General features: G+C 45.6%; 4 protein-coding genes across 8 annotated transcripts; 2 read left to right on the top strand and 2 right to left on the bottom strand.

Annotated features, from left to right (window-relative positions):
• The first annotated feature begins 40145 nt into the window (after positions 1-40145).
• LOC135057252 (piezo-type mechanosensitive ion channel component 2-like) lies at positions 40146-256264 on the top strand. The gene is given in 54 exon segments (XM_063963144.1): positions 40146-40209; positions 40617-40712; positions 47117-47218; positions 48011-48053; positions 51992-52154; positions 93317-93524; positions 109518-109731; positions 110340-110522; positions 110620-110686; positions 110855-110981; positions 113936-114048; positions 114246-114509; positions 114599-114704; positions 119417-119598; positions 121239-121387; positions 122436-122609; positions 122736-122777; positions 127709-127755; positions 128790-128879; positions 130772-130932; positions 131078-131254; positions 132123-132266; positions 134359-134559; positions 136245-136449; positions 136649-136750; positions 137724-137889; positions 138686-138929; positions 139193-139289; positions 139377-139539; positions 143111-143200; positions 146335-146444; positions 147998-148066; positions 149496-149608; positions 152225-152339; positions 155684-155752; positions 155833-155999; positions 157480-157673; positions 157881-158006; positions 162868-163107; positions 169253-169511; positions 170061-170249; positions 170474-170675; positions 175076-175205; positions 175546-175693; positions 175822-176036; positions 186948-187106; positions 191200-191347; positions 210844-211032; positions 217101-217193; positions 217322-217491; positions 221106-221222; positions 223313-223392; positions 254467-254695; positions 255436-256264. Coding segments are annotated over 54 exon segments (7980 nt in total). The 3' UTR covers positions 255701-256264.
• An 89-nt stretch (positions 256265-256353) lies between these two features.
• NPEPL1 (aminopeptidase like 1) lies at positions 256354-287781 on the bottom strand. 2 transcript variants are annotated; one of them, XM_063959391.1, is made up of 12 exons: positions 287632-287781; positions 282352-282537; positions 281018-281185; positions 280566-280655; positions 280214-280292; positions 264863-265005; positions 264226-264303; positions 260844-260944; positions 258473-258596; positions 258138-258314; positions 257603-257713; positions 256354-256838 (listed from the first exon to the last, which is right to left on the bottom strand). In XM_063959391.1, the coding sequence occupies exons 1-12, from the start codon at positions 287779-287781 to the stop codon at positions 256686-256688; spliced, it is 1560 nt and encodes a 519-aa protein (XP_063815461.1). In that variant the 3' UTR covers positions 256354-256685. The 2 variants fall into 2 exon arrangements, with proteins under 2 accessions (XP_063815461.1, XP_063815462.1); XM_063959392.1 differs by lacking the exon at positions 287632-287781 and adding an exon at positions 283815-283931.
• Positions 287782-287787: 6 nt separating this feature from the next.
• On the top strand, positions 287788-334258 carry DHX34 (DExH-box helicase 34). 3 transcript variants are annotated; one of them, XM_063959388.1, is made up of 17 exons: positions 287788-287992; positions 288188-288894; positions 289001-289312; positions 289391-289645; positions 290936-291038; positions 292449-292666; positions 292755-292929; positions 293018-293211; positions 293749-293850; positions 293996-294226; positions 294407-294580; positions 309205-309316; positions 315106-315215; positions 321484-321756; positions 331084-331260; positions 332620-332752; positions 333719-334258. In XM_063959388.1, the coding sequence occupies exons 2-17, from the start codon at positions 288211-288213 to the stop codon at positions 333856-333858; spliced, it is 3393 nt and encodes a 1130-aa protein (XP_063815458.1). In that variant the 5' UTR covers positions 287788-287992; positions 288188-288210; the 3' UTR covers positions 333859-334258. The 3 variants fall into 3 exon arrangements, with proteins under 3 accessions (XP_063815458.1, XP_063815457.1, XP_063815459.1); XM_063959387.1 differs by having other exon boundaries at positions 287788-287985; XM_063959389.1 differs by having other exon boundaries at positions 287788-287985; positions 288192-288894.
• A 100837-nt stretch (positions 334259-435095) lies between these two features.
• On the bottom strand, positions 435096-456672 carry STX16 (syntaxin 16). 2 transcript variants are annotated; one of them, XM_063959394.1, is made up of 8 exons: positions 456349-456672; positions 448999-449106; positions 447636-447776; positions 447400-447562; positions 446830-446921; positions 445669-445812; positions 445059-445139; positions 435096-437419 (listed from the first exon to the last, which is right to left on the bottom strand). In XM_063959394.1, the coding sequence occupies exons 1-8, from the start codon at positions 456427-456429 to the stop codon at positions 437318-437320; spliced, it is 912 nt and encodes a 303-aa protein (XP_063815464.1). In that variant the 5' UTR covers positions 456430-456672; the 3' UTR covers positions 435096-437317. The 2 variants fall into 2 exon arrangements, with proteins under 2 accessions (XP_063815464.1, XP_063815463.1); XM_063959393.1 differs by having other exon boundaries at positions 456304-456672.
• Positions 456673-576716: the final 120044 nt, after the last annotated feature.

Raw genomic sequence — 576716 nt, forward strand, 5'->3', positions numbered from 1 at the left:
CACTTACAGGTTTATTGACAGGTGACCTACTATGTTGGACTTTGGCTGAGCTGCCACATCATATAGATTGTTTTCTTGCATCTCATACATCAATGTTAATATTGATTACTATTATATTACCTTTGAAAAACACAAAATCATGAACAATTTGTGGCTAATGTATACTTGATTTCTTGCTTGTGTCATTTTTTTTAAAGTTTTACGTGTTATTTACTATCCGCTGTATAATGAGAAAAAATAATATATTTACTTTGCAGCCAAGAATAAAGTGATACTGAAATATTTATCTTTAAATTGTCTTCTAGATATAAGATTCCCATTTACTCAACTTCTTTGAGCAGTTTAGGATGTGTTTGGCGGATTTGGCCACAAAACGTTATTTAACATATGTGGACACTAAACAGAAATTCCATGTGAATGGTGCCTTGGTTTGGTATTAGGCACTAAGCCAAGCATTTGTAAAATGGACCATTCTGTATCTCACTGTAAGGAACTGTAGTGCTATTCGTGTGAGACCCATAGAGCCGACGAGAGTGTATTCTGCAAATACCAGCATCCCGATGTTCCCTTAGTACACAACACATACACCGGTACTTAGGTTGCCGCCTGGACATAAACCTCTAGCAGTAGGGGCTTACACTATAGACTAGAGATCATGAGACACAACCCTGGGTACACACAGGAGGAGCACAGAGGGTGAGGTCAGAGTTGGATCAGGGTCTCAGCCAGGGCGGATGAGGCACTGTGAGGTAGAACTGCAGGCACAGAGAAGATGGCTAGCAGGCACTGTGAATATGGAAAGCAGGCACTGAGTAGATGGTATGCAGACACTGAGTAGGTGGTATGCAAGCACTGAGTAGGTGGAATACAGGCACTGAGCAGATGGTACATCTTGCAGGCTGAGTACAGGAACACTGGGATGGCAGATGAAGGGTTAACACACTAGGCTGCAGGAGGGTACAGACAGTGCAGGAACCAGAAAATAAATGAGCAAGAAATCCAGCAGAGTTCCCACAGAACCAGCAAGATTTGCTGACAATGACCAGCAGCTTATATACATGGCACAAGCTATAACTGGCACTGGGAGTTGGGCTGAGTGCCTTATAACAGGTTGCTAAACCAATGAGGAGTCAGTCTAGAAATGTTAGTTTAATTACATAACTTCGTGCAGCTGCAGCGCTGCACGTACTACTGCAACATTTCCTATAGTCAGGAGACAGCTGCCCGGCGTCTCAGTTGCTAAGCACCCGGCGGGTATCGCCAGGCGGAAGTACTGTGACATCCCAGTCGCCTAGCATCGACCGAGACTCGTTGGAAGGACAAGCCGTGGCATCCGCTCGCAACACACACAGAGCAGATGTGGTGCAGAAAATCTTATAGTCAGCGTTGCAAGTGGGCGGGTACGGCGTACCCTTAAGAATTTAGCCATGGGTACGCCATACCCACCGCTGCCAGGCTGCCACTCCCTTCCTCTGCTGCTGCTGCTCACTGCGTCGCTGCTGCTTGAGGGGAGGAGAGGGCAGCGTGCGCCTCTCCTGCCCCTCAGTGTCTATCTTCAATTTGGCGCCAGCCCGTGAGCCAATCAGAGCTCGCGGACTGGCAGCAAAGGCTCCTGATTGGCTGCCGGACCACGAGCTTTGATTGGCTCACAGATCTGCACCTAATTGAAGGTAGACATCCGCACTGCCACCGGAAACTGAGGGTCAGGAGAGACGCACGCTGCGCTCTCCTACCCTAACACACAGGACAGCAGCAGCGCGGTAAGCAGCAGGGGAAGGGGGAAGGGGCACTGTGAGGACATGTATACCTGGCACTGGGGGAATATCTGGCACTGCGAGGCATCGCTGTGTCTGGTACTGGGGGCATTTCTGTATTTGGCACTGTGGATATATCTGGCACTGGGGGCATCTCTGTATCTGGCACTGTGACATATCTGGCACTGTGGGGGCATTTCTTTATCTGGCACTGGGGGGGGCATGTGTATCTGGCACTGGGGACATTTCTGTATCTGGCACTGGAGGCATATCTGGCACTGGGGAGATATGTGTATCTGGCACTGGGGGCATTTCTATATCTGGCACTGGGTGCATATCTGGCACTGGGGGCATCTCTGTATCTGGCACTGGTGGCATATCTGGCACTGTGGGGGCATTTCTGTATCTGGCACTTGGGGGGCATGTGTATCTGGCACTGGGGACATTTCTGTATCTGGCACTGGGGGCATTTCTGGCACTGTGGGGCATTTCTGTATCTGTCACTGGGGGGACATGTGTATCTGGCACTGGGGGCATTTCTGTATCTGGCACTGGGGGCATTTCTGTGTCTGGCACTGGGGGCATATCTGACACTGGGGGCATCTCTGTATCTGGCACTGGGGGCATATCTGGCACTGTGGGGGCATTTTTGTATCTGGAACTGGGGGGACATGTGTATCTGGCACTGGGGGAACATGTGTATCTGGCACTGGGGGCATTTCTGTATCTGGAACTGGGGGCATATCTGGCACTGGGGGGGACATGTGTATCTGGTACTGGGGGCATATCTGTATCTGGCACTGGGGGCATATCTGGCACTGTGGGGACATGTGTATCTGGCACAGGGGGCATTTCTGTATCTGGCACTGGGGGCATATATGTATCTGGCACTGGGGGCATATCTGGCACTGGCACTGGGGGGGCAATGTATATCTGGCACAGTGGGGGCATTTGTGTATCTGGCACTGTTAGGCAAAGTATATCTGGCACTCTGGGGGCATTTGTGCATCTGGCACTGTGGGGCAATGTGTATCTGGCACTGTGAGGCAATGTAAATCTGGTACTCTGGGGACATTTGTGTATCTGGCACGGTGGAGCAATGTATATCTGGCACTGTGGGGCAATGTATAGCTGGAACTGTGGGGCAACGTGTATTTGGCACCATTGGGGTCATATGTGTATCTGCCCTCCATATGTGGATCATGCCCCCATTTTCATTGGCCACGCCCCATGTGGCATTTGTCCACACCCGTTTTTTGGGGCGCACGCGCCGTAGGCGCGCGCACACAGTACCTGTAAGATATTTTTTTCTACTTGCACCACTGCTTATAGTTTAGATGACTACTTTTTTTTTAAACAATATACGGGTTGGCCATAATTAAACTTCCTCTATTCAGAGTCATCTGCAGCTTGATGTAACAACCAGGATGTCACCTCATTTGGAGGGAAGACTAATCAGAACATAAATGGAGGATTCTGTGAAAAAACATTTAGTGGCAGTTTTAATGAGTGATATTAATTTGTTTAAAAAATAACTGGAGGTGATTGGCTGGAGCAACATTTATCATTCCTAATGAGTGATAACAATATTATCACTTGTTGTTAAATATGCCACTTAGTGCGAAAAGTCACCAATAGGGGAATAGGCCACTGTTTTTGCAGAAATTCTCCTACCCCTATCCCAATTAATCTCCCTACCCTATTGCGTGACATTCTGACGTTAGATCAAGCTACAGACGCAGTGTTCTCCCTATGCTTTATTTTTCGGGCAAGCCGTCTGGAAAAATGCCCTGTTGCCTGGTAAAATGTCCTGTTACCCTGCACTTTGACGCAGCCATAAGTGATTTGGCTGCTGCTAACTTTGACCCTGGACTGTGGGAAGCAGTGACAGTCTAAATTTAGCGTTGTTTGTGAGCCCATCACAGCTCATGAACAGGCAGCCAATCAAAAGCATCCATGCCAAACCAATCACAGCTCGCTGCATCATAGCTCTGCCCACTCGCGGCTTATGTTGGAGCCTTCAGTTCATTGGCAGCTGGAATCTGTAGTAGATGTCTCTTGAGCTCCGGCTGCCGCTGAAGAGGCAAGAAGACGTTGCTACTGGCCAGGGTGGACCAGTGGCAGAAGAAAGAAGATGAGGACTGGAGAGTGCTACAGCTGGTGGGAAGCAAAAATCTGGATGAATCTTCCCACTGCAGCCTCTCCCAATATACCTGTAGGCGGCCTTGGCCATCGGTAACATAACACCCCCTCCCTAGACCACTAGGTGTCAGGCATTAGGCCGTGGGTGCAATCAGGGCTCTGGGACATGTTAGGTGGCAAAGGGCCCATGCCATAAATAAGTGACTCTAGGCATTAGACCTAGGTCGCTGTATGTGCCCTAAGGTAGGTAGGCACATTAGGAGGGCCCCTACTGTGTGGACATAATGTGCAGCAAGGGGCCTTATTGTGTGAGTGTAATGTGCAATAAGGGCCATACTGTGGGCATGATGTACAATAAGGGGCACTACTGTGTGGGCGTAATATGCAACAAGGGGTTATACTGTGTGGGCGTAATGTTCAATAAGGGGCTATATTGTATGGGTGTAATGTGTAATAAGGGGCTATACAGTGTGGGTGTAATGTGCAATAAGGCGCCATACTGTCAGAGCATAATGTACAATAGGTGGCCATACAGTGTGGCTTAATGTGCAATAAGGAGCCATACTGTATGGGTATAATATGTAAGAAGGTGCCATACTGTGTGGGCCACACTCTTTTTTTGCAAGAAGGGCCGCACCTGGCTACTTCTTGATGCCACTCTGCTGGCAAAATTTTCCGGGGAGAACACTGAGTCTGTTCTGATTAGTTTAATTATGGCCACCCTGTACAGCTTTTAGATGTTCAATTAAGTAAGTACTGGTGTAGCTTTCTATTGCTAAATAAGCCTGTTATCACAGTGTTTTTATAGATGACATAGCGAGTTTTCTAGTGTCCTTAACATAAACCGCCAAATTTTAGGAAAATTCTCAGTTTCAGAGAATTGTCTCATCTACGATCCCTTACATTTTGTAAGGTTCTATAAGCAGCATGTAAATAGTTAACTTGGTCCTTGATTCACTTGTTAAGTGACTGTGCTTTGAAATGGAATAATCAGTAATATGACATTTCAATTATTTACAGTAAGCCAGATTTTCCCATAATGTGTGGTGGACAGTAAATCTGAAATGTAAAATATACAGTAATTGTGACTGGAAATTATCTCTCACTTATTGCCCTTTCTAAAGAGGTAGTCAACCTGTCGTTATTTGCTCTTTTGTAACCACAAGTCCCAGAATGCTCTATAAGCCTTTAGTTGTCAACGCATATTCGGACTTTTAGTTCTACTAGTAGAGAAAAATCACAGGTTGTCAAAGCCTGCTCTGACTATGAAAATGATAATTCTGACATAAACAATGTTTATATATATATATATACACATACATGAAGGATATTCGGCACTCAGTGCAGCATAGGGTACAGCGGGCCGGGTGCCATCCACAGCGTGCAGATGCAATATATACAGACAGGTAGGCGGCACTCAAAGCCAAAGACAAGACCAAACTCTGCCCTTAGCGCTTAACGTTTCGGTTTATTTCAACCGTCATCAGAAGCAACAATAGAGTAATAGAAAAACATACCTTTATACAAGAAAATTTCACCACACGTGCAGCGTCCTCGGAGCCCCGGGGACGAACTTCCGGTCACGTCATCACACACTGACAAGCCTGTCCAGCAGATGACGAATCCCGGTCCCAATGTTTACCATCACCATAGTAACATCAAGTGCATATAATGAGGAATAAGTTGAGCTGTTTGAAACATATAGCAATCATTTATTAGAGCATGTACTCATATACAACATACATATAATCTGTATCAAAAAACCACACTAACTACGAAGATCTTACACATAACAAACAATTGTAAAAGCAACCACGAAACCTCAAGAAGCTAAAAAAAAAACGTCGCTAAATACTACGTAAAACATGCAAGGGAAAGGGTTTCATTGAGGCCATCCGGGGTCACCGTGTTAAGATGGTGTATCCACCAGGCCTCTGTCTGCAACAGTATCTTGCCCCTATCTCCCCCTCGTTTGGAAAAAGGGACATGAACAAGCATTTTATATCGCAATGAAGATGAATTATGTTTAAATTCTATATATATATTAGTTCAGTTCAGTTTTGTTGTAATATAATAATTATCTGCATTGCTAATGTGACTGTGTGTGCCTGTATCTGCTGTGAGGTTTCACTTTCAGTGTTTCCCAGAGATCTATCACTATATTCTGTACCCTAGGGGACTAGGTGCGTCAGGGTAATTTATATATTGCGTCACAGTATTTACCTATTACGTGTATTCTACTATGTACTCAGTCCCATAATACTGGATTTATTAGCAGGTGTTGTGTACTGGGGACTCAGTCACATACTATCGGATTTATTCGCAGGTATTATACTCTGGCTTCATCGAACTAAACTGCTCTGTGTTGCATTTGTGTACATTGTCTAACAGAAAGGGCAGTAAGTCTGTGGATGCTCCTGCATCATGCAGAGCTTGCGCCAAGGATTTACCAGAGGGGGGAAGCTGTGTATGATGGTCTGTGTACTATGTGAAATACACCCCTTAGTCAGTCCGTGGCTCCTGTAACCAATCAAGAGCCACCCTAGGCTGCGTTCTCAAACCTACTGGGTACTCTAGTGGAATGCGTAACTCCCCCTATGGGACCACCTGTACCATTACAGCTTCAAATAGTCCCTATGGTCAATCCGCATTGGGTGGACAACCTATCTAACCAGTTGCAGCAGTTGAACCTTTTCCTTGGTCAAAAATCTACCCCAGGTCAATCCCTTGTCTCTGGGTCATCTAAGCGGGCTGCTTCCTCCTCACAATCCACAAATCTCTCAGATGTTTCATCTGAAGAGGAGGGGGAACATACTGTCCTGACAGACACTGAATCAGGCGTTTCTGATGAGGATTGTACATTGCAAGTTGACGTCCCTGCTCCAGTGGTTGTTATTAAGCAAATCCTACAAATAACTGATGATGAGGATTCCACTACTGTCACCAAGAAAACGAACATTTTAAATGGCAGAAGGTGGCTAAAAATCTATTACCCCATTCTGACCATTTGGTAGACATCAGGCAGGAACCCTGGTCTAATCCAGGGAAGAAATTCCCTCTCTCCAATCGGGCCTTAGCTTGCTATCCTCTCCCAGCAGAGTTATGTAACAAGTGGAAAAATTCACCCGTCTACTGGTGTCATCCACTCTGCCTGTCACCATTGTCACTTCACTGAAAGAACCGACAGATAGGTGTGTAGAGGGATGCCTGAAATCTATTTACTACTCGACAGGTGCTGTACATAGATCCACTATTGCTGCCTCCTGGGCTGTTAAAGATATTGAAGCATGGGTTCAGGCATTAGAGAAAGAGCTGCCTAAGGATATATCTGACAATGCCAGACAATACCTGTCTCACATCAACACCGCCTCTTATTATATTCAAGAGGTGCCCTCTGAGGCGGGTGTGTTGGCGGTCAAGGCATCGACTACGTCTGTCCTGGCTCGCTGCATTCTGTGGTTGAGGTCATGGAAGGTGGACCTGGACTCCAAAAAGACCTTGGAGGTATTCCCTTTTAAGGGAAACATCTTGTTTGGGCAAGACCTAAATAAAATCTTGTCTGAACTGGCGACTGCTAAGACTGCCTTTCTCCCAAATATTAATCCTTCTGCACAGGAGGCAAAAGGTACCACTTTTCGTTCCTTTCGACTTCACGGGAAAGCAAAAGGTCAGGCATGCCAGAGACAATATCGTGCTTCCAAAACCACTAAGCCCAAGGCAAAAGAGTCCTGGGTGGCCCATCAGCCTGCTTCTAAACAAGACAAGCCTGACGGGGCGGGACTCCCACGGGGGAACCCCAGGGTGGGAGGCCAACTTCAGCAGTTCACCGAAGTCTGGTTAAAGACCACTTAAGATGCATGGGTGCGAGAAGTTGTCTCTCACGGGTACGCAGTACCACGGTCATCCATTTGTATCCACTAAAGGCGCAAACTCTGCAGCAGGTTGTGAGTTCCCTCCTGGATACAGGAGTGGTAGTGCCAGTGCCTTTGTTCCAAAGTCACTACTCAACCCTGTTTCTAGTCCCAAAACCCAATGGGTCATTGCAGCCTATACTCAACCTCAAATCACTAAACAAGTTTGTGAGAGTGTCCAAGTTCCGTATGATGACGCTGCGCTCAATTGTGCTGGTGATGGAACCCGGAGACTATATGGTATCCCTGGATATTCAGGATGCGTACCTGTATATACCTATTGCCAAGTCACATCAGCAGTATCTGCAGTTTGCTATTGGCAACCTACAATATTAGTTCCAGGCTCTGCCATTTGGACTGGCTACGGCTCCTCAGATCTTCACCAAGGTCATGGCCATAATGATGGCACATCTCCGTCTCCAGGGAGTCAGGATCCTGCCGTATCTGGATGACTTGCTGATACTGGCAAACTCCTACGATGACGGTAAGCTTCCTACAAGCCCACGGGTGGCTCATCTATTGGAACAAATCCTCGCTGGTCCCAGCTCAGAGCATGGTGCACTTGGAAGCACTCCTTGACACGCACAGTCAACGTCTGTTCCTGTCTCCAGAGAAAGTCCTGAAGTTTCAGGACAGGATAAGATGCTTCCTCTGTCACCCCAGAGTGTCGATACACTCGGCGATGCAAGTACTTGGCCTGATGGTATCGGAATTCTACATGGTAGAGTACACTCAATTTCATTCCCGCCCTCTGCAGAGGTTAATCCTTTCCAAGTGGTATGGCCTACCTCATCGGATCAGATCTCACATGATTACCTTGACTCCGGAGGTTCGTCATTTGCTGACCTGGTGGCTCCAGGACCAGCAATTGAGCAGGGGCCGTCTCTTCTGGATACCCGACTGGGTCCTGCTGACTACGGATGCCAGTCTGTAGAGATGGGGTGTGGTGTTGGAGCAACACTCTTTCCAGGGTCGTTGGACCAAGGAGGAGTCGCTCCTCCCGATAAACATTCTGGAACTGCGGGCGGTGTTCAATGCGTTAACTCTCACCCTGCCTCTGGTACAGAGCAGGCCTGTTCCAGTACGGTCAGACAATGCCACCATGGTGGCATACATCAACCATCAAGGCAGCACTCGAAGCCGCATGGCAATGTTGGAAGTGTCAAAAATCTTTCAATGGGCAGAACGCCATCTGCCAGCAATATCGGCAGTGTTCATTCTGGGGGTTCTAAACTGGGAAGCGGACTTCCTTATTCACCAGGCCGTACACGCCGGAGAGTGGAGTCTACATCCGGAAGTCTTTCAACTCCTAGTGGACACGTGGGGCCTACCAGATGTAGACCTGACGGCGTCTCGACATAATCACAAAGTTCTGGTCTTTGGATCAAGGACCAGGGATCCTCAAGCAGCGTTCGTGGATGCACTAGCCACTCCATGGAACTTCCGGCTGCCTTATGTGTTCCCTCCAGTGTCACTCCTGCCCAGGGTTCTGTGGAAGTTAAAGCAAGAAGGAGGGATACTACTTCTAGTCGCTCCAGGCGACATTGGTTCTCAGACCTGCAGGGTCTATCAACAAAGCTTCCTCTTCTACTTCCTCAATGACCAGACCTCCTCATACAGTGCCCTTGTCTCTATCCAGACTTGGCCAGACTGGCATTGACGGTGTGGCTCTTGAAGCATCACTACTGAGAGCCAAAGGATTCTCTGAGGCGGTCATTCAAACTATGTTGCAAGCCCGTAAGCCGACGTCTGCTCGGATCTATTATAGGGTCGGGAATTCTTACTTCACCTGGTGTGCTGATAAGAACTATGATGTGTACAGATTCAAAACATCCAGAATCCTGGCTTTCCTGCAACAATGCCTGGATTTAGGCCTTCATCTCGCCTCCCTCAAGGTTCACATATCTGCCTTGTAGGTGTGATTTCAGAGAAAAATTGCGTCTATACCTGAAGTTCATACATTCACTCAGGGTGTGTTACAGATTCAGCCTCCCTATGTCCCTCCTGTGGCACCATGGGATCTGTCTGTTGTCCTGAATGCCCTGCAAGTGTCTCCATTTGAATCTCTTGAGGCAGTGGACCTTAAATGGCTCACAGCCAAGGTCCTGTTTTTGCTGGCTATTACCTCTGCTAGAAGGGTGTTGGACTTAGGCGCTTTGTCATGTCGTCCACCCTTTATAATATTCCATTGTGACCAGGCAGTTATGAGAACTTGCCCAGGTTACTTACCTAAAGTGGTGTCATCTTTTCACCTTAACTAAGAGCTTGTGGTTCTGGACTTTATCTCTTCTAACTAGTCCCCCAAGAATAGTCTTTGGATGTGGTAAGGGCTAGCCATATATTTGTGGAGAGGACTGCCTCTATCAGGAGGTTAGATTCCCTTTTTGTACTGTTTGGTTTCCACAAACATGACTGGCCTGTGAATAAGCAAATCTTGGCCAGATGGATTAGAATGGTGATTGCACAAGCTTATGCACAGGCTGGACTCCCTGCTGCTATTAAAGTCCATTCTACTTGGTCTGTTGGACCTTCTTGGGCGGCGGGCCATGAAGCGTCCGCAGAACAATTGTGCAAGGCGACTACGTGGTCCTCAGTGAACACGTTCATTAGGTTCTATGCCTTTGATACTTACGCCTCCCAGGATGCTTCCTTTGAACGCTGGGATCTCATACCCACTAAGGCGAATCTCCTCCCTAAAGGAACTGCTTTAGGACATCACCCGATGTTTTCCCTGTGGAACACAGTTTACCCTGGTACAGATAAGGAGAGTTATGGTAGTCTTACCATGTTTAACTCTCTTTCTGCGAGGTACACTGGGTTCCATAGGGTGCCCACCCTGACATACCTAGCTTCTATGGGTTTGTATGGCATTAGCCCTGGTCCCTTCTCCTGTTGTGAAAATGTGGTTCTATGTGACTAACATCTGCTTTATCTCTTACCTGCTCCTACATTGGAATGGTTAACAAAACTGAGCTCACAGTGTCTGGAGGCGGGGTTACAAAGGAGGCCCCAAAGCATCCTGGGACAGCCTAAAGCTTTAGCCTGTTGGTGCCTCTGGATCAAGATCCGCTCTACAAGCTGCGTTTTCCCTGTGGAACCCAGTGTACCTCGCAGAAAGAGAGTTAACCATGGTAGGTCTACCATAACTCTCCTTTTCCACATTGTCATTATAGGGTATTGGGGGTAATTCAGAGTTGATCGCAGCAGCAAATTTGTTAGCAGTTGGGCAAAACCATGTGCACTGCAGGGGAGGCAGATATAACATGTGCAGAGAGAGATAGATTTGGGTGTGGTGAGTTCAATCTGCAATCTAAATTGCAGTGTAAAAATAAAGCAGCCACTATTTACCCTGCACAGAAGCAAAATAACCCACCCAAATCTAACTCTCTCTGCACGTGTTATATCTGCCCCCCCTGCAGTGCACATGGTTTTGCCCAACTGCTAAAAAATATCCTGCTGCGATCAACTTGGAATTACCCCCACTGTGCACTGCAGGTGGGGCAGATATAACATGTGCAGAGAGAGTTAGATTTGGGTGGGTTATTTTGTTTCTGTGCAGGGTAGATACTGGCTGCTTTATTTTTACACTGCAATTTAGATTTCAGTTTGAACACACCCCACCCAAATCTAACTCTCACTGCACATGTTCTGCCCCTCCTGCAGTGCACATGGTTTTGGCCAACAGCTAACAAATTTGCTGCTGCGATCAACTCTGAATTAGGCCCATTGTGTGTACAATTTTGAGGGAAAAAATTTATTTATTCCATTTTGGAATAAGGCTGTAACATAACGAAAAAGTGAAGCGCTGTGAATACTTTACGGATGCACTGTGTGTGTGTGTATGTATGTGTGTATATATATATATATATATATATATACACACACACACTTTTGTGCTGCTCCACACATTAATACAATGCAGTGTCATCACATCGAGCCTCCTGTTAGCTTACAATAAACATTACACTTCCATATTGTGCAATAAAATGCTCTCATTACTCTACCTGTCATCTCCGATGATGAGAAAGTCTTGAGTTTCCTTTCCATTTTAAAATCTGCTGTATCTGTTATCTTGTCAATTATATCTAGACATCCCAATGCTGATCACCGGCAGTTTCGATTCTGCTGATTTACAGATCTGTTATTACAGCGATCAGACATCTGGAGCCAGAGACGAAATGTTCAGTTAAAGCATTTTCCAATACAGTATATGAAAATATTAAATATTATACTTCGAAGCATGTCCCGTGCAATACCTAATACTGAGTAGACCTCATAATGCAAAAGACTGGGGATTAACAGTAAATGTAAAATGTTCTACCACTCAGTTTAATCAGAAAATATAAGTTTCTTGCGTTACAGCATTTTAGTTACTATTGCTCTGTGCATACAATTATCTGAGTGTCCTGCAGGCACAAGTAGTGAAAAATATTCCAACAATTAAATGTAAACTATAGGTGGGTCATAAAGACTGGGACAAGGGACAGATGCCTTTACTGACATCACAATGGGATAGAGTTCGCTCTATGTAATGTTAATGCACAGATGTATTATATAATGGTATGTACACACTGGGCGATATATTGGCGCATTGTGCTGTGTGTACGGATGGTCAGAAGACCGCCCGTACACTTGCTGCACATGCCAGCAGTGATTGACAGCTGAACTGAGCGGGCGCATGTAAATGCCCGCCCAGTTCTTGACGTCAGTCCCGACGGATTGGACAATGTGTATACACAACACATTGCCTGGTCCGTCCATAGATGTCCATAGATATATCTGCAGATCAGTTGATCTGCAGATATATCTAGTAGTGTGTACCCAGCATTACTCATATGTTCCAATTGGATATTTATTTTTATTTTTTTGAATTATGCAGCAAAAGTGATTGCATACTTTTAATAACCTTTTGCACTTTTATTCCTAGCTAAACACACAGACTAACAAGCTAGTGATGGTAAGACACAGGTGTGTAGCCAGAACTTTGTGGGTCCCATAGTAACATTTTGAAGGGGCCCTGTCCCCCAGTTCACGCTATGACATACAGTGCCCCCAGTTCATATTATGTCACACTATAGTGACTTCACTTGATAATGTGCAACATTACAGTGCCTCAGTTCATATTATATAACATTATAATGCACTCTAGTTAATTTTATACCACATTACAATGATCATGACCATGGGCATAAGTAGATATTTTGTAGGCCCCAAGGCAAAAGTTTGTAAGGGCCCTTATGTATCTACTAATGGTGAAAAATGTATATAACACCTGTAACTTTCACAGGGTAGGTGGGACCCTCTCAGCTCTGAGGCCCCATAGCCAGGCCCGACGACAGGGGGGTCAAAGGGGACACCCATAACGGGCCCTGAGCATCAGAGGGGCCCCGAGGATCAGGCAGAAAAAAAGTATCCAGAGAGTATATTAACTATTTTGATTCTATCCTCTCAGCTGGCTGGGTCGGAGCGGACAATCAGCATGTCCCAAATTCATCCTCCCCTTCCTCACCCACAGTTACCCGTCACTTGGTGTGGTCCTGGCCGGTGAACGTCATGACATAGTAACGCATGACACTGCATGTTCTGGCTCTTCCCTGCCGTTCGCCGATGCCACCGCCGAGGAGCTCCAAGCAATCTCCCTGAGCCCAGCAGGCAGCTTCAAAAGCTGCCTTTAATCGAGCACATCACTGTGACAGACAGCAGCAGTCCCATCGCAGCCCCACCACTGTCCCTACACACAGAGTTACCCTGGCTGTGATAAGTCACCCCAGGGTCCTGTAGCAGCCTCACCACACACTAAATTTATATATATATATATATATATATATACAGTGGCGTAACTACTGCCCCCGCAGCCCTCTCGCGGTGGCTTACGGGCGAGGGGCTGTGGGGGCACCACTGATTTAGCGCAGATTGACATGCGGACGAGCAGTGCTTTTAGTTCAGTTGTGTTTTTATTGTTGTCCCATTTTTTTATATGTTTATTTTATGTATAACTGTACTTTAATAAATACTTTTCAATATAATTGGCAATTTTATACTTGTCATTTTGACACCGTGGTTGCTATACATCCCTCATCCCCCCTTTTTCCTACATTCTTTTCAGGGAATCACCATCCCTGTATATTTTTAGGGATTCAGCTGACGCCCCATTAGCAGCATAGGGGAGTGTCACATAAGCTTGCTTTTTTACCTTTCACACAACATATCTGTTTCTTATCACAAGTGGCGCAGTATTAATCTTTGTTTTGTAAATAAATATATATATATATATATATATATATATGGTACTGTTTAATACCGTGCACTTCTCTGCTTGTAATAATAGGATTTTAATACCTACCGGTAAATCCTTTTCTCTTAGTCCGTAGAGCAGAGGTTCCCAAACTGTGTGCCGTGGTTCCCTGGGGTGCCTCGGGACACTTGCAGGGGTGCCCTGGTGCCCTGGGTTGGTGGTCCAGGACCAATTCAAATTATTCATGGTCAATATAATAGGCAAAACCAGTGCTGGTGGCTGCCAGTCATAAAATATGTGGCCAAACAGAAGCAAATCTTGTCCCTCACCACACAACTGACCCTAAGGATGACATATAAACGCAATCTACTTAATGTAATATTTCTTTCTTAATTTCTCATTAAGAAATTTTTGCCCTAGGTGTGCCGTGAAAAAAATTCTGATATTCTAGGGCGCCGTGATTCAAAAAAGTTTGGAAACCACTGCCGTAGAGGATACTGGGGACACCATTAGAACCATGGGGTATAGACGGGATCCGCAGGAGACATGAGCACTTTAAGACTTTGAAAGGGATGTGAACTGGCTCCTCCCTTTATGCCCCTCCTCCAGACTGCAGTTATAGGAACTGTGCCCAGGGAGACGGACATTTCGAGGAAAGGATTTATTGTTAAACTAAGGTGAGATTCATACCAGCTCACACCTCAACCATGACGCAGTACATGGCATTCAACAGAACACAGGCCGACGGCATGAACAATTGCAGCAACAGGCTGACCATAAACGTAACACAACATATGTGTAACCATAACTATTAACTGCAGATACAGTACGCACCGGGACGGGCGCCCAGCATCCTCTACGGACTAAGAGAAAAGGATTTACCGTTAGGTATTAAAATTCTATTTTCTCATACATCCTAGAGGATGCTGGGGACACCATTAGAACCATGGGGTTATACCAAAGCTCTAGAACGGGCGGAAGAGTGCAGACTCTGCAGCACCGATTGACCGAACTTAAGGTCTTCATCGGCCAAGGTGTCAAACTTGTAAAACTTTGCAAAAGTGTTTGACCCGGACCAAGTAGCTGCTCGGCAAAGTTACAATGCCGAGACCCCCCAGGCAGCCGCCCAGGATGAGCCCACCTTCCTAGTGGAATGGGGCCTTCACTGATTCCGGTAATGGCAATCCAGCCGTGGAATGGGCCTGCTGAATCGTGTTACAGATCCAGCAAGCAATGATCTACTTAGAAGCAGGACACCCAACCTTGTTGGGAGCATACAGGACAAACAGAGCCTCTGTTTTCCTAATCTGAGCCGTTCTGGCGACATAAATCTTCAAAGCTCTGACCACATCCAGAGATTTTGACTCAACGAAGGCGTCAGTAGCCACAGGTACCACTATAGGTTGGTTTATGTGGAAAGAGGAAACCACCTTCGGTAAAAATTGCTGACGTGTCCTCAATTCAGCTCTATCTTCATGGAAGATCAAATAAGGGCTCTTGTGAGACAAGGCCGCCAACTCAGACACCCACCTTGCAAATGCCAAGGCCAACAGGATGACCACTTTCCAAGTGAGGAATCTCAATTCCACCTTCCGTAAAGGTTCAAACCAATGTGATTGAAGGAACTGCAAAACCACGTTAAGATCCCATGGTGCCACTGGAGGCACAAATGAAGGTTGGATGTGCAATACGCCCTTCACGAAAGTCTGAACTTCTGGAAGGGAGGCTAATTGTTTCTGAAAGAAAATCGATAAGGCTGAAATCTGAACCTTGACTGAGCCCAATTTTAGGCCCGCATCCACACCTGCTTGTAAAAAATGGAGAAGCCGTCCTAGGTGAAACTCTTCCGTAGGAGCCTTCTTGGATTCACACCAAGACACATATTTTCTCCAAATACGGTGGTAATGTATAGACGTTACCTCTTTTCTAGCCTGAATAAGTGTGGGAATGACTTCACTGGGAATACCATTATGGGCTACGATTTTGCGTTCAACTGCCACGCCGTCAAACGTAGCCGCGGTAAGTCCTGATACACGCACGGCCCGTGTTGTAACAGTTCCTCGCACAGAGGAAGAGGCCAGGGATCTCCTATGAGTAATTCCTGAAGATCTGGATACCAAGCCATCCTTGGCCAGTCTGGAACAATGACGATCGCTCGGATCTTTGTTCTTCTTATGATCTTTAGAACTTTTGGAATGAGAGGAAGTGGAGGGAATACATACACCGACTGAAACACTCAAGGTGTCATGAGAGCATCTACTGCAATCGCTTGAGGGTCCCTTGACCTGGAACAATATCTCTGAAGCTTCGTGTTGAGACGAGAAGCCATCATGTCTACTTGAGGAATTCCCCAACGACCTGTCACCTCTGCGAAAACTTCTTGGTGGAGGCCCCACTCTCCTGGATGGAGATCGTGTCTGCTGAGGAAGTCTGCTTCCCAGTTGTCCACTCCCGGAATGAAGACTGCTGACAGAGCGCTTGTATACTTTTCCGCCCAGTGGAAAATCATTGTGGCTCCTGCCATCGCCGCTCTGCTTTTCGTTCCGCCCTGACGGCTTATGTATGCTACCGCTGTTACATTGTCCGACTGGATCAGTATAGGCAGATCTCGAAGAAGATGTCCCTCTTGTAGTAAGCCATTGTAAATGGCCCTTAGCTCCAGAACATTTATGTGGAGACAAGTTTCCTGACTTGACCATCTTCCTTGGAAGTTTTCTCCCATTGTGACTGCCCCCCAGCCTCGGAGGCTTGCATCCGTGGTCACTAGGATCCAGTCCTGTATCCCGAACCTGCGCCCCTCTAGGAGGTGAGAGCTGTGCAGCCACCATAGGAGTGATACCCCGGTCTTGGAAGACAGGATTATCCTCTGGTGCATGTGTAGATGGGACCCGGACCACTTGTCCAACAGGTCCCACTGGAACACACTGGCATGGAACCTGCCAAACTGAATGGCCTCATAGGCCGCAACAATCTTTCCCAGCAACCGAATGCATTGATGGATTGACACTCTTGCTGGTTTCAGAATTTGTTTGACCAGACTCTGCAGTTCCAGAGCTTTTTCCACAGGAAGAAAGACTCTCTGTAGTTCTGTGTCCAATATCATTCCCAAAAATGACAACCGCGTCGTCGGAATCAACTGTGATTTTGGCAAGTTTAGGAGCCAGCCATGTTGTTGAAGAACTGTCATGGAGAGTGCAACGTTTTGGACCAACTGGTCTCTGTATCTCGCCTTTATCAGGAGATCGTCCAAGTAAGAGATAATTGTGACTCCTTGCTTGCGAAGGAGAACCATCATGTCCGCCATTACTTTGGTGAAAATCCTCGGAGCCGTGGATAAACCAAACGGCAACGTTTGAAATTGGTAATGACAATCCTGAATCACAAATCTCAGGTAAGCCTGATGCGGAGGATAAATGGGAACATGTAAGTAGGCATCTTTTATGTCCACCGACACCATAAAATCTCCCTCCTCCAGACTGGAGATCACTGCTCGAAGAGACTCCATCTTGAATTTGAATCTCTTTAGGTAGAAATTCAGGGATTTCAGGTTTAGGATTGGTCTGACTGAGCCGTCCGACTTCGGGACCACAAACAGGCTCGAATAAAAACCTTCTCCCTGTTGTGACTGGGGAACCTTGACGATAACTTGATTTTGACACAATTTTCGTATTCAAACTACCACCCTGTTGGGAAGAGAAGCTGGTAAGGCCGATTTGAAAAAACGACGAGGGGGGACGTCTTGAAACTCCAACTTGTACCCTTGGGATACTATTTGTAAAATCCAAGGGTCTAGGTTCGAATTAACCCAAAACTGACTGAAAAGTTTTAGACGGGCCCCCACCGGTGCGGACTCCCGCATAGGAGCTCCAACGTCATGCGGTGGAATTGGCAGAAGCCTGGGAGGATTCTGCTCCTGGGAGCCTGACAAGGCTGGAGATCGTCTACCTCTTCCCCTTCCTCTAGTAACAAGGAAGGAAGAACCCCGGCCCTTTCTGAATTTATTGGACCTAAAGGACTGCATCTGATAATGGTGCGTTTTCTTTTGTTGTGGAGGAACATAAGGTAAAAAGGATGACTTACCCGCTGTTGCTGTAGACACCAAATCATCAAGGCCGTCTCCAAATAAGGCCTTACCTTTATATGGTAGAGATTCCATACTATTCTTGGAGTCAGCATCAGCATTCCATTGGTGAATCAACAACGCACGCCTAGCTGAGACAGCCATGGCATTGGCCTTTGATCCCAAAAGACCAATATCTCTCGCAGCTTCCTTAAGGTATGCTGCAGCGTCCTTGATATAACCCAGCGTCAAGAGGATGCTATCCCTATCTAGGGTTTCTATATCAGATGACAAGTTATCTGCCCACTTTTCGATAGCACTACTTACCCACGCAGACGCAATGACAGGTCGGAGTAGTGTACCCGTGGTCACATAAATGGACTTCAACGTAGTTTCTTGTTTACGATCCGCAGGATCCGTAAGGGCCGCCATGTCAGGTGACGGGAGAGCCACCTTTTTAGACAAACGTGACAGGGCCTTGTCCATGGTGGGGGGTGACTCCCACTTTTCCCTATCCACGAGGGAAACGGATAAGCTGCCATAATTCTTTTGGGAATCTGCAACTTTCTGTCAGGACCTACCCAAACTTTTTCAAATAGCGTCTTTAGTTCATGAGAGGGAGGAAACGTTATCTCAGGTTTCCTTTCTTTATACATACAGACCCTTTTATCAGGGATAGCTGGATCCTCAGAGATATTTAACACATCTTTAACCGCCACAATCATGTACTGAATGCTCTTTGCCAATTTTGGGTCTAACCTGGAATCGCTATAGTCGACACTGGAATCAGTGTCCGTGTCGGTATAAGTGTCTGCCAATTGGGCCAACGTACGTTTTTGTGACCCTGATGGGACCTAACTTTGGAATAACATATCTTCCACAGATTTCTTCCATGCCTGGGTCTGCGACTCAGACTTGTCTAACCTCTTACTAATAAGGGCCACATTAGCATTCAAGGCGTTCAACACATTTACCCAATCAGGTGTCGCCCCCGCAGCCGTCTGCGTCCCTAATACAGCCTCCTCCTGGGAAGAGCCTTCAGCCTCAGACATGTCAACACTTGTGCACCAAACACCCACAGACACACTGGGCATATAGGGGACAGACCCACAGTAAAGTCTTTCAGAGAGACACAGAGGGGATTTGCCAGCCCACAACCCTGCGCTGAAAAAAAAGGGGTCCAAAATTGCCAAGACAATGCCTCAGACCTATAGCGCTTTTATCACATATATGTATATTTATATATTGCACCAATTATATGCCTCCCCCCTGTACTTGTCAGTGTGTGTGGAGGACCAGCGTCTCTGCAGCTTGTGGAGAGGAAATGGCGCCGTGAGCTGTGAGGAAGAAGCTCTGCCCCCATAATGGCGCGCTTCTGTCCCGCTTTTTTCAATATTTATACTGGCGGGGGCTGGGACAGTGCCGCGGCACTAATGTCCCCTCTTGCCAGTGTGCTTATGAGGATTGTTTTCAGCTGGCCAGGGCGCCCCCCCCCCCCTGCGCCCTGCACCCTGCAGTGCTGCGTGAGTGGGAGCTTGGCGCGCAGCGTCTGCCCGCCGCGCGGTACCTCTGCAAATGCCGTCACTGAAGAGAAGTCTTCCTTTCTTCGGTTACTCACCTATCTTCTGACTTCTGGCTCTGAAAGGGGGTAACGGCAGGCTGTGGGAGCGAGCATCTGAGCGTACCCAGCGATCAAACCCTCAGGAGCTAATGGTGTCCTGTAGCCAGAAGCAGAGCCCTTGAACTCACTGGAAATGGGTCATACTTCTCTCCCCTATGTCCCACGAAGCAGGGAGACTGTTGCCAGCAGCCTCCCTGAAAATAAAAAAACCTAACAAAAAGTCTTTACAGAGAAACTCAGTAGAGCTCCCCTTAGTGCGTCCAGTCTCACTGGGCACAATTCTAAAACTGGAGTCTGGAGGAGGGGCATAAAGGGAGGAGCCAGTTCACACCCCTTTCAAAGTCTTAAAGTGCCCATGTCTCCTGCGGATCCCGTCTATACCCCATGGTTCTAATGGTATCCCCAGCATCCTCTAGGACGTATGAGAAAAATAGTTTGCTGGGTGCCCTCCATCAAAGATCATACAATTCAAAGGGTATATTGGTTCTCCCAAGAATCACAAGTGGACTCTACAAATTATGTTTCTCTTTATTCAATCATCATCAGGTACCTGACTACGTGTTGAATAAACCGAAAAGTTGTAATTTGGAGAGTCCGCTTGTGATTCTTGGGAGAACCAAATGTGTGAGTGCCGCCAAAATACCCTTTGAATTATATGTGTGTGTATGTATGTATGTATGTATATATATATATATATATATGTGTGTGTATTTGGTGATCCATGTATTGGCACAGGGAGGGATGTTTGGTGGAGGGGTCAAGGGAGTTTAAGGGGGGGGGGGGGCAGAGATATCCATGTACCGGGCCCCAAAATTTCTGTTGCCCGCCCTGCCCATAGCAGCTGCACTTCCTGCACCTATGGTAGCTACGCCCTTGGCAAGACGTTAATACTAAAGTCAGTCACATTCTGGTTAGGTCATGAAGCTGTTTTCTATACCGACTTTTTCAATCCATTGCTTGTCAAGGTTGCCGGCAATAAATTATACAGCATAAATTGAATAATTTACGTTTCACCAGGCCCTTGGGATTGTTTTACACTTTGTACTGGATTACACTTAGCACCTGTATTTTTACTTCTTGCTAGCTGGGTTCAGTTTACAAACCTCCCAACATGACCCTCTCCAGTAGGGACAGAATGCTCTGCTCCTGGATTTCCCTCTTAGTGTATGATTGCCGGCACCTCTTGTGAAACACCTTTCTTATCCATTAACCTGTTCAACACAGGTGCCGGCAATCATTCATTAAGAGAGGAGTCCAGAAGCAGAGTATTGTGTCCCTCCTGGAGAGGGTCGTGTTGGGAGGTATGTGTTTATACTCTTATTAGATGCTAATAGTTATTTAATCATGTTCCCTATAGAGCAGGCATTCCCAACCACGGTCCTCGAGGCACACTAACAGTCCAGGTTTTAGTGATATCCAGGCTTCAGCACAGATGACTTAATTAGTAGCTCAGTTATTTTGATTTAACCATCTGTGCTGCAGCCTGGATATCACCAAAACCTTCACTGTTATAGGCCCTACACACTGGCCGATATTCCTCAAAGATATGAACGATCTCATTCATTATTGAACGAGATACCGTTCATATCTTTGAGTGTGGAGTCTCCAGCGATGAACGATGCGCGGTCCCGCGCTCGTTCATCGCTGGTGCCCCGTTGGCTGTACATGCAGGCCATTATGGACGATCTCGTCCATATTTGCCTGCACTTCAATGGAGCTGGGTGATTGGGGGAGTGAAGAAACTTCACTCCCCCCGTCACTGCCCCCTCCCCCCTGCCGCTGGGTCGCCCTTCGGCCGTATCCGCCGTCGGGCAGCTCGGCGGCGGATCTTTATATGTGTAGGGCCCATTAGTGTGCCTTGAGGACCGAGGTTGTTAATTCCTGCTATGGTGCCTAACTCAGAGCTGATTGCTAGGGTGCGTTTTTTGCATCCCTGCGATCAGGTAGTCGCCGCCTACAGGGGGAGGGGGAAATCGCTGTGCAGGGGTGCGATCGCATTTGGAGGAGAGCTGCACAAACAGAAGTTTGTGCTGTCTCTGCATAGCCCAGGACTTAAGGGCACCGTACACTAGAACGATAATGCCCGATTTCGTCCGATATCGACCTTTCGGGTCGATAAATCGGATGGAAAGTGGCAAATCGGATGTGTTTTACATCCGATCCAATGTGCAGTCCCGTGAGCATCGGATCGGAGCCCCTAGGTCATTAGTGCTGCACTCGTGATATGTCGGTTCCCGCAGGCATGGCTGGGATCGCATAAGATACATCGTATGCAAAAGGACCGCATATGATGTATTCTATGCGATCCTGCCGCCCGGGAGGCTGCCGGGTGGTTCAAGGGAAATCATATGCGACGAGGGCCCTACATGTTGCTGTAGTGTATGGGGCCCTTTACGCTTTCAGTGTGATGATCGGGGCCGGAGCTGACATCAGAAACGCCTGGTCCCTCCTGCGTTTCTCTGGACACTCCTTAAAAACGGTCAGTTGCCATCCACAAATGCTCTCTTCCTGTCAATCACCTTGCGATCGCCTTGGCGATTGCTTTTCTCGCACCATCCCGTCGCTGCCCATCGATCGCTGTCTCTGTGGACCGATGCTCCTGCGCATTGCGGTGCATATGCATGCGCAGTTCAGACCTGATCGCAGGCTATCTGAAAATGCAACCTAGCAATCAGGTCTGAATTAGGCCCATAGAGTGTAAGCCTGTGAGCAGGGCCTTCCTACCTCTATGTCTGTCTGTTATTACCCAGTTCTGTTCTATTACTGTTGTTTCAATTGAAAAGCGCAGTGGAAAATGCTGCACTATATAAGAAACTATTAATAAATAAATGTAGCCTTAATCTCTCTTTACTGGTAAAGTGTACGCTATATATAAAGGGTATGTACTGTGTATTACCAATTTTTCAAATTCAAGCACCAGTTAAGAAATATGCATTGTATCAAAGTGTTTCAGCTGCTGTGTTGCATCTGATTTTTATTGTATTCATTATTGCTATCATTTATGTAGCACTATCATACGCTGCAGAACCTTAATATATGGAACAAACAAAGTAATAAAACAACACTGGGTATTAGCAAACAGACACAAGTCTTTGTAAATTTACTTTCCTAATGTTGATTCCTTCATAGACTTTGTCTAGTTAAGGTCACATAACCAGTTGTATTTTAATTATGTGTTTTACATGTTGCTTAAACAAGGGAGATGAGCAAACATGGCCTTATTCTGAATAGCACACAGCTCCATATGCAGCTGTATTTAGCAAATGTTAACAAGCTAAGCACGTGCACAGGGAAAATGCGCATCTATACATATAATTTAGTAATTCTAAGCCAGATGGAACCCAGCCGTTTCTCTCCATGCATGAAATGGGTGTTTTTGGGTGCAAATCTGGGCAGGGTGCAGGCGCACCAAAGATAACCATCTGGTGACAGTGCCAGGGGAGCTTTATGTGTATGTCGAGGGGGAAGCTTTTACAGGGGAGGGGGGGTAGGTCGAAGTGACAATACTAATGATGATGACTGCACTTGGAGCAGCACGATGTGTACGCATTTATTATACCCTGTTGAAATTACTCACTCATTCGAGTGCATTGCTGCCCGGAGTTCGACAGGATTAGTTTTCAGAGTACTTCTCATTTGCTGGCCCCCTGGAGATGGAAAGATATTTCTACAAGAAATTGCAGACACTGTTGCTGGCCTGGTTCTGGAACATCCTCTGGAATTTCAATGCATAAGCGGATGATGAGCTCTCACACCTTGGCCAAGAACTCCTGTGCACAATGAACGGTCTGGGCTTCACACAGGTCATTCCTTCTGCCACACATAAAAGTGGTCACACTCTTGATCTTGTCTTTCAGATTGAATTAGAAGTCACTGACCTAAAAATAAACCCAGTCATCTGGTCAGACCACCAATCCCTTTGGTTCTCAGTTGCAACCCCTCAAATAAGATCCCTGCCCCATGGAGTTGACCAGATATCGTCCAAGGAGGGGTATGACTCCCCAGGCTCTGGCAGCAAATCTGGATCTCTCTGCTATACTGGGTGCCTGTGAAGATCCCTGTTCCCTGGTCCGTCATTATAATAGGGATGTTATGGCTGCAATTGATATTATTGTCCCTGTGCGTATAAGACCTCGTAAACCACAACGTCGAGCTCCCTGCTTTGACAACAGTGTTATTGAGCTCAAGAAAAGGGGGGGCGTAAATTGGAAAGAAGATGGAGGAAGACTAACCTAGTGGATGACAAAATAAAACTAATAAAGCATAACGAAGAATATCAATCGACAGTCACTCGCAAGAAATCACAGTTCCTGTCAAATGAGATCATGGCAGCAAACAATATGCCAGCTCAACTGTTCCGCACAGTGGAGATGCTTTGCAAGCCAGCATGCCTGCAGACTGATGACACCATCTCCCAGGCAAGATGCAATGAGTTTGCAAACTTCTTTGCATATAAAATATCTATCATCCGGGCTGGAATCTCCATAGTGCCATCAAAGGAGTGCCAAACTACAAAGCCTGCCAATATAAGCCACCTGCCTTCATGGACCAGGTTTGACTCAGTGGATGTAAAGGACACTGCTGAAATTGCTCGGATTTTGCGTCCCACCACCTGTGATCTGGACCCGGCCTCAACCAAGCTTGTAATAGGTTGTATGGATTTAATTGGTCCTGTCTTTGCAAAAATTGTTTAATGCTCTTTGCAGACAGGCATTTTTCCGGAACCCATAAAAGGAAGCAATTGTTAGACCTCTCCTTAAAAAAACCTAATTTAGATCCCGACTGCATGACCAACTACAGACCGGTATCAAACCTTCCTTTCCTGGGAAAGGTTATTGAGAAAGTGGTTGCAAATCAACTTGAAACCCGACTGACAACCCATGATATCTATGATCCATTCCAATCAGGATTCAGGAGAAGACATAGCACTGAAACAGCCCTGGTGTGTGTGTTAAATGATCTTCTGATGGCAAGAGACAGAGGTGACTGTTCAATATTAATCCTTCTGGATCTCTCTGCAGCATTTGATACCGTGGACCATGGGCTTCTGATTGAGCGACTGATACATTTTTGTGGACTGGATAGCATAGTCCTAAGCTGGTTCAAATCATTTCTCACAGGCAGGTCACAGAGAGTATCATCTGGAGTATACTCATTACCATAAGTGCCATTGCCATGTGGTGTCCCACAAGGTTCCATACAATCCCCCATGCTTTTTACAGTATACATGCTCCCACTGGGTGAAATAATCAGGCGCCATGACCTGGTCTACCACTGCTATGCAGATGATACACAACTGTACTTTTCCTTTGCGCCGGGCACTGATAACCCAATAGCAACCCTAAATGGCTGTCTAGCTGAGCTCCAGGAGTGGATGAGCGCCAGTTGGCTGTGACTGAACCCAGATAAAACAGAGGTCTTTATGGTAGGACCGCAACATCAAAGGACAAGACTGCAGCATAGCCAACCAACTGGACTTACACTCGGGGATTCAGAATTACAAACCACTGATCATGTGTGGAATCTTGACATTGTCCTGGATTGTGGCTTGACACTTAAACATCAGATATCAGCCACAATCAAATTCTCTTTCTTTCACCTGAGAAACATAGCCAGAATCAAGCACTTAATTCCCTCAGATCTGCTAAAAGTCATACTTGCATTTGTATCATCTCGATTAGACTACTGTAATGCCCTCTACCTTGGTCTCCCAGCAAAAGAATTGCACCGCTTACAGCTGGTGCAAAACACAGCTGCCAGACTGTTAACCAACCAGCCCATTCTAGCCACATAACACCCATCCTCTACTCCCTTCACTGGTTACCTGTAAGATGGTGAATCAACTTCAAGATTGGTTTACTGAGTTTCAAATCACTACATGACCAGGACCCAAGGTACCTGAAGCAGCTTCTGATCCCATACTGCCGCACTCGATTACTGCGATCTGTAGATGAAGGACTTTTAGCAGTACCTAGAATCTCCCGTAATTCATCTGGGGGTCGAGCTTTTAGTCATGCGGCTCCGACTTTATGGAACTCACTTCCCTGCACAGTGTGAGAGGCCCCAACTATAGAATCCTTCAAAAGTAGACTCAAGACTTTCCTGTATACTCACGCGTTTCCATAATGTCCCTTTAGTATCTTCATGCTTCTGTATTTTATGTAAAGTTGTTCTGTACTTCATTATTTTCTGTACTATATTATGCTATTTATCTGTTAAGTGCCCTGAGTCCTATTGGAGAAAGAGCACTATATAAATAAAATTATTATTATTATTATTATTATTACTATTATCATTATTATACGTATGCAATAAGACACACCTATAGATGCATTAGAATTCCGTTAGCAAAATATCCGCATTCCAAATCTGTCTGTATATGGAGTTGCATGTGTCTGAGATTCAGGCCCTTGGTCATTTCTCTTAGCGGAAAACTGACTATTGGCGTTGTTAGAGCAATCAAATCCCTTTAACTCTGTCATGTTGCAGAAGTAAGACAGAATATACAGGGCTTCTGCCATTAATACACATGATAGTATGTTAATTCAGCAAGTTCTTTGATTGCTAATATTGCAGAAGCAAGGACTTTTCCCCTCTTAGTACAAATTAATATAGTTGTATACAAGAGTATTAGTGGGCTTTTGGTTCCCTCTGAATCAATTGTTTTGTTTTTGTTTTTTGCTTTGTTTTGTTATCTGAGGATCAAGGTTTGACGTAATAGACATACAACATAATCTTTCAACCTTAGGAATAATGCAACTGAAATAATACTGTATAATGTAAAGTAGAATTTTATGGATATAACCTTTTTAAAAATTCCATTCTAATTCATATTCATAGTAAATTGTGGGCAATTCCACCGGTAACAGATTTACCTTTTTTACTGTGCTAATCTCTATTCATTATACAGCTGCCACAAAACATAACCAAACAGCCCACCATAAACCCCTTAGAAAATACTATCAAAATAGCTTAAGTTCTTGATAAATCAGCCTAGTTGGTAACGGAATCACCATTCATAAGATTAGATATGTACTACTGTATGTGTGTGTACCCAAAATTGTTAAATTCATCTTTCAGAATTAAGCAATTGGGTATATTCAACTGGTGTCGAATTATGGCATGGATTCGTCAGTTTTTTTATTCGACACTATTCGACAGCCGAAACCGTCCACCCGGGACCCTGAATTCGACATATTCAATTAAAACCGGATTCAACACGCCCTCGGTCGAAAAAACGGACCAATTGTCGAATAGGGGGCGGCCTGGATTCGACTTCCCGCCGTTTGGAATCATATATAGGATATAAAAAAAATAGTATATATATGTTGGAAAACGCAGGGATTGTCCTAAAAAACCCATTCCACAAGAGAGCGGACTGTAATGGGTGCTCGTCTCCCTGAAGTCTCAAAAACGGGAGTGAGGAGAGAGGAGAGAGGAGTGGCTTTGGAGAAGTGTATCCTGGGTAAACTGTGGAATCATGTGTACATTTTTCTCAGCCGAGTACAGGAAAAAATATTCTTTTAAAAAATCGATTATATAATACTGTGGGTCATAAATAGAAAACCAAGTAGATAATCACTTCAAATATAAATATATATGCTATTAGAAATCAAAAAAGCACCAAAAAATAAAAGTATTTAAGATTTCTTATCAGCTCACGCCAGAAAAAGTAGGCGCAATGAAATTGATGAAATGAATGACGAAAAGCACTGATGTCGAATCGACATTCTTCAATTGAATATACTTTTGTCGAAATGCCGCATTTTTAACATTAAAGACATGAAATTGTCGAATAGTCAAAAGTCGAAACTGAAAGAACAGTTTTTTTGTCGATAAGTGCCGTATTGAATTGTCGAATCCGATTCGACATGGTTTTTTGGTCGAAAAAGCCTCGTTTTTCAACAAATTAAGTAATTCAACATCAATTGAATATACCCCTAGATATTCACAATTTCAAGATCCTGGAAGTACATCTACATACATTTTGGTGAAAGCATGACAACTTGTGTAACTTGGGCACATTTTATAATAAAGTAATGGAATCACTATGCTGTGGTAACAGAATTACCAAGTGGGTAATGAGCATGGTAAACTTTAATATACAACTGAAGTTTGTGGTAATATCTCAAAATCGAAATTTTTACCTTTTTCGGTAACCGAATTATTTTACTGTTGCATGTTTTCATTTAAACAAATCAAAGAGAGATAATTATTTATGGTTGTTAAATTGCCTTGTTTCCTTTATATTAACTCTGATATTGAGATATTGAGTGTGTGCTGTTTACTTCTAACAAAACTATTAAGAGTCTCACAAACGTTTCTATAGTACAACATATGGAGTATTCGAGCTGTGTCGAGGATAGAGTTGTTTTGTCATTAGACGCTGAGAAGGCTTTTGACCTTATTACTTGGAACCACCTATTTGAAGCATTATGTAGATTTAGAGCCAAAAATATAGAGGCGTGGCTTCATGGGGATGGGACATTGGCCACAATACAATACACCACCAGCAGTTACGTCAATTTGTTAGTTCTTTCTTGTTTTACCTATATGTATAAAACTTTTGGTAATCAACAGTTTGTCATTTTGGAATGTTTACATTTCTGTCTGCATTTTCCCTTATAGGGGGGTACTCACGGAGCAATCGCTGCTTAAAATCTAAGCAATCTGACTAGATTGCTTAGAATTTAAGCATGATCTGTCCGTGTGTACCCCCCACAGCGATAGCGATGCGCATCGTTATCGCTGGTGCTAGATTGGCCTGCATGCAGGCTCAATCTAGCACATCGCTCATTTCATCCGCTGGGTGAAATGAGCGCCCCCCATTCCCCACCCCCACCCCCCACCCCGTCTCCCCCCGCAAGCTCAGCACACATCGCGCTGTGCTGAGCAGGGGGAGAGATGTGTGCTGAGCAGTTCGCTCAGTACACATCTCTCCCCAAATCGGGTTACTGATTACAATAATCGGGAATATCACCATCATTGATGTGTGCTTTCTATCTAGTCCCCAAAATGAAAAACAGTCAGATATCATTAAAAAAAACTTACTTAGTTCCAATGATTGTGGTACCTCAAGGTTCACTTTAACCTATACAACCAAAGTAATACTTAAAATGCAAAGTTGCTTAAATATTGTAATGTTGTACTTTGGGTACATTAGTGACAGAATGGAATCATTCTAAACATATTCTGTTTTTGCATTATGTGTAATAATGTCCAATTTGCTTTAGAAAGGTCACATATTAGTCCCTTACTGTATGTCTTGAAAAAGAAGCCTATAGAAATCAACTTAGATAAGGAAGTATTAAACTAGACAGCCAAACTGGTCACATGTGTACAATATTATTTTTCCTATTTGAAAATTAATTTCCATAATTTTTTATTTACATTTGGCAATGTTTTTCAATAAGTGGATATTGTAGAGTCGAAGCTCTCATAGCTTCAGGTGATACTGTGTGTGCATCATACAGTCAAATTAGTCCTACTGTACTTCTCATATTCAATGAATGTTTTATTATTTAAAGGTTATTTAAAAGCATTTTGAGGTCAGAGCAAGCACTGGTGGATTTCAGAGTCCCTTCTCTCCCTCTCCTGTGAGTAAAGGCTGCAGTTAAGCAGAACCTTCCATCTTCTTTGCAGCACAGCCCACGGCATGCCCACCGTCCTCACCCTTTTTTTGCTCATATAAATGCAGATCGTAAACCAGGTAAAGGCAAATTTTTCCATTGTTGGGTTATGCATTGTTAGTAGCACCTAAGAGTAGTACAAATTTGATAGGGCTGTTCATGCCTCCAATGTACAGGAACACTGACAAAGACTAATACAGTATGTACATACAAAGGTATTTCTTAATCTAAAGAGAAACTATGCTATCTGACATTCATTCCTATTGTATTGCAGAGCTAAATCATATACCTGAAATAACCTTGCACCTAACTTGCATAGCTACATCTGTCCAGCTTGCTGCCCATGTCAGCGTACATTTAATGATGAGCATGGGGGTTTTCCCTCTATCATCCATCATTCTGGAATGGGGAAGTGAGGGATGATAGGTATACAACAGGAACTTGAATAATGGCAGGTCACAGTGCTTTATACATGTTAGTTGCCATAATTTGTAAGAGGTTTTCTGAACATATCAAATTGTCTTTTGTGTGATATTGCCATGGCAGTATCTCTAGGAGTCTATTAATTCAGCTAAATATTGCTGTTAATCCACATAAGATTGCTATTTTCAGAAGAATTATGTATTTTTTTCGTTTATGACTATTTAACAAAAAAACTCTATTCTCTCTCTATATATTCTCAAAAGCGGCCCCCATAGCTTTCTGTGAGGGCTGTGGAAATGCCTCACTTACCAAGCTCCAAACACCTTAACTTTGCAGAGCTTGGCTCCGTTAGCAAACAAAGATAGCGCTAGGCATTGTAACCAGTAGGGTGGATACATATTTGCCTATACATCTCATGTGCGGCTGAATGGTTGTTCATGGCATACACATATTGCTGGAACTCCTCACAGGCAGCAGTAGGCCACTGATGAGGCTCAGGAAACCTATGCTTATGAACGTGGTGTTCCACGGGGCTCCAGGATAAGTAGGGAGCAAATTATAGCCCAGATATATCAAGCCTTGGAGAGCGATAAATTGCACTGTGATAAAGTACCAAACAATCAGCTCCTAACTGTCATTTTTCAAACACAGCCTGTGACATGGCAGTTAGGAGCTGGTTGGTTGGTACTTTATCACTATGCAATTTATCACTCTCCAAGGCTTGATAAATCTGGGCCAAAGCCACAGCCACATTCAAGTACTGTATTTTAAGCTCATCATATAAGCTTTCAGTGGTTAATGTGGTTGATACTGTAGATTGTCATAGTAGAACTGACTAATTGTTGGGTAATTCTGGATAGGGAATGCTTGTTTGATATAGACAACGCATACGTTTTTCTTCCCCTCAATACAGCGATGGACTGGGGCTTAAAAATGGGCCGGCATTTGTGAGCGCGTGCGCCCGGCACGGGGGCACGCCGCCACGATGTATGGGGGCGTGCCATGAGTCATGGGGGCGTGAACTCGTGGCACCCCCCCATTACCATGGCGACGCTTGCTGGAGGCGCACCGCGAGTCCGGGGGCGTGGACTTCCATAGAGACCAGTGGGGGCGGCTGAACCAGAGAGCCAGAGGCTTCGCTGCACGTGGCCTTCCCGGCTCTCTGAGGGACCGGATTGGCCCACCTGCCCATCGGCCCTTCTGGCATGTGCCAGAAGTGGCAGATGGCCAGTCCGGCCCTGCCTCAAAAGCTACATCAGAGTTTCTCAAACTCCACCATTACAGTCCAGGCTTTAATTTCCGTCTGGAAAAACCTAATATAAGGAGCATGTCCAGAAAAGAGATCCACCAAGTACTGTCCTCTTTGTGCACGCATGTAATGATACAATTGTTTTGGGGAACAAGATGATCATACTTGGGCCATCAAATTTATGAACAACCTTTTTGAGTAAGAATGTTCAGCAAAGATTGTCTGTATGCTACATGTGCATATGGCTGTAAGACCTTGCAGAATTTTATTGCATTGGTGGGAATTCGGTTCCCCGACATCAGCGGGATGTGCCGTTCTAGAACAGCACATTGAGCCTACCCCCCGTTTCCCCTGCATCCCATAAAGGTTTGTGTGAAAACTTGTGATGTTGGCACTACTGTAAGTGCCCAACATGTGTGCAGCCAAGGCACTTACTGCTGAATAGTAATCCCCCACTGTGGGAGAATATGTTGGAGGGTGGGTACATTTATAAACTAAAAACTGTTCCCCTTGTTCTTGGCACATACTGTACATAATCTAAATCCCACTTTTAAGAAAATAAGATATTAGACTTAATACTTACAAATGGAGATAGAATATCTGATGTAAAAGTTGGAGAAAACCTGGGATCCAGTGATCATCAAGCAGTATGGTTCAACATAAAGGCAGAGACTGACTCATCCCAACAAAAACAAAGGTGTTAGATTTTAGGAAGGCTGATTATGCAAGTAATGGGAAAATGTGTACGCGATTCTTTGGCAGAGTGGAGGAACTTGGAAGAAGTTTATATTTTAAAAAGTGTAATATTAGTGCTAAAAACACATGTTAAAGGAAGCCCGTGTGGTTTGCGAAAGAAGTAGCAAATATTGTGAAAGCAAAAAAAGATGGCTTTTAGGAAATATAAGCACACACAAAATATTGAAGACAAAGAGATATATCTTACAAGGAGTAGGTAATCATGTGTACAAAGGCAAAAGCTGAGGAGAATATGGCCCAGCCAGTGGGTAAAGGAAGCAAAACTTTTTTCAGGTAAATGAGCGAAAGGAGAAAAAGAAAAGGTGGAATAATAAGACTAAAGACATAGGGCTAGATGCATCATCGCTTGGAGAGTGATAATTTGAAGAGAGAAAAAGCACCAGCCAATCAGCTTCCTAACTGCCATGTCACAGGCCCCATTTGAAAAATATCAGTTAGGAGCTGGTTGGCTGGTAGTTTATCACTTTCCATTTTATCACTCTCCAAGTGATTATGCATCTATCCCATAGACTGGGAGTCTTTTTGAGGGAGACACTGTAATACCCTCATGTGCATACCCTTTTCTTACTTTAATAATCTTCAGCTGCACCAAATCCAGCAGTCTTCTGCCACCTGATACTTATTCCAGTGTCATCTGCTGATGTAGCTATGTTTATTTACCCTGTACTTGTCCTATATTGTCGTCAACTGTAAGTTGCTGTTTTCCTGTTTGATTATTTGTTTATGTACTCTGTAATTGGGCGCTGCGGAACCCTTGTGGCGCCATATAAATAAAGGATGATAATAATAATAATAATAATAATAATAGCAGATCATCTTAATAATTATTTTTGCTCAGTATTCACTATGAAAAGAGAGGGGAAGGGGCCACATTTAAGTTGCAGGAAAGTTCAGAAAAAATAAACAAGTACATTTACAGAGGAGAAGGTCCTAACAGGACTCTCAAAGCTGAAAGTAGATAAATCAATGGGGCCAGATGGGATACATCCAAGGATACTAAAAGAGCTTAAAGGGGTGCCGGTAGCACCATTAACAGAATTATTCAACCAGTCACTAGCTAGACGAGTAATTCCAGAGGACTAGAAAAGAGTGAACATAGTCCCACTGCACAAAAGTGTAAGCAAGGAAGAGGCAAGCAATTATTGATCAGTGAGCCTTACATCAATAGTAAGGAAATGGATGGAAACACTCTTAAAAGAAAGAGTTGTGGATTATCTCAAATCCAGCAATTTACAGGACCCCAAACAGAATGGATTCACTAGGGGGAGATCATATCAAACAAACATTATTTACTTTTTTGACCGTGTGACTTAAGTAATAGATAAAGGTTGGGTTGTACATATAGCTTATCTAGACTTTAGTAAGGCTTTTAACACTGTCCTACATCGTCAGACTGCTAAATAAACTTGAACGCATGGGACTGGACACTAAGATGGTTGAATGGTTAATATCTTTGTTGCAGGATAGAAAACAGAGCATTGTAGTAAAAGGAGTGCATTCACTGGGGGGAAATGTTACCAGTTGAGTACACCAGGGATCTGTACTTGAAACAGTGCTTTTTAATATCTTTATTGGTGACATTGCAAATGGCATTAAAGGGAAAGTATGTTTTTTTGCAGATGACACAAAGGTATGCAACAGGGTAGACACACCAGGAGGGGCAAAACAAATGATTGATGATCTAGGTAGACTAGAGGAATGGTCAAGAGTGTGGCAATTACAGTTTAATGCCCAAAAAATGCAAAATCATTCACTTGGGTCTAAAAAATCCAAAGGCTAAATATAGTAATAATGGTACTATACTGGAAATTACTGAAAAGGAAAGGGATCTAGGAGTCACTATTTCAGGTGACTTAAAGGCAGGTAAGCAATGTAACAAAGCAATGAGGAAGGCTAGTCAGATGCTTGGCTGCATTGGGAAAGAAATCAGCAGCAGAAAGAAAGACGTAATAATGCCACTATATAGGTCATTGGTACGGCCTCATTTACAATACTGTGTTTAATTCTGGAGGCCATATCTTCAGAAGGATAGTAATACATTATAGACTGTACAACGAAGGGCAACTAAAATGGTGCATGATCTATATCACAAAACATAGCAAGAAAGACTAAAAAATCTCAATATGTATAGTTTGGAGCAGAAAAGGGAAAGGTGGAACATTATAGAAACTTTCAAATGTATCAAGGGTTTTAACAAAGTCCAGGAGGGAAACATTCTTCAAATGAAGAGAAGTATTAGAACATGAGGACATGCATTGAAACGTAAGGGAGGTACAGTAGGTATCTTCATGGAGAATTTGAGGAAAAATTACTTTACAGAAAGGGTTGTGGACAAGTGGAATAGCCTCCTATCAGAGGTGGTAGAGGCTAAGACAGTAGAGCAATTTAAACACGCATGGGATAGACATAATGATATCCTTACAAAGAAATAAGGATCATATAAGGTTTGCAGTCAAAATATGGTAAAAAAGGGGCAGACTAGATGGGTCAAGTGGTTCTTATCTGCTGTCAAATTCTACGTATGCAAGTAACCATTAACTTGGTGTATACTTATGTGATCTCAAGGTAATACAAAGATTTGCAACATTTGTTGAAGGTTGGTTTGCTGCAAGTCAGTTAGTTCAGCTGAAGTTGAGTCATTCGCATATAACATATTAATTAAATTTCTATGTTTTTAATTATTACACAAGTCTTGGGTTTTGGGTTTGGATCTGTATCTCCTTTGTGTGCTTGAACTGTATTTGGTTTTGCCAAAACTGCCCTTGCAATTTTTGTTTTTAGATCTGTATTTTTTACAAAAATCTTATAAACAGCTAAAATCACATAATTTTGGCATTTTTTTTATTCCTACAGTATTATTAACCTCAATAACATTAATTTCTAATCATTTAAAGTCACTTTTGACCACCTCACCACTCACAATATTGTTTTCATCCTATTTAAGCCAAAACGATGCACCGAGGTAGCTGGATGACTAAGCTAAATGACAGCAGTGGGCTGCACAAACATGTGGCACTTAAACTTCCAACATGGCACATCTAGGAAACAGAATGGTACTGCAGTGGCAGACAGGGTGGCAGTTTAAAAAACTATGAAAATATTTGTCGTCTACATAAGAAGACAGTCAGCAATGTATGTGTATGAATATTTCACTGTGGTACCGCCTTCAGTGTCACAATACTTGGATGAAATTGGGGTACCACCTATAGTGTCACAATAAGTGAATGAATATTACACTGTGGTACCACCTACAATGTCACAATACTTGGGTAAAATTGGGGTACCACCTACAATGACACAATAAGTGAATGAATATTACACTGCGCTACCACCTACAATGTCACAATACTTGGATGAAATTGGGGTACTACCTACAGTGTCACAATTAGTGAATAAATATTACACTGCGGTACCACCTACAGTGTCACAATAGGGTATGAATATTACACTGTGATGCCACCTACAGTGTCACAATATGTGTATGGATATTACACTGTGGCAACACTCACAGTGTCACAATACTTGGATGAAATTGGGTTACCACCTACAGTGTCTCAATATGTGTATGAATATTACACTGTGGTACCATCTACACTGTCACAATATGTGTATGAATATTACACTTTGGCACAACCTACAGTGTCACAATAGGTGTAGGAATATTATACTGTGGTAACGACAGTGTCCCAATATGTGTATGAATATTACACTGTAGTACCACCTACAGTGTCACATTATATGTGTATGAATATCACACTGCAGTACCACATACAGTGTCACAATATGTGTAGGAATATTACACTGTAGTACCACCTACAGTGTCACAATACTTGGATAAAATGGGGATATTATCTACAATGTTATGATACGTGTATGAATATCACACTGTGGTATCACCTACAGTGTCACAATACTTAGATGACATTGGGGTACTGCCTACAGTGTCACAATACATGTATGAATATTACACTGCAGAACCACCTGCAGTGTCCCAATATGTGTATGAATATTACACTGTGGTACCACCTACAGTGCCACAATACATGCATGAAGATTACACTGTGGTACCTTCTGCACTGTCACAATACGTGTCTGAATATTACTCTGTTGCACCACCTACAGTGTCACAATAGGTGTAGGAATATTACACTGTGGTAATGACAGTGTCCTAATATGTGTATGAATATTACACTGCGGTACCACGTACAGTGTCACAATACGTGTATGAATATTACACTGTGGTACCACCTACAGTGTCACAATATGTGTAGGAATATTACACTGTGGTACCACCTACAGTGTCACAATATGTGCATGAATATTACACTGCGGCACAGTTTTACAATACTTTGATGAAATTGGGGTACCACCTACAGTGTCGTGATAAGTGCATGAATATTACACTGTGGTACCACCTACAGTGTCACAATACTTGAATGTAATTGGGTTACCACCTAAAGTGTCACAATACATGTATGAATTTTACTCTGCGGAAACACCTACAGTATCACAATATGTGTGTGAATAGTACACTGCGGTACCACCTAAAGTGTCACAATATGTGTATGAATATTACAGTGTGGTACCACCTACAGTGTCACAATACATGTATGAATATTACACTGTGGTACCACCTACAGTGTCACAATACTTGGATGACATTGGGGTACCACCTACAGTGTCACAATACATGTATGACTATTACACTGCGGAACCACCTACAGTGTCACAATACATGTATGAATATTAAACTGCAGTACCACCTAAAGTGTCACAATACTTGGATGAAATTGGGGTACGATCTACAGCGTCACAATACTTGTATAAATACATTACACTGCAGTCTGACCTGCAGCGTCACAATATTTGTATGAATATTACACTGCGGTCTGACCAGCACTACTTCTATATGAAAAAGAATATTATAGTATACTGGGGAACAACAAAAAAAGGCAATTATATTATTAGCTTTTATTTATTTACTCTGGGGCAGAGCCCCTGAATTAATGGACAGAGCACCCTTGGACAGACAGAGCACCCCTGGAGGACACAGCAGCCACTGGATGGACGGAGAGAGCATACTTGGATGACAGAGCACCCCTGGAGGACACAGCAGCCCCTTGATGGATGGACAGAGCACCCCTGGAGGACACAGCAGTCCCTTGATGGACAACACAGCACTCCTGCATGCAGAGCCGGCCCTAACCAATATGATGCCCTAGGCAAGATTTTGGCTGGTGCCCCCTAGCACCACCGCTAGTTCCGCCTCTGACCCTGCTGCACCCCTTTCCCAGCACCATCACACACACCCCCTTCCCACTCCGAACCGATAGCAGTAATTTTTTTTTTTTCCTACTCCATGTAATTTAAATAAGAACAGTGTCCACATTCGGCGCACAGCCCAGAAAGGTATGTGTTTTTTTCTGGCAAGGGGCATGGCCACACAAAGGTACCCCCAATTCAACTTATGCCTCACAGTAGTGCAACTTTATTCACAAGTTATCATACAATAGTGTCCCTAATTCACATTACATCACACAGTAGTACCAATTTACCTTATATACGTTACTTCTCACAGTAGTGCCCCTCATTCACATAACATCATACTGAATTGCTCCTTAATCACATTAAACACCATATTGCTCTTGATTCTCATTACATCACACCATATTGCTCCTTATTCACATTACACCACACCATATTGCTCTTTATTCACAGTAGTGCCCTATCTATACGTTACGCCACATAGTATAGCACCTTATACACACAATGTCACACACTGGTAATGCATTTATACACATAATACCACACAGTAATGCCCCTTACACATACTGTATGCCATACATTGTTAATGCCCTTATATACATAATGACACACATAATGTCCCTTACACATATGCCGCACATTATTAGTGCCCTTATACACATAATGACACTTATAGTGCCCCTTACACATATGTTACACATTATTAATGCCCTTATACAAATAATGACACATATAGTTCCTGGCATGAGTCTACTGGCAGCTCTGCTAACGTTGGGTGCCTATTTTTTTATGAAAATGCATCTTATTTGCATTGCTATGTGGCTAGGATGCACAAGCAGCTTCTGCTGATTAAAATGATATGCAGCATGCCTATATATTATGTGCGACTGTGGCTGTATCTGCATACGAAATGCTGCACACAGAATATAGGCATGCCGCATATCATTTTAATCAGCAGAAGCTGTTTGTGCCCCTAGACATACCAGATGCCCTAGGCAATTGCCTAGTTTGCCTATGCCTAAGGCCGGCTCTGCCTGCATGGACACAGCACCCTGGATGGACACAGCACATCTGCAGTATACAAGCTCCATAACCAGAGTGAAAATGGCGCGATCACCGGGGACCTTTATAAAAGTCAAAACCATGAGAATACAACAGTGGGAGGATGACGTTTTGCCTCATTTTAGGGTCCAAGTCAGGCGGGAAAACCTTGAGCCAGACTAGGATCCTGGCTTGGATCTTGAGGTTCAGGTGAGTCCGGTTCTCTGAGAACCTGAACCGCTCATCTCTAGTAAAGGCAGTGGAAGCTATTCTTCAACTTCTACTCCTACCTCTCATGTGTTGTTGTTGTTGTTGTTGTTATTTTTATATATATATATACAAAGTTTTGTAGTGTCTCTAATACTACTGCTAAGCACAGATAAGGACAGCACACAGAATTTAAAAGATTAATATAATTATTATTGTGTTACAATTTTTTCCACTAATGGATAATGTGCAGAGTTTAATACTGACAGCATTAGAAAGGCTTAGGTCTGTTTCCAGTGTTCTGCCAAGATTATTAAAGTTTAATAAGAAAATGCCAATTTAAATGTTCCTCACTAGCACTTGTGCAGTTTCATACTCTTCATGTTAGTAGTGGACAACTGGCTACTTGGCGACTGCCTGTGTTCCTTAAAGGGGTTTCATGATGCAGTCCTAGCAATAATCATTTCCTCTCTTTGGGGCTGATGAGGAATTGGGTATAAGCGCATTCTTCGGTACAAATTGTGCTTTTTCTTGTATTATACTTGCACACAAAAAATTACAAGTGTATCTTTTGACTGTGTGCTTATGCCTAGAGGTGGAACAGAGGAAGTAGGAGCTGTGCAAGCATTGGCAAAGTATATCTAGGAAGGATTCATGCAAATACATCCCATGCAGACAACAAGAAAGGCACGTACTGCATGCTTGGCCATTTTTTGGATAGCTGTGTGCATCTTGAACCCTGACACTGATACTATAATACCCCTTTCACACCGCACAAATAACCCAGTATCGACTTGGTATATTGCTGGGTCCATGCGGGTCACTGTGTGGAATGAAAGGGTCAGACCCCGAATTCCTGAGTCGCCTGACCCGGTAATTCAACCCGGGAATAAAGCTGGGTTATTCCCGGGCTATTACCGGGTCAGGTGCAGTGTGAACGGGTTTCCCGGGTCGATGCAATCCGGTACCCGTTCACAGCGTAGGGAGAGGCGGCGCAGAGTTGATCTCATCTCCTAGCACCACCTCCGCCCCCACCCCTGATGACACCGCCATCATACCGGGTCGGGAAGTCAGTTCTCAGGGTCCAATGAACGATCTCACCTGGGAAGGACCCGTTTCTAATTCCCGGGTGCGATCTGAAAGCGGTATTAGTGTGGCTACAGCAACCATTCACATTATTTATATGATATCTGCAAATGGTCGTGGCACGGAAGCAAATTCCCATTTGATTTTTTTCCCCTTAGAACCACCTAGAAAGTTTTTTTTAATGTATTTTTAAACATGCATTTAAAGATTTCATTAGAAGAAAAAATTATTCCCGGTGGTGTCTCGCACCCCCTCCCATGTAAAATGCTTATTATTTCACCAATAGCGACATAAATAAAAAAAATTAAAAAAAGATATTCAGGAGAGTTATGTTTAAAACAGCAAAGCATTGTGTTGATCTGATTGTGGGGTTGTGTTTGCCTGACATAAGCTTTATGCGTTATTTCACTGAGCAGCTTGTTGTTTGTGTATAACAAAGATGGTAAAAGGTGAGTGATGTTTATTGGCAGTGTGAATTGTCCAGAGAGCAGTGGGATATGAGGGCATATAGATCAATATATTTCTTCCCTCTGCTCACAGGCACCTCCCCACACCACTCTGAGGTCCGCTCATTTCCAGCTATCCACTGACCAGTGTGTACAGTCAGGTGAGTCTCTTCTGATCTTTATCCTTTGTAAATCCCTGAAGCAACCAGACAATCTTGTACTAACTGCAAATAACATTGTACCATTTCCCCAAGTGACCAAGATGTCTATACCATTGTGACCTGACTGGAGGGTCCTTCTTGACCCGATTGTGTTAAAGAATGGCAAATGAACTATTGTGCGGGCTTGTTTTCCGTTTCCTACTCCCAGTCTGCTTACTGGCAGGTATGTAAAAAAATACCAATTACACAACTATAGTCTCACAACATATACTGTATAAAATACATGACAGTTTAAACTTTCCCATTGCATATATGTATATAATTTGTTACATGCAATATAATCAAAAACATTCTGGCAAAATAATTTACACATGCTTAAAAAAAATATGATTGCATAAGTTTTTAGTAATTGACACAAAATGTCATGGCTTTTTCTTGTTAAATGTTCATGTACAGTATGTAATTGATTTCTCCAAACAACAACAACAACATAAAAGGTTTGCGTTGTATACCTATAGTGCTTAACAGGGCATGCAGTGTCATTAATGTATCATTTGCAGCCAAAACCCCCCAAACAATAAAAAATATTTGTTATACTTGTCTGATTGTGTTCCCTTATTTGTCTTGCAGCTATATGTATCCGTTTCAATGGATTCTCGGTCATCTATTTTGTTTTCCTGATGCTCATTCCTCTGTTATCAAAACCTACTTACGCCACAATAAAAGGTAGGTTTCTGTGTCCACTGAATACAAAGGATTGCAGCATAGGTGACTGTTTATACTGTAACATGAGTATTATGCTTTAAGTTTTAAATTACAAGTATATATATGACCAGTCACAATGTGACAAGCCACCAGGCGCTGGCCGCTAATTATTAAGAGACACCGTAATAGCCTAAATCTCACCCTGTAACAGCTGCTGCCATATAATGGGGACCACTTAATCACCCACTACTGTGGTAAAAAGACACACAAACAAAAATATATAGCGCTGCTGTGCCAAGGTGAGTATAGTAACAACACAGTTTAAAAATTATTTTTAAAAATGTATTATACAATCAAAATACACTCGGCCGGTGCTTAAAATCAATATGGTTTTACAATCATCATAAATACTCCTAAGCAGCTGGACTCCTTAACACAATAAAGAAGCTATTGCACATTAATAAATAGCAACATAAGCTTCAGAAATCAACAGTTAATTGAAACAGTTTCCACCGGTTTACTACAAGCGGTCACAATACAATGTTTCAAAGTTCCATTTTGAGTTGGTTTAGTATGCTAAAATAGTGCTCCAGAATGATAGGTTTCCGACTGTTTGGTTAGCAAGCTCTCAGGTTTATTGGATTGAAATACCTGACCTCGCTGCTGTCTGATATAAACAGTGTCCATCAATCAGCATAAACTTGGAGTATTATAATATTTAAAAGGTGCATGAAAAGGTTCCAAACAAGTGCTCCAATTAACATGGATATTTCATGGATCGGAGTGGGCAGACTCCGATTACTCTCTCACGTAATCAAGATAAGCACGGTGACGGGTCTCCTCACTCCACTAGTAGCCACTCGTTACTCGGGATCAAATTATTTGCTGTATACACCAAGCCTCAGAAAGTCCCTCTTAACCCGTTTCTCCGCTTAGTACATGCTCAGCGGCTTCATCAGAAGAATAAACAAGTGTTAATTGGAGCACTTGTTTGGGACCTTTTCATGCACCTTTTAAATATTATAATACTCCAAGTTTATGCTGATTGATAGACACTGATAGACAGCAGCGAGGTCAAGTATTTCAATCCAGTACACCTAAGAGCTTTCTAACCAAACAGTCAGAAACCTATCATTCTGGAGCACTATTTTAGCATACTAAACCAACTCAAAACGGAACTTTGAAGCAGTGTATTGTGACCTCTTGTAGTAAACAGGTGGAAACTGTTTCAATTAACTGTTGATTTCTGAAGCTTATGTTGCTATTTATTAATGCGCAATAGCTTCTTTATTGTGTTAAGGAGTCCAGCTGCTTATGAGTAATTATGATGATTGTAAAACCATATTGCTTTTAAACACCGGCCGAGTGTATTTTGATTGTATAATACATTTTAAAAAAATCATTTTTAAACTGTGTTGTTACTATACTCACCTTGGCACAGCAGCGCTATATATTTTTGTTTGTAAGTTTTAAATTAGCATTGTATTTTTTTAAGTTTCTGTTACTTGCAAGTTAAATATATTTATGTTTAAGACTGGAGTATTGGTATATTGTATCAGTAAAGTGTTTTAAGTATAATTACTGCTTAGTTTACCAACTGAAAGTTTGTGCAAAAGTTAAAGTAGGGCCACTTTTTAGGGTTGTGATTCAGATTAAGCATCCCTGATTTTATTGATTATTGTCAGCAACTAATTATATTGCTGCATTTTATACTATAGAGTACATCCATCTGGGTTCTATGACAGCTGTTTGTACATGGGTACTTGCATGAACAAAAATGATTTGTTACTGATTTACTGGATTAGCATACAGCATAACATACTATAGTCAAGATTATTTGAGAAGATTGCATCCTGATTATGAGGAATCCATATGTTATACCGGCAGACACCAGCTGTTGGGATTCCAACATCTGTCTCCTGAGTAATGGGATCCTGACAGCCGATATTTTAACTGCATCCCGATTGAACACATTTTAAAACATACAGTTATATGTGTCATGCAGTCATTCTGATATTGGTTCTCTGATCTCTCTTATTACTATTAGATAATTGTGTCCGAGATGATGTGTTGATTTGTTGTTTTGATTGTTCTTTATACTATATGAATAGTTATGTCATCTTTCGTGTCATTATTCCTACAACATCACTTTGGGGTGGATATTGCACTTTTTTTGTTAGGATTGTTTTGTATGATGAATGGCTGTTTTCTTTCTACCAGAAAAGTAATACAAATCTGATTAAAATTATACCCCAAACAATATCATACAGTTTATATCAATGATTCCAAACCAGTGTGTCAGAACACATTATTACTAACAATACCAAGTTAGCTGTGTCACAAGGCATACGTCTTACGGTTAAACAAAAAGTTTTAGCTGTGGTTTACGTTGATTTTTGACATTATATTCGCGAAAAATTGTGAGGTATTTGTGATGATGGCTGTGTCACAATGCACTTTTTATGCTTTCTTTAAAATTGTGGAAATGTCTTGTCGGAGTTTTGGTAACATTGCAAATGTGAAAAGCTGCTAAAAAGGATCTACGCAAACACTGTAGTATTTTTTTTCTATAGGTGAGGTCTTTACCATGGTAGGGTATTACTGGGTGATACTGGTAATCTAGGTGAGCTATAGCAGGACTTCTGCAGACAAGTCTGTGGAATTTTAATCTGAACGTTATAGGAAGCCAGTGAAGCAGAAGAGGGAGTTTGGGGAGAGTTCAGGAGTCTTAACATTTGTGATTGATTGTAGAGTAAATTGTCATGTCATTGGCAAGACAGACAGAAAGAGATTGCAATAGTCCAGGTGAGAAATTATGAGGGAGTGGATATTGAAGCCCAATTGTGTTTTGGGGCGAGGTTGACACTGAAATGCCACATTTATTGATAGGTACTGTAGAATGATGGTGTAATTTACTATAAAGAGATATCAGGCAAAGGTTTTGAATGTGAATTGAATTTTTCCTATGACAAACTTAAAACGCCTTTCAAACCTCCATGAGCAGATGGCTAAAAAGACAGTTTAAGAAGTAGCCTAATACATAATTAGAGAGTGACTGTTGATTTATGACAGTATTTACAGTAAGTAGCATACCATATACTCATCATTTAAAAAGGACTGTTACAATTAGGTATAAACATATTTTCAATAAGCCACTGAACTAATCATTTCCATCTAATGTATCAGAATACATTATTGTTCTACAATTACATGTTAACTGTGGCATAAGAAATTAAGCTGGCAACGGACTGCATGAAAATGCAACTGACTAGCCAACTAACATGGAGGAGACAGGGAGATAATCAAAATAATTGAACAGGTTTGATAACCAACAGACGATACCAGAAGAAAATAATACTTTTTGAGGGGTGTAGTACGTATGCCGGCGCTCGGGCTCCCGGAGACCAGCATATCGGCGCCGGGAGCCCGACCGCCGGCATACCGACAGCGTGGCGAGCGCAAAGGAGCCCCTTGCGGGCTCGGTGGCGCACCACGCGCGCCACACTATTTTATTCTCCCTCCAGGGGGGTCGTGGACCCCCACGAGGGAGAATAGCTGTCGGTATGCCGGGTGTCGGGATTCTGGCGCCGGTATACTGTGCGCCGGGATCCCGACATTCGGCATACTGAAGACCACCCTTTTTGAGGGCACACTTTGTACAATATGTATAGAAAATGTTAAAATATAACTTTTATTCAAACGTAGGTCAAATATATAAGACTTTACTCACAATACAACAACAAAGAGAAATATTTTTAGGATTTTTTTTTTTGCTGGGGGGTATATAATAAACCTCCTCTTTGAAAAGAAAAATAGTAAACGGTAAGGGTGATTCACCTTACTACAAGTGGAAGTTGTGAATATTTTTACTCCTAATATTAGTCAACCGTTAAATGTATAACAGTATTGTGTCAATCATGTGTGGCTGACATACACAGATACCAAAATCTTGTCTCCTCATAAATTGTGGACGAGAAATAACAATTTATTATGGAGTCTGTATAAACCACTAATGTCTAGTGGTACTTTTTAAAGAAGTTGAAAAGCAGTTTCCAGTTCTCACAAATGATGCATTTTATAATATATACACCTTACTGATACATTTAGTATTAATGTTCAGAGAGAAAAAGCTGTATTAATATATCAGCATACTGTATTCATAACATGGATCAGAACAGCATATATATCTGTATCATCACATTTGTCCTCTTGCTGTCAAAGACCTCTTCTCGACACATTTCACTCGCAGCTCTCAGCGACCATCTTTACCCGCTTTTTCTCCTGCTGGTAAAGGTCCACTTTGAATGTCTTTAGATCCCCCCTCTTCTCCCCGTGGGGATGTCTCTCTCTGCTGCAGTTGCTGACAGTTGAGTGACCATGCCGGGCATTGCTTAAGTCTCTTCACCGGTGTGGCGGAGGATTCAGCAATGTTGGGGGCCCAGAGCACCACTCCTGTCAGGAGGAGCCCATTCTCTATTGGTTGGATATAGTTAACAGAGAACTTGCACATCCTTCTTTAATAACCAAATCTCGTACCTCCTCCCGGATGTGTCCAGTTTAAATGCGATGCTAGCCAATGCAGCATACAGGGCTTTGAGACCTCTGTGAAAATGCGTGATACTGAGAGATGTGGCCAAATCTAGGAGGTGTGGTCACACCCCTTCCAGAAAGAAATGTAAACTACCATGCATGACCGTGCAAAGTGGCCCTGTGCTGCAAAGGGGGGCATTTGTTTCTCTCAGCAGATGGCCAGGACACTTGATGGATCTCTCCAACAGACACAGGCCCTATTAATTAGTACCCACTCCCCTCTTTCCTCATTGACTGCAAGTCTCCCAAAATTGCAGTCTCCCAAAATTCAAGAAACCCCCCTCCCCCAACAAAAACCCTTGGATCTGCTGCCCACAGGTGAGACTGTTGATAGGAATAGCTATCCAGGCCCCCACCCAACACTGCAGATTTTTCATTGTTACTGTGAAATTAAAGCCAGAATGTCTGATGTTTTGTAAAAGTTTCTGATTCGGTAATTGATAAAACTGTTTTATGCAATTTGAAATATTACTTCTGCTTAGAGCTGTATTAACACCTCAAGGGGCTCGAGGCAAGATACCGGTCTGTTGTTTTTCTAGCACATCCCACAGGTGCTTGATCTGTTTGAGGTCTGGGGAATTTGGAGGTCAAATCAACACTTTAAACTCTTCGTCATGTTCCTCAAATCATTATTAAACATTTTTAAACGTGGCATGGCATATTTTCATGCTGGAAGAGGACACTGCCATCAGGGAACGCTGTTGCCATGAGTGTGTGCACTTGGTATGCAACAATGTTTAGCTAGGTGGTACATGTCAACAGTGTCGGACTGGGGCATGGAGGGCCCACTGAGGGGATGCAGTGGTAGAGGCCCATGCTTAGGGGTGTGGGCAGCTGCCGCAGAGGCTTGGCCAACCATGGTATTGGCCCCATGATAAATATATATAGTAAATATTTCTAATTCATGCATGATAATGTACCAGATTAATAACTGCAATGCACTGTAGATAATATGTATAATTTACAATTAAAGTGCACAGTCTGGAACCTGATCCCTAGAGGAGGAGGTGGGCCTCCTGTACCCCTGTGGGCCAGTCCAACCCTCCATGGCAAAGTAACATCCACATGAAAGCCAGGACCCAAGGTTTCCCAACAGATCATTGGGGGTAATTCCAAGTTGATCGCAGCAGGATTCTTGTTAGCAATTGGGCAGAACCATGTGCAGTGCAGGGGGAGGCAGATATAACATGTGCAGAGAGTGTTAGATTTGGATGGGGTGTGTTCAATCTGCAATCTAAATTGCAGTGTAATAATAAAGCAGCCAGTATTTACCCTGCACAGAAATAAAATAACCCACCCAAATCTAACTCTCTCTGCAAATGTTATATCTGCCCCCCCTGCAGTGCACATGGTTTTGCCCAATTGCTATCAAAAATCCTGCTGCGATCAACTTGTAATTACCCCCCCCCCCCCCCCCTGCCCAGAATATTACGCTGCCTCTGCCAGCTTGCCTTCTTCTTAGTGCATCCTGGTGCCATCTCTTTACAGGACACCAGTGGTTATATATAATGAATGTGTTTGGATTATATCATGTAATTGCCCAGTGATGGTAAATCCTGCATTCTTAACAGATGTTAATAAATGTTTGTAGAGGGACCAGCAGGAGAAGTGATCAATAATTTAATTGCACTAATCAAGGTGGGAAGTGGTTTTTGTTTTTCTTCATTTTTATTTTTTTTGATTGGGGAGAAGGGGCTGGGGTAGGGCGAGGTCTGAGATCTTGGAATTTACTTAAGTAGATACATAGTATTGTATATAATTTGTTGGAACACAGTTATGAGTACATAATGAAAAGTAGGTTTCTAAGTAATGCTTACTATGTGTTTGATCTCTAGGACACACTGGAAGATTCTTAAAGGCTATATACTCTACTGGATTGTTTTTAATCTTAGTACAGTCATCCTTTCAGATTGCTTTCATCTACGTACCGCCTGAAGGTAAAACATCTGTGTGCTAAGGGGAACTGGGGATACTTTATATTATTGATATACTGTAGGACGGACAGAAAGTAATAGCATCATATTAAGGATGTCTGCTGAATGCTTACAGTAAGAGAGAGATATATTACTGCCTGTGAGGTGAGAATGGAGCTGTTGGAAATTTAGGGGTAAATGTAATAGAGTGTGAGAATCAGAAAGTGAGAGATTTTGGGAGATTTCTTTAAAAGTGCCAATCATTTACATGGCTAAATTAACCTGGTTTTGGCATGTAAATGAATGCCACTTAAAAAAAAACCCTAACACCCTCCCCCTTCCCTTCCCACTGCAGCCTAACCCTATCCTCCCCTCCCACAGCCTAATCCTAATCCCTCCCCCCCCCATACTTACATTGGGGATGTTGGCTGTTGGTATTCTGTCCACTGGCATCCTGAACATCGGGATGGTAACTACATCCCATTTAGGATGAGTGGCAGAGACCTTTTGCTTACTGTTTGTGATGTACATTGCTCTATGTACAGAAGAGAGGCCGTATACAACGTGGGTGGAAGCTTGTTACTGTTAGTGAGGCTGTCTGCTTGCGGAGTACTAATGGGAGGCGGATTTCCTTCTGGCAAACCACGTGTGAAGCAAGTCTGAAAGTGTTTTGCATTTATGACTAGACAATGAGGTTTATTATGGTAGAAATGTGTGTGGACAATGAAAACTAATCACATTACTAGATACTGTGTGGTCAGTGAGCTCTCCACAAGCTCGTCATAATGATCCAGTCTTTTATTGCTGTTTTTTTAGACTATTTGTGGGAAGAGATCCTGAAACACTTTGGAATTGTAAGGTGAGAAAGATTGTTTTCAAGCATTATGACAGGAATAGGACAATATTTTTTTTTCATTTTCTCAACATTTATATCTCACTTTGTGGCAGACCAGAGAGAAGATACGCATGCATGACATTAAGGTGCATTTTGTGGGATATTTCCCAATTCCAATGTACTTCAATTAGAAACCGCACTGTGCCAATGTCACACGTTAACTGTGTGCAGTCTGCAACCTATGTGAAGTACTGTACGTGAAGAGTGAGAAAATCACCCCGAACCACAAACAAGTGGCAAATAAGATAGCAGGACTTGTTAGTGGCTGTAAGCAAAGTTATGGATGCAATTAAATAATATGGTGGTATGATTTTTGCAACTTTAATAAATGAGGGAAAAATTCCAGCCAGCAAGTGTATTTCAGCAAATGAAAGTGTCTTCAGTATTTTGGGCTACATGAAAATGTCTCTATAGTGTTTTTCTCTATCGTCCTAGTGGATGCTGGGGTTCCTGAAAGGACCATGGGGAATAGCGGCTCCGCAGGAGACAGGGCACAAAAAGTAAAGCTTTAGAATCAGGTGGTGTGCACTGGCTCCTCCCCCTATGACCCTCCTCCAAGCCTCAGTTAGATTTTTGTGCCCGGCCGAGAAGGGTGCAATCTAGGTGGCTCTCCTGAGCTGCTTAGAATAAAAGTTTAGTTAGGTTTTTTTATTTTCAGTGAGTCCTGCTGGCAACAGGCTCACTGCATCGTGGGACTAAGGGGAGAAGAAACGGACTCACCTGAGTGCAGAGTGGATCGGGTTTCTTAGGCTACTGGACACTAGCTCCAGAGGGACGATCACAGGTTCAGCCTGGATGGGTCACCGGAGCCGCGCCGCCGTCCCCCTTACAGAGCCAGAGTAGCACTATCTCAGGTAGTGTTACGTCAGCACGGGTGGATTCTAAATATTCCAAAATCGCAGCTGATTCCAACGACACGTCTACTGTTCCTAGGAATGATTCTGGACACAGTCCAGAAGAAGGTGTTTCTCCCGGAGGAGAAGGCCAGGGAGTTATCCGAGCTAGTCAGGAACCTCCTAAAACCAGGACAGGTCTCAGTGCATCAGTGCACGAGGGTCCTGGGGAAAATGGTGGCTTCTTACGAAGCGATTCCATTCGGAAGATTCCATGCAAGAACATTTCAGTGGGATCTACTGGACAAATGGTCCGGATCGCATCTGCAGATGCATCAGCGGATAACCCTGTCGCCAAGGACAAGGGTGTCTCTCCTGTGGTGGCTGCAGAGTGCTCATCTACTAGAGGGCCGCAGATTTGGCATTCAGGATTGGATCCTGGTAACCACGGATGCCAGCCTGAGAGGCTGGGGAGCAGTCACACAGGGAAGGAATTTCCAGGGCCTGTGGTCAAGCCTGGAAACGTCTCTTCATATAAACATTCTGGAACTAAGGGCCATTTACAATGCCCTAAGTCAAGCAAAACCTCTGCTTCAGGGTCAGGCGGTGTTGATCCAATCGGACAACATCACGTCAGTCGCCCACGTAAACAGACAGGGCGGCACGAGAAGCAGGAGGGCAATGGCAGAAGCTGCAAGGATTCTTCGCTGGGCGGAAAATCATGTGATAGCACTGTCAGCAGTATTCATTCCGGGAGTGGACAACTGGGAAGCAGACTTCCTCAGCAGACACGACCTTCACCCGGGAGAGTGGGGACTTCACCCAGAAGTCTTCCACCTGATTGTAAACCGTTGGGAAAAACCAAAGGTGGACATGATGGCGTCCCGCCTCAACAAAAAACTGGACAGATATTGCGCCAGGTCAAGGGACCCTCAGGCAATAGCAGTGGACGCTCTGGTAACGCCGTGGGTGTACCAGTCAGTGTATGTGTTCCCTCCTCTGCCTCTCATACCAAAAGTACTGAGAATCATAAGAAGGAGAGGAGTAAGAACTATACTCGTGGTTCCGGATTGGCCAAGACGGACTTGGTACCCGGAACTTCAAGAGATGCTCACGGACGAACCGTGGCCTCTACCTCTAAGAAAGGACCTGCTACTGCAGGAGCCTTGTCTGTTCCAAGACTTACCGCGGCTGCGTTTGACGGCATGGCGGTTGAACGCCGGATCCTGAGGGAAAAAGGCATTCCAGAAGAAGTCATCCCTACTCTGGTCAAAGCCAGGAAGGACGTAACCGCAAAACATTATCACCGCATTTGGCGTAAATATGTTGCGTGGTGTGAGGCCAAGAAGGCCCCTACAGAGGAATTTCAACTGGGTCGTTTCCTTCATTTCCTGCAAACAGGACTGTCTATGGGCCTAAAATTAGGGTCCATTAAGGTTCAAATTTCGGCCCGGTCGATTTTCTTCCAGAAAGAACTGGCTTCAGTACCTGAAGTTCAGACATTTGTAAAAGGGGTCCTGCACATACAGCCTCCTTTTGTGCCTCCAGTGGCACCTTGGGATCTCAATGTGGTGTTGAGTTTCTAAAGTCACATTGGTTTGAACCACTTTCCACTGTGGACTTAAAATATCTCACATGGAAGGTGTCGATGCTGTTAGCCTTGGCTTCAGCCAGGCGTGTGTCAGAATTGGCGGCTTTATCATATAAAAGCCCTTACTTAATTTTTCATTCTGACAGGGCGGAATTGAGGACTCGTCCTCAATTTCTACCTAAGGTGGTTTCTGCATTTCACATGAACCAACCTATTGTGGTACCTGCGGCTACCAGGGACTTAGAGGACTCTAAGTTGCTTGACGTTGTCAGGGCCTTGAAAATATATGTTTCCAGGACGGCTGGAGTCAGAAAATCTGACTCGCTGTTTATCCTGTATGCACCCAACAAGCTGGGTGCTCCTGCTTCTAAGCAGACGATTGCTCGTTGGATTTGTAGTACAATTCAGCTTGCACATTCTGTGGCAGGATTGCCACAGCCAAAATCAGTAACAGCCCATTCCACAAGGAAAGTGGGCTCATCTTGGGCGGCTGCCCGAGGGGTCTCGGCTTTACAACTTTGCCGAGCAGCTACTTGGTCAGGGGCAAACACGTTTGCTAAATTCTACAAATTTGATACCCTGGCTGAGGAGGACCTGGAGTTCTCTCATTCGGTGCTGCAGAGTCATCCGCACTCTCCCGCCCGTTTGGGAGCTTTGGTATAATCCCCATGGTCCTTTCAGGAACCCCAGCATCCACTAGGACGATAGAGAAAATAAGAATTTACTTACCGATAATTCTATTTCTCGGAGTCCGTAGTGGATGCTGGGCGCCCATCCCAAGTGCGGATTATCTGCAATACTTGTACATAGTTACAAAAATCGGGTTATTATTGTTGTGAGCCATCTTTTCAGAGGCTCCGCTGTTATCATACTGTTAACTGGGTTCAGATCACAGGTTGTACAGTGTGATTGGTGTGGCTGGTATGAGTCTTACCCGGGATTCAAAATCCTTCCTTATTGTGTACGCTCGTCCGGGCACAGTATCCTAACTGAGGCTTGGAGGAGGGTCATAGGGGGAGGAGCCAGTGCACACCACCTGATCCTAAAGCTTTACTTTTTGTGCCCTGTCTCCTGCGGAGCCGCTATTCCCCATGGTCCTTTCAGGAACCCCAGCATCCACTACGGACTCCGAGAAATAGAATTATCGGTAAGTAAATTCTTATTTTTTTAAGTATGTACAGTATATACAAGCTTGCAAAAAAGTATGAAAACCTATGCATAACTCCCACCTGCAGGTTCAAAAACCCCATTACCATCAGTACAACAACATAAACTACATTATAAAACCATCATTAAACCCATTTTTTTTGCTTTTTAGAGAAAATAGTATGAGACACAGCATGTTTTATTGGCCATATTTGAAAACCTGTAAATACATTATTATTCAGAGGAGGATACAGCATGGAGGAAAATTATCTGTGTATTTAATGGGTTGCCCTTTTCTTTCCTCTCCTTTTTTATTTTTTTCACAATGCCAGATTCAGCGATGTAGATGCCTGGAACATTGTCCGGCTGCTGAGCTCCGACATTGGAATGTTTATCACTGGGCTTTTCATTCGAAGAACCTGTAAGAAGTTAGTAAGATCAGGAGGCCCCAAAATAAATGTTCGTGTAAGCAGTGAGGAGGAAGAGGAGGATGAGGTAAGCCTGCAACGTCCCTCCTACAAACCGGTTTTCACCCAATATCTACTAGCTACTCCAAAACTAAATATTGGGCATTTTAGAAAATGTGATTGAACAATGATCGCTGTCAACCTTTGTGTGCAGTCATCTTCTAACAGGGGGCTAGCTGCATCATCGCTTAGAGAGTGATAAAATGGAGAAAGAAAAAGTGCCAGCCAATCAGCTCCTAACTGCCATGTCACAGGCTGTGTTTGAAAAATGTCAGCTGATTGGCTGGTACTTTTTCACTCTCCATTTTATCACTTTCCAAGCAATGATGCATCTGGCTCATGTATAGTAATGCAGATGTGATTCAGTCACTTAGCCGAAGTGATGAACATGTGTCTTTCATCCCTTTTGTCCATATACATGTGTGGTCAAATAAGTTGGCTCTTTCACTTTCACCAAGCAGCAGGACAGACCTTTTGAATGGAACCTTTATTATTACACACACTGAAGAGGTTTTAAAATCAGTCCGTATGATTAATTGTGGCTCTATAGGGCACTTACAGTAGTCCAGACTTGCTGATTTTTGTTCGGGGGTACATAGGGCTGCTTATAAGAATCTGTGCATCTGGAGTGAGATAGAGCCTCATTATAGAACAAATGGAGGTGACATTGTCTGTGTTTCTTTTAAAACAAAAGTGGAGGGGGGTGGGGGGGTGGCACGACTCAGTGTCCCCTGTCTCCACCATCCTAGTACACAGAGCAATGTCCCATCCGACTCTTTCAAACTAGCTGCCCCATAAAAGCTAATGATCATCAGACAATAACTTTCTACACTGCAGAACAGTAATAGAGTCCATGGAAGTGAGAAGAGCTCCCCCGACCTGGCCTCCAATACTGCTTATTTAAGAACAGTAATTTACAGTATAATCTATAGTAGTAATCTTGTACTGAGTCCATATATCTTGTACTGAGTCCATATATTCTGTCACTAAGGTGGAAATCAGGGTAATTTCTATTGTATGCTTTCTTTATGTTTTAGTTCAAACACATTCTTTACATCTTATGTTTACATTTACACTGAAATGCTTGTGCTTCATTGTAATTATTCTCTGTAATGACGCTTAGTAGTGGCCTTTAAATAAAAATAATTACAATTTTGCCATTAATACTTACACCTCTCCACAAGATGGCAGCACTACAACTAATGTTATATACAGCTGTGAAACTGTGTTGCAAATTAGTAGTAGCTGAAATATAGGGGGTCATTCCGAGTTGATCGCTCGCTAGCTAGTTTTAGCAGCCGTGCAAACGCAATGCCGTCGCCCACTGAGGAGTGTATTTTAGCTTAGCAGAAGTGCGAACGCATGTGCAGCCGAGCTCTGCAAAAACAGTTTGTGCAGTTTATGAGCAGCTCTGAACCTGCTCAGCGCTTGCGATCACTTCAGCCTATTCGTGTCCGGATTTGACATCATACACTTGCCCAGCGAACGCCAGCCACGCCTGCGTTTTTTCGGACACGCCTGCGTTTTTGCAAACACTCCCTGAAAACGGTCAGTTTACATCCAGTAACGCCCCTTCCTGTCAATCTTCTAGCGTCCGCCAGTGCGAAGAAAATCTTCGCTAGAACCTGAGCACAACCACGTACGCATGCACAGAAATGCCGTTTTTCACCTGATCGCTGCGCTGCGATCAACTCTGAATGACCTCGATAGGGCCTAATTCAGAGCTGATTGTAGATGTGCTAAATTTAGCACATCTACGATCAGTTTCACAGACATGCGGAGGGACACCCAGCACAGGGCTAGTCCGTCCCACATGTCTGGCTCATGCCCTCTACGCCACCCGCCACCCCCCACCCCCCGCACAGGTACAAAAGCATTGCACGGTGGCAATGATTTTGTACCTGGCGAGTAGCTCCCTGCCAGCGGGCTGCACGCTGGCAGGTCGCTACTTGCTGCATCCTGGGTTGCAGCGGCTGCGCTGCAACCCAGGATGCAGCGAGTAGCGACCTGCCAGCGTGCAGCCCGCTGGCAGGGAGCTACTCGCCAGGTACAAAATCATGTGCCGTCACGCAGCCGCCGCAGCCCCCCCCCAACGGTCTGGACACACAACCGTTGTCCAGACCGTGCCCCGCCAACCGTGCTCTAACACCATTGACACGCTCCCTCCCGCCCCACAAACGCTTCTGCCTGTCAATCAGGCAGAGGCGACTGCACCAGTGAGATGCTGTTATCATCTCACTGGGCTACTGGGGTGCGCACTCCACAAGGTAATTCAGACTGTGATCGAGTGATGCAGTCTGAATTACCCCCATAGTTTCAAAAATGTTGGAGCAATATTTACAGTTGCTTAAGAATTTATAATATGTATTTTGAGTTACACAAAATAAAATATTAATATGTGAGTCATGTTTCTTCAAACGGATGTGTTATAGTAAATTGACATACGGAGTGCCGACATGTCCAGAATTTTGACATGTGAAATGTCGATATATTTATAATGTTGATATTGCCAGAATCTCAACTTTGTCAATGTCACATTCACTTGGAATGTAACCCTAACTGCAGCCAAACACTAATCCTAATCTAAGCAAAACTCTCATAAAAGTTTAGATGATACGATGCAAATGTATGGACCAGTGGTTCTCAATCTCAAACTTTAGGACCCTGAACAGTTTATGTTTTCCAGACCACTAGCAGGGGCACAGTTACCGCCTGTCACATTTCAACCACTTAACTGGCAAAACATTTTTTCTAAAAAAAATTGCTCAGAAATGTAATTTTTTTTTGTAATGAGTGAATTAGGTGAAGAACATGTATTTAAACTTATCACAAACAATTTTATAATATATATATATATATATATATATATATATATATATATATAGAGAGAGAGAGAGAGAGAGAGAGAAAGAAAGAAGAAAATATATTTTTATTAACATATTTTTTGTCTGCAACCCCTGGGTGGAGGTCCTGCCTTGCTGAACTATCAGCAGTGATTGGCAGCATGGCAGACACTGGGGGAGGGTGCAGGGAAGCAGTGGGGTCGGAAGGTCCCACTGAGAGTGGCAGCTTGCAGCCTCCCACACTGTATATCTGACTGGTCGCATCGTTTGTGGCCAGATCAGATAATGCACTTTCTAGTGTGGTCAAAAATGATCCGACCATTCCAGTCAAGTGGTTAAAAATCCACAGTTGACTTTGAAAACATGAAGTGTTTGGCCCCCTCCTCTTGGACAGCAGCTCCGATTATGACAACAATAGCAATAGTATATACAGGACCAGTGCTAGGGTGTTCGGCACCCCCCTGCAAACTATAAATTTGCGCCCATACTTTACAAAGGGACAGCGCACGTCGAAAAAGGGATGTGGTCTCACAAGGAAGGGGCATGGCAATACAATTGTACCCCCATTTAAAATGCCCCCAGTAGTAGCGCCGCTTACACATAACGCCACAGTAGTCGCGCCACTTACACATAATGACCCCAGTGGTAGCACTGCTTACACATAATGATGCCAGTAGTAGCGCTGCTTAACGACCCCAGTAGTAGCGCCACTTACACATAATGACCCCAGTAGTAGCACTGCTTACACATAATGATGCCAGTAGTAGCGCTGCTTACACATAACGACCCCATTAGTAGCGCCGCTTAAACATAACGACCCCAGTAGTAGCACTGCTTACCCATAATGACCCCAGAAGTAGCGCCACTCACACATAACAACCCCAGTAGTAGCACTGCTTAAACATAACAACCCCAGTAGTAGCACCGCTTAAACATAACGACCCCAGTAGTAGCACCGCTTACACATAATGACCCCAGTAGTAGCGCTGCTTACACATAATAAACCCAGTAGTAGCGCAGCTTGCACGTAACGCCCCAGTAGTAATGCAGCTTACATGTAATGCCCCAGTAGTAACACCCCAGTAGTAGCGCAGCTTGCACGTAACGCCTCAGTAGTAACACCCCAGTAGTAGCGCAGCTTACATGTAATGCCCCAGTAGTAACGCCACAGTAGTAGCACAGCTTACATGTAACACCCCAGTAGTAGCGCAGCTTACATGTAATGCCCCAGTAGTAACGCCACAGTAGTAGCACAGCTTACATGTAACACCCCAGTAGTAGTGCAGCGTACATGTAACGCCCACAGAAGTGCAGTTTATTCACACACCCACTCCCCCGCACACATACACATACATAAATACACATACATACATATACACACACACACACACACACACACACACACACACACACACACACACACACACACACACACACTTTCTCACTTACTCTCCCTGGCTGGCAGGATCTGGAGCATCATGTCCTCCTCTGTGGCACTGCAGTCTGATGGTACCGTGTAGCCCTGCCCCTCCACCAGTTTAGCCCCGCCCATCCACCCGTGTAACTCCACCCCCTCAATCCAATCTGTCACAGGAGGGGAGGGGGAGAGGAGGCTTTCAGCTGCTGGCGCCGCTGCCTGTCATACAGCACAGCGGCCGGCAGCAGGGGGCCCAGGCGCAGCAGCGGGGATGCAGAGCAGGTACAGCGCCTCTCCTGCCTGTCGCCTACCTGCTCTGCATCCCTTTGCTGAGCGGGTAGCGCCGGGTCTGAGTATATAATATGATTACTAGAGTTACAGCCACAACATGCAGTTTAAGGAATAGAGCAGAGCTGCTGCACATGCTCAATGGTAGCAGCTTCCTCTACCATGTTTGCAGTGTGTGGATCTGAACCCTTAATCAGTGCACTGGACCAGGGACGTGCAGTCAGGGGAGGCAGTGCCTATCCTGTCATTAATGATTGAAATAATACAAAGAAGATACTTATGACACAGATTTTGTGTCAGGAGTAACCTCTTCATATTATTCGAATAATTTAATACATTAAAATAAGTTTGGGAGGCACTGATAGCAGTGCCTCCCGTTGACAGTGGTAACAGGGATAAATTGGGGGGGCGGGGCGGGGCTAAGCTTTGGTAAGTAAAAGCCCATTAAATAAACTGGAAAAGCGGCACTAGTGTGAGTGTCTTGTTGACAGGGGAGGTGCTTTCAGCACACATCAAAGCACTTCCCCTGTCAGCGAGGCTGATGTGATTGGACAACAGATCCAGTGCTGGATCCGCTGTCCAATCACACATACGGCGGGGCGAAGCTGCGGCGGAGTCCGGACAGCATGACTCGCCTGGTGGTGAGGTGGTTGTGGGAGCCTGACAGCAGCAGCGGTGTCCCCAGAGGCGGCAGTAAGACTAGGTCCTGGAGTGCGTGCGGTGGCCGGCCCTCTTCCTTCTCTTCCACCCTCCCAGCCAGCGGCAGAATTACCGGCGCCTGCACTCTCCCGGATTGGGGGTCCTGCACAGGGGACGTGACACCTCTGCCCAGACCATCCAGGTGAGTAAGGGGAGCAGCTGGGCTGCCTTGGAAAAAGCTATAGAGGGCAGGGCGCACAATATGTTTTTCTGCACAAGCAGCTGCTTATGGAAATGGGAATAGTCATCCAGTACTGTAAACTATTATCAGAAATCTAACTGCATATAACAATAGATAGCAAAATAATTAGCAGCGCTTACACTAGTATATTTTACCGTTATTCAGTGATTGGATTGACTATGCCTACATATAAAAGGATTATGACTATTACATATATAAAAGCATTCACAACATGTGCCAAATCTAAAAACATAGGCCCTCATTCCGAGTTGATCGCACGTAGCAACTTTTTGCTGCTCGTGCGATCTTCTTGACGCCGCCTATTGGGGAGTGTATTTTAGCATAGCAGGTCTGCGATCGCTTGTGCAGCCCTGCTATGCTAAAAAAGTTTCCTGCAAAACAAGACCAGGGTAAGAGTCACTTACCCTGTGCAACGGATCCAGCGATGCAGGTCTCGGAATTGATGTCAGACATCTGCCCTCCAAACACCTGGATCCGCCTGCGTTCGCCTCACCACGCCTTGAAAACGGTCAGTTGCCACCACGGAACGCCTCCCACCTGTCAGTCTTCATGCGATTGCCGCTGCGATCACTTTATGCGCTGGCGTCATCGCTGCCTGGCGACAACCGTCATCGGGCAATGGCGCACGTGTGCATTGTGGGCGCCACCACAGTCCCAACCTGTTTGCACCACAGCGAAGAACCGCTGCGTGCGAACGGTCGGAATGACCCCCATTGTAACCAAATTTGCTTCAAGAAATGGCTTATTTAGGACAATTAGGTGGTGTCCATTCCTTTGTATACACCTATAGCTTTAAGTCCAAACTCCTATGGTATTATTCCTCAGATATTGTATCTGATCCAACAAAGTGGCGTATTTAACAATCACTGCTAGAGAATAGATTTTCCAAGGAGTAATGGGCCCTACAGACTGGCCGCCGAGTTGCCCGACGGCCGATACGGCCGTCGGACGACCCGGCGGTGCGTGTGGGGAAGGGGGGGGGGGGGGGCAGTGGGAGTGAAGTTTCTTCACTCTCCCTGTCATCCAGCCCCATAGCCCTGCATGCTAATATGGACAATATTGTCCATATTGGCTTGCAGGTACGAACGAGCCAGCACCAATGATAAATGAGTGTGGGGCCGCACATTATTCATCGTTTCGTTGGTGCCTACACACTGAAAGATATGAACGAGTTCTCATTAATGAACGAGATCGTTCATATCTTTCAGTGTAATCTTTCAGTGTGTAGGGCCCTTAAGTCTTGTATTCAGGTATGGGTCCTCAGAGAATGTGGCTGGATATTCAGGTAAGAATTCCGCTTTGACAAAGCTGCATTTAGGACATAATGAAATGCGTCAGGACTCCATATCGGCTCACCCATCAGGCTAAGAGGACATCACATACAAGTGTGTAACTCTGAACCGACTCCGGAATCTCCATATCTCTTTGGTTTACCTTATGTTCCTAAAGCAGGGCCGAAACTAGGATTTTTGTCACCCGGGGCAAGGTAGTCATTTGACACCCCCCCCCCCCGGCAAAAAAAAAAAAAAATTATTTTACAATAAATAAATAAAAATAATAATAATAGAAATTAAAATAAATAAATACATGAATAAAAATATTATATATATATATATATATATATCTCTTTCAGAACTTTTTTACCTGAAAAATTGCCTTTTCTAACATGAATTTCATATCCAGGAAAAAGTGTCCCCATTTTACACAGTACGACAGGCAAGTGTCCCCATTCCCCATTTTACACATTGCGGCAGACAGGTGACCCCATTTTACACATTGCGGCAGACAGGTGTCCCCATTTTACACATTGCGGCAGGAAAAAGTGTCCCCATTTTACACATTGCGGCAGACAGGTGACCCCATTTTACACATTGCGGCAGACAGGTGTCCCCATTTTACACATTGCGGCAGGAAAAAGTGTCCCCATTTTACACATTGCGGCAGGCACGTGTCCCCATTTTACACAGTACGCTGGCAAGTGTCCCCATTTTACACATTGCGGCAGGAAAAAGTGTCCCCATTTGACACATTGCGGCAGGCACGTGTCCCCATTTTACACAGTACGCTGGCAAGTGTCCCCATTTTACACATTGCGGCAGGAAAAAGTGTCCCCATTTGACACATTGCGGCAGGCACGTGTCCCCATTTTACACATTGCGGCAGGAAAGTGTCCCCATTTTACACATTGCGGCAGGAAAGTGTCCCCATTTTACACATTGCGGCAGGAAAAAGTGTCACCATTTTACACATTGCGGCAGGAAAAAGTGTCCCCATTTTACACATTGCGGCAGGCACAGGTCCCCATTTTACACATTGCGGCAGGAAAAAGTGTCCCCATTTTACACATTGCGGCAGGCACAGGTCCCCATTTTACACAGTACGCTGGCAAGTGTCCCCATTTTACACATTGCGGCAGGCACAGGTCCCCATTTTACACAGTACGCTGGCAAGTGTCCCCATTCTACACATTGCGGCAGGCACAGGTCCCCAATTCACACAGTACGCTGGCAAGTGTCCCCATTTTACACATTGCGGCAGGCACAGGTCCCCATTTTACACAGTACGCTGGCAAGTGTCCCCATTTTACACATTGTGGCAGGAAAAAGTGTCCCCATTTTACACATTGAGGCAGGCACAGGTCCCCATTTTACACAGTACGCTGGCAAGTGTCCCCATTTTACACATTGTGGCAGGAAAAAGTGTCCCCATTTTACACATTGAGGCAGGCACAGGTCCCCATTTTACACATTGCGGCAGGCACAGGTCCCCATTTTACACATTGCGGCAGGACGGTGGTGGAGGGAGAGAGAGAGAGAGGAAGGGAGAGGGGCTGACTTACATTTGAAGCGGTTCTCGCCGCTCTTCAGCCGCCTCTCCCTCCTCGTCCGGTCTGCGCGGCTCCCCCTTCTCCCTCCTCCGGCGGGGTTTCGTGGAATGACGCGTTTGCGCCGTGACGTCACGACGCAATCGCGTCATTCCGCGAAACCCCGCCCCCCGAGCTGGGCACTCGGGAGAAGGGGGTTTCAACGTTATAAAAGTGCCGCGGCGGGTGTTAGGGGGTCTCGGCGCCCCCTCCAATCCGGCGCCCAGGTCGCCTGCCCCCCTAGCCCCCCCCTAGTTTCGGCCCTGCCTAAAGCAACAAACGTAACTTTTACCCGAATATCCACGACGCATTCTCTGAGGACCCAGACCTGAATACAGGACTTACTTTTAGGAAAATGTACCCTCTAGCGGCGATAATACCATAGGAGTTTGGTCTTAATGCTATAGGGGTATACATAGGAACGGACACCACCTAACTGACTAATTGTCCTAAATAAGCAATTTCTTGAAGCAAATTTGAAAATGTTTTTATATATGTAATAAATTGTTATAATCCTTTTATATGTACGCATAGTCAAACCAATCACTGAATCAAGGTACATATATTAGTATAAGCGCTGCTAAGTCTTTTGCTGGGTAGGCAGTGAAAGGGTATATATAAAGAAAGCCAGTGCCTCCCCAGCCAATGACCTCACCACGGGGGAGATGTACTAAGCCTGAAAAGTGATCAATTTCACAGTGATAAACTGCCAGCCAATCAGCTCCTAACTACCATGTCACTGGCTGTGTTTGAAAAATGACAGTTGGGAGCCGATTGGCTGGTACTTTACCACCGTGATATTTATCACTTTTGAAGGCTTAGTACATCTCGCCCCACATATCACTGCACTGGACCAGACAGTTGCTGCTGGGAAGTAGAGTCAGGAGCCATGAGATACAGTATGAAGGTATGAAGAATGTGTGTTTAGAAAGTACAGTTCTGTCTCCTACTGGTTCTGTTATGTTTGTGTATTTATTCATTATGTTTAACCTTTTCCTGACCACTTATATTATTTATATTAGTTAATTATGTTTGATACACCTTATAATATAGACCATCTATAGCATACCTCCCAACTGTCCCTATTTCAGCGAGACAGTCCCGCTAATTGGACAATGTCCCGCTGTCCCTCCCGCAGGTAGTAGTGTCCCGCGGGCGGGGAGGCAGTTGGGAGAGGTAGTGATCACTGCTGCTCTGCTTTGCAAAGCAGCCGGTGATCACACTGAATAGATGCCATGCGCATGCGCACGGCATCTATCAGCACAAGGAGGGGAGCCGGGGTCTGTCCAGCAGCCAAAATGATGAAAACGTGGGTCGCGGTAATAGGCCATGCCCCTTACCACGAGACTCTGCCCATCGGCCCGAAGCTCCGCCCCCTTTTCGCCCGCGTCTCAGGTGCGGCATGTCCCGATTCACAAAGGTATGCTATAGTGTTAAATAGTGATGAGCGGGTTCGGTTCCTCGGGATCCGAACCCCCCCGAACTTCTCCCATTTTTGCACGGTTCCGAGCAGACTCGGATCCTCCTGCCTTGCTCGGTTAACCCGAGCGCGCCCGAACGTCATCATCCCGCTGTCGGATTCTCGCGAGATTCGTATTCTATATAAGGAGCCGCGCGTCGCTGCCATTTTTCACTCGTGCATTGGAGATGATAGTGAGAGGACGTGGCTGGCGTTCTCTCAGTTTCTGTGTTCAGTGTGCTGCAAATATCTGTGCTCAGTGTGCTGCAAATATCTACGTTCTCTACCTGAAAAATGCTCCATATCTGTGCTCAGTGTGCTGCAAATATCTCCATATCTGTGCTGCATTGTAGTATATAGTAGGAGGACAGTGCAGAATTTTGCTGACCAGTGACCACCAGAATTATATCAGTACGGTACAGTAGTCCACTGCTCTGCCTACCTCTGTGTCGTCAAGTATACTATCCATCCATACCTGCGGTGCATTTTAGTTGTGCGCAGTATATATATAGTAGTAGGACAGTGCATAATTTTGCTGACCACCAGTATATAATATATAGCAGTACGTTACAGTAGGCCACTACTCTACCTAGCTCTGTGTCGTCAAGTATACTATCCATCCATACCTGTGGTGCATTTAAGTTTTTGTGCGCAGTATATATATAGTAGTAGGACAGTGCATAATTTTGCTGACCACCAGTATATAATATATAGCAGTACGGTACAGTAGGCCACTGCTCTACCTACCTCTGTGTCGTCAAGTATACTATCCATCCATACCTGTGGTGCATTTAAGTTTTTGTGCGCAGTATATATAGTAGTAGGCCATTGCTTTTGATATATTACTGACATATAATTCCACACATTAAAAAATGGAGAACAAAAATGTGGAGGGTAAAATATGGAAAGATCAAGATCCACTTCCACCTCGTGCTGAAGCTGCTGCCACTAGTCATGGCCGAGACGATGAAATGCCATCAACGTCGTCTGCCAAGGCCGATGCCCAATGTCATAGTAGAGAGCATGTAAAATCCAAAAATCAAAAGTTCAGTAAAATTACCCAAATATCAAAATTAAAAGCGTCTGAGGAGAAGCGTAAACTTGCCAATATGCCATTTACGACACGGAGTGCAAGGAACGGCTGAGGTCCTGGCCTATGTTCATGGCTAGTGGTTCAGCTTCACATGAGGATGGAAGCACTCATCCTCCTGCTAGAAAACTTAAAATAGTTAAGATGGCAAAAGCACAGCAAAGAACTGTGCATTCTTCTAAATCACAAATCCCCAAGGAGAGTCCAATTGTGTCGGTTGCGATGCCTGACCTTTCCAACACTGGACGGGAAGAGGTGGCGCCTTCCACCATTTGCACGCCCCCTGCAAATGCTGGAAGGAGCACCCGCAGTCCAGTTCCTGATAGTCAAATTGAAGATGTCACTGTTGAAGTACACCAGGATGAGGATATGGGTGTTGCTGGCGCTGAGGAGGAAATTGACAAGGAGGATTCTGATGGTGAGGTGGTTTGTTTAAGTCAGGCACCCGGGGAGACACCTATTGTCCGTGGGACGAATATGGCAATTGACATGCCTGGTCAAATTACAAAAAAAATCACCTCTTCGGTGTGGAATTATTTCAACAGAAATGCGGACAACTGGTGTCAAGCCGTGTGTTGCCTTTGTCAAGCTGTAATAAGTAGGGGTAAGGACGTTAACCACCTAGGAACATCCTCCCTTATACGTCACCTGGAGCGCATTCATCAGAAGTCATTGACAAGTTCAAAAACTTTGGGTGACAGCGGAAGCAGTCCACTGCCAACTAAATCCCTTCCTCTTGTAACTAAGCTTCTGCAAAACACACCACCAACTCCCTCAGTGTCAATTTCCTTCTTAGACAGGAAAGCCAATAGTCCTGCAGGCCATGTCACTGGCAAGTCTGACGAGTCCTCTCCTGCCTGGGATTCCTCCGATGCATCCTTGAGTGTAACGCCTACTGCTGCTGGCGCTGCTGCTGTTGCTGCTGGGAGTCGATCGTCATCCCAGAGGGGAAGTCGGAAGACCACTTGTACTACTTCCAGTAAGCAATTGACTGTCCAACAGTCCTTTGCGAGGAAGATGAAATATCACAGCAGTCATCCTGCTGCAAAGCGGATAACTCAGGCCTTGGCAGCCTGGGTGGTGAAAAACGTGTTTCCGGTATCCACTGTTAATTCACAGAGAACTAGAGAATTGATTGAGGTACTGTGTCCCCGGTACCAAATACCATCTAGGTTCCATTTCTCTTGGCAGGCGATACCGAAAATGTACACAGACGTCAGAAAAAGAGTCACCAGTGATAAAGCTGATTGTATACCTTAGAACACAAGCTATTTACTAATATCGTGAAGCCGTAATGGCCGCTGTCCCTCGTGCACGTGCTACGCACTTCGTACGCTATTTGCGTACAAAGACCTCGCACGTGGTACGCAAGTTACGTACACACGCTGCGCTGTGAGTATGGAATACACACAGCGAGCGTACACACAGATAATAACCTTTTAAACCTTACACAGAGTATGCTTATACTGTAAATCTTAGTGTTGAGATACTGCAATGATATAACACTGTTTAACCTTGGTCTGTAAGCTAGCTGTTTGAGTGATTGAGATGCTCAGCAACCCTTAATAACAAATGGTGAGACACACTTCTTGCTAAGGTTCCAACACCTTTACTAACAATATTTAGCTAAGTAAAAGGGGAAAAAAACAGTTAACAGTTCATACACTACAGGCTAACATTAAAATCTAACAGAATAACTAAACAGAAATATACACAATAGCGAACGATCGCAAACACAAATACATCGACTAATAATGAATGGCTAACATTAAAACGGGTAACAAAGTGGCCACAGAGAAACATACCATACGGGGAACACTCGCTAGCGCAACCGGATCCAGTCCTCCAATTATCAGAGATAAATGTTGAAGAGAGAGAGTACTGGCCGGTCTGGGGACAGTGACCCTTATATACACAACATACAGTGTACTACAAAGGGCCCTACAATCTTATTGTTCATTGGACACAGGAATGTCCCTCCGCATCATAACAAAAGGTCATAGGTTAGTTTGAACAGGTGGGCTGTGACTATATCAAACTGCTCAGGTGGGAGGGAATCTCAGAATTCCCGCCGCATGGATAATGAACCACAAATATAGTAAATGTCCAGAAACTACTAATAGACATAACTATACGCAGGAGCGATTAATCTTTACCTAACCAGCACCGGATTGTTCCTAATAAAATGTTCTTTAGTTAGGTACCAAACACCACTGCTCAAACCCTGTCTGACCCTTCGTATCATGCAAAGAGGAATTCCTCTGTCCAGCAACCAGTTACATTAAACAAACTTACAGTCATTATTAAGGGGAACATTATCTATAAAGCATACTATTTGGTTTTATTATTTAACGATTGAGTCGCCCGCTAGACGCACACAAACTCTACCGTAAATGCACATACCACGCGCTCGAGCGCATGGCCGAGGAGGCGCCATCACGCAGCTGCGAGTATCCGCACGCACGGGAGAGAATGTGCACGTGCAGCGGGCAAGCGCATGAGGTGAATATATGGCAACGTGTAGCATGATATTTTTCCGACTTTGACAGTCCACCCTTTGGCAGTCATCAATAACTGCCACTTCCTAAAACAGTTCAAAAAAGAAAAATATATGTCATAATGTAAATACCATTTTATGATTGGGTAAAGGGAGGAGAGGAGCAGGTGGGAAAAAAGTATGACCTAGTGAGATAGTAGAAGCATGTGTGTATGAATCCATGTTTGAGGAGTCATGTATCATCGTGCCGTACGTGTTTTAAATCAAGCTTCGAGGTATTGCGAAGTATACATTTGAATCCTTCTTATCCCGTATTACGGGTCTGTGGATCGGCTGTCAAACTTTACTGAGCTCTTTTCAGCTTTTGGTTGCAACAAATGGGGGAGCACATTTAGTTGATGATACATGAATGGGGGGATATGTGAGTGCTGATATCTGTATCTATATTCCCTATCGACTATGTGTGTCATTACCTTAAGGTTGTAGAGGTGAAGATAAGAAGCAATTATTATAAATGCAGTCGTAAACTATGTGAGTTTAATATGCATTCGCTGATTGAGGTCTTGTCTGAAGTCTTGTCTTGATGTACATGTTGTCTGATGTCTCTCGGTGCTTTTGCTATAAATAACGAGCAAAAGTTGTTCCATTGTCCATAGAGTTACAGTCTCTAAAGTATTGGGCTATCGTAAAAGTTAGAGTCACTAGGGAAATTGGGGCTTGTAGCATAGTTCATCAATGGTCTGTATAAAAGAGGTTGTCAAATTCTTCTTCCAAGCGGATGTCTTTGTACCTTGGAGGAAAACAAAGAAGAAACGGGTGAAAGAAACGGACCGTGGAATCACATTTTCATCACAACCTTGTCTCTATCGTTGGGTCATAAATCAAATTAGTTGTTGTTATTACAGTGTCCTTGCTCCTTAAACTCATCACCCTGGTGTTGCTTTTACTCTTCGTTAAAACTCGAACGCATCTAAATATCAGGCCAACCAATATGACGACTCCCAGAATACACAAAAGAAATTTCCCTACATCCATAATAATACCTTGGGCCCATTCTCCTAAGCCCGAGAACCAATTTCGTGGGTTCAACCATGACACCCAACTGGTCAGCTCATTACCCACAGCAGCGAGTGTGAGATTGTGTTTCCTTCGAAACTCCCACTTTAATTGTAGAATGTCATCCATCTTTTGGTCTATGACCTCGGCTGGGTCCTCCGTGCTGTTTGTAATGTACGTGCAGCACTTTATTCCATATTGAGTTGCTAGGGTAACACAATACCCGCCTGTCACAGCTGTGAGGTAATTAAGAATCATCCTATGCTGAACCAGTTCTGTTTTGTAGGCTTGTAACTCTTTCCCAGTATACCTGAATGTGTCGTCATACATTTCGGTGATATTGTCTAATAAATTTGCAAGCGCAGATATATATTTATAATTTATCACTCCTCTGGCGGTACGAGTGATATCTAACGCGAGTAGGAATTGAATCCCGGTGGATTCATGGATCAGATCAGAGGCTGAATGCTCTGTCCTCTCTATCAGGTGCCTTTTAACGATGTGCTCGTAATGAGTGTGAGTATAAGGAGCTTGGGCACTGCGGTGAATATTTTTCATTTTGTTATGGGTTACAGTCATTACTTCAGGCAGTACTTTTCCAATATAGCACAATCCCTCTGAGTTTGGGGCAAGCCACTTATACGCCTTCCTCCCGCATATGAAATATGCATCATCGGGGAGAACATATGGGACGGAGTATGACATTACCATGTTACAAATTTTCCATGTGAAATCTCCTAACCCTAATTCTCCCATCTGTTTAGTACACGTATCAGGTTGTATGATATGTGCACAGTATCCTGGTGATACTTCTCCAACTCGCATAGTCCTACTTCCTAGAGTGTACCTATACCGGAAAAATCTTCCATGGTCAGCTATCTGGCGTATAAGTTCTGTGTCTATGGGCATTCTGTCGGCTCTGTATGAAAAGGTCATGGTTTGACACTTCCCAATTTCCCGGCTTTCGGGGATTGGAAATGTTAAAGCATACTAAGGACCTATCCACATGATATTGGTGGAGCTTCAAACTAGGAGGACTAGAGATATTAAACCTCTTGTCCACCGGCCTCCCACCACTTAGCTCAAGTACCTCTCCTACAGTTAAAGGGAATGGTACTAGCCCTGATTTGCTATGACCTTGAGGTACTTGAGAGCATACCCAACAGTCTGTCTGGTTTAACACTTTACCCACTAAGGAGTGATAGTCACTCAATGGATGCCGGTCCATGTGGACATTAAAACTGGACTGACATTTCTTGATGCACCCATCCTCAACTATATTGTCACAATGCCTACAAATGCAGTTCTCTTCAGCTAACAATCCTTCACAATTTCTTCTATTGTCAATGCTACCAGATCGTTTTCTGATACTCGCCTTTGCTCGGAGATTATGTTGCTCTTGGAAATTTATGCCTGCATCCTGGTCATCAGAACCCATTCCAGATCCTTTCTCGACCTCCATGGTACTCTCACCGAAACAGACTGCTCTGGTCAACATCATGGTCAACAGGAAAATCCGGATCACAGTCTCTTGGGGCAAGTCCATCTTAGAGGAGTAAAAGGAGAAAAATAAGAAGGGGGAAAGGAAATAGGAGGGAGTTTGGAACTGGAGAAAATAACAAATGGGAAAAAAGAAATCTGGCTCGACAAGCTTCTGGTCTTATTATTCTCGGCGCTCAAGTGTCGTCTCAATCCTCCCTGAACAGACACTCTAGTGATACAACCTCTACCGTCTGTTCTTTATCACGGGACCTCTCTGGGTCAGTGACCTTTTTACAATGAGACGAATGGACCCAAGTCTCTCGGCAACCTTCAATGCTGTTGTGCTGGTCAATAAGACTTGATATGGTCCTTCCCATCTGTCAATAAGGCAACCTGAGCGTAGAAAATTCCGTATCATTACCTTATCCCCAGGTTCAATGTCATGACAATTACTGTCTGGCAGATCAGGAATCACCAACTTTAGATTATCATTCTGATTCCTCAATTGCTTACTCATCTTAACCAAATACTTTACGGTTACTTCATTGTTACATTTCAAATCATCCTGGGGGTTAATCATAACATGGGGTTGTCGACCAAACAGAATTTCAAAAGGAGACAGATTAAGAGGGGACCTGGGAGTGGTTCTGATGCTGTATAATACAATTGGCAAAGCTTCGGGCCATAACAGTCCTGTTTCAGTCATTACCTTGCTCAATTTATTTTTAATAGTGCTGTTTACTCTTTGCACCTTCGCACTCACTTGGGGGCGGTACGGAGTGTGCAGCTTACTATTAATTCCCATCAACTTACACATTGTTTGAAAGACTTCACCTGTAAAATGGGTACCCCTATCACTTTCAATGATTCTAGGGCTACCATACCTACACACAAATTCCTGCACAATTTTCTTTGCAGTAAATACAGCGGTATTTGTGGCCGCGGGAAATGCTTCAACCCAATATGAGAACACATCAATACAGACCAATACATATTTAAAATTTCTACAAGGTGGCAATTGTATGAAATCAATTTGTATTACCTGAAAAGGGCCATCTGTCGGAGGGATATGGGATGGCTCTGTCGGTATTGCCTTTCCGATATTCTTCCTCAAGCAGGTGAGACATGTCATCGCTCTTTTACCCGCATGGGAAGAAAATCCTGGGGCGCACCAATAAGCTCTTACCAACTTACACATTCCTTCTTTGCCTAGATGAGTCAGCCCATGTGCCGCTTCCGCTAGACTTGGAAGGTATGATCTGGGTGCCACTGGCTTACCCTGTCCATCTGTCCAGAGTCCTGAGGACTCCTGGCCATATCCCTTTGACCTCCAAACTGCCTTTTCCTGTGGGGAACACAAATTTTGCATTTCACACAATTTCTGTGTGTTTACAGTATTAAATACCATCAGTTGTGTACTGTCTGTTCATATGGGGTTACTAGCTGCTGATTTAGCAGCTTCGTCTGCTCGGCTGTTACCAAGTGATACCGGGTCTTGGCTATATGTGTGAGCTTTACACTTGATAACAGCCACTCTGTCAGGTTCCTGTATCGCTGTTAGAAGTCTTTTGATGTGGGCTGCATGCGCTACGGGTGTGCCAGCTGCCGTCATGAAATTTCTGAGGCGCCATAGGGCCCCAAAATCATGGACTACTCCAAAGGCGTACCTAGAATCTGTGTAAATATTGGCTGATTTGCCCTTAGCCAATTCACATGCTCTGGTTAGGGCAACCAGTTCAGCAACTTGTGCTGAGTGTGGTGGGCCTAGCGGTTCCGCTTCTATGGTACCTTGGTCATCTACGACTGCGTATCCAGTACACAAGTCTCCCGAGTCCGTCTGTCTGTGACAACTACCGTCAGTGTAGAAAGTAAAATCTACATCTTCCAGTGGGTTGTCACTGATGTCAGGCCTTGCCATGAAATTTTGGGTCAAATATTCCATACAATCATGCGTGTCATCCCCTGTATTAAATCCTCCTTCACCGTCACTCTCATCCTCCACCCTTTGTGCCTGTCCAGGCACACCTGGGAGATACGTTGCAGGATTTAATGCGCTGCATATCCTTATGGTGATGTTTACGGGGGCCATCAATGCCAATTCCCATCTTGTAAACCGCGCTGATGAGACGTGTCTGGTTTGGGCCGAATTCAGTAAGGCTGACACTGCATGTGGTGTATGAATTGTGAGGTTGTGTCCTAGCACTACATCTTCGCTCTTTGTGACTAGCAATGCTATTGCTGCAACACTTCGCAAGCATGTGGGGAGGGATCGCGCTACCGTGTCTAGCTGAGCGCTATAGTAGGCTACCGGCCTGCTGGCATCACCATGCTTCTGGGTTAAGACACCTGCTGCGCACCCAGCACTCTCTGTTCCGTACAGCTCAAAGGGTTTCCCATAGTCTGGCATACCTAATGCCGGTGCCTGAGTTAGGCACTGTTTGAGTCTCTCAAATGCCATCTCGGATTCGTCTGTGTGCGAAATCCGATCAGGTTTGCTTGATGAGACCATCTCCTGCAAAGGTAGGGCCTGTATGGAAAAACCTGGGATCCAGTTACGGCAATACCCACACATTCCTAAAAATGTTCTAATCTGTTGCTGGGTTTGTGGCAGGGTCATGTCACGAATTGCTTGAATTCTATCAGCGGTAAGGTGTCTCAGTCCTTGTGTTAAACAGTGTCCCAAATACTTCACACGGGTCTGGCATAATTGTAACTTGTCCTTGGAAACCTTGTGTCCTGTGTCTGAAAGATGAAACAGGAGTTGTTTCGTATCTCTCAGGGACGCTTCCAGTGAATCTGAACACAGCAGTAAATCATCCACGTACTGTATCAATATTGATCCACTCTCTGGTTGGAAAGACTGTAAACAATCATGCAGGGCCTGTGAGAAAATACTTGGACTGTCTATGAAACCTTGTGGTAATCGAGTCCAAGTGTACTGAGCTCCTCTGTATGTGAATGCGAATAAGTATTGACTGTCAGGGTGCAGAGGTACCGAGAAGAAGGCGGAGCAGAGGTCAATCACAGTGAAAAATTTGGCAGTGGGAGGGATTTGCATAAAGATGACAGCTGGATTTGGCACTACGGGGAATTGACTCTCAACTATTTTGTTGATCCCTCTTAGATCCTGCACTAATCTGTAACCCCTCCCCCCACTCTTTTTAACAGGGAAGATGGGACTATTGGCAGTGCTGGATGTTCTTACCAGAATGCCCTGTTGTAGCAAGCGCTCTATTACAGGGTAAACTCCTAACTCCATCTCTGGCTTCAGAGGGTATTGTGGGATTTTTGGAGCTATCCTACCATCTTTTACTTGCACAACTACTGGGGCTATGTTTGCCATCAATCCAGTGTCTTGTCCATCCTTGGTCCAAAGTGATTCCGGTATCTGGGAAATCATTTCCTCTACCTTGGACGGACACCTATTTACAACAACAGTGTGTGACATTAATCTTGTTGGGGAGTCTAGCATATCCTGCGCTTCCTGAGCGTGGTTTTCGGGTATGTCCAAGAACACACCTTCAGGAGTACAGTATATGACGCATCCCATTTTGCACAGTAAATCTCTCCCTAGGAGATTAGTCAGAGCCGAAGCAGCCAGCAGAAAAGAATGCTTGGTATGCAAAGGCCCTATCGTAATCTCTGCTGGTTTGCTTAAAGGGTATTGTCGCACTACTCCTGTTACTCCCATGGCTGGAATTGTTTTACCAGTGGTTCTCATGCCCATGGTCGAATTTATCACTGACTTGGCCGCCCCCGTATCTACAAGGAAATTTAGAGATTTACCAGCTACATCAATTGTGACCTCAGGTTCATTTCCAAGGCTCGCAATTAATTTCACTGGCTGCAGACTACAGGTGTGGCCCCACCCCTATGGTGCGTGGTGAACTCCCTGCATTGCGCTGGCAGCTATTACCTGTGAAGGAGGTAAATGGGAATTATCAGAGACTTGCCAGTCTCTTCTTGGGGGATACCTTCTTGTTTCCCCTGCGTGTGGCTCATAATTCCGTCTCTGCGGTCCTTGATCCCAATCTCGTATGTCATGTCGTTGTCTAGGGTTTTTATATGCATTGTGTGGATTACTGGTGCAGTTACGTGCAAAATGACCTTCCCTATTACAATTGTAACATTTTACCATATGCGGCTTACCACCAGGGGTCTGAGATTTAGACTGAGGCGGCCTTGTTGTAAGGGCTTGGATACTTATAGCCATCAGTTTATCACTCTGTGACTCCCTGCGTCTTGTGATGTTCCTGTCGTGCCCAACAGCAGTCTCTCTTAAGGCGGCCACCGACATACCTCTCCAGTTAGGTTGAGTGGTTTGTACCCTATTCCTTAATACCTCCTTTAAACCGTCCATCAAGACGGACACCGCTACCTCTCTATGGTGTACATTTGCCTCAATTTCCACGATCCCAGTGTATTTAGCCATTTCCTCCAGTGCCCGGTGGAAATAGTCAGCGGCAGTTTCTCCTTCCATTTGTTTGATGGAGAAGATTTTGTTCCATTTTACCACAGCTGGGAAGTATACTCCCAGCTGCAGATTGATCCTGGTTACATTATCTTGATTATACTCATCTGTAAGGGGTACTTCTTCATCTAATTTACAGTCAGCTATAAATTTCACAGTGTCAATACTAGAGGGCAGGCATGCCCTCAGTAGTGTCCGCCAATCTTTGTTATTTGGTTCAGTGGAGTTACCCAGGTCCTTAATGAACCTCTGACATGCGGCTAAATCTTTTCTGGGATCAGGAAATTCAGACAAAATTGTTCTTAATTCTGCTCGGGACCAGGGACAGTGCATTGCAATATTCCTGATGGGTGTGACCCCATTTGTGTCGGTCTTCCCATTGGGGACCGCTATCACTCTAACAGGATTAATATTAATTACTTCACTCTGGGTTGATTCTACAGTGGGTGGTGCAACAGTTTCAGCATATTGTACAGTGCCGTACTTACCTTTAGATACAACCTCACCTGTCCCTGAACTATGTGCCTTTGATACCAATCTTACTGGTTGGGTGATGCCCACTGAAGTATCGTTTATGGTGGCTGCTAGAGAGAGAGCTGAAATCGTAGTGGGCTCATCTTCCTGGTCGTATTCCTGGGGGAAGTTTAAAATGGGATACAACTTGCATGGGTTAGCGTTAGTCTCAACATTTGCATTAACTTTCATTTTATTCTTATCATTACTACATTGGTTACGTGCACCCTTATCGTACACCCGCATGTCATTCTCTGCAGCCACTTTGTCCCCTACTATATACGGTGGTGGTGCCGTTGCTATCAGACTCCTACCAGGATTTGAATTTGCTTTCTGAGCTAATTCCTGTTGTATTTCACTTTCCTGTTGCCATACCTGTAAACAATCATAATGTCTAATCCTCTGCTTTGCAGATTTTATTAGACCTATCCTTTTTCTTAGATTCTGCAATACCTCAAGGTTCAAACTGCCTACCCGGGGAAACTGCTCCCCATCATCCTCTGTCATTCGTTCCCATTCTTTGCAAAATACCTGTGTGTGTGATCCGTATTTTTCACACATTATATACCGTGTTGACCCTTTGGGCCAACAACTACCAACGTGAACCCTTGTTGGACGTCCCTTCTTTGAACAACTGGCCCCCATTGTTTGCAGATATTGCTGTCTCAGCGAATTCTTACAAAACAAACCAAGTTGCCCGCGGTAAGGCGACAGTGAAAGTTCAACTAGTGCCTTCACTCACTTTACGCCCCAATTGGCCAGTACGAGTTCCAGCAATGTGCCCACCACTGGACGTACCCAATCCACGGGATCTTTTTGTAACCTCTATTTACTGGGGCGTGTGGGAGTATGCTACCCTCCCCAGTAAGTATTGGTTGTTGGAGATTTCCTGAGTGAACAGCGAAACTCCCTTAAAATAACAAAAACCTACACAAATCACGTTAGAATCTACAAATAGCGTTTATGATCCCACAGTAAATTTTAATGGGTATCAAGGTAACAAACTAATGCACACAATTACGTGCGGTCCAGTCGCACTGCGCATAAGTAACTTAATATTTATACGCTGTACGACCAACGGAATCAGTTGTTTAGGCTGCGAAACCTTCAGCCGGAGCTCAATCTATATGGGTAATATGCAAAAAACCCCGGGCTGCGCTTAAACCTTCGCAGTCCTTTTGTCTGCGTATACTACTTGCTCCTTTTACCTTGTATAATGTTAACGCGGGCAAGCCAGTCCCACGCCACCAAGTGTCCCCTCACCTGATGTGGTCTCCGACGGGATCCCGATTTCTGGGTTCACAAAATAATACCTTTATTTCCACACTCACTCCTACTCACTCATATACACACTGATCTTTCTGTACAGAAATTCCTTTCATACAGGCAGTAGTTCAATCCCTGGGTTTTGCAGTAGAAGAAGGTTCTCTTTTAACTAAGCTTTTTGGAAACTGAACAAACCTGTGCTATTATCAGGTGGCTATACTATACTGCCCCCACTAAAACAATGTTATCGTGTGATTTGAGTTTCGGTGGGCGTATCCGTACGCTCCGTTGCGTAAATACGCCACGTGCGTATGCCTTTGTGTTGCGTACGTAATCTCGCACATTGCCCGAGACACGTATGCACAAAGTCCAGATATGCCCACAGCAACGCAACTAACACGCTTCTATAAATGTAAACGATGTTCAACTGTAATCGCTTACCGTACACCACACAGTATTTGCTATGCTGTGTGCGTGTCCTTTACAATTATTCCCTTAAAAATTATCCTTTATAATCTCAACTAAATAGCACCAGATTTCCTCAGCACGTGTCTAATAATCGATTCTAATGGCAACAAGAGAGTGAGTCGCAACAATGTAGGTGTGTGCGTGCGTGCGTGTGTGCGTACGCAAAACAGAAATAAACAGTTTTAAAGAGAATAGCGTTTTGTTCTTACCTTCCTACCTTCCGGTTTCGGATTCCACCCCAGCACTCCTACAGCGTAGCGTAACAGACGCTTATCTAGTAAGCACCACTGTATCCCTCACCACCAATACGGATACGAAGGGATACTGCGTTCCCGCCCTTTGCTGACAGATAAAGTCTGTGTTCGCTAGTGCGGATATGTGGAGGACGGACGAGGCCCCAATTGATAAAGCTGATTGTATACCTTAGAACACAAGCTATTTACTAATATCGTGAAGCCGTAATGGCCGCTGTCCCTCGCGCACGTGCTACGCACTTCGTACGCTATTTGCGTACAAAGGCCTCGCACGTGGTACGCAAGTTACGTACACACGCTGCGCTGTGAGTATGGAATACACACAGCGAGCGTACACACAGATAATAACCTTTTAAACCTTACACAGAGTATGCTTATACTGTAAATCTTAGTGTTGAGATACTGCAATGATATAACACTGTTTAACCTTGGTCTGTAAGCTAGCTGTTTGAGCGATTGAGATGCTCAGCAACCCTTAATAACAAATGGTGAGACACACTTCTTGCTAAGGTTCCAACACCTTTACTAACAATATTTAGCTAAGTAAAAGGGGAAAAAAACAGTTAACAGTTCATACACTACAGGCTAACATTAAAATCTAACAGAATAACTAAACAGAAATATACACAATAGCGAACGATCGCAAACACAAATACATCGACTAATAATGAATGGCTAACATTAAAACGGGTAACAAAGTGGCCACAGAGAAACATACCATACGGGGAACACTCGCTAGCGCAACCGGATCCAGTCCTCCAATTATCAGAGATAAATGTTGAAGAGAGAGAGTACTGGCCGGTCTGGGGACAGTGACCCTTATATACACAACATACAGTGTACTACAAAGGGCCCTACAATCTTATTGTTCATTGGACACAGGAATGTCCCTCCGCATCATAACAAAAGGTCAAATTTAGTTTGAACAGGTGGGCTGTGACTATATCAAACTGCTCAGGTGGGAGGGAATCTCAGAATTCCCGCCGCATGGATAATGAACCGCAAATATAGTAAATGTCCAGAAACTACTAATAGACATAACTATACGCAGGAGCGATTAATCTTTACCTAACCAGCACCGGATTGTTCCTAATAAAATGTTCTTTAGTTAGGTACCAAACACCACTGCTCAAACCCTGTCTGACCCTTCGTATCATGCAAAGAGGAATTCCTCTGTCCAGCGACCAGTTACATTAAACAAACTTACAGTCATTATTAAGGGGAACATTATCTATAAAACATACTATTTGGTTTTATTATTTAACGATTGAGTCGCCCGCTAGACGCACACAAACTCTACCGTAAATGCACATACCACGCGCTCGAGCGCATGGCCGAGGAGGCGCCATCACGCAGCTGCGAGTATCAGCACGCACGGGAGAGAATGTGCACGTGCAGCGGGCAAGCGCATGAGGTGAATATATGGCAACGTGTAGCATGATATTTTTCCGACTTTGACACCAGTCCTAAAAAATGCAGTTGTACCCAATGTCCACTTAACCACGGACATGTGGACAAGTGGAGCAGGGCAGACTCAGGACTATATGACTGTGACAGCCCACTGGGTAGATGTATTGCCTCCCGCAACAAGAACAGCAGCGGCGGCACCAGTAGCAGCATCTCGCAAACGTCAACTCGTTCCTAGGAAGGCTATGCTTTGTATCACCGCTTTCCATAAGAGGCACACAGCTGACAACCTCTTACGGAAACTGAGGAACATCATCGCAAAATGGCTTACACCAATGACTCTCCTGGGGATTTGTGACATCGGACAACACAACCAATATTGTGCGTGCATTACATGTGGGCAAATTCCAGCACGTCCCATGTTTTGCACATACATTGAATTTGGTGGTGCAGAATTATTTAAAAAACAACAGGGGCGTGCAAGAGATCCTGTCGGTGGCCTGAAGAATTGCGGGCCACTTTCGGCATTCAGCCACCGCGTGCCGATGACTGGAGCACCAGCAAACACTCCTGAACCTGCCCTGCCATCATCTGAAGCAAGAGGTGGTAACGAGGTGGAATTCAACCCTCTATATGCTTCAGAGGATGGAGGAGCAGCAAAAGGCCATTGAAGCCTATACAGTTACCTACGATATAGGCAAAGGAGGGGGAATGCACCTGACTCAAGCGCAGTGGAGAATGATTTCAACGTTGTGCAAGGTTCTGCAACCCTTTGAACTTGCCACACGTGAAGTCAGTTCAGACACTGCCAGCCTGAGTCAGGTCATTTCCCTCATCAGGCTTTTGCAGAAGAAGCTGGAGAGATTGAAGGAGGAGCTAAAACAGAGCGATTCCGCTAGGCATGTGGGACTTGTGGATGGAGCCCTTAATTCGCTTAACCAGGATTTACGGGTGGTCAATCTGTTGAAATCAGAGCACTACATTTTGGTGCTCGATCCTAGATTTAAAACCTACGTTGTATCTCTTTCCGGCAGACACAAGTCTGCAGAGGTTCAAAGACCTGCTGGTGAGAAAATTGTCAAGTCAAGCGGAACGTGACCCGTCAACAGCTCCTCCTTCACATTCTCCCGCAACTGGGGCTGCGAGGAAAAGGCTAAGAATTCTGAGCCCACCCGCTGGCGGTGATGCAGGGCAGTCTGGAGCGAGTGCTGACATCTGGTCCGGACTGAAGGACCTGCCAACGATTACTGACATGTCGTCTACTGTCACTGCATATGATTCTGTCACCATTGAAAGAATGGTGGAGGATTATATGAGTGACCGCATCCAAGTAGGCACGTCAGACAGTCCGTACGTATACTGGCAGGAAAAAGAGGCAATATGGAGGCCCTTGCAGAAACTGGCTTTATTTTACCTAAGTTGCCCCCCCTCCAGTGTGTACTCCGAAAGAGTGTTTAGTGCAGCCGCTCACCTTGTCAGCAATCGGCGTACTAGGTTACTTCCAGAAAATGTGGAGAAGATGATGTTCATCAAAATGAATTATAATCAATTCCTCCGTGGAGACATTCACCAGCAATTGCCTCCAGAAAGTACACAGGGAAATGAGATGGTGGATTCCAGTGGGGACGAATTAATAATCTGTGAGGAGGGGGATGTACACAGTGAAAGGGGTGAGGAATCGGACGATGAGGAGGAGGTGGACATCTTGCCTCTGTAGAGCCAGTTTGTGCAAGGAGAGATTGATTGCTTCTTTTTTGGTGGGGGCCCAAACCAACCAGTCATTTCCGTCACAGTCGTGTGGCAGACCCTGTCGTTGAAATGATGGGTTTGTAAAAGTGTGCATGTCCTGTTTATACAACATAAGGGTGGGTGGGAGGGACCAAGGACAATTCCATCTTGCACCTCTTTTTTCTTTCATTTTGCTTTGCATCATGTGCTGTTTGGGGACTATTTTTTGAAGTGCCATCCTACCTGACACTGCAGTGCCACTCCTAGATGGGCCAGGTGTTTGTGTCGGCCACTTGGGTCACTTAGCTTAGTCACACAGCTACCTCATTGCGCCTCTTTTTTTCTTTGCATCATGTGCTGTTTGGGGACAATTTTTTTAATCTGCCATCCTGTCTGACACTGCAGTGACACTCCTATATGGGCCAGGTGTTTGTGTCGGCCACTTGGGTCGCTTAGCTTAGTCACACAGCTACCTCATTGTGCCTCTTTTTTTCTTTGCATTATGTGCTGTTTGGGGACAATTTTTTTAATCTACCAACCTGTCTGACACTGCAGTGCCACTCCTAGATGGGGCAGGTGTTTGTGTCGGCCACTTGGGTCGCTTAACTTAGTCACACAGCTACCTCATTGCGCCTCTTTTTTTCTTTGAATCATGTGTTGTTTGGGGACAATTTTTTTAATCTGCCATCCTGTCTGACACTGCAGTGACACTCCTATATGGGCCAGGTGTTTGTGTCGGCCACTTGGGTCGCTTAGCTTAGTCACACAGCTACCTCATTGTGCCTCTTTTTTTCTTTGCATTATGTGCTGTTTGGGGACAATTTTTTTAATCTACCAACCTGTCTGACACTGCAGTGCCACTCCTAGATGGGGCAGGTGTTTGTGTCGGCCACTTGGGTCGCTTAACTTAGTCACACAGCTACCTCATTGCGCCTCTTTTTTTCTTTGAATCATGTGTTGTTTGGGGACAATTTTTTTAATCTGCCATCCTGTCTGACACTGCAGTGCCACTCCTATATGGGCCAGGTGTTTGTGTCGGCCACTTGGGTTGCTTAGCTTAGTCACACAGCTACCTCATTGTGCCTCTTTTTTTCTTTGCATCATGTGCTGTTTGGGGACAATTTTTTTAATCTGCCATCCTGTCTGACACTGCAGTGACACTCCTATATGGGCCAGGTCTTTGTGTCGGCCACTTGGGTCGCTTAGCTTAGTCACACAGCTACCTCAGTGTGCCTCTTTTTTTCTTTGCATCATGTGCTGTTTGGGGACAATTTTTTTAATCTGCCATCCTGTCTGACACTGCAGTACCACTCCTAGATGGGCCAGGTGTTTGTGTCGGCCACTTGGGTCGCTTAGCTTAGTCACACAGCTACCTCATTGCGCCTCTTTTTTTCTTTGCATCATGTGCTGTTTGGGGACTATTTTTTGAAGTGCCATCCTACCTGACACTGCAGTGCCACTCCTAGATGGGCCAGGTGTTTGTGTCGGCCAATTGGGTCGCTGAGCTTAGTCACACAGCTACCTCATTGCGCCTCTTTTTTTCTTTGCATCATGTGCTGTTTGGGGACTATTTTTTGAAGTGCCATCCTACCTGACACTGCAGTGCCACTCCTAGATGGGCCAGGTGTTTGTGTCAGCCACTAGGGTCGCTTAGCTTAGTCATCCAGCGACCTTGGTGCAAATTTTAGGACTAAAAATAATATTGTGAGGTGCGAGGTGTTCAGAATAGACTGGAAATGAGTGGAAATTATGGTTATTGAGGTTAATAATACTATGGGATCAAAATGACCCCCAAATTCTATGATTTAAGCTGTTTTTGAGGGTTTTTTGTAAAAACACACCCGAATCCAAAACACACCCGAATCCCCCATCCCCCCCCCCCCCCCCCTCTAGTTATCTCCTGCGTTTGCCCCGGAAATCCATGGAAAAAAGTTCAAATCATATGAGCACTATGTATTTGTCTGATAACCACGTGTATATCAGTGACGTGAGGTGAGGCAGGTGAGGTAGAGCCTTTCCTGTAATACCTGTAATACTAACGTTTGTGTTAGAGTTTTGACTGTATAAAGTATATGAAAAATACAAAGAATTTGTTTGAAATATCTTCTTTGTATTATTCTAATAATTTTAATAGCTAAAACTCTGAAGTAAAAAGTCTATGGCAGGTGAGGCAGTGCATCTCTGATCAAAACTCACCAAATTTTCAGGAGTTTATACTGCTGCACCTGTGTATAATGCTCACATGCTCCCTTCGGCTCATATATTGCGTGGAAATCTGGCTCTGATGCTTGCCAGTGCCTCCTGAGCCATTTACCTCACCGCACATCCCTGCTTTATATGTAGGTTAATATACATTTGATATGTTCATATGTTTGTGAATGTGTGGGCAAAGCAAGCGGCACAGCGGTTCCCGTGCCACAGACACTATTACATGTGCCAGGAAAATCAGTGCTGGGCTGATCTGTACCCGGTAGCAAATAAATAACGAGTGCAGGGTGGGTGAAGAGGAGGGAGGGGGGGAGGGGGGGGGTTGGGAGGTAGGCACACACCACACACCACACACCCTGCACCCATTCACTAAACTTTCCTGCTGCAGCGGCTGCATCTGCACGGTGTGGCAGGTTACCCAGCCCTGTCCACAGTAATAGCTATATGCAGGGGTGGGTTTCGGGGTGAGTGCGCCAGTGACGGCTACCAACCTGCCTGCCTAATTTTATTATTTTTATTGATCGGTTATAAGCCCTCATTTGGTGATAGCCAGTTTAATAGAATCATAAAAATAGCAACCATGACATTTTTTTTATTTGAAAATTATGTATACATACAGTATTTACTAAGTGGGGCAGTTTACAGGAGCAGTATGTGCATGTCTTACCCATTTACATGACATTCAAGATGGCATATGGTACAGTACAGTGGAAATATTTTGCAGTTACTGGTACTTTTTGGGCTGATGTTACCAACACAAGCATCCAAGTACCGCCCCCAAACTGGTGCTGCCCCTAGGCACGTGCCTCACATGCATGTGCGATGCTTAGTACATCCCGCCCATAGTGAGAGAATCACAGACAATCATCATTTATAAATAATAGGAGCAGTGACTGTATACAATAGAGAACTATAGTCCAATAGAGCAGTGTAAATGCTGACAGTATACAATGAGCTGAATTATACTATAAGCACAGTATATCACTTCTATGGATCCATTCCAATAGGCACAATACCTGGCCAGTGTAGACAGGGCCGCCTTAACAGCAGTGTCGGCCCCTGGACAAATCAATGCACTGGGGCCCCTACCCATCCTCCAGCGTTCTGGATGGGGGTTTTATCGGTGGCAGCTGTGATGTCCCGCAGGCAGTAAGCGGTGTTCTATCTTCCCCTCAGAATGTAGGACATAGAACAATAATTTTCGCTAATTACTCCTTTACGGCACAGATGGGGGGAGGGGGTTTAGAGAGATGGTGCTGGAGAACACTAAGCTGTAGAAAGGGGGCATTGGGCTCATTGAAGGGGCCCTGTTACATGACTTCCAGAGAGGTAGGGGGTGTTTAACATGTGGGGGAGGGGTGGATAGTGGAGTGGGCTTATTATTAATCATTTTCCCGTGGGAGGGCTGCTTGCTTGACCGTGGATATATCCAGTTCCTGGGGCTGGATTAGTAAGCTTTCAGTGGGATACAAAACTAGTCACATCTTTAAGGGGTACTGGGGTTTTGGTGTTTGGGGTTAAGAAGCTGGAGAAATCCATCAACAAAAATATAAAACTGCATCCCAGGTATGTAGAGCTGGAGCAGGGACCAGCTGCTGGAGGGTTAATATCACCTGTTCTGGGCATGATAGAGACAAGCTGCAAGTGTCCTTCAAAAGGGAAGATTCACACATTATGGAAGATATCCTCAGAAACATTCTAAGGAAGACAAAACCGAAGATAGTGTATTAGGCCTGGAATAGAAGTTAACAGGGTCGGACAGGGATTGTTGCTTTGAAGTCAGATATCTCTGGTTCCCCAGGGCTGAGTTTCAGGAATCTGGTATCCTTGGAAAGAAGGGAACCTCAGCTATCAGCCTAGGGCCCTCCTTAGAATCCTGGGGCCCTTGGGCAGCTGCCCATTAATTAAGCCTAATAGAAAAGACAGCCCTGAGTGTAGGACAATAGCAGGAGGCAGTGTCAGTGTACAGTAGTTAGCTGCTCACCGGCGGCGCAATAGAACTCCCTTGTCATCACATCCTCTGTAGAGTTGCAACAATATATCAAGTCGATTATTTAAATAATAATAGTAATAATAATAATAATAATAATAATAATAAAATAATCATTTTATTTACATAGGGGGTAATTCCAAGTTGATCGCAGCAGGAATTTTTTTAGCAGTTGGGCAAAACCATGTGCACAGCAGGGGGAGGCAGATATAACATTTGCAGAGAGAGTTAGATTTGGGTGGGTTATTTTGTTTCTGTGCAGGGTAAACACTGGCTGCTTTATTTTTACACTGCAAATTAGATTGCAGATTGAACTCACCACACCCAAATCTAACTCTCTCTGCACATGTTATATCTGCTCCCCTGCAGTGCACATGGTTTTGCCCAATTGCTAACAGAATTCCTGCTGCGATCAACTTGGAATTACCCCCATAGTGCTATTTCTCCAATAGGACTTAAGGTGCTTTTGACTTACATATTTACTAATCTCACAAGGGGGGGGGAGAATACTAGATACTGGAATTTCCTAAGCAGTTATAGTAGCAAGTCTAATTTACAGTATGTGTGGTTAATAGGCCATGTTTAATATACTGAACAGCAATTTATGATCATTTATTGTATCTGGTAATAGGACAATTTTAAAGTCAATGTCCATCAATAAGGGAAAGATTATTGAAAAAATACAGATACAAATATTATCTTCATTATTAGGCTTGCCATCACTATGACAATATGACATCTACTAATTTGCTATTCATGAATTAAACCAATCTCTTGCGAGTGCCCAGTTAAACAAACAAAAATCACAGATGTAGAAATCCATCCACGCACGGAGCCTCCACCCATGAGCATATGACGTGTGATGCGATGCATGCACAACCTGCAAATACAGTATCAGCACGATGCAGATGATTTTGGACTGACATGCGCCTCAGGCCCATTGAGTGTAAATTCACTGAATTAGTCAACATGCAGACAAAAGGCCTGATTCAGATTCGTATACAAACTAAACAAAAAAAATGCACCCCCCAAATTTTGGGCAGAGTTGGTCACATTCGCAAGTTGTCGCTGTTGTACTCTCCTCTACACGCACCTGGGTCAGAAGTGGCTGTAATATGACTGGAGCATACTGTACTTGCCTACTCTCCCGGCACGGGTGGGATGCTCCGGAAAATTGTGTGGTGCTTCCGGCCACCCAGAAAAGTGGGCAAATCTCTGGATGGGCACTGTTTTTGTGTATGTATGTATTTGTAGGTATGTATGTATGTATGTATGTATGTATGATTGTGTATGTATGTGTGTTTGTGTATGTGTGTTTTTGTGTATGTATGTATGTATGTATGTATGTATGAATGTGTGTGCTATGTATATATGTATATACAGTGCTTAAAGTGGTCCTAGAGAGGTGGTGGAACTCACCCCCCACCACCCATGCTTGTGAAATAAAGGGATTGTGCACGCCGCAAAAGGATGTGTGGCCTCAAATAGGGGCGTGGTCACCCAATACTATCCCCAATTAAAATGACGCAGCACAGTAGCACAATCTTTTTCACGTTACACCACATAGTAGAGTCCCTTATTCGTGTTATGATACACATTAGTGCCCCTTATACACAAAGCCCACAGCAGTAGCACCCCTAATACACATAATGCCCACAGCAGTAGTGCCCCTTATGCAATGCCCACTGTAGTGGTAGTGCCCACAGTAGTAGTGCCCCTTATGTAGAGCCCATAGTATTGGTGCTCCTTATTCAGTTCCCCCAGTATTAGTGCCCCTTATGTCCCCAGGAGTGATGCCCCTTATTAAGTTCCCCCTATGCAATATTCTCATTAGCATTGCATCCAGTAGTAATGCCCCCTGTAGTTATGTCCCCTGTAGATATGCCCCCAGTTGGTGTGCCCCCGATAGTTATTCCACCAGTTGGTGTGCCTCCAGTAGTAATGCCCCCGTAGTTACGTCCCCAGTAGCTGTGCCCCCTGTAGTTATGCCCGCTGTAAATACGCCCCCAGTATTTTTGTCCCTAGTAGTTATGCCCCCAGTTGGTGTGCCCCCAGTAGTAATGCCCCCATAGCTATGTCCCCAGTAGATGTGACCCCTGTAGTTATGCCCCCAGTAGGTTTGTACCCAGTAGTTATGCCACCAGTTGGTGTGCCCCCGTAGTTATGCCCCTGTAGATGTGCCCCCTGTAGTTATGCCCGCTGTAGATATGCCCCCAGTAGTTATGCCCCCCGTTGGTGTGCCCCCAGTAGTAATGCCCCCGTAGTTATGTATCCAGTAGATGTGCCCCCTGTAGTTATGCCTGCCGTAAATATGCCCCCAGTAGGTTTGACCCCAGTAGTTATGCCCCCAGTTGGTGGGCCCCCAGTAGTTATGCCGCCTGCTGGTGTGCCTCCAGTAGTTATTCCCCCAGTTGGTGTGCTCCCAAGAGTAATGCCCCATAGTTATGTCCACAGTAGATGTGTCCGCTGTAGTTATGCCCGGTGTAGATATGCCCCCAGTAAGTTTGCCCCCCAGTAGTTATGCCCCCAGCTGGTGTGCCTCCAGTAGTTATGCCTCCAGTTTGTTTGCCACCCAGTAGTTATGACTCCAGTCCCCCCCTCTAGTAGCGCTGCTAACACACACAATAGGTAAAAAAAACCAAAAAACCCCACAATACTCACCTGCCCCGCTCCTGCTTCCGGACCGCTGCCTCCGTCCGGCCGCCCGCTCCTCACAGCTATGGGAGAGACGTCATGACGTTTCTCCCATAACGCATAGCCGCACACACTGCCTGTGCCGGAGTTTTGACTGTATAAAGTATATGAAAAATACAAAGAATTTGTTTGAAATATCTTCTTTGTATTATTCTAATAATTTTAATAGCTAAAACTCTGATGTAAAAAGTCTATGGCAGGTGAGGCAGTGCATCTCTGATCAAAACTCACCAAATTTTCAGGAGTTTATACTGCTGCACCTGTGTATAATGCTCACATGCTCCCTTCGGCTCATATATTGCGTGGAAATCTGGCTCTGATGCTTGCCAGTGCCTCCTGAGCCATTTACCTCACCGCACATCCCTGCTTTATATGTAGGTTAATATACATTTGATATGTTCATATGTTTGTGAATGTGTGGGCAAAGCAAGCGGCACAGCGGTTCCCGTGCCACAGACACTATTACATGTGCCAGGAAAATCAGTGCTGGGCTGATCTGTACCCGGTAGCAAATAAATAACGAGTGCAGGGTGGGTGAAGAGGAGGGAGGGGGGGAGGGGGGGGGGGGTTGGGAGGTAGGCACACACCACACACCACACACCCTGCACCCATTCACTAAACTTTCCTGCTGCAGCGGCTGCATCTGCACGGTGTGGCAGGTTACCCAGCCCTGTCCACAGTAATAGCTATATGCAGGGGTGGGTTTCGGGGTGAGTGCGCCAGTGACGGCTACCAACCTGCCTGCCTAATTTTATTATTTTTATTGATCGGTTATAAGCCCTCATTTGGTGATAGCCAGTTTAATAGAATCATAAAAATAGCAACCATGACATTTTTTTTATTTGAAAATTATGTATACATACAGTATTTACTAAGTGGGGCAGTTTACAGGAGCAGTATGTGCATGTCTTACCCATTTACATGACATTCAAGATGGCATATGGTACAGTACAGTGGAAATATTTTGCAGTTACTGGTACTTTTTGGGCTGATGTTACCAACACAAGCATCCAAGTACCGCCCCCAAACTGGTGCTGCCCCTAGGCACGTGCCTCACATGCATGTGCGATGCTTAGTACATCCCGCCCATAGTGAGAGAATCACAGACAATCATCATTTATAAATAATAGGAGCAGTGACTGTATACAATAGAGAACTATAGTCCAATAGAGCAGTGTAAATGCTGACAGTATACAATGAGCTGAATTATACTATAAGCACAGTATATCACTTCTATGGATCCATTCCAATAGGCACAATACCTGGCCAGTGTAGACAGGGCCGCCTTAACAGCAGTGTCGGCCCCTGGACAAATCAATGCACTGGGGCCCCTACCCATCCTCCAGCGTTCTGGATGGGGGTTTTATCGGTGGCAGCTGTGATGTCCCGCAGGCAGTAAGCGGTGTTCTATCTTCCCCTCAGAATGTAGGACATAGAACAATAATTTCCGCTAATTACTCCTTTACGGCACAGATGGGGGGAGGGGGTTTAGAGAGATGGTGCTGGAGAACACTAAGCTGTAGAAAGGGGGCATTGGGCTCATTGAAGGGGCCCTGTTACATGACTTCCAGAGAGGTAGGGGGTGTTTAACATGTGGGGGAGGGGTGGATAGTGGAGTGGGCTTATTATTAATCATTTTCCCGTGGGAGGGCTGCTTGCTTGACCGTGGATATATCCAGTTCCTGGGGCTGGATTAGTAAGCTTTCAGTGGGATACAAAACTAGTCACATCTTTAAGGGGTACTGGGGTTTTGGTGTTTGGGGTTAAGAAGCTGGAGAAATCCATCAACAAAAATATAAAACTGCATCCCAGGTATGTAGAGCTGGAGCAGGGACCAGCTGCTGGAGGGTTAATATCACCTGTTCTGGGCATGATAGAGACAAGCTGCAAGTGTCCTTCAAAAGGGAAGATTCACACATTATGGAAGATATCCACAGAAACATTCTAAGGAAGACAAAACCGAAGATAGTGTATTAGGCCTGGAATAGAAGTTAACAGGGTCGGACAGGGATTGTTGCTTTGAAGTCAGATATCTCTGGTTCCCCAGGGCTGAGTTTCAGGAATCTGGTATCCTTGGAAAGAAGGGAACCTCAGCTATCAGCCTAGGGCCCTCCTTAGAATCCTGGGGCCCTTGGGCAGCTGCCCATTAATTAAGCCTAATAGAAAAGACAGCCCTGAGTGTAGGACAATAGCAGGAGGCAGTGTCAGTGTACAGTAGTTAGCTGCTCACCGGCGGCGCAATAGAACTCCCTTGTCATCACATCCTCTGTAGAGTTGCAACAATATATCAAGTCGATTATTTAAATAATAATAGTAATAATAATAATAATAAAATAATCATTTTATTTACATAGGGGGTAATTCCAAGTTGATCGCAGCAGGAATTTTTTTAGCAGTTGGGCAAAACCATGTGCACAGCAGGGGGAGGCAGATATAACATTTGCAGAGAGAGTTAGATTTGGGTGGGTTATTTTGTTTCTGTGCAGGGTAAACACTGGCTGCTTTATTTTTACACTGCAAATTAGATTGCAGATTGAACTCACCACACCCAAATCTAACTCTCTCTGCACATGTTATATCTGCTCCCCTGCAGTGCACATGGTTTTGCCCAATTGCTAACAGAATTCCTGCTGCGATCAACTTGGAATTACCCCCATAGTGCTATTTCTCCAATAGGACTTAAGGTGCTTTTGACTTACATATTTACTAATCTCACAAGGGGGGGGGGAGAATACTAGATACTGGAATTTCCTAAGCAGTTATAGTAGCAAGTCTAATTTACAGTATGTGTGGTTAATAGGCCATGTTTAATATACTGAACAGCAATTTATGATCATTTATTGTATCTGGTAATAGGACAATTTTAAAGTCAATGTCCATCAATAAGGGAAAGATTATTGAAAAAATACAGATACAAATATTATCTTCATTATTAGGCTTGCCATCACTATGACAATATGACATCTACTAATTTGCTATTCATGAATTAAACCAATCTCTTGCGAGTGCCCAGTTAAACAAACAAAAATCACAGATGTAGAAATCCATCCACGCACGGAGCCTCCACCCATGAGCATATGACGTGTGATGCGATGCATGCACAACCTGCAAATACAGTATCAGCACGATGCAGATGATTTTGGACTGACATGTGCCTCAGGCCCATTGAGTGTAAATTCACTGAATTAGTCAACATGCAGACAAAAGGCCTGATTCAGATTCGTATACAAACTAAACAAAAAAAATGCACCCCCCAAATTTTGGGCAGAGTTGGTCACATTCGCAAGTTGTCGCTGTTGTACTCTCCTCTACACGCACCTGGGTCAGAAGTGGCTGTAATATGACTGGAGCATACTGTACTTGCCTACTCTCCCGGCACGGGTGGGATGCTCCGGAAAATTGTGTGGTGCTTCCGGCCACCCAGAAAAGTGGGCAAATCTCTGGATGGGCACTGTTTTTGTGTATGTATGTATTTGTAGGTATGTATGTATGTATGTATGCATGATTGTGTATGTATGTGTGTTTGTGTATGTGTGTTTTTGTGTATGTATGTATGTATGTATGTATGTATGTATGAATGTGTGTGCTATGTATATATGTATATACAGTGCTTAAAGTGGTCCTAGAGAGGTGGTGGAACTCACCCCCCACCACCCATGCTTGTGAAATAAAGGGATTGTGCACGCCGCAAAAGGATGTGTGGCCTCAAATAGGGGCGTGGTCACCCAATACTATCCCCAATTAAAATGACGCAGCACAGTAGCACAATCTTTTTCACGTTACACCACATAGTAGAGTCCCTTATTCGTGTTATGATACACATTAGTGCCCCTTATACACAAAGCCCACAGCAGTAGCACCCCTAATACACATAATGCCCACAGCAGTAGTGCCCCTTATGCAATGCCCACTGTAGTGGTAGTGCCCACAGTAGTAGTGCCCCTTATGTAGAGCCCATAGTATTGGTGCTCCTTATTCAGTTCCCCCAGTATTAGTGCCCCTTATGTCCCCAGGAGTGATGCCCCTTATTAAGTTCCCCCTATGCAATATTCTCATTAGCATTGCATCCAGTAGTAATGCCCCCTGTAGTTATGTCCCCTGTAGATATGCCCCCAGTTGGTGTGCCCCCGATAGTTATTCCACCAGTTGGTGTGCCTCCAGTAGTAATGCCCCCGTAGTTACGTCCCCAGTAGCTGTGCCCCCTGTAGTTATGCCCGCTGTAAATACGCCCCCAGTATTTTTGTCCCTAGTAGTTATGCCCCCAGTTGGTGTGCCCCCAGTAGTAATGCCCCCATAGCTATGTCCCCAGTAGATGTGACCCCTGTAGTTATGCCCCCAGTAGGTTTGTACCCAGTAGTTATGCCACCAGTTGGTGTGCCCCCGTAGTTATGCCCCTGTAGATGTGCCCCCTGTAGTTATGCCCGCTGTAGATATGCCCCCAGTAGTTATGCCCCCCGTTGGTGTGCCCCCAGTAGTAATGCCCCCGTAGTTATGTATCCAGTAGATGTGCCCCCTGTAGTTATGCCTGCCGTAAATATGCCCCCAGTAGGTTTGACCCCAGTAGTTATGCCCCCAGTTGGTGGGCCCCCAGTAGTTATGCCGCCTGCTGGTGTGCCTCCAGTAGTTATTCCCCCAGTTGGTGTGCTCCCAAGAGTAATGCCCCATAGTTATGTCCACAGTAGATGTGTCCGCTGTAGTTATGCCCGGTGTAGATATGCCCCCAGTAAGTTTGCCCCCCAGTAGTTATGCCCCCAGCTGGTGTGCCTCCAGTAGTTATGCCTCCAGTTTGTTTGCCACCCAGTAGTTATGACTCCAGTCCCCCCCTCTAGTAGCGCTGCTAACACACACAATAGGTAAAAAAAACCAAAAAACCCCACAATACTCACCTGCCCCGCTCCTGCTTCCGGACCGCTGCCTCCGTCCGGCCGCCCGCTCCTCACAGCTATGGGAGAGACGTCATGACGTTTCTCCCATAACGCATAGCCGCACACACTGCCTGTGCCGGAGCTCAGAAGTGAGCTCTGGCTTCCGGCTGCGCTTAGAGGGAAAGAGCCGGCGCCCACTGTTAACACAGTCTCAGCGGGCGCCCGGCATTTCCCTAGGTTAGATGAGCCAAAGGAGGCGGAACTGCGTTCCGTCTCCAAATGGTACTGGCGGAACACAGTTCTGCCCCGTTCCGGCTCACTTTAAGCTCTGTGTATATATATTTCCAGTCAATTTTGACCAACTCACAGTTTACGATCTTGTTTTCACCATTATTGGGCAAAGGTTGCATCGAGCTGGTTGGTTACTAAGCGACAGAGCAGCTGCACAAATATACAGCAGCAAATCTATGAAACATTGCCACACAGCAGTGGCATAAATGAAAATTGGTGCAATATGGAATTGTCCTTGGGCCCTCTCCTCCACCCTTATATTGGATATTAAAAAGGACAAGCACAGTTTAGGAAACCAAGCACTTTAGCAACAGGGAATTACACTTTTGTAACTAAAGTGCTTGATTTGTTTGGGAACTAACAAATATTTTTTTTGTAAGGACTACCTCCGATCACTAATGAGGAGGTTGATGATGAGAGTGTTAATTACATTATAATCTTGTACAATAAATTTTATGAACTCACTGTAAATGACATACCATGGAGGAGTTGCCTAGATGGCTAACGTCCCTACTTCTACTTACTTAGGGGGTCATTCAGACCTGGTCGCATACAGTCTAATTTTTGCACTGCTGCAACCAGGTAATCACCGCCCACAGGGGAGGGGGGATTTGCTGTGCAGGTCTGCAAATGCTTGTGCCAGCCAGCGACGCACCTGTGCATTGCGGCCCGCACGCATGCGCAGTTCAGACACGATTGCACAACTGCAAAACACTGTAGTGCGCGATCGGGTTTGAATGACCCCCTTAGGCCTCACAAATGGAGCAGATGCCTTCACAAATATTGTCAGGATTTGGGTAAAAATAATCCCACACCCAAGAGGTGGCTATATTGGTCTTATGCCCAGGCATCACAATGACTTTCTTTTTATCAAGGGCAAGAACTGCAGCCAATGGTGCCTGACTTACACAAACAACATCTTCATCCTCAGTGTCGGATAGTAGAACACACATATCCCCCTCATCCTGTTGCACTTCCACGCATGAATCCTCAATTTCTGTTATGCCCTCATTATCCCCGTCTGTTCCCCACATGTGCAGATGGTGCAGAAATGGTGGAAGGAGGTGAAAGAGGCTTCTCTATGAGGACAGTGTGAGAAATTTCAGACTCACACATAGCTAATGTGGACCCCTAAATGTTCCTTAGGATGTTTGATGGTTCTGAACGCACAGTTTGTTCTACTGCCTTAGTGGTTTTCATTTTTTTGACACCTCTTCTAGACTCTGAGTGAAAGGTTCTTGCATCATCATGAGAGGCAGAAGAAGCAGCCTTACTGACAGTTGCAGATCCAGCACTCAGAAATAAAGGCCAAGGCCTGAGATTTTCCTTGCCACTACGTGTGGTAAATGGCATGTTGGCAATTTTATGTTTTCCTACATCAAACCTATCCTTTATAAGAGGTGTCTTTTTTAACACTGTATATTGTTTTTTTGATTTTGGATGCCCTGACTTCGACCCGCTATGCCCTTGAGCATCAGCTTCTGTAGATGACATTGCTGGACTAGCATTCTTATCATGACTGGTTGCAGCAGCTGCTGCACTAGTATCTGGTTGCTCTTTTCTAAACTGATAGTTGTCCATTTGTTAAGTCACAGATCACTGCGTGGATCACAGGGCTTATAGATGCACGTGAACAAAATGCACTTGAGTGAAGTGCACCAACCAACCAGTACAAAAACAATAGACATAGCAATAGATATATATATTTAGTTTTTCATTTTTAAACCTGCTGCTCTGTTCCAACTGTGTGGATCACAGGGCTTATAATCGCACCAACCAACGATTAAAAAAACAATAGATATATTAGATATATTTTCTTTCTGCAGCTCGGTTCCAACTGTGTGGATCACAGGGCTTATGATCGCACTGTTGAAGTCAAAAATGTTACATAGAGAGAACATACAGACTCCACACATTATGAGTCGCTAAGCTTGCAAATACGCGCAGCGCGCACCGCAATATATGGTCACATACGCATTTACACAGACATGCCACAAAGATATATTCAACACATATTTCATACAGCACATAAATTGAACATATCGAGCGCCAGACATCATAACTTTTTAAATTATATAATGGAGTAACATCATGTATGTGTATTATTGGAGCGGAGCAAGATGGACATGTCGTGCTTGGTGTCAAAGTAACCAGATTAATGTGTGTATCAATTTGATGCCTGTTATTAAGTTGTAGCACATTGCCATAAGTAGATATGATTGAATGTATGAATATAAAGCCACAATTCTGAAGAGAACAAAAGGATTCCATTTAAAGCATGTGATAGACAGGAAACTTAGGCCAGCCCTTTTGATGTTTTCAAGGCTTGCATATGAACTGACCAATGACTCATCCTGAATGAGAAAGTTCCCTCCCCTAGACTAATAACAAGAGACCTGTGCACGCCCCCAGCTCTCAGTGTATTGCTGAACACACACACACACACACACACACACACACACACACAGATGGCCCTTTTTGTCCCAGAGCATGGTGGAGATGCGGTCTGTCCAGTGGCTGCATGATTTTACTGAGAAAGAGAGAGAGAGAGTGATATGGAGTGGAGAGTGAGCATTTGAGAAAAATATGATGATGTATTGCTGGCCATGTCTGTAATGAATTAGTTTGTAATAACTGCTTTCTGTGTAAATTGTAACCATGTAACTATATATATATATATATATATATATATAGTGTACATTGCGATATATTGAATACATATCCTTTTAATAACAAATATATACATCAATTTGCTTTGGAACTTAGATAATGTGTGGGTGTATTGTTTTCTCTTATGGGATGTAGTGTTTTTGCGATGTATAGCGCACATTCATAACACATGGTAATAAGATGCGCAGGCATCCACAGTATATAATAGAGCTGGCATTTTAAATATTTGTTAGAAAATAATTTGACTTGCATAGCACCAACCAACCAGTACAAAAACTATTGATATAACTATAGATATATTATATATATATATTTTATTTTTCTGCAGCTCTGTTTCAACTGCGTGGATCACAGGGCTTATAATCGCACCAACCAACCAGTACAAAAGCTATTGATATAACTATAGATATATATATTTTATTTTTCTATTTTAATACCTGAAATTCTACATTTGCATTATCTCCCACAGGAATCAGTGACAGAAAGTGAGACGGAGGAAAGTGAGGATGAGACAGACTTTTCTATAGATGAGGATACCCTAGATAAGGATGTCAATGACACTAGAGCAAAACTCATTGCAAAGCTTACTACGTTCATTTCTGGAATAAAGCTCTTGTTTGAGGCTCTCTTTACTACGGCTGGAAAGGTGGTAGCCACTCTTCTTCTGGGCTTGTCAGGTACCTATTTCATGTATGACATATGAACTTCTTCCCCATATTCTGCATATGTACAATAAGGGTTTCATGTAGAGTTGTTGGCAAAAAAAAAAAAAAGTAAAGCACATGGAAAAATATTGTATTTCAGCACACATGTAGAGTCTACTTGAGATGCGACTGTGTCCACCTGGCTTACAATAAATCATCATCATTAACAGCATGCCTTGGGGGGACATTCCGAGTTGTTCGCTCGTTGCCGATTTTCACAACGGAGTGATTAAGGCGCAAATGCGCATGCGCATGGTACGCAGTGCGCATGCGCTCAGTATTTTAGCACAATACTTAGTAGATTAACTCACGTCCGAACGAAAAATTTCCATCGTTGAAGTGATCGGAGTGTGATTGATAGGAAGTGGGTATTTCTGGGCAGAAACTGACCGTTTTCTGGGAGTGTACGGAAAAACGCAGGCGTGCCAGGATAAACGCGGGAGTGTCTGGAGAAACGGGGGAGTGGCTGGCCGAACGCAGGGCGTGTTTGTGACGTCATGCCAGGAACGAAACGGGCTGAGTTGATCACAGTGTAGGAGTAAGTCTCGAGCTACTCAGAAACTGCTAAGAATTTTCTATGCGCAATTCTGCTAATCTTTCGTTCGCAATTCTGCTAAGCTAAGATACACTCCCAGAGGGCGGCGGCCTAGCATGTGCAATGCTGCTAAAATCTGCTAGCGAGCGAACAACTCGGAATGACCCCCTTGGTCTCTCCATTTCCGACAGCAGAAGCAATCCCCATAGGTTTCAGTACACACATGCTACATACAGTGTCTCTCATTGTGTGTATCAACCATGCCACACCATGACTCATTATATGTATCATCCATGCTACAACATCTCATCATATGTATCATCCATGTACATACAGTGCCTCCTTACATACATCACCTCTAGTTGTTACTACTTCTGCACAAGACACCTGCACAGCGGAGGGTGGATGTGTGAGCACAGGTTATGTATGATAAGGGCTGAGGGTCATTCTTTGTCTGCCCATAAACCACCTCCATCCTGCCTGACTCTCATAGATTACATCAGTGCAGATGGTAGTATAGCTCTGCTAGAGACAGTGGCAGTGTATGTGAGACTGTGTATGGGCAGCTGGCACTGACTATAACTCTGTTTGTTGAGCATCAGTAGGCAATTTGTGATGTATTAGGAATGCACTAAGTAATAGGCTCAATCAGAACCTGCCCTAGGCATAGGCAAACTAGGCAACTGCCTAGGGCATTTGGCATGCCTAGGGGCACAAGCAGCTTATGCTGAGTAAAATAATATGTGGCATGCCTATATTCTGTGTGTAGCATTTCGTATGCAGATACAGCCACAGTCACACACAGTATATAGGCATGCAGCATATAATTTTAATCAGCAGAAGCTGCTTGTGCATCCTAGCCACATAGTAATGCAAATAAGATGCATTTTCATCAAAAATAGGCACCTGCCATTAGCAGAGTTGCCAGCTGACTCACGCCAGGCATCTCCTGCTGCATGGCGCACTGAGGCAAGATTTATGAGGACACATCTGTATCCAAGCAGAGGCAGAGGTCACAGTGTTAGTGGCCATGTGAGTGCTGTGTTTGTGTGAGTGGGTTGGTTGTGTAATAGTGTTCGGCATATGTGTAAGGAGCAATAAGTGTATCATGTGTATAAATACATTAATAATGTGCGGCAAATGTGTAAGTGGCACTATGTGTGTCTTTATGTGTATAAGGGCATTAATAATGTTAGGCATATGTGTAAGGGACATTATGTGTATAACGGCATTAATAAAGGTTGGCATAATGTGTAAGGTGCATTATGTTTATAAGGACATTAATAATGTGTGTCATATATGTAAGGGGCATTTCTGTGTGGTATGTGTATAAATGCATTACTAATGTGTGGCATTATGTGTATACGGTGCTCTACTGTGTGGCATAACATATAGAAATGGCACTACTGTGTGGTCTAATGTGAATAAAGAGCAACATGGTGTGGTGTAATGTGCATAAGGAGCAATCCAGTGTGATGTTATGTAAATAAGGGACACTACTGTGAAGAGAAACGTTTCTAAGGTAAAGTGGTACTTCTGTGTGATGTAACATGAATTAGGGACACTATCACATGATAAGTTGTGAATAAAGTTGCACTACTGTGTGGCATAATTTGAATTGGGGGCACTATTGTGTGGCCATGCCTCTTGCTAGCAAAAACACACACCTTTTTGGGCTGTGTGCCAAATGTGCGCACTGTTCCTGTTTAAAATATAGGGGGTGGGAACACCAAAATAAGGACTGCTATGTGTGAGGGGTGATGGTGCTGGGAAAGGGGTGAAGGGTCAGAGGTGGAACTAGCGGTGGTGCTAGGGGGCACCAGCCAAAATCTTGCCTAGGGCATCATATTGGTTAAGGCCGGCTCTGGGCTCAATGAATATAACACAAGGTATACGGATGTTGGCTCAGAGGCGCTTGATTATAGATGATACTATGTTGCTAGCTGCAGTCCATAGTGAATGCAATGTTGCCATCAATTGACAAGGTTTGTGTATACACACATCAAGAAATATGACTAGCTGCTGATGAAGTGCTATATTGCAGGGTAACAGACAAAGATAACTTGGAAACAGTGTAAACGATGGGGGGTGGGAATAGGGGCGAGAGCTGGGGTAAGTTCCTGATTGGTGGCAAAAATGCTCTCTTTATGTATACGTTCATGGTGTTATACATCCAGGTACAAACCATGTGAAGTGGCTTCTCTCTGGAGGATGGGGAAACTTGATTGCAAAATGACAGTCACCCTAAAGGCTCTGCAGTAGCCCAGGAGACCCTCCTGCATGTGCAGCGTTCTAAATCGGTCTACAGGGACTGGAGCTCGCTGTGTACTAGCAAAGCGCCATCTACGCTGCAGCAGCAGAAGCAGGTGCACTGCCATTTGCTGCGTTGCAGAATCAGTGGTCACTCCCAGGTGCCATTTGTGCTCTCTGTACCAGTGAGGCAGGGACGTGCAGTCAGAGTAGGCAGGGTAGGCAGTGCCTCCCCTGTCATAATGATTAAAATAATGCAAAGAAGATATTTATAACACAGATTCTGTGATAAATATCTTTTATCATTTCAATCATCCCCCCAGCAAATCCCTGCATATTGGGGTGGGAGGCAGCGGGAGAGGTGTCTCCCGCTGCTAACACTAAAGTTTGGGTAGCAGGGGGCGGGCAGGGGGCAGGGCAAAGCCATGGACTGTGAAAGCACATTGAAAAAGTACGGGGATGCGGCACATATACTTGTGCCTCAATGACAGGGGCGTACATTCAGCCCACTTTAATGCACGCCTCTGTCAGTCCCGCAGATGTGACTGGACCAGCGGATCCACTGGCCAGCAGGCACATGCAACGGCGCAACGTGGTGGGCATTCATGGAGGCGGGACCCAGCGGAGAAAGGGTAACTTGTGGCAGACCTGGATCCGAGTGGATCCAGTCCCTGCCAGCCATTCTGCAGAGTTTGGCAGCAGAGAGCCGGCTTCCCATTTCAAAAATGGCGCCTCAGCATCATTTTCGAAATTCAAGATGGCCACCGCAAGCCAATCTCAGCTCGCCGTGTCATCGCTCCGCCCCTTCAACTGTCTTATATAAGCCAGCGGCAAGGCAGTGGCGGTCAGTCCGGCGGCGGGGAGGGAGCAGGCAAGAGCTCCTGTAAATACAAGACTCCAGAAGCCCTGGGGTGGCGGCGGCCATGAATAAGAGCTTAAAGGCTGCTGCCCCCAGGTAAAGGTGCAGCTTAATAAACAATTTAAACATTAGGTGGTGTGTTTTTATTTTAATATTTTCTTTATAGGCGGACTATGGGTGCCAGCGTGCCCTTAATGTCCGGCATGCTGGCACCTGTGGTTCTCCAAGTACCGGCATGCTGGGACCTGTAGGCCGACTGTAAAGAACAATATTAGTATGTCATGAACCCCGCACCCACCGCCAACAGGGGTGCGGGGCATAGCACTGGGCTTTCAGCCCAGTGCTGGTTGTTGCTCAGGGGGAACCCCATTTAAATGTTTGGGGTCCCCACTTTCTGAGGAATGGGCTGACTTGTTTGGGGGGTGTTTAATGCTATGGTAGGGGGACCCCACACTGATTGTCTCCCTTGCTATGGCATTATTCCCCCCTGGCTGGTTCAGCCTAGTGCTGGTTTTGATTACATAGGGGGAACCCTATGCTTTTTTTTTTCTGTGGAAGGAGGGGGGGGGGGGGCATACCGCAATCAGCCAGTGCCTCCCCAATCACTGGTCTCACCTCACGTCACTGGTCCTCGGTATATAGGTTCAGACAGGTGTATTGAGTCCCAGCTCAGCTCACAGTCCAGCAGCAGCAGCAGGTGAACCATAACTTGCTGCAGTGCTGTTGAGAGGTACTAGGTGCAAGCTGTCCTGTCCCCTATTGAAGGTGTTAGCAGAGCTTTTGGGTGAGCCGCTGCAGTGTAAGAACGTCAGTCACACAGGAATCCCTAGGACTTGGCACCCAGAAGGCAAGCGCTTCCATTGTCTTTGGGAGGTTCACCTCTGGCCAGCATATTTGTTGCACTGTACAATTGGGAACACCACAGACAGACATAGGGGTATATTCAATTAGCAGTGACAACGAACTTTTCACGTGAAAAGTCTGGTTTTCGGGTGAAAAAACTGACTTTTCATGTGATACGCAATTACAGCCTATTCAATTTTCCGTGAAAACTTATCGGTGATCATTTTTTCACTAATTCACTTCACCTACTCTGAAGCAGGTGAAAAGTTGGGAAAAGTCACTAATTTAAGGTAAAAATGTTTGGATATGGGCCCTCATTCCAAGTCGTTCGCTCTGTAAATTTCTTCGCATCGCAGTGATTTTCCGCTTAGTGCGCATGCGCAATATCCGCACTGCGACTGCGCCAAGTAATTTTGCTATGAAGATAGTATTTTTACTCATGGCTTTTTCTTCGCTCCGGCGATCGTAGTGTGATTGACAGGAAATGGGTGTTACTGGGCGGAAACAGGCCGTTTTAAGGGCGTGTGGGAAAAAACGCTACCGTTTCCGGAAAAAACGCGGGAGTGGCAGGAGAAACGGGGGAGTGTCTGGGCGAACGCTGGGTGTGTTTGTGACGTCAAACCAGGAACGACAAGCACTGAACTGATCGCAGATGCCGAGTAAGTCAGAAGCTACTCTGAAACTGCTAAGAAGTTTGTAATCGCAATATTGCGAATACATCGTTCGCAATTTTAAGAAGCTAAGATTCACTCCCAGTAGGCGGCGGCTTAGCGTGTGCAATACTGCTAAAATCGCCTTGCGAGCGAACAACTCGGAATGACCTCCATGGTACAGAACTCCTGGGACACCCCCCTTAATGACTAAATAGGCACGTTGAGGTTTTTAATTATTTTTAATTGGCCAATAATGACATGTCATTTTTGGGGTGAAAAAGTACAAAGTGATGGAAATTGGGGTTCAAGGTATGGTACAGGTATATTGGGGTGCTTTATGAGTGGGACAGGTGTTTTTTAGGCTTGCAGATGGGAGTAATCGGTCTGTTTCCACTTTATTTTTAAAGTACCCTAAAATGACCCAAATATATACTTATACCCATTTTCATGTACCCCAAATTTAATGAGAGCATTTATTTTGCTAAAAAAAACTTGCTTTCTATCTTTTTTTTGCATTTTTAAAAAAAAATGCATATAACAGCCATTTCACACAATTTAAGTCCCCAAAAACTCTCTAATGTGATCTCTAACACACTTCTCTTATGTTTTCCTATGTTAGTTTAGCATTTTTTGGGGTACAGGCTGATTTCCCCATTTTCACCTGCACTTTTCACTGCAAGAATTTTCACGTGAAACCCGTTTGGAATCGAATAGGTCGAAAAACGGAGCGTTTTCGCGGCAATTTTCGACCGATTGCCGCGAAAAATTTGCGGGCGAAAAATTGCCGCGAATTTGCGGATAATTGAATACCCCACATAGAGTGAAGTGGGCCCTGCTTGCAAGCTTACAATTTATAGGGAAGAAGAAGTTTGACGCATGTGGCGGGATGTAATGGGGTGCGAGTTTTTCGTGCCGGACAAACCCGCATTAGAAGGTGCGAGTTTGTAGCAAAACTCGTCCAATGTAATATCCTGTGAGTTTTTAAGTTTGAAGCTATCACATTATGCAAGTGTGTACGAGTTTTCTCGTATGAAAATTTGCACATTGGGGGTCATTCCGACCCATTCACACGTAGCAGTATGTGGCTGCGGTGCGAACGGGTCTGGAATGTGCATGCGCGGCGGCCGCACTGCGCACGCGCAACGTTTCCAGGCAACAGGGGTCGCCGGGATATGTTGTGGACAGTGAAGAAAGCGGTCGCAGAGGCGACCGTAAGAAGATTGACAGAAAGAAGGCATTCCTGGTTATCACCAGACCGTTGCCTGCCGTTTTCGAGGAGTGGTGAAGAAAACGCAAGAGAATGGAGGGCAGATGTCTGACGTCAAAGCCGGCCCCAGCATCGCTGAGATCGGCGCACAGGGTAAGTATGTCCAGGGCTAGTCTTATTATGCATGAACATTTTTTAGCTTAGCAGGGCTGCACAAGCGATCGCAGCCCTGCAAAGCTAAAATACACTCCCCCATTGGCGTAGACTAGTTGATCGCAGCAGCAGCAAAATGTTGCTGGCTGCGATCAACTCGGAATGACCCCCATTGTAATGTGAGTTTCATTACATTGTGCAAGTTTGACAGCAGCATGCACAGATCACTGAGATCCATGCATGACTCTGGCAGAAAAGTTGAAAAATGAATGCTATGTGAGCCGGACCGGGTTGTTAAAATACAGGGGGGAAAATTCCAGCCACCAGTATGCCGGCAGTGGGGCGAGCACAAAGAGTCCCCATGGGGCTCTTTACGCTCGCCACGATGCGAGCTTGGTTGCTCGCTGTGCTTGCCACAGGATCTATTCCCATTCTATGTGTGTTGTGGACACCTATGAGTGCCAATAGTCCTGTAGCACAGGTATTCTGGCTGGTGGCATTACTGGCTGTTGGGATTCTGGTGTCGGTATCCTGACTGCCGGGATCCCGACAGACGGCAAATTAAACATATACCCAGGAAACATGCGAGTTTGCATGTTCCTGCACCCTATTGGTTGAGTTTGCAAAATGTGGGAGTTTAGTGCTAAACACGCACATTTGTACAAACTCGCACCCCATTACATCCCACCGATGAGGTTAAGTGCTTCTTCTTGCATATTGGTTCAGTCAGATTGCTAGTGTAATAAGTGCTTAGTGCATTATATGCCACACAGCAATGTTAGCCTGGGGTCAGAGGTAGGTGAGCCAATACCGGTATTTAGACTTAAAAAGTCCTGTTTTTTAATCCTAGGACTAGAGGCAACAATCCTGGATTTTTGAATCAGTTAAATAAAAATGTGTCTGACCAAAGCCGTGGCAGACGCCTGCCTCTCACCACCATGGCTTCTACCTAACAGAGTGGCTGTATTTGCAGCACTGTGACAGCACCAATGGAGAAAGCCAGATTAAGGGGATCCCAGGGGACAAGTGGGAAGGATTACTGAGCAGGATGCCACAAGCAGTGTAAGGGTGGGTATACGATTGGCTGTACATACAACGCGATACCTCATGCCATCCTTAATTACACTGCACAGCCCACATACGATATCACGACCAGAAGATGTTGCATGCAACCCATGGGAGAACGCAATTGTGCGTATAATCTAGACGATGTAGACGATTTGTTGTTTCAATGCAGCTAATCTTCCCGATATCACTCTAGTATGTGCCCACCCTAAGAGAGAGGCACAGTAGGAAAGAGCATAGGCGTGCGCAGGGGGGGTGCCTGGGGCGCACAGGCACCCCCTAATGTCTGGCACCCCGATCTCACATACCTGATGCAACGATCGCCGAGCAGGCTGATTACTGTCCCCTCTGCGCTGCACCCTCTCTGGACTGCATTACTGACTGGACACCTGGGTTAATCAAGGGTGCCACTGCCACCGGCTTTCAAACTCCCAGCTACACCTCCATGTACAAAAACAGCGTGATGTGACGTGATCACGTCATACTGCTCACACGCCCACCCGTCGCACGCCCACCTCTCTCCTTCTATTCTATGCCAACGCTAGCCACTGACGAGGAGCAGCATGCAGCCAGCATTCAGTACTGGCAGGCGGTCGACAGCAGCATTGACACGTCACTTGTTTTTTCAGCAGCAGCAGTACTAGTCTGTGACTGTCAGTGTCAGTGAGTTACTGCAGCTTGCAGGGGAAAGAGAGGAGGAATCAGACCAGGCTGAGGAGGAGCACTGTAATTGCAGTGAGTGCCATCAGGGTTGTTTGTTTGGTGCACACCCACTGGCGTATCTATAATGGGTGCAGTGTGTGTGGTGCACACGGGCCCCTGGGTCCAGGGGGGCCCACACCGCACACACTGCACCCATTTCTTCTATACTTACCTTACCGGCATCCATAGGCGACTGTGTGTGGGCCCCCTCCTCTCCCGTAGCAGTCACCGCCGCTGCTAGCGTACTGAGCGCTAGAGACTCTGGCACAGCGCTAGCAGCGGCGGTGACGGCTACAGCAGAGGAGGGGGCTCACACATGGAGTCTGCACATGGGTCCCCTCCTCTCTAGAAACGCTGCTGTACACACCACAACATCTGACAATACATCTGCATTATTAGGATTGGTACAAGGGTGAATATTTTATATATTGTGTTGACCGTCAATAGATGGTGCTAGACACGCCCAAAAGGAGGTGCTAGACACACCCCTCCAACAGTGCACCCCCTAATAAAATGTGCTGCGCACGCCTATGGGAAAGAGTTGCATGGGGGGGGGCATGTGTGATGGAGAGAGCTATGTGAGGGATAGTGTCAGCGATAAGCTATGTCAGGAGGGAGAGCTGTTTGAGAAAAGAGCTGTGTCAGGGATAAGGTGTGTCAGGGGGAGAGCTGTGTCAGGGATAAGGTGTGTCAGGGGCGAGCGCTGTGTCAGGGGGGGAGAGCTATGTGAGCATAGAGCTGTGTCTAGGCTAAGGTGTGTCAGGGTGGAGAGCTGTGTCAGGGATGAGAGCTATATGAGGGAAGAGCTGTGTCGGAGATAAGGCGTGTCATGGGGGAGAGCTATGTCAGGGATGAAAGCTTTGTGAGGGAAGAGCTGTGTCAGGTATAATGTGTGTCGGGGGGAGCTGTGTCAGTGGTGAGAGCTATGTGAGGGAAGAGGTGTATCAGGGATAAGGTGAGTTGGGGAGGGGGGGAGCTGTGTCAGGGATGAGAGCTATATGAGGGAAGAGCTGTGTCGGAGATAAGGCGTGTCATGGGGGAGAGCTATATCAGGGATGAGAGCTTTGTGAGGGAAAAGCAGTGTCAGGTATAATGTGTGTCGGGGGGAGCTGTGTCAGTGGTGAGAGCTATGTGAGGGAAGAGCTGTATCAGGGATAAGGTGAGTTGGGGAGGGGGGGAGCTATGTCAGGGATGAGAGCTATGTGAGTGAAGAGCTGTGTCAGGGATAAGGTATGTCAGCGGGGAGAGCTGTGTCAGGGATGAGAGATGTGTGAGGGAAGAGCTGTGTCAGGTATAATGTGTGTCAGGGGTGCTGTGTGTCAGGGATGAGAGCTATGTGAGGGAAGAGCTGTGTCAGGTATAATGTGTGTCAGGGGAGCTGTGTCAGGGGTGAGAGCTATGTGAGGGAAGATCTGTGTCAGGGATAAGGTGAGTTGGTGGGGGAGCTGTGTCAGGGTTGAGAGCTATGTGAGGGAAGATCTGTGTCAGGGATAAGGTGAGTTGCTGGAGGAGCTGTGTCAGGGTTGAGAGCTTTGTGAGGGAAGATCTGTGTCAGGGATAAGGTGAGTTGGTGGGGGAGCTGTGTCAGGGTTGAGAGCTTTGTGAGGGAAGAACTGTGTCAGGGATAAAATGTGTCCGGGGGAGGGGGAGCTGTGTCAGGGGTGAGAGCTATGTGAGGGAAGAGCTGTGTCCGGAATAAGCTGTGTCAGGGGGGAGAGCTGTGTCAGGGGTGAGAGCTTTGTGAGGGAAGATCTGTGTCAGGGATAAGGTGAGTTGGTGGGGGAGCTGTGTCAGGGTTGAGAGCTTTGGGAGGGAAGAGCTGTGTCAGGGATAAAATGTGTCCGGGGGAGGGGGAGCTGTGTCAGGGGTGAAAGCTATGTGAGGGAAGAGCTGTGTCCGGAATAAGCTGTGTCAGGGGGGAGAGCTGTGTCAGGGGTGAGAGCTATGTGAGGGAAGAGCTGTGTCAGGGTAAGGTGAGTTGGGGAGGTGGGGGGGGGAGCTATGTCAGGGATGAGAGCTATGTGAGGGAAGACCTGTGTCAGGGTAAGGTGAGTTGGGGAGGTGGGGGGGAGCTGTGTCAGGGATGAGAGCTATGTGAGGGAAGATCTGTATCAGGGATAAGGTGAGTTGGGGAGGGGGGGAGCTGTGTCAGGGATGAGAGCTATGTGAGTGAAGAGCTGTGTCAGGGATAAGGTGTGTCAGCGGGGAGAGCTGTGTCAGGGATGAGAGATGTGTGAGGGAAGAGCTGTGTCAGGTATAATGTGTGTCAGGGGTGCTGTGTGTCAGGGATGAGAGCTATGTGAGGGAAGAGCTGTGTCAGGTATAATGTGTGTCAGGGGAGCTGTGTCAGGGGTGAGAGCTATGTGAGGGAAGATCTGTGTCAGGGATAAGGTGAGTTGGTGGGGGAGCTGTGTCAGGGTTGAGAGCTTTGTGAGGGAAGAGCTGTGTCAGGGATAAAATGTGTCCGGGGGAGGGGGAGCTGTGTCAGGGGTGAAAGCTATGTGAGGGAAGAGCTGTGTCCGGAATAAGCTGTGTCAGGGGGGAGAGCTGTGTCAGGGGTGAGAGCTATGTGAGGGAAGAGCTGTGTCAGGGTAAGGTGAGGTGGTGGGGGGGGGGGAGCTATGTCAGGGATGAGAGCTATGTGAGGGAAGACCTGTGTCAGGGTAAGGTGAGTTGGGGAGGTGGGGGGGGGAGCTGTGTCAGGGATGAGAGCTATGTGAGGGAAGATCTGTGTCAGGGATAAGGTGAGTTGGTGGGGGAGCTGTGTCAGGGTTGAGAGCTTTGTGAGGGAAGAGCTGTGTCAGGGATAAAATGTGTCGGGGGCAGGGGGAGCTGTGTCAGGGGTGAGAGCTATGTGAGGGAAGAGCTTTGTCAGGAATAAGCTGTGTCAGGGGGGAGAGCGGTGTCAGGTGTGAGGGAGGAGCTGTATCAGGAATAAGCTGTGTCAGGAGGGAGAGCTGCATGAGGTATATACTGACAAATCTGGCGGCCAGCCTCTTTTTTTTTTTTTTTTTTAGAGCATGCACTTCAATTTTAGGAATCCTGGGATTGAGATTTTCTCAATCCTGAATCCCAGGATTACAAAAATAAAGCGAGATTAGTCAGAAGGTTGTTTTAGTATGAACAACACATTGGACAGTAAATTTTCTGTGGTAATTACATGTTCATTGGTACACACACTGTACTCCAGAGCTGAGAAGTTAATTATGTGGTCAAATAAATCATCCTTCACCATGATTACCACAAAAGGGAAAATGCACATGTGGCACCATCCTAAAAACTCTGCAGCCCTAAGTGCTTGTTTCCAATAGTAAAGGTTCTGGAATGTTGTGAGGTGATTTTTCCTTTCTATAGTTTGATGCAGTTATTCTCTTTAGAAAGCAATATCAATCTCATTGGCTAGTCATTGGAACTGATAATGTTACTGCTATGTCATTCCTTTGACGATGGGAGGGGTGCGGGTGCTCTCCAGCATGAGAATGTCCCCAGCCACAGAGCGCATGTGGTTGGTTGCCCAAAGGTGTGATGATTATACCACTGATTTTTTATCAATATGTCATGCCCATCAATCAGGTCTCTGTTGTGTGCTAAGGGGGCATGTGCCCCGGGTGCAGAATCTGAGGGGGCGCAGAGATGGGTACTCTGCCTCCCCTCCTTCCTCTCAGCCCTAAGGGGCTACCTTCTGCCAGGTCCAAGGACCCTAACTGCAGGCAACACCAATGAAACTCCCCCCTCCCTGGCCTCCAAACTTCTTGAGCATATTGTCAATAATCGCCTCACTGCCTTTCTTTCCTCTCACTCACTGCTTGACCCATTCCAGTCTGGGTTCCGTTCTCTCCACTCCATGGAAACTGCCCTCACAAAAGTCTGTAATGATCTCCATGCAGCCAAATCTAAGGGCCACTACTCTCTCCTTATTCTTCTTGACCTCTCTGCTGCTTTTGACACTGTGGACCATCCTCTCCTTCTGAAAATCCTTCACTCTCCTAGTCTGCATGATACTGCCCTCTCCTGGCTGTCCTCCTACCTCTCTGATTGTTCCTTCTCTGTCTCCTCTCATGACGCTACCTCCCCCCCACTGCCAGTAACTGTTGGTGTTCCCCAAGGCTCTGTTCTTGGTCCTCTCCTTTTCTCTCTCTATACGTCCTCTTTAGGTGAACTCATTAGTTCTTTTAACTTCCAATATTACCTCTATGCTGATGACACTCAAATCTATCTTTCCTCCCCTGATCTCTCCACAGCTCTCCTCACTTGTACCTACAACTGTCTTTCAGCTATCTCTTCCTGGATGTCCCAGCGCTTTCTTAAACTCAACATGTCTAAGACTGAGCTGATCATCTTCCCACCCTCCCGCACAACCTCACCTCCCACAATCTCATTATCCATTGATGGCACAACTATCTCCTCTAGCCCCCAAGTACGCTGTCTTGGCATAATCCTTGACTCCTCCCTCTCCTTCAAACCACACATTCAGCACCTCTCACAAACCTGTCATTTTCATCTCAAAAACATTTCCAGGATCAGACCTTTTCTCACCCAGGATGCCACTAAGACTATTATTCACTCACTGATTATTTCCAAATTGGATTACAGTAATCTCCTCCTAACTGGCCTCCCTGACAATTACCTCTCTCTACTCCAATCTGTCCTCAATGCTGCAGCCTGGCTCATCTTCCTCACCAAACACACTACATCCACCTCCCCTCTCCTACAAGCCCTTCACTGGCTTCCCTTCCCTTTCAGAATCCAATTCAAACTTCTCACACTCACAACGCACTCACCCACTCCTCTCCCATTTACACCTCTGACCTTATCTCCCTTTACACTCCCACCCATCCTCTTCGCTCTGCTAATACACGCCAACTCTCCTGTCTTCTGATTACTTCCTCCCACTCCTATCTCCAAGATTTTTCACGTGCTGCCCCCTTTCTCTGGAATTCTTTACCTCTCCCCCTCAGACTCTCCACCTCTCTACAGAACTTCAAACGGGCTTTTAAGACCCACTTCTTTACCAAATCCAGCCAAATCTCATCCTAACCCTCTGTCCCATGCTCGGTCTACCCCATCTGTGTCACCCATGTCTGTCTGCCCCTCCCCTTTAGAATGTTAGCTCTCACGAGTAGGGCCCTCTTCCCTCATGTGCTTATCCCTTTCTTACTTTAATAATCCTCAACTGCCCAATTCCTGCAGTTTTTTGGCCACCTTGTTCCCTTGTAAAGCCAAATAAATAAAGGATAATAATAATAATAATAATAATAATAATAGAATGCTAATGAATGGGGCAGAGGCGGTGACCAAAGACTTTTCAGCTGCCCCCTTTTATTTGCTAAGCGCTGGTCCATGGTCGCTCACACACTCCTGTGCCTGTGTAAGCAATGTCTGCCCTCAGGTCTGTTCCCCAGCGCCTCCCCCTTCACACACGCAGCTCCACCAGAGGAGGACAGGTCCCTAAGCGGCTACCTACTGCCGGGTCCAAGAACCCTCGCTGCAGGTCCCCGCTCCCCAGTACCACCAATGTGGAGTCCTGGGAAACCAACCATCCTGGCAACTAGAACACTTATGAATGGGGCGGGGGTGGGCGTTCACACTCCTGTGCCTGTGTAAATTATGTCTGCCCCCGGCCTGTTCCTCAGGGCATTCCCTTTCCTGCATGGCAGCTCCACCAGAGGAGGACAGGGCGAGAGGAAGCAGCAGCAGCCGATAATTAGTCTGGGCACTGGGATGAGGTCTCTATACGCCAGCTGCTGCCTCCCAAAGCGTGGTCCTAGGTCCCAACTTGTAGTCCTACAGCAGTTGGCTAGTTGGAGTCCTACCCCCAGTGTGTGTGATACAGTTATTGCATGGCTTATATCAGGTATATAATACCAGCCAGTCCTAGGGACACTTCTCTGCAGCCAGGATAACCCACATTGTGTGTCCCCCTCCCGAGAAAGTTGGTACTCCTCCTCTTTAATTGATCTTAGGTCCTGACTGGCATACTGGGCTTTGTAGTCCTACAGCAGTTGGACAGTCAGAGTCCCCCACAATACTGTATCTGAGGTGCATGTTAGTTTTCTTGTGTTCCTATACATTTTCCTAGGGAATGTGTGCTGGATGCACCCTGACGGTGCTGGTTCTCACTTTGCCAACTGTTTATTACTGTGTTTTTGACATGGTTCCAAAGTGTGTGTGCATATGGGGGGGGGGGGGGCGCACCAAATTACTGCCTTGCCCCGGGTGCCAAAAATCCTAGTTTCGGCCCTGCCTTGAGTGTGCCGGACTGATAGAGAGTCCTGCTACCTATCATCGCTGATGATCACAGACACTTACTGCCTCTAACTGACAGCTGTACGTTATTTCTAGTTCACTGCTGTCTGTAAATTAAAGGCAGCTCACAATCGTTGTAGCTGGCAGTGTCAGAGTCTGCATGACCGAATACCAAACTGAGGAAAGCACAAGGGGCGGGGGCCTCCACCAGAGGACATGCCTCCTGCTCTCTGCACCACACAGGACATTGTGCTTGTACCCCTGCCAACCACTTCCTCTCCCTGTCACCCTCTACCTCTCCCTGCCTTCCACTGTCACTCTCTGCATCAACCTCTGCCTCCCCCTGCCGTACGTTGTCTCCCTCTAATTCTCACAGTCACCCAATGCTGTGTGGTACAGTATATTGTGAACTGGGGTTGGGGCAAAGGAGGAGGGCCAAAATTTAATTTTCGCACCTGGGTCCACCACTCCCAATTTCTGCCACTAGCCAGTGCCACTCCAGCCATTAACCTCACTGCACTTCACTTCTGCGCACCCATTCCAGCCCGGTCCCGGACACCCAGTAATACAAAGTCAGTTGTATGTCTGAAAAAATATACACATTGCTAAAAGACACACTAATGAAAAATGGGACTTGTGGTAAAAAAAACAACTGTTGTGTTTACATCTCACTCTGAACAAGGCCCTCTTTGTGAATAAACAAGAAACCATTGTTACAAAATGCATAATTGGTTTTAGTAAATTCACTGATTACACTGTCATATATTTTATTTTAGTCTGTAGGGCTAATAATATACCCAATATTGGCCCTCATTCCGAGTTGTTCGCTCGCTAGCTACTTTTAGCAGAAATGCAAACACAAAGCCGCCGCCCTCTGGGAGTGTATTTTAGCATAGCAGAATTGCTAACGAAAGATTACCAATTCTGCTAATATTAGCAGAATTGCGAACGAAAGCAATTTCCTTGCAGTTTCTGAGTAGCTCCAGACCTACTCCTAGATTGCGATCACCTCAGTCCATTTAGTTCCTGGTTTGACGTCACACACACGCCCAGCGTCCTACCAGCCACTCCTCCGTTTCTCCAGCCACTCCTGCGTTCTTACCTGGCACGCCTGCGTTTTTTAGCACACTCCCTGAAAACGGCCAGTTTCCGCCCAGAAACACCCACTTCCTGTCAATCAGCAGAGCGATTGAAAATCTTTGTTCGCCTGTGAGTAAAATAGCATAGTTTTGTGTAAATTTGCTTAGCGCGTGCGCCCTGCTGTGCATACGCATGCGCAGAACTGCCAGATTTTAGCCTATTAGCAATTCTGCTAAAATTAGCAGCGAGCGAACAACTCGGAATGAGGGCCATTGAGTGTTGAATGTAAACTATAAATATATTATGATAAAGCAGGTATACAGTTTGAATCCTTTATCCCAGTGTGCGAGTCACTGCTGTGTTCTTCTTGCAGGTATAATTTTACCATCTGTGACGTCTGCCCTTTACTTTTCCATCTTCATGTTTTTATGTTCCTGGTGGGCATGTAACCGCAGTGTGAGCCTAGTGGTTTTCAGCAGTCTCTGCGTCATGGCTGCCATCTTTAGTGCGGGTCACTTAACCGCTGTTTACCTGTATCAACTCCCTTATTTTCAAGAAATCATCCCACCTCAAGATTTGTATGCTAGGTAAGTCACAATAGTTTACCCTTACATAATTTTGTTTTAGATATGTTCAGCAAAGGTCAGGGCACTATTCCATTCGTTGTTCAAAACTAGTTACACATAGATTCAGGAAATAAGGTGGGAGGGGCCAGAACAACCTGTAGCCAATCACAATGTTCAAATTTAATAGGAGTAGAGATTATTTAATCTTGGCTAAAGTCAGCATGTTCATACAGTACGTAGGCTAGTGTGAAGTGAAATGGGATAGGTGAACGTGTAGCCAATTGAATAATCTAAGGGGTCAATCCAATTATTCGCAAAGTCTTTACGGGTGCAAGTAAGTGCCATGGGCCTGTGAGCAAAAATATTTGAATTTGGCATAAGAAGGGGCCGCGAGGGATGCGAGTGTGGGTGCCATTACTGGCATTAACATGCCGCTGCAACAGCTACCCGCACCCTTCACCGGTAATTGGATTGATCCCTAAATGTTAACCCCAGCTCAGTAATGATTTGAGGTTCATATGTTTCTCATGCAGGTAGATTATAATAAACCAGTGTTTATACATTTAACTTTATTGTGTTTATGATTGATAGTCAGCAAAATTGCATTTGTTGTCTATTCTGCTTACTAGGCTTTTTGGGATGACAGCAATTATAAGGACCAATCAGACAGAATCATGGATTATCGATCTTCACCAGGATCTGCACTGGCCAGTCTTTGTGAACCCATTTATGCTGCTAATTCTGTACTATACATTGGTCATGCTGCTGCAGCAATGGGCCCAACATCCAATGGTATGTCCTCAGATGTCCATGTTGTTTTAATGTTTTTTTGTTTTTTTTATTGGTATCTTGTACATTTTACATACACTTTCATTGTGTGTTTAAGGAGGAACCTGGAAATGAGGACAGAAACTGCCCCAAGGATGATCACCATTTGGATGGAGTACTGTGGGCTTCAAATCCTGATCTAGAACAAGTTAGTGTTCCCATTGTATTCACTCATAATTTAAGAGATTAATAGATAATAATTGTAACATTTATGGATATAGTTTGACAAAAGGGATGATATATTAAGAGCAGGTTTATGTGTAAGTTACCAACACCACTATATGGCATTCTGCTTGTCTGTTTCTGCTAACTGTAGCCTGAATACCTCATGCACAATGGGTGGCAAGAACTGCCCCTACTGAAATGTGAAGTACAGCAGGCACACACCGACTTCTCAGTGCCCATATATACTGTGGAGGAGGAGAAGGTCCCGGAGGAATCAGGTGAGTACGATATTATAAACTTTACCTCTGATTCATGACTGTGCTTATTACCTTTAATCCTTGTGAATTAATTTATGGGCCCTACACACTGGGCAATAATACTGAAGTATATAAACGATCTCGTTCATCGCTAGTGCCCCGTCGCTTGTGCATGCAAGCCAATATGGGCGATCTCGTCCATATTTGCCTGCACTGCTATGGAGCCGGGTGACGGGGGGGAGTGAAGAAACTTCACTCCCCCCGTCACTGCTCCCCCGCCGCCGGGTCGCCCGTCGGCCGTATACGCCGTCGGGCAGCTCGGCGACGGATCGCGCAGTGTGTAGGGCCCATTAGTGTTGGTGATGTTCTAGACAGAGTGAATAAAGCCTAAGCGTCCAAAGTATTGGCCGCCCACCGGGGCTATTCAATGGTTGACCCCTGTTGGGTGCGCATGCCCCGTATGCGCGCCCATAAGTACTGGGTTTAGCCATGCAAATGCTGATACAATAACAAAATTCACCATTACCAAAGCTTTACAAAGGAGTACATCTAGAAAATGCATAATTGTATTTCGAAGTATTAGTATCACTAATAATTTCCATTTACAAATTGTAAGTATTTGATGATTTAAAAAAAATAAAAGCACAATAATACAAGTAGTTCAAGGGGCATGATGTTAGTTCAAACTGAATATTTGTTATAATGTTGATAGAGTCAATATTTATTGCAAGGATTTGTCCTAATTGACATAAGCATTTAGGATTATAAATGGAGTTATTTCATAGTGAACATTTTTTTTTTAAATCTTTAATTTAGTACTACATGGAAAGATATTAATTATGTTGTTTCAATATTGGTATAACTGTCATTTCTAACAGTTTTCAATGGAAAATATTAATGAAATTGCAGGAAATACAATTATTTTTGTAATATATATTTACTATATATATAACTTTGTGAAGCTTTTGTTTTGGTATGACTTATTCTGTGATGTCAATATTGGATCATTTGCACCAATTGTTAATACCTGTAGTAAGAGCATAAACCCCAACACTTTCTGTTCTATTTTGTGCTTGCAGCCATACATACAGGCGGTTATTCAGGGTTGTTAGCAAACCAAAAAAAGGACACTAATGGGCAAAACCATGTTGCACTGCAGGTGGGGCAGATGTCGTATGTGCAGAAAGAGTTAGATTTGGGTGGCGGTGTTCAACTGAAATCTAAATTGCAGTGTAAAAATTAAGCAGCCAATATTTACCCTGCACAGAAACAATATAACCCATCCAATTTAACTCACTCTGTACATGTTCCATGTGCCTAACCTGCAGTGCAACATGGTTTTGCGCAGTTGCTAACTTTTTTTGATTTGCTTACAACTCTGAATAACCTCCACAACCATCACCGAAATTAATTACTAACTGACTAACTGACACAAGTGCTGTCTTTCAGAGTTTTTTCACTAATGTAGTGCTTCCCAAACTTTGCTCTCAAGGCACTGTAAGAGTCCATGTTTAAAGGTTATTCATACTTAAGCATAGGTGGCTTAATTAATATCTCAAATAGATTAATCACCTGTACTTGAATATGATTATCCCTGAAACCTGGACTGTTGGGGTGTCTTGAGGACCAAGGTTGGGAACCACTGCACTAATGGATGTAGCCTACAGGGGCCAGTAGAGTGTTCTTTACTTTTTAGTTACTTAACTAAGGTCCTGATTAAGACAGGATGTGGTATAATAGATCTACAATGTCTAGGTAGACCGGTAATAGGTCGACAGCATACAAAAGGTCGACAGGTACAAAGATCACAGATGAAAGATCAATGTTGGTAATGGCTAAGATTGACAGGTACAAAATATCGACAGGGTGAAAAGATTGACATGATAATGGTCAACATAAAAATGGTCGACACGAGTTTTTTGGTATTTTAGGCCAAATCTTGTATATTCCATGTTATGTGATCACCTTCAGTATAAATGTGTACCCTTGTGGGCTCGCTTCACTCACTGTCACCACCCTGGCTCATCACAGGTTACTATTCCCAATAGATGTCCATGTGGATAATAAATCAAGCAACTGTTGGGAAGTCATGTGAAAAACACCAAAAACGTGTCGTCCTTACGTGTGTTGACCATTGTCAAAGTCAAGCTTTCATCTATCGACCTTTTGCACCTGTCGACCTAATACATGACCATATGATATTGACCTATTGACTGTCTACCTAGATATTGTAGATCTGTCATCTGGATGCTATTCAGAGGTGGGAGCTAATTACTATGCGTCTGCTTCTCTGTAAGCAGTGGATCTGAGAAGATATACTAATGCTTCAGCCGCTATCTTGTGTAGAGACGCCCACCACCGGCATTTCAGATCCACTGCTTGCATACAATGACGCAGCATCACATGTATATTGGTCCCACCATTGGAACTTTGAGCAACCATAAGGTTGTTCGTCACAACTAAGCCCCCGGGCCAGAGAAATGCATACAAGGACGTAGTTTCTAGCGGTAACACACCCACAAAACAGTTGTGACATGCCTGCATTTCTGTAGCTAGTCCGTTACCTCCCAGAAATGCTGCCTATCTGTAAATTACACCGCGTTTAAATCCACATTGCAACCGTTGTCTCTAAGGCTTCGTGGCACATACGCAGTGCGACTCAGACGGGCGACAATGAAAATGCCAGCGTTTCGTCCACCTCTGAATCAGGCCCTTAATTACCATTTTGGTTTACCTGTGACAAATTATCTGGGAGCAAATCTATTAACAGCAATTGTCAAGTAGTGCCGGCGTTAGGGTGCCCTAATAAGCAGTAATGTGTGCAGCTGCACATCGCAGCTAATGGAATTGCCCTATTTAAATCAAGAAGTTGGCCATTTAACATTTATTCTAGTGATTATTGTTCACAGATCTATACATTGTTTAGACTTTCTGAGGTGCCTTATGAGTTCCTTATTTTGTATTTGTGTACTCAGAGAAAGAGACACCAGAGGAGATTGTAGCAGAGGAGACGAAGCCCGGTGGGATGGCTGTACTTGGGCAGTTTATCATGAGGCAGAGTTATGTCAGCGCATTAATCGTCATGATGGTAAGATGGGAGTGGTACGTATGGAATGGTCTAGAATTAAGTAACAGATTTATAAGGTATGGGTGTGGGTATGAAGTATCAGAACTGCTTACCTCAATGTGAGGTTCTCTGCCTGACATCAATGCATTATTTATCATGAGCTCTTAGATGTTTACTGTTCATTTATGTTGTATTGCTTTATTCCTATTTTTTTCAAGGTTTGGAGCATCACTCATAACAGCTGGCTGACATTTGTCCTATTAATATGGTCATGCGTAATTTGGATGATTCGGGATCGCCGACGCTATGCCATGCTAAGTGCCCCATTTTTGGCTTGTTACGCTAACATATTAGTCATCCAGAACTTTTTTGTGGGACTCAACATCTCCCAGGAAGAGCTGTTCCCTGGAGTCCCCACTAATGTTCTCATTGACTTTGATTTGAAGCCATACACAATGCCGTGTGTGCATCTTGGACTGAAGGTGAGGCAAGCAAAGTACAGTAGCACCCTTCTTGGTACCTCTCTGGAGATTTAATAATGGTTTACTAGCAGTAGATTATTTTGTCCCAGATCTTCTATGCCCTCATATTCTGGATATTGCTACGGCAGAATCTGAAGGAACGGCAACAGGAAAGTGATCAGGAATTCTTGAAAGAAGTTCTGGTAGAGGAGAGTGGTAAGTAGACAACATACTGTCTAATTGGAGGGAAAATGCAATATAAATTGTTTGCATACATTGTTAATAAACTTCAGAATATTGGTGGTCATTCCGAGTTGTTCGCTCACTAGTTGCTTTTAGCAGCATTGCAAACGCTAGGCCGCCGCCCTCTGGGAGTGTATCTTAGCATAGCAGAATAGCGAACGAAAGAGTAGCAGAACTGCTACTAAATATTTTCTTGTAGTTTCTAAGTAGCTCTAGACCTACTCCTAGATTGCGATCAGCTTGGTCCGTTTAGTTCCTGGTTTGACGTCAAAAACACGCCCTGCATTCGGCCAGCCACTCCCCCGTTTCTCCAGACACACCCGCGTTTTTCCCTGACACGCCTGCATTTTTTAGCACACTCCCGGAAAACGCTCAGTTACCACCCAGAAACACCCCTTTCCTGTCAATCTTTCACCGATCAGCAGTGCGACTGAAAAGCGCCGTACGAATACCAGAAAATCTACTAAGTTTTGTGTAAAATAACTTAGCGCATGCGCTCTGCGTACCATGCGCATGCGCATTTAGCAACAAATCGCAGCATAGCGAAAATCGGCAACGAGCGAACAACTCGGAATGACCACCTTTGTTGGTACTTCAAGAGAACTTTAGAGTTTCAAAAGAGCAGCTTTGTAAAAGTAGCATCCATTATCTGTTCTTCACTTATTCAGCTTGTAACAGTGCTGGTGTAGCACTATCATTTATATTGTTATTGTATTTATATTCTTCTAAGGGCTAAAATGTCACTGATTGTATATCAAAATTTGCCACATTTATTGATCTTGCCAGTGTCATGACGAAGATTAGACTCTGTTAGAAGTTAATATATTCAATATCACATTGCATTATGTGCTTCTAAAAGCTCAGCAATTAATCTTGTCTTTCTGATAACATTTGGGAAGAATACTGAATCATTTATTCAAATCAGGAAATTATAAAAATGTATCCACATGTTTATTCCAAGGAAGCAATAACTACACACAAAACATGGATTTGTTTTTTTTAATTTTATTCCAAAGTAAATAAATACCTAAAGATTCTGTAATAGGGTCATATATTCAGTGCATTCCTGGGTAAGTGCAGAAGTCTAGAGTATTGCACATGGGAAATACAACTTGAATTGTAGACACCTAAAAGTGCCTGATTCAGAGGTGGATGCAGTTGGGAGATAGCACGTTAGCATCAATAATTGGCTCATACCAGTCCTGATGAAATCCTTAAGGTGCATACGATCCGGCTGATATCGCCGATTTGTTGTGATATTGTATAGTGTGTATGGACGATACTGGATACGATGCCCCCTCCCGCGGCTCGTGTCCAGCATCGCACGTCGGACCTGCATGCAGGTCCAACGTGCGATATTGCTTACGAGAACCATGCAGCATGGCCCTGCTCCACCCCCCATTGCAGCCGACATCGGCAAGTGTGTATGCACGGATCCCATTGCGGATGACATTGCATAGTTTGTGATGTCGTTCTAAAGTGTACATAGCCTTACTGCACACACACAAAAAAATTTGCAACATTTAGCTATTAGGTTTAACTGTATTTCCTAAATGTAAATAGCTTAATGGTCCACGCAGCTGAAAAAACTAATTTGAGCAGCTGACTGAAATGAACAGTCAAATTAGGAACATATTTGCATAATTGAAAGTTAAACCTACAATATGCGGTAAGGAAGCACATATATCCATTTTGCTGATACTTTGCCAGGCACATTTTTTTTGCACTTTTCATCAGCAAATACACTAATGTATTCATATTTTACATGTTCTTCATGAATATAGTTTCTAACTAAAGCATAAACTTTGTTGCAAAATTCTGGTATATGTGGTTTATTTGCTATATGACAGGACCTTAGAAGTATTGAGTACCCATATATTTGCTGTAAACACCAAATTGTTTTAAAATTTGTTATATGTTAATATTTATTACGTTGAGGTAAAATGTGTTGTATGAAAATTTATTCAGCCATTAACATCCCAGGCCAGGGTTACGGGATCTGGTCAAGATAACATCTGTTGGGATCCCGGGAGCCGGAATCCTGAAAACGTCAGGACACCGACTCTGGAATCCCAACAGCCGGCATCCTGACCATGAGTATAGCGGTAGGCTTCGGTTTAGGGCTGGTGGTGGTGGAGTTAGGTTTAAGCGCCACCCCAAGAGGATTGGGTTAGGCTGAGGGAGGGGAGAGGTAAGGGTTAAGATGCGGGATGTGGGGGGGGTTAGGGTTAGGCACCACCGGTGGGAGAATAGATTTAGGCACTAAGGGAGAAGGGTTCGGTTTAGACTGCGAGAAACGGGAGTGTTAGGTTTAGGCAACAATGAGGGAGGCTAGGGTTAGGCACCAAAGGTGGAGGTTAGGATTAGGCTGCAGGCCTAGGATTAGGTGATAGGGGAGAGGGGAGAGCATAGGTAGCTCATGCCTGTCGGGATTTCAATTGTCCGGATGCCGGCGTCGGTATACTATACCGCCGGTAACTCATACCCAACCCAGGGAATTATAACAAACTGCAAGCAGAACGATACTCAGACATAAAACATCACAATAAATAAAAATATATTAGGCAAGACTGTGAGTATATATATATATATATATATATATATATATATTTCTAGGTAATGTACTTGTGGGGCATCTGCATTGTGCACGGCACAATAACAAAACAGTGTTTAAATGAGTTACATCTGCTTATATATACACGGTTGAGTTACATTATTATGACCACCTCCTACATTTGACGTCGGCAGTGTGTAGCCCATGAAGTACACCACGTGCTGTGCGCTGGCTTGGTGAGTATATAAGGTGTGCGATAGGCCATCTGCACACATATCACTCATTGCTGTCATGGGTAAAAAGGGATGATTATCGGCTTTCGGGCCAAGGGTGGCAGTATTTCTGAAACAGCGCAGTTTGTGAACTCTGTTTGTGCTGCTGTGGTGAAGGTGTATCATAACGTACCTGAAAGTGCAGAGCACCATCAGCTATTGAAGTGAGAGGTGAACGCTGGCTACGAAGGTGCATGAGGTTCGAAACCGACATGCTACAGTGGAGCAGCTCACCATCAAAATGAACCTGCGGGCATTAAATAAGTGTGCGCCCCCCCAGACAGTTGACAGTTGAGTAGCTGTCCGCTCGCAAGTGTGTGCTCCTCTGAGTCAGGCCCTTTGTCTGTTATTCCTTCTTTCTTCTCTCTATGCTTGTACCACAAAATTAAGTCAATGGGGGAGATTCAAATGTTTGAAAAGTCAGTTGGGAGTTTGTGTTTTCCTATCTAATAGACAGGAAAACACAGACACCCAACCGACTTTTCAAACATTTGAATCTCCCCCAATGTACGTAGCCTTCTCTGCAAGCAAGTAAAGCACAGACTCATACAGTGTGACTAGTACAATGTTTACAGGGATGACTAACAGAAATCAGTAACAAGACAGTGATGAAGGGACCTGTAGTTACTAGATTATAATTTTAATATATTATTATAGATAGATTATATAGATCGCACCATCAATTTGGTCTAATGAAATACCTAGCAAAAGTTTTTACAGTGATGGCAAACTAACTTTATTGGATTGTAATTTTTGTGTGTGATGAAATCTACTGGAGCTTTACTTCAAATATTGGGGGTCATTCCAAGTTGATCGCTAGCTGCATTTGTTCGCAGCGCAGCGATCAGGCTAAAAAATGCCAGTTCTGCGCATGCGTATGCGTCGCAATGCGCACGCGCGACGTACGGGCACAACGACCAATGCAGTTTTGCACAGGGTCTAGCGGTGCATTTCAGTCACACTGGTTGCCGCAGAGTGATTGACATAAAGTGGGCGTTTCTGGGTGGCAACTGACCGTTTTCAGGAAGTGTTAGGAAAAACGCAGGCGTGCCAGGTGAAAACGCAGGCATGGCTGGCGAACGCTGGGCGGGTGTGTGACATCAAATCCGAAACTGAGTAGTCTGAAGTGATCGCAAGCGCTGAGTAGGTTTTGACCTACTCTGAAACTACACAAAACTTTTGCAGGCGCTATGCGATACAACCATTGGCACTTCTGCTAAGCTAAAATACACTCCCAGTGGGCAGCGGCATAGTGTTTGCACGGCTGCTAAAAACTGCTAGCGAGCAATCAACTCAGAATTACCCCCATTATTTCAATAAAATGGCAGGGCCCTCCTACCGCTTTCCCTGTCTTTTATTATCCATTCTTGTTTTATTACTGTTTTGTTCCCAATTGTGAAGCGCAATGGAATATGCTTGCGCTATATAACTTAATAAACAGTGGCGTCACTAGTGTTGGTTATACCCAGTGCACCAATTAGTTACCACCCACACGCCAAAGGCATGTACAGCCAAAAAGGGAGTGTGATCTCATAAGGGAGGGATGTGACCTCACAATGAATGGGCCTGGCCTTGTAGTGCGTCCCATTTTCATGACCTGGGGCGTGGCCTGCACTCCTCAGTGGCAGGAGCTGGGGGCTGCACAATAATGTCACAGAGCAGCATTCGGGTCCCAGTCACTGAGGAGGAGCTGGCTTTTGGTGTCAACCCCTCGGAGGGTGACACCCGGGTACAGTTCCCACACCCCTAATGATGCCACTGTTAATAAATAAAATAATACATTTTGCAAATATGCATGTCTAATACCTCTCTTCTGTTTTTCGCTAACATTACAGGTGTCATACTTTTGTTTCCTACAGAAACAGAAGAACCCCCAAATGCCTTCATGGAAATGGTGGGCTCCTTGGTGCGAGGTACACTGGTGAAGTACTGGATCTACTTCTGTGGGGCTATGTTTTTTGTCATCAGCTTCAGCGGCAAAGTTGTGGTGTACAAGATCCTCTACATTGTGCTTTTCCTATTCTGTGTGTCTTTGTACAAGGTGAGCCAGGTACAGCACGTAGGATGGGCTTCAGACGGGATTGCAGCATACAAAGCTGTAACACAAAAAAAGACACAAATTGTAAAGCTGAGCATTCCATTTTCATATACATATGCAAATATTCATTGATTCATTCCATAGAAAGCTCGGCAGCATATGCAATAGATGGGATCAGTATGTAAAACTGGTGGGCGGGATCCCGGGCAACAGTATACCGACAGCGGGATCCCAGCCACCGGTATGCCGGCAGTGGGGCAAGTGCTAGAAAGCCCCTTGCAGGCTCACTGCGCTCGCCACTCTGCGGGCATGGAGGCTCGCTGTGCTCACCACAGGATTTATTCTCCCTCTATGGGTGTCGTGGACACCCATAGAGTGAGAAAAGGCTGTTGCGGCGGGATTCCGGTATTGGCTCTGTCTGATTGAGTCGGAGTCGGATCCCGACTAGCGGTATGGTATACTTGAACTATAACAGACACTGCATTTTAACATTCACACACATAATCCTGGACAAACGGGCACATTAATTCGACAGACCGGTGAAAGTGAATGTCCCAGCACTAAAGTGCTAATGTTCAGTCTGCTGCAATAGCATGCCGCCACAATCTGCTATGCTACTGTGGCACAGCTAATAACATAAGTCCCTACCAGTGTCTCTGGTACACTTCAAGTGGCTTTTCGCTGCATCTGCAAAGCGACTAAGATGCACAGTATATGTGTTTGGTCACAAAACAAAAGAACTTTAAGGGGTTAACAAACAGGTATCCAGTGGCTTATCTATAATGGGTGCAGTGTGGGGGACCCACACCGCACACCCTGTGCCCATTTTTTACCCTGCAGAAGAGCAGTTTAATCAGGTCTGCAGTCCACTGGGAAAATTCCTTCCCCTTCCCTGGCTTCAACAGGTTCCACCTTTGCTACCAGTTGCATAACCCAAGGACGCCTCAGCTGTGAGCCATATTACCAAGTCATAATATTACTAAGCAGTCCGACTGTGGTTGGGTTATAAATTGGTAAACAATCAATAGTTCTAATTCTTCTAGTTTTCCTTCTCCCTAAATAGTGCTCTTGCTCACCCATTTACTGCAGCAACTCATGCTCACGGTGCTACCAGGTCAGCCTGGCCCTCCCCTTTATCCTGTTCCCTATATTGGACCACCTTATCTATACAACACACTACATTGCAGAGCAGATACACTGATTAAATGTATCATTCTTGCAACCTTATAATGTATAGACTGTAAGCTTGCGAGCGGGGCCATTTGTTTATTACCCAGTTTTGTTTTATCATTGTGTCCAATTGTAAAGCGCAACAGAATTTGCTGCGCTAGAAAAGAAACTGTTAATAAATAAATAAATAAATAAATAAATAATTAGTATAAATCACCTCATGGCGGCTTCACCATAGTACTAGTGATAGCCTTTCTCAGCTTTTCAGTGTAACAGTCTGGAATTTACATCTAGTGGTGGTCTCTCAGATAATGAAGGTTCTAGTGCTGCATAAATATTTGCTAAGATTGTAAGATGTATTTTCATATTGAGTGTACAGTTTTCAATTTATTGACCCATGTAAGATTTTGGTCTATGCAGTGACGCCATAAATATTTTTATATATCTGCAATACTTGCTGGATTTATTTTCAGATTCATTACGAGTGGTGGAGAAAAATACTGAAGTATTTCTGGATCACTGTGGTTTCCTACTCAATGGTGGTTCTAATTGCCATCTATGTCTATCAGTTCAAGACCATCTCCGGCTTTTTCCTTCAGATTCTGGGCATGTCGGAGGAAGGGTAAGACCTATTCTGGCTGCGTTATCGGAATAGTACTGTTAGATATAAATATTTTGAGCAGAAATTTAAATGATTAGAGATACCACTATAAGGCTTTTTGCATGTCCAGAATATAGGGCCTGATGCAGGGTGAATTGCAAATTCTGCTAAGTAGCAGAATTTGAAATCCATGTGAACGCATGCTGGGGGCCGCCCATCGCAGGGCAAAGCCGGCCAGCATGCTGACCACCTCTCCACCCCCACCTTGATCAAGCAGAAATTGCGTTTGCATCGCAATTTTTGCTTGATCGTAGAAATTAGGGATGGCTCTTGGCTGCGCCGCAGGAGGCCCACCGCCATCTTTCTGATTGTGGCGGCTGCATGTGATATCACGCATCTGCCTCGATCACGCCCCCACCATGCTCCCGATCGTGCCGCCATGCCTCAATTTTGTTGCCACGCCCCTGCAATGCTCCATCTCCACCTTGGATTAGCGATTAGCAATCCAACCTGAATCGGGCCCATAATTCACAATATGACGACTCTGTGAAGTAAGAGCCATGCTTCTAGATATACAGATGTGTCCTTTCTTATTGATGCTTCAGTCACGCCAAATAGCATCTCAGGTCCCGTGCGACTTGGCTGAGCTGAGCATCCTATTTGCTCCAAATGTACATCTTATAATTAAAACAGTAGTAGCAACAAAATTACATAGCTAGCACACACTGGTCCATTTGGTGTGCGACATTTGTACACCTGTGTGCGACCGAGTCTGAATCTGGCTAAAAAAACCTCCAATATGAGCAGACACTGCTTTTTCCCATGCCAGGTTCCACTGTCCTTCATTTGCGACTTTGTATATATGCATACCTAGTGGAGGCATACATTTTGTCAGACTTACCAATATTAATGCCGACGGGATGCGTTTCATGCCTTATTTGTTATTTGTATTACACAAAATGGCTGGCTCAATTTTTTAAAGAAACCTGGGTGAGACTATAGCATTTCACTTATTATAGTAGTGAGTACACAGTGACCTTTTTTTCTCTTTCTTAATATATACGGTCAGCTTGAGAGACCTGGGCTTGCAGCAGTACAGCACTGTGGAGCTGTTTGCTGGTATACTGCTCCCTTCTTCCTTCCTCCTGGCCTGTATCCTACAGCTATACTACTTCAATGAAGACTTCTTGAAGCTGACTGATCTCAACAATATCATCATTAATGAAGGAGGCGTTGATGACAGGTCTGTATGACGAAGGCGTAGATTTAAGTCATGCTGCTTAGTGGTGACTGCTACTTACTGTAAATGATTTTAAATGTATGCATTTCCAGATTATACATATCTGTATATGTTTCTTTTTCTAAACAGTAAGAAAAAAATGGAGAACCGTATCCAAATTCTGGCCGACATGTGAGTAAAAACTTACAAGATGCATATTTGTGTATCACAAGGAATAACTTTTCTTTAGTGTAGATAATAAGGATATTAGAGCTCACTTCAGAGTTTGTTTCACTGTTTAAAAACACCCTAGTGTCTGGCCTTTATAATATGCCAGTAGCTACTGGTCCATCTGAGCAGACACTAATATGTGTAGTAAGAATTAAACAAGAAAATGTAAATAATAATGAAACAAGTGATATTGATGACTTTTTATTCAAAAGGAGTGTAGTTACTGGGTTGGGTTCGGGATCCCGGCGGTTGGGATACCGGCTGTCAAAATACTGACAGCGGCATCATCTGTGTTTAAAATACCGACATAGACTAATTAACAAAGGTAACCCTGATCCCAAACCCTAACCCACCTTACCTGCAGCCTAAACCTAACCCTTCACCCCCCACAGCCTAGCCCTAACCCTCCCAGGTGGTGCCTACCCCTAACCTTTCCTCCCCACAGCCTAAACTTTTATCCTCCCTCCCCCGCAGCCTAACCCTAATCCTCCGCAGGGGTGCCTACCTCTACCCCCCCCCCACACACACACTTCTCGCAGCCTAGCCCCAACCCTCCCCTAGCAGCTTAACCCTACCCCTCCCCTCCGCAGCCTAAATCTAACCAAGACCACACCACCCCCCCGAGGCTGACCTATCTGTTGGCCTGGGAAATCATTATTCGGTGTCCCGACCGTCGGGATCCCAGCACTGGGATAGTGATAAATGTCAGCATGCTGGCACTGGCATTCTTAGTAGTGTTGGTATTCCGGTGTTGGTATTTTGGCTTCCAGGATCCCGACCGCTGGAATCCTGACTGGTTCCCTTCAATATCATGGATAAAGAATACTAAAGAACATGTTACGGTGCATCTGGAAAGTATTCAGCGTTTTTGAGATTTTTGCAAATTTATTAAAAATAAAAAGCGAAGAAATCACATGTACATAAGTATTCACAGCCTTTGCTCAATACTTTGTTGATTCACCTTTGGCAGCAATTACAGCCTCAAGTCTTTTTGAATATGATGCCACAAGCTTGGAACACCTATCTTTGGGCAGTTTCGCCCATTCCTCTTTGCAGCACCTCTCAAGCTCCATCAGGTTGGATGGGAGGCATCGGTGCACAGCCATTTTCAGATCTCTCCAGAGATGTTCAATCGGATTCAAGTTTGGGCTCTGGCTGGGCCATTCAAGGACATTCAAAGAGTTGTCCTGTAGCCACTCCTTTGATATCTTGGCTGTGTGCTGAGGGTCATTGTCCTGCTCAACGTCTGAGGTCAAGAGCACTCTGGAGCAGGTTTTCATCCAGGATGTTTCTGTACATTGCTGCATTCATCTTTCCCTCTATCCTGACTAGTCTCCCAGTTCCTGCCACTGAAAAACATCCCCACAGCATGATGCTGCCACCACTATGCATCAATGTAGGGATGGTATTGGCCTGGTGATGTGCGGTGTCTGGTTTCCCCCAATCATGATGCCTGGCATTCACGCCAAAGAGTTCAATCTTTGTCTCATCAGACCATAGAATTTTGTTTCTCATGGTCTGAGAGGCCTTCAGGTGCATTTTGGCAAACAGAAAGAGTCTGTAATGTTGACGCACTAACTAGAAATACAGTTTTTTAAAAGATAACCTTTATTAGATATTCATTAAAAATAAAAGTAATTATGATTGATCCAGACTGCAGTGAAACGTAGAGGTTAAAATCGACAAAGACTAACATATATGTGAAGTTAAGAAAATGAACAAATGTGAATAAAGATTTAAAAAGCGTGCCCACGTGTCCCCCCCCCCCCCCCCCCCCCGTTTTTTGTGTGGAATCTCCTTAAGATTGATATATAAGCCTAAATATTGCCAGTAGTCAATACTTAATTTATAATGTTTCCAATAGCTCAATCTTATATCTCACTGAATCTTATATATACCTTTACTCTCAATGATAATTACCTCGTGGGAATGATCACATATACAGAGGTTGAGAGTTTAGGTAACTATAGGGCTATTGATTAAATACTAGATTTTCCTCTTGATCACTCCATAATCCCTATATTAACATTCATGAATCATACCCTACCACCACATAAATCTCTATATATCAGGAATATTTCAGAGTTATTACCCTAAAAATAACTCTGAAATATTTTTAGGGTAATAACTCTGAAATATTCCTGATATATAGAGATTTATGTGGTGGTAGGGTATGATTCATGAATGTTAATATAGGGATTATGGAGTGATCAAGAGGAAAATCTAGTATTTAATCAATAGCCCTATAGTTACCTAAACTCTCAACCTCTGTATATGTGATCATTCCCACGAGGTAATTATCATTGAGAGTAAAGGTATATATAAGATTCAGTGAGATATAAGATTGAGCTATTGGAAACATTATAAATTAAGTATTGATTACTGGCAATATTTAGGCTTATATATCAATCTTGAGGAGATTGCACACAAAAAACGGGGGGGGGGGGGAGGGGGACACACATGTGGGCACGCATTTTAAATCTTTATTCACATTTGTTCATTTTCTTCACCTCACATATATGTTAGTCTTTGTCGATTTTTAACCTCTACGTTTCACTGCAGTCTGGATCAATCATAATTACTTTTATTTTTAATGAATATCTAATAAAGGTTATCTTTAAAAAAAATGTATTTCTAGTTAGTGCGTCAACATTACAGACTCTTTCAGTTTCTTCTTTCCTCCAAATTTGAATTTATGTATACTGTAGTTGACAGCACCCCCTGAATGTACCGAATATTATGCATTATATGAAAATAGGCGCCTTCTATTAGTGTATGTGTGGTGACGAACCTCACACAACCACGATATCTCTATATCGTTGAGTGTGCAGATACCAAGTTCTTGCATTTTGGCAAACTCCAGACGGGCTGCCATGTGCTTTTTACTAAGGAGTGGCTACCGTCTGGCCACTCTACCATACAGGCCTGATTGGTGGATTGCTGCAGAAATGGTTGTTCTTCTGGAAGGTTCTCCTCTCTCCACAAAGGAATTCTGTAGCTCTGACAGAGTGACCATCGGGTTCTTGGTCAACTCCCTGACTAGAGCCCTTCTCCCCTGATTGCTCAGTTTAGACCAGTGGTAGCCAACCCTGGTCCTCGAGAGCTACCAACAGTTCAAGTTTTCCAGCTCACCTGGCAGGTGCACATGTGCAGTTATTACTAACGGTCACATTTTAAAAGATCCACAGGTGGACTCTGTGAGGAGACTTGGAAAACGTGCACTGTTGGTAGCTCTCGAGGACCAGGGTTGGCTACCCCTGGTTTAGTCGGACGGCCAACTCTAGGAAGAGTCCTGGTGGTTCCGAACTTCTTTCATTACGGATGATGGAAGCCACTGTGCTCATTGGGACCTTCAAAGCAGCAGATATTTTTCTGTACCCTTCCCCAGATTTGTGCCTCTAGACAATCCTGTCTTGGAGGTCTACAGAAAATTCCTTTGACTTCATGCTTGGTTTGTGTTCAGACATGCACTGTTAAGTGTGGGAACTTATATAGCTAGGTGTGTGCCTTTACAAATCAAGTCCAATCAACTGAGTTTACCACAGGTAGACTCAAATTAAGCTGTAGGAACATCTCAAGGATGATCAGTGGAAACAGGATGCACCTGAGCTCAATTTTGAGCTTCATGGCAAAGGCTGTGAATACTTATGTACATGTGATTTCTTAGTTTTTATTTTTAATAAATTGTAAAAATCTCAAAAACACTTTTTTCACGTTGTCATTATGGGGTATAGGGGGTAATTGTGAGTTGATCGCAGCATCAAATTTGTTAGCGGTTGGGCAAAACCATGTGCACTGCAGGGGGGGCAGATATAACATTTGCAGAGAGAGTTAGATTTGGGTGGGTTATTTTGTTTCTGTGCAGGGTAAATACTGGCTGCTTTATTTTTACACAGCAATTTAGAGTTCAGTTTGAACACACCCCACCCAAATCTAACTCTCTCTGCAAATGTTATATCTGCCCCACCTGCAGTGCAAATGGTTTTGCCCAACTGCTAACAAATTTGATGCTGCGATCAACTCCGAATTACCCCCATTGTTTGTAGAATTTTGAGGGGGAAAATAAATTTATTCCAGTTTGGAATAAGGCTGTAACATAACAAAATGTGGAAAAAGTGAAGCACTGTGAATACTTTCCAGATGCACTGTATATATAAGTGGAGCAAATAAATACATCGGTGGGCAGATGTACTAAATTTTAGAGAGTTATAAAGTGGAGAGAGTTATAGTATCAACCTGTCGTTTTTCAAACACAACCTTTAACATGGCAGACAGGAGCTGTTTGGCTGGTACTTTATCTCTCTCCATTTTATCATTCTCTCTAAGGCTTAGTACATCTGCCCCTCTGTCTATATAGGCACAGGTCAAGTAAGCCCAATTATATATACAACTTTAGTTTAAGGTTAAAGTTACTCATAGAGGGCCTGATTTTGAGTAGCATGTAGTGTGGTGGTAATTCCAATTGGAAGTTCTATCCGAATATCCACCCGTATACTGAGTCATACTTATCAATGCAATTGCACCGCCTACTGCCCTATGACCTGTAGAGCAGCCGCCATCTGTAGTAAGGCACTTACATCTACCCCCTGCTTAGTGCAGCAGATGCAACTGAGAAAGGCATGCAAAATCATTATGCACAAGTCAGATTAGGTTACAACTCTTACGGGATCAGTAACGCCTATTCTGCGATCAGCGAGAAGAGACTTGGATGCATGTTACTCAGAATCGCTCGTATGTGCTTTAAGTTGCATATGTTGAATGCAGCATATACACAGTTAACTAAACAATTGTGAGATGCAGCAAAATACAGACTTTTCTTTATTTAAACATTTACATCTTCTTATTGTGGATAAAGTGCATGGTAGAAATCACAGATTATTTTCCCTTTGCAGGATAAAAGACAACCTTGGCAACCTGCACAAGACGTAAGGAACAGCCTGTTTCTCATCTATTGAAACTCAACACGTGAACAAAGTGCTTATATTTCATGGCTCACAGTAGTGCTATGCTAGTGCTACACAAGTGTTTTATAGAGATGCGGTCAAGATCCCGCCGGACGGGATCCCGGCGGTCGGAATCCCGACACCGGGATCCCGACTGGCACAATCCCAACATATTCTCCCTCTGTGGATGTCCACGACACCCATAGAGGGAGAATAAATTAGTGTGCAGCGTGGCGAGCGCAGCGAGCCCGCAAAGGGCTGTGTTGCGCTTGCCCCCCTGTCGGGATTGTGCCGGTCAGGATCCTGGTGTCGGTATTCCGACCGCCGGGATCTCGTCCGGCGGGATCTAGTACTGATCCCGTTTTATGGGGTAGGCAGTATATACACTTCAGATACCTGTCTGCGGGATAGATCCTACTTGTATTCTTTCTACCATATTTAAATAATTGTCTACCAACATTTCTATAAGTTTTAAAATGATTGATCCAGGGCAAGGAAAAGAACAACCATATAATCATCTGCCAATGTAAACTAACAGGGGAAAATACAATTCTTCCTGACTCAATACATCACACTCAAATTAATTACTGGATTAGTCTTTTCAGTGTATTAATATGTTCCTAATACAAATGATACTATTAAAATAACTAATCTCACAGTTATATCTGTAGTGGTAATGTTCTACAGTTATCTGTAGTGATATTGTTCCTCCGGGTGCAGTGGATGACCACTTGTCACAGGTACAATCCAAAGAGGTTGTCAGACAAATTTTCATATAGCCCAAGAATATATTTGTACACATTAGGTCTAAATCACATTTTCCACTCCAATTTGTTAAGAGTATATTATGTCTTTTTAAATAATACGTTACCTCAAAGTACCACAAAAGGCAGGGAGTGGGAATATCCACAGCTATCTTCTCTCTTGAGCAGAAAAATAACTTACTGTGATAAGTGATAAAGATATTAGAAATCAGTATTTCATACCTCGCATAAAATATGATCTGTGCATGTGTTGTGCAGGCTGGAAGCTGAGAAAAGGAACAGTTCAAGTACATTGGAAAGAATTGATAACATTGCTGCTGATGGAGATATGATACAGGACAGTAATCCATCTGATGGTAAAACACAAAAACCTCCTGGACAGTATATATATATTTATTTTCTGACATTATGAAAATGGATTCATAAAAAAGTGGTGATGCCTATAGCAATTATTTTTTATGCTGGCTAAGGGCAACAAATCCTTGTTTCTTAAGCATTGATTGGGGGACAATGGAACCATGGGATAAAGAGGTGCACTTCTCTTTATTGTGTTAAAGTAATATTTTATTGTCATTTATTTATTTATTTCACTTGGTTAAGTGTCACCTGCCATTGCTGTTTCAACAACTGACATGAGGGCATGATAAGACGGAGATACTGCACCTGCCATAGAGTTGGTGCAAGTGCCGATGTTGATGGTGCACCAATGATGCACTGTCTAGAACCACCGGAGGTTCTACAAGGACCAGGTGCTAAAAACGAGCGTCTCAGGGCTTGCACATTCCGGTGCATGTTGGTACACAAGGGAAATGCTGAAGCTAGCCTTTGCATATTATCACAGATGCGAATCTGGCACCAGGTACTAGAGCGGACAGAGCAGCATCCATTTCTGAGTCAGGCCCACTGTTTGCTATGAAAGGGGACAACGAGGTGTTGGAAAGCAACTCCTACTGTCACCTCCCATTCTTTCTGGTATCAGACATGCATAGTGTACAATTAGCATAATTTCTCATTTATTTAATTGGAGTTTGGTCTCTGATGTAGCTCACTTTCCTCCTAGCATTTGTATTCTACGCCTATGCACTTTAATTTCACTATTTCTGTAATGTCAGCAAAAAAGTCAGCAGAGCCTCTTCTGCTGGGGAGACTTCAGTGACATGTTCAAGCTCTGATATCAAATTACCTAGTGGACGGTTGGGTAAGACACTCTATGTGTTACGTGAAGCTGAGGCCTGACTGCTATGTTTGCCTGCAGGTGAAATACTTTGGACTAAATAAGTGGTTCTCAAACTGTGTGCCGTGGCTCCCTGGGGTGCATCAGGACACTTGCAGGGGTGCCTTGGACAGGTGGTCCAGGACCACTTCAAATTATTTATGGTCAATGTAATAAGCAAAACTAGTGCTGGTGGCTGCCAGTCATAACATATGTGAACAAACAGAAGAAAATCTTGTCCCTCACCACACAACTGACCCTAAGGATCAGGTATCTGCAAGCCACCAGCCACCAAACCTTAAGAGAAACAATCTGCCATCTGGGATTTCTCTGCACAAGAGAGATTTGGCTGTGACCAACCTGAATGATCGCTAGATGGATTACCTATTCGGTGCATATATATATATATATATATATATATATATATATATATATATATACAAGTATCCAAAGTAAGCAGAACAAGTCTGTCTACAAAAACGGCACTCCAGGTATTTTTGCAAAAGAATATATTTTCAACAGGAGGTAATGCGAGAACATGTATTGAATACATACAATGCAGCTCATGAAACTTGGTATTTCTCTAACAGTCAACATTTCTGGGTTATGCATATGCTTAGCTGTTCTTTCATTTGAGGTTGCTATGCTAAGCTTTTTACTTGCTCTAACTCCTTTGTACTGATGACGGGGTCCAGCATGACCCAGAAACGTTGACTGTTAGAGGAACAGACTGGGGAGCAATGGCCTATGACCACATTGCTTAAATAATATTACACCGAGAGCCCAGCACTCACCTTAATAAGTTCATTCACCTCAATACATCAGAACAGAAATAAATGATGTATTCTATAGCTGCACTATATACCCTGGTGAGTGGTCTATATGCTGCAGATGAGTTGTTGTCCCATGGAAAGCATATATGTGCCTTATGAGAAACTTATGAGAAAGCAGCCTAAATGGAACTGAACCCCTTGGATTTCATACTGTAGGCAAATCAGTAATATTTGGAGAATAACAAATCTCAACCTTTTCCAGATAGCACCAACCCATGGCTTCTTGTGATTGACAAGTTAATGTCTCTGCTGCTGATTCTGCTGCATTTTATCCATGATGTCCAAGTACTGCTGTGGAGGCTACTGGAACTGCACATCAACAAGATTGTGTCCACTATGGTCATTTATATCGCAGTTAGAGAGGTATTAAGCATTATCTTATAAAAAATATCAACAGCTACACCACCAGTGGTATTATAAGATAACAACAAATGTCATATCTGGTGCATTGTGTCTTCCCACGGTTTTATTAGTCTGACTTTTCTCAGACTGCCTTTTGTGTCCACAGGTCTCCCTTATGAACTGCCTCTTCTTCATGCCCTGGGTGTTTGCTTTGCCGTACTCAAACATCCGTCCCTATGCTTCAAATATTTCTACCGTGTGGTCCTGTGTTATGGTCATTTGCAAAATGATGTATCAGCTGAAGTTTGTGAAACCGCTGGAGTTTTCATCCAACTGCACTGAAGTGAGTGTTTCTCTGTCATCTTTTCATATAGAATAGTAGAATTTTTTTTTTTTTTTTAATTCAGTTTGGTTGAACTAGGGGATATAAAGGAGGTGGGCCAGGGTAGGAAATAAAATGGATTCTCGAGGTATGTTATGTGCATACATTATGTTGTATAAGATGCTATTTAAACTTTAAACCCTGTCATTTGTAGGACTTAAAATCTAATTTTTTTCAAACACAGTTGTAAAAATATTGAAATAAACATTGGTAGTATGATTTGTCTGTAATGTGGTAGAATGAAGCTAGGTGGCAGTGATGAGCCACTGAATCTGTGCAGTTACGGTGAGATCTGCCCAAAACAGGTTTAAGAAGGGGTGTGACCACACTAATCTGCTGTCCAGAGGATACAGCCCAGGTGGGGCTGCACAGCCAAGTCAAGCCAGTAGAGGCCAAGGGGCCTGTGGCCACACCTACAAGAATCAGGCAGGACTGAGACTTTGGAGTCTATGTATTAAGCCTTGGAGAGAGATAAAGTGGATGGAGATAAAGTACCAGCAAACCAGCTCCTAACAGTCATGTTTCATGGACCCCTGTGTGTGTAGTTGTGCACAGACTAGCTGCCTTGGCAGAGAGGGCTGAGGAATTGAGGTAGTGTCCTGATTGGGGGATAGGATGTTTCTGATTTTCTGTTCTTTATGCTAGTAACATTAAAGCATTGTTTATTTCTGAAAATCCAGAGAAGCAGTATGGTAATGGAGACCCTTATTTGAGCACCACTGAACATTTCAGAAAACGTATAAAGTCCCACTTTTCATATGTTACCTGACCAAAGTTATCATTCCGTGTCATTACACTCATCACTTTTGTCTTTTGCTCTATCACCCAGGGCTTATATCGCAATGGAAGTCTCTACAGTCCAATTGCAGATGAGTTGCTACAGAAATCTGTGCTATATGTTGCTCCTGTGGACCCTGCTTTTTGGTTTGGGGGTCTGCAAAAATGTGCAGATAGTGTTTTACCCTGCCTCCAGGTACACATAGCTCTTTATGTATGCGTGTGTATAGTATTCCATTCCTTTTATGCACTTTGCTACCTCTGTGTGTAATTAGAATTAGTATGTACCTGTCACCTGTTGAGGAATCTTATATAGTATTATATTTTTATATTAATGTCTGGGGTGCCAATTATTGAAAAGTGGACTCTTCAATAATAATATATGTATATTTTATAATATACATTTATCATATATATCTGCAAATATGTAAGTCTTACAAACTAGGTAGCTGATGCATATATGCAGTTCTCATACATATGAATTATGAAATTCTGATTCCAAAGTGAGTTTAAACATGGAATTCACAGCTCTTATCATCTGAGTCTTTATTTGCAGGCAAAATCAAATCATACAGAATGCGATATACACAGTAGTGATATATATACTAGTAATAGTTATGCTTCCTTAATTATAGAACAAACATAACACAGTTTCACAAACTTAGACAATTACTAACATAAAGTGTATACTTGCAAGTTACCATCCTAAAGATCCTTTCCTTTCTCTCCTGCACCAAGCTTCCGTCTGCATCTTCTACTTCATTTCCTGCTCTCCTTCCTCCTCCATCTCCTCCTGACTGACCTACCTACCATTGACTGAGCTCATGTATATATATACCTATAAATTAACATTTAGCTGGTATAATCTCAATGTTTTCAATGTAATAGCTTATTATAGGTTTTCCATTTACATTGCAAGGTGTCATAAAACAAACAGTGAACTGAGCTGGCTTGTCCTGCTCAAGAAGGCATGGTGTCATAAAATGTGTGGTGCCCACCCTGCCTCAAGCATTAAGAGTATTGTAAAATTCAGAATGTCTTTCATCCAAAGTTCTGTTGTATTGACAAGTTTTGCCTGAAGTGGTTTAGACCATGTTTTATCAATGGATGTGATCTCTTTTCGTAGTAGCTAATGTAATCTACTGTTTTATGACCCATGATCTGACCTATAACTGGACCATTGACCAGCTAGTTTTATAATTGCCAAAGGTATTGAAAATCTTGATTCTGATCTAAATATACACCTGTGGATTCCAGTGTCCATCTCATTATAAATGCATTCTTTGTTATACTGTGACCTCTCTAGCCTCATTTATGGCTAGAACAGTATAAACCTGTTCCCTACACAATGTCTTACACAAATACACATCTATATAAACACATATATAAACATTATTTCTTAAATCATCTAAACATTTCCTCATATGTTCAAACCTATTTCATATCTATTCCTTACTATATATAGACCTATACCATTCACTATGGTTACATCACCTATTTATAATGAATTATATTTTAATTCAGACAGTATCCATTACCCTAATATTATATTAAGTGCGAACAATTACCTATATGGCAACACACCTCCATACACTGGAGCGGTCTATACACCTAAATGACAATTGACCATTTGCTCCAAAATGACGGAACACTAACAAAAATGGTCGTTCAGACAAATTAGTTAAATCAAATGGAATTAGCCAATTTGTCTGATTGACCATTTTTGTCTGTTTTTCAGTGTTTGGAGGCAAATGGTCAATTATCATTTGCTCTTATCTATTACTAAATTTTCGTTTTAACCAGCCTGATCAGACAATAAATCTTTAGGTGTGTGGCCCTCTTAATTTATGAATCCCAATTAATTTGTGTTGGAAAACACCTGGGTGTTGTAAGAGAGCACTTCATCAGATTTAGGACCAAACTTTAAGTTTCCACCCCTTTCTCTCATTTCTATAATCTCATTTGTCTCTCTGGTTCATCTACTCCCTACTTTGCTAGAGCTGCCTTTACTCTGCCTAAGTCCTTCTCTCTGTCTGCACTCCATAAAGGTGGCTATGGTGGATTCAAACATTTGTTTCCATTGCAGAGGGGCTGTTTGGCTCTTCGTATCTGTGGTAGCCACTTTTTTGAGGTTACACCATTGTTTAGCCTATTAAGTAATCATGTACAAATGATATGACTGAGGCAACAGACATGGATACAGAGGTGACAAGTATACGTTAATACATTTTACTGTAATACTATGCTAAGTGATAAGTACATTGAGGTCTGTCTGTCCCTAACTGCAGAACCATCTGACTGTTCTGGCACTGATGGCTATTCAGGTAACAGTGTATCGGCACCAAGTCTATTACCGGGTTCACAACAAGCTCACCACCCCCATCACTGGGAGCATCTTTGACAACATCACCCGGAAAGATCTTGATGACGGACTTGTCAGCTGCTTCAAATATTTTGTCAATTATTCTTTCTACAAGTTTGGGCTGGAGGTGAGTTATTGGGTCAGAATAATTTTATACTTTTTATGATTCTCAATTTGTTTTCCCTTTGATATGCATGAGATAGATTGTTAAACATATCATACCACATGTCAACATATGCGGCGCCGTGCAGTGTAATGCAGGACAGAACGAGAGATCATTCTGTCCTTCATTACATCATTTTGATGTGTACCGCGGATACGATATGTCAGACTATTGGCCCCCATATCATCCAGGTATTCATCTCTACAGTGTGTACCCAGCTTTACAGTCCTCCATTGGCTCCGCCTCCGTTGGATCTAAATACTGTTTTGTCGGGTTTAAAGCTTTCACCATTTGAGCCCTTACTGTCTGACTTAGACTTCTTTATTGGGAAAAAATCCTTTCTTTGAGCAATGTCCTTTGCAGGTTTTCTGAACTGGGAGATATTTCTTGCAAACCCCTGTATTGTTTTTCATGGCAGACCAGTTCTGCATACAAGCCTTCTTTCCAACCAAAGGTTGTACAGTAGCTACTGTACATTCTAATTAAACCAGAACATTGAAGTTACAAAATTATCTCCAAAAGGGTCTCCTAAACAGGAGTCTGTTCTTCTGGATGTGGTCAGTGCTAAAGATTTATTTATCTAGAATTGCTGACATCCATAAGACAGATAAAACTGTTTTTCTATATGAGGGGTTGGCTAGCAACCCAACAGACTATAGCCATATGGACTATTTTGGTAATTCATTGATCTTATATCAGTGCAGTCATTGCTGTTCCAGATAATAGGAAAGCAAACCCCAGCAAATTAGTGAGTGCTTCCTGGACGGTGCAGCCTAGGGTTTCTGTGGAACAGCTGTTTTCTGGCCATTAGTCCACACTTTCACAAAGTCATATGAGTTATATCATTTTGCACCAAGGATGCCTCTTTTAGAGCTAATATTTAACAGTCTGTTATTTCAGAATGCTTCCACCCATAGTGCTGTGGCTTCCACCCATTATACCAGTGTTCCCCAGTGAATGTCAGAGAAATCTGCCTTTTTATACCTATGTTAAATCCTATTTTCGTTGTCCACTGGACACCCACTATTACACTCTGGTGGTATTCTCGTTGACATGTTTTTTTTAATTAAGAATTTTACATATCACAATTTTTATGTTCCTTCTATGGTTTCTCTCTCCTTGGACTCTGTTATTCTATTAATTGATGGAGGTCTCTGGCTAGATGATATAGATCTACAGTAAAAAGATAGACCGTTAATAGGTCGACCCCAAATGGTCTAAATGCAAAAGGTTGACAGATAAAAGGTAGACAGTGCTAAAGGTTGACATGACAATGGTCGACACACATATGGTTGACACAAGTTTTTTTCCCATTTTTTTTTTACTTTTTCCTAATTTATCATCCATGTGGACTACGACTGGGAACAGTAACCTGCCCGAAGTGTGGTGAGTGAAGTGAGCCCGCAAGGGTGCACATTTCCACTAATTTGGCTCAGACATGGTGAAACATACAAAATGACCAAACCCACCCACCCAAAAAAAAAACTTGTGTCACCCATTTTCACATAGACCTTTTGACCCTGTCGACCTTTTGTACCTGTTACAAAATTTAAAAATGTACTATTCAAATTACTTTTTTAATCTCCTATAAACATTGATAGGATGTAGATGCATAGACAAAGTTGTGAAATAAACTCTCCTTCTTTCAGATTTGTTATGTCATCGCAGTAAATGTTATTGGGCAGCGGATGGATTTTTATGCAGCGCTGCATGCTGGATGGTTGCTTTACTTACTATATTTACGTCGCAGAAAAACCATTGCTGAGGTCTGGCCTATCTATTGCTGCTTTACAGCCAGTATTATGACTTTCCAGTACCTACTCTGTATTGGCATTCCTCCAGCATTCTGCACAGGTAAATACTACAGTACAGCTTGCTCTCTGTGTAATCAAACACTGCAATGCAGCTGATGCACGGTATAAATATTCACTACAATGCAGCTGCAACTCTGTGTAATAATGATTCACTACAACACTGCTGACACACATTTACACATGTGACCACCCTAACACAGTACGTTCCAGTAATGATATATAACACTTTTCTGGTACAGATTATCCATGGAGAACATTGCAACTGAAACCCAATTCCAACCTTATCAAGTGGCTCTATCTTCCAGACTTTGCCAAAAGCCCTGATCCAGGATTTCTGCTGTGTATGTAAATTAATAGAGTACAGCAAAGGATCTCTCTCTCTCTCTCTCTCTCTCTCTCAATCTCTTTCTCTCTCTTTATAACAGATATTTTCCCTTATTGGAATACGTGCAAAAGAGATAAGGGCCGTATTCACGGCCTGATTTGGGGAGAGATGTGTGCTGAGCGAACCTGTGCTAAGCGTGCGGGATGGACGGATGGATGGACGGGGGGGAGGTTGAGTGCTCATTTCATCCAGCGGGGCCAATTTCACCGACTAGGCCAATCAAGCACCAGCGATAGCGATGCACAGTGCCGCGCATCGCTGTCGCTGTGGGGGAACACACGGAGAGATCACTGCTTAAAATCTAAGCAATCTAGTCAGATTGCTTAGATTTTAAGCAGCGATCGCTCCGTGAGTACCCCCCTTTAAGGCCAGTACTGACGGGAGAGATGTGTGCGGAGCGATCTTAACACAGACCGCTCAGCACACATCTCTCCCCCCGATCAGCACAGCTGTGCTGAGCAAGGTGGGGTGATGATGGGGGGCCGCTCACTTCACACAGCGCTGAAGTGAGCGACCCGCTAGATTGAGCCTGCATGCAGACTCAATCTAGCACTGGCGATAGCGATGCGCGGGGCCGCGCATCACTATCGCTGGGGGGCATACACACAAAGGATCCGTGCTTAAAATCTAAGCATCTAGTCAGATTGCTTAGATTTTAAACACGGATCTCTCTGCGTGTACCCCCCTTTATACAGTGTTGTCTAGTCTTCATTATGTGCCCAGTATAGTTTCTCCCTCAGTTACCTTAATGGTGTTTTATTACAGATTTTTCATGTTTCTTCTTGATAGTAATGGTACTCGTTATTCCTAGTTCCCCTGTAGTGATGCTGTTGATCTAAACACACTGGCAGATTATCCATGTGTCATTAATGTTAAGCATGCTACTTTGGTAGAATATTACAGTCACATCCTTTCCAATTTGTGTACAGACGACACGCTGCTGCTGCTCTCTGCGTCTCTGCAGTGGCAGGTGTTTGAGGATGAGAACTTGGCTTGTGTCCGTTTGTTGGCTGGTGATAACATTGAGATAAGCAAAGACTTGGATCCAGGAGACTTGAGCCAGTATAGTCCTGTACCCAACTTTATCCACTGCAAGTGAGTACTACTACTGACCAGCATAATATAGAAGTTAAATCAGTGGTTTCCCAAACACGGTCCTCAAAGCACCCCAATAGTCCAGGTTTTGAGGATATCCCTGCTTGTGCACAGATGGTGTCATCAAACTGACTGAGGTACTAATTAAGTCACCTGTGCCTAAGCATGAATATCCTTAACCTGAACTGTTGGGGTGCCTTGAGGACCGCATTTGGGAACCACTGTGTTAAATGATGACCCTACACTTAGTGTAGCCTTTGTTGATAAAGTGTGTTCCCAGCTACCCAATGCCATATCATAAAACTGACTTTCAATGATGCTATCTGTATCTGCACTGGAAGACAAACATGATTCATAATGTGCCAGCTCTCTGCTTCAGTTAAATGAAGTTCCTGACACATGATTAATGATGACTCTACTAACGGTGGTTGGCGCTGTCTTTCAAATACCTTATGGTAAGGGGCCATTGCTCCAACTTTCTATGTACAGAAAACATGTGCTTTGTGTGCAGTCCCTATGCCAATGTGTTGGACATGTCAGAACGTGGACATAGGTTGTGCAGATAACCTTCTTATTGTAGGTGTTTTTGTATACTGGATAACACATTTTTCTAGTATTGTAGTTATTTTGTCAATATCCAATGCTGAGAATTTGAGTATTTCGAAATACGGTTTTTATTTTCAGTTTATTTTATAGTCCGTAAAACATGGCCCTGCATTTATGTTATGTTCATTCATTTTGCAAAGACTGAAAGATTGCTAACCTTAGTCACATATTGTTGCTCCACTTCATGCAGGTCCTACCTGGACATGGTTAAAGTGGTGATTTTCAGCTTCCATTTCTGGTTTGTGTTGTGTTTGATCTTCATCACTGGAACGACCCGCATAAACATACTGTGTATGGGATACCTGATGGCCTGTTTCCATTTCATGCTGTTCGGAGGCAGTCTGATTTTGAAGCCAGTCCGCCATATTCTAAAGCTCTGGGACTATCTCATAACCTATACAGCCTTTGTCATCACCATGAAAAACCTTCTCTCGGTATGTGTGGTTAATCGTCTTTCTTGGGTTTTTCTACAGCTAGGTAACATAACAATTAAAAAAAAACAATGTTGATGATCCTTTTTTTATCTACTGTAGATCAGTTTTCCTGAACATTTATGTGTTCTTCTAAATATGTTGGCTGTGCCCAGACTTTTTTTTTTGGTTGTACTGTAGAGGGCAACATAGAAAAAAAATGCTAAGCTTCAATTCAGTTAATAACAGCAAAAATATTATCCATATTTTTTTTTTTATTCAATCAGATCGGGGCATGTGCCTACCTTGATAAGCTGATGAAGAATAACTGCTGGCTCATCCAGACATTTAGCATGTATTGTACAATCAAGGGATATGACCTATGTAAGTATCTCCTGGTTGTCTAAAAATGCTGACTGTTTTTATTGTGTGTGCATGACTTCAAGGTCTGATTTTGCCATCTCTCTGCAGCTGTCCTTTCTGATGATACATGCGAGCTGCCTGAAAATGAAGCAGGGATTGTATGGGATGCAATCTGCTTTACTTTCCTTTTGATCCAGCGTCGTGTATTCTCCAGCTATTACTTTCTTTACGTTGTGGCAGACTTGAAAGCCTCTAAACTCTTGGCTTCAAGGTATCTTATTTTTTACTTATAGCATTTATTGATATAGATATTGTGTACTTTACTTTCACATGGCATTTATAGATATAGAAATTGTGCACACCACTTTTGTAGACATCAACTGTCCAGCCATGTGATTTTTCTTCAAATTTCCACCCATTTTCACAAGTGCCATTTTTACTAAAAAGCTTACGTTGACTTAGAGATATTTTCAAGAGACACAGATGATGCATGATGACTGTTTCATTGGTCAGTCTGAAAGACCAGTACTGCAAAATTAACTACTCTGGGGTAAACGCAGGTTTCCATATGTTTCATTTTAGTAGGGCCAGCCCACCTGGGGTGCATATTCTTTTTTTCCAGATGTGGGCAGCATTCCACAATCCAAGTTACCAACCTTGCGGAGCATGGGGCAAATCAGAGAGTCTGTGGGCAGAAGAACCTATCATTGGCCCTGGACATGCGCTCGCCACAGGTTCTATTCCCACTATATGGGTGTCGTGGACACTCACGAGTGGGACTAGTCCTCGGCCCCCTGCCGGCATTCTGGTGGCCGGTATCCCGGTGTTGGCATACTGACCGCCAAGATCCCGATCGCCGGGATGGTGACTACATCCCCTGGACCTATATTTAAACATTGGATAGGATGTGTAACATAGTATTAATAATGAATACTACAGATAGACTATAGCAGTGATTCTCAGATCTCAGGTAACCAAAACATTCAAATATGCGCCTCCCCCCTAGATTATGCGCCCCCCCCCCCCACACAAATTTACACGTGGCAAGGTCGAGCGTGCTTCTGGTGAGGGGACGTGGCCTCGCTAAAATGGACTTGGTCTAGCTAAAATGGGTGTGGCCTCACAGGAAAAGACTAACTTACACCCCAGTTTTTGACTCACCAACAGACCTCGGTTTTTGGCTGCACCAACAGACCTTGGCCACTGCAGGGAATAAAAAAATTCCACCATATAAAGCCCAACACAGTAATGCTTTTTGCACCATATTATACCCCCTGCACCATATTATGTCACATACCACAATTCCATGATACAGTATGCCTTACAGTAAAGCTTTTAATCAGTTTTAAATTTCCTGCTCGTTTCCAAGGGTTTCACGTGCTGTGTGTCATGTTCATTGACAGGGGTTTCATGCTCTGAGATCCATGCTCGTTGCCAGGGGTTTCATGCTCTGGGATCCATGCTTGTTGCCAGGGGTTTCATGCTCTGGGATCCATGCTCGTTGCCAGGGGTTTCATGCTCTGGGATGGGTGTCATGCTTGTTGCCAGGGGTGTGTAATGCTAGTTGCCAGGGGTGTGTAATGCTAGTTGCCAGGGGTGTGTAATGCTCATTGCCAGGGGTAATGCTCGTTGCCGGGGGTGTTTAATGCTCGTTGCCAGTAGTAATGCTTATTGTCAGGGCTCAGAGGTGTGTAATGCTAGTTGCCAGGGGTGTGTAGTGCTCGGTGCCAGGGGTAATGCTCATTCTCAGGGCTCAGGGGTGTGTAATGCTAGTTGCCAGGGGTGTGTATTAATACCAGGGGCGTGTAATGCCAGGGGTGTGTAATGCTAGTTGCCAGGGGTGTATAATAATGCCAGGGGTGTGTAATGACAGTTGCCAGGTGTGTGTAATAATGCCAGGGGTGTGTAGTGCTAGTTGCCAGGGGTCAGTGATGTGTACAGGGGTACAGGCTTACAGCCCACCAGCTCGCCTGTTGATCCCCTGACGCCCTGTCATAGGTTTCCGCTCGGCGGGCGGAGTATTGAGAAACGACGCGTTGCGTCGTGACGTCATTTTGCGAAACTCCCCCCCCCTTCCCCCCGAGCGGAGTACTATGACGGGGAGGAGAGGGAGCAGTCAGGGACATTGAAAAGTTCTGTGGCGGGCAGGTTGTGTCAGAATTAAAGGTATCCCAATTCTTTTTGGAATTCCTACCGCGCATGCTCCGAAAATGGGAGCACACAAGTATAAGATATGGAACAGGTTGTAATGAGGCATACTCATGTAGGCAAAGTTCAATGTGGGTTGTCTACGCAACTACGAGTTATGCAGGCCTGGATGTATGCATAATAGGAGCCGTATCTTTGCTACATAGTACATACCTAGTATAGGTCGGGTGCAAGTGCGCACTATTAATCATAACTAGTAGCAAACCAAATACACAAGTAGAAGTTGTCGCATCTCGAGATAGGTACAGATGAATATACCTGTATGTAAATATATATATACATATGTGTGTATATATATATATATATATTTTTTTCTGTGTACACATCTTTTGAGCAAAATACGCCCAATTTACTTCCAAGCCTGCATTAACCCTAATGTGCACAAAACACATACACAATTAGATAGGTATGTCACCTCTATTGCACACTGCATTCTTCACTCTATTTGAATTTTTGTGTTCGGCATACATGGGCCATTGCATGCATAGAGTAGTTGAATGCAAACTGTAACTGCTACCCGTATGTACTAACTAAATATGTATATATTTGCCTGTATGCTGAGGTGTACACATCTACAGTATGCAGCCGAATGGCCCCATCCATTCCACTGGTTTCATAGCTGCCATCTTTATTAGTGCACACTTGCACCAGCATGTCCTTTGTGGAGAAGATCTGTTTGAAAACAGGTGTAATTACACACAACTGTACATACTCCACAATGCCATTGATACATCCTACTAACTTTAGCCTCCATGCGCTTCATTTACACCCAGCTAGTCTCCTTAAGCTAAAATTGGACACGTGTCAGAGATCTAGACAACTCCGCTACACCTATAGATGAGAACGCTGGGTACCAGAGCATGCAAAGTGTATGATGGGGTTATAAAACTCTGCAATCTGGTCAGGATATTGAATATGCTTTTACTGGCATGAGTTTGACCTTCTAAACAAACATAGAAATTATGATGACAATGTTTTTTTCTCCTAAGAAAACTATAAGGGTTAATACAAAATGTCTTCAAAGCTGATGGTCAGTCCCAAATTTTACAATGTATGTGCCACAAGGTTAGTCGAGAAATTTTAAGCACTTCTTTGCATGTTGGAGTTAAACACTAATGGTGCCCATACACTTGTGAGATAATCGGTGCTATCCTTCAAATTCGACCGCATCTGTGAAAGAAATCGAAGGATTGTATGCACATTTTAGGTACCTTTTCGCCGGTCAAATCTCACGTCTCAAGATAGTATGTGCTGCACTTAATATTTATTGAATCACAGTGCGATCGCATGTGTTTTTAAAAACACATGCTATATATCGCATTGCGATGTGCGATGGGCACCCGCCGGGAGTGTCCAGAGGCCGATTCCACTCAGCGGTGACGTGCCCATCACGTGATTACCATGCGATCTACCATACTACTGCCCTTTTCATCGCGCCTGAACTGCCGGTGCGATGCCCCGCGATGTCGCGTCGCGGGGCATTGCACAAGTGTATGGGCCCCATTAATATTATCAGTGTTAAAGATTAAATGGGTAACTGTTTACTAAAGTGGGTACAATTTACTTTTATTACGATGTAGCTACTAATAAAGATATTTCTTACTTTTTGTTCTCTTCTTTGTAAAAACACTTAGAGGAGCGGAACTGTTTGAAGAGAAAATTAAGAAAGTGGTTGCTGTCCGTCTAGAAGAAGAGAAAAAATGTGCTCAGGCGATGAAGAAACAGTAAGTGGGTCTGACTTCTCTGTTCATATGTCTGTATCTACAGTGTACAATCTAAGTCTGGACTTACCACTAGTGGTAGATTCCATAATACATATATTATATTAGTCTAGATCAGTGCTGTCCATCTGGTGACTAGTGGTGGTTTTAATGTGGCTTCCATGTCTTTTGATTACCATAATTTAATTAACTATAATGTTACAGTATCTGTGTTTATGTGGCAATGTTCTTGCCATATATATAGTTTTCTTTTATCCTATGGTAGACAATGGACCATGGTTATATAGGGCCTCCAATAGTAATGTGGCATTTTAAATCAATATAAAGTTGTCTGTACTCGTCCCTTTACTATTTCCCCACCCTGCAATGAACTGAGGTTTTTTTTATACCACCCACAAACTCCAAGTACTTTTCTTTAAAGACTTCCTAATTTGTTAGGTACAGTAGTTTCATAAATTTTTTTTTACTCATTACTACGGAGGCTATTATTGCAGTATGACACCTTAAACGGGCTTAGGGTACACTGTATCTTGTAAACTCCACCTGCCGTCTTCAGCTGTCAATGTGAGACTTCCTTTGTGGAGGACACCTTAACTATTGGTGCAAGTAATGACCTGCTCAGTCCCAAACCAACATGCAGATACAGCATCGCTGTACCCTGATCAGTGGAATGAATTTCCTCATTACCGGGAAAGAAGAGGATTTCAATCGGTTAGACTCTGTAGCTGTGAGCTGTGATCTGCACAGCAGGATGAGTTAGGTGCAGTCTGCCTATACTAGAAAACGTACAAGCAGGGGGCCACAGCAGTAGTTGTGTGCTGGGCACTTGGGAGGGGGGAGTTCAGACCATAGGCAGAGTTGCACCTTCTCCTTGGCAGGCATTGGTTCACTAGCTAAAGAGTGCCTAAAGCAGAGATTCTTTACTAGAGTTTCCAGCTGAAGGGAAGTACCAAAACTGTGGGCATTTTCAGGGGACACTTTCTCTGCTTTACCTACTGAGTGTTCTTATCTATAATGAGTAAAAAGGAAGCAAGAGGTGGTTCTCATGTAACTTTTTTTGCAGGTTTAAATTACCTAGTGGACGGTCAGGCAGGAACACCTTAGGTTGATGGCAAATGTCTGATCAGGCTGTGCTATATCCCTGGCTGACTATTTCTGTGTTCAAACAGCTGAAACTTAAGCGATTGCTTCCAGTGTCGGACTGGGGCATGAAGGGCCCACCGGGGAAATGCCATTGTGGGGCCCATGTTTAGAGTCATGGCAAACCATTAGTGTATGGTCTAGGCCCCTTGATACATATTTATAGTAAATACTGCTAGTGAATACATGATAATGTACCAGATTAATAACAGCAATGTACTGTAGTGAATACACCATAGACCTGTGCAATATAAGGTAACCTATGTATAGCGTATAGCTCAAGTGCTCAGTCTGGAACCTGATCCCTAGAGGAGGGGGTGGGCTCCCAGGCAGTGGGGCCCACCGGTGGTTTCCCCTGTACCCCTGTGTGCCAGTCCGACCCTGATTGCTTCTATGCAGCTGAATACTTTATGGCAGGGTTGATTTTGTCCCTTAGTGGCACCCTTAATTGAGCCAGTTTGGGCACAGTACTGCATAATAAGCTATTTAACATTCATTTCCACAATTGGATGATTTACATTGTGAGGCATGGACAGAACCCAAACCCTTTCAGGTTACACACAAAGTGGGATACAGAAATACAGGAATATGCACCTAGAATGCATATACAGTATATAGTATAATTGTTTAAGGCCATCACTATTCCGGTCCTTTATGTTGCAGTTCTTAAGGATACAAAAGATAGGTAAGTAGAGACCATCCTTAAGTCTGTTTACCTAGAACCTTGGACTCCCCATGGGTGCATTTCATCTTTGGTTGCTTTGGTTGGAACAACTCTTGGGGGTATATTAACTAAAATTCGATTTTTGTTGATGTTGATTGATTTTTGGTCGATGGTGGGTTGATTTTTGATCGATTTTGTGTTTCAGGGTCTAAGACCGGGATGTACCAAAGGGAAAATGCGGTAAAACTCCGGTTTTCTGGGTTTTTACTAACCACCGGCCGCAGGGTTTTCGCCACCGAGGTTATCCAATAGAATCCTATGGGCTTCTTACCGCCACATCCCGCCGCCCCGCACCACTCACGATGACCTCCCCCCAGCATACCTGTGTGCAGTAAGCTGCTGAGGCCCTTCTCCCCCGCAGCACAGCCATTTGTCCTTCCGGCTGCAGGGGGGAAGAGGAGGAGCCCGGGGACTCCCTGTACTTGTCACCTCCCAGGTCTGACAGAGACCCCCACCGAACCCTGCAGACCTCACCGCCAACATTGCGGGGGGCATCGTATACCGCATTGCGATGTTAATCGCATATGTTAGTACATATGCGATTAGCATCGCCGCTGTGGGCGGTTAGAGTGGCGATGTATTTTAATACATCCCTCCCTAAATCACACATTTACGAACATGATTTTTGACATAATTTAAAAAAAAAAAAAAGTAAAAAAATCATAGTAAATGTGCTACATTCTCCGAGCAGCTGTATCAGTTGAGTAAACTGTCTTTTTGCATCCAGTACCTTTACTAACTTTACGGCTTCAATGTTTTTGCACCCATGGGCACCAATTTTGGTTAGAAAGTGCTGAGTATCGCAAATTTAGGACCATGTTTCAGATGTCCCCATTATCCATTATCCCCATGATTCTATAGGGTACCTCTGAGCTCCCACATTTTTACACTCTAGTTCTCCTGTGAACAGTTTACATAGGTTTTAAGTTAAGTTTTTCTCTTTGGTGATGTGTATTATCTTTCTCCCTCAATTTCATTTTTTCTTTGTTTGGTTAGATAGATAATGGAGCATCCCGCAGGATGGGGATATAGTAGGATGAGGAGCACAGCTGTCAGAGAAAGGGATTTAATGGAAGTATAGAAATACCATTATTATTTCCTAATGCTTCATCTTAACCTTCATTTGTGTGTTTTGTGCATTATTAAACTTATTTCAGTCAAACATTCTACTGCTCTATAGAATAAATAATGCTTCAGTTTTACGGTGGTGAGTGAAAGTAAACTGCTGCCTTTTACTTACAAACATATTTATCTGTCTGATTTAATCTGATAGGATGGAGCAAATTAAATCTAAACAGAAAGCATCAAATGAAGAGCAAGCAAGGAAAGACAGTGTAAGCTGTGCGGGTGAGGACACCTCTGAGCCATCACCGAAGGACAAAGGTGAAACACAAGACTTAAGACATAGTGCACCAGCAATAAAAATATACAGAAACATATCTAAATAATTTGAATTATTTAATTAGCACAGAAATTGTTTTAATTTATATATGTAAATACACTCTTACTAGTTGGAGTCTTGACTCATTTAACCCCATCAGTTTCTCCTCCTCTATAGATTCCCATCTCTCCCCATCACTACATCCATCTGTCTTGAAGATGCTATCTCCCTTTATGAAATGCCCATACTACTGCCCTTGACTCTTTTGCCCCAACTGTTACCATTCATTTACAGTGATCCCCTCCCCAACCCTGCCACACTATGTTATCAAAAAGTGCTCTTGCTCTGGTGATCACATCTGGATAAAATTATCTTCTCTTCTCCACTTCAAGATCGTTCTCTCATCCTATAGCTCCGCTCTCACACTTGCTAAACAGCTCTATTTGAAAGCCCTCATCTCTTCCCAAGTCCTCTAACCCTGCCTTCTCTTCGCTTTCCTCAACTCACTCCACCCTTAGTACACTTGGCTTCCACTTTATTTTTCAAATTGTCTATGTGTCATGAGATCTGCGTTCACGTTATCCCAGTACTCAACATTTCTATCAGCAGCCTCTGTTCACCACTCACATACCTTCTAGTGCTCAGCAACTCCAGTGTGTCTCTTACCACTTCTAGTTTTGTCATCTAATCTGCTCATTGCCTCACTATCTGTGCTACCAGTACTCCACTTCTGCTCTACCTCTCAGCAAATATACATCGAAACCAATACCAGCTTCTGAGATAGACTCTAACCATCAGACCATCGGTGACTCCATCAATGGTGGTGAATTGTACTTTTGGTTTCATTGATTGTTTGATGAGGCTTGTGCTGAGTTTGTGGTGGTTGAGCCAGTCCTGGATGCTGAGGTGCAGGTCATGGGTTGTGTTCCTATATTAGGATACACATCCCAGCTGCCCAGCCTGAGCTCCTGGGAAGTGCACAATTTACCAGATACTAGTCTGGCTACAATCCTACCAGTCCAGTTCTCTGAGTTCCTAGGTGAGAGTTCCAGCTTCACAGTTCTGTGGCAGGCCTACCGCTCTTTTCAGTATCATATATCACCTATTAGAAAATCAAGGTACATTTTTAGAGCCATGACAATGTCTAAAAGAAGGAAAAATCATCCACACCAGAATATTGTTCTTTACATAATATAGGTATGACTATCTCTAGAGTTAGGAAAAGTTGTGATACAACTTATGTATGAAAGGAGAGCCTAGATCATACACAGCATTATCTAAATAAAAATAAATCTACATGGAGCTCTCCTGTCTCTGTTTCGATATGTAGAAATCAAACTGAAACGTCCAGTACATTAATATGGTCTATTTAATTAAGGGATTTTCAGTGTACTTAAAGGGTACAGATGTCAGTATGCAAAGCAAAAATGTTTACGACTATTTTATTCTACTGTAGTTTCAAAAATATGAAATTGGATTTCTGTTCTTTTTGCTCCGTCAATCCACATAGTTGAATGGATAGCCTTTTACTAATATCTGTATTGTTGTCATACAGACGAAAGTGAAAAAAAGGAAAAAGATGGAAAAAAGAAATGGTGGCAGCCTTGGGTTACCCATACAACAAGTAAGACGCATGGATAGTAGATATGTAAAATAGTAGCAGCGGAGAAATGTTTTAGCACAGTTCTCCTACACTGACTTTTACTTGTTATTAGCGCCCATTTTTTCAGGTCCTTCTCTCACCGTTACCTCATTCCTGTGGTTAGAAAGAGGACGTTAGTTACCAACCAATCATGCCAAACTTACATTGCCACACTTACCACACCTTCCTCTTACTAATAACCCATAAGTGAAACTACTTAGCCTTCCCCATAAATAAATTATAAACTGGGTTCCATACGTAGTTCATTCTTGACTTTCATAAAAGATGAAATTTCTAGGGGGTTTTTTTTTTTTTTTTTTACTTTTATTATTTTTAAAAGGTAAATCCCTTTCCAGAACAAGTTGGCAAGAGTTGTCGGCTTTGTCTCCAATTCCATCCCTGAGAGCACAAAGACAGTGGTCTAAGGATAACAGTGTTTATTTCACTGGTAGTCTTGCATGAAGAGGTCATCTCTATTTAATCAATGGGTTTCATCAAGTCATAGAAATACAGAAGCTCCAGTGATGATGAATCTGCAGAATCTATGAATATTCAGATATTTTTACAATTTAATTGTCCTAGTTCTTCAGTCAGGTCAGATGGTCAGATGAATAAACATCTGCATTTGGGTAGATTGATACTTGAGGCTATTCAGACACATTGGTTCCTGATCTTGATCTGGTTGCTATATACTAGTGTAAAGGGATTCCTGATGAACCATCTGATCTGCGATAATGAAGAAAAAAAATCCTTTTGTTCAGAATGATGGTCCATTTAAGCATTGTTTATTTTTATATAAATGTTTAGTAGAACCAATGTTAGAAAGTTATTCTGTACAAAAGACCTTATCTTTCTTCAAATTTGCATCTAAAGTATTATGATTGAATGAGTCTGCTGCGTCAGTAGAGGGAACATTTAAGATCAGCAATATACTCCAGTACAGTGTTCCCAGTGGTCAAATTTACAACCCCCCTCTCTTTTTTTTGGCCTTTACTTCCCATTCCTTCTATTATGTTGGCTGTAAGATTGGTGAAAGTGGAAATTAAAACATAAGAAGAACAACACTAGCAGAAGCTAATGTGTCAAATCAGTTTGTAATAGTATAAAATCTCATCTTATCTCTCAAGTATAGGTGTGCCCTTAATCATCAAAATTAGATGCATTTTGAAAGCTATTCCACAGATAACTGTGACGAAAGAGTGGTGCAGCCCATAATAACCAATCACACTGTACATTTGCTTTCATTTTCCAAACTCTGCTAGAAAAATGAGTCTGGTTGCTGTGGTCAATATACTATGTCATCTGCAATGCAGTCACTGCACAATCACATGTGGGACAATTTAATATTTAAATTTGATTGTCACTTTCAAATTCACTAGTTAAACTATGTACTTTAATCTGTGTTTTTCAGTGGTCCGTAGTGGGACCTATAGCCTGTTTGATACAGATAGTGAGGATGAAGAGGAAGAGACACGTGAAGAGAAGAGAGAAGAGGAGCCTCTTAAAAAGAAAACAGCATTTCAGGTAAATAACGCATGCAGTAATAGTTCATACTGAAGCTGCTAGATTCCTTAACAATATACAATAAACTTATCTATGAATACAAAACACACAACATCCATTTTCTGCAAATTGGGTAATAAAAAAATGCTGATATTGTCTTAAGCCCAGTACACACTAAATGAGTCCTCGCCGATGCCGATATTGACGGCAGCGGGGACCTGACGGGGTGCCGGTATCGGCAAGTGCATACACACTTGCCGTTGCCAGCGGGGAAGGGAGCGACGACAGTGGGGGGGAAGCGGCGGGGGCAACGACACCCATGCTGCATCTGCAGCATGGCTGTTGTTAACGAGGACATCCCTCATCTGTACATGTTCAGACGAGGGAAGGGGTCGTTAATGATGCGCAGGAGGAGGACTTTGAGTGTACACACAGGACGAGATTGTAAAAGATCTCGCTCAGATTGGCCCTTCTGAGCGAGATCTTTTACTTTCTCATCTAGTGTGTATGGGGCTTTAATTAATTAATTAATTAATCTTTATATTGCTTAAAGTTACTTTTGTTACCGTCACCACAACAACATAAACAACAACAATATTGGAAGTAAGGGTTTCCAAGCAGCAAAGAGAAAGTAACACTAATAACCGCACTCCAATTTGTGATAGGCTGCTGCTGCCTGTACCTACAGTAACCTCATTACACATATCAACATGTATAAGGGAAACAGCATCTTAAGGAAGCACTGTACTAATAACCTGCTTCTTGTTCTGGTTTATTCATCCCAATGCATCAATTCTTCTGAGACTGATAACAGAAATGTTTGTAATTCATTTACAAAACCCTGGAGGGCTGAACTGTCTGGGGGCCAACTTCTCCTCTTGTGATAAGGTTCCAGATTGTGCACTTGAATTATAAATTATATACATATGTTACCTTATACTTCACTGTACTATGGTGTATTTTCTACAGTGCATTTCTGTTATTAATCTGGTACATTATCATGCATTCACTAACAGTATTTACTGTATACATTTATCAAGAGGCCCAGACTATGCACTCTCTAATGGTTAGCCAAACACCCCCTCTGGAGACTGGCCATACCCCTAAACCTGGGTCCCTACCACTGCCTTCCTCCAGTGAGTCCTTCATGCTACAGTCCATTACTGTGTGGGACCATAGAGTATAAAGAGCAGTCAAGTAGCTTGTCGCTTAGGCCTGATTCTGAGTGCAGTGTCCGTGTGTGCGTCTTTGTGATGCTTCTTTGGCATTATGCAAATCTACACTCCCTTCCCTGGTGTACATCTGTGCGTCTGCATGTGCAAGGACTGAGACGCCCACTTTGAGCTTTTTTAAATGTTCAGTTACAGCTTGGTGCAGATTGTCCATCAGAGTATGGCCTCCAATGTGCGCCCATATAGCCACCTGACAGTCACCGTCCAGGAACGGGCAACACACTTTCAAGACATTTCTTAGACTGCGTGTCTCAATCGCAGATGTGACTCCGTGAGCGCAGACTCTGGGCACACGGGCAGCAGGAAAGACTTGTGCAACTGCATCCGACATCAACATTGCATGTAACTCAGAATCAGGACCTTAATTCCAGTGGTGCCTAGTTAATAATTTTCTCCCCATCTATATCCCTTTACCTCCCCAATTTTAATTATGTGTCCTAGGAGAAAGAACGGTTCTGTACAAGTTGCCTAAGGCAACTCCATGAGAACATGTAAAACCCCAGATCCATTATAGCTTCCTTTTTACTTATATAGGCTTTGGTAGTAACTTAGAACTCAAATAAGGCATTAAGAGGCTTAGGATTGCTTTCTTTATTATACAGTGACATTGGGGCTGATTCAGACCTGATCGGTGCTGTGTGTTTTCGCACAGCAGCGATCAGATCTGAACTGCACATGCGCCACTGCCGCAGTGCGCCGGTGCATGCCAGACAGCTGACGGCTGTCGTAGCCCTGTGATCACCTCTGCCTGATTGACAGGCAGAGGCGGTCGCTGGGCGGGAGGGGGCGGGCCGGCGGTGTTTGGCCGCCGTTTAGCTGGCGTGCCCAACTGCTGGGGGGTGGCGGCTGCGTGACGTCACACGCAGCCGCTGCGACCCGGGCAGAGATGAGTAGCTCCCTGCCAGCGCGCAGGAGCTGCGCTGGCTGGGAGCTACTCCTGAAGTCCAAAAGCATTGCTGCTGTGCGATGCTTTTGTACCTGTGCGACGGGGCAGGGACTGACATGCGAGGCGGAATAGCCCTGTGCTGGGCGTCCCCCCGCATGTCAGTGTGACTGATCGTAGTGTGACGATCAGGTCTGAATTAGCCCCATAGTAAGCGGTATTCTAGAAGCAAGATAATAATGCCAAGAAGCCTGGTTCTTGAGATCTTTTTCCATCATAACTAGCGTAAAATCTGAAATTAACAAAAGAGAGGATCATTATATTGCGTTGATATTTGATATTGCCTCCAGCTAGCTTACGAGGCATGGACTAATTCTAGATATTCTATGGTATTCTAGAAGCAAGATAATAATGCCAAGAAGCCTGGTTCTTGAGATCTTTTTCCATCATAACTAGCGTAAAATCTGAAATTAACAAAAGAGAGGATCATTATATTGCGTTGATATTTGATATTGCCTCCAGCTAGCTTACGAGGCATGGACTACAAGTTCTAAATCTGCATTGAACCTACGGAAGAACGATGAAATTACCATCCGAGAACAGATTCGCAAAGAGATGGAGAAGCAACAGCCAGAAGGTACATTGTAGTCTAGTGATTAGGGAATTCCCCACACAAAGGTGTGTACACACATGGCCACTTTATAAAGTCAGATGTAAGTTTATTTGCCTGAGGACAAATGTGTTTGCCACAATGGCGATATGGCAAATCTTGTGTTTGGATTTTATAGTTTAATACATCTTGCAGTTTTTGCCTCTGTGGATCAGTGGTAATCACATCCAAGTACGGCACAGTGCTTAAAGATGCATCTCATTTAGAGTTAAATGTATTTTCGTTACTTGGTAGGTGCAAAATTCACATTTGTAGGAAAACACAAATTTGCAGTTTAATGATGCCTGCAGTAATTCATTGTTTAACTAAATAAGAAATATATTATATAGATAACATTTTCTTTTAATTATTTATGCATGACCCATCTTGCCCCCCTAAAACCCTTAACCAGCACTACACAATCTGCACTAATTTAGACTAAAACATGAGGGTGAGGAGTCCCCCAGTTGTTGTAAGAATCAAACCTAGCTGGTGAATTGGGGTTTTAAATTCTACAGTAGGTTGGGGAGACAACAAAAAAACAATTCCAATTTCAATTGCTAGGACTCTTCCTGGCATTCCTGGGCTGTGGGTACCAGGGTAATGAAAAATAATTTAGACCCCTGGATTGGCAAGTGTGCCACCACAGTGGTCCCAGTATAATGGCAAATACTCCTTAACACTACTTCCGTTGACAAATATGGTATAAATAAGTTTATTAACATTACATTATATTAAACAATAAGCTTGAATTCTACTGTATGAGCTACTTATTAAAATTTTAGCAAAAAGACATTTTTTTCACTCTTAGTGTTCATGGACAGCAGGTAGTCCTGCCCTTGATGAATTGTTATAGGCACATTGTCACTATCACATTTCCTATCCAATGCTCTTCCTTGGTGGGCTTCCTACACTGGCAAAGGCAAGCCGACTATGTGTAGCTTGACTATGTGGGGCCCTCTGAAATGGCAAATCCAAACTAGGTAACATCTTTGACCAATGCATTTGTTGAACTCTCGCAATTTGATGCATGTTCTAGGGAGCCATGCAGGGACCATAACTCATCTGCCAATCCCACTGTAGTCACAGGGAGCAACTTTTTATCTTTGGGTCCATCAACTACAATACCTGACAAGTCTGCTTGGGCTGCAAGCCTGGCAAGGTTAGTGCAGGGTTTGGGAAGGTTTCCCCCTTCTTGGAAAGGAAAAGATACGTGGAATCCTCCACCATGTCTATACCACAGAATCATTACTTCTGGCTCGTCTTCATTGTTGGGAAAGATTACATTTGAGATTTCTGACCAGGAGGATAATAAGGTGGCTGTTGTCTCTGACCCTGAGATTTCTTGTACCCTGATGTGGATTCCATTTGAAATCAGGAAGCAGAAGATTTATCATGAGCTGTCCAGCCAACACTGAAAGGATTTTGAATTGGGAGCAAAGCAAGAAAGCAGGAGTAACTTTGTATCTAGGCAAATTGTAATTCTCTTTTTGGGCAATCTGCTGAACAAGGCATTCTCCCTGTCCTCACTGCAAGCTTATGTTTTGGAAATTACCCATACTTTAGAAACTCTTGGATAGGTTATCAGCTATGACAAATCAAGCATCACTCCTTCTCAGCAGATGTCCATCCTAGGGCTGCTGTTCGACATCCAGCAGTAATCAGCAGCTTGCTACAGGAAAAAGTTATGTACTTTAAGTTGACCCTGATAACTTGCATTTTGTTGTCCGTTCGTGTTTCCTAGGCAAGATGTTCTCCACCTGTGAGCAATACAATTTACATGATTCCACTCAAGGGAGTTTCAGGAATAAAATTCAGAGGGAGATTCCATGCTGTAGTCAGAGCATGCCTTTCTTGCAAATAAGGACCAGAAAGATCCAGTCAGGCAATATTATGGCAGTGGCAAACTTCCACCATCAGGGCGATACCAAGACTGCCCTGGCCATGCGGAAAACTAGCAGAATCATGCAATGGATAGAGCAAAATGTTCTAACCACCGCAGTGATGTGCATCCATAAAGGGAAGAATATGAGGGAGGACCTTGGTCCCTTCACCCAGAAGTCTTCAACAAGATAGTGGACAGATGTTGAAATTATAGCATCTCCGCTGAACCACAAGTTGTATTGCCTTTGCTCCAGGACAAGGGACATTCCATCTCTGAACTTTGGAACATCTGCTTTACCTCCTCTGTCTGGTAGAAATGCTTTCACTTATGCTGAAGCTAAAAAGAGTTTATGTTTAGGCTACTTTGGTGGCACCAGTTCTGATCGATAGGGTCATGCTACAGTACATGGACATTTTTTGCATAGCAGACGGTCCATCTTGATGTTTCCCCTGTAAGACCAGACTTATTAAATCAAATGCCATTTCTTCATCATATATTTCATCTGCTAGCTTTAACTGCATGGATGTTGGAGATGTAATTCTTAAATGGCTTCACTGACAGTTTCAACTTTTTAATTTCCAAACATTTTTTACATCGCAGCTTCTTATGTGTCCTCCATAAGGACAGATTTGGGACTTCCTCTGTGCTGCAGTGTCTTGTATTGAGACTTTTACATTTATGTTGCATTCTGCGTAAGCTGTGCAGCTGCTGGGAAAAACACTGACTAAAATATTGACTGTGGTGGTGACTGTGTTATGGAGGAGAAAAAGGGACAGGAAGATGGAGGGACAGAGAGAGTGTACTAACCATATATGTCAGGCAGCTCTGAAGACAGAAAGCTCTACATCTGCATTGGCCAATGGGAAGAGCTGAAGCCAGAGACCAGCTGAAAAATTCACTACAGTCAATTCCTTCCAGGGTTCTTCCTAGGCAGGATGTAGTTAGCATCCCGATGCTCAGGATGTCAGTGGACAGAAGCACGCCCCTCTGACAGGTCAACAGTACCTGACTCCTACAGCTCAGCATCCTCCCACATTTCATTAGTAATCACACCCACATATTACAGGGCCTCATAAGAGAGCTGAAATCACCTATAGCGTTCCATTTTGCGACCTCTCATCCCTAGCATATAACAATAATTTTGAGTCCAAAGTGAATGAGGGATACTGTAGCTTCCTACATATTTTCCTGTTGTACGAACGTGCACTGAATTAGTTGTTGCTTTAAAACACCTTTTACATCTGTTAATTAATGAAGCCTGGGTAACTAAAATAGTAATGTATGTGAACACATTTTATTGGTTGGAAGGGAGCCTTTGTTATGATCTGGAACCAGAATCTCATATGATACTAAATATGGAGTTTTCACAATTTTAAGCTCTGTTTTGCATTATATTTGCACATATTCATGCTTATTTCAAGCATTTGTTTTTTATTGTTAACTGAAGGGATGTCCGAGGAAACACCACAAGATAAAACAGAGACAGAAAGTCAGGAGGAACATGCAGAAGGGCCAGGTAAGTTATATTGCTGAACAGCATACATTATTGTTACACAACAATCACCAGCTGACACTTCTTGTGTACCTATGTGACAGAGAATATTATTCAGAGGATCATCAACATCGTCAAGTTCTCCTGGGTCTTCAGCCAAGCTCTCGCAGACGACATCATCGAAACCCTCAACTCTTTCTGCAAAAACAGTGTGGATATTGGCACTGTTCTTAGGATGGAGCGCTGCATGTTGCAGAGGAACATGGACAAGGTGCATTTTAAGGAGTTTTTTTTTAGATATTTGGAGTATGTTGAAGGACACTGTAATAAAGTTGCACTAAGTAACATGTAGGCTGATACTAGCATACTGCACTCGAAACTCAGATTGCTCTACCCCCCACTTACTGCAGCACTCCAAACTCAGTCTGCTCTTCTCCATCCCCTACAGGGCCCTAAACTCAACTTTGAATTCCTCCTACTGAACCGCTCAGTTTGGCACATCCAAACTGAACATGCTCTACCCACTTCCTATAGCATCTCCAAACAAAGCCTTCTTCCCCCCATTCTACAGAGCCTATAAACTCAACCTGTTCTACCCCCACCTACTACAGCACCACCAAACTCAGCCTGTTCTGCCCACACATCCTAAACAACTCAGTCGAAGCAGCTGCCCATATTAGAATAGAGAAGACAAGAGATGCCCACTGGAGCCATAGGAAGGTCCTCGTACACGTAAGCAGCATCGACACAGAAATTCAGTACATGGTCACGCAGACTGTCCGCAGGAGCATCGACACTGACGCCGTGTTTTCTGTGTGTGTGATCGCAACTGAAGGCAGAAACATGCCCTGAAAATGGCTGTGACACACCTGCGTTTTTGCAGTCACTCCCTGTTACCTCCCCCAAATGGTTCCTTCCTGTCTACCACTTTACACTTAAGCTCTCACTAACTTGGCGCATGTGCCGTGTGATCGCTGTGCAGTTGTGTGAACATCAGCATTGCGTACAAATCGGAATCAGACCCTTAATACATGGTTGATGCAACTATTTTGCATCATAAATTCCATTTATTCTACCCATGAAGGTACTAGGCAAGACAGCTGTCATGGGTGCACTACATGGGTTACACTGGGTGGAATAGGAAATGCCTGGAAAAGATGACTTAAAATGGGGAAGTTACAGAATGCTAATATGAGATGCACGAGAGTACCAGTTGAGGCAGCCACCTTTGATGCACTAAGTAGGTTACAATGTGTGAGATAAGCAATACATGAAAGTACGTGTGTATGGATATGTATGTATATATAGATAGATAGATATACATATATACTTCATCCTGCTTATGAAAGTACCAACAGAAGCAGCCATCTGGGACACCTACAATAGGGTACAGTTGGCACGATGAGCCATTTACCCCCTGGTGGGCCATGCTTACCTCACAGGATACGCTTCTGTAAACCTCCTCCCCTTCTCATGGCTTGGTGACTTGGTGACAGACCTACAGTACATGACACCGGGCTGGGGGCTAACTCCATCCTGTCACCACAGAGCTGCATGTCCCGGCCCCTTCCTACCACCTATGCCTCTTTAGACCACGTGTCTCTCTCCTCACTGATGTGGCACTAACTGGGATCAATTTGTTAATCTAGCTATGAATGTGTGGAGGGATCATGCACCATGATTTTTTTTTTATCCATTTCTGAAAATATAAGATAATCAACTTTAATTAAAAAAAAATTAAAAAATTTCAGGGTAAAGAAGCCTCCCAAGAAAGCATAGCAGAGTATTACAAGGCCAAACAGCTGTCGCGAACTCAGACTTTATCCAGTGAGGAAAATGAGGACCACAGTGGGTATATAGAAGAGACAATTCAGTCGAAGAGGCTGGAAATCTGTAAGATGCTCAGTGTGGAATCACAGCAGTCTCAGGACAGCTTTATCTCCAGGTAAAAGCTGGAGACCTCTGGATGGTTATGTTATAAAGCTAAGACATTTGGTCTAGACATACAAATTGGCTTCTGACATATAGTATATACAGTATAATAACTTGATCTGTGTCCATGGGGATAGATATTTTTTTGCTGAAAGGGTAAGTGCATTATGGGTTTCAGTTTCTATAGCATGCCATGATTTCATCATTTTTGTACTGACAGCTGTGCCACAGAGGATTTGGTTTTGTCCTATGAAGAAATTCTTGACCCTGTTGAGACCCCGAAAAGACAACTACCCAGACGCATGCTGGCTTTTGATTCAACGTCTTTTGACAGTTTAGATTCAAGGTAAATGTCAAGAAAACCTGCACTTATGAAGGTGCTGAACCCTGGAAACCCCCAAATAACTGACACACTAGTAACAAAATAGACCACACTACTGTCACATAGTAATAAGAGACCATAGCATTGCTAAATATAACCACACATGGAGACCATTGTACTTATGAAGCTGCTAACACCATAGTCTGTTTAAGTTGACTGTCCCACTCTTTCTTTCGCCAAATTGGAGCTAGTGAACAGGTATCTGCTGTATTCTGTAGCCTATTTGGTTACCTTACTGATATCACACCAGTGCTTTCAATTCACAGGCTATTACATTTGGTATATACAGTGTAGTTCGCTGTTATGTCTAATTTATTTTCTGCAGTGTTTTGTCTGTCTTGTAGTTCTCAATCTTCCTAGTGATTGTTTTCTACATCTGTCAACTTTTGCACTCATTTTTTCTGTCATGTCCTACAAAAGGTATAGTGCTAGTGCCTCTTCTAATGGGACATTTCTTTGATAGTTTTTAAATGTTACAACAAATTATCTAATGGACTGACTGGAGTGGACGCCATGTCAGACTGAGGTTTGTCCGTAGGGGTATTGTAAACTGAGAGAACCTACTGGGCAAAATTAACAGTCAAATCCATTGCAGAGTTCGCACAGCATGTAAAAATGTACTCCTTAAAATTTCTGCTACAAAACCCTGCCTGTATGGACCGTTAGTTAGGCTTCCCACCGTCTACCAACATAACAGCTGCTTTGCGTAACAAAGGTTTCCTTTTCTTTGGAGAGAATTTTAGAATCCTCCTTTTCAGCAAGACCACGCAGCTGTACTCTCAGGAGGTAGACAGAGAGGAGGAACCTTCATAATGCTGATATTCTTCTAATAAACAACGGATAGATGACTTAGTCATGGTTGGATGCCATACTTGGCGAAGAATAAGTCAAACCTGCTAAAAAGTTTGAAGTTTAATCAAATTACGGTCATTCTATCCCTCTGCAGGAAGTTAAAGGGTGTAATGACATGCGACTTTAGCACGGTTGTCTAACACTACTACAGTTCTTATCTTAAAACTGCTATGGAAAACAATGGCTCAGATAGAAAATGCGAAGACATTTTACTGTAAATTTTTGTGTCTGCGTTGGTCTTCCTTAGACCCATTCGGGTTTTGGTCTGGGTTAAGTTGGTAACTTGTCATAAAATCTGAAGGCCTACACTCCAGCAAACCATATTTGAGAGTCATCCAGGTCGAGGCCTTATTTCAGACATCAGTGCGGTTTCATTTTTTTAAGTACGGCAGATATTCTGGCATGCTATAATGCATCTGAGGCTGTCCTATAATCCAAAAGAACTCTGGAGTCCCTTTGTTTGTAGATTATGTGCTCAGGAGGAAGGAGCATATTTTTCCCTGTTGAGATTCCAAAATCAAAAGGTACTAGGTTTCAATCTTCTTGATCTTTGCGAAACACTGACAAGAGCTTATTCTGCACCTGGTGTGGGACAGCAAAAGAGATGAGACGCTTGGTCAGCTAAGAGACCAGCCACCACAATCGATATGATGTGGTCACTGTTGATCCAGGATCTCAATAAGTGACAGCATCTTTTCTCCAGGGATCAATGTGGTTTTTTTACCCACTTCAAATACTTAGGTGAGAGAAATCATAGACCTGGGCTACATCTCAGATCTGTGAAGATCCCTTCCAGAGGATATTCGCAGAGATAAGACTAAAAACTGGCCATTCAGTTTTTAATCTCCATTCCAGTTTGAGTGTTACGATTGAAGAATCTTCTTTCCGAAAGGGTCCATGGCATCCGAAGATCTTCCGGGCAGTGACTCTTGTACACCCTGGGTTAAGACCCACAGAACTCACCAGCAGGTCTTCGTGTCTATAATAGCCGCTTTTCCCATAAGGCATGATGTGCCTACCGGTACTGGGATGCCACCAGGCCACTGGTGGTAGCGCGAGCTTAACCTCGGAATGACCCAAGTCAGTGCTTGTAGAGTGAAGACCCCAAGAAGATAGGTACTACTTAAAGACCAAATGACAACAGAAGAAGGGTTGTACTATTATGCCATGGAAAAAGTGGGGGAATCCAAAGAAGTGAGATTAGAGTATGAGGTTGAGGACAAGACTTGGGTAACACGATCTAGAATGCAGAGGGAATATGAGAGTGCATGACAGCGAGAGCTTAGAACCAGCAGATGGAATACTGGAAGTGGTAGAACAAGAGAAGAACACAAGGGAAACACAGAACACGACTATATATTGACGAAGAATAGAATCAGCAGGGACAGCAAACTATCAGATGTGACAGATAGTAGGGCTGGACACAGGAACTCCGCAGGAGATGTTAGCAAGGTAACCATGCAGAGGAAGCCACAATTTAGTACAAGAACCATACTTTTAACAAATACTTTTACTTACATACAAGGCTATTAACCACACTGCACCATCATACATCTCCTCACTCATCTCAAAATATCTCCCTACCAGACCTCTCCGCTCTGCACAAGATCTGCGTCTCTCATCCACACGTATTACTTGATCCCACTCAAAATTACAGGACTTTATCCGTGCTTCACCCACTCTGTGGAATACCCTCCCATACACTATAAGATTCTCCTCTAGTCTCCAAACCTTCAAACGTTCCATGAAAACTCATCTCTTCAGACAAGCCTACCAAATTCCAGACCCACCCACATAACCTTCAATGCTTCCCTATCCAATTACATCCTCTCTGTATAGTCCACATAACCTCAAATATTTTGTCTTCCAATATTGCTTGGTGATCATATCATACAACCCATTATCCTAGCAATCTGGTGGACCATTATGCAATAGGTAGCATCTATCCTTGTGTATCAATGCCTATTTCCCTATAGATTGTAAGCTTGTGAGCAGGGCCTTCCTACCTCTATGTCTGTCTGTCTTTGCCCAGTTTTGTTCTATAACGGTTTGTTCTAATTGTAAAGCACAACGGAATATGCTGCGCTATATAAGAAACTGCTAATAAATAAATAAATAATAAATAAATAAATAAATAAATAAGAACCAACTGACAAAGGCTCCTACTGCAGCCAGAAACTATGACCAGCAAGGCATGAAAGTCAGAACCAGGATATAAAGGGAGCATGAGCCAATCACACACTGAACACAGCCCAGCCTCCCATAATTGAAAACTCAGTGCAGCTTCCCTGCTACGTGTTGCCAAGTCTCCCTGTCTCCCTAACAATCCCAGCCGCCTAACTAGCTAGCTTCCTAGGTTGCCTAGGAGCCGGCAGCCGGGGAGCGGAAGTTTGCCAGCGTCCGGTCCCTTATCAACGACCTGACGCATTGGAAGTCAAGGGCCGTGATGGCTCGTGACATTGAAGCCACGTATTCTTGAACCTTCATTCTCGTCCCAGAATAGCGTAAAAGGTTGTAATTACATTAGAATCTTTAGTTAGTCCAGAAACCAGGTGGAACTTTTCATCCTAGTTTGAACCTGAAAGACCCATTTTCGCCTGAACAAATCCAAGATGGAGTCCCTAAGATTGATAATATATTGTAGAGACCAATTCACTGATGTCCAAGGATATCAGGACTACATACTTACATGTTGAAATTTGGGAGGGTCTCCAGTGCATATTCAGACTTGCTGTTCAGTCTCAATATTTTTGGGCTCTTCCTTTCAACCTAACAACAACATTGAGGTTTTTACCATACTCATGGCAACAAAAGGGTCTCTTTTGAGAGACTGTGTTTTGGAAGTCAATTATTACTTGTACGACCTGTTAATGTATGCAGTATCTTCACAAGTTAGGTATCCTCCCATGCCTTAGAGTCTCTGATACCAAAAATTCAGTTTAATTAATGCTCAACAAATTATTTTTTTTAAACTGCTAGTCAACACCATACAGCAGAAATATTCTCGCCAAGATTTTCTAATTTCAGAGACTAATGTCAGTTCGCTTTTGGCATATGAGTCCTAGGGAAACTGATCTCAACTATTGAGTCAATTAACTTTCCAGGTGGAACTTTTTTATATATTTACTATTTTATGTTATTTTCTCTAGGATGTACAAAGGAGAGGTAGACCTGCAACAAACTAGTCAATTGCTAGATGGATTATCTCTGTAATTTGGTTGGCATATATTTGAGCAGGTAAATTTGTTCCTGCAAAGATAAGTCCACCAGACCTGGCAGTACCTCTTAGGCTGTGATGCATGGGGCCAGGTGATCCCCTGTTCTACTGTCCAAGTTTGATTTTCTGCATCCAAAGATACTTGTTTGGACATAAGGAGGTGTGCAAAGCAATTTAAGAGGTTTTTAATCCATAAAACACAATTTGTGGAACTCCCCATGGTTCCATTTTGACCCCAGTGAATGCAAGAGAAAAAGCAACTGTAATTTTTTGATAAATCATTTTCTTAGAGTGCATTGGGGGACATTTTATGCCTGGTTAATCCTTTGTTTGTATAAAGTCTTCTGTTATTACAGGACAGTAACCTTTTGTATCTCTATCTTTCTCTCTCTCTCTCTCTCTCTCTCTCTCTCTTTCTTCCTCTTTATCTCTCTCTGGCTGCCCTAATTTTTATTTACCTCTTTTTCTCCTGTACTGTTGCTAAGTTAGAAAAAGATTTAACAAAATAGTGAATAAAGGATATATAGGTGAAGAAGCCAAAACTTCAGTGATAATTTTGAATGTTCCCAAGAGCCTACAATCACCTCTACACCCCAATTTATCCCCATGGGCAATGTTTTGCCTTGCCTGCATACAATTAAGGAATTAAGTTGTAAAAGTTTGTATATTTCCCCATTAACTTAGTAAATAAAGAGCAATATCATATGTTCTAGATTTTCGATGCATATCTTTTCATGTAAACTTGACCTTCTGTAGTCATGGCCAGCATGAAGACGATAGACTGCCACTGGGTCAGAAAGATGGCGACTATGATGGGGATGAAGAAATGACAGAACAAACAAGAACAGACATCCCACCTTCCTATAGCACAGTTATTCTTAAAGGAGAACTGCAGACATCTGAAGCTGAGGAATCATCACATGGGGCAGATGAAAGCAGCAGGCCACTGGCTGATGTTCCACAGTTGTTGACCGCTAGTGAACTTTTACTCAACAAGTGAGACTCTTTCTGCATAAGTTTTTTAAATTATGATGAAATGTGATTTATTCTCAGATAGCATGATTTCTAATCTTAGTTTTGTTTTAGAATTTCCTGTGTAGCTTTTTTTTTTTTTTTATAAATAAATCTTCAGTGAAAGAATAGTCATTATTGTTATATACAGTAAGCATTCCAGATTCTATTTAACTGTAATTGAGACAATTAGTAATACAATTACTAATAGAATGAGGCAGTTTTAGAAAACAAATATTTAACAGTTGAATACATATTGGTCCAGATTTATCAAGCCTTGGAGAGTGATAAATTGCACAGTGATAAAGAACCAGCCATTCAGCTCCTAACTGTAATTTTTCAAACACAGCCTGTAACATGGCAGTTAGGAGCTTGTTGGTTGATACTTTATCACTATGCTATTTATCACTCTCCAAGGCTTGATAAATCTGGGCCATAGATGGATGACAAATACATGGCTCTCTATTTGAATGCCGGTACCTAATATCTCATTTCTTGGCCAGCTGAACCCTGAGTTCTTTTACATTTTGTTGTTGGAGATTGAGATGTAAAAAACTTACATTTGATATGATATTGGGGAGTTTACAGTATATAAATTTTATATAGGGCTATTTACTAAGCCTTGGACGGAGATAAAGTGAATGGAGATAAAGTACCAGTCAATCAGCTCCTAACTGTCATTTTTCGAACCCAGCCTGTAACATGGCAATTAGGAGCTGATTGGCTGGTACTTTATCTCCGGCGACTTTATCTCCATCCAAGGCTTAGTAAATAAACCCCATTGTTTACATATTAATAGCCTGATATAGATCAGTATGCTTTCATGAAGCATGGGAAATAGCAAATGCTTAATATAAGAATGTCATTAAAATGTGCAGCTAAAATAAGAAAATCCTTGTATACCCTACAACACTTGCAGTATTAAAAACAATAGGTTAATGCAAAGGCGCTGTATGAGAGGAGGGGGCCTGTACTCCGATCGGGCCCCCTCTCCTCCGGCAGTGCAGTAGACTCTGGCATTTATGTATACGCAGGCCTCCGGGGACAGTCACCTGCTCCGCATTCTTAGGGACATCTCTATTGAGCATGCGCAAATCACCGGAAAATGGCAGCAGCACTTTACCAGTGATTTTGGCAGCTCTGCAGCCAGCTCTGGCCAACAGAGTGGTAAGTATAATTAAATGGGTGCAGTGTGTGCGGTTACTGTGCAGCGCACACCTTGTACCCATTTTAGATATGGCAGTGGGTTAATGGTTCTTGAGTTCACCATTAAATATCCAATATCATCCAATGATGAAATAAAAATAAATTCATACCATATAAAAGAAACATTATTAATCCCTAGAGCAGAGACATATTTGCATGCACGTGTTAATGTATCCATAACACAGGCAGTGCTTTTCCTAATTATTTCAATATCCTTTTTATATCAGTTTGGTCTTCTGCGTGTTCATTACAAAACATTTTGTTTTGCTACCTTAGTGGCCCCAATATAATGGTAAGCATTCCATAAGACACTTTTCATCACACTAAAATAGTAATAAAAATGAAAACAAAACATACACAATTGTTAAAATATTAAATAAAAAGTCTACTAAAATGCGGCAGGATGTACAGTAATGGTGTCCGAGATCACCAGTTGTGCAGGTTACCGGACGTTATTGGACGTTTTTATAAAGGGGCAATCACTTGTTAGTGATTGCCCCTTTAAAAAAAGGGGCAATCACAATCTTCTTGTAATACACAGGAAAATCATTATATTGTAAGACACAGGAAATAAAAATAAAACAACATACAAGATTACGTTCTCTGTCCAGAGCCACACCGCAGAATGGCAACAAGTTCAATTGACCAGAACTCCTCACTCAGCAAATCACAATATTTGGTAGTAAGGGGATCCTGGAGACTGCGCGCTTTATCAAAATTATGGGAGAGTCAAAGTATATAGTTAATTACTCACTGACCTCCCTTTCTCTTCTCCAAATCCTGCCTTAATTTCAGCACCTATCCCTATTTTCTGGCATTTAACCCTATTATTGGCACTCCAAACTCTTAGACCATTTTCTTTAACCTGCTCACCTTCTTCCAATCTTCATCTAGTGAAACATAGAAACATAGAGTTTGACGGCAGACAAGAGCCACTTGGCCCATCTAGTCTGTCCCTTTTTTTACCATATTTTTACCTCAAACCTTTTTTGATCCTTATTTCTTTGTAAGGATATCCTTATGTCTATCCCATGCATGTATAAATTGCTCTGCTGTCTTAGCCTCTACCACCTCTGATGGGAGGCTATTCCACTTGTCCACTACCCTTTCTGTGAAGTAATTTTTCCTCAAATTTCCCCTAAACCTACCTGCCTCCAGTCTCAGTGCATGTTCTCGTGTCCTATTACTTCTCTTCATTTGAAGAATGTTCCCCTCCTGGACTTTGTTGTAACCCTTGATATATTTGAAAGTTTCTATTATGTCCCCCCTTTCCCTTATCTGCTCCAAACTATACATATTGAGATATTTTAGTATTTCTGGGTATGTTTTGTGATGTAGGCCATGCACAATTTTAGTTGCCCTCCTTTGTACAGTCTCTAATATATTAATATCCTTTTGAAGATATGGCCTCCAGAATTGAACACAGTATTCTACATAAGGCCGTACCAATGACCTATACAGTGGCATTATTACGTCTTCCTGCTGCTGATTCCTGTCCCTATGCAACCAAGCATCTGACTAGCCTTCCTCATTGCTTTGTTACATTGCTTACCTGCCTTTAAGTCACCTGAAATAGTGACTCCTAGATCCCTTTCACCCTCAGTAGTTTTCAGTATAGTGTCATTAATACTATATTTAGCCTTTGGATTTTTGAGACCATAGTGCATGATTTTGCATTTTTTGGCATTAAATTGGAATTGCCACACTCCTGATCATTCCTCTAGTCTACCTAGATCCTCAATCATTTGTTTAACCCCTCCTGGTGTGTCTACGCTGTTGCATACCTTTGAGTCATCTGCAAAAAGGCATACTTTCCCTTTAATGTAATTTGCAATGTAACCAATAAAGATATTAAAAAGCACTGGTCCAAGTACAGAACCCTGGGGTAATCTACTGGTAACATTTCCCTCCTGGGAATGCACTCCTTTTATTACAACCACTCTGTTTTCTATCCTGCAACCAAGATCTTATCCATTCAACCATCTTAGTATCCAATCCCAAGCTTTCAAGTTTATTTAGCAGTCTGCGATGTGGGACAGTGTCAAAGCCTTACTAAAGTCTAGATATCCTATATCCATGGCTCTACCTTTATCCATCACTTTAGTCACACGGTCAAAAAAGTCAATAAGATTTGTTTGACATGATCTCCCCCTAGTGAATCCATGCTATTTGGGATCCTGTAAATTGCTGGATTTGAGATAATCTACAACTCTTTCTTTTAAGAGTGTTTCCACCAATTTCCCTACTGCTGATGTAAGACCCACTGGTCTGTAGGTGTTTGCCTCTTCCTTGCTTTCACTTTTGTGCAGTGGGACTACATTTTCTCTTTTCCAGTCCTCTGGAATTACTCCTGTAGCTAATGACTGGTTGAATAATTCTGTCAATGGTGCTATCAGCACCTCTTTAAGCTCTTTTAGTATCCTTGGATGTATCCCATCTGTACCCATAGATTTATCCACTTTCAGCTTTGAGAGTTCTGTTAGGACCTTCTCATCTGTAAATGTACTTGTTTCACTTTCCTGAATATCCCTTCAACTTAACTGTGGCCCCTTTCCCTCTCTTTCAGTAGTGAATACTGAGCAAAAATAATTATTAAGATGATCTGCTATTACAGACTTCTGATTACTAATGCATACCTTCCAACATGACCCCTCCCACCTCCTCCGCTACCTCTCTACTTCTGCCTGTTCCCATCTTGCCCACCTTCTCAATCTCTCCCTCTCATCAGGCACTGTCCCCTCTGCCTTCAAGCATGCTCTTGTCTCCCCTATTCTTAAAAAAACCTACCCTTGATCCAAACGCTCTCTCCAACTATCGACCCATCTCTCTCCTCCCTTTTGCCTCCAAACTTCTTGAGCGTATTGTTTATAATCGCCTCACTGCCTTTCTTTCCTCTCACTCACTGCTTGACCCATTCCAGTCTGTTTTCCGTTCTCTCCACTCCACTGAAACTGCCCTCACAAAAGTCTGCAATGACCTCCATGCAGCCAAATCTAAGGGCCACTACTCTCTGCTTATTCTTCTTGACCTCTCTGCTGCTTTTGACACTGTGGACCACCCTCTGCTTCTGAAAATCCTTCACTCTCTTGGTCTGCTTGATACTGCCCTCTCCTGGCTGTCCTCCTACCTCCCTGATTGTTCCTTCTCTGTCTCCTCTCATGATGCTACATCCCCCCCACTTCCACTAACTGTTGGTGTCCCCCAAGGCTCTGTTCTTGGTCCTCTCCTTTTCTCTCTCTATACGTCCTCTTTAGGTGTACTCATTAGTTCTTTTAACTTCCAATACCACCTCTATGCTGATGACACTCAAATCTACCTTTCCTCCCCTGATCTCTCCACGGCTCTCCTCACTCGTACCTCCAACTGTCTTTCTGCTATCTCTTCCTGGAGGTCCCAGTGCTTTCTTAAACTCAACATGTCTAAGACTGAGCTGATCATCTTCCCACCCTCCCGCACAACCTCACCTTCCACAATCTCATTATCCATTGATGGCACGACTATCTCCTCTAGCCCCCAAGTACGCTGTCTTGGCGTAATCCTTGACTCCACCCTCTCCTTCAAACCACACATTCAGCACCTCTCAAAAACCTGTCATTTTCATCTCAAAAACATTTCCAGGATCAGACCTTTTCTCACCCAGGATGCCACTAAGATCATTATTCACTCGCTGATTATTTCCAGACTGGACTACTGTAATCTCCTCCTAACTGGCCTCCCTGACATTTACCTCTCTCCACTCCAATCTATCCTCAATGCTGCAGCTCGGCTCATCTTCCTCACCAAACGCACTACATCCACCTCCCCTCTCCTACAAGCCCTTCCCTTCCCTTTCAGAATCCAATTCAAACTTCTCACACTCACTTACAAAGCACTCACCCACTCCTCTCCCATTTACATCTCTGACCTTATCTCCCTTTACTCTTCCACCCGTCCTCTTCGCTCTGCTAATGCATGTTGACTCTCCTGACTTCTGATTACTTCCTCCCACTCCTATCTCCAAGATTTTTCATGATCTGCTCCCTTTCTCTGGAATTCCCTACATCTCCCCCTCAGACTCTCCACTTCTCTACAAAACTTCAAACGGGCTCTTAAGACCCTCTTCTTTACCAAACCCAGCCAAATCTCATCCAGACCCTCTGTTCCACGCTCTCTATGTACCCTGTCTGTGTCACCCCTGTCTGTCTACCCCTTCCCTTTAGAATGTAAGCTCTCACGAGTAGGGTCCTCTTCCTTCATGTGCTTATCCTTTTCTTACTTTTGTGCTTATCCTTTTCTTACTTTAATAATCCTCAACTGTCCAAATCCTGCAGTTTTTTGGCCACCTTGAAACTTATCTCTCTGTCGTTTACTGGTGTAGTTATGCTTAGTTACCCTGTACTTGTCCTATATTGTCTTCAACTGTAAGTCACTGTTTTCCTGTTTTGATTATGTGTAATTGGGCGCTGCGGTACCCTTGTGGCTCCATATAAATAAAGGATAATAATAATAATAATAATAATAATAATAGTAATAATGTCAAAATGCTCTGCTCCTGGACTTCCCTCCTAAGTTGTGATTGCTGTCACCTGTGTTGAACTACAGTAGTTAATTGATAAGAAAGGTGTTTCACCACAGGTGAAGGTAATCATAGAGTAAGAGAAAACCAGGAACAAAGCATTCTGTCCCTTCTGGAAAGGGTAGCTAAAGCAACAGTACCTGGTGAATTACATTTGTGCTGCTCAGTGTGCATCTGCTTTGCTGTGTTGTATTAACATGTTTAGTGTTTTTAGGTACATAAATGTGTGTGGTATATGAACGTGTGTTTCACTCAGTGCCTCTGTGAAGAAAGAAAACTTCAATTAGAAAAGTGTTCTTGTACCTATAACTAAAATTGCATAGTGTTTGTAATCAAATGAAGACTGTTCTGTTCTCCTTTGATCTTCAGGATGTACTATAATGAGGAGCTGGATAAATCAGACAAGTTCTATCAGAGCCTCCCACGTCCTCTGCGTCTTGGTTTCGCCCTCTACAACACCATTGTGTCAAAGTCTGAAATGCTTTGTTACTTTGTCATTATTCTCAATCAAATGGTGTCTGCATCCATACTCTCCTTGATTCTACCAATCCTCATCTTTCTCTGGGCCATGCTATCTGTACCTAGGCCTACCAAACGCTTCTGGATGACCGCCATAATCTACACTGAGGTATGTGCCGGGCAAATCAGTCACAGAACTAGCCATATACTGTAACTACATACAAAATGTGATTTTTATTGAATGAATGAGATTAGAATGTGACATATAATCCATTCTTTGTATACAGGTAAGCTGGTTAAAGTCCATGTAGTCCTCACTGGCATCTTTGCTATGTCCAGCCACAAAATATAGTCAGTGATGATCCAAGGCAATACCATGGCACAGCAGATAGCCACGCCACCTATAAAAGTACTCAGGCATTTCAACCAATTTGTAACATTTAGAAAAAGTAAGCGGGGATGACCAGGTGGCTTTTTTATATATATATATATATATATATATATATATATATATATATTTTTTTTTTTATATATATATCTATATATCTATATATATATTATAGAAATGTATAATGCATCCATTTTGCTTGAGCAAATGTGCCTGCGTAATTACGTTTTGTGTTGTTACTTATCTATACCACTTCATTCCTCCTTTTTACTGTAAGTTTGCCTGCTATTGGCTTTATTTAGTTTCCTCTATTATATTTCAAATATCTAGATTACCGTGGTCATCAAGTATTCTTTCCAGTTTGGTTTCTTCCCATGGACATCCACAGTATATCGGAGTATGAATGCAGATAAACCATTTCGGCTCCCTAACATAATTGGCATCGAAAAGAAAGATGGCTATGTACACTTTGACCTAATCCAGCTTCTTGCTCTGTTTTTACACAGGTCTATCCTAAAAGTAAGTTTTGCACATTTAAGGCAAACCTGAAAAAGAGGCACAAAAAAGCATTGCATGATATAAATCAAGCTTGGGTAACCAGTGCCAGTGGCTTCACTTGCCCTGCCTACCTTAAGCTGACCTGGAATGCCGAGTTTTGTGAGGCCGCTACATTTGGAGAGAAGTATGGTTGCATAATTTTGTGGTCAGCTGTTGCAAATAGTAATAATACATCTCCTGTGTAGTGTCATGGGCTGTGGGATAACAAGGAAGTCTGTCTACCAGAGTCCAAAAAGAAAAAGAAGACTAGGCGTCAGAAAAAACGAGGGAGTAAGGGAGAAGATGACACAGACTCCAGGCTCGGACCATGGAATCTATTTAAAAATCAGAACCCTTCGAAGAATGTATTTAGAAAAAGGAGAACTTCACAAAAACCAGTGATTGAAGGTACTACAATACATATTAAACTAATACATTATGTGTCAACCCCCATTAGGGCTTCAAGTAAGTGGATATATTATTAACAGATATTAAAAAAGAATACTTACTCTACAAAAAACAAATTTACTCCTGTGTCAGAGAACATAGTTTTTCAAAAAACATTCTACGTATTCCTGCTGTTCTAGAGGAATCCGGTGACCATTATAATTTTACGTTGGTAGAGAAAGCAGTAAGAAAAATAATCAGATTAATAAAAATAAATAAGGAATGAAAAAAATTTTTTTTTCATTTATTAAATCACTAACCAAGTAAAAAAATATATTATAGATGATATATTTATAGTCTAAAATGTGTCCAATATATATATTTTTAAATGCTACAAACATCATACCTGTGCTGTCTAGCAGGATGTAGGGAATATAAAGTTGAAAACCCTTTTAGTTGCTTTTTACTTAATAAACTGAATATTTGAAATGTTAGACATATTGGTTTTCTTGTGCATTTTTTACACATACAGTATACAGTGTTTCTGGCTGAGACGTGAAAGGACCCCCTTCCAAATTCCTGTATTACTTCTTTGCATAAGTCGCTTTGTCTCACTGTGTCCCCATCACTAAAACTAGGTTGTAAGCTTGACTAAGCATGGAAGCTGTCTGAGAACTGTGCATATGTACATTATGTATAAATAGCAATATATTGTAGCAATATAAATAACAAGCATTGGCAGTGCTGTGCGATATGGTTCACTCAGCATATGGATGAGTTTAGGTGCATTGGGGCAGATGTATGAAGCATGGAGTAGTGATAAAGCAGTGATAAGTACAAGGCGATAACACACCAGCCAATCAGCTCCAATATGTCAATTTACATAGCACTGCTTTATCACTTCTCAAGGCTTAATACATCTGCCCCATTGATCCTTACAGTCATCTCTCCATTCTGTTCAGGGCCATCTTAACATACGGGCTCACCTGGCAGCTGTCCAGGCACCTATGATTCTAGGTGCCTTCGTGCAGGTCAGGTTGGGCCAGGGGCATTTGCCCCCCAGGCTGGTGCCTATGGAGCTTCGTGGGAGGCATATATAGAATGCTGCCTGGCCACTCTGATTGTGAATTACATACAATCAGAGTGGCTAGGCAGCATTCTCTACTTGCCTCCCAGCCTGCAGCCAGACAGTAAATGGCTGTCAGCATGCTGATTGGTGAATGGCTGAAGCAATCCACTAATAAGTGTGCTGACATCCATTCACTGTATTGAAGTGTGTAGAGAGATGGAGCGGGACTGCAGCAGGGCTAATGGCATTATTCAGGTTTGTAAGCAAACCAAAAAAGCACACATCTTGAAAAAAACATGTTGCATTGCAGGTGGGGCAGATATATCATGTGCAGAGAGATTTAGGTTTGGGTGGGGTGTGGTCAAACTGAAATACAACTTGCGGTATAAAAATTAAGCAGCCAGTATTTACCATGCACAGAAACAATATAACCCACCCAAATCTAAATCTCTTTGCAAATGTTACATCTGACCCACCTGCAGTGCAACATGGTTTTGCCCAGTTGCTTGCTTTTTTTGGTTTGCTTACAAACCTGAATAATGCCCTTAGCCCTGCTGCAGGATAGAACTTGTAAAATGAAATATGAAGAGGTCTTTTAGATATTTAATAAATAAATAAATAAATAAATAAATAGATATTTACTGTAACTGTAAATCCCAAAATGTCACTAAAAACCATTGGAAAAAAAAAATGACACGCCTGTATTGGTATTATTTTTTTTCATCCAATTCTGGTACACTGTGGCAAGGGTTGTAAGGGGAGGTCCAGCAATAGGCACATAATTTGAATTCTGCAAAAATTCAAAAAGCTCCTCCTCTTCTATATCCCTCTCCATCAGCTGCCCTTTTTAGTAAGGACACTTCTGCTCAATCTGCCTAGGGCAGCTTCCTTCATTTTTTATAATAGTGGAAGTTCGGTCACTCCAATCTGGTGCACAGCATCTATTCACCACTGTCCTGAAGCACAGCAGCACGTGTGAGGGCGGCCTCCCAATCCCCCAAAGGCCTGAAGGTGGGACAGCAGGACAGTGTCAAAAACGGAGATCTTTCCAAAACCGAGACAGTTGGGAGGTATGCTTATTTCAGTGTTGAGGTTCCAATTGTGCTCAACAGTCCATAGGTTCCAGTCACTACCTATCTGCCTGAGGAGTTCAAGATGACTGCTGCCTGACTGTTGCCCAATCCGGACTTCCTTCTGAGTGTGTCCTGCCGAGGCCATCTAAGACTCCTGCCCAGAGCCGGCCGTAACCAATATGATGCTCTAGACAAGATTTTGGCAGGTGCTCCCTAACACCGCCACTAGTTCCGCCTCTGACCCTGCACCCCTTTCTCATCACCATCACCCCTCACCCATAGCAGTCCTTATTATGGTGTTTCTACCCCCTACATTTAAAATAGGAACAGTGCACATATTCAGCGCACAGTCCAAAAAGGGGAGAGTTTTTGCTGGCAAGGGGCATGGCCACACAATAGTACCTCCAATTCAAATGATGCCACACAGTAGTGCAACTTTATTTACATTTTATCATGTGATAGTGTCCCTAAGTCATGTTACATCACAGAGTAGTACTACTATAAATTATATACATTACTCCTCACATTACATCACACTGAATTGCTCCTTATTCAACTTACACCACACCATATTGCTCTTTATTCACATTAGACCATACAGTAGTGCCTTTTCTATACATTATGCCACACAGTAGAGCACCTTATACACATAATGCCACACATTAGTAATGCATTTATACACATAATACCACACAGTAATGCCCCTTACACATATGACACACATTATTAATGCACCTTACACATTATGCCAACCTTTATAATGCCCTTATACACATAATGTCCCTTACACATATGGCCCACATTATTAATGCCCTTATACACATAATGACACACATAGTGCCCCTTACACATTTGCTACACATTATTAATGCATTTATATATGACACGCATAATGCCTCTTATGCCAAACACTATTGCACAATTAACCCACTCACACACAGCACTCACACGGCCGCTAACACTGTGACCTCTGCCTCTGCTTGGAAAAAGATGTGTCCTCATAAATCTTAATAAACCTCAATGCGCCATGCAGCAGGAGATGGCTGGTGTAAATCAGCTGGCAGCTCTGCTAACGTCGGGCACCATTTTTTTAAATGAAAATGTGTCATATTTGAATTGCTATGTGACTAGGATGCACAAGCAGCTTCTGCTGAATAAAATGATATGTGGCATGCCTATATACTGTGTGCGACTGTGGCTGTATATGCATACGAAATGCTACACACAGAAAATAGGCATGCCGCATATCATTTTAATCAGCAGAAGCATTGGCATGAGGACCCACACCCCCACCCCTCAAAAAATTTAGGTAGAATGCAACTCTGGCTACCTTATGGGAGGTTGACAGAGAATCCAAAAGAACATTGCATTCCCATTTGTTTGAAAGTTATGCCCTCTCTGAGCTATGTAAACCACTGTGAAGCCCCTTCCCAGAAGGTCTTCCTGAAAACAAGATGAAAAATCTAGCACTGTTAGAGACCATTCATTCTTTAGTCCTATTGTGGGTGTTCCTTTCAGTCCCATAGTAGCAGAAAAGGTTGGGATTCTATTCAGATTTATTGTCCAGAAAGCAGACAAACCGCTGTTTGAATCTATTTGAATCTGAACACCCATATTTGTCTGGACAGGTTCAAGATGAAATTCCTGAAACTGGTGATAGCATTCCCGGCCTCCACATATACCTTCTGCTGCTGTCTTGACCAAGTATTGCATTTTTGGATTCTGTAGAAATGACGTTTCTAAGCTGGAAGACTGCTTTTCTGTTGCCAATTTATAGGACATGAATAGTCTGAGCTAGGGACTCTCTCTTGCAGATAAGATTCCCTTTCAATCAGAAGTTGTATCAAAACCCATCCTGCCTCTTCCCTTATGTACTGGTGCTCAGGTAGAAGACTAGGGGGTATAGAGGGGGAGTATCCAGGATTTATAGCTGGGCCGATTTTAAGAAATTATTAGCTTATAGTCACCATTATACCCATGATTCCAGTATTGAGAAACAAATTTAAAGTAAGTACAAAAATGCCTTTATTTCCATTTTTAGATTTTTTTTTAATTTGTTTTGTGTGTTATTGTCTCTTCTCTTAAGCTTAGTTAATTAATAACTGAGTTTTCATGATATAAGAGCTATATGAAGGGGAGGATCTTTATAATTGTGCAGAATTCAAAGTAAGCACCTCACTCCTGCACCACCCTCTAAACCCCATGGTCACAGTGTCCCTCGGTGGACTCTGTGCAATCGATTTAATGTACAGTATGTCCTGTCTTTGTTTGTCTGTTAGGTACCCCACAAAAGAAAGACACGAAGAGGAGGTGGAATTGTTTCAAACATAATCCCAAAAAGAAACGCCAGTCAATGAAGGAGAGACTAAAGCAGCAGTGGATCAAACTGAAGAAACTGGTGGTGAAAATGTAACATTACATAATTGTGTATATAGGGACAACCCAGCCATGTAACCAGGGGGTCTATTCGTGAAGCAGTGAAAAGAGTGGAGAAGTTAGCCAGTGGAAAAGTTGCCCATGGCAACAAATCAGTGTTGAGGTGACATTTATAAAGTTAATTCTATAAAATTATACAGAGCAGCTGATTGGTTGCCATGGGCAACTTCTCCACTGGCTCACTTCTCCGTACTTTTCACAGCTTCATAAATATAGCCCCAGATCTCTTTGCTGTTCTTAGTTTCTCAAAAACGTTTGCTCAATTTTCTTGGCTTGTAAACAAATTGTACTGTATCTTCCTTTTATTTTCCAGTGCTCTTCAGATCTACCTGCCAATTAGGCAGTTCTTCTATGATATCATACACCCTGAGTACAGTCCTGTCTGTGATGTCTATGCCCTTATGTTTCTGGTCGATGTTATCAATTTTATTATTGTCATCTTTGGATATTGGGCATTTGGGGTAAGGATTTACTGTCCAAGGTTAGAAGATCCTTCTAAATGCTTCTGATCAAATGTTTATATATAATAAATTGTTAAAGATTCTGTCCATGAGTCTAGACCTTGAATATCAGCAATTGTTGCCCACAGAAACATTCTGCTGCTGCAGATATCACTGAGTCGCTGTCTGAGGACCAGGTACCTGAGGCCTTTCTAGTTATGCTTCTCCTGCAGTTTGGCACCATGATTGTTGACAGAGCCATCTATTTGCGAAAGACAATGTTCGGAAAGTGTGTTTTCCAGGTCGTTCTTGTGTTTGGAATTCATTTTTGGATGTTTTTTATCTTACCCGGAGTTACTGAAAGGTACAGTACCCAGCATTTCAATATGAGGCACAAAACCTCCGTGTTCATTTAAAAAGATGATGTTCTTTTTCTCTAACGTCCTAAGTGGATGCTGGGGACTCCGTAAGGACCATGGGGAATAGCGGCTCCGCAGGAGACTGGGCACATCTAAAGAAAGCTTTAGGACTATCTGGTGTGCACTGGCTCCTCCCCCTATGACCCTCCTCCAAGCCTCAGTTAGATCTCTGTGCCCGAACGAGAAGGGTGCACACTAGGGGCTCTCCTGAGCTTCTTAGTGAAAGTTTTAGTTTAGGTTTTTTATTTTCAGTGAGACCTGCTGGCAACAGGCTCACTGCATCGAGGGACTAAGGGGAGAAGAAGCGAACTCACCTGCGTGCAGAGTGGATTGGGCTTCTTAGGCTACTGGACATTAGCTCCAGAGGGACGATCACAGGCCCAGCTTGGATGGGTCCCAGAGCCGCGCCGCCGGCCCCCTTACAGAGCCAGAAGGCAGAAGAGGTCCGGAAAATCGGCGGCAGAAGACGTCCTGTCTTCAACAAGGTAGCGCACAGCACTGCAGCTGTGCGCCATTGCTCTCAGCACACTTCACACTCCGGTCACTGAGGGTGCAAGGCGCTGGGGGGGGGGGCGCCCTGAGACGCAATAAAAACACCTTGGATGGCAAAAAATGCATCACATATAGCTCCTGGGCTATATGGATGAATTTAACCCCTGCCAGAATACATAGAAAAACGGGAGATAAGGCCGCCGATAAGGGGGCGGAGCCTATCTCCTCAGCACACTGGCGCCATTTTCCCTCACAGCTCCGTTGGAGGGAAGCTCCCTGGCTCTCCCCTGCAGTCACTACACTACAGAAAGGGTTAAAAAAGAGAGGGGGGCACAAATTAGGCGCAGTATTAACTATACAGCAGCTATAAGGGGAAAAACACTTATATAAGGTTATCCCTGTATATATATAGCGCTCTGGTGTGTGCTGGCAAACTCTCCCTCTGCCTCCCCAAAGGGCTAGTGGGGTCCTGTCCTCTATCAGAGCATTCCCTGTGTGTGTGCTGTATGTCGGTACTTTTGTGTCGACATGTATAAGGAGAAAAATGATGTGGAGACGGAGCAGATTGCCTGTAATAGTGATGTCACCCCCTAGGGGGTCGACACCTGAGTGGATGAACTGTTGGAAGGAATTACGTGACAGTGTCAGCTCTGTATAAAAGACAGTGGTTGACATGAGACAGCCGGCTACTCAGCTTGTGCCTGTCCAGACGTCTCATAGGCCGTCAGGGGCTCTAAAGCGCCCGTTACCTCAGATGGCAGATATAGACGCCGACACGGATACTGACTCCAGTGTCGACGGTGAAGAGACGAATGTGACTTCCAGTAGGGCCACACGTTACATGATTGAGGCAATGAAAAATGTTTTACACATTTCTGATAATACGAGTACCACCAAAAAGGGGTATTATGTTCGGTGAGGAAAAACTACCTGTAGTTTTCCTGAATCTGAGAAATTAAATGAGGTGTGTGATGATGCGTGGTTTTCCCCCGATAACAACTGATAATTTCTAAAATGTTATTGGCATTATATCCTTTCCCGCCAGAGGTTAGGGTGCGTTGGGAAACACCCCCTAGGGTGGATAAAGCGCTCACACGCTTGTAAGGGCTCTACCTTCGCCTGAGATGGCCGCCCTTAAGGATCCTGCTGATAGAAAGCAGGAGGGTATCCTAAAAGGTATTTACACACATACTGGTGTTATACTGCGACCAGCAATCGCCTCAGCCTGGATGTGCAGTGCTGGGTTGGCGTGGTCGGATTCCCTGACTGAAAATATTGATACCCTAGATAGGGACAGTATATTTTTGCCTATAGAGCATTTAAAAGATGCATTTCTATATATGCGTGATGCACAGCGGAATATTTGCCGACTGGCATCAAGTCTAAGCGCGTTGTACATTTCTACCAGTAGAGGGTTATGGACACGTCAGTGGTCAGGTGATGCGTATTCCAAACGGCATTTGGAAGTATTGCTTTATTAAGGGGAGGAGTTATTTGGGGTCGGTCTTTCAGACCTGGTGGCCACGGCAACAGCTGGGAATTCCACGTTTGTACCCCAGGTCGCCTCTCAACATGAGAAGACGCCGTATTATCAGGCGCAGTCTTTTCGTGGACAAGCGGGCAAATGGTTCCTCATTTCTGCCCCGTGACAGAGGGAGAGGAAAAAGGCTGCAGAAATCAGCCAGTTCCCAGGAACAGAAACCCTCTCCCGCCTCTGCCAAGCCCTCAGTATACGCTGGGGCTTTACAAGCAGAATCAGGCACGGTGGGGGGCCCGTCTCAATGAATTTCAGCGCGTAGTGGGCTCACTCGCAAGTAGACCCCTGGATCCTTCAGGTGATATCTCAGGGGTACAAATTAGAATTCGAGACGTCTCCCCCTCGCCGTTTCCTAAAGTCGGCTTTACCGATGTCTCCTTCTGAAAGGGAGACAGTTTTGGAAGCCATTCACAAGCTGTATTCCCAGCAGGTGATAATCAAGATACCCCTCCTGCAACAGGGAACGGGGTATTATGCCACACTGTTGTGGTACCGAAGCCGGACGGCTCGGTGAGACCGATTCTAAATCTAAAATCTTTGAACACTTACATACAGAGGTTCAAATTCAAGATTGAGTCACTCAGAGCAGTGATTGTGAACCTGGAAGAAGGGGACTACATGATGTCTCGGGACATCAAGGATGCTTACCTTCATGTCAAAATTTACCCTTCTCACCAAGGGTACCTCAGGTTTATGGTACATAACTGTCACTATCAGTTCAGACGCTGCCGTATGGATGGTCCACGGCACCCCGGGTCTTTACCAAGGTAATGGCCGAAATGATGATATTCCTTCGAAGGAAGTGAATTTTAGTTATCCCTTACTTGGACAATTCCCTGATAAGGGTAAGATCCAGGGAACAGTTGGAGGTCGGTGTAGCACTATCTCAGGTAGTGTTGCGGCAGCACGATTGGATTCTCAATATTCCAAAATCGCACCTGGTTCCGACGACGTGTCTTCTGTTCCTAGGGATGATCCTGGACACAGTCCAGAAAAAGGTGTTTCTCCCGGAGGAGAAAGCCAGGGAGTTATCCGAGCTAGTCAGGAACCTCCTAAAACCGAGCCAAATCTCAGTGCATCAATGCACAAGGGTTCTGGGTAAAATGGTGGCTTCCTACGAAGCAATCCCATTCGGCAGATTCCACGCAAGAACTTTCCAGTGGGACCTGCTGGACAAATGGTCCGGGTCGCATCTTCAGATGCATCAGCGGATAACCCTGTCACCAAGGACAAGGGTGTCCCTCCTGTGGTGGTTGCAGAGTGCTCATCTTCTAGAGGGCCGCAGATTAGGCATTCAGGACTGGGTCCTGGTGACCACGGATGCCAGCCTGCGAGGCTGGGGAGCAGTCACTCAGGGAAGGAATATCCAGGGCTTATGGTCAAGCCTGGAGACATCACTTCACATAAATATCCTGAAGCTAAGGGACATTTACAATGCTCTAAGCTTAGCAAGACCTCTTCTTCAAGGTCAGCCGGTGTTGATCCAGTCGGACAACATCACGGCAGTCACCCACGTAAACAGACAGGGTGGCACAAGAAGCAGGAGGGCAATGGCAGAAGCTGCAAGGATTCTTCGCTGGGCGGAAAATCATGTGATAGCACTGTCAGCAGTATTCATTCCGGGAGTGGACAACTGGGAAGCAGACTTCCTCAGCACGACCTCCACCCGGGAGAGTGGGGACTTCACCCAGAAGTCTTCCGCATGATTAAAAACTCGACAGGTATTGCGCCAGGTCCAGGGACCCTCAGGCAATAAGCTGTAGACGCTCTGGTAACACCGTGGGTGTACCAGTCAGGGTATGTGTTCCCTCCTCTGCCTCTCATACCCAAGGTACTGAGATTGATAAGATGGAGAGGAGTAAGCACTATATTCGTGGTTCCGGATTGGCCAAGAAGGACTTGGTAACCGGAACTTCAAGAGATGCTCACGGAGGATCCGTGGCCTCTACCTCTAAGAAGGGACCTGCTCCAGCAAGGACCCTGTCTGTTCCAAGACTTACCGCGGCTGCGTTTGACGGCATGGCGGTTGAACGCCGGATCCTGAAGGAAAAAAGGCATTCCGGATGAAGTCATCCCTATCCTGATCAAAGCCAGGAAGGATGTAACCGCAAAAACATTATCACCGCAATTGGCGAAAATATGTTGCGTGGTGCGAGGCCAGTAAGGCCCGACGGAGGAAATTCAACTGGGTCGATTCCTACATTTCCTGCAAACAGGAGTGTCTATGGGCCTGAAATTGGGGTCCATTAAGGTTCAAATTTCGGCCATGTCAATTTTCTTCCAAAAAGAACTAGCTTCAGTCCCTGAAGTTCAGACGTTTGTAAAAGGGGTACTGCATATACAGCCTCCTTTTGTGCCTCCAGTGGCACTTTGGGATCTCAATGTAGTTTTGGGTTCCAAAAGTCACATTGGTTTGAACCACTTAAATCTGTGGAGTTAAAATATCTCACATGAAAAGTGGTCATGCTGTTGGCCCTGGCCTGGGCCAGGCGCGTGTCAGAATTGGCGGCTTTATCCTGAAAAAGCCCTTATCTGATTTTCCATTCGGACAGGGTGGAATTGAGGACTCGTCCTCAGTTTCTCCCCAAGGTGGTTTCAGCGTTTCACCTGAACCAACCTATTGGTGGTGCCTGCGGCTACTAGGGACTTGGAGGCCTCCAAGTTGCTAGACGTTGTCAGTGCCCTGAAAATATATGTTTCCAGGACGGCTGGAGTCAGGAAATCTGACTCGCTGTTTATCCTGTATGCACCCAACAAGCTGGGTGCTCCTGCTTCTAAGCAGACTATTGCTCGTTGGATTTGTAGTACAATTCAGCTTGCACATTCTGTGGCAGGCCTGCCACAGCCAAAAATCTGTAAATGCCCACTCCACAAGGAAGGTGGGCTCATCTTGGGCGGCTGCCCGAGGGGTCTCGGCTTTACAACTTTGCCGAGCAGCTACTTGGTCAGGAGCAAATACGTTTGTAAAATTCTACAAAATTGATATCCTGGCTGAGGAGGACCTGGAGTTCTCTCATTTGGTGCTGCAGAGTCATCCGCACTCTCCCGCCCGTTTGGGAGCTTTGGTATAATCCCCATGGTCCTTACAAAGTCCCCAGCATCCACTTAGGACGTTAGAGAAAATAAGAATTTACTTACCGATAATTCTATTTCTCATAGTCCGTAGTGGATGCTGGGCGCCCATCCCAAGTGCGGATTGTCTGCAATACTTGTACATAGTTATTGTTACAAAAATCGGGTTATTATTGTTGTGAGCCATCTTTCAGAGGCTCCTCTGTTATCATGCTGTTAACTGGGTTCAGATCACAGGTTATACGGTGTGATTGGTGTGGCTGGTATGAGTCTTACCCGGGATTCAAAATCCTTCCTTATTGTGTACGCTCGTCCGGGCACAGTATCCTAACTGAGGCTTGGAGGAGGGTCATAGGGGGAGGAGCCAGTGCACACCAGATAGTCCTAAAGCTTTCTTTAGATGTGCCCAGTCTCCTGCGGAGCCGCTATTCCCCATGGTCCTTACGGAGTCCCCAGCATCCACTACGGACTATGAAAAATAGAATTATCGGTAAGTAAATTCTTATTTTAAAATGATAGGAAAATATCAGCTTGATCATATTTTGTAAATTCTGTTTACTTATTGGTCAACAGACGGCTACCTGGACACATGTGGAAAGTTAGATTGTAGCTACAATATCGCAATGCTTTTGCATCATGGACGGCTTCCATGTAATGACCCCCATACATCAGCGGCTGTCATTCCTGATTCCCTGATCAGACTGTACCGCTGACCAGATCCACCGATTATTGGAGATCTCTCAGGGAATCGGGGGAAATGAAAAATGTTAACAAATGCCCTATCCCCCAATCCCGACTGAAAACTATCAGGATCAGGGAATCAGGATATTTAAAAATGTTTAATATTCCCAATTTCCCGACCTGGCCATCCTTGGAGCAGAACATTGAAGCAATTTTTTTCTGTTGCATGGAGGCCATAAGGCAGGAAATTCTTGTGACATCATCAGTGGGTTTCCTGTATGAGAGAGGAGATCTTTCCTTTGTGTTCTGGTATAGGTTTGGTTGTTTAGGACATCCTAACCTATATATTTGCACACTGCCACATTCCCTCCAAAAGTACTTGTTACATTTTTTTTATTATAATAATAATAATAATAATAATAATTATTATTATTATTATTATTATTATTACTACTACCACAGTCAAAACACAGATGAAACCTAAAAAACAAAACATATATCTGGTAAACATTAGAAGTTGCAGAATATGTAAGTTATGTATTGTCCATAGTTGTCACTAATGGGAAAATAATAATAATAATAATAATAATAATAATAATAATTGTGTTTATATAGTACTTTTCTCCAATGGGAAGGCATTTCCCATTTGCAGAGAATACTAATGCCATGGACCGTAATGGAATGCCCAGTAGTATGAACAGCATGAAATAGTGCCCAGTAATGCAGAGCAGTAATAATGCTTAGTATTATGCCTGGTAAATTGCACGGCATTATCAATATACAGCATGAGCATTACTATGTACAATGGAAATAACATTATGGCCAGAATTAGCCTTAAGGTGCATACACACTGTGCAATATTTTAGTCAATATCCCTCATTTTCCTCCTTCTGAGCGATATTGAATAAAATATTGCACAGTGTGTATGCTGCAAACGATGGCCGATGCATTCACGACCCCATCTGTTGCCTGTGCATGCAGCTCAATTTTGGCTGTTTCAGCCAAAACGGCATGGTAGGGCCGGCGGCAGGGTGACGTCACTGAGCCATATCGTGTAGCGTATCGTATAGGGTGTACCCACTTTTACTCCTAAGAGTACTCTAGTGGTTTATTCCTACTATGGGTGGCCATTTGAAAGCTGGCACCATGCCCTTACATCACATAGGTGGTAATATAAAGGTAACATGGTATCTGGCAGATATAGACTAATATTGCAAAGAAAACTGTAATATGATGAAGAATTGTAGACAACCTTCAACATATTACAGTAAGGCTGTATTAGAGAAGCTGCAGCAAAATGTTCATTATGACTAATTAACCTAATCATTCCAAGAAATTTCATGTTTGTGCTTAGAGGTAATGTGTGAATTAATGGTAGCTATTAGACTGTGGACAACTGGTTTGTAAAAGCAATATATGGTATCTAGGCTTCCTCAAGGCCATCTCTTTTCTAGTTATTAGGGGGGCTTGATATGTCTCCTGAACAGACTGGAGGGACAAGCAGAGATGGAGAGCATAGAAGACTAGCAAACACCCATGTGAGAGAAGTAGCACATCTTGAACACTACAGGGGCTAAATGTAATAGCCTGTGAGCTGCCATAGGGCGAAACTTTGTGCAAGTCTACCAGTATTATTAAAGTGTTAATCATTTACAAGGCAAAACTAAACTGGTTTTGCACTGTAAATGATTGCCGCTTTAAAAAATAAGGGCAGACTCCCACAAAGTCTTGCACCTCTGGCAGCTTGCAGGCTATTACATTTGGCCCCAGGTATTGGCTGAGAGTGAAAGAGACCTTTACTAAAAGGTAGCGTGTACTATATTCCTGAGTTGAAACTGAGTGACTAATCAGAAAAATCAGAAGCTCTATCTGCAGCAGACAGCAGTAATTTTTGAGGATAAGGCTTCCAATCTTCCCTGAAGGGCATATGAGCCTCAGGCAATAGTGAGCCCAAATAATTAGGAAATGTTTGTGGACACTTTGGGGGTCATTCCGAGTTGATCGCTAGCTGCCGTTGTTCGCAGTGCAGTGATCAGACTAAAAATCGGCATTTCAGCGCATGCGTACGGGCCGTAGTGCGCACGCGCGACGTACTTTCACAGAAAACTATGCAGTTTCACACAAGGTCGAGCGACTCTTTTCCGTCGCTCTGTTGATCGGTGAGTAATTGACAGGAATGGGGCGTTTCTGGGAGGTAACTGACAGTTTTCCGGGAGTGTGCTAAAAAACGCAGGCGTGTCAGGTAAAAACGCGGGAGTGTCTGGGGAAACGGAGGAGTGGCTGGCCGAACGCAGGGCGTGTTTGTGACATCAAAGCAGGAACTAAACAGACTGAAGTGATCGCAAGGTAGGAGTAGGTCTGCAGCTACTCTGAAACTGCAGGAAAAAATGTCTGCACTGTTCTGCTAACCTTTCGGTCGCACTTCTGCTAAGCTTAGATACACTCCCAGAGGGCGGAGGCTTAGCGTTTGCACTGCTGCTAAAAGCAGCTAGCGAGCGATCAACTCGGAATGAGGGCCTTTATCAACTTCTCAGTTGCTAGCATGAGTTGTATTAGTGGAGCTGGTATAGAATATTGCTGAATTAGAGTCTTGATTAACCAATTCAGAGATCTGGTTAATTATAGACTAAGAAGGGGGGCTTTCTTTAGACGGCTCCATGACTCTGTGGTGGCAGTACTAGATTTTAGATTTACCCCGGCGGATTTCTGGGGAGAAGGGAGACAGTTTAGCAGCAGATTCTCAGGTTTCTGTACTTTGTAAGACTGACCAGTAGAGTTCACACAGGTGCACATAGGGCCTGGAGGCTATACCAGTTGTGCCCAGATTTTAGATACATGACACTGAACTAAGGTGCCAGACAGTTGTGCATATGTTTAGGTGGGTACAAGCAGATATAATTAGAGTGTTTTGATGTGTCTGGAATCTCAATGTATGCAGTGTTATGTTGATATTAGACAGCGCTCAACCAAGTTGCCTCCTTGCTTCTCTGCAGTGATGCCACTGCTGCTGAGATCTATTTTCATACACACAACTAAATTATAGACTTGCTGCCCCTGCAGTACTACCAAAACCAAGCCTGGGCAATAAAGTTTTAACTGATTGAGCAGTCATAATGCTGCCTACCGACATAATGATTTTGGTTGATTGGAATGCCCAATCAGGTCTGTCTTTTGTAATGCCACATCTAAAAGAACCAAGGGGTCTATTTACTAAGCCTTGGATGGAGATAAAGTGGATGGAGATAAAGTACCAGCCAGTCAGATCCTAACAGTCATGTTTCATGGACCCCTGTGTGTGTAGTTGTGCACAGACTAGCTGCCTTGGCAGAGAGCGCTGAGGAATTGAGGTAGTGCCCTGAATGGGGGATAGGATGTTCTTATTTTCTGTTCTTTATGCTAGTAACATTAAAGCATTGTTTATTTCTGAAAATCCTAACTGCCATGTCACAGGCTGTGTTTGAAAATGACAGTTAGGAGCTGGTTGGCTGGTACTTTATCTACGTCCACTTTATCTCCGTCCAAGGCTTAGTAAATAGACCACCAAGCCTGTTACAATTGCTGATCTTATTGAATCATCAGATCTAGCTTGAATTACAGAGGCGTAGCTAAACAAAAAATGAAGTGCCTGTCTTGGAAGCTGCAGTCCAGCAGATTACTCTGCTGGACTGCAGATAGGCATTTCATTTTTTGTGTAGATTACTCCATTCAGTGCATCGCTACCCGGAGTTCTTAAGGATTAGGTTTCAGAATACATTTAATTTACTGTCCCTCTGAGATGGAAAGATGTTTCTACAAGAAATTGCAGACACTGTTGCTAGCCTAGTTCTGGAGGTTCAAATATGTTTCTTCCTGGGGGATTTCAGTGCACGGGTGAATGATAAACTTTTATGCTTTGGCCAAGACCTCCTATGCACAATGAATGCTGTGGGTCTCACACAAATTATTCCTTCTGCTACACATAAAAGTGGTCACGCTGTAAGTATCGATAAACCCAGTTAAGTGGTCAGAGCACCACCCCATTTGGTTGTCAGTCACAACACCTCAAAATAGAACTTTGCCCATTGACTGGTAGAGCTGGGAGCAGATGCACACTGAGGTGCAATCCAGCTGTTCAGCTCAGCCACTGATCCACCTGATCAGATCAGCTTGGCCAGCTTCAGATTGCTGGGTGCGTGTTCAGCTTAATATTTTTTACCCTATTAGTAAAACTCTCCCTTCTGCAGAGTCACAGTTGGTCACTGTAGTTAAGACAGAATGGCAAAACATACCGCCTGCTGTCATCCAGGAACTTGTGTGCAGTTTGCCAAGAAGGGTGTCTGCAGTAATCACTGCACATGGCGGACCTACAGAGTACTAATGTCAATAAAATCTCATTGGTGGTCATTCTGAGTTGATCGCAGCCAGCAACTTTTTGCTGCTGCGATCAACTAGACGCCGCCTATGGGGTAGTGTATTTTAGCTTAGCAGGGATGCGATCGCTTGTGCAGCCCTGCTAAGCTAAAAAAATTTCAAGCAAAAAAAAGACTAGGCCTATACCTACTTACCCTGTGCAACGATCTCTGCGATGCTGGATCCAGCTTTGACGTCAGACATCCGCCCTCCGTTCTCCTGGACACACCTGCGTTTTCCTTACCACTCCCCGAAAATGGCAGCCAACAGTCCGGATCCGCCCTGGAACGCCTTCTTCTTGTCAATCTTCTTTTCTTGTCGGTTCTGCGACCGCTTCCTTCACTGGACGCAACGTATCCCGGCGACCCCTGTCGCCAGGCAACGTCGCGCATTGTGGCCGCCAAGCATTCTCGACCCGTTCGCAACGCAGCGATAAACCGCTGCGTTCGAACGGGTCGGAATGACCCCCATTGATCTATTTGCTGTCAGTGTCAAATCACTTGTCTACATAGTGTATTAGTAATGCTGGTTTTGCTGCTTCAAATCAAGGAACCTCTAAAATCTTTGAATGAGCTTTCCAAATAATAATCTAAATAATATAATTTAGCCATGCATAGGTCCTGTATTTCATTTTTATTTAGACTGTTGTAGTATAATCATTCTCTACTCCTTTTGTGTTCTGCAGGAGATTTAATACAAACAGCGTGGCCCAGCTTTGGTACTTTGTGAAATGTGTGTACTTTGGTCTGTCTGCATACCAGATCAAATGTGGCTATCCTAACAGAGTGCTGGGCAACTTCTTAACAAAGAGTTACAACTGCATCAACCTCTTCTTATTCCAGGGGTGAGGAATTTCTTTTAAAGATCCTGTGTTTAAAAATAATGTACTCTTTTGTTTTTACAAAAAATAAAGAAAAATGGTACTTGGTACCTCCTGGCGCAAGTTTTAATGCTCAGTAATTTAAATAACAGTCTGTCTGCAGCTCTCTTAAATTACAGTAGAGGGACCACCACGCCCTCCACAGGTGAACAAGACAAAAGAAAATAACTAAAAAAGCGCTGACAAACTGATCAATGCTAAAAGTCAATTACCTTTATTAAAATATGTAAAATACATAAAAAGACTGTCCCTAGACCACCTTTATTAGCTATATTAATATAGTGATCCTAATGGGTCCCTATCGTTATATCAACAAACAAATATTCCCCACTCGCAACACTAATTAGTGTATTTTGTGGCAGAAAAGAAATATATAATAGACATAAGCAGCAATATTAGTACACTCAATACAGCAGGATGTTTAAATTAGCAACAAAATAGATGGATAATCCTTATAGTAATAACTGTTGCAGTATTTGTTTTCTGCAGCACAAATAGTTACAAGTTCACGAAGTTATCTCCAAATAGTGTAACAAAAGTTCCAATGGCTAGTTGTTGATTTGCCAAGCAGATGGAATTAATATGCATGCAAAATTGAGCTGTATTGCTGTTGTGATTAATAATCTCTATTAGGCATGGCCATGCTTTAAATATCAGTTTTGTTTTTACCGCGACCTCCCTCTGATAAACGGGTTCCAGTCCACTCCCGGCTCTGGTGCTCCACAACCTTGTATCAAGCCTTATCCGGAGTTGTTGACGGTCCCAAAAACAATGAAGGGTACAGCACGGTACAGAGACAGAAGACCAGTGCGGGTCTCGGGTCACAGTCAGTATGAGACACGTTTCCCCGCCTTAGAGCAATTCAGCATCGGCTGCTTCATCAGTCAACTGGAACTGGTTCCAGTCCACTGGAGTGGACTGGAACCCATTTATCAGAGGGAGGTCGCGGTAAAAACAAAACTGATATTTAAAGCATGGCCATGCCTAATAGAGATTATTAATCACAACAGCAATACAGCTCAATTTTGCATGCATATTAATTCCATCTGCTTGGCAAATCAACAACTAGCCATTGGAACTTTTGTTACACTATTTGGAGATAACTCCGTGAACTTGTAACTATTTGTGCTGCAGAAAACAAATACTGCAACAGTTATGACTATAAGGATTATCCATCTATTTTGTTGCTAATTTAAACATCCTGCTGTATTGAGTGTACTAATATTGCTGCTTATGTCTATTATATATTTCTTTTCTGCCACAAAATACACTAATTAGTGTTGCGAGTGGGGAATATTTGTTTGTTGATATAACGATAGGGACCCATTAGGATCACTATATTAATATAGCTAATAAAGGTGGTCTAGGGACAGTCTTTTTATGTATTTTACATATTTTAATAAGGTAATTGACTTTTAGTATTGATCAGTTTGTCAGCGCTTTTTTAGTTTTTTCTTTTGTTTTTAGTAGTAGTCCCAATAGTACAGAAAGTCCAAATACACCTTTTCTGAAATTGTGCCAAAAATGTCCGTTTTGCGCGCTACAGGCTTTTTTTTTAAGCTATGCATCTTATTTTGCATCACTAATATGACAAAAATACAATGCACGGGTACACCAAATGCTGACGCTGGCATTCACGTGCAACTCTGTGGTGAACCTGGGTAAAAGGCAAAAGACAGAGCTCTTATACGAGCAAACCGCACCATGCCTCATGCAACGTATAGTGCCTGGAGCTCTGTAAGCAACTTTGTATGTGGCAATGACACGAATAAGACACAACATTCAGGAATAAATACGAATAGCTACCCTCTGTGGTGCCAATCTTCTTGCACCATATGGCACTAAAACACTAGGTGAATAAGTACATATCTGTATCTTACTAATTCTAGAGCTCAGCCAGACTGGCTGGTCATTTTATCAATATAATTCACTCTACAGTTATGTGAGCAAAGTTAGCTATTAAAGATCTGTGACCATTGGGGGTAATTCCAAGTTGATCACAGCAGGAAATTTTTTAGCAGTTGGGCAAAACCATGTGCCCTGCAGGGGGGGCAGATATAACATTTGCAGAGAGAGTTAGATTTGGGTGTGGTGAGTTCAATCTGCAATCTAAATTGCAGTGTAAAAATAAAGCAGCCAGTATTTACCCTGCACAGAAACAAAATAACCCACCCAAATCTAACTCTCTCTGCAAATGTTATATCTGCCCCGCCCGCAGTGCACATGGTTTTGCCCAACTGCTAAAAAATAGCCTGCTGCGATCAACTTGGAATTACCCCCATTGTTCCTTCTAAACTGAGCAATCTGGTAATTAATATTTAACATATAAATCTTATCCTTGAAGGTAAAACATTGATACACTAATTGCTTTGTAACATAGTTCTTCAGTAAGTAAATAACAAGTTTAAAAAAACAAACAAAAAAAACTTGATTTCCAGTCTCTCATCTAAAGGGCCCCATACACTACAGCGACATGTCTGACCCTCATGTTACATAAGATTTCCCTTGAACCACCCGGCAGCCTCCCGTGCGGCAGGATCACATAAGATACATCATATGCTGTCCTTTTGCATATGATGTATCTTATGTGATCCCATCCATGCCTGCGTGATCCGAGATATCACGAGTGCAGCACTAACGATCTAGGGGCTCCGATCCGATGCTCACGGGACTGCGCATCACATCGGATGTAAAACACATCCGATTTGCCACTTTTCATCCGAGTTAACAGCCCGAAAGTTCGAAATCGGAGGAAATCGGGCATTATCGTTGTAGTGTATGGGGCCCTTTAGAGGGAACAATTTTGGCTTATGAAGTTAATGACTGTTTGCTCTACGTTGAGTTATATGGAAATGATAGTGTTAATAAATGTTAAATGTGCATGATATTCTCTATGCAGCACCTCCAGTAAGCTGAGCAGAGCTAGGTGCATCTTGTCATGCATACTCCTTACCGTAACCTAACATATGGGCGTAAATACACTATTTGTATACACAGCTTTTTAAAGCTACATTTTTGGATACATGCAGCAAATTCTGCATCAGACTCATTGGGCGGGATGTACTAAATGGAAAATGCGGTAAACCCCCTGTTTACCGCATTTTCCTAATGTACTATCCCCCAGCCGCCAGGTCAGCACCGCGGCGGGGTTCACCAGCTTTTGCTGGCGATACCCCATAGAAGTCAATCCGATTGGATCCCTCCCAGCATGCCTCGCACCCGCCCCTCCCAGCATGCCTCGCACCCGCCCCTGTCACCCTGTGCATGCGCAGACCCGCCGCTGTCACCCTGTGCATGCGCAGACTGACTCCCGGAGCTGAACCCAGGAAGACAGGCTGCCGCTGCACATCGCAGGGGACAGCTCTTATCGGAAGAGCTGTCCTCCGCAATGCTGATCGCATATGTAAGTACAGCTGCGATCAGCATCGTGGCGCTGGGCGGCGATGGGCAGCGATTTACATTAGTACATCCCGCCTATTGTGGGTGATTCCGAGTTGTTCGCTCGCTAGCTGCTTTTAGCAGCAGTGCACACGCTAAGCCGCCGCCCTTTGGGTGTGTATCTTAGCATAGCAGAAGTGCGAACTAAAGATTAGCAGAATTGCTGATAGAAATTTCTTAGCAGTTTCTGAGTAGCTCGAGACTTACTCAGCCATTGCGACCAGCTCAGTCCTTTTCGTTCCTGGTTTGACGTCACAAACACACCCAGCGTTTGCCCAACCACTCCCACGTTTCTCCAGCCACTCCTGCGTTTTGCAACTCGAACGCCTGCGTTTTTCTGCACTCCCATAAAACCGCCAGTTTCCGCCCAGAAACACCCACTTCCTGTCAATCACACTACGATCAGCACAGCGATGAAAAAGCTTTGTTATGCCGTGAGTAAAATACCTAACTTTTGTGTAAAATAACTAAACGCATGCGCTCTGCGAACCTTGCGACTAATCGCAGTATAGCGAAAATCTGCAACGAGCAAACAACTCGGAATGACCCCCAGTATCTGTAACCATGGGGAAAAAATAGTCACTGCTTCTTTACTGTAATACATTTCTCCTTTCCATAGCTTCCGCATGGTCCCCTTCCTCACTGAGATGAGGGCTGTGATGGATTGGATATGGACAGACACCACTCTCAGCCTGTCTAGCTGGATATGTGTGGAGGATATATATGCTAATATCTTCATTATGAAGTGCTGGCGGGAGTCAGAGAAGGTACAGATTCTTTATGTATAGCATAAAAACACCTGGCTTATATGAGATATGCTGCAGTGACATAACAATCAAGACTAAAAATAGAAATATGCATTATCAACAGTGGGTAATAAACTGTGCAATCTTAGTCACAGTTACCTACCCTCCCTCATTCTGCAGGAGACTCCCTGAAATAGCCGCAATCTCCCTCACTCCCTGAATAGACTAGCAATCTCCCTGATTGCACCTTATCCCCATTATATAGTTGTTACATTCTTGGGGTAAAAAATAAGAATTTACTCACCGGTAATTCTATTTCTCGTAGTCTGTAGTGGATGCTGGGGACTCCGTCAGGACCATGGGGAATAGCGGCTCCGCAGGAGACAGGGCACAAAATTTAAAAGTTTGACCACTAGGTGGTGTGTACTGGCTCCTCCCCCCATGACCCCCCTCCAAGCCTCAGTCAGGATACTGTGCCCGGACGAGCGTACACAATAAGGAAGGATTTTGAATCCCGGGTAAGACTCATACCAGCCACACCAATCACACCGTACAACTTGTGATCTGAACCCAGTTAACAGTATGATAACGTAGGAGCCTCTGAAAAGATGGCTCACAACAATAAACAACCCGATTTTTTTGTAACAATAACTATGTACAAGTATTGCAGACAATCCGCACTTGGGATGGGCGCCCAGCATCCACTACGGACTACGAGAAATAGAATTACCGGTGAGTAAATTCTTATTTTCTCTGACGTCCTAGTGGATGCTGGGGACTCCGTCAGGACCATGGGGATTATACCAAAGCTCCCAAATGGGCGGGAGAGTGCGGATGACTCTGCAGCACCGAATGAGAGAACTCCAGGTCCTCCTTAGCCAGGGTATCAAATTTGTAGAATTTTACAAACGTGTTCTCCCCTGACCACGTAGCTGCTCGGCAGAGTTGTAATGCCGAGACCCCTCGGGCAGCCGCCCAAGATGAGCCCACCTTCCTTGTGGAGTGGGCATTGACAGATTTAGGCTGTGGCAGGCCTGCCACAGAATGTGCCAGTTGAATTGTGCTACAAATCCAACGAGCAATCGTCTGCTTAGAAGCAGGAGCACCCAGCTTGTTGGGTGCATACAGTATAAACAGCGAGTCAGATTTTCTGACTCCAGCCGTCCTTGAAATATATATTTTCAATGCTCTGACAACGTCCAGCAACTTGGAATCCTCCAAATCGCTAGTAGCCGCAGGCACCACAATAGGCTGGTTCAGGTGAAACGCTGATACCACCTTAGGCAGAAAATGAGGACGCGTCCTCAATTCTGCCCTGTCCGAATGGAAAATCAGATATGGGCTTTTATACGATAAAGCCGCCAATTCCGACACTCTCCTGGCTGAAGCCAGGGCCAGTAGCATGGTTACTTTCCATGTAAGATATTTCAAATCTACCGATTTGAGTGGCTCAAACCAATGGGATTTGAGAAAATCCAAAACTACATTGAGATCCCACGGTGCCACTGGGGGCACAACCGGGGGCTGTATATGTAGTACTCCTTTTACAAAAGTCTGGACTTCAGGAACTGAAGCCAATTCTTTCTGGAAGAAAATCGACAGGGCCGAAATTTGAACCTTAATGGACCCTAATTTGAGGCCCATAGATAATCCTGTTTGCAGGAAATGTAGGAATCGACCCAGTTGAAATTCCTCCGTCGGGGCCTTCCTGGCCTCACACCATGCAACATATTTTCTCCAAATGCGGTGATAATGTTGTGCAGTCACCTCCTTCCTGGCTTTGACCAGGGTAGGGATGACCTCTTCCGGAATGCCTTTTTCCCTTATGATCCAGCGTTTAACCGCCATGCCGTCAAACGCAGCCGCGGTAAGTCTTGGAATAGACACGGTCCCTGCTGAAGCAGATCCCTTCTTAGAGGTAGAGGCCACGGATCTTCCGTGAGCATCTCCTGAAGTTCCGGGTACCAAGTCCTTCTTGGCCAGTCCGGAGCCACTAGTATCGTTCTTACTCCCCTTTGCCGTATAATTCTCAGTACCTTGGGTATGAGAGGCAGAGGAGGAAACACATACACTGACTGGTACACCCATGGTGTTACCAGAGCGTCCACAGCTATTGCCTGAGGGTCTCTTGACCTGGCGCAATACCTGTCCAGTTTTTTGTTGAGGCGGGACGCCATCATGTCCACCATTGGTCTTTCCCAATGGACTACAATCATGTGGAAGACTTCTGGATGAAGTCCCCACTCTCCCGGGTGAAGATCGTGTCTGCTGAGGAAGTCTGCTTCCCAGTTGTCCACTCCCGGGATGAACACTGCTGACAGTGCTATCACATGATTTTCCGCCCAGCGAAGAATCCTTGCAGCCTCTGCCATTGCCCTCCTGCTTCTTGTGCCGCCCTGTCTGTTTACGTGGGCGACTGCCGTGATGTTGTCCGACTGGATCAACACCGGCTGACCCTGAAGCAGAGGGTTTGCCAGGCTTAGAGCATTGTAGATTGCTCTTAGTTCCAGTATATTTATGTGAAGAGACGTTTCCAGGCTTGACCACACGCCCTGGAAGTTTCTTCCTTGTGTGACCGCTCCCCAGCCTCTCAGGCTGGCATCCGTGGTCACTAGGACCCAGTTCTGTATGCCGAATCTGCGGCCCTCTAACAGATGAGCACTCTGCAACCACCATAGCAGAGAGACCCTTGTCCTTGTCGACAATTTTATCCGCTGATGCATCTGCAAATGCGATCCGGACCATTTGTCTAGCAGATCCCACTGAAAAATTCGTGCATGGAATCTGCCGAATGGAATCGCTTCGTAAGAAGCCACCATTTTTCCCAGGACTCTTGTGCATTGATGCACAGACACTGTCCCTGGTTTTAGGAGGTTCCTGACGAGTTCGGATAACTCCCTGGCTTTCTCCTCCGGAAGAAATACCTTTTTCTGAACAGTGTCCAGAATCATCCCTAGGAACAGCAGACGTGTCGTCGGGATCAGTTGGGATTTTGGAAAATTCAGAATCCACCCGTGCTGTTGGAGCACTACTTGAGTTAGTGCTACTCCGACCTCCAGCTGTTCTCTGGATCTTGCCCTTATCAGGAGATCGTCCAAGTAAGGGATAATTAATACGCCTTCTCTTCGAAGAAGGATCATCATTTCGGCCATTACCTTGGTAAAGACCCTGGGTGCCGTGGACAATCCAAACGGCAGCGTCTGAAACTGATAATGACAGTTTTGTACCACGAACCTGAGGTACCCTTGGTGTGAAGGGCAAATTGGGACATGAAGGTAAGCATCCTTGATGTCCAAGGACACCATAAAATCCCCTTCTTCCAGATTCGCTATCACTGCTCTGAGTGACTCCATCTTGAACTTGAATTTTTGTATGTACAGGTTCAGAGATTTCAGATTTAGAATAGGTCTTACCGAGCCGTCCGGCTTCGGTACCACAAATAGCGTGGAGTAATACCCCTTTCCCTGTTGTAGAAGGGGTACCTTGATTATCACCTGCTGAGAATACAGCTTGTGAATGGCTTCCAATACCGTCGCCCTGTCTGAGGGAGACGTTGGCAAAGCAGATTTTAGGAACGGGCGAGGGGGAGACTTCTCGAATTCCAACCTGTAACCCTGAGATACTACCTGCAGGATCCAGGGGTCCACCTGCGAGTGAGCCCACTGTGCGCTGAAATTCTTGAGGCGACCCCCCACCGCCCCTGAGTCCGCTTGTAAGGTCCCAGCGTCATGCTGAGGCCTTTGCAGAAGCCGGGGAGGACTTCTGCTCCTGGGAAGGGGCTGCTTGCTGCAGTCTCTTACCCTTTCCTTTGCCTCGGGGCAAATATGAATGTCATTTTGCTCGCTTGTTCTTATAGGAACGAAAGGACTGCGGCTGAAAAGACTGCGTCTTTTTCTGCTGGGAGGGGACTTGAGGTAAAAAGGTGGACTTCCCGGCTGTTGCCGTGGCTACCAAATCCGATAGACCGACCCCAAATAATTCCTCCCCTTTATACGGCAATACTTCCATATGCCGTTTGGAATCCGCATCGCCTGACCACTGTCGTGTCCATAGACTTCTTCTGGCAGATATGGACATCGCACTTACTCTTGATGCCAGAGTGCAGATATCCCTCTGTGCATCTCGCATATAAAGGAATGCATCCTTTAATTGCTCTATAGTCAATAAAATACTGTCCCTATCCAGGGTATCAATATTTTCAGTCAGGGAATCCGACCAAGCCACTCCAGCACTGCACATCCAGGCTGAGGCGATTGCTGGTCGCAGTATAACACCAGTATGTGTGTATATACTTTTTAGAGTATTTTCCAGCCTCCTATCAGCTGGATCCTTGAGGGCGGCCGTATCAGGAGACGGTAACGCCACTTGTTTGGATAAACGTGTGAGCGCCTTGTCCACCCTAGGGGGTGTTTCCCAGCGCGCCCTAACCTCTGGCGGGAAAGGGTATAACGCCAATAACTTCTTTGAAATTAGCAGTTTTTTATCAGGGGTAACCCACGCTTCATCACACACGTCATTCAATTCCTCTGATTCAGGAAAAACTACAGGTAGTTTTTTCAGACCCCACATAATACCCCTTTTTGTGGTACTTGCAGTATCAGAGATATGCAAAGCCTCCTTCATTGCCGTGATCATATAACGTGTGGCCCTACTGGAAAATACGTTCGTTTCTTCACCGTCGACACTAGATTCGGTGTCTGGGTCTGTGTCGACCGACTGAGGCAAAGGGCGTTTTACAGCCCCTGACGGTGTTTGAGACGCCTGTACAGGTACTAACTGGTTTGCCGGTCGTCTCATGTCGTCAACCGACTTTTGCAGCGTGCTGACATTATCACGTAATTCCATAAACAAAGCCATCCATTCCGGTGTCGACTCCCTAGGGGGTGACATCACCATTACCGGCAATTGCTCCGCCTCCACACCAACATCGTCCTCATACATGTCGACACACACGTACCGACACACAGCAGACACACAGGGAATGCTCTGATAGAAGACAGGACCCCACTAGCCCTTTGGGGAGACAGAGGGAGAGTTTGCCAGCACACACCAAAGCGCTATAATTATATAGGAACAACCTTATATAAGTGTTGTTTCCTTATAGCTGCTTAAATATATATAATATCGCCAAAAAATGCCCCCCCTCTCTGTTTTTTACCCTGTTTCTGTAGTGCAGTGCAGGGGAGAGCCTGGGAGCCTTCCTAGCAGCGGAGCTGTGTAGGAAAATGGCGCTGTGTGCTGAGGAGATAGGCCCCGCCCCCTATTCCGGCGGGCTCTTCTCCCGGTTTTTCTGAGACCTGGCAGGGGTGAAATACATCCATATAGCCTCATGGACTATATGTGATGTATTCTTTTTAGCCAGAAAGGTATTAACATTGCTGCCCAGGGCGCCCCCCCCAGCGCCCTGCACCCTCAGTGACCGCCGGTGTGAAGTGTGCCTGAGTGCAATGGCGCACAGCTGCAGTGCTGTGCGCTACCTCATGAAGACTGAAAAGCCTTCAGCCGCCGGTTTCTGGACCTCTTCTTACTTCGGCATCTGCAAGGGGGTCGGCGGCGCGGCTCCGGTGACCCATCCAGGCTGTACCTGTGATCGTCCCTCTGGAGCTAGTGTCCAGTAGCCTAAGAAGCAAATCCATCCTGCACGCAGGTGAGTTCACTTCTTCTCCCCTAGGTCCCTCGTTGCAGTGAGCCTGTTGCCAGCAGGACTCACTGAAAATAATAAAACTATCAAAACTTTTACTCTAAGCAGCTCTTTATGAGAGCCACCTAGATTGCATCCTGCTCGGACGGGCACAAAAACCTAACTGAGGCTTGGAGGGGGGTCATGGGGGGAGGAGCCAGTACACACCACCTACTGGTCAAACTTTTAAATTTTGTGCCCTGTCTCCTGCGGAGCCGCTATTCCCCATGGTCCTGACGGAGTCCCCAGCATCCACTAGGACGTCAGAGAAAAAGAAATCAGAGATACATACATTCAAATGAGATCATCAGTTCAATTTCCCTGCATTGGTTATAAAGTACAATGATCCCTATGGCTACATGCATATTAAATAAGGTTTCTCGTGGCCACTTACAGTATATGGAAGCTCTTCTAAAACACAATACACAAACAAATCCTGAAAAATATCAGTGTCTTTTCTTCAACAAGTAGATATTATAAACGCTGGGACTCATTTACATTTGAATGTAAGTAATTTTCATGACATGCCCCTCAGTTATAGCAGTGCTCGTCCGCGCTAATAGATGTTACATTCACAATCTCCCTGAAATGCTTTTTCAAAAGTAGGCAAGTATGATCTTAGTGTATGTGCACACTGGGCAGCTGCCCAGGGCCACACAATTCTATGTGCATCCGAGCAGGAGAGGGTGGTGGTCACACAATCATAGTGGTGAGGAAGCATTTTCTACCTGCTTCCCAGCCTGCCTCCAGACATTAAATGGCTATCAGCATACTGATTGGTACAGTAGATGGCTAGAGTTATCCACCATTCAGAGTGCTGAGTTGCTGACAGCTATTCACTTTATGGAAGCATATGGAGAGATCGGGCAGGACCGCAGGAGAGGAATGTGTTTTTTTTTTATAAATTGGTTCCTGTGAATGGGTGGGTAGGAGCCCCAGTGCATTGCTTTGCCCAAGGCCTACAATGCTGTTAAGACAGCTCTGGTAATAGAAAGTGTTTCTCCTTTTGCAATAGGGTTACACAGATGGTGGGTAAGCTTCCACCTTCTAGGTAGCAGGGCAAAACAAAAAAATGTTCCTACAACCACAGCTCCTCTCCGGTGTGTTTAGTGCCTGTAAAAGGGTGAGCATTTAGCTCCTTACATTTTAAGCTGTTCTCAGAGCATGATAGGGTGGGGGGATGTATTTCACAGTTAGATGGTGACTGGTTGGTATTTTATCTTTCTCCACTTTATCTCTCTCCATGGCTTGATATATTTTCCCTAGTGGAACAAAGTAAAGCATTCTGCTGGAGTTATGGACGATTCTGATTTTCAGGAAAATGATGGTTCCCGTCTGCTTGTACACAGGTGCAGCAATCTCCATGGGTTCACTATCAGTTACTACAGGAGCCAATGTCTCTCTATCCATTTTACACTCATCTGCTTGTGATTATCCGCATCCAGATGTATTGTTCCTTTCCATTCCCAGACTTAATAACCTCTTTGCTTTCTAGTTTCTCTCCTGCCACCAATTAGCCTAAAGCAGACATACTTAAAGTAGTCAGAGTTCTACAAATGTTCTAAAGTAAACCCTAATCTCTGTCGACTGCTGCATGCTTGTAGTGTGAATAAATTAATGAATTACTCTTTTTAAGAAAAAGAATGAAGTCGAGGAGCCAGTGAGGGATTCTGCCTCAGAGCACCTGAAGCAATTGTCAAAGCCTACAGAGTCTATTATCACAAAGGTCTGGGTCCTGAATGTGTAGGACATTGGAAAAAAGTGTAAAATAGGTATATTTCTCATACGTCCTAGAGGATGCTGGGGTCCACTTCAGTACCATGGGGTATAGACGATTCCGCAGGAGCCATGGGCACTTTAAGACTTTTCAAGGGTGTGAACCGGCTCCTCCATCTATGCCCCTCCTCCAGACCTCAGTTTTAGAAATGTGCCCAGGCAGACTGGATGCACTCCAAGGGATCTCTACTGAGTTTCTCTGAAAAGACTTATGTTAGGTTTTTTATTTTCAGGGAGAACTGCTGGCAACAGTCTCCCTGCTTCGTGGGACTGAGGGGGCAGAAGTAGGAACCAACTTCCTAAAGAGTTTCATGGCTCTGCTTCTGGCTGACAGGACACCATTAGCTCCTGAAGGGAACTGAACGCTAGCCGTGCCTAGATGCTCACTCCCACAGCACGCCGTCACCCCCCTCACAGAGCCAGAAGTCAGAAGACAGTTGAGTGTAAGAAGATAGATCTTCAATCAAGTAAGTGACGGCTGAGGTACCGCGCGGCTGGCGGTAGCGCAGCGCGCCATGTTGCCCACACATACACAGGCACTGCAGGGCGCGGGGGTGGGGGGCACCCTGGGCAGCATGAAACGTATGGAAACTGGTATAAATAAGGGGCATAAGTTGCTGAGGCACAGTCCTACCCCCGACCAGTATAAAAAAATGACCTCCATAAAAGCTGAGGAGAAACACACCATTGAAGTGTGGAGCTTCCTCCTCAGTCAGCCAGCACACTGCTCAGCGCCATTTTCTCTCTCTCCTCAGGCTGCAGAGACAACGCTGGTCCTCCTCCACTGCTGAACAAGTATCAGGGTGCAAAACAGGGGGGGGGCCACAGTGAATTTGGTGCTATATAATTGTGTGATTAACATTATAAAGCGCTGCATGTCAGTGGGCATTTTGTGTTCACAGACATTATGTTACTGGCGCTGGGTTTTGAACTGGCAAATCCTATCTGTGTCCCTCTGACAGATTTTACTGTGGGTCTGTCCCCTATAAGACCCGGAGTGTCTGTGGTGTGGTTGTGCACGTGTGTGACATGTCTGTGGCAGGGAACTCTGTGGAGACATGTTAGGGACACAGAGGTGTAATATGACACCAAGAGCCTGACTGGGTGAAAGGTTACATGATAGTGTGAATCATATCAGTAAGAGGTTGGACTGAATCTCATACAGAAAATGAAAATAATCTGTTGAAGATGTGATTTTTAATAGTTCTGCCTTTCATCCACAGGGACTTTTCTGGGTCACATACAAATTTGCACAAGTAGTACATACTGATACCGACACGGACTCTGTTTCCTGTGTCGACACTAGTGATTCCAGGGGAATAGGTCCTAAGTTAGCAAAAAAGCATTCAAAACATGTTTTAGCTATAAAGGAGGTGTTAGAAGTTACGAAGCCCCCTCTTTTACCACAAGGAGAGGGTTTACTTTAGTAAAGAAGTAATGTAATTTTCCCTCCACCTCAGGAGTTGAACAGTCTCTTGGAGGGAGTTTGATTTAACCTGAAAAGAAATTTCAGATTCCCAAAAAGAATTCAGGCAGCTTACCTTTTTCCAAAAAAGATGGGAGTCACCCCGCATTTTAGACAGGGCCCTGTCATAAAAGAGAAAGGTGTTTCTCCCTGCGCCTGGAATGGCTTCACTTAAGGAGCCGACAGACCGCAAGTGAGTGAGGTGATCTATTGATGTGGCCAATGGGACACTACTCAGCCCTACCATTGTCTGTGAGTGGGTGAATAGTGCTATTGAAAAGTGGTCAGAAAACTTGTCATTAGACATTGACACAATAGATGGAGACGAGATACTCCTAACGTTAGGTCATATCAAAGACGCTGCTGCGTACGTACTAGAAACCATGAAATATATTGGTTTATTGGGATCAAGAATCGCTACCATGGCAGTATCGGCGGGCGTTTGTGGATTCGCCAGTGGAATGCTGATGCAAATTCCAAAAGAAATATGGAGGCCCTCCCGTATAAAGGTGAGGCCTTGTTTGGTGATGGGCTGGATGCGTTCGTCTCGGCGGCTACCGCAGGTAAGTCGACATTCTTGCCTTATGCTCCTACACCGGCGAAAAAGACACATCACTCTCACATACAGTCCTTTCGGCCCAACAAATACAAAAAGGCCAAATGTTCCCCCTTCTTTGCAGGTAGGGGAAGGGGAGAAAATCTGCAGCGTCTCCCGGATCACAGGAGCAGAAGTCCACCCCTGCTTCTGCCAAATCTGCAGCATAACGCTGGGGCTCCCTTGCGGGAGTCCGCTCGGGTGGGAGCACGTCTGAAACTTTTCAGCCAAATCTGGATTCAATCTGGACTGGACCAATGGGTCTTACAAATAGTGTCCCATGGGTACAAACTAGAGTTTCAAGACGTCCCCCCATGCCGATTTTTCAAATCGACCTTGCCAGCTTCTCTTCCGGGAAGAGAGGCAGTAACAACGGCAATTCAAAAATTGTCAGGATCAGGTCATTGTCCTGGTACCCTTGGCACAGTAAGGAGAAGGTTTTTTATTCAAGCCTCTTCGTAGTTCCGAAGCCGGATGGCTCGGTCAGACCGATTTTAAACCTGAAAAATCTGAATCTCTACCTGAAAAGGTTCAAGTTCAAGATGGAATCCCTGAGGGTAGTGATAATGTCGATATTATCTTAAAACATAAAGCTATACCTTTAAACACACTTTTACCATGGAGCCGCTACGGCCGCTAAACTTAATATGCACTCTACGTACCTTTTACGCTATTTGCGTAATGAGTCCCGTACCATGTACGGACTCTGCGTACAAACGCCGCGCTGGGGGTACAAAGTACACGCAGCGCGTACACACTCAATTAATACACTTTTAAACCTTATACAGTTTGGCAATGTAATACACTTTAAACCCTAGCAGGGAAAAGAGGACACAACACCGATTTGTAGTTAATCACTGGGTTCCGACACCACAGAGTAATATTTCTGAAAGGGGGTTAACAATACAAATTATGCACTACAATACAACAGAGTAAATGGCTACAGTCAATGTACATACGTGAGAATATTCACATGCGCCTCCCGGTCCGGTCCTCCGCTATCAGGTAGATAACGTTAAGAGTCTTGTGTGTCCGGCCAGGCAGCAACAGGCTTTTTATACAATACTTCCAAAAGCAATACAATGGATACTGTAATCCCTTTGTCCATTGGACACAGGGATGCATCTTTACAGTACAGGAGAGGTCATAGGTTGATTTGAAAAGGTGGGCGATGTCTGTCTCAACTGTTCTTGTGGGTGGTCTCCTCTGGATTCCCGCTGCATACATAATATACAGTAAATACAGTTTATATCTATATTCTGCTTCTGTACATAACTATCCGCAGGAACATGCGATCTTCCTCAAACCAACACCGGAATGTTACTCTTAAATTACCCTACAGCTGGACACCAAACACTACCTTATAACCTTAGTCTGTCCCCTTCTATCATGCAAAGGTGAATCCCCTTGTTCTGGAATCATTTAAACTGTTGATACTTGCTGATGTGGTGCAGGGGGACTATGTGTACAATGTGCACTATTTGGATTAAATATGTAATGTTTTGATAGCCCTCCATGCGTTCACAAACTCCGCCGTAAATACCCACACCACGCGCAGGACCGCGGGCGGGAGCGACCATACGCAAATTGCGGATATGTGCACGCACGGCGGAACAAGTGCACGCGCAGTGGGCATGTGTGTGTATTTTATACGTGCTGCGTGTTCTGTAATATTTTTCGACTTTGACAGTAGTGATTTCCAGTCTGGAAGAGGGGGACTTCACGGTGTGTCAGTAGACATAAAAGATGCTTACTTGCATGTTCCCATTTATCCTCCTCACCAAGCTTATCTGAGATTCGCAGTACAGGATTGCCATTACCAGTTTCAGACGTTGCCGTTCGGACTCTCCACGGCACCGAGGGTATTCACCAAGGTGATGGTGGAGATGATGGTCCTCCTTCGTTAAAAAGGAGTCAATATAATTCCTTATCTGGACGATCTCCTGATAAAAGCGAGATCCAGGGAACAGTTGGTGCAGAACATCGCACTCTCCCTGTCAATACTCCAACAACACGGTTGGATCATGAATTTTCCAAAGTCGCAGTTGGAACCGATGACAAGATTGTCTTTTTTAGGGATGATTCTGGACACAGAAGTACGGAGAGTATTTCTTCCAGTGGAAAAGGCTCTGGAAATCCAGAAAATGGTCAAACAAATATTGAAACCAACAAGTGTGTCGATCCATCAATGCATTCGGTTGTTGGGGAAAATGGTAGCGGCCTACGAGGCCATACAGTTTGGCCGATTTCATGCCAGAGTATTCCAGTGGGACCTGTTGGACAAGTGGTCCGGATCCCACCTACACATGCACCGGAAAATAATCCTGTCTCCCAAAGCCAGGATTTTGCTCCTGTGGTGGCTACACAGTTCTCACCTACTAGGGGGACGCAGGTTTGGGATTCACGACTGGGTCCTAATAACCACGGATGCAAGTCTCCGAGGCTGGGGAGCTGTCACGCAGAGGGAAAAGCTTCCAAGGAAAATGGTCAAGTCAGGAAGCCTGCCTTCACATAAACGTTCTGGAATTGAGAGCCATTTACAACGGCCTTCTACAAGCGGTACATCTTCTTCAAGATCCCGTGCAGATACAGTCGGACAATGTAACAGCAGTCGCGTACATAAACAGGCAAGGCGGAATGAAAAGCAGAGCGGCAATGGCAGAGGTGACAAGGATTCTCCTCTGGGCAGAAAGACATGTTAGAGCTCTGTCAGCAATTTTCATTCCGGGAGTGGACAACTGGGAAGCAGACTTCCTTAGCAGACACGATCTCTATCCAGGAGAGTGGGGCCTCCACCAAGAAGTCTTCACAGAGGTGACAAATCTTTCGGGAGTTCCTCAAGTAGACATGATGGCATCTCGTCTAAACAAGAAGCTTCAGAGATATTGTTCCAGGTCGAGAGACCCTCAAGCAATAGCAGTGGATACACTGGTGACCCAGTGGGTGTTTCGGTCGGTATATGTTTTCCCTCCACTTCCACTGATTCCAAAAGTTATCAAAATAATAATAAGAACAACAGTTTGAGCAATCTTCATTGCCCCATACTGGCCAAGGAGGGCTTGGTATCCAGATCTTCAGGAGTTGCTCATAGAAGATCCTCGGCCTCTTTCTCCTCGAGAGGACCTACTACAGCAGGGGCCGTGTGTGTATCAAGACTTACCGCCGCTACGTTTGACAGCATGGCTGTTGAGCGTCGGATCCTAGCCCGAAAGGGTATTCCCAAGGAAGTCATCCCCACTCTTATTCAAGCCAGGAAAGAAGCAACGTCTAAACATTACCACCATATTTGGAGAAAATATGTGTCTTGGTGTGAATCCAAGAAGGCTCCTAAGGAAGAGTTTGAGTTGGGACGTTTTCTCCATTTTCTGCAGGCTGGTGTGGATACGGGCCTTAGATTGGGGTCAATCAAGGTCCAGATTTCGGCCTTGTCAGTTTTCTTTCAAAAACAATTGGCCTCCTTTCCAGAAGTTCAGACGTTCGTGAAAGGGGTTCTGCACATCCAGCCTCCATTTGTGCCTCCAGTGGCACCATGGGACCTTAATGTGGTGTTGCAGTTCCTTCAGATTGGTTTGAACCTCTGCAGGAGATAGAATTGAAGTTTCTCACTTGGAAACTGGTGATGCTTTTGGCCTTGGCATCCGCAAGGCGGGTGTCTGAGTTGGGGGCCTTGTCTCACAAGAGCCCTTACCTGATCTTCCATGAAGACAGGGCAGAGTTAAGAACTAGTCAACAATTTCTTCCAAAGGTGGTTTCGTCCTTCCACATAAACCAACCTATTGTGGTGCCAGTAGCTACTGACACTTTCACTGAGTCACAGTCTCTAGATGTGGTTAGAGCTTTGAAAGATCTATGTCGCAAGAACAGCTCAATTACGGAAAACAGAGGCTCTGTTTGTCCTGTATGCTCCCAGCAAGATTGGGTGTCCTGCTTCTAAGCAGACTATTGCGCGCTGGATCAGAGGGACAATTCAGCACGCTCATTCTACGGCAGGCTTGCCGGTACCGAAGTCGGTGAAGGCCCATTCTACTGGGAAAGTGGGCTCATCCTGGGCGGCTGCCCGGGGCGTCTCTGCTTTACAACTTTGCCGAGCAGCTACTTGGTCAGGGTCAAACACGTTTGCTAAATTTTATAAGTTTGACACCTTGGCCGATGAGGACCTCAAGTTCGGTCAATCGGTAGGGTCATCCGCACTCTCCCGCTCGTACTGGAGCTTTGGTATAATCCCATGGTACTGAAGTGGACCCCAGCATCCTCTAGGACGTATGAGAAAATAGGATTTTAATACCTACCGGTAAATCCTTTTCTCCTAGTCCGTAGAGGATGCTGGGCACCCCACCCAGTGCGTACTTTACCTGCAGTTTGTTCTTTATAGTTACACAAGTTGTGTTTCATTTGTTTTTAGCATGTTGCTGTAAATGGTTCATGCCTGTTGGCGTGTGTTATGTTGAATGCCATGCTGTGCGGCATGGTTGAGGTGTGAGCTGGTATGAATCTCACCATTAGTATAAAAGTAAATCCTTTCCTCGAAATGTCCGTCTCCCTGGGCACAGTTCCTATAACTGAGGTCTGGAGGAGGGGCATAGAGGGAGGAGCCAGTTCACACCCTTGAAAAGTCTTAAAGTGCCCATGGCTCCTGCGGAACCGTCTATACCTCATGGTACTGAAGTGGACCCCAGCATCCTCTATGGACTAGGAGAAAAGGATTTACCGGTAGGTATTAAAATCCTATTTTTCCCCAGACACTTGTTCTAAATCTAATCTTGTGACCAAAAGGACAACACCACATACATGTTTCTAATCTGTTCTTACTCCTTTGATCTTCCCACCTCTGCATGTACTGTGACAAAGCCTCTGCCCCATCCCCTTCTCCCAATGGTAATGTTCTTGGGGCCTAATTCAGACCTAATCGCTCGCTAGCTGTTTTTTGCAGCACTGCAATCAGATAGTCGCCGCCTACAGGGGAGTGTATTTTAGCTGTGCAAGTGCGCAAACGCATGTGCAGCCGAGTGGTACAAAAAGATCTTTTGCAGTTTCTGAGTAGCCCAGGACTTACTCAGCCGATGCGATCACTTCAGCCTGTCCGGGGCCGGAATTGACGTCAGACACCCGCGCTGCAAACGCTTGGACACGCCTGCATTTTTCCAACCACTCCCTGAAAATGGTCAGTTGACACCCACAAACTGCCCTCTTCCTGTCAATCTCCTTGCGATCAGCTGTGCGAATGGATTCTTAGCACAAACCCATCGCACAGTAACGATCTGCTTTGTACCCGAACGACGCACCTGTGCATTGCGGTGCATATTCATGCGCAGGCCTGACATGATCGCAGCGCAGCGAAAAAAGCTAGCGTGCGATCAGGTCTGAATTACCCCCTTGGTTTCTTGCCCATGATTGCTGAAATGGTATCCACACCGACCTGTGAAGATCTCTAAGGTGTAGTTGACAAAATCATTCTACCCCAGTACATTTTCTGATTACAAACCCTCAGAAAGAGGCTCATGATAAGTCGGAGGGATATGTATAAAGATATTTAGCACTAAAAAGCTGCACATAAAACTACAGTGTTTACACCCGTGTATCCCTCACGATCTGCACTAGTAGCATATGCAGCAGGTTTGCTTAGGGGGTACTTACAAGGACACCAAATCGGGTCATAAACACAAGAAACGTTTTTACAATAGCTGATTTTTGGGTGGGGTTGTGCCGTACAAATGTTCATATTTTACATTAGGCAAATTGGCATACGCCCAAGTCAGTATGAGCCCCAAAGGATCAAGTCTTCTTAAGTAGCATTAAGATTCAGGATGGGAGATTGTGCAAGCAAATCACTTAATCAGGATTCAACTGTCCCTTTTTTTTAATATATATTATCTTTTATTAAAGCATTATATGAATACAACTTACAAAGTAAAGACATTTATATAATCCTTGTGTCAAATGGCAAGGCTTGTAATACAAAGATCAAAATTGAAAAAAAAACTCTCTCTCCCCTCCTAACCCCCCCGCCAATGCCCCACCCACCTGCCACTGCTCACCAATCGAGTCACGTTAGGCATTAATAGAGTCAACCACTATGGGTGGGTCATTGTCTAATAGGCACAGTAGACACCAAGAAGTATTTTTCAAGCAATAGTGGATTTGTCATCTCATTACTATAGATTGCATGGATATGTAATTCTTCGTTTAAGTATTCATTCCGTGGACCATAAAAGGCTAATCTTAGATCATCAGAAACTCTTCTGAAGGACAGCTTACCATTTTTTTCCTGTCTGAAGACCATAGAAAGTCAGGACACAGAATGGCATTGCAATCTACAATCTAGTCCTGTCTTGATTTGACAGTCATCTGCCATGTAGGGTTTACATTTTCTTTCCATTTATAAGGAGGGATGCACATAAGGGATACGTACTAATTGCCGGTGGACGGGATCACGGCTGTCATTATCCCGACAGCGAGATCCCATCTGTCAGAATGCTGGTAGCGGGGCGAGCACTAGAAAGCCCCTTGCGGGCTCGCTGCGCTTGCCATGCTGTGGACATCCACAGAGGGAGAATAGCCTGTCTCGCCGGTATTCCGGTGGGAGCATTTAACCCCCTGTAGGGACTCCAGCGTCGGTATTGTGACCACTGGGATCCCGACTGGTGGTATTGTAACCGCTTCCCGCATATACTGGGCTTAAGACCTGAACAAGTTTCTATTGCACAAATTATTAGAGATGTAATCGCTCTAGTTGTTGATCTGATCAATTAGGATGGGAAAGATGGGACAATTTCCAGCATCTTTGAGTACTTTCATATTCCCATGAGAGGGTAAGGCATGCTTTTTTTAGATCTTCCAAGGAGTGCATGCCTGCTTTCAGGACTTCCATTGTGGTTATGGCTTCCGTAGCTAGTTCCTTTTTTCAGATATGGGATAATACTACCTACAGTGACTATCCAGTTTGTGAAACATGGACAAATCATAAATCTAGTCAGTCTTTTATAGTCGGCGATCTTCTTAGACTTGTGTTAACAAAGGACATTTTTCTGTAAATTAAAAGTTCCTTGCCTTTAAGGGAATAGTGTTTGTGCTTCTGTAGAGCCCATACACTCTGATTCACTTATGTATTGCATAAGCGTAATGTACACGTTTCGTGTTGGGGGCAGTTTGTCTTCACCAGGCCAGAAGCTAAGGTGTATTTTCAGGTGGTGTGTTACATATGACCAGGGGTGTATCTATGAGTCCGGGTACCCCTGGCAAAGTAAGGGACTGGCGCCCCCCCATAGTTGATATAGGGAAGGTGCGTGTGCAAAAAAGGGACATGATCTTGTAGGAAAGGGGCATAACCACACAATAGTTCCCCCAATTCAAATTATGCTACACAGTTGTAATCCTTATACATATCCTGCCCACACAGTAGCGGTTCCCTTTACACATTATGCCCACACAGTAATTCTTATAACACTGAGGAGACATCAGCAGTACCTGGCCTGGCTGAGGAGACAATGCCACCCAAGGCTAAGTAGTATAATCAAATAGTAGTGCAAAGAAGTGCAGTACAGCGCACTACTCAGTGGTGCAAGTAGAAAACAAATCTTAGTGGTACTGTGTATGCGCACCTTTGGGTGTGGCAACATGCCACATGGGGCGTGGCCAATGAAAATGGGGGCGTGATACACATAAGACCCCAGTAGTGCAGTGCCAGATACACATATGCCCCAAACAGTGCCAGATACAAATATGCCCCCACAGTGCCAGATACACATATGCCCCCACAGTGCCAGATACCCACATGCCCCCACAGTGCCAGATACACATATGCCCCCACAGTGACAGATATGCCCTTACAGTGCTAGATTTGCCCCCACAGTGCCAGATACATATGTCCCCAGTGACAGATATGCCAGATACACATGCCCCCACAGTGCCAGATATGCCCTCATGGTGCACAGGTATACCCCCACAGTGCTAGATATGCCCCCATGGTGCCAGATACCAGGGACGTGCGGTGAGCTAAATGTCTCAGGAGGCACTGGCTAGCACCAGAGCCAGATTTAAATGCAATAGGATACATCTGGGCATTATACACAGGTGCAGTAGTATAAACGTCTGGAAATTTGGTGAGATTTGATCTGAGAACTGCAGAAAAGGTCAGCAGGTGAGGCACTGCCTCACCTGCCATAGACTTTTTACTCCAGAGTTTTGGCTATAAAAATGATTACAATAATGCAAAGAAGACATTTCAAGCATATTCTTTGTATTTTTCATATACTTTATACAATCAGAACTCTGGCACAAACGTTAGTATGACAGGAAAGGCTCTGCCTCACCTGCCTCACCCCACCGCACTTCACTGCCAGATACACATATGCCCCCACAGTGTCAGATAAGCCCCCACAGTCATATAGTCATAGTCCCATCCCCCTCCCAGCACATAGCCATAGTCCCCTCCCAGTAAATAGCCATAGCCTCCACCTCTCCCAACACAGTAATACAGTAGTCTCCACCCCCTCCCATAACATAACAATAGTACCCTGCCAGCATAGATAGCCATAGTCCCCCTCCCTGCACATAGCCCCTCACCTCCCCAAGCACATAGCCATTGTCCCCCTCCCAGCACATAGCTGTAGTCCGCCCTTAGCACACAGTAGTCTCCAGAACTCTCAGCACATACATAGACTCCCCACACAGCACATAGCCCTAGTCCCCACCCTACAACATCCCAGCAGATAGCCGTTGTGTCTGGCAATACCTGCTGTGCCAAGCTGCCTGTGCATTGCCTGGGATGGAGGGCGGAGGATCGCTCAACAGGCAGGAGCTGGTGTCGGTGTCCGGCACCACAACAAACTACGTGAAGAAACTGAAAATAAACTACAGCTCCCAGCAGCCCTTACCGCCGGAAGCTCCCGACAGCAAGGGTTACTGGGAGTTGTAGTTTATTTCCAGTTTCTTCCTAGTAGTGCATTGCTGTCGGACACCGTAGCCAGCTCCTGCCTGCTGAGCGATCCTCCGCCCTCCATCCCAGGCAATGCACAGGCAGCTCGGCACAGCAGGTATTGCCAGATGCTACGGCTTAAGGGATTCCACCCATTGGCCGAGGGTGGCACCCCCTGCTCAGCTGGCGCCCCTGGCGAGTGCCATCCTGGCCAATGGGTAGATATGCCTCTGCATATGACCACCCCACTGAAATCCCTTTCAGTTCCTAATTCTTTTCCTAAAATGGGTTACTTTCTGTTCATTGTGATGGTGAGAGGAGTCTTTAGTTTTCCATGTTGGTGAGATTGTTGTTCATTCTTCTCAGCTCAAGACTCTCTCAGGGTTCCACACAAAACCTTTGCATTCCATATCCTGCTAGAACCATGTGACAATTTGCATGACTTGCTGAGCTGTGGTCTTATGACTTACTGTTCTCGTCCTGTTAGTCCCACCAGGGATTTTTAATCAAGGAACTACAACAAACCCAAGCTTATAAATCTGGCTAACTGCTTGTAAGTTCTCCAAAGTCTATGTTTTGCATCTGTTGACACTAAATTTGACAGAAAAAGGACTATGCAACATCTCATTATTTGTGTTCCCTACCTTGAAGGTGAAAATAGGTTTGTCTTGCTTTTCACTGAAGCTTTGTTCCTGAAATTAGTACGGTCAGTCCTGCTGAGCATTGCAGTTGCTGTATTCTTCTGCAGCTGGGCCTTATTGTGGTTCTATGTTTAATCATTGGTAAGCTAGGGAGGAGCTGTGGCTGCTGGATGTGAGAGAGGGACCTTTTGTGCCTTATAGCATAAAGCTTTATCTCCCACCCTTATGCTTCTATGAGCATCTTAGAAAGGATTTATTGTGAGTGACAAAATATTTTCTTAATGCAATGGCCATTTAATGTACGGCTAAATGTGGCTATGGAAACCTGTGGCTTGCCAGCTGCTGTGAGTCTGTTTCTTTGCAGTTCCCCAAATGCTGAGAACCACCAGCAGCCTGTATCTGCTATAATTACAGCATCTTATTGCTTTTGTTTCTAAACTGTACAGAAATACCCCGAACCTCCAGGACAAAAAAAGAAGAAGATTGTGAAGTATGGAATGGGTGGGGTGATCATTTTTGCCCTGATTTGCATTGTCTGGTTCCCCCTCCTCTTTATGTCATTGGTGAAGTCTGTGGCTGGGGTGACCAATCAACCTTTGGATGTCTCCATTCAGATCAGCATCAGCGGTTATGAGGTAACAGAATTTGACTACAAACATGTTGACAGTAATTACAAGGTAATAGGGACATTGCTGGCACAAATATACCCTCACACTTTACCATGGCTCAAGGCACCAGTTCATTGAGTTCAGGGTGAGAGAACTGTCTGCCTTTGTCACACGCCCAGTGGGTCTCCCATTATTCTGGAGTCGCTTGGACAGATAAGGAAATAAGGGAACTATGCTGTTAAGAGGAAATTAATTTCAGTATACTAGGATATTGTTTTCCCAATTTTATTATGTTGTCACTGAACCAAACAGCCCAAAACTGCGCTCTCTCTCTCTCTCATATATATATATATATATATATATATATATATATATATATCTATATATATCTATATATATCTATCTATCTATCTATCTATCTATCTATCTATCTATATATATATATATATATATATATATATATATAGTGCATCCGGAAAGTATTCTCAGCGCTTTACTTTTTCCACATTTTGTTATGTTACAGCCTTATTCCAAACTGGAATAAATTAATTTTTTCCCTTAAAATTGTACACACAATACCCCATAATGACAACATGAAAAAAGTGTTTATGAGATTTTTGCAAATTTATCAAAAATAAAAAACTAAGAAATTACATGTACATAAGTATTTACAGCCTTTGCTCAATACTTTGTTGATGCTCCTTTGGCAGCAATTACAGCTTCAAGTCTTTTTGAATATGATGGCACAAGCTTGGCACACCTATTTTTGGGCAGTTTCGCCCATTCCTCTTTGCAGCACCTCTCAAGCGCCATCAGGTTGGATGGGAATCGTCGGTGCACAACCATTTTCAGATCTCTCCAGAGATGTTCAATCGGATTCAAGTCTGGGCTCTTGCTGTGCCACTCAAGGACATTCACAGAGTTGTCCTGAAGCCACTCCTTTGATATCTTGGCTGTGTGCTTAGGGTCATTGTACTGCTGAAAGATGAACCGCCACCCCAGTCTGAGGTCAAGAGCGTTCTGAAGCAGGTTTTCATCCAGGATGTCTCTGTACATTGCTGCATTCATCTTTCCCTCTATCCCGACTAGTCTCCCAGTTCCTGCCACTGAAAAACATCCCCACAGCATGATGCTGCTACCACCATGCTTCACTGTAGGGATGGTATTGGCCTGGTGATGAGCGGTGCCTGGTTTCCTCCATACATGATGCCTGACATTTACGCCAAAGAGTTTAATCCTTGTCTCATCACACCAGAGAATTTTGTTTCTCATGGTCTGAGAGTCCTTCAGGTGCATTTTGGGAAACTCCAGACGGGCTGCCATGTGCTTTTTATTAAGGAGTGGCTTCCATCTGGCCACAAAAACATACAGGCCTGATTGGTGGATTGCTGCAGAGATGGTTGTCCTTCTGGAAGGTTCTCCTCTCTCCACAGAGGAATGCTGTAGCTCTGACAGTAACCATCGAGTTCTTGGTCACCTCCCTGATTAGAGCCCTTCTTCCCCGATCGCTCAGTTTAGACGGCCGGTCAAATCTATGAAGAGTCCTGGTGGTTCTGAACTTCTTCCATTTACGGATGATGGAGGCCAGTGTGCTCATTGGGACCTTCAAACCAGCAGATATTCTGTACACTTCCCCAGATTTTTGTATCAAGACAATCCTGTCTTGGAGGTCTACAGACAATTCCTTTGACTTCATGCTTGGTTTGTGCTCAGACATGCACTGTCAGGTGTGGGACCTTATATAGACAGGTGTATGCCTTTTCAAATCATGTCCAATCAACTGAATTTACCACATGTGGACTGCAATTAAGCTGTAGGAACATCTCAAAGATGATCACTGGAAACAGGATGCACCTGAGCTCAATTTTGAGCTATATGGCAAAGGCTGTGAATACTTATGTACATGTGATTTCTTAGTTTTTTATTTTAAATAAATTTGCAAAAATCTCAAAAAAATAACTTTTTTCATGTTGTCATTATGGGGTATTGTGTGTAGAATTCTGAGGGAAAAAATGAATTTATTACAGTTTGGAATAAGGCTGTAACATAACAAAATGTGGAAAAAGTGAAGCGCTGTGAATACTTTCTGGATGCACTGTATATACAGTATACTTTGTATACTTTTTTTTTTTACTAATACAGTTGGCAAAATATGACAAATATAATTCAAGTCTTAGGGGTATATGCAATTGCGGTCGAATTCCCGAAATTGTCGAATTTCGGGTCATTTTCGACCAAAAAAAAAAAAATCGCCTATGCAATTCAGTGCTTTCCGACCAAAAAACGGACTTTCAAAATTCGACTTTTTGAAATTCGACTTTTTGCAAATTCGACTTTTCTGCAATGATACAAGTGCTGCAATTCGACCAAAGCATATTCAATTCAAGTTTGGAAATTCGACAGCAGTGCTTTTAGACAGCAAATTCGTCATTTTCAATCCGCCACACTTTGGAGGGTGAAAACAAATAAAAAAATTTTAAACATGTTTTTTTGTGTTTTTTGGGGGGGGAATAGCAGATCTATTTATATTAGAAGGGATTAGGTACTTTTTTTTTTTTTTTTTTTGGAGGCACAAATATTATTTATCTATTTTTTAAAATATATATTTTTTTTTTAATGCTGGAACGGTGAAATCATAAAAAAAAAATGGCGTGGGGTCCCCCCTCCAAAGCATAACCAGCCTCGGGCTCTTCGAGCTGGTCCTGGTTCTAAAAATGCGGGGGAAAAATTGACAGGGGATCCCCTGTATTTTTAAAACCAGCACCGGGCTCTGCGCCTGGTGCTGGTGCCAAAAATACGGGGGACAAAAAGAGTAGGGGTCCCCCGTATTTTTAACACCAGCATCGGGCTCCACTAGCTGGACAGATAATGCCACAGCCGGGGGTCACTTTTATGCCGTGCCCTGCGGCCGTGGCATTAAATATCCAACTAGTCACCCCTGGCCGGGGTACCCTGGGGGAGTGGGGACCCCTTCAATCAAGGGGTCCCCCCCCCCCAGCCACCCAAGGGCCAGGGGTGAAGCCCGAGGCTGTCCCCCCCCATCCAATGGGCTGCGGATGGGGGGGCTGATAGCCTTTTGTGATAATAAAAAGATATTGTTTTTTCCAGTAGTACTACAAGTCCCAGCAAGCCTCCCCCGCAAGCTGGTACTTGGAGAACCACAAGTACCAGCATGCGGGAGAAAAACGGGCCCGCTGGTACCTGTAGTACTACTGGGAAAAAAATACCCAAATAAAAACAGGACACACACACCGTCGACAGTAAAACTTTATTTCATACGTCGACACACACATACTTACCTATGTTCACACGCCGACATCGGTCCTCTTCTCCATGTAGAATCCACGGATACCTGAAAAGAAAAGATCAATATACTCACCTCAGCCATGGTCCAGAGATAAATCCACGTACTTGGCAAAAAAACAAACCGAACACCCGCTCCATGCCGGACTGAAAGGGGTCCCATGCTGACACATGGGACACCTTTCCACGAATGAGACCTGTCAGTGACAGCTGTCACAGAAAGGTCTCTAAGCCAATCAGGAAGCGCTCACCTGATTGGCTGTGCGCTGTCTGTACTGTGACAGCACATCGCAAAGCCGCTCCATTACTTTCAATGGTGGGAACTTAGCGGCTAGCGGTAAGGTCACCCGCCGGTCAGCGGCTGACCGGCGGGTGACCCCACCGCTACCCGCAAAGTTCCCACCATTGAAAGTAATGGAGCGGCTTTGCGATGTGCTGTCACAGTACAGACAGCGCACAGCCAATCAGGTGAGCGCCACAGAAGTAGCGCTTCCTGATTGGCTGAAGGGACGTCAGTGACAGGAGTCACGTGATGTCCCGGCATTCGGGAGAAAGGGGTCTGATGTGAAAACATTGGACCCCTTTCTAGTCCGGTATGGAGCGGGTTTTTGCGTGTTTTTTTTTTTTAAACAAGTACGTGGATTTTACTCTCTGGACGTGGATTTATCTCTGGACGCTGGAAGGTGAGTATAATTTTTTCACAGGTACCCTCGGATCGTCGGAGACCGTGGCAGTCGGCGTGTCAACATAGGTAAGTATGTGTGTGTCGGTAGTGTGTAATAAAGTTTTACTATCAAGGTGTCTGTGTCCTGTTTTTATTTGGGTATTTTTTCCCCAGTAGTACTACAGGTACCAGCGGACCCGTTTTTCTCCCGCATGCTGGTACTTGTGGTTCTCCAAGTACCAGCTTGCGGGGGAGGCTTGCTGGGACTTGTAGTACTACTGGAAAAAACTATCTTTTTATTATCACAAAAGGCTATCAGCCCCCCCATCCGCAGCCCATTGGATGGGGGGGGGGGACAGCCTCGGGCTTCACCCCTGGCCCTTGGGTGGCTGGGGGGGGGGACCCCTTGATTGAAGGGGTCCCCACTCCCCCAGGGTACCCCGGCCAGGGGTGACTAGTTGGATATTTAATGCCACGGCCGCAGGGCACGGCATAAAAGTGACCCCCGGCTGTGGCATTATCTGTCCAGCTAGTGGAGCCCGATGCTGGTGTTAAAAATACGGGGGACCCCTACTCTTTTTGTCCCCCGTATTTTTGGCACCAGCACCAGGCGCAGAGCCCGGTGCTGGTTTTAAAAATACAGGGGATCCCTGGCCAATTTTTCCCCTGCATTTTTAGAACCAGGACCAGCTCGATGAGCCCGAGGCTGGTTATGCTTTGGAGGGGGGACCCCACGCCATTTTTTTTTCGGGTTTTTCACGTTTTTTTACCGTTTTTTAAAATCGCGGCAAAATCCGCCAAATCGGCCGATTTTCGCCCGCGACTCTGGCGAATCCGTTTTTCATTGAATATGGTGAATTCCGGAAGCCACCTTCCGGGATTCACCTGTCGAATTGAGTCGAATTAAAAAACGGCGAAAATTGCCGCGAATTCGACCGCAATTGCATATACCCCTTAGACTTTAAATACAATTGTTTTTTTATGTTTAAATACAGTTCTATTAGATATCACCCTTTTTGGTGACAAACTTTCATAATTATTATTATTATCCTTTATTTATATTGCACCACAAGGGTTCCGCAGCGTCCAATTTCAGAGTACATATGCACATAATCAAAACAGGAAAACAGTGACTTACAGTTGAATATAATATAGGACAAGTACAGGGTAACTAAGCATAACTACACTAGCAGATGACACTGAGATAAGTATCAAAGTGGTAGAAAACTTCAGGATTTGGCCAGTTAAGGATTATTAAAGTAAGTAAAGGATAAGCACATGAGGGAAGAGGGCCCTACTCATCAGTGCTTACATTCTAAAGGGGGGTAATCTTACAGATTTATACCCCTTTTCCATCTGTAGCACGGGTCGCAGCCGTGAGCCTGACACGGCTGCGACCCGTGCTACAGCCCCCTTTCCCACAGCACTCACCAACCCAGCATATTGATCATTTAACAAGAGGCTAATGTTCAGTATCCAGTGCTGTCAATCATTTTACTATGGTAACGATAGACACCTGACAGGTCTTACATGTAATTTCTCAGTAAATGTCAGAGTAATTTAGGAGACCATTATCAGAAGTATGGACATCCACACCACATCCTTTTATTAAGGACTTCATTATTAAAGAGTAATCTGTAACATGTTTTCTATGTGCAGCATATATAGCGCTTAGTGGGCCTGATTCAGTGATTGACAGTCTGATGACATTTGGGGGCAGGTAGGGGCGGTGACGGCCTCCATTTTTCCAAACGGAGATGTGAAACAGCCTTTTAGGAGGAGGGAAGAGGCCAGGGATCTCCGTGGTTGCACAGAGGGTTCCTGGCCCCTGTGATGGGCGGCTTGCCAATGCCGAGTCCAGTGATCCGTTGCTGCGTCATAGGATGGAGGTCGGATCACTGCTGTAGCAGGAGGCGTCTCCTTGTAATAGGTGCCTCCTGCTGCATCACCATACAGAGCTAACAAGGAAGCAGCAGCGATAGCCACTCCAACCACATCTGAATTAGGCCCCGTGACTTTGGTAATTAGACTACACTATCCTCAAAGTGTGTGTTAAAAGTACAAGACTACATCATAAATTAGCATGATTTCTTTATTTGTTTTTTAAGTGTTTGTTTTCCTCTTTCAGCCCCTGTTCTCTATGAGTGCTCAGCAACAGAATCTTGTACCCTATTCCCAAGCTGCATATGATGAACTGACATATAGATACGCCTTACATCCTGTGAGTAGATTGCATTTGGAAATATTTTCTGCAGTGTTAGACACTTAACTGTGGAAGTCCTAAAGCCTGGTAGCAGGCAGCTCCCTGATCTGATTTCATATCTTGTACTTCTCCTATTCCATCCCCAGTCAGCAATGCAGTTCATTGTTAATTACATGCCGGAGGACATTGTTACTGCCAAGATAAAGAGTAATGCCAGCCTCCTGTGGACCATAAGCCCAGCAAGCCGTGATGCAATGATAGAGGAGTTGTCCAAATCCACTCAAATATACTTTGATATTCACTGGAGCATTCTCAGGTACTGCACATGTAGCCACCACTTGTCAGAGGATAATGCTTTTTTCCAGTTACTCTTCTCAGAGGACAGAAATCCCAGTCCAAACCACTAAGAGCAAACTTCCAACATTTAAAAATGGAATATGCATGTGTCCTCATTCACGTAGCATTTTACACCATATTGTGAGAGTTGTGGTGCTCTTAGACACTGCTCCTCGGATAGCTAGGTTTGAACGCTCACATTTTAGCATGTTTCGCATTGCATCCGCACATAAACAGGATTGTAGTGTACTGAGGGCTTCAAATGTGTATTTTTCTTGTAATCGCAGCAGTGTTCTTCACACTCTATTGCGTGGCGGGATGCATGGCATGGCCCAGAAATATTGGCCTCTGGACCCTTGCCTTTTTCTCAGCTTATCATCCTTGCTGCATTGGTATAACATGCAAATCCACTAGTGTTGTACAGGGTATGTGTACTTTGTGCTTATATCACATTAGCAGTGTATAACAATACAGAATAATGTGATGGGACACATTCAGCTTAGTCACATTTTTGTGGTGCTCCAAACATGGCTACTTGTATGATTTTAGGAACGGTATATGGGAACACATTGTAAAAGAAATAGCATGCTGGATGGCCTAGCAGAATTTGCAGTCCTTACTGAATTATAATAATAATAATAATAATAATTTTATTTATATAGCGCTCTTTCTCCAACAGGACTCAAGGCGCTTTACAGACATCAAAAACAATGCACATGATACAGAGGATTTGACTAATACAACAATAGACAAGCAACACAGACATAAAAGAAAAATCTTAAGTCCACAGAAAGCATAACGCAGGATTGGTGAAGGCATTTTGGGTAATAACTTCCAAGGGTTGTGTATTCCACCCTTATAGGTACCAAGTGCAGCAGCCATCTTGGGCGCTAAGCGTAGGATTACCCAGGTGGAATAGTCTACCCCTAGAAGAGATGACACAAAATGGGGGTGATTTCAGAATCCTACAGTTTAGAGTAGGGTTCCAACAAAACCACAAGGTACATGTATTTTTTCATCCCATCCACAAGTGTACCATATGGGGCAGCCATGTTGGGCGCACTTTGAAGGTTACACTGTGGGAGGTGAGCCATGCAAGGGCCAAGTTCATATATGGGAAAACTGATGCTTATGTAATAGTATGATGTACCCTGCATGTAGGGCACAATGGAAAGGTGTGCAATCAGTGGAGGTAAACATTACAGGAAAACATATGGTGGGTTGGAAGCGAGCAATGGAGAGGGAGAAAAAAAAAAAAAAAAAAAAAAACACAATAGCAGGTAACTAGTGGCAGAAGTAGGAGTGGGATAACATTTTGATCAGATCTTAGTTCGGTTGGGTATGAGAATGAGGGGGGCATACTCAGACGCAATGGGGATGTCCCTGCTGATCCCGGTCCTGGTGCTCTTCCCCCACAGTTCCCTGTTCATCTTGATGGTTAGGCCCAGGGACAGACTTGATGTTCTCAGACAGAGAGGTTGTAAGCATGGTCTTGGTGTTCTCATGTTTGAGGCAAGGAGAGGCCACATAAAGTTCCAGAGTTTTTAGGTTGTAATGCAGGCCTTTTGTTAATTTGTAAGTTTGTTTGACTTCTGTTTTCCTTCGGTTTAACACAGGTATAACACTGCTATTGATATTAGCTGCCACTTAATAACTAGCCACTTCATACACTAGTCACTGCAACGTCCTTATAGGCCTGACGTCCTATACTATACTGGTTAAGTAAGTCTACAAACACATGCTCTTTGTGATTACACCCCCTCCCCCACACAGCAACCCTCAACCAAAAGGTGATAATCAACTACCAACTGTGAGATCACTAAGCCCCAGTCAATCACAAGGTTTTTGCTGACTACAGATATTAATCCACTTAACAATTTACCAAATATATCTTTTTAGCAATAAACACACAGTGATCAGCTCTCTGCTGTAGTTACCAAATATATCTTTTTAGCAATAAACACACAGTGATCAGCTCTCTGCTGTAGTTACCTGTTGGTGAAAAGGAGAGACAGGAGTCAATTCCAAATATCAGTTGAAGATGCAACCAATGAAACACAGGTATAACACTGCTATTGATATTAGCTGCCACTTAATAACTAGCCACTTCATACACTAGTCACTGCAACGTCCTTATAGGCCTGACGTCCTATACTATACTAAAAACAGGTCCTAAAACAGATCTTAACAATGTTTTTGGAATTTAGAAGCATCATATTAAATTCTAAAGATGAGTATATGGCTGAAATGCATATTGTGCATAGCTATAACTCTTTCCCTCCAAAGCTCTTTACAGATCTCAATATACCCCAAATACTCCATATCTCTGTGACCAAAATGCTGCATCTACTGTATAACCAGACGTGGGTTCAAGCTGTCCTATTGAAAATAAGCAACATTTGGGCATGTCCATAAATCTGGTCTACAAAGGACTGTCTGTCAGTATGTGCACTGTGCAGTCATCTAGTAACTACAGTAACAGCCCTAATGTCCCTTATTCTCTCAGGTCTGTGCCCAAATCCCTCTGCTCCAGCACACACAGTCAAACACACTTATGGAGGGTATTATATTTCACCTATTGTAACTTACAGTGTATATTAAAAGTCACTAATAACTATTGTAAAATGGGGTGGACTAATTTATTAATTTAAAGGATACTAGATATCACCAATGCTACATGCTTTTTAACAGGTTATGGTATATTCAATTGCAGTCGAAAACTGCCGTCTGTCGAAAAGACGGCAGTTTTCGACTTTTTAAGGTCGAATCTTGATTCGACCTATTCAAAGCTTTTCAACAAGTCGAGGCATTCGACTTGTCGAAAAGCACGTGGATCGGCGGAATAGCTGCCGATCCACGTGTTGATGTCGAAAACGGGGCCAAATCCGACAGGTTTTGGCCCCGTTCTCGACCATCTCAATCCAACATCAAAATGATGTCGGAATGAGATGGACCCAGAGGAGGTGAGGGGGGCGAGCTGCGGGGGGGAGCTGCAGGGAGACAGCCGGCGGCATCCATAGCGCTGCAGCTCGGTCACTCAGCCGCCCGACCTCACGGCAGCTTACACCCGGCACCAGCAGCGTGCTGGAGCCGGGTGGAAGCTGCCGTGAGGTCGGGCGGCTGAGTGACAGCCAGCTGCGCGCTGATCTCCTCTGGATGCCGCTGGCTGTCCACCCGTCTCCCAGCAGCTCCCCCCGCGGCTCGCCCCCCCCCCCCCCCCCCTCTCCTTCTCTGGGTCCCATCTAAATTCGACTTGAAAAAGTCGAATTTTAGATGGGATTGAATAGGGGTTCTCGGATCCATTCCGACAAATACATGTCGTAATGGATCCGACTTTAATTGAATATACCCCTATGTCTCATAGAGATGTCTACTATCCATAATAATACAGTGGGGGTTACATTGTTCCTTGTAGTATGCAATTGTACAGAAAGTAATTAAGGCATCAGAACTGTTTCTGAATTAATACACATATTACCACTACTTCTCTCTCTCTCTCTCTATATATATGTGTGTATATATATATATATATATATATATATATATATATACACACACTGTTGTCACAAAGTAATGTAATATTCTATTTTCCAGGAATGCATCTATTGTAAAGAGCGCAGAGAGTTTTGGGAAACACACAGTGTGTTATGAGGATGCTGACACCCGTGATCATATTGTTCAGATACTAAGAGGAGAGAGGAAAGAGCCAGTGTATGTATTACAGTCTTGTACATCTCCATTCACTTTAAGGGAATGGGCTGCCTGTGAGCTGAATAATATTCATATTAATGCAGTAAATTAATTGAGTAGCAATTAGTACCATCACAGCATAAACTGCTTTCTTGCCTCACCAATGTCCATGGCTGTCCCCAATGTGTGTAGACAGTAAGTACTCTTTAATACTGAGTTTTTTTTAGTTAATTTCCAATTTAAATTTAGGTTTTAGATAGAGTTTGTGCTTATGATAATGTTCTAATGAGGACTCTGGTTAAAGCTGCGCTGAGTCCACTCAGTGAGAGCGGTGCTGCAAGAGGGGATGCGTCAACATCCCGGCGGTCGAAATACCGACGCCGGAATCCCGACCGGCATAATCCCGACATATTCTCCCTCCGTGGGAGAAGATAATAGTGTGCCGAGCGTGGTGAGGCACCGTGCCCGCAGCGTGGTGAGCGAAGTGAGCCCGCAAGGGGCTGCTTTCCGCTCGCCACCCCTGTCGGGATTGTGTGGTCAAAATTCCGGCATCGGTATTTCGACCGCTGTGATCCCGTCCAGCGGGATTACGTACTGATCCCTGCAAGAGGAAGAACCAAATCAAAAGACAAAAAGTTATTAATAAGTCCACGCTCGTGCACACATAATTCTATCTACAATGAAAAGTAAAATTGTTAGGCCACACCCTTTGAAACTCTTCTCTCCCTTGGAAGTGCACACCATCCATGTATTTCTCCACTCACTGTAATGGATGCTTCCTCGCCTCCTGTTTCTGTAGTTTCTCCAACTACAACATGCGTTTCTTAAGTAGGACTCTTTTTACCACATGTTCCCTGTAGTAACCAAATCCAAGCCGCACAGTGGCACCTAACTGTTCTTGTCATCCACTTCTCATCTGCACTTAAACTACTTCACTTTCCTAAAGTTACCCAGTCCTGCGCTTATCTGGTGGCCCCTTTCTACAACATGCTCACTTCATCCCTATACAAAGCAACTCAAGGTACCATATACCATCATTGATGGCACACCACTCCTTGCCGCTACATGCAATAGCTACCCCGCATTGTTGTGCTCCACTGGAAGAAAACTATGCCACTTTCCCACTCGCTTCTTAGTCTACCTGTAGCACTTCCCCTTTGCTCCCTCGCCGCCTATGAACTGTCTCTTCGGACTACTTCAAACACAATATATTTCTTCATGCAAGATCCTACACCACTCACGCAACTGCTTCTACACTCCCACCTCCAGCCTCAGTTCCTTCTTCCTGGTAACACAGAAAAAACTTTTTTCACATTATAACATGCCCCTTTGCCTCACAATTTCTCCACTATCTTTCTCAGTACATGCCCATTTTTCACTCACATCTTCAACCGCTCTCTCTCTATGGACACATTCCCATCCTTTTATAAACACTTAACTCACCAATCCTATAGAAACCATAACTTCATCCAGCCTTATTCTAGAACTACTACTTTAATTATTTCATCCTTTGACATTCAAACTTCTAGAGCAACATATAGAACTGACCCTCACTTCACCATCTCAGGATGTTGATAGCTGAGGAGCCTTGGAGGAAATAATGGTTCATTATGATTTTTTTCATGAGTTCAAATATTACACTGGTTATTTATATAGTGAACCAATAAAAACGTTAATGACGTGTTCTGTTGCTAACAGTTTTGGGCAGTACCCTACAAACAGTTGTTTTTGCACGCCCCCAAATATTCAATATTCAGTTGTTTGCTTTCAATTAGACCTGTTTTAGCCCTGTAAAGCGGCTAAACCCATCTTATTCTGAAGACCTGATTAGCGCACCCAAACCATGGACTTTTCGCTGATTTCTGCTCGAGACCTCAGAAGTCTGCAAGCCGAAATTATGTTATCGCACCCTTAGGCAGAAACATTATATATAGCTGCCATCAGGCGTGTAATACTGCTGCAGGCGGCGAAAGCAATTGAATCGCCCCCGTATAGACATTTGCTCAATAGGGCAAGATTTCAAACCAAACAAGCAATTTTTTTTTTTTAATAGTATGTATTACACATATTTATTTGTGTTGCTGAATAATGATATATTGTCCTTTCACTAGGATGCTAAAGAATATGCTGCCAAAACACTTGCGAGCAAATGCTGGGCCTGAAGCTAAAATTGCCCATAGACTTCAAACAGGTATTGTCAACACCAGAAACCATGGGCATAATCCAGATTGTTCGTATATGCTTTATGTGCAAGGGAATAATTACATGTATGTACCCATGGGGGTCATTCAGAGTTGATTGTTTGCTGACTATTTTTGCAGCGCAGCGATCAGGTAAAAATAATGGCAAAACTGCGCATGCGTATGCGCCGCAATATGCATGCGCGTCGTACGGGCACAAAGAGCATCGCTGCTGTGCACTGGATCTAGCGAAGATTCCATTCGCACAGCCGATCGCAAGGAGATTGACAGGAAGAGGGCCCTTATGGGTGTCAACTGACCGTTTTCTCGGAGTGTATGGAAAAACGCAGCCGTGGCCGGCCGGCCGGTTAGCTGACATCATTACCGTGTCATTCGTCGCAGCAATCATTGCACAGAATAAGTAACTACAGGGCTGATCTTGTTTTGCACAAAATGTGTTTGCTGCCACTCGGCTGCACAGGCGTTCGCACTCCTGCAAAGCGAAAATACACTTCCCCGTGGGAGGCGACTATGCATTTGCACGGCTGCTAAAGGTAGCTAGCGAGCGATGAAATCGGAATGAGGGCCCATATGCAGAGTTGTACACATCTTTGTGTCTTCACGAGACAGAAGGGCTAGGTGTGCCTCCCCCAACCTGATCACTTGGTTTGATACCTATAAGTGCCGACTTGCACCAGCTTGTACTTGCAAATGATATGCCTGGAAACAGGAATATGTACTGTATGCTTCCATGCAACTTGGCATAGCCCACAGCTATTTCAACAAGCTGTCCCTGAACCCTGCCAGTGTGAAAACCAGTGACGTAACTAGAGGCTTGGAGGCGCCTTGCAAACTCTCAAGGTGGGCCTCCTATTTGAGTTCTTTAAACCCTTAGGTCTACATGTTTTATCATAGCCAAATAATTAGAAATATGTGAGGCGTGGCAAGATAGTGTCAAACCTTTGTAAGCTGCTAGTTGTTATCAGAAACAGCTGCTACCCCTGGGCTGCAGCGGAGACCACACATTGTTTTATGGTTGATCAGGGCAACTAAATCAGGGCACATATTTGACAACCAACTTGTTTGAGCAGTAGCCTTCAATCACAGTGCCAAGCTGACAGCCACATAGCTCTTCAGTACAATTCACTCTACTGAAAATGTTTAACTACATGATAGTTTATATTCACCTGTCAGCAATGGGATTGGCTAAAATGACCAAACACATTAATTAGAAGGGATGTCCACATAGACATCTGGCTGCCAAAGCCTGCTTTCCTATGTGTGACTTCTTCCCCTGCCTTCTACATGTGGAATATATCCTCATCAGACATCCTGTTACTCAGATAGGGGTAGGTGAAAAACTGAGTGCTTACGAACTGTAAATGCAATTTCCTCTTCTTGAAAAAGCCATCCCGTTGTGTGGTGAAACGTGTAGAAGATACGGACCTGGCGGTTTGTGGCTATATTTGTATCTAGTGATCTACTTTTGCTCTACCCACACATGGGAGTTATTACTGCCTTATCCTACTGGTACTCCACCATACTGACGGCCCATCTAACAACCTGTAGACAGCCGTGACAAATAGGAGTACCCGGAGCGTACGGAGCACCCGCTCTCCGCAACACTGATGGTTCCGGCACACATAGATAAGGACCGTGTTTGGCTCGTATACGCTGCTTTGGTGAGATACACTACCTACATACTTGATTGGAATTATATTACGGTTTCCCTTTCTACTGTGTTGAGATTGACTGTTTCCAAATGAGGTTCTCTGCAGCCGGAGGATAATTCCTCATAATTTACTATTCCCATCTCACTATACATTGGAAACTGGACTCCAATTAGGCAATGGAGTGTGCGTGTGTGTGTATAATATAGATAGATAGATATATGCATTTAACTACATATAAGCATAGCTGGATCACTGGACACTACATTTACTGAGAATATTAAGTGCTATTAATCTATATAGCCATACATAGCCAGATTAAGGGTGGGGTGCAGCGCATACTGTACCCCGAGCCCCCCCCCGGCCAGAGCAGATTGACATCACTGGCTTTCTCTGTTAAGCAGTATCAGCAGCCAGAATGCGAGTAGGACAGTATGCAGTGCAGGCAAAGACACAGGAGTATCATGTTTCATGAGCAACCGAAAGAGCTTTCTGACCATAGGAGGGTGGAGAAAGCTGTGACACAGGGATCCCAGCTTCTCCTCCTCCCTGCTTGGGTGTCTGAGTCCTGTGTAAACTTATACAACTAAACCATTTGGGTCTAGAGATAGAGACACACACAGAGAGTCCTCCTGGGTCCTGTCCCAGTGAGTAAGCAGTACAGAGGCTGCTGCTATTCTTGCATGTGACCAGATAGAAAAATAAAATATTTTATGTGTATTTTAAGGTTAATTTGTCTTTGTTACACTACAAGAAAATGTTATAAAATAGCTGTCTTTCAATTAGGCAGAGCTATAAACAGTACCCAGGCATTACTAAACTATTAGTTTAAAACTAATATACACCATTGGTTTAAATTTAATATACACAATCCAAACATCCCACTATGACCCATTCCAGGAGGGACAACATGCTCTCTACCTGGACTTCCTTCTTAATATATGATTGGCGTCACCTGTGTTGAACTACTTAATTGATAAGAAAGGTATTTCATAACAGGTGATTGCAATCATACATTTAGAAGGAAGTCCAGGTAGAGAGCATTTGTCCTTCTTGGAATGGGACATGTTGGGAGGTGTGCACAATCTAATAAACACCCCCCACCTTCCACTGGGGCCCCTCTGTCTTAAGTTCCCCGGGCACCCCCTAGGCTTAACCCGGCCCTGTAGCCAAATACCGTATTTTTACTTTATGTTATAAAAACATTGCTCTCACCATTACTTCTTTGGTTTGCTAACATACCTGAATAACCCCCACTGTTTCTGTGTGCAATGTCAGATTCTTAGGAATCTCTTGAAAACGTGAAAAATTACTCTGATGTGTGGGAAGAAACTTACAGGGACACTGGTGCGCTCAACAGCTGCAATTATTAATAATCACCAAAACCATCAATTCACAGTTCATCCTACCAGTACTTGAGAAGATCTCCCACACCTTCAACATTTTCTCATATTGCTATGGGAATCATAAGCGAGAGGACTACTCAGAGGAACAAGTTCTTTTTACATGTGGTACATGTTCATTTTGAAGTTCGTTTTGATGAAACTGCACATAAGTGCACACTGATAGATGAAGCGAATTACATTAATTTTCTTGTTACAATGGCATCTGGAAAGGGGTGGGTTATATTAGGCAGCAAGTGAACACTCAGTTCTTGATGTTGATCTGTTGAAGCAGACAAAATGGGTCTCATAAGGATTTCTGCAACTTTAACAAGGGCCAAATTGTGATAGCTAGAGGACTGGCAGGTCTCATGGGGTGTTCCCAGTATGCAAAAGTGGTCCAAGTAAGGACCACTGGTAACCAGATTAATGGCACCAAGGGCTCACTGATGCACATGGGGAGCAGAGACTAGCCTTTCTCGCCCAAGCCCACAGAAAAGCTACTGTAGCACAATTTACTGAGTTAATGCTGGCCATGTTAGAAATGTGTCAGAACACACAGTGCATTACAGCTTGCTGCATAGGCACAGACTGATCACAGTCCCCATAATGACCCTTGTCCACTACTGCAAGTGTCTACAATGGGCACATGAGAATCAGAGCTGGACCATGGAGCAGTGGAAGAAGGTGGCCTGTGCTGATGAATCACATTTTCTTTTGCATCATGTGAACGGCCACATGTGCGTTGTTTATCTGGGGAAAAAATGGCACCAGGGATACACTATTGGAAGAAGGCAAGCCAGCAGAAGCAGTGCAATGCTCTGGGATATGTTCTACTTGGGAAACCATGGGTTGTGCATATGATGTGGATGTTACTTTCACACGTACCACCCTAAAAACTGTTGCATGCAAAGAACAGCCCTTCATGGCAGTGGCCTCTTTCAGCAGAATAATGTGCCCTGTCCCACTGCAAAAGTTGTTCAGGAATGGTTTGAGGAACATTACAAAGAGTTCAAATGTTTACGTGGTCTCCAAATTCCCCAGTTCCTATCAAGGATCTGTGGGATGCGCTGGAAAAACAAGTCTGAGTCATTGAAGCCCCACCTCTAAATTTACAGAGCATAAAGGATCTGCTGCTAATGTCTTGGTGCCAGATACCAGTGGACACCATCAGCAGTCTTGTGGAGTCCATGCCTTGAGGAGTTAGAGCAGTTTTGGAGGCAAGAGGGGGACCTACACAATATTAGGCAGGTGGTTTTAATGTTATGGATGATCCATGTATACTGCAGCTGTTTACCTCATGGTACAAGTGTAGTGCTGAAGTACATGGGAAAAATAGGATTTTAATTACCTACCGGTAATTATTTTTCTCGCAGTCCGTAGAGGATACTGGGGTCCACATTAGTACCATGGGGTAGAGATGGGTCCACTAGGAGCCTTGGGCACTTTATGAAATCAATATTGTGCACTGGCTCCTCCCTCTATGGCCCTCCTACCAGACTCAGTCTAGAAACTGTGACCGAAGAGACGTACATATCCTGAGTAAGGATGTAACCGGTCACTGGTGAGACTCGAACCAGCACACACAAATAAGAGGAAACCATGCTAACCAAACTTGAACAGGAACAGCAACAGCTGAACCAACAACAATACTTAAGGAAGTAACAGTGCAGGAAACACGAAGCACGGGGTGGGCGCCCAGTATCCTCTACAGACAACGAGAAAAGGATTTACCGGTAGGTAATTAAAATACTATTTTCTCTTGCGTCCTAGAGGATACTGGGGTCCACATTAGTACCATGGGCATGTACCAAAGCTCCCAAACCAGGCGGGAGAGTACTGAGGTTCCTACAGAACTGATTGACCAAACTGAAGGTCCTCAGATGCCAAAGCATCGAACTTGTAGAACTTAGCAAACGTGTTCGAACCCAACCAAGTAGCTGCTTGGCAGAGCTGTAAAGCCAAGACACCCCAGGCAGCCGCCCAGGAAAAATCCACCGACCTAGTAGAGTGGGCCTGTACTTTAAGAACCAGCAATCCTGCCGATGAATAAGCCTGCTGGATAGTAAGCCTGATTCAGCAAGCAATAGACTGCTTTGAAGCAGGATACCCAATTCTCTTGGAATCACAGAGAACAAACAGCGAGTCAGATTTTCTGAGATGAGCTGTCCGCTTCACACAGAACTTCAAAGCTCTCACCACATCCAAGGACTTTGAGGTAGCAGAGGTATCCGTAAGCACCGGAACCACAATAGGTTAATGATATGAAACGCAGACACCACCTTAGGAAGAAATTGCTGACAAGATCTGAGTTCAGCTCTATTTTCATGAAAAATCAAATAGGGGCTTTTGTGAGACGCCGCCAGTGCCGACACACGCCTTGCGGAAGCTAAGGCCAACAGTGTAAGTCTTCTACGTAAGAAACTTAACGTCAATCTCCTGTTAAGGCTCAAACCATTCCGACTGTAGAAACTGCAACACCACGTTGAGATCCCAATGTGCCGTGGGAGGCATAAAGGGCGGTTGGATGTGCAGAATACCCTTCAAGAACGTCTGAACCTCAGGGAGGGAAGCCAATTGTTTCTGGAAGAAAATGGATAAGGCTGAAATCTGGACTTTCCAGGAGCCCAAATGTAGGTCCACATCCACACCTGACTGCAGAAAAAGGAGGAAACGGCCCAGTTGAAAGTCCACTGTAGGAAATTTCCCGTTTTCAAACCACGAGATGTATTTTTTCCAAATATGGTGGTAGCGTTTAGACGTTACCCCTTTCCTGGCTTGGATCAGGGTTGGAATAACCCTGTCCGGGATCACCTTCCGGGCTAGAATTTGACGCTCATCCTCCATGCCGTGAAATGTAGCCACATTAAGTCTTGATAGACGAACGGCCCATGTTGTAGAAGATCCTCGCGAAGAGGCAGAGGCCACGGGTCCTCTAGGAGCATCTCCAGTAGATCCGCATACCAGGCCCTTCTTGGCCAGTCCGGAGCAATGAGAATTGCTTGAACCTTTTCCCTTTTTATTCTTTTGAGAATTCTTGGGATCAATGGAAGAGGTGGAAACACGTAAACCATCTGGTAGACCCATGGAGATACCAGAGCGTCCACCGCCACTACTTGTCGGTCCCTCGACCTGGAACAATATTGCTTGTGCTTCTTGTTGAGATGGGAGGCCATCATGTCCATTTGTGGCGTCCCCCACCGATGTGTCAAGGACTCGAACACCGGCGTGTGAAGTCCTCACTCTCCTGGGTGGAGGTCGTGTCTGCTGAGGAAGGCCGCTTCCCACTTGTCTACTCCCGGAATGAAGATTGCTGACAGCGCCACCGTGTGTCTTTCTGCCCAGAGGAGAATCCTTTTTACCTCTGACATTGCTGCTCTGCTCTTCGTTCCGCCCTGTCGGTTTATATACGTTACTGCCATCACATTGTCCGACTGAACTTGAATGGCGTGATCTTGAAGAAGATGCGACGCCTGTAGAAGGGCGTCGTATATGGCCCTTAGCTCCAGAACGTTGATCGGCAGGATGGTTTCCTGACTTGACCCTTTTCTTTGGAACGGTTTTCCCTGGGTGACTGCTCCCAAACCTCTGAGACTTGCGTCTGTGGTTAGCAGATTCCAATTTTGAATCCCGAACCTTCGACCCTTCATCAGGTGAGAAGTCTGAAGACACCACAGAAGAGAAATCCTGGCTTTTGGCGACAGGCGTATCCTATCGTGCATGTGGAGATGCGATCCGGACCATTTGTCCCAACAGATCCAGCTGGAAGGGCCTTGCATGAAACCTTCCGTACTGCAGAGCCTCGTAAGAGGCTACCATCTTCCCCAGAAAGCGAATGCATAGATGCAACGGAAGGAATACCTGCTGTACCTCCGTATCCAGTATCATCCCCAGGAACGTAAGCCTCCATGTTGGTTCCAGGTGAGACTTTCGTAGGTTCAGAATCCATCCGTGATCCTGGAGTAGTCTGGTTGAGAGGGCAATGCTGTCCAACAACCTCTCCCTGGAAGGTGCTTTTATCAGCAGGTCGTCCAGGTATGGTATTATGTTTACTCCCTGCTTGCGGAGGAGAAACATCATCTCTTCCATTACCTTGGTGCCGTGGAGAGGCCAAATGGCAGGGCCTGGAACTGGTAGTGACAGTCCTGCAGTGCAAACCATAGATAAGCCTGATGAGGCGGCCAAATCAGATTATGAAGGTACGCATCCTTGATGTCCAGAGACACCAGAAATTCCCCCTCCTCCAGACCTGAGATCACCACTCTCAGAGACTCCATCTTGAACTTGAACACCCGTAAGTACGGGTTCAGTGACTTGAGTTTTAAAATAGGCATTACCGAACAACCATACGGTTTCGGTACCACAAACAGATTGGAGTAAGAACCCTTGTTTTGTAGTTGAAGTGGAACTGGGACAATGACCTGAGTTTGTACCAGATTCTGAATTGCTGTCTGCAAAGTCATATCTGCTTCCGGAGAAGCTGGTAAGCCTGATTTGAAGAATCTGTGAGGTGGGAGTTCCTGAAACTCCACTCTGTATACCTGGGCGATAAGGTCTCAGGGATCATGGCAAAATGTTGCCCAAACGTGACTGAAATAATGTAACAGGGCTTCCATCTGCCTGTCTTCCAGGCAGTGTGGTCCACGGTCATGCTGAAGGCTTTGAGGAAGCAGAACCAGAGGTCTGTTCCTGAGAACCTGCAGCTGCTGGTTTTCTGGGTTTACCTTTTATTGCCCTTGAAGGCTGCAGAACCACCTTTTTGTTTGCCTTTAAACTTCGCAGTCCAAAAGGACTGCAGAGTTTGAGCCAAGTAGATTTTTCTAGCTGGGGGTGCTGCGGAAGGAAGGTATGTAGACTTACCCCGCCGTAGCCTTGGATATCCATGTATCCAGTTCATCTCCAAAAAGGGCCATGGCAGTGGTGCGTGCGTGGAGCAAACCAATTTCCTTTAGAGTCCTGAATATGCTGTAGGAGTAAAATGATCTCCCCCCTGGGCAAGGAATCTAATTCATCAATTAGGTTACCTGACCATTTAGCAATGGCCCCAGTGGGTCTCTGGGACACACCAGAGGCAGTATAGAAAGATTTGATAGTGGTCTCAATCTTGCGGTCAGCCGTGTCCTGTAAGGATGCTGCCCCAGGTACAGGTAAGACTATCTTTCGTGACAACCTAGATACCGATGCGTCCACAATCGTCGGGTTTTCCCATTTCTTTCTATCCTCCAGAGGAAAGGGAAAGAATGTAATTAACCTTTTAGGGATCTGAAATTTTGTGTCAGGATTAACCCAAGTTTCTTTAAACAGTGCATTCAATTCCTTTGATGCAGGAAAAGTAGCTGAGGATTTCTTTTTTACATTAAAATAGGATTCCTCTTCCACCTCCGCCACCTTGTCAGGAATGTGCAGGACATTTCTGATAGCTTCTTTCAGGGCCTGTATTCCTTGTGACAGGACAGCATCCCCCCCACTCGCATCCACTTCACCCTCCTCTGGATCTGATGTATCATCATCAGTATTAGCTATGCAGAGCTGGGCCAGAGTACGCTTGTGTGGGCAAATGGCAGGGGTCTGAGACGCTGGTATGGGAGCTGAATCTCTATTCATCAGGTTATCCATCGGACTGTCTTAAGCATTGCGTCTCTTTCTCAGTAATGGCTAATTTAGTAGAAATAGTAGATATCCCCTTTATGGAATGTAACCATGGGGGTTCTGACCCACGAGCCTGAGAATGTGTACTGTTCTGGGAACACGGTAGCGAGTCCCCAGGGGAGGACAGATACTCTGCTGTGCAGGACACACAGTCCCTGGACCCACACACAGAAGGTGAAACACAGTATATCCTACACAGAGCCCGCAGGGAGACAGAGAAATAGGAACCAGCTACACCGCGCCCCTGTAGCCGAGTAAAAACACAGCTGGGTTGCCACAATAAGGGGGTAATTCCGAGTTGATCGCAGCAGCAAATTTGTTAGCAGTTGGGCAAAACCATGTGTACTGCAGGTGTGGCAGATATAACATTTGCAGAGAGAGTTAGATTTGGGTGGAGTGTGTTCAAACTGAAATCTAAATCGCAGTGTAAAAATTAAGCAGCATTTACTCTGCACAGAAACAAAATAACCCACCCAAATCTAACTCTCTCTACACGTTATATCTGCCACACCTGCACTGCACATGGTATTGCCCAACTGCCAACAAATTTGATACTGCTATCAACTCTGAATTACCCCCTAAATCCCTTCAGAGGACTTAGTATACTACAACCTCCTCCCCCTTACTATAACCCCCTGGTACCGCTGAGGAGACGTGGAGTCTTCTTGGAGGAGCTGTGCGTCCCTGTGATGCCAGTAAGAGCTGCAGAGGGAAAATGGCGCTGGTGAGCTGCTGGATCCGCTCATAGTGGAGCCCCGCCCCCGTAATGGTGCACAGCTCCCTGTCTTTTTCATACTGGCCTGAAGTTTAGAGTGCTTAAAACCCTCTGTAAGCTGGATGGCCAGTGTGGGTATCATTGGTGGCTCAGCGCGCCCCTCACAGCAGGACACTCGCAGCCTGCATGTCAGCGCTGCGCTCCAACCCTTATGCCGCTATTTCTGCCGGCAGCCCGCAAACCGGGACGCTGGCACTGTACTCACCTCTTCTATCTTTCGCTCTGTTAGGGGTGGCGGTGTGCTGCGGGAGGGTACGCTCGCCATGGTGGGGCTTGCGAATGACTCTCTCAGGAGCTCATTGTCCGGTCAGCAGAGAAACAGGACCATGAACTCTTTAGGAAGTTGGCCCATTCTCCCCCTTAAGTCCCACGAAGCAGGCATGCTGGTGCCAGCCAGCAATGCCTGTAAAACAACAAACAGAAAATAAATGTAGAAAACTCTTCAGGAGCTACCCTAGCTGTGACCGGCTCCTCGGGGCACATTTTCTAAACTGAGTCTGGTAGGAGGGGCATAGAGAGAGGAGCCAGCGCACACTATTGATTTCTTAAAGTGCCCAAGGCTCCTAGTGGACCCGTCTATACCCCATGGTACTAATGTGGACCCCAGTATCCTCTAGGACGCAAGAGAAATTGTAATAAGAAAATTGGCATTTCTCTTACGTCCTAAGGGATACTGGGAATCCATTTAGTACCACGGGGTATAGACGGGTCCACTTGAAACCATGGGCACTATAGAAGTAATAACGTGTACTGGCTCCTCCCTCTTTGCCCCTCCTACCAGACTCAGTTTAGAAAATGTGCCCGAAGGAGCCGGTCACATATCTGGAAGCTCCTGAAGAGTTTTCTGCATTTATTTTTAAAGTTTGGTATTTTCGGGCAGGACTGGATGGCACCAGCATGCCTGCTTCGTGGGACTTAGGGCGGGGGGGAAGAAACAGGCCAATCCCACTAAGGGTCAATGGTCCCATTCCCTGCTGACAGGACGCTAGCTCCTGAGGGAACTATTTGCAAGCCCCACCACGGCGAGCATACATTCCCGCAGCACGCCGCCACCCCTAACAGAGCCAGAAGAAAGAAGAGTGGCGAGTACTAAGCCGGCATCACGGTTAGCGGGTCGCCGCCCATTATGGCGGCATAAGGGTACGGAGACGCAGTGCTTCCACACGGGGCGGACTGAGTATCCAGACTTAATACACTGCAGTGGACACAGTACCCAGACTGGCATTACAGGCTTAAAAGGGGGCTTACTCCATTTTATGCACACAGACACATAAAGCCAGTATAAAGAAGACCGGGAAGACCACGCGCCATTGAAGGGGCGGGGCTTCACTATGAGCAGATCCAGCAGTTCACAGGCACCATTTTATCTTACTGCAGCTACACAGATGCTGACTACAACGACGCGCAACTCCTCTGGAGAACCTCCAGATTACCTCAGCGGTACCAGGGTCATAGCAGGGGGGGAGTGTTATACTAGTGTACTAAGTCCCTAATCTAGGTACTTAGTCTGCGACCCGGCTAACCTTGGCTTTAGCAATAAGGGCTCCGTGTGCTGGTTCTATCCTCTCTGTCTCTCTCGGGAAGGGCTCTTTGTGGGTTAATTGTGCTTTAACCTTTTCCTGTGTGTGTGCAGTCACTGCTGCAGTACGTCAGGCACAGTGTTCCTCTTCTCCAGGGGGGTCACTAGTGTGTACTCAGTGTAGTATCCCTTCTCAGGCTAGTGGGGCGGAGCCAGCATGACTGGCCTCCATTAGGGGGATGATTTCCACCATCTCTACTAAATTATCTCGTAAGGAGAAAGAGACACAATACTGAAGACAGTCTATGGCTGAGTTTATGCAAAAGGACTCAGTACTCAGACCAGCATCTCATTCCTCTACCACTTGTCTGGAAAAACTTACTTTGGCCCATATCCTGCATTCTGACTCTGATAACGAAGGGTCAGAAATGGAGGAAGGTGAGGTGGACATAGAGGTAGGGGAGGATACTCTGTCGCAGGGTGTAGAGGCTCTCATCGATTCTATCAGAGAAGTCCTAAATATCCCTGATAAGGTGACAGAGGAGTGTGAGGAATCTTACTTTAATATAAAGAAAAAAATCCTCAGCCACTTTTCCTGTGTCAAAGGAACTCAATACCCTGTTTGAAGAAACGTGGGTTAATCTAGATAAGAAATTTCAAATTCCTAGGCGGTTAATGTCATCTCTTCCTTTTCCTCCCGAATATATGAAAAATGGGAAAATCCACCGATAGTGGATACATCAGTCTTCAGGCTCTCACGTAAAATAGTATTACCTGTTCCTGGTGCAGTCTCCCTTAAGGATACAGCTGATCGCAAGATTGAGACTACACTCAAATCTTTGTATACATCTGCAGGGGTGGCCCAGAGACCCACTATAGCATGTGGGTGGATTACTAGAGCCATTGCCAAATGGTCTAGTAATTTAATTGAGGGGTTAGACACCGTACCTCCAGAGGAAATTGTGTTACTTCTGCAACACATACAAGACTGCAAACTTTATGGTGGAAGCCATTAAAGAGATAGGTTTGCTTAATGCACGCACTACAGCTATGGCAGTGTGGGCACGCAGGGGATCATGGCTACGTCAGTGGACTGCTGACGCGGACTCCAAGAAAGGTGTGGAAAGCCTGCCTTTCACAGGTGAGGCCTTCTTTGGCGATGAACTCGACAAGTGGATCTCACGAGCTACTGCGGGTAAGTCCACTTATGTATCTTCTGCAGCTCTGCCAGCCAGGAAGGACTACTCAGGACCCAAATTACAGGACTGCCAAGTTTAGGGGCAAGGCCAGAGGTTCTTCTACCGCCGCTAGAGGTAAGCCACGCAAACCAGCGGCTGCTGATTCACAGGAACAGAGTTCAGGCTCTGCCTCCTCAAAACTTTTCGCATGACGGTGGACCGCGATGACTGGGAGACGGGCAGGTGAGAGGCCGGCTACAATCCTTCAGTCAGACCTGGACAACATCTTGCCAGAATCCCTGGGTCATAGACCTTATATCCCAGAGCTACAGGCTGGAGTTCCAGGATCTCCCACCTCACAGATTCTTCAAATCAGGCTTACCAGTTTCACAAGAAGCAAGAGTAACCTTACAAGAAGCCATTCAAAAACTGTTAGACCCAGCTGATTGTTCTAGTCTTACCTCATCTACAAAACAAGGGACACTATTCCAGCTTGTTTGTAGTTCCGAAACTGGACGGTTCGGTAAGACAGATTCTGAATCTAAAATCATTGAACCCATACTTAGAGTATTCAAGTTCAAGATGGAGTCTCTGAGAGTGTAATCTCAGGTCTGGAAGAGGGGGAATTCCTAGCGTCTCTGGACGTCAAGGATGCGTACCTTCACATTCCGATCTGGCTGCCTCATCAGGCTTATCTACGGTTTGCACTGCAGGACTGTCACTACCAGTTTCAGGCCATGCCACTTGGTCTCTCCACGGCACCAAGGGTGTTCACCAAAGTGATGGCAGAGATGATGATGTTACTCCACAGACGGGGAGTAAATGTAATTCCTTACCTGGACGATCTTCTGATAAAGGCTGCATCCAGGGAGCAGTTGTTGGAGAACATTGGTCTCATGACCAGATTACTCCTGGATCATGGGTGGATTCTGAACCTACCAAAATCTCACCTAGAACCAACACAGAAGCTTCATTTCCTGGGAATGATACTGGACACAGAGTCTCAGAGTTTTCCTTCCCTTGGAAAAGGCAATGGTGATCCAGTTTATAGTTTGGGCTGTCTTGAAGCTGACCCGAATCTCAGTACACCTGTGCATCCACTTTCTGGGGAATATGGTGGCTTCTTACGAAGCACTTCAGTATGGAAGGTTTCATGCGAGGGCCTTCCAGCTGGATCTGTTGGACAAATGGTCCGGATCGCATCTTCACATGCATCAGTGGATTAGTCTGTCGCCAAAAGCCAGGCTCTCCCACCTGTGTTGGCTACAAACTTCTCACCTAGTGGAGGGTCGAAGGTTTGGGATTCAGAATTGGATTCTGCTAACCACAGACACAAGCCTCAGAGATTGGGGTGCAGTTTGAAGGAAGATGGTCAAGTCAGGAAATCGTTCTTCCAATAAACATCCTGGAACTCAGGGCTATCTACAAAACCCTTCTGCAGGCCTCATCTCTTCTTCAGAATCAGGCCATTCAAGCTCAGTCGGACAATGTGACAGCAGTGTCTTACATCAACTGACAGGGCGGAGCGAATAGCAGGGCCGCAATGTCAGAGGTGTTAAGAATTCTCCTCTGGGCGGAAAAACACGCCATGGCATTGTCGATTTTCATTCCGGGAGTAGACAACTGGGAAGCAGACTTCCGCAGCAGACACGACCTGCACCCGGGGAAATGGGGCCTCCACCCAGAGGTGTTCCAGTGGCTGACACATCGGTGGGGTTATCCACAAATCTTCATGATGGCCTCTCGACTCAACAAGAAGCTCAAGTGGTATTGTTCCAGGTCGAGGGACCCACAAGCTGTAGCGGTCGACGCCCTGACAACTCCGTGGGTCTACCAGCTGGGGTACGTGTTTCCTCCCATTCCTCTGATCCCAAGAGTTCTCAAAATAAAAAAAAGGGAAAGAGTTCAAGCAATTCTCATTGCTCCGGACTGGCCACAAAGGGCCTGGTATGCGGATCTTCTCGAGGTGCCAATCGAAGATCCGTGGCCTCTGCCTCTTTGAGAGGATCTTCTGCAACAGGCCCCGTTCATTTATCAAGGCTTACCACGGCTACGCTTGACAGCATGGAAGTTGAACAGCTGATTTTAGCCAGGAGAGGGATTCCTGACAAGGTTATCCCGACTATGATCCAAGGCAGGAAGGGGGTAACGTCAAAACATTACCATCGTAACTGGAAGAAATAAGTCTCTTGGTGTGAGAGCAGACAATATTCTATGGTGGAATTTCATCTGGGACATATCCTGCTATTTCTGCAGTCGGGAGTGGACGTGGGACTATGCCTAGGTTCCTAAAAGTTCAGATTTTGGCCTTGTCCATTTTCTTTCAGAAACAATGGTCTTCTCTCCTGAAGGTTCAGACTTTCTTGAAAGGTGTTCTTCCCATCCAACCTCTCTTTATGCCTCCAACGGCACCTTGGGATCTCAATTTGGTTCTGACGTTCCTCCAATCGAACTGGTTTGAACCGTTACAAGAAGTAGACGTAAAATATCTTACGTAGAAGACCCTCACTCTGTTGGCCCTGGCTTCGGCAAGGCGCGTGTCGGAGCTAGGGGCGTTGTCTCACAAGAGCCCCTACTTGATTTTCCATGAGGACAGAGCTGAACTCAGGACTCGTCAGCAATTCCTCCCTAAGGTGGTGTCGGCGTTTCACATCAACCAGCCAACTGTGGTCCCGGTTGTTACTTCAAAGTCCTTGGATGTTGTAAGGGCTTTGAAGGTATATACACAAAGGAAGGACAAGATTGCATTATAGTGGTGCACATTAATCAATATAAAATGTAACTTTTAATTCATATATTATTAAAAATCATTTTAAAAATGTAGGATAAAACATAGAAGTGAAAAGATAGAAAAAAAATAAGAATTTACTTACTGATAATTCTATTTCTCATAGTCCGTAGTGGATGCTGGGGACTCCGAAAGGACCATGGGGAATAGCGGCTCCGCAGGAGACTGGGCACAAAAGTAAAAAGCTTTAGGACTACCTGGTGTGCACTGGCTCCTCCCCCTATGACCCTCCTCCAAGCCTCAGTTAGGATACTGTGCCCGGACGAGCGTACACAATAAGGAAGGATTTTGAATCCCGGGTAAGACTCATACCAGCCACACCAATCACACCGTACAACTTGTGATCTGAACCCAGTTAACAGCATGATAACAGAAGGAGCCTCTGAAAAGATGGCTCACAACAACAATAACCCGATTTTGTAACAATAACTATGTACAAGTAATGCAGACAAACCGCACTTGGGATGGGCGCCCAGCATCCACTACGGACTATGAGAAATAGAATTATCGGTAAGTAAATTCTTATTTTCTCTAACGTCCTAGTGGATGCTGGGGACTCCGAAAGGACCATGGGGATTATACCAAAGCTCCCAAACGGGCGGGAGAGTGCGGATGACTCTGCAGCACCGAATGAGAGAACTCCAGGTCCTCCTCAGCCAGGGTATCAAATTTGTAGAATTTAGCAAACGTGTTTGCCCCTGACCAAGTAGCTGCTCGGCAAAGTTGTAAAGCCGAGACCCCTCGGGCAGCCGCCCAAGATGAGCCCACTTTCCGTGTGGAATGGGCTTTAACAGATTTTGGTTGTGGCAGGCCTGCCACAGAATGTGCAAGCTGAATTGTACTACAAATCCAACGAGCAATCGTCTGCTTAGAAGCAGGAGCACCCAGCTTATTGGGTGCATACAGGATAAACAGCGAATCAGATTTTCTGACTCCAGCCGTCCTGGAAACATACATTTTCAGGGCCCTGACTATGTCCAGCAACTTGGAATCCTCCAAGTCCCTAGTAGCCGCAGGCACCACAATAGGCTGGTTCAAGTGAAAAGCTGAAACCACCTTAGGGAGAAATTGAGGACGAGTCCTCAATTCTGCCCTGTCCGTATGAAAAATTAGGTAAGGGCTTTTATAGGATAAAGACGCCAATTCTGAGACACGCCTGGCTGAAGCCAGGGCTAACAGCATTACCACTTTCCATGTGAGATATTTTAAGTCCACAGTGGTGAGTGGTTCAAACCAATGTGATTTTAGGAATCCCAAAACTACATTGAGATCCCAAGGTGCCACTGGAGGCACAAAAGGAGGCTGTATATGCAGTACTCCCTTGACAAACGTCTGAACTTCAGGAACAGAAGCCAGTTCTTTTTGGAAGAATATTGACAGGGCCGAAATTTGAACCTTAATGGACCCTAATTTGAGGCCCATAGACAGTCCTGTTTGCAGGAAATGCAGGAAACGACCCAGTTGAAATTCCTCTGTAGGGGCCTTCCTGGCCTCGCACCACGCAACATATTTACGCCAAATACGGTGATAATGTTGTACGGTTACATCCTTCCTGGCTTTGATCAGGGTAGGGATGACTTCATCCGGAATGCCTTTTTCCTTCAGGATCCGGCGTTCAACCGCCATGCCGTCAAACGCAGCCGCGGTAAGTCTTGGAACAGACATGGTCCCTGCTGGAGCAGGTCCTTTCTTAGAGGTAGAGGCCACGGGTCTTCCGTGAGCATCTCTTGAATTTCCGGGTACCAAGTCCTTCTTGGCCAATCCGGAGCCACGAGTATAGTCTTTACTCCTCTCCTTCTTATGATTCTCAGTACTTTTGGTATGAGAGGAAGAGGAGGGAACACATACACTGACTGGTACACCCACGGTGTTACCAGAGCGTCCACAGCTATTGCCTGAGGGTCCCTTGACCTGGCGCAATATCTGTCCAGTTTTTTGTTGAGGCGGGACGCCATCATGTCCACCTTTGGTTTTTCCCAACGGTTCACAATCATGTGGAAGACTTCTGGGTGAAGTCCCCACTCCCCCGGGTGAAGATCGTGTCTGCTGAGGAAGTCTGCTTCCCAGTTGTCCACTCCCGGAATGAACACTGCTGACAGTGCTATCACATGATTCTCCGCCCAGCGAAGAATCCTTGCCACTTCCATCATTGCCCTCCTGCTTCTTGTGCCGCCCTGTCTGTTTACGTGGGCGACTGCCGTGATGTTGTCCGACTGGATCAACACCGGCTGACCCTGAAGCAGAGGTCTTGCCTGACTTAGGGCATTGTAAATGGCCCTTAGTTCCAGGATATTTATGTGAAGTGACGTTTCCATGCTTGACCACAAGCCTTGGAAATTTCTTCCCTGTGTGACTGCTCCCCAGCCTCTCAGGCTGGCATCCGTGGTCACCAGGACCCAATCCTGAATGCCGAATCTGCGGCCCTCTAGGAGATGAGCACTCTGTAACCACCACAGGAGAGACACCCTTGTCCTTGGAGACAGGGTTATCCGCTGATGCATTTGAAGATGCGATCCGGACCATTTGTCCAGCAGATCCCACTGAAAAGTTCTTGCGTGGAATCTGCCGAATGGAATCGCTTCGTAAGAAGCCACCATCTTTCCCAGGACCCTTGTGCATTGGTGTACTGACACTTGGCCTGGTCTTAGGAGGTTCCTGACTAGGTCGGATAACTCCTTGGCTTTCTCCTCCGGGAGAAACACCTTTTTCTGTACTGTGTCCAGAATCATCCCTAGGAACAGCAGACGTGTCGTCGGAATCAGCTGCGATTTTGGAATATTTAGAATCCATCCGTGCTGTCGTAGTACTACTTGAGATAGTGCTACTCCGACCTCTAACTGTTCTCTGGACCTTGCCCTTATCAGGAGATCGTCCAAGTAAGGGATAATTAAGACCCCTTTTCTTCGAAGAAGAATCATCATTTCGGCCATTACCTTGGTAAAGACCCGGGGTGCCGTGGACAATCCAAACGGCAGCGTGTGAAACTGATAGTGACAGTTCTGTACCACAAACCTGAGGTACCCTTGGTGAGAAGGGCAAATTGGGACATGGAGGTAAGCATCCTTGATGTCCAGAGACACCATATAGTCCCCTTCTTCCAGGTTCGCTATCACTGCTCTGAGTGACTCCATCTTGAACTTGAACCTTTTTATGTAAGTGTTCAAGGATTTCAGATTTAAAATGGGTCTCACCGAGCCGTCCGGCTTCGGTACCACAAACAGCGTGGAATAATACCCCTTTCCCTGTTGTAGGAGGGGTACCTTGATTATCACCTGCTGGGAATACAGCTTGTGAATGGCTTCCAATACCGCCTCCCTGTCGGGGGGAGACGTTGGTAAAGCAGACTTCAGGAACCGGCGAGGGGGAGACGTCTCGAATTCCAATTTGTACCCCTGAGATACTACCTGCAGGATCCAGGGGTCCACTTGCAAGTGAGCCCACTGCGCGCTGAAATTCTTGAGACGGGCCCCCACCGTGCCTGAGTCCGCTTGTAAGGCCCCAGCGTCATGCTGAGGACTTGGCAGAAGCGGGGGAGGGCTTCTGTTCGTGGGAAGAGGCTGTCTGCTGCAGTCTTTTCCCCCTTCCTCTGCCCCGGGGCAGATATGAGTGGCCTTTTGCCCGCTTGCCCTTATGGGGACGAAAGGACTGAGCCTGAAAAGACGGTATCTTTTTCTGCTGCGAGGTGACTTGGGGTAAAAAGGTGAATTTTCCAGCCGTTGCCGTGGCCACCAGGTCCGATAGACCGACCCCAAATAACTCCTCCCCTTTATACGGCAATACTTCCATATGCCGTTTGGAATCCGCATCACCTGACCACTGTCGTGTCCATAATCCTCTTCTGGCAGAAATGGACATCGCACTTACTCTTGATGCCAGAGTGCAAATATCCCTCTGTGCATCTCGCATATATAGAAATGCATCCTTTAAATGCTCTATAGTCAATAATATATTGTCCCTGTCTAGGGTATCAATATTTTCAGTCAGGGAATCCGACCAAGCCACCCCAGCACTGCACATCCAGGCTGAGGCGATTGCTGGTCGCAGTATAATACCAGTATGTGTGTATATACTTTTAAGGATATTTTCCAGCTTTCTATCAGCTGGTTCCTTGAGGGCGGCCGTATCTGGGGACGGTAACGCCACTTGTTTTGATAAGCGTGTGAGCGCCTTATCTACGCTAAGGGGTGTTTCCCAACGCGCCCTAACCTCTGGCGGGAAAGGGTATAATGCCAATAACTTTTTAGAAATTAGCAGTTTTTTATCGGGGGAAACCCACGCTTCATCACACACCTCATTTAATTCATCTGATTCGGGAAAAACTACGGGTAGTTTTTTCACACCCCACATAATACCCTTTTTTGTGGTACTTGTAGTATCAGAAATGTTCAAAACCTCCTTCATTGCCGTGATCATGTAACGTGTGGCCCTACTGGAAAATACGTTTGTTTCCTCACCGTCGACACTGGAGTCAGTGTCCGTGTCGACCACCTGAGGTAACGGGCGCTTTAGAGCCCCTGACGGTGTTTGAGACGCCTGTACAGGTATTAACTGATTTGCCGGCTGTCTCATGTCGTCAACAGTCTTTTGTAAAGTGCTGACACTATCACGTAATTCTTTCCATAAGACCATCCAGTCAGGTGTCGACTCCCTAGGGGGTGACATCACTAACACAGGCAATTGCTCCGCCTCCACATCATTTTCCTCCTCATACATGTCGACACAACGTACCGACACAGCACACACACAGGGAATGCTCTGATAGAGGACAGGACCCCACTAGCCCTTTGGGGAGACAGAGGGAGAGTTTGCCAGCACACACCAGAGCGCTATATATATACAGGGATAACCTTATATAAGTGTTTTTCCCTAATATAGCTGCTGTATATATTTATATGCCAATTTAGTGCCCCCCCCTCTCTTGTTTTACCCTGTTTCTGTAGTGCAGGACTGCAGGGGAGAGTCAGGGAGCCTTCCTCCAACGGAGCTGTGAGGAAAAAATGGCGCCAGTGTGCTGAGGAGATAGGCTCCGCCCCTTTTTCGGCGGCCTTTCTCCCGCTTTTTTATGTAAAAATAGGCAGGGGTTAAATACATCCATATAGCCCAGGAGCTATATGTGATGTATTTTTTGCCAAAAAAGCTGTTTTTATTGCGTCTCAGGGCGCCCCCCCCCAGCGCCCTGCACCCTCAGTGACCGGAGTGTGAAGTGTGCTGAGAGCAATGGCGCACAGCTGCGGTGCTGTGCGCTACCTTAGTGAAGACAGGACGTCTTCTGCCGCCGATTTTCCGGACCTCTTCAGTCTTCTGGCTCTGTAAGGGGGACGGCGGCGCGGCTCCGGGACCCATCCATGGCTGAGCCTGTGATCGTCCCTCTGGAGCTAATGTCCAGTAGCCTAAGAAGCCCAATCCACTCTGCACGCAGGTGAGTTCGCTTCTTCTCCCCTTAGTCCCTCGATGCAGTGAGCCTGTTGCCAGCAGGTCTCACTGAAAATAAAAAAACCTATTTAAACTTTTACTCTAAGCAGCTCAGGAGAGCCACCTAGATTGCACCCTTCTCGTTCGGGCACAAAATCTTAACTGAGGCTTGGAGGAGGGTCATAGGGGGAGGAGCCAGTGCACACCAGGTAGTCCTAAAGCTTTTTACTTTTGTGCCCAGTCTCCTGCGGAGCCGCTATTCCCCATGGTCCTTTCGGAGTCCCCAGCATCCACTAGGACGTTAGAGAAAAGTGTTTAAAATGTATGACTTCCTACACACAGAGTGTCCGCGAATTGTAGAACCTGTATAATGTAACGTGTCTACGTATTTATGCTTATAATCATTAATAAATGCTATGCAGTCCCCAGCAATATTGGTGTCTTGCTCTTTGTTGCCCTATTGGTACACACTATGTGATTAACACTGTTCGTGTGTTACTCATTTACCGTGACCAGTATTAGGTATATACTGAGGAAATATCTATATTAAATCATGATTACAAATCTCCTATTAGTGTATCCATGTATCAAAAAAAAAACAAAAAACGTGAATCTCGTCTTTTTTTACTTCTTATCAAATGACAGGTCTGTACGATAAAACAGTAGACCTCACACTGTATGTCCCTCCTAAATGTCTGTCTCTGTGTCATTAAATATGGCAGAAATGAATATTCATGCCTTAGGACTATACAGATTTCTGCAGTAGAGTAATCACAATGGATATATAAATATTTCTTATAAGGTTATCCACAAATTATAGTCACCCTATATTGATTAATTCTTTATACGCACGATAACGATAAAGATGGGGTTGTGCCTATAATGTGGCTGATCAAGGTTCATATGTCTGTCCTTATGTATCAGCAGGGCCGTTTCTAGACAATTTGGCTCCCAGTGCGAGATTTCAAAATGCCCCCCCCCCCCCATATAGCTATAAAAAGAAAAAGAATGCGCGCGCCTGAGGCGCGCGCTCCCAAGGGTGTGTGGCCTGATTAAAATGGGTGTGGTCTCATTAAAGTGGGCGTGGCCTCGTCTGATATCACGCCCACCACAGGGGGGAAAAAATAAAAAAGTCCCCATTTTACACATTACAGCAGGCAAGTGTCCCCATTTTACACAGCGCGGCAGGCACGTGCCCCCATTTTACACAGCACGGCAGGCAGGTGTCCCCATTTTACAAAGTGCGGCAGGCAGGTATCCCCATTTTACACAGTGCGGCAGGCAGGTATCCCCATTTTACACAGTACGCAGGCAGGTGCCCCCATTTTACAAAGTGCGGCAGGCAGGTATCCCCATTTTACACAGTACGGCAGGCAGATATCCCCATTTTACACAGCGCGGCAGGCACGTGCCCCCATTTTACACAGCACGGCAGGCACGTGCCCCCATTTTACACAGCACGGCAGGTGTCCCCATTTTACAAAGCGCGGCAGGCAGATATCCCCATTTTACACAGCGCGGCAGGCACGTGCCCCCATTTTACACAGCGCGGCAGGCAGGTGTCCCCATTTTACACAGCGCGGCAGGCAGGTATCCCCATTTTACACAGCGCGGCAGGCAGGTATCCCCATTTTACACAGCGCGGCAGGCAGGTATCCCCATTTTACACAGCGCGGCAGGCAGGTATCCCCATTTTACACAGTGCGGCAGGCAGGTATCCCCATTTTAAACAGTGCAGCAGGCAGGTATCCCCATTTTACACAGTGCGGCAGGCAGGTGTCAAGTGGGGGGGGGGAGGAAAGGGGAGAGAGAAAGATAGAGATAATACTTACATCTTCCCGCTCTTCGGGTCCCGCCGCCTCACGTCCCTCGCGCCGGCCGCCTCCTCCTTCCAGGCTAATCTCCTCTCCTCCCTCTCCCCGAGCGCTCCTGCTTGGGGGGCGGGGCTTCACGGAATGACGCGTTTGCGTCGTGACGTCACGACGCAAACGCGTCATTCCGCGAAACTCCGCCCTCGGGGAGAGGGAGGAGATTCGGACAGAAAGTGCCGCGGCGGGCGCCCCGTGCGGTTGCACGGCTCGCCCGCCGCTAGAAACCGCACTGAGTATCAGACAGTCCATATTTAGTTATATTTGCATATAAATATTATAGGCAAATTCCAGATATTTCTCACACTTCAATTCGTATACCGAGCATAGAATTAAACTTATATTAGTTAAATCTTTATAAGTATGATGACAATGGAGGTAGAATTATACATATAGTGTGGCTAATTAGTATTCATATGTCCTTATAAATCAGACAATCTTTATTTAATTATATTCTTAAACTAGATGTCATTAAATAAATCCCAATTTTGATTGCATTTCAATTGATATACTGAGCACAGACATCCAGGTATGTAACAGTAATCACTATGAGGCGCTTCTTTGTATCAGTAATTAAATATATGATACAATACTTGTTGTTACACAGTATCTGTATCCCTTATTAGCAACACAGTTGCACAGCCTAGTGACTCATATGGTGCCATGAATGATCAGATGTTGTAACTGTTTCAATAGGATTAATTCCCATCAGCATGTGCTACTATTAGGGTATGTTTTCTGTTCAGTTCAGAATATGATCTATTCCAGTCTTTAGGGATCTTTTATTCATAAGATGTACAATCACTTCTGTGTGACTCACCTGGGCTGTTAATATACTAAGTACTATAACAGGTTATTTTACCAAAAGTATTGACACAACATATTACGGCTATGAGCAGGGCTATCTAAACACACATTTTCTATCTATATAAATTACACCCTCCTGGGCATGTATTTAGGATATTTTTTCACTGCATAAACATTTATTCAATGGCGGACACCATGTGCGCAGGGACGCCTAAGGTTTATGTAAAGCGAACTGCTAGTCACAGGAAATCGGACTCGCTGTTCGTTTATTATGATGCCAACAAGATTAGGTGTTCTGCTTCAAAGCAGTCAATTGCTCGCTGGATCAGGCTCACTATCCAGCATGCTTATTCCACAGTAGGTTTGCCGATTTCCGAAATCGGTACAAGCCCACTCTACTAGGTCGGTGGATTCCTCTTGGGCGGCTGCCCAGGGTGTCTCTGCATTACAGCAGCTACTTGGTTGGGTTCGAACACGTTTGCCAAGTTTGATACCTTGGCCACTGAGGACCTTCAGTTTGGTCAGTCAGTTCTGCAGGAACCTCAGCACTCTCCCACCCCCGTATGGGAGCTTTGGTACTTCCCCATAGTACTAAATGGATTTCCAGTATCGCCTAGGACGTAAGAGAAAATAAGAATTTACTTACCGATAATTCTATTTCTCGGAGTCCGTAGTGGATGCTGGGGTTCCTGAAAGGACCATGGGGAATAGCGGCTCCGCAGGAGACAGGGCACAAAAGTAAAGCTTTTACAGGTCAGGTGGTGTGTACTGGCTCCTCCCCCTATGACCCTCCTCCAGACTCCAGTTAGGTACTGTGCCCGGACGAGCGTACACAATAAGGGAGGATTTTGAATCCCGGGTAAGACTCATACCAGCCACACCAATCACACCGTACAACTTGTGATCTAAACCCAGTTAACAGTATGATAACAGAGGAGCCTCTGAAAGATGGCTTCCTAAACAATAACCCGAATTAGTTAACAATAACTATATACAAGTATTGCAGATAATCCGCACTTGGGATGGGCGCCCAGCATCCACTACGGACTCCGAGAAATAGAATTATCGGTAAGTAAATTCTTATTTTCTCTATCGTCCTAAGTGGATGCTGGGGTTCCTGAAAGGACCATGGGGATTATACCAAAGCTCCCAAACGGGCGGGAGAGTGCGGATGACTCTGCAGCACCGAATGAGAGAACTCCAGGTCCTCCTTTGCCAGGGTATCAAATTTGTAAAAATTTACAAACGTGTTCTCCCCTGACCACGTAGCTGCTCGGCAGAGTTGTAATGCCGAGACCCCTCGGGCAGCCGCCCAAGATGAGCCCACCTTCCTTGCGGAATGGGCCTTAACAGATTTAGGCTGTGGCAGGCCTGCCACAGAATGTACAAGTTGAATTTTGTTACAAATCCAACGAGCAATCGACTGCTTAGAAGCAGGTGCACCCAACTTGTTGGGTGCATATAGTATAAACAGCGAGTCAGATTTTCTGACTCCAGCCGTCCTTTAAATGTATATTTTTAAGGCTCTGACAACGTCCAACAACTTGGAGTCCTTCAAGTCGTCTGTAGCCGCAGGCACTACAATAGGCTGGTTCAGGTGAAACGCTGATACCACCTTAGGGAGAAAATGCGGACGCGTCCGCAGCTCTGCCCTATGTCGAATGGAAAATTAAATAAGGGCTTTTATAAAACAAAGCCGCCAGTTCAGATACTCTCCCGGCCGAAGCCAGGGCCAGTAACATAGTCACTTTCCATGTGAGATATTTCAAATCCACATTCTTTAGTGGTTCAAACCAATTGGATTTGAGGAAATCTAAAACTACATTTAGATCCCACGGTGCCACCTTAGGCACCACAGGAGGCTGTATATGCAGTACTCCTTTGATAAAAATCTGGACCTCAGGGACTGAGGCCAATTCTCTTTGGAAGAATATTGATAGGGCCGAAATTTGAACCTTAATAGATCCCAATTTGAGACCCATAGACAATCCTGATTGCAGGAAATGTAGGAAACCGACCCAGTTGAAATTCCTCCATCGGAGCACTCCGCTGCTCGCACCACGCAACATATTTTCGCCAAATACGGCGATAATGCTTCGCGGTGACTTCCTTCCTTGCCTTTATCAAGGTAGGAATGACTTCTTCTGGAATGCCTTTTCCTTTTAGGATCTGGCATTCAAACGCCATGCCGTCAAACGCAGCCGCGGTAAGTCTTGAAAAAGACAAGGACCCTGCTGAAGCAGGTCCCTTCTCAGAAGTAGAGGCCACGGATCGTCCGTGACCATCTCTTGAAGTTCCGGGTACCAAGTCCTTCTTGGCCAATCCGGAGCCACTAGTCTTACTCCTCTTTGCCGTATAATCCTCAATACCTTTGGTATGAGAGGCAGAGGAGGAAACACATAAACGGACTGGTACACCCAAGGTGTTACCAACGCGTCCACAGCTATTGCCTGCGGATCTCTTGACCTGGCGCAATAACTGTCCAGTGTCTTGTTGAGGCGAGACGCCATCATGTCCACCATTGGTTTTACCCAACGGTTTAATAGCATGTGGAAAACTTCTGGATGAAGTACCCACTCTCCCGGGTGAAGGTCGTGTCTGCTGAGGAAGTCTGCTTCCCAGTTGTCCACGCCCGGGATGAATACTGCTGACAGTGCTATCACGTGATTCTCCGCCCAGCGAAGGATCCTGGCAGCTTCTGCCATTCTGTTTCTTGTGCCGCCCTGTCTGTTTACATGGGCGACTGCCGTGATGTTGTCCGACTGGATCAACACCGGTCTTCCTTGAAGCAGAGGTTCCGCCTGGCTTAGAGCATTGTAGATTGCTCTTAGTTCCAGAATGCTTATGTGAAGAGACTTTTTCAGGCTCGACCACACTCCCTGGAAATTTCTTCCCTGTGTGACTGCTCCCCAGCCTCTCAGGCTGGCATCCGTGGTCACCAGGATCCAATCCTGCATGCCGAATCTGCGGCCCTCCAATAGATGAGCCTCCTGCAACCACCACAGAAGGGATACCCTTGTCCTCGGCGACAGGGTTATCCGCAGGTGCATCTGAAGATGCGACCCTGACCATTTGTCCAACAGATCCCTTTGCATGGAATCTGCCGAAAGGGATTGCTTCGTAAGAAGCTACCATTTTTTCCCAGGACTCTTGTGCATTGATGTACAGACACCTTTCCTGGTTTTAGGAGGTTCCTGACCAGGTCAGATAACTCCTTGGCTTTTTCTTCGGGAAGAAAAACCTTTTTCTGAACTGTGTCCAGAATCATCCCCAGGAACAGCAGACGAGTTGTCGGCATTAATTGGGATTTTGGAATATTCAGAATCCATCCGTGCTGCTTTAGCACCTCTTGAGATAGTGCTAAACCCATCTCTAGCTGTTCTCTGGACCTTGTCCTTATTAGGAGATCGTCCAAGTATGGGATAATTAATACGCCTTTTCTTCGAAGAAGAAATATTATCTCGGCCATTACCTTTGTAAAGACCCGAGGTGCCGTGGACAAACCAAACGGCAGCGTCTGAAACTGATAGTGACAGTTTTGTACAACGAACCTGAGGTACCCCTGGTGTGAGGGGTAATTGGAACGTGGAGATACGCATCCTTGATGTCCAAGGATACCATAAAGTCCCCTTCTTCCAGGTTCGCTATCACTGCTCTGAGTGACTCCATCTTGAACTTGAACTTCTTTATGTACAGGTTCAAGGACTTCAGATTTAGAATAGGCCTTACCGAGCCATCCTGCTTCGGTACCACAAAAAGAGTGGAATAATACCCCTTCCCTTGTTGTAGAAGAGGTACCTTGACTATCACCTGCTGAGAATACAGCTTGTGAATGGCTTCCAAAACCGTCTCCCTTTCTGAGGGGGACGTTGGTAAAGCCGACTTCAGGAAACGGCGAGGTGGCTCTGTCTCTAATTTCAACCTGTACCCCTGAGATATTATCTGCAGGATCCAGGGATTTACCTGCGAGTGAGCCCACTGCGCGCTGTAATTTTTGAGACGACCGCCTACCGCCCCCAAGTCCGCTTGCGAAGCCCCAGCGTCATGCTGAGGCTTTTGTAGAAGCCGGGGAGGGCTTCTGTTCCTGGGAAGGAGCTGCCTGTTGCTGTCTCTTCCCTCGTCCTCTGCCTCGTGGCAGATATGAATAGCCCTTTGCTCTCTTATTTTTAAAGGAACGAAAAGGCTGCGGTTGAAAAGTCGGTGCCTTTTTCTGTTGGGGAGTGACTTGAGGTAGAAAGGTGGATTTCCCGGCCGTAGCCGTGGCCACCAAATCCGATAGACCGACCCCAAATAACTCCTCTACGCATCGCCTGTCCACTGTCGTGTCCATAAAGCTCTTCTGGCCGAAATGGACATAGCACTTACCCGTGATGCCAGTGTGCAGATATCTCTCTGTGCATCACGCATATAAAGAAATGCATCCTTTATTTGTTCTAACGACAGTAAAATATTGTCCCCGTCCAGGGTATCAATATTTTCGATCAGGGACTCTGACCAAACTACCCCAGCACTGCACATCCAGGCAGTCGCAATAGCTGGTCGTAGTATAACACCTGCATGTGTGTATATACCTTTTTGGATATTTTCCATCCTCCTATCTGATGGATCTTTAAGTGCGGCCGTCTCAGGAGAGGGTAACGCCACTTGTTTTGATAAGCGTGTTAGCGCTTTGTCCACCCTAGGAGGTGTTTCCCAGCGCTCCCTAACCTCTGGCGGGAAAGGGTATAAAGCCAATAACTTCTTTGAAATTAGCAGTTTTTTATCGGGGCACCCCACGCTTCATCACACACGTCATTTAATTCTTCTGATTCGGTAAAAACTACTGGTAGTTTTTTCACACCCCACATAATACCCTGTTTAGTGGTACCTGTAGTATCAGCTAAATGTAACATCTCCTTTATTGCCAAAATCATATAACGTGTGGCCCTACTGGAAAATACGGTTGATTCGTCACCTTCACCACCGGAATCAGTGCCTGTGTCTGGGTCTGTGTCGACCGACTGAGGCAAGGGGCGTTTTACAGCCCCTGACGGTGTTTGAGGCGCCTGGACAGGCACTAATTGAGTGTCCGGCCGCCTCATGTCGGCAAACGACTGCTTAAGCGAGTTGACGCTATCCCGTAATTCCACAAATAAAGGCATCCATTCTGGTGTCGACCCCCTAGGAGGTGACATCCTCATATTTGGCAATTGCTCCGCCTCCACACCAATAACGTCCTCATACATGTCGACACACACGTACCGACACACAGCAGACACACAGGGAATGCTCTATACGAAGACAGGACCCACTAGCCCTTTGGGGAGACAGAGGGAGAGTCTGCCAGCACACACCAAAAAGCGCTATATATGACAGGGATAGCCTTATGATTAAGTGCTCCCTTATAGCTGCTTTTATATTGATATATTGCCATTTATTTTGCCCCCCCTCTCTGTTATACCCTGTTTCTGTAGTGCAGTGCAGGGGAGAGACCTGGGAGCCTTCCTGACCAGCGGAGCTGTGACAGAAAATGGCGCCGTGTGCTGAGGAGATAGGCCCCGCCCCTTTTCCGGCGGGCTCGTCTCCCGCTATCTAGTACATTTAGGCAGGGGTAAATATCTCCATATAGCCTCTGGGGCTATATGTGAGGTATTTTTAGCCTTTTTAAAGGTTTTCATTTGCCTCCCAGGGCGCCCCCCTCCCAGCGCCCTGCACCCTCAGTGACTGCCGTGTGAAGTGTGCTGAGAGGAAAATGGCGCACAGCTGCAGTGCTGTGCGCTACCTTAAGAAGACTGCAGGAGTCTTCAGCCGCCGATTCTGGACCTCTTCTTGCTTCAGCATCTGTGAGGGGGCCGGCGGCGTGGCTCCGGTGACCATCCAGGCTGTACCTGTGATCGTCCCTCTGGAGCTTCATGTCCAGTAGCCAAGAAGCCAATCCATCCTGCACGCAGGTGAGTTCACTTCTTCTCCCCTCTGTCCCTCGTTGCAGTGATCCTGTTGCCAGCAGGAATCACTGTAAAATAAAAAACCTAAGCTAAACTCTCTAAGCAGCTCTTTATGAGAGCCACCTAGAATTGCACCCTTCTCGGCCGGGCACAAAAATCTAACTGGAGTCTGGAGGAGGGTCATAGGGGGAGGAGCCAGTACACACCACCTGACCTGTAAAAGCTTTACTTTTGTGCCCTGTCTCCTGCGGAGCCGCTATTCCCCATGGTCCTTTCAGGAACCCCAGCATCCACTTAGGACGATAGAGAAAATAGGATTTTAATTACCTACCGATAAATCCTTTTCTCGTAATCCGTAGGGGATACTGGGCGCTCGTCCAGTGCTTCGTTCTTCTTGCACGGTTACTTAAGTGCTGTTGTTAATTCAGCTGTTGCTGTTCCTGGTTTCAAGTTTGGTTAGCTTGGCTTTCCTCTTGTTCAGGTTGTGCCGATTCAAAATCTAACCACTTTCCTTATCTATTTCCTTCTCTCAAACTATGTCCGTCTCCTCGGGCACAGTTTCCTAGACTGAGTCTGGGAAAAAAAAAATGTGTAGTCTCCGCAAAATTTGAATTACCAGCACTAGACTATGCCAGCCAGGACTGGTGGCATTATACCAGAGAAACCCGTATCTTCCCCATGCTCGAGGCAGATTCAATTAGCTGCGGTGCTTAGCATGGCAAGTAGGCACTGAGCCCCAGATCTGTGGGTTAACACTTGGGGAAATGGGCTACTGAATACAGTAGCTTTGGGCATAAAGCCCAGACCTATTCAATTATAAGACCATTTCCTCATGTGTTAACCGACAGATTGTGGGTTAAGTGCATAGAGCTATAGCTCAAGAAGAAAATGTGGTGCAAACAGAAATCCACAGTAAGTACAGCCTGCAGTCTTACAGCAGGTCACAACCGAATAGCCCCGGGCACTGCTGCAAGACTCTGCCCCCCAGGAGAATTATCTTGGAAAACAAACTCACCCCCTCCCACCCTAGTAAAACTATCTCCATGCTGATGGCACCTAGAGTGTTGGTAAATACAGAAGTATTGGGGAATTATATATATTTTATACACACTATATTAACATTTAATAAACAGTGGAGAATTATTTTACGTATTGATCAATGCATTTAAGCCTGCAGCCCCTGGCAAGTGACCCCATTATACTACAGGTCCTACTCTATTGCTCAAAATACTTACCATAAAAATAGGTATGAGATTAGTGTTAAACTTTAGGGACGGTATTTAATGCTTTACGCCTCCTTCTACACCCGTTCTGTTTCTGTTGACGGGCATGGTACCATTTCAGCTTGCTACTCTCCTTGGTAGCAAAGCGCCCAACACTTTACACCGCTAAACATAATTACTAAGGGCGTGATAACGGGGATCACTTTAGATAGATTGGGCGGGATATATCCTTTGAATACCGTTAAGTACACATAACGTGTTGCACCCCAAATTTAGGAATGGTTAGTGCTGTGGATTAGTGTTTAATTTATTAGATTCATTTTTTAATTAATCTATTTGTGATCACATTTTCTCATGCACCTTGTTTTAACTCATTTACTATAGCTTGTGTCAGCTGTGTTCCTAGGTGCTTTACAACAGATGTGTCAGTAACCATCATCTCAAAGTAAATTTGCTGTGAGCTTTAGACATACATACATAGATATATATTAATAATAATATATAATGTAATATAGAATATATATCCATCCAAAGTGGGAATGCCAATGCAAAAACGTATTCCACTGAAAGTATAAGCAGTGGCCTGATTTCCATTACCTTCAAGGATTTCTAACAATGAACACATTCAGTGCCCCTCCATCCACTATCAAGGTGTCCCTTCCATTATATTTCATATAAATACACACACCTCTCAAACTTACTTTTTTTTTTTTTTTTTGCACGTAGCTGCATAGCACTCAGGGGAACAGTCCAATATGCCAGTGCCATCCGATCAGGTGTACCTTGCAGATCATACCATCTTATGTCACATTTTAATGGTGTGGCAAAATAGCATTTGCACTAAAGGCCTGCACTCTTGCACTTTGTTACCATTAGTGTTCCTTTTCCAGAGTATTCAGAAAAACCAGAAGACATCCAGAAGTATGCCTTTTTCCGTAATTTAACCCTGAAACTACAGCAGCTATCGTTTAGTAACAACTCAAACCAGGTGACAGAGTGGTGGTTGATTCAGGAGTGGAATCCAGCCTGCAGCCCACACGGATGTAGCCAGAATATTGAACTTGTTATATACAATGATAAAGCCAGCCCTCAGAGCCTGGGATTTCTAGCTGGATATGGGTAAGAGACTTTTTATAACAGACTTTCATTTTCCATCATGCAAATACACATAAAAATGTGAGCAGGGCAGGTGCTCTAGTGACATAATGCCATAAAACATTACAGTGTGTTTAATCAAACAGAGCTTGATGCATTGACAAACTGGCCCACCAAGTCCTTTGAATCTCCTTACTGTTTAATATAATGACAGATCTCTTAATATCAATAATGCTGTTATTCTCACCTATCTAGAGTTGCTTTAAAACTGTTCTAAACTTCAACTACTCCCCCGTGAAAATAGTAATATCTGGTATTTAGGTCGACAACACTTAAGTCGACACTCATTAGGTCAACCACTATTGGTCGACATGCATTAGGTCGACCTGATCTTTAGGTTTGACATGAGTTTTTCACCTCTTTTTCATTTTTTTTTTTTTTACTTTTTCATACTTTATGATCCACGTGGAAGCAAGTGAGCCATGCGAGGGACACTGTGCACTAATTGGGGTTCTTGGTCACTTTACAAAGAAAAAAGTAAAGAAATCATGTCGACCTTTTGTCATGTCGACCCAGTCACTGTGGACCAATAGTGGTTGACCTAGTTACCGTTGACTCAATGAACTACACCCAAAAATAGTTAGGCCAAAGCTCTTCCCTCTTTTAGGTGCAGAACAGGCCACAGACATTTCTATCACTGATCAGACAGGATCTTCACTTATATGTCACCTGTACATTCATTCTTATTTTCCCTGACTTTGCAGCATTGTGGGTCTCTACATGTCTGTTGTTCTGGTAATCGGCAAATTCATCAGAGAATTCTTTAATGGTATCGCACGTTCCATCATGTTTGAAGAGCTGCCTTGTGTTGATCGGATTTTAAAGCTCTGTACAGACATCTTTCTGGTTCGAGAGACTGGAGACTTAGACCTGGAAGAACAACTGTTTGCCAAATTAATCTTCCTCTATCGATCCCCTGAGACAATGATCAAATGGACAAGGGAAAAGCACGATGAGTTATCTTCATAAGTAACCATGGAAGCAATCCTGGCAATTTAGTAACTACAAATTATAGATGTGAGCAGATCTTCAAACTAGTGCACTGGCACTTATTAAAACTGTTGTACACAAGGTATGCCTTGCAAGGATGATGCAGCAATGCAAATATAGCAAGTAACACATAAACCTATGGATAGGATAGCTCTGTGGTTTCATTTTCAGTATAAAGGCAGATTACAGCAGTCTTGCTTTAAAAATCTAGGGGATTATTTGTGAAAGCATGGAGAGGGATAAAGCACTAACTAATCCGCTTCTAACTCTCTTTTACAGGCTGTGCTTGAAAAATGAGTAAACTGCTAATTGGTTAGTGCTCAATCGCTCTCAATCAGGACAAGTTACATTGGACCTGTAACTTATTACACAGCAGAAGCAGCCATTTTATAGGTTGAAACTATTCATGAGACTGAAGCCTATGCAGTTGCTAGCAAACACTAGTCAAGTGCTGGTTCCTTTAAAATGTAAAAGTTGCATTTCTCTGAATATTCGTGAAGCCCACAAAATGACTGCATCAACTGTGTATAAGTACAGAGACCTTCAAGTTTCTTTATTCCTACAAGATGAACACATTTCAGAGATTAGCAAATGATCATTTGGACTTCAAGAAGTGAGAGTCATAGTCAAGGTTTAAGCCAAATCATGTATGCAAAAAGTTTTAATAAAAAGCAGTAACGTCAATGCAGAAAGACAGACAATTGTGCTGTTACGTGAATGGAAGAAGGAATCACTTCTCCGCGATGTACTGGATAACAGCCGTTGCCTTTTTTAGCTCCATGTTAGTTACTCCAGAAGAAATTTATCTGTGAGAAAGAATGAGACAAACTACTGTGTACATTGTATTAAATTCAGTAGGGGAAATTCCATTAAGGAGTATCAGTACTATGATGTGTGCAGCTCGGTTAGCCGGAGGATCTCTGTGCATGATCACCAGCTTTCACAGTGGTCCAAAACACGGGGGTTACACAAGGCGTCTCCTTTTGGTATCCCTGTCAGGAGTTTCTACCCCATTATCCTCTCCCAGAGGAGAAACCAAGTTTAGCAGCGGATCCTCAGAAGCACGCCCAAACAATGAGAGCAGAAGTGCCACACCGAAGCCAGTGGCCCTCTCACCCTGCAGGAAAACATATGGAATTAAAAGTGTAGAGTGATGCAATAATACAATGGACTAATGACATGAAAATTTGTTTTCAATAGAATAAAATAAATAAATAAAAAAATCTGCTTGGTGGACATACTTTAACTGTATCTAATGCCTAGAGCTGAGCAAGCAAGCTTTTCCTAATAGTATAAAGCAGTGATAGCCAACCCTGGTCCTCAAGAGCTACCAACAGTTCACGTTTTCTAGCTCACCTAGCAGGTGCAATGGTGTAGTCATTACTAACTGACACATTTTGTGAGGAAACCTGGAAAATGTGAACTGTTGGTAGCTCTCGAGGACCAGGGTTGGCTACCCTGGGTATAAAGGCTTTGGTGAGAAACAGTAAATGACAGAAATGTAAAGCAATGCATTTATCAACCACAGGTCATTTTTGTACATAATAAACTGGTGTATATGTTTGCAATTCCCATTATATTATTCATAGGAAGGAGACTGATTCTATACACATCTGAGTAGTCCTGGTATACATAGGATATATTCTTATAACGTCTGCCTAAACACCGGCAACACATACGTGCACGTCATATAATTCTATGTAATTAACCTTTAAAAATCTGAGTGACATATTTAGAACTATAGTTGTATTGCGTGTCTATTAATCGAAAGGAGACTACACTAATAATGAACCTAATATTACACAGCAGTAACAGAGAAAATTAAAGGTAATTGGTGTAGAAAACAAACAATTTCATAGCATGTAGGTGGAAAATACTGACCGCATGCACGGGAGCTGCAATGTCCACATGCATCCAGACCCCTGGCCAATCAAAACCAATGTGGGAAGCAATGAAGAGCCCTGCACAGGAACTCAGGGCGTTCTCCCGATCCTGTAGAGATCACAAGAGATTAGGGTGTTACACAATATAATTAACACACATCAGTGTGTTTAAAAAAAAAATTAAAAAAAAAAAATCATACAATAGACATCATAATGTAAATTAAGTGTTCACTAATGCGAAATTACAGGCTGACTGATATACAGAGCTCATAAGCACCAGTTTAAGTGGCATGGTGGAACGCATGTGAGTGTTATGGTGTGTGTCTCATCTAGAAGTATGTTAAAGATGCTCCAGTGAGACTCAAAAAATGGCTGATATCCAAGAACAGCCAGCATTCAACTGCATAGTATATTTACAATATGAAATCTCTCACGCTGCCACTGTATGGAAGCCATTTCTGAACGTTATTAGGCAGCTTGTATTTCCATTAAACAAAAACATTCCACACCCCCAAATACACAATATCACTCACTGCCACAGAGTTTTTCATATCGGCCACAGCTGAGGAGAACTCATTAAAGTGCAGCTCAGGGCAATATACCAGTGGCTGAACCAGGTCTCCACACTTCCTGCCAGCTTTCACGCAGGCCGTCTCCCATTCCTCATTATTAGTCAGTACTGCAGCATGGTACTTGCCAGTTGCGATCGACTGAAAGAAATGTACATGGTGTAGAATATAAGCACTAATGTCACTCAACCTCAGCAAGGGACCATTAGAATCAAACACCTGAAGATTAAATAGAGCAAGGGTTGTACAGAAACCCAATTATGGAAAGATGCCCCAATCTTCAAGGGAACTAATCAGACCTGGGCTCCAGTCAAGGTTGCAATATCCAGAATAATATCTGCATTTAGATCCTTGCAAGCATAGGACACACCATCCGCCAGGACCAGCCTTCCCTCTGCGTCAGTGTTGTTTATTTCAACCGTTCTAGACAAGAAGAGGGGAGAAGCCTTTGTAATGAGTGCCTACACATAGCATCGGCACAGGAACAATGGCTGACCATAAGCACTGCCTGATAATTGTGAAGGCACTATTTTGGTCTGTTTACAAGTATTAAAAGGAGGATAGTTACACTTTCCTTTCTCTGTATCCATTGGGGACAACAGGGCATGGGATACAAAGGCTCCTTTGTGACATTGGCACTTTAAGCTATTTTAAGTATTTTTATACTCCTAAACAGTCCTATCCTAAAATTAAATGCTTCTATCCAAACTCTACAGGAAAGGACAGAAACAAACAAACAAACTAAGCAGTAGAGGTAGACAGTAATTGGGTAGGTATTTCATATCCCCCAATGGATTCTTACAAAAAGTATTTAACTTACGTAAACATCCAGTTCTCGATCATCCCTTTAGAACCCCCAAAAGTAACTTTGGGTTTTGAATTGAATGGTACCTTATGCCCAAAATCGGCATCCTTCACTAGTAACACATTGGGGGAATTCAATTGTTTTTCTCCAGCAGCTGCCACTAGATGGTGTCGAATGGAGCAATTAAACTGTTGCCCCATTCGGGCGCACATGCAGGAAGGGGGCACACACATTTTAGCTGGCAGCCTCCTGAGGGGTGAACTGAAATGTGCTAAAACCGGACTTTAGATAGGTTTAGCCGCTTTGCGCTGATCCACCTGGTACAAATGAGCACACAGCACTCGTGCCCAAGGGGGGGGGGGGGGGGGGACACACACAACTAAATTGATCAAGTGGGAACTCATTACGCTTCGGTGCCCACAAAATGAAGGTTTTCATATGCTCATAAATGCCAAAAGTTTTTGCATTATTGACCATTATAAAACCCTTATAGTTCAAAAACTACAGGTGAAAGAAGCATACAATTCGAGATTTGTAGTCAGCTTTGAGATTCCATTTAGTATACAGAGTGCAATAAAAACTGGGAAACAATTGAAAACTAATAAAAAATTGGACCAGTTGACAAATCTTCCAGACCTTATACTACTACTTTGGCAAAAAGGTCTTTCTAGTTCTAAGCCTGGTCTGACCACATTATAAGAGAACCACTTTTTCTTAAAGGATCATGGTGGCTTCAACATCTGCAATGTTAACACCAGTTGTGATCATCCCTAGAATACCTTGGCCAGTCTGCTGCTGCTACGGGCAGTCACCTGCACAATTTACCCTTTTTAAGATATGTGGAAGCATCACCTCCAAAGGGTACAGGTACCAGTATGCCATAATGTCAACATCTAGTTGTTCCCATCTCTCCATAATAACCTGGTAGGACTACAGTCGATATTGGTGAAACATTTTGTTACGGTAAATGTATGATTCTGCTGGTATAATTCCAGGGAGCATTTTGTGTTACTCTGATGGTTTGTTGCACGTCATTGTGGGAACACAAGAGCATTAAGAACCACTATTAATTTAAGAACATTTATTGGAAATTTTGGCTTTAGTCATACTCAAAACTCTAGAACCGGCAGTGAGGTATGACGTTAAGCCGTGGAGGCTGGCATATGTTGTCCCTTTGCATATTGCAAACCAATGGCCACTGCAGAGATTATGCTCTCGGAGCTTGTTGTTTGGTCTAGTGATTGTATGAAATTTTGAGAAGTGTGTGATTTGAAATGCCATTGTATTGTTTTCAATACACAAATGAAATCAGTCAGGATAAACACTATTCTACTTTGGGGTCTGCCTTACCCCTCAGGACCCAACACATTACCAGCTACCACCCTACAGATCGTCCTGCTTGTACCGTGATTACCTTTTCTGGGGTCAGCAACATGTGTTAGCTGTGGAGGCCACACAAAAGACATAATTGGGGGAAGGGGGGCATGCAGTTCAATTGTTTTTCCAGCGGCTGCTACTAGATGGCGCCCATCTCAGCAACTCAATGGTGGCTCTGTTAGGGCACGATTAGCCGCAGGGGGACACGTCAGCTCACATCCTCCTGAGGTGGCAAGCTGAAATGTGTGGGATAACACAGAAAAACATAACTGATCTGTGTGTAGACAATTCTAATCTTTGCTCCTTTGAAAATAAAGTGTGTATATGATTTGCAATTGTTTCCATAGATGCAAAGTGTACATGGCATTTTACTGGGAACAATTACAGATAGCAACACCAAGAGAAGAGAAGGCGAAGAAATGTTTTTTGTTTTTTTTTAAAAAGGGATTAACCTCACGTAGAGACAGACAATAACAGGGAACTCTTACTTTCCAGAGTATAGTAAGTGGATGTCATCTGGTCGGGTTGCGTTTGGTCCAACAGAGTTCTCTGCTAAGCAGAACAAGGCGTGGAGGTTGTCTTTAAAACCCTGCAATTGTGAAACAAAAGCACCAAGAGCGATTTAGTTCAGGAGCAGCAGATATAGAGTGCACTGACAGTCTTATCTGCACACAGTGGATGTAGGCATACTGGGTAAGCAACCAATTTTTGAGACTTCAGCTTATTATCTAGGAAACAATGAGGCACAGGATGTAAGGGACTAGTACATTTTAATTGGTTCCAGTTTCTATTTCTGGGTCTTCATTTACAAGGGACGAACCATTTCTACAAAATATGTTGTGATGTGTTCACCGATGAGGCTGTACTATCCTGGACATCTTCAATTAGTCACAGAATAGGAGAGCCCACATTTGATTCTGAAATATAAACATTTGCTTTATGTATATAAAAAGAAAGAAAAAAAAAAAAAAAAAAAAACGAAACTGACCAGCACACAGCAATTAAAATAGCTCAATGCTGGATTAAAAAATAAAAAACACAACTTAATACATTACATATAAAACACAAAGCAAAATATTTAGCAACAGCCTCATGAAGAATAGGTAATAATTTATCAGTACAACATTGGTTTAAAATGAGATAGAAACTTCTATAAGGAATGCATCATCATACAAAATGTTCATGATATAATTTGCAAGATGTAGTTAAACTTGCTTACTATACATGTGAGTGACAGGAGTGGATAGTTGGTTCTAGGCAGTCCAAGAGAGCAGATATGGACGTGCGATAACATTGTCCTTTGCTAATTTCTGCAGTTTTAACACCACTTTCGTGAGGAGAAACTACGAAGCAGAGTCCTTCACTAATCATCCATCACCCACCAGAATGAACTTTTTGGCCTGCCTGGAACCAGCTGTCAGCCCCTGTCTCTCAATCAGCGGTATCATATTAGCACCTTCCGTTTCGGCCGATCAATACGGTCGAATATCGCAATGAACAATGGTCATTATTGCGGAATATAAATAGAGACCGTTTTGATCGGCCAAAATTGTACCGGCGATCGCTCAAAAACAGATGGGTTGGGGGATACATCCACAATCCTATGTGTTATCGGAGCTCCGGTGGCCGCTTATCACACCTGAAGCATAATCCAGGATAAGTGCCAGCTTCAGGGAAAAAGGGCGACGGCATCGGGGCTAATAAAATAGCCCCGGCAATCCTATTAGCAGTGGTAAAGCACCGCTGCTAATAGGATACCGCTCAATGTCTCCAGATGGACATAAACAACCGGAATTATTACAAAAGTAGTGCTGTAAGATTTAATTTAATTTATGGTATTACCTCTTGCAAGCACCTTATCACAAAGTGACAGCTTGATAGCGTTAACAAGCATGATTTTCCCTCAGTAGTGCTTTTCCCTTTTTATCCTGAATTCTATGATTTCTCTCGTAAAAAGACAGTACTAATAGTATTCTGGACACACATATTGCAAAATTCAAGGGACACATGCTCTTATATAGCGAGGCATCTAGCTTTCTTCCAGAAGATAAGGGGATTTGACTACCTTATTGCAAATTACGTATGAAACCATTCCATAGGATATTGCACTAGTTATTATTTTAAAAACAGTCTGATAAATTGTTACATGTTCCTTAGAAAGTTGTTACCAACAACATAACTGCTACAGCTATGTATTTTAATACGGGATATATGAATTTTATTTTATTGTAATGCGATATTGAGAGACTTGAGTTCCCTATTGCTAGATAACTGATATCTGAACAGCAGCAAGCAATCCTTATGGTGTTATCAGTACTAGAACTATTCATTTACTATTTAGGTTTACCCTTCTATATTGCTAACACCCAAGGAACTGTTTTCTTGTATTTTGCTGTATGCATGGCTGTAAAGTACAATACAAACCTTGCAGCGGCAGACACTGGATCACCTTTTCAGATCTACTGGTCAAATGACAACTATTTTTAAAGCTCCTAAACATATCCGCATAAAGAGTACCTTTAAAATTCTGTCTATTAACATTTCTTTATAGTGCCACATTCCAAAATTGTTTCAGGAACTTGCAAAGTGATTTAACTACTTTTATTTAACAGACAGAGCCGCATATACTACAGTATGTATCCCTGCCATGCAGGGCCGGTGCAAGGTCTCTCGGCACCCTAGGCAAAACTTCTGCCTACTGCCCCTTCCCTGCCCTTCAGGAGAAAAGCATACTGTTGCTCTCCCCCACCTCGTCTGTTGTATGGCTGCTCCCTTCTCCCCAGCCTGTGTGGGCTCCAGCTTCCCCCCCACCCCCACCACTTTTTTAAATGTCTTCTGCTCTATCCCCTCCACCATCTGTGTGCATGCCAGCTACTCCCCCATCCCCCCCCCCCCTCATTTCTTATTAAATGCAGAGAGTACACTGTGCAGCCACCTTACCTGCAGGCTGCGAAGCAGAGTTGGGACTGAGTAGTCTGTGAAAGAGTCTGGAATGAAGAGCAGCACCCCATGTCACCCCCAGCCAGGACTCCAGGAGTTGTCAAAGTTACTGCCTGTGCCAGGTGGAGCTGGATGCTGCAATACAGGAGCTTAGCAGTCGCGGCTATTGTAGATATGAGTGCCAGGGGGAGTGCGGCTGCTATGAGATGTAGGACCACACTACCTTTTTCATGCAGCTGTAACAGGCCGCCCCTTCAGGTCCCGGCGCCTCTAGGCAGCTGCCTAGTGGAAGCTCCGGCCCTGCTGCCATGTAAGAAGAAGGGATTGCAGCAGGTTTCTCCAATGACTGCTGCGATCCTTCCATTGCCACCCACAGCTGCATGGGCAATAGGTTTCTATGGGGGATGCAATGCTGCCAGATATTGGCCCTTGCAGTTACCGCAGTCTTTTCATTGCGGTAGCCTATGGGCTACACTTCGCATGATGTAGTTCCAGCAGGGTACCCCAGGAACCCACCGCCAGAAATGGCCGCTGTACATTCGGCGCATTGTGCAGGGACGGCCTGTCCCTGCCTGTGCTGGGTGATACATACACCAGATATGATCTCATCCTGCAATGTGATCCTGGGTGCTAATATCGCGCCCAGGTTGCACTGCAAATGTGATCATTGATCCCCAGATTGGCCCCAGAGTCCTAGAACAGAAGTGCTTACCCCAAGTATTGGCACTGGAGAGTTCTTACTCTTATTAAAACAATGGAGTAATCGGTTTACCGACTGGCATTTAGGACAGTTTAGGATACATTCAAAGCAATATGTACCGCTCTAATGTAAAAGGAATTAGTGATAATTGGGTGAAAGGGGAGAAGGTCTCCACATTTTAAACAAAATGAGAAATTATTATTATTTTTTTTTAAAGCTTTTCATATAACCTGTTTTACTGCAGCTTTAAATGCTCCCAGGACAGCAGCTGCTCCGCCACAATCTCTCTTCATACCTGGCATTGCGGTCTGTTACAGAAAAACAAATGATTAGTGAAGACCAACATGTTCTCTTTATAGCTCACTATGAGTGTTAAAGTATAGCTGCTTTTCTGGCAGCACAAATAATACAGAACGCAGCAAACAATCCATTACATGACTCAGTCACGTCTCTAGATCACAAGGCAGTAAAGCAGCAGCTTCGGGATGCTTGATCAGCCCAAAATGGCTGCCTCCACTCTGTATACACAAAGGGCTACAGTTTAATAAGGAAATTAACCATTTCCATAAATGGCGACAAATACAAGCACCTTCCATGCACAAAGAGTCCTTTCCCATGAAAATAGTTACATCCACAATATGAGCAAACTGTATATCCATGAGGAATCCTGGTGGCAGTGACATTACGCAGATCCAGCACCATCACGGAAAGTTACATAGATCTCTATATTAACAATAACTTTCCCTTTAATCAATATGCAATTTAGAATAAGGAGCTACCTGGCTGAAGATTGACAAAAGCCAATGCGCTAGTAAACCTTGGGAGGAAATTCACCTTCACAACCATGTCCAGGAACATATAGCATACCTTTCCCTTAATGCTTAGTCCTCCTGTATCATATACAATGCCTTTACCAACCCAGGCAATTGTCTGAGTGGCACCTTCTGGAGTATGACTTAGTATGACGAGGGCAGGAGGGTGTTCCGCTGCTTTGCCCACACCATATATTCCTAAAAAACACACACAAATTTTTTTTTCAAGTTTGTTTGGTCACCACAATTAGATTTGGACATACTCATCACAAAGAGGAACATAGATCCTGTATTAAAGCTGCTCTATTAGGAAAACAATATAACACACTGCTATTCTGTAAGTACTTTGACAGAATCACTAAACCCCCCAAAATTTTTGGATGTGACCCATGAAGAGAGGATTTTGGTACTTACCGATAAATCCATTTCTCTGAATCCTCTAGGGGACACTGGAGTCCTATACAGTAGGGGTGTGAAGCCTTGAACCGGAGGTGTGGCACAATCTAAAATTAGCATTGTCTGCACAGCCGGCTCCCCCCCCTTCACATCCCTCCTCCCTCAGTTTGAAAAATTTGACTGAGAGAATAGGACATGACACTATAGCACATGGCAAGGAACCGAACCGTACAACCTATCAAACAGCGGCCAAGAACTCTTAACCGAAAAAAAGGAACGCTGTTTATACGAATTGTTTTAAAACAAGAACTTAGAACACAGCAGGTTTGACAGCACCGAGGCGGGCGTCCAGTGTTCCCTAGAGGAGTCAGAGAAATGGATTTATCGGTAAGTACCAAAATCCTCTTTTCTCTTTCATCCACTAGGGGACGTCCCAAAGTTTACCCCCAGGGTGGGAGTGCTGTCGGTGACCTGCAAAACTAAACGTCCGAACTTAGATTCTCCGGACGCAAAAGTATCAAACTTGTAAAACTTCGCGAACGTGTGGGCTGAAGACCACGTCGCCGCTCTGCAAAGTTGAGTAGTGGAAGCACCCCTGGCAGCCGCCCACGAGGCACCCACTGAACGGGTAGTATGAGCACCCGTCTGAACCGGAACCTGTTTGCCACAGGAAACATAAGCTTGCCGAATGGTAAGTCTAATCCATCTAGCCAAAGACTGCTTAGATGCTGGCCAACCCTTCTTTGGCCCATCATAAAGGACAAACAAATGGTCCGACTTTCTGAAAGACGACGTAACTTGTACGTATACCCTTAAAGCTCGGACAACATCCAAGGACACGTCCTCATCTGTGAGACCCTGGAAAGATGGAACCACTATTGGCTGGTTTACATGAAACCCCGAAACCACCTTCGGAAGGAAGTCCGCCCTTGTACGGAGTTCCGCCCTATCCTCATGAAAAACTAAGAAAGGACTCTTACAGGATAAGGCTCCCAACTCAGAAACTCGCCTAGCCGATGCCAAGGCAAGTAATAACGTAACCTTCCAAGAGAGATATTTCAGGTCTGTTCTTGTCAATGGCTCAAAAGTCGGTGACTTCAAATATTCTAACACCAAATTCAAGTCCCATGGTGCCGTGGGAGGACGAAAAGGGGGTTGAATCCTCAGAACCCCCTGTAAAAAGGTTTGAATCTCTGGCAAGGATGCTAACCGCTGTTGAAAAAGGATGGAGAGAGCCGAAATCTGAACCTTCAGAGAGCCCAGTCTGAGGCCTCCTTCTAGACCAGCCTGAAGGAAAAGTAGAAGTCGAGATAAATGGAAGTTCGTTGAATTCCATCCCCGCTGCTGACACCAAGCCATGTACCGTCTCCAAATCCTGTAGTAGTGCCTGGCTGTGACCGGTTTTCTTGCGGCAATCATCGTAGGGATGGCCGTTCGTGGAATCCCTCTGTTTCTTAAGATCCGGGTTTCAATAGCCACGCCGTCAAACGCAGCCTGTTCAGGTCGGGGTGTAGGAACGGTCCCTGAGATAGCAGGTCCACTCTCTGAGGTAACCTCCAAGGATCTTCCGCAAGTAATCCTTTCAGGTCGGAGTACCAACTCCTGCGGGGCCAATCTGGTGCGATTAGAATGGCCCACACTCGTTCCCGCTTTACCCTTTTCAGAACCCTGGGTATGAGTGGGAATGGTGGAAATATGTAAACCCTCCTGTAACACCAAGGGAGTGTTAATGCGTCCACTCCTTCTGCTGCTGGATCTCGCGTCCTTGACACATATCTGGGCAGCTGATGGTTTTGCCGAGACGCCATTAGGTCCACCTGAGGTAGACCCCATCTTCTCACAATCATGTTGAAAATCTGTGGGTGAAGGCACCACTCTCCCGGGTGCATGTCCTGACGACTGAGGTAATCTGCTTCCCAGTTCTCCACACCTGGAATGAACACTGCCGAGAGAATGATGTCTCTTTTTTCCGCCCACAACAAGATCTTTGTGGCTTCCTTTAACGCCATCCTGCTCTTTGTTCCTCCTTGCCGGTTTATGTAAGCCGTCGTCGTGACATTGTCTGACTGAATCCTGATGTGTTGATTCACGACCAGGTCTTCTGCTAAGAGAAGTGCATTGTAAACTGCCCTTAGTTCGAGGATATTTATGGGTAGTTTGCTCTCTTGTAGGGTCCACCGTCCTTGAAACTGATGGTCGTTTAGGACGGCTCCCCAACCTCTGAGACTGGCATCCGTCGTCAGGATCCTCCAATCCCAAATGCCGCATTTCTTTCCGGCTGCAAGGTTCTTGTGTAACGACCACCATATCAGGGAGACCCGTACCTGTGGTTGAAGTCGGATTCTCCGATGTAGAAGCCAGTGCGAGCCTGCTCCCTGAGCAATAAGGTTCATTTGGAATGGTCGTGAATGAAGTCTGCCGTACTGGAGAGCTTCGAACGACGCCACCATCTTCCCGAGAAGTTGCACACCGAGGTGCAGAGAAACGGTTTGCGTCCTCAGTACCTGAGCCACTATCTCTGTAGGTCCTGGATCTTGTTCTCTGGCAGGAACACCCGTAATAGGACCGTGTCCAAGATGAGACCGAGGAATTGAATCCGTTGAGTCGGTATGAGGTTGGACTTTTGGAAATTGATAATCCATCCATGTTGAATTAGGAATTGATGGGATGTCTGAACATCCTTGAGCAGTCGATTCTGAGATGGAGCCTTGATCAATAAATCGTCCAGATAAGGTATAATCGTGACCCCCAACAGTCTCAGTCCTGCAACCATGATCGCCATGATCTTTGTGAAAATTTGTGGGGCTGATGCTAGGCCGAACGGCAATGCCCGGAATTGGTAGTGATCCGCCACCAATGCGAACCTTAAGTAAGCCTGGTGAGGACTTCAGATTGGAATATGCAGATATGCATCCTTTATGTCCATGGATACCATGAACTCGCCCTGTTCTAAGCCTGCAATGACTGATTGGATTGATTCCATCTTGAATCTGTAGACTCTTAAAAACTGGTTGAAAACTTTTAAATTGAGTATTGGTCTGACCGTCCTGTCTGGCTTTGGCACGACAAAAAGATTGGAATAGAACCCCGTTCCTCTCTGAGAAGCGGGAACCGGAATAATGACCTCTGCTTGTAGCAATTTGAGAATTGCTGCCCGTAGTGCCCTTGCCTTCTGAGGGCAGTGAGGCAATCCTGTTGTAAAAAACTGACTGTGAGGCCTCTGTTGAAATTCCAGTGTGTATCCCTGAGATATCAAGTTGTTCACCCAAAGTTCTGGTGAGGTTTTGGCCCAGGTGTCCTGAAAACCTTCCAGTCGGCCGCCCACCAAAGGGGACCCCAGGTGAGCTGGGAGGCCGTCATGCCACGGTCTTGTCAGCGGGTTTATCCTGCTTTCTGGCTGTTTCTTGTGAGCGGCCTCTACCTCCGCCCCCACGTGCTTGTGTACCGAAACCCCTTCATCTGGCTCGAAAGGACTGAGATCTAAATGAAGTAAATGCTGGTCCCGAATAACCTCTCCTAGTCTGTGGAGCGGTTCTCGTATACGGAGTAGGCAGAAAAGTGGACTTCCCCGCTGTAGCCTGCGAAATCCACTTGTCCAATTCTGGTCCGAACAGCATTTCCCCCCAAATGGGATGGATTCTACCGCCTTCTTGGTCTCAGAGTCTCCCTGCCATTCTCTGAGCCATAAACTCCTTCTAGCCATTATGGCCGATGCAGATATGCGCGATGCTATTCTGCTAATATCCTTAGAAGCTTGACACAAGTACGATGCAGATTCTCGAATGTGTTCCGCCAGTTGGGTAATCTCTTCTAAGCTATTTTCCTCCTCAATAGCTTGTACAATACGCCCGGACCATGCACCCATGGCCTTGTTGACCCAAGCACAGACGATCGCAGGTCTCTGCGCTGCACCAGTTGCAACAAAAATTGACTTTAACGCAGTAACAACTTTACGGTCTGACGCATCCTTTAAAGTAGTTACGTTAGGAATTGGTAAAATTGTCTTTTTTGACAACCTTCCTAGGGAAGCATCCACTACCGGCGGAGTCTCCCACTTGTCCATTACACCCTTAGGTAGGGGATAAGTTACTTGAAACCGTTTCGGAAATTGAAACCGTTTGTCAGGTTGTTTCCAAGCCTCCTCTATCTGAGATTGGAGGGATTTAGGAATAGGAAACACTGCTGAACGCGGCTTCTGGGATTCGAACAAATCGAAATCCTCCGGCTCCCGTATTTGCTCGTCCTTAAAACTTAGGATCTCTTTTACCGCGTCAATTAAGGAGTCTAGACCTGAGATTGCCGAGTCCTCCTCTGGAAAGTCGGCGTCTAGGTTAGGTTCAATTAACTCACCTTCCTCCGTATCAGGAAGAAAACCCTCTTCCTCCTCTGATTCTTGTATCATAGGGAGAGTTCTTTTAACCGCTTTGCGCACACTCGTTTCTGCGGGTGCGGGCGGCGTTAACCTGATGAGGAATTCCTCCATCGTCTTTGAGAATCCCGCAGCCCATTCTGATTGTTGCTTGCGCGACTCAGCCATCTCCATGGAGATTCTATTAGCAAGGTTGTCTTCCCATACCTTGGCCAGAGCACTGCTCCCAGGTGGAGCGTCCTTGTTTAAGCAGGAGTCGCACACCCCGGAGCTGCCAACCCGCGTGCTCTTCTTGTTACATTTCGTACAAACATAACAGGTCTTGGAGGTCTTGGCCGCCTTAGACATGCTGTTTTGAAAACCCTGTACCAGGGTAGCCCGCCGCGCTTTCACCCTTTAAACTAGGAAGAGAAAGACTGGGAGATGACGGAAGCGAAGGTATTGGATCCGGCTGGAATTACCTGTCCTTTTCGTATATAAAAGGAGCAGGTCAATAACTTTACTTTAATTAACATTAATAAAAAAAATTAAAGAAAAAAAAAAAATTAACACCAGCCGACTCGCAATTCTCACACCCCAACTGTAATCAGCTACGATGTTAGAGTTGGTATTCGCTTGCTTCCGTGTATTTTCTGCAGGATCTTTGAAACAGAAGTCCCTTGAAAATATAAATTGTAAAGTTGATTACTTTTCAGGAGATCCTCATCTGTATATATATTATCCACCAGCAGAGGGAGCAGTTACCCAACGATCTCCCTGCTATCTTCTACTATGCACTATGCAGGCAGTGCAGCAGGGGGAGCTAATTCTTTCTTAAACAACTTCCCCTATGTATCTACTGGGGTGAGGGGGAGGACCCACCCATTACCTCAGCCTGGCGCCATAATCATTAACATGGCCCTCACTGATGCAAGACTTTTGCAAATAATATATATATAAATGCTGCTGTCAAGTTCCTTGCTGCTTTTCTCGGTGAACTTTTATCTAGACCCCCTTCCGCTGGCCGGCGCGCGCCGAGTCCCGCTCTGTGCGGACACTATTTTGGCGCGCTCCGGACCCGCTGGCCGGCGCCCGCCTGGACAGCTTCCCGCAGCGGCGCCTGAGCTCCACTTCGGCTGTCAGCTCTCTCGCTGTGCAGCGCGTCGCTCTGCCGTCCCTCCCTGCTCACAGGGAGGAAAGGCCAAGTCCCGCGCCGCATTCTGCTCCCGCGCCCGCCGCTGTGCAATGTGAGGGGCTATATTTACCGGAGGCAGCAGTACATTGAGTTATCACAGGAGGCAGCTCCTGTACAGTGATATTATTAAGGGAGGCAGCATTACAACAGAGATCAATTACAGGATCTCAGCAGAGAGCCCAGTCTGTAATATTTTGGTCTCTCCCTGCTCACTATAAAAAATAAATAAAAATAAATAAAGCTACATGAAGGACCCTAACTCTTCCTTCTACCAGTACTCACTGTTAGAAGTCTTGGAGGATCTCCTGTGGAGAGAGGCAGGTCCCTTCAATAGGGATCTTTGTCTCTCTGATATTAGGCAGCCTTGTCCCCCTTTTATTAGGGTTACGCAGCCCCTTTTAGTATCTTTTGTCAGGAGCTCAGTGCTTCACCTCAAGCACAATTTTTCAAACTGAGGGAGGAGGGATGTGAAGGGGGAGGAGCCAGCTGTGCAGACAATGCTAATTTTAGATTGTGCCACACCTCCGGTTCAAGGCTTCACACCCCTACTGTATAGGACTCCAGTGTCCCCTAGTGGATGAAAGAGAAAGTAAAACACATTGTTCAGTGTTGCTCTGATATAATTTGTAAGAGGCCTGTTTTGCACAGCAGCACAGTGGGAGCAAAGAGCATACATGGAACATGGATACACAGGAGCGTAGCAAGTCCACATGTGAAAGCAGAGTATGCTTGGCAACGCTCACAGCAGCTTATAGACTAGTACCATTGTAGGTGTCGGACACCAAAGTTACTACGGTGCTTGCCAATAAAGGCCAACAGAGCTTTTCTATTCAGCTCCATAAGGCAGCATAGCACAGATTCCCACCCATGCTCTTATCACCATTAGCTTCTGGTAATTCCCAGTAAGGGGGTTGGGGGTCACCAATAACACCATACACTCAAGGGGATGCGTATATTTTAGACATGCAATATAAAATATGGTGGGCATAGCTTGACAAGGTACAGTGGAGTGTTGAGGCAGCTTGTGTAAGAACATCTAGTGATTTTAAGCCAATTTGCAGCATACCAATAAAACTCTGGGAGGACCTTTTATTATTAACCTTGATTTATAAAGCATGCTGGCTACAACATAAGGGGGCGATTAAACTGTATTCACCAGCGGCTACCACTAGGGGACGCAAACAGAGTAATTAAATTGTTTCTCTGTTTAGATGCCTGTTAACTGGGGGGGGGGGGGGGGGGGGGAGGAGTCATTTCTTCCCACAGCTTCTGAGGTGTGAAAGAATACCCCCCCCCCCCCCCCCAAAGAATACCTTCAAATAGTTGGGAAATGCCTGAATGAATGTTTTCTGTGTTGTTTGCTATGTTGTTCCTCAGTGATAAGTCATTTCAGGACACCAGGAGCTGATATACACAATGTTGTAATTTGTTATCGAGATTTCACAGGTTTATTATCCCACAGCAGTAATATTACTGCACCCCTTGTTAGTGTTATATCCTGTATAAATGTACAAAGTCCCTTATTTGAGATCAGACAACTAGCCTAAGCACTCATTCTAATGATTATCTACTCCTTATTTCTTATTAACTAGACAAAGCTGTTAACATATCTGGGCTACATCAAAACTGAGTTATAAGTTAACACAATCAAAATGTTTGTGAAAATGGACTACAGGTATTAAGTCCAAAGATATTCCAATACTCTTTCTTTCATATATAGTTAATGAACTAATTGTCATCATTACTCGATCCAGTAACAGCACCCACTACAGCCACAACTTCTTCGGTTTGCCAATTGCTCCCTGGTCTGTAAAATAAGAATTTACTTACCGATAATTCTATTTCTCGGAGTCCGTAGTGGATGCTGGGGTTCCTGAAAGGACCATGGGGAATAGCGGCTCCGCAGGAGACAGGGCACAAAAAGTAAAGCTTTAGGATCAGGTGGTGTGCACTGGCTCCTCCCCCTATGACCCTCCTCCAAGCCTCAGTTAGGTACTGTGCCCGGACGAGCGTACACAATAAGGAAGGATTTATGAATCCCGGGTAAGACTCATACCAGCCACACCAATCACACTGTACAACCTGTGATCTGAACCCAGTTAACAGTATGATAACAGCGGAGCCTCTGAAAAGATGGCTCACAACAATAATAACCCGATTTTTGTAACTATGTACAAGTAATGCAGATAATCCGCACTTGGGATGGGCGCCCAGCATCCACTACGGACTCCGAGAAATAGAATTATCGGTAAGTAAATTCTTATTTTCTCTATCGTCCTAGTGGATGCTGGGGTTCCAGAAAGGACCATGGGGATTATACCAAAGCTCCCAAACGGGCGGGAGAGTGCGGATGACTCTGCAGCACCGAATGAGAGAACTCCAGGTCCTCCTTAGCCAGGGTATCAAATTTGTAGGATTTTACAAACGTGTTTGCCCCTGACTAAATAGCCGCTCGGCAAAGTTTTAAAGCCGAGACCCCTCGGGCAGCCGCCCAAGATGAGCCCACCTTCCTTGTGGAATGGGCATTTACATATTTTGGCTGTGGCAGGCCTGCCACAGAATGTGCAAGCTGAATTGTATTACACATCCAACTAGCAAAAGTCTGCTTAAAAGCAAGAGCACCCAGTTTGTTGGGTGCATACAGGATAACAGCAAGTCAGTTTTCCTGACTCCAGCCATCCTGGAACCTATATTTTCAGGGCCCTGACCACATCTAGCAACTTGGAGTCCTCCAAGCCCCTAGTAGGCGCAAGACACCACAATAAGCTGGTTCAGGTGAAACACTGACACCACCTTAGGGAGAGAACTGGGGACGAGTCCGCAGCTCTGCCCTGTCCGAATGGACAAACAGATATGGGCTTTTTTGAGAAAAAAACCACCAATTTGACACTCGCCTGGTCCAGGCCAGGTCCAAGAGCATGTTCACTTTTCATGTGAGATGCTTCAAATCCACAGATTTGACTGGTTTTAAACCAATGTGTTTTGAGGAATCCCAGAACTACGTTGAGATCCCACAGTGCCACTGGAGGCACAAAAGGGGGTTGTATATGCAATACTCCCTTGACAAACTTCTGGACTTCAGTAACTGAAGCCAATTCTTTCTGGAAGAAAAATCGACAGGGCCGAAATTTGAACCTTAATGGACCCCAATTTGAGGCCCATAGACACTCCTGTTTGCAGGAAATGCAGGAATCGACCGAGTTGAAATTTCTTCGTGGGGCCTTCCTGGCCTCACACCACGCAACATATTTTCGCCACATGTGGTGATAATGTTGTGCGGTCACCTCCTTTCTGGCTTTGACCAGGGTAGGAATGACCTCTTCCTGAATGCCTTTTCCCTTAGGATCCGGCGTCCCACTGCCATGCCGTCAAACGCAGCTGCGGTAAGTCTTGGAACAGACATGGTACTTGCTGGAACAAGTCCCTTCTTAGCGGCAGAGGCCATAAGTCCTCTGTGAGCATCTCTTGAAGTTCCGGGTACCAAGTCCTTCTTGGCCAATCCGGAGCCATGAGTATAGTTCTTACTCCTCTACGTCTTATAATTCTCAGTACCTTAGGTATGAAAAGCAGAGGATGGAACACATACACCGACTGGTACACCCACGGTGTTACCAGACCGTCCACAGCTATTGCCTGAGGGTCTCTTAACCTGGCGCAATACCTGTCCCGTTTTTTGTTCAGACGGGACGCCATCATGTCCACCTTTGGTAATTCCCAACGGTTTACAATTATGTGGAAAACTTCCCCATGAAGTTCCCACTCTGCCGGGTGGAGGTCGTGCCTACTGAGGAAGTCTGCTTCCCAGTTTCCATTCCCGGAATGAAACACTGCTGACAGTGCTATCACATGATTTTCCGCCCAGCGAAAAGTCCTTGCAGTTTTTGCCACTGCCCTCCTGCTTCTTGTGCCGCCCTGTCTATTTACGTGGGCGACTGCCGTGATGTTTTATCCCACTGGATCAATACCGGCTGAGCTTGAAGCAGAGGTCTTGCTAAGCTTAGAGCATTATAAATTTACCCTTAGCTATATTTATGTGGAGAAAAATCTCCAGACTTGATCACACTCCCTGGAAATTTTTTCCTTGTGTGACTGCTCCCCAGCCTCTCGGGCTGGCCTCCGTGGTCACCAACATCCAAAACTGAATGCCGAATCTGCGGCCCTCTAGAAGATGAGCACTCTGTAACCACCACAGGAGAGACACCCTTGTCCTTGGATATAGGGTTATCCGCTGATGCATCTGAAGATGCGATCCGGACCATTTGTCCAGCAGATCCCACTGAAAAGTTCTTGCATGAAATCTGCCGACTGGAATTGCTTCGAAGGAAGTCACCATTTTTTTTTTACCATGGCCCTTGTGCAATGATGCACTGATTTTAGGAGGTTCCTGACTAGCTCGGATAACTCCCTGGCTTTCTCTTCCGGGAGAAACACCTTTTTCTGGACTGTGTCCAGAATCATCCCTAAGCACAGGAGACTTGTTGTCGGGATCAGCTGCGATTTTGGAATATTTAGAATCCACCCCTGCTGTTGTAACAGTATCCGAGATAGTGCTACTCCGACCTCCAACTGTTCCCTGGACTTTGCCCTTATCAGGAGATCGTCCAAGTAAGGGATAATTAAGACGCCTTTTCTTCGAAGAAGAACCATCATTTCGGCCATTACCTTGGTAAAGACCCGGGGTGCCGTAGACAATCCAAACGGCAGCGTCTGAAACTGATAGTGACAGTTCTGTACCACGAACCTGAGGTACCCTTAGTGATAAGAGCAAATTTGGGACATGGATCCCGGTTCGTTATCACTGCTCTGAGTGACTCCATCTTGATTTGAACCTTTGTAAGTGTTCAAATTTTTTTAGATTTAGAATAAGTCTCACCTAGCCTTCTGGCTTCAGTACCACAATATAGTGTGGAATAATACCCCTTTTCTTGTTGTAGAAGGGGTAATTTAATTATCACCTGCTGGGAATACAGCTCGTGATTTTTTTCCCATACTGCCTCCTTGTCGGAGGGAGACCTTGGTAAAGCAGACTTCAGGAGCCTGCGCAGGGGAAACGTCTCGACATTCCAAACTGTACCCCTGGGATACTACTTGTAGGATCCAGGGGTCCTGTACGGTCTCAGCGTCATGCTGAGAGCTTGTCAGAAGCGGTGGAACGCTTCTGTTCCTGGGAATGGGCTGCCTGCTGCAGTCTTCTTCCCTTTCCTCTATCCCTGGGCAGATATGACTCTTATAGGGACGAAAGGACTGAAGCTGAAAAGACGGTGTCTTTTTCTGCAGAGATGTGACTTAGGGTAAAAACGGTGGATTTTCCAGCAGTTGCCGTGGCCACCAGGTCCGATGGACCGACCCCAAATAACTCCTTTTCCTTTATACGGCAATACACCTTTGTGCCGTTTGGAATCTGCATCACCTGACCACTGTCGTGTCCATAAACATCTTCTGGCAGATATGGACATCGCACTTACTCTTGATGCCAGAGTGCATATATCCCTCTGTGCATCTCGCATATATAGAAATACATCCTTTAAATGCTCTATAGTCAATAAAATACTGTCCCTGTCAAGGGTATCAATATTTTTAGTCAGGGAATCCGACCAAGCCACCCCAGCTCTGCACATCCAGGCTGAGGCGATCGCTGGTCGCAGTATAACACCAGTATGTGTGTATATACTTTTTATGATATTTTTCCAGCCTCCTGTCAGCTGGCTCCTTGAGGACGGCCCTATCTATAGACGGTACCGCCACTTGTTCTGATAAGCGTGTGAGCGCCTTATCCACCCTAAGGGGTGTTTCCCAACGCGCCCTAACTTCTGGCGGGAAAGGGTATACCGCCCATATTTTCTATCGGGGGGAACCCACGCATCATCACACACTTCATTTAATTTATCTGATTCAGGAAAAACTACGGTAGTTTTTTCACATCCCACATAATACCCTCTTTTGTGGTACTTGTAGTATCAGAAATATGTAACACCTCCTTCATTGCCCTTAACGTGTGGCCCTAATAAGGAATACGTTTGTTTATTCACCGTCGACACTGGATTCAGTGTCCCTGTCTGTGTCTGTGTCGACCGACTAAAGTAAACGGGCGTTTTAAAAACCCCTGACGGTGTTTTTGAGACGTCTGGACCGGTACTAATTGTTTGTCGGCCGTCTCATGTCGTCAACCGACCTTGGCGCGTGTTGACATTATCACGTAATTCCCTAAATAAGCCATCCATTCCGGTGTCGACTCCCTAGAGAGTGACATCACCATTACAGGCAATTGCTCCGCCTCCTCACCAACATCGTCCTCATACATGTCGACACACACGTACCGACACACAGCACACACACAGGGAATGCTCTGATAGAGGACAGGACCCACTAGCCCTTTGGAGAGACAGAGGGAGAGTTTGCCAGCACACACCAAAAACGCTATAATTATATAGGGACAACCTTATATAAGTGTTTTCCCTTATAGCATCTTTTTTATATATTTCTAACGCCAAATTAGTGCCCCCCCTCTCTGTTTTAACCCTGTTTCTGTAGTGCAGTGCAGGGGAGAGCCTGGGAGCCTTCCCTCCAGCCTTTCTGTGAGGGAAAATGGCGCTGTGTGCTGAGGAGATAGGCCCCGCCCCTTTTTCGGCGGCCTCGTCTCCCGCTCTTAACGGATTCTGGCAGGGGTTAAATATCTCCATATAGCCCCCGGAGGCTATATGTGAGGTATTTTTAGCCAAAAAAGGTTTTCATTTGCCTCCCAGGGCGCCCCCCTCCCAGCGCCCTGCACCCTCAGTGACTGCCGTGTGAAGTGTGCTGAGAGGAAAATGGCGCACAGCTGCAGTGCTGTGCGCTACCTTAAGAAGACTGAGGAGTCTTCTGCCGCCGATTCTGGACCTCTTCTCGTTTCAGCATCTGCAAGGGGGCCGGCGGCGAGGCTCCGGTGACCATCCAGGCTGTACCTGTGATCGTCCCTCTGGAGCTAATGTCCAGTAGCCAAGAAGCCAATCCATCCTGCACGCAGGTGAGTTCACTTCTTCTCCCCTAAGTCCCTCGTTGCAGTGATCCTGTTGCCAGCAGGACTCACTGTAAAATAAAAAACCTAAGCTAAACTTTTCTAAGCAGCTCTTTAGGAGAGCCACCTAGATTGCACCCTTCTCGGCCGGGCACAAAAATCTAACTGAGGCTTGGAGGAGGGTCATAGGGGGAGGAGCCAGTGCACACCACCTGATCCTAAAGCTTTACTTTTTGTGCCCTGTCTCCTGCGGAGCCGCTATTCCCCATGGTCCTTTCAGGAACCCCAGCATCCACTAGGACGATAGAGAAAAGTGGTTTACGCTAGTTACTTAACTATCACATTTTAGACCATGGTATCAGCTTTCCTTTTATCCTTAACACAATCCACCTCCAGTGTTTATCACCACAACACCATCAATCCCCAGTTGTTACCACCACCACCCTATCCGCCCCAGAATTTGGGTTATCAGTATATACATCAACAACGTGACAGTTTATATTAATCATTGCTATCAAAAACAGGTCTTGCTTTAAAATGCAATGACAAATCTGAAAATGTAACATTATATTATCTAACTTGGCTGCCTATATGTTTTCTGCTTGACTGGCTGTTTCCCCTTACAGTAAATCTGATGAACAGATTGAATTAAAAATATATATCAAATACTACCCCTCTCACACAGAAAGTCAAATTACCAGGTGATGAAGTTCTACCCGGTAATTTTCTGATCAACACTGGTCATTTTTCTGTGTGAAAGGGTCAACCTGGGATAAAATTCCCGGGACTTCGACACAGGTTAACCCTTTCAGACAGAAAAAAAAAAAAAAAAAAAAAAAAAAGGACCCTTGTTGATCCGCAAATTACCAGGTAGAAATTCTTGACCCGGTAATTTGCTTAACGACAAAAAAAAAAAAAAAAAGGGTGATGTATTGGTAAGGTGCACCCATACAACCTATATATTAAAACATTTTTAAGATCCACTCATATTGAGGGCAACAGTATAGGACAATAGTGATTTATATGTACTGTATATATGAGTTCATTCTAAATAATTTTAGAGGGCAGGGCGCCAGATTGTGAGGGCATATGTGTGTGCCCAAAAAGGGGGTGTGGCCATGCAAAATAGGGGGCGTGTGCAGCACCACAGACGCAACTACAGGGGGCGTGGGCGGCGTCACTGTTGGGGGCGTGCCCAGCACCTACGGAGGTGCTGGGTTTCCCCCAAGCTCTCCCCCATAGCGTGAATGGGCGGATTTTGCCCTTAAAAATTTAAAAATCGGACAAGGCACGTCAGCCTGCTAAAACAGCCTAGCATGAACACTATTTTATATATATATATATATTTATCTTTTTAAATTATTATGACTTAATTAATATTATACAGTGCTTCTCTTTTTATATATTAACACCAACACACTTTGTCACAAAAGAAAACAAACATTGGCAGCTTGTTGATACAAGTAACTGTCTGCCAAACCACTTCTGGGGAGAAGATACATTGTATAATAAAGAAACCATGTATCCACATCTCTGTTTAGCTCCCCAATATATTACAGCACAATTTGACTGGTATTAATAGCATCTCACTAGGACAACACAATTCAATTGATAGAGTGGCTTATTCAGTTGTTTATTCAACCACTCTGTCCTGACAATTGTAAAATTTAAATAAAGGATTGATGACGTCAGGAATTTGAAGTAGGACATAAATCCAACTGTGTAACAGGCACACAAACTTACAACAAATCATATATATTTAATGATATATAAAAAAAGACAAACGAAGCAGACATCTTTTCTTTTTTCTTAATTATAGTTTTCACATATCCTCATTTTTGAGCACCATTTCTTCATCTATGCCAGGCATGTCCAAACTGCGGCCCTCCAGCTGTTGTGAAACTACATATCCCAGCATGCCCTGAGACAGTTCTGCTGTCAGAGAATGCTAAAGCTGTGTCAGGGCATGCTGGGATCTGTAGTTTCTCAACAGCTGGAGGGCCACAGTTTGGACATGCCTGATCTATGCAATTGGTTTTAACCTCTATATTTCACCGATACTTAATTATCCGCGAAGACGCAAATCTTAATAGAATTAATAAAACTGATGTTTTAATATACTGCGTGTGCACCTCACAGATACAACGCTTTTTTTCTTTGCCCTTCAGTATAGGAATGGTTGTCATAGGTAGCAACCCCTCGTCAAGAAATCACCACACATCAATAATAAACAGGGTGGATCTTTTTGTTGGTTCTTTGTAACCACATATCTATTCATATATTAGTGTGCAGATATTTTTTGGGTTTTTCCCGGTAATTTGCTTGTCTGTGTGCAAGGGAGGGGGGTTCAGGCGGGGACCGGCAAAACTACCGGGCGCTCAAATGCTGGATATTAGCCGGGACTTTCAGACATTTCTGTCTCAAATCGGTATAAGTGGTTTCAGTATGTTGGCATCATTTAATGTGTGCTTACCACCAAATCCTCTCTCTTTCAAGTCATCTCGAATAATCTGTGGAGTAATGCCAAGCTCCTTACCAACAGCTGAAATCTCCTGCAAAATTAATGTTCAAACTATGAATTCAAGTAGAAGGAGATCAATTGTGATTTTGCAGAGTTAACCACGGGGTGAACATAAAGTACATATCACAATCACTGGAAAAAAGCAGACAAAAGCATACGGCAGTACCCCTGCAGGCAGAGTGTCTTAGGGGATGTTTCCTAGCTGTGCATGACAACCCGTCCAAAGATCAAAATATTACATCTATAGAGCATACATTTATGAGAAGCGATTACTAAAGTACACAAGTGCTGGTTGAGAACTAACCTCAATGAAGTGGTCTGTGTTCATCTCATTGCATGGAGTATCCACAATACGAGCGGCCAACCTTACGCCCTCAGTCACAGTTTCCAGGCACTGGAACGGATTTAAAAAAACAAAACAAAACACGTGACTAGATGGGAGGGGAATTTAATTTGTTTCCCCCAGCGGTGGCCACTAGATGGCGCCCAACTGAGCAATTCAACTGTTGCTCCATACAAGCGTGATGAGCTGTGGGGAGATGAAATGTGTGAAGTGTGACCCGTATGGCCGGCCAAACGGCAGTTTTCAGGTGACGCCCAGCACTTTGGTCGGGTTTAGCTGTTTTACATAGCGAAACCCTGCCTGTCTGGGTGCAATCAGCATGATAAAATAAACAAAACAAAAAACAAATGAATGTCGCCCCCCAATGAGCCTAATCCACACAATACAAAATCTATACAACAGCTTTATACTACCTTCAGGGTTACTTCCATAGGTCCATTATTCTGTCCAATCAGCAAAAATTCAACTACAACACTCTTTTTGTCTGTACGGCGGCAGGCAGTAGAGCGCCGGGTAAACAGCGGGAAAGCTCTAGCAATGGCACAAGCGCTGGCAAAGACTTCTGAGCGTTCACACACCATCTATGGGAGATCAAGTTCACTTTGATTAATCATACTGATTCTACTGGGGCAATACTGACAAACTGTATGACACTATGTAATGCTTTTATTGCGGGCATGATAAAAAAAAACGATTAAAAGAAAAATATACATTTCTTTCATGATTCTTAACAAAAGTTAAAATACCGGTCTAACATTTTGGTAAAGATTTCCTGCAAGTAGATTTACTACCCATACTACACAGGGACCCCTTCACCACAGGTTGGGGTAAGGATTTCTATCAACACAAGTTCCATGGAAAGGACATAGGGGCTAATTCTGAGTTGATCGCAGCAGGAACTTTGTTAGCAGTTGGGCAAAACCATGTACACTGCAGGGGAGGCAGATATAACATGTGCAGAGAGAGTTAGATTTGGGCGAGTTATTTTGTTTCTGTGCAGGGTAAATACTGGCTGCTTTATTTTTACACTGCAATTTAGATAGCAGATTGAACACACCACACCCAAATCTAACTTTCTCTGCACATGTTATTTCTGCCTCCCATGCAGTGCACATGGTTTTGCCCAACTGCTAACAAAGTTCCTGCTGCGATCAACTCAGAATTACGCCCGAAAGGACATAGGGCCTAATTCAGAGTTGATCGCAGCAGCAAATTTGTTAGCAGTTGGGCAAAACCATGTGCACTGCAGGGAGGGGGGGCAGATGTAACATGTGCAGAGAGATTTAGATTTGGGTAAGGTGTGTTCAAACTGAAATCTAAATTGCAGTGTAAAAATAAAGCAGTCAGTATTTGCCCTGCACAAAACAAAATAACCCGCCCAAATCTAACTCTCTCTGATCGGTCCCCCCCCCCCCCCCCCCTGCAGTGCACATGGTTTTGCCCAACTGCTAACAAATTTGCTGCTGCAATCATCTTTGAATTACCCCCATAGTGCAAGCTCCTCCGTGTTGTACTGATCCAATAGTAGCACCATGTTCTCCTTTCTGAATACTAAGAATGACATCAGAGCATTTCATTATATAACCAAATCATTGTTTGATATATCTCACTGTAAATGTATTAATTTCAATAGAGGATAGATTAATGAATATATCCATTATGTAAAATAACATGTTCATCACCAGTAAGACAGCTGTGTGTCATGCCTAACATACCTTGTTACCAACCCAATTCATTGACGACTTACTAGTATACATCTTGTTGCTCCAGGAGGGAGGCAGTTCCGTACCAGACGTGTTAGGAAATGGGCAGCGGAAGGGCTGTTGTGTCGGCTGACGCGTGAAGGAAGAGCTGCTACTGTGGCCAGATTCAAGTAGAGTGGACAGCTGTCTGTGGGATTTGGGCTTAAGGAGCCAAGAGCTCCCTTCCATACCTGGGGTGAGCAGATGCAAAAAGGGGAAACTTTATAAGAGAGGTAGAACAGACATACAAACCTAGAATGCCAACATCAAATAGAGATTACAAGATCCTACTATAGAGTACAGATTACCAATTGTTAAGCAGGTTTGGAAACCATGGCCCTCATTCCGAGTTGTTCGCTCGCAAGGCGAATGTAGCAGAGTTACACACGCTAAGCCGCCGCCTACTGGGAGTGAATCTTAGCTTCTTAAAATTGCGACCGACGTACGCGCAATATTGCGATTACAAACGAGTTAGCAGTTTCTGAGTAGCTTCAGACTTACTCTGCCTGTGCGATCAGTTCAGTGCTTTTCGTTCCTGGCTGACGTCATAAACACACCCAGCGTTCGCCCAGGCACTCCCACCGTTTCTCCGGCCACTCCTGCGTTTTTTCCGGAAACGGTAGCGTTTCAAGCCACACGCCCCTAAAACGCCGTGCATCCGCCCAGTAACACCCATTTCCTGTCAATCACAATGCGAACGTCGGAGCGATGAAAATGCCGTGAGTAAACTTACTTTCTTCATAGTAAAGTTACTTGGCGCAGTCGCAGTGCGAACATTGCGCATGCGCACTAAGAGAATTCTCACTGCGATGCGATGAAAAACTCCGAGCGAACAACTCGGAATGAGGGCCCATATGAACACTGCCACTACAGGTAAATAACATGCAATAATAGGCATTACATGAATATAACCATCATCATTACTCCCAGTGTTATCTGTAGTTACCTATCCACCCAGAAGCAAGCATCACCCCACAGTGCTGAAACTCTCATACTTCAAGCAAGAATAAGGATTCTCGCTTAAATTCCAAGCAATGAAGCTGAGCGGTCTGATACCTATTTTTTGTTATCTTAGGTCTCGTTTGGTTTTACTGCCAGTGCTGTATCAGACATGAACAATCAGGTTTCCAGAAAGTAAAGGGACCAAATGTGCATCTTCACCTGTTAGTACTTCTTAAATTACTTAATCACAAGAAAGACCATGTTATATACACATATATTTACAGTTTCTACAATCAATGAAAGCCACCTGTGACTATCCTGGGACTTGTACAATATACAGTACTCCGTGAGAATCATTATTTAAAATATCCTTTTATGTAAGAATACTTCTGCTGGGACCTGTAGTTCTACAACAGCTGGAAAGCCACAGCTTGACTGCCACCACTATAGACACTTATCTATTTTTTCTCTCTGTTGTAAGTGCTTTTTCTTTTGCATTGTCCTCTGTGTTTTTCTTTATACTTACCTGCACAGAAATAGAGCATATAACAGTGTAATAGAGAGTGGTGAGCCTTCTCTCTCTACCAGCGAATTCCTCATGATAGAGACATTTCTGCAGCACAACCATGGCTCATGTTTACGGAGGACTAGCAATAGAGCACAATAATGAACACAGTATACAGTGTGCCCATTGTCTTATGAAAGCACATACAAGGGTATGACCATGCACTCTGAGTAAAGCGGCCCTGGGGTTTAGAGGGAGACTGACATTTAGATCTCAATTACAATGTTAGCAAATATGTCTATGTTACTGAAAGAAAGGTAGGGTCAACAGACTATTTTTAGGTAATATCTTTATAATGCATAATAGTAAGAGACAAAAATAAAACCAAAGTCTTCTGGGTAAATGAGGAATCAATATATTTAAAATCTACAGTTTCCACATTTGTAAGCCATGCATTACTGCAAGAAGAGACCACAGTGAAAAAAAAGTCACTATTCATTAAAATACAGGTGAGCAACTGCATATTTCAACCAGTGGCACAATCAGCATACAACAAATGTAGCAGCGCTTTAAGGGATGAACGATCATTAATACACTAATGGTATACAAATGTAGATACTTTTAATTTAATAAATGAGCTTAATAAAACCTCTCAATATAAAAATGACATGATTAAAAAACCTCACATACAGGAATATTCATAGCACATATGCAAGTGTCCCGTTCCTAATTGGTAACCTCTCCTTGGTTGCCATATTGCAAGTCCCGGTGTCAAGTATTAAATCCAAGGATTGGGTACCTGAATCACTGGAGGGTGTATTGCACTGGGAGTGAATTAGTCCCGGTTCTCACAAGGGCTGTGACAGATACAATAACAACCAAGGTACTGGTGGTTGTATTCTATACAGAAATTGGCGTCCAATTACAGGAGGTTGGTCCAGAGTGTGCTGACTAATTCCTGCTGAGGTGAAATCACCTGTTTGACTGATGCGTTTCGCTGCTCCTGGCAGCTTAATCAAAGGTGACTAGGCAGTGGTTACTGTGTCCTTATATACCGCTTTATTCAATATGGCTGCTGATTAGCAGGTGACGTCCATCAACATTCAATAAATATATCTTTTCATTCAAAACATACAAACAATATATTAGAAAAGGCTTATAGGAGGCAGACCCATTAATATTATATCATAAGAATCAACTCTCTTAATTGAAATTAAACAAGTTTTTCCTTTAACAGTATACTTCCTTGTTCTTCCAATCACGTGACCTTCATTGCCCAATAGAGTGGCAGTAAACCCGGTGTTGCATAGCAACGTGTTACTTCATGAATATCATATTTAGTAGTTTACCTTCCCACCTCCCTCTATAACTAAGGCAGCCCGCTCAGCATGTCATTAATCTGCCCCTGAACGTTCTAGTACATAGAGCTTAAACTTATTTAGGAGCCACATCATTTTTACCAGTGGGGCACATGACCGGTCCCGTGACCGCAGATCGTCCAAGGCCATAACATTATCCCAGGACGTCCCGATCACGTGACCCACCACATGATCATTGTTGCTAGGCAATACAATACTGCCTGAGTTTTAAACCACATATCTCATTTTGTAGTTGTGCAGTTCATATTTTAGTCTCATAATTGGATGGGACTTAGTAAAGAGTTATATTGACTAAGACAATAACATGTTGTTAGGCAATGCCGGGTTTACTGCTACTCTATTGGGCATTGAAGGTCACATGATCGGAAGAACAAGGAAGTATACTGTTAATTTAAAATAAACAAGTTTTTCCTTTAAAGAATTGATTCTTATGATATCTATACTTTCCTGTAGAAGAATCATGCTTTTCTCCTGCATAATTCCAGATCGTGGCTAACTCTATCCTATGGCATATACACAGGCACCATGTAGGAAACTTAGGGGCAGATTTATTAAGCTCGTGAAGTGATAAAGTGGAAGGTGATAAAGTACCAGCCAATCAGCTCCTAACTGCCATGTCACAGGCTGGGTTTGAAAAATGACAGTTAGGAGCTGATTGGCTGGTCCTTTATCACCTTCCACTTTATCACTTCACCAAGCTTAATAAATCTGCCCCTTAGATATTTATTGCCCCTTGCCTGTACATTTAGAAATAGGTTAGGTGTGCAGTACTCAAAGTTAAGGCAGCAGGAGCAATCACATTGGTATATTATACAGTCCATGAACACTTTATAATGCAGCATGTACTGACTGAACTTTGCAGTACAGTGCACACTGCCTGAGAAGGCAAAGATAGCATAAGAGGTTCATACATTAGGAGAGAATCGGGGCAGTTCCCGCTTCTCCTGACTCCTGGAGATGGGGGAAATCCAACATGTTGAAAATCTGCCGATTCAGACCAAAAAAAATGATCAGAATCTGTGAGTCTAGAATTTTTAACATGCAGATAACCCTGACAACCCACCCCCAATGGAAGTAGATGTATGGCCTACATTATACACCAACTATAACAGTAAAACCACTTGCCTAATACTGTGTAGGTTCCTCTCGTGCTGCCAAAACAGCTCTAACCCGTCAAGGCATGGAATTCACCAAAGGTGTCTGGTGGTCTCTATTAGCAGCAGACCCTTTAAGTTGTGTTGTCCAGCACATTCCACAGAGCTCAATCGGACTGAGATCTGGGGAATTTGGAGGACAAGTCAACAACTTGAACTCTACTTTTCCTCAAACCATTCCTGAACAATTTTTGCATTACCCTGCTTAAAAAGGCTACTACCATCAGGGAATACCATTGCTATGAAGGGGTGTGTACTTGGTCCGCAACAATGTTTAAGTACAGTAGGTGGTACGTGTCAAAGTAAGGCCCCCATACATCGGCAATGGATTGGAGCAACTACCAGAAGCCTAGGTTGGAGTAAGAAAACAAGCTAAAATTTCCCCGATTTGCCGATAGCAACCAAACAATGACCAGGCTTGGTAAATCTGGGAATTTTAACATGCAGACTTGCCCTGATTCTCTGATGGATCAACAAACATAGATGGCGGCATATCAGCAATCACGTGGATGGGCTTTAGCCATCAACATAAATGCCACTTACATTCTACCACTTGCCTTCTGCCCAGAGTACATTCTGGTGCCACCTCTTCCCCAGGTACCTGGCCTCACCTCACCTGGCCGTCCACATGATGTATAAAAAAAATATTATTCATCAGAATGATGCTCGTGTGCCCACTGTGGCTTTGTCAACAGATTTCAGGTATTAAATCTTTTGACCAACACTGTTTAAAGCTTGCAGCACTACAGCTTCTTAGTCAAAACGACAAAATCTGGTGCCTGTGCCTGCTTTACCACCCATTTAATGCCCAAATCCTTTTTGTTTAAGGCAAAATGTAATGTAAATCGGTGTAAGGGGCACTATTTTTTGTGTATACAATGTTTAGTGATCTATCCTTGTTTAAGTGTCTTAATTTAACATTTTCTGAATAAGAAGCTGGAGCCGAATAAGAAGCTAACTTCTGCCTAGTATTATAAAGACATAGTCAGTGCCATGCACTCCACCTGTCAGTGGTATTAATGTTATGGCTGATGGGTGTGTATGTCCTATAGAGCCGGCCACAAGGGCTCCGACAGCAGTAACATGAGCACACCTGCTCGTGGCCACAGCAATCCGCTAATGGCGCAGTGTCAGGGTTACCTCTCCTGTAACCGCACAGCGCTGCGGGGGCGCATTACAGCGGCACTCGGGGGAAGACCTGCGCTCGCACAAAGTGCAGGGGACGCAGCCGCCGCGCTATGGTACTTTGGACCGCAGGAGCTGTGCTGCCCTGTTACGGCCACGGCCCGCAGAACGTCTCCTCACCTCCTCAGTGACCCGGGGCTGCAGCTTCCCCCTCACGCTGCTCCAAGGAACCCGCTGCAGGTTAGGCAGTTGCCCCAGGATGAGCACGGGCCTGGTTTGGGGGTCTCCATCCCCGGCGCTCGCTTTGAAATCCAGTCGCACGTTAGCCATGACAGGCGCGTCTGCCGGGCTGTAGAGGCTGCTCTCCCATTGGCAGTCAGAAGGAAGTAGGAGGATACTAGCCAGGCCTCGGTTTGGAGGTGGTCAGCTGGAACGCAAACCCGGAAGTACTGTACAGTAGTTTCATGCTTAGGAGGACCCGAAGATGGTAGCCTAGTCCTGTTCAGAGAATTGATGTCTGACTGTTAGGAAAAGGTGAGAGGTCTGTATTCTAATGTCTATATATTAGGAGGAGGGGAGAGGAGAGGTCTCTGTATTAGGCGTCAGAGTGAGGTCTGCGTCCTGATGTCTGTGTATTAGTATGTGGGGAGAGGGTAGCGTTCTCTCTTTGTGTATTAGGAAAAGTTAAATGTTATGTGATGTAGAGTTGCTTAATTTATATGCTCCTGTTTTAAAGCCAGGATAAGATTAGACTGTGACATGGAAAGAGACAGAAGCAGTGACGGCTGGGACTGGAACAGCCATGAAACCCGTAGATGTCTTGAAGACCTATTCTTTGGTGTGCATGGTTACATCAAAGCTGACTCAGAAGAGAGCAAAGAGTTTTGGGTATTTTTTGAACGCTTCCAAAGGTTTCAAAGCCTTCAAAGGCAAAACTGTAAAAGAAATGAGAGAGACTGTCGAGAGGAGCATAAACTTTGGTTTAATGACCTCCCCAAAGAATATGACCCAAGATATCGTATCAATATGTCGATTGTTATGAGCAGAGATGTTGAAAAAGCTCTCCATGGACACAAAGAGAAGCGACAAAACTCCAGAAGACGTGGCGATATACCCAAGGAAAAATTAGCTGAATTTAAGAAAGCTGTCCTTCACTACTTGGACTTCAACCAGAGGCAGAGTTTTGGGAAGTTGGTCAAGCTCCGCAAGGAACGGTCAAGCTTGCCCATCTTTCAGTACAAGGAAAAAATTGTTCAGATGGTGAGGGATCATCAAGTGGTGGTGGTGGCAGGAGACACTGGATGTGGGAAGTCCACTCAGGTTCCTCAGTACCTTTTGGCAGCAGGATTTGGACATATCGCCTGTACCCAGCCTCGTAGAATTGCCTGTATTTCACTAGCAAAGCGAGTGGGGTTTGAGAGTCTTAATCAGTATGGATCAAAGGTAAGTGGCCAATTCAAATGGGTAGACAAGTAAGTTATGGAAAGTGACTTCATAACAGTTACACAGTTGTGTTAAAATGTGTAATTGCTTGTGTGTTATCCTTTAGGTTGGGTACCAAATCCGTTTTGAGAGCAGTCGCTCCCCAGCCACAAAGATTGTGTTTCTCACAGAAGGCCTGTTACTTCGTCAGATCCAAAGAGACCCAGAGGTTCCTCAGTACCAGGTTCTTATAATAGATGAAGTTCACGAGAGACATCTTCACAGTGACTTCCTGCTGGGAGTTTTACTCCAGCTGCTTCCTATGCGTCCAGATCTGAAGGTCATTCTCATGTCAGCCACAATAAACATCAAACTGTTCTCTGGATACTTTGACCAGGCTCCGGTCCTGCAAGTTCCTGGAAGACTCTTTCCTATACAGGTAGGAGTCGGAACCCTCCTGTCATGCTAAATGCATAAGATTGGTTTCCAATAAATGTAACAAAGCTTTATGTCTTAGGTGATCTATCAGCCAATCCCACAGGAGGAAACTGTGTCGAAGTCAGAGAAGCTAGATCCGAGGCCTTATCTCCGTGTGCTACAAGCCATTGATCACAAATATCCAGTAGATGAGCGAGGAGATTTGCTTATATTTCTTAGCGGGGTGACTGAGATCAGCAGTGTGCAGGAAGCTGTACAAGTCTATGCCACTCACACCCAGCGGTGGATTGTGCTCAAACTACACAGCACGTTGTCCATTGCAGAACAAGATAAGGTGTGTTTCGTGGGAAGCACTCAGCCATCTGTCTGTGTCTATAGCTCTTCATTGTTCCTTTTGGGGGATTTTATGCTACCTCTTAAGTCGTTATTTGCTTTTGTATTCTCAGCTTCTTAGTATAGGGATATACTGGCGCCGGCTGAAATGCCAATAAAGGACGAAAAAGGTATTTGCAATAAAATATCATATAATTTTAATAAACATTTAGAAATAAAAAATAATTAATTAAAAATGTCACAGAAGTAAACGAAATGACTTTGTATATTCCCAATTGAGGGGATTATTACCACTAGGATCTCACTTATGTGATGATTATATGTGCAGTCTCTGGTTAGGACTCACTCCTCAATATTTAAATTTTGGTAGTTATCCAGTCCTTATGGAAATTATCCCCGTGGATCTCAGTTTGGCAGTTAGGGATCCAATTAGCAGCAGGGGTTGTTTCAAGTTCCAGGTCTGGAAATGTCCAAATAGAGGTGAAAGAGTCCAATAAGTACCAGGGGTGAAAAGTGGATCCAATGGTGGTGGTCAGTGTCCTTGGCTCAACGTGTTTCGCTGGTCTGGTGGCTGCCAGCTTCCTCAGATGCTCCTGAGGAAGCTGGCAGCCACCAGACCAGCGAAACGCGTTGAGCCAAGGACACTGACCACCACCATTGGATCCACTTTTCACCCCTGGTACTTATTGGACTCTTTCACCTCTATTTGGACATTTCCAGACCTGGAACTTGAAACAACCCCTGCTGCTAATTGGATCCCTAACTGCCAAACTGAGATCCACGGGGATCATTTCCATAAGGACTGGGTAACTACCAAAATTTAAATATTGAGGAGCGAGTCCTAACCAGAGACTGCACATATAATCATCACATAAGTGAGATCCTAGTGGTCCTAATCCCCTCAATTGTGAATATACAAAGTCATTTCGTTTACTTCTGGGACATTTTTAATTAATTATTTTTTATTTCTTAATGTTTATTAAAATTATATGATATTTTCTTGCAAATACCTTTTTCGTCCCTTATTGGCATTTCAGCCGGCGCCAGTATATCCCTATACTATTGTTCCATTATATTAAGGGGCTGACCCCCCCTTATATTGGCTGCCGCTGACTGCGCACTCATATCTTTCTTATTCTCTGCTTCTTAACTGGTAACTATGGTCCAAGCATCTTGTTTCTGTAAAGCACTGATGGTTATTATGTCCATAGGAGGACTGCAGTGCCTACAGCTAGGTAAAAATCACATGGTTTATCATGTATCATTGTTTCTTTATGCGTCCATCCCACAGGTATTTGATTTGGCTCCTCCAGGTGTCCGAAAATGTATAATCTCTACCAACATTGCAGAAACCTCTGTAACCATTGATGGTGTGAGATTTGTGCTTGACTCAGGTAAGGAGATATGTGTGTAATGTGTGATGTTGTGTACTATACTTGATGATAATGAGAAAAACTTTGATACCTTGTAATAATGGATATTAGCAAGAGTTACTGTATTTTATTACTGTGTGATACGGCATATTAGAGGTCTAAACTATGTATTATTATGTGATAATGATGAGCAGTACTTCATATTACAGAGTGATAACACATTTTCCTATCTACTAATAAGCAATGCTATTTATTACTGTGTGATATATTATTTAGTAATAAAGTATTATGACTTGTATTGAGGAGTTCTATTCATATTGTTATACTGGTGTTAATAGGAACACTGATATTGGGAATTAATTAATTAATTAACAATATTGTGCTGTTCCTTACAGTAATAAATATTACTTTGGGTTTCTAGTAAGTACTGTTATACCAGGTAGCAGTAGGTATGTAAAAATATTACTTGATATAAATGTGATACTGTTTGTGGGTACTAATGAAAGTGGTACTGGGCATTAAGGAACTTAAATAAAAAAACATATTACTATGCAATCCAGCAGAAGGTAAGAGTTAGCAAATAGGGAGTAGGTTAGGATTAGGCTGCAGAAGGGATGGTTAGGGTTGGGCAGCAGGGGAAGGGTTAGGGTTAGGTACTAGGGGGGGAGGGTTAGGCTGCAGAAGGGGAGTAGTTCAAGTTAGGCACTTGGGGAAGGTCTAGGGTTAGACAGCAGGGAGAGGGCTAGGATTAGGGTTAAAATAACAAACAAAATAAAAAACAAAAAAAAGTGTCAACCTGTACTGTTTCAACCTACCGACTGTTGACGTATTGATTGGCTATATACTGCTGAACTTTTAATTGACGTCCATGCAGCCATAATAATTCACCCAGCACTGTGTAACATAAGACGGGGTGCAGTTTGCAAAGTGGAAACTGCCCCCCCCCCCCCCCCTCATTTCCCTTTTATCTATGGCAAGAGTATATTTTATAAGTGCTTTCATTTAAAGAGAGCTTAAGAAACCTAGACAATATAAACTAGTCCTTGTAACTCTACTAAATCTGGCCACACATGTAACAGTCCTGCTGCTGGCCCTAAAACCTTGGGATCTCTTCCAATATGCCCAATGGGTTACCATATTACACAGGCACCTTGGGGTAGCAGTCAGGTCACTTCTGGCAATGACCACTGTTTGGTCGATAGCTGTCTTCCCAACAAATTTACCAACATACAGTACCAGTAGTGATCTCATTGACTTCTTGTCAGTGATTTCTCTCCAGTGGCCAGATATTTCTGCATCTGTGGCCTGCATTGCTCCGAACCAAGGAAACTAGCTCCTCTAAAGCACCCCTGTAACTTGGGGTGTAATTACATATGTCTGTGTATTTGCTGCTAATAAGTAATATAATGTCATAATGGGATGTCACTACAGGGAAAGTGAAGGAGATGAGTTTTGACCCCAAAGCAAAGATGCAGCGATTGCAGGAGTTTTGGATCAGCCGGGCCAGTGCCGAGCAGAGGAAAGGTCGCGCAGGCAGGACAGGCCCAGGGGTATGTTACCGTCTGTACTCAGAGTCTGACTATGATGCTTTCTCACCATACCCTGTGCCAGAAATCCAGCGCGTGGCCTTGGATGCACTAGTCTTGCAGGTATGTCTATTTTTACTGTGTAAATGAAATGTTTTTAAAATGTGAAAAGGTGCTGAAACAAACACATCAATTCTTGTGTTCATCTCAGATGAAGAGTATGAATCTAAGAGATCCCCGCACCTTCCCATTTATTGAGCAGCCTCCCATGTCCAGCATAGAGACGGCTATTTTCTACCTGCGAGACCAAGGAGCATTAGATGTTAATGAGGAGCTCACACCGATTGGAAATCTGCTGGCACAACTCCCAGTAGATGTTGTTATTGGTAACAGTAACCCTTGTGATTTGTTTTCATGAAGTTCTCATGTTAAAGGGACCTAGCACTAATGGTCCCCTTCTGTGTTTTACCATAGGAAAGATGCTAATCTTAGGATCACTATTCAGTCTTGTGGAACCGGTCATGACTGTTGCTGCGGCCCTTAGTGTGCAGTCTCCTTTCCTCCGAAATGCCAGCAACAACCCAGAGTGCACCACTGCGAGGAAACCTTTAGAGAGCGAGCACGGGGACCCCTTCACTCTGCTTAATGTCTTTAATGAGTGGGTGCAGGTGAGAGGTGGAGACTACGCAGTTACTGACCACTTAGTTATAATATTTCATATCATTATAATCTGATTATACTAAGACATAAACAGGAATAATTCTGCACAGTCTCTGTCCGTGGATTAGAACACTCGGAAAGCTCTGATAATTCTATAAGAAAGGGTTATCCACAAAGTCAGTGGATCACTGTTAAACTTGACTGATCATTATAGTCAGTCTTAATGGGTGGTATTCAAATGATATATCACTCCCAATCTCCTTTCTAAAGTGATCCCCGTTATCACGCATATCACACCCATTGTAATCAGGTTTATCTGCGTAAAGGGTTGGGCGACCTCGCTACCCTGGGGGTAGCAAGTTGAAATTATTCTGCCACACCCGTCAGCAGAAACAGAAAGGGTGTAGAAGGAGGTGAAAGGAATTTAATACAGTCGAATGTGTTTAAACAGTCTAAATATACTAATATTTAAAGTGACATATGAATTTAGGTTTCATAGCTTCAATATGTGTCTTTTATATGTCTTCCCTTATATTGTGGAGCAGATTAAGTCAAGTCGCAGCAGTAACTCTAGGAAGTGGTGTCGTCGTCGGGGGTTAGAAGAACAACGGTTGTATGAAATGGCAAATCTCCGGCGTCAGTTTAAGGTGAGTGTAGGCCAGTCTTCTTGCTAAGCTTCAGGCTATTATGCCTGTCTTGTATATGGTGAATTTAGGTGACCTTGAGTGTATGTGTATGACACATGCTAGCCCTGACCACCGAGTGACATAGCTCACTGATTTACCATTCCAGGAGCTACTGAAGGACCACAGGATGCTGGAAGAGAAGGAGACACGAGTAGATCGATGCAGCCGCCAACGGCAGCACAAGGAGCGCAAGGAGCTTCATCAGCTGAAGAGAGAACATGAGCGCTCAGAGAAACGTAAATGTAAGGTGCTCAAACTGCAGGATCAGGATGCAGGATCTTCTAGCGATGAGAATGAAAGATCCAACACAGACAGGAAAGATAATGTAGACATCCAGGTGTGTGATCAATGTTCTCACCTGTGACTGTTCATCAATGTGGATACCTGACATATAGATCTTATTTATGCCATGTAACAGTGTTCTGCCCATTTGTTCTGGCTTGTGCTTACAGAGAATTGCATGTAGTATACTTATGATCATTTATGGTTCTTGATTAGTGAAATTCTTTTCTTACAGGATGTCAAATTTAAACTCCGTCATAATGTGGACGAGCTGCGGAAAGTGTCTGGTGCAGGTGAGGCATTATCAAGCAAAGAGCTGTCCTTGCTGAAACTTGTTGTGTGCAATGGTCTGTACCCACAATTGGCACTGCCTGACAACTTTAACACCTGCCGCAAAGACTCCGACCAGGTGAGTTGTCTTAGATCTTTAATTGTTATGTTGATATTATCCAAGTATACTTCTATAATCTACAATGACTACTATTACCATTAAATGTCCTCTAAAGGTAAAATACAAGTTGGCTTATGTAAATGAGCTACAGTATACAGAACATACAGTAGCAATATACACAAGTATTACACTAAATACTATCTGGGAGAGACGTAAAGCTTTAGACTCTGAGCTAGATTTACTAAGCAACAGATTTTGCAAGTCACTGATTCTTGTCTGTTTCGCTTACGTCCTAGAGGATACTGGGGTCCATATTAGTACCATGGGGTATAGACAGGTCCACCAGGAGCCATTGGCATTTTAAGAGTTTAATAGTGTGGGCTGGCTCCTCCCTCTATGCCCCTCCTACCAGACTCAGTTTAGAAAATGTGCCCGGTCACAGCTAGGGGAGCCCTCCTGAGCTTCTTTAGAAATGTTTATTTTAGAGTTTGTTTTTTTACAGGGAGGCTGCTGGCAACAGCCTCCCTGCATCGAGGGACTGAGGGGGGGAGCAGTGTCCGCCCTGCAGGGTCTTGAGCCACTGCCTCCGCTGACTGGACGTTGAGCTCCAGAGGGGTCAGATCGCGCCCCACCGCAGGGGAACGCTCACTCCGGCAGCCAGCCGCCACCCCCTCAATGTGCTGAAGTTGGCGAGTTAGTCACTGTCCCCCCTTACAAGCGGGGGGACAGTGTGAAGAGGGCGGCTTATGGGTGGGAGCGTGGTATTAACCGCGCTCCTGGACAGCTCAGCGGTTCTGCGGTGCGGCGCTGTGAGGGGCGCCCTGAGCTAGCAGGGTACCCTACACTGACCATTTTCAGCCTGTCGTGGTCCGCGGATCTCAGCCAGCACAGAATTCCTCAGGCCAACATAATCTTCAAGAGCGGGAAGACAGCGCCATTGAAGGGGCGGAGCTTCTTCTCAGAGCGGACCCAGCAGCGTTGAGCGCCATTTTCCCTGCCTGCAATCACTACTAGTGGATGTCCAGGTCCCTCCAGTGCAACTCCAGCTATCTGTATGGTACCAGGGGGTTGTAGAAGGGGGGGAGGCTGTATTATAGGCTTTGTTACCTATTAAGGGACACGGTCAGCGCGGGTTGGGGATTCCCCTATACCTCTAATAGCGCTGCATGTGGGTTGGCTCCAATCTCTGTGTCTCTCTGCCATTCTTGGGGGGAAACTCTGTCTAGTGAATACCCTGTGTGTTTGTGGGGTGTTTGGTGTGTGTGACAACATGTCTAGGGACACTGTATCATATGCTGCAGAGGATTTGTCTTTCCAGGAGGACTCCATACCATGTAATCAGGATTGCACTATTATAGCGGAGATCCCTACTAGAGAGCCAGAATGGTTAGTCTCTCTGAGGGGGACTATTTCTCAGATTTCTGACAGGGTTGCTAGGACTGAGCATACCACTCAGATCCTACAATCCTCTATGGTTGTGTGGTCTGATACTGCTTCCTCGGGGTCCCCTGCGGTACATTCTTAGAAACGTGCTCTTGCAATGCTTACGCAGGATGACACGGACACCGACTCTGACACTGCAGACGGTAACGGGGATGTGGGGACAGCATCACTTGCTACAGGGGTGCAGTTGATGATTGAGGCTGTAAGGGATGTTTTACACATTGCTGACACAGCTCCTAAACAGGTGGAGGAGGCCTTTTTTACAGATAATAAGAAGCCCCCCCCCCCCACCACCACCACCTTCCCGGCATCCAAAGAATGAAACGCTGTCTTTGAAAAAGCCTGGGAAACTCCGGAAAAGAAATTTCAGATCCCTAAGAGGGTCTTGGTTGCTTTTCCCTTCCCAGAGGAAGATAGAAAGAAATGGGAGTTCCCGCCGATAGTCGACGCCTCTGTCTCCAGGCTGTCTAAACAGGTGGTGTTGCCAGTCTCGGGATCTACCGCGTTGAAGGACCCGGCAGATCGCAAGGTGGATGCTACGCTGAAATCCATTTACACGGCTTCCGGGGCTATATTACGGCCTACTATAGCCTGTGCTTGGATTGCAAAAGCCATTGCCAGGTGGTCAATCACTCTGCAGGAGGAATCGACTACGCTGGATAAAGGTGACGTTGATTTGTTTTTACACCATATTCAGGATTCTGCAGGATTCCTGTGGATTCCATGAAGGACCTGGGTTCCATGGCTGCGTGGATCTCCTCCATATCCGTCTCGGCTCGCAGGGGTCTCTGGCTGCGCCAATGGTCTGCGGACGCGGAATCCAGGAGGAGCGTGGAGGGCCTACCGTATGCAGGTCAGGCTGTCTTTGGGGAGGCGCTGGATGCGTGGATTGCCACGGCTACCGCGAGTAAGTCTACTTTTCTCCCCTCAGCTGCACCGGCTACGAAGAAGCCTTTTACACCAGCCACGTCACAGTCCTTTCGGCCCGCGAGGTCTAGAAAGAACAAGCCTTCGAACACCTTCTTCAGAGGTGGTCGTGCCAAGGGAAAGAAACCTGCTCCCGCAGGATCCCAAGCCCAGAAGCCCGCTTCTGATACCCCTAAGTCCTCCGCATGACGGTGGACAGCTAGGCCTGGAGGAAGGTCAGGTGGGGGCAAGACTCCGACAATTCAGCCACATCTGGGTGTCGTCGGGCCTGGGCCCCTGGGTACTGGATATTGTGTCCAGGGGGTACAGACTGGAGTTTCAAGATCCCCCACCTCACCATTTCTTCAAGTCAGGCTTGCCAGCCTTGCTGGCAGACAGAATAATTCTTCTGGAGGCCATCAGAAAATTGGTGGTGTCAGAGGTCATTGTTCCGGTTCCACCTCAACAGTGGAACAAGGGTTATTATTCAAACCTTTTTGTGGTACCAAAACCGGATGGTTCGGTACAGCCTATTCTAAACTTAAAGTCTTTGAACCTTTATCTCAGGGAGTTCAAATTCAAGATGGAATCTCTGAGAGCTGTCATCTCAGGACTGACGGAGGGGGAGTTCCTGGTGTCGCTGGACATCAAGGATGCTTACCTCCACATTCCCATTTGGTCGCCGCATCAGGCATACCTCAGGTTTGCACTGTTGGACGATCACTATCAGTTCCAGGCAATGCCGTTTGGCCTCTCCACAGCACCGAGGATCTTCACGAAGGTGATTGTGGAGATGATGGTTCTCCTCCGCAAGCAGGGGTTGAACATTATTCCATATCTGGACGATCTCCTGATCAAGGCGTCGCCCAGGGGGAGGTTGTTGCGATCCATCACGCTCACAACGCGAATGCTCAGGGAGCACGGTTGGATCCTGAACCTTCCAAAATCTCATCTGGAGGCGACAAGGAGGCTGTCTTTCCTGGGAATGATCCTCGACACGGAAGTGCAGAGGGTTTTTCTCCCGGTGGAAAAAACATTGGTGATTCAAACAGTGGTCCAGGATGTCTTAAAGCCTACCCGGGTATCAATGCATCCGCCTTCTGGGGAAGATGGTTGCCGCCTACGAGGCTCTGCAGTACGGCAGGTTTCATGCTTGACCTTTTCAGCTGGACCTATTGGACCAGTGGTCGGGCTCTCACCTACACATGCACAAGAGGATACGCCTGTCTCCAAAAGCCAGGATTTCGCTCCTCTGGTGGATACAACTGCCTCACCTTCTGGAAGGCTGAAGGTTCGGAGTGCAGGACTGGATCCTTCAAACCACAGATGCAAGTGTAAGAGGTTGGGGAGCAGTCGCTCAGGGAAAAACCTTCCAAGGACGGTGGTTGAATCAGGAATCCCTTCTCCCGATAAACATTCTGGAGCTATGAGCCGTGTACAACGGCCTTCTGCAAGCAACCCACCTTCTACAGGATCGGGCTGTTCAGGTGCAGTCGGACAACGTGACCACAGTGGCCTACATAAACCGACAAGGCGGAACGAAGAGCAGGGCTGCCATGTCAGAGGTGTCAAAAATCCTCCTCTGGGTAGAAAGGCATGCGGTGGTGATGTCGGCAATCTTCATTCCGGGTGTAGACACCTGGGAAGCAGACTTCCTCAGCAGACACGATCTCCATCCAGGAGAGCGGGGCCTCCATCCGGAGGTGTTCGAGGAGGTAACCGGTTGGTGGGGCGTTCCTCACATAGACATGATGGCCTCCCGCCTCAACAAGAAGCTGCGGAGGTACTGTTCCAGGTCAAGAGACCCACAGGCAGTGGCGGTGGACGCACTGGTAACACTGTGGGTGTTCACGTCAGTGTATGTGTTCCCTCCGCTTCCTCTGATACCAAAAGTTCGTCAGCTGGTAAGAAGAACCAAGGTTCTGGCAATCCTCATTGCTCCGGACTGGCCAAGGAGGGCTTGGTACGCGGACCTGCTGGATTTTCTGCTGGAGGAGCCAAGACCCTTACCTCTTCGGGAGGATCTGCTACTGCAGGGGCCGTTCGCTTATCAAGACTTACCATGGCTACGTTTGACGGCATGACGGTTGAACGCCAGATCTTAGCTCGGAAGGGTATCCCGAGTGAGGTCATTCCTACCCTGATACAGGCTAGGAAGGGGGTAAAGTCTCAACATTACCATCGCATTTGGAAAATATATGTTTCTTGGTGTGAGTCCAAGACTTTTCCTGTGGTGGAGTTTCAACTTGGTCGTTTTCTCCTTTTCCTGCAAGCAGGGGTGGATATGGGGCTGAGATTGGGCTCCATCAAGGTCCAGATCTCTGCTTTGTCCATCTTCTTCCAAAAACAATTGGCTGTCCTCCCTGAGGTTCAGACCTTTTTGAAAGGGGTTCTGCACATCCAGCCTCCCTTGTGGCGCCAACCGCACCCTGGGATCTAGATGTGGTGTTGCAGTACCTACAATCTGCTTGGTTTGAGCCTCTGCAGGAGACTGATCTCAAGTTTCTCACGTGGAAGGCGGCCACTTTGTTGGCCTTGGCTTCTGCACGACAAGTGTCGGAATTGGGGGCTTTATCTTGTAAAAGCCTCTATCTAATCTTCCATGAAGACAGGGCGGAACTTAGGACTCGTCCACAGTTCCTGCCTAAGGTTGTATCGGATTTCCATATCAACCAACTTATTGTGGTGCCAGTGGCTACTGACTCCTCAATTGCTTCAAGGACCTTGGATGTAGTGAGGACTTTGAAGATTTATGCGCAGAGGACGGCTCGTCGTAGGAAAAGTGACTCTCTGTTTGTCCTCTATGATCCCAAGAAGATTGGGTGTCCTGCTTCTAAGCAGTCGATTTCACGCTGGATCAGGTTCACTATCCAGCATGCTTATTCCACGGCAGGATTGCTGTGTCCAAAATCTGTAAAGGCCCACTCTACTCGTAAAGTGGGCTCTTCCTGGGCGGCTGCCCGCGGTGTCTCGGCTGTGCAACTCTGCCGAGCAGCTACTTGGTCTGGGTCGAACATGGTTGCCAAGTTTTACAAGTTCGACACTTTGGCCTCTGATGACCTCAAGTTTGGTCAAGCAGTGTTGCAGGTGCCTCCGCGCTCTCCCTCCCATACTGGGAGCTTTGGTACATCCCCATGGTACTAATATGGACCCCAGCATCCTCTAGGACGTAAGAGAAAATAGGATTTTAATTACCTACCGGTAAATCCTTTTCTCGTAGTCCGTAGAGGATGCTGGGCGCCCGCCCAGCGCTGCGTTTTCCTGCATTAGTTTTATAGTTCAGTACTTCCTGGTTCCTAGGTAAGTTCTGCGTTATTTGCTGTTTCAGCTGTTGCTGAGTTGTTCCGGCATGTTGGCCGGTTTTGCATGTTGTGTGAGCTGGTATGAATCTCGCCACTATCTGTGTAATTCCTTCTCTCGAAGTATGTCGTCTCCTCGGGCACAGTTTCTAGACTGAGTCTGGTAGGAGGGGCATAGAGGAAGGAGCCAGCCCACACTATTAAACTCTTAAAGTGCCAATGGCTCCTGGTGGACCCGTCTATACCCCATGGTACTAATATGGATCCCAGCATCCTCTACGGACTGCGAGAAAAGGATTTACCGATAGGTAATTAAAATCCTATTTTCTGACCTCATCGTTTAAAATGGTACCAATATGAAATCCAAAATACACCAGGTTTTGTAATTAATATTATTGCTGTTTTAAATTTTGGGGTCCTAAACGCAGATAATCTGCTTAGTAAATCTAGGCCAAAACATTATTAACCTGACACAACCATTGGTCATATATTTATGGAGCAAGATATCAACCTTTGTACTACAGATGTATCCACTTACATCTAGCCTACTGGTATGTTGAACCGCCCTTCTAGTCACACCATGGTGTGGAGTAACTTGGTAGCGCCGATCGTATTTTCATGCAACTTTTTCCAATAAATGCATCTTTTTCGCATCACTATGTGAATGGGACGCACATGCAGCTAATGCTGATTAAAATGATATGCAGCATGCTGATATTCTGTGTGCGGCTGCAGGTATATCTGCATATGAAATGGTATGTAACAGAGTTTTCCTAGTAAACACTGTGTACCATTTAGTATGCAGATACAGATGCAGATGCACACAGAATATCAGCATGCCACATATTAATTTAATCCGCATAAGCTGCTTGTGCATCCTATTCGTGCTGTGAATTAGATGCATTATTCAGCATACAAAGACGCTAACTGAGTTGCACAGGACCTGACGGTTCACTCACGCCAGGATTCTCCCGCTGAGTGGCATACGTATTGAGGCAAGATGTAGAAGGACACATCTGTAGCTGAGGGAAGAGCTGGAGGGTGAATTAAAGTATGGAGGAGGTGCACCTAGTTGTGCAAATTTTGTGTGCGCTATATATAGCTGGTAATAAATAAATATGAACTGTGTAAAAAGGCCGAAGGTATAATTGTGTAATGATCTGTGAGAAGTGTATGTTATTCTAATTCTGGTGATTGTAATCCGCTGTATAAGTAGAGGTATATATTCTGGGCCTGATTTAGAGTTGGGCATGAGTCCATCTCCCAGCAGGAGAAATGTGCTATGTTTAACTGCAGATCTATCCTCCTAATGTCATCATTTGTGCCACCCAGAGTTCTCTAGAGAAATGGGGCCTACAAAAATTGTATCCCCCGTCCACCTGCCATATTTCTAATATAAACACAGCATGTGGATGTTTTTAGAAAACAGGGACCACTGCATGGTCACCTAACATAATTATTGTTATGGTCTAACAATTTTTCAGCTATTAAAATAAAAAATCTGACATACCTGTAAAGATGTTTCCTCAGTTAATGGTTATTCTTACCCCCGGTGCGACTGAGACTCTTAGGGGGGTATTCAATTGTTTGAAAAGTCAAAGGAATGCTTTTGTTTTTTTACATGTACAAAGTTGCAGATGAAGCACAGCAGGACTTTGCATGAGAAAAAGCCGCAGCCGCTCGTGCGTTGCTTTGTACACTGATTTAGACTCCGTCAGACACAGATGTACAAATGTACATCATTTGATCAGTACAAGCCAGTTCTGAAGTTTTACTGCACCCAGTTGTTTAATTTATGCAAATAATACACAGATTTTGAGCAAAGTAGACTCTCTGCATGGCCATTTTGCATTGGACCTGGCGTGACGAGAGGAGCTGTTTGCATAAAAGCAACCGAAAGAAGGACACATATTTAAAGTAGGGTAAAATATTGCGTAAATGTTCAATGAAGCAGATAGGTACAGATTATTCTGCATAAAGAATCACATTTAAGTACACAATTTGATTTATTAATTAGCGATTGTAGTCAAAGAAACTATTTTTATTACCAGTTATTTATATAGCACACACATATTCCGCAGCACTGTACAGAGAATATTTGTCCATTTGCATCAGTTTCGGCCCCAGTGGAGCCAGTCTATGGCGGTAATTCAGATCTGATTGTAGATGTGCTAAATTTAGCACATCTACGATCATTTGCTCAGACATGCGGGAGGACGCCCAGCACAAGGCTAGTCTGCCCCGCATGTCTAGCTCTGCCCCCCACTGCAAGGGTGCAAAAGCATCACATGGCGGTGATGCTTTTGCACCCAGCGAGTAGCTCCCTGCCTGTGCAGCTCCTGTGTGCTGGCAGGGGGCTACCCGCCGTTTCTCGGGTCGCAGTGGCTGCGTGTGATGTCACGCAGCAGCCACGGCCCGCCCCCGCAATGGTCCGGACACGCCTGCATTGTCCAGACCACGCCCGCCAGCTGCGTTCTATCGCCATTGGCATGTCCCCTCCCGCCCTGCGACCACCTCTGCCTGTCAATCAGGCAGAGGCTATTGCAGCCGAGAGATGTTGTTAGCATTCACTGGGCTCCCGGGGTGCGCGTGCGCACTCCACAAAGGAATTTAGACTGCGATCCCAATCTGAATTACCCCCTATTTCTCTGACGTCCTAGTGGATGCTGGGAACTCCGTAAGGACCATGGGGAATAGACGGGCTCCGCAGGAGACTGGGCACTCTAAAAGAAAGATTAGGTACTATCTGGTGTGCACTGGCTCCTCCCTCTATGCCCCTCCTCCAGACCTCAGTTAGAATCTGTGCCCGGCCAGAGCTGGGTGCTCCTAGTGGGCTCTCCTGAGCTTGCTAGAAAGAAAGTATTTGTTAGGTTGTTTTTTTTCAGTGAGATCTGCTGGCAACAGACTCACTGCTACGTGGGACTGAGGGGAGAGAAGCAAACCTACCTGCTTGCAGCTAGCTTGTGCTTCTTAGGCTACTGGACACCATTAGCTCCAGAGGGTTCGAACACAGGGCCTGACCTCGATCGTCCGTTCCCGTAGCCGCGCTGCCGTCCCCCTTGCAGAGCCAGAAGACAGAAGAGAAGCGATGAAATCGGCGGCAGAAGACTCCTGTCTTCATTAAGGTAGCACACAGCACCGCAGCTGTGCGCCATTGCTCCCACAGCACACCACACACTCCGGTCACTGTAGGGTGCGGGGCACTGTGGGGGGCGCCCTGGGCAGCAATAAAAATACCTTTGGCATAAAAATACACATAATACAGTCTGTGACCGTATATGTGTAAAACCCCCGCCATTTTTAGTCAGAAACAGGACAGAAGCCCGCCGCTGAGGGGGCGGGGCCTTCTTCCTCAGCACACCAGCGCCATTTTCTCTTCACAGCTGCGCTGGAAGGAAGCTCCCCAGGCTCTCCCCTGCAGTATCCTGGTACACAAAGGGTGAAAAGAGAGGGGGGGGGGGGCACATCAATTTAGGCGCAAAAATTGTATATACAGCAGCTACTGGGTAAACACTGAGTTGTAGTGTAATCTCTGGGTTATATAGCGCTGGGGTGTGTGCTGGCATACTCTCTCTCTGTCTCTCCAAAGGGCCTTGTGGGGGAACTGTCCTCAAATAGAGCATCCCCTGTGTGTGTGGTGTGTCGGTACGCGTGTGTCGACATGTCTGAGGTAAAAGGCTCCTCTAAGGAGGTGATAGAGCGGATATGTGTGTGAGAGGGTGTCTCCGTCGACAACGCCGACACCTGTTTGGATATGTGTAAGTGCTAAGGTGAATTTATTGCACAAATGGTTAGGGAACAGACAGGAAATCTACCCATGTCTGTCCCTATGTCACAGAGACCTTCAGAGTCTCACAATGCTCACTATCCAAAATAACAAACACTGGTATCGACACGGAGTTTAACTCCACTGTCGACTACGATAATGCAAAGTTGCAGCCAAGATGGCTAGAAGGTATTCAATATATGATTATTGAAATAAAAGATGATTTGCATATCACTGATGACTCATCTGTCCCTGACACGAGAATACACATGTTTAAGGGGAAGAAAGCTGAGGTAAATTTCCCTCCTCTCATGAGGAAAAAGAGCGGGAATCTCCAGACAAGAGACTGCAGCTTCCCACAAGAGAATTCTCAGGCTGTATCCTTTCCCCACTAGGGCCAGGATGTGTTGAGAATCTTCCCCTAGGGTGGCCTGTTTGCACAGACGGTAGCACTTGTTATTCTCAGGGATCCTGCAGATAGCGTGCACATTCTAGTATACTACCCAGACCGGCGATTGTGTTGGCATGGGTTTATAGCGCTGTGGCAGCGTGGACAGGTACCTTATCAGCAGAGATTGAGACCCTAGTAAATATATTAAAGATGCTGTCTTAAGTGATAGATATATAGTTATAAAGCATGCCCAAAGAGACATGCGTATACTGGGTCCTAGAGTCAAAGCTATGTCGATCTCTGCTTGACGTGTCCTGTAGAATATGCATTGGACAGATGATGCCGACTTAAGAGGCATATGGAAGGCTGAGGATTGTGTGGAGAAGGGTTCTCGGGCCTGGTCTCCACAGCTATAGCTGGTAATTCTGCTAGTTTGCCTTATATTCCTGCACAGCCTAAGAAAGCACGACATTATTAAATGCAGCCTTTCGAATAAAGAAACAAGAAAGTCTGAGGTGCGTCCTTTCTTGTCAGAGCCGGGATCAACACAGCTAGTTCCCAGGAACAGAAGTCCTCCCCAGCCCCTACAAAAATCCACCTATGCCGCTGGGGCTCCACAAGCAGAGCTAGGCCCGGTGGGGACACGCCTTCGTAAGTTCAGCCACAAGTTGGGTTCACTCCCTGTTAGGTCCCTGGGCAATAGATATTGTGTCTCAGGGATACAAGCTGGACTGTGAGAAGATGCCCCCTCACCGACGGCCCTGCGGGCTTCCCCCCAAGAGAGGGAGCCAGTGTTAACTGCAATTCACAAATTGTATCTTTAACAGGTGGTGGTCAAGGGTCCCCTCCTTCAACAAGAGGGTGTTATTATTCGACCATGTTGTAATCCCGAAACCAGACGGTTCGGTCAGACCCATATTGAATTAAAAATCCCTGAACATATACCTGAGAAGGTTCGTTCAAGATGGAATCGCTAAGAGCTGTCAGGGCAAGCCTAAAAAGAGGGAGACTTTATCGTGAATCGGGTCATAAGGGATGCATACCTTCATGTCCCCATTTATCCACCTCATTAGGCGTACCTCAGAATTGCGGGACGGGATTGTCATAACCAAGGTAATGGCGGATATGATTGTGCTCCTGCGGAAGCAAGGTGTCACTATTATCACGTACTTGGGCGATCTCCTCATACAAGCGAGATCAAGAGAGCAGTTGCTGAACAGCGTATCACTTTCTCTGGAAGTGTAACGGCAACACGGCTGGATTCTATATATTCCAAAGTCGCAGTTGGTTCCTACAGCTCATCTGCCTCTCCTAGGCACGATCCTAGACACAGACCAGAAAAGGGTTTATCTTCCGATAGAGAGAGCTCAGGAGCTCATGACACTGGTCAGAAATCTATTAAAACCAAAACAGGTGTCAGTGCATCACTGCACTCGAGTCCTGGGAAGGATGGTGGCATCATACGAGGTCATCCCCTTAGGCAGGTTCCGTGCGAGGACCTTCCAATGGGACTTACTGGACAAGTGGTCCGGATCACCTCTTCAGATGCATCGGTTAATCACCCTATCCCCCAGGGCCAGGGTGTCTCTCCTGTGGTGGCTGCAGAGTGCTCACCTTCTCGAGGGCCGCAGATTCGGCATTCAGGACTGGATCCTGTGACCACGGATGCAAGCCTCCGAGGGTGGGGGGCGGTTACACAGGGAAGAAATTTCCAATGTCTGTGGTCAAGTCAACAGACTTGCCTCCACATCAATATCCTGGAACTAAGGGCCATATACAACGCCCTAAGTCAAGCGGAGATCCTGCTTCGCGACCAACCGGTTCTGATCCAGTCAGACCGCAGGGGTTCATGCAAACCGCCAAGGCGGCACAAGGAGCAGGGTGGCGAGAGTAGAAGCCACCAGAATTCTTCGCTGGGCGGAGAATCAAGTAAGCACACTGTCAGCAGTGTTCATTCCGGGAGTGGACAACTGGGAAGCAGACTTCCTCAGCAGGCACGACCTCCACCCGGGAAAGTGGGGACTTCATCAGGAAGTCTTCACGCAGTTTGCAAATTGATGGGAACTGCCTCAGGTGGACTAGATGGCGTCCCACCTCAATAAAAAGCTAAAAAAGGTTTTACGCCGGGTCAAGGGACCATCAGGTGATAGCTGTGGTCGCACTAGTAACACCGTGGGTGTTCCAGTCGGTCTATGTATTCCCTCCTCTTCCTCTCATACCCAAGGGTTGAGAATTGTAATAAAAGGAGGAGTGAGAACAATATTCTTTGCTCCGAATTGGCCAAGAAGGACTCAGTACCCGGAGCTGCAAGAAATGCTCTCGGAGGACTCAGGGCTTCTGCCTCTCAGACAGGACATGTTGCAACAGGGGCCCTGTCTGTTCCAAGAAAAGGGCATTCCGGATGCAATTATTCCTACGCTGATAAAGGCTAGGAAAGACGTGACCGCAAGACTTTTCACTGTATATAGCGAAAATAGGTTGCTTGGTGTGAGGCCGGGAAGGCCCTACAGAGGAATTCCAGCGGGGTCGATTCCTGCACTTCCTACAGTCAGGAGTGACTATGGGCCTAAAATTAGGATCCATAAAGGTCAAGATTTCGGCCCTATCCATTTTCTCTCAAAAAGAACTGGCTTCACTGCCTGAAGTTCAGACGTTGTTCCGGGGGTGCTGCATATTCAGCCTCCTTTTGGGCCACCGGTGGCACCTTGGGATATTAACGTTGTGTTGGATTTCCTGAAATCCCACTGGTTTGAGCCACTTAAGACCGTGGAGCTAAAATATCTCACGTGGAAAGTGGTCATGCTATTGGCCTTAGCTTCGGCTAGGCGTGTGTCAGAATTGGCGGTTTTGTCATGTAAAAGCCCTTATCTGATCTTCCATATGGACAGGGCAGAATTGAGGACTCGTCCCCAATTTCTCCCTAGGGTGGTATCATCGTTTCATTTGAACCAGCCTATTGTGGTGCCTGCGGCTACTAGGGACTTGGAGGATTCCAAGTTGCTGGATGTAGTCCGGGCTTTGAAAATTTATGTTTCCGGAACGGCGGGAGTCAGAAAGTCTGACTCGCTGTTTATTCCGTATGCAGCCAACGAGGTTGGCGCTCCTGCTTCGAAGCAGACTTTTGCTCGCTGGATCTATAGCACGATTCAGCTGGTTCACTCTGCGGCTGGATTGCCGCATCCAAAATGGTGAAAGCCCATTCCACAAGGAAGGTGGGCTCTTCTTGGGCGGCTGCCCGAGGGGTCTCGGCTTTACAGCTTTGCCGAGCTGCTACTTGGTCGGGGTCAAACAAGTTTGCTAAGTTCTACAAGTTTGATACCCTGGCTGAGGAGGACCTTGAGTTTGCTCATGCGGTGCTGCAGAGTCATCCGCACTCTCCCGCCCGTTTGGGAGCTTTGGTATAATCCCCATGGTCCTTACGGAGTTCCCAGCATCCACTAGGACGTCAGAGAAAATAAGAATTTACTCACCGGTAATTCTATTTCTCGTAGTCCTTAGTGGATGCTGGGCGCCCGTCCTAAGTGCGGACTCTCTGCAATACGTGTATATAGTTATTGCTTAACTAAAGGGTTATTGTTATGAGCCATCCGTTAAATGAGGCTCAGTTGTTGTTCATACTGTTAACTGGGTATGGTTATCACAAGTTGTACAGTGTGATTGGTGTGGCTGGTATGAGTCTTACCCTGGATTCCAAATCCTTTCCTTGTTGTGTCAGCTCTTCTGGGCACAGTTTCCCTAACTGAGGTCTGGAGGAGGGGCATAGAGGAAGGAGCCAGAGCACACCAGATAGTACCTAATCTTTCTTTTCGAGTGCCCAGTCTCCTGCGGAGCCCGTCTATTCCCCATGGTCCTTACGGAGTTCCCAGCATCCACTACGGACTACGAGAAATAGAATTACCGGTGAGTAAATTCTTATTATTCCCTCCCACATGTACACACACACATTCTTGCTAGGGTTAATTTTGTTGGGAGCCAATTAACCTATATTTTTGCATTGTGGAAGGAAACCGGAGTACCCGGAAGAAAGTTATGCAAGCACAGGGAGAATATACAAACTCCACACATTTATGGCCATGGTGGGAATCGAACCCATGACCTTAGTGCTGTGAGGCAGTATACACATTGATGAAACAATGCCTTCTAGTGGCCAGTTTATTGTGAAAATCGATAATGCTTGCTTACCTTTACAAGTAGTACAGGTTGAGTATCCCATATCCAAATATTCCGAAATACGGAATTTTTTGAGTGAGGTAGTGAAACCTTTGTTTTCTGATGGCTCATTGTACACAAACTTTGTTTAATACAGAAAGTTATTAAAAATATTGGCTAAAGTTACCTTCAGGCTGTGTGTATAAGGTGTATATGAATTATAAATTAATTGTGTGAATGTACACACACTTTGTTTAATGCACAGTTATTAAAAATATTGGCTATAATGACCTTCAGGCTGTGTGTATAAGGTGTATATGAAACATTAATAAATTGTGTGAATGTACACACACTTTGTTTAATGTACAAAGTTATTAAAAATATTGGCTATAATGACCTTCAGGCTGTGTGTATAAGGTGTATATGTAACATAAATGCATTCTGTGCTTAGACTTAGGTCCCATCGCTATGATATCTCATTATGGTATGCAATTATTCCAAAATACGTAAAAATGCGATATCCAAAATACTTCTGGTCCCAAGCATTTTGGATAAGGGATACTCAACCTGTAATAGCATCTGAGCTATTGTTTTCAAAATATCCCTTTTTAAGAACAATTATTACTGCCAGTGCACTGCTTTACATATATATATTCCTCTAACTCATTGTAACCATTGTTGTCTACAGGTTTTCCACACTAGGACAAAGCAGGGTATCGTCCTTCACCCTACCTCTGTCTTCTCCTGTAATCCTGAGCTTCTTCAGGTAGAAAGCAACAGAGAAGAGACTGCTCCAAATGGTAAACATTCTCCAGGACTCCAAAATTATCCTGCATACTAAACTGCATTCTTAGCTATGACCAGCAGAGGGCGGATATTGATGTGTGATATTGAGGACATAAGTGTGAGCTATGCCACAGAGGGGTTCACTACGGCTGGCCGGCGGTCGGGCTCCCGGCGACCAGCATCCCGGCGCCGGGAGCCCGACCGCCGGCTTACCGACAGCGTGGCGAGCGCAAATGAGCCCCCTTGCGGGCTCGCTGCGCTCGCCACGCTACGGGCACGGTGGCGCGCTACGCGCGCCACACTATTTTATTCTCCCTCTATGGGGGTCGTGGACCCCCACGAGGGAAAATAAGTGTCGGTATGCCGGCTGTCGGGCTCCCGGCGCCGGTATACTGAGCGCCGGGAGCCCGACCGCCGGCATACAGAAGACCACCCCCACAGAGAACTGAACCCTACAAAGGACAGGCATTTGGTCCGAGGGGGATGTATTCATGTGACCTGCGGTCAGGAGACCGACGGTCACATGACCTCCCCCTACATCCTGAAGCATCACAATCCCGACGGTCGGCATGCCAAACAACAGGGACTACTCCCATTTGGGGGTGTCCACGACACCCGGTGCCAGCGAATGACTGAGGCTGCTGGCTGTTGTGAAGGCCGAGGAATAAAGATTAGTTTAAGTGATGATGTGCATAAAGTAAGGAGAGAGGAGCTGTAGGAAAAATCAGGAGTGAGGTGAGAAATCTGCTAAAGATCAAATTGGAGAAATTGTGGCGATAATTTCTATTTGTTTTTAGTGATTTGCAGGTGAAATTGTTATTCCCGCAGGCGGAGAGGGTAGGATCTACTGCACTGGAAAGTACAGCAATACTTTAATTTAGATTACGTCAAAAGGCTACTTAAATAGTCTTTTAGGTTTAGAATTAAATAGGGGGCGCTACCACCATTCAAAGCTGCAGGGCGTAGGAGGCCGGAGAAACTGTGCCTGCCGTAGGGCTATTGTAAGTTTCAATGGTGTGACAGATGGTGGCGTCTATGGATGCACCTTGAAATGCACCTGGATGGCTTGAAATAGCTCAGACATTTGAAGAAAGACAAGCTATCTCTGGTGTGTTGCACAAAAAGTTGTGTACCCGAGACTAAATCATCATTACATATATTCTCCTGTGTGTGTGTTGTGGTAATAATGTATTTATTCCCTAAGGTTTGTGTGCATACATATTGGTAAGGTATACTGATTTCCACTGATTCAAATTGTTGTTCACCAAATCTGTTTAAGAGACCGAACAATTGTCAACATTACAGTTACCTAATGATTGTAGGTAGTGAGGTTAGCGACACTGAGAAAATGCTGCAAGTAATGACTGAGCGAAGAGACCTAGGGCCTGATTCCGAGCCGCATGCAGCAGCAGCATCTATTGTCGGTCGTGGCAACCATCTATGACTTTGTGAAAGTGCCGGTACAAACTCCCTTCCCTTGTGTTTATCCCTGCAGCTGAATGTGCACGGTCTGAGACGCCCACCTTCAGCGTCCGTTCACGTGATACCGATAGGTACATCCATAGACGCCACCATCTGTCACACCATTGAAACTTACAATAGCCCTACGGCAGGCACAGTTTCTCCGGCCTCCTACGCCCTGCAGCTTTGAATGCAGCCGCTTTATGACTTGCCCGCGACACTCCCATAATAGAGACACTGAATGCACCATGTTTGCCTGCAGTCCTAGCCACCTCCCAGTCACTGCCCAGAGACGCCCATCGCTTTTCCACAGCATTTCTGGTACCATGCATCTCACTCGCAGCGGTGACTTTGTACATACACTTTGTGTGATGTGTGCGCCATAGGAGTTTTTAAGAATTTTTGCATGTGATAAGTTGCAAAATGTAGCTCAGCACCGGGAACTTCGGCGGTGTGCACGGTTTGCGTGTGGCTGTGAATCAGGCCCCTAGTGATTGCTGGTACAGAGATTAGAAACTTGAGAAATTGCCGGAAGTAAGGACCCAGGTTTTGTGAGGACAGAGAGACGACCTGACTACTGCCGGATGCGAGATTAGGGATATTGGGTCTGATGCAGCGTTATCAGCAACAAGATCATAAAGTACTACTGGAAGAGTTGCACACAGACATAGTGTATTTCCATCCACAGCTGGAGATGCGCTGTGGTCAGCTGCAGTAGCACATGCATCTTGTTTATGTCCAGCACATGTCAGAGGGGCTTATATCCATGTTGTAAACCAGTTATTTTATGTGCAGTAAGCACATTCTATATTGGGTATCAATTAGACTTAGGAACCCTCTGGAACACAGCAGAAACAAATCCTCTCTCATACTGGAAACATATGCACCTTTATTGCGTTTGGCATTTGTTTTTAATTGTCGCACATGATCTTTCTGCAAATTAGGACACCCTTTTCCATACAGTCAGGTGAGTGGCAGAATGCCGTGCACATTCATACATCCACTATTTCAGGCACTGGGACAAATTCAATTGTGTTTTTGCTGTAAAAAGAAGTGAAAGCGCTTATTTAATTGTCTGTGAAAATGGTTTTGCTGTAATTTTGCTGCAAATTTCGATTCGCCAACTCTGAGCAGGTGATAAACTTGGGGAAAAGCCCTGTTTTATGTTAAAAATGTCGGGATTTGTTTCTGAACCCCTGGTACAACCCCCTGAATGACTAACTAGGCACGTAAAAGTTTTTAATTATTTTTAATCGGCCAATAATGAAATAACATTTTTGGGGTGAAAAAGTGCAAAATGATGGAAATTTGGGTACAAGATGTAGTGGGACAAGTGTTTTTAAACTTGCAGATGGGAGTAATCGGTCTATTTCCACTTATTTTTTTAAAGTCCCCTAAAATGATCAAAATATTTACTTATACCCATTTTTTATTTAAAATTTTACCCAAACGTAATTTTAGCAATTATTTTGCTGGAAAAAAAATCCCTTATATGGATTTTTTTTAAATCCATATAACAGCCATTTGACCCAATTTATTGTCCAGAAATAGGTTTATTATAATCAATAATAAACTTTTATACTGTTTTTGGGCTACGGATAGATATACCCATTTTTCACTTTTCACTTTCGGCACCAATTTTTGCAGTAATCCCATTTTTGATAATTTGTATTTGTATAGGGCAAATTGCCGGAGAACACATAATCGCAAAAAAACTATTTTTGCGGCAAAAAAGACATGAAACTGATGAAAACCACAATCACAGTAAATTCTCGGTGCTAATTAAATTCAGCTCCTAGCAGGGGCATAGCCAGAAATTTGTGAGCCCCAAAGCAACATTTGGAAGGGGCCCCTGTCCTAATGCTTCTAGAGTAACACCTCTCCGCAGCAGTTGTTAATTTTATGCCAACAATAGTGCCCAAGTTAATTTTCTGAACCATACTGTAGTAGTGCCTTCGCTAATGATATACCCCATAGTAGTAGCCTAGTTTATTTTATGAACCATAGTAGTGCCTAGGTCACGTTATGTCACATTGTAGTGCTGCCAGTACACATTATGCAGCACAGTATCCCCAATTCACATTATGACATACAATGTCCTCAGTTCATATTATGCCACATTACAGTGCCCCTGGTTATATAATGCCACATTACAGTGCTCCCAGTTCATATTATGCCACATCACAGTGCCCCTGGTCATATTATGCCACATTACAGTGCTCCCAGTTCATATTATGTCACACTATAGTGCCTCCACTTCATAATATACCACATTACAGTGCCTAAGTTAATATTATGTAACATTATAATGCCCTCCAGTTCATTTTATACCACATTACAATGAACAGGTCCAGGGGCATAATTAGATATATATCGCAGGCCACAAGGTAAAAGTTTGTAAGGGCCCCTGTTTACCACCCAATGGTGAAATAGATGTAACACATGTAACTGTGACAGGGAAGGTGGGCCCTCTAATCTCTGGGCCCCATAGCAGCTGCACTACCTGCACCTATGGTAGCTATGCCCTTGGCCCCTAGGCAGAGGGAATTCTCTGCATCAGTTACATTGTAAGGGCAGAAACATAGAATATACCATCAGTGAGGCTGATAACTGAGAGCGGAAACATAAGAGTGTAGTGAGATTAGGGGCATTGTGAGCGCATAGACATTGCAAATGCTTTCACCGAGGGGGTCATTCCGAGTTGATCGTAGCCCTGCAAAATTTTGCAGGGCTACGATCGTGTCCATAGACATGCGGGGAGACGCCCAGCGATGCTTTTGCACTTTAGGAGTAGCTCCTGGCCAGAGCAGCTTTAGCGTGTGACGTCACGCAGCCGCTGCGGCCCAACCCCCGCACGATCCGTCCACGCCTGCGTTGGCCAGACTGCGCCCACGAAATGCAGTTCTGACCCGATCGCGCCGCTGCGATAAACTGCAGCGTGCGATCGGGTCAGAATGACCCCCTGAGATCCCAGATCCTGTTGGGATCAGGGGGTGATTCAGAGGTAGATGCTTTTGCAACATAGGGGTCTATTAACTAAGCCTTGGATGGAGATAAAGTGGACTGAGATAAAGCACCAGCCAACCAGCTCCTAACTGTCATTTTTCAAACACAGCCTGTGACATGACAGTTAGGAGCTGTTTGGTTGGTACGCTAATGATGTGGTAGATTGGCGTCACATTGAGGCAGCCACAGCGCAAATTCAACGATGTGTGCACCAAGACGCATCATTGATTAGACCTCGGGTTTTCAGGATGTCTGTCAGAACATGGTGGCATTGGAACTGATGCAGTCCCTGACACCAGCACGTCCAAAACTCCCTTGCCGCCACTCGCCACCTTCTCCTGTCACTGTCCCGAAAAGCCTCTTGAAATTGCATTGATCTCCATGCAATTTCTTATATGCGTCCTCTGGCAGTAACCATCAGGACACCTAATAATTACCGGCACTGAAGTTAGGGACTAAGAGGTCTATATTTACTAAGCCTTGGATGGAGATAAAGTGGACGTAGATAAAGGGGGACATTCACTAAGCAGTGATAAGAGCGGAGAAGTGAGTAAGTGGAGAGGTTGCCCATGGCAACCAATCAGCACTGAAGTAACATCTATAAAATGATACAGAGCTGCTGATTGGTTGATGGGGCAACTTCAGCACTGGCTCACTTCTCTGCTCTTATCACTGCTTAGTAAATGTCCCCCAAAGTACCAGCCAACCAGCTCCTAACTGCCATGTCACAGGCTGGGTTTGAAAAATGACATTTAGGAGCTGATTGGCTGGTACTTTATCTCCATTCGAGGCTTAGTAAATAGACCCCTTAGGCCTGATTCAAAGGTGGAAGTAATGCCGATGGTTTCTCAGATGGCCAGTGCCTGTTCTACTGTTCATGCATCTAAGTCGTACTGTTCATGTGCCATGGTGGATTTAGGATGGCGGTCGTAGTGTGGATTTGGACCCTGAATGACGAGTAGTGAAAGTTTGTTGATGGTAATGGGGCGGTGACGAATAAAACACAGGCGTGTCATGACCATTTCAGGGGGATGTTGCCGCCAGCGACTGCAGCCTTGTACGCAGTGGCTCTGGCTCTGGCATCTTAATTCCGATGGACATTCTGGGTTGCGCAGAACTTTGATAGTGGGACAGATCCCACATCTTTGTACGCAAGTGGCAGACTGCAGATGTGGGCGGTGCACATGAGCATATCTACTCTATTCCGGTACAGGATTTGAAGCAGTGAGGTTACAGATGTTTTCGGGAACATGTGATGTAGAGTCTGCTGCAGTAAGGACTCACAGGATGCTGTAGCTTGGTCTACACCCAATACCAGATATCCTTCTTATTGCAGACTCCAAGACCAAGGGGCACAGCAGCAAGCACCAGATTGTGGGGTTTGTCTCTCTCCTGGAGACAAACAAACCTTACCTAGTGAACTGCGTGAGATTGCCAGCACTTCAGGTGAGTCCTTTTTTTATGCCAATATTATATACCATTAAAAAGGATGCAGTCAGGATGGCGACACCTGGCATTTCAACACCAGACATCTCGATCGTAAGTATGCCACCCACTGATAGTACTAACCTGCTGTGGAATAGGTTAGGCTTAGGCTGCAGGGGGCTGGGTCGGGGGAGGGGGGGAGGAATTAAAATTAGGCTGCTGCAAGGAAGGGTTAGATGGGGAGGGTAAGTATACTTACCCGGGATTATTAAGTATACTTACAATCTCATATGTAGAGTATATATTATACATATTCTGGGTGCCGCCTTTATATACTCTATATATATTGTAACACTGTAGGGGTGCAAGGCGCCTTTTCCTGGGGAATATGGCCGCACGCAGCAGCTGAGGAACAACACAAGTCCAGTTTCTGGTACAACTGACCCCGGCCAGTTTTATTGAAACAGAAAATAAAACAAAACCCAAAAATAAAAATACCTTGCCTGTCCGGCACTAACTAAACATAAGATATTCCTAACTGTCACTAAACAAAACACAGAGTTCTTCAGTACATACTGTATAGCTTACTTGCATCAGAAAGCGTGTCTCTCACACACAGATCCTCCAGCCTTCCCAGGCAGTCTGCCCATACTAATCAGGTTAGAAGCACTATAACACTCTTACACAGCTGAAACCCTGATTAGCCCTCTGTGAGGCCAAAGACCCGAACTGGGCCCAATGTCTAGAACTCGCCTTATCGCTCTCTCAGAGCCTTTACCCAGCTTTTACAGCAAACTGAAAAGGTTCAGACAAAACAAAAAGCATTTTTCCTAGAAGTTAACATTTTCTAAAACATGTAAGACAAGAACCTGGGACAAATATACCTGCCCTCAAACACTATCCCAGTGTTCTTGTCACATATCCCCCTCCCCTGTTTCGACCTAGGGGCCGGAACACTTGTAGCCCCCAAACAGAAGATGCGAGACAATGCATCTGCGTTGGCCAATTGTGTTCCCGGTCTATGTTCGACAGTAAACTTAAAGTCCTGCAACGCTAGAAACCATCTAGTTACACGAGCATTCTTGCCTCTATTTACATACATCCATTTTAAAGGGGCATGGTCTGTCACTAGTCTGAATTGTCTACCCAAGAGGTAATACCTCAAGGTATCTAGTGCCCACTTAATGGCCAAAGCCTCCTTTTCCACAATGGCATACCTTTTTTCATGCTCATTGAGTTTCCTACTCAAATAAATGATAGGGTGTTCGTCCCCATCTCTGGTTTGGGACAGCACAGCACCTATCCCTACCTCTGAGGCATCTGTCTGTACCACAAATTCTTTTGAAAAATCTGGTGTTATCAACACCGGTTGTGAACACAAAGCCACTTTTAACGCTTGGAACGCCTTTTCTGCATCAGGGTTCCATTTCACCACATTTGACTGCTTTCCTTTGGTAAGGTCTGACAACGGCACCGCTGTGGTCGCAAAATTAGGAATAAACCGTCTATAGTACCCAGTAATTCCCAAAAAAGCCCTTACCTGTTTTTTATTCACTGGACGAGGCCAGTTTTGAATAGCATCAACTTTATTCAATTGGGGCCTAATCAGACCTCTGCCTATGGTGAAGCCCAAGTATTTGACCTCCTCCATTGCGAGGCAGCACTTCTTTGGGTTAGCAGTTAACCCTGCCTCTCTGATTGAGTCCAGTACTGCTTGTACTTTAACCAAATGGGACCCCCAGTCTGTACTGTGAATTACCACATCATCCAAATAGGCAGCTGCATATTTTCTATGGGGCCTCAAAATTTTATCCATCGCCCGTTGAAAGGTTGCTGGAGCCCCATGCAACCCAAAGGGTAACATCTTATACTGGTACAGCCCCTCCGGAACCGAAAAGGCTGTTTTTTCTTTGGCGCTATCAGATAAAGGTATTTGCCAGTAACCTTTGGTCAGGTCCAATGTGGTGAGAAACCTGGCTGTTCCCAGCCTTTCTACAAGCTCATCCACACGGGGCATGGGGTATGCGTCAAACTTGGACACCTCATTTAACTTACGAAAGTCATTACAGAAGCGTATGCTACCGTCGGGCTTCGGGATGAGCACTATGGGACTGGACCACTCACTGTTAGACTCCTCTATGACTCCCAGTTCTAACATGGTTTTAACTTCCTTAGAAATAGCTTCTCGCTGAGCTTCAGGAATCCTATATGGCTTTAAATGAACCCTGACCCCTGGTTCTGTGACAATGTCATGTTTTATTATGGTCGTTCGGCCAGGCAGCTCTGAAAATACCTCCCTATTTTGGATGAGAAATTCTTTAACCTGATTGTTCTGATCAGCTGATAATGTCTCTGACACCTTCACTGCGGGAAGCAACCGGGGTGAAGACACCGAAGGGCAAGGCTCCGCTGACAGAGACAACCTATCTTTCCAGGGTTTGATTAAGTTAACATGGTAGATCTGTTCGGGTTTTCTCTTTTCCGGCTGGTATACTTTGTAATTAACCTCATTCACTTTTTCCCTAATCTCAAATGGACCCTGCCATTTAGCTAGGAATTTGCTTTCCACAGTGGGTACCAAAACAAGAACTCTATCGCCAGGAGCAAATTCCCGTATCTTGGCACTCCGGTTATAGACCCTCTGTTGAGCACTTTGGGCCTGTTCCATGTGCTCTCTGACAACAGGTACCACGGCTGCAATCCTATCCTGCATTTGTGTTACATGCTCAATAACGCTTCTATAAGGAGTGGGCTGTCCTTCCCACGTCTCTTTGGCAATATCCAACAGCCCTCTGGGGTGTCTACCATACAACAAATCAAATGGAGAAAACCCCGTAGAGGACTGAGGAACTTCTCTGATGGCCATTAACAAGTAGGGCAACAAACAATCCCAGTTTTTCCCATCTCTCTCAACAACCTTTTTTAACATACTTTTTAATGTTTTATTAAACCTTTCCACCAACCCGTCAGTTTGGGGATGGTAGATGGACGTCCTGAGGTGAGTGACCTTAAATAACTTGCACAACTCTTTCATGATCCTTGACATAAATGGAGTACCTTGGTCAGTCAAAATTTCTTTTGGTATTCCCACTCTACTAAATACCTGCACCAGCTCCCTAGCTATCGCCTTGGTTGTGATAGTGCGTAAAGGGACAGCCTCAGGATATCGAGTGGCATAGTCCATAATTACCAGGATATACTGATGGCCCCGAGCAGACTTTAACAAGGGCCCCACGAGATCCATGGCTATTCTATCAAACGGGACCTCTATAATAGGCATGGGAACTAGTGGGCTCCTGAAATGGGGTCTAGGGGCATGATACTGGCATTCAGGACAGGAAGAACAATATTCAGACACTTCTTTATAAACCCCTGGCCAAAAGAACCTTTGTAAAACTCTTTCAGTGGTTTTTTTCTGCCCCTAAATGTCCTGCGGTAACGTGACTATGAGCTAAATCTAGTACCGTTCTCCGATAAGGCTGGGGAACTACCAGCTGTTCCACCACATCCTCACCCCTTTTGACAATGTGGTACAAGAGCTCATTACAGATGGCCATGTGGGGATACGTAACCCTGTCACCTGGTACCACAGGTTCCCCATTAACAATCTTAACATTCTCTCTAGCCTTTATTAAGGTAGGATCCTTTAACTGTTCAGACGCAAACAGATCCTTCTTTACCTCCAGGTCAGGCACGCTTTCAGTTCTAACTACTATGTCTCTGTTCCCGGCAAGAGGGTCCTCACTGGACTCCCCATCTGTCACTTCCCCAGCCAAACTAGCAAAAGGCAAAGGGCCAGAAAGTTCCGAAGACCCACGTACATCCATAAAATCACCGGTATTATCAACTGGCTTTTTACTTCTCACATCTGTTGATAACCGTGATTCCCACAGTTTCCAAAAATGAGGAAAATCCCTCCCTATTATGGCCTCATGCACCAAGGTAGGGACCAGTCCCACTTTAACCATTGCTGACCCACAACAAGTTTCTATATTCACCTCAGCAGTGGCATAATGTTGGGTATCCCCATGTATGCAAGTTACCCCAATAGGTATTTGCTGGACCTTTAAGGGGTTCACTAACCCAGCTTTCACGAGGGTAACTAAACTTCCTGAATCTAGCAAGGCCTCTACCCGGTTACCCTCTAAGAACACATCACACATTTGTTTTTCCAGCTCAGGTGAAGGTACCACAGTACAGGCTAACCTAGAAAAGAAAGACATTCTGCGACATTCAAAGGCAGCATCACATTGCATGGGTTCTTGCGTGACTGGGCAATTGGCAATAACATGACCTGGCATACCACACCTAAAACATTTAACCACACGATTATCAACCCGTTTGGGCAGCATAGACCGTTCTAGCCCCATTGGCCTGTCTCCAGGGCCAGTGTTTACAGTCTCTCCAGCCCTGCGTTCTCTTAACCGCCAAGCAACGTTTTCCCACGGAACAGTCTTACCAGTCTTTACTGAAGGGCGCTGTCGAGGATCTATGGGTTGCTGGGTGGTCATCAGTAGTTCCTCTGCTGCCAAATACCTCTCTACCATGTCCACTAATTGGTCAGCAGTACCCGGGTTTCCATGGCTCACCCACTTGCGCAGGACCATGGGCAAAGATCTCAAGTAGCGGTCCATGACGACTCTTTCCACCATCTGGGGACCAGTTAATGTCTCTGGCTGTAGCCATTTTTTTGTTAGCTGAATAAGTTCGTGCATCTGGGAGCGCGGAGGCTTCTCCATGGCGTACAGCCAACGGTGCACCCGTTGTGCTCGTACTGACAGCGTGACTCCCAGGCGGGTCAGGATCTCAGTCTTTAGTTTATCATAGTCCCGAGCCTCAGCAGGGCTTAAATCAAAGTAAGCTTTTTGGGGCTCACCTGACAGGAAAGGTGCCAGCAGACTGGCCCACTGTGCTTTTGGCCAGTTCTCACGCTCTGCAGTCCTTTCAAACGTGGTCAAGTAGGCCTCCACATCATCAGCCTCTGTCATTTTCTGCAGGAAGTGACTGGCCCGTATAGAACTAGAGCTGGTCGGAGCACTGACGGCCACATCTCCAATCCGGGCTGCAAGGCTCTGCACCTCTTCTGTTAAGGCCTGTCTATCCTGACGCTGTTGCCTGTAAAGTTCATCAACAACTGCCTGCTGTTGTCTCTTATTTTCCTCCATTGCCACCTGCTGCTGTCTTATATTTTCCTCCATTGCCACCTGCTGCTGTCTGTTGGCCTCCTGCTGTAGTCTCCAATTTTCCTCCATTGCCACCTGCTGCTGTCGGTTGGCCTCCTGCTGAGCCGCTGTAGCTTGCAGCAAGGCTTTAAGCAGATCCTCCATGTCGACAGATTTTTCAGGCGGCTTTGTAGCTGCTTTCACCCAGGACATATCAAACCCTCAGGGGTGAGTCTCAGTAACTTCACACTGGGCTGTATCTGCATAAACCACCGTTTTCTGCAGGCCTCACAAAGCTGCTGCTTTCACTTATGCGCAGAACGGTGTGCTCGCATTCTCCACCAAGTTGTAACACTGTAGGGGTGCAAGGCGCCTTTTCCTGGGGAATATGGCCGCACGCAGCAGCTGAGGAACAACACAAGTCCAGTTTCTGGTACAACTGACCCCGGCCAGTTTTATTGAAACAGAAAATAAAACAAAACCCAAAAATAAAAATACCTTGCCTGTCCGGCACTAACTAAACATAAGATATTCCTAACTGTCACTAAACAAAACACAGAGTTCTTCAGTACATACTGTATAGCTTACTTGCATCAGAAAGCGTGTCTCTCACACACAGATCCTCCAGCCTTCCCAGGCAGTCTGCCCATACTAATCAGGTTAGAAGCACTATAACACTCTTACACAGCTGAAACCCTGATTAGCCCTCTGTGAGGCCAAAGACCCGAACTGGGCCCAATGTCTAGAACTCGCCTTATCGCTCTCTCAGAGCCTTTACCCAGCTTTTACAGCAAACTGAAAAGGTTCAGACAAAACAAAAAGCATTTTTCCTAGAAGTTAACATTTTCTAAAACATGTAAGACAAGAACCTGGGACAAATATACCTGCCCTCAAACACTATCCCAGTGTTCTTGTCACAATATATATATATATATATATATGTGTGTGTGTGTGTGTATGTGTGACACCTGAGACAAAGTCTCATGGTTCTCTTTAGTGCTTTTCTACAGAAAATCATGACCTCCTCTATAACAAAAGAAAGTCTGATATTTGCGCAATAAACCTTCCTAGAGCAGAACTCTTTAGTACGCCCTTACTGACATTTTCTCCCAACATTGTCCCAACAGGGTCTTCTGCTCTTGGCCCGATCCTTGGACACTAGCACCGACTGCTGCCGCATTGTGTGCGACGGCTGGATTGAGTTGAGCTTGGTGGATCCTGAAGGAGCCCTGCATCTGATCTCGGAGGCAGTACGTGTGCGTCTGGCATGGGAGAAAGTGCTGCGCTCCCGGCTGGAGAAGGATTCGAACCGCCAAGACCTTGATAAGGATGACAGTCGGAGATGGAGACGAGACATTGATAGTTTAGGCCGCCATTTGGTGGAGTACGTGCGCTCAGAGGTGGGTGATGTGTAGCTGGTGTTTGGGATATTAGATGCAGTAAGTGTGTACTGTGTGTGTGTGTGCACAAAATAACTCTGAGAGTTAACGGATACATTTAAAACGGCAATGTTTATGAAGGCAAAACTCTGTTGCTTTTGCCTTACCAAACATTGCCACTTTAAATTCCTCTGCTAACTATCTGAAATCTCATGACTTTCAGAATCCCTCATCCTGTTGCATTTGGCCATTAGTCTGTTTGGGGACAAATTTAGCAAAAAACTTCATAGAAAGTTTAAAATTATAGCAACTTATGGGGGTTTTTTTGGTTTAGATTTTTTGAGGGGGGGTTATTGTTTTAAAAAATATGTCCGCTGTCGTCCTACAGGCGTTGTCACTTTGCCAGTGCCTCTCTGGAAAACAAACAGTAATGGCTGCTAAAGGGGCCAGTTCTCAGCGTGTCATGTGATAGTGTAGGGTAATGACAGTACAGTGCACAGAGCAGATGTAAGACATGCTGGGCTCATGCAGAGGATGTAAATACAATTTTTCACAGCAAAATGTCTCTTTTTCACAAATCCAGGTACGCAGAATGTCTCTTATTTAACACTTATGACACCTTGTATGAAGAGAGGCGAGTAGATTCCGCCGAAGGACAATGTTTTGTCAAAAAATGTCCCATGAGTACTGCAAGTGAATCTGTGTGGAGGCAGATGACTGGTGTGAGCTATGTGCTAATGATCATCACCAGCACTTTCTTTACCTGTTTAATATAAATAAATAATATTGCTAGAAATTGAAGAAACAAGGGGTGCCTCATAGTGCAATAAAAGACAATTTTAAGATGCAGTCATTTGAAACGGGTCTGAAGGAGTGTACACACGGTGAGATATTTGCTTGCGATTTTGACTATATACTAAAAATCACAAGGAAAGTTAGAGCAGATCGCAAGGTGAAAGTCACCTTGCGATCCCGATGCGTAGTCCCGTGCGGTCGGTATCGCAAGCCCAGATAGACTGTGCAGGCAAGTCCACTTTGACTATCTAGTTTAAAAGTATAGTCAAAATTGACACTTATCCAAAATCGCACATAGCCAATATTGCAAGCACAGTCATCTATGCTTGCGATACCGACCACAGTCCCTATCGCGCAGTGATAATTGGGCATAGCCTGAATCTCACCGTGTGTACACACCTTAAGGCTAGCTACTAATGGCGGTGGTCAGACACTGCATACAATCTCTTGCACTGCATGAACGATAAAGCGGTCTCCTCATATCAGGCTGACTTGGCATTTATTAAAATAGTAACATACAGCCAATTGGATATATTCATAAATCAGAGTATAGTAACAGGAATGTTAATACATAATAATGGTACAACGTTGCACTGCTCTCCATAATACTTACATACATAACATTATAAAAGTGAAACTACACTATCACAAAACAATACATGATAAAATTCCATATCACGTTTGTGCAAGGAAAATAAAAAATACTTGGCAAGTTAGACCATTGCAGATTCAACAGAACACTAGAAGCACAGAATACTATACTACATACGATTTTTATTTTATAAACATTAGTATAAAAAAGGGGTGATTTCAAACCCTTCATTCAATCCTTGCAGGTATAGGGTATCAAGGGTAACAATCCAGAATGTCTCACGTTGATGTAAAAGGTTACGTCTATCCCCCTCTCTCTGGTCGAGCACAACATGCTCCTAACCAACAAATTTAAGTGTACATGTATTACTAGCCTCACACTGTTTAAAGTGTCGCAGCACACTACGATTTTCCCAAGCTACCCAGCCTTGGGCTGGTTTTCACTATGGTGATGGAACTCATAGCTGCATAGGGGCAAGACACCACGCACCCCCCCCCCCCCCCCCCCCCTCCCTTCCCCCACCTTGTTACTTGTGCCCAACACAGACACAGTCAGTTTGCTGCACAGACATCGTCAGCATGTCATGTGATGGCAGAAAGGGAAGTAAAAGGAGCAGGATATCATAGTGAAAACAGATCTCTGAGGGACATTCCAAAGCCTCCCTGCTCACTTCATTATCCATCCATGGTAGTCTGTGAGACTGTTGGAAATTTAAAGAATTATCTGTCATTAATATCTGAAGACAAAAACCAAGGGAAAAGAGCTAATGACCATGCTACTACTTATAGCCTTTCACAATGATTTATGTTACAAAAGACACACCTTATATGTTCATGGGATCGCTGCTTTCATTTCTAAAGATCACTATGCCTAGAGACAGAATATGAATGTACTGTTTGTCGGGTTGTGACCAAAGCATGAACATCCTGTAAACCCATACACAAATGTGCTAAGGGAGACTCCCTGCACTGCTTGCTCCATAAGCCACCCTCTGCCGCCAAAAGCTCTCTTGTGATCAATATAGACTAGTGCCTCATGAAGAAAATCACCATTTATTTATTTTTCTTTTTTAGTCAAATGTATTGGAAAGTGTATACTTTTATTTACTATTTTATGCTGCATATTATGTAACTTTATTTTTATTTATAGTTTTTTCTAGGGGTGTGTACACACGGTGAGATTCGGACTTATCCGATTCTCACTGTGCGACGGGGGGCCGGGTCGGCACTTAGCCAGTATCGCAAGCACACTCATTATGTGCTTGTGATCCTGGTTCTGTGCGATTTTGGCTAAGTGTCAATCCTGACTATCTCTTCTATAGAGATAGTCAGGATTGACTTGCCTGCACAGCCTATTTTTTCGGCCGATGCCGACCGCGCGGGGCCGCGCATCGGCATCGGATCGGGATCGCAAGGTGACTGTCACCTTGCGATTTGCACTATCTTTTCTTCCGATTCTGACTATATAGTCAGAATCGGAAGAAAAGATCTTACGCCTTTAGGTTAAGTTTTAACGGACTTCCCACAAAGACTCTGGTCTAATGTAATCTTTATTTCTAAGTCTCATCTTGGTTACTTCAGTTACATCTGGTTGAACATCTGTGCACAATGATAAACTAATATGGACCTGTACAGTTAGGAGATACACTGGTGATAATACCTTTTTGGCTTATTTATTATTATGGTGCATATACCGCAAATATGGTGTAACAGCCAGTCAGATAATCAGTATAGAGACACTTAGGCTATATGAAGCTAACTTATGATATAGGCTACCGTACTTTTGTGTCTGTTCATGAAGCAGTGATAAGAGTGGAGAAGTGAGCCAGTGGAGAAGTTGCCCAAGGCAACCAATCAGCTGCGACGTATAATTTTATAGAATGCACTTGATAAATAATACTTCAGAGCTAGAGATGTGCACCGGAAATTTTTCGGGTTTTGTGTTTTGGTTTTGGATTCCGTTCCGCACCGTGTTTTGGATTCGGACGCGTTTTGGCAAAACCTCCCTGAAAATTTTTTGTCGGATTCGGGTGTTTTTTTACAAAAAACCCTCAAAAACAGCTTAAATCATAGAATTTGGGGGTCATTTTGATCCCATAGTATTATTAACCCCAATAACCATAATTTCCACTCATTTCCAGTCTATTCTGAACACCTCACAATATTATTTTTAATCCTAAAATTTGCACCGAGGTCGCTGGATGACTAAGCTAAACGACCCAAGTGACCGACACAAACACCTGGCCCATCTAGGAGTGGCACTGCAGTGTCAGACAGGATGGCAGATTTCAAAAATAGTCCCCAAACAGCACATGATGCAAAGAAAAAAAAAGGTGCACCAAGGTCGCTGTCTGACTAAGCTAAGCGACCCAAGTGGCCGACACAAACACCTGGCCCATCTAGGAGTGGCACTGCAGTGTCAGACAGGATGGCAGATTTTAAAAATAGTCCCCAAACAGCACATGATGCAAAGAAAAAAAGAGGTGCAATGAGGTAGCTGTGTGACTAAGCTAAGTGACCCAAGTGGCCGACACAAACACCTGGCCCATCTAGGAGTGGCACTGCAGTGTCAGACAGGATGGCAGATTTAAAAAATAGTCCCCAAACAGCACATGATGCAAAGAAAAAAAGAGGTGCACCAAGGTCGCTGTGTGACTAAGCTAAGCGACCCAAGTGGCCGACACAAACACCTGGCCCATCTAGGAGTGGCACTGCAGTGTCAGACAGGATGGCAGATTTCAAAAATAGTCCCCAAACAGCACATGATGCAAAGATAAATTAAAGAAAAAAGAGGTGCAAGATGGAATTGTCCTTGGGCCCTCCCACCCACCCTTATGTTGTATAAACAGGACATGCACACTTTAACAAACCCATCATTTCAGCGACAGGGTCTGCCACACGACTGTGACTGAAATGACTGGTTGGTTTGGGCCCTCACTAAAAAAGAAGCAATCAATCTCTCCTTGCACAAACTGGCTCTACAGAAGCAAGATGTCCACCTCCTCATCATCCGATTCCTCACCCCTTTCACTGTGTACATACTCCTCCTCACAGATTATTAATTCGTCTCCACTGGAATCCACCATCTCAGGTCCCTGTGTACTTTCTGGAGGCAATTGCTGCTGGTGAATGTCTCCACGGAGGAATTGATTATAATTCATTTTGATAAACATCATCTTCTCCACATTTTGTGGAAGTAACCTTGGCCCTCATTCCTAGTTGTTCGCTCGGTAATTTTCTTCGCATCGCAGCGATTTTCCGCTAATTGCGCATGCGCAATGTTCGCACTGCGACTGCGCCAAATAAATTTGCTAAGAAGTTTGGTATTTTACTCACGGCATTACGAGGTTTTTTCTTCGTTCTGGTGATCATAATGTGATTGACAGGATGTGGGTGTTTCTGGGCGGAAACTTGACGTTTTATGGGAGTGTGTGAAAAAACGCTGACGTTTCTGGGAAAAACGCAGGAGTGGCTGGAGAAACGGGGGAGTGCCTGGGCGAACGCTGGGTGTGTTTGTGACGTCAAACCAGGAACGAAACTGACTGAACTGATCGCAGTGGCAGAGTAAGTGTCGAGCTACTCAGAAACTGCTTATAAATTTCTAATCGCAATTTTGAGAATCTTTCGTTCGCAATTTTGCTAAGCTAAGATTCACTCCCAGTAGGCGGCGGCTTAGTGTGTGCAATGCTGCTAAAAGCAGCTTGCGAGCGAACAACTCGGAATGAGGGCCCTTGTACGCTGATTGCTGACAAGGTGACCGGCTGCACTAAACACTCTTTCGGAGTACACACTGGAGGGGGGGCAACTTAGGTAAAATAAAGCCAGTTTGTGCAAGGGCCTCCAAATTGCGTCTTTTTCCTGCCAGTATACGTACGGACTGTCTGACTGTCACTCATATAATCCTCCACCATTCTTTCAATGATGACAGAATCATATGCAGTGACAGTAGACGACATGTCAGTAATCGTTGGCAGGTCCTTCAGTCCGGACCAGATGTCAGCGCTCGCTCCAGACTGCCCTGCATCACCGCCAGCGGGTGGGCTCGGAATTCTTAGCCTTAGGAGGAGCTGTTGACGGGTCACGTTCCGCAACTTGACTATTTTCTCACCAGCAGGTCTTTGAACCTCTGCAGACTTGTGTCTGCCGGAAAGAAAGATACAACGTAGGTTTTAAATCTAGGATCGAGCACGGTGGCCAAAATGTAGTGCTCTGATTTCAACAGATTGACCACCCGTGAATCCTGGTTAAGCGAATTAAGGGCTCCATCCACAAGTCCCACATGCCTAGCGGAATCGCTCTGTTTTAGCTCCTCCTTCAATGTCTCCAGCTACTTCTGCAAAAGCCTGATGAGGGGAATGACCTGACTCAGGCTGGCAGTGTCTGAACTGACTTCACGTGTGGCAAGTTCAAAGGGTTGCAGAACCTTGCACAAAGTTGAAATCATTCTCCACTGCGCTTGAGTCGGGTGCATTCCCCCTCCTTTGCCTATATCGTAGGTAGCTGTATAGGCTTGAATGGCCTTTTGCTGCTCCTCCATCCTCTGAAGCATATAGAGGGTTGAATTCCACCTCGTTACCACCTCTTGCTTCAGATGATGGCGGGGCAGGTTCAGGAGTGTTTGCTGATGCTGCAGTCTTCGGCACGCGGTGGCTGAATGCCGAAAGTGGCCCGCACTTCTTCGGGCCACCGACAGCATCTCTTGCATGCTCCTGACGTTTTTTTAATAATTCTGCACCACCAAATTCAATGTATGTGCAAAACATGGGACGTGCTGGAATTTGCCCACATGTAATGCACGCACAATATTGGTGGCGTTGTCCGATGTCACAAATCCCCAGGAGAGTCCAATTGGGGTAAGCCATTCTGCGATGATATTCCTCAGTTTCCGTAAGAGGTTGTCAGCTGTGTGCCTCTTATGGAAAGCGGTGATACAAAGCGTAGCCTGCCTAGGAACGAGTTGGCGTTTGCGAGATGCTGCTACTGGTGCCGCCGCTGCTGTTCTTGCTGCGGGAGGCAATACATCTACCCAGTGGGCTGTCACAGTCATATAGTCCTGAATCTGCCCGGCTCCACTTGTCCACATGTCCGTGGTTAAGTGGACATTGGGTACAACTGCATTTTTTAGGACACTGGTGACATCTGTGTACATTCTCGGTATCGCCTGCCTAGAGAAATGGAACCTAGATGGTATTTGGTACCGGGGACACAGTACCTCAATCAAGTCTCTAGTTGCCTGTGAATTAACGCTGGATACCGGACACACGTTTAACACCACCGAAGCTGCCAAGACCTGAGTTATCCGCTTTGCAGCAGGATGACTGCTGTGATATTTCATCTTCCTCGCAAAGGACTGTTGGACAGTCAATTGCTTACTGGAAGTAGTACAAGTGGTCTTCCGACTTCCCCTCTGGGATGACGATCGACTCCCAGCAGCAACAACAGCAGCGCCAGCAGCAATAGGCGTTACACTCAAGGATGCATCGGAGGAATCCCAGGCAGGAGAGGACTCGTCAGACTTGCCAGTGACATGGCCTGCAGGACTATTGGCTTTCCTGTCTAAGGAGGAAATTGACACTGAGGCAGTTGGTGGTGTGGTTTGCAGGAGCTTGGTTACAAGAGGAAGGGATTTAGTTGGCAGTGGACTGCTTCCGCTGTCACCCAAAGTTTTTGAACTTGTCAATGACTTCTGATGAATGCGCTCCAGGTGACGTATAAGGGAGGATGTTCCTAGGTGGTTAACATCCTTACCCCTACTTATTACAGCTTGACAAAGGCAACACACGGCTTGACACCTGTTGTCCGCATTTCTGTTAAAATAATTCCACACCGAAGAGGTGATTTTTTTTGTAATTTGACCAGGCATGTCAATGGCCATATTTGTCCCACGGACAACAGGTGTATCCCCGGGTGCCTGACTTAAACAAACCACCTCACCATCAGGATCCTCCTTGTCAATTTCCTCCTCAGCGCCAGCAACACCCATATCCTCATCCTGGTGTACTTCAACAGTGACATCTTCAATTTGAATATCAGGAACTGGACTGCAGGTACTCCTTCCAGCACTTGCAGGGGGCGTGCAAATGGTGGAAGGCACCACCTCTTCCCGTCCAGTATTGGGAAGGTCAGGCATCGCAACCGACACAATTGGACTCTCCTTGGGGATTTGTGATTTAGAAGAACGCACAGTTCTTTGCTGTGCTTTTGCCAGCTTAAGTCTTTTCATTTTTCTAGCGAGAGGATGAGTGCTTCCATCTTCATGTGAAGCTGAACCACTAGCCATGAACATAGGACAGGGCCTCAGCCATTCCTTGCCACTCCGTGTTGTAAATGGCATATTGGCAAGTTTACGCTTCTCATCAGACGCTTTTGATTTTTGGGTCATTTTACTGAATTTTTGTTTTTTGGATTTTACATGCTCTCTACTATGACATTGGGCATCGGCCTTGGCAGACGACGTTGATGGCATTTCATTGTCTCGGCCATGACTAGTGGCAGCAGCTTCAGCACGAGGTGGAAGTGGATCTTGATCTTTCCCTATTTTACCCTCCACATTTTTGTTCTCCATTTTTTAATGTGTGGAATTATATTCCAGTAATATATCAATAGCAATGGCCTACTGTACCGTACTGCTATATATTATATACTGGTGGTTAGCAAAATTCTGCACTGTACTCCTACTATATATACTGCGCACAACTAAAATGCACCACAGGTATGGATGGATAGTATACTTGACGACACAGAGGTAGGTAGAGCAGTGGCCTACTGTACCGTACTGCTATATATTATATACTGGTGGTCAGCAAAATTATGCACTGTCCTCCTACTACTGCGCACAACAACTAAAATGCACCACAGGTATGGATGGATAGTATACTTGACGACACAGAGGTAGGTAGAGCAGTGGCCTACTGTACCGTACTGCTATATACTATATACTGGTGGTCAGCAAAATTATGCACTGTCCTCCTACTACTGCGCACAACAACTAAAATGCACCACAGGTATGGATGGATAGTATACTTGACGACACAGAGGTAGGTAGAGCAGTGGCCTACTGTACCATACTGCTATATATTATATACTGGTGGTCAGCAAAATTATGCACTGTCCTCCTACTATATATACTGCGCACAACAACTAAAATGCACCACAGGTATGGATGGATAGTATACTTGACGACACAGAGGTAGGTAGAGCAGTGGACTACTGTACCGTACTGATATAATACTGGTGGTCACTGGTCAGCAAAATTCTGCACTGTCCTACTATATACTACAATGCAGCACAGATATGGAGCGTTTTTTAGGCAGAGAACGTATAATACTGGTGGCCACTGGTCAGCAAAACTCTGCACTGTCCTCCTACTATATAATACTGGTGGTCCCCAGTCCCCACAATAAAGCACACTGAGCACAGATATTTGCAGCACACTGAGCACAGATATTTGCAAGCACACTGAGCACAGATATTTGCAGCACACTGAGCACAGATATTTGCAGCACACTGAACACAACTGAGAGAACGCTGCACGTCCTCTCCCTATCATCTCCAATGCACGAGTGAAAATGGCGGCGACGCGCGGCTCCTTATATAGAATACGAATCTCGCGAGAATACGACAGCGGGATGATGACGTCCGGGCGCGCTCGGGTTAACCGAGCAAGGCGGGAAGATTCGAGTCTGCCTCGGAACCGTGTAAAATGGGTGAAGTAATCCGAACCCGCTCATCTCTATTCAGAGCTGATTGGTTGCTCTATAAATAACATTATCATTATTATATATAATATCATCATACACACAAATGCCATACACCACACAATTAGAAGGGCTAACATGCTTGTTATTCTGTATACATTTATTGGCTGAGCACACCATAAAAGTAGGTAGCATCTACTAAAATAATAGGATAGTGCTGTGGTCTCAACGCATTTCCTATCGTCTGATTGTGCCGTCTCTGCAGGTAGTGTACAGTATGAGGCGTCTTGCCGTTTTGGAGGCCCAGAACCTGTATGTGGGCCCTCAGACCACCGCTGACAGTACCAGCTTGAAGGGGCTGTTCGGCAGTGAGGACATGAAGCCAGATCCTGTGAAAGGCGGATACAATGTGACCAGTTTCCTGACCTATAACTGCCTGAGGGTAAGTGGGATATGACATATTCAGCAGCATGCACCAGTCCTGATTACAGGTGGCTGTTGTGTAACTCCTGGCCATGAAATGTGTTGTGATTATACAATATTGAGGGATGCTCGACGTCTCTACTGACCCCTAAGCCCAGTTATCAGATCAGAGTCATGTAAGTGTAAGCTGCTCACAGTAGCGGGTAAGTGTGACACAGCCATTAGAGGAGTAAATATTCACGGCTCAGTATAGTAATAACGGCAAAGAATGTGGTCTTTATTTTATTTTTAAACACTTTATAAAGTTATCATAATTACCAAGTTGCGAGTGATATTTAGCGTATCTTTAGATGGGAGTCCTCACATTTAAACTAGGTGCCCCATAAAAACTAATGTCTGGTGATCAGTGAGATTACCAGACATTAACCCCTACATTGCAGAAAATATCATGGAGTCCAGTGATGGGGAAGATCTGACATCCGCTGTGAACATACAAAAGACAGTCTATGCTGGCTCTCGGATTATACACCGGCCCTCTCCAGTGTGAAAATTAGCAGTGCAACACTAGGCATGCCCAGAGAATGGGCGAGACACGTCAGCGGTTTTCTAGCCATCCCCCGTTACCTCCCCTATTTGTCACTCCTTATGGGAAGAAATCCTCTCTGCATCTGCCGTCGCTAGCCCATATCCGTGCGTGCACAGAACAGTTTTAGCACATGTGCAGTAGCCGAAAAAAATATCATTCCACTGTGTTCACAATTGATATTGCACCCACCTCTGAATCAGACCTCATATAAGGTGGCACCTTACCAATAAATAAAAGAATAACGTTTTGTAGACGGCTCTTCTTAAATCAAATCAATTTTGTATAATTTTTATACAATAAAAATCAAAAGAGGCTTATCTTAGTGATAATCGGAAGACATCAACCAATCATATCGTCAAGCCAACACATTTCATCCTGACAGAAGGACATGGTATCACTCGGACTTCCTCAGGGGCATGTACCTACCTAGATTTATGCTGCACTTTCAGTTACTGAATATGTTTTAGCTTCTAAAAAAATAAGGCCTAATCTGTGTGGCTACTGCATATAATAACAAGTGAGCTAAGACAGAACCCTCAGCAGCGGAGGGGCTATATCAGGCCTATAGCCTACAATGCACTTGCACTCATACAGTGATTACGTGACTTGGTAGGGCGACTGAGACATTGACCGGCTTAAACTTCTTTTTAGGTGTATTTTTATATATTTGCACTTTTAATTTACTATATATTTCAAATTGTCACATAGATACAGAAATGTGCGTAACCTGCATAACTAAAGTCAGTAGAATGTTTGTTTGTGTGTAAAGTGTTCCATGTTCTTTCCAAGCAGACTGACACAGATTTCTACAGTGACTGCTTGCGCACATTCTGGACCTGTCCGTGCTGTGGCCTGTACATGCCGTTCACCCCTATGGAACGCATGGCCCATCAGAACAGCTGCGCAGCGGAGGAGAACTCTAAAGGTGGGTTCATAACGTTTTGTTCAGGGCACGGCCTAAAAAAAATATAAGAAATTGAACAGTGGCTCACGGGGCCATTATATCCAAATGCTAAATATATTGGTCTTTCTGTTGTGTTTTGTTTGGTTTGTTTGTGATTGTGTGCCTGTCTTAGCTCTCTTTTTGTCTGTTTCTCTGTGTGTCTGTTGCTTTGTCTGTCTCTGTAATTGTTTTTCTCTGATATTATTGATTATGTATTAGAAATGTTTTTTTTTCTATAGATCAACATTTCTATTATAATACATTATAGCAACATAATAAACTATTAACCACCTACCTACACTTGGGGGGTAATTCCAAGTTGATCGCAGCAGGATTTTTGTTAGCAATTGGGCAAAACCATGTGCACTACAGGAGAGGCAGATTTAACATGTGCAGAGAGAGTTAGATTTGGGAGGGGTGTGTTCAATCTGCAATCTAATTTGCAGTGTAAAAATAAAGCAGCCAGTATTTACCCTGCACAGAAATAGAATAACCCACCCAAATCTAACTCTTTCTGCACATGTTATATCTGCCTCCCCTGCAGTGCACATGGTTTTGCCCAATTGCTATCAAAAATCCTGCTGCGATCAACTTGGAATTACCCCCTTGATGTCCAAGGTGAGCGTAAGGGTTAGGCACTAGGGAGGGGAGGGTTAGGGTTAGGCTGCAGGAGGGGGAAAGTTAGGGTTAGGATGCGGGAGGAGGAAAGAAGTTAGGGTTAGGCTGCGGGAGGGGAAGATTAGGGTAAGACTGCAGGAGACAACGGTTAGTGTTAGGCGGGGGGGGGGGGGGTGATGGGTGAGGTAGGGTTATGGTTAAAATACTTATTTTGTACGTTAGGATTCTGAGTGTTGGGATCCAGACCACCGGTATTTTGATGCCAACCCCATGCAGAATATATTGAAACATAAATAAAAAAACATATATTTTATTTGTTTTCCCCTACAGAAGAGGAAGAAGCTGAGTCCAAGACCTCCTCAGTGACCTCTCTCCACAAGGACTATCACTGTGATGTCTGTGACAAGGACCTGATTCTCACCCCCATTGAGATCCTCAAACACAAGAGGCAGCACCTGAATTCTCAGTAGAGCCTTATTGTGGGAAAGACCACCTGCATTTCCCACCACCCAGATGACCTATGGTTTCCTTCCCTAATGTTATCCTGTTACATGACCTCCGAGCCAGCATACCTACCAAATCAGAAGCACCACAGCATTGTACAGACAAACGCAAGTTAAGTATATAAGTGTGGGAGAAGGAGAGTAGAGTGACACAGTCACATCTGCTGTCACTATGAAGGTTCTCTGCTCCTTGGCGTTGCTGCCATTCTTCTTTGCCCGGACTTCTGGCTGAATGCCCCCCAGCTGCTAACCTTGTGAATGATGCGGGGCAAAGCTTTATGCCCGTATGTTTGAACACCGCAATATTTACTTTGACTTCTCCTGTGGGGGAGCATTCCTAGATGCCAAGAATGGAGATGACTTTCCCTACATGCCATTTGGTTGGGGCAATAAGATTTCATCCCTGGTTGTGGCAAGCTGCTGTACCCTGAAAGTGTGGAGCAAATCCGGCAAAGGGGGCAACAACCGGTCTTTCCCTGCTGGGGTGGTCTATCAGCTAAAGGACTGTACCAATGGGCTCTTCGGAAACTGGAACGATTCCATCCAGTCTTATTATTGTACCTGCACATTACAGGATACATACTGGCCTATTCTAGGCTGTACATGATGTAATAAAATGTCCATATTTACATTCAAGGTGTTTTGTATTTTATACTCATTTGCAGGTTTGCCAGGAGCACTGGCTCCTGGGGTAGAGGTGGGTTTCTGCTCTAACTTTTGTTGTTGTCCCCTACACTGTATTGTCTCTAGTTCTATATACCAATTCCCAAGGATATAGGGCCTAATTCAGACTTAATCGCGGCAGCGATCGCAGTCTGAAGCCCTTTGGGGAGTCGCAGGTGCACTCCGTGAAGCCCATTGAGATGCGTTAGCATCTCAGGGCTGCGATCGCCTCTGCCTGATGGACAGGCAGTTGCAGGGGCACGTTAGAACGCAGTTGGTGGGGCACGGTCCGGACAACGCAGGCATGTCCGAACCATTGCGGGGGCTGACCCCGGCGGCTGCGTGACATCACACACTGCTGCTACGACCCAGGGACGCAGCGAGTAGTCGTCTGCCAGTGCAGCTAGGCTGCGCAGGTAGGAAGCTATTCGGCAGGAGCAAAATCATCGCTGCTGTGCGATGCTTTTGCACCCATGGGGTTGGGGGGGGGCAGTGCCTTAATTGTGGGGCGGACTAGCCCTGTGCTGGGCATCCCCTCGCATGTCTGAGTTACTGATTGTAGCTAGGCTGCGTAGGCAGAGGGCTACTCGAAACATGCAAAAGCATCAACGTCATGCGATGCTTTTGCATGTCTGCGGAGGGGGGAGGGCTGGATCCAGCATGCGGGACAGACTTGCCCTATACTGGGCATTCCCCCGCATGTCTAAGAATTTGATTGTAGATGTGTGTTTTCTCTGGCAGGGTCCACAGGTTATCCACAGGATAACATTGGGATATGATGAAGCGACAGCGGCTTTGCACCAATCGGTCAAAGCTTTTCGGTCTCCCAGCATGCAACGGGCCCGTCTCTATATCCCCGGCTCCGGCTAATCAGTTTTTTGTTTGTTGCGGCAGGAGCCGGACCATGGTCAGAGGGCTGTTGGTTTTTAGCAGCCCTAATCTTTCTTATTTTATTTTTATAGTCTTACTATTTTTTTCTTGAGTGATCTTTCTAAAAAGCATCTTATACGTACCTTAGAAAGAGTCACTCCAACAACTCTCCGCCAGGTCGCAACAACGCTTACCCACGAGAACAGTGCTGTTTCGGCAGGCATCTGTGTCGGATATACTAGCAGGTCCAGCAGACGTTACCAGACTGTGGCTGGAGCACAGGGAGGCGGTAAGGCATCGGTTCTGCTTAGAAGGGGAATACGGACACAGCCGCACTGTTTTGGGAGGAGAATACCAATACGTTGGGTGCACGAGCGCTAAGCCTTTGGGATCAGGGGCTCCAGGAATAGTATGAGGCCGCGATCCCTAGGGTTGATGTCGCAGGGGGAGTCAGACACTCTTGGTCGCCCCTCCCCCAGTTCATGACCAGTTTCCTCCGAGTCTCCCGCCATGAACTGTTTCCCATTTCCGTCTCAGATGCTGTACACGACGGGGACCCAGGCGGCTGTGTGACGGGTGCGTCTGTGTTCACTATAGGTCCATGGAGCAGCAGTGTACACTAGTAGCGTCTGAATCCACTCAGCATTCGCAAACGTATTGATCGTTCCTGGAAGCGAAGTGAGTCTCCCTGTATCCCACTCTACTGAGTACGGGTAATACAGCACCAAGTCTCTATCTACCTTTTTGAATACGAATAGTTAGATAAGTGTCTAATGCATATGAGTCTGTATACTATTACTGTTGTTTCTTTCTCTATGCTTCTGAATCTGGTAGATCTGTTTAAACATGATTCAGTAGTATGTTCTCCTACATACTTGAAATGTAGTTGTAGTTGATGATGTGCTGATGTTTCTTATTATAATAATGTATAACGTGACTGACTGCTAGTGTGATTGCTGACTTTACTATATATTCTGTCAGTTTTTTCTATTCCAACCCTCAATGCTGGTGCATGGGTAGAGTCGGATTGTATGTCACTTTAAAAAGCTTAAAGTGATTACAGCCACAAATTGTGTAGTACACTGTGGAAGAGTTGATTATTTATCATGTCTGAGAGCGGCAAAGGTGAGGAAGATACACAAACAGCAACACCAACACTCATATCATGTTTGTCTTGCAAAGCTGTGTTATTCTCTCAGCATCTGGTTCAGGATGGTTTGTATGCAAATTGTTTTAGCTTTCACCAGGGTCTCCTGAAAAATACAAGGCAGTTTCAGGTGCAGGTTGATCCACGATGGGCTATGTTTGCACAGACATTATCCAGTATAGCTGATCGGATAATCCTACAACTCCTGTACCAGGGATAGGTTACACGATTAACCCTTACATGCAGCTTCCCACATGCGGTTTATCACTTCCAGCAGCAGCCTCTCAAAAGAAACAGGCTGATAAGCCAGTGGTACTGTAAGTAAATCTTCATCCTCACAGGCTACACATGTTTCAGATGAGGATTCGTCGGAGGATGAAAGCTCAGTAAATTCAACTTCGGCATACGAGTTGGAGGAGGAAGGTCTCAGCTCAGTGGATATATCTGAGTTAATTAAAGCAATGAAAGCCATTCTATACTTAGAGGATTCAGCAGAGCCTGTGTTAAAAACCAAGGCACCTGTGTTTCAGTGTCCCAATACAGTTAAGACTGAGTTTCTAGGGTCAGATCAGCTGACGGAAATCATGGAAGAGGCTTGGGCTACGCCCAATAAGAAGTTTGGAATTCCTAAGAAATGGAATTCCAATTATCCTCTTCCAGCTGGGGATTGTTTAAAAAGGGAGGTGGCTCCTAAAGTAGATACGCATGTGATTCAATTAGTGCGAAAATCTACATTACCTTTGCCTTCAACATCATTAAATGATATCATGGATAGGAGAGTGGATGTTTTTTTTAGAAACCAATTTTTCTCTTTCATCCACTAGGGGACACTGGAGTCCTATACAGTAGGGGTGTGAAGCTTGCAACCAGAGGTGTGGCACAATCTAAAATTAGCATTGTCTGCACAGCCGGTTCCTCCCCCTTCACATCCCTCCTCCCTCAGTTTAGAAAATTGTGCCTAGGAGGTACAAGCACAGAAGGGAGCTCCTGCTCCATGAAGTTTTATTTATTTAATTATTTTTCTCTAACGTCCTAGTGGATGCTGGGGACTCCGTAAGGACCATGGGGATAGACGGGCTCCGCAGGAGACATGGGCACTTTAAGAAAGAATTTAGGTTCTGGTGTGCACTGGCTCCTCCCTCTATGCCCCTCCTCCAGACCTCAGTTTGATACTGTGCCCAGACGAGCTGGGTGCTTTTCAGTGAGCTCTCCTTAGTTTGCTGAGAGAAAGTATTTTGTTAGGTTTTTTATTTTCAGGGAGCTCTGCTGGCAACAGACTCCCTGCATCGTGGGACTGAGGGGAGAGAAGCAGCCCTACTCTCTGAAGCTAGGTCCTGCTTCTTAGGCTACTGGACACCATTAGCTCCAGAGGGATCATACGCAGGATCTCACCCTCGCCGTTCAATCCCAGAGCCGCGCCGCCGTCCCCCTCGCAGAGCCAGGAGACAGAAGCCGGGTGAGTATGAGAAGCAAAGAAGACTTCACAGGCGGCAGAAGACTCAGTTCTTCACTGAGGTAACGCACAGCACTGCAGCTGTGCGCCATTGCTCCCACACACCTCACATACTCCGGTCACTGTAAGGGTGCAGGGCGCAGGGGGGGGGGGCAGCATTTGGGACCTCTTTTGGCAAAAGTTAAACATATATACAGCTGGGCACTGTATATATGTATTAGCCCCCGCCAAAAATTGCATATTTAAGCGGGACAGAAGCCCGCCGCCGAGGTGGCGGAGCTTCTTCCTCAGCACTCACCAGCGCCATTTTTTTCTCCACAGCTCCGCTGAGAGGAAGCTCCCCAAGCTCTCCCCTGCAGATACACGGTAGAAGAGGGTAAAAAGAGAGGGGGGGCACATAATTAGGCGCAAAAAACAATATATAAACAGCAGCTACTGCGTTAACATTAAGTTACTGTGTTATTCCTGGGTTTATAGCGCTGGGGTGTGTGCTGGCATACTCTCTCTCTGTCTCTCCTAAGGGCCTTGTGGGGGAACTGTCTTCAAAAAGGGCATTCCCTGTGTGTGTGGTGTGTCGGTACGCTTGTGTCGACATGTCTGATGAGGAAGGCTATGTGGAAGCAGAGCGGGAGCAAATTAATGTGGTGTCTCCGCCGACGTCGCCGACACTTGATTGGATGGATATGTGGAAGGTTTTAAATGATAATGTTAATTCCTTGCATAAAAGGTTAGGAAAAGCTGAAGCCTCAGGACAGTCAGGGTCCCAACCCGTGCCTGATCCTATGTCGCAGAGGCCGTCAGGGTCTCAGAAACGCCCACTATCCAAAATTGTTGACACAGATACCGACATGGATTCTGACTCCAGTGTCGATTACGATGATGCAAAGTTACAGCCAAAATTGGCTAAATCCATCCGTTATATGATTATAGCAATTAAGGATGTGCTGCACACACAGAGGAAATCCCAGTCCCTGACAAGAGGGTACATATGTATGGGGAAAAGAAGCCGGAGGTAACCTTTCCCCCCTCACACGAACTGAATGAGTTATGTGAAAAGGCTTGGGAATCTCCAGATAAAAAACTGCAGATTTCCAAAAGGATTTTTATGGCGTATCCTTTCCCGCCAACGGACAGGTTACGCTGGGAATCCTCCCCTAAGGTGGACAAAGCTTTAACACGCTTATCCAAGAAGGTAGCCCTGCCGTCACAGGATACGGCTACCCTCAAAGATGCTGCGGATTGCAAACAGGAGGTTACCCTGAAGTCCATTTATACACATTCAGGTACCTTACTGAGGCCGGCGATCGTGTCGGCCTGGGTGTGTAGTGCTGTGGCAGCATGGACGGATACCGTGTCTGAGGAAATTGATACCTTAGACAAGGATACTATATTGTTGACCTTGGGGCATATTAAAGACGCTGTCCTATATATGAGAGATGCTCAAAGAGACATTAGTCTACTGGGTTCTAGAATAAATGCTATGTCAATTTCTGCCAGAAGGGTCCTGTGGACTCAGCAATGGACAGGTGATGCCGACTCAAAAAGGCATATGGAGGTTTTACCTTACAAGAGTGAGGAATTGTTTGGGGAGGGTCTCTCGGACCTGGTATCCACAGCTACTGCTGGAAAGTCAAATTTTTTGCCATATGTTTCCTCACAGCCTAAGAGAGCACCGTATTATCAAATGCAGTCCTTTCGATCACAGAAAAACAAGAAAGCCCGAGGTGCGTCCTTTCTTGCCAGAGGCAGGGGCAGAGGAAAGAAGCTGCACAACACAGCTAGTTCCCAGGAACAGAAGTCCTCCCCAGCCTCTACAAAATCCACCGCATGACGCTGGGGCTCCACAAGCGGAGCTAGGCCCGGTGGGGGCACGTCTTCGAAATTTCAGCCACAAGTGGGTTCACTCCCAGTTGGATCCCTGGGCAACAGATATTGTGTCTCAGGGATACAAGCTGGAATTCGAGGAGATGCCCCCTCACCAATACCTCAAATCGGCCCTGCCAGCTTCCCCCCACGAGAGGGAAATAGTGTTAACTGCAATTCACAAATTGTATCTTCATCAGGTGGTGGTCAAGGTTCCCCTCCTTCAACAAGGAAGGGGTTATTATTCGACCATGTTTGTAGTCCCGAAACCGGACGGTTCGGTCAGATCCATATTGAATTTAAAATCCCCGAACATATACCTGAAAAGGTTCAAGTTCAAGATGGAATCGCTGAGAGCGGTAATCGCAAGCCTGGAAGGGGGGAATTTTATGGTGTCTCTGGACATAAAGGATGCATACCTTCATGTCCCCATTTATCCACCTCATCAGGCGTACCTCAGATTTGTGGTACAGGATTGTCATTACCAATTTCAGACGTTGCCGTTTGGTCTCTCCACGGCACCGAGAATATTTACCAAGGTAATGGCGGAAATGATGGTGCTCCTGCGGAAGCAAGGAGTCACAATTATCCCATACTTGGACGATCTCCTCATAAAAGCGAGATCAAGAGAGCAGTTGCTGATCAGCGTAGCACTTTCTCTGGAAGTGTTACGGCAACACGGCTGGATTCTAAATATTCCAAAGTCGCAGTTGGTTCCTACGACTCGTCTGCCTTTCCTGGGCATGATTCTAGACACAGACCAGAAAAGGGTTTCTCTCCTGATGGAGAAAGCTCAGGAACTCATGACACTGGTCAGGAACCTATTAAAACCAAAACAGGCGTCAGTGCATCACTGCACTCGTGTCCTGGGAAAGATGGTGGCATCATACGAGGCCATTCCCTTCGGCAGGTTCCATGCGAGTACTTTTCAATTAAACTTACTGGACAAGTGGTCCTGATCACATCTTCAGATGCATCGGTTAATCACCCTATCCCCCAGGGCCAGGGTGTCACTCCTGTGGTGGCTACAGAGCGCTCACCTTCTCGAGGGCCGCAGATTCGGCATTCAGGACTGGGTCCTGGTGACCACGGACGCAAGCCTCCGAGGTTGGGGTGCAGTCACACAGGGAAGAAATTTCCAAGGTCTGTGGTCAAGTCAAGAGACTTGCCTTCACATCAACATCCTGGAACTAAGGGCCATATACAACGCCCTACGTCAAACGGAGACCCTGCTTCGCGACCAACCGGTTCTGATTCAGTCAGACAACATCACCGCAGTGGCCCATGTAAACCGCCAAGGCAGCACAAGGAGCAGAGTGGCGATGGCGGAAGCCACCAGAATTCTTCGCTGGGCGGAGATTCACGTAAGCGCACTGTCAGCAGTGTTCATCCCGGGAGTGGACAACTGGGAAGCAGACTTCCTCAGCAGACACGACCTCCACCCGGGAGAGTGGGGACTTCATCAGGAAGTCTTCGCACAGATTACAAGTCGGTGGGAACTGCCACAGGTGGACATGATGGCATCCCGCCTCAACAAAAAAGCTACAGAGGTATTGCGCCAGGTCAAGAGACCCTCAGGCGATAGCTGTAGACGCCCTGGTGACACCGTGGGTGTTCCAGTCGGTCTATGTATTTCCTCCTCTTCCTCTCATACCCAAGGTGCTGAGGATAATAAGAAAAAGAGGAGTGAGAACAATACTCATTGTTCCAGATTGGCCACGAAGGACTTGGTATCCAGATCTGCAAGAAATGCTCACAGAGGACCCGTGGCCTCTTCCTCTAAGACAGGACTTGTTGCAACAGGGGCCCTGTCTGTTCCAAGACTTACCGCGGCTGCGTTTGACGGCATGGCGGTTGAACGCCGGATCCTAGCAGAGAAAGGCATTTCGGATGAGGTCATTCCTACGCTGATAAAGGCTAGGAAGGACGTGACGGCTAAACATTATCACCGTATATGGCGAAAATATGTTGCTTGGTGTGAGGCCAGGAATGCGCCTACGGAGGAATTCCAGCTGGGCCATTTCCTTTACTTCCTACAGTCCGGAGTGAATTTGGGCCTAAAATTGGGTTCCATTAAGGTCCAGATTTCGGCCCTATCCATTTTCTTTAAAAAAGAGTTGGCTTCTCTACCTGAAGTTCAGATGTTTGTAAAGGGAGTGCTGCATATTCAGCCCCCTTTTGTGCCTCCAGTGGCACCTTGGGATCTTAACGTGGTGTTGAGTTTCCTGAAATCCCACTGGTTTGAACCACTCAAAACGGTGGAGTTGAAATATCTCACGTGGAAGGTGGTCATGCTATTAGCCTTGGCTTCGGCTAGGCGTGTGTCAGAGTTGGCGGCTTTGTCACATAAAAGCCCCTATCTGGTTTTCCATGCGGATAGAGCAGAATTGCGGACCCGTCCACAATTTCTGCCGAAAGTGGTTTCATCCTTTCATATAAACCAACCTATTGTGGTGCCTGTGGCTACTACTGACTTGGAGGATTCCGAGTTACTTGATGTGGTCAGGGCTTTGAAGGTTTATGTAGCCAGAACGGCTAGGGTCAGGAAAACAGAGTCTTTGTTTATCCTGTATGCTTCCAACAAGCTTGGTGCTCCTGCTTCAAAGCAAACTATTGCTTGCTGGATCTGTAACACGATTCAGCAGGCTCATTCTGCGGCTGGATTGCCGCTGCCAAAATCAGTTAAGGCCCATTCCACTAGGAAGGTGGGCTCTTCTTGGGCGGCTGCCCGAGGGGTCTCGGCATTACAGCTTTGCCGAGCGGCTACTTGGTCAGGTTCAAACACTTTTGCAAAGTTCTACAAGTTTGATACCCTGGCTGAGGAGGACCTTGTGTTTGCTCAATCGGTGCTGCAGAGTCATCCGCACTCTCCCGCCCGTTTGGGAGCTTTGGTATAATCCCCATGGTCCTTACGGAGTCCCCAGCATCCACTAGGACGTTAGAGAAAATAAGATTTTACTTACCGGTAAATCTATTTCTCGTAGTCCGTAGTGGATGCTAGGCGCCCGTCCCAAGTGCGGACTTCTTCTGCAATACTTGTATATAGTTATTGCTTCAATAAGGGTTAAGTTATGGTTGCATCAGGGTTTGACCTGATGCTCTGTTATTTGTCATACTGTTAATTGGTTGTTATCACATGTTATACGGTGTGATTGGTGTGGCTGGTATGAATCTTGCCCTGGATTAATAAAATCCTTTCCTTGTACTGTCAGCTCTTCTGGGCACAGTTTCTCTAACTGAAGTCTGGAGGAGGGGCATAGAGGGAGGAGCCAGTGCACACCAGAACCTAAATTCTTTCTTAAAGTGCCCATGTCTCCTGCGGAGCCCGTCTATCCCCATGGTCCTTACGGAGTCCCCAGCATCCACTACGGACTACGAGAAATAGATTCACCGGTAAGTAAAATCTTATTTTTTAGTCATTCATGACTGGCCCAATCTCTCCTAACTAAAGGGAGGGTGCAGGTTTTAAAAGACAAAACGGTAAATGCCCAATCCCACCTAAAGGAAAGGGGTGCAGGCTTTACCAGAAGAGAAAGCTGCGCCCCCCTAATAAAAGGAGGACCAGGTTCAGGATTGAGAGACAAGGATTCCTACTAAAGGGGTCTGCATCTCTCAAGGCACAACTGTGAGTACTGGTTGTTTTAAAAAGTAGCATTAGGTTTTTATTTTCCTATGGGGCTTTAGTGAGTTCAGACCTTGCTACTGTCCGCAGCGTGTAAGCTGTATGCAGTCCATGTAATGAGTCCCGCTGTTCCCTTCCCGCAGAAGGCTTTGCTAGCATAGAGGCCGCTATATGTGATCACTAATCAGATTCCCACAGCAGCGCGCCAGAGGTGAAGTGCCGCGCGGCTGAGGAGATCCTTCAGCCGCATGTGGGGGCGGCCAGCGGGGATCGGTAGCGCACAGTTCAGAGCGCGCTTGTGTCTTCCCTGTCAGCAGAGAGAGGCGCCGCTATGGGACCTGTGAGAGCGGTCCCAACACGCACTGGCCAGCGGCAGATAGTATTACCGCGCAGCTGAGCAGATACCCTCTGCCGCCGGAGGCGGGGAGCGGGAGGAGAGACGCTGCAGTGAGCACGCGGCTGAGGAGAATTCCTCAGCAACGGGAAAGTTCTGCAGCGCACATACAGGGCGGCCAGTAACAGCAAGTTAGGCTCCCTTCAGCAGAACACACGGCCATACAGCCAAAAATTTTAATTGCCAGCCATCTTAAAATTCATGCAGACGCCAGAAAAACTGAGGAGCATGGAGTGCACTATTATAGATTAGTAGTAAGATAGCACCCTCTGCTGGTGAAATGTTATAATGCCTGAAGAATATAATATGATTATGATTTATTTTTAAAGGAACTCTTATTACAAATAGCCTACAGAAAATACGAGGAAGCAAGTAAAGCCAACTCTAACACCGTAGCTGACTTACAGTTGGGTGTGAGACATTTGCAAGTCGGCTGGCTGTAAAGACAAAAGAAATTATTTTTTTTGTTTTATTTTTTCTTCTGTACAATATAGAGATATTTCCAGTCAGGCAACTCAATACCTTTTGCTTCCGTCATCTATCACAGTCTTTCTCTTCCTAGTTTAAAGGGTGAAAGCGCTGCGACACAGTCTGGTAAGGGGTTTAGTCAACATGTCTAAAACACCAACCAAGACCTATTATGTTGCATGTAACGGGAAGAGCACGCGGATGGCAGCTCCAAGGTGTGCGATTCCTGCTTAGACAAGGACGTTCCACCTGGGAGCAGTGCTCTGACTAGGTCATGGAAGAATAAGATAGAATCTCCAATGAGATGGCGGAATCCCGCACGCAACAATCAGGGCTGCGGGATTCTCAAGGACGATGGAAGACGTTCTCATCAGGTTAACGCCGCCCACACAAGCAGTAACGAATGTGTGCAAGGCAGTTAAAAGGCCGCATCCTCTTGTACCGGAAGCAGAGGAGGAAAGGGGTCTTCTCATTGATACATCATTGAATCTAACCTAGACCCCGATTTCCCAGAAGAGGACACGGCAATCTCGGGTCTTGATTCTTTAAGCGAAGCGGTGAAGGAGATCCTAAACTTTAAGGTAGCAGAAGTAAAGGAGCCAGAAGAATTTGAATTGTTCGAATCCCAAAAGCCGCGTTCAGCAGCGTTTCCCATTCCTATATACCTCCAATCTCAAATGGAGGAGGCTTGGAGACAGCCTGACAAACGTTTTCACTTTTTGAACAGGGTTTCAAGTAACTTATCCCCTACCTAAGGGTGTAATGGATAAGTGGGAAACTCCACCAGTAGTGGATGGTTCCCTAGGAAAGTTGTCAAAGACGACAATCTTACCATTACCTAATGTAACGACTTTACGAGGTTGAAACAGCCTTAAAGTCAATTTTTGTAGCAGAAACAGAGGCCTACGGTCGTCTACGCTTGAGTTAACAAAGCCAGGGGAACATGCTCTGGACGTATTGTACAGGCTATTGAGGGGGAAAATGGATTGGAAGAAATTACCCAACTGGCGGAACACATTCGAGAATCCGCTTCATACTTGCGTCAAGCCTCTAAGGTTATTCGCAGGCTAACATCGCGCATCTCTGCATCAGCCGGATCGGCTAGACGGACAGAGAATGGCGAGGAGACTCTGACACCAAGAGGGCGGTAGAAGCCATCCCCTTCAGCAGGGAAGACCTCTTTTCTACCTACTCCTTATACAAGAGCCACTCCACAGGTTAGGAGAGGTTATTCAGAACCAGCGTTTCATTCATTTAGATCGCCGTCCCTGCTAGCCCGAGGAAGCGGTTTCGGTACACAAGTACGTGGGGACAGAGGTAGAGGCTGCTCACAGGCAGCAGCCAGAAAGCGGGATAAACCTGCTGACAAGACCGTGGCAGGACGGTCTCCCGGCGCACCTGGGATCCCCCTTGGTGGAGCACGTCTGGAAGGTTTTCGGGACATCTGGGCCAACACCGCACCAGAACCTTGGATAAACTACCTAATCTCCCAGGGGTACAAACTAGATTTTCCACAGAGGCCACACAGTCAGTGTTTTTACAATGGGATTTCCTCGGTGCCCTCAGAGAGCAAAAGCACTACTGCCAGCAATTCAAAAATTGCTACGGTCAGAGGTCATTATTCTGGTTCCCGCCTCTCAGAGAGGAACGGGTCTCTATTCCAATCTATTTGTCGTGCCAAAGCCAGACGGGACGGTCAGGCCGATACTCTATTTAAAAGTTTTAAACCGGTTTCTAAGGGTCTCCAGATTCAAGATGGAACCAATTCAGTCGGTCATTGCAGGCTTAGAACAAGGCGAGTTCAGGGTATCCATGGATGCATATCTGCATACCCCAATCTGGGCCCCTCACCAGGCTTACATAAGGTTCGCAGTGGTGACGGATCACTACCAATTCAGGGCCTTGCCGTTCAGTCTATCTTCGGCCCCAAGAATCTTTACGAAGATCATGGCACTCATGGTTGCAGAATCTAGACTATTGAGGGTCACGATTAGACCTTATCTAGATGATATACTAATCAAGGCTTCCTCTCGGGAACAGTTGATCAAGGATGTTCAGACATCTCATCAATTTCTCATTCAACATGGGTGGATTGTGATTTTCCAGAAATCCAATCTCATGCCTACTCAACGGATTCAATTCCATGGTCTAATCTTGGACACGGTACAATTGAGAGTATTCCTACCAGAGAACAAGGTCCAGGACCTACAGAGATTAGTGGCTCAGCGATTTCTCTACACCTCTGTGTGCAACTTCTCGGGATCATGGTGACGTCTGTCGAAGCTCTCCAGTAAGGCAGACTTCATTCCCGACCATTACATATGAACCTCATTGCTCAAGGAGCAGGGTCACACTGGCTTCTACATCGAAGAATACGACTTCCACCGCGCATACGAACCTCCTTACCTTGGTGTTCATTGCACAGGAATCTCGCAGCAAGCAAGAGATTCGGCATTTGGGATTGGAGGATCCTGACAACAGACGCCAGTCTCAGAGGTTGGGGTGCCGTCTTAGAGAACGCTACTGGAGAGCAGCCTACCCATAAACATTCTCGAACTAAGAGCAGTTTACAATGCACATTTCTTAGCCGAAAACCTAGTCATGGGTCAACACATAAAGATGCAGTCGGACAATGTCACGACGATGGCGTACATAAACCGTCAAGGAGGAACAAGGTGCAGGGTGGCGTTAAAGGAAGCCACACAGATCCTGTTGTGGGCTGAAAGGTGAAACATCATCCTCTCTGCAGTGTTCATTCCAGGTGTGGAGAACTAGGAAGCAGATTATCTCAGTCACCAGGACATGCATCCGGGAGAGTGGTGCCTACATCCACGGATTTTTTACATGGTGAGGAGATGGGGTCTACCTCAAGTCGACCTAATGGTGTCTCGGCAATACAATCAGATGCCCAGATATGTGTCCAGGACAAGAGATCCAGCAGCAGATAGAGTGGATGCATTAGCACTTCCTTGGTGTTACAGGAAGGTTTTACATTTTTTCCACCTTTCCAACTCATACCCAGGTTTCTAAAACAGAGCGAGTGTGGGCGGTTCTAACAGCACCAGATTGGCCCCGCAGGAGTTGGTACTCAGACCTGCGAGGGTTACTAGAGGAAGATCCTTGACGGTTCCGTCAGAAAGAGGACCTGCGATCTCAGGGACCGTTCCAACACCCAGTCCTGAACAGGCTGCGTTTAACGGCGTGGCTATTGAAATGATGGACTGGTGTCAAGAACGTTGGTGGAATTCGACGGACTTCCACTTATCCAGACTTCTACTTTTCCTTTCGGCCAGTCTGGAGGTAGGACTGAGGCTGGGCTCTCTGAAGGCTCAAGTTTCGGTTCTCTCCATCCAATTTCAAAGGCGGTTAGCATCCTTGCCAGAGGTTCAATCCTTTTTACAGGGGTTTCGGAGGGCCAAACCCCTTTTTCGTCCTCCCACTGCGCCTTGGGACGTAAATTTGATGTTGGAATTTTTGTGATCCCAACTTTTGGGCCGTTAGTAAGAACATACCTGAAATATCTCTCTTGGACGGTCACATTAATGCTTGCCTTGGCTTCGGCCAGGCGGGTTTCTGGGTTGGGAGCCTTATTGTGTAAGAGTCCCTTTTTCATTTTTCATGAGAATAGGGCGGAACTCCGTACAAGAGCAGATTTCCTTCCTTAGGTTGTTTCGGGGTTTCACCAGACAATTGAGGTACCATCTTTTCAGGATCTCGCAGATGGGGACGTGTACTTGGATGTTGTCCGAGCTTTACGAGTATACGTACAGGTTACGACGTCTTTCAGAAGGTCTGACCTTTTGTTTGTCTTAAGGATGGGCCAACGAAGGGTTGGCCAGCATCTAAGCAGTCTTTGTCTAGATGGATTAGACTTGCCATTCGGCAAGCTTATATTTCCTGTGGAAAACAGGTTTCTATTCAGACGGGTGCTCATACCACCCGATCAGTGGGTGCCTCAGGGGCGGCTGCCAGAGGTGCTTCCACTACTCAACTTTGCAGAGCGGCGACGTGGTCCTCATCCCACGCGTTTGCAAAATTATACAAGTTTGATACCTTTGCGTCCGGATACTCTTAAGTTTGGACGTTTAGTTTTGCAGGTCACAGACAGCACTCCCTCCCTGGGGGATAACTTTGGGACGTCCCCTACTGTATAGGACTTCAGTGTCCCCTAGTGGATGAAAGAGAAAAGAGGATTTTGGTACTTACCAATAAATCCATTTCTGAATCCTCTAGGGGGCACTGGACGCCCGCCTCGGTGCTGTCAACCTGCTGCGTTCAAACTTCCTGTTCAAAAAAGTTTGTACAAACAGCGTTAGTTTTTCAGTTAAGAGTTTCTTGGATGCTGTTTGGTAGGTTGTACGGTTCGGTTCCTCGCCATGTGCTATAGTGTCATGTCCTATTCTCTCGGTCAAATTTTCCAAACTGAGGGAGGAGGGATGTGAAGGGGGAGGAACCGGCTGTGCAGACAATGCTAATTTTAGATTGTGCCACACCTCCGGTTGCAAGCTTCACACCCCTACTGTATAGGACTCCAGTGTCCCCTAGAGAATTCAGAGAAATGGATTTATCGGTAAGTACCAAAATCCTCTTTTTCCCTGTCTGGGGCAGTCATAAGGCCAGGCATGGCTTCAGCTTGAATGGCAAAGGCAGTGGCTGTCTGGGCTGATGCATTGGAGGATGATTTTTCAATAGCATCTAGAGAGAAAAATTCCATATAGCACATATAAAACAGGCTGCAATGAAGAAGCAGCATTGGATATGGGTACTATTGCCTCCAGGGCATCAGCTTCAACAATAGCTGCTCGCAGAGCAGTTTGGCTACGTATGGAGATATTCTTTTTGGTAAAGAATTCACAGATATTTTGGAGTCAGAAGCAGACTCCAAGAAGGTAAAGTTTCCTTCCACATACAATTTCAAACCTAAAGTTACGGCTTTTCGGCCCTTTCGGTCTCAAGGAAATGATAAAAGGAAAAGTGATGGCAGACAGTCCCAATACAACAAGTCTGGTAAGACTAAAAAGCATTGGACTACCAGAGGACCGGGTGGTAAAACAGATAATAAGCCATCAGCCTGATTGTTCGGGCCTCCACCTGGGGGATACCAGGGTGGGGGGCCCACTTCTTCAGTTTGCACAGATCTGGCAGCAGTCTACAACAGATGCCTGGGTTTTTACTCCAAACTGTTTCTAGTTCAGAAACCAAATGGGTTGTTTTAGCCCATTCTCAATCTCAAAGTGCTGAACAAGTACATTTTGGTACCTCAGTTTCATATGTAGACTTTACGTTCCATCATTTTGCCCATGGAGCCAGGGGATTATATGGTATCCCTGGATATACAGGATGCTTACCTACATGTTCCTATAGCACTGTCCCATCAGTGCTATTTCAGGTTCGCTATCCTCCAACAGCATTTTCAGTTCCAGGCCCTTTTTTGGGGGTTAGCCACAGCCCCCAGAGTATTTACCAAGATATGGTGGTAATCCTGGCACAGTCGCAGGAATTGCTCCTATGTCATCTGCAACAGACAATAACTTGTCTGCAAAGGCATGGGTGGCTCATAAATTGGGCAATATCGTCTCTGGTTTCCGTCACAATGGATGACTCACTTGGGGGCTGTACTGGATTCAAGTCTTCAGAGAGTAATTTTACCTCTGAACAAGATATCCAAGGTTCAGTCAAGGATTCAGGACTTGCTACACTTGCTACACAGTCAAAAGGTATCCATTCACGCAGCAATGCGTGTGATGGGATTGATGGTGTCAACAGTCAACATGGTGGAGTATGCACAGTTCCACTTGAGGCCTCTGCAGCATCTGATTCTTGCTAAATGGAATGGTTGCATCAGATGATAAAAATGTAGACTATGGTTCTTACGATAGAAGTAAGAAGGTCATTAGCCTGGTGGCTACAGACATCCCATCTGGACAAGGAGAGACCCTTTTTTGGATATCAGATAGGGAAATTCTGACAACAGATGCCAGTCTCCAGGGCTGGGGTGCAGTGTTAGGAAGGTTGTGTTTCCAGGGGAAATGGACCAAGGAAGAAGGTTGCCTGCCAATAAATATATTAGAACTTCAGGACATATACATGGCACTGGTTCAGACAAAGGACATTCATCAAGGAAAACCAGTTCAGATCCACTTAGACAATGCGGCGGTAGTAGCGTACCTCAACCATCAGGGAGGAACTCGCAGCCAAAAAGCGATGAAGGAGGTAAGTCACATACTAAAGTGGGCAGAACTTCATCATCCAGCCTTGTCCGCAGTGTTCGTTCCAGGAGTCCTAAACTGGGAAGCGGATTTTCTCAGTCGACACGCCATTCAGGCAAGCGAATGGGCTCCACACCCGGAGGTCTTCCAGACTCTAGTAGACAAGTGGGGGTTGCCAGAGATAGATCTCATGGCGTTCCGTCAAAAGAAAAAAAGTTCTAGCATATGGGGCAAGAACAAAGGATCCCAGAGCGATCTTTGTGGATGCCCTGTCGGTGAGATGGGACTTTCATCTGGCTTATGTGTTTCCTCCAATCACCCTATTACCCAGAGTGGTGAGAAAGATAAAGCAAGGAATGGGTGCTGTGATACTAATAGCTCCAGCTTGGCCCAGAGGGCATTGGTACACAGATCTGCAGAGAATGTCGATGGATGCTCCACTTCTGCTCCCTCAAAGTCCAGATCTACTGATGCAGGGTCCTTGTTATCACAGACATCTGGATCGACTGTCTTTGACGGCGTGGCTCTTGAAACCTCTATCCTGAAGTCAAGAGGATTCCCACAACAGGTAATTCAAACAATGCTTAGAGCAAGGAAATCTTCCTCAGCTCGCATTTATCACCGAATATGGCAAACCTATATTCATTGTTGCAGTGAACGGAAAATGGACCATAAGTATTTCACAGTTTCCAGGGTCTTAGCATTCCTTCAAGCAGGAATGAAGAAAGGTTTGAAGGTGGCTTCCTTGAGAGTGCAAGTGTCAGCATTGGCTGTATGGTTGCAAAAGAAAATTGCCAACTTACAGGATGTGCCTACTTTTTTCCAGGGAAAGCTGCGCATTCAACCTCCTTTTGTTCCTCCTGCAGTGCCTTGGGACTTAAATTTAGTCCTAAAGGCCCTTCAAGTTGCCCCATTTGAACCACTTAATAAAGTGGATCTTAAATGTTTGACAGCTAAAGTTCTCTTTCAACTGGCCATGGCGTCATCTAGAAGAGTGTCAGATTTAGGGGCATTGTCATGTCGTTCCCCATTTCAGATTTTTTATTCAGATATAGCAGTTCTCAGAACTAGATCTGGGTATCTTCCCAAGGTGGTGTCTAATTTCCACCTTAACGAAGAAATTGTAGTCCCGGCTTTCCAGGAACCGGGCCTTTCTGCGGGAGATGCATCGCTAGACGTGGTCCGTGCCTTTTAGGATCTACATGGATGATACCAGTGCTATCAGAAAGACAGATTCTCTCTTCATTCTCTACGGATTGTCACAACTGAGGGCTGGTGTCGGCTGTGGGAAGCCTCAGTTGTAGGGGCTGAGGTGTATGTGAACTTGGGTGGTGAGATAATACTCCTAGACATACGTACGAACCTGCAGCACCAAAGCCCGAAGGTGTGACCACGACAACAAAGGAAAGTTCAAAGGTTTTATTGAAACTCAGCTCACAAGCATATGTCGGCAGTTAGCAATAGTAAGAACAGCATATAAGTCACACAGAAATAGAAAAGGATTCACCAACAGCGCTAATAACAAATGTTCACATAGGAAGCTATATATCTTACATTAAGATATATCCACCATGCACAGTGATTTTCCGGTCCAAATTTTCCAAAGGTGTCAAGGGGATAATATGGATAATACACCCCAGGTATCCTAATCCAAAAAGATATTCTTCTTTGTATCTTAGAGATGTTTCCATACGATGGAGATTGATGGCACCTTCAAATATCTCAAAAAGAGAGAAACATGGTGTAAGTACAGCCAGACATATAAAAGAGTATTTTATTAAAATGCACTTACAAACAAGATAAAAAAAGCATGTAACCACTAGTGTGGATAGGACATCAGACCAAGCATCCATGCAGTTACCCTCCCAGATCTTAAAGGAGAAAGCACGTCAGAGCTCCGGAACTACTGAACCACCGGTAACAGGAAGCAGCATCGGCCAGAAATCGCCTCTAAGTAAACCAGTCACCACGCCTGAAGCTTTTTGGACATCAGTCCTTCATCAGAGGCATGGTGGCTGACTGGATCTCCTCCTTCTAAATACCCTCCCCAATCACATAATGTACAGCAGGTGTGGCCCAAAGTCCCGTCGCGCTAGTTCCAGCTCTCTCCTTCAGCGGAAGTGACGATCGCAGGCTTCTGTCCGGAACCGGAAATACGCATTGTGCGTTCCACGATGTGCTCCAGACGTCCTCTCACCGGAAATACGCATCTCGCGTTCCACGATGCGTTCCAGATGTCCTCTTGCTGGAAATGGCACTCACGCCCACATAGCACTTAGGTTCCCATAAGTAAGGTTCCTTGATGTACACCTCAACCTCATACCATATAATGAACATTATTCCATCCAAACTGAGATAAAGTGCAACTTGCAGAAGAAGTCCAAGTTCTTATAAATAGTCCATAGAGTCCATTAATATCCATTAATATGCATACCCAAAAAACAAAAACATATAATCAATGTTAAAATTTAAAACATATAATAAAAACCACTTGAGCTCAAACTCAGAATTAAGACCATTGGGAATCAGTGAATTACGTTTAAAAATCCATTTAATCTCCGATTTGGCTAAATTAACCTCCAAATCACGATATCTCCAATTTGGAGTAATGGCTTGAATACCAATAAATGATTTTAAATGTTTGGGGTTGCATTGATGTACCTTCTTAAAGTGCATAGAGACCGCGTGTATCTCTAACCCCTTTCTAATATTACGGGTATGTTCGGCAAGACGAGTCTTTACATTTCTACTCGTCTTGCCGACATAAAACAAACCACATGTACAGGATAAGACATAAATTACATTTTTGGTATTACACGTGATGAAACTACAGATACTAAATTTTTCCCCATTCACTTCAAATTCTTTTTGTTTACTCGGACCCTTGACAAGATGACATATGGTACACAATCCACATCTGTGGAACCCATGACTCCTCGTGCTTGTACGTTTAGTGTCATTAATAGCACTATGTACCAACTTATCTTTAATATTTTTGGCTCTACGGTAAGTGAATATGGGTTTGTCAGGGATTTCCTCTCTTAAAATAGGGTCTTCTTTTAAAATTTTCAAATGCTTTCTAAAAATGGACTCAATTTCTCTATTTTGGACATTTAAAATCACTAATAAAATTCCACGTTTGCACTTTTTTATCCTTAACCTGATTTTTCTTATTCCCCTCTAATAAGGCCTCCCTATCTATAGATTCAACATGTGCTCTAGAACACATAAGGTCACCACTCTTATAGCCCTTTTCAAGAAATCTCTGACTCATCTCAGTAATTTGTTGTTCGCAAACTGTTTCTTCCGTACAGTTGTGTTTAACCCTTCAAAACTGGCCATAGAGTATGCCATCGAGCCAGTATTTGTGGTGAAGACTGCTCCTCTCTATATAGCTATTAGAATCTGTTTCCTTTCTGTATAATTTCGTATACAGAGTATTATTTTTAACATAAATACACAAGCCTAAAAAGGTAATAGCAGTTCTACTGATGGAGAAGGTAAGATTTATATTATAATCATTAGTGTTAAGGGTCCGACAATACTTATCAAGATTTTCATCTGTTCTATTCCAAATGAATCGAATATTGTCTATAAAACGTCTCCAGGACACCAGACCCGCCCCCAGTTGGTCATCATGCCATACCGTACATGCTTCCCAGTAAGCCATATATAAATTGGCATAACTGGGGGCGAATCTGGTGCCCATGGCGGTCCCAACCATCTGGATAAAATATGATCCCCCAAAGTAAAAATAGTTGTTCGTTAAAATAAACTTAATACTCTTTAAAACAAACAGCGTAGTTGCCCCTGAAAGTTCGGACTTATCCCAAAAATAGGACACTGCCTCCAACCCCTTATCCATCTCAATTATTGTGTAGAGGGTAGATACATCTGCGCTCACCAGAGTATAATTCTCAATCCACTGTATTTCCTCTATCGCTCGTAACACATTCTCGTGTCTTTCAGAAAGGATTTTGTCAATCTTACCAAGGGTTGCAAGTACAAGTCTACAACTGCCGATAGATTTGAAGAGATGCTATTTGTACCGGCCACTATTGGCCTACCTGGGGGATTACGGGGATCCTTATGGATCTTGGGTCTAGTATAGAAAGTTGGCAAAGTTGGAAATGTAATATTAATAAAATCACCTTCGGGCTTTGTTAACACTCCACTTTGTATAGACTCCTCCGTTAAGGTGTTAAGTTCTTTCACTATCCTAGCCGTTGGATCTGTTTTTAACTTGCGATATGTTGTTCCATTCTCTAATTGTTTCATGATTTCCTCAACATACTTTTCTTTGTCCATTAGGACAACCCCACCCCCTTAATCCACAGGTTTAATAATTAAAAACTCATCATCTCTTAATGCCTTAAGTGCGGAGTATTCTTTTTTTGTCAAATTACACTTAAACTTCTTTTTCTTTTTCATAAGTTCCTGTACTTCATTATTTACTAATTTACCAAAACACTCAATAAAACATCCTTTTTGATGGGATGGGTAAAAGGTTGATTTTGGTTTAAATTTAGAAACAGAGGTAGTTCCTATTTCATCCTATTCACATTCTTTCCCTTCCTTATTCAAAAAGAACCTTTTCACTGTGAGTTTGCGGATATATTTATTAATATCAATAAAAAACTCAAAGGGGTCAATACGGCTAGTGGGTGAGAATTTTAAACCCTTTCTTAACATACTTTCCTCTTCTTTACTCAAGATCCTTTTATTTAAATTAAAAATCTTTGTAGTCTGATTAGTAGTTAATTGATTTGAAGGTAGATTACCTCTTTTCACCCTCATAATTTTCCTCCCTGCTCCTCTCTTACCTCTGCTAGTCTTCACTTTTTTCATCTCCTTAACCACCTCTTCCCCATTCTGAGTTTGAGCTCAAGTGGTTTTTATGATATGTTTTAAATTTTAACATTGTTTATATGTTTTTGTTTTTTGGGTATGCATATTAATGGATATTAATGGACTCTATGGACTATTTATAAGAACTTGGACTTCTTCTGCAAGTTGCACTTTATCTCAGTTTGGATGGAATAATGTTCATTATATGGTATGCGGTTGAGGTGTACATCAATGAACCTTACTTATGGGAACCTAAGTGCTATGTGGGCGTGAATTACATTTCCGGTGAGAGGACATCTGGAACGCATCGTGGAACGCGAGATGCGTATTTCCGGTGAGAGGATGTCTGGAGCGCATCGTGGAACGCATGATGTGTATTTCTGGTTAGAAGCCCGCGATCGTCACTTCCGCTGAAGGAGAGAGTGGGATCTAGCGCAACGGGACTTTGGGCCACACCTGTTGTACATTATGTGATTAGGGAGGGTATTTAGGAGGAGGAGGTCCAGTCTGCCACCATGCCTCTGATGAAGGACTGATGTCCGAAAAGCTTCAGGCGTGGTGACTGGTTTACTTGGGGACGATTTCTGGTCGATGCTGCTTCCTGTTACCGGTGGTTCGGTAGTTCCAGAGCTCTGACCTGCTTTCTCCTTTAAGATCTGGGAGGGTAACTGCACGGGTGCTTGGTCTGATGTCCTATCCACACTAGTGGTTACATGCTTTTTTATCTTGTTGTTTGTGAGTGCATTTTAATAAAATACTCTTTTATGTCATATGTCTGGCTGTACTTACCCCATGTTTCTCTCTTTTTGAGATATTTGAAGGTGCCATCAATCTCCATCGTATGGAAACATCTCTAAGATACAAAGAAGGATTTCTTTTTGGATTAGGATACCTGGGGTGTATTATCCATATTATCCCCTTGACACCTTTGGAAAATTTGGAACGGAAAATCACTGTGCATGGTGGATATATCTTAATGTAAGATATATAGCTTCCTATGTGAACATTTGTTATTAGCGCTGTTGGTGAATCCTTTTCTATTTCTGTGTCTATATTATGGGACTAGTAAAGAGTCTCTTAGGTGTTCACTAGAGCTGCAATTAACTTTTTGGCATTTTGTGCAAATAATATTTTTTATAGCATATAAGTCACAGTTCCCAGGAGTGCATATAGGCAGTCTCTAGGTGTGGTATAATTAAACACAGTCTTGAAGGACTTGGAGATGATATATCCTTACCAGCACCGATGCACTGGGTAGCTGATGGGGAACAGAAGCTGATGACTGAACTGCTGGGTTGTGCCAGGTGAGACTGGTCCAATGGTAGAGCTGAGTTGGTAGTGCAGGAATGCACTAATGTAGCTTGAGTGCGAGGAATATACGGGTGATGCTTGAGATCATATACAGGAGATTCTTAGGAGCATATACAGTAGATGCTTAGGAGCATATACAGGAGATGCTTGAGAGCGCAGATTACTGGAATATTGAGACAGGGCACACCTGGAAGCTGGAATGCTGGAAGCCGGTGTTGTAGTAATCTGTCAGACACAGGATGCAATAATGGGATACTGCGGAGTCAGGCTGCACCATGAGGATAGGAATTGGTGCCAGTTTCTAGTGGAGCTTGCAGTCGGCGATCAACACAATCATGAGAGACTGCTATCACTATGATGACAATTGAAGCACTGACAATCCTCCAGCACAGAAACAGGATATTTATACCTGTTGGACTGCAGGCATTGGCTATGCAATTAAGCAGGAATCAGTAGTGCAGTGGATTGGAGGAACTACAACATGTGACCAGGAGCAAGATGGTTGCGCCCATGTTACTACTTGAAAGGAAAGCCAGCTTGGGGAAAAAACGTGGAAACAACAATGGCAGCGGGAGCAGCGGCAGGCAGGAGACGCCACACCATCCATTTACACAGCCAGACCACAGGAACAGCGGCAGAGACCGCAGTGAGCAGAAGATGTCATGCCCAGCTCTCTGCGCACTGAGGTCATGGACCGACGGCAACAGAGATCGCGGCGGGCAGAAGACGCCACACCTGTTCACCCACGCAGCAAGGCCACAGGGACAGTGACAGAGACCGCAGTGAGCATGAGATGTCCTGCCCAGCTCTCTGCACACTGAAGGCACAGGCACGGCTGCGGGGGTCACGGTGGGATGAGAACGCCATTCAGAGCCCTGACAAGATCACTGAGAAGGGCACTGCCACACAGCGCTGTGGGTTAGCGGTGAAGCATTGAGGGATAGATACATCAGCAATAAAGCTGGGACCTGACCCTGGAACGCAGAGCCAGCCTCAAAAGACACTTGATGGGTAAGAAATGATGACCAGTTACCCGGACCGTGATAGCACCCCCCCCCCCCCCTTTAGAAGTTGCTCCAGGACACTTCTTGGGCTTCTGAGGAAATTTGGTATGGAAATTCCGGACCAATTTTGGAGCATAGACATCAGATGAGTTTGTCCAGGAACGTTCCTCAGGACCATATCCCTTCCAATCGATCAGGTATTGAAGATGACCATACCGGAGACGAGAATCCAGGATCTTGGCGACCTCATACTCAACACCACGAAAGCACTGAATGAAAGCGATTCAGAATTACTGGTTTCAGGAGTGAAACATGGAATGTCCTGGGAATCTTCAGAAAAGAGGGTAGTTGAAGCTTGTAAGCCACTGGGTTGATGAATTGCTCAATCAGGAAAGGTCCAATATAGCCGGGGGGAAATTTCATGCTTGGGATCCTCAACCTCAAATTCTTTGTAGACAGCCAAACAGGATCACCAACCTTGAGAGCTGGAATTGCCCTACGCTTCTTATCCGCAAATTTTTTATACCTGGAGGATGCTTTTAACAAAGCTGCACGTACCTTCTTCCAGTTATTTGAAAACTGACGAAGAGTGATGTTAGCTGCAGGCACCAATGTTGCTGGAAGCGGCTGAAATACTGGAACTTTTGGGTGAAACCCATAGTTGGTGAGGAATGGCATGGAGGAAGTTGAGGAATGGTACTGATTGTTGTGGCAAAATTCAGCCCATGGGAGGAACTGAACCCAGTCATCTTGGGAAGAGGATACATAGATACGGAGGAAGGCCTCCAAGTCCTAATTCACCCTCTCCGTTTGCCCATTAGTTTGAGGGTGATAAGCTGTAGAAAAGTTCAACTTGACTTGGAGAGCCTGGCAGAGATCCCGCCAGAACTTGGCAACAAACTGGACACCTCTGTCGGAAATAATCTCCGGGAGACCATGTAACCTGAAGATCTCTTGAATGAAGACTTGAGACAATTTAGAAGCTGACGGAAGACCGGTGAGAGGGATGAAATGAGCCATCTTGGTGAACCAGTCAACTACCACCCAGATGGTGTTGAATTTATTACACACAGAGAGATTCGTGACGAAATCCATAGATAAATGAGTCCACGGATGATGAGGAACAGATAACAGTACCAGTTGCCCAATGGGTGACTGGCGGGGTACTTTGTGTTGGGCACAAACTCAGCAATGTCCTTCTTTAGGGTTGGCCACCAGTATGATCTGGAAATGAATTCTAAGGTCTTGTGTATGCCCGCGTGTCCGGTGAAGCGAGAGGAATGTGCCCAATGCAAGAGCTTCCTTCTGAGAGACGGTTTCACAAAACTTTTTCCTGGCGGGGACATAGAGTCCATCCTCACTGCCGAGAATGCCACTGGTTCAATAATATAATGCTTGTCAGTAGACTCAGACTCATTTTCTTGCTCCCAGGAGCGGGAAAGGGCATCAGCCTTGCGATTCTGTGACCCTGGACAAAACTGCAGCTTGTGATTCTTGGAGATTCTTGTGATCCGTCATAATGATGATGGTGTGAGAAGCTCCTTCTAACAGGTATCTCCACTCTTCCAAAGCGAGCTTGATAGCCAAAAGTTCTTGGTCACCAATGGCATAATTATGCTCAGCAGGAGAGAACTTTCATGAGAAGAAGCCACAGGGATGCAGATGACCGTCTTTAGCTCTTTGAGTCAGAACTGCGCCCACTCCAACGGAAGAGGCATCCACCTCAAGGATGATAGGCGCACTGGTATCTGGCTTTCAAAACTGGAGCAGAGACAAATCTTTGTTTCAACAAATGAAATGCTTGGATGGCTTCTTCAGACCATTTGGAAGGATTGGCACCCTTTTTGGTAAGAGCAGTCACAGGCGCTACAATGGTGGAAAAGTCTTGAATAAATTTCCTGTAATAATTGGCAAACCCTAGGAATCTCTGGATGCCCTTGAGGGTTACAGGAATCGGCCAATCTCGGATTGCTTGAAGTTTCTCAGGGTCCATCTCCAGACCGGAACCGGATACAATATACCCCAGGAACGGGATGGATTTAACTTCAAAAACGCACTTTTCCAACTTACAGTAAAGGCGATTGGCACGAAGACAGGACAGGACCTCCTTCACCCAGAACCTATGTTCCTCCAGGTTGTTTGCGAAGATGAGAATGTCATCGAGATAGACTACCACATGACGATAGAGAATATCCCTGAAGATCTCGTTCACGAAGTGCTGGAATACAGCTGGAGAGTTGCTGAGTCCGAAAGGCATGACGAGGTACTCATAATGTCTGTCACGAGTGTTAAAAGCGGTCTTCCACTTGTCACCCTTCCGGATTCGAATTAGGTTGTAAGCACCCCTCAAATCTAACTTCGTGAATATGGTGGCTCCACTGACCCGGTCAAATAACTCGGTGATAAGCGGCAGAGGGTTCCGGTTTTTCACCGTGATGTCGTTCAGGCCCCGATAATCAATACATGGCCGCAGGCCGCCATCCTTCTTCTTCACAAAGAAGAAGCCTGCGCCAGCCGGAGAGGAAGAAGGCCGGATAAATCCCTTTGCCAGATTTTCCTTAATGTATTCTTCCATAGAATGAGTCTCAGCCAACGACAAGGGATACGTGCGTCCTCGAGGAGGAGCCTTCCCAAGGGATGAGATCGATAGGACAGTCCCATTCTCTATGAGGGGGAAGGATGTCTGCAGAGGATTTGCTGAAAACATCTGTGTAATCTTGGTAAGGAGGAGGCGGAACATTGGAAGACTTGGAGGAGGATGTGCAAACTGGAAGCACTTTAGACAGACAAGTCTCAGAGCAGGTGGGACCCCATGCCAGGATATGGGTAGTCCTCCAGTCAATTTGAGGATTGTGAAGACGGAGCCATGGGAGGCCCAGAACCACGGGATGAGTGGCCTTTGGAATTACTAGGAAAGAAATCAGTTCTGAATGCAAGGCTCCCACCTTCAGATGGATAGGTAGAGTCTTGAACGTAACAACTGCATCGGAAATCCTACTGCCATCCACGGCAGTCAAGGATATGGGAGATGACAGTCTCTCAGTGGGTAGGGACCACTGCTTTACCTATTTCTCAGTCATAAAGTTTCTGGCCGCCCCGGAATCCAACAAGGCTACAAGATTCCTGGTATGCTGAGCCACTTGAAGAGAGACTGAGAGATTGCAATCACTTGAAGATAGAGAGGAAGACATTACTCTTAGCCGACCCTCTCCTTGGCGGGCTAGGACTTGGAGTTTCCCGGACGCTCAGGATAAGCGTTGATGACATGGGAAGGTGCAGCACAATACAGGCAGAGAAGTTTGGAAAGGCGTCTTCTTCGCTCTGCTGGGGATAAACGGGAATGACCTAACTGCATATGTTCGTCCTTGGGCGGAGATAGCGGACGAGGAGGAGTAGTAGAAATCTTGGAAGATGTTAACCTGCCTCGCTCATTAGCCTTTTCACAGAACCGTAGGTCAACTTTAGTGCAGAGCGATATGAGCTCGTTCAACTTGGAAGGTAAGTCTCTGGTAGCAAGCTCATCTTTAATGCGTTCTGATAAGCCTTGCCAGAAGGCTGCAGGAAATTTCGGAAGCCAAAGTCTGAAATTGAACTAAATACTGGCCGACAGTTCGTGTCCCCTGACGTAGCCAGAGGATTTCAGAGGAGGCGGATGTCACACGACCTGGCTCGTTGAAGATGCGCCTAAAAGATGCCACGAAGTCAGAATAAGAAGACAACAGAGGATCTGATCTCTCCCATAGAGGTGATGCTCAGTCGAAGGCAGAGCCGCTGAGGAGGGAGATAACATAGGCAACTTTGGTGCGGTCTGTGAGGAAACTGCCAGGTTGCAACTCAAAGTGAATCTCACACTGGTTTAAGAATCCCCTGCAGGCTTTTGGAGACCCGTCGAACTTAGTGGGTGTCGGCAAGTGGAGACGTGGAGCAGAAATGGGTGGGGACACCACCGTAGGTACTGCAGTCGGCACACTGGATGCCCCTGACCCACGAAGGGTTGCTTGAATTTCATCCAGCTGGGAGGAGAGGTCCTGGAGACTGCGGATAACATGGCCTTGGGCAGCCTCCTGATGTTCAAGGCGGACCGCCAGTTCTTGCATAGGCCTCAATGCTTGGACTTGATCTCCGACCGGCTCCATTAGGTCAGTGCTTACTGTCACAACTGAGGGCTGGTGTCGGCTGTGGGAGGCCTCAGTTGTAGGGGCTGAGGTGTACTGGCCCTGGTGACTCCCTATATTCAGAGGCAGGATACTAAGATGCGGAGGGCCATATCGCCTGAGAAGAGACTGATGGCTACCTTGAGGTATCTGGCTACTGGTCGTTCACTGGAAGATCTAAAGTTTGGGACCCTCATCTCTGCTCAAATTTTGGGGCTGATCATTCCTGACACCTGCAAGGCCATCGTGAAGGTGCTGCAGAACCAGTATTTAAAGGTAAAAGAACAACACGACACACTTGTTTACTTGAGTAGTAACATTTTTTATCATAGGATAAAACAATTAAATATTTGTTCCGAAAAAGTGCAGTACAAATGCCAACATGGCATATATTTTCAGTATAGCCAACATGGCTTAAGTAGTAGAGATGAGCGCCTGAAATTTTTCGGGTTTTGGTTTTGGGTTCGGTTCCGCGGCCGTGTTTTGGGTTCGAACGCGTTTTGGCAAAACCTCACCGAATTATTTTTGTCGGATTCGGGTGTGTTTTGGATTCGGGTGTTTTTTTCCAAAAACACTAAAAAACAGCTTAAATCATAGAATGTGGGGGTCATTTTGATCCCAAAGTATTATTAACCTCAAAAACCATAATTTACACTCATTTTCAGTCTATTCTGAATACCTCACAATATTATTTTTAGTCCTAAAATTTGCACCGAGGTCGCTGTGTGAGTAAGATAAGCGACCCTAGTGGCCGACACAAACACCGGGCCCATCTAGGAGTGGCACTGCAGTGTCACGCAGGATGTCCCTTCCAAAAAACCCTCCCCAAACAGCACATGACGCAAAGAAAAAAAGAGGCGCAATGAGGTAGCTGTGTGAGTAAGATTAGCGACCCTAGTGGCCGACACAAACACCGGGCCCATCTAGGAGTGGCACTGCAGTGTCACGCAGGATGGCCCTTCCAAAAAACCCTCCCCAAACAGCACATGACGCAAAGAAAAAAAGAGGCGCAATGAGGTAGCTGTGTGAGTAAGATTAGCGACCCTAGTGGCCGACACAAACACCGGGCCCATCTAGGAGTGGCACTGCAGTGTCACGCAGGATGGCCCTTCCAAAAAACCCTCCCCAAACAGCACATGACGCAAAGAAAAAAAGAGGCGCAATGAGGTAGCTGACTGTGTGAGTAAGATTAGCGACCCTAGTGGCCGACACAAACACCGGGCCCATCTAGGAGTGGCACTGCAGTGTCACGCAGGATGTCCCTTCCAAAAAACCCTCCCCAATCAGCACATGATGCAAAGAAAAAGAAAAGAAAAAAGAGGTGCAAGATGGAATTGTCCTTGGGCCCTCCCACCCACCCTTATGTTGTATAAACAAAACAGGACATGCACACTTTAACCAACCCATCATTTCAGTGACAGGGTCTGCCACACGACTGTGACTGATATGACGGGTTGGTTTGGACCCCCCCCAAAAAAGAAGCAATTAATCTCTCCTTGCACAAACTGGCTCTACAGAGGCAAGATGTCCACCTCATCTTCACCCTCCGATATATCACCGTGTACATCCCCCTCCTCACAGATTATCAATTCGTCCCCACTGGAATCCACCATCTCAGCTCCCTGTGTACTTTGTGGAGGCAATTGCTGCTGGTCAATGTCTCCGCGGAGGAATTGATTATAATTCATTTTAATGAACATCATCTTCTCCACATTTTCTGGATGTAACCTCGTACGCCGATTGCTGACAAGGTGAGCGGCGGCACTAAACACTCTTTCGGAGTACACACTTGTGGGAGGGCAACTTAGGTAGAATAAAGCCAGTTTGTGCAAGGGCCTCCAAATTGCCTCTTTTTCCTGCCAGTATAAGTACGGACTGTGTGACGTGCCTACTTGGATGCGGTCACTCATATAATCCTCCACCATTCTATCAATGTTGAGAGAATCATATGCAGTGACAGTAGACGACATGTCCGTAATCGTTGTCAGGTCCTTCAGTCCGGACCAGATGTCAGCATCAGCAGTCGCTCCAGACTGCCCTGCATCACCGCCAGCGGGTGGGCTCGGAATTCTGAGCCTTTTCCTCGCACCCCCAGTTGCGGGAGAATGTGAAGGAGGAGATGTTGACAGGTCGCGTTCCGCTTGACTTGACAATTTTGTCACCAGCAGGTCTTTCAACCCCAGCAGACCTGTGTCTGCCGGAAAGAGAGATCCAAGGTAGGCTTTAAATCTAGGATCGAGCACGGTGGCCAAAATGTAGTGCTCTGATTTCAACAGATTGACCACCCGTGAATCCTTGTTAAGCGAATTAAGGGCTGCATCCACAAGTCCCACATGCCTAGCGGAATCGCTCCCTTTTAGCTCCTTCTTCAATGCCTCCAGCTTCTTCTGCAAAAGCCTGATGAGGGGAATGACCTGACTCAGGCTGGCAGTGTCTGAACTGACTTCACGTGTGGCAAGTTCAAAGGGCATCAGAACCTTGCACAACGTTGAAATCATTCTCCACTGCACTTGAGACAGGTGCATTCCATCTCCTATATCGTGCTCAATTGTATAGGCTTGAATGGCCTTTTGCTGCTCCTCCAACCTCTGAAGCATATAGAGGGTTGAATTCCACCTCGTTACCACTTCTTGCTTCAGATGATGGCAGGGCAGGTTCAGTAGTTTTTGGTGGTGCTCCAGTCTTCTGTACGTGGTGCCTGTACGCCGAAAGTGTCCCGCAATTTTTCTGGCCACCGACAGCATCTCTTGCACGCCCCTGTCGTTTTTTAAAAAATTCTGCACCACCAAATTCAAGGTATGTGCAAAACATGGGACGTGCTGGAATTTGCCCATATTTAATGCACACACAATATTGCTGGCGTTGTCCGATGCCACAAATCCACAGGAGAGTCCAATTGGGGTAAGCCATTCCGCGATGATCTTCCTCAGTTGCCGTAAGAGGTTTTCAGCTGTGTGCGTATTCTGGAAAGCGGTGATACAAAGCGTAGCCTGCCTAGGAAAGAGTTGGCGTTTGCGAGATGCTGCTACTGGTGCCGCCGCTGCTGTTCTTGCGGCGGGAGTCCATACATCTACCCAGTGGGCTGTCACAGTCATATAGTCCTGACCCTGCCCTGCTCCACTTGTCCACATGTCCGTGGTTAAGTGGACATTGGGTACAACTGCATTTTTTAGGAGACTGGCGAGTCTTTTTCTGACGTCCGTGTACATTCTCGGTATCGCCTGCCTAGAGAAGTGGAACCTAGATGGTATTTGGTAACGGGGGCACACTGCCTCAATAAATTGTCTAGTTCCCTGTGAACTAACGGCGGATACCGGACGCACGTCTAACACCAACATAGTTGTCAAGGACTCAGTTATCCGCTTTGCAGTAGGATGACTGCTGTGATATTTCATCTTCCTCGCAAAGGACTGTTGAACAGTCAATTGCTTACTGGAAGTAGTACAAGTGGGCTTACGACTTCCCCTCTGGGATGACCATCGACTCCCAGCGGCAACAACAGCAGCGCCAGCAGCAGTAGGCGTTACACGCAAGGATGCATCGGAGGAATCCCAGGCAGGAGAGGACTCGTCAGACTTGCCAGTGACATGGCCTGCAGGACTATTGGCATTCCTGGGGAAGGAGGAAATTGACACTGAGGGAGTTGGTGGGGTGGTTTGCGTGAGCTTGGTTACAAGAGGAAGGGATTTACTGGTCAGTGGACTGCTTCCGCTGTCACCCAAAGTTTTTGAACTTGTCACTGACTTATTATGAATGCGCTGCAGGTGACGTATAAGGGAGGATGTTCCGAGGTGGTTAACGTCCTTACCCCTACTTATTACAGCTTGACAAAGGGAACACACGGCTTGACACCTGTTGTCCGCATTTCTGGTGAAATACCTCCACACCGAAGAGCTGATTTTTTTGGTATTTTCACCTGGCATGTCAACGGCCATATTCCTCCCACGGACAACAGGTGTCTCCCCGGGTGCCTGACTTAAACAAACCACCTCACCATCAGAATCCTCCTGGTCAATTTCCTCCCCAGCGCCAGCAACACCCATATCCTCCTCATCCTGGTGTACTTCAACACTGACATCTTCAATCTGACTATCAGGAACTGGACTGCGGGTGCTCCTTCCAGCACTTGCAGGGGGCGTGCAAATGGTGGAAGGCGCATGCTCTTCACGTCCAGTGTTGGGAAGGTCAGGCATCGCAACCGACACAATTGGACTCTCCTTGTGGATTTGGGATTTCAAAGAACGCACAGTTCTTTGCGGTGCTTTTGCCAGCTTGAGTCTTTTCAGTTTTCTAGCGAGAGGCTGAGTGCTTCCATCCTCATGTGAAGCTGAACCACTAGCCATGAACATAGGCCAGGGCCTCAGCCGTTCCTTGCCACTCCGTGTGGTAAATGGCATATTGGCAAGTTTACGCTTCTCCTCCGACAATTTTATTTTAGGTTTTGGAGTCCTTTTTTTACTGATATTTGGTGTTTTGGTTTTGACATGCTCTGTACTATGCCATTGGGCATCGGCCTTGGCAGACGACGTTGCTGGCATTTCATCGTCTCGGCCATGACTAGTGGCAGCAGCTTCAGCACGAGGTGGAAGTGGATCTTGATCTTTCCCTAATTTTGGAACCTCAACATTTTTGTTCTCCATATTTTAATAGGCACAACTAAAAGGCACCTCAGGTAAACAATGGAGATGGATGGATTGGATACTAGTATACAATTATGGACGGGCTGCCGAGTGCCGACACAGAGGTAGCCACAGCCGTGAACTACCGCACTGTACTGTGTCTGCTGCTAATATATAGACTGGTTGATAAAGAGATAGTATACTCGTAACTAGTATGTATGTATAAAGAAAGAAAAAAAACCACGGTTAGGTGGTATATACAATTATGGACGGGCTGCCGAGTGCCGACACAGAGGTAGCCACAGCCGTGAACTACCGCACTGTACTGTGTCTGCTGCTAATATATAGACTGGTTGATAAAGAGATAGTATACTCGTAACTAGTATGTATGTATAAAGAAAGAAAAAAAAACCACGGTTAGGTGGTATATACAATTATGGACGGGCTGCCGAGTGCCGACACAGAGGTAGCCACAGCCGTGAACTACCGCACTGTACTGTGTCTGCTGCTAATATATAGACTGGTTGATAAAGAGATAGTATACTCGTAACTAGTATGTATGTATAAAGAAAGAAAAAAAAACCACGGTTAGGTGGTATATACAATTATGGACGGGCTGCCGAGTGCCGACACAGAGGTAGCCACAGCCGTGAACTACCGCACTGTACTGTGTCTGCTGCTAATATATAGACTGGTTGATAAAGAGATAGTATACTCGTAACTAGTATGTATGTATAAAGAAAGAAAAAAAAACCACGGTTAGGTGGTATATACAATTATGGACGGGCTGCCGAGTGCCGACACAGAGGTAGCCACAGCCGTGAACTACCGCACTGTACTGTGTCTGCTGCTAATATATAGACTGGTTGATAAAGAGATAGTATACTCGTAACTAGTATGTATGTATAAAGAAAGAAAAAAAACCACGGTTAGGTGGTATATACAATTATGGACGGGCTGCCGAGTGCCGACACAGAGGTAGCCACAGCCGTGAACTACCGCACTGTACTGTGTCTGCTGCTAATATATAGACTGGTTGATAAAGAGATAGTATACTCGTAACTAGTATGTATGTATAAAGAAAGAAAAAAAAACCACGGTTAGGTGGTATATACAATTATGGACGGGCTGCCGAGTGCCGACACAGAGGTAGCTACAGCCGTGAACTACCGCACTGTACTGTGTCTGCTGCTAATATATAGACTGGTTGATAAAGAGATAGTATACTCGTAACTAGTATGTATGTATAAAGAAAGAAAAAAAAACCACGGTTAGGTGGTATATACAATTATGGACGGGCTGCCGAGTGCCGACACAGAGGTAGCCACAGCCGTGAACTACCGCACTGTACTGTGTCTGCTGCTAATATATAGACTGGTTGATAAAGAGATAGTATACTCGTAACTAGTATGTATGTATAAAGAAAGAAAAAAAAACCACGGTTAGGTGGTATATACAATTATGGACGGGCTGCCGAGTGCCGACACAGAGGTAGCCACAGCCGTGAACTACCGCACTGTACTGTGTCTGCTGCTAATATATAGACTGGTTGATAAAGAGATAGTATACTCGTAACTAGTATGTATGTATAAAGAAAGAAAAAAAAAACACGGTTAGGTCACTGGTATATACAATTATGGACGGGCTGCCGAGTGCCGACACAGAGGTAGCCACAGCCGTGAACTACCGCACTGTACTGTGTCTGCTGCTAATATAGACTGGTTGATAAAGAGATAGTATACTACTAATATTATATACTGGTGGTCAGGTCACTGGTCACTAGTCACACTGGCAGTGGCACTCCTGCAGCAAAAGTGTGCACTGTTTAATTTTAATATAATATTATGTACTCCTGGCTCCTGCTATAACCTATAACTGGCACTGCAGTAGTGCTCCCCAGTCTCCCCCACAATTATAAGCTGTGTGAGCTGAGCAGTCAGACAGATATATAATATATATAGATGATGCAGCACACTGGCCTGAGCCTGAGCAGTGCACACAGATATGGTATGTATGTGACTGAGTCACTGTGTGCTGTGTATCGCTTTTTTCAGGCAGAGAACGGATTATAAATAAAAGTGGTGGTCACTGGTCACTATCAGCAAAACTCTGCACTGTACACTACTGAGTACTCCTAATGCTCCCCAAAATTAGTAAATCAAGTGTCTAAACGGAGAGGACGCCAGCCACGTCCTCTCCCTATCAATCTCAATGCACGTGTGAAAATGGCGGCGACGCGCGGCTCCTTATATAGAATCCGAGTCTCGCGATAGAATCCGAGCCTCGCGAGAATCCGACAGCGTCATGATGACGTTCGGGCGCGCTCGGGTTAACCGAGCAAGGCGGGAAGATCCGAGTCGCTCGGACCCGTGAAAAAAAACATGAAGTTCTGGCGGGTTCGGATTCAGAGAAACCGAACCCGCTCATCTCTATTAAGTAGTAACATATTTTGCTAAAGTAACATACAATTTTAAGGTAAAAATTGCAGTTTTTTGCCCAACATGGCATATATTTTCAGTGAAGCCAACACGGCTTTCAACAAGCATAAATACACCCTTATAAACAGTATAAAATACTAAAACTTTTATAATAGAGGGATTGGGTAAAATCCAGAACCGTCCGTAGCCCCTATGCCACACCGGACCGGATCCCTGCAGCAATCCCAGCAATTTTGGAGAAAGTACTGCACATCTCTATACGCCCCGGTTTGTGAGGTCTCCAGCCCGGTGGGGTGTATATGTCAGCGGTCATTGCGGAACACGGGGAGAGAGAGAGATTAGAGCATCTCCGTATGGTCTAGGTTGTTCCGGTTTGTAAAAACATCCCTGGATCATGCAGAATAGTTGTAATCTCTCCCTCCCATTCTCCCCAATGACTGCTGTCACATAAACCCCCCCAGACAAAGACTCCCCCCCCCCCCCCCCCCGCAGTACTTTTTCCAAAAAGTGGCCAAGATTAGTGTGGGGGATCTGCAGGGGAGTAGCGAGGGTGGCTTCGGTGGAGCGCAAGCTCCGGATGCCAGAAAAGTTAGTGGGCGCACCATCGCCTACCCCCTTCCTCCACCTGCTATACCACAGCCCACTGTACAGGCAGCCACAGAGCAGGAGGAGGATAAGCAGAGGGGCACACACTGACTTGAACTCAGAGACTACAGTAAGTAGGGAACAGGGCAGGCCAGAGGCGACAGCAGGAGACACTGACAGCCAGCACATACCGAAGCTCTGCTGCCCTCTTTATATAGGCCAGGTCAGGGAAGAGTACCTGGCCTACTTTAATGGAGTAGGTCCAGTCCACTGGCCATTATGTAAAGTGGAGTGTAGTGTGAGTAAAGTGGACTGTGGGACATTTAAAAAAATAAAATGACAATATACTTACAGATGTGGCCTGTGACGCTTCACTCACTTCAGTCTCTGCTGCATCAGACCATGGGAGAGAGGAGAATCCACCTCTTGCTGGCTCTTTTTCCACAAGGAATGTCATCAGGTTAAAATACCAAAGACTAGGCTTGTACACATTGTCTGCGCCTGCACCGGACCGCTTTGAGTCCTCCATCTTTTTGTGCTCTTTGATGAACACGGTCCGCAGGTTCTGCCACTTCTTTTTTACCCACTCAACATTGGCGGACGCATAAAATGGCTTACAGAACTCGACCAGATCTTCATTGGACGCAAGACGCTTGTGCTTGTTAGCATAGTCCTTGGACTTTGCCTCCCAAAGACACTCCTTGGACTGGAACAATTCTATGAAGCCTCTAATAAAGTCAAGGTTCTTGTCTAAAGACATATCTAAGGACAAAACAAAGGATAACAAAAAGTTGTAAACTTTGTTTTAGTAATGGTTATGGTTATATGTTTTTATGTTTATTTAGTGTTGCTTTATTAAGGTTTTAAAATGTTTTTTATGGTTTAAATTTTTTATAGAAATAAAGTTGGTTTGGAAAGTAATGTGTCATCATTAAGCATAAACAGGTTAAACCCACTTTGGGATAGCAGTAAGCAATGGGACACAATAGGGGTACGGTGGTGGGTAATCAAGATGGGCATCAACAGGTTAAACACACTTTGGGACAGCAGTATGCAATGGGACACAATAGGGGCACAGTGGTGGGTAATCAAGATGGGCATCAACAGGTTAAACCTTTTTTAGGAGAGCAGTAAGCAATGGGACACAATAGGGGTATAGTGGCGGGTAATCAAGATGGGCATCAACAGGTTAAACCCACTTTGGACCAGCAATGGGCCACATATAAATACAGAATGCACATGTGATTTGAGGGATATGGGTGGTGGGGGGCAGTGTGCAGTAATAAACATGGTGGCCAGTGTGTTTACTTTGGTGGACAGTGTTTTAAAACATGTACCCACTTTGGGACCAGCAATGTGACACATATAAATTACAGAATGCACATGTGTTCCAAGGGATATGGGTGGTGCTGGGCAGTATGCATTGATAAACATGGTCGACAGTATGTTTACATTGGTGGACAGTGTTAAAACATGTACATGCAGCTATTATGTATATGGTTGTGATGGCTGCTGGTACCTACTTGATCCGATTTTGCACAAAAACCCAAATACGAGCTGCTGATGGGTGCTGCGCTGCTGCTGATCATCATCCACTGCTGCTGGTCATGTGGAAGGGCGTGTCCAGGTACTAGTCAAGTGACTCCTCCCAGTTATTTCCTGCAGGTGTACAAAAGCACTCCGATGCAGGGCCATAACTAGGTGTGCGCAAAGGGGGCACCGCACATAGCGCTGCATGGTAGCGGGCGCTGGTAGCAACACTTGTCAATTATCGGTTTTAATTACTTTCACTTGCAGCTTCCCCCTTTTTGAAGCGCAGCATCTCTTGACCGCCCCTGTCTCCTACCCTGACTCCTTCTGGCGTTAATACCTATACAACATTCATGAGCTCAACTTGAAATTTCTTTGTCTCACTGTCCTTTATTACATTTCAAGATGCTAACATACCCGGGATTCGAACCCATTGCCTGTGGCATTGCAGTCAATCTATTCATTGAGCTATCTGCCCTTGCACAGAAAGGTAGATATTTCTAAGCTAGAGATTTCTAACTATTTGAAGCTTACCTTGTACTTTGTGAAAAAATTATCAGCATTGCGGCTGAGCAGATCTATGTAGTGTGTGGCTGCAAAAGATTGGATGTGTGGCTACACACTACATAGATCTGCTCAATTGCAATGCTAATTATTTTGTTACAAAGTACCAATAGCTTCATATAGTGTTCATTGGGGGTCATTTCGAGTTGATCGCTAGCTGCCGTTGTTCGCAGCGCAGCGATCAGTGTAAAAATCGTCTAATCTGTGCATGCATATGCACCGCAATGCGCACGCACGATGTATGGGTACAAAGAGCATCGTGGTTTTGCACAGGTTCTAGCGAAGGTTCGTGGCTGGGCTAATTCTGGGCAGGTGTGTGACATCAAAAGCCATCCCTCCGTCATTAGAATCAACGCACATGAAGAGTAACTACAGGGCTGGTCTTGTTTTGCACAAAATAATTTTGCAGGCGCTCTGCTGCACAGGCATTCGCACTTCTGCAAAGCGAAAATACACTCCCCAGTGGGCGGTGACAATGCGTTTGCACGGCTGCTAAAAGTAGCTAGCGAGCGATCAACTCAGAATGACCCCCATAGTTTTTATGCAGGATCAAATAGCTCAATGAGTAGGGTGTTTGATTAGAATTCAACAGGCTATAGGTTTGAATCCTGGGTATAGCAGTATATTGAAATGTGTTATTTAATAAAGATATCTTAACTGAACCACAATGAGCTCTAAAGTTAAGTGCATGAATGTGGTATAAAGAGGATTTGTTTGTATTATATATATATATATATATATATATATCTATGTATGTATATATTGCAGCAAGGTAACTGGCACTCCAATGTAGTTCCCTAAAATGGGTGTAGTATGGTATGCCGGCGGCCAGGCTCCCGGCGACCAGCATACCGGCACCGGGAGCCCGACCACCGGCATACCGACAGTGTGACGAGCGCAAATGAGCCCCACGCTATTTTATTCTCCCTCCAGGGGGGTCGTGGACCCCCACGAGGGAGAATATATGTCGGTATGCCGGGTGTCGAGATTCCGGCGCCGGTATACTGAGCGCCGGGATCCCGACATTCGGCATACTGAAGACCCCCCCCCCAAAACATAAATGCCCAGGTGCTGATGCATGAGAAATTGTATCCAAGTCTGAAGGATACTGCACTCTCTATGCTGCATAGTCAGCTTTTTTTCTGGACCAGTTCGCTGCTTGTTGTGAAGTCCTGAGAGTGCCATCTCTATGTATATGTATATATATATATATATATATATATATATATATCTCTATGTGTGTATATATATATATATCCAAAAGTTCCAATGCTGGTCTAGCAATAAGCTTCCACCAGATCTGGAGGGTAACCCGCACCGAGATTTGTAAATTACGATGTCAATCACAAAGTTGGAGTGCCTATTGTCATATCTAATTAAACCCTATTTTAGGGATTCGCATATATAAATATATATATGAGAAAAGATTAGGAGGCTCCTAAAGGTGCTACCAACTGGTTTAAACAAGGATATGGAGTCAAATCCCCATAGAGAGGGGAAAAGGAGAAGAAACCAGTTAAATTTAAGGTGCACTCATCCAACTACTAAATCATTGATATGATTGTTGTTATGAAACATTTATATCCACAGCAGCAATATCTAATAAAGGCTTAAATGCTCAATATTTTATGATATAGAGGTTTATTTTATTATTCATTTATTTGGGACTTAATTGTCCTTTAATAATAATTTAATAATAATAATAATAATAAAATTGAGCTCAGGTGCATCCTGTTTCCACTGATTATCTTTGAGATGTTCCTACAGCTTAATTGGAGTCCACCTGTGGTAAATTCAGTTGACTGGACATGATTTGGAAAGGCACACATCTGTCTATATTAGGTCCCACACTTGACAGTGCATGTCTAAGCACAAAACCAAGCATTAAGTCAAAGGAATTGTCTATAGACATTTGAGACAGGATTGTCTCGAGGCACAAATCTGGGGAAGGGTACAGAAAAATATCTGCTGCTTTGAAGTAGAGATGAGCGCCGGAAATTTTTCGGGTTTTGTGTTTTGGTTTTGGGTTCGGTTCCGCGGCCGTGTTTTGGGTTCGACCGCGTTTTGGCAAAACCTCACCGAATTTTTTTTGTCGGATTCGGGTGTGTTTTGGATTCGGGTGTTTTTTTCAAAAAACCCTAAAAAACAGCTTAAATCATAGAATTTGGGGGTCATTTTGATCCCAAAGTATTATTAACCTCAAAAACCATAATTTCCACTCATTTTCAGTCTATTCTGAATACCTCACACCTCACAATATTATTTTTAGTCCTAAAATTTGCACCGAGGTCGCTGTGTGAGTAAGATAAGCGACCCTAGTGGCCGACACAAACACCGGGCCCATCTAGGAGTGGCACTGCAGTGTCACGCAGGATGTCCCTTCCAAAAAACCCTCCCCAAACAGCACATGACGCAAAGAAAAAAAGAGGCGCAATGAGGTAGCTGTGTGAGTAAGATAAGCGACCCTAGTGGCCGACACAAACACCGGGCCCATCTAGGAGTGGCACTGCAGTGTCACGCAGGATGTCCCTTCCAAAAAACCCTCCCCAAACAGCACATGACGCAAAGAAAAAAAGAGGCGCAATGAGGTAGCTGACTGTGTGAGTAAGATAAGCGACCCTAGTGGCCGACACAAACACCGGGCCCATCTAGGAGTGGCACTGCAGTGTCACGCAGGATGTCCCTTCCAAAAAACCCTCCCCAAACAGCACATGACGCAAAGAAAAAAAGAGGCGCAATGAGGTAGCTGACTGTGTGAGTAAGATAAGCGACCCTAGTGGCCGACACAAACACCGGGCCCATCTAGGAGTGGCACTGCAGTGTCACGCAGGATGTCCCTTCCAAAAAACCCTCCCCAAACAGCACATGACGCAAAGAAAAAAAGAGGCGCAATGAGGTAGCTGACTGTGTGAGTAAGATAAGCGACCCTAGTGGCCGACACAAACACCGGGCCCATCTAGGAGTGGCACTGCAGTGTCACGCAGGATGTCCCTTCCAAAAAACCCTCCCCAAACAGCACATGACGCAAAGAAAAAAAGAGGCGCAATGAGGTAGCTGACTGTGTGAGTAAGATAAGCGACCCTAGTGGCCGACACAAACACCGGGCCCATCTAGGAGTGGCACTGCAGTGTCACGCAGGATGGCCCTTCCAAAAAACCCTCCCCAAACAGCACATGACGCAAAGAAAAAGAAAAGAAAAAAGAGGTGCAAGATGGAATTGTCCTTGGGCCCTCCCACCCACCCTTATGTTGTATAAACAAAACAGGACATGCACACTTTAACCAACCCATCATTTCAGTGACAGGGTCTGCCACACGACTGTGACTGATATGACGGGTTGGTTTGGACCCCCCCCCAAAAAAGAAGCAATTAATCTCTCCTTGCACAAACTGGCTCTACAGAGGCAAGATGTCCACCTCATCATCATCCTCCGATATATCACCGTGTACATCCCCCTCCTCACAGATTATCAATTCGTCCCTACTGGAATCCACCATCTCAGCTCCCTGTGTACTTTGTGGAGGCAATTGCTGCTGGTCAATGTCTCCGCGGAGGAATTGATTATAATTCATTTTAATGAACATCATCTTCTCCACATTTTCTGGATGTAACCTCGTACGCCGATTGCTGACAAGGTGAGCGGCGGCACTAAACACTCTTTCGGAGTACACACTTGTGGGAGGGCAACTTAGGTAGAATAAAGCCAGTTTGTGCAAGGGCCTCCAAATTGCCTCTTTTTCCTGCCAGTATAAGTACGGACTGTGTGACGTGCCTACTTGGATGCGGTCACTCATATAATCCTCCACCATTCTTTCAATGTTGAGAGAATCATATGCAGTGACAGTTGACGACATGTCCGTAATCATTGTCAGGTCCTTCAGTCCGGACCAGATGTCAGCATCAGCAGTTGCTCCAGACTACCCTGCATCACCGCCAGCGGGTGGGCTCGGAATTCTGAGCCTTTTCCTCGCACCCCCAGTTGCGGGAGAATGTGAAGGAGGAGATGTTGACAGGTCGCGTTCCGCTTGACTTGACAATTTTCTCACCAGCAGGTCTTTCAACCCCAGCAGACTTGTGTCTGCCGGAAAGAGAGATCCAAGGTAGGCTTTAAATCTAGGATCGAGCATGGTGGCCAAAATGTAGTGCTCTGATTTCAACAGATTGACCACCCGTGAATCCTTGTTAAGCGAATTAAGGGCTCCATCCACAAGTCCCACATGCCTAGCGGAATCGCTCCGTGTTAGCTCCTCCTTCAATGTCTCCAGCTTCTTCTGCAAAAGCCTGATGAGGGGAATGACCTGACTCAGGCTGGCAGTGTCTGAACTGACTTCACGTGTGGCAAGTTCAAAGGGCATCAGAATCTTGCACAACGTTGAAATCATTCTCCACTGCGCTTGAGACAGGTGCATTCCACCTCCTATATCGTGCTCAATTGTATAGGCTTGAATGGCCTTTTGCTGCTCCTCCAACCTCTGAAGCATATCGAGGGTTGAATTCCACCTCGTTACCACTTCTTGCTTCAGATGATGGCAGGGCAGGTTCAGTAGTTTTTGGTGGTGCTCCAGTCTTCTGTACGTGGTGCCTGTACGCCGAAAGTGTCCCGCAATTCTTCTGGCCACCGACAGCATCTCTTGCACGCCCCTGTCGTTTTTTAAAAAATTCTGCACCACCAAATTCAAGGTATGTGCAAAACATGGGACGTGCTGGAATTTGCCCATATTTAATGCACACACAATATTGCTGGCGTTGTCCGATGCCACAAATCCACAGGAGAGTCCAATTGGGGTAAGCCATTCCGCGATGATCTTCCTCAGTTGCCGTAAGAGGTTTTCAGCTGTGTGCGTATTCTGGAAACCGGTGATACAAAGCGTAGCCTGCCTAGGAAAGAGTTGGCGTTTGCGAGATGCTGCTACTGGTGCCGCCGCTGCTGTTCTTGCGGCGGGAGTCCATACATCTACCCAGTGGGCTGTCACAGTCATATAGTCCTGACCCTGCCCTGCTCCACTTGTCCACATGTCCGTGGTTAAGTGGACATTGGTTACAGCTGCATTTTTTAGGACACTGGTGACTCTTTTTCTGAGGTCTGTGTACATTTTCGGTATCGCCTGCCTAGAGAAATGGAACCTAGATGGTATTTGGTACCGGGGACACAGTACCTCCAACAAGTCTCTAGTTGGCTCTGCAGTAATGATGGATACCGGAACCACGTTTCTCACCACCCAGGATGCCAAGGCCTCAGTTATCCGCTTTGCAGTAGGATGACTGCTGTGATATTTCATCTTCCTCGCAAAGGACTGTTGAACAGTCAATTGCTTACTGGAAGTAGTACAAGTGGGCTTACGACTTCCCCTCTGGGATGACCATCGACTCCCAGCAGCAACAACAGCAGCGCCAGCAGCAGTAGGCGTTACACGCAAGGATGCATCGGAGGAATCCCAGGCAGGAGAGGAATCATCAGAATTGCCAGTGACATGGCCTGCAGGACTATTGGCATTCCTGGGGAAGGAGGAAATTGACACTGAGGGAGTTGGTGGGGTGGTTTGCGTGAGCTTGGTTACAAGAGGAAGGGATTTACTGGTCAGTGGACTGCTTCCGCTGTCGGCCAAAGTTTTTGAACTTGTCACTGACTTATTATGAATGCGCTGCAGGTGACGTATAAGGGAGGATGTTCCGAGGTGGTTAACGTCCTTACCCCTACTTATTACAGCTTGACAAAGGGAACACACGGCTTGACAAATGTTGTCCGCATTTCTGGTGAAATACTTCCACACCGAAGAGCTGATTTTTTTGGTATTTTCACCAGGCATGTCAACGGCCATATTCCTCCCACGGACAACAGGTGTCTCCCCGGGTGCCTGACTTAAACAAACCACCTCACCATCAGAATCCTCCTGGTCAATTTCCTCCCCAGCGCCAGCAACACCCATATCCTCCTCATCCTGGTGTACTTCAACACTGACATCTTCAATCTGACTATCAGGAACTGGACTGCGGGTGCTCCTTCCAGCACTTGCAGGGGGCGTGCAAATGGTGGAAGGCGCATGCTCTTCACGTCCAGTGTTGGGAAGGTCAGGCATCGCAACCGACACAATTGGACTCTCCTTGTGGATTTGGGATTTCGAAGAACGCACAGTTCTTTGCTGTGCTTTTTCCAGCTTGAGTCTTTTCATTTTTCTAGCGAGAGGCTGAGTGCTTCCATCCTCATGTGAAGCTGAACCACTAGCCATGAACATAGGCCAGGGCCTCAGCCGTTCCTTGCCACTCCGTGTGGTAAATGGCATATTGGCAAGTTTACGCTTCTCCTCCGACAATTTTATTTTAGGTTTTGGAGTCCTTTTTTTACTGATATTTGGTGTTTTGGATTTGACATGCTCTGTACTATGACATTGGGCATCGGCCTTGGCAGACGACGTTGCTGGCATTTCATCGTCTCGGCCATGACTAGTGGCAGCAGCTTCAGCACGAGGTGGAAGTGGATCTTGATCTTTCCCTAATTTTGGAACCTCAACATTTTTGTTCTCCATATTTTAATAGGCACAACTAAAAGGCACCTCAGGTAAACAATGGAGATGGATGGATACTAGTATACAATTATGGATGGACTGCCGAGTGCCGACACAGAGGTAGCTACAGCCGTGGACTACCGTACTGTACTGTGTCTGCTGCTAATATAGACTGGTTGATAATGAGATGTAGTATGTATGTATAAAGAAGAAAGAAAAAAAAACCACGGGTAGGTGGTATACAATTATGGACGGACTGCCGAGTGCCGACACAGAGGTAGCTACAGCCGTGGACTACCGTACTGTACTGTGTCTGCTGCTAATATAGACTGGATGATAATGAGATGTAGTATGTATAAAGAAGAAAGAAAAAAAAAACACGGGTAGGTGGTATACAATTATGGACGGACTGCCGAGTGCCGACACAGAGGTAGCTACAGCCGTGGACTACCGTACTGTACTGTGTCTGCTGCTAATATAGACTGGATGATAATGAGATGTAGTATGTATAAAGAAGAAAGAAAAAAAAACCACGGGTAGGTGGTATACAATTATGGACGGACTGCCGAGTGCCGACACAGAGGTAGCTACAGCCGTGGACTACCGTACTGTACTGTGTCTGCTGCTAATATAGACTGGATGATAATGAGATGTAGTATGTATAAAGAAGAAAAAAAAAGCCACGGGTAGGTGGTATACAATTATGGATGGACTGCCGAGTGCCGACACAGAGGTAGCTACAGCCGTGGACTACCGTACTGTACTGTGTCTGCTGCTAATATAGACTGGTTGATAATGAGATGTAGTATGTATAAAGAAGAAAAAAAAAACACGGGTAGGTGGTATACAATTATGGATGGACTGCCGAGTGCCGACACAGAGGTAGCTACAGCCGTGGACTACCGTACTGTACTGTGTCTGCTGCTAATATAGACTGGTTGATAATGAGATGTAGTATGTATGTATAAAGAAGAAAGAAAAAAAAACCACGGGTAGGTGGTATACAATTATGGACGGACTGCCGAGTGCCGACACAGAGGTAGCTACAGCCGTGGACTACCGTACTGTACTGTGTCTGCTGCTAATATAGACTGGATGATAATGAGATGTAGTATGTATAAAGAAGAAAAAAAAAACCACGGGTAGGTGGTATACAATTATGGATGGACTGCCGAGTGCTGACACAGAGGTAGCTACAGCCGTGGACTACCGTACTGTACTGTGTCTGCTGCTAATATAGACTGGTTGATAATGAGATGTAGTATGTATGTATAAAGAAGAAAGAAAAAAAAACCACGGGTAGGTGGTATACAATTATGGACGGACTGCCGAGTGCCGACACAGAGGTAGCTACAGCCGTGGACTACCGTACTGTACTGTGTCTGCTGCTAATATAGACTGGATGATAATGAGATGTAGTATGTATAAAGAAGAAAGAAAAAAAAACCACGGGTAGGTGGTATACAATTATGGATGGACTGCCGAGTGCCGACACAGAGGTAGCTACAGCCGTGGACTACCGTACTGTACTGTGTCTGCTGCTAATATAGACTGGTTGATAATGAGATGTAGTATGTATGTATAAAGAAGAAAGAAAAAAAAACCACGGGTAGGTGGTATACAATTATGGACGGACTGCCGAGTGCCGACACAGAGGTAGCTACAGCCGTGGACTACCGTACTGTACTGTGTCTGCTGCTAATATAGACTGGATGATAATGAGATGTAGTATGTATAAAGAAGAAAGAAAAATAAACCACGGGTAGGTGGTATACAATTATGGACGGACTGCCGAGTGCCGACACAGAGGTAGCTACAGCCATGGACTACCGTACTGTACTGTGTCTGCTGCTAATATAGACTGGATGATAATGAGATGTAGTATGTATAAAGAAGAAAGAAAAAAAAACCACGGGTAGGTGGTATACAATTATGGATGGACTGCCGAGTGCCGACACAGAGGTAGCTACAGCCGTGGACTACCGTACTGTACTGTGTCTGCTGCTAATATAGACTGGATGATAATGAGATGTAGTATGTATAAAGAAGAAAAAAAAACACGGGTAGGTGGTATACAATTATGGATGGACTGCCGAGTGCCGACACAGAGGTAGCTACAGCCGTGGACTACCGTACTGTACTGTGTCTGCTGCTAATATAGACTGGATGATAATGAGATGTAGTATGTATAAAGAAGAAAGAAAAAAAAACCACGGGTAGGTGGTATACAATTATGGACGGACTGCCGAGTGCCGACACAGAGGTAGCTACAGCCGTGGACTACCGTACTGTACTGTGTCTGCTGCTAATATAGACTGGTTGATAATGAGATGTAGTATGTATAAAGAAGAAAGAAAAAAAAACCACGGGTAGGTGGTATACAATTATGGATGGACTGCCGAGTGCCGACACAGAGGTAGCTACAGCCGTGGACTACCGTACTGTACTGTGTCTGCTGCTAATATAGACTGGATGATAATGAGATGTAGTATGTATGTATAAAGAAGAAAGAAAAAAAAACCACGGGTAGGTGGTATACAATTATGGATGGACTGCCGAGTGCCGACACAGAGGTAGCTACAGCCGTGGACTACCGTACTGTACTGTGTCTGCTGCTAATATAGACTGGATGATAATGAGATGTAGTATGTATAAAGAAGAAAGAAAAAAAAAACCACGGGTAGGTGGTATACAATTATGGATGGACTGCCGAGTGCCGACACAGAGGTAGCTACAGCCGTGAACTACCGTACTGTGTCTGCTGCGACTGGATGATAAATAATGATATAAAAAATATATATATATCACTACTGCAGCCGGACAGGTATATATTATATAATGACGGACCTGCTGGACACTGTCTGTCAGCAGAATGAGTTTTTTATAGAATAAAAAAACACCACACAAGTCACACGACGAGTGTTTAACTTTTTCAGGCAATCACAATATAGTATACTATACTGGTGGTCAGTGTGGTCAGGTCACTGGTCAGTCACACTGGCAGTGGCACTCCTGCAGCAAAAGTGTGCACTGTTTAATTTTAATAATATGTACTCCTGGCTCCTGCTATAACCTATAACTGCTCCCCAGTCTCCCCCACAATTAAGCTGTGTGAGCACAGTCAGATATTATACATAGATGATGCAGCACACTGGGCTGAGCACAGATATGGTATGTGACTGAGTCACTGTGTATCGTTTTTTTCAGGCAGAGAACGGATTATATTAAATAAAACTGCACTGGTGGTCACTGGTCAGTGGTCAGTCACTAGTAAACTCTGCACTCTCTAGTACTCCTAAGCTCCAGTAAATCAAGTGTCTCTGTCTCAATCTCACTCTCTCTCTTCTAATCTAAATGGAGAGGACGCCAGCCACGTCCTCTCCCTATCAATCTCAATGCACGTGTGAAAATGGCGGCGACGCGCGGCTCCTTATATAGAATCCGAGTCTCGCGATAGAATCCGAGCCTCACGAGAATCCGACAGCGTCATGATGACGTTCGGGCGCGCTCGGGTTAACCGAGCAAGGCGGGAAGATCCGAGTCGCTCGGATCCGTGTAAAAAAAGCTGAAGTTCGGGCGGGTTCGGATTCCGAGGAACCGAACCCGCTCATCTCTACTTTGAAGGTCCCAATGATCACTGGGCCTCCATCATCCGTAAATGGAAGAAGTGCGGAACCACCAGGACTCTTCCTAGAGCTGACCGGCCATCTAAACTGAGCAATCGAGGGAGAAGGGCCTTAGTCAGGGAGGTGACCAAGAACTCGATGGCCACTCTGTCAGAGTTACAGCATTCCTCTGTGGAGAGAGGAGAACCTTCTAGAAGGACAACCATCTCAACAGCAATCCACCAATCAGGCCCATACCTCCCAACATGACCCTCTCCAGGAGGGACAGAATGCTCTGCTCCTGGACTTCCCTTTTAATATATGGTTGCCAGCACCTGTGCTGAAACACCTTTCTTATCCATTAACCAGTTCAAAACAGGTGTCTGCAATCACAAATGAAGAGAAAAGTCCAGAAGCAGAGCACTGTGTCCCTCCTGGAGAGGGTCATGTTGGGAGGTATGCAGGCCTGTATGGTAGAGTGGCCAGACGGAAGGCACTCCTTAGTAAAAAGCACATGGCAGCCCACCTGGAGTTTGCCAAAATGCAGCTGAAGGACTCTCAGATCACGAGAAACAAAATTCTCTGGTCTGATGAGACAAAGATTGAACTCTCTGGCATGAATGCCAGGCGTCATGTTTGAAGGAAACCAGGCACCGCTCATCACCAGGCCAATACCACCCCTACCGTGAAGCATGGTGGTGGCAACAATATGATGTGGGGTAGTTTTTCAGTGGCAGGAACTGGGAGGCTCGTCAGGATAGAGAGAAAGATGAATGCAGCAATATACAAAGACATCCTGGATGAAAACCTGCTCCATAGCGCTCTTGACCTCAGACTGGGGTGATGGTTCATATTTCAGCAAGACAACGACCCTAGGCACACACCAAGATATCAAAGGAGTGGCTTCAGGACAACTCTGTGAATGTCCTTAAGTGGCCCAGCCAGAGCCCAGACCTGAATCCGATTGAACATCTCTGGAGAGATCTGAAAATGGCTGTGCACCGACGCTTCCCATCCAACCTGATGGAGCTTGAGAGGTGCTGCAAAGAGGATTGGGCGAAACTGCCCAAAGATAGGTGTGCCAAGCTTGTGGCATCATATTCAAAAAGACTTGAGGCTGTAATTGCTGCCAAATGTGCATCAACAAAGTATTGAGCAAAGGCTGTGAATACTTATGTACATGTGATTTCTTAATTTTTTATAATACATTGTCATGAGGTATTGTGTGTTGAATTTTGAGGGGAAAAATGAATTTATTCCATTTTGGAATAAGGCTGTAACATAATAAAATATGGAAAAAGTGAAGTGCTGTGAATACTTTCCGGATGCACTGTACCTCCAAGAGAATGTAAGGTATATGGCGTAGTCATTTCCTCAGTAGCAGTGACACACACAATTAGAGACTCTTCCTGTCTCCAGACAAAGTCCTGAAACTTCAGGACAGGATAAGACACTTCATTCATCGCCCTCGAGTGTCTATACACTCGGCGATGCAAGTCCTTGGCCTGATGGTGTCGTCTTTCGACATGGTGGAGTACGATCAATTTCACTCTCGCCCTCTGAAATTGCTGATCCTGTCAAAATGGGATGGCCTACCTCATCAGATCAGGTACCAGATGGTTTTGTTGACTACAGAGGTTCATCTGTCACTATCCTGGTGGCTCCAGGACCAGCAATTGTGCAGGGGCCATCCATTCTGGATCCCCAACTGGGTACTACTGACAAAGGACACCAGTCTACGGGGATGGGGAGTGGTGTTGGAGTAGCACTCGTTTCAAGGTTGTTGGACCAAGGAGGAATCAATCGTCCCGATCAACATTCTGGAGCTGAGGGCAGTGTTCAATGCACTAACCCTTGCCCTGCCTCTAGTACGGAACAGGCCCGTTCAGGTATAGTCACAAAACCCCACCACGGTGGCATACATAAACCATCAAGGCGCCACTCCAAGCCACATGGCAATGATGGAAGTGTCAAAAATCTTTTGATGGGCGGAAAGCCATCTGCCAGCCATATCGGCAGTGTTCATTCCAGGCATCCTGAACTGGGAAGCGGACTTCCTCTGTTGCCAGGACGTTCACTCCGGAGTGTGGAGCCTTCATCCCGAAGTATTTCAACTCCTGGTGGACAGGTGGGTTCTACCAGACGCAGATCTCACGGCGTCTAGACACAATCACAAGGTTCTGATCTTTAGATCAAGAACCAGGGATCAACAGGCAGTGTTCGTGGATGCACTGGCAGTTCCGTGGAACTTTCAGCTGCCTTACATATTTTCTCCGAAGTCTCTCCTGCCCAGGGTACTGCGGAAGTTCAAACAAGAAGGAGGAATGCTAATCGTAGTCGTTTCAGCGTGACCCAGACAGCATTGGTTCTCAGACCTCCAGGGTCTGTCAAGAGGGTGTCCCCTTCTACTTCCACAGCGTCAAGACCTCCTCGTACAGGGCCCTTGTCTTTATCTGGACCTGGCCAGACTAGCTTTGACGGCGTGGTTGTTGAAGAATCACTCCTGAGGGCCAAAGGATTTACAGAGACGGTTATTCAAATTATGCTGAAGGCCCGCAAACCAGCCTCTGCCCGGATTTATTACAGGGTTTGGCATACTTATCTCACCTGGTGTGCTGATAAGAACTATGACGCTGGTAGACTTAAGACTTCCAGAATTCTGGCTTTTCTACAAAGAGGCTTGGACTTAGGTCTGGCCTCCCTCAAGGTTCATATCTGTGCCTTGTCGGTGTGGTTTCAGCGCAAGATTGCCTCTATACCTGATGTTCATACGTTCACTCAGGGTGTTCTATGTATTCAGCCTCCATTTGTCCCTCCTGTGGCTCCATGGGATCTGTCTGTTGTGCTGAATGCTCTGCAAGAGTCTCCCTTTGAACCTCTTGAGTCGGAGGACCTTAAATGGCTCACAGCCAAGGTCCTTTTCGTGCTGGCTATTGCCTCTGCAAGAAGGGTGTCGGACTTAGGCGCTTTGTCCTGTCATCCACCCTTTCTGAACTTTCATCGTGACCGGGCAGTAGTGCGAACTTGGCCCGGTTATTTACCTAAGGTGGTGTCACAATTTCACCTGAACCAAGAGATTGTGGTCCCTCTCCTCGGACTTGTCAGCCAAAGAACGTTCTTTGGATGTGGAAAGGGCCCTCCGTGTCTGAGTGGAGAGGACTGCCTCTATTAGGCGATCGGATGCCCTCTTTGTCCAGTTTGGTTTCCACAAGCGTGGCTGGCCTGTGAACAAGCAAACCTTCACCAGATGGATTAGAATGGTGTTTGAACAAACTTATGCACAGGCTGGACTCCCAGCTTCTTCTGCGATTAAGGTCCATTCTACTCGGTCTGTTGGACCTTCTTGGGCGGCCTGCCGTGGCGCATCAGCAAAACAATTGTGCAAGGCGGCTATGTGGTCCTCAGTGAAAACATTTCTTAGGTTCTATGCCTTTGATACCTTTGCCTCCCAGGATGCTTCCTTTGGACGCCGGATTCTCACATCTGCTAAGGCACGTCCCCTCCCTTGAGGAACTGATTTAGGACATCCCGATGTTTCCCTGTGGAAACCTGTGTATCCTGCTGTAGAAAAGAAGTGTTATGGTAGACTTGCCATTGTTAACACTTCTACAAAGTACACAGGGTTCCACAGGGTGCCCACCCTGACACACCTTGCTTCTTTGGGTTGTATGGCATTAGCCACTGGTACCATCTCCTGTCGTATGTGGTTTTATGTGACTAACATCTGCCTCCTCTCTTGCCTGCTCCTGCATTGGACTGGTTATTGAAACTGAGCTCTCAGTGCCTGGAGGCGGGGTTATAGAGGAGGCCTGTATGCATCCTGGGAACGCTAAAGCTTTAGCCTGTTGGTGCCTCTGGATCAAGATCCACCCTACACCCCGATGTGTCCCTGTGGAACCCTGTGTACTTTGCAGAAAAAGTGTTAACAATGGTAAGTCTACCATAACACTTCTTATTAAACATACATTTAGAAATTTACAGTGCATGGTGCCTAGAGGCAATTTGTCCATTTAAGATTGGCACCAAGCATCCATTGTCCTTTCAAAATTGCGCCGTTTCACGGAGTATTAACCCTTTCAGTGATGCGGTCACCATTACACATGTGGGTTGTGGGTCTCCAGCCACACTAGTGCACACACACAGAAGCAGCCTACATTTTACAGTAGACACATGCACTGTAAAGGGAGATGGTCAAGCCCAGTTCACAACTGGATAATCGTGATCACGAATCTACTGCATTTACATGTAAAAACAGATTGAAAATACTCCAAATAGTGTGCTATTCAGCCACTGTTCCACCGCTGAGATTCTTGGTGTTCATGCATCTTCCACTGTGAATGGATACTACTCAGTGTTTTCAAGGGCACACCAACAAACATCCCAAAAAATGGGTCCCTTTTGCCACTCAGTCACAGAATGTGTACGACCCATGGTTCCACCTGGAAACGAAACAATATCTCAACAAATTCGCATTGTATCGATACCTCAGACATTCACAATGATCATCCAATAGATTTAGTGTCACAATCTACACGCATGTTCACATCCCGCTTACTTGAATTTATACTACCACATTCCATATTATTTTGTCTGGTGTTTATATTGGCTTTCTGCTTTCTTCTATCATAAGAACCTGTTTTACTAGTGTTAGTCTAGTCTAAGTTTTGTCTGTAGAAATAGAACAGCTAATATCCATATTTTGTGTTGCAGAATGTATCTGGTAAGCGTCAGAACTACGGAAAGAGTGCAAGACCTCCGGGATCTCTCAAATTGCACGTCGGAGACGTTCATCTTCTCATTGGAGACAACACAATAATTAGTGAGTCGGCTGAATAATAAAGGTTGTATCATGGTTCATAAAAATAAGAATTTACTCACCGGTAATTCTATTTCTCGTAGTCCGTAGTGGATGCTGGGTACTCCGTAAGGACCATGGGGTATAGACGGGCTCCGCAGGAGACTGGGCACTCTTAAAAGAAAGATTAGGTACTATATCTGGTGTACACTGGCTCCTCCCTCTATGCCCCTCCTTCAGACCTCAGTTAGGGAAACTGTGCCAGGAAGAGCTGACATTACTAGGAAAGGATTTGGAATCCAGGGTAAGACTCATACTAGCCACACCAATCACACCGTACAACTTGTGATAACTATACCCAGTTAACAGTATGAACAATAACTGAGCCTCTCTCAACAGATGGCTCATACAATAACCCTTTAGTTAAGCAATAACTATATACATGTATTGCAGAGAGTCCGCACTTGGGACGGGCTCCCAGCATCCACTAAGGACTACGAGAAATAGAATTACCGGTGAGTAAATTCTTATTTTCTCTGACGTCCTAGTGGATGCTGGGTACTCCGTAAGGACCATGGGGATTATACCAAAGCTCCCAAATGGGCGGGAGAGTGCGGATGACTCTGCAGCACCGAATGAGCAAACTCAAGGTCCTCCTCAGCCAGGGTATCAAACTTGTAGAATTTTGCAAAAGTGTTTGAACCCGACCAATTAGCAGCTCGGCAAAGTTGTAAAGCCGAGACCCCTCGGGCAGCCGCCCAAGAAGAGCCCACCTTCCTCGTGGAATGGGCTTTTACTAATTTAGGATGCGGCAGTCCAGCCGCAGAATGTGCAAGCTGAATCGTGCTATTTTCAGATCCAGCGAGCAATAGTCTGCTTAGAAGCAGGAGCACCCAGCTTGTTGGGTGCATGCAGGATAAATAGCGAGTCAGTTTTTCTGACTCTAGCCGTCCTGGAAACATAAAGTTTCAGGGCCCGGACTACGTCCAGCAACTTGGAATCCTCCAAGTCCCTAGTAGCCGCAGGCACCACAATAGGTTGGTTCAAATGAAACGATGATACCACCTTAGGGAGAAATTGGGGACGAGTCCTCCATTCTGCCCTTTCCATATGGAAGATTAGATATGGGCTTTTACATGACAAAGCCGCCAATTCTGACACACGCCTAGTCCAAGCTAAGGCCAAAAGCATGACCACTTTCCACGTGAGATATTTTAGCTCCACGGTCTTAAGTGGCTCAAACCAGTGGGATTTTAGGAATCCAACACACGTTAAGATCCCAAGGTGCCACTGGAGGCACAAAAGGGGCTGAATATGCAGCACCCCTGTAACAACGTCCGAACTTCAGGCAGTGAAGCCAGTTCTTTTTGAGAGAAAAAGGGATAGGGACGAAATCTTGGCCTTTATGGATCCTAATTTTAGGCCCATAGTCACTCCTGACTGTAGGAAGTGCAGGAATCGACCCCCCTGGAATTCCTCTGTAGGGCCTTCCCGGCCACACACCAAGCAACCTATTTTCGCCATATACAGTGAAAAAGTCTTGCTGTCACATCTTTCCTAGCCTTTATCAGCGTAGGAATAACTGCATCCGGAATGCCCTTTTCCGCTAGGATCCGGCGTTCAACCGCCATGCCGTCCAACGCAGCCGCGGTAAGTCTTAGATCAGACAGGGTCCCTGTTGCAACATGTCCTGACTGAGAGGCAGAGGCCATGGGTCCTCTGAGAGCATTTCTTGCAGTTCCGGGTACCGAGTCCTTCTTGGCCAATCCGGAGCAAAAATATTGTTCACACTCCTCCGTTTATTACAATTCTCAGCCCTTGGGTCTGAGAGGAAGAGGAGGGAATATATAGACCGACTGGAACACCCACGGTGTTACTAGTGTGACCACAGCTATCGCCTGAGAGTCCCTTGACCCAGCGTAAAACCTTTTTTATCTTTTTATTGAGGTGGGACGCCATGTAGTCCACCTGAGGCAGTTTCCATCGATTTGCAAAACTGCGTGAAGACTTCCTGATGAAGTCACCACTTTCCCGGGTGGAGGTCGTGTCCACTCCCGGAATGAACACTGCTGACAGTGCGCTTACTTGATTCTCCGCCCAGCGAAGAATTCTGGTGGCTTCTACCCTCGCCACCCTGCTCTTTGTGCCGCCCTGGCGGTTTACATGAGCCCCTGCGGTCTGACTGGATCAGAACCGGTTGGTCGCGAAGCAGGAACTCCGCTTGACTTAGGGCGTTGTATATGGCCCTTAGTTCCAGGATATTGATGTGAAGGCAAGTCTGTTGGCTTGACCACAAACCTTGGAATTTTCTTCCCTGTGTAACTGCCCCCCACCCTCGGAGGCTTGCATCCGTGGTCACCAGGACCCAGTCCTGAATGCCGAATCTGCGGCCCTCGAGAAGGTGAGCACACCGCAGCCACCACAGGAGAGACACCCTGGCCCTGGGGGATAGGGTGATTAACCGATGCATCTGAAGATGTGATCCGGACCACTTGTCCAGTAAGTTCCATTGTCCTTGCATGGAACCAGCCGAAGGGGATGGCCTCGTATGACGCCATCATCCTTCCCAGGACTCGAGTGCAGTGATGCACTGACACCTGTTTTGGTTTTCAATGGATTCCTGACCAGTGTCATGAGCTCCTGAGCTCTCTCTATCGGGAGATAAACCCTCTTCTGGTCTGTGTCTAGGATCATGCCTAGGCGAGGCAGATGAGCTGTAGGAACCAACTGCGACTTCGGAATATATAGAATCCAGTCGTGTTGCCGTTTCACTTCCAGAGAAGGTAATACGCTGTCCAGCAACTGCTCTCTTGATCTCGCTTTTATGAGGAGATCATCCAAGTATGTGATAATAGTGACACCTTGCTTCCGCAGGAGCACCATCATATCCGCCATTACCTTGGTGAAATTGGTAATGACAATCCCTTACCGCAATTCTGAGGTACGCCTGATGAGGTGGATAAATGGGGACACGAAGGTATGCATCCCTTATGTCCCGATTCATTTCAGGCTTGCAATGACCGCTCTTAGCGATTCCATCTTGAACCTGAACCTTTTCAGGTATATGTTCAGGGATTTTAATTCAATATGGGTCTAACCGAACCGTCTGGTTTCGGGATTATAACATGGTCGAATAATAACACCCTCTTGTTGAAGGAGGGGACCCTTGACCACCACCTGTTGAAGATACAATTTACGAATTGCAGTTAACACTGGCTCCCTCTCTCTGCGATACAATTTCTATTGCCCAGGGATCTAACAGGAGTGAACCCACTTGTGGCTGAACTTACGAAGGCGTGTCCCCACCGGGCCTAGCTCCGCCTGTGGAGCCCCAGCGACATGCGGTGGATTTTTGTAGAGGCCGGGGAGGACTTCTGTTCCTGGGGACTAGCTGTGTTGTACAGCTTCTTTCCTCTGCCCCCGGCTCTGACAAGAAAGGACGCACCTCAGACTTTCTTGTTTCTTTATTCGAAAAGCTGCATTTAATAATGTCGTGCTTTCCTAGGCTGTGCAGGAATATAAGGCAAATTATCAGAATTACCAGCTATAGCTGTGGAGACCAGGCCCGAGAACCTTTCTCCACACAATCCTCAGCCTTCCATATGCCTCTTAAGTCGGCATCATCTGTCCAATGTATATTCTACAGGACACGTCAAGCAGAAATCGACATAACTTTTGTCTCTAGGACCCAGTATACTCATGTCCCTTTGGGCATGCTTTATAATTATATATCTATCACTTAAGACAGCATCTTAAAATATTTATATGCATACTAGGGTCTCAATCTCTGCTAATAAGGTACCTATCCACGCTGCCACAGCGCTATAAACCCATGCCGACACAATCGCCGGTCTGGGTAGTATACTAGAATGTGCACACTATCTGCAGGTTCCCTGAGAATAGCTAGTGCAAACAGGACACCCAAGGGGAAGATTTTCAACACATCCTGGCCCTAGTGGGGAAAGGATACAGCCTGAGAATTCTCTTGTGGGAAGCTGCCGTCTCTTGTCTGGAGATTCCCGCTCTTTTTCCTCATGAGAGGAGGGAAATTTACCTCAGCATTCTTCCCCTTAACATGTGTACTCTCGTGTCAGGGACAGATGAGTCATCAGTGATATGCAAATCATCTTTTATTCCAATACTCATATATTAAATATCTTTTAGCCCTCTTGGCTGTAACTTTGCATTATCTTAGTCGACAGTGGAGTTAAACTCCGTGTCGATACTTTGTTATTTTGGATAGTGAACATAGAGAGACTCTGAAGGACTCTGTGAAATAGGGACAGACCAGGGTAGATTTCCTTTCTGTTCCCTAACCTTTTGTGCAATAATTTTACCTCAGCACTTACACATATCCAAACAGGTGTCGGCGTTGTCAACGGAGACACCCTCCCACACACATATCCGCTCTATCACCTCCTTAGAGGAGCCTTTTACCTCAGACATGTCGACACCCGCGTACCGACACACCACACACACAGGGGATGCTCTATTTGAAGACAGTTCCCCCACCAGGCCCTTTGGAGAGACAGAGTGAGAGTATGCCAGCACACACCACAGCGCTATATAATACAGGGATGTACACTATACTGAGTGATTTTTCCCCTATAGCAGCTTATATACACAGTTTTGCGCCTAAATTTATGTGCCCCCCCTCTCTTTTTTTACCCTTTGTGTACCAGGATACTGCAGGGGAGTGCCTGGGGAACTTCCTTCCAGCTGAGCTGTGAAGAGAAAATGGCGCCAGTGTGCTGAGGAAGAAGGCCCGGCCCCCTCAGCGGCGGGCTTCTGTCATTTTATGTACTTTAATGGCGGGGGTTAATGCACATATACAGTTTATCAGACTGTATTATGTGCTTTTCGCCAAGTAAGGTAATCTTATTGCTGCCCAGGGCGCCCCCCCCCCAGCGCCCTGCACCCATCAGTGACCGGAGTGTGTGGTGTGCTAAGGGAGCAATGGCGCACAGCTGCAGTGCTGTGCGCTACCCTAATGAAGACCGGAGTCTTCAGCCACCGATTTTCAACTTCTCTTCGTTCTTTTGGCTCTGCAAGGGGGACGGCGGCGCGGCTCCGGGACCGGACGACCGAGGACTGGGCCTGTGTTCGATCCCTCTGGAGCTAATGGTGTCCAGTAGCCTTAGAAGCCCAAGCTAGCTGCAAGCAGGTAGGTTCGCTTCTCTCCCCTCAGTCCCACGTAGCAGTGAGTCTGTTGCCAGCAGATCTCACTGAAAATAAAAAACCTAACAAATACTTTCTTTTCTAGGAAGCTCAGGAGAGCCCCTAGGGTGCATCCAGCTCTGGCCGGGCACAGATACTAACTGAGGTCTGGAGGAGGGGCATAGAGGGAGGAGCCAGTGCACACCAGATATAGTACCTAATCTTTCTTTTAAGAGTGCCCAGTCTCCTGCGGAGCCCGTCTATACCCCATGGTCCTTACGGAGTACCCAGCATCCACTAGGACGTCAGAGAAAGTATGCTAGGACAACCAAGAATACAATCACATGGCTACTAGACCGAGGATATCTGCATACACACAATGGTCATATAACAATCTTCATACAATTACTTTGCATACTTAAGAGAGCACTGACCTAAATTGTCTGAATAGGGTCTCGGGCTGTCTTACCCACCAGGCCAACCTCAGTGCCATGCCATCAGCTATAAACATCTCTTGATCTCTGAAAGGAGTTGTCACCGTTCTTTGATCAATTCTATGTTTTGTTCAAGCTGGCTGCCTCAGTGTCTGATTGGGCTACGTTTATGTGACTGAGATTTTCTTGTCATCGGTCTTTTATGGAAAAAAATAATGATGTCAGTGTGAGCGCTTGCATCGTTACGCAGCGCTGGATTTACTTTCTGTACTTAATATTACAGCAATCACATTTCGGTCTGGAGACCATTTAAAAGAGCCAAGAACAGGAACCACCAGAGAAACAGACACCAATTGCCTGGTGTGGTCGCATCTGCCGAGTTGTGATTTCCTTGTTGCACTCACATCTGATGTGACAGTGTCAAAAACGCCCAGGAAGGTAATCTTCTGTCAGCCGCCAGGTTCTACACACCCAGTCAGCCTCTCTTACTGTGGAAACACCCACGAGGATCCCCTTCCCGGCCAGGAAAAGAAGGGTGAGCTTAAAAGTATCGCTCACCTGCAGCTGCAGGAAGAATCTGCCTGCATCCCGAGCTCAGGGGGTTCAGGGAAGCTGCAGCTTACCATCTCTCCCCTGGCCCCGCAGAGAATGTGATCCTAACAGGACTGTCCTGAGTCTGTTCTCACTGCCTCGCCATACCTCAGTTCTCAGTGATCCCCAAGAAAAGGACGGCAACTAGGGATGTGCAGTCCTTGCATCTGGCTAGCACCCTGGAATGGCACCCTGCATCTAGAGTTGCTGCTACAGGGTCGCCAGGGCTTCTATCAGACAGTGCACACTGCAGTGTGAAACAGGCCTCCTTAGTATCCTGAGGAAGCTCTGGGCAGTTCTGTGCTTACCGGTGCTGGTGGCTCCACCCGTTCCACGTGATATAATCTCCTCAGGGGTGTGGACAGCTTAGGGAGCCCTGATGCAGCGATGCCCAGGGATGCCTACCCCCCTGCTGTTGGCTGCTCTTCTTGAAGGAAGTAAACATATTTATTAGTTTTGTATAGTTCATAATTAAAAAGGGTGTGCATGTAGCTTGTAGTGGCAGCAAACCTTTCACCTGTGCATAGTAGAAGCAGCCATTTGTTAATAATGTCTAATGTTTCTTTGCATGGGGTCTACTAATACCCTAGGCCAGAGGTTCCCAAACGTGGTCCTCAAGGCATCCCAACAGTCCTTGTTTTAGGTATATCCATGGCTCAGCACAGATGGTTAAATCAAATTGACTAATGTGCTAATTAAGTCACCTGTGGCCAAGCATGGATACATTTAAAACTAGGACCGTTGGGGTGTCTTGAGGACCGCGTTTGGGAACCTCTGCCCTAGGCACCAGACTTTCATGCATAGAAGTTGCAGCTGAAAGGGTCACAGTTTTTTCTATTGCAGCTTTATTTCAATTATATTCAGCTTTAATAAGCTTTAGACATGTTTCTGAGCAGGCAAACCCTTCAGCAACATATTAGGACTTACGTTTACTGTATCCTTTTTTCCCTGTGTCTCTGTAGGTTCAAGCTACAGTTAACTTCCCTAAACCTATTGTAAACAATAGGCATAAATCGTGAGTGTGCAAATAATAGGATTTTAATACCTACCGGTAAATCCTTTTCTCGTAGTCCATAAGGGATATTAGAGGAAACTAGTACGATGGGTATAGACGGGGTCCAAAGGAGCCAGTGCACTTGAAATTTCTTCAACTGGGCGTGCTGGCTCCTCCCCTCTATGCCCACTCCCACAGACAGTTATATGTAAAAACGTGCCCGAAGGAGAAAGGACATATATGAGAGAAGGAACATGATAACAAAGGGTGGTGAAATTTACACACCAGCACACCACAAACATAAAACAGCCAGCAATGGCTGGTAACAACAACAGCAACAGCTGAACAGGTAACTATAAAACAAGAACCTGCAGAAAAGTCCACTCTCTGAGGCGGGCGCCCAATATCCCTTATGGACTACGAGAAAAGGATTTACCGGTAGGTATTAAAATCCTTTCTCTAACATCCATAAGGAATATTGGGGGAAACTAGTACGATGGGGACGTCCCAAAGCTTCCAGAATGGGCGGGAACATGTGGAGACTGCTACACCACCGCCTGCCCAAACTGGGTATCCTCTTTGGCCAGAGTATCAAACTTGTAGAACCTCACAAAGGTGTTCTTCCCCAACCAGGTAGCCGCTCGGCATAGTTGCAAGGCCGAGACTCCCTGGGCAGCCACCCAGGAAGAGCCCACAGATCGTGTAGAGTGGGCCTTCAGAGACCTAGGAACAGGTAAGCCTGCCGACACATAGGCCTGTTGGATAGTAAGTCTAATCCAACGAGCAATGGACTGTTTTGAAGCAGGGCAACTCTTTGCGCATCATAGAGCACGAACAAGGAGTCCCTTTTTCTGATCCGAGCTGTGCGCTTGACACAGATCTTCAAGGCATGCACAGCATCCAATGCCTCCGGGAGAGCAGAAGCATCAGAACTGGACGGAACCACAATAGATTGATTCAAATGAATGCGGAGACAACCTTCGGCAGGAACTGCTGCCGAATCCTGGGCTTGGCTCTGTCCTCGCAAAAGACCAAGTACGGACTTTTACACAATAAGGCCCCCAATTCTGAGACACGTCGAGCAGACGCCAGGGCCAGTAACATCACCGTCTTCCACGTGAGGTACTTATTTTCTACCGTCATCAGAGGTTCAAACCAGGAGGACTGTAGAAATGCCAACACCACATCTAAATCCCAGGGTGCCGTAGGTGGAACAAAAGTTGGTTGTATGTGGAGTACTCCTTGCAAGAATGTCTGAACTTCTGGCAACACTGCCAATTTCTTCTGGAAGAAAATGGAGAGGGCTGAAATCCGGACCTTAATAGAACCCAGACGCAAGCCCTTATCTACACCAATAAATACTCAGAGAAGCGCTACCAATGAACAGTCTAATGAATTTATTAAAAATAATTAATACAATCTCAATAGAATAATCCGCTTATCCTGAAATGTTCAACATACAATACACACCAAACATTCAATGATTCCAAATGATCACCTTTAAAACGAACATAACCTCTTAATTCCCAATGATTGCTGCAGCAATTATAATGTACTAGTACTTATAGGGTTAAGCTCCATGCATGGGCTAATTAATTCACATGGGTTCCTTAGATGCTGTTTAGGAAGTCTATCCACAGTGAAGTATTTATATGGTATTAATCAGCTTGTGTCACAACTGAGGGCTGATGACCGTGACTGGGAGCCTCAGTTGTAGGGGTTGACGGGTACTTGAACTTAGGAGGAGCCATGTGACTCCTGGACATGCGTAAAGACAGTAGCAAGGATGCCCGAAGGCGTGACCAAGACAACGAAGGAAATATCTTTCAGTGATTTTATTAAATGAAAAGTCATAAAACTTGCAAAAACAATTTAGGCGTGCAACTGGTTAATACCAGTAACCTGGAATGTAGAGAAAAGTTCTGTAAACTGTAAATGAACTAGGGTTCGCTGGAAAACTGTAGTTGTTGAAGAGTGGCTGCTGGAAAGCCGGAATACAGACACAGATGAGTAATGTGATGTTGTAGAGGGTTAATCACAGAGGTGTCGTGTTACACCACAGAGTGTAACACAGAGGAGTCAGGCTTGAATGCAGGAGAGTTCACTGGAGAATCTGTAGAAGACTGCACACAGGAACCACTGGAGACAAATGAAGCACTGCAGAGAAAGTCCATGGAAGAACTGCTCACTGGAAACACTGAAGACCATTGAAGCACTGACATCCTTCAGTGCTGGGACAGGCTATTTAAACCCACAGGTTAGCAGGGATTGGTGGGCAATTAACCAGAGACCAGAGTACAGCTGCTGTGTAATCAGGCTGGGAGCAGAGTGCAGCTGATTGGCTGAAAAGTAACATGTGATGAAAACAAACATGGCTGCGCCCATGTTTGAACTTGGAGGGAAAGACTGTTTGTAACTTGCATGTGAGTTTTAACCATGAAGCTGCCAGAATCACAGTAAAGAGATTTGAGACAATGAGATGCAGCATGCTGCACACAGACAGCGCAGATGGAATCCAGGCTTGGGACACTGGGACAGTCTCAGGAGGCATTTGGAAGGTAAATACTAATAAGGAATTACCTGGATCGTGACAGTACCCTCCCCTTTAGGAGTGGCCCCAGGACACTTCTTAGGCTTGAGGAGGAAATCTGGCGTGGAAGCCTGAAGCAACTGGATTGCTAGAAGTCCTCCCAATCTTCTTCATCTGAAAGGACTGAGGAATAACCTGTAGAAGGTCCCTTTCCTGGATTAGAAGTACGAGAAAATCGTGCTTTTGAAGCTAGCACTCCACTAAGTCTTAAATGAAATCTTCTTCTAGAACGAGGACTTTTCATACAGAGACCTGTAGAACTTTTTGGTAATTCTGGAACCTCTTCATGCGTGAAAGCATAACAGGAAAGAGCAGGACCTCCCATAATGTAGCTTGAGTCATCAGCAAATTCACCTTCGGAACCTGAATTGAATCCTGATAAACTTGAACTGGCTGGAACCAGAGGAGTCTTTGGACTAACGGATAGGACTTGATTAGATTCGAAGGTGCTGGAATCGGCTGGAACTAAAGGAGTCAGAATCCGGTTGGAACCGGAATGAGTGGTATCCAAGTGTTCAGTTAGACCATCCTGGACCTTGTCCATGCTGGATGCCAACAGGGTGGTGCTCTCTGAAAACGGCAAACAGGAGTTCATAACTGCATCTGTAGCACAAAAATTTCCATCTGGGAACTTGGCTCTGGATACTTCCCTTGGGGCTGAAATTTCGGTGACCCCTCCTGGGGTTGACGAATCAGACACCTCTCTCAGGGTTGTTTTCTCCAGCACCCCTCCTGGGGTTAACAGATCAGAAACTCCTTTTTGAGAAGACTCATATGCCCCTAGTAGAGCTTGAACATTGGATACCTTTCCTGGAGCTGTAGAAACAGACGCCCCGTCTTGGGCTGCAGAAACAGACGCCCCGTCTTGGGCTGCGGAATTGGATTTCCCTTTGGTGAAGAAAGTCTCATTAAATCTCTTTTGTTTCCCGGAATTGGAAATGGGGCTCCTGGACACAGGACCCCAATTGTAGAATTGGGTTTTTCTTTGATCAACTTTTATATTTTTCTTGACCGGCTCAGAAGGAGCTGAAGATTCCACATAGGAAGGTTGGAAACTAAGAATACTGTGATGTGGAGATCTATCCCACTTCCTTGGTTTACGGAGAGAACAGTCTTTAATAAAGTGATCAGAACCACCACAGTAGAAGCAGAGTTGAAACTGCATGCGACGCTTGCGTTCCTCTTCAGAAAGTCTAGACCGTGGCTTACTCCGGAACTTATCTTTACTTGGAGCAAGGGAAACGACTTGGACATAGAGAGATTGGTAGCTGTTGCATCTGTGTTCTCAGCAAACTGTGGGAAGGCTTTCATGGAGATGGGAGCAGAGATAATAGGAGTATCACAGAGACACTTTGAAATAACTGGAACGATGCTAGAGAGAAGGTCTTGTAACTGAACCAACAGTTGACTGAGAGTCAGGACACTGGATGCCCCTGAACCATCAAGGGTTACTTGGATTCCATCCAGCCGGGTGGAAAGGCCCTGGAGACAGCGAAAAACTTGACCCTGTGCAGCCTCCAGAAGTTCTAAGCGTGCTGCAAGTCGTTGCATCGGGTTAAACGCTTGGGCCTGGTCTCCGGCCAGATCCATTAGGTCAGTGCTTACTGTCACAACTGAGGGCTGATGACCGTGACTGGGAGCCTCAGTTGTAGGGGTTGACGGGTACTTGAACTTAGGAGGAGCCATGTGACTCCTGGACATGCGTAAAGACAGTAGCAAGGATGCCCGAAGGCGTGACCAAGACAACGAAGGAAATATCTTTCAGTGATTTTATTAAATGAAAAGTCATAAAACTTGCAAAAACAATAGAAAGTCACAAGTGGAAATTTAGGCGTGCAACTGGTTAATACCAGTAACCTGGAATGTAGAGAAAAGTTCTGTAAACTGTAAATGAACTAGGGTTCGCTGGAAAACTGTAGTTGTTGAAGAGTGGCTGCTGGAAAGCCGGAATACAGACACAGATGAGTAATGTGATGTTGTAGAGGGTTAATCACAGAGGTGTCGTGTTACACCACAGAGTGTAACACAGAGGAGTCAGGCTTGAATGCAGGAGAGTTCACTGGAGAATCTGTAGAAGACTGCACACAGGAACCACTGGAGACAAATGAAGCACTGCAGAGAAAGTCCATGGAAGAACTGCTCACTGGAAACACTGAAGACCATTGAAGCACTGACATCCTTCAGTGCTGGGACAGGCTATTTAAACCCACAGGTTAGCAGGGATTGGTGGGCAATTAACCAGAGACCAGAGTACAGCTGCTGTGTAATCAGGCTGGGAGCAGAGTGCAGCTGATTGGCTGAAAAGTAACATGTGATGAAAACAAACATGGCTGCGCCCATGTTTGAACTTGGAGGGAAAGACTGTTTGTAACTTGCATGTGAGTTTTAACCATGAAGCTGCCAGAATCACAGTAAAGAGATTTGAGACAATGAGATGCAGCATGCTGCACACAGACAGCGCAGATGGAATCCAGGCTTGGGACACTGGGACAGTCTCAGGAGGCATTTGGAAGGTAAATACTAATAAGGAATTACCTGGATCGTGACAGCTTGTATATTGCAGTCTTATCCAGATCACGTAGACTTTCTATGGGTAGCTTAATTTGTGCAAATTTCCATATATGTGCAGTGATAATTTAGCCAAATCACTGATTGTGCAGTCTCATATAATGAAGCTTACCCACTTTTAAATGATGGAAGTTTCCCTTTGGTATCTTTTCCTGTAGTGGGCGCCGGCTGCCCACACCGCTAAACAGCGGCACAGCAAAGGTGTCGGTGTCACTGTTGAAGACTGCGCTTCACGGGGACCACTTCAGAGCGCGGCTACCTGAGACCAGAGAGCCGTTCGCGGCTGATGAAGTCAGGAGCCGTTCGCTCGTGCATCCATAGCAGGAACCGCTGAATGTGCTGTAGGTGTGCTGAATGCTGAACACCCAGGATACCGGGCAAGACGTCGGGCGGAATGCTTGACGCGTTTCTCAGCCTCTAATACCGGGGCTGTTTCTTCAGAAGTACCGCCTCCATGATTTTGGGTATTTTTATACCCTGGAGCTCTCCAATTACTAAAACACATGCCTGATGTTGTTCCACTAATTAAAACCCATATCAGGTGAATTGTACCAACAAACACTTGTTAATATTAAAACACATTTGTTTATAGGTAACTGGAACGGATTGGATTAATCTTTTTTTCCTTTCAGTAAGGACATATGTGGAGCTCCACAATTAGATATTAAAAATGTATATTTCTCTATAGAGAACACAAATAATTATAAACATATATGAAAATATATAAAATATATAATATATAAATAATATAGTAATATTAATACAAATAATAATAATAATGATAGGTGTCCTATAGCCATAAATTACCATGTTATTTTAATTTCTGTCAAAATAACAATTCTTAATAAAGCCATAATCTTATAATTACCATAACAAAATAAAAACTTTAAAAAATATATATAAATACATATAAAAGTATAGAAATAGAAAGAAATTATTGCGCCACGTGTGTTCACCAACGTTTACCTAACCTGAATATAGATTATACCAATCAATAAGATCTGACACTCCCTAAGAGTTTTAATAGGGCGTCTGCTTACCCCCAAACAGGGATGGCGGTTCCCTGTGTCATAAAATTGAATACACAGTTGGGGGGAGGGGGTTTAGCGACCAATGGTGTCTAAAAGAACTCACACTTTAGGTGGATAATTAAGAATATAAAATACAGTTTATTAACGTGTAAATTTAAAATGACAAAACCTTTTTTAAAAACCTTTTCTAAAAAATGGGATAAAAACTACACATACAGAAATATAATACCAGTTAAAATGAATAAGTAGTAAAAAATTCCTTAACTTGGTATGTAGTCACTGCCAGATAGCCCAACATATAAAAGTATCAAAATAAATACAATTTCTTTAAAACTATAAGGATGTAGAGACAGTAATTCTATATAAGGATAGACATATATTATTAGCAGCATAAATTTATAGGATCATAGTCTATCCCCACAAATTCCGATCACAAAATATTAGTGCTGCATGTTCCTTTAATATTTCTTCCCTTGAAATTTTAGATCCAAAGATGGTGATACAGTCTACTGCTCCAGCAAATCATCTGCAACTGAAGCAGTACTCTGTAAAACCAAAAACCAAAATGAATGGGATCACATGAAGAACAAAGCTATACCCAGAAATAGGGAAAAAGAGGGAGAAAGAGGAAAGGAAAGAAAGGGAAGGGAGATTTATATATTATTGAGTTCTATTGTGTCATTAAGACCTAATGGGGTCATGGTTCCAAGTTTAAATATCCAGAATGCTTCTTTACGACATAACTTTGAAAATCTATCCCCTCCTCTGACAGATGGAGGAATCTGTTCGATAGCTTGTACTTTTATATCTTTGAGAATCCCCTTGGGACATATTCTAAAATGACACGGTAGACTGTGTGTTCTATTCCCATTAATTAGAAATCTTCTATGTTCCAAAAACCGAACATTTAATGTTCTGGTGGTGCGGCCAACATATTGTAAGCCGCACCCACAAGAGATGACATAAATGACATAACTAGACTGACAGTTAAAAAAAGAACCTAACTCAAACGTTTCTTTATTGCTAAATGATGTGATGGTATTACATCTGTGTGCTGCATATTCACATGTGAGACACCTGGATTTCCCACACCTAAAAAACCCTTTTGGTTTTGGGGCTACATCTAACCAGTTACTTACAGCTAGATCTCTATTATGGACTATTTTCAACATACTGGGGGCTAATTTCTGTTTGAGATTATCAGCTTTTCTAAAAACCACTTTCCTAGAGTCCTGTAGATCATTCTTTAGATACTTATCAAGCTTCAATAAACTGTAATTTTTGTTTATAATACGTTTAATATCCATAGCTGATGAATTATATTTGGTTATAAAGGTGAGGGGGCATTTAGAGTTAGTATCCCTTTGTTGTGTAAAATTTGCAGTCTTATTCTTTTTAGAGACTAGCAGCTCTTCCCTATTCATGGCACTGACTTCTATGAGGGTTTTATCTAAAAGATCTTTCGGGTACCCCTGTTTCAAAAAAGATGTTATCATTTTGTCTATCTGTGTAGCAAAGTCGGTGTCATTAGAACAATTCCTGCGAACACGCATAAATTGGCCTTTAGGTATATTTGCCTTCCAACTACTGTGGTGGCAACTGTCAAAATGAAGGTACTTGTTGCAATCAACTTCCTTAGTAAATGTAGCAGTGTGAAGCTGATTATTAACCACTTTTAACGTTATATCCAAAAAATTAAGAGTGGAATCACTAACGTTATGTGTAAATTTTAAATTAAAATCGTTGTCATTCAAATTGTTAACCAAATCCGTGACTGTGTTAAAATCCCCATCCCAAATTATACATAAATCATCGATAAAGCGCCCAAAGAAGACCAAGTTCGCTCCATATCCGCCACCCCAGATGTGGCGCTCCTCGAAGCGCCCCATATAGAGGTTGGCGAAGCTTGGAGCGAACTTGGTCCCCATTGCGGTCCCCAGTGACTGTAAAAAAAATTGTGATTCAAACAAAAAATAATTGTGAGATAAAATAAACTGAATTGATGATAATAGAAGGTTACGCAATGACTCTGATATCGTGGGATCTCTCTGTAAATAATATTGTACTGCCAATATCCCCTTGTCATGTGGGATATTGGTATATAGTGCTTCTACGTCACATACTACGATTTTATAAGTATCTTTCCAGACAAAGTCATTAACTTTGTTCAAAAAATCTGAAGAGTCTCTTATATATGATCGAAGAGACGTTACATAACCTTGTAAGTGTGCATCAACAAAAGAAGATAAATTAGTGGTAAGTGACCCCACACCAGAAATAATAGGTCGACCCGGTGGTAAAGAAATGTGCTTATGAATTTTCGGCAAATGATAATAAATGGGTGTGATCGGGTGCACAGAAAACAAAAAGTGCCAAGTGTCCTTAGAAATCGTACCATCCATAAGTGCTTTGTCAAGAAGGATTTTGAGTTCTTTCTGGTAGACAAAGGTGGGGTCTAATGCTAATTTCTTATAAAATATTGTGTTATTCAACTGTCTATTTGCTTCAAAAAGGTAATCCTTTCTATTTTGTATCACCAGCCCCCCACCTTTGTCGGCCTGTCTGAAAACCAAATCAGTGTTAGTCATTAATTTCTTAAGAGCTGACCTCTCTTTTTTCGTAAGATTATCCCCACAGAATTTACTTTTGCCCTGTCTAGATTCAATTTTTTGGCACAACTTCCTAAAATCTTCCATTGTAGAAGAGTAAAAACTCTCAACAAATGGCCCCTGATATTGAAGGGGGTAAAATTCAGATGGCTTCTTAAAGGATAATCCTTTACTATTCACATCATAAAGTTTAGCCATTGTTTCAGGTGTCTCATATCCTTCTACATTTTCTGAACGAAGAGATTCCAATATTTCTAGAGGGATTTGGTCATTGGAATCCAATATAATGGGATTCCCTGTTACATCCTTTTTGTTAAGTTCCTTTATTGCAAAGTATCTCTTGCGACTCAAGGTTCTAACGAACCTATTAAGGTCAACAAAAAGACCAAACAAATCAGGTTTAGCAGATGGAGCAAATTTTAAGCCCTTTTTGAGTAGGGATATCTCTTCAGCAGTCAAAGAACTGTCAGAGAGATTGAATATCCCTGTGGGGCCTATCTCCTCCTGAAATTTTTGTTTGGGGTTCCTGTTGGACCTCCCCCCTCTACATCCCCTCTTTCTTCCACCTCTTCTCTTCCTCTCTTTCCGTTCCATCTTATCTCGTGGTCTTCCCTTTCTTGAACTTGTGGGGACCTCTGGTGATTTGTGGGGTGACCCTTTCCTAAAAAACGTGATTGTTGTCGAGAGGATGGATGTTTCCTTCTTGCACCTCCATATGGGGTGAAGGACTCAGATATTTGATCTGTTCTATCCTCAAGTGGCTCAAACCTATTATATATAGGGATGGCTCTGTATTGAGTTTCTTTTGTCCTGATGTAATGTTGTTTTCTCTGGGGATAAGCATTATTTCTATAATTTTGTTGTCTGGATGGACTAGAGTACCGTTTCGTATAACCTCTCTGAACAGTGTTATCATAATCTCTCCTATTATTTATGTTACTTGAAAATTCCCTTTGAGGCAACTTGTAATTAGATCCTCTATCTTTTTTATTGTAGGTACGAATCTGATCTCTATTATAATCTTCCTTATCTTCCAAAAGAAACTCATTACAGAGCCATCCCTATATATAATAGGTTTGAGCCACTTGAGGATAGAACAGATCAAATATCTGAGTCCTTCACCCCATATGGAGGTGCAAGAAGGAAACATCCATCCACTCGACAACAATCACGTTTTTTAGGAAAGGGTCACCCCACAAATCACCAGAGGTCCCCACAAGTTCAAGAAAGGGAAGACCACGAGATAAGATGGAACGGAAAGAGAGGAAGAGAAGAGGTGGAAGAAAGAGGGGATGTATAGGGGGGAGGTCCAACAGGAACCCCAAACAAAAATTTCAGGAGGAGATAGGCCCCACAGGGATATTCAATCTCTCTGACAGTTCTTTGACTGCTGAAGAGATATCCCTACTCAAAAAGGGCTTAAAATTTGCTCCATCTGCTAAACCTGATTTGTTTGGTCTTTTTGTTGACCTTAATAGGTTCGTTAGAACCTTGAGTCGCAAGAGATACTTTGCAATAAAGGAACTTAACAAAAAGGATGTAACAGGGAATCCCATTATATTGGATTCCAATGACCAAATCCCTCTAGAAATATTGGAATCTCTTCGTTCAGAAAATGTAGAAGGATATGAGACACCTGAAACAATGGCTAAACTTTATGATGTGAATAGTAAAGGATTATCCTTTAAGAAGCCATCTGAATTTTACCCCCTTCAATATCAGGGGCCATTTGTTGAGAGTTTTTACTCTTCTACAATGGAAGATTTTAGGAAGTTGTGCCAAAAAATTGAATCTAGACAGGGCAAAAGTAAATTCTGTGGGGATAATCTTACGAAAAAAGAGAGGTCAGCTCTTAAGAAATTAATGACTAACACTGATTTGGTTTTCAGACAGGCCGACAAAGGTGGGGGGCTGGTGATACAAAATAGAAAGGATTACCTTTTTGAAGCAAATAGACAGTTGAATAACACAATATTTTATAAGAAATTAGCATTAGACCCCACCTTTGTCTACCAGAAAGAACTCAAAATCCTTCTTGACAAAGCACTTATGGGTGGTACGATTTCTAAGGACACTTGGCACTTTTTGTTTTCTGTGCACCCGATCACACCCATTTATTATCATTTGCCGAAAATTCATAAGCACATTTCTTTACCACCGGGTCGACCTATTATTTCTGGTGTGGGGTCACTTACCACTAATTTATCTTCTTTTGTTGATGCACACTTACAAGGTTATGTAACGTCTCTTCGATCATATATAAGAGACTCTTCAGATTTTTTGAACAAAGTTAATGACTTTGTCTGGAAAGATACTTATAAAATCGTAGTATGTGACGTAGAAGCACTATATACCAATATCCCACATGACAAGGGGATATTGGCAGTACAATATTATTTACAGAGAGATCCCACGATATCAGAGTCATTGCGTAACCTTCTATTATCATCAATTCAGTTTATTTTATCTCACAATTATTTTTTGTTTGAATCACAATTTTTTTTACAGTCACTGGGGACCGCAATGGGGACCAAGTTCGCTCCAAGCTTCGCCAACCTCTATATGGGGCGCTTCGAGGAGCGCCACATCTGGGGTGGCGGATATGGAGCGAACTTGGTCTTCTTTGGGCGCTTTATCGATGATTTATGTATAATTTGGGATGGGGATTTTAACACGGTCACGGATTTGGTTAACAATTTGAATGACAACGATTTTAATTTAAAATTTACACATAACGTTAGTGATTCCACTCTTAATTTTTTGGATATAACGTTAAAAGTGGTTAATAATCAGCTTCACACTGCTACATTTACTAAGGAAGTTGATTGCAACAAGTACCTTCATTTTGACAGTTGCCACCACAGTAGTTGGAAGGCAAATATACCTAAAGGCCAATTTATGCGTGTTCGCAGGAATTGTTCTAATGACACCGACTTTGCTACACAGATAGACAAAATGATAACATCTTTTTTGAAACAGGGGTACCCGAAAGATCTTTTAGATAAAACCCTCATAGAAGTCAGTGCCATGAATAGGGAAGAGCTGCTAGTCTCTAAAAAGAATAAGACTGCAAATTTTACACAACAAAGGGATACTAACTCTAAATGCCCCCTCACCTTTATAACCAAATATAATTCATCAGCTATGGATATTAAACGTATTATAAACAAAAATTACAGTTTATTGAAGCTTGATAAGTATCTAAAGAATGATCTACAGGACTCTAGGAAAGTGGTTTTTAGAAAAGCTGATAATCTCAAACAGAAATTAGCCCCCAGTATGTTGAAAATAGTCCATAATAGAGATCTAGCTGTAAGTAACTGGTTAGATGTAGCCCCAAAACCAAAAGGGTTTTTTAGGTGTGGGAAATCCAGGTGTCTCACATGTGAATATGCAGCACACAGATGTAATACCATCACATCATTTAGCAATAAAGAAACGTTTGAGTTAGGTTCTTTTTTTAACTGTCAGTCTAGTTATGTCATTTATGTCATCTCTTGTGGGTGCGGCTTACAATATGTTGGCCGCACCACCAGAACATTAAATGTTCGGTTTTTGGAACATAGAAGATTTCTAATTAATGGGAATAGAACACACAGTCTACCGTGTCATTTTAGAATATGTCCCAAGGGGATTCTCAAAGATATAAAAGTACAAGCTATCGAACAGATTCCTCCATCTGTCAGAGGAGGGGATAGATTTTCAAAGTTATGTCGTAAAGAAGCATTCTGGATATTTAAACTTGGAACCATGACCCCATTAGGTCTTAATGACACAATAGAACTCAATAATATATAAATCTCCCTTCCCTTTCTTTCCTTTCCTCTTTCTCCCTCTTTTTCCCTATTTCTGGGTATAGCTTTGTTCTTCATGTGATCCCATTCATTTTGGTTTTTGGTTTTACAGAGTACTGCTTCAGTTGCAGATGATTTGCTGGAGCAGTAGACTGTATCACCATCTTTGGATCTAAAATTTCAAGGGAAGAAATATTAAAGGAACATGCAGCACTAACTAATATTTTGTGATCGGAATTTGTGGGGATAGACTATGATCCTATAAATTTATGCTGCTAATAATATATGTCTATCCTTATATAGAATTACTGTCTCTACATCCTTATAGTTTTAAAGAAATTGTATTTATTTTGATACTTTTATATGTTGGGCTATCTGGCAGTGACTACATACCAAGTTAAGGAATTTTTTACTACTTATTCATTTTAACTGGTATTATATTTCTGTATGTGTAGTTTTTATCCCATTTTTTAGAAAAGGTTTTTAAAAAAGGTTTTGTCATTTTAAATTTACACGTTAATAAACTGTATTTTATATTCTTAATTATCCACCTAAAGTGTGAGTTCTTTTAGACACCATTGGTCGCTAAACCCCCTCCCCCCAACTGTGTATTCAATTTTATGACACAGGGAACCGCCATCCCTGTTTGGGGGTAAGCAGACGCCCTATTAAAACTCTTAGGGAGTGTCAGATCTTATTGATTGGTATAATCTATATTCAGGTTAGGTAAACGTTGGTGAACACACGTGGCGCAATAATTTCTTTCTATTTCTATACTTTTATATGTATTTATATATATTTTTTAAAGTTTTTATTTTGTTATGGTAATTATAAGATTATGGCTTTATTAAGAATTGTTATTTTGACAGAAATTAAAATAACATGGTAATTTATGGCTATAGGACACCTATCATTATTATTATTATTTGTATTAATATTACTATATTATTTATATATTATATATTTTATATATTTTCATATATGTTTATAATTATTTGTGTTCTCTATAGAGAAATATACATTTTTAATATCTAATTGTGGAGCTCCACATATGTCCTTACTGAAAGGAAAAAAAGATTAATCCAATCCGTTCCAGTTACCTATAAACAAATGTGTTTTAATATTAACAAGTGTTTGTTGGTACAATTCACCTGATATGGGTTTTAATTAGTGGAACAACATCAGGCATGTGTTTTAGTAATTGGAGAGCTCCAGGGTATAAAAATACCCAAAATCATGGAGGCGGTACTTCTGAAGAAACAGCCCCGGTATTAGAGGCTGAGAAACGCGTCAAGCATTCCGCCCGACGTCTTGCCCGGTATCCTGGGTGTTCAGCATTCAGCACACCTACAGCACATTCAGCGGTTCCTGCTACGGATGCACGAGCGAACGGCTCCTGACTTCATCAGCCGCGAACGGCTCTCTGGTCTCAGGTAGCCGCGCTCTGAAGTGGTCCCCGTGAAGCGCAGTCTTCAACAGTGACACCGACACCTTTGCTGTGCCGCTGTTTAGCGGTGTGGGCAGCCGGCGCCCACTACAGGAAAAGATACCAAAGGGAAACTTCCTGTTAGGCGCCGTGGTCCGCTCGTCGGTGCGGCCCGGCGCCTAGCAACCAGGGACGCCGTGCGCGTTCAGCCGCCGGCTCCCTGGCAACGCTGGACGCCGGGCGCACGGAGCCGCTCAGACCCTAGCAACGGGGACGCCACGTTCGGGCCGCGTTCCCCGTTGCTGGGTCTTTTCTAATTGTATAATGGTGTGCTGGCCGTGCAGCATGCAAGCTGCACGGCATTACTTGTGATTACCCAGTCTGGCTCCTGATTGGGGAGCTCACAGTTATAAGCACCCTTTGGACTTCTCACAGACGCCGGTGATAGCTTCCTGTTTGCCTGTGTCGGTTACAGAGAGTTTCCAGTCCTGCTCAATCCGGTTGTTCCTGTCCTCAGTGATCCTGTACTCGGAAGTTGTCATCTGTTCCTGGAGTCTGACCGAGCACCTTTTAACATCCTGTGGTGTTCGTGAGTCGCGGCGTAGCCGTGTGTTGCGGCTTGACCGCTTACTGTTTATTATTTTGTATCTTTGTGTTCTGGAGCTTTTGCGGAGGATTCCGCTCCCCCTGATCCACTCTGGTATCCAGCGGTGCTGGATAGGAGTTACGGATCAGTGGATCTTTGGTTGTCCTTTTCCCTGGCGGCTAGTCCGCACATACTTTTTTGGTTTAGTTAGTTAGCTTGTAACCCCTGGCCTGGTTGCTTAGTCAGAGGGCCCCTTGTTATCACCCTGTCTCGGATTTCCCTTTGTCTCCCATTAAGACCTGAGGGGGCATCGGGGTTGGGCAGACATAATCCGCCCTTCGAACGCGGCTGCCATGGGCTCAAGCAACCATAGTCTCGCAGGGGATTTCTGATAACACGGGCGAGACAACGGAGTTAGGGCGCCAGGGGTTACTAGGCTCTCCTGCTCCCACAACCAGTATATCTTTCCAGTACTCAGACCTCTGCCATAAGATCTCCTCTGGTCTGGAGTACGGGAATCATAACATTATCACCGGCCAGACTAAAATTTAAAATTAAACAGGAGTTAATTTTTCCCTTGTTCAGTTGGGAGATTTGTCGGCCTCATGAATCCCACCGGTGTCGGGCCAAATCCTGGCCAGCTTCTAGTTAGCCAGATTCAAGAACTTACTCAGATGGTTCAGGATCTGTCCCTTCGGGTGAGGTCACAGGAAGATCTGTTACGGACTTCCCCGAGGGTCATTCCTGAACCAAAAATGCATCTGCCTGACCGTTTTTCTGGGGATAGAAAACAGTTTTTTAATTTTAAAGAGTCTTGTAAACTTTATTTTCGTTTGCGACCAGTCTCCTCAGGTACGGAGGCTCAGCGGGTTGGAATTATTATTTCTCTGCTTCAGGGGGATCCTCAGACCTGGGCTTTTGGTTTAAAGACAGACGATCCGGCTTTATTTTCTGTAGACGCCTTTCTAAAGTCTTTAGGGCTATTGTATGACGACCCTGATAGAGAGGCATCCGCCGAGAGTCAGTTGCGTGCTCTCAGACAGGGTAGGAATCCCGCAGAGATTTATTGTACGGAGTTTCGCCGTTGGTCGAACGACTGTGGATGGAATGACCCAGCCCTGCGCAGTCAGTTTCGCCTCGGCTTATCAGAGTCTATAAAAGACAGTCTCCTTCAGTATCCCGCTCCTGAGACTCTCGATAAACTCATGGAGCTCTCTATTAAGATTGATCGTCGGCTCAGAGAGCGGAGGGCTGAAAAAGGAGCATCTGTCGGGTCAACTCCTTGTGTTTTTTCCATCCCTGTGGACATAGAGGAGCCTATGCAGATAGGTCTCTCCAAACTGTCTCCTGAAGAAAGAACCAGAAGGCAAAATTCTGGTCTTTGTTTATACTGTGGAGGTAAGGGACATTTTGCCCGTAGTTGTCCGAACAAGTCGGGAAACGTCTCGACCAAGTGAATTGTGAGGGGGTTCACTTTGGTCTGCAGCTTATCTCCTCAAATAATTCACTGTTAGTCCCTGCTAAAGTTTCCTTTGGCAGCCTCTGTTCCTCGGTCTCTGTTTTTGTGGACAGTGGAGCTGCAGGGAACTTTATGGATTTAACATGGGCCAAGACCTTAGGTATTCCTCAGTTAGCCTTGGGTAGGTGTATCACCATGCATGGTTTAGATGGGAGTCCCTTGTCCAATGGGGTTATTTTTCTCTGTACACCTCCTGTTCTACTCTCGGTAGGAGCTCTGCATTCTGAAAAAATTGAGTTTTTCCTCACCCATTGCCCAGCAGTTCCAGTGGTTCTGGGTCACCCTTGGCTGGCCTTTCATAATCCCATCATTGATTGGCAGTCGGGGGAGATCTCACAATGGGGTACCATCTGTAATAAGGAATGTATTACGCTTCCCATCAGAATAGCTGCTGCCATTCCCGCACCCATTCCTGTGGAATACCAGGATTTTGTTGATGTTTTTTCCAAGGGCAATGCGGATATTCTGCCTCCCCATAGGCCTTATGATTGTGCTATTGAGCTAATTCCTGGTGCCACTTTGCCTAAGGGAAGGTTATATGCATTGTCCGGACCTGAAACTGTGGCCATGAATGAGTATGTTAAAGAAAGCCTAGGGAAAGGATTTATCAGGCCATCTAAATCCCCTTTAAGTGCAGGCTTCTTCTTCGTAGAGAAGAAGGATGGTTCACTCAGACCCTGCATTGACTTTAGAGCCTTGAATAAAATCTCAGTAAAAAATACTTACCCTCTGCCACTGATCTCTGTCCTCTTTGATCAGCTACGTTCGGCTGTGATTTTTTCTAAGATTGACCTGAGAGGAGCATATAACCTCATCAGAATCAAGTCAGGGGATGAGTGGAAAACGGCATTCAGTACTCAGTCAGGCCACTATGAGTATCTGGTTATGCCATTCGGCCTGTCTAACGCTCCGGCAGTTTTCCAGGATCTCATTAACGATGTGCTCCGTGAATTTCTTGGAAAATTCGTTGTAGTCTACTTAGACGATATTTTGATTTATTCTGACTCTGTAGAACAACATGTTACCCAGGTGCGTCAGGTTCTAAAAAAATTACGTGAAAATCACCTATATGCCAAACTGGAGAAGTGTGAATTTCATGTCACGGAGGTATCCTTTTTAGGATACATTATTTCCCCTCGGGGATTCCGTATGGAACCAAAGAAGCTCCAAGCCATCCTTAGTTGGGCGCAACCCACCAACTTAAAAGCAATTCAGCGCTTTTTAGGGTTTGCGAACTACTATAGAAGATTTATTCACTCTTTCTCTGACCTAGTTGCTCCCATTGTGGCACTGACTAAGAAGGGAGCGGATCCTACCAATTGGTCACGTGAAGCCGAGCTATCTTTTCAGGCCTTGAAACAAGCCTTTGTCTCAGCCCCTGTCCTCAGACACCCCAACCCAGAATTGCCTTTCATTGTTGAGGTTGATGCCTCAGAGGTTGGAGTAGGGGCTATCCTATCTCAGAAGGATCCGGATTCCCTTGAATTACACCCTTGTGCCTTTATGTCCAGGAAATTCTCTTCTGCTGAATCCAACTACGATGTTGGTAACCGGGAATTGCTGGCTATTAAATGGGCTTTCGAGGAGTGGAGGCATTGGCTTGAGGGAGCGACTCATATCATTTCAGTTTTGACTGATCACAAAAATCTTCAATACATTGAATCAGCTAAACGACTGAATGCCCGGCAGGCTCGTTGGGCTTTATTTTTTACTCGTTTCAAATTCATTATCACCTTCAGGCCAGGTTCCAAGAATACCAAGGCAGATGCCCTGTCACGCAGTTTTCTTCCAGTTCAAGACAACAGTCCTGTTACTCCCATACTTCCGTCTTCAGTCATTCGGGCAGGCCTCACACAGGATTTATTTACCCAGTTAAAGCTGCTTCAACATCAGGCTCCTGGAAATACTCCTGCTGGTCGTCTTTTTGTCCCTGAGTTTTTGAGAGCAACTGTTTTGACGGAGTTTCATGATAGCAAAGTTGCCGGGCATCCGGGAATCGCTAAGACTTTGGAATTTGTCTCCCGCTCAGTATGGTGGCCTGGTCTTTCCAAAGACATTAAGGAGTTTGTTTTTTCGTGTCAGGTCTGTGCACAGCATAAAGTTCCCCGTTCTTTGCCTATCGGTCAGCTTATGCCCTTGAATGTTCCTCTTAGGCCATGGTCTCATATCTCCATGGATTTTGTGGTGGACCTCCCTCTGTCAGCCGGATGCCGAGTCATATGGGTGGTAGTGGACCGTTTTAGTAAAATGGCCCATTTCATTGCTCTTCCCCGATTGCCATCTGCCCAGGGATTGGCAGTCTTGTTCCTCCGCCATGTTTTCAGACTCCATGGGTTACCCACTGATATTGTTTCCGATCGGGGTCCACAATTCATTGCACAGTTTTGGAGATCTTTTTGTGTCTCATTGAAGATGAAATTATCTTTAACGTCAGGCTACCATCCCCAATCCAACGGGCAGACTGAGCGAGTTAATCAATCACTAAAACAATATTTGCGGTTGTACTCGGCCAAACTCCAAAATGACTGGTCTGAGTTTCTTCCATTGGCGGAGTTCGCTTACAATAATGCCTGTCATTCCTCCACCAATGTGTCTCCATTTTTTGCAGTTTTTGGTTTTCACCCCAGAGCTAATTCCTTTTTTCAACATTCCTCTGTCTCCTCACTGACCTTGACCTCTCATCTTAGGCTCATTTGGAGAAAAGTGCACCTGGCTCTCAGAAAAGCGGCATTTCAGGAAAAGAGATTTTCTGACAGGCTCCGGCGGCCGTGCACTTTTAAAGTAGGAGATAGGGTGTGGTTGTCGACTCGCAACATTAAACTTCGACAAACCTCAGCCAGATTGGGTCCTAAATTTATTGGACCATTTCACATTATCAAAAAAGTCAATCCAGTTGCCTTCCGGTTACGTTTACCAAAAACTTTACGGATCGGAAATACTTTCCATTGCTCATTGCTGAAACCATATGTTTCGTCCAGTAGATTTCCTCGTAAGATATCTCAGGGGAGATCACCAATAGTTGTACAGGGTCAGCAGGAGTTCTTAGTTGAGAAGGTTCTTGATTCCAAGTTGTCCCGGGGTCGGCTTTATTTTTTGGTGCATTGGAGAGGTTATGGTCCAGAAGAAAGGTCTTGGGTCCTGGATAAGGATCTCCATGCCCCGAGGCTCAAGAGGGCATTTTTTCGAGAATTTCCTCGGAAACCTGGCTTTAGGGATTCCTTGACCCCTCCTCAAGGGGGGGGTACTGTTAGGCGCCGGGGTCCGCTCGTCGGTGCGGCCCGGCGCCTAGCAACCATGGACGCCGTGCGCGTTCAGCCGCCGGCTCCCTGGCAACGCTGGACGCCGGGCGCACGGAGCCGCTCAGACCCTAGCAACGGGGACGCCACGTTCGGGCCGCGTTCCCCGTTGCTGGGTCTTTTCTAATTGTATAATGGTGTGCTGGCCGTGCAGCATGCAAGCTGCACGGCATTACTTGTGATTACCCAGTCTGGCTCCTGATTGGGGAGCTCACAGTTATAAGCACCCTTTGGACTTCTCACAGACGCCGGTGATAGCTTCCTGTTTGCCTGTGTCGGTTACAGAGAGTTTCCAGTCCTGCTCAATCCGGTTGTTCCTGTCCTCAGTGATCCTGTACTCGGAAGTTGTCATCTGTTCCTGGAGTCTGACCGAGCACCTTTTAACATCCTGTGGTGTTCGTGAGTCGCGGCGTAGCCGTGTGTTGCGGCTTGACCGCTTACTGTTTATTATTTTGTATCTTTGTGTTCTGGAGCTTTTGCGGAGGATTCCGCTCCCCCTGATCCACTCTGGTATCCAGCGGTGCTGGATAGGAGTTACGGATCAGTGGATCTTTGGTTGTCCTTTTCCCTGGCGGCTAGTCCGCACATACTTTTTTGGTTTAGTTAGTTAGCTTGTAACCCCTGGCCTGGTTGCTTAGTCAGAGGGCCCCTTGTTATCACCCTGTCTCGGATTTCCCTTTGTCTCCCATTAAGACCTGAGGGGGCATCGGGGTTGGGCAGACATAATCCGCCCTTCGAACGCGGCTGCCATGGGCTCAAGCAACCATAGTCTCGCAGGGGATTTCTGATAACACGGGCGAGACAACGGAGTTAGGGCGCCAGGGGTTACTAGGCTCTCCTGCTCCCACAAACCAGTATATCTTTCCTGTACTCAGACCTCTGCCATAAGATCTCCTCTGGTCTGGAGTACGGGAATCATAACACTTCCATCATTTAAAAGTGGGTAAGCTTCATTATATGAGACTGCACAATCAGTGATTTGGCTAAATTATCACTGCACATATATGGAAATTTGCACAAATTAAGCTACCCATAGAAAGTCTACGTGATCTGGATAAGACTGCAATATACAAGCTGATTAATACCATATAAATACTTCACTGTGGATGGACTTCCTAAACAGCATCTAAGGAACCCATGTGAATTAATTAGCCCATGCATGGAGCTTAACCCTATAAGTACTAGTACATTATAATTGCTGCAGCAATCATTGGGAATTAAGAGGTTATGTTCGTTTTAAAGGTGATCATTTGGAATCATTGAATGTTTGGTGTGTATTGTATGTTGAACATTTCAGGATAAGCGGATTATTCTATTGAGATTGTATTAATTATTTTTAATAAATTCATTAGACTGTTCATTGGTAGCGCTTCTCTGAGTATTTATTGTTCTGCATTTTTTTGGGTTGAGGATCAGCATCTCGCCCTTGAGAGGCTGCAGCCAGTGAACAGCTATAATATTTTAGGTGTCCTTTAGCCATATTTCCTAGCGCCCATACACTTTCTCCTTATCTACACCAGCCTGCAGGACATGTTGGAACCGTCCCAAGTGAAACTCAGCAGGCGGATACTTGCGTTCCTCGCAGATCTGATGATAGTGTTTTGACGTCACAGGTTTTCTGGCCTGAACCATGGTTGCAATAACCTTCTGGGAAAGGCACTTGTGAGCTAGGATATTTGCTCAACCTCCATGCCATCAAACAACGTCGCAGTAAGTCCGGGTAGACGAACGGTCCTTGTTGAAGATCTCTTCGTAGTGGTAGAGGCCAAGGGTCTACATACCACGCCCTCCAAGGCCAATCCTGGGCAATCAGAATTGCCTGGACCCCCTAATTCCTGATTCGCTTTAGCACCCGTGGGAGCAATGGAATCAGAGGAAACATGAAGACCAGCCGGTACGGCCATGGCGACGTCACAGCGTCCACTGCCCTTGCCTGAGGGTCCCTGGTCCTTGAGACGAGAAGCCATCAAGTCTATTTGTGGGAAACCTCACCGATCGAAGATCTGTTGGAACACCAGATGGTGGAGCTCCCACTCCCCCGGGTGGAGATCATGACGACTGAGTAAGTCCGCCTCCCAGTTGTCCACACCTGGAATAAAGATTGCTGACATAGCTATTGCAGTTCTTTCGGTCCAGAATGTCGATCAGAAGGAGGGCCTCGTGGGCTGACCACCTGCCCTGGAACTGCGCCCCTTGGGTGACAGCTCTCCATCCTCGCAGACTGGCATCCGTCGTGAGGAGGGTCCAATCCTGTGTCCCGAAACTCCGGCCTTCCAGGAGATTGGAGGAGTGCAGCCACCACAGGAGGGAAATCCTAGCCTGAGGTGACAGCTGAATCATCCGGTGCATCGGCAGATGTGAGCTGGACCACTTGCTCAGGAGATCCAACTGAAACATTCTGGCATGGAACCTCCCATACTGGATCGCCTCGTAGGAGGCGACCTTCTTTCCCAACAATGTTATGCAAAGATGGATGGACACTCGAGAAGGTCGGAGCACCATGCGGACCATTTCCTGAAGTGTTTTCGCTTTTTCCTCTGGTAGAAACACCTTCTGGGCCACAGTATCCAGCAACATCCCCAGGAACAGGAGCCTCTGAGTTGGCTCCAGGTGGGACTTCTGTAAGTTGAGGATCCACCCGTGGTCTGACAGAAGATGGATGGTGTGGTCGATATGGAGCAACAAAAGCTCCCTGGATCTTGCCTTTATCAGAAGATCATCCAGGTAAGGGACCACCCCCTGGACCCGGAGTTGGAACATCATCTCCGCCATCACCTTTGTGAATACCCTCGGGGCTGTAGACAGACCAAAGGATAGGACCTGGAATTGGAAGTGATCGTCCAGCAGGGCAAATCGCAGGAACGCTTGATGAGGTGGACAAGTCGGAATATGGAGATAGGCGTCCTTGATATCCAAGGAGACACAAATTCCCGTTCCTTGAGGCCCACAATTCCTGCTCGTAGGGATTCCATTTTGAACTTGAACACCCTCAAATACGGAATCAAAGATTTCAGATTCAAAATGGGCCTTACCGAACCATCCGATTTTTGGTACCACAAACAGGTTTGAGTATTGGTTGTGGTATTGGTACTGGAACAATGACGTGGGACTGGACCAACTTTCGGATAGCCTGTTGTAACGTAACTTGCATATCCTCCAAAGCTAGTAAGCTTGATTTGAAAAATCATTGGGGGGAGTACTGTCAAACTGCAGCTTGTAGCCCTAAGAAACGAGCTCTCTGACCTAGGCATCCTGGCAGGAAGTCTCCCAGACGCTGCTGAAGTGACGCAGTCGAGCTCCCATCTCGAGATTACCTCGGGGTGGGTGGGCACCGTCATGCTGAGGCCTTGGTGAAAGCAGAACCGGTGGACAGTTCCTGAGAACTGGTGCTTGCAGGTTTTCTGGACTTACCTCTGGTACCTTTGGCCGCATTGGAGGCACCTCTGGCCTTTGATCGAAATCTGTGAGACCGAAAGGACTGGACAGACGGTCCCAGATAGGAGTGTCTTGCCGGAGGGGCCCCAGAGGGGAGAAACGTGAAATTTCCAGCCGTAACTTTGGAAATCCAGGTATCCAATTCAACCCCAAATAGCAATTCCCCAGAAAAGGGGAGAGATTCCACACTACGCATGGATTCTGCATCCACAATCCACTGACGGAACCACAAGGCCCTGCGCGCCGACACTCCGAGCATTAATGTTCCCCATCTCCTTGAGGGAATCACAGAGGACACGTGTAGTGTCCTGAATGTGCTTTAGTAGGGTTATCATAGTAACTAAGGGCATATCTCCTGAGATGCCCCCCTGAATTTGAATGTTAAAGGAGCCCTGGGCAGGTAGCACCACCTTCTCAGACAGGCGAGAGACTGATACATCCACGCCAGGGGGTTCCTCACAAAATTTTCTACCTTCAGGAGCAAACGGGAAAGTGCGCAAAAACTTTTTGGACACTTGGGGGTAAATTTACTAAGATGGGATTTCTATTTAAGATGGGATGTTGCCCATAGCAACCAATCAGATTCTACTTCTCATTTATCTAGCACCTTCTAGAACAGTGGTTCTCAAACTCGGTCCTCAGGACCCCACACAGTGCATGTTTTGCAGGTAACCCAGCAAGTGCACAGGTGTATTAATTACTCACTGACACATTTTAAAAGGTCCACAGGTGGAGCTAATTATTTCACTTGCGATTATGTGAGGTGACCTGCAAAACATGCACTGTGTGGGGTCCTGAGGACTGAGTTTGAGAACCTGTGTTCTAGAAGATAATACCTAAAATCTAATTGGTTGCTATGGGCAACATCCCATCTTAAATAGAACTCCCATCTTAGTAAATTTACCCCACGGAAGAGGGGAGGAGCCAGCACACCCAGTTGAAGAAATTTAAAGTGCACTGGCTCCTTTGGACCCGTCTATACCCATCGTACTAGTTTCCCCCAATATCCCTTATGGATGCTAGAGAAATTATATTTGTTTTTTTTCCAAACTTGTGTAATTATTACAAGCTGGGTGTGGTGCACATTGCTAGAAGTTGTTATGGATGTGTTTCTACATTGTTGGTAAGTGTGTAGTGTGAGTAGCACAGCCGCCACACTTTTTTTTTCCAGATGAAACAGGTGCATGAACTGCGGCGGCACTGTGACAGTTACTTTCAACATCCCTACTGCTGCAGCATCCCCAAGGCATGGTGTTATGTAGTAACATTCTTACAGCAATTACATGGCAGTCTCATTTATTGTTACGCTATTATAACTATGAGGTTTTATTATACAAATATACCTGTAGTAGATATAAAGTACTTAAACATGTCTCTTACAGGAGTAACATAGTAACTAAGGTTGAAAAAAGACAATTGTCCATCGAGTTCAACCTATTTGTGGTCTCCTATGCAGTCTTATTATAGGACTAGTTATTTTTATGTTAGGACTAGTTAAAATAAGAATTTACTTACCGATAATTCTATTTCTCGTAGTCCATAGTGGATGCTGGGAACTCCGTAAGGACCATGGGGAATAGCGGCTCCGCAGGAGTCTGGGCACATCTAAAGAAAGCTTTAGGATCACCTGGTGTGCACTGGCTCCTCCCCCTATGACCCTCCTCCAAGCCTCAGTTAGGATACTGTGCCCGGACGAGCGTACACAATAAGGAAGGATTTTGAATCCCGGGTAAGACTCATACCAGCCACACCAATCACACTGTACAACTTGTGATCTGAACCCAGTTAACAGCATGATAATAGAGGAGCCTCTAGAAAAGATGGCTCACTACAGCAATAACCCGAATTTTTTGGTAACAATAATTATGTACCAGTATTGCAGACAATCCGCACTTGGGATGGGCGCCCAGCATCCACTACGGACTACGAGAAATAGAATTATCGGTAAGTAAATTCTTATTTTCTCTGACGTCCTAGTGGATGCTGGGAACTCCGTAAGGACCATGGGGATTATACCAAAGCTCCCAAACGGGCGGGAGAGTGCGGATGACTCTGCAGCACCCAATGAGAGAACTCCCGGTCCTCCTCAGCCAGGGTATCAAATTTGTAGAATCTTACAAACGTATTTGCTCCTGACCAAGTAACTGCTCGGCAAAGTTGTAAAGCCGAGACCCCTCGGGCAGCTGCCCAAGATGAGCCCACCTTCCTTGTGGAGTGGGCATTTACAGATTTTTTGGCTGTGGCAGGCCTGCCACAGAATGTGCAAGCTGAATTGTACTACAAATCCAACGAGCAATAGTCTGCTTAGAAGCAGGAGCACCCAGCTAGTTGGGTGCATACAGGATAAACAGCGAGTCAGATTTCCTGACTCCAGCCGTCCTGGAAACATATATTTTCCGGGTCCTGACAACGTCTAGCAACTTGGAGTCCTCCAAGTCCCTAGTAGCCGCAGGCACCACAATAGGTTTGGTTCAGGTGAACGCTGAAACCACCTTAGGGAGAAACTGAGGACGAGTCCTCAATTCCGCCCTGTCCGAATGGAAAATCAGATAAGGGCTTTTACAGGATAAAGCCACCAATTCTGACACGCGCCTGGCCCAGGCCAGAGCCAACAGCATGACCACTTTTTCTGTGAGATATTTTAACTCCACAGATTTAAGTGGGTCAAACCAATGTGACTTTTGGAACCCAAAAACCACCTTGAGATCCCAAAGTGCCACTGAAGGCACAAAAGGAGGCTGTATATGCAGTACCCCTTTAACAAACGTCTGAACTTCAGGGACTGAAGCTAGTTCTTTTTTGGAAGAAAATCGACAGAGCCGAAATTTGAACCTTAATGGACCCCAATTTCAGGCCCATAGATACTCCTGTTTGCAGGAAATGTAGGAATCGACCCAGTTGAATTTCCTCCGTCGAGCCTTACTGGCCTCGCACCACGCAACATATTTTCGCCAAATGCGGTGATAATGTTTTGCGGTTACATCCTTCCCGGCCTTGATCAGGATAGGGATGACTTCATCCGGAATGCCTTTTTCCTTCAGGATCCGGCGTTCAACCGCCATGCCGTCAATGCAGCCGCGGCAAGTCTTGGAACAGACAAGGTCCCCGCTGAAGCAGGTCCCTTCTTAGAGGTAGAGGCCACGGATCCTCCGTGAGCATCTCTTGAAGTTCCGGTTACCAAGTCCTTCTTGGCCAATCCGGAGCCACTAATGTAGTGCTTACTCCTCTCCATCTTATCAATCTCAGTACCTTGGGTATGAGAGGCAGAGGAGGGAACCCATATCCATGATTGGTACACCCACGGTGTTACCAGAGCATGTACAGCTATTGCCTGAGGGTCCCTTGACCTGGCGCAATACCTGTCGAGTTTTTCCCAACGGTTTATAATCATGTGGAAAACTTCTGGGTGAAGTCCCTACTCTCCCGGGTGGAGGTCGTGCTGAGGAAATCTGCTTCCCAGTTGTCCACTCCCGGAATGAAAACTGCTGACAGTGCTATCACATGGGCCCTCATTCCGAGTTGATCGGTCTGTATTTTTCATCGCATCGCAATGAAAATCCGCTTAGTACGCATGCGCAATATTCGCACTGCGACTGCGCCAAGTAATTTAACAATGTAGATAGTATTTTTACTCACGGCTTTTTCATCGCTCCGGCGATCGTAATGTGATTGACAGGAAATGGGTGTTACTGGGCGGAAACACGGCGTTTTATGGGCGTGTGGTTGAAAACGCTACCGTTTCCGGAAAAAACGCAGGAGTGGCTGGAGAAACGGAGGAGTGTCTGGGCGAACGCTGGGTGTGTTTGTGACGTCAAACCAGGAACGACAAGCACTGAACTGATCGCACAGGCAGAGTAAGTCTGAAGCTACTCTGAAACTGCTAAGTAGTTTGTAATCGCAATATTGCGAATACATCGGTCGCAATTTTAAGAAGCTAAGATACACTCCCAGTAGGCGTAGGCTTAGCGTGTGTAACTCTGCTAAATTCGCCTTGCAACCGATCAACTCGGAATGAGGGCCATGGTTTTTCGCCCAGCGAAGAATCCTTGCAGCTTCTGCCATTGCCCTCCTGCTTCTTGTGGCACCCTGTCTGTTTACGTGGGTGACTGCCGTAATGTTGTCCGACTGGATCAACACCGGCTGACCTTGAAGCAGAGGTCTTGCTAAGCTTAGAGCATTGTAAATGGCCCTTAGCTTCAGGATATTTATGTGAAGTGATGTCTCCAGGCTTGACCATAAGCCCTGGATATTCCTTCCCTGTGTGACTGCTCCCCAGCCTCGCAGGCTGGCATCCGTGGTCACCAGGACCCAGTCCTGAATGCCGAATCTGCGGCCCTCTAGAAGATGAGCACTCTGCAACCACCACAGGAGGGATACCCTTGTCCCTGGTGACAGGGTTATCCGCTGATGCATCTGAAGATGCGACCCGGACCATTTGTCCAGTAGGTTCCACTGGAAAGTCTTGCGTGGAATCTGCCGAATGGGATTGCTTCGTAGGAAGCCACCATTTTTACCCAGAACCCTTGTGCATTGATGCACTGAGACTTGGTTCGGTTTTAGGAGGTTCCTGACTAGCTCGGATAACTCCCTGGCTTTCTCCTCCGGGAGAAACACCTTCTTTCTGGACTGTGTCCAGGATCATCCCTAGGAACAGAAGACAAGTCGTCGGAACCAGCTGCGAATTTGGAATATTGAGAATCCAATCGTGCTGCCGCAACACTACCTGAGATAGTGCTACACCGATCTCCAACTGTTCCCTGGATCTTACCCTTATCAGGGAATCGTCCAAGTAAAGGATAACTAAAATTCCCTTCCTTCGAAGGAATATCATCATTTCGGTCATTACTTCAGTAAAGACCCGGGGTGCCGTGGACCATCCCTACGGCAGCGTCTGAACTGATAGTGACAGTTCTGTACCATAACCTGAGATACCCTTGGTGAGAAGGGTAAATTTTGACATGAAGGTAAGCATCCTTGATGTCCCGACATCATGTAGTCCCCTTCTTCCAGGTTTGCAATCACTGCTCTGAGTGACTCAATTTTGAATTTGAACCTCTGTATGTAAGTGTTCAAAGATTTTAGATTTTAAAATTGGTCTCACCGAGCCGTCTGGCTTCGGTACCACAATAGGGTGGAATAATACCCCGTTCCCTGTTGCAGGAGGGGTACCTTAATTATCACCTGCTGGGAATACAGCTTGTGAATGGCTTCCAAAACTGCCTCCCTGTCAGCGGGAGACGTCGGTAAAACAGACTTTTGGAAACGGCGAGGGGAATACGTCTCGAATTCCAATTTGTACCCCTGAAAATATTACCTGAAGGATCCAGGGGTCTACTTGCGAGTGAGCCCACTGCGCACTGAAATTCATTGAGAACGGGCCCCCACCGTGCCTGAACTTGTAAAGCCCTAGCGTCATACTGAGGGCTTGGCAGAGGCAGAAAAGGGTTTCTGTTCCTGGGAACTGGCTGATCTCTGCAGCCATTTTCCTCTCCCTCTGTCACGTGCAGAAAAGAGGAACCCTTTTGTCCGCTTGCCAACCAGGACTGCGCCTGATAATACGGCGTCTTATTTTGAGAGGCGACCAGGGGTACATCCCCTTTTTTTTAAGGCAATACTTCCAAATGCCGTTTGGAATCCGCATCACCCGACCACTTTACTGGTAGAATTGGACAACGCACTTATACTTGATGCCAGTCGGCAAATATTCCGCTGTGCATCATGCATATATAGAAATGCATCTTTTAATTGCTCTATAGGCAATAATATACTGTTCTTATCTAGGATATCAATATTTCCAGTCAGGGAATCCGACCACGCCAACCCAGCACTGCACATCCAGGCTGAGGCGATTGCTGGTCGCAGTATAACACCAGTATGTGTGTAAATACATTTTAGGATACCCTCCTGCTTTCTATCAGCAGGATCCTTAAGGGCGGCCATCTCAGGAGAGGATAGAGCCCTTGTTCTTACAAGCGTGTGAGCGCCTTATCCCCCCTAGGGGGTGTTTCCCAACGCACCCTAACCTCTGGCGGGAAAAGGTATACTGCCAATAACTTTTTAGAAATTATCAATTGTTATCGGGGGGAAACCCACGCATCATCACACACCTCATTTTATTTCTCAGATTCAGGAAAACTACAGGAAGTTTTTCCTCACCAAACATAATACCCCTTTTTTGGTGGTATTCATATTATCAGAAAAGTGTAAACATTTTCCATTGCCTCAATCATGCAATGTGTGGCCCTATTGGAAATCACGGTTGTCTCTTCACCGTCGACACAGGAGTCAGTATCCGTGTCGGCGTCTGTATCTGAGGTAACGGGCGCTTTAGAGCCCCTGTATGAGACGTCTGGACATGCACAAGCTGAGTAGCCGGCTGTCTCATGTCAACCACTGTCTTTAATACAAAGCTGACACTGTCACGCAATTTCAACAGTGCATCCACGCAGGTGTCGACCCCCTAGGGGGTGACAACACTATTACAGACACTCTACTCCGTCTCCACATCATTTTTCTCCTCATACATGTCGACACAAACGTACCGACACACAGCACACACACAGGGAATGCTCTGATAGAGGACAGGACCCCACTAGCCCTTTGGGGAGACAGAGGGAGAGTTTGCCAGCACACACCAGAGCGCTATATATATACAGGGATAACCTTATATAAGTGTTTTTCCCTTTATAGCTGCTGTATTGTTTATACTGCGCCTAATTTGTGCCCCCCTCTTTTTTTTTTAACCCCTTTCTGTAGTGTAGTGACTGCAGGGGAGAGCCAGGGAGCTTCCCTCCAACTGAGCTGTGAGGGAAAATGGCGCCAGTGTGCTGAGGAGATAGGCTCCGCCCCTTTCTTGGCGTCCTTATCATCCGTTTTTCTGTATGTTTTGGCAGGGGTTAAATGCATCCATATAGCCCAGGAGTTATATGTGATGCATTTATTTTAGCCATATAAGGTTTTTATCGATTTATTGCGTCTCAGGGCGCTGCCCCCCCAGCGCCCTGCACCCTCAGTGACCGGAGTGTGAAGTGTGCTGAGAGCAATGGCGCACAGCTGCGGTGCTGTGCGCTACCTTATCTGAAGACAGGATCGTCTTCTGCCGCCGATTTTCCGGACCTCTTCGCTCTTCTGGCTCTGTAAGGGGGCCGGCGGCGCGGCTCCGGGACCCATCCAGGCTGAACCTGTGATCGTCCCTCTGGAGCTAATGTCCAGTAGCCAAGAAGCCCAATCCACTCTGCACGCAGGTGAGTTCGCTTCTTCTCCCCTTAGTCCCTCGATGCAGTGAGCCTGTTGCCAGCAGGTCTCACTGAAAATAATAAACCTAAACTAAAACTTTCACAAAGAGCTCAGGAGAGCCCCTAGTGTGCACCCTTCTCGTTCGGGCACAGAGATCTAACTGAGGCTTGGAGGAGGGTCATAGGGGGAGGAGCCAGTGCACACCAGGTGATCCTAAAGCTTTCTTTAGATGTGCCCAGACTCCAGCGGAGCCGCTATTCCCCATGGTCCTTACGGAGTTCCCAGCATCCACTAGGACGTCAGAGAAATTAACTATAATGCGTGCCTACGCACCATAACCCTGAATATCTTTATCCAATAGGAATTTATCTAACCCATTCTTAAAGGTGTTGACTGATTCCGCAGTTACTACTCTCCCAGGCAGGGAATTCCAAACATTTATTGTCCTTACAGTGAAAAAAACTTTTCGCCTCAATGTGCGGAAACTCCTCTCCTCTAACCTAAGCAAATGACCACGTGTTCTCTGTGCTGATCTTATAGAAAACAGGTCCCTCCCAAGCTCTGTGTATTGACCCCTTATATATTTGTAGATGTTGATCATGTCTCCTCTTTTCCAATGTAAACATGCCTAGCCTTGCAAGCCTTTCCTCGTATTCCAGCGTCTCCATGCCCTTGATTAGTTTGGTCGCCCGCCTCTGAACCTTTTCTAGCTCCAGGATATCCTTTTTGTAATATGGTGCCCAAAACTGCACACAGTATTCAAGATGTGGCCCCACTAGTGATTTATAGAATGGGAGTATAATATTCTCGTCCCTTGCATCAATTCCCCGTTTTAGGCATGCTAATATCTTATTTGCCTTCTTTGCTGCACTCCTACTTTGGGTACTGCTGCTTAATTTGTTATCTACGTGAACCCCTAAGTCTTTTTCCAGTACAGAATCCCCTAATATTACCCCATTTAGTATGTAGGTGTAATTTTTGGTCTTGCCCCCACAGTGCATTAGCTTACACTTGTCTGTGCTGAATCTCATTCTCCATTTTGCTGCCCATGCTTCCAGTTTAGTTAAGTCGTTCTTAAGAGACTCAGCATCCCCCTCCATATTTATAACCTTACACAATTTGGTATTGTCTACGAAAATTGACACCATGCTCTCTAGACCTACTGTTAGGTCGTTGATGAAAATGTTGAACAAAAGTGGTCCAAGTACAGAACCTTGTGGCACACCACTTAGTACTTTGGTCCAATTTGAAAATGATCCATTGACCACAACGCGCTGCTCCCTATTATCTAACCAATTACTGACCCAAGTGCATATTGTGCTCCCTAGCCCTATTTCTTGTAGCTTATAGATAAGACGCATGTGTGGTAGTGTCGAAAGCTTTGGCAAAGTCTAAAAATATTATATCCACCGCCTTACCCTGATCAAGGTTCGCACTTACTGTTTCATAAAAGCCAAGTAAGTTGGTCTGACATGATCTGTCCTTCACAAATCCATGTTGGTTCCTTTAAATGACCTTATTTGCTTCAAGGAACTTTTGAATACTTTCCCCACTATAGATAAAAGACTAACTGGTCTATAATTACCTGGTTCAGCTTTGCTCCCCTTTTTAAATATCGGCACTACCTCCGCTATACACCAGTCCTTGGGAACCATACCCGATTTAACCGAATCCATGAAGATCAAAAATAGAGGTCTTGCTAGTTCAGCGTGCAGCTCCATAAGAACCCTCTGGTGAATTCCATTGGGACCAGGTGACTTATTAATCTTTAACTTTTTTAATCGGTCAGACTACCTCCTCACTCAAATAAGCATTTAGCAGTGGGACATTATCTTTGTTGAGATTTTGTGTTAGACCCAGCATTTGGTCCTCTCTGGTAAATACCGTTGAAAAAAACTTGTTTAGTTTGTTTGCTAGGTCATTATCATTTTTGATTAAGACTCCCCTCTTGTCCTTTAAAGGGCCTATACTCTCCTTCTTTAGTCTCTTACTGTTGAAATTTGGGATTCGCTTTGCTTTCCTTTGCTACTAATCTTTCAGTTTCTACTTTAGCCGCTCTTATACCTTTTTTTGCATATTTTGTTACAGTCCTTATAGTGTTGAAATGACTCCGCATCCCGCTCAGATTTGTACTTTTTAGATGCTCGTCTTTTTTTGTCCATTAATTCCTTTATATTTTTGTTAAACCTCATTGGTTTGGGATTTTTATTCCTTTTTTTGCTGCTGGTGGGAATAAATTTACGAGTATTATTAATTAGCAGTGATTTTAATACATCCCATTTCTCTGTAGTACTTTTTCCTTGAAACAGAATTTCCCATTCAGTGTCCCTTAACGTTTCCTTCATCATGTCAAAGTTGGCTTTGCTGAAGTTTAGAGTCCTAGTTGAGCCAGTATAGGACTGCTTATGAAAATAGATATTGAATGTGACCATATTGTGGTCGCTGTTACCTATGGGCTCTCCTACTTCAATATTTTATACCAATTCCCCATTGTTAGTTAATACCAGGTCTAAGATTGCATTGTACCTAGTTGGTTCCTCAATTAATTGAACTAAGTAATTATCATTTAGCATGTTTAAAAACTTATTGCCCCTAGCAGTATCCCATGAATTGATTTTCCAGTTTATCTCAGGATAGTTAAAGTCTCCCACCACTACTATATCTCCTACTCCTGCTGCTCTTTCAATTTGATTCAGTAACAATTTAATACCAGGTGGCCTGTAGCATAACCCCAGTACTCTAGACTGTGACAGAAAGTGTTGCACAACAAGTAACTGTCATCTTGTGTTTGAAGCCTCTGTTGCTGGGATGCATTCAATATCCCGGCACCTATTCCCCACTTGGGGGTGTCCACAACATCCCTGGAGGGAGAACAATAGCGTGCACCACCATGCCCACAGCATAGCGAGTGCAGCGAGACCACAAGGGGCTCTTTTGTGCTCGCCCAGCTGCCGGCATCCCGCGGTCAGGATTGTGACCGCCAGTATATAGATACCAACCCGTTACCTTCTTATGAGAAGACTATTGTGAGCTATTATTGTTTTTTTGACTTGACGTTGTTACATGTGTTTGCTTTGCATTCCCCCAATACATGTGTTTCAGTGTGTGACATCTTACTATGTAAGGGAGATTATTTGCATGGCCTTTACACTAGACTGGAATCACTCGGAATAAAAGCTGCACAATACTGAAGGTACAAATATTGTCCCAGACAATCAGCAAAGGCAGCAGATTCGTGGCTGTTGGATAAGGCCCTGAACAACATTGTAGGCCCTAGAGAAAGCGATACACTGGGGGCCTATTTACCCATTCCTGGGGATAAATAAATCATAATTTGCCCCCTCCTGTGGTCCCGCGACCCTACTATTTGTCTACAGTGAATGGATATAAGCACGCTGGTACATAGCTCCACCATCGATCAATCAATCAGCATGCTGACAGCCATTCACTGTGTGGCTGCTGGCTGAGAGTACACACAATCCGAGCAGCCATGCAGCGTTCTCTATCTGCCTCCCAAGAAGCTCCAGAGGCATGAGCCTGCCCACTACCTCAGCCCACCCCTGCTTTAAGGCCCCTGGGCAGCTGCCCAGTGCGTCCATATGTTAAGATGGCCCTGAGGTCCGCACCCTACCTTGGCTTGTTCTTGTGTTTACTAGGGAAGATGCAATGTCCCTTTTTCTGTGCTGCTCGCTCAGCTGCCCCCACGTGTGACTCTGACCTAAGAATTTGGGACCGGTGTACTTTTGGGTAAAGTAAAACTGCTGTCATATGACGTTGGTCCTGATTACAGTATATAAATCAATCAAGTTTTGCTTTAACTATGGACTATTTGCCAAACTACAGAAGCTGAAGAAGGAACTAGGAAATGTTGCTGCTTAGCATATGGGAGAATATTCATAATGCCCTGGCATTGTTATACAAGAGAGCAGGTGCACCATACCACTGGAATTATAATAAACTGAACTACACATCATATTCCAGGTTATTGGAATAAAATTGGCCAATATTATGAGCTTGCCCACCAATCATCAAGGTAACCTCATCAGACAGGTCCCTAACATTTTAGGCATTTGCCTCTGGGGTGCAGGGCACCCACAAACTAGTAAATATAAACCCAAATCCATATGAAGTGAAAACACTGAAAGTGTATTTCAGTGTTGAAATTAACTTATAACTACTAAAGGGATTGTGTGGTGTATTTCACAGCAGATAATTTTAGACAGTTTGCCACACCGACAGACAATCTGCTGAACACCATTTTAGGAGTATCTTATAACAAGCCTACACGACCAGTTGGCAACACCGGGGTTAATTCTCCCCACACTAAGAATATGTACTCTTATTAACATAAAATAGGATTTTCGTACCTACCGGTAAATCCTTTTCTCCAGTCCGTAGAGGATGCTGGGGACTCCAAAAGGACCATGGGGTATAGACGGGATCCGCAGGAGCTTGGGCACACTGAAAAGACTTTAACTGGGTGTGAACTGGCTCCTCCCTCTATGCCCCTACACCAGACCTCAGTTATAGGAACTGTGCCAAGGAGAGACTGACATTTCGAGGAAAGGATTTTTGTTTAACTAAGGGCTACAATATATACTAGCCCACACCACAAACATACCGTACAACCGGAGTAACAGTAAACGAGATTACAGTATGAAATAACAGCAATAAGCTGAAAACAATAAATAAACAACCCGTGTATAAACTAAATTAACCAGCAAGAATATACTGCAAGTAACAGTCCGCACTGGGATGGGCGCCCAGCATCCTCTACGGACTAGGAGAAAAGGATTTACCGGTAGGTATTAAAATCTTATTTTCTCTTACGTCCTAGAGAATGCTGGGGGCTCCAAAAGGACCATAGGGTCTATACCAAAGCTCCAACACGGGCGGGAGAGTGCGGACGACTCTGCAGCACCGATTGAGCAAACATGAGGTCCTCCTCAGCCAGGGTATCAAACTTGTAAAACTTAGCAAAGGTGTTTGAACCCGACCACGTAGCTGCTCGGCAAAGTTGAAGTGCCGAAACCCCTCGGGCAGCCGCCCTAGAGGAGCCCACTTTCCTGGTAGAATGGGCCTTTACCGACTTCGGCACCGATAGCCCAGCCGAAGAATGCGCTTGCTGAATTGTACTACAAATCCAGCGTGCAAGTCTATTTAGAAGCAGGATAACCAATCTTGTTGGAAGCATACAGGACAAACAGCGCCTCTGTCTTCCTGGCAACAGCCGTTCTAGCGACGTAGATTTTTAACACTCTCACGACATCCAGAGACTTTGGAACTGCCACATCCTCCGTAGCCACGGGTACCACAATAGGTTGGTTAATGTGAAACGAAGAAACCACCTTCGGCAAAAATTGTTGACGAGTCCTCAATTCCGCCCTATCCGAATGGAAAATCAAGTACGGGCTCTTGAGATAAGGCCGCCAACTCTGACACTCGCCTGGCAGACGCCAAAGCCAAGAGCATGACTACCTTCCAAGTGAGAAACTTCAACTCAACCTTACACAAAGGTTCAAACCAGGAAGACATAAGAAACTGCAAGACCACCTCAAGATCCCATGGTGCCACAGGAGGCACAAATGGAGGATAGATATGCATCACTCCTTTCACAAAAGTCTGAACCTCTGGGAGGACAGCCAATTCCTTTTGAAAGAAAATAGATAAAGCCGAAATCTGCACTTTGATGGAGCCTAATTTCAGGCCTGCATCGACGCCTGCATGCAAAAAGTGGAGAAAGCGACCCAAGTGAAATTCTTCCGCAGGAGCCGTTTTAGTCTCACACCACGAAACATACTTTCTCCAAATACGGTGATAATGTCTCGCCGTAACCTCCTTCCTAGCCTTAATGAGAGTGGGAATAACCTCCCCAGGAATACCCTTACGAGCTAAGATCTGGCGCTCAACTTCCATGCAGTCAAACGCAGCCGCGGTAAGTCTGGAAACACGCATGGTCCCTGCAATAACAGGTCCTCTCTTAGAGGAAGCGGCCAAGGAATCTTCCACCAGTAATTCCTGAAGATCCGGATACCATGCCCTTCTTGGCCAATCTGGAACGACGAGAATCGCCTGAACCCTTGCTCGTCGAACGGTCCCCAGTACCTTTGGAATGAGAGGAAGTGGAGGGAACACATACATCGACTGGAACACCCACGGAGAACACCAGGGCGTCCACTGCACTGGCTTGGGGGTCCCTTGACCTGGAACAATACCTCGGAAGCTTCTTGTTGAGGCGAGACGCCATCATGTTGATCAGCGGAATTCCCCAACGATTCGTCACGTCTGCAAATACCTCTTGGTGAAGAGCCCACTCTCCCGGATGGAGATCGTGTCTGCTGAGGAAATCTGCTTCCCAGTTGTCCACTCCCGGAAGGAAGACTGCTGACAGGGCGCTCACGTGTTGTTCCGCCCAGCGAAGGATTCTTGTGGCCTCCGCCATAGCCGCCCTGCTCCTTGTTCCGCCTTGACGGTTTATATGCGCCACTGCTGTGATGTTGTCCGACTGTACCAAGACAGGTCGACCCTGAAGAAGGCTTCTTGCTTGTAGCAGGCCGTTGTAAATGGCTCTTAACTCGAGAACATTTATGTGGAGACAAGCTTCCTGGAGCGACCATTTCCCCTGGAAATTTCTTCCTTGGGTGACTGCGCCCCAGCCTCGGAGACTTGCATCTGTTGTCAGAAGTACCCAGTCCTGGATACCGAACCGGCGCCCTTCTAGGAGATGAGAACTTTGTAGCCACCACAGGAGAGAAATTCTGGCTCTGGGAGATAGACTTATCTTCCGGTGCATGTGCAGGTGAGACCCGGACCATTTGCTCAGCAGGTGTCACTGAAACACCCGGGCATGAAACCAGCCAAATGGAATGGCTTTGTACACTGCAACCATTTTCCCCAGAACCAGAGTACAGTGATGGATCGACACACTTGTCGGCCTCAGAAGTTCCCTGACCATCGTCTGCAGTTCCAGAGCTTTTTCTTCTGGAAGAAATACTCTCCGTAACTCCGTGTCCAGAATCATGCCCAGAAAGGGCAGCGGAGTGGTCAGAATCAACTGAGATGTTGGCAAATTTAGCACCCAACCGTGCTGTCGCAGAACTGACAGCGACAAATTCACACTCCTCAGAAACCGTTCCTTGGACCTCGCCTTTATCAGGAGATCGTCCAAGTACGGGATAATTGTAACCCCTTGCTTGCGAAGGAGAACCATCATTTCTGCCATGACCTTGGTGAAAATCCTCGGGGGCCGTGGAAAGCCCAAACGGCAAAGTCTGAAATTGGTAATAAGAATCCTGTATTGCAAACCTGAGGAAGGCCTGATGCGAAGGATATATTGGGATGTGTAAGTAGGCATCCTTTATGTCTACTGACGCCATAAAATCCCCCCCTTCTAGGCTGGAAATCACAGCTCGAAGAGATTCCATCTTGAACGTGAAAACTTTCAAGCATGGATTGAGGGATTTTAGGTTCAGAATCGGTCTGACCGAACCGTCCGGTTTGGGTACAACAAAGAGGCTCGAGTAGAACCCCTCCCCCCGTTGGGACGGGAACAATGACCCTCTGTTGACACAACTTTTGTATCGCTGCCAGCACCACCTCCCTGTCCGGAAAAGACACTGGTAAGGCCGAAATTAAAAACTGGTGAGGGGGCACCTCCTAAAACTCCAGCTTATATCCCTGAGACACAATCTCTAGGACCCAAGGATCCAGGCCTGATTGAAACCAGTCCTGACTGAAGATCCACAGACGGCCCCCCACCGGTCCGGACTCCCCCAGGGAAGCCCCAGCATCATGCGGTGGACTTGGTAGAGGCAGGGGAGGACTTTTGGTCCTGGGCGCCTGACACGGCAGGTCACTTCCTTCCCCTCCCTCTACCCTTTGAAGCGAGGAAGGACGAACCTTTTCCACGCCTGTATTTATTTGGACGAAAGGACTGCATCTGCTGATGTGGTGCTTTTTTCTGTTGTGTGGGAACATAGGGAAGAAAAGAGGACTTACCCGCAGTCGCGGTAGAGACCAGGTCAGCCAAGCCGTCCCCAAACAAGACATTACCTTTGAAGGGTAAAGCTTTCATAGCTCTCTTGGAGTCGGCATCAGCATTCCATTGATGGATCCACAACGCCCTCCTGGCCGATATCGCCATGGCATTGGCTCTTGATCCCAAGAGACCAACATCCCTCGCCGCATCCTTCAGGTAATCTGCAGCGTCTTTGATATAACCAAGAGTCAAAATAACATTATCTTTATCAAGGGTATCCATATCAGTAGCTAAATTCTCAGCCCATTTAGCAATAGCACTACTCACCCATACCGACGCCACAGCAGGTCTGAGCAATGCACCCGTATTAGTGAAAATGGACTTCAGAGACATCTCCAGCTTGCGATCCGCCGGATCCTTGAGAGCTGCCGTGTCAGGAGACGGAAGCGCCACCTTCTTAGACAAACGAGATAGAGCTTTGTCAACATTTGGAGACGCCTCCCATTTATCCCTATCATCAGAGGGGAAAGGATACGCTATGTAAATCCTCTTGGGAATCTGCCACCTCTTGTCCGGCGACTCCCAAGCCTTTTCACAAAGAGTATTCATTTCATGAGAGGGGGGAAACTTCACCTCAGGTTTTTTCTCCTTGAACAAGCAAATCCTTGTTTCCTGCACCGCCGGTTCATCAGAAATGCGTAAAACATCTTTTATAGCCACAATCATGTATTGAATACTCTTAAATAATCGTGGATGTAAAGCAGCCTCAGTTAAATCGACCTCGGAATCAGAATCCGTGTCGGTATCATTATCTACCACTTGAGTAAACGGCCGCTTTTGCGACCCCGATGGGGTCTGCACCTGAGACAAAGCATCCTCCATGGATTTTTTCCACACCTGTGTCTGTGACTTATCTAACCTCTTTGACAAAGAAGCCACATTTGTATTAATTGTACTTAATGTGAGTAAATCAGGTGTCGGCTGCGCAGACAGGGCCAATTCTAGACCCGCATCTGCTCCCCCAATAACCTCATCCGGTGAGTAACATTCAGCCTCAGACATGCCGACACAGAGTATCGACACACACAGAATGCCTCAGCTAGGGGACAGGCCCACAATGAAGCCCGGATAGAGAAACACAGAGGGAGTATGCCAGCTCACACCCCAGCGCCCCATATATCCCGTCAACGAACATATGTGACAAGCGCTGCTCAAAGGACAATAATATGCACCACCAAACTGTGCCCCCCCCCACCCCCATTAGCTCCCCGTTACTTTTAGTGGAGCTGTGGAGGTCCCGGGCCAGCGTCTCCTGCAGCCGCGTGTGGAGGAGAAATAGCGCCTGTGAGCCACGCGGCTAAGCTCCGCCCCTTCCCGGCGCGCTTCAGCCCGCCAAATTTGAAAAAATGCCTGCGGGGGTCTGAAAAACGGTGCAGAGGCACCGAAAAGGCTTCTGCCGGCTCCCAGACCTCAGTAACTGCTGCCCAGGGCGCCCAGCGCCCTGCGAGTGCCGTTGGTGATAGTGTGTGGGAGCATGGAGCGCAGCGCTACAGCTGCGCTGTACCTTGTTACTGAAGTCTTCTGCCTTCTGCATACTCTCCCGGCTTCTGTCTTCTGAGAGGGGGGTGACTGCGCGGCTCCGGGAACAAGCAGCTAGGCGCACCAAGTGATCGAACCCTGTGGAGCTAATGGTGTCCAGTAGCCTAAGAAGCAGAGCCCTTAAACTAAGTAGAAGTAGGTCTGACTTCTCTCCCCTCAGTCCCTCGCTGCAGGGAGCCTGTAGCCAGCAGGTCTCCCTGACAAAAAAAAAAACCTAACAAAAGTCTTTTCTAGAGAAACTCAGGAGAGCTCCCCTAGTGAGTGTCCAGTCAGTCCTGGGCACAAAGTCTAACTGAGGTCTGGAGGAGGGGCATAGAGGGAGGAGCCAGTTCACACCCAGTTAAAGTCTTTTCAGTGTGCCCAAGCTCCTGCGGATCCCGTCTATACCCCACGGTCCTTTTGGAGTCCCCAGCATCCTCTAGGACGCAAGAGAAAAGTATTTGCTGGTTGTTCATACTTTTGAACTATTATCTGTACTTCAAATTGTGCTGTTTTTTTTTAGTAACCTGGACTTGTAGACCTATGATTGGATTAAATGGGGAACATGTTCTCCTAATGTCCCTGGCTGTGGTGGCTGCAGTTGCACTGGAGAGCTTGCGATAATAGCTAGATTTCATAAATGCCAAGTGAGCCAGCCAGGGTGAGAGACACAGAGAATCAACACTAGGCTGATGGGCTGTGGGGGAGGGGGGTCTAGCAGCAATCACCGGATTTTCACTCCCCCACTTTGGCATCAGAGATGTTAATACATCTCATTGCTGCCTCTTCCTGCAGGACGCGTTATACCCGCATTATATGTGCGGGTATAATAAATCTACCTGCATGTACTAAGCCTCAGAGGGCGATAAAGTGGGCAGAGATAAATTACCAGCCAACCAGCTCCTAACCGTCATTTTTCAAACAGAGGCCCAAATGCATTAAGCCTTAACAAGTGATCTAGTGCTTCCTAACTGCCATGTAACAGGATATGTTTGAAAAAATGACAGTTAGGAGCTGATTGGCTGAACATTTATCACTCTTTATCCATATCCACTCTATCACTTTTTAAAGCTTAATACATTTTGTTCCATGGCCTGGCCCAGATTTATCAAGCGTTGGAGAGTAATAAATTGCACAAATGATAAAGCACCAGCCAATCAGCTACCAACTGTCATTTTTCAAACACAGCCTGTAACATGGCAGTTAGGAGCTGGTACTTTATCACTGTGCAATTTATCACTCTCCAAGGCTTGATAAATCTTTTTACCTGTAACATGACAGTTAAAAGCTGAATGGCTTGTTCTATATCTATCTCCAAGGCTTAAGGGCCCCATACACTAGCACAATAATGCCCAATTTCATCCGATTTCGGGCCAATATATCGGGTGAAATCTGATCTGATCCGATGTGCGTTCCCGTAAGCATCGGTTCGGATCCCCTAGATTGAATGTGCTGCATTAACGATCATGTCCGACCCCACAGGCATGGCTGGGATCGCATATGACACATCGTATGCAAAAGGACCGCATACGATGTATCGTATGCGATCCTGCTGCTCGGGAAGCTGCCGGGCAGTTTAAGGGAAATCGCCTCCGACTTCAGCCTCAGACATATTGTTGTAGTGTATGGGGCCCTTTATACCCCTTAGTACCAACTCTTTGCTGATTCCTGACAGACTATACCATCAGGTACTCCTTTCTTTATCATTGGGGGAAGGATCAAAATTAGACACAGTCATTAAATAGACAATCACTCCAACAGTTTAATAGCAAAAATGAGTGGTAAGAGAATGACAGAGAAATGGGTTTGAGAAGTAAACCAACCAGTAAAATAAAACATGCACTCCACAGGGCTGAGCTGCATAGGACATTATACCTCGCATGCACTGAGAATTTCCCCATATTGTACATATTTTACAGAGGAGACAACATATAACATAAACCTACCTTCTCACTAAAATAAGGGCCTCACATATTTTGTATTATAAATTACAAATATACACAAAATCTCAACTGCTCCTCTCTGATATTTGTAGGAAGAACAATATCTGCACAATAGTAAGATTTAAAAACAAACATTTCTTTTCATTATTTGCAACCACAAAGAGCAGCAGTAAAAAACAAAGGGAAATGCAATGATGTTTCTTTTAACGGATCTGTAAGCTTTTTTGCAATAAAAGAAAAGATTGGTTGTGTTGTTTTGTACTGGTCCTCTTCATGATAAATAATAGAACTCTCTTTATTATAACAGTATTTACAAATTGTTAACATCAGCTTCTCAGACCAACCAACAATTCCACAAATTTCTTAGAAATAAAATGAAAGGGTAAACCTCAGTAATAAAAGGGCTACATACACTAGGACGATAATGCCCGATTTCATCCGATTTCGGGCATTTGGCACGATATATCGGATGAAATCGGGCATTTTGGAGGCGTTTTCCGATCCGATGCGCGCTCACATGAGCATCGGATCGGAACCTCCAGAGTGAATGTGCTGCACATTCAATCCGGTCCGACCCCGCAGGTGTGGCTGGGATCGGCCTGGATCGCCCAAGATACATCGTATGCAAAAGGACAGCATACGATGTATCCTGGGTGATCCTGCCCGCCGGGGGTGATCGCCCGTGACATGTCAGACGGCCATGTCGCGGTAGTGTATAGGGACCTTAAGAGTAAAGCAGGGGTGGGGCAGGGCTGCATATTCAAACAGTTAAAGCATACCACATGCATATTCACAGCAGAGGCAGCGATTCGGTCCAGTCACCCAATATCCATAAAGTTAGGTCACATCATTTCATGAAGAACTGGTGATATCAGGGAAGCATCTAGTGAACTCAAGGGTAGTATTCAAATGATATATCATGCCCAATCTCCTCTCTAAAGTAATCCCCATTATCTATAGTGTCCATAGTAATCAGGTTTACCTGTGTAAGGGTTGGGCGCCCTCGCTACCCTTGGGGTAGCGAGCTGAAATGATTATACCATGCCCGTCAGCAGAAACAGAATGGGTGTGGAAGGGGGTGAAAAGAATTGAATACCGCCGAATATCTCAATACTGACTCCAGTCCACAGAATGTGAGAAGGTGAAACGCTTTACAAATGTATGATGACGCCAGGAAAACTTCTCTTGGATGTACAGCAGTATTCCTGTCTCCTGGTATTCACCAACAACATAATCAGGTCTCACGCATGATTGCTTTGTTCATCCTTCAGCAGCATAATATCAAATATCAAGTTCTTCAATAACTGGATACAATTACAAATATCTTTGAATGTTAGAAGTGGCTCCCTACAATATTTAGAGTATATTTTCCAAATTAAAGTGCAACCGTTGCCTAAACAATCAATATTCTGCTTATTGAGCCACTTATCCCTCTTGTCTCAGTGATATCTTTAGTACCAAATAAATAGGCTGCATACTAATGATTGCAACCAATGTGTTGAGCAACAACAGACTGTGTAAATACACTCTAGTATTAAAGACAATGAAATGAATGAACAGTGTGCGTCAATGTTTAGTGCGGGAATCCCCAGCAACTTCCATCCCCCGATGTACAAAACACGTCAAGTATGCGAAACCTGAGAAGCAGATCCAACCCCCCTCCCCCACCCTAAATTTGGATTGACAATGGATTGGTGCCAGTATTCACTTGTTGGCCATGACTTGTAACCCGTACAGGTAGGTACAAGTCTGTTCCTGACCTCCATTCTCAAAGCAATAGGAAGCAATAGTGTTCAATACAAATAAGTAGTGCACAATGCCAAGGTTAGCACAGCTTTGGTCCATAATACTGGAGATTAGAACCAGATATGGGAATTAACTTCTTGAAGCATCAACAGTATTTTCAGGTTCCTTGGCAGAAATAAATGGTAACTTTACAGGTTCTTCTGGACACAGACAGAAAACAAGAACAAATTTGGATCCAAACCAATAATAATAAAATGAAGAATGACCTAATTAGGACTTTACACCAATTAGCACAACAATTAGAACAAGCAAAAGGACAAACAGAATTAAAATGACAAGCATCTTGCGGTTCTTTTTTTGGTACTGCTCTGCCTGTAAAACAAGAGAGAAATGTAATTAAATAACCAGAGTCGGAGAAAGTAATCCTGCAATTAACCCCTCCAGTGGTATGCCCGGAAGATTTCCAGGCATACTACTGATTGATTCCCCCGGGGACAGCCGTGCAGTATGCACGGCGCCTGGGAATCAGCATACTCCAGTATGGAGTTTAGCCCGCCCCCCCGGACTTCTCTTGACCGGGGGGCAGGCTTATGCCAATCCCCTGGCACTGCAAGACGGCCGGGAATCAGCGCTGGTGCTGGCGATGCCCGCGGGCAATCACCAGGCGATTACCTCGCGCTGCCCCATCCCCCCCCCCACCTTCCCCCGCTTCAATTTAAAAACACACCCCAGTGTGTGTTTTCAAATTGAAAACCCTCCACTGAAGGGGTTAAACCTGAATATCAGCTACCGTGATCAGAATGTGGGAAAATATTAAAGGTTCTATCCTTACATGAGCACAAGTGGCTCAGAGATCTATTTTCACAGCATTATAAGGACATTCTGAAACATGCACGGTTGGGGTGGTAGAAACAATCTACCAGTTACCCACATGTAGTGGAGGCAGCTATTCTTTAAGCTGAAGCACTATTCACAGGACTACAATTTCCAAGTGACATCACTGATGCATGCACTCAAAAAAATGGTGTGTTGACTGGCAGTGAGTTAGTGATTGGTATATCCTTAGGTAAATTAGGGGCCCATTTATCATTGTGTATTTGCAGCTTAATCCCCGAAACCCCGTTTTCATGGGTTAACAGCAAATATGAAGTATCCCTTGAATGCATGACCGAGAGACTGCAACAGATATCTCCAATGCTGCCAGTTATCAATTCCAGAATGCAAAGCATTCCCAAAATAGACCCCGCCGCTACCACCATCTGCAAATTGCAGCAGCCTATTAAGGTTTATGGGTTACAGATCGCGGATGTAGTTCTGGAGGGATCCCCTGGAACTCTACGTCGGAAACGGCCGCTGTGCATGTGCAGTTAGCGGGACCGCACATGTGCAGAAGCCTTTGTAGCCCTTACAGCACATTGCAAGGACAGACTCCCCTGTCCTTGTGGGTGCAGGATAATACAATCCCCCAAAGTGATCGCATTCTGCAATGCGATCTTGAGCGCTAATACCGCATCCAGATCGCACTGCAAATGTGATCTATGATAAATGTGCCCCACAGTACCTAATAATGAAACTAAGTGCATCTCAAAACGATTGAGTCTAAAAAAAAAAATAGAATGTTACTCATTTTTAATATTTGGGAAGACAGGACAAGGATTGTTAAACAAACAACAAATAAGTGAACATGAGTTCTAAAACTTGTAAGACTCATTTAAAGATTTAAATTCTTAGTTTTAAATAGTGCAATTCTCCTTATATTTAATCAGTACAGCACAGTATAGCAGTTAAAGGTTTTTCTGCTGCGGGGTACACTGGGCTCCACAAGTCTGGACAATGGGGTGTAGAGTAGGATCTTGATCCGAGGCACCAACAGACTCAAAGCTTTGACTGTTCCCAGAATGCACAGTGCCACCACCTATATCACCCCGCCTCCCAGCACAGGAGCTCAGTTTGTCAGTTGGTGCTGCAGTAAGCAGGCACTTAACAGAGGGGCTGCTCCAAGCAGCCCTGAGAAAAGCTTTTTATGAGGTAAAAAGTGAAGACTTCAAGGGCAGCAGCGGGGGTAAATGTTTTGTGACATTCACGGCTGCAGCTCCAGCTCTCCCCAGCGGCGCTGTACACTCCCGAGCCCTGGTTGCCGGGTACCTACAGCGGAGGCTCCGGTTTTCTTCTTGTTAGACACACACGGCTGGGGCTCTCCAGGATCGCGTGGCCGCGCTTCGGGAGGTGGTAAGTGGGTCCCGCTCACGGAACCCGGTCTTTATCGCGATCCGGCGCGGTCAGTGGGAGGTTGGCCGCGCGCGCTGGCGGTGGACACTGTGGCAGTACAGGCGATCCCACTAGATCACCAGGGCATGGGCGCAGATCAGGTTCTCTCTCTAAACCACTTCTTATATCGCCCACAGTACCCGGTGGTTTTGCCAGCAGGGGGATAGAGCTTGGACCTGAAGCCCCTCCCCCAGCTCCAGGGCGCCATTTCCCGCAAATGCTCCCGCCCTGGAGCTGCAAATCTGTCTTTTCCTCACTCCCAGTCAGTGTCTGCGGAGCCATTATCCCTTAGCTCACTGTTCCTGGGACTGCTTGGGCAAATCCTCCTATGTAAAGCCGTCTGGTTGTCAGCGCTGTGACTTTACATGACACTTAAGTATTCTACCTGCCTTTTTAGACAGTGATAGTTAAGAAAGAGTGCATTTAGTCAGGGTTTTATAGTACAATTACCCTGTGATATACATCCAGTTCTTACTGTGTACTGTTATACCTACTGTTATATAGCTGTGTAAGCTAGTCCAGTGCAGTATTATTGTCTGCAATAACCTCTGCATTGTACAAACTGTGACCTTCTGTGTGTGCATTTGATAGCCGAGTGTTGTCCATCTCGTGTCTTTCACTCAACTTGTTATCCCTATATTCTATAACCTGAGGGGGCTTGGTGCGTCAGGTGTTATCTAATACAGGATTTGCACAAAGATATACTGTATTACGTATTTTTCTCTGTGATTTGGTCACCATATCTCTCCTTTATCTCTGCTAGTGCTGACTACACTGCGCAGGGGTTTGGGATATTGTGCTGCTGATAATTGTACTGTGTTACCTCATACTGCAAGTTATATCATGTCTGCTTCTGAGGGTAACGGTTCTGAGGCGGAACACACTGCTGGTGTTGCTGAAGCCACAGGCACATATGAGGAGAATATAGCAGCTGTGGGCTCTGGTTCTGGGGGCTCCTTGCCCCCCAGTGGGACTGTGGCAACGGAAGCACATAATGACCCACCGTGGGCCGCTTTTTCCACGCTTCTGCATACGCTAGTTCATAAACTAACACCCCCTATGGGACCCCCAATGCCGGTACAACCGTATGTGGGCCCTGCAGCTAACCCGCCGTGGGCGGACGATTTATCTGCTCAATTAAAGAAGTTGAACCAGTCCTTGACTACTAAAAAGTCTGACCAACGCTCGCCTAAGTCCAAGAGGTCCTCTAAGCGAGAGCTCGTCTCCTCACAATCCACTGCTGCCACTGACACCTCGTCTGATGAGGACGGCACTTACACTGACCCCACAAGTTCTGACTCAGATACGGCTGATGGGGAGGGTAGTTCACATGTGGATGTTCCTGACATTTTGGAGGCAATTAAGTTAATTCTGCAGATTACGGATGATCCCGAGCCATCCGTGCTTCCTAAGAAACCAGAAAAGTTCAAGCGTCAGAAGGTGGTTAAACAGGTTTAACCTCACTCTGATCACCTAGTGGATATACGTCAGGAACCCTGGGAAAACCCGGGTACGAAGTTTGTGCCTCAAAAGAGGATGCTGGCTCGCTATCCCCTCGCGCCAGAGCTGTCTAAGAATTGGGAAACACCTCCTCCAGTGGACTCGCATGTGGCTAGGATGGTGGTTTCCTCAGCTCTACCTGTCACTACCGTCACGTCTCTGAAGGAGCCTACGGATAAACGTGTGGAGGGTTGTCTAAAAGCGATTTACACCCTCACGGGTGCTGCACAAAGGCCTACTATTGCAGCTTCATGGGCTGCTGAGGCTATTGAAGCATGGGCCTTCGAGTTAGAAGCTGAAATCTCCTCTGACCATGCTAGACAATGCTTGTCATATATTGTCACAGCTTCTCGATATATTAAAGAGGCGGCTTCTGATGCCGGTATCCTGGCAGCCAAGGCATCTACTACGTCAGTCCTGGCTCGCCGGATATTGTGGCTGAGATCCTGGTCTGTGGATCTGGACTCTAGAAAAACCCTGGAGGTACTCCCTTTCAAGGGAGATATTCTGTTTGGGGAGGACTTAAATAAGATAGTGGCTGACTTGGCTACTGCCAAAACTGCCCGTCTACCTAATATCGCTCCTTCTGTGTCGAAGGCTAAAGGTACGTCCTTTCGACCCTTTCGTCCTTCAGGTAAAGCAAAAGGTCAGGCGTACCATAAGCAGGCCCGCACTTCCAAACCTGGTAAGCCAAAGCCCAAAAGAGCCTGGGCTGCCCGTCAGCCAGCTGCCAAGACGATAAGCCTGCCGCATGACGGGGCGGGCCTCCCCCTGGGGGATCCCAGGGTGGGAGACCGGCTTCTAGGGTATACCCAGGAATGGTTGAAGACCACTTCAGATGCCTGGGTACGGTTAGTCGTCACTCGAGGTTACGCTATTGCCTTCAAAAATCGACCCCCTCATCGATTTTGCCAGACAGACGTCCCTTTGGACCGGACAAAGGCAAAAACTCTACACTCGGTGGTACAGACCCTCCTGGATACAGGAGTCGTAGTACAGGTGCCTCTTGCTCAGAGGGGCCGGGGGTACTATTCTCCGCTGTTTCTAGTCCCGAAACCGAATGGGTCCTCCCGGCCCATTTTCAACCTCAAGGCATTGAACAGGTTTGTGAAGATTTCCAAGTTCCGTATGGAAACCCTTCGCTCTATAGTTCTGGCCTTGGAACCTGGGGACTACATGGTCTCCCTGGACATACAGGATGCTTACCTGCATATTCCTATAGCAGTGTCACATCAACAATACCCGAGGTTTGCTATTGGCAACATCCATTACCAGTTTCAGGCGTTACCTTTTTGGTTTAACAACGGCTCCGCGAGTCTTCACCAAAGTTATGGCGGTGATGACGGTGGTACTCCGCCGTCAAGGGGTCAGGATACTGCCGTATCTGGACGACTTGTTAATCCTGGCAAATTCCCCAGATTTTCTCCTGTGTCATCTGGATATGACGGTCCGGTTTCTAAAAGCCCACGGGTGGCTCATCAACTGAAAGAAATCCTCCCTGGTCCCTGCTCAGAGCATGGTGCACCTGGGAGCGCTGTTAGACACTCACAACCAGAGGTTGTTCTTGTCTCAGGAGAAAGTCCTGAAGCTTAAGGACAGGATTCGTTGCTTCCTTTCTCATCCGCAAGTGTCGATACATTCGGCTATGCAGGTGCTGGGCCTCATGGTGTCAGCATTCAACATGGTGGAGTATGCTCAATTCCATTCTCGCCCCCTCCAGAAGCTGATTCTAGCCAAGTGGGACGGCCTGCCTCACCGGATCAGGTCTCACATGATCTCATTGATTCCGGAGGTCCGTCTGTCGCTGCTCTGGTGGCTCCAGGACCAACAATTGTGCAGGGGCCATCTCTTCTGGATATCCAACTGGGTCCTGTTGACGACAGATGCCAGTCTAAGAGGTTGGGGCGCGGTGCTCGAGCAGTACCGCTTACAGGGTCGGTGGACAAAGGAGGAATCTCTCCTCTCGATCAACATTCTGGAGTTGCGGGCGGTCTTCAATGCGTTGAACCTGGCCCAGCATTTAATTCAGAACCGTCCTGTTCAAATACAGTCGGACAACGCCACCACAGTGGCTTACATAAATCATCAAGGTGGCACTCTAAGCCGTTTGGCAATGAAGGAAGCCTCACGGATTCTACAGTGGGCGAACGCCATCTACCGGCAATATTCATTCCGGGAGTCCTGAATTGGGAAGCAGACTTTCTCAGTCGTCAGGACGTGCATGCCGGCGAGTGGGTCCTCCATCCAGAAGTGTTTCAACTCCTCGTGGAAAGGTGTGGTGTTCCAGATGTGGATCTGATGGCGTCTCGACACAATCACAAGGTTCCGGTCTTCGGAGCAAGGACAAGGGATCCTCAGGCAGCATTCGTGGATGCGCTGGCGGTGCCGTGGAGGTTTCGGCTGCCGTACGTGTTCCCTCCGGTGTCACTCATGCCCAGGGTAATTCGGAAGTTCAAGCAAGAAAAAGGAAATGTGCTTCTCATAGCTCCAGCGTGGCCCAAACGGCACTGGTTCTCAGACCTGCAATGCCTATCGTCAGAGCGTCCACGTCTACTTCCACAACGCCCAGACCTCCTCATTCAGGGCCCTTGTGTCTACCAGGACCTAGCCTGGCTATCTTTGACGGCGTGGCTCTTGAAGCTTCCGTCTTGAGGGCTAAGGGTTTTTCTGAAGAGGTCATTAAAACTATGTTGCGGGCCCGGAAACCGGCTTCTGCTCGGATTTACCATAGAATCTGGCATTCATACTTTGTTTGGTGCGCATCTAACAATTATGACGCTTCCAAGTTTAGTACAGCCAAACTTTTGGCTTTTCTGCAGCAGGGCCTAGATTTAGGCCTGCGTCTGGCCTCCCTCAAGGTTCATATTTCTGCCTTGTCGGTGTGGTTTCAGAGAAATATTGCCACTTTACCTGATGTTCATACTTTCACTCAGGGTGTGTTGCGTATCCAACCTCCCTATGTCCCGCCTGTGGCTCCTTGGGACTTGTCGGTGGTTTTGGAGGCGTTGCAGGAGCCTCCATTTGAACCTCTTGGTTCAGCTGACCTTAAGTGGCTTTCCCTTAAGGTGGTGTTCTTGATGGCTATTGCCTCTGCTAGAAGAGTGTCGGATCTGGGTGCCTTGTCTTGTAGTTCCCCATATCTGATTTTTCACCGTGACCGGGCGGTTCTTAGGACTCGTCCCAGATATTTACCTAAGGTGGTTTCTTTGTTCCATCAGGAGATTGTGGTTCCAGCCTTTGTCTCTCCTGATTTGTCTCCCAAAGAGCGGTCTTTGGATGTGGTACGGGCTCTCCGTATCTATGTGAAGAGAACTGCTTCTATTCGAAAATCTGATTCTCTCTTTGTTTTGTTTGGATTTCACAAACGTGGCTGGCCTGCTCACAAGCAGACCATGGCCAGATGGATTAGAATGGTGACTGCACATGCTTATGTGAAGGCTGGTCTGTCAGCTCCTGCTCACATTACGGCCCATTCTACTCGGTCTGTTGGACCTTCTTGGGCGGCCCACCGTGGTGCGACCCTTGATCAATTGTGCAAGGCGGCTACGTGGTCCTCCGGGAACACGTTCATAAGGTTCTATGCCTTCGATACGGCCGCTTCCCAGGATGCTTCCTTTGGACGCCGGGTTCTTGTGCCCGCTACAGTGCGTCCCCTCCCATAAGGAACTGCTTTAGGACATCCCCATTGTCCAGACTTGTGGAGCCCAGTGTACCCCGCAGCAGAAAACGAGTTTTATGGTAAGAACTTACCTTTGTTAAAACTCTTTCTGCGAGGTACACTGGGCTCCACAAGGCGCCCACCCCGACGCACTTAGCTTCTTTGGGTTGATATGGCATTAGCCGCTGACACTTCTCTTGTCATGAGAGTGTGGTATATGTGGCTACTAACCGTTGTCGTCTCTTTTCCTGCTACTGCATTGGGCTGGTTAACTAAAACTGAGCTCTTGTGCTGGGAGGCGGGGTGATATAGGAGGCGGCGCTGTGCATTCTGGGAACAGTCAAAGCTTTGAGTCTGTTGGTGCCTCGGCAGTCAAAGCTTTGAATCTGTTGGTGCCTCGGATCAAGATCCTACTCTACACTCCATTGTCCAGACTTGTGGAGCCCAGTGTACCTCGCAGAAAGAGTTTTAACAAAGGCAAGTTCTTACCATAAAACTCGTTTTTTTCCCCTAATAATCTTCAAGTTGCTGTATAAAAATTTTAACATATAATGTATCCCACAGAACATAACAAGGACTACGCACCTTTTGCAAGTGTTTCAGCCCATCCTCTGTCTTAATACAGGATTGCTCCACATTATAGTCAATTCTGTCCAAAACCGTACCCTGAAATGCATATTGGAAGTCACTTCAGCAAGATGGCTTTAATAAAAAGGTATTACAGGTTGAGTCTCCCTTATCCAAAATGCTTGGGACCAGAGGTATTTTGGATATGGGATTTTTCCGTATTTTGGAATAATTGCCTACCATAATGAGATATCATGGTGATGGGACCTAAATCTAAGCACAGAATGCATTTATGTTTCATATACACCTTATACACACACAGCCTGAAGGTAATTTTAGCCAATAATTTTTATAACTTTGTGCATTAAACAAAGTGTGTCTACATTCACACAATTCATTTATGTTTCATATACAACTTATACACACAGCCTGAAGGACATTTAATACAATATTTTTAATAACTGTGTGTATTAAACAAAGTTTGTGTACATTCAGCCATCAAAAAACAAAGGTTTCACTATCTCACTCTCACTCAAAAAAGTCTGTATTTCGGAATATTCCGTATTTCGGAATATTTGGATATGGGATACTCAACCTGTACTAGACAACAAAAAGGAGTGCCAGTTACCTGCTCTACCACCATTGAACCCAGGTCCCGGAAGACCTCATTCAGGTCAGAGATGGACTGTACAATCTGCCGAATCTCTCGTTCCCGTTCCTCCACCATCAATGCATTCTGCTGCACTAAAACAAGCTGATCATCTGTGAATTCCTGGACACAGTAAGGAAAAGTGTCAGAGCAAAGTGTGCAGTCTCTCAGTGGCTGCACTAATCACAGAGAGCAGTATAATAGTTGCACCCTGGCATGTGTGATTGTTTTTTAAAGACCTTAACGTGCTGAAATTCAAAGCAGATATAGCTCACAATCAAAATAAAATCATCAGGTCTAAATAATAATTTGTTTCATCAACATACTACCTATTTCCACTGCTTTACAGTAAAGAACACTTTCTGAAGTGTTATGTAAAATCTGTGAAGGGGTGATTTTGTGTTTGTGACTAATGGTTTCTGAGTTTATACAAATGGCATAAAACTCCTCTGAATGGCACATTGGACTAAAACACCCACTTTTATCGCCTGTACACGCGGAAATACCAAATACATGTATCCAATGGGTTTTACAACATCACCATTGTCTGCAACTCAGAAACAGGCCCTAAGCCTGCAGATGAAAATGCACCCTTGCTACGGGACACATTCACCCTAGAGTGAACACTATTGTATGTTTCTTAGGAAGGGGGACACAGATGAATAAAAGTCTGTGTGTTGCATACCTCATACACCTGTTTCACAGAATAAAGCTGGCTTCAAATACATTTTCCCCATTAAACTTGTTACAATTCTTTACATAGCTCATATTTTTTGCAAGAACATCCTAATTTTAAAACCTGCTTCCATGTAATGATTCATTACTTACACTGGCCGAGTAATCTAGGTAGAGTCTATTCAGACTAAAAAGAGAATTCACTTCTTTCCTACACACAGAGGGATGGTTTTCAGACAGAACCAATATCCATACGGATGCAGCCTATTCACTTTGTAATACTTATCATTTCACGGAGGCACCAAAAGACTAAATTCTACCAAACTAATAGGAACCACTGACTGATGAAACGGAATCTCAATTAATAAATAAGCTGCATACTGTTCAGCTCACAAAATAGCTGGATCTGCTATACAGAGGCGATTATAAGCTTGTACTGCAGTAAATACAAGCTCTGCTTCTTACCCGATCATACAATGTATTATCCTCTCCATCATCCATGAGGGGGACAGAGGTGTCAAAGAAATGTTTAGATCTTTCCTCTCGATTTTTTACCCCTACAGGTAAAATGAAGGTTAGCATGGAGTTACAGCAATACAAATGAAATCAGGGCTAGATTAGAGTATAGTTAAAGTCTAATGTTGTGATAGGGAGTGAACGGATCCTTTGTTATTGGAAAACCTCTGTCAGTCAAAGACCAGCATTTCTGATACCAATCACTGTCTCTGCTTTCAGCACATCGATATATTTAGCTAAATCATTATGATTACTCTCACCCACCAACCGCTGTATCTGTATAAGAGGTTAGTAGAGATTACTGCTCTTGTAACCCATTAAGAGATGTCTACTACAGAGTATTTAATTTACTACAAAGCTTGTTTTACAGTTTGCAATTGTAAGAGTTCCTTTCACAAAGTAGACTGCAATCTCATGTAGACAGTATATTGGGACAGAAATAAATCTTTCACAAACAGGCTGGTCATACATTAGAACCATATTATAAAAATAAAAAAACATGGAAAAGACCATCCTTACTTTTGAGATAGCCAGACTGAGCATGTCTGAAGTTTGTGGAGAGGTCCTGGAGAGACTGCGCCAGGGAAGACACTACATTCCGTAACACACGCTCCTCCTGTTCTGTACAGTGCCGTGCTCGGCTCTGTAAGGTCTGCACTGCTCTCTGACACCGGTGGAACATCTACAAGACAGGGTATGAAATTAGAGTAATAGCAGGCAACAGTTTTTCGTTGCACAGTATCATTCCACGTTACCTGTGTGATCTCCTGAGTACTGATTTCTATAGTGTGCTCCTCCTCTGTGCTGTCATCTAACGTGGGTCTGTTTAAGTGCTTGTCATGCAAACTGGCCAGCTCCTTCATCTTCTGTTTAATACGCGTGACATCATACTGGATCTACAACATCCAGAAAAAAAGGCAGAATTAGGACTTCCAAATATATTCTAGATCAACAGACTATTAGGGGTATCCAATTACCTGCGGTCGATGACTGCGTGTAATTGTATCGCCGGGGGCAATCCTATTAGCCCCGATGCGGCGCACTCCTCCCCCCAATGCCGGCACTTATTGCGGATTATGCTTCAGGTGCCTCAGGCACCCGAAGTATAATGCACAATGAGCGGCTGCAGAAGCCGCAATAACACATGGAATTGAGGACTTATCCCAGATCCCATGTGTTATCTTGCGATCTCGGGGCCGTTTTTGCCCGATAAAAACGGCCTATAATAAGACAACAGGGCTTATCGCCATCGGTCATTAAGCGCGATATCCTGCCATTTTCACCAGGCGAAAATGGACGTGGATAATTGGATACCCTCAATATGTCCATTATAAACTAAATGAAGACACAAAAATAAATACATAAAAACCAAGTGATGAATAACTGTTTATAGGTTTCCCTCCAGCACTACTTTAGTCAGGTAGAGTTTTTCATGTTAAGTACAATTTTCACTACCATGGGAAACTATACAAAACTACACTCTAGATAAGGGATGGGGAACCTTCGGCCCTCCAGCCGTTGCAGAACTAGACATACCAGAATGCCCTGCAACAGTTTTGCAATTTGGTCATGCTAAACATGTTGCAGGGCATGCTGGGATGTATAGTTCAACAACAGCTGGAGGGCCAAAGGTTTCCCATCCCTGCTCTAGATAAAACGGCTATTACAAAAGAATAGGAAAACTGCATTGCAAGCTCAGTGTAACAAATATTAATCACTTTCCCTTATGATATAAACATATTGCTGACAACACAGAAGTTATAAAACAAAACATGGCACTGGCATACAGACAGACTCTGTAAAACCTCTGCTCCCCAAGAAAGTACAGAGGCCCCATTCCTATGCCCTCCAGCTGTACAGCATTGGAACATGGTGAGCTTTTCATTCTCGCCCTGGTGACATACACAAGGATTTCCCATTTGGTCTACTGCAGCCACTGTCACTGTAGCCTTCCTGTCCGCATCTCTGAGTTGACTGGGAGGAAGGGATTAGAAGTACTGCATGAGTTCCAGTGATAACAAGCCCCATCAAAACTATGCAGTCAAGGGTCCTCAGGACATGTATGACCAAATCAAAGACAACAAGATCTAACAAATAATGTTAAATTGTACATCTTACTTCTTCTATTCCATCCACCCATTTGGGAGTCAGACGCTTTGTTACACCAATGGCAGCTTCTGGGTCCAAGCTAATGCCTGAGACCAAGGCCATGCGGTCATCTGCGATCTGAAGGAGAACAGATCGATATTAAAATATTATACAGTACACAAGAGTTGCATGGATAACTTGCTATGCAGCACATCCAATTTCTGTAACAGTCGCATAATCACATTGGTTACTACTTCTCTAAGTTAATACCCATCTAATTTAGGTTTACTAAACTCACATTGTACAGAATATGTGACCCTTGTGTATCCTAAAGGCCCAGTCTAATTTTGGACTACCCCATCAATAGGTGGCTCTCCACATAATGGTTTAGTGCGGGACTTCCAGTACACAAGGCATAACCAGAATTCACTATAACTAAATGCGGACACACAACTGTTGATAATAGCTGTTAAAGGGTAGCACAGCTGGTAGCACAAATAAAGTCTCCTACGAGTGTACCAAATAAGACACCCGTCTGGATATGTGCCAAGTACACTGTATACACCCCATCCTTGGCTGAATGGCTAGAAAGGAATCAGTCAGCTGTTGTCTCCCAGGTGTCAGGAGCAGACCAGGAGCTATATGCTGCCGGGGGAGATGAGGCCACCAATGAAGAGATAGACTGGGCGACTGGAAGCAATGTGCATGTATAATTAAATATTAATTGCTCCAGAAAAAAAATATTTACTATTAATTACTGTAACACCTCCTGTTTTGATTACAGCACATGGTTGACAGTGGTGGTGAATCTGTAGCACATGACAACTTTATCACAATTTTTTGGATCATCTGCTTACTTATGCGACAGGCTACATCTGCTACTTTGTATTGTAACTGTCATACACGGCATGTAAAAAAAAAGTGGAAAAACAAGAAAAAAAATGTCCAAATACAATAAAATATACAAAATAGAGACAGTACATTAGAGGAGAAAAATCACTGTTAAAATCAAATACTTTTTAAAGAAAAAGAACAATTAGGGAAATTGTCAAGTTAGGGAACAGTGACTGTACCTCATCAAGCTCCTGGGATGCAATTCATCAGATGGAAGGCAGGAGGAGCAAGAGGTAGACAGAAGTAGTGTGAGAGAGAGAATACAGATCATCAATGCGGATTAGTAGCAATCACCAATACTGTGTCTTAATATGCCTTAAGGAAATGAATCAGTTAAATATGTATTGCTGATTAAATGATCAGATGACCAAGCACTGAAAGATAAATCAATTAGAAATGAATGAGAAAAAGATGATTTGTTGTATTATAATTCTGATGCATAAATGTCTATATTATTTACAGTTTCACACAACCAACTTCAATAATGGTTCCCAAACGTCATCCTCAAGGCACGCCAACAGTCCAAGTTTTAAGGATATCCATGTTGCGCACAGGTGACTTAATTAGTACCTCATTCATTTTGATATAACCATATGTGCTCAGCTATGGGTAACATAAAAACATGAACGGTTAAGGGGGGGCACACACGGAGAGATCCGTGCTTACACAATCTGACTAGATTGCTTAAAAGTTAAGAACAGATCTCTCGTGTGTATGCCCCCCAGTGATAGCAATGCGCTGTCCCACGCGACTATCGCAGGTGCTAGATTGGCCTACAGGCAGGCACAATCTAGCACATCGCTGAAGTGAGCGGCCCTCCCGTCCCCCCTCGCTCAGCACACATCGCGCTACGCTGAGCGGGGGGAGAGATGGGTGCTGAGCGGTCTGTGATAGATCGCTCAGCACACATCTCTCTGAAGGGGGGTACTCACGGGTGAGATGTGTGCTGAGCGATCTTAACACAGACCGCTCAGCACACATCTCTCCCCCCGCTCAGCACAGCGCGATGTGCTGAGCGAGGGGGAAAGCCGACGGGGAGCCGCTCACTTCACACAACGGTGAAGTGAGCGACCCGCTAGATTGAGCCTGCATGCAGGCTCAATCTAGCACCGGCGATAGCGATGCGCGGGGCCGCGCATCGCTATCGCTGGAGGGCATACACACGGCAGATCCGTGCTTAAAATCTAAGCAATCTAGCAAGATTGCTTAGATTTTAAGCACGGATCTCTCCGTGTGTACCCCCCTTTAGTGTGTACTGGCCTTTAGGGTGCCTTGAGACCTGAGGGGCAGATGTATTAAGCCTGGAGAAGTGATAAAGCAGTGATAAGTAGAAGGTGATAACGCACCAGCCAATCATTATGGTTTTGAAAAATGACAGAAGTTGATTGGCTGGTGCGTTATCACCTTCTACTTATCACTTCTTTATCACGTCTCCAGGCTTGAGACAGTTTGATCCTGTAAATATTTTTGAGATGGAAACGGCCGGACTGTGAAAGGTACTGAATGTGTTGTTTGAAGGAGAGCGAGGAGCCAAGGATAACTCAAAAAGACAGCACACTTGGGGGCCAGAAAAGATGTTTTCGCTGTCCATACATAATTGAATTGTGGTATGGGAGGTTATGCAATAGGGTGGGAAGATGATCAGCTCAGTCTTAGGCATGTTGGGCCGGATGTAATGAAGTTGGTCGGAGGTGCGAGTTCCCGGCCGAACTTGGATGTTATTTTAAAGCGGCAATCATGTACTAGGCAAAAACATGCCGCTTTAAAAAAAAAACTTCAGAGTTCGTCCAGGAACCCGCACCTCATATCATTAGGATAGAGATTATATTGGAGGCTAAAAGAGGTTATGAGTATGTAAAGAGGTGGGGAATATTCAATTGTAATTTTATATCTCACTTGTCACGCCCAAGGTCGGATTTAGCCGCATAAAGCCGACCAAAGTAATGAGCGCGACATGAAACGTCCCATTCAATTCTTGAAAAAGGACCTGTTTGATCCGAAACGCGTTGTGCTGATTGCTATGATGAACTGCTGAACGTCTAAGGACCCTCTTCAAATATTTGGGTAAAGCTGAATGGTGTGCTGCTGAATGGCCTACCTGCATGGACCTTTACCACACTACTTAGGCACACACCACCAGCCCTATAGGGTACAAACAAGGAGTGTTTGATAATTTATTAACCTGTTGTAACTGTTGCACTTTATGTGTGTAATATTTACAAAAGGTGGTTCACTTTGACACTTTTCTTTGCCTTGTGAACAATATATGTAAAATGTGTGGATATTTATTTGGGTAAATTCGTCCTTCAGGAAATAGCACAAAATCCTGTCATTACATTTCCTTTGCTCTATTAACCGATACAGGTTTCCTTTTTTTTTTTTTTATTAAGTGGCCTCAAATTACCCTAAAATCAATTTTTTCAACTTTTCCCTATTTTCTTTTAATTTTGTTTGTAATTAAACAAAATTAAATTTGCTTTCTTGTCATTTTTTTATGAAGATGCACAAATCAGCCATTTTACACCTTTTACGAGCGTCCAGCACTTTCCTAATGCCACTAACAGTCTTCTGTATGGTTCTGCTAACAAAGTTGTTACTTTTTTGGGGTCCAGGAAGGTCTCCCCAATTTTTTCATGCACTTCTCTCAGGTTGCATTTTGTAGAAAATGTGCTCATCCTCGCCGTGTATTTGTGTGAAGTGTGCAAGGTTCATGAAACTAACTTGCACTTGCAGACCCGCATCTAACTGGATCGACCCCTAAGTGTCATTTTCATGAAGGACAATTATACATTTCCAAAACATTCTGTGTTTACAATTACAATGAAGTCCACAGTTGTCAACAAATGTCTACAAATGTGTCACAAAAAAAAAAAAAAGGATGGATATAGTTGGAGGCAATCAAAAAGGCATCCACACAAGTCATGTACCTGCAGTAATGTTTTGGTGACTAATACCCCTTTCGCAATGCCGCTTCAACCCTGGTTACTTCCGATTAACCCGGGTCACAGCTCGGTGTGAAAGCCCCCCCCCAAAAATTACTTGGGTCCAGAGAATCCAACCCAGGTAGCTTGCAGGGTTGAACAAGGGAAAAACGCGGATTAAGGGGCAGTGTGAAAGGGTAACTCGGGTCTCGTTTACAGCATAGGGATAGCCGGATTCCTAGTGCTTGAAAATGATGTCATCTCCAAGCGCCAGCAGAGCGGTTAACACTGCACCTGTGCACGGTGTAAACAGCGCCAACCCGGAAAGAACTTAAATCAGAGCCGCCGTGTCCCTGGAGAAGTGATAAAGCAGTAATAAGTGGAAGGTGCCAACGCACCTGCCAATCAGCTCCTAACTGTAATTTTTCAAACCCATAATGATTGGCTGGTGCGTTATCACATTCCACATATTACTGCTTTAGCACTTCTCCAGGTTTAATACATCTTTCCCTATGTTCCAAATCCTGGGTCGGACCTGGGATTTTGGTGTGAAAGAGGTATTAGCTGCTAGTCCAAACCTAAATGAATCAAGTCGCTGTGATGAGAAAATTTACATCGACTGCTAACTACATTATATTATATTTGTAGTAGAATCTATTTCTTTTCATTAGCACTCTATACTACACATATGATACATTCTACAGTTATTTATCACAAAGCATACATTTTCCTGTATGTTTAGTGCATACAGCAGGCTTATCGGATTTAGTCAAATTCTTACGAAAAGTTAGTGCTTATCTCAAGGTGTTAGGCAGCTTGCAATACAGATTCGATCCCGATGAGCGGTCCTGTGGGTTTGGTATCGTAAGGCTAGATAGACTGTGCAGGCAAGTCAATCTTAACTATCTAGTGTAGTATCTACTACAAAGTATAGTCAAAATTGGCACTTCGTCAAAATCGTACACAGACAAAATCTCATGCACAGATAGTCAAAATCTGTACAATCTGTGCTCTGGGAGTATTCAAGGGAAATAGCATAGTCAAAATCGGACATAGCAAGGATCTCACCGTGTGTACACACCTTGGACTTAAGTAAAATGTAAATATGCCCCAGCCTATCAAACTAGATAAACCTAGATTTTGCTGCCTGGCTACCAAATTATGCAGGGAGGGAGTAAGCAGATCCCAGTGGAGAAATGTGGGTGTGCCTGTATTGCGGTGCCAATTTCATGGCTTTAGTCTGGCTCCTACACTTTAATCCTAGCTCCTTTGATTTAAAAAAAAAAAAAATGGTCAAGCCCTGATATACACACACACATATACATACATACGTATTATTTTATTATTATTTTTTTGCAGTATGAAATGGTTTATTTATAGGGCTGCAAACAAAATAACTACAGAGCTCTTTCATACCATAGGTCTACATTTCACATAACTGCCAGGAAACAAAGCAAAGAAAATGGAAAATTCAAGTTGAATGGCTGTTTACTGATGGCTTTATATGTCATCTGTAAGTATACAGTGTTATCCCTGAGAGTGAGACAACTTTACTTAAAACATATCAATAGCAGCTCTCTAATGCGTGTAACACTAATAATTTACCAAAGATCCTTAAAACATAATGTACAAAGAAAGTGATAGCAATATTTCACTCTTTTAGAGCAAGTGTCTTAAACCTGTATGCTACAAAACAAACAATGCTTCCCGCAATCTGTTTTGCAAAGCTGGGGTGTACTACAACTTAAGGCTATTTATAGTTTCAGCCTGTACCCAATTTCCTAGTTAATAAAAAATGTTAAAAAAAATAACCACGACCAGTAATTGAATAATCAAAAAGTGATACATCAGTTAAAAACTATTTAGATCAACAGCTGGCATTTCCACATGCAATTTAAAGAAACATAGGAGGGACTTCAATTGTTGCTCCCTGCGGCCGCCACTAGATCGCGCCCAAAAGTGCAATTCAATTGTTGCTCCATTTGGGCGCTGAGCCACGGGGAAACACATTTCCTCTTGCAGCCCCCCGTGGCGGCAAGCAGAAATGCGAGAAAAGTGACCGCTTTGGGCGCCCAAAGGGCACTTTTTGAAATTGCGCCCATTAACTTAGTCGGGTTTAGCTGCTTTACGTGGCTAAACCCAACACTACTGGGCACGATAACGGGCATCAATTGATTATCACCCCTGCCATCTCCCATCACTTTAGACAGGAGATCAATAACAATTGAATTCCCTCCATTGTGTTCTACATTAATAATCTGGAATAACATTATATAACTATTGTGGTCAAAATACAACTCTCGCCTGTAATACCCCTTTCACACCGCCTGAGGCAGGTCGCACCCGGGAGCCTGATACGGGAGCTCCCAGGGTGCAACCCACCTTAGGCACCTTTCACGCCACAGTCAGCAGCCCGGCATATTGCCGGGTTGCTGACGTCAGCGGTGACGGCGCTGGGAGATCACATGATCTCCAAGCGCCGCCCGTACATAGAGAATGAACGGGAAACAGGTTACATCGACCGGGCTCCCGTTCATACCGCACAGTGAGCTGGGTTGAACACGTGTTCAACCCTGCTCAAGAGCAGGGTTAAAATACTGGGTCACTCGACCAGGTATTTCAACCCTGGACCCCTTCCACACTGCACATGAACATTGGTTATGCGCGTTCATGTGCCAAAAAAACGTGTTCAGGGGTGCTGGTGTGAAAGGGGTATAAATGTCAGTAATGGAAACACTTGCTATTTACACACTGCCTAGTAATACAACAAGGTTACTATAGTCAGCAGATTATATAGGTGCTAGAACACCATTACCTGAATGAGTATATAACGATAGTAGATATTATCATAGCCTTACAAATATTATCTTACTGCAACTCACAAAACAAATACTACAGAGCACATGGGTGAGGTATTACATTGTATATGATGACCCTGGGGCCAGAGATCACCCACTCATTACATGAATATAAAAGTGAAGGTGTATAATGGTTGTATAATGATGCACAAGGGACCCTCCTCACATAACACAGAGTATAATATTACACCAAGGCCATTCTTCAAATACAGGTATATAATGTTACACAGGGGCTCATCCTGACAGATGTACAATGTTACACTGGTGTATGACATCACCTAGGGGCTCATCCACACACACAGGTGTATGACATCACACAGGGGCTCATCCTCACACACGTGTATGACATCACACAGAAGCTCATCCTCACACACAGTTGTATGACATCACACAGGGCTCATCCTCACACACAGGTGTATGACATCACACAGGGCTCATCCTCACACACAGATGTATGACATCACACTGGAGCTCATCCTCACACACAGGTGTATGACATCACACAGGTCTCATCCCCACACACAGGTGTATGACATCACACAGCTCATCCTCACACGGGGCTCATTATAACACACACAGGTGTATGATATCACACAGCAGCAGGAGACAGGCGCTACAGATGACACTATATAGTATATGGTCACCCGGGGCCGGAGACTCACCGCTCCGAGGCTCCGCGCACTCCCTGTGCGGCTGGAATTACTCACTTGCTCGGCCAGAATGTGCCGGTTTTGGGCGGCATTGTTCCGCAATAATAAGAAGGCGTCGGTCAGACGGCGAGTGGCCATGATTCTAGCAGGCCCGAGCTCCCCTTACCCACCGATACCCGCCACTCACACACCCAGGCCCCGCGGCCTACACCCGCCGGACCCGCCGGCACCGACACTCCGCATCCCAGCACTTCCGCCAGGAACATGCACCGGGTAACCCGCCCGCTACTTCCGCCAGAACCGGGGTATGACTAAATTCGTAACTTCCGACAGCTACACCAAATGCTTGGAAACATGAAATGTCTCTCGTGCAGCAGCCATTTTCTCGGTGACTATTTTTTTTTAACTAAAGTTTCGGTTACGGAAATATGGCCGCCGACGTATAGCGTAGGTTAATAGAAAGTTATTACATATCCTCCAACCTTACCTTTTTGGCAGGTACAGTACCTTTTATTTATGCTCTGTACCTGCCAAAAAGGCTTTGTAGCGATTTTTGACTCTCCAGATTTCCATTGAAAGTAGAAATGGGGCGTGCCCACAACCCCTTTTCTTTTGGTAGATTGTAGAATCAAGTGGGCTAAGGGACCCTTTCCGTCTGGGGGAGGAGTTACGATACAAGGGGGGAGGAGCTACGCCAGCGGGATAGTTCCTCTACTATCCACGCCACCAACTATTACCTTTAGTAATCAAGTGGCGAACGAAGCGGAGCGAGCCACCGAGCCCGAAGCGTGGCGAGCGAAGCGAGCCCGCGAGGGTACTTTTCGGGTACCCTGTTCGCCCGTAGCTCCTCCCCCTGGTGACGTGTCTCCTCCCCTAGGTACGTCACAAGATCCCTTCTGCCACTCCGATATAGACTCAACCCTTTTGTTTTGGTTGGTTCTAAATCGGAGTGGGGTAAGGGACCTTTGACGTCACCAGGGGGAGGAGCATACTTGCCTACCTGACCCTCTCCATGAGGGAGAAAATGCTCTGCTCCTGGACTTTCCTGGTAATGTAATGGATTGCCATCACCTGTGGTGAGCTAGTTAATTGATAAGAAAGGTGTTTCACCACAGGTGATGGCAATCATACATTACCAGGAAAGTCCTGGAACAGAGCATTTTCTCCCTCATGGAGAGGGTCAGGTAGGCAAGTATGGGGAGGAGCCACGCCCGAACAGTACGCTCGCCACGCTTCGGGCTCGGTGGCTTGCTCCGCTTCGCTCACCACCGGGTTACTAAAGGTAATAGTTGGTGGCGTGGATAGTAGAAGAACTATCCCACTGGCCTAGCTCCTCCCCCTGGTGATGTGGCTCCTCCCTCTGACATCATAGGTCCCTTAGGCCACTTGGATCTAGCATCTACCCTTTTCTTAATTTGTACCAGTTTTTATGTGTAAAATGTTGGAGGGTATATTATATAAGTTACATTTTTATTAGTGATGCACATAGAAAGTGACAATATCACTAGTCATGGAATAGATTTGTCACTGATTAGTGATTAAGCATCCCTCCCAACTGTCCCGATTTTCCTGGGACAGTCCCGTTTTATTTGTGACTGTCCTGCTGTCCCTCCCGTGGGGGCGCTGGAGGGGCAGCTGGGAGGCTCTGTCACAACGTCTATTCATGGAGACAGGAGGGACATGGGGCATGCCAGCAGCTCACAGAGCACTGGCCATGCCCCCATAGTGACGTGAAATGGTGGCGTTGTTCGCGATCGTGGCTTTACCGTGAGGCCACGCCCCTTTTCTGTGGCCACGACCCCATTTTTCTTACGTCGTAGAGAATACTGGGGTCCATTTAGTACCATGTGGTATAGACGGGTCCACTAGGAGCCATGGGCACTTTAAAAATTTGATAGTGTGGGATGGCTCCTCCCTCTATGCTCCTCCTACCAAACTCAGTTTAGAAAATGTACCCGGAGGAGCCAGTCACGCTGAAGGAAGCTCCTGAAGAGGTTTCTGCATTTATTTTCTATGTTAGGCAGGGCTGGTTGGCACCAGCCTGCCTGCTTCGTGGGACTTAGGGAGGGAACAGCCCAACCTCTTGAAGGGTTAATGGTCCCGTTCCCCGCTGGCAGGACACTGAGCTCCTGAGGGGGCTATTTGCAAGCCCCACCATGGCGAGCATACATTCCTGCAGCACACCGCCACCCCTAACAGAGCCAGAAGAATGAAGAGTGGTGAGAACTGAGCCGGCGCCCCACTAACCGGGATGCCGGCTCATTATGATGGCACGAGGATACGGAGACGCACGGTTTCTAAATGGGGCAGAATGCGTCTCCGGACACAGTACACAACTGCGTCTCAGTACACTGTACACAGTACCCAGACTGGCAACGCAGCCTTAAAATGGTTTCTCTCCATTTTAAGCACCAGATTCCTCAGCCAGTATAAAAAAAGTGGGAAGACCGCGCACCATTGGAGGGACGGGGCTTCACTATGAGAGGATCCAGCAGCTCACCAGCGCCATTTTCCCTCTGCATTGGACACAGCCGCTGACAGGACAGGGACGCGCATCTCCTCCGGTGTGAATCCAGATTAACTCAGCGGTATCAGGGGGTCATAGCAGGGGGGGGGCGATTATTAGTGTACTAAGTTCCCTATCAGGGTACTTAGTCTGCGACCCGGCTAAGCTTGGCATTAGCGATAAGGGTGCGGTGGGGGCTGGCTCCAAACAACTCTGTGTCTCCCTGAAGGGCTCTTTGTGGGTTAATTGTGCTTAATCTTTACGTGTGTGTGTGTGCTGTCACATTTACATTATCTCAGGCAAAGAGTGTGTTTCTTGTACAGCGGAGTGTTCCTCTTCACCAGGGGGCTCACTACTAGGTACTCAGGGTTCACAAGCTAGTGGGGCTGAACCGGAGTGGGTTAATTCTCTCAAAGGAATGATTTGCACTCTTTCTACAAAATTGTCCCGCAATGAGAAAGAGACGCAATACTTAAAACAAACTGTGGATGAGTTTATGAACAGAGACTCAGTCCCCAAAAAGCATCTCAGTCCACTCCCATTTGTCCACAAAATCGATCTCTGGCCCATATCCTGCAATCTGACTCTGACGCTGATGGGTCAGACTTGGAGGAGGGTGAGGTAGACTTTTTTTTTTTTTTTGGGGGGGGGGGGGGGATATGGCTCTGTCACAGGGAATAGAGGCTCTTATAGAGGCTATCAGAGATGTTCTGCATATTCCCAATAAGGTATCAGGGGAGTGTAAGGAATCTTATTTTAATGTAAAAAAGAAGTCCTCAGTTACTTTTCCTGTGTCAAAGGAATTGAATAGCCTGTTTGAAGAACCATGGGTTAATCCTGATAAGAAGTTTCAGATCCTTAAAAGGTTGCTGTCATCTTTTTCTTTTCCTCTGGAGGATAGGAAAAAATGGGAAAATCCACAGATAGTGGACGCATCAGTCTTTAGGCTGTCACGTAAAATTGTATTGCCTGTTCCTGGTGCAGCCTCCCTAAAAGACACGGCTGATCGTAAAATTGAGACTACACTCACATCATTGTACACAGCTGCTGGGGTGGCCCAAAGACCCACTATTGCATGTGCGTGGATCACTAAAGCCTTTGTGAAATGGTCAGGTAACCTAATTGAGGGGTTAGATTCCTTCTCTAGAGAGATGTTGTCTTACTCCTGCAGCATATACAGGACCCTGTGAACTTTATGGTAGAAGCCATAAAGGAAATAGGCGTACTTAACGCATGCACCACCGCTGTAGCAGTGTTGGCACGCAGGGGCTTGTGGCTACGCCAGTGGACTGCTGACGTGGACTCCAGGAAAGGCGAGAAATGCCTACCATTCACAGGAGAGGCCTTGTTTGGAGATGAACTAGACAAATGGATCTCCGCAGCTACTGCGGGTAAGTCTACGTATCTTCCTTCCGCAGCCTCCCCCCCCCCCCCACCTACCCAACCAAGAAGTCTTATTCAGCTTCTAAGTTACAGTCCTTTCGGACGGCCAAGTTCAAGGGCAAATCCAGAGGTGCTTCTACATTCTCCAGCGGCGCAAGAGGTAAACCATGCAAACCAGCAACTGCAGGTGCTCAGTTACAGAGCTCAGGCTCTTCTTCCTCAAAGACTTCAGCATGACGGTGGACCGCAATGCCTGGAAGGCTGTCAGGTGGGAACTCAACTACAATTCTTCAGTGAAATCTGGTTAAATTCGTGCCAAGATCCCTGGGTCATAGATCTTATTTCTCTGACGTCCTAGTGGATGCTGGGACTCCGTAAGGACCATGGGGATATAGCGGCTCCGCAGGAGACAGGGCACAATAATAAAAGCTTTAGGATCAGGTGGTGTGCACTGGCTCCTCCCCCTATGACCCTCCTCCAAGCCTCAGTTAGATTTTTGTGCCCGACGAGAAGGGTGCAATCTAGGTGGCTCTCCTGAGCTGCTTAGAATAAAAGTTTAAGTTAGGTTTTTTATTTTCAGTGAGTCCTGCTGGCAACAGGCTCACTGCTACGAGGGACTTAGGGGAGAGAAGTAAACTCACCTGCGTGCAGGATGGATTTGCTTCTTAGGCTACTGGACACCATTAGCTCCAGAGGGATCGAACACAGGCCCAGCCATGGAGTCCGGTCCTGGAGCCGTGCCGCCGACCCCCCTTGCAGATGCCGAAGTTGAAGAGGTCCAGAAACAGGCGGCAGAAGACTTTCAGTCTTCATAAGGTAGCGCACAGCACTGCAGCTGTGCGCCATTGTTGTCAGCACACTTCACCAACAGTCACCAACTGTCACTGAGGGTGCAGGGCGCTGGGGGGGGCGCCCTGGGCAGCAATGTATAATACCTTTTTATGGCTAAAATAGATCACATATAGCCCTTGAGGCTATATGGATGTATTTAACCCCTGCCAGATCTCACAAACTCCGGGAGAAGAGCCCGTCGAAAAGGGGGCGGGGCCTATTCTCCTCAGCACACGGCGCCATTTTACTGCTCAGCTCTGCTGTGAGGAAGGCTCCCAGGCTCTCCCCTGCACTGCACTACAGAAACAGGGTTAAAACAGAGAGGGGGGGCACTTATTTGGCGATATGATTACATATATAAAAATGCTATAAGGGAAAACACTTGTATAAGGGGTTGTCCCTGTATAATTATAGCGTTTTTGGTGTGTGCTGGCAAACTCTCCCTCTGTCTCCCCAAAGGGCTAGTGGGGTCCTGTCCTCTATCAGAGCATTCCCTGTGTGTGTGATGTGTGTCGGTACGTGTGTGTCGACATGTAGGAGGACGATGTTGGTGAGGAGGCGGAGCAAATTGCCTGTATTGGTGATGTCACTCTCTAGGGAGTCGACACTGGAATGGATGGCTTATTTAGGAATTACGTGATAATGTCAACACGCTGCAAGGTCGGTTGACGACATGAGACGGCCGGCAAACAAATTAGTACCTGTCCAGGCGTCTCAGACACCGTCAGGGGCTTGTAAAAACGCCCATTTACCTCAGTCGGTCGACACAGACACGGACACTGACTCCAGTGTCGACGGTGAAGAAACAAACGTATTTTCCTTTAGGGCCACACGTTTCATGTTAAGGGCAATGAAGGAGGTGTTACATATTTCTGATACTACAAGTACTGTACCACAAATAAGGGTATTATGTAGGGTGTGAATAAACTACTTGTAGTTTTTCCTGAATCAGATAAATTAAATGAAGTGTGTGATGATACGTGGGTTTCCTCCGATAGAAAATTATTGGCGGTATACCCTTTCCCGCCAGAAGTTAGGGCGAGTTGGGAAACACACCTTAGGGTGGATAAGGCGCTCACACGCTTATAAAAACAAGGGGCGTTACCGTCTCCAGATACGGCAGCCCTCAAGGAGCCAGCTGATAGGAAGCTGAAAAATATCCTAAAAGTATATACACACATACTGGTGTTATACTACGACCAGCAATCGCCTCAGCCTGGATGTGCAGAGCTGAGGGGGCTTGGTCGGATTTCCTGACTGAAAATATTGATACCCTTGACATTATTGACTATAGATGCATTTCTATATATGCGAGATGCGCAGAGGGATATTTGCATTCTGGCATCAAGAGTAAATGTGATGTCCATATCTGCCAGACGAAGACACGACAGTGGTCAGGTGATGCAGATTCCAGACGGCACATGGAAGTATTGCCGTATAAAGGGGCGGTCCATCGGACCTGGTGGCCATGGCAACAGCTGAAAAATCCACCTTTTGTTACCCCAAGTCACATCTCAGCAGAAAAGGACACAGTCTTTTCAGTCTCAGTCCTTTCGTCCCCATAAGGGCAGGCGGGCAAAAGGGCCAGTCATATCTGCCCAGGGGTAGAGGAAAGGGAAGAAGACTGCAGCAGGCAGCCCATTCCCAGGAACAGAAGCCCTCCACAGCTTCTGCCAAGTCCGCAGCATGACGCTGGGGCCGTACAAGCGGACTCAGGTGCGGTAGGGGGTCATCTCAAGAGTTTCAGCACGCAGGGGGCTCACTCACAAGTGGACTCCTGGATCCTACACGTAGTATCCCAGGTGTACATTGGAAATTCGAGACGTCTCCCCCTCACAAGTTCCTGAAGTCTGCTTTACCAACGTCTCCCTCCGACAGGGAGGCAGTATTGGGAACAATTCACAGGCTGTATTCCCAGCAGGTGATAATCAAAGTACCCCTTCTACAACAAGGGAAGGGGTATTATTCCACACTATATTGTGGTACTGAAGCCAGACGGCTCGGTGAGATCTGAAATATTTGAACACTTACATACAAGCGTTCAAATCAAGATGGAGTCACTCAGAGTAGTGATAGCGAACCAGGAAGAAGGGGACGATATGGTGTCACTGGATATCAGGGACGCTTACCTACATGTCCAAATTTGCCTTCTCACCAAGGGTACCTCAGGTTCGTGGTACAGAACTGTCACTATCAGTTCAGACGCTGCCGTTTGGATTGTCCACGGCACCCCGGGTCTTTACCAAGGTAATGGCCGAAATGATGATTCTTCTTAAAAGAAATATGGACGCTTTCCTGATAAGGGCAAGGTCCAGAGAACAGTTGGAGGTCGGAGTAGCACTATCTTAAGTAGTTCTACGACAGCACGAGTGGATTCTAAATATTCCAAAATCGCAGTTTTTTCCGACGACACGTCTACTGTTCCTAGGGATGATTCTGGACACAGTCCAGAAAAGGATGTTTTATCCCGGAGAAGAAAGCCAGGGAGTTATCCGAGCTAGTCAGGAACCTCCTAAAACCAGGAAAAGTATCAGTGCATCATTGCACAAGGACCCTGTGAAAAATGGTGGTTTCTTACAAAAGATCCCATTCGGTAGATTTCACGCAAGAACCTTTCCGTGGGATCTGCTGGAAAAATGGTCCAGATCGCATCTTCAGATGCATCAGCGGATAACCCTGTCTCCAAGGACAAGGGTGTTTCTTCTGCGGTGGCTGCAGAGTGCTCATCTATGAAAGGGCCGCAGATTCGGCATTCAGGACTGGGTCCTGGTGACCACGGATGCCAGCCTGAGTGGCTGGGGAGCAGTCACACAAGGAAAAAATTTCCAGAGAGTGTGATCAAGTCTGGAGACTTCTCTCAACATAAATATACTGGAGCTAAGGGCAATTTACAATGCTCTAAGCTTAGCAAGACCTCTGCTTCAAGGTCAGCCGGTATTGATCCAGTGGGACAACATCACGGCAGTCGCCCACGTAAACAGACAGGGCGGCACAAGAAGCAGGAGGGAAATGGCAGAAACTACAAGGATTCTTCGCTGGGCGAGAAATCATGTGATAACACTCTCAGCAGTGTTCATTCCGGGAGTGGAAAACTGGGAAGCAGACTTCCTCAGCAGGCATGACCTCCACCCGGGAGAGTGGGGACTTCATCGGGAAGTCTTCCACATGATTGTAAACCGTTGGGAAAAACCAAAGGTGGACATGATGGCGTCCCGCCTGAACAAAAAACTAGACAGATATTGCGCCAGGTCAAGGGACCCTCAGGCAATAGCGGTGGACGCTCTGGTAACACTGTGGGTGTACCAGTCAGAGTATGTGTTCCCTCTTATGCCTCTCATACCAAAAGTACTGAGAATCATAAGAGGGAGATGAGTAAGAACGATACTCGTGGTTCCGGATTGGCCAAGAAGGACTTGGTACCCGAAACTTCAAGAGATGTTCACGGAAGACCCGTGGCCTCTACCTTTAAGAAAGGACCTGCTCCAGCAGGGGCCTTGTCTGTTCCAAGACTTACCGCGGCCGCGTTTGACGGCATGGCGGTTGAATGCCGGATCCTGAAAGGGCATTCCAGATGAAGTCATCCCTACCCTGGTCGAAGACAGGAAGGATGTAACCGCAAAACATTTTCACCGCATTTGGTGAAGATATGTTGCGTGGTGTGAGGCCAAGAAGGCCCCTACAGAGGAATTCCAACTGGGTCGTTTCCTACATTTCCTGAAAACAGGACTGTCTATGGGCCTAAAATTAGGGTCCATTAAGGTTCAAATTTCGGCCCTGTCGAATTTCTTCCAGAAAGAACTGGCTTTAGTGCCTGACGTTCAGATGTTTGTAAAAGGGGTACTGCATATACAGCCTCCTTTTGTGCCCCAGTGGCATCTTGGGATCTCAATGTTGTTTTGAGTTTCCTAAAGTCACATTGGTTTGAACCACTCACCACTGTGGACTTAAAATATCTCACATGGAAGGTGACGATGCTATTAGCCCTGGCTTCAGCCAGGCGTGTGTCAGAATTGGCGGCTTTATCATATATAAAGCCCTTACTTAATTTTTCATTCTGACAGGGCAGAATTGAGGACTCGTCCTCAATTTCTCCTTAAGGTGTTTTCTGTTTTTCACATGAACCAACCTATTGTGGTACCTGCGGGTACTAGGGACTTGGAGGACTCCAAGTTAATTGACGTTGTCAGGGCCCTGAAAAATATGTTTCCAGGACGGCTGGAGTCAGAAAATCTGACTCGCTGTTTAGCCTGTATGCACCCAACAAGATGGGTGCTCCTGCTTCTAAGCAGACGATTGCTCGCTGGATTTGTAATACAATTCAGTTTACACATTCTGTGGCAGGCCTGCCACAGCCAAAATCTGTAAAAGCCCATTCCAAAAGGAAGGGGGCTCATCTTGGGCGACTGCCCGAGGGGTCTCGGCTTTACAACTTTGCCGAGCAGTTACTTGGTCAGGGGCAAACACGTTTGCTAAATTCTACAAATTTGATACCCTGGCTGAGGAGGACATGAAGTTCTCTCATTCGGTGCTGCAGGGTCATCCGCACTCTCCCGCCCGTTTGGGAGCTTTGGTATAATCCCCATGGTCCTTACGGAGTCCCAGCATCCACTAGGACGTCAGAGAAAATAAGATTTTACTTACCGATAAATCTATTTCTCGTAGTCCGTAGTGGATGCTGGGCGCCCATCCCAAGTGCGGATTGTCTGCAATACTTGTACATAGTTATTGTTACAAAAATCGGGTTATTCTTGTTGTGAGCCGTCTTTTCAGAGGCTCCTTCGTTGTTATCATACTGTTAACTGGGTTCAGATCACAGGTTGTACGGTGTGATTGGTGTGGCTGGTATGAGTCTTACCCGGGATTCAATATCCTTCCTTATTATGCACGCTCGTCCGGGCACAGTATCCTAACTGAGGCTTGGAGGAGGGTCATAGGGGGAGGAGCCAGTGCACACCACCTGATCCTAAAGCTTTTATTATTGTGCCCTGTCTCCTGCGGAGCCGCTATATCCCCATGGTCCTTACGGAGTCCCAGCATCCACTACGGACTACGAGAAATAGATTTATCGGTAAGTAAAATCTTATTTTCCCAGTGTTATGTTCAACGTACTCTGAACCCAAGAGATTGGGTGGCAATAGAAGAGTTCCGAGTACAGAAACGTGAAGCTGCAGTAGAACTGAGATACGCAGCTACCCCTAACAAAAATCCCTGACTCCGTTGTCCTTCGTTCTTCCTGCACTGTTACTTGGTTAATTAATGTTGTTTCAGCCGTTGCTGTTTCTGTTTCAAGTTTCGTAAGCTTGGCTTTCCTCTTGTTGTGTGTGCTGGTTCGGAATCTCACCACTATCCTTATCTATCCTTCTCTCGAAGTATGAGTCCCTCTTTCTACCTCCCAAAAGTTGGGAGGTATGGATTAAGGACTTTAGACAATGCCTGTAATGCAGTAGTTCCCAAACTGGGTGTCGAGGCACTCGCAGCACGGTAGATGCTAGAATCAAGTTGGAGAAAGGATCTCTGACATCAGGGGGAGGAGCCACGACACCAGGGGGGGGGGGGGAGCTACACTAGCAGGATAGTTCTTCTGTCCACGCCACCAACTACTCCCTTTAGTAACCCGGTGGCGAGCGAAGCAGAATGAGCCACCGAGCCCAAAACATGGCGAGCGAAGCATGGCAAGCGAAGGGAGCCCGCGAGGGTACATTTTGGGTACCCTGTTCGGGCATGGCTCCTCCCCCCGGTGATGTCAGAGGTCCCTTCCCCAACTTGGTATTAGACCTAACCCTCGCACGGGTGGCTTGGATTGGTGGGTTCAGGCCTAGTTCAAACTATTCACCAAAATGATGATTCGATGGTCTATGGCCAATGTTGAATACTTTTACCATCGATGGTGTATAATCAGATAGTGTCTCTCCCACCCCACCCCTTTCGTTTTTAGTGCTGCCAGATGTTGCACAGGGCTGCTAGGCTTCCCCGTGCAGTCTACGGCCATCGACCATTGATGATTCAAATGCTTTCTCTTACGTCCTAGAGGATGCTGGGGTCCATTTTAGTAACATGGGGTATAGACGGTTCCGCAGGAGCCTTCGGCACTTTAAGACTTTTCAACAGTGTGAACTGGCTCCTCCCTCTATGCCCCTCCTCCAGACCTCAGTTTAGAAAATGTGCCCAGGAGACTGGATGCACACTAGTGGAGCTCTACAGAGCTTTGCTGGAAAAAGACTTTCTTAGGTTTTTTATTTTACAGGGAAGCTGCTGGCAACAGCTTCCCTGCTTCGTGGGACTTAGGGGGGGAAGTAGGAACCAACTTCTCAATTAGTTAATGGTTCTGCTTCCGCTGACAGGACACCATTAGCTCCTGAAGGGTACTGAACACAGCCCAAGCCTGGCCAGCGTTCACTCCCACAGCACTGCCGCCACCCCCTAACAGAGCCAGAAGTCAGAAGGCTGGTGAGTATATTACCAGAGTCCTGCAGAGAGGGGATCCTCCGGTCATCGTTGGCGGCATACAGGTACACGCGCAGTGCGCACCATGTCTCTCAGCACAAGGGTGCAGAGCACGGGGGAGGGGTGTGCTCTGGGGGCATGTTTTAAAACCTTACTCTTACTGGCAAAAAGGGTACATACATGCACAGCCGCTGATGTGCCATCCCCAGCCAGTATAAATATTACATTGCTGAGGCTGAAGGGCGGGGCTTCTCCTCCGACTTCCCAGAACACTCACTGGGTGCCATTTTCTCCTGCAGAAACTCCAGTGTGAAGCTCCTGAACGCTGTTTCTCCTCATGACAACGCTGATACAAGTACAGGGTGTTATAGAAGTGTTCATTATAATTAGGTCTGTGGGCCTATTATTGGTATATGTGCTGTAAGTGGGTAATATTTCCACAATTCACAATAAGACGCAGTGTGTGGACTGGCAGATCCCTCTGTGTCTCTCTGACAGACTTAGTGTGGGTCTGTCCCCAATAGCTCCGTGTGTGTGTGTGTGTGTGTACAAGTGTGTAACATGTCAGACATTGGGGAGGGTTTTTCCCAGGAAGAACCCATTTTAGATGCACAAGAGGGTAATGTGGTGGCCCTTCCCTCTCAGAAGGAGCCGGAGTGGGTGAGAATGTTGCAAAAGAATATGTCAATGCTTGCAAAGCAATTCTCTGAGTCTGAACAACAGACTAAATATTGGAGGCAGTCTGTGGAGGATGCCCTGTTTACTGACCGCTCCATATCAGCGACTCGGGTCCCATCCAGTTTCCAGAAAAGGTCTCTGGCCCAGATAATGCAAGGGGACACAGACACAGATTCTGACGTCGACACTGGGGATTTGAGAGGGGTAGACCCCAAATTAGCCAAAAGCATACAATGTATGATAGTTGCTATAAAGGAAGTGTTGGAGTTTCTTGAAACAACACTGGTCCCAGAGGAAAAGGATTATTTTAAATTAAATAAAAAGCAGGTTGTGACTTTTCCTCCTTCAAAGGATTTGAATGCGTTCTTTGAAGAATCCTGGGCTAACCCTGAGAAGAAATGTACCCTTCCCAGAAGGATACGTGTAGCGTACCCTTTCCCTGAGGAAGACAGGCACAAATGTGAGACACCCCCAATGATAGACACCTCAGTTTCTCGGCTGTCTAAGAAAATAGTTTTGCCTGCCCCTGGTTCAGCCTCTTTAAAAGATCCAGCTGACCGTAAATTAGAAACAACCCTAAAATCCATATATACGGCTAACGGAATGGTGCCCAGGCCCACCATTGCTTGTGCGTGGGTAGGTAACGCTGTGGAAAAATGGTCTGACAACTTGCTTGTTAACATAGACACAGTTGACAGGGATGAAATAGTCCTAACTCTCGGCCGTATCAAAGATGCTGCAGGTTACTTAGTTGAAGCTATGAAGGATATTGGGTTGCTGAATTCAAGATCCTCCGCTATGGCGATTTCAGCCCACAGGGCGCTATGGATCCGCCAATGGAATGCTAATGCGGAATCAAAAAAGAATATTGAGGCGCTTCCTTACAATGGAGAAGCCCTCTTTGGAGACAAGCTGGATGCCATGATTTCAACAACTACATCAGACAAGTCAGCATTTCTGCCTTCCGCAGCTGCTCCACCTAGGAAAGGATTTCATTCTCATACGATGCAATCCTTTCGGCCCAACAAGTCCAAAAAGGCAAAGGGTACCCCCTTCTTCGCAGGAAGAGGTCGAGGATGAGGTAAAAAATCTACAACACCATCAGGCTCGCAGAAGTCAACAGCTACTTCTACTAAAACCTCAGCATGACGCTGGGGCTCCCCTGCGGGAGTACGATCGGGTGGGGGCACGTCTACTGTCTTTCAGCCAGGTCTGGGTTCACTCAGATCTGGATCCTTGGGTATTGCAGATAGTATCCCAAGGGTACAAATTGGAATTTCAGGACCTTCCCCCATGCCGATTTTTCAAATCAGCCTTACCAGCTTCTGTTCAGGACAGAGCAAAAGTGCTGAACGCAATACAGAAATTATGTCAAGATAACGTAATTTTCTTAGTTCCTGTGCCACAACAGGAAAAAGGGTTTTATTCAAGCCTGTTTGTAGTAACGAAACCGGATGGCTCGGTCAGACCGATTTTAAACCTAAAGACTCTGAACCTTTATTTGAAAAGGTTCAAATTCAAGATGGAATCCCTGAGAGCGATGGCTATACTGGTGAATTCTACAAAATTCTTCAATCATCTGTTGCCCTTCCCCTTACTAATCTTTTTAATTGTTTTCTTACAGATAATGTTCTCCCTTCCTATTTTAATGATGCTATTATTAAGGTATTGCCGAAGCCGGGTAGGGATCCTGCCCTCTCTGGCTCATATCGCCCCATCTCGTTGCTAAATGTCGACTACAAACTTTTCACTAAAATAATTGCGGAGAGGTTTAGGGGGGTGGTTCCCGACTTGGTACACTGGGACCAGATGGGATTTATATGGGGCCGCAATGCGGTCACTAGCATCAGGAAAGTATTGTCAGTCCTTCAACATATGGATGACATCCATGTTATTGAACTCCATATATTATTATTAGTGATGTGCACCGGACATTTTTCGGGTTTTGTGTTTTGGTTTTGGATTCGGTTCCGCGGCCGCGTTTTTGGATTCGGACGCGTTTTGGCAAAACCTCCCTGAAATTTTTTTGTCGGATTCGGGTGTGTTTTGGATTTGGGTGGTTTTTTTTACAAAAAAACCTCAAAAACAGCTTAAATCATAGAATTTGGGGGTCATTTTGATCCCATAGTATTATTAACCTCAATAACCATAATTTCCACTCATTTCCAGTCTATTCTGAACACCTCACACCTCACAATATTATTTTTAGTCCTAAAATTTGCACCGAGGTCGCTGGTTGACTAAGCTAAGCGACCCAAGTGGCTGACACAAACACCTGGCCCATCTAGGAGTGGCACTGCAGTGTCAGACAGGATGGCACTTCAAAAAATAGTCCCCAAACAGCACATGATGCAAAGAAAAAAAGAGGTGCACCAAGGTCGTTGTGTGACTAAGCTAAGCGACCCAAGTGGCCGACACAAACACCTGGCCCATCTAGGAGTGGCACTGCAGTGCCAGACAGGATGGCAGATTTAAAAAATAGTCCCCAAACAGCACATGATGCAAAGAAAAAAAGAGGTGCACCAAGGTCGTTGTGTGACTAAGCTAAGCGACCCAAGTGGCCAACACAAACACCTGGCCCATCTAGGAGTGGCACTGCAGTGTCAGACAAGATGGCAGATTAAAAAAATAATCCCCAAACAGCACATGATGCAAAGAAAAAAAGAGGTGCAATGAGGTAGCTGTGTGACTAAGCTAAGCGACCCAAGTGGCCGACACAAACACCTTGCCCATCTAGGAGTGGCACTGCAGTGTCAGACAGGATGGCACTTCAAAAAATAGTCCCCACCATCGAAAGAAAACAAGAAGAGCTTATCGCCTTCCAACAAGAATCAGAACAGGAGATATCACAAATGCGTACGGATGTTATGCTCTTAGCGGATAAGCAGGAAGATTTGGACAACAGAGGTCGTCGGAACAATCTTAGAATACGCAATGTGCCCGAGACGGTGGAACAAAATCACCTCACGGATTATCTACTCCGCCTCTTCCGCTCACTGGCTCCCTCCGTTCCAGACGACATGCTCCTTCTAGATAGGGCCCACAGGGCTCTACGTCCTAGATCCCAAGACGCCAAAACAACAAGAGACGTAATTCTCCGCTTCCACTATTTCGAGGTCAAAGACCGAGTCTACGCCAAAACCAGGAAGATGTCGACTATCCCGTTCGAGGGCTCCGATCTCTTGATCTTCCAGGACCTGTCGCCGGTCACGCTGAACAGAAGGAGGGAGCTAAAAGATATAACCAAAGCCCTAAGAGACCATAACATCAGATACAGATGGGGCTTCCCTTTTGCCCTCCAAGTCAGAACGGATGGTAAATTCCTCTCTGCTAGGTCCCCAGATGAGGCCCTTCAACTACTCCATCAACTGAACATCTCCGGCCCCCCGACCACCACTCCTCAACGCTCTCTCCCAGTCAACACCTCCCCTTCTCTCACAGCCCCAGCCTCAAACTGGACCACCGTCGGATCCGCTTCTCACGCCTCCCCAGATACATGAATCGCCATGTATAGAGGTCCATGATGGATCTCGATGCGCATACGAATCCCTGACGGACTGCGGGGGGTCTTTCCGCACTATGCCAAGACTCCCATAAGATGTAGAGACTTTGGTTAAGTTAATGTTTACCATTTAATGCCTTGGTGATCCTGCTGTGGGGGGGCCTGTCCGGGCCCGCGGGGCCGGGGTTCGTCGTGGCTGGCCGCGGGGGTCCCGGCCCCGGGGGGCCCGTATGGGCCGAACCTTCTCTCTTTACCTCACGTAGGCTGTAATGTTATTGTTGTTGATATGTGGTCGACTTGACATGTTTACCCCCAGTTCCATTAATGCTGTTTCCCTCCCTCCTCCCCCCCTTCCTCCCTCCCCTTCAAGCTCCCCTAGTATATTGTCCGCAACATGTACACTTACCCTTAGTCTGATTGCACATGGGACCCGGGCTCCTCTCCGAGCAGCTGGGTCCACCCACCCCCCATTCGACCTTTAAGGTCGACGTCGGACGACCTGGACCTACGGGGCGACTTCTTCCTTGGGTCCAACTAACGAGAATGGATTTTCTCCGCCTTCTAACCACTGATACTAATATAGGCTTGCCCTTCATCTGTTCTCCTACCCTCTCCCTTCTTCTCTCTCCGATCCTCTCTCCTTTCCCTTCCCCTATTTCTTTCGGAGCCCAGCTGGTGCGCTCCCACATGAAAAGTGCTCTGTTCTCATATCATGGTTCTTAGAATAATCACATTGAACACGAAAGGTCTGAATAACCCGCGTAAACGATCTCTATTATTCCAATCCCTTAAGCAACTTAAAGGCGACATCGTTTTCCTACAAGAGACTCATTTCTCGGGTAAGTCTCATCCAGAACTTAAGTCCAAACACTTCCCGCTCACTTTCCATGCTTGCGACCCCATACACAAGAAAAAAGGGGTCTCAGTACTCTTCGCTAATCATTTAGATTTCATCCCCTCTGAAATACTGAACGACCCCGAAGGTAGATACCTGTTGCTGGTGGGGATGTTAAATGGGTCCCCCTATACATTTTTAAATGTCTATGCTCCAAACCAGAACCAGGCCCCCTTTTTCCACTCACTAAATAGCCTCTTAACCCTACACAGACGCGGGAATGTGGTATTAGGGGGGGATTTTAATGTGACTTTGGACAGCGTTCTGGACAGATCTAAACCTCTACCCAGATCTATGCGCCCCTCACACACGCGTAACGCAGCTGCTCTGAATCTCCTGCTGTCACGCCACCTTCTCTTCGATACATGGAGAGTGAAAGAGCCGACCGCTAAAGATTACACATACTATTCCCCCATATACGATGTTTACACAAGACTGGACATGATTTTCCTGAGTTCGGAACCTGCGCAATGTATCATAGACACCTCCATTCACCCCAACACGTGGTCAGACCACGGCCCGGTCACCGTAGATGTCCAGGGCTCACACCCACCCGCCCGCCATCCTGTGTGGAGACTGAATGATAGACTCCTTCTTAACCCCCAAACGAAAGCCCACATAGCCGCTGAAATCTCCCACTACTTTGAGACAAACGCATCCCCATCTGTTTCCCCTATGCTACTATGGGACGCTCATAAAGCGGTTATACGTGGATGCCTGATCAGCGCCTCCTCCTATAACAAGAAGACCAGATCTAAACGCATCCGGGAACTCTCAGACATGCTTGGTTCCCTCTCACTGAAACACAAAAAAACAGGATCCGAAACGGATCTCTCCTCCCTAGCTGCGGTCAGAGGTGAATTAAACATGCTCCTGACGACGAAGGTGGAGACCAGCCTGAAGTGGCTCAACCAATCCTTTTACGAAAAAGGGGATAAAGCCGATCGGCTATTAGCCTCTAGGCTCCGGGCTAAACTTGCAAGGAACAACGTTATGTCCATTCAGCTTCCCTCTGGTGAGAAGACTAGGGATCCTAAACGTATCACGGAAACTTTCTCTCGCTTCTACGAGAAGCTATACAATGCCCACGAGACCTCTCAGACAAAACCAGACTTTATTGGGGCTATCCGTTCCTTCCTGGCTCAAAGCCATCTCCCTCGTCTGAACTCATCGGTTTCTGCCGAATTGAATTCAGAAATATCCGACGAAGAAATTGACACTGTTGTCAAAAACCTAAAACTTAACAAAGCCCCTGGCCCAGACGGCTTTACGGCCGCATATTACAAGACCTTTCTCCCCCAGCTTACTCCCCACCTCTCAACCCTTTTCAATGCTGTCCTACAGGGAGCTTCTTTCTCCAAATCGGCACTGGAGGCTAAGATTATAGTCATCCCTAAGGAGGGTAAGGACGCATCTAATTGCGCTAATTACAGGCCTATATCACTACTTAATTCAGATATCAAGATCTATGCCAAAATATTAGCCCTCCGTCTAAATAGTGTCTTGCCCCACCTTATCCATAACGACCAGGTAGGATTTATTCCCGGCCGTCAAGCTCGAGACAACACGAGACGAGTTATTAGCCTGACTCATTATATCAACCTTACTCATACCCCTGCTCTCTTGCTTTCTCTGGACGCAGAGAAAGCATTTGACAGGATAGGTTGGCCCTTCATGTTTGAAACACTTGCTCATTTAGGTTTCCAGGGGGAATTCCTCGCAGGGATACAAGCTTTATACTCGACCCCTTCCGCTAGGGTATCTGTGAACGGAGTACAATCAGACCCTCTGAACATTTCCAATGGTACCAGACAGGGCTGCCCACTCTCACCCCTGATCTTTGCTTTAGTAATAGAGCCATTAGCAGCCCGCATACGAGCCTCGCCCGATATAGGAGGACTGGAAGTGGGGGACTCTGTCTACAAGATCTCCTTGTTCGCAGACGACGTCCTCCTATCACTTTCCTCACCTCACACCTCTTTGCCGAACCTTTTTACTCTCCTGTCTGACTACGGAAATATATCGGGCTACAAAGTCAATTGGTCCAAGACTGAAGCTCTTCCCTTCCACATCTCCCCTTCCCAAACAGCCAACATGCAAAACAACTTTAAATTCTCCTGGCGCACCTCTAAAATTCGATATCTGGGGGTCTATATTACGAGTCGCTATGGAGACTTGTTTAAGGAAAACTTCTCGCCATTGCTTAAAAACCTTAAGGCCGACCTCCATAAATGGCAATCACTAATCATCTCTTGGCTGGGTCGTATTATTGCTCTGAAGATGAATATTATTCCCCGTCTCCTTTATTTGTTCCAGACGCTGCCAGTGAAAGTTCCGGATTCGGTACTGGCACAAATCCATTCGTGGTTGCTTCGCTTTGTGTGGAGAAATAAAACCCCTAGGATAGGGTTTTCTACCCTCCGCAAACCAGTGCAAGAAGGGGGGAGAGGATTCCCAGACATCCGTCTTTACTATCTGGCTACCCATCTCAGCCAAGCAGTGGCATGGTTCGCCCCTACGCAGTCCATACGTTGGCTTCAGCTAGAGAGGACGCTTAGCCACACTTCATCGCTATCATCTATACTCTTATCCCCTCCTAAGACCAGATCTCCCCATTTGCAACTCCACCCGGTTCTGGAATTCACTTGCCAGATCTGGGACTATTGCACACGTCATTTCCACATGTTATCATCCCCCTCAGCACTTACCCCCTTGTGGGACAACCATGCTTTCGTCCCAGGCCAATCCATAACCCGCTCGCGCCCATGGTCAACACACAACATTTGCTTTGTTCTAGATGTGTTATCCGAAGGGACCTGCGCACCGTTACCGGATATCATTTCAAAACATGACTTCCCGGAAGCGAATCCTTTTACCTATCTCCAGGTGAAACACTTTGTCGCGTCCTTAACGAGCTCATCCCCATTCCAACCTCTCTCAACCCTGGAATCCTATTGTTATAACAATCCACTTGTCCGAGGAATCATCACCCTACTGTATTCCCTTCTCCAGGCAGGGGATAAATTGGTAACTCCGGCTTTTATACACAAGTGGGAACAGGACCTTGGCCCGATACCGGATGACTATGATTGGTCAGATGTCTTTACGGCGGCCGCGAAATCCTCTATCTCAACCTTAGTTAAGGAAAACGCATATAAAATCTTATATAGGTGGTATCTAGTCCCCTCCAGACTCCACAAAATGTTTCCCTCCTCTCAGCCTTTGTGCTGGAGAGGGTGCGGAGGACATGGTTCTTTCCTCCATATATGGTGGACGTGTCCCAAAATCAAGCTATACTGGGACTCAGTCGCACACTTGCTGAGTACAGTACTCCAGATCCGGATACACAAAGACCCTTGGTCATTCCTGCTAGGTCTCCCCATTGCCAATGCACCTCCGAACTCGGGCAAATTACTGACACAGATCTTGAACGCGGCTAGATGCGCAATCGCCCTCCATTGGAAAAAGATGGAGCCCCCCCCTATGCAGCAGGTCATCAACAAGGTATGGTACTTCGCAAGCATGGAAAAAATCACTGCTTACCTCCATAACAGATCTTTCCAGTTCCTTCAAAACTGGGAACTATGGTTCGACTCACAGACTACCGCACATGGAGCACGACCCTCCGGGAGCTCGACGGCCCTACTACTATGACCCCTGTACTCTCCTAACCTGATAAGTAGCCCATGGGATATCTTCAATATATCCTTTCCGTGTTCCCCGAATAGCACTTTCCATCTTGTACCGGCGCCTTGTGCGTAACCAGCGCAACACGGGGGCGTACCAGCGGCCTCTCTCCAACTTTGTCCCCTCTCCCCCTCTACTCTATCCCCTCTCAGCCTACCCTGTCTCTCCTTCTCGCCCTTCATGTTCTCTTTCTCTAGTCTTATTCCTCTTACTGATACAAACATGAGCTTGTTTTTTTTTTTGTTTTTTTTCTTTTCTTTATTTCTGGTTCCCATTCAATTGAACAGTATCTGCTTACCCCGTTGCATAACTCTTTGCTGTATCTGTGCAGCATGGGAACCATATGTTCCTTATTTTAAGGTTATATCTCTGCTTTTGGTACTATAATGTTAGACGAAACAGCCCACCCCAAGAATGGGGGGAGGCTGCTGTAATGTTTGTAACCTGTAAAGTTTATAACCTGTAAATTAAAATAAACAATTTAAAAAAAAAAAAAAAATAGTCCCCAAACAGCACATGATGCAAAGAAAAAAAGAGGTGCACCAAGGTCGCTGTGTGACTAAGCTAAGCGACCCAAGTGGCCGACACAAACACCTGGCCCATCTAGGAGTGGCACTGCAGTGTCAGACAGGATGGCACTTCAAAAAATAGTCCCCAAACAGCACATGATGCAAAGATAAATTAAAGAAAAAAAGAGGTGCAAGATGGAATTGTCCTTGGGCCCTCCCACCAACCCTTATGTTGTATAAACAGGACATGCACACTTTAACAAACCCATCATTTCAGCGACAGGATCTGCCACACGACTGTGACTGAAATGACTGGTTGGTTTGGGCCCCCACCAAAAAAGAAGCAATCAATCTCTCCTTGCACAAACTGGCTCTACAGAGGCAAGATGTCCACCTCCTCCTCATCGTCCGATTCCTCACCCCTTTCACTGTGTAAATCCCCCTCCTCACAGATTATTAATTCGTCCCCACTGGAAACCACCATCTCAGGTCCCTGTGTACTTTCTGGAGGCAATTGCTGGTGAATGTCTCCACGGAGGAATTGATTATAATTCATTTTGATGAACATCATCTTCTCCACATTTTCTGGAAGTAACCTTGTACGCCGATTGCTGACAAGGTGAGCTGCACTAAACACTCTTTCGGAGTACACACTGGAGGGGTGGCAACAGGTAAAATAAAGCCAGTTTGTGCAAGGGCCTCCAAATTGCCTCTTTTTCCTGCCAGTATACGTACGGACTGTCTGACGTGCCTAATTGGATGCGGTCACTCATATAATCCTCCACCATTCTTTCAATGGTGACAGAATCATATGCAGTGAAAGTAGACGACATGTGAGTAATCGTTGGCAGGTCCTTCAGTCCGGACCAGATGTCAGCACTCGCTCCTGACTGCCCTGCATCACCGCCAGCGGGTGGGCTCGGAATTCTTAGCCTTTTCCTCGCAGCCCCAGTTGCGGGAGAATGTGAAGGAGGAGCTGTTGACGGATCACGTTCCGCTTGATTTGACAATTTTCTCACCAGCAGGTCTTTGAACCTCTGCAGACTTTTGTCTGCCGGAAAGAGAGATCCAAGGTAGGTTTTAAATCTAGGATCGAGCACGGTGGCCAAAATGTAGTGCTCTGATTTCAACAGATTGACCACCCGTGAATCCTGGTTAAGCGAATTAAGGGCTCCATCCACAAGTCCCACATGCCTAGCGGAATCGCTCTGTTTTAGCTCCTCCTTCAATGTCTCCAGCTTCTTCTGCAAAAGCCTGATGAGGGGAATGACCTGACTCAGGCTGGCAGTGTCTGAACTGACTTCACGTGTGGCAAGTTCAAAGGGTTGCAGAACCCTGCACAACGTTGAAATCATTCTCCACTGCGCTTGAGTCAGGTGCATTCCCCCTTCTTTGCCTATATCGTAGGTAGCTGTGTAGGCTTGAATGGCCTTTTGCTGCTCCTCCATCCTCTGAAGCATATAGAGGGTTGAATTCCACCTCGTTACCACCTCTTGCTTCAGATGATGGCAGGGCAGGTTCAGGAGTGTTTGCTGGTGCTCCAGTCTTCGGCACATGGTTGCTGAATGCCGAAAGTGGCCCGCAATTCTTCGGGCCACCGACAGCATCTCTTGCACGCCTCTGTCGTTTTTGAAATAATTCTGCACCACCAAATTCAATGTATGTGCAAAACATGGGACGTGCTGGAATTTGCCCACATGTAATGCACGCACAATGGCCCTCATTCCGAGTTGTTCGCTCGCAAACAGCTTTTAGCAGCATTGCACACGCTAAGCCGCCGCCTACTGGGAGTGAATCTTAGCTTAGCAGAATTGCGAACGAAAGATTCTCAAAATTGCGAATAGAAATTTCTTTGCAGTTTCTGAGTAGCTCGACACTTACTCTGCCACTGCGATCATTTCAGTCAGTTTCGTTCCTGGTCTGACGTCACAAACACACCCAGCGTTCGCCCAGACACTCCCGTTTCTCCAGCCACTCCCGCGTTTTTCCCAAAAACGGCAGCGTTTTTTCACACACACCCATAAAACGGTCAGTTTCCGCCCAGAAACACCCACTTCCTGTCAATCACACTCCGATCACCAGAACGAAGAAAATACCTCGTAATCCCGTGAGTAAAATACCAAACTTTTTAGCAAATTTACTTGACGCAGCCGCAGTGCGAACATTGCGTATACGCAGTTAGCGAAAAATCGCACCGATGCAAAGAAAAATAACGAGCGAACAACTCGGAATGAGGGCCAATATTGGTGGCGTTGTCCGATGTCACAAATCCCCAGGAGAGTCCAATTGGGGTAAGCAATTCTACGATGATGTTCCTCAGTTTCCGTAAGAGGTTGTCAGCTGTGTGCCTCTTATGGAAAGCGGTGATACAAAGCGTAGCCTGCCTAGGAACGAGTTGGCGTTTGCGAGATGCTGCTACTGGTGCCGCCACTGCTGTTCTTGCTGCAGGAGGCAATACATCTACCCAGTGGGCTGTCACAGTCATATAGTCCTTAGTCTGCCCTGCTCCACTTGTCCACATGTCCGTGGTTAAGTGGACATTGGGTACAACTGCATTTTTTAGGACAGTGGTGACTCTTTTTCTGAGGTCTGTGTACATTCTCGGTATCGCCTGCCTAGAGAAATGGAACCTAGATGGTATTTGGTACCGGGGACACAGTACCTCAAGCAATTCTCTAGTTTCCTGTGAATTAACGGTGGATACCGGAAACACGTTTAACACCACCCAGGCTGCCAAGGCCTGAGTTATCCGCTTTGCAGCAGGATGACTGCTGTGATATTTCATCTTCCTCGCAAAGGACCGTTGGACAGTCAATTGCTTACTGGAAGTAGTACAAGTGGTCTTCCGACTTCCCCTCTGGGATGACGATCGACTCCCAGCAGCAAAAACAGCAGCGCCAGCAGCAGTAGGCGTTACACTCAAGGATGCATCGGATGAATCCCAGGCAGGAGAGGACTCGTCAGACTTGCCAGTGACATGGCCTGCAGGACTATTGGCTTTCCTGTCTAAGAAGGAAATTGACACTGAGGGAGTTGGTGGTGTGGTTTGCAGGAGCTTGGTTACAAGAGGAAGGGATTTAGTTGGCAGTGGACTGCTTCCGCTGTCACCCAAAGTTTTTGAACTTGTCAGTGACTTCTGATGAATGCGCTCCAGGTGACGTATAAGGGAGGATGTTCCTAGGTGGTTAACGTCTTTACCCCTACTTATTACAGCTTGACAAAGGCAACACACGGCTTGAAACCAGTTGTCCGCATTTCTGTTGAAATAATTCCACACCGAAGAGGTGATTTTTTTTTTTGTAATTTGACCAGGCATGTCAATGGCCATATTCGTCCCACGGACAACAGGTGTCTCCCCGGGTGCCTGACTTAAACAAACCACCTCACCATCAAAATCCTCCTTGTCAATTTCCTCCTCAGCGCCAGCAACACCCATATCCTCATCCTGGTGTACTTCAACAGTGACATCTTCAATTTGACTATCAGGAACTGGACTGTGGGTGCTCCTTCCAGCACTTGCAGGGGGCGTGCAAATGATGGAAGGCGCCACCTCTTCCCGTCCAGTGTTGGGAAGGTCAGGCATCGCAACCGACACAATTGGACTCTCCTTGGGGATTTGTGATTTAGAAGAACGCACAGTTCTTTGCTGTGCTTTTGCCAGCTTAAGTCTTTCCATTTTTCTAGCGAGAGGATTAGTGGTTCCATCCTCATGTGAATCTGAACCACTAGCCATGAACATAGGCCAGGGTCTCAGCCGTTCCATGCCACTCCGTGTCGTAAATGGCATATTGGCAAGTTTACGCTTCTCCTCAGACGCTTTTAATTTAGATTTCTGTGTCATTTTACTGAACTTTTGTTTTTTGGATTTTACATGCTCTCTACTATGACATTGGGCATCGGCCTTGGCAGACGACGTTGATGGCATTTCATCGTCTCGGCCATGACTAGTGGCAGCAGCTTCAGCAAGAGGTGGAAGTGGATCTTGAGCTTTCCCTATTTTACCCTCCACATTATTGTTCTCCATTTTTTAATGTGTGGAATTATATGCCAGTAATATATCAATAGCAATGGCCTACTGTACCGTACTGCTATATATTATATACTGGTGGTCAGCAAAATTATGCACTGTCCTCCTACTACTGCGCACAACAACTAAAATGCACCACGGGTATGGATGGATAGTATACTTGACGACACAGAGGTAGGTAGAGCAGTGGACTACTGTACCATACTGCTATATATTATATACTGGTGGTCAGCAAAATTATGCACTGTCCTCCTACTATATATACTGCGCACAACAACTAAAATGCACCACAGGTATGGATGGATAGTATACTTGACGACACAGAGGTAGGTAGAGCAGTGGACTACTGTACCGTACTGCTATATATTATATACTGGTGATCAGCAAAATTATGCACTGTCCTCCTACTATATATACTGCGCACAACAACTAAAATGCACCACAGGTATGGATGGATAGTATACCTGACGACACAGAGGTAGGTAGAGCAGTGGACTACTGTACCGTACTGCTATATATTATATACTGGTGGTCAGCAAAATTATGCACTATCCTCCTACTACTGCGCACAACAACTAAAATGCACCACAGGTATGGATGGATAGTATACTTGACGACACAGAGGTAGGTAGAGCAGTGGACTACTGTACCATACTGCTATATATTATATACTGGTGGTCAGCAAAATTATGCACTGTCCTCCTACTATATATACTGCGCACAACAACTAAAATGCACCACAGGTATGGATGGATAGTATACTTGACGACACAGAGGTAGGTAGAGCAGTGGACTACTGTACCGTACTGCTATATATTATATACTGGTGGTCAGCAAAAGTATGCACTGTCCTCCTACTATATATACTGCGCACAACAACTAAAATGCACCACAGGTATGGATGGATAGTATACTTGACGACACAGAGGTAGGTAGAGCAGTGGACTACTGTACCGTACTGCTCTATATTATATACTGGTGGTCAGCAAAATTATGCACTGTCCTCCTACTACTGCGCACAACAACTAAAATGCACCACAGGTATAGATAAATAGTATACTTGATGACACAGAGGTAGGTAGAGCAGTGGACTACTGTACCGTACTGCTATATATTATATACTGGTGGTCAGCAAAATTATGCACTGTCCTCCTACTATATATACTGCGCACAACAACTAAAATGCACCACAGGTATGGATGGATAGTATACTTGACGACACAGAGGTAGGTAGAGCAGTGGACTACTGTACCGTACTGCTATATATTATATACTGGTGGTCAGCAAAATTATGCACTGTCCTCCTACTATATATACTGCGCAAAACTAAAATGCACCACAGGTATGGATGGATAGTATACTTGACGACACAGAGGTAGGTAGAGCAGTGGACTACTGTACCGTACTGCTATATATTATATACTGGTGGTCAGCAAAATTATGCACTGTCCTCCTACTATATATACTGCGCACAACAACTAAAATGCACCACAGGTATGGATGGATAGTATACTTGACAACACAGAGGTAGGTAGAGCAGTGGACTACTGTACCATACTGCTATATATTATATACTGGTGGTATGCAAAATTATGCACTGTCCTCCTACTATATATACTGCGCAAAACTTAAATGCACCACAAGTATGGATGAATAGTATACTTCATGACACAGAGGTAGGTAGAGCAGTGGACTACTGTACCATACTGCTATATATTATATACTGGTGGTCAGCAAAATTATGCACTGTCCTTCTACTATATATACTGCGCAAAACTTAAATGCACCACAGGTATTGATGGATAGTATACTTGACGACACAGAGGTAGGTAGAGCAGTGGACTACTGTACCGTACTGCTATATATTATATACTGGTGGTCAGAAAAATTATGCACTGTCCTCCTACTACTGCGCACAACAACTAAAATGCACCACAGGTATGGATGGATAGTATACTTGACGACACAGAGGTAGGTAGAGCAGTGGACTACTGTACCATACTGCTATATATTATATACTGGTGGTCAGCAAAATTATGCACTGTCCTCCTACTATATATACTGTGCACAACAACTAAAATGCACCACAGGTATGGATGGATAGTATACTTGACGACACAGAGGTAGGTAGAGCAGTGGACTACTGTACCGTACTGCTATATATTATATACTGGTGGTATGCAAAATTATGCACTGTCCTCCTACTATATATACTGCGCAAAACTTAAATGCACCACAAGTATGGATGAATAGTATACTTGATGGCACAGAGGTAGGTAGAGCAGTGGACTACTGTACCGTACTGCTATATATTATATACTGGTGGTCAGCAAAATTATGCACTGTCCTTCTACTATATATACTGCGCAAAACTTAAATGCACCACAGGTATGGATGGATAGTATACTTGACGACACAGAGGTAGGTAGAGCAGTGGACTACTGTACCGTACTGCTATATATTATATACTGGTGGTCAGAAAAATTATGCACTGTCCTCCTACTACTGCGCACAACAACTAAAATGCACCACAGGTATGGATGGATAGTATACTTGACGACACAGAGGTAGGTAGAGCAGTGGACTACTGTACCATACTGCTATATATTATATACTGGTGGTCAGCAAAATTATGCACTGTCCTCCTACTATATATACTGTGCACAACAACTAAAATGCACCACAGGTATGGATGGATAGTATACTTGATGACACAGAGGTAGGTAGAGCAGTGGACTACTGTACCGTACTGCTATATATTATATACTGGTGGTCAGCAAAATTATGCACTGTCCTCCTACTATATATACTGCGCACAACAACTAAAATGCACCACAGGTATGGATGGATAGTATACTTGACGACACAGAGGTAGGTAGAGCAGTGGACTACTGTACCATACTGCTATATATTATATACTGGTGGTCAGCAAAATTATGCACTGTCCTCCTACTACTGCGCACAACAACTAAAATGCACCACAGGTATGGATGTATAGTATACTTGATGACACAGAGGTAGGTAGAGCAGTGGACTACTGTACCGTACTGCTATATATTATATACTGGTGGTCAGCAAAATTATGCACTGTCCTACTACTGCGCACAACAACTAAAATGCCCCACAGGTATGGATGGATAGTATACTTGACGACACAGAGGTAGGTAGAGCAGTGGACTACTGTACCGTACTGCTATATATTATATACTGGTGGTATGCAAAATTATGCACTGTCCTCCTACTATATATACTGCGCACAACTAAAATGCACCACAGGTATGGATGGATAGTATACTTGACGACACAGAGGTAGGTATAGCAGTGGACTACTTTACTGTACTGCTATATATTATATACTGGTGGTCAGCAAAATTATGCACTGTCCTCCTACTATATATACTGCGCAAAACTTAAATGCACCACAGGTATGGATGGATAGTATACTTGACGACACAGAGGTAGGTAGAGCAGTGGACTACTGTCCCGTACTGCTATATATTATATATTGGTGGTCAGCAAAATTATGCACTGTCCTCCTACTATATATACTGCGCACAACAACTAAAATGCACCACAGGTATGGATGGATAGTATACTTGACGAAACAGAAGTAGGTAGAGCAGTGGACTACTGTACCGTACTGCTATATATTATATACTGGTGTTCAGCAAAATTATGCACTGTCTTCCTACTACTGCGCACAACAACTAAAATGCACCACAGGTATAGATGGATAGTATACTTGACGACACAGAGGTAGGTAGAGCAGTGGACTACTGTACCATACTGCTATATATTATATTCTGGTGGTCAGCAAAATTATGCACAGTTCTCCTACTATATATACTGCGCAAAACTAAAATGCACCACAGGTATGGATGGATTGTATACTTGACGACACAGAGGTAGGTAGAGCAGTGGACTACTGTACCGTACTGCTATATATTATATACTGGTGGTCAGCAAAATTATGCACTGTCCTCCTACTGCGCACAACAACTAAAATGCACCACAGTTATGGATGAATAGTATACTTGACGACACAGATGTAGGTAGAGCAGTGGACTACTGTACCGTACTGCTATATATTATATACTGGTGGTCAGCAAAATTATGCACTTTCCTCCTACTATATATACTGCGCAAAACTTAAATGCACCACAGGTATGGATGGATAGTATACTTGACGACACAGAGGTAGGTAGAGCAGTGGACTACTGTACCGTACTGCTATATATTATATACTGGTGGTCAGAAAAATGATGCACTGTCCTCCTACTATATATACTGCGCAAAACTTAAATGCACCACAGGTATGAATGGATAGTATACTTGACGACACAGAGGTAGGTAGAGCAGTGGACTACTGTACCGTACTGATATAATACTGGTGGTCACTGGTCAGCAAAATTCTGCACTGTCCTCCTACTATATACTACAATGCAGCACAGATATGGAGCGTTTTTCAGGCAGAGAACGTAGATATTTTCAGCACACTGAGCACAGATATTTGCAAGCACACTGAGCACAGATATTTGCAGCACACTGAGCACAGATATTTGCAGCACACTGAACACAACTGAGAGAACGCTGCACACGTCCTCTCCCTATCATCTGCAATGCACGAGTGAAAATGGCGTCGACTCGCGGCTCCTTATATAGAATACGAATCTCGTGAGAATCCGACAGCGGGATGATGACGTTCAGGCGCACCTGGGTTAACCGAGCAAGGCAGGAAGATTCGAGTCCGCCTCGGAACCGTGTAAAATGGGTGAAGTTCGGGGGGGTTCAGCGTCATCTTCCAAAATAATAGCGAATAATTTTATTTCAGACCCTATCCAAATTAACCGAGGTACCCGACAGGGATGCCCTCTTTCGCCCCTCCTTTTTGTACTTGCTTTGGAGCCGTTAGCGGTGGCTTTGTGGTCTAACCCCCATTTTACCGGAATTAAATTGGGAGAACATGTTAAGTTATCGCTGTTCGCAGATGATATGTTATTGTTTGTTTCGCACCCTTCTGTTTCTATTCCTGCTATCATGGATGATATCTCCTCTTTGGCTCGTTTGCAGGCTATAAGGTAAACATGGAAACATGTCCAGACCAGATCTTGTTCCATACTGCTCCACCTTTTCCCCATTTCATATAGTCTCCTCGCAATTGAAATATTTAGGCATTTTCATTACCCCTGATATTCGAAACATCTATTCAGCCAATTTTACCCCTACTATCACCCGAATTGCACAAATTATTTCCAATTGGATGTCTTTACCCTTGTCCCTACTGGGGAGAGTGGCAGTGATAAAGAGTGTATTCCCTAAATTATCCTTTTTACTTCAAATGCTGCCGTTCTTCCTGACTAAATCGGATCAAAATAAATGTTCATCTATGTTTCAACGATTCGTATGGAACAATAAAAACCTAGGATAGCTAGGGCGAGATTGCTTTTACCTAAAGAAAGTGGCGGACTGGGTCTCCCCGATATTTTTGCTTTTTCATGCGCTGCAGCATTTAGATATATAGCTGATTGGTGCCTAAACCGCTCCCAATTCTCGAATTTACCCCTGTAGGAAGCATTGACTTCCCCTTACTCCCCTTTTGCGCTGCTACATCTTCCAAAATCTAAATGGCCAGAGGGAGCACGGCATAATGTATTTCTGAAAGATACCTATAGAGCGTGGTCCGTCATCCATAAACGTTTGGGAACGAATCCCTCCCTAACCAAATATTTGCCTCTTTGGGGGAATCCTGATTTTTCACCTTCCCTTATGTCGCCTCATCTTCTCACATGGAAATCCAAAAGGTATAGCTTCGATCCGAGATGTTTTTGACCCAGGGGGAAATCTGTTTTCATTCCAACAACTGAAAGATATGATATTCCGAATTCCCAATTTTTTTTGTTCTTCCAAGTGAGACATTATGTAGAGAGTAAAAAGTCTTTGGGTTCATATGACTCCTTTATGGATGCCTCTCACCCGTCTGCATTTTCTTCTCTCTTTACATTAATTTTACAAAGACCTTATCTGTATACTGATCTGGTAACTTCGTTCTCTCATAGGTCGTTGCAATCAGTCTGGGACACGTGGTCTCGAGACTTCCCAGATACTGACCGTGTTGTTAAACAATTCTCGTCTATGTATAAGTGGTTGGGTTCTGCACAACTGCAGGAAATCCATTTTAAGTTTCTTAATAGAGCTTATATTTCCCAGGCACAGAGGAGTCATATGATCCCCAATTTTTCTGGTACTTGCCCAAAATGCTCTGCTTCGGCAGCTAATTTTATACATAATGTATGGTATTGTACTAAGGTGAAACGGTTTTGGTACAAGATTCATAATTTCATTCAACAAATTACGAAGGCTAGATTGCTCTTTGCTTGCGAAATGTTTCTACTGTCAGATTTTTCTGGATGGGTGCCCTTATTATTGCATAGATCTGTTCTCCGTTTTTCTCTATCGTCCTAAGTGGATGCTGGGGTTCCTGAAAGGACCATGGGGAATAGCGGCTCCGCAGGAGACAGGGCACAAAAAAGTAAAGCTTTACTAGGTCAGGTGGTGTGCACTGGCTCCTCCCCCTATGACCCTCCTCCAGACTCCAGTTAGATTTTGTGCCCGAACGAGAAGGGTGCAATCTAGGTGGCTCTCCTAAAGAGCTGCTTAGAGAAAGTTTAGTTTAGGTTTTTTTTCTTTACAGTGAGTCCTGCTGGCAACAGGATCACTGCAACGTGGGACTTAGGGGGAAAGTAGTAAACTCACCTGCATGCAGAGTGGATTTGCTGCTTGGCTACTGGACACCATTAGCTCCAGAGGGATCGAACACAGGCCCAGCCGTGGAGTCCGGTCCCGGAGCCGCGCCGCCGACCCCCTTGCAGATGCTGAAGCGTGAAGAGGTCCGGAAACCGGCGGCTGAAGACTCCTCAGTCTTCATAAGGTAGCGCACAGCACTGCAGCTGTGCGCCATTTTCCTCTCAGCACACTTCACTGGGCAGTCACTGAGGGTGCAGAGCGCTGGGGGGGGGCGCTCTGAGAGGCAAATATAAGCCTTATACAAGGCTAAAAATACCTCACATATAGCCCATAGGGGCTATATGGAGATATTTAACCCCTGCCTGACTGGAAAAATAGCGGGAGAAGAACCCGCCGAAAAAGGGGCGGGGCCTATCTCCTCAGCACACGGCGCCATTTTCTGTCACAGCTCCGCTGGTCAGAACGGCTCCCAGGTCTCTCCCCTGCACTGCACTACAGAAACAGGGTAAAACAGAGAGGGGGGGCACATTAATGGCTATATATATATATATATTAAAGCAGCTATAAGGGAGCACTTAATATAAGGATATCCCTTGTATATATAGCGCTTTTGTGGTGTGTGCTGGCAGACTCTCCCTCTGTCTCCCCAAAAGGGCTAGTGGGTCCTGTCTTCATTAGAGCATTCCCTGTGAGTTTGCGGTGTGTGTCGGTACGTGGTGTCGACATGTATGAGGACGATATTGGTGTGGAGGCGGAGCAATTGCCAAATATGCAGATGTCACCCCCCAGGGGGTCGACACCAGAATGGATGCCTTTATTTGTGGAATTACGTGATGGTTTATCTTCCCTTAAACAGTCAGTTGAGGACATGAGGCGGCCGGACAATCAATTAATGCCTGTCCAGGCGCCTCAAACACCGTCAGGGGCTGTAAAACGCCCTTTGCCTCAGTCGGTCGACACAGACCCAGACATGGGCACTGATTCCAGTGACGACGGTAGAAATTCAAACGTATTTTCCAGTAGGGCCACACGTTATATGATTTTGGCAATGAAGGAGACGTTACATTTAGCTGATACTACAGATACCGTAAAACAGGGTATTATGTATGGTGTGAAAAAACTACAAACAGTTTTTCCTGAATCAGAAGAATTAAATGACGTGTGTGATGAAGCGTGGGTTGCTCCTGATAAAAAGTTGATAATTTCAAAAAAGTTATTGGCATTATACCCTTTCCCGCCAGAGGTTAGGGCGCGCTGGGAAACACCCCCTAAGGTGGACAAGGCGCTCACACGCTTATCCAAACAAGTGGCGTTACCCTCTCCTGAGACGGCCGCACTTAAGGATCCATCAGATAGAAAGATGGAAGTTATTCAAAAGAATATATACACACATGCAGGTGTTATACTACGACCAGCTATAGCAACTGCCTGGATGTGCAGTGCTGGAGTAGTTTGGTCAGAATCCCTGATTGAAAATATTGATACCCTAGATAGGGACAATGTTTTACTGTCGTTAGAACAAATAAAGGATGCATTTATCTATATGCGTGATGCACAGAGGGATATTTGCACACTGGCATCTCGGGTGAGTGCTATGTCCATTTCAGCCAGAAGAGCCTTATGGACACGACAGTGGACAGGCGATGCGGATTCAAAACGTCACATGGAGGTTTTGCCGTATAAAGGGGAGGAGTTATTTGGAGTTGGTCTATCAGACTTGGTGGCCACGGCTACTGCCGGGAAATCCACTTTTTTACCTCAAGTCACTCCCCAACAGAGAAAGGCACCGACCTTTCAACCGCAGCCTTTTCGCTCCTACAAAAATAAGAGAGCAAAGGGCTTGTCGTACCTGCCACGAGGCAGAGGAAGAGGGAAGAGACACCAACAGGCAGCTCCTTCCCAGGAACAGAAGCCCTCCCCGGCTCCTGCAAAAACCTCAGCATGACGCTGGGGCCTCTCAAGCGGACTCGGGGACAGTGGGGGGCCGTCTCAAAAATTACAGCGCGCAGTGGGCTCACTCGCAGGTAGACCCCTGGATCCTGCAGATAATATCTCAGGGGTACAGGTTGGAATTAGAGACGGATCCTCCTCATCGTTTCCTGAAGTCTGCCTTACCAACCGTCTCTTCCGAAAGGGAGAGGGTGTTGGAAGCCATTCACAAGCTGTACGCTCAGCAGGTGATAGTCAAAGTACCCCTATTACAACAAGGAAAGGGGTATTATTCCACTCTATTTGTGGTACCGAAGCCGGATGGCTCGGTAAGGCCTATTCTAAATCTGAAGTCCTTGAACCTCTACATAAAAAAGTTCAAGTTCAAGATGGAGTCACTCAGAGCAGTGATAGCGAACCTGGAAGAAGGGGACTTTATGGTATCCTTGGACATCAAGGATGCGTATCTACACGTTCCGATTTACCCCGCACACCAGGGGTACCTCAGGTTCATTGTTCAAAACTGTCACTATCAGTTTCAGACGCTGCCGTTCGGATTGTCCACGGCGCCTCGGGTCTTTACCAAGGTAATGGCCGAGATGATGATTCTTCTTCGAAGAAAAGGCGTATTAGTTATCCCATACTTGGACGATCTCCTAATAAGGGCAAGGTCCAGAGAACAGCTGGAGACAGCTTTAGCACTATCTCAAGAGGTGCTAAGACAACACGGGTGGATTCTGAATATTCCAAAATCCCATTTAATCCCGACAACTCGTCTGCTGTTCCTAGGAATGATTCTGGACACGGTTCAGAAAAAGGTTTTCCTTCCAGAGGAAAAAGCCAAGGAGTTATCCGATCTGGTCAGGAACCTCCTAAAACCAGGAAAAGTGTCAGTACATCAATGCACAAGAGTCCTGGGAAAAATGGTGGCTTCTTACGAAGCAATTCCATTCGGCAGATTCCATGCAAGAATATTCCAAAGGGATCTGTTGGACAAATGGTCAGGGTCGCATCTGCAGATGCACCTGCGAATAACCCTGTCACCAAAGACAAGGGTGTCACTTCTGTGGTGGTTGCAGAAGGCTCACCTATTAGAAGGCCGCAGATTCGGCATTCAGGATTGGATCCTGGTGACCACGGACGCCAGCCTGAGAGGCTGGGGAGCAGTCACACAAGGAAGAAACTTCCAGGGAGTATGGACGAGTCTGGAAAAGTCTCTTCACATAAACATTCTGGAACTAAGAGCAATCTACAATGCTCTAAGCCAGGCGGAACTTCTCCTGCAAGGAAAGCCGGTGTTGATTCAGTCGGACAACATCACGGTGGTCGCCCATGTAAACAGGCAGGGCGGCACAAGAAGCAGGAGTGCAATGGCAGAAGCTGCCAAGATTCTTCGCTGGGCGGAGAATCACGTGATAGCACTGTCAGCAGTGTTCATCCCGGGCGTGGACAACTGGGAAGCAGACTTCCTCAGCAGACACGATCTTCATCCGGGAGAGTGGGGTCTACATCCAGAAGTCTTCAACATGTTAATAGACCGTTGGGAAAGACCAATTGTAGACATGATGGCGTCTCGCCTCAACAAGAAACTGGACAAATATTGCGCCAGGTCAAGAGATCCACAGGCAATAGCTGTGGACGCACTGGTAACTCCTTGGGTGTACCAGTCAGTGTATGTGTTTCCTCCTCTGCCGCTCATACCAAAGGTATTGAAGATCATACGGCAAAGAAGAGTAAGAACAATACTAGTGGTTCCGGATTGGCCGAGAAGGACTTGGTATCCGGAACTTCAAGAGATGCTCACGGACGAACCGTGGCCTCTACCTCTGAGAAGGGACCTGCTACAGCAGGGTCCCTGTCTTTTTCAAGACTTACCGCGGCTGCGTTTGACGGCATGGCGGTTGAACGCCAGATCCTAAAAGGGAAAGGCATTCCAGAAGAAGTCATTCCTACCTTGATTAAGGCACGGAAGGAAGTCACCGTGAAACATTATCACCGCATTTGGCGAAAATATGTAGCGTGGTGCGAGGATCGGAGGGTTCCGACGGAGGAATTCCAACTGGGTCGTTTCCTACATTTCCTGCAATCAGGATTATCTATGGGTCTCAAATTGGGATCCATTAAGGTTCAAATTTCGGCCCTGTCAATATTCTTCCAAAAAGAATTGGCCTCTGTCCCTGAGGTCCAGACTTTTGTCAAGGGAGTACTGCATATACAGCCTCCTGTGGTGCCTCCGGTGGCACCGTGGGATCTAAATGTAGTTTTAGATTTCCTCAAATCCCATTGGTTTGAACCATTGAAAAAGGTGGATTTGAAATATCTCACATTGAAAGTGACTATGTTACTAGCCCTGGCCTCTGCCAGGAGAGTATCTGAATTGGCGGCTTTATCTTATAAAAGTCCTTATCTAATCTTCCATTCGGATAGGGCAGAACTGCGGACTCGTCCGCATTTTCTCCCTAAAGTGGTATCAGCATTTCATCTGAACCAACCTATTGTGGTGCCTGCGGCCACTAGCGACTTGGAGGACTCCAAGTTGTTGGACGTTGTCGGAGCCTTAAAAATATACATTGCAAGGACGGCTGGAGTCAGAAAATCTGACTCGCTGTTTATATTGTATGCACCCAACAAGTTGGGCGCACCTGCTTCTAAGCAGTCGATTGCTCGTTGGATTTGTAACACAATTCAACTTGCACATTCTGTGGCAGGCCTGCCACAGCCTAAAACTGTAAAAGCCCACTCCACAAGGAAGGTGGGCTCATCTTGGGCGGCTGCCCGAGGGGTCTCGGCATTACAACTCTGCCGAGCAGCTACGTGGTCGGGGGAGAACACGTTTGTAAAATTTTACAAATTTGATACCCTGGCAAAGGAGGACCTGGAGTTCTCTCATTCGGTGCTGCAGAGTCATCCGCACTCTCCCGCCCGTTTGGGAGCTTTGGTATAATCCCCATGGTCCTTTCAGGAACCCCAGCATCCACTTAGGACGATAGAGAAAATAAGAATTTACTTACCGATAATTCTATTTCTCGGAGTCCGTAGTGGATGCTGGGCGCCCATCCCAAGTGCGGATTATCTGCAATACTTGTACATAGTTATTGTTAACTAATTCGGGTTATTGTTAAGGAGCCATCTTTAAGAGGCCCTTTCTGTTGTCATACTGTTAACTGGGTTTAGATCACAAGTTGTACGGTGTGATTGGTGTGGCTGGTATGAGTCTTACCCGGGATTCAAAATGCCTCCCTTATTGTGTATGCTCGTCCGGGCACAGTACCTAACTGGAGTCTGGAGGAGGGTCATAGGGGGAGGAGCCAGTGCACACCACCTGACCTAGTAAAGCTTTACTTTTTTGTGCCCTGTCTCCTGCGGAGCCGCTATTCCCCATGGTCCTTTCAGGAACCCCAGCATCCACTACGGACTCCGAGAAATAGAATTATCGGTAAGTAAATTCTTATTTTTAACCCTATTGGTAACATTAGCCAAAAAAATTCTACTCTCCTTCTGGATCTCGAAATCGGCCCCCACGATTATGCTACTTCAGTCTGACCTTATAACGTTTTTGTATTTTGATCGAAAAGCAGCATTGTATGATATGGAAAAAGGAGTGAGCAGATTTGATAAAAAGTGGAGTCTTTGTTTGGAATTTCTGCCTCAAGAGTCCAGGGCCGGATTAACAATGGGGCGGATGGAGCTGCAGCTCCAGGCCCCCCACTGAAAATAGGCCCACAGGAATCCATGAAGCGCAGATAGTGTTGACAGGGGAAAAAAACTTTTCTCCTGTCATCACAAGCATTCTCCCGTTTGCGTCCAGTCACAAGCAGGCAAAGGTTTGCCTATCCCCTCCCCAGCCGCTAGCAGCCCTGCACAACCAACCCCCTGCACCAGGTCAGCGATAAGCTCCGCCCCCAGACCGCGATTAGCTCCGCCCCCTTAGCTCGTCTGCAGCTGTACCTGGCTGCAGTGCCGTAACTAGGTGTGTGCTAGCGGTGCGTTGCACACAGCGCATGCGCCCTGGGGGCGCATCCGCTAGCACACACAGGAAGCGGGCAAGCAGGGTACTAGTATTTACCCTGTAGGCACCGCCGTCCCCCGTCGCTGCCGCATCCGAGTCCCCTTCATGATGCTGGTCGCCGCCCACGATTACCTGCCTTACCAGCGCAGGTGCCTGTCCCCGCCAGCGCAGGTGCCTGTCCCCGCCAGCAGAGGTGCATTGCCCTGTGGCCGGCCGCAATGCTGACTGACCCCGCTGGCGGAGGTTTCTCTCACCGCAGGCGGAAGTGCCTTTACCATAGCACTCGCGGAGGTGCCTGTCCCCGACTCCCCGCCAGTGGAGGTGCATGGCCCTGTGCCGCCCGCGATGCTGCCTGACGGATGACTTCCTGAGCCGGTCTCATCTGCACCTCTCCTCCGGCTCCCATCTACACAGCAGCCTCTCTCCTGACCGCGTGGTTCACTCATTTAACTCTCCGACTCCAGCAGCCCCACGGTACCACCTCCACACCCACTCTCTCTGTTACCCTCACCCACCAACATTGCTCCTTACTCTCACCCTCACTGATCCCTACACCCACTCTCTCTGTTACCCTCACTCACCCACCAACATTGCTCCCTACCGTTACCCTCACTGATCCCTACACCCACTCTCCCTGTTACCCTCACTCACCCACCAACATTGCTCCCTACCCTTACCCTCACTGATCCCTACACCTACTCTCTCTGTTACCCTCACTCACCCACCAACATTGCTCCCTACCCTGACCCTCACTGATCCCTACACCCACTCTCTCTGTTACCCTCACTCACCCACCAACATTGCTCCCTACCCTTACCCTCACTGATCCCTACACCCACTCTCTCTGTTACCCTCACTCACCCACCAACATTGCTCCCTACCCTTACACTCACTGATCCCTACACCTACTCTCTCTGTTACCCTCACTCACCCACCAACATTGCTCCCTACTCTCACCCTCACTGATCTCTACACCCACTCTCTCTGTTACCCTCACTCACCCACCAACATTGCTCCCTACCCTTACCCTCACTGATCCCTACACCTACTCTCTCTGTTACCCTCACTCACCCACCAACATTGCTCCCTACTCTCACCCTCACTGATCCCTACACCCACTCTCTCTGTTACCCTCACTCACCCACCAACATTGCTCCCTACCCTTACCCTCACTGATCCCTACACCGACTCTCTCTGTTACCCTCACTCACCCACCAACATTGCTCCCTACCCTCACTCTCACTGATCCCTACACCCACTCTCTCTGTTACCCTCACTCACCCACCAACATTGCTCCCTACCCTCACTGATCCCTACACCCACTCTCTCTGTTACCCTCACTCACCCACCAACATTGCTCCCTACTCTCACCCTCACTGATCCCTACACCCACTCTCTCTGTTACCCTCACTCACCCACCAACATTGCTTCCTACCCTCACCCTCACTGATCCCTACACCCACTCTCTCTGTTACCCTCACTCACCCACCAACATTGCTCCCTACGCTCACTGATCCCTACACCCACTCTCTCTGTTACCCTTACTCACCCACCAACATTGCTCCCTACTCTCACCCTCACTGATCCCTACACCCACTCTCTCTGTTACCCTCACTCACCCACCAACATTGCTCCCTACTCTGCACTATACGCTGTTTGCTGTAATGTGTAAAAAGGGGGACGCTGTCTGCCGTAATGTGTAAAAAGGGGACGCTGTCTGCCGTAATGTGTAAAAAGGGGGACGCTGTCTGCCGTAATGTGTAAAAGGGGCTTTACCTAGTGTATTGGCGCTACTGTGCAGCGTAATTTGAATAATGGAGACTACTGTGCACCATAGTATGAATTGGTATTGTTTTGTGACCACGCCCCTTCCCCACGAAGCCACGCCCCTATATATATTTTTGCACGCTCACGGCGCGCACTGCCCCTATCTTGCATGGGAAGGGGGGGGGGGGGGGCAATGCCGTTCCTTGCACACAGCGCTAAAATGCCTAGTTACGGCACTGCCTGGCTGTTCCTCTCACCAGTTCCCTCCACGATAAGCTCCGCCCCCAGACCGCGATTAGCTCCGCCCCCTTAGTCCGTCTGCAACTCTTCCTGTTCCTCTCACCTGTTCCCTCCACGATAAGCTCCTCCCCCAGACCGTGATTAGCTCCGCCCCTAGTCCGTCTGCAGCTCTACCTGTTCTTCTCACTAATTCCTCGCCCACAGCAACGGACCATTATAAGCTCCATCCCCTAGTTCTTCCGCTCCTGAGTTCCCATCACCTGAAGCTCCACCCCAGAGTCATGCTAAGCCCCTCCCCCTGGTCCATCCGCTCCTGAGTCCACTTCACTTGAAGCACCATCCCCGGAAAATACTAAGCTCCGCCCCCTGGTCCTCCCGCTGATGAGCACCCCATCAGCCATCACTCGAAGCTTCGCCCACTGGACAGCGCGCACTCCGCGCAGCATTGTCTCCCTCTCCCTGCTTCATCTGAAGGCCTACTGCTTCTGCTGCCAGTCCTGTACTTTTTTTTTTTTTTAAATGCCGCCAAACAGTGGTGTGGGGTGTTCTGCAGCTGCTGATTGGCATCTTCAGCTGCTGTTGTCATTTACGCTCCACATCTAGAGGGGTATCTGGTGGCAGCATTATGGCAGCAGTGGTGTAACAATGGCAGAGCGAGCAGGGCATGTTGGGCGCTGGAGCCCAGGGCCAGCGCAAAGCAGCAAGCTGGGGTATGCAACGCCCACAGACCTGTGAGCTCTAAAAAGAAGGGGCAGTCATTGGTCAGAGCAGCGGTCGGAAGGGAGCTGCTGAAATAGCGTAAGAAATGTGCCGGGACCTGGAGGAAGGGCAGCCGCTGACTGTGCTAGTGTTCTGACTCCTCAGACACCCCCCCGCCGTTGCCACGATGGAACCGCAGAAGGCTTTTAAGGAAGAGAGCGGAAGCTACTACAACCAGGTGTGGGGTAAGCAGAGAAGGTGTTTGAGTATAAGGGGCCAGCGTCTGCATTTATCGGGCCACCATAAAGCGATCATCCACCTCCGGTGTCCTGTACTCCGTCCAGCCTGTCACACTCCCATCATCAGTACCACTCTGCCTGCCGTGCCACTTCTCATTATCCCATCCCTCATTTACTGCCTCACCTACACTCCTAAGATTAATTTCCTCATTCACTGTCACTCTCTAACTGCCCCAGGTCTCTCTTTCTCTGTCTGTTCCTGGTCTCTCTCTCTCTTTCTGCTCCAGGTGTCTCTCCCTGCTCTGAGTGTTTCTTTCTCTCTGCTCCACGTGTCTCTCTCGCTGCTCTACGTCTCTCTCTCTCTCTCTCTCTCTCTTTACTCCATGTCTCTCTCTCTGCACCAGGTGTCTCTGTCATTCGCTTCTCTCTGCGCCAAGTGTCTCTCTCTCTGGTCCAGGTGTCTCTCTCTCTCTGCTCCGTGTCTCTCTCTCTGCTTCAGGTGTCTCGCTCTCTCTCTCTCTCTCTCTCTGCTCCAGGTGTCTCTTGCTCTATCTCTCTCTGCTCCAGGTGTCTCTATCTTTCTGCTTCATGTCTCTCTCTCTGCTCCAGGTGTCTCTCTCTCTGCTCCAGGTGTCTCCTACTCTCTCTCTCTCTGGCCCAGGTGTCTCTAGCTCTCTGTTCCACGTCTCTCTCTCTGCTCCAGGTGTCTCTCGCTCTCTCTCTGCTCCAGGTGTCTCTTCCTCTCTCTTTGCTCCAGATGTTTCTTGATCACTCTCTGCTCCAGGTTTCTCTCCGTCTGCTCCACATCTCTTGCTCTTGCTCTCTCTCTCTCTCTGCTCCACGTGTCTCTCTTTCTCTCTCTTTGGCCCAGGTGTCTATAGATCTCTGCTCCACGTCTCTCTATCTGCTCCAGGTGTCTCTCGCTCTCTCTCTGCTGCAGGTGTCTCTTCCTCTCCCTCTGCTCCACATCTCTTGCTCTTTCTCTCTCTCTCTCTCTCTCTCTCTCTGATCCACAGCTCTCTTTCTCACTCTCCCTGCTCCACATCTCTCGTTGCTTCAGATGTCTCTTGTTCTCCCTCTCTGCTCCAGGTGTTTCTCTCTCTCTCTGCTGCAGGTGTCCCTTGCTTTTTCTCTGCCCCGGATGTCCCTCGCTTTCTCTCTGCTCCAGGTCTCTCACTCTCTCTCTACTCCAGGAGTCTCTCACTCTCTCTCTGCCTCAGTTGTCTCTCTCTCTCCATTCCAGGAGTCTCTCACTCACTCTATGCACCAGGTGTCTCTTGCTCTTCCTTTGCTCCAGGTATCTCTTGCTCTCTCTCTCTGCCCCAAGTGTCTCTTGTTCTGCTCCACAGCTCTCACTTTCTCTGCTCCATGTCTCTCTCTCTTTCTCTGCTCCACATCTCTCTCTCTCTGCTTCACGTCTCTCTCTCTGCTCCATATCTCTCTCTGTTCCAGGTGTCTCTGACTCTCTTTCTGCCCCAGGTGTCTCTGACTCTCTCTCTCTCTGCCCCAGGTGTATCTGTCTCTCTCTGCCCCATGTGTCTCTCGCTCTCTCTCTGCCCCAGGCGTCTATCGCTCTCTCTCTCTCTCTTCCCCAGGTGTCTCTCTCTCTCTCTGTCCTAGGTGTCTCTTGCTCTCTCCGTCCCATGCATCTTTGTTGCCCTCCCTTACTGGAGGTTCCTTGCTCTGTATGTCAGGGCTTTTAACAGGAATGACAATTGCCCTGTGTCCGGTGTGTGCATCCCAGTGCGATGTTCTGGGTACTATATAGTTGGCGTCGGCACCAATTTTTTATTTGCCCTGGGCGCCATCAACCCCAGTTATACCTCTGCATGGCAGTAAAGATAACTATTGACACACTCTTAGAGGATAGCAGAACATAAGGACAGGTAAAATATGCTTTAAATGGACCATACCTATGGAGTGTGCTCCTATAATAGGCATTTCTAGAAAAAGTTCTGTGTAAATTGTGCACGTTTTGGTGGTTGATAGATTATCCTAACACAGGTAATAAAGAGAGGGTTCTGTGTTTAGAGGTAACACTGCTCCTTTGTACCTCCCTGTCTGTCTGTCTGTCTCTCTATAGGTCTGCCTACAGCTTGCTGTCTGATTTATCCCATTCCAGGGGTCCCTGCTGTGATGCTCTCTGTAATATATATTGGTCACTGATGATCTCTGTAATATATGGTGGTCACTGATGATCTCTTTAATATACATGGTCACTACAATGATCTCTAATATACTGTGGTCACTGTAATGCTTTCTATAATATATGGTGGTCGCCAATGCTCTCTGTAATATACAGTGGTCAGTGATGCTCTCTGTATAATATGGTGGTCAATGATGCTCTCTGTAATATACGGTGGTCACTGATGCTCTCTGTATAATACGGTGGTAACTGATGCTCTCTGTAATATATGGTGATCTCTGATGCTCTCTGTATAATACAGTGGTCACTGATGCTCTCTGTAATATATAGTGGTCACTGATGCTCTCTGTATAATATGGTTATCACTGATGCTCTCTGTAATATATGGTGATCACTGATGCTCTCTGTATAATACGGTGGTCATTGATGCTCTCTGTAATATACGGTGGTCACTGGTACTCTCTGTATAATATGGTTGTCACTAATGCTCTCTGTAATATACATGATCACTGATGCTCTCGGTATAATACGGTGGTCACTGAGGCTCTCTGTAATATACGGTGGTCACTGATGCTCTCTGTATAATATGGTTGTCACTGATGCTCTCTATAATATACGGTGATCACTGATGCTCTCTGTATAATATGGTGGTCACTGATGCTCTCTGTAATATACAGTGATCACTGATGCTCTCTGTATAATACGGTGGTCACTGATGCTCTCTGTAATATACGGTGATCACTGATGCTCTCTGTATAATACGATGGTCACTGATGCTCTCTGTAATATACTGTGATCACTGATGCTCTCTGTATAATTCGGTGGTCACTGATGCTCTCTGTAATATACGGTGATCACTGATGCTCTCTGTATAATATGGTGGTCACTGATGCTCTCTGTAATATACGGTGATCACTGATGCTCTCTGTAATATACGGTGGTCACTGATGCTCTCTGCATAATATGGTTGTCACTGATGCCCTCTAATATACGGTGGTCACTGTGATGCTCTCTGTAATATACATGGTCACTGCAGTGCTCTCTGTAATATACATGGTCACTGCAGTGCTCTCTGTAATATACATGGTCACTGCAATGCCCTCTAATATATGGTGGTCACTGCAATGCTCTCTGTAATATACGGTGGTCACTGATGCTCTCTGTAATATACGGTGGTCACTGCTGGGGATTTAATGAGTCTCCTGTTATGTGACAGTTGTGCTTGCTCTCCTGGTGCATAACTCACTTACGCAGCAGAAGAGCACAGCCGTACTTCACTGCTTCTTCTGTGTGATGGTCTCCTCAAAGGGCAAATGTAAATCAGTTCCCACCACTGATGCAAGTTGGCCATGCTGGGTACTCAGCTTCAAGGTACATGATGGCAGAGTTGGAGGAAACCGCTGAACACATGGGGGCCTGGCCCTTATGAGCCCTACACACTGGCCGATATCACTGCACGATATGAACGATCTCGTTCATTAATGAACGAGATAACGTTCATATCGTGCAGTGTGGAGGCACCAGCGATGAACGATGCGCGGCCCCGCGCTCATTCATCGCTGGTGCCATGTCGGCTGTGCATGCAGGCCAATATGGACGAGATCGTCCATATTTGCCTGCACTTCAATGGAGCCGCGTGATGGGGGGAGTGAAGAAACTTCACTCCCCCCGTCACTGCCCCCCCGCCGCTGAGTCGCCCGTCGGCCGTATCTGCCGTCGGGCAGCTCGGCGGCGGATCGGCCAATGTGTAGGGCCCTTTAGGCCACTGTACGTCTTCATTAAAAAAAGAAAAATACATGTAATCGGCCGGTGGTTGATGGCAAGCATGGGGGGGGGGGAGGGGGAAATAACGTATCCCCTGCTCCCCCCCTCCTTAATCAAGCTTTGCAGCGACACACAATAGGCCCTTCATGAATTTCAGCTCCAGGCCCATGTAGACATTAATCTGGCACTGCAAGAGTCACATGACAATGTTATGAAGGTTTTTTATTTTGTTTCCCCATGCATATATTGGGAATGTCTTGCAGCTTTCCAGGATTAATACCAGAGAACATTTCTGATTAATGTTTAGAATATGACCGCTGCATCACAGAATCGTCCCCCCCCCCTCCCCCTTTTGTCTGGTTTGTCTTTCTCTTTGGAATCTTTCTTATCTTTCTCTTCCTTCTTCGATCTTTTTTCTTCTAATCTGTTATAAATGAGAAAAAAGGATATCCGCTTGATTTTGTGGGAACATTTTAGAACGTTATGATACCCAATTTATTGCCTAGTGTAGGTGACGCCATTGTATTCTCCTACTTTGTAATCCTGCATTTGCATGTATGTTTCCTGTTCTGTATTATATATTTTTCTAAGATTGTGGTATACATGTGCTTATTTGTACGACTGGATACTCCAATAAAAATTGTTAATAAAAAAATAAAAATCCTATTTTTACCAGATGGTTATTCACCATCGATGGTAGCTGCTTGCCTGATGGTCCCCCCCCACATTTTCAGTCATACTTTTAGTGTACACCATACTTCACGGGAGATGGTAAAGAGGTACTCCCAGGTGCCGCGCAGAGCCGAAAGGGAGCGCGGTCTATAGGAAAGATTGCGTGGCTTTGCAGAGTGCTGCGATCACGAGCCACGCCTCCATTTTACGTCTCTGTGGGGGCATGCCCATCGCTCTGTGAGCTGCTGCAATCCTCCCAACATTGTCAAAGTTAAAGTAGGGACACATCTGCACGCCGAAGGCGCGCGCTCGTGAAAAGGTGGTGTGACCTCAGGGAAAGGGAGTGGCTTCTCGAGACTGCCCACTATCTCAAGCCTCGCCCCATTTTCATCACAATGGGGGCATGCAGAGAGTGCTGGGCACACCCAAACAGTGACTCAAGGCTCCGTCCCCTTTTCCCAATGCTCCGCCCCCTTTTTGGACGCTCAGACGTGAAGGGTCCCAAATTGCACATTTTCAAAGTTGGGAGGTATGACACTGTGTGTGAAATCTGGGAATGGGAACTCCTGGCTTTTGCATAGGCTAAGCTGTCACTCACAGCTCAGCCCTGTCCCCCGGCTTCACACTGAAACAGCGGTAGCCTTCGTGCATGTGCATAATCAACGATGGTAAAACCATCTAGGCTAATGCACAGAATAGTTGCCTGCCATCGATGGTTTGTGACACCATCACCATCGATGAAGGCAACACTGATGGCCAACCTTAGTAAGATATGGTAATGAGATGTCTCTTTAAGAGGCTGAGCAGTCATTCACAGCTCAGCCCCACCCCCAGCTATAACACAGCAGCATAGCCAGCACATGCGCATAAACACCGATGGTAAAACCATCAATGGATATGCACAGAATAGTTACGTGCCATTTATGATTTGTCTCACCATCGCCATCGATGGTAACGCCGATGGCTATCCCTAGTTTATGGTCAATGTAATAGGCAAAACCAGTGTTTGTGGCTTCCAATCATAAAATATATGGACAAACAGAAGCACAACCCTGTCCCCTACCACATAACTAAACCTAATGATGACATAAAAACACAATTTCTCAATAGGAAACATTTGACTTAGGGTTGGTCTGAAAAATATTCTGATACTCTAGGGTGCTGTAATTCATAAATGTTTGTGAACCACTGCTATAATGTGTACTGTCTTATTACAGATGTAGACACTGTGGTTCTTTTGCAAACTTGGCAACTTTCCCGCCCCCTAACCCCGGCAGAGTTTCTGAATGGAATAGGAGATGCAGGAGATCACTGTCTGTGAGATATGAGCAGTAGGAAGTGGACAAGATGCACAGCACCCTCCCTGCAGTCTGTGAGGACTTCCCAACATTTGGGTGATCAAGATGTTTTGGGAGAGTAGTATTAATAATAATAATAATTTTATTCATATAGCGCTCTATCTTCAATAGGATTCCATACCCTCCAACACAACCATTCCATTAGGTACAAAATGAGTTGAGCCTAATTTCCCTTCACTGGGGTATATTTACTAAGGTCCCGATTTTGACCGAGATGCCGTTTTTTCTTCAAAGTGTCATCTTGGTAATTTACTAAGCAAAAATCACGGCAGTGATGAGGGCATTCGTAATATTTTGGAAGTCCTAGGAAAAAATCACGAATCAATACACCATCGGTCAAATACGCCTGCAATTTGGTAGAAATCGGGAATTTACTAAAAAGTGCAAAACACAAACACTGCCGACAATAGCCAAACACTGCCGTGATGAAATACAAATCGTGAAAAAGTGCTAAAAAAAAACAGACCTGCTTTTTTATCCCGTGTTTGTATAGGCATGCACGGATCCATGAGATCCGTGCATGTTTTTCAGTGGGAAGGGGTGGGAAATGTTTTCATTTTTCCCCCAAAAAATGCGTGGGGTTCCCCCATATTTAAACAACCAGCACCGGGCTCTGCGCCTGGTCCTGGTTCCAAAAATACGGGGGACAAAAAGCGTAGAGGTCCCCCGTATTTTTGAAACCAGCACCGGGCTCCACTAGCTGGACAGATAATGCCACAGCCGGGGGTCACTTTTATACAGCGCCCTGCGGCCGTGGCATTAAATACCCAACTAGTCACCCCTGGCCGGGGTACCCTGGAGGAGTGGGAACCCCTTCAATCAAGGGGTCCCCCCCTCCAGCCACCCAAGGGCCAGGGGTGAAGCCCGAGGCTGTCCCCCCCATCCAAAGGGGCTGCGGATGGGGGGCTGATAGCCTTTGTTGAAAGTTATGAATATTGTTTTTAGTAGCAGTACTACAAGTCCCAGCAAGCCTCCCCCGCAAGCGGTGAAGTTACTTTCGGTCAACCGCTGACCACAAAGTTCCCACCATTGGTTATAATGGAGCGCATAGGCGCTACATTGTAACACTGCCGTGTGCCGCCTGTCAGACAGTACAGGAGAACACAGCCGATCAGGAGGGTGCCACAACGTGGCGCTCCCTGATTGGCTGAAGAAACCCACTTAGACATCAGTCAGAGGGGGTTTCTGGCATTCGGGGAAAGGGGTCCCATGTGAAAACATGGGGCCCCTTTCAGTTCGTGGTCGGGTGTCCCGTTTTTTTATTTTTACAAGTACGTGGATTACAAATGGATTACCCGAGGAGCCCTCTACACTGGATTTGGTGAGTGGAATTTTTTCAACAGGTACACCATGGATTCTACATGGAGAAGAGGACCGACCCTCGTGTGAACATAAGGTAAGTATGTGTATATGGTGGTGTGTATGTATGCATTAAAGTTATACTTTCAAGTAGAGATGAGCGCCTGAAATTTTTCGGGTTTTGTGTTTTGGTTTTGGGTTCGGTTCCGCGGCCGTGTTTTGGGTTCGAACGCGTTTTGGCAAAACCTCACCGAATTTTTTTTGTCGGATTCGGGTGTGTTTTGGATTCGGGTGTTTTTTTCAAAAAACCCTAAAAAACAGCTTAAATCATAGAATTTGGGGGTAATTTTGATCCCAAAGTATTATTAACCTCAAAAAACATAATTTACACTCATTTTCAGCCTATTCTGAACACATCACACCTCACAATATTATTTTTAGTCCTAAAATTTGCACCGAGGTCGCTGTGTGAGTAAGATAAGCGACCCTAGTGGCCGACACAAACACCGGGCCCATCTAGGAGTGGCACTGCAGTGTCACGCAGGATGTCCCTTCCAAAAAACCCTCCCCAAACAGCACATGACGCAAAGAAAAAAAGAGGCGCAATGAGGTAGCTGACTGTGTGAGAAAGATAAGCGACCCTAGTGGCCGACACAAACACCGGGCCCATCTAGGAGTGGCACTGCAGTGTCACGCAGGATGTCCCTTCCAAAAAACCCTCCCCAATCAGCACATGATGCAAAGAAAAAGAAAAGAAAAAAGAGGTGCAAGATGGAATTATCCTTGGGCCCTCCCACCCACCCTTATGTTGTATAAACAAAACAGGACATGCACACTTTAACCAACCCATCATTTCAGTGACAGGGTCTGCCACACGACTGTGACTGATATGACGGGTTGGTTTGGACCCCCCCCAAAAAAAGAAGCAATTAATCTCTCCTTGCACAAACTGGCTCTACAGAGGCAAGATGTCCACCTCATCTTCACCCTCCGATATATCACCGTGTACATCCCCCTCCTCACAGATTATCAATTCGTCCCCACTGGAATCCACCATCTCAGCTCCCTGTGTACTTTGTGGAGGCAATTGCTGCTGGTCAATGTCTCCGCGGAGGAATTGATTATAATTCATTTTAATGAACATCATCTTCTCCACATTTTCTGGATGTAACCTCGTACGCCGATTGCTGACAAGGTGAGCGGCGGCACTAAACACTCTTTCGGAGTACACACTTGTGGGAGGGCAACTTAGGTAGAATAAAGCCAGTTTGTGCAAGGGCCTCCAAATTGCCTCTTTTTCCTGCCAGTATAAGTACGGACTGTGTGACGTGCCTACTTGGATGCGGTCACTCATATAATCCTCCACCATTCTATCAATGTTGAGAGAATCATATGCAGTGACAGTAGACGACATGTCCGTAATCGTTGTCAGGTCCTTCAGTCCGGACCAGATGTCAGCATCAGCAGTCGCTCCAGACTGCCCTGCATCACCGCCAGCGGGTGGGCTCGGAATTCTGAGCCTTTTCCTCGCACCCCCAGTTGCGGGAGAATGTGAAGGAGGAGATGTTGACAGGTCGCGTTCCGCTTGACTTGACAATTTTGTCACCAGCAGGTCTTTCAACCCCAGCAGACCTGTGTCTGCCGGAAAGAGAGATCCAAGGTAGGCTTTAAATCTAGGATCGAGCACGGTGGCCAAAATGTAGTGCTCTGATTTCAACAGATTGACCACCCGTGAATCCTTGTTAAGCGAATTAAGGGCTGCATCCACAAGTCCCACATGCCTAGCGGAATCGCTCCGTGTTAGCTCCTTCTTCAATGCCTCCAGCTTCTTCTGCAAAAGCCTGATGAGGGGAATGACCTGACTCAGGCTGGCAGTGTCTGAACTGACTTCACGTGTGGCAAGTTCAAAGGGCATCAGAACCTTGCACAACGTTGAAATCATTCTCCACTGCACTTGAGACAGGTGCATTCCATCTCCTATATCGTGCTCAATTGTATAGGCTTGAATGGCCTTTTGCTGCTCCTCCAACCTCTGAAGCATATAGAGGGTTGAATTCCACCTCGTTACCACTTCTTGCTTCAGATGATGGCAGGGCAGGTTCAGTAGTTTTTGGTGGTGCTCCAGTCTTCTGTACGTGGTGCCTGTACGCCGAAAGTGTCCCGCAATTTTTCTGGCCACCGACAGCATCTCTTGCACGCCCCTGTCGTTTTTAAAAAAATTCTGCACCACCAAATTCAAGGTATGTGCAAAACATGGGACGTGCTGGAATTTGCCCATATTTAATGCACACACAATATTGCTGGCGTTGTCCGATGCCACAAATCCACAGGAGAGTCCAATTGGGGTAAGCCATTCCGCGATGATCTTCCTCAGTTGCCGTAAGAGGTTTTTCCGCTGTGTGCGTATTCTGGAAAGCGGTGATACAAAGCGTAGCCTGCCTAGGAAAGAGTTGGCGTTTGCGAGATGCTGCTACTGGTGCCGCCGCTGCTGTTCTTGCGGCGGGAGTCCATACATCTACCCAGTGGGCTGTCACAGTCATATAGTCCTGACCCTGCCCTGCTCCACTTGTCCACATGTCCGTGGTTAAGTGGACATTGGGTACAACTGCATTTTTTAGGACACTGGTGAGTCTTTTTCTGACGTCCGTGTACATTCTCGGTATCGCCTGCCTAGAGAAGTGGAACCTAGATGGTATTTGGTAACGGGGGCACACTGCCTCAATAAATTGTCTAGTTCCCTGTGAACTAACGGCGGATACCGGACGCACGTCTAACACCAACATAGTTGTCAAGGACTCAGTTATCCGCTTTGCAGTAGGATGACTGCTGTGATATTTCATCTTCCTCGCAAAGGACTGTTGAACAGTCAATTGCTTACTGGAAGTAGTACAAGTGGGCTTACGACTTCCCCTCTGGGATGACCATCGACTCCCAGCGGCAACAACAGCAGCGCCAGCAGCAGTAGGCGTTACACGCAAGGATGCATCGGAGGAATCCCAGGCAGGAGAGGACTCGTCAGACTTGCCAGTGACATGGCCTGCAGGACTATTGGCATTCCTGGGGAAGGAGGAAATTGACACTGAGGGAGTTGGTGGGGTGGTTTGCGTGAGCTTGGTTACAAGAGGAAGGGATTTACTGGTCAGTGGACTGCTTCCGCTGTCACCCAAAGTTTTTGAACTTGTCACTGACTTATTATGAATGCGCTGCAGGTGACGTATAAGGGAGGATGTTCCGAGGTGGTTAACGTCCTTACCCCTACTTATTACAGCTTGACAAAGGGAACACACGGCTTGACACCTGTTGTCCGCATTTCTGGTGAAATACCTCCACACCGAAGAGCTGATTTTTTTGGTATTTTCACCTGGCATGTCAACGGCCATATTCCTCCCACGGACAACAGGTGTCTCCCCGGGTGCCTGACTTAAACAAACCACCTCACCATCAGAATCCTCCTGGTCAATTTCCTCCCCAGCGCCAGCAACACCCATATCCTCCTCATCCTGGTGTACTTCAACACTGACATCTTCAATCTGACTATCAGGAACTGGACTGCGGGTGCTCCTTCCAGCACTTGCAGGGGGCATGCAAATAGTGGAAGGCGCATGCTCTTCACGTCCAGTGTTGGGAAGGTCAGGCATCGCAAACGACACAATTGGACTCTCCTTGTGGATTTGGGATTTCAAAGAACGCACAGTTCTTTGCGGTGCTTTTGCCAGCTTGAGTCTTTTCAGTTTTCTAGCGAGAGGCTGAGTGCTTCCATCCTCATGTGAAGCTGAACCACTAGCCATGAACATAGGCCAGGGCCTCAGCCGTTCCTTGCCACTCCGTGTGGTAAATGGCATATTGGCAAGTTTACGCTTCTCCTCCGACAATTTTATTTTAGGTTTTGGAGTCCTTTTTTTTCTGATATTTGGTGTTTTGGATTTGACATGCTCTGTACTATGACATTGGGCATCGGCCTTGGCAGACGACGTTGCTGGCATTTCATCGTCTCGGCCATGACTAGTGGCAGCAGCTTCAGCACGAGGTGGAAGTGGATCTTGATCTTTCCCTAATTTTGGAACCTCAACTTTTTTGTTCTCCATATTTTATAGGCAGAACTAAAAGGCACCTCAGGTAAACAATGGAGATGGATGGATTGGATACTAGTATACAATTATGGACGGACTGCCACGGTTAGGTGGTATAAAAAAACCACGGTTAGGTGGTATATATTATAATAATAATACAATTATGGATGGACGGACTGCCTGCCGACTGCCGACACAGAGGTAGCCACAGCCGTGAACTACCGCACTGTACACTGGTTGATAAAGAGATAGTAGTATACTCGTAACAACTAGTATGACACTATGACGACGGTATAAAGAAAGAAAAAAAAATACCACAGTTAGGTGGTATATATTATAATAATAATACAATTATGGATGGACGGACTGCCTGCCGACTGCCGACACAGAGGTAGCCACAGCCGTGAACTACCGCACTGTACACTGGTTGATAAAGAGATAGTAGTATACTCGTAACAACTAGTATGACACTATGACGACGGTATAAAGAAAGAAAAAAAAATACCACAGTTAGGTGGTATATATTATAATAATAATACAATTATGGATGGACGGACTGCCTGCCGACTGCCGACACAGAGGTAGCCACAGCCGTGAACTACCGCACTGTACACTGGTTGATAAAGAGATAGTAGTATACTCGTAACAACTAGTATGACACTATGACGACGGTATAAAGAAAGAAAAAAAAATACCACAGTTAGGTGGTATATATTATAATAATAATACAATTATGGATGGACGGACTGCCTGCCGACTGCCGACACAGAGGTAGCCACAGCCGTGAACTACCGCACTGTACACTGGTTGATAAAGAGATAGTAGTATACTCGTAACAACTAGTATGACACTATGACGACGGTATAAAGAATGAAAAAAAAACCACGGTTAGGTGGTATATATTATAATAATAATACAATTATGGATGGACGGACTGCCTGCCGACTGCCGACACAGAGGTAGCCACAGCCGTGAACTACCGCACTGTACACTGGTTGATAAAGAGATAGTAGTATACTCGTAACAACTAGTATGACACTATGACGGTATAAAGAATGAAAAAAAAACCACGGTTAGGTGGTATATATTATAATAATAATACAATTATGGATGGACGGACTGCCTGCCGACTGCCGACACAGAGGTAGCCACAGCCGTGAACTACCGCACTGTACACTGGTTGATAAAGAGATAGTAGTATACTCGTAACAACTAGTATGACACTATGACGACGGTATAAAGAAAGAAAAAAAAATACCACAGTTAGGTGGTATATATTATAATAATAATACAATTATGGATGGACGGACTGCCTGCCGACTGCCGACACAGAGGTAGCCACAGCCGTGAACTACCGCACTGTACACTGGTTGATAAAGAGATAGTAGTATACTCGTAACAACTAGTATGACACTATGACGACGGTATAAAGAATGAAAAAAAAACCACGGTTAGGTGGTATATATTATAATAATAATACAATTATGGATGGACGGACTGCCTGCCGACTGCCGACACAGAGGTAGCCACAGCCGTGAACTACCGCACTGTACACTGGTTGATAAAGAGATAGTAGTATACTCGTAACAACTAGTATGACACTATGACGACGGTATAAAGAAAGAAAAAAAAATACCACAGTTAGGTGGTATATATTATAATAATAATACAATTATGGATGGACGGACTGCCTGCCGACTGCCGACACAGAGGTAGCCACAGCCGTGAACTACCGCACTGTACACTGGTTGATAAAGAGATAGTAGTATACTCGTAACAACTAGTATGACACTATGACGACGGTATAAAGAATGAAAAAAAAACCACGGTTAGGTGGTATATATTATAATAATAATACAATTATGGATGGACGGACTGCCTGCCGACTGCCGACACAGAGGTAGCCACAGCCGTGAACTACCGCACTGTACACTGGTTGATAAAGAGATAGTAGTATACTCGTAACAACTAGTATGACACTATGACGGTATAAAGAATGAAAAAAAAACCACGGTTAGGTGGTATATATTATAATAATAATACAATTATGGATGGACGGACTGCCTGCCGACTGCCGACACAGAGGTAGCCACAGCCGTGAACTACCGCACTGTACACTGGTTGATAAAGAGATAGTAGTATACTCGTAACAACTAGTATGACACTATGACGACGGTATAAAGAAAGAAAAAAAAATACCACGGTTAGGTGGTATATATTGTAATACAATTATGGATGGACGGACTGCCTGCCGAGTTCCGACTGCCGACACAGAGGTAGCCACAGCCGTGAACTACCGCACTGTACTGTGTCTGCTGCTAATATAGACTGGTTGATAAAGAGATAGTATACAATACATACAACAATATACTACTATACTGGTGGTCAGGCACTGGTCACCACTAGTCACACTGGCAGTGGCACTCCTGCAGCAAAAGTGTGCACTGTTTAATTTTAAATTAATATAATATTATGTACTCCTGGGGGCTCCTGCTATAACAACCTGCAGTGCTCCCCAGTCTCCCCCACAATTATTATAAGCTTTGCCTTTTATACATTGATGTGCAGCACACTGGGCTGAGCTGAGTGCACACAGACTGAGTCACACTGTGTGACTGGCTGCTGCTGTGTATCGTTTTTTTTCAGGCAGAGAACGGATATAGCAGAGAACGGATATATTATATTAAAATAAATAAAAGTTAACTAACAACAACTGCACTGGTCACTGTGGTAAACTCTGTCTGACTCTGCACAATCTCTCTCTCTCTTCTAATCTAATTTCTAATGGAGAGGACGCCAGCCACGTCCTCTCCCTATCAATCTCAATGCACGTGTGAAAATGGCGGCGACGCGCGGCTCCTTATATAGAATCCGAGTCTCGCGAGAATCCGACAGCGTCATGATGACGTTCGGGCGCGCTCGGGTTAACCGAGCAAGGCGGGAGGATCCGAGTCTGCTCGGACCCGTAAAAAAAACATGAAGTTCGTGCGGGTTCGGTTTCAGAGAAACCGAACCCGCTCATCTCTACTTTCAAGGTGTGTGTGTAATGTCTTTATTGGGGTATTTTTTTAGTAGTAGTACTACAGGTACCAGCGGGCCCGGTTTTCCGCCGCATGCTGGTACTTGTGGTTCTCCAAGTGCCAGCTTGCGGGGGAGGCTTGCTGGGACTTGTAGTACTGCTACTAAAAACAATATTCATAACTTTCAACAAAGGCTATCAGCCCCCCATCCGTAGCCCATTAGATGGGGGGGACAGCCTCGGGCTTCACCCCTGGCCCTTGGGTGGCTGGAGGGGGGGGACCCCTTGAATGAAGGGGTTCCCACTCCTCCAGGGTACCCCGGCCAGGGGTGACTAGTTGGGTATTTAATGCCACGGCCGCAGGGCGCTGTATAAAAGTGACCCCCGGCTGTGGCATTATCTGTCCAGCTAGTGGAGCCCGGTGCTGGTTTCAAAAATACGGGGGACCCCTACGCTTTTTGTCCCCCGTATTTTTGGAACCAGGACCAGGCACAGAGCCCGGTGCTGGTTGTTTAAATATGGGGGAACCCCTGTCAATTTTTCCCCCATATTTTTGCAACCAGGACCGGCTCAAAGAGCCCGAGGCTAGTTTGGCTTAGGAGGGGGGACCCCACGCAATTTTTTTTTAAAGTTTAAACATTTTTTTTTTTTTTTTTACAAGGTGCACAATGAAGCCCAGCACGGATCTCTCATATCCGGCCGAGATTCATTGTATTAAAGTCGGCAGTGTTTTTCAAGTCACTCACGTAAAACACTGCCTAAAAAAACGAATGACATCGACATCGGAAAAACCGAAAATGCAGAATACGGCAGCTTAGTAAATTAGTCATAATCAATTCAAAAAGTTGCATATTTACACTTTCGATGTCATTCGTGATTGAACTTTGACCTCAAACGGAAAATTACGAATGTTAGTAAATTTACCCCATTGTGAGGATCCGGACGTGACATCTAGTGAGGGCGAAAGTGCTTTAATGCCCTTAAAGCTTTTTTGTCGTAAATCTAGGTGTTTTCTAGGCTTTTCATGTCATTTGGCCTCCATTGTACCCTCGCGGACTTTGGGGCTGGTGGCCCGCTCTACTCGGCACACCAGAGGTTAGTATTCCCAATAGAGAATGATGTTGCCCCAGTGCCTGACGGTAGATGTCCTTTCAGTGAAGGAAATCTTAACAGTGGTGTAACTACCGGAGGCAATGGAAGCAGGGGCACCAGCTGTCAGGGGGACACCGAGGAGCGGGCCGGCTGGAGGAACAGAATGGCAGCCGCCGGGAGCAACCTGATCAAGACTGGCAAGGCTGGCGGCAACTGCAGGGCCAGCTGCACTGCCAGTTCTTCCCAGATGTGGCCGGAGCAGTGACCTACAGCATCATAGGTCATGCCGCCGCCCTGCGTTTTCAGCCATGCTCTAGAGTGGAGACAGACTGACAGTCTGCACTGGGGCTGCAGACACTGATGGAGAGCAGGGAGGGACAGGGAGCTCCTTTCTCCCATCTTCTACTGACATGTGAGGTAAGTCTTCTGTGGGAGACTGAGGCACAATGTTTTTCTATTTCCTGCTGGGGACAATTTTTTATTTATGTTTTTCACTGGGGGACATGGGGGACAATGTGTTTTATTTTATTTTTTTATCCACTGGGAGCCAGTGAGGTTAATGTTTTTTTCCACTGGGGGGCCAATGTGTTTATTTATACTTTTTCACTGGCGGACAATGCAATCACATTACTTCCTCCTTTGCTCCCTCAGGTGTTCTACTGCGCATACATCGACGGATGCTGTGGAGGTGGGCACCACCCTCTATTTTGCCTCCAGGCCCCTGGTATGAACTTACACCCCTGCCTCTTAATTTATTATTGCCTCTGTTGACCTAGTTAATTGATAAGAAAGTCGTTTCAACACAGGCGATGGTAATCATAAATAAAACGGGAAGTCCAGGAGCAGAGCATTTTGTACGTAATGGAATGGGTCATGTTGGAGGCTATGCGACTCTGGGCGCTTAACAGTAGTCAAGCAGCCATTTTATCGGGATGCGGACAACATCCCGCTGGACGGGATCCCGGCGGTCGAAATACCGACGCCGGAATCCCGACCGCCACAATCCCGACCGCCACAATCCCGACATATTCTCCCTCATTGGGTGTCCACGACACCCATAGAGGGAGAATATAATAGTGTGCCGAGCATAGCGAGGCACCGTGCCCGCAGCGTGGCGAGCAAAGCGCGCCCGCAAGGGGCTGCGTTCCGCTCGCCACCCCTGTCGGGATTGTGTGGTCGGGATTCCGGCGTCGGTATTTCGACCGCCGGGATCCCGTCCAGCGGGATTACGTACTGATCCCGACACCAGGGCCAGATTTATACATATATATATACATACATACATACACATGCTGTACAGTATATCTGTAATGAGCAGATTATAATGATGCTGCACTATACACACCAGTACTGGCACGTTTAGGCTCCCGGGGGTAGAGGACACCAGTAGCCACCAGCAACGGCGGCGGGGTCTGGGCATGGCCTGTGTGGGATGTGGAGGGATGAGGACAGGACCCTGCCCCTCCGCCAGCACGCAGTATATATAAAGCAACTGCGCCAGTTATCTGCCTCATCCTCATCACCTGCATCATCTGCAGCCCCAGTACTGACCACTCCTCCTCCTCCCGGTTATTGCACTGCTCACCCCACACAAGGTCTCACCCCTTTCTGCCAGACTGATTCACCTTCTTCCCCAGTTGGTAAGTGGCCACACATGTCCCCGATGCCTCCACTCTGAGCACTGCTGGACCGTCTAGTGGTTCCTGCATGATGGCAAGTAACCTGGGGTTGCAGCATAGTTTTTGGAGAAGGAGGTGCAGAGTATTCGGTATATGGCAGGAGCAGTATATGGAGGAGGTGAGTGCCCTGTATATAGGGGGCACTATATGGAGGGGTATGGAGGTGCAGTGTGTACATAGGGGCATATGGTGGGTGGTGCAGAATATGAAAGATGGGGGTGCAGTGTACATAGGGTGTGTGTGTGAGTGTGACCCGAAGGGAGCTCTGTCGGGTGCCCTCCAGTGGCCACCGGCGGCAACAGAGGATCAGCATTAGTTTTTTATATACATCATTATAAATGGCAACTGCCACGCCAAAAATCTGTGCAGCGTGGCGAGCGAAGCGAGCCCGCAAGGGGCTGCGTTCCGCTCGCCACCCCTGTCGGGATTGTGTGGTCGGGATTCCGGCGTCGGTATTTCAACCGCCGGGATCCCGTCCAGCGGGATTACGTACTGATCCCATTTTATCCTCTGGGATGCCGTCTGCTGCTGGAGAACTGTTGGGTACTAACTGGATGTGCGTTGTGATATTACTCAATGAATGGCCATTTGGCAGTCCTGTATCAGTCTTATATATCGATACCAGCTAGGCATGTTTTATTTAATACGGTAAAAAAAAATTAAATAATGTAGGTCTTCTCCACTGTTAATAATATTTTCATGTATGCCCAGTTGGTGAATTAGCAAAAGGTCGCACACGCACAGTTAAAAAAAATAGAAAAAAGAGAAGGTCACGCATGCACACTGGAGGAAGAGATGTGAGGGAACAGGTTAGAGCATCAGTGCCGACTTCATGCTATTTTGAATTGTTCCTATTGATAAAACCTACCAAAAGCATTGATCCAAAAATCACCCTGTGTGATTGTAGGGATGTCTATCCCTACTGGCATGTAAGAGGGAGATTGCAATTTCACTGTGACATCACAGCACATACGAGTCATGGTTCTTAAAGCAGGATCATTGGTGATTGTGATTGGATGGGGATGTGATACAGTAATGACTGTATTGTGCAGCAAAACAGTCTTTGTAACATTTTAGTGTGTGATTGGATGTTGATGTCACCGAGTGACCACCGTGCTTTGACAGTCTATTTAGCAGGTAAGTCTTTGGATTGGGATGTCACATTGCAAGCACACAGTCTATGCTGTAGGTGTCACAGATCCACCACTTGCATCTGAGGACACAGCAACCTCTGATCAACCCTATGTTTGCGCCGAATGACTGTCGCAAATGAGATGCCGGGGAAAATAGCACTACATCCGAAGACACAACATACCCTCAAATCAGCCATGACATTATCAAAATCACTCCCCGTCACTGCCCCCCAAATGCCTGTAATGTCAATCAAACTGTGACTAACAACAAACTGCAGCGGGCGTCTCAGCAGTATCAGGGCACATGTGCTCTGCAGCTCCATCACATGCACAGACCACCAACATTGGTAATTTGTGACTAAATCTAAGCTGCATCCACCAACAGTGATCACAGTGCAGTCACACAGTCTGTATAGCAGGTCAGTCAGTGTTTGGGTAGTTAAGTCACAGAACGAGCAAAGGGCCTGATTCAGATATGGACACAGATCACATAGCTGCTGCATCTTTGTACGCAGAGGCTGTGCAATAATATGCAAATAGCCTAATACCACAGGTGGTATCTTGTATAAATAGACACCTCCTGCCAATTTCTCTGATCTGCTGTTTTGTCCAAGGAAGCAGCATTGAATCATCTGCATGAACATTGGTCATCTAAGTAACCCCCATGTTACTCAGCATGACCGGGGAATTAACAAGGATGCCACCACTAGCTTCAGCATACCTAGAAAATGGGGCCAACACAACCCTGTAGCCCTGTATTTTTAAATGCTGCCTGTCACCACCCCCAAACGCCAGCAGCTTATCAATCAGGCTGCGGCATTTGGGACACTGCAAGTGACTTTGCAGCCCTGGATCTGCACACGTGCAGTGCGGCTTCTGCTTGTACACAGATCTAAAAACATTGGAGATCGCAAACATTGGGTTTACGTACATCTCTGAATTAGGCCCACAGTGCAGGCACGCAGGCACGGTGAGATATTGTCAGACACAGCCTGTAACATGGTAGTTAGACCCACAGTGCAGGCACGGTCAGATATTGCCAGACACAGCCTGTAACATGGCAGTTAGACCCACAGTGCAGGCACGGTCAGATATTGTCAGACACAGCCTGTAACATGGTAGTTAGACCCACAGTGCAGGCACGGTCAGATATTGTCAGACACAGCCTGTAACATGGCAGTTAGACCCACAGTGCAGGCACGGTCAGATATTGTCAGACACAGCCTGTAACATGGTAGTTAGACCCACAGTGCAGGCACGGTCAGATATTGTCAGACAGCCTGTAAAATGGCAGTTAGACCCACAGTGCAGGCACGGTCAGATATTGTCAGACACAGCCTGTAACATGGCAGTTAGACCCACAGTGCAGGCACGGTCAGATATTGTCAGACACAGCCTGTAACATGGCAGTTAGATGCTGATTGGTAGTTTATCTGTCTCCATTTTATCACTCTTCTAGGCTTAGTACATGTCCCCGTTGTAACTGCACTTTGACACCTGTGTATTCTCTACCAGTAAATACACATCTGTCTGATGATTATATATCCACATGCCTGTATTGCCATCTACAGCGTAAACTGGTTAGGTTGAAACAATCTGCCTACTAGGTGATGTAAAAGAACACAATAGGATGTGTGGTCCTCCCAGTGTGATTGGGTTGTGATATCGCAGAATGAGTGGAGCCACACATTTCATATAACAGTTTGATCTTTGGATGCTGATGTCACAGATGCAGTCATAGTCTATGTAGCAGGTCAGTGTGTGATTGCATGGTGATGTCACAGAGTGAGAACAGTACAGTCATGCAGTCTGTGTAATGGATTAGTGCAGAGGTTCCCAAACTGTGTGCCGTGGCTCCCTGGGGTGCCTCGGAACACTTGCAGGGGTGCCCTGGGTTGGTGGTTCAGGACCAATTCAAATTATCCATGGTCAATATAATAGACAAAACCAGTGCTGGTGGCTGCCAGTCATAAAATATGTGGCCAAACAGAAGCAAATCTTGTCCCTCACCACACAACTGACCCTAAGGATGACTTATAAACGCGATCTACTTAATGTAATATTTCTTTCTAAATTTCTCAATAAGAAATTTTTGGCCTAGGGGTGCCGTGAAAAAAATTCTGATATTCTAGGGCGCCGTGATTCAAAAAAGTTTGGAAACCACTGGATTAGTGTTTGATTGGATGGTGATGCAACAGTGATCACAGTGCAGTCACATAGTCTATGTAACAGGTTAGTTTGTAATTCGATGATAATGTCACATAGGCCCTACACACATGCCGATTTTTTGAAAGATATGAACGATCTCATTCATAAATGAACGAGAACTCATTCATATCTTTCAGTGTGGAGGTTCCAGCGATGAACGATTCGCGGCCCCGCGCTCATTCATCGCTGGTCCCCCGTCGGCTGTGCATGCAGGCAAATATGGACGATCTCGTCCATATTTGCCTGCACGTCTATGGAGCCGGGTGACGGGGGGAGTGAAGAAACTTCACTCCCCCCGTCACTGCCCCCCCGCCGCCGGGTCGCCCGTCGGCCGTATCGGCCGTCGGGCACCTCGGTGGCACATCGCCATATGTGTAGGGCTCAATAGAGTGACCACAATGCTGTCACACAGTCTGTGTATTATTAATTATTATTATTATCAGTTTCTTAAATAACACAGCATATTCTGTTGCGCTTTACAATTGGAACAACAGTAATAGAACAAAACTCGGCAATAACAGACAGACATAGAGGTAGGAAGGCCCTGCTCGCAAGCTTACACTCTGTAGGGAAATAGTCATTAATACACAAGGATAGGTGCTATCTATTGCATAATGGTCCACCATATTGCCAAGGTTTTTATTAATGGGCTGCATGATCTGGTCACTCAGCAATGTTGGCAATGAGAATGTGAAAGTGAAGGAAGAAAATGTGAGTTTATGTGTGGACTGTACAGAGGGGATGTAATTAGGGAGGCTGGGGGAGGTTATGTTGGTAGGTCTAAAATTTGATAGCAACTTAATGATTGGAGGGTGATCTCTCAGAATAAGCATAGTGGAGTCCTGCAGTCTATAAGGGTCATTCCGACCCGATTGCACGCTGCACTTCTTCGCAGCGGTGCGATCGGGTCAGAACTGCGCATGTGCGGCGTGTGCATTGTGCACATGCGTCGTTGCCCGGCAATGGCTGTCGCCGGGCAACGACGCCGGGAACGAGGAAAGCGGTCGCAGCGGCGACCGCAAGAAGATTGACAGGAGGAAGGTGTGTCGGGGCGTGAACTGGCTGTTTTCCGGGAGTGGCCCAGCGAACGCAGGCATGTCCAGGCGTTTTGAGGGCAGATGTCTGACGTCAAATCCGGGACCTGCATCGCTGGATCCGTCGCAAATGGTAAGTAGGTCTAGGGCTGGTCTTGTTTTGCTAGAAACTTTTTTAGCATAGCAGGGCTGCACAAGCGTTCACAGCCCTGTGAAATACAGCCCTGTAAAATACACTCCCCCGTAGGCGGCGTCAGGTTGATCGCACGAGCAGCAAAAAGTTGCTACGTGCAATCAACTCAGAATGACCCCCTATGTTACAGGTTGGTGCATGATTGGATGCTGATGTCACAGAGTTCTAAAGGTGCATACACACTAGACGATATTGTCAACAATATCGCTAATTTTTATCCTCCTGAGCGATATTGTTTACTATATCGCCCAGTGTGTATGCTACGAGTGATGCCCGATGAACGCTCACGGGTATTGTTCTATGACTATGGTGGTCATTCCGAGTTGTTCGCTAGCTGTTTTGGTCGCAGCGCAGTGTTTAGTCAAAAAAGTGGCACTTCTGCGCATTCGTAAGTGCCGCAATGCGCACGCGCGACGTACTTTCATACCAGCCGAAGTAGTTTCACACAAAGTCTAGCGAAGCTTTTCGGTTGCACTGCTGGCCGCAGAGTGATTGTCATGAAGTGGGCGTTTCTGGGAGGTAACGGACCATTTTCTGGGAGTGTGTGGGGAAACGCAGGCGTGGCTGGCCGAACGCAGGGCGTGTTTGTGATGTCAAAACAGGAACTAAATAGTCTGAAGTGATCGCAAGCGCTGAGTAGGTCTGGAGCTGCTCAGAAACGGCACAATCTTTTTTTGTTGCCGCGCTGCGATTTTTTCGGTCGCACTTCTGCTAAGCTAAAATACACTCCCAGAGGGCGGCGGCTTAGCATTTGCATGGCTGCTAAAAGCAGCTAGCGAGTGAACAACTCGGAAGGACCACCTATATCATCAAAAGCTGCGTGTACGAGCCAGTCGTGGCGTAACGTCACTGAACTATATCGCTTGCGCTATTGTTCAGTGTGTACGCACTATATCGGCCGCCCAGGAGGGTAGGGAAAACACTAGGCCATATCGCTCATGTAGCATATCTCCTAGTGTGTATGCACCTTTGCAGTACAGCCAAACAGTTTATGTAACATGTTAGTGTGTGACTGGATGTTCATGTCACAAAGTAACCAAAGTACTTTTACGCAGTCTATGTAATAGGTCGGCGTATGATTTTATGGTGATGTCACATAGTGATCACAATGCAGTCATACATTCTATGTAACAGTTTAGTGTGGCAGCATATCTTGTTTAATACAGTATCACAGATATACTAACGAATATGTCGCTGGTATTTAACATGACACACTAATCACAAGGTCCAGCGGCATCCTCCTCCTCAGTGGTTTCAATCTCTGAGTGTACAGCTAACCCCACTATAGCAGTACAGTCACAAACAGCGGTAAGCTGATAAGTACAGAACGGAGCTTATAACCCCTTTAGTGAGTGCATACTGTCACGATCCGGGTATCTGGACGCCATTTCTTACCTATCAGATGCCTCCTAAGGCTGGCTCAGCGCTCCAGGACCGGATCCCATCTGTTATCCTGATGTGCACATTCCCGCATCCTCTCCTGTCTCTCTGGACGCAGTCACAGTAACGCCTTATACATCTGGCATGGCGTCTCCCGCGGCCTCCGCCGCCGTCCCTGAGCTTCTGCATTCAGAGTGGCGATTACGTCAGCCGCGGCCTCCGCTGTGTCCGCGTGGTCGGATGTGCATCTGTCAGCTTGGCGTCTCCTGTCTCCGGTGGCCGGCGCCGCCATTACTGTTTTCCAGACCACATGGATTACAATCCAAACTTCCCTCCAAGTGTCTGCATGGGCGCAGCCATCTTGGATTCTGTCAGCTGATCATTCCTACCAATCCGTTGTCAGTATTATTAATTTGCATAATTGCCTAGCCAATGCCTTCCTTGCTGCAGGTATAAATAGGTTGTGCCTGAGCAAGGAAGGCGTCAGTGCTTTGGTTGTCAAACCTAGTTCCAGTTTGTCTCTCTTCTGTGAATGTCTTCCAGGTTCCAGCTCCTGTCTCCAGACTTCTGCTATAGAGACCCGCACCAGCATTCCATCTGCGGTGTAGCCTGACTCTCCGATCCATTCTGGACTCACCTGTTTCCAGCTACAACATCACCTGCTTCCAGCTTAGCTTCCAGCAGTGTACAGCTTCTCTTAAAGGGCCGGTGTCCTTTCTGCAGTTTACCACTCTCCACCGGTATTATTATTTCTCCGCTCTCAAATTCTACATTTCATCTACATTGCATCGCTCTCAAGCTTTATTTATTATTTAACTGGTTCCAGCCAGTATCCACTCCGTGCCAACACCTGTCTGGTTCTAACCAGTACCCACAGCAGCATTTTATCTACAGCAGTCCAGCTTTCCCTGGAACACCAGCTGGTACGACCCTGGGCTTTCCTCATTGCTACAGTTGAGCCTGGTAAGGACTTTCCAACTTGCAGATAATAAGAACTGTCTCATACCACCAGAGCTCTGTGGCCCCTGCCACCCTGTAGTACCCAGGAACTGTATTATTATTTCTCTGCTGATTTTTATGTTACTTTTTACTGCTACTGTGATGCATGGAGTTTGTCATAAATAAATATCATTGACTTTTACTCAAGTTGTCGTGGTCACGCCTTCGGGCGGTTTCTCTTCATGTTACTTACATGTCCAGGGGTCTGATACAACCTCCCAGGTTCCGGTACATCTCAGCCCCTACAACTGAGGCTGCCTTCCGTCAGCTCAGGCCCTCAGTTGTGACACATACTATTTAACAGGTCAGTGTGTGTGATTGGATGGAAATGTAACACCCCTGGGGTTGGAAGGGTTGGAAGGGTGTGTCTAAGTGGTTCAGATAGGTATCACAGTTTATGGGTGGCTATGTGATGGATCTCTCCCCTGAAATGTTGTTCCCCATACCTTGTCTTGTAGTACCGTGCTCAGAGAGGTAGGATAGATTAATATGAATCAGAAGTGAGTCAGCAATTGCAACACAAGATCTTTTTATTGAGCTGCAATGAACTCTGGATTGAAGATGATTGATAATTGATTGATTTATTGATTGATTGATTATTTGACTTTGAATTTAAAGAATCACAAAAGAATTGGGTATCAAGAAGAACAAGCCCGACTGTCTATTTCCCTCTTTTTGTGTATTTTCAGGTACGCAGCTTTATTAACCATACTATCCCATCTACAATCTACAGAACTCACCTTTCATCTAGATGGTCAGGTGCGGCAACACCCTAGTTTGCCCTACTCTACATCTTTAATCTATTCTTATACTTGGAGGAAACTAGATCTATCCAAGCATATTACGTATGTAGCCAAATAGAAAGAAACATTTATTGGAACTGACTTACAAACTTTGATCCGGTGGTGTAATCTGCTTAAAAAACAGTCAATCTCCTCATTTTATGCAGAGATGCACTATAAAATACTCAAAGGCATACTACACCCCCCTACTCCGACTTCTTAAGGGGAGCTTCTGATAACTCTCTATTTTTTAAGTGTAACTCCCGTGATGCGGATATTATATATTGTCTTTGGACAGGGGCATAGCCAGAAATTTGTTGGCTCCATAGCAACATTTTGAAGGGGCCCCCATCCCAATGCTTCTAGAGAGACACTTCTCTGCAGCAATTGTTAATTGTATGCCCTATAATAGTGCCCTAGTTTATTTTCCGAACCACAGTAGAGCCTTATTTAATGTTATGCTCCATAGTAGTGCCCTAGTTTCTTTTATAAATCACAGTAGTGCGTACGTTTACCCTATGTCACATTTTGGAGCTGCCAGTAGACATTATACCGCACAGTACCCCCAAGTCACATTATGATATATAGTGTTCCCCGTTCATATTGTGTCTCATTACAGTGCCCGCTTCTTATAATCTATAACATTAAAATGGCCTCCAGTTCATTTTATACCACACTACAAAGAGCAGGTTCAGGGGCATACCTATAGATACTGCAGGCCCCATGGAAAAAGTTTGAAAGGACCCCTAGGTACCACCCAATGGTGAAAAATGTATATAACACATGTAACTTTGACAGGGAAGATGGGCCCCTCTCAGCTCTGGGCCCCATAGCAGCTGCACTGCCTGCAACTATGGTATCTACACCCTTGTCTTTGGACATGCTCAGTAGTACAATCATTTTGGAATGCTATACAGGTCTATATTAATGTTGAATTGGGTATCTCTTTCAAAATCTCAATAGCCTGGGCTTTTTGAAACCATTTTAACCCTCAGACTCCCTCATTATCCAAAGGAACAAAATTGTTACTGGCTCGTGTACCTGCTGCTTCAAAAAAAATATTTTTTCCCAATGGATAAAAAAAACAACAAACCTATATCCTTATCTCTCATGTTACCTCACTTATCTTATCTTTATCAAATGGACTGGGTGGAATGCTCTCAAGATGCTGAGACTAGATCCTCAATTTTTTTTTATTTGGCTGCCTTATTTGATCACACTGCCAACCTACATCAAAACATATATACATAAGGTGGCCAGGTTGACTATGTGGTATAATTTAGAAACTCTAACTAATGGGTCCCCTCAATTTTAGTATAAACTATAGACATGGTTACAATATTGGGTTACCACAGAAAAAGTTGTTTATTTTTTATGTCAACGTTTTATATGTTGCTGATCTTTTTACCTATCTTTTTGCAGTGGATTGTGTTATTATACATATTGGGGGTCATTCCGAGTTGTTCGCTCGCAAGCTGCTTTTAGCAGCTTTGCACACGCTAAGCCGCCGCCTACTGGGAGTGAATCTTAGCTTATCAAAATTGCGAACGAAAGATTAGCAGAATTGCGAATAGACACTTCTTTGCAGTTTCTGAGTAGCTCCACACTTACTCGGCATCTGCGATCAGTTCAGTCAGTTTCGTTCCTGGTTTGACGTCACAAACACACCCAGCGTTCGCCCAGACACTCCTCCGTTTCTTCAGCCACTCCCGCGTTTTTCCCAGAAACGGTAGCGTTTTTTCGCACACACCCATAAAACGGCCAGTTTCCGCCCAGAAACACCCACTTCCTGTCAATCACATTACGATCACCATAACGAAGAAAAAACCTTGTAATGCCGTGAGTAAAATACTTAACTGCATAGCAAATTTACTTGGCGCAGTCGCACTGCGGACATTGCGCATGCGCATTAGCGACTAATCGCTCCGTTGCGACAAAAAAATAACGAGCGAACAACTCGGAATGACCCCCATTGTGTGTTGCATACTTTCTCATACTATGTATGTTATTCTTCAATAAGTACATTTAAAAAAAGAACAAGAAGAGACAATATGCTACAGTTTACACCACAAAGGTTCATTAAGTATGCAAAAGACAATTGGTTTGAATCAGTGGTCGAAGTGGAAATTTTGAAGTGGGGGTATGGAAAAGTCAAGACGCAATTATCGGCGTGCGCGCTCCAGAAAAGGGGACGTGTCCAGTGTAGTAGAACCCCTTATACTATCTAGTACTGGTGCCCCTTTCACCTTATAGCACACGGTACGAGCTGAAATTCACATTATAGCACACAGTACGAGCCGAAATTCACATTATAGCACACGGTACAAGCCGAAATTCACATTATAGCACACTGAATGAGCCGAAATTCACATTATAGCACACTGAATGAGCCGAAATTCACATTATAGCACACTGAATGAGCCGAAATTCACATTATAGCACACTGAATGAGCTGAAATTGTGACAGCAGGGACAGCCAGAGTGATAGCAGGGACAGGGAGAGAGAGTAACGACAGGGAGAGAGAGTGATGACGGAGAGAGAGTGACGACAGGGAGAGAGAGAGTGACGACAGGGACAGCAGGGAGAGAGAGAGTAACGACAGGGAGAGAGAGTAACAACAGGGAGAGAGAGTGACAACAGGGAGAGAGAGTGAGATTGACTACACTGTGACAGCAGAGAGAGAGAGTGTGATGACAGTGACAGCAGGGAGAGAGAGAGTGACGACAATGACAGCAGGGAGAGAGAGAGTGACGACAGTGAATGCAGGGAGAGAGAGTGACAGTAGGGACAGGGACAGTAACAATAGGGAGAGAGGGTGACAGCAGGGGAACATTACCTGACTGTGGTTGGCGGAGGCACCCATGGGCAGTGGCGGTGAGGTCCCTCTGACCGCCATTTGTTTCGGGCGGCGGACGGCTGGCGGTGGTGGGCTGCTGGCGGCGGGTGGCTGGGCGGCTGTGGGCTAGTACAGCGCTCTACACGGCCGCCGAGCAGGGATGGGAGCACCATGTGCAGCAGGATGGCCACTTCCCTTGCCTCCTGCTGCACTTTAATTTCCGGGTCAGTGGAAGAAGTGGAGGTATACCATACCGCCCCACTTCAACCACTGGTTTGAATCACAAAAGAAGAATATCATTGGAATCACAAATCAACATTAAATAATTGGAATAATAAATAAATGCAGCAGACATTAGCATTCCGTTCTATAATGTGGTGATGAGAACAACAATGGAAAACATGTCCAGTAATCATAAACAATAACTTTCTAGCTTTCCCTAGCCAAGGTACAAATATCTTCACCGACAAATATCTTTGGAGCTCTGGTTAAAGTCTGCTGTGCCACAGCATGTCATTGGAGAATTGGGCACACAAATGTATGGGGGAATCCTGAATTGGAATAATGTCAATTGTACAAAGTTATTTTATCCAGACAGGGTATAGCTAGCGAAGGAAGGGTGATGTCATATATATTGCACTGTGCCACTAGGAAGGGTGCATATTTACTCCTTTACTGGATTGGGGGTATGTGCTCACTGTGTTGCTCTAGGTGCAGACATACTTACTGCTCCACTAGTGAGGGTTATGTGCTTGCTGCACTCAAGGTAGGGTGGGGGGGGGGGAATCCCTGGATTGGCCATTTTTCAATCCCGATACCCGGGATTGCAAAAATGGCCCGGGATTGGCTTCCCTAGCTGCCAGTATTTAGAATGACTCACTTGTCTGGCGCGATCCTCCTCAGCGGTGTCCTCTGCTGAGTTACCAGCAGCATACTATTTCGGTGATGCTCATGAGCAGATGGCACGTGTGTGATAGCCATCTGCACATAAGCACTGTGCTTCAACACGTTGGGGACTCAGCAAACCCCAGAAGACTTTGATGAAACTGGAAATGTTTTTGCTGGGTCTCCATTGCTGACAATAGGGACCATACTGCTAACTCCATCTGTAGATGGTATAAGCAGTGCAGTCACAAATAACAGTAAGTTAAGCTTAACACTATATGCTAAATACAGAACAGAGCTCATAACCCCTGTAGTGAGTTATGGCTCATTCTTAAATAGAGACCACAGTCTGTGATTGGATGGTAATGTAACAGAGTGAGCAAAGTGCAGTTATGTAGTCTATATAATAGGTCAATGTGTGATTCCATGGTGATGTCAAAATGATCACAGGTCAGTGTGTGAGTGGATGGTGATGTTGCAGTAAATATTCATGCAGTCTGTAGCAGGTTGGTCTGTGATTTGTAGAGGGTGTCACAGTGTAGTCACACAATCTATCTAATGAGTCCATGTCTGTGTAAAGAGGTTAGTGTGTGATTTAATGGTGATGACTCAGAGGGGTAAATTTACTAACATTCGTAATTTTCGGAAAAAGGTCAAAGTTCAATCACGAATGACATCGAAAGTGTAAAACTGCAACTTTTTGAATTGATTACGACTAATTTACTAAGCTGTCGTATTCGGGTTTTTCTTTTGTTCCGATGTCGATGTCATTCGTGTTTTTTTTTTCTATTTTTACGGCAGTGATTAGCAAAACACTGCCGACTTTTTAAAAATGAATCTCGGCCGGATCTGTGTGATCCGTGCTGGGGTTAATTTTTTTATTTTTATTTTTTATTAAACAGTGTAAAATTAAAAAAAAAATTGCGTGGGGTCCCCCCTCCTAAGCATAACCAGCCTCGGGCTCTTTGAGCCGATCCTGGTTGCAGAAATATGGGGGAAAAAATTACAGGGGTTCCCCCATATTTAAGCAACCAGCATCGGGCTCTGCGCCTGGTCCTGGTTCCAAAAATACGGGGGACAAAAAGAGTAGGGGTCCCCCGTATTTTTAAAACCAGCACCGGGCTCCACTAGCTGGACAGATAATGCCACAGCCGGGGGTCACTTTTATATAGTGCCCTGCGGCCGTGGCATCAAAAATCCAACTAGTCACCCCTGGCCGGGGTACCCTGGGGGAGTGGGGACCCCTTCAATCAAGGGGTCCCCCCCCCCCCAGCCACCCAAGGGCCAGGGGTGAAGCCCGAGGCTGTCCCACCCCATCCAATGGGCTGCGGATGGGGGGGCTGATAGCCTTTGTTGTAAATGAAAAGATATTGTTTTTAGTAGCAATACTACAAGTCCCAGCAAGCCTCCCCCGCATGCTGGTACTTGGAGAACCACAAGTACCAGCATGCGGCGGAAAAACGGGCCCGCTGGTACCTGTAGTACTATTACTAAAAAAATACCCAAATAAACACAAGACACACACACCTTGAAAGTAAAGATTTATTACATACATCCACACAAACATACATACATACTTACCTTATGTTCACACGCAGGTCGGTCCTCTTGTCCAGTAGAATCCATGGGGTACCTGTAGAAAAAATTATACTCACAAAATCCAGTGTAGATCGGTCCTCTTCAAATCCATTTGTAATCCAGGTACTTGATTAAAATAAAAAAACGGACACACGAGCCACGAACTGAAAGGGGCCCCATGTTTTCACATGGGACTCCTTTCCCCGAATGCCAGAAACCCACTCTGACTTCTGTCTAAGTGGGTTTCTTCAGCCAATCAGGGAGCGCCACGTTGTAGCACTCTCCTGATCGGCTGTGTGCTCCTGTACTGAGTGACAGGCGGCACACGGCAGTGTTACAATGTAGCGCCTATGCGCTCCATTGTAACCAATGCTGGGAACTTTCTGCTCAGCGGTGACGTGACTTTAGGTCAACCGCAGGGCAGAAAGTTCCCAGCATTGGTTACAATGGAGCGCATAGGCGCTACATTGTAACACTGCCGTGTGCCGCCTGTTACTCAGTACAGGAGCACACAGCCGATCTGGAGAGTGCTACAACGTGGCGCTCCCTGATTGGCTGAAGAAACCCACTTAGACAGAAGTCAGAGTGGGTTTCTGGCATTCGGGGAAAGGAGTCCCATGTGAAAACATGGGGCCCCTTTCAGTTCGTGGCTCGTGTGTCCGTTTTTTTATTTTAATCAAGTACCTGGATTACAAATGGATTTGAAGAGGACCGATCTACACTGGATTTTGTGAGTATAATTTTTTCTACAGGTACCCCATGGATTCTACTGGACAAGAGGACCGACCTGCGTGTGAACATAAGGTAAGTATGTATGTATGTTTGTGTGGATGTATGTAATAAATCTTTACTTTCAAGGTGTGTGTGTCTTGTGTTTATTTGGGTATTTTTTTAGTAATAGTACTACAGGTACCAGCGGGCCCGTTTTTCCACCGCATGCTGGTACTTGTGGTTCTCCAAGTACCAGCATGCGGGGGCGGCTTGCTGGGACTTGTAGTACTGCTACTAAAAACAATATCTTTTCATTTACAACAAAGGCTATCAGCCCCCCCATCCGCAGCCCATTGGATGGGGGGGGACAGCCTCGGGCTTCACCCCTGGCCCTTGGGAGGCTGGGGGGGGGACCCCTTGATTGAAGGGGTCCCCACTCCCCCAGGGTACCCCGGACAGGGGTGACTAGTTGGATTTTTGATGCCACGGCCGCAGGGCACTATATAAAAGTGACCCCCGGCTGTGGCATTATCTGTCCAGCTAGTGGAGCCCGGTGCTGGTTTTAAAAATACGGGGGACCCCTACTCTTTTTGTCCCCCGTATTTTTGGAACCAGGACCAGGCGCAGAGCCCGATGCTGGTTGCTTAAATATGGGGGAACCCCTGTCAATTTTTCCCCCATATTTCTGCAACCAGGATCGGCTCAAAGAGCCCGAGGCTGGTTATGCTTAGGAGGGGGGACCCCACGCAATTTTTTTTTTGGAAAAAAAACACTTTACCACCCCTTCCCACTGATAGACATGCACGGATCTCATGGATCCCTGCATGCCTATGCAATCACGAATATAAAAAGCAGGTCTGCTTTTTTTTAGCACTTTTTTGCGATTTGTAATTTTTCACGGCAGTGTTTTCCTCTTTGGAGATTTGCACTTTTTAGTAAATGACCGAGTTCTACTAGTTTGCTGGCGTATTTTGACCGATGGTGTATTCATTCGTATTTTTTTACAACTACTTCCAAAAAAATACGAATGCCCTCATCTCTGCCGTGATTTGAGTTTAGTAAATTACCGAGATGACACTTTGAAGAAAAAACGGCATCTCGGTCAAAATCGGGACCTTAGTAAATTTACCCCAGAGTGCTCACAAATTCAATGCACTTTGCTCACAATGCAATCATACATTCTATGTAACCGTTCAGAATGAGCTTACTGCTGTCTTGTAGTGTGTGTAGCATCTGTGATTTGTTGGGGATGTCACAGTGAGCACAATGCAATCATGCAATCTATCTAATGAGTCCATGTGTGATTGAATAGTTTTGTCTTTGTGATAGCATACCTACCAATTTTTCTATGGGGCATAGTGGTACACATGTACTCACCATAGACACGTGACGTGGCCAAAATCAGGAGCTGTGACCTTGCGAAAAGGGTGTGTGGCCTCATTGGAATGCCATGCCCACATGATGCATTTCTGTCATATTGGGGGCATAGCAGTGCTTCAGAGTTGCCAGGCATGCCCCCGTTCCTTTTCTCCCATGAATAGATGCCGCACATGCGCCCAGCAACTATTTACAGCTTACGTTGCTAAGCAGGGCAGCGGGTGAGAGGGGGCTTCCCAATCTCCCCTAACGTGAGACATTGTGGCCTGTAGGCGGGAGATTGTCTGAAAAGTGGCACTGTCCCGCAACAATCGGGACAGTTGGGAGGTATGGGGTTTGCAGTGCAGTCATGCAGTGTATGTTGCAGGTCAATGTGTGATTGGATAGTGATGTCACAGAATGATCACAGTCCAGTCAAGCAGTCTGTGTAATAGGACATTTTTTTAATTGGATGGGGATGTCACAGAGGGAGCACAGTCCATACAGTCTATGTAATGGGTTAATGTGTGATTGGATTGTTATGCCACAGAGCCATGCAGTCTATGGCTTAATGTCGGATTGGATCAGCATGTAGCAGCATAATGCAGCCACACATGATGATGTCATAGAGCAGTGGCGTAACTAGAAATTTTTCTCCCCTGTAATTGGCACTAGCAAAGGTAGAAAAATGCGCGCGCCGCAGGCGCGCGCTGGCAAAAAGGGGTGTGGCTTTGTCGAAATGGGCATGGCTTTGCGTGGAGGGCGTGGCATTGCAGGAAAAGACTACCTTATACCCCAGTTTTGCAACCTGCACGCCCAGACGTTGGCCACCACAGGAAAGAAAAATAATCCTGATTCATGCCCCTTACATTATTTGTCATTTTTCCTCCTTATAGTAATGCCCAGTATACATTATTCCACATACTGCAATGGCCCTTAGACATTATTCCACACACAATCAGTGATCGCGCTGAGCCAAAAAAAAAGTGGGTCCCAGGGACCCTTCACTTTTAAAAATTGGGGTCCTACCGGTCTTTTTCTGGGTCCCATCGGAATGAAGGTTCTTATTAATTTTAATCTTGTTTGGACACTACAAAAGTGTTGCAAGATGGGGGGGATGGGGTGACAATGCTGCTGGGCTGTGTAGCATGCAGGACACCCTGCACCAGAGCTGTAACTAGACATTTTGGTGCCCTTAGGCAGAAAGTGAATTGGTGTTAGACCACTTAGACCCTAAAGAACAGGCAGTGCGCGCCGTAGGCGCGCCGCAAAATTTTAGGGGCGTGGCTTCATAGGGAAGGGGCGTGACCACATAATAGTGTCAATTCACATTACACCACACAGTAGTGGCGCTTATACACATTGCACCAGGTAGAACCTCCTATGCACACTGATCCAGGTACAGCACGTCATACACTTTGCTCCAGGTACAGCACGTCATACACTTTGCTCCAGGTACAGCACGTCATACACTTTGCACCAGGTACAGCACGTCATACACTTTGCACCAGGTAGAGCACGTTATCATACACATTGCATCAGGTAGAGCATGTTATCATACACATTGCCGCTAGGTAGAGCAAGTTATCATACACATTGCCGCTAGGTAGAGCAAGTTATCATACACATTGCGTCAGGTAGAACACGTTATTATACACAATGCGCCTGGTAGAGCACGTTATTATACACAATGCGCCTGGTAGAACACGTTATTATACACAATGCGCCTGGTAGAGCACGTTATAATACACATTGCACTAGGTAGAACACGTTATTATACACAATGCGCCTGGTAGAGCACGTTATTATACACATTGCACTAAGTAGAGCACGTTATCATACACATTGCGCCTGGTAGAGCACGTTATTATGCACATTGCACCAGGTAGAGCACGTTATCATACACATTGCGCCAGGTAGAACACGTTATCATACACATTGCGCCAGGTAGAACACGTTATCATACACATTGCGCCAGGTAGAACACGTTATCATACACATTGCGCCAGGTAGAGCACGTTATCATACACATTGCGCCAGGTAGAACACGTTATTATACACATTGCGCCAGGTAGAACACGTTATTATACACAATGCGCCTGGTAGAGCACGTTATTATACACAATGCGCCTAGTAGAGCACTGAGGCACATTGCAGTAACCACTCACTTATCACCTCCAGTTGCACGAAGGGGCCGTTTGACACAAGTGGCTCTGCCCCCAGCAGCAACTCACTGACACTCACCATTTTTTCTGACAGCACAGTGCAGTGAGTGCACTGGCACATGTAGCCAGCCTGCGCCTGTAGTAGCCGCAGCCTGGAGGAGCTCTATGTGAAATCGCAAGCAGAGGCTGTTCTCTGGCAAGAAGGAGCTCGTCCAATCGCTTTCCCTGACGGGCTGGCCACTGCTAAATATACCGATAATCAGTTCCAACTGTGTCAAAGTAGTGGAGCCCCAGGTGCAATGGGAAAGTCAGTGTCACTGCACAGTTGTACTGATTACTGGTATATTTAGCAGTGGCCAGCCCGTCAGGGGAAGCGATCGGAGGAGCTCCTTCTTGCCAGCCTCTGCTTGCGATTTCACAGATAGCTCCTTCATGCTGCGGCGCCGGCTGGCTACTTGTGCCAGTGCACTTACTGCACTGTGCTGTCAGAAAAATGGTGTCAGTGAGGCCCTGACACTCTGAGCGGCCTCACATTGCACACACGGAGCTTGCAGCCCCCGGACATCCCGCATCTGCCCCAGCTACTCCATGTGAAGCGGGGCGATGCAGCACTGTCTACTGCTTACCTACAGCGGGAGCTGTGCAGCCCGGCCGGCTCCTGCTGGAAGGTAGTTGTCGGGTCTCGGTGGGGCGTTGAGCGGGTCCCGGGTAGGGGGGTGGCGGCGGGCAGATCCGGAGCTGTACTCCCAGTCGCAGAAGAGGGTGCTGGCGGCAGAGCGGCAGTGGAGCCGGATGAGCGGGGCCAGTCTGTCAGCCCTGCAGCACAGATTCATGTGCTGGCGGGGAGCAGGATTCAAAGCGGAAGATGCTGCAGGCTGTGATTGGATGGAGACTACAGGAGGTGATTGGCCGAGGAAACAGCCAGTCACCTCCTGCATTCCGCTGACAGGCTTAACACATGCAAACACATATTCAGATGAGCGCGTCCTGTGGGACCCGCTCATCTTCTAAATGTGAGTCCCGGGCGGCTGTTTCTGGGTAAAATACGCGCCATAGCGCGTTTTTGCGATCACTGACAATAATGCACATGACACAATATGCACACACCGTAATGCCCCCTACACATTATGCCACACACCGTAATGCCCCCGACACATTATGCCACACACCGTAATGCCCCCGACACATTATGCCACACACCGTAATGCCTGTGACACATTATGACAGGAATCGCAATGCCCGCTATACATTATGCTACACACTGCAATGCCCCTGATACATTATAGCACATACAATGTCTGTGACACAGTATGACACACACCACAATGATCCTGAGACATTATACCACATACCACAATGCCCGTGACATAGTATACAACACACCGTAATGCCAGATACATTATGACACACACTGCAATGTCCGTGATACATTATGCCACACACCGTAATGCCCATTACACATTAAGTTCTACAGTAAGGCTTCCAATTACTTTTAAATTACCTGCTCGTTGCCAGGGGTTTCATGCTCTTGGTTCCATGCACGGTGCCAGGATGTCATGCTCGTTGCCAGGGGTTTCATGCACTGGGTGTCATGCTCGTTGCTAGGGGGTAGTGCTTGTTGCTAGGGCCGTGCTCCCAGTGCCACATATGCTCCCAGTGCCAGATATTCCCCCACAGTGCCAGGTATATGCACCCAGTGCCAGATATTCCCCCACAGTGCCAGGTATATGCACCCAGTGCCAGATATTCCCCCACAGTGCCTGCTTCCCCCCCCAGTGCCAGGTATATGCCCCCCCAGTCCCGTGTATATGCCCCCAGTGCCGGGTATATGCCCCCCCAGTGCCAGGTATATTCCCCCAGTGCCAGGTATATGCCCCCCCAGTGCCAGGTATATGCCCCCCCAGTGCCAGATATTCTCCCACAGTGCCAGATATTCCCCCCCAGTGCCAGGTATATGCCCCCAGTGCCAGGTATATGCCCCCAGTGCCATGTATATGCCCCCAGTGCCAGGTACATGCCCCCCCAGTGCCAGTTATATGCCCCCAGTGCCAGGCATATGCCCCCAGTGCCAGATATCCCCCCCAGTGCCTGCTTCCCCCCCCCAGTGCCAGGTATATGCCCCCAGTGCCGGGTATATGCCCCCCCAGTGCCAGGTATATGCCCCCAGTGCCGGGTATATGCCCCCCCAGTGCCGGGTATATGCCCCCAGTGCCAGGTACATGCCCCCAGTGCCAGATATTCCCCCCCAGTGCCTGCTTCCCCCCCAGTGCCAGGTATATGCCTCCAGTGCCGGGTTTATGCCCCCCAGTGCCAGGTATATGCCCCCCCCAGTGCCGGGTATATGCCCCCAGTGTCAGGTACATGCCCCCAGTGCCGGGTATATGCCCCCCCAGTGCCAGGTATATGCCCCCAGTGCCAGGTAAATGCCCTCAGTGCCGGGTATATGCCCCCCCAGTGCCAGGTATATGTCCCCAGTGCCAGATCTGCCCCCCCCAGTGCCAGGTATATGTCCCCAGTGCCGGGTATATGCCCCAGTGCCTGCTCCCCCCCCCCTATGTGTTGGAGGGACACGAGCGCATCGCGCGTCTCTCCTGTGTCCCTCCTGGCTCTCCCCCGGCTGGTCTAATAAAGGAAGTGCCGTTCGTGAGCCAATCAGAGCTCACGAACGGCACTTGCTTCCTTAGACCGGCCGGGGGAGAGCCAGGAGGGACACAGGAGAGACGCGCGATGCGCTCATGTCCCTCCAACACATAGGGGGGGGGCCGGGGGAGCAGGCACCGCAGGCAGGGAGAGGAGATCGCAGATTGACATGCGGACGCTCGTCCGCATGTCAATCTGTTCTAAATCAGTGGCGCCCCCGCAGCCCCTCGCCCCCAAGCCACCGCGAGGACTGCGGGGGCAGTAGTTACGCCACTGTCATAGAGTGAGCACTGTGCAGACATGGAGTGTGTGTAACAGGTTAGTTAGTGATTGGATATTGATGGCACAAAGGATGTAAGTACACTGCAGTAAGTACAGTGCACTCACAGTAGCAAGATAGTCAGTGAAAGTATGGTGATAGTGTGAGAGGTGCAGCTGCGGTGCGTGTGGTGCCTGCTGCCGTGCAGGTGTAGCTTCGGTACTCACCAGGCGCCGCTCTCTCTCACCTTCAGGTACCGGAACCTTCAACGGACCTGGCAATCTTCAATCGGATCCGGACACGGCGATTCCCTCTCGGAGCTGACCGACGACCGAGCTGAGGAGAGAATAGTTTACCTTAAAGGGGGTATCGACCCTTCTTCCACTGGAACAGGGGATACCCCAGGGGTCACCGCGACCTTCATCGGTTGGGTGAATGGTCATCACCGGCACAAAGCCTCAGCCACCCAGATTTCACACACTCGCGCTCTCGCACGTAGTGTGATGAAAAGGATTCTCACGTCCGTGAGCAATCCCGATTCCGGCGCTCGGGGACAGACTAGGGACAAACGCACACAGATGTTACTCACCGTCAGTTTCGCACTGCGAACGTCTTCTTCTCTTACAGGTCCCTGTAAGGAGGTAAACAAACAAGCAAACAGCCGTGCAGGGCCTAATTCTTACCTAGTGGCACACCCTATACTAACTACAACGGCAGAGCCCATCGAACTAGCTCTGTGGGTGTGGTGCAACAAACTAAACACACTTAACGAGCTCACACTTTGCCCCGCACGGTAACATACATCACGATACACAATGCAAGCGACGGTACGGTCCCTTTAGTTACCTGACTCAGAACACCCAGTAGTGGGGGCCGCACAGCTCACCCACCTACCGTACTCTCTTCTTGGGGGCTCAGGCTGAGCGGGCCTGCCTACCTAACACCTCAGGGTGGCCTGGGCCTAGTGCCCAGTGCCACCTTTATTCACCTCGGGGGTCTTATTCACTGGGCCTAGCGCCCCCTAGCTGCACACAGGCCGGAGGCCTGACTTCACCCACGGGCCTAGCGCCCGCCTAACTTGTTGCCCGTTGGGTGACCTGGGCCTTGTGCCCAGGGTCACCTTAATATTCCCTAATTGGCCAAAATACACTAGGGCCTAACGCCCTCTAATGCCCCGCAGGCCTGTTGCCTGATATGCCCCCGGGCCTAAAGCCCGCCTAACTGTGCCGCTTTGTGGTGGCTTGGGCCTAATGCCCAAACCACCTACTCCAATGGTGACCCCCAAACTCCTATCTGCGCAACAGGCCTAGTGCCTGAGTTGTGCCCCGGGCCTAGTGCCCGTCCCTGGTGGTCAAGGGAGGAAAAGGGGAGGGGGTGAATGTTGCCTCACCGAGGCCTCACCTGCTCCAGGGAACTCCAGCGTCCTCTTCTGCCGCTGACCCGTCCTGCCCAGCGGCGTCGCCTCCGCTGCTCCGCGTCCAGCCGCCGCTGGACATCTTCCTTCAGGAGCCCGACCGCTTTCCTCTTCTTCGCGCTCTTCCGCGCGCGCGCTGTCTTCGGCTCCCGCCCGGCGTATCTTCTCCTCGCGCTCCTGCGCGCCGTCCTGTCTTCAGGCTCCCGCCCGGCGTCTGATGTCAGATGCCGGGGGCGGGGCCTATGACGCGGCGAGCGCCGATTGGCTCGCCGCGTCCCTCTCTGATTGGCTGCCGCTCCGGGAGCCGCGATTGGCTCCCGGAGGGCGCCAACATTTAAACTACCCCGCAGCCTCCGGTCCGGTGCAGGGAAGAGGGTAATCCCTGCACCGGACACCCGCCGCTCCTGGCCACGGACAAACGCTGGGGGCAGACCAACTGCCCCAGCGCTGCCCCGCACACACTTCCGCAGGGGACACAGATCCCCTGCGTGCTGCTGAAGGGATGTGTCTCGGGGGACCGGACACATCTCCACATTATCACAATGATGCTAGCGTAGTCACGCAGTCTACGTAGCTGTTCATTGTGTTTTTGGATGGTGGTATTACGATCATCACAGTGCAGTCTATGGGCCTAATTCAGACTTGATCGTAGATGTGCAAAAACACGCACATCTACGATCAAAATCTCTGACATGCGGGAGGACACCCTGCACAGGGCAAGTCTGCCCTGCATGTCAGGGCATACCCCCCTCCCGCAGATGTGCAAAAGCAACGCACAGTGGCGATGCTTTTGCACAGAGCCGTAACTAGACTTTTTGGTGCCCTGTGCCACAGATAAAATTGGCGCCCCCCTCCCCAGCATTTTTCCAATAAGGACATAAGACGCATGCCTCGTGGGCAAGGGGCATGACAAGACTGATCCCAGAGAAAGCCCATGCTATGATGCCCCTTCCCATATATATATATATATATATATATATAAAGATAGATAGATAGATGGATAGATAGGTATATCTCACACACACATTTATAGACCACTGCAAGAAAATGGATTCGTACACAAATCCTCTTTATACCACATTCATGCACTTACCTTGAGAGCTTGCTGTAATTCAGTTACAATACCCTTTATTAGATAACACATATCAATATACTGCCACACTCAGAATTCAAAACCTATAACCTGTTTAATTCTAATGAAACACCCTACTCATTGAGTTATGTGATCCTGCATAAAAGCTAAGGGGGTCATTCCGAGTTGTTCGCTCGCTAGCAGTTTTTAGCAGCCGTACAAACGCTAAGCCGCCGCCCTCTTGGAGTGTATCTTAGCTTAGCAGAAGTACTAACGACTGCATCGCAGAACGGCTACAAAAAAATATTGTGCAGTTTCTGAGTACCTTCAGACCTACTCAGCGCTTGCGATCACTTCAAACCATGCAGTTCCAGATTTGACGTTACAAACACGCCCTGCGTTCGCCCAGCCACGCCTGCGTTTTTCCTGGCACGCCTGTGTTATTTTCAGCACTCCCTGAAAACGTTCAGTTGACACCCAGAAACGCCCACTTCATGTCAATCACTCTGCGGCGACCATTGCGACAGAAAAGCTTCGCTAGACCTTGTGTCAAAATACATCGCCATTGTGAAAGTATGTCACGCATGTGCACTGCGCCGCATACGCATGCGCAGAAGTGCCGGTTTTTTACTTAATCACAGCGCAGCGAACATTTTCAGCTAGCGATCAACTCGGAATGACCCCCTATGAACACTATATGAAGCTACTGGTACTTTGTAAAAAAAATAATCAGCATTGCAATTGAGCAGATCTATGTAGTGTGCAGCCACACATCCAATCTCTTGCAGCCACACACTACATAGATCTGATCAGCCTCATTTTTTTTCACAAAGTACAAGATAAGCTTCATAGTTAGAACTCTCTAGCTTAGAATTATCTACCTTTCTATGCAAGGGCAGCTAGCTCAGTTAATAGATTGTCTGACTGCAATGCCACAGGCAATGGGTTAGAATCCCTGGTATGTCAGCATCTTGAAATGTAATAAAGGACAGTGTAACTGAATAACAAAGACATCTCAAGTTGAGTTCATGAATGTTGTATAGATATTAGTGACAGAAGGGGTCAGGGTAGGAGACAGGGGCTGTAAGGAGATGCTGGGCTTCAAAAAGGGGGGGAAGCTGCAAGTGAAGGTAATTAAAACAGATAATTTTACAAGTGCCACCAACTGCGCCCCCTGCCCTGCAGCACTATGTGCGGTGCCCCCTCTGCACACACCTAGTTACGGCCCTGCTTTTGCTTCGCACCTGCCGAGTAGCACCTTGCCTATGCAGCCTAGCTGCGAAAGCAGACAGCTACGCGCCATGTTTTTGGCTTCAGCCATGGATGCTGCACATAAAGCATCAACACCTGATTAGCTACTACATAATTTAGAATGGCACCTGAATCACAAAATTTTATTATCAAAGACCCAGTCCCAAACCTGGACATACTTGCCTGATCGACCTAATGGGCACAAACACGGTAATTAGGCAGCTGCACTACACATCTATAGGTGGCATAAGCAGTCACAAACTGTTAAACTAAGTTTACCCAGGGCCGGATTGAGGTTGCTGGGGGCCCAGGGGCATCGCAGTTGTGGGCCCCCCTACTAAAATAGCTGAAAAATACCCATGAGCACCCCATTCCCTAAGACAGACACACACCCACACACACACACCTTTTCAGCACAGCGCACCACAGTACCGCAAGCTGCCAGCTCACACTCCGTGTCTTGCGGGATTTCAATGCAGTATCCTGCGAGACTGACTGTTTTCTGTACACTGCAGTCCTCCTCGGCAGCTGCTGTTAATGAACGTCTGAGCCACTGGAGGGGGACTACTCCGCTGCCAACAGATGACCAACCCTGTTGCCCCTCTCTTAATAAGGCCCTGAGTTTACCTTTTTTTGATAAAAACAGAAAGAATTTCATAACTCCTTCAGTGAGTGCTAAAGGGATCATGCCTTGTTCTTAAGTAGAGCCCAAAGTCTGCGATGCAAGTTAGTCTGTGGTTGGATGGTAATGTCTCAGAGTAACATAGTGCAGTAGTCCATGTAATAGGTTAGTGTGTGATGGAATGGTGATGTCACAACAATGCGTACAGTTCAGTCATACATTCTATTTAACTGGTCAATGTGTGATAATTTGATGGTGATGTCACAGAATAAACATGTTACTTTCATGCAGTCCATGTTGCAAGTCAGTGTGTGATTGGCTGGGGATGTCAAAAAGTGATCAAAGGGGGCGTGGTCTGGCTGCTGAAGGAGAAGGACATGCAGCCTGAGAGCTCCTGCATACTACCCTGATCAAAGCCCGTTTTATAATACCTGGGCTCACCCACCCTCTCCTATTCATCCCTCCTGCCGCCCTCGGACCGGCTGGACTGCCCTGGGGGGACACCGCGGAATCGGGGAGTGCTTTTTAGCGCTCCTGCGGGTTGCGGCCCTCCCCCCAGACTGAAGCCGGGGCCTGGAGTAAATAAGGATCCCGACTTGTGCCTCTGGAGCTGCGTTGGCATACAGACACCCTCCCCGACGATCCTGGGACCCCTGGTGAGGCTTGCTGGACACCCACCTTGCTCTGCCTACCCCCGTGGACACGGCGCTGTCGGCCTTTGGAGCTCCGGACGGCGGGGTCTGAAGCGGGGGCGCCCGCCATCTTGCTGGGACTCGGAAGATACGAGGCGGCTGACGGCGGCGCACGGCACCTGACCTGACGCTCTCCCCAACAGCGCCGCAGCATCCGGCGGTCGGGACACCCGTGGCGGGTCCCTGGTGAGCCGAGGCGGAGGCCGGAGGTAGGAGGTGCTTTCCCTGACCTCCCGGCCTGTGCCCCTATGGGTGCCCCTTCCTTGTTCCTTCTGGGGCTCTCTGCCCCCCAGCACGCGCGTCCCAGTCTTCCTGTCCCCGCTCTCAGGCATTGGTGGGAGAGAGCCGCGGAATCGGGAGTAGGCTTAGGCCTACTCTGCGGGTTGCGGCCCTCTCGCCTTGCAGGAGCCGGGGACTAAATTTAAAATTTTGGTTATACTCCCGGATGGGAGGGGGAGCTGCACATAGGGGACTGGACTTGCCCCCCCCCTTTTTTTTTTTTTGCTGGCATACGCGCCTGTGCTCCCCTCTCTATACCTCTCTATACCCCCTCGCCATCTGGGCCCCCATGTGCGGTCGCAGCCTGCGAGGGTGGGACATTTGAGGCATCCAGACGGAGATACTCCATGGAGGCGGCCTTACTGGTACTCCGAAGACGGTAGAGGACCTGACACCTCACATCGGCGGATCCTTTAGGGTCTGGGATACCCTTTTAATCCCCTGACCTGAAATCTCCCCGCTGGCCCCCACACTCTCGGGATCGGGAGAAGGCCACACAGACACTCGCGACCTTTAACCAGGGCACGCAAGGTTCGGCCGAGTCGTGGATTCTGTGACTTCTGTGACCCCCGTCTTCCAACTAATTCCTAACGGCCGCCAGTGCCAACGCGGCTTCCCTACCGGGGCTATGTGAACCCCAAAAGCGGAATATGACCAACAGGGTTCTATATGCTGCCACACTACCGACCTCGGTGTTTCCAGATGTTCGCCTGACGTATATTATGCTACAATAAGACCAAACCACGCAGAGGGGATTGAACTTCTAATTGGGATATGTCCTAATGCTCTCTTCCTCGGGGCTCTGTTCTGGACTCTGTTCTCTTCACTTAGACAAATGACAAGACGGCGCCGCTCTGGTAACGCATCAAAAGCTAAATCCGCAACCACACAAGCTGCTGCCTTTCATACTCTATTTGGCACCCCCGTCCCTGACCCCATCACCTCCACCACTCTCACTGACCCCTTGCCGTCAACCATCATGGAGGATGCTGAGGCCCCGCCCTCTCCAAAACATCACCAAGCTGGGCCTGCCAGTAAAGATTCTTCCGATATGGCAGCAGTCCTCATGCAACTACGCTCTCTTCCGACTCGCCAAGACATTCAACAAGATTTATCCAATATGGAAAAAAGAATCCATGATTCCCTACAAGCGAGTCTCTCCACTATCCAATCTGATCTTACGCAAGTAGCAAACAGGGTGGTTGACCTGGAAGATCACAGAGATGAAACGGACTCTAAGCTCGCCGACCTCCACGATCTTGTCTCTCGATACTCACGTACCACCACTGAAATGAGACGTAGACTGGATGATATAGATAACAGAGGTAGGCGGAATAACTTGAGGGTCAAAGGTCTACCCGAAGATGTGCAACCCCAGGGCTTGGTCGCGGCATTGACTACAATATTTAACGACCTTCTTGGTGCCGACCCCAGCTCTCAAATAGTGTTTGACAGAGCACATCGGGCACTACGGCCAAGGGGAGCGCCCACGGAGCGGCCTAGAGATGTCATCTGCCGGCTACATTACTTCTAGGTGAAAGAGAATATTCTACAGAAATCCAGACAAGCCTCGACCATAGATTTTAATGGCCACCACATCCAGATTTTCCAGGACCTTTCCTGGGTGACCCTACAGCAGAGGCGTCTCCTCCACCCCCTCACGGAAGCTCTTCGGAAGAAGGATATCAGATTCCGCTGGGGCTTTCCTTTAAGCATCCAAGTCACCCGCGATGGGACCCGATATGTCCTTGAGGACTATGATGGAGTCCCAGCATTCTGCACGTCACTGGGCCTACCGTTAATCTCACTGCCAAATTGGACAGACCCCCTGCAGCTTCCCACTACGGCATTACCCCGCAGGGAACCTTGGAAAAGAGTGGGCGCCCCCAGACGACGTAACCGGGCTGGCAGACCTAATGAAACATCTGAAACTTCATGACCACGTTTGCCATCCTAAATTGTGATATCCTTTTTCTATACTACCTCACTGAATGCTCTCATTGATCTTTTTATAGGTTGTTTCAAATATGAGCTTCAATTACCCTGTGATTGCCTACCACTCCCTCAATGTTAGAAGTTATTAACGTAATTAACTTGGGAGGTTTCTTGTGGGCTGTGTGGGATTAGGTGGCTAGATGGAGGGATGCGGTTGATTGATTTCCCTCCTCCCATCTCCTTCCTGACCATGATATGTCCCTTTACAATACCCTTTTACTTAACTATCTAATATTGTTGAACCCGCTGTTACCCTTTGGACCCCCTTCTCTGCTGTATATTTCTTAGACCATGGGATGCTTAATTTATACCCATGGCTATCAATGCAGAGACTGCTACTATATGTTGTTGTCGATGTCTCTTTTTTGGTTTCTCCTTTTCTTTTTCTATGTTAATATACCTATGTCTTCCTTTCTTTCCTCATGTGTTTACCCGACTACCCCCCCCCCCCTTCTTGTGCCACTACCAATTTCAGGTTACTTATGGTCCGGCACTGTGTCAGAGTCGTAGTCATGGTATATCGTTAATTCAGTTGATTCCTACACTCTTTTATGTATGGCTAGCTTAAAAATTGTTTCCTACAATGTGAAGGGTTTAAATATCCCTGAAAAGAGATCAGGCCTACTACATACCTTACATACTGATGGGGCGGAGGTTGTTTTCTTACAGGAGACACATTTCAAGCGGGAGGCCTCCCCTGGCCTTCGCTCTCGTCACTTCCCCAATGGTTACTTTAACGATTATTCTGGAGCGAGGGCTAGGGGTGTTGCTATTCTTTTTGCCAAACATCTGAGATTGCTGGATGTCTCCGAAATGCTGATAGGTGATGGGAGGGGGATTCTGGTTAGAGCTACTATAGCCCATCAGACATTCACTTTTGTAAATCTCTACCTTCCGAACCGAGGCCAAACTCGGTTTCTTAGAGAATCACTAGAACTAATCGAGCAAAACCTGGTGGGCACGCTGGTAGTGGGAGGAGATCTTAGCTGGGTCCTTGAACCCCGCTTAGATTCCTCCTCTGGGTCTCCACGGAATACTTTTAAAGAGTTCAGACGATTTAGAACTGTTCTACATGATTTTCAACTAGTTGACGCCTGGCGTCTTTTACATCCTTCAGATAAAGATTATACTTTTTACTCACCACCACATAATTCATACTCTCGAATAGATTGCCTCTGCGTGAGCCATGCTCATCTGGATCTATTGATTGATGCGACCATCAGCCAAATAACAATTTCAGACCATGCCCCAATTACGCTCACACTTTCTCTCCGTCATCCTCCCCCCAAACACTGGCGCTGGCGATTCAATGAACAACTTCTTCGGGACCCTGTTTGTCGAGCCCAAATTGAGACAGTAATAGATGACTACATCTCTTTGAATGCAACTGGTGATGTATCCCCGGTTGTACTATGGGAGGCACATAAATGTGTGATTAGAGGTCAGTGCATACAATTAGGCTCACGTCTGAAAAAACAGAAGGTTGAATGTAGAAACACCTTACTAGAGAAAATAAAAAAACTGGAACTGACCCATAAATCCACGTTGGCGTCGGACACTTTTGCCGAACTCCAAACAGCGAGGCAAGCTCTTAATACTTTACTCAGTGACGGTACCCGCAGGGCGTTCCGTAAATGCCGACATAAATATCATAGATGGGGAAATAAACCCGGTAAACTTCTGGCACGTGCTCTTAGAGCTCAGAGATCTTTAACGTACATATCTAAACTCACGGGCACTGACGGGGTATCCCGGGCCTCTGATACATAGATAGCAGAGATTTTCCATAATTATTACTCAGCCTTGTACAACCTGACTTCCACGCGGACATCACCTGCACGCAAAGATCACGTACGCAACATACAGAATTTTTTAGATGAAATCACTTTCCCAACTCTCCCAACGGACATTGCTCAGGCCCTAGATGACCCTTTTACTGGGGAAGAACTGCTGGCTGCCCTAAAGTCATCTCCTAACGGTAAAAGCCCAGGGCCGGATGGTTTCCCAGTCACATATTATAAGGCCTTTCAGGAGAAACTCAGCCCCCTTCTCCTTCAGGCCTGCAATGCCATATCATCAACGACTCCTCTATCAGGCCAGTCCTTAAGCGCTCATATTACTGTCATCCCAAAGGACTCTAAAGACCCGACGCTCCCTTCCAACTATAGACCGATATCGCTATTAAATGTAGATGTTAAATTGTTTGCAAAACTTATGGCTAATCGCCTTAAACCATTACTGCCAGATATAATACACCCTGATCAGGTCGGCTTTGTTATGGGCAGAGAAGCAAGAGACAATACTATTAGAGTCATTGACCTGATAGCACATGCACAGATTACTGATAATCCTCTCATGCTCCTTTCAACAGATGCAGAAAAGGCCTTTGATCGGGTGGATTGGGATTTTATGGAGGCAGTGCTTCGGCGCTTGGGTCTGGGAGATGTTTTTCTGCAGAGAATTCTTTCATTATATAGAGCCCCGTCTGCTCGTGTTAGGGTGAATGGCGTTCTTTCTGAACCCATATTGATCTCCAACGGCACACGCCAGGGTTATCCGCTGTCACCCTTAATCTTTGTTCTATGCATGGAGGCCCTGGCTTGTGCAATAAGATCCAACCCTAACATTACGGGCCTGCAGGTGGGCAAAACTGACCATCGTCTGGCCCTCTTTGCAGACGACCTATTGGCGGTCATAACAAATCCTTTGATTTCTCTACCCAACCTTATGAACGAATTTATGCGGTTCGGAGACATGTCGAATTTTAAAATTAATTATTCAAAATCCATGGCAAAGAAGGTCACGCTCCCACCAGCCACGGTATCCCTCTTGTCGCAATCATTCCAATTCACATGGCAAAAATCCCATATTACATATTTAGGAATTCAAATCCCATCGGCACTCGCCACTATAGCTAGTATTAATCATACTCCTTTACTTCGCAAACTGCGACAGGAGATGAAGCACTGGCTCACGCAGAGGTTCTCATGGCTAGGCCGTATAAATATAGTAAAGATGAACATTCTCCCCAGGTTGTTATACCTTTTCCAAACCGTCTCTTTGAAACTCCCCCCACAATTCTTAGCTGAAGCACACAAGGCGATAAGCCATTTCATTTGGGGTGGCCGGAAGCCTAGGTTCAAGCATAGCCATTTATCTAGGCTGAAATCTCAAGGCGGGCAACAATTACCTATGATTTCAACATACTACCATGCCACACTACTACATAGAGTTATAGACTGGTCCCGCCCCGCTTCCCATAGGAAGCAGTGGGTTGACCTGGAGTCTTCTTCCACTAATCTTAACCTACAGGCAGTGCCCTGGTCCCCTAGATTTAGTCGCTTATCACATCCCACTGTGGGGCCCACCTTAGCTTTATGGCGGACACTTCGCTATAAGATGGGAATCACGTCTAAACGAACGTCCCTTATGCCTATTTTCGATAATCCGTTATTCCCCCCGGGAGGGTCTAATAAGATTGCTTCTAGATGGGGGGGGGGGGGGGGGGGGGGGGTGACTAGGGTAATTCACTTGATTGCACATGGCAAACTCAAAACGTTCTCTGAAATACAGAAAACGGGCGATATACCCGCTAAAGATTATTGGTTCTACCTTCAGGTTCACCACTTTGTTACCTCACAGCGAGAGGCGATAGACCTTTATAAGGCCCTCACTCCCTTTGAATCCATGTGCAGTCGGGAGATAGCCCCCTCACATGTAGTGTCAGGTATCTACAAGATTCTTCAACAGGGTTCCTTTCCTACGGTCCCTTCTTTCTGTGACGCCTGGGATAAAGATCTGATACATCGGGGAATCAAGATCCAATGGGACACACACTGCAGGGTTATGGCACAATGCTCCACTAGCCTGGACATTGTGGAAACACAATACAGGTTACTGACGAGATGGTATAGATGTCCGTCTCTCCTACATAAATTTTACCCCTCAGTTTCTCCCCTATGCTGGCGATGTAATAAGGATACTGGTACATTGATCCACATATGGTGGGATTGCCCGTCAATTATCCCATTTTGGAATACAATTATGGATCTATCAACAAAGATTTTGGGAGGCCCAGTTCCACCGGGTCCGGACTTTTGGCTACTATCACATTCAGATATACCCCTTTCTCGCTACAAGAAGTCCCTCCTTAAGCACTTAAATAATGCGGCAAGAGCTGTACTCCCGGTGCATTGGAGATCCACTAACCCACCAACAATATGGGAGTGGTTCCAACGCATTGACTTTTACATGCACATGGAAGATGTTTATTCTGCCGCCTTAGACAAATATTCGGACTATGTGGCTACCTGGTTTCTTTGGATTGACTTTAAGACCACTAAGACCTATGCTGACTATGCACCCTGATACACACTGACGATGGAAGTTGTTGGGGCCTCCACGTTGCCCTCTAAATGTTTTACGTCTGTGGCCTATCTGCCTCCCCCATTTTTCTTCTCCTTTCTCCCTTCTTCCCCTTGTCCCCCTCTCTTTGTTTGTTTCCAAATGTTTGCTATTTCACACTTTGTTTAAATACTGTGTTACTATGCAATATTGTTCCGGAGTTGCTCTTTATTTCAGATTCTGTAACTTCTGACGAACGTTACACAGTTTAGGATAACGTATATGAATCTGTTAATCTCTCTTTTTCGCAACCATTTACTGATGTTTTATAACTACAGTTGATAAGATATGAGACTGCTGTCTACGATCTATTTTTGATATGTATGTTGACATATTTGGAAAATGTTCTATATTGCAAAATGAAAAATAAAGAATAAAAAAAAAAAAAAAGTGATCAAAGTACAGAAATACATGTGCCATAGTGAGTACAGTTCAGTCTATGTAGCAGATTAATCACTGATTGGATGGTGATACTTACATTACGGGGAGACAGTATACGTATGTAAGGGATACGTTTAGCATCCCAATGGACACCACTTGGGAGACCGGCGCTGGAACAGCGGCAGCTGACATCCCAAAGGTAAGTATCAGGGTAACTGTTACGGTTAGGGCCCGGGGGTGTGTGTAAGGTGTGTGTGTGTGTGTGGGGGGGGGGATAGCCCTAGTCACCACTCCCCGAGGGTTAGCCCTAGCCGTCACCCCTGAATACTTACCATCCTCTGACGCTGGGACCTTCAATGTCGGAATGCCGGTGCCAGTCATGTGACCGCCGACATCCCGACGAGTGGTATTTCATACTGAACCTGTATGTAACACGCTAGTGTGTGATTAGACGTTTAAGTCACAAAGTAACCACAGTACTTTCACACAGTCTATGTAGAAGGTTAGTGTGTGATTTAATGGGGATGACACATAGTGAATGGTGAAGTCACAGGGTGGGCACAGATTTAAGAATGGTACATATTTTAATTTAGTACTACAGTTATACTAACAAATATGCTGCTGCAATTTATAATGACTCACCTGTCCAGCAAGGTACAGTGGCAGCTGCCTCCTCGGTTGTGTCCTCTGGTGAATTGCTAGCAGTATACCACAGCTGGCAGTGGGTTGATGACTAATGCGCATGCATAATGGCCTTCTGCACAAAAGCACTGTGCTTCAACCCGTTGGGGACTCAGCAAATATCGGAAGACTAAGCTGAAGCAGGAATTTTTTTGTTGGGTCTTCACTGCCGACAATAGTGACCATACTGCTAACTCTGTATGTAGATGGTATAAGCAGTACAGTCACAAACAGTAGTGAGTTGAGCTTACCTTTATCTGCTAAATACAGAACGGAGCTCATAACCCATTTAACAAGTGTTAAAGGGGTTATGGCTCATTCTTAAATGGAGCCCACAGTCTGTGGTACAAGTTAGTCTGTGATTAGATGGTGATGTCACAGAGTGACCATACTGTACTCATGTAGTCTGTGTAATAGGTCTGTGTGTGATTGGATGGTGATGTCACAGAGTGACCATACTGTACTCATGTAGTCTGTGTAATAGGTCTGTGTGTGATTGGATGGTGATGTCACAGAGTGACCATACTGTACTCATGTAGTCTGTGTAATAGGTCTGTGTGAGATTGGATGGTGATGTCACAGAGTGACCATACTGTACTCATGTAGCCTGTGTAATAGGTTTGTGTGTGATTGGATGGTGATGTCACAGAGTGACCATACTGTACTCATGTAGTCTGTGTAATAGGTTTGTGTGTGATTGGATGGTGATGTCACAGAGTGACCATACTGTACTCATGTAGTCTGTGTAATAGGCTTGTGTGTGATTGGATGGTGATGTCAGAGTGACCATACTGTACTCATGTAGTCTGTGTAATAGGTCTGTGTGTGATTGGATGGTGATGTCAGAGTGACCATACTGTATTCATGTAGTCTGTGTAATAGGTCTGTGTGAGATTGGATGGTGATGTCACAGAGTGACCATACTGTACTCATGTAGTCTGTGTAATAGGTTTGTGTGTGATTGGATGGTGATGTCACAGAGTGACCATACTGTACTCATGTAGTCTGTGTAATAGGTTTGTGTGTGATTGGATGGTGATGTCACAGAGTGACCATACTGTACTCATGTAGCCTGTGTAATAGGTTTGTGTGTGATTGGATGGTGATGTCACAGAGTGACCATACTGTACTCATGTAGCCTGTGTAATAGGTTTGTGTGTGATTGGATGGTGATGTCACAGAGTGACCATACTGTACTCATGTAGTCTGTGTAATAGGTTTGTTTGAGATTGGATGGTGATGTCACAGAGTGACCATACTGTACTCATGTAGCCTGTGTAATAGGTTTGTGTGTGATTGGATGGTGATGTCACAGAGTGACCATACTGTACTCATGTAGCCTGTGTAATAGGTTTGTGTGTGATTGGATGGTGATGTCACAGAGTGACCATACTGTACTCATGTAGCCTGTGTAATAGGTTTGTGTGTGATTGGATGGTGATGTCACAGAATAATTACAGTTCAGTCATTTGTGAAAGTACATTCATACAGTCTTTGGGGGGAATACAATTAGTCCCAATAATTTTTGGGCTTTTCACATTTATTGCTTCTGACAATTAGAGCCCTTTTTTCCAACTGAAAAATTACCTGTTTTCAGGCGAAAAATACATTGGGGGGAATTCAAATGTTTGAAAAGTCAGTTGGGTGTCTGTTTTTTCCTGTCTATTAGATAGGAAAAAACAGACACCCAACTGACTTTTCAAACAATTGAATATCCCCCATAGAGTCCACAATCAATTCACAGACCTATGTGTTTTCACTGCCGGCTTCCTGAAAACAGGCTAATTATCGGGGGATTGTTATTCAGGGTCTACTGAGGTCCCAAAAAGTGCTGCCGGCAGTCGCGCATGAGCACAGTCTCTAATCACCGGCAGAGAGGGACAGGGGGCATGACCAGCAGCTCACAGAGCACTGTCCATGCCCCCATAGTGATGAAAATGGGGGTGTGGCTTGCGATCGCAGCACTTGCCGTGAGGCCAGGCTCCCTGATTTACTGTATGTGCAACATCTCCACTTCTATAAACTCGCATTTTAGTAAAGCATATGATTAGATAATGATGTCACAGAGCTATGCAGCCTACAGGCAGATAGGTAGCGAAAGGTCATGGCAGTGAGGAGTGTTGTCTGTAGCTAAAGGAGATCTAATGATCCTATTTATTAACAAAGTTTCATTATGTGTTCAGAACATTGTGGGGTTATTCAGAGATGGATGCAGCACAGGGCAAGGCCATCCAGCATGTGTGGCGTCGCCTCACGATGCATCAGCAATTTAATTGTGGACGCACCGAATTAAGGTTGACCCCTGCCAGCGCAGCCTGGCTGCGCTGTCAGGAGGTCCACCACCATTTTTTAAAATGGAACAGCTGCATGTGACAGCATGCGTCGCCGCTCACCAAATGCCCATAAATTGCTGCATCGCCGCCCACCCAACGCCCGTCATTGTCAATCACGCTGCGGACACATACTTCAGGGATGTGTCTGCAATGTGAATGTCCACGCAGGTGCAATGTACGGCAAACTGTGATGTGGCTGCATTAGTGCGATTTGCTGCATCTTTCTGGTGAATCTATTGCCTTTGGTAACTAAATGGTGGTCCCAAAATAGGGGTGGTATTCATGTGACCGCCGGTCAGCTGACCGACAGTCACATGACCTCCTCCACGAGCCCGACGGCTCACTATCCCTATGGTCGGCATGCCGACCAACAGGGACTATTTCCACTCGTGGGTGTCCACGACACCCATAGAGTGGGAATAGAACCCGTGGCGACCGCAGGTCGCCACCGAGCCCGCAAGGGGCTTGTTGCACTCGCCCCTCCCGCCGGGATCTAGGCGTCGGTATGCTGCCGGGATCCCGACGTCAGTAAGCTGACCGGCGGTCTCCTGACCGCCGGTCAGCAGTACTACACCCCCAAAATAGAGATATTGTAGTTGCAGCCAGGTTAGCTCCCGCAGCTCCAGGTGAGTCTTGTAGTGGATGGCAGGTGCTGGGCAAAGCATCTCAAAGCCTTCTTTCTCTAACATGTCAGCGACACTCCCATAACATGCCCATGTGCTCCCCCCCCCCCCCCCTTCACTTCAGGCCACCTCCCAGACACTGCCTAGGAAGGAACACCCATCACTTTGCCTCAGGATTTCTTTTAACAGTTCTCCTGATGGCAATAGCATTTTTGTGCGTACACTGTGTTATGCATGTGCCGCAAGGGTTTACAGAATAATTTGCGCATGCGCAGTAGCAAAATCTCCCTTACGCCAGTGTCGGCATTGCATGCAGTTAGCGCTCACTACAGCTTGTGATATCATTCAAATAAAAAAGGGAGAAATACAGATCATCCATCCTGGAATATTAGCTTTTATTTGCAACAAAAATGAAAAAAGGTTAATAAATTTACACCTAAAATATACCCTTCTCGGGTGCTACAAGTACTCTGATGGCAAATGGCATCTTAAAAACAATGCAGATGTTATCCCTGGAATAGATGTGCCTTTCCTCACGCTGGGCCTGATTCTCAGTTGGGCGTGGCATCGTCTTTTGCTGCGTGTTGCTTCTGCGTGTTATGTTAATGGTACGGCTGATTTTCTAACTTGCAGCATTTTGAGACTGCACATGTCCGTCGTGGAGCGTCTTTAGACTCACCATCAGTAACTCTATAGCAGGTGCCATTTCTCTGCGTATTGCCTCCTGTGTGAGCCTTTCAGCAACACGTCAGCCTTGGCTTAGCCACCTACATGTTACATCCCAGGTACACCCATGAAATTCTAAAGGCCGTGTACCTGATACTGTACTGCGTGTCTGAGTGAAATCGGACCTCAGATGCATGCACAGCCATTGGCCAACAGCGTGCAGCATCCACACTAGGGATGGCCATCAATGGTTCAGTGCTACAGAATTGTTTATTTTTTTTCCCTTAAAGTGTCAGGATACGGAGCTTAGCCCCACCCCCTGACACCTGCAAAGCCACACCCCTTGGCTCTGATTGGCCTGCAGTTAATTTTACAGTAATGCGGGGGTGACCATCAATGGGTAAAACCATCAATGGATCACTTACAGAGGTTTGTACACCAGCGATGTTAAACGTCAATAGTACAATTGATGGTGACCATCAATGGATAACCAACCGATGGCCATCTCTAATACACACCACACCCACTTCTGAACCAGGTCCATTATCTGCTACTCTTTCTCCAGGAGGACCTACCGCACTCCTAGCATAATCATTAATATATTTTTACCTGAATGGAGCTTTCTCAAGGAGGGGGCACAACAATGCTGGAAACATCGATAAAATTGATAATCAACGAGTGATTCAGTTATATGCACATTGGTATACAGAGTGTGGCTTTCTCTTTCCATCATAAAAACATTAGAGATGAGCGGGTTCGGTTTCTCTGAATCCGAACCCGCACGAACTTCATGTTTTTTTTCACAGGTCCGAGCGACTCGGATCTTCCCGTCTTGCTCGGTTAACCCGAGCGCGCCCGAACGTCATCATGACGCTGTCGGATTCTCGCGAGACTCGGATTCTATATAAGGAGCCGCGCGTCGCCGCCATTTTCACACGTGCATTGAGATTGATAGGGAGAGGACGTGGCTGGCGTCCTCTCCATTTAGATTAGGAGAGAGAGAGAGAGATTGACCTGAGGCTGATACTGTAGAAGAGAGTGCAGAGTTTAGTGACTGACCACAGTGACCACCAGCAGTGCAGTTGTTTTATTTAATATATCCGTTCTCTGCCTGAAAAAAACGGTACACACAGTGACTCAGTCACATACCATATCTGTGTGCACTGCTCAGCCCAGTGTGCTGCATGCCTGCATCATCTATGTATATATTATATATCTGACTGTGCTCAGCTCACACAGCTTATAATTGTGGGGGAGACTGGGGAGCACTGCAGTGCCAGTTATAGGTTATAGCAGGAGCCAGGAGTACAAGACAGTCACATACCATATCTGTGTGCACTGCTCAGCCCAGTGTGCTGCATCATCTATGTATATATTATATATCTGACTGTGCTCAGCTCACACAGCTTATAATTGTGGGGGAGACTGGGGAGCACTGCAGTGCCAGTTATAGGTTATAGCAGGAGCCAGGAGTACATATTATATTAAAATTAAACAGTGCACACTTTTGCTGCAGGAGTGCCACTGCCAGTGTGACTGACCAGTGACCTGACCACACTGACCACCAGTATAGTTAGTAGTATACTATATTGTGATTGCCTGAAAAAGTTAAACACTCGTCGTGTGACTTCACTTGTGTGGTGTTTTTTTTTTTATTCTATAAAAAACTCATTCTGCTGACAGACAGTGTCCAGCAGGTCCGTCATTATATAATATATATACCTGTCCGGCTGCAGTAGTGATATATATATATTTTTTATATCATTATTTATCATCCAGTCGCAGCAGACACAGTACGGTAGTTCACGGCTGTAGCTACCTCTGTGTCGGCACTCGGCAGTCCATCCATAATTGTATACCACCTACCCGTGGTTTTTTTTTCTTTCTTCTTTATACATACATACTACTACATCTCTTTATCAACCAGTCTATATTAGCAGCAGACACAGTACAGTACGGTAGTTCACGGCTGTGGCTACCTCTGTGTCGGCACTCGGCAGTCCGTCCATAATTGTATACCACCTAACCGTGGTTTTTTTTTCTTTCTTCTTTATACATACATACTACGACATCTCTTTATCAACCAGTCTATATTAGCAGCAGACACAGTACAGTACGGTAGTTCACGGCTGTGGCTACCTCTGTGTCGGCACTCGGCAGTCCGTCCATAATTGTATACCACCTAACCGTGGTTTTTTTTTCTTTCTTCTTCATACATACATACTACGACATCTCTTTATCAACCAGTCTATATTAGCAGCAGACACAGTACAGTACGGTAGTTCACGGCTGTGGCTACCTCTGTGTCGGCACTCGGCAGTCCGTCCATAATTGTATACCACCTAACCGTGGTTTTTTTTTCTTTCTTCTTTATACATACATACTACGACATCTCTTTATCAACCAGTCTATATTAGCAGCAGACACAGTACAGTACGGTAGTTCACGGCTGTGGCTACCTCTGTGTCGGCACTCGGCAGTCCGTCCATAATTGTATACCACCTAACCGTGGTTTTTTTTTCTTTCTTCTTCATACATACATACTACGACATCTCTTTATCAACCAGTCTATATTAGCAGCAGACACAGTACAGTACGGTAGTTCACGGCTGTAGCTATCTCTGTGTCGGCACTCGGCAGTCCGTCCATAATTGTATACCACCTACCCGTGGTTTTTTTTTCTTTCTTCTTTATACATACATACTACGACATCTCTTTATCAACCAGTCTATATTAGCAGCAGACACAGTACAGTACGGTAGTTCACGGCTGTGGCTACCTCTGTGTCGGCACTCGGCAGTCCGTCCATAATTGTATACCACCTAACCGTGGTTTTTTTTTCTTTCTTCTTCATACATACATACTACGACATCTCTTTATCAACCAGTCTATATTAGCAGCAGACACAGTACAGTACGGTAGTTCACGGCTGTGGCTACCTCTGTGTCGGCACTCGGCAGTCCGTCCATAATTGTATACCACCTAACCGTGGTTTTTTTTTTCTTTCTTCTTCATACATACATACTACGACATCTCTTTATCAACCAGTCTATATTAGCAGCAGACACAGTACGGTAGTTCACGGCTGTAGCTACCTCTGTGTCGGCACTCGGCAGTCCGTCCATAATTGTATACTAGTATCCATCCATCTCCATTGTTTACCTGAGGTGCCTTTTAGTTGTGCCTATTAAAATATGGAGAACAAAAATGTTGAGGTTCCAAAATTAGGGAAAGATCAAGATCCACTTCCACCTCGTGCTGAAGCTGCTGCCACTAGTCATGGCCGAGACGATGAAATGCCAGCAACGTCGTCTGCCAAGGCCGATGCCCAATGTCATAGTACAGAGCATGTCAAATCCAAAACACCAAATATCAGTAAAAAAAGGACTCCAAAACCTAAAATAAAATTGTCGGAGGAGAAGCGTAAACTTGCCAATATGCCATTTACCACACGGAGTGGCAAGGAACGGCTGAGGCCCTGGCCTATGTTCATGGCTAGTGGTTCAGCTTCACATGAGGATGGAGGCACTCAGCCTCTCGCTAGAAAAATGAAAAGACTCAAGCTGGCAAAAGCAGTAGCACCGCAAAGAACTGTGCGTTCTTCGAAATCCCAAATCCACAAGGAGAGTCCAATTGTGTCGGTTGCGATGCCTGACCTTCCCAACACTGGACGTGAAGAGCATGCGCCTTCCACCATTTGCACGCCCCCTGCAAGTGCTGGAAGGAGCACCCGCAGTCCAGTTCCTGATAGTCAGATTGAAGATGTCAGTGTTGAAGTACACCAGGATGAGGAGGATATGGGTGTTGCTGGCGCTGGGGAGGAAATTGACCAGGAGTATTCTGATGGTGAGGTGGTTTGTTTAAGTCAGGCACCCGGGGAGACACCTGTTGTCCGTGGGAGGAATATGGCCGTTGACATGCCTGGTGAAAATACCAAAAAAATCAGCTCTTCGGTGTGGAACTATTTCAACAGAAATGCGGACAACAGGTGTCAAGCCGTGTGTTCCCTTTGTCAAGCTGTAATAAGTAGGGGTAAGGACGTTAACCACCTCGGAACATCCTCCCTTATACGTCACCTGCAGCGCATTCATAATAAGTCAGTGACAAGTTCAAAAACTTTGGGTGACAGCGGAAGCAGTCCACTGACCAGTAAATCCCTTCCTCTTGTAACCAAGCTCACGCAAACCACCCCACCAACTCCCTCAGTGTCAATTTCCTCCTTCCCCAGGAATGCCAATAGTCCTGCAGGCAATGTCACTGGCAATTCTGACGAGTCCTCTCCTGCCTGGGATTCCTCCGATGCATCCTTGCGTGTAACGCCTACTGCTGCTGTTGTTGCTGCTGGGAGTCGATGGTCATCCCAGAGGGGAAGTCGTAAGACCACTTTTACTACTTCCACCAAGCAATTGACTGTCCAACAGTCCTTTGCGAGGAAGATGACATATCACAGCAGTCATCCTACTGCAAAGCGGATAACTGAGGCCTTGGCATCCTGGGTGGTGAGAACCGTGGTTCCGGTATCCATCATTACTGCAGAGCCAACTAGAGACTTGTTGGAGGTACTGTGTCCCCGGTACCAAATACCATCTAGGTTCCATTTCTCTAGGCAGGCGATACCGAAAATTTACACAGACCTCAGAAAAAGAGTCACCAGTGTCCTAAAAAATGCAGCTGTACCCAATGTCCACTTAACCACGGACATGTGGACAAGTGGAGCAGGGCAGGGTCAGGACTATATGACTGTGACAGCCCACTGGGTAGATGTATGGACTCCCGCCGCAAGAACAGCAGCGGCGGCACCAGTAGCAGCATCTCGCAAACGCCAACTCTTTCCTAGGCAGGCTACGCTTTGTATCACCGGTTTCCAGAATACGCACACAGCTGAAAACCTCTTACGGCAACTGAGGAAGATCATCGCGGAATGGCTTACCCCAATTGGACTCTCCTGTGGATTTGTGGCATCGGACAACGCCAGCAATATTGTGTGTGCATTAAATATGGGCAAATTCCAGCACGTCCCATGTTTTGCACATACCTTGAATTTGGTGGTGCAGAATTATTTAAAAAATGACAGGGGCGTGCAAGAGATGCTGTCAGTGGCCAGAAAAATTGCGGGACACTTTCGGCGTACAGGCACCACGTACAGAAGACTGGAGCACCACCAAAAACTACTGAACCTGCCCTGCCATCATCTGAAGCAAGAAGTGGTAACGAGGTGGAATTCAACCCTCTATATGCTTCAGAGGTTGGAGGAGCAGCAAAAGGCCATTCAAGCCTATACAATTGAGCACGATATAGGAGGTGGAATGCACCTGTCTCAAGCGCAGTGGAGAATGATTTCAACGTTGTGCAAGGTTCTGATGCCCTTTGAACTTGCCACACGTGAAGTCAGTTCAGACACTGCCAGCCTGAGTCAGGTCATTCCCCTCATCAGGCTTTTGCAGAAGAAGCTGGAGACATTGAAGGAGGAGCTAACACGGAGCGATTCCGCTAGGCATGTGGGACTTGTGGATGGAGCCCTTAATTCGCTTAACAAGGATTCACGGGTGGTCAATCTGTTGAAATCAGAGCACTACATTTTGGCCACCGTGCTCGATCCTAGATTTAAAGCCTACCTTGGATCTCTCTTTCCGGCAGACACAAGTCTGCTGGGGTTGAAAGACCTGCTGGTGAGAAAATTGTCAAGTCAAGCGGAACGCGACCTGTCAACATCTCCTCCTTCACATTCTCCCGCAACTGGGGGTGCGAGGAAAAGGCTCAGAATTCCGAGCCCACCCGCTGGCGGTGATGCAGGGCAGTCTGGAGCGACTGCTGATGCTGACATCTGGTCCGGACTGAAGGACCTGACAACGATTACGGACATGTCGTCTACTGTCACTGCATATGATTCTCTCACCATTGAAAGAATGGTGGAGGATTATATGAGTGACCGCATCCAAGTAGGCACGTCACACAGTCCATACTTATACTGGCAGGAAAAAGAGGCAATTTGGAGGCCATTGCACAAACTGGCTTTATTCTACCTAAGTTGCCCTCCCACAAGTGTGTACTCCGAAAGAGTGTTTAGTGCCGCCGCTCACCTTGTCAGCAATCGGCGTACGAGGTTACATCCAGAAAATGTGGAGAAGATGATGTTCATTAAAATGAATTATAATCAATTCCTCCGCGGAGACATTGACCAGCAGCAATTGCCTCCACAAAGTACACAGGGAGCTGAGATGGTGGATTCCAGTGGGGACGAATTGATAATCTGTGAGGAGGGGGATGTACACGGTGATATATCGGAGGGTGATGATGAGGTGGACATCTTGCCTCTGTAGAGCCAGTTTGTGCAAGGAGAGATTAATTGCTTCTTTTTTGGGGGGGGTCCAAACCAACCCATCATATCAGTCACAGTCGTGTGGCAGACCCTGTCACTGAAATGATGGGTTGGTTAAAGTGTGCATGTCCTGTTTTGTTTATACAACATAAGGGTGGGTGGGAGGGCCCAAGGACAATTCCATCTTGCACCTCTTTTTTCTTTTATTTTTCTTTGCGTCATGTGCTGTTTGGGGAGGGTTTTTTGGAAGGGACATCCTGCGTGACACTGCAGTGCCACTCCTAAATGGGCCTGGTGTTTGTGTCGGCCACTAGGGTCGCTAATCTTACTCACACAGTCAGCTACCTCATTGCGCCTCTTTTTTTCTTTGCGTCATGTGCTGATTGGGGAGGGTTTTTTGGAAGGGACATCCTGCGTGACACTGCAGTGCCACTCCTAAATGGGCCCGGTGTTTGTGTCGGCCACTAGGGTCGCTAATCTTACTCACACAGTCAGCTACCTCATTGCGCCTCTTTTTTTCTTTGCGTCATGTGCTGATTGGGGAGGGTTTTTTGGAAGGGACATCCTGCGTGACACTGCAGTGCCACTCCTAAATGGGCCCGGTGTTTGTGTCGGCCACTAGGGTCGCTAATCTTACTCACACAGTCAGCTACCTCATTGCGCCTCTTTTTTTCTTTGCGTCATGTGCTGATTGGGGAGGGTTTTTTGGAAGGGACATCCTGCGTGACACTGCAGTGCCACTCCTAAATGGGCCCGGTGTTTGTGTCGGCCACTAGGGTCGCTAATCTTACTCACACAGTCAGCTACCTCATTGCGCCTCTTTTTTTCTTTGCGTCATGTGCTGATTGGGGAGGGTTTTTTGGAAGGGACATCCTGCGTGACACTGCAGTGTCACTCCTAAATGGGCCCGGTGTTTGTGTCGGCCACTAGGGTCGCTAATCTTACTCACACAGTCAGCTACCTCATTGCGCCTCTTTTTTTCTTTGCGTCATGTGCTGATTGGGGAGGGTTTTTTGGAAGGGACATCCTGCGTGACACTGCAGTGCCACTCCTAAATGGGCCCGGTGTTTGTGTCGGCCACTAGGGTCGCTTATCTTACTCACACAGTCAGCTACCTCATTGCGCCTCTTTTTTTCTTTGCGTCATGTGCTGATTGGGGAGGGTTTTTTGGAAGGGACATCCTGCGTGACACTGCAGTGCCACTCCTAGATGGGCCAGGTGTTTGTGTCGGCCACTAGTGTCGCTTAGCTTAGTCATCCAGCGACCTTGGTGCAAATTTTAGGACTAAAAATAATATTGTGAGGTGTGAGGTATTCAGAATAGACTGAAAATGAGTGGAAATTATGGTTTTTGAGGTTAATAATAATATGGGATCAAAATGACCCCCAAATTCTATGATTTAAGCTGTTTTTTAGTGTTTTTTTAAAAAAACACCCGAATCCAAAACACACCCGAATCCGACAAAAAAAATTCGGTGAGGTTTTGCCAAAACGCGGTCGAACCCAAAACACGGCCGCGGAACCGAACCCAAAACCAAAACACAAAACCCGAAAAATTTCAGGCGCTCATCTCTAAAAAACATCAATGTTATATCTGTGGGGATACCAGGTTTAGGTATGCCTATGGGTCATATTCACCTTGACAAAGGGCAAATGTTTATAACTTACTCTTACATAAGCAATAGCAAAGGTACAACAATACTTTTATTGCACAGCAGGCAATGTAACCGTGTACTGTAAAGTGTAACCACAATAACAACAATATGTTTACTATATATAAAGAAATACCATTAAGTATCAACACACCTGAAGCGCCCTCTTCCTAATGACAGTCTCTGCTACTGTGTGCTTTTTAGCATTTGATTGTCTTGCGCTTACTGGCACTAGTGGGGTGCAAAGATTAGCTGATGTGTAAACTGCTTAATGATCCTATACCAGCGTGATAGGGCACAGTTACTAGTCAGCTCACTCCAGTGGGTACACCAGATCAACTGTACCAATGACGGCTCCTGATGGAGAAAGATATCAGTATCTATGCAGTTGTTTGCTAATAGCGTATACCCACTTCAAGGGTTCTGCATAAACTCATCATTTTTGTGATGTCACAGGTCTCCCATTAGATCCAAGCTTTATGTGAGTGTGCAAGGGAAGGGGCTAACTGAGAGCACCCTTTCCTAGCTTTAACAGAGCAGCACATCTGGATTGATATTAGCTATAACATAACGCACCTTATCACTCAGTTAACATATAGCATATATGCTGGCAATTAGTCTTTCAGTCCTGAAGGGATCAATATGATTTGCCGGCGTACGGGAGGCTGTCAGAATACCGACAGGGTGGAGGTAAGACTGTTCCCCTCGTCCCCTACCCCCTAACCCTCTCTTCCTGCAGTCTAACCCTAACCTCCCCTATTAGTGCTGACTCTAACCTCCCCCGCAGTGGTGCTTAAACCTAACCCCCCTGCCCTGCAGCCTAACCCTCACCTTTACTGCCTAAAGGTAAGACTGTTCCTCCCGTCCCCTACCCCCTAGCCCTCTGTTCCCGCAGTCTAACCCTAACCTCCCCTATTAGTGCTGACCCTAACCTCTCCCGCAGTGGTGCTTAAACCTAACCCCCCTGCCCTGCAGCTTAACCCTCACCCTTACTGCCTAAAGGTAAGACTGTTCCTCCCGTCCCCTACCCCCTAGCCCTCTCTTCCCGCAGTCTAACCCTAACCTCCCCTATTAGTGCTGACCCTAACCTCCCCCGCAGTGGTGCGTAAACCTAACCCCCCTGCCCTGCAGCTTAACCCTCACCCTTACTGCCTAAACCTAATCCTCCCCCCAGGGGTGCCTGAACCCCTTCCCCCATACAGCAGCTGAACCCTAACCTCCCCCCTCCTACAGTTTATTCTAATCCCCCTGGGGCCACTTAAACCTAACCCTTCCCTCCCCCGGCCCTAACAGGCCTGCTACACTTACTATCGGGATGCCAGCTGGTGGGATTCCGGCGTCAATCTCCTGACCCAGCTGGGATTCCGGCGTTAGCATTCTGATGCATTTTGGGATTTCCAACATCAGCATTTCGACTGCTGGGATCCTGACCGTATCCCATCCTGACCTATCCAGGACTTAAGAGCTCTAAGGAGCAAGGAAAATTGATGTGTCCTTTTCACTACAATGTACGAGATGAGTTACCTGAACATGAGGTTAGCAATCCCTCATCTCGTCACATTGTCTGCAAAATATCTTATGCTATATATGATTTGAAACATCAAGAAATTCGAAACTTATGACTGACTATTGCGCTCGCATAGAGAGGCTAAGTCAAATGCGGACGCTAATTGCACTGCTGCTGCATCTTTGTACTCAGCAGCGGTGTGAAAATATGCAAACGATGTAGAAGACTTCTTAAGCCCACTGCAGGCTTCTATGATCTGCTGCTGTGTCCGAGGATGTACCATCGGGTCAACTTCTCAGGTTACATTAGGTTGCTTAAACTAGTGTTGCTGCATCCGAGGAAGCAGCCACTGGCATCAACACACCCAGAAAACTGGTCCGACCTGCCCCCATTTCCCAAAATGCTACCTGTCATAACCCCAAATGCCAGCAGCATGTCAATCATGAAAATGGGGTGTACTAATTATCCTTGCCTGCTATGTTGGAGGGGCCGGCAGGGGTATGGATTCGCCGCCGCTGCACCCCCCTGACTCAACATTGGCCCTATTTCAATGGTAACCCCTTGTAGTCCCTAAACTGAACCACTACGTGCTTGAAGATATTGTGATATCAGCTAGGGCCGCTATCACCCAGAGGTGGAAGTCCACCCCCTTAGAAATTTGAAATATTCAATTCCATTTGAAATGGAGACGCTAGAGACTCTATTCCACTAAATCCTCCCACCCATCATGAAATAGCATCCTTGGCATATGTACATCATGGAGGGCAGAGGTGCTCCCACATGGTGTCCAAGTGCACAAAGCCCCACTTGCCATTTTGATTTGAACTTAACCCCTGAAACGGGGCCCGATATGTCATTTGCCCATGTGTTTCTACATGTACATGTACTGATATTCTGCTTCGCCTATATATCGTTGTACTAACTTTTCAAACTATTTTTTTCTTGTATAAATAACTATTAGGAATGTCTTGTCACCCCCTCCCTGTTTACCCCTCCCATCTTCCCTGTTCACTTTCTGTACCCCATTTTTCTTGCAGGATAACTTTGGGTCTTCTTCAGGCCATGTAGGCATCCCGACTCTTGGCACTATAAATAACTGTTGGTACTTGCTCTTAACAGAGCCCTGCCCCTGCCACAAGTGAATGGCCACCCACCGTTTTTCAGAAATTTGGTCCTTTTGGCTGGATTATTATGGAGCATCCTTTCCATTCTCCCATGGCCACTGAGCAGGACTAATTGTTTGGAACTCACTGATTGGAGCCTGGCCCCCAAATCCACACCCCCTCCGCCACACCACCAACAAATCAGATATCTTTATTATTTATTATATTGTTAACCTGTTTGTCTTATGCAATACATGGCTTTCCCCCGCCCACCCCCCTCCGCACACTCATGACAGCTCCTCATACAGCACAGGCACACACTGAGATGGCTGCAACTTCAACTCCTCCTACCAGTAGCTGCTGGCAGATAGACAGTGCTCGGGCTGTAAGAGACTGCTGCCTTTTTTTTAGTTTCTAATTATAGATCAATAATAGGCCCAACAATAAACATGTATCAACTATATATGGCATGTAGGCAGAGCTTTCTTGCATGGCCATTATATATATTATATATATACTGTGTATGTAGATAGATAGATAGATAGATAGATAGAGTCAATGGATATTGTAGTAAAATAATGGCCTAACATTGAATATTTTCCTCATCGACTGTCATTTAATTTTTCTGCACATTTAAATTTTGCCTAAAGGTGGCAGCACAAGGTAGTGTATGGTTTATATAAATTCATATACAACTTACAATGCTGTTTATTACCACATGAAAGCGTCATCGTGTGTACTTGTCTTGTAGATCACAAATCTAATCTAATCAAATTCTCTGCATTTTGTGCCCGGCACTCCTAAGACAACATTTCATTATTATGAACTGTAGAATTATTTTTGTCCATTCAGCGTGTTGGAAATAAACACAGTTTGTGATACATTAATAATGAACCCATAATGTGGCGTGTGTATCCTGGGCAAGTCCTATTATTTTATTAGTGTTTTCTGTTTCGGCGTTGTCAGTTATTGATGCCTTTAGTTGAATGTAGAGATGGAAAAACTAATCCTGTCCATAAATGCTACTTGGAGAAGGGGTGATGCAACCTCAGTGGCTGTCAAATGTAAACAACCAGTCCAAGAAGCAGTTGCCTCTAGTATATGACGGTTGCTTAACTCTATGCCAACACATAAAAAAGTGCTACATGCATTGTAGCTAGAAAGTAAAGCTGGGTACACATTAAACGATGTGTGTACCTAGTGACATCAGCAGCAACGGGACCCATCGGGGGAGCCAGCTAGCAATGTCTTCCGTCGGTCATGCATGTACAGCCAACAGGAGGTCGCTGATGACGCGCATCATCAGCAACATAGCAGGTTCTAGATAATGTGCCCCATATGTCTGTCCACTCCAAATGTACAGTATATCCAGCGTAAAGGAAGTGGCATATATGGACCATCAAACTCATCAATTTGCTCGGCCACTAGCATAATGCCATCTCTGCACGGTATTTTGCATAACTAACCATAGGCGGTACTGTAGCTTTGCAAGAGTGTTGCTGTCAGTCAATCGCAGACCAGCTCAGTTACTAGGTAATTTGTGCTGTACACATACAGTGCAGTGGCAATGAACAGATGAGTAAACCCCTGCGCTGGATAATGTAGGCAGCAAATGGATATCTACCAGTGTTATCAAAACTGGGATAGGCAACAATAACAAAAAAGGGATTGGATATCTTATGCGCCCAACATTTGATAAGGTAAAACAGATACTTAATCATGTGAAAGTTCTTGTGTAGCAAGTCCAAAAAGTTCTCCTTTATCACTCCTTTACGCTGGAAGACCCAAGTTGTTTCCTCCAAACGAATGCCGTGGATGGCAACAGGGGAAAGGAGAAAAACAAACAGAAAAAATCCAATATGTAGTACAGTCTTTTCCACAGTCAGAAATATAGATCAATTCGGGAAAACGGGTTCCTCAGAAGCAAATTCCCACTCCATGGGGTATATTTACTAATATTTGTGTTTTTGCCGTTTTTAAGGGTGTTTGAACTCGAATGGTATCGGGTGCATTTTACTGCAACTTTTTGAATCCTGATACGGTCATTTACTAATCTGCCGAGTTTGCAACATTCGTCTTTTCCGATGTCGATGTGATTCGTAATGTCAGGCAGTGTTTTACGGGAGTGATGAGTTAAACACTGCCTGACAAAACACAAGGAATCCCGGCCGGATCTGTGAGATCCGTGCAGGGCTTCATTGTGCACCTTAAAAAAAAAATTAAAGTGTTAAAATTTAAAAAAAAAATTGCGTGGGGTCCCCCCTCCTAAGCAAAACCAGTCTCAGGCTCTTTGAACGGGTCCTGGTTGCAAAAATATGGGGGAAAAATTGACAGGGGTTCCCCCATATTTGAACAACCAGCACCGGGCTCTGCGCCTGATCCTGGTGCCAAAAATACGGGGGACAAAAAGCGTAGGGGTCCCCCGTATTTTTAATACCAGCACCGGGCTCCACTAGTCAGAGAGATAATGCCACAGCCGGGGATACTTTTATATAGGTCCCTGCGGCCCTGGCATTAAATCACTAACTAGTCACCCCTGGCCGGGGTACCCTGGAGGAGTGGGGACCCCTTAAATGAAGGGGTCCCCCCCCTCCAGCCACCCAAGGGCCAGGGGTGAAGCCCGAGGCTGTCCCCCCCATCCAAAGGCTGCGGATGGGGGGCTGATAGCCATGTGTAAAAAAAAGAATATTGTTTTTTGTAGCAGTACTACAAGTCCCAGCAAGCCTCCCCCGCAAGCTGGTACTTGGAGAACCACAAGTACCAGCATGCGGGGGGGGGGAACGGGCCCGCTGGTACCTGTAGTACTACTACTACAAAAAATACCCAAATAAAAACAGAACTCACACACCTTGAAAGTAAAACTTTATTACATACATGCACACCTACATTCACACATACTTACCTATGTTCACACAAGGGTCGGTCCACTTCTCCAAGTAGAATCCATGGGGTACCTGTGAATAAAATTATACTCACAAAAATCCAGTGTAGATCGGTCCTCTTCTGAGCTTGTAATCCACGTACTTGGCAAAAAAACAAACCGAAAAACCCGAACCACGCACTGAAAGGGGTCCCATGTTTACACATGGGACCTCTTTCCCCGACTGCCGAGACCCCCCGTGATTCCTGTCACAGAGGGTCCCTTCAGCCAATCAGGGAGCGCCACGTCGTGGCACTCTCCTGATTGCCTGTGCGCTCCTGAGCTGTCAGTCAGGCTGCGCACGGCAGAGATACAATGTAGCGCATAGGCGCTACATTGTATCCAATGGTGGGAACTTTGCGGTCAGCGGTGAGGTTACTCGCGGGATAGGTAAACCACACAAATAGGGCCCTCATGTGCTCACCGTTCCTGCCGGATACCATAGGTGAATGGTCTGGGTGTATCCTGGAGGTGGAGTTTTTTTATTCTTGGATACACCCAGACCATTCACCTATGGTATCCGGCAGGAACGGTGAGCACATGAGGGCCCTATTTGTGTGGTTTACCTATCCAGCTGAGTTATATATGACATCATCCTAGGTTTTTTCTTTGTCATAACATCGTGGTGTATCCCTTTTTATTATTGTTATATGTTTTATTATTTTTTTATCAATAAATCTACCGTTGTATTATTGTCATACGGTGAACATTTTTTGGATTTTGGCTGCCCCGAGTGGAGAGGAAAAGAAAACGCTATATGATTGTATCGACTTGTCTCAAGTAAGCTTGAGTGTAAGCTGAATAGAAATACTTTTATTTGGTTATTAGAAAATTATCTGGTACTATTGTTTCCATCTCTATCTACCAGTGAGCATTAATCCATTCCAGCACATTTGTGGTGATCCTTAAAGAAAGTTTTTTCCACCTTGTGGGAGAGGGTATATAATATCCTACCCCCATGTGATAATTTAGAGAGAAGGATTATCTACACATTGTTTTTGTATCTTTCCATTTTCCATTTAATATCCATGGACGGGAGCATGTGAAAACGTCATCCCTTCTGTGTGAAAACGATTAAAGAAACCGTTATTAGTTTACATCTGCTTGTTACAAGTAAGCCACGTGTAAGATGAAATTCTTTCTGACCATTTGGGTAGTACATGTGAATTTACTGTGAGAAGTAAAAGATAAAGAAAAAGATACCTTTATGTGCATGAGAATACTTGTTTTATGTAAGCTTACAAAGTGAGCACGAATTAGGAGACATCATCACGTTGTTTTGGGTGGTCCCCTAACATAGATCATACACGGAGTGGGAATTTGCTTCTGAGGAACCTGTTTTCCCGAATTGATCTATATTTCTGACTGTGGAAAAGACTGTACTACATATTGGATTTTTTCTGTTTGTTTTTCTCCTTTCCCCTGTTGCCATCCACGGCATTCATTTGGAGGAAACAACTTGGGTCTTCCAGCGTAAAGGAGTGATAAAGGAGAACTTTTTGGACTTGCTACACGAGAACTTTCACACGATTAAGTATCTGTTTTACATACAGTGCAGTGTACTGAACCAGGAATAAAAATTGCTGAATAACTTATCACGTAAATACAGTCTGCGCTGGGACAGGTAGTTGTCGGTGGCACTCACCTGGCTATACTCATTGTTATATAACACTGATTTAGGGGTGTATTTACTAAGCCTTGGATGGCGATAAAGCAGACGGACATGGCCTGTGACATGGCAGTTAGGAGCCGATTGGCTGGTCATTTATCTCCGTCGACTTTATCTCCATCCAAGGCTTAGTAAATAGACCCCTTCTTATTGTGGTGATAATTAAGCTGCAATATCATACTTTTTGTTGACATTTTCACTATCTTAATAAAATACTCTAGATCCCTTAATGATTCTGTTGCCCTCCGTCTCTGCACCCACACATGCTAAAAACTTCCACCACTGGGAAAACGCCACAAAGGTGGAGTCAGGATCCCATGAGCGATGGAAAGAGCAACAGCAGCGTGTTATAAAATAATGAATCAGTACTTTGGAGGGACAATCCAGATGTCATACAATAAAGAGGCATGGATCTATCAGATTTTAGGTGTTATCACTCACAAATGGGGTATGAACAAATTTGTTCTGATGATTTTTGGAGTGCTGGAATGTATAGAATAATAGACACCATCTTGTCTAAATGTCACACAAAACTATTGCAAGAAGACTTGACAATTGAAATATGTAATGTGATTTTGTCTTGACTTCAGTATGTTAGTATCTGTAGAGTGTCTAGTCACAGCCATTTTCACTCTGTAAAAGCTCTACTCTAATCTAATCTAGTGGTGGAGAACGGGACTGGTTCCGTAGTTTTAATGGGACATGTTTTATGACTCACAGATACACATTGCCAAATGCAAAAAAAGCTTCAAATACACAATCCCAATGTAATGTAAGGCAGTCTCTATGTCCCCACATTACATACCTCCCAACTTTATCATAATTATTTTAAGACATAACTGAAGTTACACAGAGCAGTACTTTGGGAAGACTGAAGTTTCAATTCATTAAAGTGGTTGTTTTAAAGTGGTTGGACTTTTCTGGTGAGTCTTGCACACTGCATTGTCTCCAAATATTTCCGTCTCTCCACAATCATAGACATCCTTTAGTTTGCATGGGTATCTACTGAGAATGGAGAGTACTGTAGGTGTTTTATTTACTAAGCTCTTCGGGTTCTAAACCCCAGCGCTTCTGATAGTGTTTATGCCTGAAATTGAAAAGGCCAATGCTTTTACTAGCTGTGTTTTGCTACTAAAATCATTAATCATTGCCATTTTGTATTTCAGGTATAAACACGATCGGAAGCGCCTTAGTAAATAAACCCCTAGACATGAACCTATGTGCTGGGCAGGTCATCCATGCACACTAATGTATTGTGTTTTTCACTGCACATCCCATGCGACTTGTAAAGTCAGGTCCACTTACACTTGCAGGAAATGTGGACTAAAATATTAGAGACAGACCCCAATAACAAAGAAATATTCTAATGAAATAAATGGCAAAGTTCAATTATATTTCACTTGTTACAAGTCCTTCAAAATGATGGACACCAGGGCCAGATTATGAGGGGAGGGGGGGGGGGGGGGGGTATTTGCTACTCACACTAAAGCTTTTATATATATATATATATATATACATACATACACATGCTGTACAGTATATCTGTAATGAGCAGATTATAATGATGCTGCAGTATACACACCAGTACTGGCACGTTTAGGCTCCCGGGGGTAGAGGACACCAGTAGCCACCAGCAACGGCGGCGGAGTCTGGGCATGGCCTGTGTGGGATGTGGAGGGATGAGGACAGGACCCTGCCCCTCCGCCAGCACGCAGTATATATAAAGCAACTGCGCCAGTTATCTGCCTCATCCTCACCTGCATCATCTGCAGCCCCAGTACTGACCACTCCTCCTCCCGGTTAGGAGGGGGTGAGACCACACAAGGTCTCACTCCTTCCTGCCAGACTGATTCACCTTCTTCCCCAGTTGGTAAGTGGCCACACATGTCCCCGATGCCTCCACTCTGAGCACTGCTGGACCGTCTGGTGGTTCCTGCATGATGGCAAGTAACCTGGGGTTGCAGCATAGTTTTTGGAGGAGGAGGTGCAGAGTATTCGGTATATGGCAGGAGCAGTATATGGAGGAGGTGAGTGCCCTGTATATAGGGGGCACTATATGGAGGGGTATGGAGGTGCAGTGTGTACATAGGGGCAGTATATGGTGGGTGGTGCAGAATATGAAAGATGGGGGTGCAGTGTACATAGGGTGTGTGCAGAGCCGACCATAGGCATAGGCAAACTAGGCAATTGCCTAGGGCATTTGATATGCCTAGGGGCATCATCAGCTTCTGCTGATTAAAATGATATGCAACATGCCTATATTCTGTATGTAGCATTTCATATGCAGATACAGCCACAGTCTCACACAGTATATAGGCATGCTGCATATCAGTTTCATCAGCAGAAGCTGCTTGTGCATCCTAGCCGGGTGTAGTACGGGTGACCGGCGGTCTCCTGACCGCCGGTCACCTTACCGACGCCGGGATCCCGACAGCATACCGACGCCGGGATCCCGGCGGGGAGGGGCGAGTGCAGCAAGCCCCTTGCGGGCTCGGTGGCGACCTGCGGTCGCCACGGGTTCTATTCCCACTCTATGGGTGTCGTGGACACCCACGAGTGGAAATAGTCCCTGTTGGTCGGCATGCCGACCATCGGGATAGTGAGCCGTCGGGCTCACGGAGGAGGTCATGTGACTGTCGGTCAGCCGACCGGCGGTCACATGACTACCACCCTCCTAGCCACATAGCAATGCAAATAAGATCGATGCATTTTCATTTAAAAAAAAAAGTGCCCGACGTTGGCATTGATGCAAGATTTGTGAGGATACATCTGTATCCAAGCAGAGGCAGAGGTCACAGTGTTAGTGGAAGTGTGAGTGCTGTGTGCATGTGAGTGGGTTGGTTGTGCAGTAGTGTTCAGAATATGTGTAAGGAGCATTATGTGTGTCATGTAAACATGCATTAATAATGTGCAACATATGTGTAAAGGGCCACTATGTGTGTCATTATGTGTATAAGGGCATTAATAATGTGCGGCATATGTGTAACAGGCTACTACTGTATGTGTGTCATTATGTGTATAGGGGCACTAATAATGTGCAGCAAATGTGTAGGGGGCACTATGTGTGTCATTATGTATATAAGGGCATTAATAATGTGCGGCATATGTGTAAGGGACATTATGTGTAAAAGGGCATTTATAAAGGTTGTCATAATGTGTAAGGTGCATTATGTTTATAAGGACATTAATGTGTCTCATATGTGTAAGGGGCATTACTGTGTGGAATTGTGTATAAATGCATTACTAATGTGTGGCATTATGTGTATAAGGTGCTCTACTATGTGGCGTTGCATATAGAAAGGGCACTACTGTGTCATCTAATGTGAATAAAGAGCAATAAGGTGTGGTGTAATGTGAATAAGGAGCAATTCAGTGTGATGTAATGTGAATAAGTGGCTCTACTGTGAGGAGTAACGTTTATAAGGTAAAGTGATACTACTGTGGGATGTAATATGAATTATGGACACTATCGCAAGATAAAATGCGAATTAAGTTGCAGTTCTGTGTGGCGTAATAGGAATTGGGGTTACTATTGTGTGGCCATGCCCCTTCCCAGCAAGAAGATGCCCCTTTTTGGGCTGTGCGTCAAATGTGCGAACTGTTCCTATTTAAAATATAGGGGGTACCAGGACTGCTTTGGGTGAGGGGTAATGGTGCTGGGAAAGAGGTGCAAGGTCAGAGGAAGAACCAGCGGTGGTGCTAGGGGGCACCAGCCAAAATCTTGCCTAGGGCATCATATTGGTTAGGGCCGGCTCTGGGTGTGTGTGTGAGTGTGACCCGAAGGGAGCTCTGTCGGGTGCCCTCCAGTGGCCACCGGCGGCAACAGAGGATCAGCATTAGTTTTTTATATAAATCATTATAAATGGCAACTGCCACGGCAAAAATCTACCCCTACCACTACCCCCCCCCCCCTCTCTCTCTCTCTCTCTCTCCCTCTCTCCATGTGCAGCAAGTGTGAAACAGATCAGTATTTTTAATTAATTAGCAGCAGGCTGTAACATCTCCCTGCAGTATGACTTTCACCACACAAAGGAGTCATTTGGTCCGTGTGTCGGCCTCTAGTGGCCTCCAGTGCACATAACAGAGGTGAGGAGCAGCCTTAGCTTTTAATTATATAGGATTTTGTCAAGCAAATTAAAATGTACTTTGGAAATATTTTTCTACTGTATGAAAGTTTTCATATAGTAAACATTGGGGAGTGGGGTCCCCTCAACTGTTCTGTCTGGGCCACTCCAGGGCATCAAACCCTAACACTTATATTCACAATTTTTTCACTACCTCTATGTGTGTTTTTTTAATCTATGTATATTTTTTTCCACATACTTTAGAACTATTTTTAAGCACCCATTCCTTCTCATGTAGTACCATAAATCTCAGCAGATAGCACCTCTCATTACAATCACTAGGGTGTGCAGTCTAGACCCATTCCCCCTATAGTCCATACTATCTATATAAATACACACCTGAAGTATGAGATTACTTCATTCTTGACTAGCACCCCTCCCCCACCTTTCCCACTGGTTTTAAACAAGGACCTACATCTGACTGTACATCAATGATTCAGGCATAATATTATTATTATTATTTATTAACAGTTATTTATATAGCGCACACATATTCTGCAGCGCTTTACAGAGAATATCTGCCCATTCACATCAGTCCCTGCTCCAGTGGAGCTTACAATCTATATTCCCTATCACATGTATACACAGACACATTCATGCTACGGTTAATTTTGTTGGGAACCAATTAACCTACCAGTATATTTTTGGATTGTGGGAGGAAACCGGAGTATCCCACGTAAGTACGGGAAGATAAAACAAAGTCCGCAGAGTTCGGGCCATGGTTGGAATCGAACCCATGACCTCAGTGCTGTGAAGCAGTAATGCTAACCATTACACCATCCGTACTTACAAAGGAAGTCCTATTATTTTCATATAGTGTCCGTTTTTTTGGGGGGATAAACATTGGGGTGTGGGGTCCCCTGAGCTGTTCTGTCTGGGCCACTCCAGGGCATCACACCTTAACACTTATATTCACTATTTTTTCACTACCCCTACGTGTTTTTTTTAAATCTATGGGGTAAATTTACTAAGATTCGTAATTTCCGAAAAAAGGTCAAAGTTCAATCACGAATGACATCGACAGTGTAAAACTGCAACTTTTTGAATTGATTACGATGGATTTACTAAGCTGTCGTATTCGGGTTTTTCTTTTCTTCCGATGTCGATGTCATTCGTGGTTTTTTACCTATTTTTACGGCAGTGATTAGCAAAACACTGCCGACTTTTTTTACAATCAATCTCGGCCGGATCTGTGTGATCCGTGCTGGGGTTTATTTATTTATTTTTTTTTTTAATTAAACACTGTAAAATAATAAAAAAAAAATGCGTGGGGTCCCCCCTCCTAAGCATAACCAGCCTCGGGCTCTTTGAGCCGATCCTGGTTGCAAAAATATGGGGAAAAAAATGACAGGGGTTCCCCCATATTTAAGCAACCAGCATCGGGCTCTGCGCCTGGTCCTGGTCCCAAAAATACGGGGGACAAAAAGAGTAGGGGTCCCCCGTATTTTTAAAACCAGCACCGGGCTCCACTAGCTGGACAGATAATGCCACAGCCGGGGGTCACTTTTATATAGTGCCCTGCGGCCGTGGCATCAAAAATCCAACTAGTCACCCCTGGCCGGGGTACCCTGGGGGAGTGGGGACCCCTTCAATCAAGGGGTCCCCCCCCCCAGCCACCCAAGGGCCAGGGGTGAAGCCCGAGGCTGTCCCCCCCCTTCCAATGGGCTGCGGATGGGGAGGCTGATAGCCTTTGTTGTAAAAGAAAAGATATTGTTTTTAGTAGCAGTACTACAAGGCCCAGCAAGCCTCCCCCGCATGCTGGTACTTGGAGAACCACAAGTACCAGCATGCGACGGAAAAACGGGCCCGCTGGTACCTGTAGTACTACTACTAAAAAAATACCCAAAAAAAGACAAGACACACACACCGTGAAAGTATAATTTTATTACATACATACACACATACATACATACTTACCTTAAGTTCCCACGCAGGTCGGTCCTCTTCTCCAGTAGAATCCAAGGGGTACCTGTTGAAGAAATTATACTCACGAGATCCAGGGGTCCAGGCTCCTCGGGAAATCCAGGGGTAATCCACGTACTTGCATAAAATAAGAAAACGGAAAGCCGAGCCACGAACTGAAAGGGGCCCCATGTTTTCACATGGGACTCCTTTCCACGAATGCCAGAAACCCACTCTGACTGATGTCTAAGTGGGTTTCTTCAGCCAATCAGGGAGTGCCACGTTGTAGCACTCTCCTGATCGGCTGTGTGCTCTTGTCCTCACTGACAGGCAGCACACGGCAGTGTTACAATGTAGCGCCTATGCGCTACATTGTAACCAATGATGGGAACTTTCTGCCCTGCGGTTGACCTAAAGTGACGTCACCGCTGAGCTGAAAGTTCCCATCATTGGTTACAATGTAGCGCATGGGCGCTACATTGTAACACTGCCGTGTGCTGCCTGTCAGTGAGGACAGGAGCACACAGCTGATCAGGAGAGTGCTACAACGTGGCGCTCCCTGATTGGCTGCAGAAACCCACTTAGACAGAAGTCAAAGTGGGTTTCTGGCATTCGTGGAAAGGTGACCCATGTGCAAACATGGGTCCCCTTTCAGTTCGTGGTCGGGACACCGTTTTTTTTTTTTTTTCAAGTACGTGGATTAACCCTGGATTTGCCGAGGAGCCTGGACCCCTGGATCTCGTGAGTATAATTTCTTCAACAGGTACCCCTTGGATTCTACTGGAGAAGAGGACCGACCTGCGTGGGAACTTAAGGTAAGTATGTATGTATGTGTGTATGTATGTAATAAAATTATACTTTCACGGTGTGTGTGTCTTGTCTTTTTTTGGGTATTTTTTTAGTAGTAGTACTACAGGTACCAGCGGGCCCATTTTTCCGTCGCATGCTGGTACTTGTGGTTCTCCAAGTACCAGCATGCGGGGGAGGCTTGCTGGGCCTTGTAGTACTGCTACTAAAAACAATATCTTTTCTTTTACAACAAAGGCTATCAGCCTCCCCATCCGCAGCCCATTGGATGGGGGGGGACAGCCTCGGGCTTCACCCCTGGCCCTTGGGTGGCTGGGGGGGGGGACCCCTTGATTGAAGGGGTCCCCACTCCCCCAGGGTACCCCGGCCAGGGGTGACTAGTTGGATTTTTGATGCCACGGCCGCAGGGCACTATATAAAAGTGACCCCCGGCTGTGGCATTATCTGTCCAGCTAGTGGAGCCCGGTGCTGGTTTTAAAAATACGGGGGACCCCTACTCTTTTTGTCCCCCGTATTTTTGGGACCAGGACCAGGCGCAGAGCCCGATGCTGGTTGCTTAAATATGGGGGAACCCCTGTCATTTTTTTCCCCATATTTCTGCAACCAGGATCGGCTCAAAGAGCCCGAGGCTGGTTATGCTTAGGAGGGGGGACCCCACGCAATTTTTTTTGTAAAAATAAGCACTTTCCCACCCCTTCCAACTGATATACATGCACGGATCTCATGGATCCCTGCATGCCTATCAAATCACGGAAAAAAAAAGCAGGTCTGTTTTTTTTTAGCACTTTTTTACGAGTTGTAATTTTTCACGGCAGTGTTTTGTGTTTTTTTGCTTTGCACTTCTTAGTAAATGACCGAGATTCATACTTAAACAGCCGCGTTTTGACCGATGGTGTATTCATTCGTAATTTTTTACCTGAACTTGGAAAAAATTACGAATGCCCTCATCACTGCCGTGATTAGTGCTTAGTAAATTACCGAGATGACACTTTGATGAAAAAACGCCATCTCGGTCAAAATCGGGAGCTTAGTAAATTTACCCCTATGTATATATTTTTTCACATACTTTATATCTATCTTTACAACACTTTATACACTCAGTAACTACCTCTTCTTATCTTATACTTTATTACACCTCACTATTTTCTACTGGTGTGATGCCCTGGGGGGTTCTTGTCTGGGCTGGTTTGGGGGTGCTTGCTCAATAGAGGTGACCTTGACGCAGTGGGCAAGCCCATATCATTGGCCAATTATATGCTAACAACCTCTTATTATATATTGTAATTTACAGTATAGTGCCTCTGCACCCATTCCTTCTTGTGAAAGTTGAATACGTAGTAACACTTGTACATAATTAATAATAATAATAATAATAATAATAATCCAGAAATAATATTTAAGAAATGATCTGTTTTTAGAGTGGAGATTGGCTCTTTCCATTATACTCCAAAACTAGTTTATATAACATAGATAACTATATTTACAATTCTGTACTGATTATACTATAGTATATGTATTAATGATTTACCATGTACTAATGGACTAATCACATAAGCCATCTGGCTGAAATTACAACATGTATTAAAAAATTCTGAGTGTTTCAGCAGCTGCTTAATAACAAATAATGCTTGTAATATGTAACATATTTAAGTTATCTTTTTCTGCTCTGTAGAATACTCTGCACTGCTGCCCTCTCTGATATCTGGGCTTGGATCCTCGTTATTCACTGACTTCACCTGGTTCTGTTTTATTTGAGCTGTATAATCAAGTCCTCCTGACGCCACATGACCATGTTCTGACATATAGATCAGATAGGGAAAGCACTGTGAGATAAATCATTTTGGAGTTTAAATAGTGGGCATGTGACGCACAGCATAGTAAACGTTAACCCTTTCCATCTCGCGGTTGGGTTATCTATGAGTAATACACATTGCTCAAATCATCAAAAGTAGCTTTGGTTTTGCTACACAACTAGATCTGATTCAGAGATGTACACTAATGCATCTGCGAATGTGTACACAGCGCCTGTGCAAAATTATGCAAATGTTGCAGCTGTCTGGATTTGTACTGAGACGCCACCGTCGGCTCTGCGACTCCCAGGGGCTATAAGTCTGAGTAGCATTAGGGTTCAGCAGCATGGTCACAGGAAGTAAGACGCCATAGATACCTCCCAACATGACCCTCTCCAGGAAGGACAGAATGCTCTGCTCCTGGACTTTTCTCTTAATTTATGATTGCCATCACCTGTGCTGTAACACCTTTCTTATTCATTAACTAGTTCAATACAGGTGCCGGCAATCATAAATTAAGAGAAAAGTCCAGAAGCAGAGCATTGTGTCCCTCCTGGAGAGGATCTAGGGGGTCATTCTGACCCGATCGCACGCTGCAGTTTTTTGCAACGGTGCGATCGGGTCAGAAATGCGCCGGCGCCGCAGTGCGCCAGCGCATGGCCGCCCATCGCTGCGCTACGATCGCCTCTGCCTGATTGACAGGCAGAGTTGGTCGATGGGCGGGAGGGGGCGAAAGGGCGGCGTTTGGCCGCCGTTTTTTGGTCGCTGTGCGATGCCTTTGCACTTCTGCAGGGGGTAGGTGGCACTGACATGCGGGGCGGACTAGCCCTGTGCTGGGCGTCCCCACGCATGTCTGAGTTCATGATCATAGCGGTGCTAAATTTAGCACAGCTACGATCAACTCGGAATGACCCCCCATGTTGGGAGGTATGCCATAGCCACTGCAGCTGCATACAGGTTCGGTCGCAGGCTGAGTCATGCACCAAAACAGTCATGGCACACCTGTGATTTTACTACCACTCCACGTAACCACCCCCTTTTGGTCCCTGATTGTCAATCACTTTGCAAATAAATCTTCATTGTGACTGTCACCCCAAGACCAGCACCGCACAAGCGCAGTGCAATTTAGACGCATGGGCAGTCTGCCGCTAATCGCTCAACTATGGAAATGTTGGGTTTGAATCCATCTCTGAATCAGGCCCTCAGTTTGTGCAAGTGCACCTAGATTTCCACCAAGGAACATGGAGCAAGATGGCTGTTTCTGGAGAAGAGCAGAAGTTTGCGCAGCCAGAGGAAAGGACTGGAGCAGGGTGTTCCTAGTAATGTTAATAATAGGTGCACCAATTAGACTCATTTTAATTTGCAGTACATAAATTACATTTAATTTAGCAAGCAAGAATATTGTAATGACATTAAGGGGTGCAGAGGGCAAATTTCTATAGGTATTCCCAGAGATTAGAGATTGTGGAGCCCAATACAAATGATACAATCAGCCTTAACCCACTTTCTTGACACCCACGTACACACACAGCGCCACCACCACTACTGTGGATGCAGCATGGCATGTGAAACAAGTGCATGCTATGAAACTCCCTTTAAAATACAGATGTGTTCCCCATAGCTCCCCACATGCCACCAGACTTTCCAAATTGACACAGACACAGACACTAGAGATGAGCGCCTGAAATTTTTCGGGTTTTGTGTTTTGGTTTTGGGTTCGGTTCCGCGGCCGTGTTTTGGGTTCGAACGCGTTTTGGCAAAACCTCACCGAATTTTTTTTGTCGGATTCGGGTGTGTTTTGGATTCGGGTGTTTTTTTCAAAAAACACTAAAAAACAGCTTAAATCATAGAATTTGGGGGTCATTTTGATCCCAAAGTATTATTAACCTCAAAAACCATAATTTACACTCATTTTCAGTCTATTCTGAATACCTCACACCTCACAATATTATTTTTAGTCCTAAAATTTGCACCGAGGTCGCTGTGTGAGTAAGATAAGCGACCCTAGTGGCCGACACAAACACCGGGCCCATCTAGGAGTGGCACTGCAGTGTCACGCAGGATGTCCCTTCCAAAAAACCCTCCCCAAACAGCACATGACGCAAAGAAAAAAAGAGGCGCAATGAGGTAGCTGTGTGAGTAAGATTAGCGACCCTAGTGGCCGACACAAACACCGGGCCCATCTAGGAGTGGCACTGCAGTGTCACGCAGGATGGCCCTTCCAAAAAACCCTCCCCAAACAGCACATGACGCAAAGAAAAAAAGAGGCGCAATGAGGTAGCTGTGTGAGTAAGATTAGCGACCCTAGTGGCCGACACAAACACCGGGCCCATCTAGGAGTGGCACTGCAGTGTCACGCAGGATGTCCCTTCCAAAAAACCCTCCCCAAACAGCACATGACGCAAAGAAAAAAAGAGGCGCAATGAGGTAGCTGACTGTGTGAGTAAGATTAGCGACCCTAGTGGCCGACACAAACACCGGGCCCATCTAGGAGTGGCACTGCAGTGTCACGCAGGATGTCCCTTCCAAAAAACCCTCCCCAATCAGCACATGATGCAAAGAAAAAGAAAAGAAAAAAGAGGTGCAAGATGGAATTGTCCTTGGGCCCTCCCACCCACCCTTATGTTGTATAAACAAAACAGGACATGCACACTTTAACCAACCCATCATTTCAGTGACAGGGTCTGCCACACGACTGTGACTGATATGACGGGTTGGTTTGGACCCCCCCCAAAAAAGAAGCAATTAATCTCTCCTTGCACAAACTGGCTCTACAGAGGCAAGATGTCCACCTCATCTTCACCCTCCGATATATCACCGTGTACATCCCCCTCCTCACAGATTATCAATTCGTCCCCACTGGAATCCACCA

Source organism: Pseudophryne corroboree, chromosome 3, assembly GCF_028390025.1.
Source record: "Pseudophryne corroboree isolate aPseCor3 chromosome 3, aPseCor3.hap2, whole genome shotgun sequence".
Classification (NCBI taxonomy): Eukaryota; Metazoa; Chordata; class Amphibia; order Anura; family Myobatrachidae; genus Pseudophryne; species Pseudophryne corroboree.

Bases quoted from the DNA above. Each gene is read 5' to 3' on its own strand.
- NPEPL1 (XM_063959391.1), bottom strand. From the start codon at position 287,781: ATGGCTAACGTGCGACTGGATTTCAAAGCGAGCGCCGGGGATGGAGAC. The intron at 280,293-280,565 runs GTTAGTTCTCAA...TTAATTTTGCAG, and splicing joins ACACAGACCACTTCATTGAG to GAGATTTCAGCTGTTGGTAA. The intron at 265,006-280,213 runs GTAAGCACACAT...TGTGTTTTTTAG, and splicing joins GAAAGAGAGAGGATTTGGTG to GAATATATGGTGTGGGCAAA.
- DHX34 (XM_063959388.1), top strand. From the start codon at position 288,211: ATGGAAAGAGACAGAAGCAGTGACGGCTGGGACTGGAACAGCCATGAA. The intron at 288,895-289,000 runs GTAAGTGGCCAA...GTTATCCTTTAG, and splicing joins TTAATCAGTATGGATCAAAG to GTTGGGTACCAAATCCGTTT. The intron at 292,930-293,017 runs GTAACAGTAACC...GTTTTACCATAG, and splicing joins CCCAGTAGATGTTGTTATTG to GAAAGATGCTAATCTTAGGA.
- STX16 (XM_063959393.1), bottom strand. From the start codon at position 456,429: ATGGCCACTCGCCGTCTGACCGACGCCTTCTTATTATTGCGGAACAAT. The intron at 447,563-447,635 runs GTAACGTGGAAT...CCTGTCTTGTAG, and splicing joins GTACTCAGGAGATCACACAG to ATGTTCCACCGGTGTCAGAG. The intron at 437,420-445,058 runs GTGCGTAGTCCT...CTTGTTTTACAG, and splicing joins GGCTGAAACACTTGCAAAAG to GCAGAGCAGTACCAAAAAAA.